General features: G+C 44.9%; 1 protein-coding gene and 1 pseudogene across 2 annotated transcripts; both read left to right on the forward strand.

The window, feature by feature from the left end:
• The first annotated feature begins 15,395 nt into the window (after positions 1-15,395).
• STPG4 (sperm-tail PG-rich repeat containing 4) lies at positions 15,396-365,284 on the forward strand. Of its 2 annotated transcripts, none has more exons than XM_078647099.1 (8): positions 15,396-15,499; positions 21,289-21,426; positions 185,410-185,475; positions 224,270-224,521; positions 257,012-257,076; positions 296,327-296,381; positions 335,670-335,777; positions 364,282-365,284. In XM_078647099.1, the coding sequence occupies exons 1-8, from the start codon at positions 15,467-15,469 to the stop codon at positions 364,396-364,398; spliced, it is 834 nt and encodes a 277-aa protein (XP_078503225.1). In that variant the 5' UTR covers positions 15,396-15,466; the 3' UTR covers positions 364,399-365,284. The 2 variants fall into 2 exon arrangements, with proteins under 2 accessions (XP_078503225.1, XP_078503224.1); XM_078647098.1 differs by lacking the exon at positions 15,396-15,499 and adding an exon at positions 15,606-15,741.
• LOC144761888 (protein phosphatase 1 regulatory subunit 3C-like) lies at positions 278,359-279,130 on the forward strand (annotated as a pseudogene).
• Positions 365,285-576,716: the final 211,432 nt, after the last annotated feature.

A 576,716-nucleotide genomic window follows, 5' to 3' on the forward strand; every position in this document is an offset into this window, starting at 1 on the left:
GTATGTTTTTTCCTTTCTGAATCTTCGAGGTTTCAGCAGAAGATTTTGTGCCTCGTGTTTCTAATACCCCCAGAGATTGTCAGTTTCTGAGCGAGGTAGCCGGGTGAGTTTAGGTGTACCGCCTTGTGTGTCATGCAGGCGATTTTCAGATGTATTCTGGCTTCAAAAGGCAGCCAGTTCAGGGATTTCAAGTCGGGGGTAATATGGGAGTGCTTTTTTGACCCAGTGATGAGTCTCGCTGCAGCATTCAGAGAAGCTCTTAGTGGTGCGGTAGTAGTTAGGGGGAGTCCGCAGAGGGCGGTGCTGCCGTATTCAATACGTGGGGTGACTAGCGCTTGTACTGCTGTTTGGAAGTCTTTGGCTGGGAGGTAGGGTTTAAGTTTCCTCAGAGTATTGATCTGGAAGTTCGCTCCCTTTGTTGCCTTGCTGATATGTTGCTGCATGTTGAGGTTGGTGTCAAGTGTTATGCCTAAGGATTTTGCTGAATCCACTATGGTCGGTTGGACATTGAGTGCTGTTAGGTGCTTAAGCCATGTTTGTGTGGTAGATATTTTCGTGGGAGGTGAGATCCGAAGGAACTCCGTCTTCATAGCGTTGAGTTTGAGGTGGTTATCAGCCAGCCAAGATTGGGTGCTTCTGATCGTTGAGTTCAGACGCAAGATGTCTTTGGGGGATTGTAGCTTGAGATATAGTGGAGTGTCATCGGCGTACATGTGAAAGTTTACGTTGGATGCATGTAGCAAGGAGGTGAGAGGTTCCATGACTAGGTTGAACAAAGTTGGGGATAGAGAGGATCCTTGGGGGACGCCTAGCGTTACAGGTATTGGCGAGGACATCAGGTTGTTGCTCTTGAATTTCTGCGACCTGTTGTGAAGAAAGGAAGTGAACCACTTGAGAACAGTTCCAGATAAACCCATTCTTGTGTTTAGTAGTTCTAGTAGATTCTCATGTTTAACGGTGTCGAATGCTGAAGAGAGATCTAGAAGGATGAGGAGGCAGGTGTCGTTTTGGTCTAGCATTTGAAGTGCGTCGTCAATTATGTGAGTCATGGCAGTTTCTGTGCTGTGTCCTGCTCGGAAGCCTGACTGGTGGGTGTTGAGGAGATCAAATTGCTCAATGTGTTTAGTCAATTGTAGTTGTGCGCATTTTTCCAACAGTTTGGCGAGAGTAGGAATATTGGTGATGGGATGGTAATTGTTGAGATCAGAGGGGTCGGCTGTAGGTTTTTTTAGTAGAGGTGTGACCTGACCAACTTTGAGGGAGTCAGGTATGCTTCCTTGTTGGAGAGAGCTGTTGATAATTTTAGTCCAGAGAGGGAGAAGCAAAGGGGTAAAGTCTTTTACTGCGGAGGCAGGGAGGGGGTCCGTGAGGTGATTGGAAGGTTTCAGGGTGCTGAGCAGTTTGCCAATTTCTTCTTCCGAGTATGTGCCGAAGGTTGACCATGTAGCATTGTTTTTTGGTTCAGTGGGTGCTAGGCATTGGGGTTTGGAGTAGAGGCTTGCGTCCCTGAGATCATCGCTTTTTATTTTGTCAGTTTTTTGGATAAAGAAAGCAGCGAAGTCTTCACAGGAGGGTGCCTCATGCCCAGTGTTGAGCGGTTGGGGTTGTTCCTTGGATTGTGTTCTGATTAGCTCAAAGTTTTCTTGGGCGTTTTTTTGCTTGGTCGAGTTGGAGGCTGAAGAAGTCTGATTTTGAGCGTTTTATTTTCCTGAAGTAGGCGTTTCTCTTTTTCTTCAGCTCTTTTAGGTGCATTGCAGAGGGAGCTGATCTCCAGGTACGCTCTGCCATTCGCATGTCTCGTCTATCCTCATTGAGACTCCCGTCGTACCATGGTTTGGAGATTTTAGTAGAGACTCTTTTCAGCTCCATAGGAGCAGCCTCATTGATTATAGAGGTCATAGCGTTGAGGTAGTGGTCAGTCAGAGTTTGTACGTCTGTAGCGCCTGTCGGTGGCAGTAGGAGGTTGCAACTGTTGGGGGGCAAAGAGCCTGGGTTGAGCTTTTTCAAGTCTCTTTTCCAGACTTTGGGCTTGGAGAGTTGAGCCGGGTTAACTTTGACTTTTTCATTGATAAAAAATGTGACAATATGATGATCTGACCAGTCACAGGGTTGGATGGACTCGAGTTGGATAGAGTCCTCTTTGGAGATGATCAGGTCGAGGGTAGAACCTTTCTCGTGGGTCGGGCTGTTGCATATTTGGGTGAGGTTAAGGGCATCGCGGAAATTTTTTTACCACTGCGTCGTTGCGATCGTTCCAGTGGAGGTTGAAGTCACCAAGGTATATTTGGGTGAGTTGCTGTCCGGAATTAGTTGAGATCAACTCCATTATTTCTTGGGAAAAGGTTAAGTTGTCCCTGGGTGGGTGGTAAATGCTGTGAAGCGAGCATATCGGCTTGCCCTCACTAATAATATCAAGGTATATGTATTCCCAGGATGTTGGGGATGTTAGGGAGGTGGAATTGACTTTCTGAACAGAGAGGTTGTTCCTGTAGATGCATGCGATTCCACCACCTATTTTGCCTGTTCTGTCGAGCCTGATAATGTGGTAGTCGGGAGGAACCAAGATGTCCATTATAGGTGTCGAAGATTCAGTTAGCCACGTTTCAATCAAGATGATTAGGTCAAGGTCCCGCGATAAGAGGAGGTCAGCAATGGCGGCGGAATGTTTCTTGGCTGATCTGCGGTTGAGAAGAGTGCATTTGAGACGGGGTGTGTTGGGGGTGGTAGATGGTTCTAGAGAGAGGGATTTTTCTCAGGTTATTGGGGATGGAGAATCTGCTGTTTAGTTTGGGCGGTCTAAGGGGATTTGAGTGTATCGAGGGAATGTTGAGGTGTGGGGTGGTTGTGTTATTTTGGGGGGTTGGGTCATAGGAGCGGAGAAGGGTGAGTGTGTCGAGGTCAGAAGAAGAGTTGTGGGTGCGACAAGGGCGGTTGTTGCGATTACGACCTGGGATTGAGGTCAGATTGGGGGATAGCTGAGTGAGAGAGTTAGTCGGAAGGGTGGGGGATAAGTTGGGCGGGGAGGTGTAGTTGTGTGAGACGTTGCGGGGGTGATGCGGGGGCCGAGGGCAGTTGCTGCGCCTATGAGCCCGGTGTGGGGCGTGTTGAGTGCGGGAGTCAGCCGGCAGAGTAGGGGACAATTTGGGAGGGAATGTTGAGGTGGGTGAGAGGTGTATAGGGTGTGTAGAGTAGTTCTTTGATGATGTGTATGTCTTCTTTGATCTGAGTGAGGGTGGCCATGATGTATTCCATCGTGGGGGAGGTGGTGGGGGTGGATGTGGCAGTCAGGAGTGATTGGCTGACAAGGGAATTCGTGTGCAGGTGGGAGAGAGGGCTGGTGTTCGAGCAGGTCTGCGTTGTGTTGGTGTGCCGGCTGGAGTTGGGGGGGCGAGATGTTTTGGGCGGGAGGGGTGTGGATGAGGTAGGGAGGACGTTGGTGGTATGAGTGAGGGCATTGGTGGTAGGCGGGGGGGGTCAAGGTGTAGTCTGTGAGACTGATAGCCGTGGTGGGGGTGTAGGGAGGATAGTGGGGGCTGAGAGTCGGAGGGGAAGCGGCATTGGAGATGGTCCTGTTGAGGTTAGGGGGAGTTAAATTATGGGCGGAGGTATGTTCTGCGTAGTTGGTTAGAGGGTAATGGGGACTGAGAATGGGGGGGGGGGATAAAGGGGGGGATTTGTCGGGGTGCGTGTTCTGGTGCTGGACAAATTTTGGTGTGTTAAGGGTTGGAGCTGTGCTGTCAGCGGGGTGTTAATGCTCGCTGTAGGTGTGATAGGAGTGTTGAAGGTATGTGTGGAGGTCCGCGAGTTGGTAGAAGGGGCGGTGGTGTATGGGGGGGAGCGATCTGTGTCTGTGCTTGAGAGCTGAATTGGGATAGTGGGGTTGTGGGTGGGGGATGGGAGGTCCGGGGTGGTAGGTGTGCCCCTGATTGAGGAGTGTGTGGCTGTGAGGTCATGGTTGGTGGGACTGGAGGAGATATGAGTGTTGGTCCGTGGATTGGAGAGGTGTTCTTTGAAAGTGGGGAACAAGTTGTCTAGCAGTTCCAGGTTCCTGTCTGTAGCTTGTGCTAGGACAATCCCGTTATTGTAGATAGTGATGGTGGCTCTGCCTGGAAAGACTAGGGATGGTGTGATGGAGAGAGTTAGGCTATGAGGGGATTTTCTGGTGGAGGAGACGGTGAGTAGGATGAGGAACGCTTTTCTCCATTGAGCTCTGCGTGTGGTGTGGAAGATGATATCAGTGTTCAGGGATCCATTGACCGGTGAGAAGTAGGTGTCAACAAAGGGAGTTTCAGGGTGTGACCTAAGGAGGTTGTGTTTAAAGCGTTTGGCGGTTTTTTTGGTGAGTGATGGTGGGTAGTTGATTTTGTATGTGTGTTTGCCAATAGGATCCATGTTGCGGTGATGGATTAGGTGGGTGTGGGGGGAGTGCGCTAATGCCCTATAGTGGTACACATGTGCAGAGAAACAAATGCATACAGTAGGTTACACAGTAGTAAGTTATAAAATACGATAGTGGCACTAGTGATCAACCAGCCTCACTAGGATATAAGAGTGTGCAATAGAGCAAATACATACGGTAAATTACAAAGTACACGGTGTAAGTGTAGGTATAATACTGATAGTATATATGGGCACGATATAAATGCAAGCAGCAGTTTACACGAGTCAAAAATCACAAATCAATGTGTCATTAATTAGCAACCAAAGTACAAGGTGTGAGTGTAGGTATAATACTGATAGTATATAAGGGCAGGATACAAATGCAAACAGCAATATACATGAGTCAAAAATCACAAATCAGAGTGACATTAATTAGCAACCAATAAATATGAGGTAGCAATCTGTGCATATTGTATGTGAGGTAGCAGTCGGTGCGTAACAGGTGAGAAGAGTAGGAATGGGTGCATGTAGAGGAAATGTGCAGAATAGTGCAGAATACCGGAGAAAGTATAGTACTGATGAGAGCAAGATACAAATGCAAACCACAATTTCCATGAGTCAAAAATCACCATTAGTTAGCATCCAGAATATATGAGGTAGCAGTCCGCGCATTACACAAGTTCAAAATACAGGCAGAAGAGAGGGCAACCAGAGATATGAGGTCTAAGAGGTAGCAGTCGGATTAATAGAGTATATGAACAGAGTACAGATGTACAGGGTACAATAATGTATATGAATAAAAAATCAGTCAAGGAATCGAAAGTGACATTAGTTAGCAACCAACATATATGAGGTAGCAATCTGTGCATTACAAATGTACAGAATATAAGTAGAATTATAATACTGCACTAATAGGCAGAGGTTCTTTCAAATATGAGGTAGCAATCAGCACTACAAATGTACAAAATATAGATAGAATTATAATACTGCAATAATAGGCAGACCTTCTTTCATGTATGAGGTAGCCATCAGTGCATTACAGAAGTTTAAAATACAGGTAGAGGTATAGTATTGCCATAATCGACAAATATCCTTTCACAAGATGATGTGAATACATGACTGAGCCCAGTAATTGGTAGTTGAGATTAGTCTAAAATGCTAGGTTCTTAGTGACTGTTCAGATAAAGATGTCTAAAATGCTATAGTTCAAATAGAGACTAGACTAAAATGGCCGCCAATTAGTTCAGATCAAGACAGTAGTCCTTTGTTTGTTGCTGTGCAGGCTGGGAGAAAGAGAGATTAGTCCTCTGTTTGCTGCTATTACTTTGAGCATAGGGGAAGAGATTCCACTTTCAGTTTAAGCAAGCAGAGCTCAAGGCTAGCTGGGAGGAATTCTTATCTCTGTGTGGGGGAGTTAAGCTGGACCTCATTAGGAGTAACTGGTAGCCAGACAGACACTACAGGTAAAACTCCTTGCAAGTTTATCGAAACTATGAGAACCTTTTGATATGCACTCCTTATTGGTGTGGTGGCCTAAAACACCTACTAGGTAAGCTGTTCAATGAAATCCCACTTTTGTACAACTTTTTAGGTCTCCTACTATACTGCACATTCGCGGTCAGTTGCGAGATTGCTAGCTTACTTTGGGCTTGGAGTCCCCCCACCCCCCCCTTTGCTTACCATTGGTTGGCTTTGTGATATATTTGTGTGCTGCTTATTTGTTAGCTTGTGGGCTCTCCTTCCTTTTGTTTGTCCCCTCCTGAATCATGGACTCATGTTGCAATACGTTCTTCAGATACTAGTTTTTTCTTTTTGTGTACTCCACAACCAATACACTTGTAAAGCGTGCTACTCACCTGTTAGGATCTCAAGGCACTGGGAGGGGAGGGGGGTGCCGCTACAGCTCAGAGCCAGGTCTTGAGGTGTTTCCTAAATGTGAGGTGGTCCTGGGTCAGTCGTAGGTGAGCAGGGAGGGAGTTCCATGTCTTGGCCGCCAGGTAGGAGAATGATCTTCTGGCGGTGGTTCTGCGGATCCGTGGGGCGAGGCTGGCGGAGCGGAGTTTGCGTGTTGGAGTGTAGAATGTGAGGCGGTTGTTGAGGTATTCGGGACCTATGTCGTGGATCGCTTTGTGTGCATGGGTGAGGAGCCTGAACGTGATCCTTTTGTTGACGGGGAGCCAGTGCAGGTCTCTGCGGTGGGCTGATATGTGGCTGTGGTGGGGGTGTCAAGGATGAGTCGTGCGGCTGCGTTCTGTATGCGTTGGAGTCTTTTCTGAAGTTTGACTGTGGTTCCTGCGTATAGGGCTTTCCCATAGTCTAGTCATCTGGTGAAGAGGGCCTGGGTGACCGTCTTTATAGTTCCGGTAGGGATCCACCGGAAGATCTTCCAGAGCATGCGCAGGGTGTTGAAGCATGAAGATGAGATGGGCTTGACTTGCTTGGTCATCATGAGGAGTCCAGGATGTATCCCAGGTTGCGTGGGTCCCCAGTTCTGTAGGCCACCAGGAGTCCCAGGCGGATGGGGATGGTCCGAGGATTAGGACCTCAGTCTTGTCTGAGTTCAGTTTCAGACGGCTGAGTTTCATCCATTCAGCGACGTTTTTCTTTCCTTCCTGGAGGCTGAGTTTGGCGGGGGCTGGGTCTTTGGTGAGGGAGAGTATCAGCTGCGTGTCGTCGGCATAGGAGAGGAGGTTGTATTTGCATGCGATGGTGGCGAGGGGGCTCATGTAAATATTGAAGAGGATTGGGCTGAGCGATAAGCCTTTGGGTATGCTGCAGATTATCTCGGTCGGAAGGGAGGCGGACTCTCTGAGTTCTGTCGGAGAGGAACGAGGTGATCCAGTCCAGGGCTATACCTTGGATCCCGGCGTTGTGGAGGTGGGTTATTTGAGTGCAATGGCAGACTGTATCAAAGGTGGCTGAGGGGGTCTAGGAGGATGAGGGTGGTGGTTTCCCCGTTGGGTACGGTCATGTTGGTGGCTGCGATGAGTGCGATTTCGGTGCTGTGGTTAGCTCGAAATCCAGACTGGGATGGGTAGACGGATCCATTTGCCTCAAATGTATTCAGCTGTTTATTGACTATCTTTTCCATCACTTTTGCCGGGAAGGGAAGAAGAGAGATGGGGCGGAAGTTTTTGAGGTTTTTAGGGTCCGCTGTGGGTTTCTTCAGTAGGGCGTTGATCTCTGCATGCTTGCAGCTCTATGGGAAGGTGGCGGACGCAAGGGAGTTGTTTGAATATCCGTAGGTGGGGTGCGATGATGGTGTCTGCTTTGTTGAAGATGTGGTGAGGGCATGGGTCGGAAGGAGAGCTGGAGTGGATGGTGTTCATAGCGTGGGCGGTGTCTTTGGTGCTAATGGGAGTCCAATAGCTGAGGGTGGTTGTAGGGGTCGTTGGTTCGGTGGCTGGGGGTGGAGTCTGGGCACCGAAGCTGTTGTGGTTATCTGTGATCTTGCGGTGAAAGAACGTGGCGAGGGAGTTGCAGAGGTCTTGCGATGGTGTGATATTGTTGCTGCTGGCGTTGCGATTGGAGAGCTCTTTTACGATGCTGAAGAGTTCCTTGCTTGTGTGTTGTTGTTATCCAGCCGTTCTTTGAACGATTTCTTTTTGGTGGGGTGGATCATCTGGTGGTGTTTGCGGGTGGGGTTCTTGAGGGCTGTCCTGTTTTCTGTCTGTTCGCGGCGCCAGGTTTTCTCGGGGGGGGGGGGGGGGGGGGGGGGGGTTCGGCAGGATTTCTTCGATTCTTTGAGGTAGTCTGTGAACCATGTTTTCCTGTTGCCGTTACAAGAGTAAATGTTTCTGCGGTCTCCTTCCTGTACTACTTTCCCCCTGCTATGCTCTGCCTGTTTTCCCTGTTGCTGCCCGCATGCCTCCTGATTTTTTTTTTTTTTCTTTTCCCAACTCTCCATGCATGCGTTCTCAATGTTGCTTCTACTTCCACAGGCAACTCCATCGTGTTTTTTCTTGGTGTTACAGATCTAACTTGGATTGGTAAATAAATAATTTGTACTTTTATAGGCCTTTCTGGTGTGTGCCTAGAAAATTTCGCTTTTAAAAATGCGATATAGCATAAGGGTGCTGTTGGAAGGTGGTTTATTAGTAGCTAACTACAGCTAGTAACACCACTATCAAAAATGTCTAGTTTCAATTTAATCCTTGTTCAACCCTTAGTTTGGCTGATGAGCAGTCACAGCCCCTAGTGCAGTCAGCTTAGTTGCTACGCCCATCTTGTGAACTTCCAAAGATTGGAAAGGACTCTAATCCAGGTGTCCGTCCGTTGTTCATCTCCATGGTCTGTCTCGATAGCATCCGTGCATCTCCCGCCCCATCACCAAGGTCCCATCATGCTAGCTATAACTATGTCGCTAGTCACCGGGCGTGAAGGTGTATCCTGTAGGTTCTGAATCCCGGTTGCATAGTTTACGAATTACTGTAACTAAGGATTAGCTTGGATCGGCGCAGAGTTTCCCGGGAGGGGGGTTGTCTTCTCGCCTGTTCCATGGGGGATGTCTCTCAGTCCTTTTTGGTTCTTGTGTACGCCACCCATCCAGCCAATCCCAGGCCTCCGAGGGAGAGTGAAAGAATTAGTATTTCCCTGCAGTGAAGACTTCAATTTGGCACTATGTAGCATGTATTTCAGGGCTTACCCCTGAGAACTCTTTTGACTTCCTCAAAACTCATTCTCTTTTTCTGGACCTGTCGGGTGAAATCCGGAAAGAAGCGAATCGTAGAGTTTTCATATTTTTAGTCCTCCTTTGTACGAGCTTCATGAAGGATTGCATCTTGGTCCCAGTGGTTGAAGATATGAGCAATTCTAGTGTGGTGGTTGACCTGTGTGCCCTGTCGACCGAGAACTTTGAGAGATGTTTGGGGCGGTGATGGGTAGTAATCAGGTCTTCCACGAGTAAGTCAATGCTCTGGGTTTCCGCCCCTTCAGTCACCCCCGCAATGCGTATGTTATTGTGTCTTGATATCCCTTCCTGGTTCTCGACTTGTGCCTCCAGCACTTGATTGGATAGTTTGAGCATTTGCTCCTCCAGGGACGTGAAGGAGGTCTGGAGATCTGTTTCACTGCCTTTTTCCACCTCCTCCGAAAGCCTGAACTTGGGAGCACCACTTCAATAGTAACTAAGCCTATCTTGGGCTCCAGGGAGGATTTAAGGTCTTTTATCGCCATCATGATCACCCCCAGGGAGGGCTGGGAGGCAGTCGTTGGGTTTGCAGGTAGGCTCACCTCCTTGGTGGTGCCTGGGGATTGCGTATTTGTACATTTTGTTTGCAGTGGTAGCTGCCCCTTAGGTTTCACCATTTCCTCTATTCGCTGGGTGGGTTGCGTCTGTGCCGCTATCTCGCTACTCACACCACCCCTAGCTTCTCCACCTGTGTTCAGGATGCGGGTGTGAGCCGGTATTTCACTGGCTTGTTTTTCGGTCACTGGGACAGTTCCTCTTCCTTCCTTGAGCGCAGCTCAGATGCTTGCATCACTTCACAGTGTAATCCTGGGCCGTGTTGTAGTATTTTCCACCGGTCGGGCCTAGTTGTGGCAGTGCAGCGCTGCGGGGAAGTGGTTTGCCCTCCTACAGCCAAGGATCGAGGCACCGCGCGCATCTGGGCTGCCAAGGCAAAAAATCCAAAACTTTCTGACTTTATTCTGAAAGATTCCTTGAGGGTCATAACGGGTCTAGATCACCAGCCAAGGGTTCAGAAGCTCTGTTTGCCTCTTGGGTGTCTGGGACTCCCAACTCCCACAATGCATCTGGTCAATCAAAGTAAAATCCAGATAAAACTGGTCAGCTGGAGGTGTTCTTGAAGTGGATGTTGCAGGTGGCTTCTGGCACTTTTCTACCTGTTGCTGCTCAGGGAATCCCCTCCTTCAAGACCTGCTAAGGCCTTCTGTTGTGAAGCCTTTAGAGTGCAGTCTTCTCTTGTGCAGTCCAAAGTTCCCACAGGGAAACCATTCTATAGCTGTTTCCAGGCAGGGAACAGAGGAATTCTTGCAGCTCTCCCTTATGTATTCCCTGTTAGGGTCTGGCAGAGGGGGACACCCCAACCAATGGGGTTCAAGTTGCCACCTTTCTGCCATGACCAGTTCCTTGTAAGGGTGGCATATTTTCCTTCCAGAATTCACATCTCTGCAACAATCCAAATGGAGAAAATCTTGCCTTGAAGTTCAGGTCTTGCTAGCCCAACCCACAGGCATGGCTAACTTTTTTGCTACACTCCCCTTCCAGCCCCTCTCCTGATCTAGAGGGGCTTCCTTCTGGCTGTGGCCCAAGGAAGTGGGGGATGGCCTTGGTCCTGAGACATCTGGGCTTCTCCCTTTGCAGACTAGTTAATCTCCCTAGCCCTGCCTTATCCAGGAACCAAATCTCCACTAAATGGCTGTATTCTTTCAGTCCCAGGCTTCTTCACTCCTAATCAGGGAGCAGCTTGGCTAAGGCTGGCCAATCTGCTTTAGGTAGCTTCAGGAAAGTAAGTTCTAAAACTCCTTTCCTGAACTACTTCTAATAAATTTTGGTTCCTGTAAGCAGTAGCAGCGTTTCCTGGGAGGAGTGAGAGCCAGCGTAAGAGGATCAAGGTGAGACTGAGTAGTTTGAGTGGTCTGAGGTCTACCCCCCTGCTCGCCTCCTCTATCCAGCTTTACTGCCTATGCCCCCTGATGTGTCACGGTTGTGTGGTGGGGTGCAACAACTAACCTTAAATTGCAGGGCTTGGCTGCAATCTGCCCTCATTTCTGGTAGCTGCTAAAGTGGCTGCGTGTTGATTGCTCCTGCGACCCCCCCCCCTTCCCCCCCCGGCCTGCACCTCTGCTGCCACATTGCCCTCACTCCACCTAAAGCAGAGTACAGTGGGTGAGAGGTACTGTAAATGTCAGAGGTCCTGCATTGGAGAGCTGCAGTAGGGGCTAAAGGAAGCCAGCAGTGGGAGCAGGAGTTAAAGGCGTAGCCCCCAGGAAGTGGCCCTATCTGGATCGGCTGTGGTTTGCGGAGTGGGTGAGCTCCATCACTCCACACCACCAATTAAGTTTCCTACCTTTTGTATCTTTCTGGCTTACTTTGTCCAACTTCCCGCATTGTCTTTCAACCTTTCAGCCCCTCCGGCTTTGCCTATGAAGCAGCCTATTAAGCGGCCTACTAAACAGCCATAGCTGCCTCATCTAAATCAACAAGCTTCCATAGTCTGATACCAGTCACCTGCCTTCTACTGCCAAAACAGCCCTTCAGTACTATTGTGTGCTCGTGCCCCATCCCACAGCAGTCAGGTATTCGCCTCCTAGTAGGGGGTGAGGCAGCACAGCCTGGACAGTCAAGCCACATACCTCCCCAGAAGTGGTAAAGGTAGTCAGTTCCTCGTGGTTGGACTGCACAACACTAGTTTGTCAGCATGTCCACATACCCCTGCCAGTCATCAGCCAACAATTAACCTTCAGTCATTCTGGCTCCAGCAGCCTCCCTTAGGCGTGCATAGCCGCTCACCTCTGTGGACCGTCAGCTCTGTCTCCTCCGTTTGAGACGGGGCACAAGGGTAGGACAGAAGTGCAGAGTAGAGGGATACATCCAAGGGAACCACAGAAGGAATGAGGACCCAAAGCTCTGCACAATTAGAAACACACCAACTTCATAAAACAGCCAAAAGGGCAAGCTCCTATACCCCAGCAAAGTGGGGCCTGAAGCCTGAACTGCACCCAGCAACGAAAAGAACGACTGCTTGGACATCTTCAAGGGAGACCTGCTCCAAGATCACAAAGAGGACGGCTGCACCCCAGAAGGGTGCTGGAATTTTAGGGGGTACTTCAGCCAGATGCCAAGACCAATAAAATCATGTTAACTCATGCAAATCCTTGCCAAAAAAAATACATTACAGGCAAAATGGCAGGCCTGGAGCTAAGTATTAAATCTGGTTCCAAATGTAACCGTATCATTGACATCCCACAGCCTGAGTTGCTCATGGGTCAAAAAGTGTGCTTCCCGTAAGTGACATTTCCTGACATGACTAGCCTCGGGAGAGCGAAGAGCCTAAGGAGGAAACTCGCGGCCAACCAATCAGCTGAGTGATACCACTCAGTCAAAGATAATAGGCGGGAAAGGGCAGGCAACTACAGCTTCTTTAAAAATGAGCCCCTCGGAGAATGGCTCATGTCACCACAAACTGAGAAGCCAATGCACCAACGCAACATCTCAATTCAGGCCTATCCGCAACACCCCCTGATCACCAAGCAGGGAAAATATGCTGAGATGTAAGAGAAGGGTGTGAGATTAAAGGCTCGTTGCGGGGTTGAGAAAACCAAACTCAACTGCTGGCTCCAAGAGCCAGAGAAAGGGCCCAGTACTTGGCCTAAGTGAGGGGGCCTGCCTATAGATCCAGCGGCACTGGGAGTACTGTCTGGGGTCTCCGGACCATGCAGAGGCTCTCGAAAAGGTAACCTGTGCTGATCAATAAGGTGAAAGGTGCTCCTTGTCCAGCTAATGCTTCAGCTTTTCAAGCTCCTGCTTCATCCAACAAAAGCTAGTCCTGACCCCAGACTCCATAGAAAAGAGGCCTGCTACGCTGCCGCAAACCGGTGCTGGCAAACTTTAATAAAACATTAGAAACCATGGCCAATGCAGCACTGATGTAGGCGGATAAACTAGAAGTGAAAATCTCCATCCTACAGACGATTGCTACCGTACAAGAATCGACTGCAAGCTGGATCATCTGAATAACCGAATAGTCCGCACTCTACAAATGGAGCTAAAGGGAGACCCGTCTGCATGCGGTCCTCTAATAGAAGTTTACCATGCCAGAAATTATGACTTTCTGACTGAGGACCTGAAAAGGCAAGCCATGACCTCCTGTATCAGAAGTGCTCTGACTCAATGGCAAGGCCATCAAGTCCAAGGAAGAGTAGGCTCCCCAAAGAGTGGTCTGATTTCAGTCACTGGGCCAAGCCCGGCAGATGTGCCACTGGAAACAAGTGAGGGTGGCAAACACGCCAATGGATCCTGACTCCACTGATCAACCAGTCAGAGGGACCACCATAGGCAGAATCAGCAAAGCTAATGAGAGGACCCCAACAGAGCACCAATCACAAAATATATCCCCCAAGTAGCGACCCTAATGCACTTGTCAAGGAAAAACAAGAAAAGATTGAAAACATTGAACAAAGGTAATAAAAACATAAGATCGAACCGCCTGCACTGGCTACAGGTAGTAAAACGAGCCCAAGGGAAAAAACGACCTACCCAACGCAGAAGCAAACGGGAATCTCAAATCAAGCCAAAAGGAAACATAGTGATGACGTAGAAGCCACCATGAAAGATGTATCAACCCAGGAAACTGCAATAGAACCAGAGTTGTCCTCACAAATTGATCCATAGTTTCCCAAAGTACATGCAATTCAACTGAATGACAATAGACCTACAGTCTCGGACAAGTCCTCAATAGGGATGCAAACAATGCCAAAGCCCACAGGATCAGTAGGAGCAGTTGAAATACTTAGCCAACATATGGCTCAAGGAAGAACATCAGAAGAATAGGGTATTCTGATGTGAGACAGACAATTTCATGGACTAAACATGGACCCCCAAAAGCTGCAGACCAGAATCCCAAGAGGCAAAACAACCTGGAATGGAAATGCAGGGAGAGCAACATCAGAAGATCTCCAGCCCAGAGAATGGCACGGGCAAGCTGCAAAGCAATGGGCAGATTTCTAAAAGGGGAAAAATCATAAAATTGTTCTCTACCCAGAATGCTTTTTAAAGGAAAGCGGGATGTCCTCAAAAGATGTAATGTTGTGAAACTCTGAGCCGATATACCAGGTCTGGAAGAAACTAGCTCCGCTGACATTGATGGCGTCGCCTTCTTCCCACCAGAGATCGGTGCGATAAATGAGTGCACCAAAATCACCCCCACTAGCCCCACGTCAGCGAATATCCTGAGAAAGCACAAGACGTAGCTTGAAAAATGGGGAATAAAAGTGACAAATACCACGTTGTCTTAATACCCTGCTTTTCTCAGGGACAGCAGTAACCACCAACAAAGTAATAGCCAGGAGCTGGAAGTACTAAATAGGCAAAGGATTACTACTAACCCAGTACTATGAAGCATCGAAAAGGCAAGTCAATCCCGGAAAGTTTCAGAAGAAGAGCTAACAATAATGGCAAGCAGAATAGGGGACTGCTGCCCCTGCACAGTGCCCAAACACCCATGGAATGGGCATGGCTACCCAATTCACTAAGCTCCAGATCCAATATCATGGTGCCCCCACATCATGAATCAGACCATGAGGTCCACACTAAAAATCAGCTTGTGGAAAATGAGGCCTAATTAACTCTCCCAAATAAATGCTGCAATTAAAGAGCTGAGGAGACGTGACATTGCTCTTTAAGAAACATGAGATCTCCACTCATTTCTCTGGCATGACTTCACAGCATATGGAGCTCCAGCAACGACCTCACAGGCAGGGGGGCATGCCTCTGGTGGGGTGTCGATATACGTGAAAAATAAGCTTAATGCAATGACAGTGGTGCTTAATTCAGGGAATGGGGGATTATATTATCCTGAAGGTATCCTCACGGTGCGTCCATTGGGGGCGTTCGGGCGTTGCCTCACTAGCCTGGACGAGACGACCGCCGACTGCACTGAATAAAAAGTATTTGCAGTATCACTGTCAGTATTATTTAAAATTAATTTAAAACGGAGTGCAATAAGGCCCGGGAAAAGCCCGACAGGGTCGGGACTGCATAGGGAAGTGGGCCGGCGGCGTGGGGGGCGGGGCTGCATCAGAGTGACAGCCAGGCAGAGCACAGGCAAAGGGGTGCGCATGTAAAAGGCCGGAGTAGTCGAGATTTCGACTGGCCTGCGCATGCGCACAGTTGAGACCTCCACCCCCCCACCCCCCCTACCAGTAGTGTCCGACATAGGCATGGACCCGGGGCCCGGGTCTTAAAATGGGCAGATATCAGTTTGCTCTTTAGCCAATCCTGGCGCAGTGGCGCTGCTAACGCCGCGCCAGGATTGACTACTCCAGCAGGATGGTGCAGAGCGTGGGTGTTGAATGCTCTAAGGCATTGTCGTTGGTGATTGGCCACACTGCGCGTGCTGGAATCATGCCACGAGGCCCACGAGTCCGACAACAACAAGTAAGTCAAAACGAAACTGAAACTTTAGTGATGAGTCATACTAGAGTCAGTGGGTGCGTGACTGTTGTTGTTGTCGGACTCGTCGACTCAACTCGACTCGTGACCACCAGACGTGTGTGTTGTGTATGTCACTGACTGACTGGTGTCTACCACTGGACCGCCTGCCTGCCCTGGAGGGACCTCACCTACCTAGTGCCGTGCGACTGTCTGACATCGAGACCGACCGCGTCCCCCCCACCCACGTAAGTTATGCCACCACCACCACAATAATGTACTACTACCTTGAGGTTTATGATGAGTCATGAGTCATGCTGAGTGATGATTTTATGTGTGTGTGTGTGTGTGTCTATACTGTACTATTGATTTAATTTATAATTGCATGACGGGACTGGGACGAATAACTAATATCCCCCACCCTCTGCATCCCCCAAATAGGGGTGGACCTATGGGTCACGTCACCTGTTTTAAATCAGCATGAGTTTGACTCTGGCCCATCCAGTTGCTGAGAGTTGGTGTAAATACACATCTGTGTAGTGCCAGAATAGCCTCACTGAAGAGTTTTAGAATCTCTCTGGTTGTGAGGGTCAGCCTGAAAGCCCCTTTGAGTGTGTCAGAGTCCACACCAAATGCAATGCCGGCGCGCCTGCGGGGTCTCTGTAAGATGCCACGTACGGTATGGTCATTGGGTCACACTGGGCCCTTCAGCAGCTTTCTGCAAGCTCCCTCGCCATTTCCTGCAATGAATGCTTTAATGGATTCTGTATGGGCTGTGCACCGGTTATTTTGCTAACAATTGTTGCTGCTTCTGCAATAGGGGTTTGACGTACTGTCCTGAGCGGTGTGCGATAAAGGCAGTCTCATTTTCTTGACGGCTGTTATCTTTTGCTTCCACATTTTTTGTTTTTTCTTCTTGTAATCAGCAATTTTGATTTTCTGAAATGAGCCCAAACATATCCTGTCACTCTTCGTTGTCCCTCTCATACCCATTTGTGCAGTTTCACCTTCCGAGATGGGGGTGGGGCTGGAGGGGGGGTCCGTGATAACTACTGTGTGATGAATGGCTTTCCTTGCCTTTCAGTGCATATGTGATGAGACAAAAAACACATCATGGCTGTGTACACAGCGGCGCGCATTGATAATTACCAGCTTCTGTATCTCTAGCTCTGTGGCTTCGGGCGAAACCTGTGGGATGTGCAATGTTTACTAATTCGGTACCATTGGCATATAAGGCAGCACAGGGAGCTACACAACCTATGCCTGGGACAGCACTGCCAAGGGGAAAGCGTTCTCTGAAAGCAACACGTCTTTGTGTTTTCTTCAACACACAAAGGGGTTAACAGTCTTTTCCATTTGGCGATTACCGGGTAGAATGTTACCATGCATGTCTTCTTTACCACACATGCCTTTCCCACACTGCCCTTTTTCTGGTATTTTGCCATGTGATACTTTAGAACCTGTTTTTTTAAAGATATAATTACTATGTCATTTATAAAGTTTAAGGACATTTGGGTATTAGGGGATGGGTAAGGGTTCAGGATAGGAATGGGTTTAAAGGGTTTTTTATGGTTCAGAGTTGAGTACTGCTTAGGTTATTAAGGGGTTTAAAAGGATTTTTAGGGCTCAGGGGCAGGTAGTAGTAAAAATGTATGGCACTTTTAGGGTTCAGGGGCGGGTAGAGGTAATAGGCGGTAATGGGTTTATAGGGTTCCAGGGTGGGTAGTGTCGAAGAGCAGTAAGGCATGTTTAGGGTTTAGAGGCAGATAGTGGTAAAGGGAGGTAAGGGATTTTTAGGGTTCAGCAGCAGATAGTAGTAAATACAAAGCATTGTAAAAGTCAACTCATTGTAAAACGTTTGGTAATGACTGATATTCACACATAGGGTGTGAGCAATTTCTGAAATTTGCTTTCGTGTAATTGCATGAATTTTTTTGTACTTATGTAAAAAGGCAAAATGCAAATCTGTCATGTAGCACATATTTAACTTAAAAATGCATCCTTTTATCAATTTGTGATGCAAGGATGCATTTCATGTTAAAAAGCACAAAAAACAAGTGCCATAAACAACAGGAGTTGGTCTAACGGCTAGGGCGCTCGACCTCGGACTTGGGGATCTGGGTTCGAGTCTCGGTAACTTCCTGTGATTCTGGGCAAATCACTTAATCTCCCCGTGCCTAAAATTAATGTATGTCCGTCCCGTAACTGGTGCTATGTAAAGCGCTCTAATACCCGATTCTGTTCGGGTCTAGCTAGCGCTATATAAAACTCTGCAAAAGAAAAACAAGCATTGGCATAGCCAATAGGTCTCGCTTGTGGGACCTTATAAGTATTTACTTTTGCAGCACAATATCCGATTATGCAACTCGGATATTGTGCTGCAAAACTAAATACTTATAAGGTCCCACAAGCGAGACCTATTGGCTATGCCAATGCTTGTTATATAGTGCGGACAACAGTAGTGATACATGAAGCAAAAATTACAAGTGAGCATGTTACAAAAGCAAACGTTACGTTACATGAGACAATAGTGACAGTTGTGCAAGTATCAAGAGCAACAAAATACAAGAGGTAGCAAACGATATGTTCTTAGAGGAAACAAGCTTCTCGGCATTGCTGGTTGGGGGAGTGGGGGGGGGGTGGGCGGGGGAGCAGCAGGCAGATGCGAGTGGAGTGCGCGCTGGAGAGGGAGGGGGTGGGAGGACTAGGCAGCGGGAGAGAGGGAGAAAGGAGCGCGAGGGAGGCGTTTTTAGATACATGAAGCCAAAATTACAAGTGAGCATGTTACAAAAGCAAACGTTACGTTACATGAGACAATAGTGACAGTTGTGCAAGTATCAAGAGCAACAAAATACAAGACGTAGCAAACGATATGTTCTTAGAGGAAACAAGCTTCTCGGCATTGCTGGTTGGGGGAGTGGGGGGGGTGGGCGGGGGAGCAGCAGGCAGATGCGAGTGGAGCGCGCGCTGGAGAGGGAGGGGGTGGGAGGACTAGGCAGCGGGAGAGAGGGAGAAAGGAGCGCGAGGGAGGCGTTTTTAGATACATGAAGCCAAAATTACAAGTGAGCATGTTACAAAAGCAAACGTTACGTTACATGAGACAATAGTGACAGTTGTGCAAGTATCAAGAGCAACAAAATACAAGAGGTAGCAAACGATATGCAATAGCATATCTGAGGGAACACGGCCTGGGGGAAGCTGGCTGGGGAGGGGGAGGAGAAATGAAAGGAAGGCTGTGTTTGCGGGGAGAGAGAGGGGAGGTGCTGGTGTGGGAGGGGGGAGGTGCTGGTGTGGGAGGAGTGCTGCTACGGCAAGGCTGTGTTTGCGGGGAGAGAGAGGGGAGGTGCTGGTGTGGGAGGGGGGAGTTGCTGGTGTGGGAGGAGTGCTGCTAGGGGAGGAGAAGCCCTGGCCGTGAATGCTCGTGCATGTTCACGTGAACTGCAAGAAAACGCCGGGCTGAAACCCCTTAGTTTGAAGAGGATTTTGCCGACATGAATTCGATCCTATCCATTCCTGCGGAATGGGACAGGCTCGACCTAAAAAAGTAGTGAGGGCGAGGCCCGTGATTAGAACTGGCTACATACGTCGTAATGTTTTCATACGTATTAATTTGCAAAAAAACTTGACTATTACTATTAGCACCCAGTGCTGCTGACTGCAGCGCCTGCGAATCCGGACACAGTGTGTGATGCTGGGCGCTGTATTACCGACCCCTGGTGAGAATTTCACTCACATTTTCAAAATGTCACACATAGCAATCTGAAACCTTGGTGGCAGCTATGGCCTAGGGGTAGTGGCACTGGCACCGTCACCGGTCGAGGAGCATTGGCACGCCCACGGGCATTAGCACATCCATTGGTATACATTTCCACCTATTCCTGGTCCCTGTTTCTGAAAAACATTGCGCAGTGTAGGTTACTTCCTGGCTAAACGTGCGTGTGGCACATTGTTCTCATAGAATTTGTAAACTGAACTTGTCCGTCACCTGCGGTTACCAGCTGAAGCGGATTACAGGTCGAATTACTTCCCATCTCCTAACGAGGCCCAAAAGAATAAAGTTACTCGAAATGTCCCGTGATAGGCGCAAGAAGTCTAACTCGTCACCTTTATTTACCATTTTGTAATCCGTGCTAGAAGTGAAAGTGAAGGTACTCACTCCCTCCGAGTCCTTTACCCCCACCACCCCACTGTTTGCTGCTGATTCGTTCTGTGCACTGACTCCCACATTAAAAGTATTGCGCCCCGGCAGAGAAGTGAAAGCAGTGCCTCTTTACACATTTTTTTTTAAAAGCACAGGTACTCAGCAACTGTATTATTAGGCTACAGAAATACAAGGGATTTCACTGTCCCGGACCCTAGCTTCTCCTGCCATGAGTAAGGCTGCACCAGTGAGATCAGACACAGAGGACACAACTTACAAGTGGCAGCCGTAAGAGTTTACTGGAGGGCCATAAAATACGGATTGAAATTTACAAGTGCAAGTGTTATCCTCCTGTCATGAATAGGCACAGCACAGTTTATGAGCTGGCTGAACCGCCAGGGAGGCTGCTGCCCAGGGCTGAAGTTGAAGACTGCGCTTTTGCCGTGATATTATTGGAGTGCATTGAAGGAATGAGAAAACTTAAAGGTACTTCAGATCAGTATTTCGCAAGGCTTAGTGTCGCCATCTTAGGGGGTCTGTCAAGCTATGCATCTCTCAAATCGCTGCATTGCGTTACTGTGCCCTGGGAAGGCGTCCAAGGGGTGTTGAGTGGCTCTTCCTCTGGTGACTTGCTGCTCTGTGCTACGTTGCATTACTTTTTGCTAAATATGCCCCTTAGTTCCATTGCAATTCTGTACCTTCATTTCTAGGCTTAGTGTGGACGTGTCAAGAGTAATGATTGCTTTTGAGAGCTCAATAACTTTATTATGATTTTTACAGAATAATATCATGTATCAGTGGCCATTGCAAAACACTTGATGGTACTAGTGTCTCTACTACTTTTGTATACTTTAATGTCTGTGGAGCTGCAGGTCATATTACACCCTGTTGTCCGGGGTGAGGTACATCCTCCCAATGCAAACTCTCCTCTACAAACCCCCTGCAGTGGTGGTTAGGTGGCAAAACCATGAGTGCCCAGCCTCAGGGACTCCAGTCACAGGTACACACACACTCATACAACACTCACACAATCACCAAATAAACACACAGGCAGACAGTTACAGTGGGACCCCAGTGGGACGCTCACAGCCCTATTAAAGAAAGGGCAGCGCCATTAAAAATTATCCAGCTTTAACACCTTAATCGTGGCATTGTGAGATTGAGAACAGATTACTATAGGAATAAGTTCCAATGTCGTGAGTCTTCCTTTTGCACTGGAATGCAAGTCTAATGAACAGAACAAGCATTGGCATAGCCAGCCTACATGTCGCGCCTTTGGGGCCTTATAAATGTTTAGCCATGCAACACTTGCAGTTGCACCAAGGATATTGTTAATGTTTTTCCGAGAGAGAGATCAGAGTTTTGTCTAATGGAAGTTTTGACTCATGGAAAGGTAGCACAGAAGGTTAATGGGCCTGCTTCAAAGAACATGTACCTGATGCAGATCACAAAATTCTGTAAATAGGTCAGTGGGTCACTGCATTTGTCAGAGAAATCATTTTGTCACTTGCCGTTCATAAGTACACAAATGCTAACATACAACTGTGAGCTATTGAAAACTGCAAGGTAAAAATTGTACCGTTAGGTTTCCCCCCCAGTCTTTGTTTGATTACCCCAATGTCTGAAAAATAAATTGTTATATTTTTATTTCCAGCACCTGGTAAAGCCTGACAAGTCACAACCTCAACCTTTACCTACATTTTTGGGCAATTTTTGGACAAAGAACAAGAGGCCCCAACCTCCTTGCTGCTCTTTCATCCCGGCTACGACCCAGCAAACAACCGTGTTCAAGGTAAGGAAACTGATATTTTTTGTAGCTTAGAGTTAGGGCTATGTTTGTGGTCACTCACTCTACATGGTGGTTGGGGTGGGTGCACATTCTGAACATTGTACCGTGACTGGATGGAATTTACTAATACTGACCCTGCCCTTAGCCCTGTGCTTTGGCAATAACGGTTATTAAAGGCACTATCTATCCTTGCCTTGTTAAAGGCCCTCAAACAGTGTCTGTTTCAGTGCCACTATGGCACACAGAGTAAGCAGCCAGTCAGGCTGTATTTTTTACCTATCGTGTTGTCCAAAGGGGAGCGTTATGTAGGAGAGTAGGGTCTGCTTTCCTATGGTCACCCCATTTTTTTGATTTTTGCTTTACTGGTTTACAACTTAGAAAGGCTGTGGTCTTGCTAATCAGACCCACAGCCCAACTGTTCTCTCTCTAAATTCACACAATGTACTTTAGGTGCATTGCCAATTGGGTATTGGGTCACTCTTGTGAGTCCCTGTATAGTGTACCATAGGTAGGGCAGAGGTGCACCCAAGGCCTACCAGGGGCTGCAGCATGTATTATGTGCCACCCGTGGCTGGCCATTCAAATGAGCAGTTGCAGCTACATTGCTGTCATGCACAAGATATATGTATTTGTACTGAAATTTGATATTATTGCACCAAATCTTATACGTTGTACTTTGACTATTGACAGGCTTCTTTCATATTGGTAAGGACAGCGTCGACAACATGAATACGGTACAAGAATTAATTACACGGTCATTCCATGCACGCCCACTGGAAGATAAACTACAGATAAAGAGGTTAGGACCTGATCGACCTGACCTACAACTCCAACAAGTTACCCAGGACAGAGGAAAATCTTACAACCGCACATTCTCAAACACCTGGTACACAAAAGCTGATTGGCTTACAGGGTGCCCTTCAAAAAACAAACTGTTCTGCTTCCCCTGCTTGCTGTTTAATGGTGACTTTCCTTGGACAAGAGAAGGAGTGACAGACTTGAAGCATCTGTCTGAGAAAATAAAAAAGCATGCACACACAAGAAAGCATATGGAAAACGTGACAAGACTGGGAATGTTGGGAGACGCACCGATTGAGCAGCACATAAGCGATGCATATCGCCAAACAATACAGAAACACAATGAAACAGTTGATAGGAATAGACACATACTATCAAAAATAATAGATTGCATTAGTTTCTGTGGTGCTTTCGAACTGGCATTGCGAGGCCATGATGAATCGGAAGGTTCCACAAATCCTGGAATATTCATGGGTCTTGTAGATTTAGTAGCAAGCATAGACAAGGAAATGGAAGCACATTTAGCAAGTGCTAAAGTCTTTAAGGGCACCTCTAAAACGATACAAAATGAACTCCTGGAGTGTATGCTAGAAATTATAAGAAGCCATATTGTGCAAGAGTTGCAAAACACAGACTTTGTGGCTATTGAGGCTGATGACACCACTGATGTGGCCACACAAACGCAGTCCGTATTAGTCTTTCGGTACCTGGACAATGGCTATAATGTTGTGGAGAGGTTCTATGGATTTACTCATTTAAAAAACTCCACTGCAGAAACCATTACTGCAGCTATACTGCGTCAACTCAACTTCATTTTTCCAGAGCTGCAGCAAAGAAAAAAACTTATTGCACAAAGCTATGATGGTGCGTCCGTAATGAGTGGCAGCCATGGTGGCGTTCAGAAAAGAATTAGAGATGTCTACCCGAATGCTCATTATGTGCACTGTCACGCCCACCAACTTAATCTTATTATGCAACAGGCAGTATCAAAGATCTCCGAGACACGAATTTTCTTTCAGGATGTAGGAGGCATGGCAGCATTCTTCTCACGTTCCCCAAAAAGAATTGAAGCACTTCAGGAGATTGTGGACAAAAGGGTTCCGAGGGGAGCCTCAACTCGTTGGAACTATAATATACGTACAGTCCAACTAATATTTCAATATAGGGAGGACCTTGTGCAATGTTTTGAAGCCATAGAAGCCAATAAAACCTTTGATTTCAAAAGTCACAGTGAAGCTCGTGGCTTTGCTAGAACACTAAAAGATAGAGAGTTTCAGTTCTTTCTGTTTTTATTTGAAAAGATAATGACAAAGGTCGAGAATTTATACAATCAGTTGCAAGGACGAGACGTAGATACTGTGTCTGTGAAAAGATTTACCACAGAGTTTGTCGCAAGCATAAACATAGTGAGAGATGAGGTTGACAATTTAGACAGCCAATTGCCAGCGGCTTCAACTTTTTCAAACCACAGGAAAAACATCACCACTCTGGTCCGAAGTGCAAAAGAGATCTGTGACATTGTAATTGTGCAGGCACAAGAGCGTTTTGCTTTCACAAAACATTTGGGGAGTGCCGCATTATTGGAAAGTAAATACTTTGAAAAATATAATGAATCATTCCCTGAGCATGCTCTGCATGAGGCTGTGGAAGCTTATCCGATGCTCAACCAAGAGGACCTGAAAAGTGAGTTCACAGTAATGTACTCAATGCCTGTGTACCAGAAGGCCAAAGATGGCAGGTCTTTGCTGTCTTTAATTCATGAACTTAATATGGAAAAGACATTTATTTACAGAGACTGTAGCTTTACTAAAAATCGTCATTACAACTCCTATGACAACCTCAGAGGCACACGATCTTTTTCCGCCTTAAAGAGGATTAAGACATTCCTGAGGAACACCATGCTTCAGGAAAGACTCAATGCGTTGGCAATGCTCTCTATAGGGAGCAAGCTTGTTCAAAATATTGCTGACTTTAATGTTCAAGTAATTGAAAAATTTGCTGCGCTTAGAGACAGACGTGCTGAATTTAGATACAAAAAGTAAATATGTTGAATGGTGATAGTTTGTGACCAGTTTAGTTGGTTCTTTTGTTGTTTGCAGTTTAAATAAAAAAAGTGGTTTGTTTTGTTGTTTGCAGTTTAAATAAAAACAATCTGTGAGGTTCTCATCATTGTATCTTGAAGTCTGTTATGAAGCTCTGTTGTTATACTGAATAAGCAGCTACCTAGTATGTTATATGACAGCTCTTTAATAATGTAATACCTGCACTTTGACAATTGCTTTATTAACCTTCCCGCTTTCTCAAATTTGCTTGGAAATGCACCATTTTTCCACTATTTTTTCAAAATTTTCCCAGGGGGTTCGGGCACGCTCGCTCGCTACGGTGCAGTATGATTAGCACTTTACGCCACACCACTTTCAAATGTCACCAGCCGCCACTGATCCTCAACCAATTGTGGACGAGTGCAGCCACGGTTCTCTCATATCCTAGGGTGCACTTATCTTCACCCTGCCAAGTCAAGAAGAGAATCTTGACATCATGGCTCCCAATATTGAGGAACTTAACAGCATCGCACCTAGACGATATGTGGTTTATGGGAGATTTCAATGCTAACTTCATGTGTGCAGAACCAAACACCTTGACATAAAATCTGGGACCTACCACCGATAAAAATGTAAAACCCAAGGTATGACAATCAAGGCAAAGCATTAACTGCTTCCTTAAACCAGCTAGGCCTACGCACTCTAATCTGCAGATTTGCATCAGACATCCAAGCTGCCTACATGCACGCAACCATGAACTACATGTGGGTGTCTCTGGCCCACTTCCAACATATAATCAACTTTGAAGTTACCTTGACATTGGTTAGTGACCATGCCATCCTCAAATGCAAAATACTGGTTCTATGGCCTGGTCGTCCCAAATTAAGCCTAACTGGAAGGAAAAAAGATTTTGAGCCCATCAATAGAACAAAGTGGATCATGGAAGACCAAGACAGACAAGGAACACATGTTGGCCAGTTTTTAGATGTGACATCTTTGAAAGTAAACAACGAAAACCTTAACTCAAACCTCTGGGGGTTGCCTGGATGCCCATTTAAAGCAGTAGAATGGAATCATAACAAAGCGAGCAAGCAGCAAAAGACCAGGGCAGGTTAAGACCCTAACAAACAGTAAGAATCGAACGGCTGCCTTAAATTCATTAAAGCTCTGAAAAACATCAGCTATGATGAGGGGTGAAACCCCAGGTAGTTATGATAAGGCAAAAATAAAGGAAACCTCTCTACGCTAAAAAAAAAGGGAGGAGGAAGCCGGAAGGTGGGCTTAATCACAGGATATAATGAAATCTAAGGATCAGAGGACATTCTGGCTATGGATTATCAAAAGCTCAACCCTAAAACTTCAGTTGACTGCAGTCAATATCCCCCGCAGATAGGAACCCTACATTAAAGGCCTATATGTAAATCACACGGTAGACTGCAGTGAGATCGAGATACATCGACAGGGCACCAATATGTCAACTACCTCATTAAGCCCGGTCCATGCAAATATGACATCAATAAGCCCGGACCAAATGGTGACAGCCATCAAAGCAATGCACCCAAGTGGCATCCCGGCTGCGGTATATAGCTGGGCTTCAGTAATGGCCCCCTTATTCCAGTAATACTTATTGGGCTTAACCATCCAAGAGTCATGGAGGGGCTCACTTTTGGTTCCCTTACCCAAGAAAGGCTCTCGATCATGCCCAGGGAATTAGTCTGATTGCGCTCTTTGACACAGAGAGGAAGTGCTTTGCCAGCATTCTAAATAGGGAGCTACACACCTGGGCAGAGGAAAACAAGCTGATCCCACTTAGCAAACAGGCTTTCAAAAGGGCTGCCACATTGTGCACAACCTCACTTGTATTTCTTGGAATAAAAGTGGCCACAAAGGGCAAGGTCTTCTGAGGTGTGTTCATAAACTTCCAAACTGCGTTAAAGTGTCAAGACCAAGATTCTGGTTGTGAGGAAGTGGCTATTTTTACATGGTTAGCTCCCACTTTTTGTCTGATTTTGAAGTGGTTTCAATTGTAGTGCACAGGGTCCTTGCCAACCAGGCCAGTGCTTCTTCCCCAAAACATGTCCACAACTGGTACGTCTGTACCTAAGTCCCTAGTAAATGGTTCCCTGGGTGCATAGGGCCTGAGAGCTGAAGAGGGTTCTCCAGGCCCCCGTTCGCTGGGGCCATGACACTGCCCTTGCATGCCCCTGTGTGGGAGAAAACTACAAAGTCGACACAGCACCCTGCCTGGGTGCCATGCCAGCAATCACTGCCTGAAGGTATAGGTAAGACACCCCTCTATCAGGCCTCACAGCCCTAAAGCAGTGTGCACTATACCACAGATGAGGGTATATCTGTATGAGAAGATATGCCAGTGCAATATTAGGGTCCATGCCTTAATGTTGTAAGTGCCTGTGAAGCCTTAGAGAGTATATGGGCCAGGATCTGACGACTATTTCCACAGCACCATTATGGCTTCACTGAACACAGAAGTGTTTGGATATCAAACTACTCCTCTCAATAAATACTGATGCCAGTGTGAGATGTATTGTACTGTGTACTCAGAGGGCACCTCAGGTGTGTCCCCTGAAAACCTACCAACCCTAGTGTGGTCTCTGACTGGTTGTAGGCAGCCAGTCACTACCAGACATGTTTCTTGACCCCTGGTAGAGAGCACCTGCTCTCTGGGACCAGAAACAATAGGCAGATGTGTCACCTCTTCCCACATGGGCCAGTGCTCAAAGGGGGAAGCTTCAAAGGACTATAATGTGAACCCCCAGTGTCTGCTGCTGGCAGCCCCTGTAAACACCCTCACTTTGGGCGGGAAAACATAGGAGAATAGGAGGTGGTTACACCTCTACCAACTCAACACCTAAGGTGGGGAGGCAAGGTAAAGCACATCATTCAGTCCCTGTCATTTTGAAGATGGGGAGACCCCTCCAAACAGGGCTAGGTCTATGACTCCTCCCACAGGAGAGTGGCATAATAGACTGTGCAGTCATGCCAGGTAACGTGCCCATTTGCCCTACCTGCTACTCCCCTAAAACACCCCATAATCTAGTATTTAGCTGGCTTCCCAAGAGCTAGAAACTAGATCTGCGATGACCTAAGAAGAAAGAAGATATCCCTAAAGCGAAAACTGATGACTGCCTTGGCCCCAGCCCTAACGGCCTGTCTCCAGCTTTTGTGAACCTGGGACCGGTCTTGTAGCCAACAACCTCTGAAAACCCTGGGAGGACTGATGCCTTCGAAAAAGACTCCAATCTCCTGAGGATAACGGCCTTGTCCAGAAGAAACATACTACATGGACCCCAGATCCAGGCGGATCCACGTCTCCTGCACACTCTGCACCCCACGGCTGAGTCTGAGTGGCCCTCCTGCCCAGTGAAGTCACGCAGCAATCTGGACCGCCACAACGGCACCTGCAGTGTGAACCCGTAGGGTCCCCTGCCATTGCAACCAGCCTGGTAAGAACAAATCTGACATCTAAAGGGACCCCTGCAACCACAGCCCCCGATCTTTTAGGGGCTTGACCAGTGGTGCCCATTTGACCCCCAGCATCCCAGCGTGCCTGTGCTGTCACTGCTGTTCTGCCTGCACCCTCCAGTTCGATGCCAGCAGCCTGTTTTCCAAAAGAAGATTCTAAATTTTACAGTTTTGGGCGCCCAATGCTGAAATAGCACCCTGCACCCAGACGTCCCTGGGCAGCTGGTGTATGTTCATTGCTGCTTTGTAGCCCCCCTATACCAGTCTTAACCTCAAAAGCTTGACCCCTTCAACCAATCTACTTACCTGCAAGCAGTGTGGCTCCAGGCACACGCAGTCTCCATTGAAAATCATTGGGCTGAACTCTGACTTTGACATCCTCACCCAGCCATCCCTGTGCTGCAGGTGGTGCAGTTATGGTACTCACCTTACCCATGCTCCTTGCTGACCTTTGGACCTGAAGATTGGATTTGTAAGTGTGGTACTTACTTGTTAATCGGCATTATTGTTTTCCCTATAGGATAACATTCAACTGTTGGGAAAAGTTTCAAATTGTCGACTTTTCAAAGTGAAAAGTATTTTTATTTAAAAACGTACTTACCCTTTTGCAAAGATCTTGGTCTTAAAATACAAATAAAGTAAATTTTTCTAAAAGTGGGGTGGATCTCCTTTTTGAGTCGTGTGTTCATTATTGATCAGTGTTGTGCAATAAATGTCTTACACTCCTCTGTGTTAGGCCTAAGGCTGCTCGCCCACACTACCACTAATAGAGCACTTTGGGTGTTACATAGAGCCCTGTACACTTTTGGGGAACCCCTAGACTCTGTGCACAGAATAACCAGGCAGGCGATTATTGGCTCGAGAATTGACTATTCCAACGTCCTCTATCTCGGCCTGCCAGAATACCTGCTCCAACGGCTACAGGTTGTCCAGAATTCGGCAGCACGTGCCATCTTTGGACTTTCTCGCCGTGCTAGAGCCTCGGGCCTCCTGGAGGCTCTGCACTGGCTCCCTGTCCGGAAGCGGATAATTTTTAAGACTCTCACCCTGGCACACAAAGCCTTGCACGCCTCCGGAGCAAAATACCTTCAGAAAAGGTTGACGTTTTACCTTCCTGCCAGGTCGCTCAGGTCTGAAACCCTGTCTCTTGCGGCGGTTCCTCGTGTGAAGAGAGCTCGCCTCGGTGGCCGCTCTTTTAAACTACTAGCGCCACAGTTGTGGAATAAACTGCCTGTGTCCCTGCGCAGCATTCCTAATTTGTTGGCCTTTAGGAAAGGGCTCAAAACCTGGCTTTTTACTTCTTAGTTCTGGCCCCTATTAGGTTTTCTCTTTTTCTGGTTTTTCTTTTATTTACTTTCCCTGTTGTGTTATGAGATTAGTGTGCAATTCAAAGCGTCGGGACACTCCTTCGAGTAGCCGCACGCTATATAAAACCCTTGTATAACATAACATAACCACCTAGTGGGTATACCATATACAGAGCCAGCTTCCTACACTGATCAAAGTTGAACGCCTGGGGCATCCCATCCAATCTCCTGAAAGCCATCATAGCTCTATACTCTAACACCTGGGTTAAAATAAAAGTTGGCGCTGGATGGGCCAGCACAGCAAAAAGTATGACAAATAAAGGCCTAAAGCAAGGCTACATATTGGCACCACTATTATTCAACCAGCATATGACTGACCTGACATCATCTTGAGATGGAGACGGCATTTCCACCAAAAACTGCCAGCATAAGAGTCCAATCACTCCAGTACTCTGATGAGATAGAGTGCTTTTCGATTTAACACCAATTGGCCTACAGAGACTCTTCAGTTCACTCACCGCCTATTGTGGAGTTAACCATTTGAAGATAAATGTGGCAAAAAACAAAGTTATGATAATCTCAAACAAATTGAAAAAAGAGGCGGGGCATGGTTGATTGAAGGGAGTGGTGTCAAAGTTTTTAATACATACAAATACTTGGTTGGACCATAGGGGCCACATGGCAGCGTACATCCATGCCCAGCAGGCGGCAGTAAACTCCCTGGAATATGTTTTCCGCAAGTAGCTTAAATCACTGGGAAACCCTGACCTACGTGCCCTTTTGAAGGTGATAGGCTGCAAATTACTTTCTAAGATAATTATATTCAAAGACAAAATGGCTAATTTGCTAGACAGGGTACAGCCCACCTGCTATAGAAGAGATTTTTCTCTTCCTAATTGTACATTGCATGCCAATTCCTAGGAGTTCTGTCTGTCCTCCCAGCACTGGATATTGAAGTCAAAGTTTTTACCTTACAGCCTTAAGGCTAAGCAGGTGAAGATAAACACGTTGAAAAATACCTGGAATGGAATAACCAAACCCCGACAAGCTGCCACAAGTACCTAAACCTCGCACTGGAGACACGAGAGATCTGCTCAAGCGGCCTCCAAACGGCTGACTAAGCAAGCAAAACTAATATCGAGGCAAAAAAGATGATCAAGCCTTGAAGAAATTACCACATGGCAGCCTGGCCTCATCACTGTATGACCCTGGGGCTCCTTTTCATTGCCTTTTAACACACAGCTGAAGGGCCTGCGATTTGGACTAATCCCGCTAAGAACCTATTGATATGGCTGGATGAATCTTGACAACTCTGACAGACAATGCTGTTTTTGTACAAAAGAAGAGGAATCACGGACGTGTACTCTGCGTCTGTGAAAAGTCGCTTCCGCTAAGAAAATCCTGGCTGTGACCAACATAGCGTACCTTAAATTTCAGAGCTTGCCGAGGTGTCGTGGAAGCTTGCCTGAGAAGCGACTCGTTACAGCTGGCTGCTTGATTTCTGACATTCATGAAAATTGTGCTAATACTCCCTGTCAATCCTCAAAATGCTGCTAAACACTTAGGGCCCGATGTAGGTAGGCAAATACCGCTCGGTAACGGCCGAAAATCGGTAATTTCGGCCTTTACCGATCAGTATTTGTAAAATGAGATGTAGGTGTTAAAAATTTACCGATTCGGCAAATATGAATCTGTAAAAATCCGAATCGGTATTTACCGAATCCTTATTTACAGAATCGGTATTTACCGAGTTCTTATTTTCCGAATCGGTAAATAAGAAATTGAAAATAATGCCCATCGAGATGTAGGAAAGGCCAAAAATACCAAATTCCATGAAATTCGGTATTTAAGAGTCGGTATTTACCATGAACTGAAAGCGGGTGGTAACCAGGTGCAGGCTATAAAAAAGGGCCCAAAATGCAACAGTGTTGCAAGAATGGCGGCATTCTATGTGATTGCGAGGCGGCAAAGGATACAGGCAGCAGGAGAGAGGGTATGGAGAAGGGAGGAGCAGGTGTACAGGCAGAGGATGACCCTGTTCCAACTGACTGAGCCTGAGATACTGCAGAGGTACAGGCTACACCCCAGAACCATATCACGACAACAATACTGGGGGGTCTAAGGGATGTTTTACAGACCTGCAGGGTGAATATCCCCTATTCACATATATACTCTATACAGAACACCCTGGGTCTACACAGGAAGAGTGAGAGATAAGTGAGTCAGCCAAACGAAGCAAAAACTAGGGTACCAGTTTGTTGGAGTGGGAGCGAGATATCCTTATACCAAGACCCATCAATCACCCAAAGTGATGTCTCATCATCTGGGTTTAGGTACCATCCTATCAAGGAAAACCGATCTAGATGTTTGATCGGAAAAACCTTGACTAGTAGGAAGGCTACAGGATGACTGGTTAACCCACAAAGTGCTTGCTCACATCTATAGACTCACTTGAGAAGGTGAGAGGATCAAAAGAGTGTGAGTAAAGTGCAGCGCAAAATTAAAGTGGAAAAAAAGTAGTGTTCTAAAAATGACTAAGGAGTACTTATCGCAACTTTATTCATCAAGTCCCCTTGCCATTGTTAAAAAGCAGAATGCTGACGCTCAAGATATTCAAGACGTCAAACAAGGTGAAAGGTCGACATGTTTCTGCCCTCGCGAAGATCTAACTGTATCGGGGCATTCTTCAGGACCAGGCTATAAACAAATACAGCTGCTGCTACAAAAGTGTAAAGTATAATAGTGCAAAATTGTATTATAAAGTACATATACTCCACCGGTAATGTCCAACTTGAGTGATTTTACAGGTACATTAACCGGAACCTGTAATAGACAAGCATCATGTGTATGTCAAAAAAATTGCTCCTCAACTGGACTCACTCTCAAACACACTGTACTAGCGCGAAGGAACGCTTATGCATTTCTTGTTGTGTGGTGATACTCATAACTGGTTTATCACTTACCCATAACAATTGGGTGTCGCCCTCACCTCTACCTGGCTCATTACTCAGGGAAGGGGGCCCCGCTCTACAATAAGGACAAAAAAACACAGTCAGTGATATGCCTGAATCACGACTACGAATGTCTTAATTTTACTAAAATCTCTCATGACTGGGGCCAATGATCAGTACAACACCACCGGTCTAATCCTCAAGGGGTACCTATCATTAAAAAGAATTAAATCTCTACTTATCAAAAGGATGGTATCCTCTCCATAGTGAAAACCATGTTCTACACATTGAACATCTTAGTGTCCCATACCCCCTCATTGAGGTATCCTGATGTTAAGTAAAAGTAGGTTAGCGGTATCTCAAAGAAGACTTCAAGGAAGACATTAAATGCAATCACTATTAAGCATTCTGTTCCCTGATAGTACTTTCAGCGCTCACCTCCTTTACCAATGAGTTTCTCGCCTTTGGGACTCACCTATCCGTCGGTACCCCGGGCCGTCAGGAGTAATGTCCGGAGGTACCGACGCTCATTACTAGAGTGGTTTTATATCGACTGGCGGGCCCGCCAGCGTTGCGGGGTCCTGTTACTGCAGGGCGTCCGCGGCTCAGCCTGCAATCGTACAAAAATCAACGCGCATGCGCGTGATTACAAAGACTACTCCAAAACTACTCAGCCTTCACCGCGCATGCGCGGTGCAGAGCACACTACGACGGACACGCTCAATAGGAGGAAAACGATATTTCTCTCACTGGGCATGTTCCACTCTGAGCCAGTGCTCTCCTTTTTTCATGTTTTTAAGAATCATATGTCTTTATCGGCCTCATCTCTTTATAAAGGTGTGAGTAGGCTCAAAAAGGGAAAGAGTATCTCTTGGTCACTACAAACACGCCCAAAACCGAGCTATTTATCATACAGATACTCACTACTCTATAGCTAGAGTGGTTCCGACAGTGTGGATTCATTAATCAAATGCCCATGTTTTGTCACTTGCCAATATATCAAATCACAGGTGCTGGAAAAATAATAATAAGTGTCTAACCCTTACTAGACTAGCAGTCTATTGATCATGTAGTAGGCACTTATATACCCAAAAAGTTACTTTATGTGAATGCTATCACAATTCATATAGTTCAAGTATCGTATTTATATATCCAGGTACTTTGTTAGTTCTTTTCGTGTGGAATGATGTTATGTTAGTCTAATGCCAGCCACGGAATCTCATCGTTAAGCCCGTCCACATCAGTATGCAAGCGGAACACCCAACGTTGTTCACGCTGTAAGAGGAATTTTTTGATATCCGTGATGTGAGTAGGAATAAATGGCTTCTCTAAAATCACCCAGTGTAATTCTGTATCAGAGTGTCCTGTCTCTACGTAATGATTGGTAAGTTTAGTGGCACTTCTTTTACACCGAATGGTACTGCGGTGTTCGGAAATTCTCACCTTGATCTTCCTAGATGTCATCCCTACATACCTCTTTTTGCAGGGACATGTGATGAGGTATATGACCCTCTCAGTATTGCAGTTTGTGTGTTTGTTCAGGGTCCAGGGCCTAGTAGTGCCTATGTCTACCTCAGTTGTGTGACAAGTTAATGGACATACCAAACAGTTGCCACATGGGAAGTGACCTGTCACAGGCCGTAGGCCCCATATCCCTGGTTCTATGGGGTCAGATTTAGATTCGCGTGGTCTGGTATGTACCAATCGATCTTTGACATTCATGCTTCTCTTGAATGCAAAAAGCGGAGGGGGTAATGTCTTCCCTCCGATTTCCAGAATTTTCCAATGTTTCAGGATACTCTTCTTTAGGGCATTTGAATGTCCTGAAAAGGTAGTTACACACGTCATCCTTTGTGTATCTGTTCCATCATCTGAAGTTGTTGCTCTGGGCTCCAGTAGCGCATCCCTGTTATTATTGGACGCTCTTTTTAATGAAGTCTTGATTGTCTTTTTCGGGTACTGCCGTTCCCGCAGTTGCCCAGAAAGTGCAGCTGCGTGTTCCTTGTATTTTGCATTATCCGAACAGTTCCGCCTGACTCTCAAAAACTGTCCAAAGGGCAGATTTTCCCGAAGTGCCTGGGGATGATAACTCTGAAAGTGTAATAGGGAGTTCCTCGCCATCGGCTTCCTATACAGTTCAGTGTTTAGATGCCCATTCTGAGGATAGATGTTGACATCCAAAAATGGAAGATTATTCTTGGAGAATTCACAGGTGAAATTTAGAAATCTGTTCTGATGGTTCAGCCATTTGTGAAACTCATTTATGGTCTCAGCTGTTCCTCTCCAAATGACTAGAACGTCATCTATGTAACGTTTCCAGGTGACAATGTGGCCCAAAAATGGATTGGTGTTGCAAAGTACATGGGTCTGCTCAAATTGATGGACATACAGGTTCGCCAACGATGGGGCAAAAACACTGCCCATAGATGTACCGGACACTTGGAGAAACAGGTCTTTACCAAATTGGAAAAAGTTCTCTTTCATGGCTATAGAGGCACATGCCATGATAAAACTGACTGGAGTCATGCTGTCCAAGTCGGTCTGTAGCAGAAGTGTTTCAATCACAGAGAGAGTTTCATCCTGTGGTATACACGTATACAAGGACTCCACGTCAAAAGATACAAGGAAGTCTCGGTCTTCGTCATACGGCATAGTTGTTAGTGCACGTAACAGATCTTTGGTATCCTGTAAATACGTTGGCATCTGTTTCACGAGGGGTTTAAGGAAAAAGTCTACAAATGTGGACAGAGGTTCCAATAAGGAGCCAATCCCCGAGATTATCGGCCTGCCAGGAGGAGGTGTAACTCCTTTGTGTATCTTGGGTAAGATGTAGAAATACGGAACCACCGGGTATGTGGTAACCAGATAAGCTGCTTCCTGGTCCGTAATCCAATCCTCCTCTTTTGCTTCTTGTACCATTCTCTTGATAGTGGCACTGAGCCTATGGGTAGGGTCCATTTTCAAAGGGCGATAGAATTTCTCATTCTCCAACTGTCTCCTGCACTCGTTGTTGTATGTGTCTGTGTCAAGAATCACGTTGGCTCCCCCTTTGTCGGCGGGTTTAATGACAATTGACTTGTCATTGGCCAAAGTTGTTAGTGCTAGGTGTTCACGTTTTGATAGATTATTATATTGTTGATGGTTTGTATGAAACAGCCGTTCCGTGTCATTAAGTACTGCTTTTTCGAAGGTTAGGACCTCAGGTGGAGTGAGACCCTGCGGCGGATTAAATGTAGACTTATTACGAAGACCAGTATTCTTGTCCTTAATCAGGGAACAGAATGCTTAATAGTGATTGCATTTAATGTCTTCCTTGAAGTCTTCTTTGAGATACCGCTAACCTACTTTTACTTAACATCAGGATACCTCAATGAGGGGGTATGGGACACTAAGATGTTCAATGTGTAGAAATGGTTTTCACTATGGAGAGGATACCATCCTTTTGATAAGTAGAGATTTAATTCTTTTTAATGATAGGTACCCCTTGAGGATTAGACCGGTGGTGTTGTACTGATCATTGGCCCCAGTCATGAGAGATTTTAGTAAAATTAAGACATTCGTAGTCGTGATTCAGGCATATCACTGACTGTGTTTTTTTGTCCTTATTGTAGAGCGGGGCCCCCTTCCCTGAGTAATGAGCCAGGTAGAGGTGAGGGCGACACCCAATTGTTATGGGTAAGTGATAAACCAGTTATGAGTATCACCACACAACAAGAAATGCATAAGCGTTCCTTCGCGCTAGTACAGTGTGTTTGAGAGTGAGTCCAGTTGAGGAGCAATTTTTTTGACATACACTTGATGCTTGTCTATTACAGGTTCCGGTTAATGTACCTGTAAAATCACTCAAGTTGGACATTACCGGTGGAGTATATGTACTTTATAATACAATTTTGCACTATTATACTTTACACTTTTGTAGCAGCAGCTGTATTTGTTTATAGCCTGGTCCTGAAGAATGCCCCGATACAGTTAGATCTTCGCGAGGGCAGAAACATGTCGACCTTTCACCTTGTTTGACGTCTTGAATATCTTGAGCGTCAGCATTCTGCTTTTTAACAATGGCAAGGGGACTTGATGAATAAAGTTGCGATAAGTACTCCTTAGTCATTTTTAGAACACTACTTTTTTTCCACTTTAATTTTGCGCTGCACTTTACTCACACTCTTTTGATCCTCTCACCTTCTCAAGTGAGTCTATAGATGTGAGCAAGCACTTTGTGGGTTAACCAGTCATCCTGTAGCCTTCCTACTAGTCAAGGTTTTTCCGATCAAACATCTAGATCGGTTTTCCTTGATAGGATGGTACCTAAACCCAGATGATGAGACATCACTTTGGGTGATTGATGGGTCTTGGTATAAGGATATCTCGCTCCCACTCCAACAAACTGGTACCCTAGTTTTTGCTTCGTTTGGCTGACTCACTTATCTCTCACTCTTCCTGTGTAGACCCAGGGTGTTCTGTATAGAGTATATATGTGAATAGGGGATATTCACCCTGCAGGTCTGTAAAACATCCCTTAGACCCCCCAGTATTGTTGTCGTGATAAGATTATGTGTGGCCATGGCCACGGGTCTCATTTTAAATAGTCCCGATCTTTCTTAAAAGTATTGGGCCGCTCCTTCTCTCTCTCTGGCTGGGACTATTTGATACGGCGCGGCATCCGCTGTATTTTCCTATAAGTTCAGGTACATTCCAAGATCTGAGAACCTTTTCTTGCTCACAGTAGAAACACACCTTGGGTAGACACTATCCCGCCTACATTAGATCATGGCAGAGAGGCAAGGTTTAGCCTTTGATGATGCAGTAGCTTCGGACATACTAACTACACCCAGTATTATTGACAGCACTACTAACCAGAGTACAACGAACACCGATGACTGGAATAAAGTTCTTATTCTAAAACGCTCACACTCACGTACCCAGATACACGGTGCGATTATGACAGAGTATCTAAGGGCTGATTGTGCACCAACAGGCCTGATTGTTACAAATGCCCCAAGGTTATTCCTTGAAGATAAAGCTTTCTTGAAAGACTGGTCCCTAGTGGCATGGCGATGCACTAGGGACTGGCTGATTCTGATAATCACCACGGCAAAAAGGATAGCTGATAACATCCTTATAGAAATTCAAACTTTAGAGGCACAGATTAAATCAGTGATAGTAACTACAACTGTTTACAATAAACAAGCTAAGGAGAACGACAAAACCAGCAAAGAATTCAGGGACAACATCTTGGCCACAAAGATTACCAAGTTCAAGAAGGACCTGGCGAAATTCACAATGGAAAAAGTTTATCCATATACCAGTGCGAATTATGTTCCACCGGTGTACAACCAGCAAGGTAGGAAACCTGGGTCAAATTATTCTACCTCTGGGAGCGATGGGAACTCTACAGACTCTGACTCCTCTGCTAACAACCAAGGGAGGGGCTGGAATCGTAGACCTCGAGGTTCAAGAAGAGGAAATCAATTTCAACAACCGCCTCCACCACAATGGTGGCCACCTGGTCCGTATGATTTGGCTTATCCATCCTTTCCGGGACAAATCTATCCCTATCAACCACTTACCAACTACCCACAACAGCAGCATTTTTTAGGCCAGGGCCAACGCCGGTCCAGAGGCAGGAGACGACCAACACAGGCCAATGTACATTGGAGTCCTCCACCGTCCTCACGAACCAGGAGCAACCAACAGGAATCGGCTCCACCGGGACCGAGCACGGCACGAGTCTAATCGTAAATCTGAGCCACCGCATCTTGACAACAGATGAGATCCAGGTCCTAGAGAAGGGGCTGGGTTTTGTGCCTACGCATAAAGGCGATGCATTTGAGACCAGACTAGAGCTGGCTGCCTTTTTTCGAAAAATAAGATTACGTGCCTTTTTCAAAAATGAGACGGCTAAGGATGATGATCAGATTAAGGACAAGAATACTGGTCTTCGTAATAAGTCTACATTTAATCCGCCGCAGGGTCTCACTCCACCTGAGGTCCTAACCTTCGAAAAAGCAGTACCTAATGACACGGAACGGCTGTTTCATACAAACCATCAACAATATAATAATCTATCAAAACGTGAACACCTAGCACTAACAACTTTGGCCAATGACAAGTCAATTGTCATTAAACCCGCCGACAAAGGGGGAGCCACCGTGATTCTTGACACAGACACATACAACAACGAGTGCAGGAGACAGTTGGAGAATGAGAAATTCTATCGCCCTTTGAAAATGGACCCTACCCATAGGCTCAGTGCCACTATCAAGAGAATGGTACAAGAAGCAAAAGAGGAGGATTGGATTACGGACCAGGAAGCAGCTTATCTGGTTACCACATACCCGGTGGTTCCGTATTTCTACATCTTACCCAAGATACACAAAGGAGTTACACCTCCTCCTGGCAGGCCGATAATCTCGGGGATTGGCTCCTTATTGGAACCTCTGTCCACATTTGTAGACTTTTTCCTTAAACCCCTCGTGAAACAGATGCCAACGTATTTACAGGATACCAAAGATCTGTTACGTGCACTAACAACTATGCCGTATGACGAAGACCGAGACTTCCTTGTATCTTTTGACGTGGAGTCCTTGTATACGTGTATACCACAGGATGAAACTCTCTCTGTGATTGAAACACTTCTGCTACAGACCAACTTGGACAGCATGACTCCAGTCAGTTTTATCATGGCATGTGCCTCTATAGCCATGAAAGAGAACTTTTTCCAATTTGGTAAAGACCTGTTTCTCCAAGTGTCCGGTACATCTATGGGCAGTGTTTTTGCCCCATCGTTGGCGAACCTGTATGTCCATCAATTTGAGCAGACCCATGTACTTTGCAACACCAATCCATTTTTGGGCCAGATTGTCACCTGGAAACGTTACATAGATGACGTTCTAGTCATTTGGAGAGGAACAGCTGAGACCATAAATGAGTTTCACAAATGGCTGAACCATCAGAACAGATTTCTAAATTTCACCTGTGAATTCTCCAAGAATAATCTTCCATTTTTGGATGTCAACATCTATCCTCAGAATGGGCATCTAAACACTGAACTGTATAGGAAGCCGATGGCGAGGAACTCCCTATTACACTTTCAGAGTTATCATCCCCAGGCACATCGGGAAAATCTGCCCTTTGGACAGTTTTTGAGAGTCAGGCGGAACTGTTCGGATAATGCAAAATACAAGGAACACGCAGCTGCACTTTCTGGGCAACTGCGGGAACGGCAGTACCCGAAAAAGACAATCAAGACTTCATTAAAAAGAGCGTCCAATAATAACAGGGATGCGCTACTGGAGCCCAGAGCAACAACTTCAGATGATGGAACAGATACACAAAGGATGACGTGTGTAACTACCTTTTCAGGACATTCAAATGCCCTAAAGAAGAGTATCCTGAAACATTGGAAAATTCTGGAAATCGGAGGGAAGACATTACCCCCTCCGCTTTTTGCATTCAAGAGAAGCATGAATGTCAAAGATCGATTGGTACATACCAGACCACGCGAATCTAAATCTGACCCCATAGAACCAGGGATATGGGGCCTACGGCCTGTGACAGCTCACTTCCCATGTGGCAACTGTTCGGTATGTCCATTAACTTGTCACACAACTGAGGTAGACATAGGCACTACTAGGCCCTGGACCCTGAACAAACACACAAACTGCAATACTGAGAGGGTCATATACCTCATCACATGTCCCTGCAAAAAGAGGTATGTAGGGATGACATCTAGGAAGATCAAGGTGAGAATTTCCGAACACCGCAGTACCATTCGGTGTAAAAGAAGTGCCACTAAACTTACCAATCATTACGTAGAGGCAGGACACTCTGATACAGAATTACACTGGGTGATTTTAGAGAAGCCATTTATTCCTACTCACATCACGGATATCAAAAAATTCCTCTTACAGCGTGAACAACGTTGGGTGTTCCGCTTGCATACTGATGTGGACGGGCTTAACGATGAGATTCCGTGGCTGGCATTAGACTAACATAACATCATTCCACACGAGAAGAACTAACAAAGTACCTGGATATATAAATACGATACTTGAACTATATGAATTGTGATAGCATTCACATAAAGTAACTTTTTGGGTATATAAGTGCCTACTACATGATCAATAGACTGCTAGTCTAGTAAGGGTTAGACACTTATTATTATTTTTCCAGCACCTGTGATTTGATATATTGGCAAGTGACAAAACATGGGCATTTGATTAATGAATCCACACTGTCGGAACCACTCTAGCTATAGAGTAGTGAGTATCTCTATGATAAATAGCTCGGTTTTGGGCGTGTTTGTAGTGACCAAGAGATACTCTTTCCCTTTTTGAGCCTACTCACACCTTTATAAAGAGATGAGGCCGATAAAGACATATGATTCTTAAAAACATGAAAAAAGGAGAGCACTGGCTCAGAGTGGAACATGCCCAGTGAGAGAAATATCGTTTTCCTCCTATTGAGCGTGTCCGTCGTAGTGTGCTCTGCACCGCGCATGCGCGGTGAAGGCTGAGTAGTTTTGGAGTAGTCTTTGTAATCACGCGCATGCGCGTTGATATTTGTACGATTGCAGGCTGAGCCGCGGACGCCCTGCAGTAACAGGACCCCGCAACGCTGGCGGGCCCGCCAGTCGACATAAAACCACTCTAGTAATGAGCGTCGGTACCTCCGGACATTACTCCTGACGGCCCGGGGTACCGACGGATAGGTGAGTCCCAAAGGCGAGAAACTCATTGGTAAAGGAGGTGAGCGCTGAAAGTACTATCAGGGAACAGAATGCTTAATAGTGATTGCATTTAATGTCTTCCTTGAAGTCTTCTTTGAGATACCGCTAACCTACTTTTACTTAACATCAGGATACCTCAATGAGGGGGTATGGGACACTAAGATGTTCAATGTGTAGAAATGGTTTTCACTATGGAGAGGATACCATCCTTTTGATAAGTAGAGATTTAATTCTTTTTAATGATAGGTACCCCTTGAGGATTAGACCGGTGGTGTTGTACTGATCATTGGCCCCAGTCATGAGAGATTTTAGTAAAATTAAGACATTCGTAGTCGTGATTCAGGCATATCACTGACTGTGTTTTTTTGTCCTTATTGTAGAGCGGGGCCCCCTTCCCTGAGTAATGAGCCAGGTAGAGGTGAGGGCGACACCCAATTGTTATGGGTAAGTGATAAACCAGTTATGAGTATCACCACACAACAAGAAATGCATAAGCGTTCCTTCGCGCTAGTACAGTGTGTTTGAGAGTGAGTCCAGTTGAGGAGCAATTTTTTTGACATACACATGATGCTTGTCTATTACAGGTTCCGGTTAATGTACCTGTAAAATCACTCAAGTTGGACATTACCGGTGGAGTATATGTACTTTATAATAACATTTTGCACTATTATACTTTACACTTTTGTAGCAGCAGCTGTATTTGTTTATAGCCTGGTCCTGAAGAATGCCCCGATACAGTTAGATCTTCGCGAGGGCAGAAACATGTCGACCTTTCACCTTGTTTGACGTCTTGAATATCTTGAGCGTCAGCATTCTGCTTTTTAACAATGGCAAGGGGACTTGATGAATAAAGTTGCGATAAGTACTCCTTAGTCATTTTTAGAACACTACTTTTTTTCCACTTTAATTTTGCGCTGCACTTTACTCACACTCTTTTGATCCTCTCACCTTCTCAAGTGAGTCTATAGATGTGAGCAAGCACTTTGTGGGTTAACCAGTCATCCTGTAGCCTTCCTACTAGTCAAGGTTTTTCCGATCAAACATCTAGATCGGTTTTCCTTGATAGGATGGTACCTAAACCCAGATGATGAGACATCACTTTGGGTGATTGATGGGTCTTGGTATAAGGATATCTCGCTCCCACTCCAACAAACTGGTACCCTAGTTTTTGCTTCGTTTGGCTGGCTCACTTATCTCTCACTCTTCCTGTGTAGACCCAGGGTGTTCTGTATAGAGTATACACCCCAGAACCATCCTGGACTTAATTAGGGACCTCCACCCATACCTGGATCACCCAACATCCAGGGCCCACGCCATCCCACCCCATGTGCAGGTGCTGTGTAGCCTACACCTGCTTGCCTCTGGGAGCTACCAGAGTGTGATAGCTGCAGTAGGTGGTGTGTCCCAGAGCTGCCTGTCCCGTTTTTTCAGGAAGTTCCTGGATGCCATGATGCTGAGAATGCAACATTACATCCGGTTCCCTGACACACCTGCGGAACTTGCAAAAACAAAAACTGACTTCTATGAACTGGCACACTTCCCGCATGTGATAGGCTGCATAGATGGCACCCACATTCCACTATGCCCACCTGCAGCCACTGAACACATCTACAGAAACCGTAAGTCAACGCACTCCATCAATGTGCAGGTGATATGCAATGCTGGCAGCATCATCACAGACATAGTGGCTAAATTTCCTGGGAGCACGCACGACTCCTACATTTTCCAGAACAGCGGTATATACACACGGCTTGTTGCAGGAGATTTTGGTGATGGATATCTGCTAGGTAAATAAGTGTAACACACCCTGATATGAATGGCAGATGTATGTGTCATGTGTATGTAACTCATGGACCTCTCATTCCCTCCTAGGCGATAGTGCATATGCCCTGCGTTCCTTTGTGCTCACACCGTACCTCAATCCAACTAACAGAGGCGAAAGGAGTTATAATGTGGCACACAGGTCAACTCGCAACGTAGTAGAGTGCACATTTGGACTCCTCTAGAGCAGGTTCCGCTGCCTCCACAAGAGTGGAGGTGCAAGACAGTACACCCCCATCCTGTGTTGCATGATTATAGTGACCTGTGCCATGTTGCAAAATCTTGCCACCAAACAAGTCACAGAGGTGGAGGTGACACATCAAGAGGACATTGATGATGACCAAGAACATGCAGACCCCCAAGCAACAGGAGCAGCAGCAACAGATGGAAGATTGAGACGGACAGAGATTACACGCCGATATTTCTAGGTAATGTATGACACACAGACAGGTATAGTGTTTGACGGGTATAGTTTAATATTCAATACATCATGATTACAATGGAAAAGCCATTGTCCATCAATGTCCATGTCCATGACTGCTTGTCCTCAGTTGCCGTGACTGTGTGCAGTCCTGTGGATTTTAGGCAATGTTCAATGCTTACGCCCAAGCACTACATTGCGGGATTTATGTACATGGGTTTCCATATCTCGGCTGGGGCCTGACTCAGCATTGCTGCGCCTGATGCTCCTGAGCACCTCTGGTACAGGTGTGCTGGAGCCACTCCTGCTGGTGGACCCCTCTGTCTCCTCCACACCGTGTCACCAGCATTGCCTGTTTGAGTGGTGAGCATCTGCTCCATCGCAGAGGTCACTCTTCCCATGCCCCGTGTCAAGTCTGTGCAGCAGTGCACAATTGCATCCTGCATGGATATTGAGCGGCGGCACAGTAGTGATGTAGCTGTAGCAAATCTGTTCAGTGCCTTGGACTGCTGCCACATATACCGCCGCTCTAGTTGATCCCTGTCCAACTTATCAGACAGTACACCCATGTATGTAGAGATGTCTGACATCCCCTTGGAAATTGCCTCCAAACTAGAAGCAATGTGGCCTATTCCCTTGTCTATGTTTGACATTTTATTGTTCATGCTGCGCACCTGCCTATGCACGGCGAACAGTGCCTTGGCCTGCATGCGCTGTACTTTGACCATTGTGGCCTCCAGGCCACAGAATACGCGCCCTCCTGCCAAGGACACTGGTGCGCGCAGCGCCTTCTGAAATCTGTGGTCTGGCCTCATCAGCCACAGGTGCAATTGTTTGATTTTCTACATCCTCATCCTCCTCATCTGAGGTTTGCAGGATCCTCTGAGGGGGCACATCAGGCCTACTTGCCCTTCCCTGCATGGACGACCTGGACGCTGGTTTTGGTGTAAGCGGTGTGCTTTCCAATTCAGGAGATCCAAACAATAGAGGTGATAGCGGGACAGGTGTTGAGGCTCGCTCTGGTGTTGAGGCTTCCTGGGTTGTGTTGTTGCCTCCTGCTACAGCGCTATGACCTGTGCTTTGTTTCTCTTTTTCTCTTCTTTTAGTTGCTGGTGCCCTCTCCTCCCTTGCTGGCGCTGTACTGCGTGAGGAATCTCCTGTGGAATCAAATTGACATAGGGTCAATGTTGTTGTTCACCTTTGTGTAGTTTTTAAATACATTGTTTACACACCTTTGCACAGTGTACATTGTGTGTTTGGAGATGTGTGTGGCATGCCTTGCTGAGTATTGTGGTGTATGTATTGCATGTATATACTCATGACTACGTCTACCATGATGCATTGCTGGCCCCAAGTATGAGCTGTTCTGCAGTGTAATGATTATACACAGTGGGGTACGGGTTCAGGGTAATGGTCGTGGATTAGGGTACATGCATCTTACCTTGTTTCTTTGTTGCTCTTGCTGTACTGTCCAGGTCTCCAATCCCATGGATGCATTCTGGCTCCAGGGTTGTTTCAACAAGCTCCTCCATCTCAGTCAGTTTTGGTGCTTTGCTCCTGCCACCTCCTGTCACACCAGCCTCCTTTTTTTGGGCAGCAATCTTCTTTTTTGTTACGATGCGCAGGTCATACCATCGTTTTTTAATGTCATCGATCTCCCTTAGCGTCACACCAATGGCATTGACTTTGCCCTGTATGCCAAGCCATATGTTCCTCTTCACAGACTCTGCAACATGCAGATACTGTTTTCCAAAAATGTGGTTGTAGTGACTCACAATTTCTTCTAGAACCACCTGAAGTTCTGCTGGGCTGAACTTGATCTTTCTTTTGCGCTCTCCACCATCCTTTTGCCCTTCCTGAGACTCCATCCTGTTGCACAGCTTGGCTCTGGATGCTCAGCTCCTCTCACCTCAGCTCCTTTGTTTGTTCAGTTGCTGTGCACCTGCATGGGTGTGGCCACTCCCAGGTACTGGGGAGGGGTGCTTCATTCTGATTGGTTGGATTCTCTGAGCCTTGGTTGTGGGGTGTGTAAGGTGTCCCTGATTGGTTGGCAGGCTCACATGTCGATTTTAAAACTTCCGAATCGGTATTTACAGATTCGGAAAATCCCATTCATTCCTATGGGCCAGAAGGTCCATAGGAATGTATGTGATTTACCGATTCGGGATTTTCCAAATCGGTAAATACCGATTCGGTAAATACCGATTGGATATTCCGAACGATACCGAATCGGTAAAATTTACCGATTTTTTTGCTACATCACGTTTTCCGATTCTTGATTACCGATTCGGTATGAGTCGGTATTTAAGAGTCAGAAAAAGAGATTTACCTACATCTGGCCCTAAAAGCCTTAATGCACAGTTCTGTATATATACCTCCAGAGCTGCTCGGGAGAGCAGGAAACCACATTTTCACACGAAAAGTACCCAGTAAGACAATGAGATCTGCGTGTCCATTTACAATGAACTGATTTCCTCGAAGTGTAGCGCAGACTCTGGTGGCCTTTACTGAGACTACCCCTCTGAATATAGTGCAAAGTATAGGCACACTTAAAACATCTCGATTGGAGATCTTAGTAATATGCTGAATCTGCACCCCCAGATAAGTTTGTACTGTCTCTTTTGTTTTTGCTTTATTTCCAGGAAACTGAAGCAAGCCAAAATAGAGTGTTTAAATTAACACTACTGAGTACTTCACAAGTTGTGTAAGTAACTGACCTGTTGTTTGTTTTTTCTGTTTGTCCTGACGAATGCTCCGTAGACCCGGATGGGCGGAATGGAGCAGAAACATGTCGACTCTGTCAACTAAGTGTTATAAAGAGATCTAGTAACACGATCTCCAGTTATACCCATCATTTTTAATAACAAAACCTCACCATTTTTATTAAAGTTTACCTGTGGTGAAGTTTTGCTTTTTAGTCACGATTTTCTAACTCACTTTCACCTTCTCTCATGGGGGTGCCTTTTTATCTCTGGACACTACTACCTAGACCAGAGGTTGCCTCGGGTTGAGGCAGGCATATAGCACTTTGGACACCCAATGATAATGCCGTAACGTTTATGAGGGTGATTCAAGTCAACCTACGGTCGTGTAGTTACAAGTGTCCATTCTCTCACTTGATTACTGAATTACCGAATCGGTAAATACCGATTCGGTAATTGAATCGGTAAAAAAACCTACATCCCGATTGCCAGTTCTTAAATACCGAATCAATATGATTCGGTATTTAAGAATCGGTAATCTAGGATTACCTACATCTGGCCGTAAGTCTTCCTGTGGGCTTAGCTGTGAAACATATGTTTGTTATAAAAGTATGAATTTTAGGTCTTTGAAAGCACCTTAATTTAATGCACTCTAACTTGGTTCGGTACTGAAATGCAGAATAGGGGCAAATGGATCATCCCTGAAACAGTTCGACTTGTGGGGCCAGCTTTGGAACGCATATTTGTGACACAATTTGCGAATTATGCATTTGAAAACACCTTAATTTAATAATGCACTTTAACTTGGCTTGGCACCGAAATGTAGATTAGGGGTTAAGTGAGCATTTTGACCGTGGTTGGAAAGAGTTATCCTTCTCCCCAATTTTTTCAAATTGTTGCCTTTTATTTGTTATTTTTATGTTTGCCCTATTAGCCCTCACTTGTTTTCAGCTAATGCTCCTTCTTTTTCAATTGTTGTTTTTAACTGCCATTTTTAATGCATGACCTTTCTACATTTTATTTGCCAGCAGTCAATCAATCAATCAAACATAGCTTTATTCGGTTTCAAATTAAGAATCCATAAAAGCACAAGAAGATAAAATACAGTTTACACAAATCATTACATTTCACATATAAACACAGACCACGGCACTTTAAAAAACAGATTTAGTACCAAAGTAAAGTTATTTGAAATGTTAAAAATTGTTAAGAAACCACTCAATTCATTGTCAGTCTAAATCTCATCATACCTTTTAAAAACATTGATACAGTATACAATGTTATCTCATCCTCTAACATTTGCAGTCTTAATAAGGTCGGTCTACATTGTCTCATTCCCCAGCTTTTACGTAAGGCAATTAAATACTTTTTTCTGATAGAGGTATAAAATTTCCAAAACAAGATACAATGAATCATTGATTGGTGTGATACGTCATCGCAGGGGCACAAGATCAAAGACTTGGACCAAGTGTTAACTTCAGGGAAGGTCAACAGTCTGAAAAGACTCCCTGCTCTGAAGCGGGTTAATAGCATCCTAGTGTAACTGCTTTGTGTACACACTAAGTATTGCTGTAAACCCTGGCCATGTAACATTAATTGATTTTGCATTACCGAGCTCTTCTTCCCCTCTAACTGCCACCTTTTGTTTTCTAAGAATGATAGGCAGATTTCCTTCAACTTTTTCCTTGAAATTGCTGTTAAGGTAGGTGGTTTTTCAAAGAATTCGGCATGGCCAATATCTTTGAGGAAGCTTTTTACATACAGCAATCACTCAATTTTTAGGCTCCCATGAAGTATCAAACAATCCTGAATGATATCCTTGTTCAAATCTGTCTCCTGAGAGACCCAGACCTTATGCCACAACAATATTGGGCTCACTTTTATAGGTTCAGATACATAAACTAGGCCCAACTCTTTGTGGCAAACATAAGTAGAAATTGACTTCGGTGCGGCTAGCAAATAGCGGACAAAAGCATTTTCACATCGCTGGATCTCGCTTAGGTCCGCAATCCCCCAAATACCTGAGCCATATATCACGTTAGACACACACTTTGACCTATAGATGTCAAGCAAAATATTTACTGGTCGTCCCCCAAGCTTTATCGCAAAATTACGCACAGCGCCAATGGCGCGGGAGAAGGCTAATTTCCTCATATTAGCAGCTCCAGTCCAAGTTCCACTCCTGTCGAAATTTATACCTAGATAGGAAAATGTTTTTGTAGTTTCAATCTTTGTGTCTGACAGGTGAATTTTACATTGACCCTTATTCTTTTTGGAACAACACAAGCTAAAGGTTTTACTAATGTTGATTTTTAAGCCTCTTGTATTCATGTAATCTGAGAAGGCCATTAGGGATCTCTGGAGACCCACTTGGGTCCTTGCCATAATGACAGCGTCGTCTGCATACAACAACATTGGAGCTAAGTTTCCTCCAATTTGTGGATAATCTTGTTTGTCTTGCAACAAGTGGGATGCTATGCTATTAATATATAAGTTAAATAAAAAAGGCGCCAACATACATCTCTGGCAGACTCCTTTTTTATGGGAAATTTAGTAGTACACTCTCCTTTGCTGCCATACCGGACCTTTGCACCCGCCCCCCTATACAGTTCTTTGATAAAAATTAAGTAGGCTCTTGTCAATTCCCAGATGTAAAAGTGTGTCCCATAAAATTTCGTGACTTAAGCAGTCAAAAGCTGAACTTAAGTCTACGAATGTTAAAAACAGCTTATCCTCCTTTGCGACCACATATTTACCAATGATTATAGCTAAATTAAGTCCTTGTTCTACTGTGCCCAATCGTGCCTTAAAACCATATTGAAATTTCGATAAAACCCCTGTGTCTTCCGCCCATTGTTGTAATCTGTTTAAAATGACCCTGCCCGCCACTTTCATGAAAGAATCTAAAAGAGAAATTGGCCTGTAACATTTAGGGTCATTTAGGGTCATAGCGGTCACCCTTCTTGAAGATGGGGACCACAATAGCTTCCTGCCATGTGGAAGGGAACCCAATTTTATTGGTGCAGTTTAGCACGTTAGTCAGGAGGGGGGCCCATAGGTTGATATTGGATTTATAAATATCAACAGGGACCCCATCGGGTCCTTACCCCCAGAGCTCTCAGATATGGCTAATTCCACCTCGGATAATTCGAAGTTAATATCCAGTGGCCATGTATTTCAATATCCAAAATCCCGGGTAAATTATCTTTCTCATATAATCCGGTAAAATAGGTAACCCAGGTAGCTTCCTCTATTGCTAGTTCTATCTTGTCCGATTTTCCGTCAACAAAAAAAGGGGCATTCACTGCCTTCCAGAATCCTATGTTATCCTTCTGAGGCAAGCTTGGTGAAGAGTATCCCATGCCTCCTGCTTTATATCCTTCTTTCTTTTTTTGTATTGCGGTGTAATAAATAGTTCTCGCGTTTTTAATCTCCTTGATGCATTTGGGGTCTCTTTTAAGCACCAATTTTAAAGCTACATGTGCTTTGCTACATTCTGGGTTAAATCATCCCTCCGCCTTATCCCTTTGCTCTTTCCTGGGTGGCCCCTCCAAGGATTTATTAATTTCCTGTGTGATATTATAGAACGCCGAGGTAACTAAAACCCAGTTACTCGTTTCCGAGAGGCAGGCCATGAAATCGGAAAACTTGTTTTTTTATTAATTTCTGAAGGAAAGAGGCATGCTCTATTTTATTCCATTTTATTGTGTAGCCATTTCTCCTCGCTAAATTTATCCTGTGACAGTACAAATTATTGATTATTCCATGTTTACTGTTATTTTGTGTTTTAATAATTAAGGAGAAGCTAATGGGATAATGATCACTGATTACAGTTAAATTAAATGAAATACTATTTGAGGCCATAATGAAATCAATCAGGGAGTTACATCCCCTTCCATTAAATGTGGGTCTGAAAACAACCTGTGGTGTACATAGTTCATTAGCAAATCCTAGGTCCATTTCAAACAACAAATTATTTAAATCGTTCCCAATAGATGTGTGAGCGGAATGGGTACAGGGTTCACCTTTAATATTAACTAAACCACATATGTCTGTATGGCCATTTGGGCATAAAGAACAATTAAAATCGCCCACCCACACAACCTGGTTCCCCGAAAAGGATTCTACTTCAGATTTCTGCATTGTGTATAAGAGGCTTTTAAATACATTAACTATTTCACACTTTGGTATATTGTTATAGAAATTTATCAAATTAATGATCTCGGTTCCATCTGCTCTAATCTCTAACATCTGGTAATAACTTGAGCCAGAGATGAATTTTTCAACCGTAACTTTGGAAGTATTTGAAATATAGACACCGAGGCCCCCTTTGTTCCTGCCCCTTATCGATGACTCAGCAGCAGTATGGAATGTTCGGTACCCATTGATATGAATTTCCTCCCTCTCCCAAGTCTCCTGGAGGCAAATAATAGAGAATTTCTTTACAATCGATAAGAATGCTGGATCATTTAATTTGTAAGATAGTCCAGCCACATTCCAAGATAAAAAAGTTATAAGCTCTCTCAATCCAACTGCCTCATGACCTGGGCAAACATCCTCCAGCAGTCTATGCTGCGTGTTAGATAAGGTTAATGAATTATACTCCACAGTGTCGATATCGCCCGTTCCCGTATTTGCACCTGGCGTATTGCTACCTGTTTGAGTGTCTATGCCTGTGGTTCCCTGGGTGTACTTGGTAGGTTGACGTACCGGGTCGCTATTCTTTCCTTTCTCACACCTCACCTCCTCACTGCCTTGTGTATTATCTGTACTTAGTCAGTCCACCATTTCTAGGGCACTAAATCTATTTTGTAAGGACAGATAATTCTGCGTGTTTAATGGTCTATATTGATGTTTTCCGGCCCTACCCTTGCGGTGGTTAGTTACAATTGTCCAGGACCTCTCCCTTGTCTGACTGATTCGGTGGAGGCTAGAAGAACGACAATGGTCGTGACTCTATCGATGACCCAAAATTGTAATTTTGATCATTCCAGGAACATATGTAATCCACCGTACGGGGGTCCCTGAAGTTGACCAGTACACAATCCCCATTAGCAGTTTTTGGCACAGTTCCCAGCCAGGGTATCCTACGCACCATTAGAATTTCACTCCTTACGTGGGAGGGTAGCGGTCTATTTATGTTAAGCCAGTGTGCCACTTTATTTGCTGTCGGGAGGAAAGAGAGGCAGTGAAAGCCGCCCCGCGCTAAGAGAAGCTAGTTTGAACAGAAGACTATACACGGAAAGTCCCTAGAAACGCTGGGACTCCGGATACTTTTAAAGGGCTACCACCCACGTGAACAACTTCTGGGAAGCTCAGGGAAGCCTGAATAGTACGGACTATTGCATTAACCCAAGTCCTGATGAGGCCCATAGTAAGAGGGCTGAAACGCGTCGACACCTTTGTTTGAGAGAAGACCCCAGCCAAAATATTGAAAACTATAAATGAAATAATTGGTTTCACAAGGAGTAAAAAGGACACTGAACAGATCCAAAAATTAAAAAAAGATCGGGTCTACTCTTTCTAAATAGGTCTGGAGGAGCTTACTGTCTAAGGAATGCTGAGGCTGTACTGGGAGCAAGCATCCTGTGTAAAAAATTGGGCTATCAGAATATATCGCAATACCAGTTTATCATTGTTTGTATATATTGTATATGTATATGTGTAAAAAGTGATGTGTATATATATATTTGTTTGTCTAAGTGTGACTCAAAAGAATAAGAATTCTAATTCTAGGTTGTGTTTCAATTAAATTGAAAATCAAACACATAAGAAAAGCGTTTGCTGTTCTCTATATAGGGTTGGGTTACCTGAGGAAATGAAATGTAAGAATTTGATTTACCTAAATACAATATATTGGGTATAGGATGAGATAATTAAGTGGTCCCATTCTAGAAGTAATATTGTGCTAGCTGAGTCCAAGGCATCATTTTGCTTTATAAAAGACTTTATTTTTTAAGCACAAAAATGACTCTTGGCTAGTGTGTTTTAATGCTGGCACTCCCGTTAGTACTACCACATATTGACTTGATTGTGGTGGTAGGTTAATACTACGGGCCCTCCTCGATGCCTCCCCGGTTACCTGCCCCTCGCTATCTTTCTGTTTTTGTGCGGGTGGTATGGGTCCTTGTCCTAAGGTATTGAGTAATTCTGATAATCTTGATTCTGCCTGAGCATTCGTAGGTTTTAAACAAGTTCGCTCGGTAGTGAGTAGAGGTTGATGAATTACCTGTACCCCTGATACCCGGTTTGGGAGGATTGTGCCCAAGCAACCATGTTTTGGGGACCCATTAACTCTGGAGCTTCTCAAAGCAATTTCCATCTTAGAAAGCTGTTTTTCAATGCTAAGGAGCCTTTTTTCGAAGGGAGCTAAACTGGATTTAAAAAGTGCTCCCAGCTTATTGCATAAGGAGTCTTCATCTGCCTCTAATCTGTGGAAAGTGTTTAGGGTGTTAACGCTATTACCATCAGCTGATGCCGAGCCTTGGTTCGGAACATCCGGGGGTGGTAAGGCATGAACACCTGGTGACTTCCGTTTTGTTTAGATGATGAGCCATGAATACTCTGGCCCTTTGGAAGTTTTGATTTTATGGAAGAGGTGTGGCGCCGCGGCCAGGGCGACTGACGCTGGAATCTGGGGACCACGGTTCGATCCCCGGCTCCGGCGGCAGGTCAGCCCAGCACCATGTGACTCTGGGCAATAGCTCGCTTAATCTTCCCGACGGCCCCCAGCGCCTAGAGACCCTTATGGGTGATTGTGCGCTTTACAAATGTGGACTTTACAAATGTGGACTTTACCCCCTATAGCAGCAATCAGTGGCTGCTTCCTCTTGGGTATGGCACCTTCCTGCAGTTCACGTTGCAGTCTAGTATGCAGTCTTTTTGGAGAGATTTCCACTACTGGTCCCTGTGGTGATTCTATGCCTACTAGCGTTTGTGCAATGGGTACTGGCAGAGAGCAGAAAGAAGCCTGAGAGCTTAGCGGGCTATGTATTAATGCCTCAGCTTCTGTGGAGTTTACTTGTGTAATGCATTCGGGTGTGCGAGCATTCGCAAGATGGCCCATGGACAATCGTTTAGCCATGGCCAAATCCTGCGAGACTCGCCGTTCCATTAGAGTGATCCCCTCATCTATAACAGAGTTAGTCCTTATAATGAAACTATCCAATGTTCCGAGTAATAACGACCCAGCAGCAGCCCTACTTCTGCTTTCCCTCGCAGACATTTACAAACTTGCAATACACTGCAAAAGTGCAATGACACGATAATCAGAAACCTTAATATAAAATAACAACAGTACACACTGGGTACCAGAGTTTGGAGGGGGGCCCGGTCCGGTCTTAGTCGGTCTTTAACGGGCTACAACGGGCCGGCCCTTGGCCCGGGCTTCGCCTGGTCTTCGCCCGCGCGCGTCCCGCGTATCGCGGGTATGGGCGTGGCTAAAAAAGGAGTGATGCAGGTGGGAAGAGGCCCCAGCTGCGGCAGATGTAATCCTGCGGGGCCTGCTGGTCCTCGAGTTGACAGGTCGATAAATTATTTCCCCTTTGACCTTCTGCACATTTGGTTTTTTCAGTCCTCGCAGTCCCGCACCTTCGTCGATCCTTCCAATAATTTGCCCAAATCGGCCAAAGTCTGACAGAGTCACTTGTGAGGTGGTCCCAGAGGTAAAAGAACAGGGTCACAGCGATAAAAGAACAGGGAACACAGCACCTGAAGCAACCCGCCTGCGAGCGGCTCCCAGGAAGCGTGGGCCGCGAGCCGTTAAGTGCTGGTGAGTGATGTGGGCGGGAAGAGGCCCCAGCTGCGGCCGATGTAATCCTGCAGGGCCTGCTGGTCCTCGCAGTCCCGCACCTTCGTCGATCCTTCCAATAATTTGCCCAAATCGGCCAAAGTCTGCCAGAGTCACTTGTGAGGTGGTCCCAGATGTAAAAGAACAGGGTCACAGCGATAAAAGAACAGGGAACACAGCACCTGAAGCAACCCGGCTGCGAGCGGCCCCCGCAAAGCGGGGGTCACGAGCCGTTAAGTGCTGGTGAGTGATGTGGGCGGGAATAGGCCCCAGCTGCGGCCGATGTAATCCTGTGGGGCCTGCTGGTCCTCGCAGTCCCACACCTTCGTCGATCCTTCCAGTAATTTGCCCAAATCGGCCAAAGTCTGACAGAGTCACTTGTGAGGTGGTCCCAGAGGTAAAAGAACAGGGTCACAACGATAAAAGAACAGGGAACACAGCACCTGAAGCAACCCGGCTGTCAATTTCATACTTTGCTTGCCAGGCATCTGGGAGCCCCATTATTGTTATTATTTTAAATAATCGCAAAATAAAGAATGTATTTATCTTTATCTATAATAAATCTGACCATGGCAAGTAATTGTATTTATTGTAACTATTGTTTTGATACTTTGAATTGTATTGCTAGATAACATCTGTCAACAGGTAGACTTTATTAAAATGTAGTAAAGCCTTCCCATGTTAGCCCATGGAACTAGCTGCACTACAGTGGCTAAAACACCTTTGGCTGTTTTTCCCTCACCATGGCATATAAAACGTCTTTTAGAATGTCCCTGTTTTTTTTTTAATAACAAGGTACCCTACACTTAGGATACCTAGAGCAGATCTTAGGGTTGACCTATATGTAATAGAAAGGTAGTTTTACATGTTGGAAGTACTTTTAATAACAGTCAAATTTGGACACAGTTTTATTTTAAAACCAGGGCTGGCTTTAAAATGGCTCCAGGCACTCTAGCTTTTCCAGGCACTCTAGCTTTGCTCTCTGGGGAGTAGTTGCCTGCTAATGAAGGCTACTGGCTGATCCTGGCCCTCTTCATTCACTTGTGCCAACACTGCCTCGATCCCTTGTTCAGAAGCAATTGTTTGTACCACAAACTCCTTTGTGTAGGAAAGTAAGACTGGTGCTGAACAGATCGCCTCCTTCAGGGCGTCAAAGGCCATCTGACTCTCTGGGGTCCAAATGACCTTTTTGGGCTGCTTTTTAGAGGTGAGTTCTGTCATGGGAGCCACAATGGCCCCATAGTTCTGAACAAACCTCCTATAGTACCAAGTTGAGCCAAGAAAAGCACTGACCTGTGTCTGTGTTTTAGGAGACCCCCCAATCCAGGATGGTCTGGGTCTTGGGCCGGAGAGGTTGTATATGGCCTCCACCAACAAGGTTGCACAAGTACACCACTGAACTCTGCTCTATCTGGCATTTGGTTGCCTTGATATAGCCCACCTGCTGCGGGGCCTGAAGCACTTCCTTCAGGTGAACCCTGTGCTCCGCCCCGGTTGAATTGAATACAGCTATATCATCAAAATAAACTACACTGAACAGACAGGACTTAGTTCATCAACCTTTGGAAGGTGGCAGGGACATTCTTCAAGCCAAAGGGCATCATTTGGATTTGAAAGTGGCCCTCTGAAGTGGAAAATGCTGACCTCTCCTTTGCTCCTGGGCTTTCGGCAATCTGCCAGTAATCTACGGTCACATGTACTCTGGTACCTTGCAGTCCCCCACCTGTCAATGAGCTCATCAGCTTTAGGTATGGGGTGAGCATCTGTTTTGGTGACTGCTTTCAAACCTCTGTAGTCCATACAAAACCATAATTCTTTCTTCTCTCCTTAGGAATTAGGTGTATGCACCAGTACCACTGGACTGGCACATGGACTGTCAGCGGACTCAATAACCCCCAACTCCAGCATCTTGGCTACCTCAGTCTTAGTGTTGGCTCTCACCTGGCTGGCTAATCTGTACAGCTTCTTTTTGACAGGTAGGATGTCACCAGTGTCTACATCATGGACACACTTCGTGGTGATCCCAGGGGACAAGGAGAATGGCCCAGCAAGCTACCCCAGCACTTGTTTGCAGTTTTGTGCTGCTGGTCTGTCAAACTGGGAGAGAGTACAACTCCCTACTCTGATCCATCTTGGACATTAGTGGAGAGGAGGTTTGACAGATGATTACTCTCCTCCCCTACTTCATCTGTGACCATCAGCATGGTCATGTCTGCCCTGCCTTGGCGAGGTTTCATTCTGTTGACATGGGGTTCCCTGTGGGGATTCCTGGGGGTCCCGTGGTCCACCAAGTAGGTGATTTCACCCTTTTTCTCCAAAATACGATAGGGCCCAGTCCATCTGTCCTGGAGGCCCCTGTGAGCCACAGGCTCCAACACCAAATTTCCTGGAAAATACTCATGTATACTAGCCTTCTGGTCATACCGGAGCTTCATGAGCTCTTGGCTGGCCTCCAGATTGATGCTTGCTCTACTCATGTACTCTGCCATGTGGGACTGCAGGTCTCGCACATAGTCAGCCTATTCTGTATGGGTTCCTTGAGACAGCCTCTCAAGGAACCTCCCAAGCTGCTATCACCAAACACAAGGCCCTCTTTCAGGGTGCTCAAAAAGTAACTCAAAAGGTCTAAAACCAACCCTTTCTTGTGGCACCTCTGTGTAAGCAAAAAGCAGGCATGGAAGGAGAATATCCCATCTCCCCTTGATCTTTTCAGATAAACCTATAATCATCCCATTCAGGGTCTTATTAAATCTCTCCACCAGACCATTGGTCTGGGGATGATATTGCGTGGTGAACTTGTGGATATCACCTCATTTATCCCATATCACCTTCAGACAGGCGGACATAAAGTAAGTCCCCCTGTCTGAGACTACCTCCTTTAGAAAATGCACTCTGGTGAAGATACAAAGTAGGACTCTGGCCGCTGTGGGAGCAGTGACCGCTCTGAGGGGTATTGCTCCCATATATCCGATGGCATTGTCCACTACCACCAAGGTTTATCTGTTCCCCCAGGCGGTGTATCTAGGGCACCAACAATGTCAATCCCCAACTGCTCAAAGGGAGACCAACCACTAGTAGTGGTGTCATGGTGCCTTTGGTTTACCCCCTGTCTTTCCACTGGCTTGACAAGTAGCATAGGGGTTACAGAACCCCTTTGCTTTTCCAGAGATGTTGGTCAAATAGAAATGGTTGACCAGCCTGTTCTAGAAATTTGTCTGACCCAAATATTCTGCCAAGGGGATGTCATGGCCCAAAGTGAGGAGACATTATCTATACTTCTGTGGAGCCGCCACTCTCTTGGTTGCCCCTGATTTGGGGTACCTTCCCTGAGTATAGAGCACTCCATCCTCCCAGTAGACCCTGTGGAATACACTGACACCACCCTGCTCTTGCCTGGAGGCAGTCTGCCTCAGGCCCTAAAGAGTGGGACAATCTCTTTGTCCCTGTTACAGTCCTCTCAGGTGGGTCCACCGGCCCCATGCAATTCTGCCAAGTCTGACAGATCTTGCAGGGGTGGAGTCCCTATCTCAGAGGCCATATCCTCCCCCTTAAGGTTGTATTCCTTCTGCTCCGTTTGAGCTGGCTCACCAGACCCTGGGCCCGCTCTCTGGTTTCTGGAGGCTTGGCCCCTTGTTCCAGCCTCCAAGTGTCCAGCACTCCCCTGATGTGCAGTCTGTGACCTAGTCACAGCATATACCCATAAAGAGAGGTCCAACATCTATGCATGGACCTTCCTTTCTACCCCTGACAATTCAGATGCTTCATGATAATTTCCCAGTAGACACACTACTGGGAGTGCAGGAGACACAACTACCTTTTTAGGGCCAGGCACACCTCCCCATTGCAAGTTCACCATTGCCATGGGATGGTGCTTGGCTGTGCTGTCTGCATAGGAAACATGGTGGAATGCACCAGGTAGGATCTACTCTGGAGAAACCAGTTTGTCCAACACCATGGTAACACTCTGTCCTGTGTGTAGACCTCTCCCTGTACTTCTCCATGCTAGGAGGTAAGGCTGCCAGGGCTGCAACTCCCACCCCACCCACAGAGACGAAGGTCACCTCTGTATGCCCCTTCCCCATCTCTCAGCCAATTTCCACCCCCACCCCTATGCTATCAGTCCCCTGGGAATACCCACTAGTGGAGGTCTTCTTTAAGCAGACAGCATCTGCCCTCTTGTGTTCTGGCTGCATGCAGTCAAAACACTACCCTTGATACCCCTTCCCCTTGAAAGTAGAATAGCTTAGGGACCCCCCTCCTTGTGCAAGTGTTTGGGGACCTTTAGATAACTATTTTTGGTTTTTATCTGAGTTACCCAGGGCTTGTCCCCTGGGAAGGGACATGTCCGCCATTCCTCAGATCACCTCCCTGGTTCTTCTTGGTCACCCTGGTGCAAACCCAATCATTTGTTGTCTCACCCAATTCCCTGGGACAAGACCGTTTGGAGTCAACTAGATACTGGTGTAACTTCTCTGAGGGATAATTAGTCAGTATGCGCTTTTTCATGAAAAAAGTGTAGATACCTTGTTACACTGTATCCAGTCCTCTATTGCCTTCACAGACATGTCTACAAAGTCAACCCAGGATTGGGAACTAACTTTCTAGGTGTCCCTAAATGTAATTCTAAACTGCACCCCGGTCAGAGCAAATCTCCTAACTGGGCATTGTTTAATGTGGGAGTAGGACTCCTCCTCCTCCCCATAGGATCAAGAGCATATCTTTCCCAGTTACTGGAATCAACTCCCATAGTAGTGAATTCAGAATTGTGAACTCTCCCTCCTCATCCTAAGGGCCCTCTCAAGAGCTGTCAGCAACTTATCAATGTCACCACCCTCCTGATACTCAGGGACAATCCCATTGGGTAGACTTGGATCAAACTTACCACCCCTGGACACCTTTGTCTCTTCTTCGCTGCCATCATCTCTTTTCTTCTCTTGCCCACTTCTTGTCCAGGGCTATCTTCTCTTTGTCTAGAGCTATATAGGCTACCTGTCCCTCAAGGTCTCCCTCCCTGAGGGACAATTCTACTTCTCCTGTGGCGGACCTCTCCCACCACTGACTCTAGTCAGGGCTCTGGTTACTTTATTAGTGGACATGCGTTCTGCGTCTCAACACTGAGTTTGGAGGGCTAATTCCCCCCCATCCCCACATACACCTTTGAAGCCTCCTCTGTCTCAGTGGCTAGAACTACTGGCTGGGCCTCTGCCTTTATCAGCTCTGACTTCTTAGTATTAAAACGTGCTGGTAGTTCCCTAGCCCTACACATCCCCCTAAGCTCTACAACTGTGAGAGTGGGTAGGCTAGTCAGATCAAGCCCCATGATTTCCCTAGGTTTTGGGTCGCACGCAAAAAAATCTGTGGCAAAAATTGAAGTTAGAACAGTTTAGAACAAATTTAAACAAGCATTTACAATGCAACGGTTTCGCCTTTGACAAAGTTAGAGCTATTGGCATTGCAAATGACAAATTGTTTATTTATGTGTTGGTTTTGAAAACAGATAAATAAATGGCATTGTCATTTACAATGTCAATAGCTTAATCTTTCGCAAATTCAGAGAATGTCAAAGCATAACACACTGCAGCATAGGCCCTTCAGAGACTGTCAAAGCATAACACACTGCAGCGTAGGTCCTTCAGAGACTGTCAAAGCATAACACACGGCAGCATAGGGCCTTTAGAGACTCTCAAAGCATAACACACGGCAGCATAGGCCCTTTAGAGACTGTCAAAGCATAACACACGGCAGATAGGGCCTTTAGAGACTGTCAAAACATAACACACTGCAGCATAGGTCCTTCAGATACTGTCAAAGCATAACACACTGCAGCATAGGCCCTTTAGAGACTGTCAAAGCATAACACACTGCAGCATAGGCCCTTTAGAGACTGTCAAAGCATAACACACTACAGCAGTGTTTCCCAAACTGTGGTCCGCGGACCCCCAGTGGTCCGTGACACATTCCCAGGGGGTCCGCAAGCCGCAGTTTAAAAAGCACTTAAAAGTTCCTTGAATAATCTGTTGTTTTTGGGCAACAATTAAAGTGTCAAGATAACTCGAGTGATTAATGTACCTGCTGGGGAGAGATGTGTGTTTTGTTCAGTAGCAGGTTTAACTCATCTAAGATAGCTCAGAGGGTTAACATGCCTGCTGCAAAGAATGTGTACCATGCATATAAGAAAAACTGTTGTTTATGTGCATAGCTCAGTGGGTAACTGCTTTGTCACAGAGATTCTTTTGTTACTGTGCAGTCTCAGTTACAATCATAATCCAGCACCTTCAGCTATGACCTGCCATCAAACAGCAGAATGCAAACTGCATGGTACAGGTTAGTATGCTATCTTTTTTCCCCAGCATTTCACAATTCTCACATTGCCAAAAAGGTTTGGGTAGAAATAAATTGTTATAATTAAAGTAAAAACTAACCACTATGTTACATTCTGAATCAAGATTTTGTGCTTTTCCAGACCAAGCACTCTGGAAAAAATGCTCACCTGTATGGATGACATGTGAATGTTCCCTTTATGTAACAAAACATTTTCTATACACTGATTTACACACGTACGATTTATTGTCACTGTATGTGTGTGATGTAAAGTGCTCTGACACCTACACTTGTATGAGAGATGCTATAAAACAAATGAAATACATGTGACAGCGGGGCTATTGAGAGAAGAGAGGCACTTTTGTTGGAGTGATAGTGAGGATTCATAGAAGAGCGCCTAAAAGATTGTTCTATTGGTGCATAGTGAGGTTATCATTTACTATGCCTTAAAAGCAAATACAATTCAATATATAATGACAAATGTATTGCAAAATGCACCATTTTCCCCCATATTTTCTTGGTGGGGGCGCCCCTCAAAGTTTGCTTTGCAGTGGCCAGGCTCACTCACTGCACTCAGGGGCCGATTAGGATGGCGGGCGGATCGCCACCGCCTATTTCCCCCCTGCCATATTACAATAGCGGACGGGACAGCGGCAGACGGAAACACCGTCCGCCGCTTTTACGCCCCGGTCGCCTTGCGGCCGGGGCGGAAAAGGGTTCATATGGCTGGCGGTGTCTTCCAGACACCGCCAGCCATATTAGGATGGCCTCATGCAGATGCCCACGGCATGTGGTCTTTACTTTGGGGGCCCCCTGTGGGCCCCCATGGTGAAGGCGAGAGGGGTGGACATGGGGGGTACCTGTGGTACCACCCTGCATTTGCATACACAAAGCGGCAGGCACTGCGTGGTGCCTGCCGCTTTGTGTATGCAAATGCATGCCTGCATTTTTAACATTGAAAGCACCGCCCGCCGCAATGTTAAAAATTTATGATGCGCCTGCCAGTGTGGCGGACGCATCATAATTGGCATGGAGGGACTGCCGCTCACGTGGCGGACGGTCCCGTTTTCCACAGGGATGGCGGGCAGGCAAAGTCCGTCCGCCATCCTAATCGGCCCCTTAGTACTGGGACTGGCCTGACATTTGCCAGGGCTGCATTGGATTTCCAGTCTAGTCCTGGCAGGAGCCTCATTCTGCGAATTAGAACCAAATATTAAAAAGATAGTCGCCGAGATGCAGCACTACCCATTCCATTAAAAGTTTTCGATTTTGCTAATTCTTCCTATGTACAATATTAAGATCTTTAGAGATTCGAGTATTTGTTTGGTGTACACAAGTGTGTTTTCTTTTTTCAAACTACTGTTTTAATGTTTGAAATTTAAATCGTACAAATTGTTTGGGGGTCCTCGGCTTCCAGTAGTGACTCAATAGGGGTCCTCAGGAGTCAAAAGTTTGGGAACCACTGCACTACAGCATAGGCCCTTTAGAGTCTGTCAAAGCATAACACACTGCAGCATATGCCCTTTAGAGACTGTCAAAGCATAACACACTGCAGCATAGGCCCTTTAGAGACTGTCAAAGCATAACACACTACAACATAGGCCCTTTAGAGTCTGTCAAAGCATAACACACTGCAGCATATGCCCTTTAGAGACTGTCAAAGCATAACCCACTGCAGCATAGGCCCTTCAGAGACTGTCAAAGCATAACACACTGCAGCATAGGCCATTTAGAGACTGTCAGAGCATAGCGCTTCATAGCGTACGGAGGCCACTGGAATGATTTTGCAAGCCACATTTGCCACATAATCTGTATTTCTTAACAAAAAAGATTGTTTCTAGCTCCAACGGTTCAAAAGTTACTAAATACACAGCAACGTGTTACTGCGCAGCGGAAGACCCATTGCTAAGGCTGGCTGGTCCCAGTGCTGTTGCTATTGCTATATTTGAGTGTTAGACCAGTACTAATGAGGTGCAATAAAACAAGTGTAAAAATGTCAAAAATAGTCCTTGTGTGTACTATATGCTGCTTCACCAATCAGCTTAGGGTTGGGGGAGTTCACGTGGGCATTGTTTGTCAACTACAGATACTTGGCTATTTAAATGTGATAACAGTAGAATGATAGGTGAAAGAAATTCTGTCTTGGGCCAGTTCTTTCAGTACGCCTTTGATGCGCATTTCTTTTATTGAGGAAGAGTTGAAGCTTTAAAAAATTGGCAGATAAGGTGACAGGGGAACAGTAAAAGTATGATTAGCTCAAAGTAGGAGAACTAAGATTGCAGGCAGTAATGATTGCTCCAAATACTGCAACTTTCTTAGTATTGCACATTTCAGCAACTAGATTGTGAGACTGAACACTGCCTCCCCAAAGGAAATATCCAAATTTGTGTTACAGTCCGACTTTTTAAACACACAATTACTAGCAATGTTTTGGCCTGATTACAAGTAGTAACAAACTTGACAAAAAATGGGAGCAGATGAAAAAGACACAAGAGTACAAAGCTTGACTGCTTGGAAGGGCCGGAATTAAATCCCAGGTCTTCGGATTCTAGTTTCCCATTAAACCGCAAATAGGGTGAGGTGGTAATGGCAACGCCGTGATATATTACCCCTTTTAGGGAAATATCACTCTGTAGAAGGGGGGGGGGAGTGGGGTCTAAACATACTCTTAATAAAATGTTTATTACAAGGAAGTTGTGTAAAAGAAGTACTGGCAAGCTTAGAAGTTATATTTCCGAGCTTATAGCGAACATACCCATTATACCAAACACATTAACGGTGGCAATACATTGTCCACGTTGTTTTAGAACTGTCAATATTCACTACGCACTTACAACCTGAAACGCGCTGTTTCTAAGCACTCCAAATGCCTGCAGATAAAGGATAACAACACAAATGTATATGACATTTTCTCCAGTCCTGGGCTGAAGGTGGATACTCTGCAGTGGCTATGGTGGATATTATTTACTTGGCCCCAAGATACAATGTCATTCCAACGGAATAACAGTTATTCATTGTGTACACTTGTCTCTTGGGTGGAGATTGCCCAATTCTTTTTTCTTTAAATTCATACTTATTTATAATCGACAGCAATGGCTAGTCGCGAGCAGTCAAATGTTAAAGGGACTTTACTCAAATACTTAATCAGACCTGATAAACTCAATATCAGAGCAGTACTTCTTAAAAAGAACACAAGACAGATTTAAATAAGTGCATAGAGTAATTAAAGTCTAAAAATTGCGTTCCTGGCAATTCGCTTCTAAAAGCAAGTGCTTTAGATGTCTCAGTGCTTTTGATGTCTCTGTATGAACAACGTGTTTCCCAGGTGATCAGCGCCCCGCAAAATGGCAACCGAAAGCTGGCCACCCTTGCCACTGTGCATAAGTGTCCTACTACTGCTTATCGCTATCCATGCTCCGGCTCCTTATGCCGATGCCAAGACTACTTGTCCACATGTGGTAGCTATGATTAGCATCAGAATAGACCTGGTACTTGTGCTTTTCCCCCGCCTCCTAATTCTCATACCACCCATGCTTTTTTTGGTCTTTTTTTACCTTAACGAGCCACATCCCTGTATTCTGCTTGGCTCCAGTAAGGTCCACTTCCCAGCCTTTCTCAGCCATGCTCCTAGTGTTATGGGGTGGGTGTTTTGTTGTTCCGTGAAAGCACGCGTTCAGACAGATTTCTATTCTCCCGGCTGGAGTTACGATGTTGTCTAACAAAGTGAGCTGTTCAAGCGTCGGCACATGAGAACAGGTTCTCTGGACATAGACATTGAAGAAGGACGAGTTTGACGCTACTCAAACGTATTTTAAGTGTCGTATTAGAATTGGAATTAAACCAATCGACTTTCTATTACGCTCCTCAAAATTAATCACGAAGAAAGCTCGTGCATAAATATATTTCAATATGAATTGGAAATAATGCAATGACTTAAATTATGACGTTTGTGAATTTTTCGTATCGTGAGTATTCCTATTGCTATGCCTAAACCGGGGAATATTGCAAACATTTTTAAAAAATTGCACAAATTCAATTATTGCAAAACATTGAAATATGTATGTGTGTTTTGGTTTTACTCGAACATTTGTTAAACCAATCTAATCAGATATCATCCCAAGATGGCCGCCCCGTTTACATGCTGTGAACCACATTACGACTAGCATTTTAAGCTTTAAAGCTGTTGCACGGTTGTACGGTGGTCCTAAGAACACCAGTCTTCTTTACCTAAAGGATTGCCATACGTTCTGAAAGCATACACTTTGTGATTGTATGTTATTGTTATTTGTATGGCGAGTTCTTACCTCTAGCGAGGTCCAAAGTGCTGCTAAGTTTTTATAGTGCATAATTCATGTGCAACAATACGAGTAACGGTTTAGCCGAAAAATTCATATTGATGTGCTGTTGCTTTTTAAATTGGAACGGGAGGACTTTATGAAATGGTTACTTCTGTGTTGCTAACTTTCGGATTCACTTGCATGACCTCTATAAAACAAGTCAGGTCCCGGGCCGTGCTGTGATTGGCTGACGTCACGGGGGTGTCCCGGGCCGGCAGCCAATCACAGCGCGGCCCGGGAAATGACGTCACAAGGGTGTCCCGGGCCTGCAGCCAATCACAGCGCGGCCCGGGACACACGGCAAAAGGGGCGGGGCTTAAAAAAAGCCAGAGAAACGCCCCCGAATCGCGTTTTCTCTGGAAAACGTGATTGACGGCCAATCTCTTCCAATGGCTAGCCTCCATTTATGGAGCTAGCCAATGGAAGAAGGGGCGGATTCAAGTCCCCATAATGTAAACAATAGCTTTCGCCTGGGCGTAGCCCTGCTTCGCAGTGCTACGGCCAGGTCGAAACCTAAAAATGAATTAATATTAGTACGAATTTAAAATCTAAAACAATTTTGCACTAGGTCAATTTACAGGATTTTTAATTTCCTCACTTAAATGTTGAATGATGTTATTAAACACATTTGGGATCCCTGAGATATTAATTTTTACAGTTTAAATAAATAATCTGCTTTCTAACACCTAAAAGTGTAAAGCACCAACTGCGGCCCTCTGGTCGCCCTTGACTGGGACAAAGTCAAAGTTTCAGGCTGACGGTGATAGAGTGTGGGTGTGATACAATGAGTGGTTGGGCCCGGTTAAGTTGTTACCTTCTGACTTAGTCTCTTTTTTGGAGCTTTTTCTCTCGACATCAATCGATTGGGTCCTCGGATCCAGATTTCTATTTGACGATGCTGGCCTGATGCAGCGCGATGCCTCGTTGAGTCCGGAAGGTGTTTGTCTTAGTCATCAACAGCAGGTAATGCCAGAACTTTCAGCGGAGCAAACCTGTGCAGTCAGGCTGAGCCGTGGTTCTGTAGTAGGGGATCTCTGTGTATAGTCATAATCTAGTGAATAGTCCCGCCCATGTGCGTGGACCCCGGAGCAATCAAAAATAATCTCTTAAGCTGTCTTCATTGCAGTACTGCATAGACACTGAAAATTAAAGACAATAATGCAGCCTGTACCTACAAGGCTACACTGTCCAGTACTTCAGCTAGAAATGCCAAGGATATAACCACATTAAATACAATTTGTCAAGTTTCACTCATAGAGAAACTTTCCTCCCCTCACCAAATCCTTGGAATGATAGAGAGGAAGGAATGGACAGACAAGCCTCCATAGGCTGCCATTATGTGTCTGGAAAAGGGATACTGTGCCTTTAAGGAACTCTCTAGAGACCCTCGGTATCCTAGCATGCACAGCCCCTTCCTTTTACTTTCAATTCTTTTTTCCGGCTCCTGCTAGCAGGACCCTGGAGCATTGAGCTCTCCCTTTTTGGGTGTTTTGTTAACTTTTTGGCACTTTTAAAGTGTTAGAGTGTGTTCACTCAATGTAGTTTTGCTTCTTCTTCACTTTTCTGGTGATTTTGGCCACTTTTTTGTCAAATATGCCTGCCTTATTTGAGGAATGTCCAGAGTGTGCCAGGAAGAAGGCAATATCTGATCCACATAGGGTGTGTATCCTGTATCTACCTGCTTCTCATGTTCCTGGGACTTGTGAAATCTGCCTGCAGTTTTCCAGTAGGACCCCGAAGGACCGAGAGAAGATCAGGCTTCAAGGACTGGAGCAAAGAAGACAGCAAGGTCAAGGTGGGTCTGGGCAGGAAGGGGCTTCTTCCTCTGCCCGGGCTGCGGCCACTGGGGGGCTCCCCAGTAAAGAGAAGGCCAGAAAATGCCACCGGTCTCCGTCGATGTCGATAGCCTCGACGTCGGCGTCTAGAGGAATGACCATGGTCTGCTTCCCGTCTCCCCTAGGCTCTGGGTCGAAGCGACGTCGACGTTCGACGTCGAGGGGATTGAAGTCGAGACCTCCGATGAGGTCGAAGTCGAGGACTGCTTCGTCGTCAAGACATCATCGACGTCGAGAGGGTTCAAGGAGGCGTAGGCGTCGACGTTGAGGCGTCACCGTTGTTCACCATCGACGTCGACTGGACGTTCGGCGTTGAGGAAGCGATCATCGACGTCGAGAAGGAGATCGTCGACGTCGAGAAGGAGATCATCGACGTCAAGAAGGAGATCATCGTCGACATCGAGAAGGTGTTCATCGACGTTGAGACGGCGATCGGCGACGTCGAAAAGGCGCTAAGCATCGAGGAGGAAAGCATCGTCCTCCAGGAGGCGTTCCAAGGCCAGGACTGTGTCCTCGGTGTCCACAAGCCCACGGTCACGGCGGCGCCGTCACTCGGCTACCAGGGGTATGGCCTCTAGGTCCCCCCCTTCAGGTCAGGCGAAGAAAAGAAAGAGAGGGGAAGAGGCTCCGGGCTCTGAGCACTCACAAGTTTATTCACCCTCCAAGCCGAGGCCACCTACACCTCCTCCGTTACCCAAGGACCCTCCTCCACGTAACCCGACGCCTCCTGGGCCACCCGTTCCTCCTCATCGTCCTCCGCCTCCTATGCCACCACCTCCTCCGAGGTCTGTCTCGTTACCACATCTCCCGACGCCACCTACGGGGCCACCGCAACCTAGGCTCCCGTTTAGGTCTCCACAGCGCCCTCCGCTACGGCTCGTGGACCGTCCGAGGCCGCGGAGGTCGAGATCTCGCTCCAGACGGGGGGGATAGATCCAGGAGTCTCCATCGCTCTTCTAGATTCAGCCGGCGCCACAGGAGGGACCGTTCGAGGTCCCGCTACACGGATTCCTCCAGTGCCAGGGACTATTCACCTACCCTGTGGGACTCCCCTCGGATGAGGGTGTCTCCAGTGGACGACATAGTCTCCTTCCAGGACATGTTGCTGCGAGGGGCGACTAAGCTGGGCATCACGCTCACTGTGCCCGCCCCATTGACTTCCGTCACTTTCGAAACGCTGCACAAGAAGCAGTTGTCTCGCCCTTTGCTGCCCTTGTTGTCTGGGCTGGTGGAACCTGCCATGCAGTTGTTCCTCACTCCTGCGGCTACGAGGTCGGCACCTTCAAGGCTGCATAAGAAATATAAGGCTCCTGACTCGGACCCTGTATTTCTTTGAGTGGATCCCACGCCTGACTCAGTAATTGTAACGGCAGCAAGAAAACAGCACGCCACCACCCCATCATCGACAGTGCATTCTGACAAGGAGAGCCGCTGGATGGATTCGGCAGGCAGGAAGGTTTGCGGGACGGCCTCCACATCGATGAAGGCCGCGAGTGCCTCAGCCCTGTTGGGACGTTACGATCGGGCTCTGTGGGAGTCCCTCCATCAGTTTTCGGAACACCTTCCCCGGGAAAAAAGGGAAGATTTCCAAGAGATCCTGGCTAAAGGTCTGCTGGTTTCCAACCAGGTGATAAGTTCGGCTGCGGATTCTTCCCTCTTGGCAGCCCACGGGTACTGCCATGTGGTAAACCTGAGGCGCCACGCCTGGCTGCGTCTTCTATCCTTAAAGCCCGAGGCGCAGCAGAGAGTTGCTAACCTACCCTTTTCGGGCGAGACCCTCTTCGGGAAACATGCGGACCACGAGATTGCCCGCATGAAGGCAGAGGCGGTAACCCTGACGGCTGTCGGGTTGGAAAAGCCTAAGGAACAGAAAAAGACCTTCCGCCCATTCCAGAGGTGGTATTGGGCACAAGGCAGAGGGTAAGGTCGACAGGCTGGACAGCAACAACAGCAGCAGAAGTTCCAGCGGAAACCGTTCCAAAAGCGCCAGAGGGGCCGAGGTGGTCAACAGTCTTCATCCGCGACCAAAGGCCCGGCTGGGTCTAGGCCCTGAGGTGCTTCTTCCCCCTCATCCGTTCCCCGCTCCGGTGGGTGGAAGCATTCAACATTACTTGGCAGAGTGGAGAAACATTACTCAGGACAAGTGGGTGCTGAATATTGTTTGCAATGGATACAGTCTTCGTTTCACCAGCCCGCCTCCAGCAATTCCACCGGTCGGCTCGCAGTTCCAACTGTGCGAGCACCAGGCGGAGGCCGATACCCTGTTAAGAAAAAGGGCGATAGAAGACGTCCCTCTGTCTCAAAGGCGAAAGGGTCTGTACTCACACTTCTTCCTAGTACGGAAGAAGGACAAGAACGAGTTCAGGCCCATTCTGGATTTGCGACAAGCAAACAAGTGGATTCGCAGGGAAAAGTTTTGCATGTTGTCTTTGCACCAGATTTATCCTCAGCTGCAGAGAGGAGACTGGCTGTGCGCGATAGATCTGCAAGATGCGTACTTCCATGTGCCCATTGCATGGAAACATCGGAAGTTCCTGCGCTTCCTCGTCAGCACCAACCACTATCAGTACACCGTACTACCGTTTGGACTGAAGTCTGCACCCAGGACTTTTTCGTAATGCATGTCTGTGGTAGCAGCACACCTGAGAAAGAACAAGGTGTTTGTCTACCCATACCTGGATGATTGGTTGATCAAAGACTCCACCTTCCAGGAAGCGCAATTGCACTTCAACAGAACGGCCGTCCTGTTGACCCGTCTGGGGTTGCCCATAAATCTGTCCAAGTCTGTCCCCATTCCTGTGCAGTGCACTCAATATGCTGTCGGCAAGCGTGTCTCCTTCGGAGGAGAGACGCATATCCATCCTTCAGAAGGCTCAGGCTCTCATAGCTGCTCCATCTACAACAGTGAGGACGGTGTCTTCTCTACTGGGATCGATGGCCTCTTGTATCTTCCTCACTCTGCACGCGCGCCTACACATGAGGCCGCTACAGGAATGTTTGGAGGACCAGTGGGACCAGAGGAAAGGGTGTTGGGACGACTGGATTCAGTTGTCTCTTCACGCCCAACAGTCCCTGAGATGGTGGTGCTCAGCAGAGAATCTCCTCACAGGGGTTCCTTTCCACAAGGACATCCCGACTCAGACTATTGTTACGGATGCGTCTCTCCTGGGCTGGGGAGCGCACTCAGACCATCTACAGATCCAGGGAATGTGGTCTCCGACAGAGTCCACGTATCACATCAATTTCCTGGAACTCAGAGCTGTACACTTGGCACTGAAGGCCTTTCATCCGTCCTTCCAGACCAACTCCTTGCTTGTGCAAACAGACAATACGACCATGATGTATTACCTCAACAAGCAGGGGGGCTCGAGATCGCGCACACTGTCACAGGAAGCGCAGGCGATCTGGCACTGGCTGCTAGCCAGAGGACTGACGATAACGGGACTCATCTGCCAGGTGGGCAGAATATTCAGGCGGAAGCACTCAGCAGGTTGCTTCCCGAAAACCACAAGTGGGTCATAAACGACAAGGTGCTCGATGAAATCTTCGCAATGTGGGGCACTCCAGAAGTGGATCTGTTCGCCACCGCCGAAAACAGCAAATGCCGCGACTTCGCCTCGAGGTATTACCAGCCGGGGACTCTGGGGAACGCGTTATGGATCAGCTGGTCGAACAGCTTTCTGTACGCTTTTCCACCCATTCCCCTGATTCCGGCAGTGCTCATCAAGCTGGCCCGATCCCGGGCGCGGATGATCCTCATTGCGCCGGAATGGCCCAGACAGTGGGGGTTCACGGACCTGCTTCACCGGTCGATCCTACCTCATCGGCGGTTGCCGTGTCGGCCGGACCTTCTCACGAAGTTCAGGGGTCAGATGGTGCTCCCCAACTACTCATCGTTGAGTTTGGCAGCATGGCTACTGAGATAGTGCAATATGGCCACTTGAATCTTCCTGAGGATTGCATGGACATATTGAAGGAGGCTAAGAGACCATCTACTAGGACCTCTTATGCTTACAAGTGGAAGAGATTCTGCATCTGGTGCATGTCTAAGAACTATTATCCGACGACCTGCAAGGAGGATGTTATCCTTCCATATCTTCTGCATCTAGCTCAGTCTGGCCTTAATTTCCATTCCATTAAGGTTCATCTGGCTGCATTGACTGCTTACAGAAAATGCCCTTCGCAGACATCCTTCTTTCAGATTCCTGTGATTATGGATTTTTTTAGAAGGGTTGAAGAAGGTGTTCCCTCCTGTTCGGCTTCCTTCGCCTTCATGGGAACTGAATGTGGTGCTGTCCAGGCTGATGAAGGAACCTTTCAAGCCTATTCATAAGGCTTCACTGCAGCACCTGTCTTGGAAGGCGACGTTCCTCGTGGCCATTACATCGGCCCGCAGGGTCAGTGAGATTCAGGCATTGTGTTGCCAGGAACCGTATACTGTATTTCATGCTGCTAAGGTTGTAATGCGTACTCACCCTAAGTTCCTTACCAAGGTGATTTCTGATTTTCATGTTAATCAGACTATAACTTTACCAAAATTTTTCCAGAATCGTTCCACCCCAGCGGAACGATCTCTTCATTCCCTGGATGTCAGAAGGGTGTTGAAATTCTATCTGGATAAGACCAAGGATATTCGTAGATCCGACCAAGTGTTTGTCAACTATGGGTCGATTAGGACTGGTCTGGCTACTTCGAAGCAGTCCATCTCTAGGTGGATTGTGTCATGTATCCAGCTCTGTTATCAGAAAGCGAATAAGACCTTAGGGGGTAAGCCTAAGGCTCATTCTATCAGGGACAAAGCAGCTACAACAGCTTTGCTTCAAAATGTTCTCATTGCAGAGATCTGCAGGGCGGCCACTTGGAAGTCGGTCCACACCTTTGCTAAGCATTACTGTCTGGACTCTGATGCCAGGGCAGATGCTCAGGTTGGACAGGCTTCGCTGCGGAATTTGTTCGCACAATAGTGGTGTTGTCTATTTTTTCTCCACCGGTGGGTTGTTTTTGGATGGGCTTGCCATTCTATTCACTAGATTATGACTATACACAGAGATGCCCTACTACAGAAGGAGTAGTTTCTTACCTGTAACTCCAGTTCTGTAGTAGGGGTATCTCTGTTATAGTCATAAGCGCCCGCCCTCCTGCCCGGTGGTGAAAATGGTACTGTGATGTATGCTACAGGCCTTGCTTTATGCACCTTCAAAAAGAACTGAAAGTAAAAGGAAGGGGCTGTGCATGCTGGGATACCGAGGGTCTCTAGAGAGTTCCTTAAAGGCACGGTATCCCTTTTCCAGACACATAATGGCAGCCTATGGAGGCTTGTCTGTCCATTCCTTCCTCTCTATCATTCCAAGGATTTGGTGAGGGGAGGAAAGTTTCTCTATGAGTGAAACTTGACAAATTGTATTTAATGTGTTGTTGGTGTTATATCCTTGGCATTTCTAGCTGAAGTACTGGACAGTGTAGCCTTGTAGGTACAGGCTGCATTATTGTCTTTAATTTTCCCTTAGGTGTCTATGCAGGACTGCAATGCAGACAGCTTAAGAGATTATTTTTGATTGCTCCAGGGTCCACGCACATGGGCGGGACTATTCACTAGATTATGACTATAACAGAGATACCCCTACTACAGAACTGGAGTTACAGGTAAGAAACTACTCCTTCAACATCGCCGGCTTGACTCTCGCCGTCGATGCCAGTCTTCTCATGGAGCTTTTTGACAAAAGTTGTCAAAAAGTTCCCAAATTTTCAGATCTTCTTCTGAAAGGTTTCAAGAGGGTCATAGAGGGTCCACAGAACCAGTCAAGGGCTTAGAAGCTCTGGTTTGCCTTTTGTAAATGTAAATGTAAATGTATGTATGCTTGTAAAGCGCACTATCACCTTTCAGGCATCCTGGCGCTGTATACCGCTGTGGGACCCTTCCTGGCTTTCCCTGTGAGATGCCCCCTACTGGGCACCCCCAAGGTGAAGCCAGGCATCCTAGCGCTTGCGGGGCCGTTGTGGGGATTAAGCAAGCTATTGCCCAGAGTTGCAGAGTGGGACCCATGATTAGAGTAGGCACCGAGGCGAGAATTATCGAGTCCGTGGACATTGAGCCCAAGATCCTGCCGCGTCGGGAATTGAACCCCGGTCCCGGGCCGGACCTCTGCCTCAGGGTCTGCCGCTCTAATCGGTGAGCCACACTTCTCCTTTTGGGGTCTGGTACTCCAACTCCCACAATGCAACTGATCAATCAAAGTAAAATTCAGGTGAATCGGATCAGCTGGAGTTCTCCTTGAAGTGGATGTTGCAGGTGGCTTCTTCCAGCACTCTTCTACCTGATTCTGCTCATGGAGCTCACTTGGTATTCTTCTATAAGGGCAAAGTCCTTCCGTTGTAGAGCCTTTAGAGTGAAGCAGGTGCAGTTCTTCTGAATGCAGACATATCTTGTGCAGTTCAAGGGTCCAGCAGTGCGGTGCTTCTCCACATGTTTTCAGGCAGGGATCTGAGGTGCTCTTGCAGCGCTCCCATATTAATTCCTGTTCTGGGCTAGCAAGAGGGAGACACCCCATCGAATGGGGTTCAAGTTGCCACCCTCTGCCATGACAACTTCCTGGGAACTGTGGCATATTTGAGTCCCAGAATGCACATATCAAAAAATCTAAATGGACAAAATCTCTCCTTGAAGTTCAGGTTAGGCTAACCCAACCCACAGGTATGGCTGACTTTTCTTTACACTTCCCTTCCAGCCCCTCTCGTGATCTCATTAAGAGGGCTCCCATCTGGCTGGGGATCAAGGAACTATAGGCTGGCCTGGGTCCTGAGACATCAGGACTTCTCCCTTTGAAGACCAGTTTATCTCCCTATCCCCTTCCTGTCCCTGGCTGGGAGGAGATCTGGCTTCCAAGTGGCTGTATTATTTGAGCCCCAGGCGTCTTCACACCTAATCATGGAGCAGCTTGGCTCAGGCTGTCAAAGGTTGGGCAATAAGAAGAGGCTGCTGCAGGGCTTCTGTAGGTAACCCCAGGAAAGTATGTTCTAAAACTCCTTTCTTGCAATATTTCTAATAAACCAAGCAATTGGATCTATTGTAACTATTATTTTGATGGGGAAAAACGACTTTGGCTGTTTTTCCCTCACCAGGCCATATTAAACATATTTTATAATGTCCCTGCTTTTTATAACAAGTCACCCTACCCTTGGGGAAATATATGTAATTAAAGGGTAGTTTTAAACTTAGGAAGTACTTTTAATTCCAAAGTCGAACTTGGACACAGCTTTATTTTAAAAGCAACTTGTAGGGCTGGCTTTAAAATGACACAAGACACCACAGCAGTGCATTGTTGAGTGCATTAAGTCCACTGGGGTGGTCTCTAAACCTACATTCCCTACCATATACTACGGACTTACAGGTAGGTTGTCTGAACCAATTGTAACTACACCAATTACCATATACCTTTCAAACAGAGCACTGGCCCTGGGCCTAGTTGGCAGAGCCCAGGGCCCATTCAGAGTCAGAAACCCCCCAGCATCAGTCAAAACACGGGGGTGATCAGGACGAAAGGATGGCTTTCCTATAGGTGCTAAACGCGACACCTATAACATGCCCATATTTGTTTCTTTTGCCACTAAGCTCCTTTTCACCATATCAGTTTAGTTTAACCTGGCTTCTCTTCAAGCAGCAGAAATAACTTGACATTAGACAATTGCCATTTGACTGCCTTTCCTTTGTCCCAACTTGTCAAAAGCCCTTCCTGCACAGTTTGCTCTGTACAGGTCCTAGGATTTGACGGTGTGACGCATGGTTCTGCTAACCGCGAGTGTGGGGGGTGAAGGTGATCATAGTTAACCTGCACAATGCACTTTGGAAGTCTTTACTTTTAAAATACTGCTTTTAAATTGTTCACTTACTTTGCACATTGTCCTGTTTTTAAATATAGCAGCATATCGTGATAGCGCTTTAGACCCTGCGGTGTTTGCCTGTTAGAGCGAGCCCGCTGTGCCTTGGGTCAGTGCTCTAGTCTTTCTTCTTTCCGGGGCATTTAAACACACTCTGGCGTGACCGCGCAGCGTGTGACGTGTGGTTCTGCTAACCGCGAGTGGGGGTGGAAGGTGATCATAGTTAATCTGCTCATTGCACTGTGGAAGTCTTTACCTTTAAAATACTGCTTTTAAATTGATCACTTACTTTGCACATTGTCCTGTTTTTAGGTATCCCTGAGCTAGCGCATGCGTTGCTCTGGCGAGACATTTAGTGAGTGGGTTTTCAAAAGTCTGACTGGGTGGCATAGAGCGTGCGGTAACACGCACAATGACGAGCAGAGGTGCCATCTGGCTTTCCTCTCTCATCATGGTTTGCGCACACCACTCGCCACAGCTGCTTTCACTTTTGCCTCACTTTTGCTGTAGCGCGCGAGCGTGCACCACTCACGTGTTTTAAAATTTCTGTTTAGCGCGCGCGTGCACACACAACTCCGTTTAATAGGCATTGCAAGCGGCTCTACTGAGCTTGCGCGTGAGCACAATATTAGATCACATGGACAGCTTTACCTCATTAAATACCTGCATAGGGCGCTGCCTCCATGACACGTGAAGCATTCCTTGAGCCATTCCTCACAAATGGCCAGGCCTCTATGAGCAACAGCAGCGCTATCCCCGGCTTCTGGGCACAGTACTGTTGTGCTGCACATGTGCCCTGATTAACTCATTCTGCATTTTCTCGACCGGTCGCGTTACTAATTCTGCTGCTGTATAGAGTCGGTGTGTCTGAAGCTGAGCCGTTCTTAATGTTTACTCCCTGAAGAAGAGAATTGCTTAAGTATCAATGAGAGCTTCGTTTCCCCAGTAGGAGGATGCCACTCCCTGGTGGATGGTGTTAGTTACGTGCTGTTCTGGCTCAAGCTGGGCTTTAAACCCCCACCTGTTCCACACTCATCCAACATGTTTCTTTCTGAAATTACAGTTCATATTAAACTATGCCGCTATGCAGAAGGTTTTCATTTACAATTTCGCTGCATGCTTTTCGTGTTTATCTCTTACAGTAGCTGGACTTTCCAAAACTGTCTGACTCAGGGGGTCGGACTTGCATCAGGCACATTAATCTAAAAGTCCGAAACCCCATACAGGTTTCACTTTCTCTTCACGGGGGAAAGTTCGGCTCTTCATGTAGGTCTGGGATAAAAGCACAAAGATGTTTAATAGACTGGCTCCTTGAAAATCCTCACTTAAAGTGTGTAATCCAGTGGTCGATGTGCATTAAAAAAAGTATGGGAACTGTGATCCCGAGGCCAGATGCGCGGCTAAAAAGAGCAAAATATTCTTTGACTATTTTGTTGTTTTTTCACTTTTAATTAACACATATAAAATAACACACACCTTAAATGAAAAATAAATGCAAGTTAAATGAATCAATTAAAGATGTACTTTTTATTATTGTGAAACCTCTATTGATTAATGCGATCGCTGGGGTGGGGGTCTGTCTGCCATCAGAGTGCTACAGAATTGAATTTTGGTCAGTGCAGTGAGTGACTTAGAATTTTTAGTATTTCTTTTGACAGAAAGCACTGGGAATATGCTAGACATTAAACAATATAAGATAGACTGACACAAAATGCACAGGAAGATTTAGGTTTAAGATTTTAAAAGAAAGTGCTTCCAAAATATAGATCTGAGTAATATGTATGTAGACTGCACCTAGTGCAAACATTGTTTCTAACTGTCCCTCAAAAGCACTCCACAGCTCATCAGGTCACCTCACAATACTTCTAACAAGCATTGGCATAGTCAATAGGTGTCGCCTTTGGGACCGTATAAGTGTTTAGACATGCAACAGTTGATGTTGTAGCACCAGGGATATTGTGCTACATAACTAAATACTTATAAGGTCCCAAAGGTGAGACCTATTGGCTATGCCAATGCTTGTTAAATATTGCAGCATATCCCGATAGCGCTTTAGACCCTGCGGTGCTCGCCTGTTAGAGCGAGCCCGCTGTGCTTTTGGTCAGCGCTCTAGTCTTTCTTCCTCCCGGGGCATTTGAGCACATGCTGGCGCAACTGCGCAGCATGTGACGTGTGGTTCTGCTCACCGCGAGTGTGGGGGACGGAAGGTGATCATAGTTAATCTGCACATTGCACTTTGGAAGTCTTTACTTTTAAAATACTGCTTTTAAATTGTTCACTTACTTTGCACATTGTCCTGTTTTTAAATATTGCAGCATATCCTGATAGCGCTTTAGACCCTGTGGTGTTCGCATGTTAGAGCCAGCCCGCTGTGCCTTGGGTCAGCACTGTAGTCTTTCTTCCTCCTGGGGTACTTAAAAACACACGCTGGCGCGACAGCGCAGCGTGTGACACGTGGTTCTGTTAACCGCGAGTGTGGGGGACGGAAGGTGATTATAGTTAATCTGCACATTGCACTTTGGAAGTCTTTTCTTTTAAAATACTGCTTTTAAATTGTTCACTTACTTTGCACATTGTCCAGTTTTAGGTCTCGTCCTTTACCATTCCAAAGGAATTGGAAATGGCGAGAATTCAAGTGCTCGAACTGATTGTCAAACCACCGCATTTTTTCGTGGTGTTTTCTTCAAGTGCACGTGGCCACAGGCACGCGCTTTTGGCCCATACACTTTCATGGCCATCTGTTCCTCAATGTCCCTCCCACCCTTCGTTTGATCTTGCCGCGAGTTCAGGCTAATGGCCCTCCCCCAGCACAGAGCGCGCATCGCGGCCGCACAGCACATCAAAGGGCTTCTCCCAGCGTGTGCTGTGCGGCTTCTCCTCCCCTAATTATGTGGCCGGCCGTACTTGTGTTTCCCGGCCGCCTACCGGCCGCTCTTGTATTTAATTAGCAGCAGCAGCATTTCTCCTGCGCCAGGCCACATCAAAGGCTCTGTGCCACTTTCACCCACACAGCAACACTTACAGACACGCAACGCCACTCACACCCACGCAAGCCCACTATCATCCACGCAACACCACACTCACCCACGCAACGCCACTCACCCAAGCAACGCCACTCACACACGCAACGCCACTCACACACGCAACGCCACTCACACACGCAACGCCACTCACACACGCAACGCCACTCACACACGCAATGCCACTCACACATGCAACGCCACTCACACACGCAACGCCACTCACACACGCAACGCCACTCACACACGCAACGCCACTCACACACGCAACGCCACTCACTCACGCAATGCCACTCACACACGCAACGCCACTCACACACGCAACGCCACTCACACACGCAACGCCACTCACACATGCAACGCCACTCACACACGCAACGCCACTCACACACAACGCCACTCACACACGCAAGCCCACTATCATCCACGCAACACCACACTCACCCACGCAACGCCACTCACCCAAGCAACGCCACTCACACACGCAACGCCACTCACACACGCAACGCCACTCACACACGCAACGCCACTCACACACGCAACGCCACTCACACACGCAATGCCACTCACACATGCAACACCACTCACACACGCAACGCCACTCACACACGCAACGCCACTCACACACGCAACGCCACTCACACACGCAACGCCACTCACTCACGCAACGCCACTCACACACGCAACGCCACTCACACACGCAACGCCACTCACACACGCAACGCCACTCACACATGCAACGCCACTGACACACGCAACGCCACTCACACACAACGCCACTCACACACGCAACGCCACTCACACACGCAACGCCACTCACACACGCAACGCCACTCACACACGCAACGCCACACACACACGCAACGCCACTCACACACGCAACGCCAGGCTACACATCATAAATAACAATCATTTGCAATGCTATAGGTCTCCCATTTACTTAAATTGAACATAATGGCATTGTAAATGACAATAACTTTCAAAAAATTTTACTTTTACAATAAATTGAAAAGGCATTGTCATTTACTATGCCAACAGCTTAAAGTTGCCTAAATGCAAGACTTATTGCATTGCAAATAGCCAATAGGGCTCGCTTTTGGGACCATCTAAGTGTTTATGCATGCGACATTTTATGTTGTTGCAACAAGGAAATTATGCTGCATAACTACTTATAAGGGCCCAAAAGCGAGACCTATTGGCAATGCCAATGCTTGTTTAAATATTTCAGCATATCCTGATAGCGCTTTACACCCTTGGGTCAGCGCTCTAGTCTTTCTTCCCCCCAAGGCATTTAAACACATGCTGGCGTGACTGCGCAGCGGGCGCATCGAAGGCGTGCCAAAGGCAAGTCCATCTGCGCCTGTCCACGCACCGAACACGCATAGCGCCAGCCATGCTGCCCTTTTTGACAACTTACACAGAGGACAAAGGGGCTATCATTACTCGAGTGGGGAGCTGCAAGATATTGGTGAGTTAGGGAGAGGGATGGAGAAATTCACTTCTCCCAGGAGGCAAGTAAAGCTGAAAGAAGAGGATAAGCTTGTGTGTGGCCTACTTAATGTTAGATCCCTACATAAACATGAGGTGGAGGTCCAACTACTTTTAGATACCCATAATATGGATGTCCTTTTTAGGTCTCGCGACCTATCGATGCGCGCATGCGCATCGAGCGGAGCGAGAATTCAAGTGGCGAAAACATCATAAAACCACCAGCTTTTTGCTGGCGTTTTCATGGCGTTTTCTTGCCGTTCATGTGAACCACGTGAGCAACATGCACGCGCATTCACGGCCAGGGCTTCTCCTCCCCTAATTATTCATGGCCGGCCGCAGGCCGGCCGTACTTTCACTTTCCCGCTTCTCCTCCCCTAATCATTCATTCCCGGCCGCTCACAGCACATCAAAGGGCTTCGCCCAGCGTGCGCTCTGCATTCTCTCCCCAGCCAGCTTCCCCCATCCCTCGCACCCCCTCCTCCTTCAGGCCCCCACCATTTGCTTCCATAGATTGCAAAGACCTCAGAATAGTTATCGCTTGACATCATTAACCTCCCGCTGAAGCGGCAGCTATTTCTGGTTTCCCTTTGCTTGTGTCCATGGCAACTCACGCAGCCATTACTAAAACCCGACGGCAAAGCACCGAGCCCCCGAGTCAAGCCTTGCAACCCGCTCCAAGGATCTTGGCAAACGAGGCCATGCATGTTTACTTAAAAGTCACGATGAAGTGCTAGACGGATGCGCAAACCACTGAGTGGCACAGGAGTCGGATTGTGCACAAAGAATGATTCCATTAAAGATACTCATTCACACTTTGACAAAATCCAGCCGCTTTCTAAAAAGATGAAATGGAAGCTAGTTAAGAAACTTGAGAGGCTGTTTGCTCAACAATCAGAGCAGCGCGGAGCCGCCAGTGTGTCTAGACTAGCACATGGTGAGGGGACAGCCAATGGCTCCAGCGCAGAAGTAGGAGGCGTGTGTGCGTCTCCGTGTGTGTGTGTGCGCGCTCCACAAGAACAAACAAGCATTGGCATTGCCAATAGGTCTCGCTTGTGGGACCTTATAAGTATTTTGTTTTGCAGCACAATATCCTTGTAACTAAATACTTATAAGGTCCTACAAGCGAGACATATTGGCTATGCCAATGCTTGTTATGGCTGAGACATGGACACACCCTAGATCAGACCTGGAGTTGGGGCTAAGTTGCCCACCGGGCTACAAGGCAATATACAAACCTAGACAGACGGGGAGAGGAGGAGGGGTTGGAATTATCTTTAAAGACAAATGGGACTTTATCTCAGTAGACATTGATGAGGTGAGTGGCTCCGAACCACTGGGATTTGCACTACAGGACCCCAAGGGGCATGTAATGACTGGAATAGTCTGCTATAGACCACCTGGAGTAGCCAGTTTTTAACAGCAGGGTGCGCTGGCAGATGTCCTCAATAATATGGCGTTAACTCACTCAAGATTACTCATTTTAGGAGATTTGATGTTATGGCCTAACGAGAGGCTAGACTCAGGATATAAAAACCTTCTTCAGACATGTGAAAACATGAATCTGATTTAGTGGGTCATAGAGCCCACGCATAGAGGGGGGCATGTACTGTACCTAATTTTTTGCAAATAAAGAACTAATTGAGATGGGGACTATCTTGCCAGTAGACGGGTCCGACCACCATCTAGTACAATTCGGGATTGTTAGCCCGAGATTGAAAACAGCTACCCCAAAGGAAAATGAGAATCTTAGCGGTAGGGACTGGAGAGGACTGGTAGTAAAGACAACGCCATTGCTGGAATTTTTTATGACTACGACCTTTGATGCAGGCAAACTGGTGGCGTTCTGTAATCAAATAATTACGAGGCTTGACCAGTTAGCACCCCTAAAAGATATTTAAAAAAGGGGCAGACCTTCTGCTCCCTGGTATAATGATAATCTGAGACTCCTGAAAAAAAAAGTAAATAAGCAGAGCGGAAATGGAGAAGAGCATATAGAAACGAGGATAAAAATGCCTGGAGGGAAACAATAACTAGCTAGAAAAAAGAAATAACTACGGCTAAAGATGAATACTTTGCTGACACTATTCTGAAATCTCCTAATAGCGCTCAGAGTATTTTGAAAATAGTGAACAATATCACTAACCCTGCTTGCACAAAAAAGGAGACTTCCCCAACACAAGATCTCTGTGATGGTTTAGCCGTGTTTTGTGAGGAAAAAATAAGGAAACTCATTAAGGGGCTACAAGTGGGCATTGTTAGACCTGGCACCATTGGCGTGGGTCTCCCTTTCATTTTTTGCTGTTGTCTCCTCTGTTTTTGCTGGTATTAGATGCTCTGGGTGCTGTGCCACTGCCATTCAGTGCCACAGCGCAAATGCTCCCTGTGTAAATATGTTAGTGAATTGGTATATCCCGGATTGGCTTATTTGGTTTACCTGTTAGTCCCTAGTAGTGTGGCCTGTGTGTGCCCAGGGCTGGTGACCCAAATGCTGCTAGTGGGCCTGCAGCGCTTGTTTGCGCCACCCACAGAAGTAGCTGGTAAAGTGTACCACAGACCTGCCACTGCAGTGTCTGCGCGCAGTCCAGAATTGCCATCTTGGCTGTGAAGTGCCCACCCTTCCCTTAGCCTCAAGTCAGTCACCCCTATGGTATGTGCATTGTGTGCGTAAGGTAGGACATGGCTTGATATGTGTAGCATGTCCTGGTAGTGAATCCCCCTCCATTTTGTTTTCACTGCTGCAAGGCTACCTGTTCTCCATAGGCTAGAATGGGCAGATTCGCTATTACATCTTATAGTCCTATCTGACTCAGGGGAACATGGTAGAAATTCGAATTTAGTATGCCTGAGATCAGAATAATAAAATGCATCTTTTAGTGGAGTTGGCTTTAATATTCTGTGTTTGAAAATACCACTTTTAGAAAGTAGTTATTTTCTTGCCTAAGCCTCCAGTGTGCTCTGCTGTTTTGTGTATTGTCTGTCTGGGTTTAGAGAGGCAAGGCAGGCTGGGTCAGACCTAGGTTGAATAGAGAAATCTGCATTGAGTACTGGGGAGGGGTAGCTCCTTGTCCTGAATAGGGCTGTGCCTGGCAAGGTGAATGCTGGCTCCACCTCCTACTGTGCGTCTGATGGCAGACCCCCTCTTTCTGAAAGGAAGGATGCAGCCTGGTAAACAAAGTGCTCCAGGCCTGAGCAGAACTGGTTCTGTCTGGGTTCAGTGACTAGAGATTTTTGAGAAGAAAGACTTTTGGGGTATAAATATCTGTGCCCAAACCTCTGATTTATGTATTGCTCCTGGATGTCAAGAGGAACCTCTGTCCGTGTTACTGAAGGAATCTGCAGGAGAGGACTATCCTTGTGCTTGTGTGCTGTTTCTTGGATTGGCCTGCAGTAATTCCCCTTGGACTTGGAAGAAGAGGGAAAAGGACTTTTATTTTTGCTAAGCAATCATCCAAAGGCTAGAAGAGAGCTAGCCTCCTGCTGGAGTCACAGGCCCATCTGACTCCCCCACCATCCTCCTGATTGCTCCCAGCGAGGATTTCTATCTGCAGGTGAGGCCCCTGTGAGTTCTAGGGCCTCTAGTTCTACTACAGAGAAAAGAGAGATGAAAATCAGCGCTAACGCCTTTTGCGAGCCGCCGAGGCTGAAGAGCGTAAGAAAAATCCACACGCTGCTGCCGCCGAATGCTCGCAAACCAAAGATCATCGCATCGCACGCTTGCGGGCACCAAAGTGCTCGCTAACCCCAGAGATCATCTCACATTTGCGGGCTTTTTGAAGTACGCTGACCCCGGATCATCGCATCGAGATCATCGCAGCGCGAACGCCGTGCGTCCGCCATTTTCCTTGCATCACACCCGGATCGTCGCTCCCTCGCGGAGCGACATTTTCTTTCATCGCAACAAGATTGCACACGCCACAGGATCAGCGCATCATCCTCCCTTGCGGCAAGGATTCAACGCATCGCCGGCCTAGCGTGGGGAAAATCATCGCTACAGATCCTTTGCAACATTTTGTTGGTTTTGCTACGAAATCCAGGTACTTTGTAGGTAAAAGGGTCGCAGAGACCACTGCTTTGAACTGAACCCCTATTTGAACACTTTGACCTCTTTTTCCAGCTTTTCAAGAGTACCCCTTTTCCAGTATTGTAGCTTTTTACCGTTATTGGTCTAGTGTTAAGTCTATATATAAAGATACTTATTTTTTATACTTGTGTGGTGTCCCTTTGTAGTGTCCTTCACTGTGTTACTGTGTATGATCATAAATGCTTTACACACTGCCTCTGGGATAAGCCTAACTGCTCGTGCTACGTTACCACAGAGTTGAGCAGGGGTTATCAAAGGGTGTAGCCCCCTTACTCTGACTTAGGAAGAAGGGTCCCTACTTGGACTGTGGCCAGCCACTGCCAACTAGTGACCCCCATTTCTAACATTGGTGGTCAGCGGTGGGGCTCTGCACTTGCATTTGTGATCGCATACAGTAATTACAGTGTACACTACTAGTGAGTGCAGACCATAACGCAACCGCGTACATTTTTGAGATTTTTGATATCGCTAGTTATTTCTACAATGGGCAAGCCCAGATCCAATGCCTCGGAGGATCTCTCCTGGGAAGTAGAGAGAATAGATACCTACAACGCCAAGCAGCTCAAGTTCTTTTGCAAAAAGTTCACAGTCCCTATCACAGGCCTCGCTAGGAGAGAGGAGTTTTACAAAACCCTGAAGGCCTGGCTAGAAGCCAGGGATGCTCCTAAGAGGATGTTCCTAAGAATGTGGAAGGACCTGGGGAGGAGGGAGAGAATGTAGGAGAGCAGCAGGTGGAAGTGGTAGATTTGGTTGGTGAAAAAGCGCTGTCTAGCCCGGGCACAAGTGTGTCCTCAAGGGATCTGTCTCTAGAGGAGATGGAGGACAGGGGGAGAGATAGGAGGCATATTATGGAGATGGCTAGGCTCAAGATGGAAGGTCAGAGGAACCTAGAGAACAAGAAGTTAGAATTTGAAATGATGAAGATGAAGTGTGAACATGAGAGAGCATTGAGGGAATTGGAGATCAAGGCCAAGAGTGTAGAGATCTCCCCCTCTGGTGGCAGCATACCGGTAGTACATAATGAGAGTAGAGTGTACATCCCCAAAGAAGTTATTAAGGATTTCCACAAGAGTGAAGATATTGGACAATGGTTTGCAGCATATGAGTTAGCTATGGTGTCCCACAGGGTCTCTGAGAAGGATTGGGGAGGTGGGTTGTGGGGGCGCTTTGTTAGTGAGGGGAGGCTTACCTTGTTGGACCTACCCCAAGAAAGCAGAATGGTTTATGCCCACATGAAGGAGGCTTTGATGACCCGCTATGGTTTAACCCCTGAAATGTATAGGCAGAGATTTAGGACCTGCAAGAAGTTAGAGGGTACAACGTGCGTTGAATATGTGTCTTTTTTTGGCAGAGCAATGGAGCGCTGGGTAAAAGGTAGCAAGGTAGAAACTTTTGAGCAACTGTATGATTTAATTGCATGGGAGCATTTATCTAGTAACTGTTTTCCTGAGCTACGCCATCACCTGATTTATTGCAAGCTAACTAACCCTAGGAAGCTTGCTGAGGAGGCGGACCGCTGGGTGAGCACCAGAGTTCGCAAGGGTCTGGTGGGAGACTTCGCCAAAGGTGGGCAGGGCCCCCAGCAGAGAAGTGAGGGGGACAGGGGTAAACCAAGGGAGTTTCCAAGAGGGCCCGAAAGTAATTCCCAAGGGAACCAAGCAGTGGTATCCCAGCCTCCCCAAGAGCAGAGGTCAGAGCCCCCGACAGGTAATTATACCTACTAAGGCAAATACAGTGTGGTCAGAAAGTTCATAAAGCAAATGGTACCACAATGAAAAGGCATCACTTAGCTTTACAATGCTACAAAACAAATTGAAGCTTTGATGGGTTCATGAATGCACTCTAGACATTAGTCAGTACTTCACCTGTCAACATATCCATATAGGTCCCAGGCATAGTTGAATACAAATAATAGCATGTACTCATAAGAAATGATCATGTCACATAGTGTCAACTGTCGCTAGGTATCTGCTCAACACTCATGAACACACACAAATATCTTATGGGTGTCCTATCATCCTTTGTTACCCTCTCCTCACACGTTCAAGCACAGATGGGCCCAAAAACATAGTGGGACACAAGCAACTTTTGACACGCCATGCATTACACAAATCTACATATTTACTCATGTAAAAGGACACGTCTAATGTGTCAAAACTACTTAAGGACACATTGTATACCACCAACCAAACTTCACTTTGAAAAATATATATATATCTTTTTATTAAGCAGTTGTTCAGTTTACAGCAATACAGAACAAATGCAATGAGCACATAGCAGGTCTCTCATAGAAGGCAGACACATTTCTTTGCTGGATAGTAGTTGGCTTCAGTCAGGTTACACACACAACAAGCATCATATGACATACCCTCTCCATTGAACCCTGTGAGACTCGGCCTATGACCCTCCCCCAATACCTCCCGACACGAATGAGTCCCTGTATTGTATCTAGTTACCTCAAATCTTGTCGAATTTACAGGGGCATCCTCTACCTTTGTAGATAGTGTGTTCTGCTAGTTTACACCAGTCAGGGTCATTTTCCCATTCATGAGCAGTCACAGTCTGCTCCCCCCCCTACTGCCTGGCTAGGTTTTGCTTTGCAACCCACGCCACCACTTTGTGTCACTGAGCTGGGTACCTAGCACGGAGGTACCCAGAATCAACTGTCTGGACTCCAGTGGGACCTCCAACTGCGTGACCGAGGCCATCACCACCCTACCCCCCTTCCAGTAGGGTTGGACCACTGGGCATTCCCAGAGCATATGATAGAAGGTACCAGTCTCTGCACATCCTCGGGCACACTGGGCTGAGGCATAGTGGTTTGTTCTGCGTAGCCTGGAGCGGGAGTAATAAGATCTATATAGTATGCAGATGGTAGCAGGTCCTTATGGCTATTTCTCTTGGACACCGTAGGGCCTACACTCATTCCTCTTCTTCTATGAGACCTACATCTCCCTCCCAAGCCTCTCATAGTGGGCAAAGAAGGTCTGGCAAGTTATTCATCAGAACATCACTTTTAGTAATGTTCTGGTGGTGAACTCTCCTTCTCCTGATGTTCAAAGTGGTGTCAAGCCTCGTAACGTGGTTGACTGTTGCATTGACATTTAGACACATGTACATGCTACACTTAGCGTGAAAGAGGGGTGCAAAGGGTGTTGCAGTGGGTCTTTTACTGCAACATACTTAGTCTCATGATGCGGCACCAGATTTACTAATCTACGGTTGTGCCACAATATTTAATGGCTTTGAAATGAGGCTTACGAAGGGTGATATGAATTTAAATCATTGCATTTTCCTCTCAGTTTGCTCCACAAATGTGGGATGTATGCTGCTGTACACATTGGAACAGCAAATTCCACTTCTGAATTGTTTGGGGTAATCCATGACGAAAGGTCTGAGGCTGGGGTTGTGCAAAAATTGGTAACACAACGCTTTGTCATGTCTCAACTCACAGGGATGAGGCATATGTACCATATCTATGGCACATCCCTATGTGGGCCAACAAATGTAGACAGTGCCAGTGCTGGCACACTTGTGTCCTGTAGCAAGGGTGATTGTGCTACGTGGTTGTCTTTTATATACACTAAGGGACACCTTCAAGTACAAAATCAATCTGGAAAGGGGAATTGCCTCATGTATGTCTGTTGCTGAATGCAGCACACATGAAATGAGCTGAAACGCACAAGGCACATACATGTTTCCTAGTCTTGCCTGTCTAATGTCACATTTTCTGAGCTATCAAAGTTGACAGCCCCAGATATGTGAATCTAGAGCTGCATAAAAAGCGGAGGTTGCTCCAGTCCCTGGAATTCTCTATTTTGGCCCCCCTCCCTTGGTTCTCCTCCTATCCCAGTTCCCTCTGTTAAGACTCTTGGGATCAAGCTAAATGACAAACTTACTATGCACTCCCAGATTGGTTCGGTGGTTTCTTCCTGCTTTCTTACTCTCCGGATTATCCGCTCTATTTCCCGTTTCTTTAATTTCTCTGCACTTAAACTAATCATGTCCGCACTGGTCCTGTCCCGCCTGGACTACGGGAACATCCTGTTCAATGGTATCCCTCTATACAGCCTGCGCAAACTGCAACTGGTGCAGAACCAGGCGGCTCGCCTTGCCTTCGGTCTCCCTGGCTTTTTCAAAATTGGGACGATGGAGGCGGATTTTAGTGATGAGTGACAACCCCTTGGGCGAGTGAGTCATTAAGGAAGCCAAGAGAAGGCAGAGTACAGACGGAGTAGACCTGCCGTAAGATGTGTGCCGGGCATATGTCTGAAGGGGAACCAGATTTAATTTTGGGAAGGAGAGACAGGAAAAGTTCTTCAGAAAGAGGAGGAAAGGAATTGAAAAAAGCTGGGGCGGGGGGAGGCAGGGGATCAACAAAACAAGGGGAGGGGGGGGGATGTTGGATTTGATTGTCAAGATTTTTCCTACGAAGTAGGAATTGAGCGAATCGCAGAGTTTCTGAGAGGGAGGGGGTTTAAGTGAGGTCCTGTCGGAAAAAGCCAGGTCGTGAGTAATGGCAAAGATCTCCTTCGGTTGATTCTCGGCCGCCAGGATTTTGGCCGAGAAATAGGCTTTCTTGGCCTCGGTAATGTTTTTTTTGTAAGTCCCTAAGAGAAGGACATAACGGGTCTTGGAGATGGGGGAATAATCCAGTCTCCAGCTGCGTTCTGCCCGTCGAACCGTAAGCTTCAGTTCTTTCAAATCATTACTGAACCACCGATTGGCGTCTTTAGGGCGCCTAATCGAGGTACGCCGGAGAGGAGCCAAGCAGTCGCTTCCATTCGTAAGCCATGAATCGATGGCTTTGGCTTGAGCTGCGGAGTCCAGTCCCGATAGAGAGGGAGAGGAGGCCAGAAGTGAAGTCGTAAGGTCGGACAAGTTGACCTTACCCCAATTGCGAGCCCATGAGTTTTTAATGTGAGTGGGGGTCTTGATCAAACAGAGACTAAGGGAAAACGAAATTAAAAAGTGATCTGACCAAGTGCAAGGGGTAACAGACAGTGCAGACAGGGAACAATTGAGAGACCATACTTGGTCTAGAGTGTGGCCATGAATGTGGGTAGGGGTGTGGACGAGGGAGGTGAAATTAAGAGAGAGAAGGGTTTCCGAAAATTCCTTTGATGAGGCGCATTCCTTAGGGTCCGTCGGCCAATAATTAAAGTCCCCGAGGACTAGGACCGAAGCATAGTTGACGGCCAGGGTGCCGAGTAAGTCTTGAAAGGCCGGAAGGAAGGATGGGGTTGGTTGAGGAGGGCGGTAGGCGAGCACAATGGCTAAGTGGGGGGAAAGAGAGGTGGAACGGGCCACCAAGTAGTCAATTCCTCCCAAAGGGGGTGAAGGGAGAATCTGGAACTGGAGGTCGGTACGGGCAATGAGGGCGACGCCACCACCCGTTTTCCCGCCGGGGCGGTCAACACGGATAGCATAGTAGGTCGAGGGGAGGGCAGCCAATAGAGACGGAAGAGAAGCTTCCGAAAACCATGTCTCCGTTAGCAACAGGAGATCGGGTTTGTCCGTGTCTAAAAGAATGAACAGTTCCTGGTGGTGTTTAGTGGCTGACCTGGTGTTTAATAAAATAATAGATAATGGGGGAGAGTGGAGGTCAGAGATGGTTAAGGAGCAGGGAGACGACGGGGAAGCCAGAGGAAGAGGGCAACCTAGTGGACAAGCGTGACAGGGGGAGTTACAGCCCATAAGGATAGTCCGTTGAATAGTACGGGGATCGAGGGGCCAATGACCTTGTAATAGGGTCAAGTCAGCGGGAGAGTATCGGATAAGAGGACCAGGGGTAGCGGCCCCTGGCCCCGGCCGGCCGCGGACGGGCGCAGACGGGCTTAACTCTGGCGCGACTCCGGCGCGCCTACGACGCGCCCGCTGCGCTCGTCCGCTGCGCTGACACCAAGTGGACGTTTTAGTAGCCATGTGGCCAGGGGGTGTGGTCAAGGAGAGGCCGACCAACAACCCGACCCAAGATGGCGCCCGCAGTCGAAGGCGACCGGCTTCAGGCAGACCAGGAGGTAAGTGTGGCAGGCTAGTAGTCAGCGAGCCACAAGGGTGCGATTGTTAAAAGTTAACCAACAAGTACAAGAAGTCCTTACTTATAGTCAGCAGGACGGGTAGGGAAATAATAAAAAAATAAAATATAATGGTGCTCGTAATCAGCAAGGCGAGTGAAAATAAAATGGAGTTTTAAAATTGTTAAGGATTTCAGCAGCAAATGCGCGCGAGCCCTCTGCCACCGGGCTGCGTGCTATCACTGAGGAAAGGGGAGAGAGGGCCTTAGTAGCCGTGTGGCCAGGGCGTGTGGTCAAGGAGAGGCCGACCAACAACCCGACCCAAGATGGCGCCCGCAGTCGAAGGCGACCGGCTTCAGGCAGACCAGGAGGTAAGTGTGGCAGGCTAGTAGTCAGCGAGCCACAAGGGTGCGATTGTTAAAAGTTAACCAACAAGTACAAGAAGTCCTTACTTATAGTCAGCAGGACGGGTAGGGAAATAATAAAAAAAAATATATATAATGGTGCTCGTAATCAGCAAGGCGAGTGAAAATAAAATGGAGTTTTAAAATTGTTAAGGATTTCAGCAGCAAATGCGCGCGAGCCCTCTGCCACCGGGCTGCGTGCTATCACTGAGGAAAGGGGAGAGAGGGCCTTAGTAGCCGTGTGGCCAGGGGGTGTGGTCAAGGAGAGGCCGACCAACAACCCGACCCAAGATGGCGCCCGCAGTCGAAGGCGACCGGCTTCAGGCAGACCAGGAGGTAAGTGTGGCAGGCTAGTAGTCAGCGAGCCACAAGGGTGCGATTGTTAAAAGTTAACCAACAAGTACAAGAAGTCCTTACTTATAGTCAGCAGGACGGGTAGGGAAATAATAAAAAAAAAAATATATAATGGTGCTCGTAATCAGCAAGGCGAGTGAAAATAAAATGGAGTTTTAAAATTTTTAAGGATTTCAGCAGCAAATGCGCGCGAGCCCTCTGCCACCGGGCATGGTGTAAATCCATGTTAACTGGCTTTGTGCCACCCTGTAAATATGGGGATGTTCTTAACACCACCAGACCATAAACAAAAGTTATGGTCAGTTGGCGCATCTACCTTGTATGCATGCAAACAAATCTTTGGCACAAGTAGTAAATGCTTGGTTGACACGCGTGTGTGTGTCTCAACCCCATGACAGTGGTACAAACCTGACTCGAATGGGGTACGTATGTGACACATATGGAGATAAACATACAACATATGGAAATCTGTATGAATTTTACAAATGCATGCACTGCCAATCAAACATTGTGGCGTATGGTGCAGCATGACTCTGTGAAGGTTTGCATGTTGACAGCCTATACATTTTTTAAACCAAAGACATCTGACCAAGGAAAGCCACATACACAACATATGTCACATGCCATAGCTATAGACTCTTTCAAGGCATGCAACAGGGTAAAAAATTGTACAAGTACAGATCAAATAACACTTAGAGAGAACTATTTTCCCGTATTTTACATTAGCATGAAGTTGTTCCTAGCCGCTATACAAAAAACTCCCCCACACCTTTAGCTGCAGAAAAAAGTTCACGCTACCCCCCAATACGTGCCGCAGATGCACAGGAAGTGATGCCAGCATGCATCCTGTTTCCAGGAATTTTGATGTACACATTCCTTTTCACTTTTGCTCACACTGTTAGTGTCCTTTGAGCTCTGTGGTTGTCTTTGGAGGAGTGTGCTTGATCTATGAGGCTAAAATTTATTTGTGGTGTCTAGTCTGCTGTCCCTACTGTCCCTGTCAAAGTCCTGTGTCGCATATATGTCATGTTCTTTGTGTTTTCACTCTTGTTTTGTCGGGTGTCTGTCTGTATAAGTTTTGTTATTGTTACTTTGGGTTGGGTTTTCATTTTATAGTGGGTTTCGTACAGTGGGGGAAGATGTTGGGGGAAGTTAGGGAGGGGAGGAAGTCGGAGTAAGCATTTGGGGCTTTCCTATGGCTGGTTAAATTCTACCTCCCCAAGAGGGTGGAGAGTGGGGGATGTGACCTCAAGGGCTATGGTGTTAAAGTCCAGAAATTAAGGTGGGACCGCACATACTGCCACATGCTGAGAAACATTGGAATGGACTGGGCTGTCTGACAGCTGAAACATCGACAGCAGGATTGCATTGGCCTCTTGGGCATCCTGGGGATCATCATTGTTGGCGGCAAGGTGGTAAGTGAATGAATAGTATTGCCTGCCCTCGCACTGTGTGTTCCATGTAAATAACTTTATTCAATGTTGACATGTCAGGTTGGAAATAGGCTGATGCCTCCATGGGGCATATGTACAAGGAATCTGTCTGTGAGCGATGTCAATCCTCAATTGCTAACACCACACTCAACAGTTTACCAATGCAGGGATGCCCACAAGTTAGGATCATGCAGCACATCCCTACAGTTCCCCTTGCATTGGCGCAACATTTGGCTGCCTAGCACTAACGCAGGCACTCTTGCACCATTGTGCAATGGTGCCTGTGTTGCAGGGATAGATAGTTCATTAGTAGGTAGGTGTCTCTTCCGGCACATAAACAATTGCTGATGGTGCTTTGTGACTTCTATGTGTGCTGCTACATGACACACACAGATTTGCTGCTCATCATTTTGTTATGTTTTTGATTTGCATGAACGGACACCTTAAATGAATGCTTCTACATGTGCTGCACAATGAAGTATGCATAGGTAGAGCACATTACACATAGGAATGTAAACATCAGCCCTTGTAGGTCTACCCTTAAAGCTCCTACTTGGAGTTGTTAGAACTGAGTTAGCCAGAGACTTGCTAATCTGGGCCAGCCTCAAAAGGTATGGATCTTGTGTTTGTATGCCCATTCCAAAACCTATTGCCTGCCACTTTGCTGTAGTAGACTTCAGTGGTAAGGGCCATATTTACAAGGTGGCCCAAGCCACGCTATGTGGAACTGCACCACTTTTTAATTAATTGACATGAGGCATTGTCAGCAGAGCACACAACAAATAGTCCACCACAGGCAATATGGTGGTTGTTTACATGCATCCAATTATGTGAGGTCAATGGTAAACTGTTGTCTCAGAGTCTGCTGTGCTGGAGAGATGAAAAACAACAACACGTTGCAGTCTCTGACATACATATGATGTAGGTTTGGTGTCTTCTGACACACTGTTGTCAATAGGTGGTTAAGCAAGGTTTGATGTGGCTGCCACTTTCTCACACAAGAAGCATCTACTGTTTCTGGATTGTCTTGTACTACACAATCCTTCATTAAGCATGTGTTGTGTGTGAGTCAGTCATTTCACACCCCTTCCTCTATGCAACATGAACCTACACATGGTTGAAATTACTAGATGTATGTAGATGAGTTGAAAACCACACATGGTACATGAGCCACCTGATGACGGATCATTATTCCTATTTCCTGTGTTACAGCTGGATGGCCATTATTCACGCAAGGGGATGCTGATGCCTTCAAGCACCCCAGGTCACTTGTTCAGGTATGTTTGAGTGTTTGTGATGACTGGTCCTGTAGGTTACTGATCCCACCCTGGGTGTGCATGACATGGATTTAACGTCTCCCACAATAAGGCATATTCATGAGAGGATGTTGTAGCATTGAGCAGCAGCAAAATATGCTGCACTGCACCCCAGTCTTTTCAGAACTAATGGATCTTCCGTTTGTACAATTCTACGGGCCACCCCTGCATTTTCCCAATCACCTGTCCCATATTTAGCTGCCTAGCGCCAATGCAAAACCAATGGGGATGATGGACGGAGTGTTGCACATTGCAAGCACTCACCCCCAGTCAACTGATCTGGGTTTAATCCATCATCATTCTTTAGCTCACTCCTCCACCCCAGTTCAGACATGGCCATATGCAAATCAGTCTGACCCTGTGCCTCATGGGAACAGTCCAGCCCGAACTGCCAAGCCATGTCTTCCCTGGACCGAAAACAAGCATCCTGAGACCAGTTTCTGGCTAATCAGCCGCCATTAGCCAGGATAGCTTGAATCCAGTGGCAAAGTGAGCAAGGGACCCACGTCTGGGCATACCCTGCCAACTTAGGGCGAACAAAGCAAAACCAAAGGGGATGATGGACGGAGTTTTAAACATTGCAAGCACTCACCCACAGTCAACTGATCTGGGTTTAATCCATCATCATTCTTTAGCTCACTCCACCACCCGAGTTCATACATGGCCATATGCAAATCAGTCTGACCCTGTGCCTCATGGGGACAGTCCAGCCCGAACTGCCAAGCCATGTCTTCCCTGGACCGCAAACAAGCATCCTGGGACCGGTTTCTGGCTAATCAGCCGTCATCAGCCAAGCTAGCTTGAATCCAGTGGCAAAGTGAGCAAGGAACCCACGTCTGGGCATACCCTGCCAACTTAGCGCGAACAAAGCAAAACCAAAGGGGATGATGGACGGAGTGTTGCACATTGCAAGCACTCACCCCCAGTCAACTGATCTGGGTTTAATCCATCATCATTCTTTAGCTCACTCCTCCACCCCAGTTCAGACATGGCCATATGCAAATCAGTCTGACCCTGTGCCTCATGGGAACAGTCCAGCCCGAACTGCCAAGCCATGTCTTCCCTGGACCGAAAACAAGCATCCTGAAACCGGTTTCTGGCTAATCAGCCGCCATTAGCCAGGATAGCTTGAATCTAGTGGCAAAGGGAGCAAGGGACCTACGTCTGGGCATACCCTGCCAACTTAGGGCGAACAAAGCAAAACCAAAGGGGATGATGGACGGAGTGTTAAACATTGCAAGCACTCACCCACAGTCAACTGATCTGGGTTTAATCCATCATCATTCTTTAGCTCACTCCACCACCCCGTTTCAGACATGGCCATATGCAAATCAGTCTGACCCTGTGCCTCATGGGAACAGTCCAGCCCGAACTGCCAAGCCATGTCTTCCTTGGACCGGAAACAAGCATTCTGGGACCGGTTTCTGGCTAATCAGCCGTCATCAGCCAGGCTAGCTTGAATCCAGTGGCAAAGTGAGCAAGGGACCCACGTCTGGGCATACCCTGCCAACTTAGGGTGAACAAAGCAAAACCAAAGGGGATGATGGACGGAGTATTGAACATTGCAAGCACTCACCCCCAGTCAACTGATCTGGGTTTAATCCATCATCATTCTTTAGCTCACTCCGACACCCCAGTTCAGACATGGCCATATGCAAATCAGTCTGACCCTGTGCCTCATGGGAATAGTCCAGCCCGAACTGCCAAGCCATGTCTTCCTTGGACCAGAAACAAGCATCCTGGGACCGGTTTCTGGCTAATCAGCCGTCATCAGCCAGGCTAGCTTGAATCCAGTAGCAAAGTGAGTAAGGGACCCACGTCTTGGCATACCCTGCCAACTTAGGGCGCACAAAGCAAAACCAAAGGGGATATTTGACGGAGTGTTGAACATTGCAAGCACTTACCCCCAGTCAACTGATCTGGGTTTAATCCATCATCATTCTTTAGCTCACTCCACCACCCCAGTTCAGACATGGCCATATGCAAATCAGTCTGACCCTGTGCCTCATGGGAACAGTCCAGCCTGAACCGCCAAGCCATGTCTTCCCTTGACCGGAGTCAAGCTATCCAGGCTGATGATGGCTGATAGCCAGAAACCGGTCCTAGGATGCTTGATTCCGGTTCAGGGACGACATGGCGTGGCAGTTCGGGCTGGACTGTTCCCATGAGGCACAGGGTCAAGGCTGATTTGCATATGGCAATGTCTGAACTGGGGTGGTGTGGTGAGCAAAAAACAATGGATTCAGGCCCAGATCTCTGTACTGGGGTGAATATATGACATTGTTCTGCATTCTGTCCATCAACTGTTGTTTTTGCATTTGTCCCCCCGAGAGGGACGGGTATGCTCAGACATGAGTCACGTGCTCTCCACACCACTTGACTCAAGCTATCCTGGCTGATGACGGCTGATAGTCAGAAACCGGTCCTAGGATGCTTGATCCCGGTCCAGGGAAGACATGGCTTGGCAGTTCGGGCTGGACTGTTCCCACGAGGCACACGGTCAAGGCTGATTTGCATATGGCCATGTCTGAACTGGGGTGGTGTGGTGAGCAAAAAAACTATGGATTTAGGCCCAGATATCTGTACAGGGGTGAATGTATGACATTGTTCTGCATTCTGCCCATCAACTGTTGTTTTTGCATCTGTCACCTCGAGTGGGACAGGTATGCTCAGACGTGAGTCCTGTGCTCTCCACACCACTGGAGTCAAGCTATCCTGGCTGATGACGGATGATAGCCAGAAACCGGTCCTAGGATGCTTGATTCCGGTCCAGGGAAGACATGGCTTGGCAGTTTGGGCTGGACAGTTCCCATGAGGCACAGAGTCAAGGATGATTTGCATATGGCCATGTCTGAACTGAGGTGGTGTGGTGAGCAAAAAACAATGGATTCAGCCCAGATCTCTGTACTGGGGTGAATATATGACATTGTTCTGCTTTCTGTCCATCAACTGTTGTTTTAGCGCCAATGCAGGCACTGTTGCACCATAGTGCATGAGTGCCTGCATTGAGGGATTGATTGTTTATGTGCAGGAAAGTGCCCCTCCCTGCACATAAACAGTCCAGAATGGCGATTTATAACTTGTATGTGTGCTGCAAATCGTAATTTTTTAAATTACTCGAAAAAGTGGGCAGTGGACCAAAAAAGATACATACAGCACCCAACAGGTGACTCACCTGTCATTTATTGAATATTCCTGTGTGCCAATCTCCACATGCATCCCCTGCCCAGTGGTACCTACCTTCAGCAGGGAGTATGGGACAACAATACACGATTGGAGCAGCACCACAAGTTGACCATAAAAAGTGTTTTTTAACTGATATAAATTCAACACAATATGATCTCATGCAACACTTCCTTAAAAATAACAGTGTCTGTGAAATCCGTAGGTTATTCTTTTCTTCCTTTATTATTTATTTGTTACATTTATTTATTTGTTACATTTATATGGCGCAACAGCTACCCGGAGGTTTCCCGGCATCTACGGACCTATGCTGGAAGAAAAAAGAAAGGACAGACTCTAGAGGTTAAATAACCACGTTTTGAGGCCTTTACGGAACTTGTGGTAATTATGTTCGTGGCGGAGTGGGAGAGAATTCCTTAGAGACGGGGCCAAGTAAGCTAAGGTCTGTCCGCCCATACGTGCGCGTTTGATCCTGGGAACTTGAAACGTAGCCTGATTGGATGATCGAAGAAGATGCGTAGTGAGGTATGGGTGTACTAAGGTCCTAAGATAAAGTGGTGCTGTACCGACATTAATCCTGTGCAGGTAGCAAAGGGCTTTAAATTTGGAACAATTTTCAATCCTGAGCCAGTGGAGGTCACGGAGAGGACCTGTAACGGAGGCCATTCGAGGTAACTGGCATAGCAGTCTAGCTGCAAAGTTTTGGACTACTTGCAGCTTCCAAAGCACATCCTTATTTGCGCCTAGATACAGGACATTGACTTAGTCCAGTCTAGACACGATCAAGGCCATTTCAGAATTGTAAAGCAGATTGAGGCAACCTTAACCGCTTGCTGTCACATAGATAGTCACATAGATAGTTGATCATCTAAAATTATGGAGAGGTTACGGACAGATTGTGACGGTTGGGGGAGGACACCCATTTAAAGAGGCCAATGCTGGGGGCCCCAGAGAGTATTGTTTCAACCGAGGATTAGGAGTTCAGTTTTTCCTCCATTAAGTTTTAACTTGTTAGTGTGCATCCAATCAGCTATCTCTTGTAGACCTGTTTGGAGAGAGGACACATTGGAAGTCTCTTTGGTCGATAAGGAAAAGATAAGCTGGGTGTCATCCGCGTATGAATATATAGTAAGCCCAGCCTCTTCGGGTATAGTCGCCAGAGGACTGACATATATGTTGCATAGTAAAGGGCTAAGTATTGAGACCTGTGGTACTCCATGAGGGGAATCATGGGACTTAGAGCTTACCGTCGGGGAAAAAACCTGAAAGCTTCGGCTAGACAAAAAGCTCGCCAGCCATTTAAGTGCTGATCCAACAATGCCCCCAGAATGTAAGACTTGCAGAAGAGTCATGTGGGACACAGTGTCGAAAGCGTCACTCAAGTCAAGTAATATGAGTGCCACAGTATCTCCCATATCAAGCAGTTGGCGAATAGTTTCGGTGATTCCCAGGAGCGTGGATTCGGTGGAGAAGCCCGCTCTAAAGCCAGATTGAGGCGAGTGTAGGATACTTTGGGAGTCTACAAATTGTGTCAGCTGGAGTTTGATATGTTTTTCCAAAATTTTGGAGATAGCCGGGAGCAATGAGATCGGACGAAAATTAGATAGAACTTCCGGATCAGCATTTGCTTGCATTAGCAAGGGGAGGATCATGGCATGTTTCCCCGCTGCCGGTACTACTGCTTCGCGTAGTGAGGCATTGAGGAGTTCCATAATTCCAATTTTTGGTGGGTGGGGATGGGAAGGGGGTCTTGAGGGGAGCCTGATTTGATACTAGCTAAAATGCGGCAGAAGGTAGGAGTATCAAGAGGCAGCCAGTTATCAAGCGTATTACTTGGGCTACCATTTTTGTCCAGTGTCACTGGGGAGGAATAAAGTCTAGTGGTGAATAGATGGGCTTAGATGACGATTCTCCATTAATATTGAATTCAGAATAGATTTTGTAAATTTTATCTGTAAAGAACTCTGCCAGATCTTCGCATTGCACTTCAGTTAGCCCCAGAAGCTCAGGTTGGCAAGTTGTGCCTGACAGTTCTTTCACCACATTAAACAAGATTTTGGGGCTGTTATTAGAAGGCAAAATTATGTTATTTGCATGCTAAGCACGAGCAGCATTACACAGGGCATGGTAGCCTTTTATTGCCAGTTTACAAGTATGTCTTCATGCCGGGGCATAGTTTTTATCCAACGTCTCTCCAGCGCTTTGCATTTAGTTTTCTCTGTTTTAAAATTGTCAGAAAACCAGGGGGCAGGAGGGCGGTCATTGTTCATTTTTTTCTTAGTCAGAGGAAGACATATCAATAGACGACGTCAGCCAGTTTTGAATAGAGTCAGCATCTGTAGTAGTGACTGTAGTGAAAGCCGGCATGGTATGCTGAAGGTGGAGATTAAAGCGATCAACATCGAGCTTTTTCCAATTTCTGAAACCCGCTTTGATGGAGGGGATAGAGGAAATCTCACGTCCCCTTTCCTGTTTCACCTTAAAGCCAACCACAAAATGATCTGACCATAGTGTATGGAGGGCTATCTCACATGAGATGTTAGCTAACTTAGAGAAAATAGGGTCCAGTAGATAACCTGCCTTGTGGGTGGGGCAGAATTACATAGAAGGACAATCATGGCAGCTAAATCAGTAGTGAGAGTGGAACTTATAGTACAAGTGGGTCCCTTAAAATGTAAGTTAAGAGCTCCTAAAATCGTGAAATTGGTAGCTTCTAACAATAGGGGGGTGATAAGATCTGGGAGCGCAGCCGCCCAAACTCCTGCTGGACCCGGAGGGCGATAGATCAGGATCCCAAAAAAGGTCAATTGTAAAGTAAGTGATAGTTTAAAAAGGCTGGCTTCTCAGCCCTTAAAAGATAGGTCCTCCAATTTGCAGGTGTAAATCTTTTTAAAAATGATTCCTATGCCCCCTCCAACTTTGTCCACGTGATCCTTTCTGAGGATCGTATAGTTAGGAGGTTGAGCTTCTGACCGCGTTCGTCGGGTCTCGCGGATGGCTGAAATCCTTTGGCTTCTTAATCCCTTGTTCCGTTTTGTACCTCGGTGCGGCTGGAAACAATTCAATTTTCGCTCCTCCCTTGCACCAGCCTGCCGCACACTCGATTTGGTGCCTGCCCCAGCCGGGGTGCACACGCTATTCCAATGTTATGTTATGTTATGTTATGTTATTTTATTTTATATAGCGCACAGCTGCCACAGCCAAGTGGCGTCCCGGCGCTTTGGAGATTGTGTAACACAACATAGTAGAAATGACCCATCGAAGTAGAAACCAACAAATAGGGCTAAACTGTAGAGAATAGGAAGGTTTTAAGTGCCTTTCTAAACGGGAACAGGTCGGGGATGGAACGGAGAGGGGCAGGCAAAGAGTTCCAGAGAGCTGCCGCCAACACTGAAAAAGACCTTCCGCCCATTCTAGCTTTTTTGAAGCGTGGCACAATGGCAAGATTTAATCCAGCGGATCGTAAAGCTCTAGAGGGGACATAATGAAGAATAGTCTGCGACAGAATAGGAGGGGAAGCTAATTTAAGAATTTTAAAAGTTAAGCATAGAGCTTTAAACTTAATTCTTTGCCCCACAGGTAGCCAATGGAGATCTTGGATAGTTCGACGGGCAGAGACGAACTTCGGAAGGCCAACCAGCATCCTGGCCGCTGCGTTTTGGACCCTCTGGAGGCGAGTTAGCTCTGCCTGATTCAGGCCCAAAAATAGAGAACTAGCATAGTCCAGTCTGGTAAGAACCAGAGCTTGGACTATGATCTGTCGAGTGTCCGCATCAAAAAACTTGAAGATGGGTCGAAGGCACTGCATGGTACCAAAACACGTGCCTGCCACACGTTTTGTGTGGGAGGTGAAAGAAAGTTTGTCATCAAACCACACCCCGAGGTTTCTAACTTCATCCGCGGGAGTGGGAACAGGACCTAGTTCAGAAGGCCACCATTGATCCCCCCATAACCCTCTATCCTTCGCTCCACAAGGCTATCGGATAATCGTACCCTTCCACACAGATGACAGCATTCGCGGGGGGAGTTCCAATAAAGTTTTTATTTTCAACAACTCAGGCCGCACAACAGACGCGTTTCAGCGATTGCCTTCTTCGATGTTTCTAGCACGAAACGCCAGCGTCACCGTTGTTTTTTAAGTATTTTTCGCGCCATCACTAGGGCAATTAAAACAATAGACGGACAAAAACGGCACATCCCCATTTTACACGAGCCGTGATTCCGCCATATTTGAATGTCAATACATATGTGTTACTTCACCATAGTATATATACTGATATCTCATAAATATGAGAACTGATATGACTGTTCTAATTTACAACGTGTACAAATCAAACACATTATTCCATTCAGCCATCCGCAAGACCCGACGAATGCGGTCAGAAGCGCGGTGACAACGGGATGGGACATTGCTGGGAAAGATCCTGGTAAGGTGCCGAAGGCACAGCGGATTTCTTTACCCATGAACATTACTTTGATATGTCAAGAATCTGGGGGTTAAAGGACGAGTAATCATCATAACTGTGTATACAGTTATATCAAAATCACAGTATGTTTTGTGAGTCAGAACGCCAGGAGGCAGCACAAAATATGTTTCATAAACGAAACGGAGCAAGGAGAATTGCAAACAATGAAGGGACACCACCATCAAATCTAACCACGAAATTTACTTCTCTTGAGAGATTATACGAGAGAGAGATTAGGAAATGGTGGGAAGCCACCTCATTGCAAAATTACATTGAGGTAAATCGGGTACCGCGGGGCATACGTATTTATACGGTCCCCGCATACAAGAATCCCGATCCCCGTTTACTAGATGAATGGGCAGAAAACACTGCCCAGTCGAGTAAGGGGATGTTGATCATACTTGTCAGATTTGCCTGGAGCGATCGAGACAAGGCATTGGCGGCCATTAAAAAACTGGAGGATGATCTAATAAAAGAAGCGGATCAAACAAAAGTGGAAGAGAAAAGAGAACTAATGAAAAAACATCTGAAAATTTATGAGCAAAAAATTAAACAACGTAAGAAAGAGAAGTTTGAACGAGACGAACGCGATTATAACATGAGGCGCATACTGACCTTTGCGCGAAAGTACGATAACCCCAGAAAGGAGATACATAAAAAACAGCCGCAAGCAGTGGAGGAACAGCAAGAAACCTTTGAGTCTGAGGTGACTGGGGATGAACTACCAAGTGAAGAAACAAACAGAGGTCGTGAAGGGGAGGCTACCCCTTTTCACGAGGAGTTCAAACTAATCTGCAAACAGCAACTGAAGGGGGGCAGGGGCAAACCCCCGGAAGCATCAGGAAAAGGAAGAGGAAAACGAGGCGGGGGGCGGGAGTCGGGTGAAGTGAACTCTCACCACCCGTAACCCGCAGCAAAAAGAACTTCAACAAACGATGGTAAAAGACTCAGACCAACTAACCATCATTAACCTGACACCAAAGATTCTAACTGAAAAATCTGTTCTGGAGTTGGGACTTTCATTTTGCCCCCAGAAAAAGTTGGAATTTGTACAAACCAGAATAGATTTATTCAAATTCACTTGAAGGCTGAAATTACATGAATATTTTAAATTGAGCCCTACGACTAACAAAAAAAAAATCGACAACATCTAATGTAACAGGAATTGACTGGCTCTGATTTAAACCTATTACAAACAATGGATAGTATGCTAAAAGTGAATGTGGAGGCCGGAGAAATGACGATCGGCCAAACGCTACTATTACCAGATTTGGAAATCACACAAGTGGGGGGACATAGCCCATTTAAACCTAAGTCGATTTTCCTCCCACAAATGCCAGTGGATGCAGTGGATATTTTCTCGGACTCAGTCAAGAAAGATCTGATATGATATCGGGGAGAGGAGAAATACCACAAGGGCACACAGAACTTCTCCAAAAGACAACAATTGGCACTTGAAAATCTGTGCAATGATAATATGCTCATTTGTAAACCTTCTGATAAAGGAGGAAATATCGTTCTCCTTACACAAGAACAGTATCAACAGGAGGTTTTTCGACAACTAACAGACACTAAATACTATGAGAAGACCGATACAAAACTATACAACCAAGGGATCACAGACTTCCATGAGATGCTATCTTTTTGGTACAAGAAGAAAATGTTGGAAACTGAGGAACATTTATTTCTAAGATGTCTAAATCTAATGATTCCGACCTTTTATTATTTACCGAAGGTCCATAAGGATTTACAGAACCCTCCAGGAAGGCCTATTGTGGCATCAATAGGCAGCCTAACCGAACTTTTATCAGTGTACATAGACCACTTTCTCTTTCAGCAGGTTGTAAAATTGAAGTCTTACCTAAGAGACACTAAAGACTTTTTGACACATATAGAGAAAGTGAAATGGGAGGATGGGTTCTGCTTGATGGTATTAGACATCGCCAGCCTTTATACTTGTATAGACCATAGTGACGGGCTGAGAGCAGCTAGCTTCTTTCTAGCCAACAGACCTGCGTGCTTTAAGGACCATAATGCCATGCTAGTGGAGTTTATTGAATTATGCTTAACACACAATATGTTCATTTATCAGAAACAGCTATATAGACAGCTACACAAACTTGTTCATGGGCTGGTGGGAGGAGCAGGTGGCCGCGGCCGAGCCCGACTAAAAATGGACAGAAAGAATTGTGACTTGACATTGATACATCGATGATCTTTTTCTAATTTTTAAGGGGTCCCCTGATCAGGCATCAGTATACATAGAAGTGTTAAATCTGAATAATGTCAATTTAAAATTCTCTGGAGAAGTAAGTACAGAACAGGTAAATTACTTAGATCTCAGTGTGTTTGTAATAGAAGGTAAATTGCACACTAAATTGTACCGTAAATCAACTGCAGGTAACGCGGTCTTACATTCTTCAAATAGTCACCCCAAGAAATTAATTGAAAGTATTCCATATGTGGAACTACTACGTATAAGAAGAAACAACACAAGAGACATTGACTTTGAAGTGTCTGCACAAGAAAGCTTACATCGCTTTCAACAGAGGGGCTATAGTGAAGAGGTCCTTATGAAAGCACTAAGTAAGGTCAAAAGCAAAGACAGGAAGGATCTTCTGGATAACCAAAAGAAAGATAGAAAAGGGGAAAACGAGAATCAATTTAGGATGATAACCACATTTTCGAAAGATGTGGGTCATCTGAAAAATAATTGGCTAACCCTTCTATCTGATACAGTGATAGGAGAGGATCTACCTCCTAATCCTCTGGTTACTTACACGAAAGCGAGGTCCCTATGTGATAATATGGTTCACAGCTTTGAAAAACCAGTTGACAAGAAATCTCCATTTGGAACATTGAATGGTTTTTATCCTTGCGGTAAGTGCAAGGCATGTAAGAAGAGCAAACGAGTATTGACATACCATATCCCGGGCCTACGAACTGAAAAGAAAAGAAAAACATTTCTCACTTGTACTACCCCATATTCAGTGTATTGTTTAACTTGTCCATGCGGGCTCCGCTATATAGGGAGCACTATCCATCCCGCTAAAATTCGAATTCTCGAACATATGAGAGCAATCTCTAATGCAGGTGAATCTTATCCAGTCGCAAAGCACTTCAGTCAACATCACAAACGCGACAGGGACCTGTTGACATATTACTGCATCGATCAAGTTCCTATCCATCCCAGAGGGGGTATAGGATTCAAAGACTTAGACATCTTGAATCAAGATATATCATCAATCTGCAAAGTAAATCGCCTATGGTTTAAACAGTAGTGAGGAATTAGCTGTACACCTGGGTGACTAGAATATTCACTGTTTGATAGTTCTGTATAAGTCTGTATTCATGAAAAGTTCTTGATTATGTTTATTCCACCTAATCGAATCCCTTTTTATGACATATAAAATAAGTATGATTTACTGTAAATATGCGATTCTCCCGGAAATGACATAGCAAGTGGCTGTCTTCGGTCACTACATGAATTCCAAATGTATATATTATGCGCTATTTAAATACTAGACCCACGCATCGTGCAGGGCACTTATTGGATCCCATTTTCTCCAATATCCTGGATATGATTACATTCCCTGCCCTTCCTATCCCATGGTCTGATCACTTCCTAGTAAAATTTTCCATTCAAACTAATTTAGGAAAAAACGAAAATATATCAACTATCGCTCAATATATTAGGAAGTGGAAAAAACTGGACATTAATACTTTAAATACCTTTCTTGAAACTAATGGCCCATGTACAAAATCAGACATTAAAAGCCTTTCTTTTTCAGTACAGAATTGGCTCATGACAGCCATTGATTCTTGCCTACCTAAAACAAAATTAAGAGGCCATACCCGTCATCCTCCTGCCCCTTGGTTTAATGACACTCTAAAGGAAGAAAAAACTAAATGCAAAAGTGCGGAACGCAATTGGCGGAAAACCTATTCCCTGGAAGCAAAACAAACTTATAAATCTAAATTGACGCACTATCAGATGTTATGTAGAAGAGCAAAAACAGATTATGTCTGTATGACAATTACGGAGGCGTTAAACAAATCAAAAACATTGTTTAATGTTGTAAAAGAGCTTGCAGGATCTAACACTGTTCAAAAAACACCCGATTTAAACAAAAAACAGTGTGACCAGTTAGCTTCCTTCTTTGTCAACAAAGTGGACAAAATTCATAAGGGCATAGAGCTCGCACAAAAAGATCAACACCAGCTTAATACGATCATTTCTGGCGATCCAATTATGGAAGTTGGCGATGCTTCCAAAGAGTTGGACTCTTGCGCCATTGACAAAAGACATGCAACCTTAGAATGTTGGCCACCGCTAAATGCCGACATGGTTATCAATTTACTAAATACGATCAAATCCGGCTCACCAAAGGACCCCTTACCCTGCTCTGTCCTAAAACAATTGAATAGAAATGTATTGACGTTCATTACAGATCTACTTAATGCCTCTCTTCGGGAAGCATACGTTCCAGCAGAATGGAAGCATGCTATGGTCCACCCATTGTTGAAGAAGGCTGGAGCAGATCCAAATATGCCCTCCAACTTTAGACCAATATCTCTTCTGCCTATCTTTTCAAAAATCTTGGAAAAGCACGTGCATCAGGTGCTGTCGGAATTCATAAAAACACACGATCTCCTTCCTTTACAACAATCTGGATTCCGTGTAGGTTTTTCGACGGAAACAACGTTGCTTGGAGTGACAGAAAACATCCGCGCCATGATAGACAGAGGAGAAACTGTGGCACTCATATTATTAGACCTGAGTGCCGCGTTCGATACTGTTTCACATGTGGTGCTGTTACGAACACTCTCCTCCATAGGTATTCATGGCGCAGCCATAAATTGGATTGAGTCACTGTTAAGCAATCGTACGTTTCAAGTTTTTTCTCAGTCTGCCTGCTCTGAGACTTTACTTCTTAAACATGGAGTACCACAGGGCTCAATTTTAAGTCCACTGCTTTTTAATTTGTATATGAGTCCTCTTGCGAGATTAGTTGAGGAGACAGGTTTGAATATGTTTTCATATGCTGACGACTCACAGCTCCTTTTCTCTCTTTCTTCAGCCGAAAGTAACCATCCTTCCATGCTAAAATTAGGGTTAGGTAAGATCGCTGGATGGATGCAGGATAATTTTCTTAAGCTTAACGGCGAGAAAACGGAGCTAATTATTCTTGGAAAAAATAGAGAGGCCTGGGGACCACAACATTGGCCATCTGAAATGGGCCCTCCTCCTATACCTGTTTCACAGGCACGTAACTTGGGAGTCATCATTGACGAATCTTTAGATATGCACCAGCAAGCCGTTAAGACTTCTGCTACATGTTTTGCAGTCTTAAAATGGCTAAAGAAGATCTGCTGGATGCTCCCTGATGGCACCAAAAAAACTGTCATCAATGCCTTGATTACTTCAAGGCTAGACTATAGTAATGTGCTGTACCTAGGGGCAAAGAAAGCTACAATCAGAAGGCTGCAATTAGTACAAAACGCAGCGGCGAGACTTCTTTTCAAAATCCCTATGTCCTGCCCCACTACTAAATACATCCGTGACCTTCATTGGTTGAAAATTGAAAATAGGATTAGGTTCAAATCCCTATGCTTTATGCACAAAATTTCAACTGGAACTGCTCCTAAATATCTGCGGAACCTTGTGCATCCTTACTTACCTTCGAGAGTTCTTAGATCAGCAACCGCTAATAATTTCATTATTCCCAAAATCAAATTATCACGGATGGGGGGAAGATCCTTTGCCTTCTTAGGCCCATCCCTCTGGAACAAGATGCCTCATTCCTTACGTTCGGAAGTCAGCCATGTGAAGTTTAGGAAAGCATTAAAAACGTGGCTTTTTAACATCTGATATTGACTGGCAAAATACGCATTTCTGAATTACTAGCGCCGGGAAACCCCTTGGTGGGTAGCTGTAGCGCTATACAAATTAAATAAATAAAAAATAAAATAAAATTTGTATTAATTTTGTGGCAAACTATGAAATTGCCCATACAGGGCTTGATGTAATAATGTGTTTGATTTGTACACATTGTAAATTAGAACAGTCATATCGGTTTTCAGATTTATGAGAAATCAGTATATATACTATGGTGAAGTAACACATAGGTATTGACATTCAAATATGGCGGAATCACGGCTCGTGTAAAATGGGGATGTGCCGCTTTTGTCCGTCTATTGTTTCAATTGCCTTAGTGATGGCGTGAAAAATACTTAAAAAACAATGGTGACGCTGGCGTTTCGTGCTAGAAACATCGAAGAAGGCAATCGCCGAAACGTGTCTGTTGTGCGTCCTGAGTTCTTGAAAATAAAAACTTTATTGGAACTTCCCCCACGAGTGCTGTCATCTGTGTGGAAGGGTACGATTACCCGATAGCAGTGTGGAGCGAACATATATATATATATATATATTGCGCTCTTCACCATCCCAGGGTCCCGGGAAAGAAATGACAGCACTCGGGGGTATCTTGCTCACACGGTAGTTTATTAACTACAAGTACGCCACAGACGCGTTTCAGCACTAGGCCTTCGTCAGTGTGTTTACACATGAAAAAACCGGTACACTTAATATAGGTAATTTCGTACAAAGGTTACGCCTCTCAGTCGACATCAACAGAGGACTACAATCCTCCCAGTGCACGCCATCTTGTAATGGTAAATATATACATATATACATATTTATATACATATTCGCAACACCATGTATTACATGTTCTTGACATATTGCTACCTGTAGATAGGTAAATGTGCGTGTTAAGGGAGAGAGTTTGTGTATTATAAAATAAATCGTCAGTATGATGCTTGATATAGCCGTGGATCGGCAATGGTCCTCTTAAACTAGTGAGAGGTGGCCTGCTATACACAACCTATGTACATAATATTTACACTATAATTGCTCAGATGTACCCATGTTTAAGCAACTAGCAGAAAGCGCGAGGTGCAAAAAGGCTGCATGGATATGCCACTAAAGACTATCCAGTTAATGTCAATCTAGCATATCTCAGTTGAATCAAAGAGCCCCTTGATCCATTAAATCGCCACTTGTTATAACAAGAAGGGTATGTATGTAAAATGTGTTCCATCCCACCCACCGGGTGGGGACAGTGAGTCTACTAGTGGGATTGAAGTTTTCTCAATTCATCTTAATTATCTCCTCTTATAGATATATAACCACATAGACTTTATATACACCCCCATATAACCAAGTGACAATATATACAGTGCTATACATACAGAATTAGATCTCATAATACAGAACAGATCCATCAGAACAGAGTACATATTGACTTGATGGTAATATGATTACGGTTTGCCTAGATGGAAGACCATTTCTTCCCCGCTATTCATCCCTTTCGGCCACTTAGTGGAGAGGTCTATAATGTAGCGTGACTCCAGCCTACGGAGACGTCGCAATTGGTCATATATATATATATATATAGATAGATAGATAGATAGATAGATAGAATGCAGAACAATGTCGTACATTCACCAGTAGAGAGATCTGGCCCTAAATCCATTCTTTTTTTGCTCAGCATGCCATTCCAGTTTGAACCCAGCCATGTGCAAATCAGTCTTGACCCTGTGCCTCATGGGAACAGTCCAGCCCGAACTGCCAGGCCAGGTCCTCCCTGGACTGGAAACAAGCATGCTAGGACCGGTTTTGTTGTTCACCCTTCATCAGCCAGGCTAGCTTGAATCCAGTGGTGTAGTGAGCATGAGACCCACGTCTGGGCATACTCATCCCACTCAAGGTGACAAATGCAAACTGGGGTGGTGTGGTGAGAAAAAGAATGATGGATTAAACCCAGATCCTTGTGACTGGGGGTGAATGTTTACATTGTCCAGCATTCCGTCCATCAATTGTTTTTTTGCATATGTCGTCCTTAGTGGGAAGGGTATGCCCAGACGTGGGTCCTGTGCTCACTACACCACTGGATTCAAGCTAGCCTGGCTGATGAAGGGTGATGCCCTGAAACCAATCTCAGGATATTTGTTTCTGGTCCAGGGAGGACCTGGCTTGGCAGTTCGGGCTGGACTGTTCCCATAAGGAACAGGGTCAAGACTGTTTGCATATGGCTGGGTTCAAACTGGGGTGGTGTGGTGAACAAAAGAATGATGGATTAAACCCGGATTCATCTGACATGTGGTGAATGTTTGCATTGCCCAGCATTCCGTCCATCAATTGTTTCTTTTGCATAAGTCGTCCTAAGTGGGAAGGGTATGCCCAGACGTGGGACCCGTGCTCACTACACCACTGGATTCAAGATAGCCTGGCCGATGAAGGGTGATTCCCTAAAACCGGTCCCAGGATGCTTGTTTCCCAAGGAGGACCTGGCTTGGCAGTTCGGGCTGGACTGTTCACATAAGGAACAGCGTCAAGATTGATTTGCATATGGCTGGGTCCAAACTGGGGTGGTGTGGCAAGCAAAAGAATGATGGATTAAACCCAGATCCTTGTGACTGGGGGTGAATGTTTGCATTATTCAGCATTCCGTCCATCAATTTTTTCTTTTGCATACCTCCAGTAGAAACCCCACTGTGTGCTAGGACTCCAGGCAGGGGAAAAAATTCACCCCTCTCTCTCATACCTACCACACAGACTACTGCTGCTCACTGTGGACAGGTTCTGCTGTATGTTTCACGGTACCAGAACAAAAACCTTTGGGCCTTATTATGAGTTGTCGGGTAAAGGGATTAAGGGTAAGATATTTAACACCAGGTAAATACCATTAAACTGGTGTAAGGTATTTACTGGAAGGGATAAATAGCTAATTTGTTAAGTTTTCCCCTTGGGCTCTTATTACATGTTCAGGGCTGCTTACGAGTTGTGTGATAATTTTCACGCACTCAGTTTTCCCTTGACAAATTCTGGCAGGTCAAACCTGCTGAACTATTTAGAGGGAAAGCCCCAGATAATGACAAAATATGTGAAATCCTCTACGTAAAAAATTGATTCCCTATGTTATGCCTCATATTCATGTTAAAACTCAGCATAGGAGGTATTTACCATAGAAAGTACATACCTCATTCCAGGGTATTTGTATTTACAGTGTGTTAAATACCCAACCCTATTTCACATTGCATGTAATGAAGGCCTTAGAAACAAGGCATGTAGTGCTTATCAGCACACTGTGCATGTGCTGGGATATTGGTATTTAACCCAGAAAATCCTGCAGGTTTTGTATTTCTTCTGGACCTTCCCCCTGATATTTTTTTTAAGGTTTGACCTGCCAGAATCTGTCAGCATAAAACAGCAGAGCAGTATTAATATATAGACCTGGGCGGTGAACTCCGCTCTGTTTGTGGAGTTTGCAGAGTTTTTTGCACTCCACGTGTAAGTCTCACCTGGTGTTTCCGCAGGAGCAAGATGCATGGCTTGATGCAGGCTCCCAGCTTCCCACACCCACCAGAGTCAGCCCAAGAAAGTCAAAGCCAACAAGTTGAAGGTGGGGGAAAAGGGGGAACAAAACAAGGAAATTGAAAAGGAGATGTGTCACAGTGGTAAGTCTTGCACTGCTTTTGCATACACCTCCTAGGTAAAAAATACAATTCAAGAGTTATCCTATATCTATATGTATTGAGGTCTAGACCTATATCTGCCATACAATACCCTCTATGTGTAACTACCTGGTTGACGTCCCTCTTCCATTTGGAATCATGTATAGAATATCAGTAAACAGATATATAGTGATATATCTAGGAACAGTTAACTATGTATTAGAAAATATGCCTAATGTAACTGTACTCTTGAATATGTAAAAATAATTAGTGTAACTAACCTTAACATACATCACATAACAATCCAATCAGGTCCATAAAAGTACATCCAATATATACTAAGAAACAAACAAAAAACATATTCTCCTAGTCTGGATAGGAAAGAAAAACTATATACACAAAAAGGTGCAGGGCCAGGTATTTCTATATATGTAGCTTCTTGCAAATTCAGAAAACTAATATGTGTGTATTTATATTTTCAGCCTAGAAGTGTTGCAAACACAAAAAGAATACGCGGATCTCCACTCACCGTGGAAAGGAGGTTTCAGATAAGTATAATTATAGTAGCTCAATACACGCTGTAGTTTCATACCATTGTGTCAGGAATACAAAGTTTCTTTTAAATATCTGCCTATTTCTCTTGTTAACCTTTCAGGCAGAACGAGAGGCTGTAGTGACAGGCACGAGGAGACCCAGCAGGAGACTCGGACCTCCGATCCAACGAAGAAAACACAGAGCCTATCGTTAACCCGGAAGTGGAGCTCAATCAAGAGTCGCTGATGTCTAAGATGAAGAACTCGTCGACCCCTCAAGCGAGAAACGGAGACTAAATCAGGTAAGTATCTTAAGGACAGGGGAGCGCAGCATGGTTGGGCACATTCAAACCAAACGCGAAGTGCATTTATGTTACAGACTGCCCCTCTTATTCTCGCGTGGCTCTGCCCCATGCATGCGATTAGGAGCGGAGAGAGCCTGACACCATGCTCCAGGTAGCAGAGAATTTTCCTTGCTTGCGCTCGCCAACGTTAAGTTAGCAAGCAACGAAAATCCTACACAAGACCACTTACCAGAGAGATTTCTCAATGTGGGAGGTCGTGGATGGTCACAACTGCTTGCGTTGAGAAACCATCCCTTCGCATCGAGGAAGCAGGCGCTCAAGTAGAAAATCTACTTGAGCGGCAGAAAGCACCCTATGCACTGCGCATGATGTAGTTCGCACTGCTTTTCCAGCGTGGAGACAAATACCCGGCGCTCAATATCATTGTGAACGAGCTGACCTAATGCACTCCGCTACTTGCAGATATCTGCGTAGCGTGGCAAAGTTTTTTGTTCACTTCGCAGAGTTCCGCTTAGCGGAACTTCACTAACTATACCCAGGCCTCTTAATATCACACTGCTTGATATACAAATGCTTGCTCAAATTTCAATTTTCTCAGGTATCGATATTTACTCGAAGTGTGTAATTAGGGCCTAAAATCAAAGACAATTTACTAAAGACAGTCAGTTACCTATTTTCGGCACAAGTAAAGCCATATGTGAGTTTAGGGGCTGCTACTCTGTTATGTTCCATTTCTCCTGAAACGTGTGCTAAATTACCTCCAACATTAAAAAAAAAGGGAACACTGCAGGTGTGAAATATGCTAGAGGAATGTCAATTATTAGTACTTTTCTACCGCTTATTAGTTTAACACATATTTACCCATTTCAGTTTTTAGACATGGTATACAATATGTAGTGTTACACATACGGTATAATACATATTTTCTATAACTTTATATTAATGACATGTGATTCATAAAACACAGCTAATACTTTAAGGGCCACATGTATAAACCTATTTTGCGTTCGCAAACAGGCGGATTTACAGAATCGGCTTGTTCGCGAACGCAAAAAAGTATTTTCCTATGTGTCTAACCTTATTTTATGATTCAGTAACCTATTACCGAATCAAAAAATTGGTTTGCGATTTGGTATTTGAAAGGGGCGTGTTTAGGGCGCGATTTGGTATTTGGAAGGGGCGTGTTTAGGGCATCCCTTCCAAATACCGAATCGCAGCGGTATATGTGAAAGTTTTGTGACCATAAATGCATTTGCAAAACATTTGCATTTTACCACCAACTTCAAGTTGGTGGTAACCCATTCGCAAATGGGAAGGGGTCCCCAAGGGACTCCTTCCCCTTTGGGAATGGTGGCGTAAATGTTTTTTGAGTTGCCTGCTCTTAAAAAAAAAAGAAAACTTTTCATTTTTTTCTTTTGAACGCAATCCGTTTTCCTTCAAGGAAATGGGGCTGCATTTTTAAAAAAATATGGTATTATTGAAAAACAATAACGGATATAATGGTCTGCTGACCCTAGCAGGCCACCATCCTAGTGATTTTAGCGATGCCTAGGAGATCACAAATTGCGACGTACCTCATTAATATTAACGAGGTTGGTTGATTTGTGACCCCCTAGAAATCACTAAATGAAACTCTTGGCTAGAAATCACTAATTTAAACTCTTGGCGTTCCACACATTAGGATGAGCAATTAGGTAATCGTATTCCTGGTGTTGATACATGTGGCCCAAAATATTGTATTTCCATTATCAATATTTTGTTGTAACGTTAGGTGAATGGTAAATGTTTGATTATACTCGTCAATAAGTTGACAATACCAACTTCAGCGCCTTTGTTGCGTGCACGGTGACAGCTGAAAGGTTTCTTTCTCATCCCTCCCCTGTCAGCCGCCAACGAGCAGTTACCGTAGAAAATGCGTCACCGAGAGACATAAGCATCAATTACACGCTCATTGCAATGTGATCGTGCTGGTCTAGCGACTTCCATCTCTAAGGCGACCACTGGAATGGCCTGGGGCGTTGCTGCACCGTGTCCTCTCCTGTCCTCTGTGCACTGAAAGGTCCCTCTCCCCAGCAGCCGGGTGCCGCTTTCTCACATCTGAAGCCTCTCACTTCGGCCCCATGAGTCTCGGGGAGCAGGACGCGGTAGTCGCCGAGAGCAAATCTCCTGTCAGCAGGCAGGACAGCCGACCCCGTTCAGGAGCCCTGAGTCCGCTCCAGGTAAGCTGCCTTACTCCGGCCACAAGAGGAGGTTTCCGTGTCATACAGACGCTCGGCGGGAGCGAGCGGATTCTTACCTCACAGTGCCGCCTGTCGGTGACGCCCCCTCTGATAATGGCAGACAGGCTACCGAAACAACAATCACGCGCACACCTGATTTGCGGAGGCCTGTGGATTTATTTATCCTCTTGAACATCACGGTCATTCAGACGGGATTCCCATCTGAATTGCACACGTTAACACGCTACTTAATGAGTTAGAACGGCCACTACGCAAAAAATGATTTCTCCAGAAAGTGCATTAATCATTAGAGTTATTGTATCGTTCTTATAACCCGCTGAAGTTTGCTGAGCCCAGAAAGATCTCCGCAGCAGGTGTCTTAACCCAACAAAATATTTTAAAATGCTGCCTCTGTGTAGCCAATTAAGCCAGAACAGATTCATCGCCAGGTTTTCCTCCTCCCTAATTTCTTTGAAGCAGTTTTCTTTTTTTAAAATATTTTTTTACATAAATGTATAAACTGACTGTCAGACTTTGAATTTTATGATGTAGCCACTCGTGACCCCACCCCATTTCCGTAGCCAAGTTGACCTCTAATATATGGATTCTAGAGTAATTCTATAGCCGATCCCGGCACTGCACTGGGTATATATACAGAACTTCAAATGTATGATTTTAACACAAGATGAAATTTACCAGTGAGAGAGTGGCACTTTCACTGAGAAGGAAGGTGTTACCCTCCCCACGAAAATATCACTGTGGAAACCCTGGAAAGTAGTATTTCCACAGCGTTTGGGATATCAATTGAGAAAGTTATCACCAATGGATGTGTTGTAAAGTTGAAAGAACAATCTCATACAAAAATATGGTAAACAGCACATAAAGTGTTTGGAAATGAGAGTGACCCGGTGAAAATGTGCCTGGCCTCTGAAAGTCTGAGGGTAGACTCAGAATTCAAAGACTTTGGGCTACATATGCGACCCTTTCCGTTTGTGACTCGCAATTTCCGAGTCGCAGAAAAACATGTACTAATGTGTCCCAGACACCTTTTGCTATTCCCAATGGGGTCATAAAGGACCTGCCTCAACAATATTCATGAGGCAGGTTGCAATTTGCGACCCATTAGGAATGGGCAATAATACAGGGATGGAGGCCTGCTGGTGACAGCAGACCCCCGTGTTTGTGTTTGCTTTTTAAATAAGTCAACTTTTTTCTTTTAAAGGCAGCCCGTATTCCTTAAAAGAAACCGGGATGCGTTAAAAAACAAAAATGAAATGTTTCAGTTTAATTTTTTACGAGTAGGCTTTGGTCCCACTGCCTGCTGTTTAAAATCGTTTTCACTGCCAATCACAAAGGGGAAGGGGTCCACTAGGGACCCCATCTCGTTTGCGAGTGTCTTACCACCTACCCACTTGAAGTAGGCAGTACATTGCGTTAGTTTTGCATTACGGTCGCAAAACAATCGCACATGCCCTTGCGTCTCGCTATTAGGAAGAGACACCCTTGGCACTTCCCTTCCTAATAGTGACTCACAAACTCTTTTTTGCGAGTCGGTAATAGGTTACTGACCTGCAAAATGCAGTTGATACATGCTACAATCTGCTAAAAATGATCGTACATCTGGCCCCTAGTATTAATTTTGTGTAAGCCATTTTCTTCTTGAATTCATTTCTTCGTACATGCGGCCTTTAGATAGATAACTTGATAATTCCCAGGAGTTGAGTGAGTGAGTGAGTGGGTGTGTGAGTGTCTGAGTGGTCTGTGAGTGTTTGTGTGATTCTCAGTTGGTCTTTGAGTGGGTGAGTGAGTGTCTGAGTGGGTCAGTCACTGGGTGCATGAATCTCTGAGTGGGTCTGTGAGTGGGTATATGAGTCTTTGAATGGATCTATGAATGGAAGCATGAGTATCTGAGTGGGTCTGTGAGTGGGTGCACGAGTCTCTGAGTGGATCTGTAAATGGGAGCATGAGTATCTGAGTGGGTTTGTGAGTGTATGCAAGAGTGTCTGAGTGGGTCTGGGAAACCATGCATGACTCTCTGAGTCAGTTTGTGAGTGGCGCATGAGTGTCTGAGTAGATCTGTGAGTAGGTGTGTGAGTCTCTGAATGGGTCTATGAGTGGTTGTGTGAGTCTCTGAGTCAGTCTGTGAGTGGGTTCATGAGTGGGCCTGTGAGTGGGTGTGTGAGTCTTTCAGTGGGTCTGTGAGTTGGTGCATGAGTGCCTGAATGGCTCTGTGGGTGGGTGCATTAGTGTGTCTGTAAGTGTGTCAGTGAGTGTATAAGTGGGTCTGTCATTGGGTTTGTTCTAAAAAAAGGAGGGGGCATACTGGGCCCCCCTCTTAGAGCTCCTAAAAAAACATTAAAAAGGGACATACGGGTGCAGGGTAGGAATACCCAGACCACCTAGGTCTGGTGATGGGGTTAAACACATATTTTTTTAATTTTGCCACAAAATAGCAGGTGGATCTGCAAATTTGTGTCAAAATTGAAAAACAAAAACAAATGCGGTCTCCCGTGCTTGTTTTCACTATAGCCCCCAGATGGGTCATATGGACATAAAAAAAGAAAGAAGGGGCGCAAGGGGCCCCTTTTCTAGGGTAATTTTAGCACTGTGACCACCCCCTCCCTGGGGCTTTATTTTATCAATGGAGGTGGGCCATGCGGATCCCCTTACTGGGGTTTTACAATGCCCTGGGGACTACCACCTCCTTGGAGCTAAATTGAAAAATAAGCACGGGGGCCAAGTGGACAACCACCACCTCTCTGGGGCCTATTTAAAAAATAATACTGGGTGGGGGGCATGCAGCCCTTCTCCCCAGGGTGATTCTGGGCCCAGGGACCCCATCCCCAGTGGCCCGGCCAAATTTCAATGGAGAGGGGAGTCGTGTGCCCCTCTCCTTGGGAAGACTTCGACCCTGGGGACACATCCCTGGGGCCCGGTCATGTTTACCTCGGTGTGCCATTGGTGGGAGGTCCTAATGACCACCATCCAATATATTATATAAAACCTTTTTTCTTTGTTATTGTCCACATGTCGATAAAGAACAAAGAAGGAGTGCCACCCAGTGGAATTTGGAGTTCCTAGTGGGGTGCAGGCTGAAACAAAAGGGGGAACTCTCCTTTTGTTAGAAACCCCTCACTCACCACCTAGTGGTGACATGCTTCATCATCGGGGTCCACCCTAATGACCTAGCGTCATCAGGGTGTGCTGCAACACCTGATTACAGTGGAGCTGGTTGTGAGTGAGGATGCGTGAAAAGGAAAAATAGGTATGTGTGTTAAAAATTGTCCTGGTTTAACTTAAGAAATTAAATTTTTATTTATAAGCAACTGGACAATGTTAAAAGCAAAAGTGCGAGATAGAATGAGGGTAATTATGAGCCCATGTATCTCTATGTGTTGTCAGGTCTACATGTTTCAACCATAAAGGTGTAGGTTCACCAGGTTTTCTTCAGGACCGTTGCCCTGAGAGTGGATGGTGTGCGTCCCCTAAAAGGCGCGCCCCGTTCTACTCTCTGGGACCACAATGAGTGACAAAAAAGTAAATGTCTGTGGTAAACGCCGAAACCCGATTAGGATTTGCGTGAAAAATCAAAATACCTGCAAAGGAAATTGAGGAGTATGTCAGATAATCGGTCTATTTACAAGCCTGTAACGTCGTGCAGTGTCTCACATTCGTGTCTGCATGCTGATGATCCCAGTAGGTCAGGTATCAATAGCTCGTGTGAAGGGTACTGTTTCTCAGTGCCTTGATGTGGAGGTACCTGGGTCGTAATATAAGTGGTATATTGCTTGACTTATCTTATACACAACGCTAATTTTACGTGCGTCAATATCTATTAGATGCTTACGCCTGACATCCAATTTATGTGGCGTGAACAAATCTTGCATGCCTATAGTGCGAGCAAAACTATTTTAATGTGCATAGACTGCCATGCTCTGAATGCATCACTCGTGCCGGACTCACAAACACAAAACATGTAAAGACACACAACGGTTGAGCTTACTCGTATTAGGGTATTAAGAAACCTCATAGGGCGGGGAGAGGATTACCTCGTCGGGAAAACGTATTCTGAAACAAAGATCGACGGTATGTTTCAAGAATAGCGTCTGACTGGGAACAGTGGTAAAAGAAAGATAGGGACCGGGTGCCGAGATCTGTGCAGCCCGTGGGTCCCAGAGCAATAATTACTTACAGTTCTGTGAGGAGGTCACTGGCCGAATACCTACTGCGGTCCTCCGCCCTGTTACAGTGAGAACGGGCGCCGAGGCCGGGATAAAAGCTCTCTACTTCCGCAAAGGGCGGAGTTGGCTGCCGGTCACGTGGGGCGGCGCTAGCGTCGTCACTATGACAAAGTAATAGACGGTGGCTGCAGAGGCTCAATCTCGCCCTGCAATGTAGGGTTCGATTCCCGAGATGGGAATCGATCTATGTGAAAATGAGGAATTGAATTTAAATAAAATGCTTAGGGGGGCCCAAAGTTGTAAGTATTCGCAATTGCGCTGCTAGGGGGGTCGGATAATGTAAGGCCCTGGGGAGCAAGATATTAAAATATATAGCGAGGATTAGGAATAGAGTGACATAGCTGGGGGTACATGGCTCAACAGTTGTTATAGCCTGTACTAGATGTCGAACCTTGCTAAGTAAGTCACAAAGAAATAATGGTGTTATCGTCAGGGTCAAGGATGTAGAGCCCTGCTGATTGGGTGATGGTCAGCCGGCTCACTACTAGGTGTTCCAACCTAAGGGAAAACATTAGTGTCAGACATTGTTGACAGTGGGCGGCTGGTTCACGATGAGGAACCATGCCTGGACCAGGAGGTAATGAGGAGAGTTCTTGTCAGGTTATTGTAATACTGAGTGCCATGGGATGTTATCGTTGAGCCCTGTTCTGTGGGTCGACAGTCTATAGACCCAACGTTGTTCTTTTTCATAGAGGAGCTGCTGTGTGTTGGGTCCCAACGGAACTTGCTCAATGACGGTCCATCTCATGTCATTGGGTGTGTGGTGAACCTCGAGGAAATGGTCGGTAAGTTTTGTCGCATTTTTCTTGCACCGTATGGTGCTGCGGTGCTCGCAGATCCGTTACTTGACTTTGCGAGTCGTCATGCCCACGTAGGATTTCCCGCAGGCACACTTAATCAGGTATACCACATTGGCACTATTGCAGTTAGTGTGTGCACGTTGTTCCCACACTTTCCCTTCCTCTAGGTTCAGGACTTTACGTGCATGATTTCGAAGAGAAATTCATCCGAGCGGAGACCAACCCCTTCAGTGACCACATTAAATTTTGGCGACGTTACATTGACGACGTCCTAGCCATTTGGCAAGGTCCAGAGGAAGCACTTATGGAGTTCATCAGATGGTTAAACTCCTGCGACTCGCACTTGAAATTCACCCACTGTTATGACAAACAACACATCGTGTTCCTGGACCTAGAAATCTCAAAAGAAGGAAACAGCCTAACATCTAAAACCCACTTCAAACCAACTGCCAAAAACAATCTCCTCAGATATGAGAGTTTCCACCCTCGCCCTCTCAGAGAAAATCTACCCTACGGACAATATTTAAGACTCCGGAGAAACTGCAGTAACCTATCTGACTGCAAGGCTCAAGCCCAAGACCTAACCAGTAAACTTCAACAACGTGGGTACCCTACCAGGATTATCGAAAAATGCCAAAAGAGGGCTAGGAATCAACCAAGAGAGGGGCTCCTTGAAGAAAAAACTGTGGAAAAAGACCAGGTACCACTCACCTGCGTCACAACATATAACACCATATCCAACCAAGTGAGTAAATGTATCAATAAACACTGGTCAACAGTGAACACAGGTGCATTCAATTGGGACAAGCCACTGTTTTCTTACAAAAAAGCACCTAGTCTGAAAAACAACTTAGTTTCCACCAGACCAAAACTTAATCCTGTCAACCCTAATCCGAGTATCACCGCAGCATGGAACCTTCCTCCAGTTACAGGACACTACAAGTGCGGAGACTGCAGTGTCTGTCACCTGACAGAGAACACAAAGACACTGAACCTAGAGGAAGGGAAAGTGTGGGATAAACGTGCACACACTAACTGCAATAGTGCCAATGTGGTATACCTGATTAAGTGTGCCTGCGGGAAATCCTACGTGGGCATGACGACTCGCAAAGTCAAGCAACGGATCTGCGAGCACCGCAGCACCATACGGTGCAAGAAAAATGCGACAAAACTTACCGACCATTTCCTCGAGGTTCACCACACACCCAATGACATGAGATGGACCGTCATTGAGCAAGTTCCGTTGGGACCCAACACACAGCAGCTCCTCTATGAAAAAGAACAACGTTGGGTCTATAGACTGTCGACCCACAGAACAGGGCTCAACGATAACATCCCATGGCACTCAGTATTACAATAACCTGACAAGAACTCTCCTCATTACCTCCTGGTCCAGGCATGGTTCCTCATCGTGAACCAGCCGCCCACTGCCAACAATGTCTGACACTAATGTTTTCCCTTAGGTTGGAACACCTAGTAGTGAGCCGGCTGACCATCACCCAATCAGCAGGGCTCTACATCCTTGACCCTGACGATAACACCATTATTTCTTTGTGACTTACTTAGCAAGGTTCGACATCTAGTACAGGCTATAACAACTGTTGAGCCATGTACCCCCAGCTATGTCACTCTATTCCTAATCCTCGCTATATATTTTAATATCTTGCTCCCCAGGGCCTTACATTATCCGACCCCCCTAGCAGCGCAATTGCGAATACTTACAACTTTGGGCCCCCCTAAGCATTTTATTTAAATTCAATTCCTCATTTTCACATAGATCGATTCCCATCTCGGGAATCGAACCCTACATTGCAGGGCGAGATTGAGCCTCTGCAGCCACCGTCTATTACTTTGTCATAGTGACGACGCTAGCGCCGCCCCACGTGACCGGCAGCCAACTCCGCCCTTTGCGGAATTAGAGAGCGTTTATCCCGGCCTCGGCGCCCGTTCTCACTGTAACAGGGCAGAGGACCGCAGTAGGTATTCGGCCAGTGACCTCCTCACAGAACTGTAAGTAATTATTGCTCTGGGACCCGCGGGCTGCACAGATCTCGGCGCCCGGTCCCTATCTTTCTTTTACCACTGTTCCCAGTCAGACGCTATTCTTGAAACATACCGTCGATCTTTGTTTCAGAATACGTTTTCCCGACGAGGTAATCCTCTCCCCGCCCTATGAGGTTTCTTAATACCCTAATACGAGTAAGCTCAACCCTTGTGTGTCTTTACATGTTTTGTGTTTGTGAGTCCGGCACAAGTGATGCATTCAGAGCATGGCAGTCTATGCACATTAAAATAGTTTTGCTCGCACTATAGGCATGCAAGATTCGTTCACGCCACATAAATTGGATGTCAGGCGTAAGCATCTAATAGATATTGACGCACATAAAATTAGCGTTGTGTATAAGATAAGTCAAGCAATATACCACTTATATTACGACCCAGGTACCTCCACATCAAGGCACTGAGAAACAGTACCCTTCACACGAGCTATTGATACCTGGCCTACTGGGATCATCAGCATGCAGACACGAATGTGAGACACTGCACGACGTTACAGGCTTGTAAATAGACCGATTATCTGACATACTCCTCAATTTCCTTTGCAGGTATTTTGATTTTTCACGCAAATCCTAATCGGGTTTCGGCGTTTACCACAGACATTTACTTTTTTGTCACTCATTGTGGTCCCAGAGAGTAGGACTGGGCGCGCCTTTTAGGGGACGCACACCATCCACTCTCAGGGCAACGGTCCTGAAGAAAACCTGGTGAACCTACACCTTTATGGTTGAAACATGTAGACCTGACAACACATAGAGATACATGGGCTCATAATTACCCTCATTCTATCTCGCACCTTTGCTTTTAACATTGTCCAGTTGCTTATAAATAAAAATTTAATTTCTTAAGTTAAACCAGGAACATTTTTAACACACATACCTTTTTTTCCTTTTCACGCATCCTTACTCACAACCAGCTCCACTGTAATCAGGTGTTGCAGCACACCCTGATGACGCTAGGTCATTAGGGTGGACCCCGATGATGAAGCATGTCACCACTAGGTGGCGAGTGAGGGGTTTCTAACAAAAGGAGAGTTCCCCCTTTTGTTTCAGCCTGCACCCCACTAGGAACTCCAAATTCCACTGGGTGGTACTCCTTCTTTGTTCTTTATCGATATACCCAGGGGTACAGGAGTATTCCCCCGTTCACTTGGTGAACCAAATACCTTGCTCTCCCCTCTGTTATTCATTGTCCACATGTCCCCACAACCTCGCACACCCAAAGGCTATAGTGTAAACAAGTGCAAGAGACCACACTTTTTAGTGTGGTTATTTTATGGCACAGATTTGTGACTCCATCGTGATTTTGCAACAATTGTTTTTAAAAAAAAACAATCTTTTGTCCAGGTGGGGCTCCCAGAATCAGAGCTAGGGGGTCAGGGTACTCCAACCCTCACCCTTTTTAAAAAAAAGCACATTTTATTTGGGACTTGGTTGAAGTTGAGTCCCAAAATGGCTGCCAGCACTCCCTGGGTAAAGTGTTGGCAGCCAATCAGATATCAGCAAGGGGATTGTCCGATCCTTGGAGGATCCGCGTCCGTCTATATACGCACAGCCACATTATCAGTCACCTGAGAGACCTTCACTGGCTTTGTATCAACAAAAGAATTACCATCAAACTCCTTACACATGCCTATAAAGCCCTTAAGAACCTGGACCTGCATAACACAACCACCACCTCTCCTTCTACACTCCCACCAGACATCTCTGCTCCACCCTACTGGCCTGGCCATTATCCCTCAGATCCACAAGACCACATCTGGAGGAAGATCCTTCTCCTACGTTGATGCAAAGACCTGGAACTCCTTGCCTCTGCACCTCAGGCAATCACCATCGCTGCAGCAATTTAGGAAGGACCTCAAGACCTGGCTTTTCGACTGAACTGCAGACCCATCCCCCACTCAGAAACATGAGACCCTAATGGGTGAGTAATCGCGCCTTGCAAGAAATTGGATATATATATATTGATCGACTGCACCTGAAACTAAAAAATAAATGCTGCATTGGCATTACCAGCATACGAAGTTGTCCGTTTCTCTTGCCGTGCGTGAATGCAAATAGGAGTGGTAATTATATATATATATATATATATATATATATATATATATATATATATATCACTCCAACTCGCCTTCATTTCTTACTGTACTCGAACAGACAAGCGTGGACCCAATCTTTTCAGTGCATTATTTTATTTCGCCAATGCCGCCATAACGCGGTTCGGGAGATCCCTCCCTTGATCACATGACAACCCTTTGGCTTTTTGCATCGCTTTTTAAAGTGCAAATGCAGTGCAACAATCAATGAACATAGAGGAAATACTACCAGTTAATACATATATCACACAAAACTCCTCCTCACGAAAGAGCAGAGGCCACAATGGGGGACATTCAAGGAAGCTCTTTATTTTCACAGAATTGGCGAATGCATTTCGGCAAAGTGTTGCCTTCTTCAGCGCCCAGATATTTCAGGAGGCTTCCATCATAACCAGATATGAGTCCTGCAGCCTTCTTATCATTCCAAAAGACTTTGCCCTCGAAGATTTAATCCCACCTGTTGCAATTCAGGAAGTAGCCGTGGACTGCAACACCCAGAATGCAGCAGTCAGATTCCAGGTAGGTGTTGCATGGAATGTATGTTGGACCGAGTGGTCGGGCAGCATGGAGGGTTCTGATGTTGTTGAAAGCCAAATTTTCCTGCTTGTAGTGAAAACGAAGGCCTCCCTAGGCCCCCCCACCACTTCAGCTCCGAAATTCAGGATAATACTAGGCGGGGGCAGCAATGGCAATACATGCCGCCCAACATGAGGCTGAATAGCCTCACAACCGCCCTGCTTCTCCCCGAACATCGTGGTGGGCCCAGCCCATTCCAATCCCTTGGAGTACGAAAAAAACTGCCGGAGCAGAGCCAGTGGGGTTTGAGCCAACTTGCAAAGCGGGGGCCTCTGAACTGCGTCTCTGGTCGGCGCAGAAAATATCACACAACAACTCCTCCTCACGAAAGAGCAGAGGCCACAATGGGGGACATTCAAGGAAGCTCTTTATTTTCACAGAATTGGCGAATGCATTTCTAAAACTAAAAAATAAATGCTGCATTGGCATGACCAGATTACGAAGTTGTACGTTTCTCTTGCCGTGCGTGAATGCACATAGGAGTGGTAATTGGATATATATATATATCAGTCGGTTCAGGAAGCACACAAAGCGAGCAAATCCACAAGAAGGCTCAAATAAAGGTACACTCTCTATTTTGTAATCTTGCCGGCAGTCACCCCACAAGAACCGGCATTCCTTTCTGTAGCCAGACGCGTTTCAGGACCAGATGTCCTTTCATCAGTGGCAGCAAAAGAAAAAGAGTTTGCGCTGCGCTTTTTGTGTACTTCCTGAACCGACTGAATATATATATATACATATATATATATATATATATATATATATAAATTTAGCTTTTCTTTATTATCTCGAAAGCTACTGGCCGGCTTTACATCCGTGAGCAAGGAGCAGAAGGAGCGCCGAAACGCGTTGGGGCTTCAACAGACACAGATTTGGAGGCCCGACTAAGTGTTTGATTTTATTTTGCCAGAGGCAAAGCCCACATGGGTCGTATGGTGGTTGGAGGACTACAAATCCCAGATGTCGTCAGCAATAGCAGCTATGAAACAGGACAAATCAGGGACTTATTTTCTTCCTACGTCTGCCGCTGCATGCCCACCCCGTGAGCAAGGAGCAGAAGGAGCACCGAAACGCGTTGGGGCTTAATGAAATAATCAGCACTGTGTCTCGTTGTGCCTGAATAAAGGACTTAACCGTGGTGGCTGAGTTAGCCTGTCATTGCGTGCACCTCAAACTGTGGCAGCGTAATTGGAAATATTTACTGGCCGAGCCTGGTCGGGGAGGTGGCAACATCACTAAAGTATTTGTGGACTGCAGGGTTCGAAAAATTGAGAAACCGAATTGCAGAATGACAGGTTGTGTGCATTTAATATTCAACGGACACAGATTTGGAGGCCCGACTAAGTGTTTGATTTTATTTTGCCGGAGGCAAAGCCCACATGGGTCGTATGGTGGTTGGAGGACTACAAATCCCAGATGTCGTCAGCAATAGCAGATATGAAACAGGACAAATCAGGGACTTGTTTTCTTCCTACGTCTGCCACTGCATGCCCACCCCATGAGCAAGGAGCAGAGGGAGCTCCGAAACGTGTTGGGGCTTAATGAAATATCCAGCTCTGTGTCTCGTTGTGCCTGAATAAAGGACTTAACCGTGGTGGCTGAGTTCCCCTGCCATTGCGTGCACCTCAAACGGTGGCAGCGTAATTGGATATATATATATAAAAATTTAGCTTTTCTATATTATCTCGAAAACTACTGAACGGCTTTACATCAAATAACAAAAAAGGCACCTGCTGGATCAAGAGCTACATTTCAGCCAAATTTGGTGAAACTAGGTAATAACTATAACTATGGCTGAGTTCCCCTGCCATTGCGTGCACCTCAAACGGTGGCAGCGTAATTGGATATATATATATAAAAATTTAGCTTTTCTATATTATCTCGAAAACTACTGAACGGCTTTACATCAAATAACAAAAAAGGCACCTGCTGGATCAAGAGCTACATTTCAGCCAAATTTGGTGAAACTAGGTAATAACTATAACTACCTACTGGCGACCCTGCTTAAACTTCCCATGTAAAGCTAGAATCACCAGCACAGTTTTTTGGGAAGTTTTTGAAAAAGATTTGTGTACCGGCGCAAACGATATAGGCAAGTCAAAATGCGCTTGTCCTATGGAAACTAGGCCATTGAGCGCTTTTCATGTTCTTGGAAGCTGTGACTGGAGGGTTAAATACATATGTCAGGAGTAGGCACATTGATCGTTTGAGGTACATTCCTGTGTCGAGAACCATTAACGTGAGTGTTACACACACATACAAACATCTCAGTAGTAGGCACTCCAACCCATTGTGCTATTTTCCAGTGATTGGAACTTGTGACCCGAGGTTACACATAACACCCCCTACCCTGACCCACGTTGTGTCTAATATTTGGTTAAGTAAAATCCAATTTTCAGGGAAACTCTATGCCCTCAGTTTTAGAGCCTCAATATGACCAAAAATGTACCGGAGCACGCAAGGGAACTCTAGGACATAATTCACATGTTGGGAACTGTAGGTCAGAAATTGTTTATACTGTGCATACCCCCATTCGCGATGGTGTCATCTATCTTGACTCAACTGTTTCTACATGCCTTGCATCGACCACATGGAAAGAAACCCTGTAAGTTTGTTTTCTAATACTCCTGGTAAATGGGTATGTGATTGATTCTTTGCATGACTAACTAGGTCTGTGAGTAACTTTGGATGAGTGGCGGAGTGTGACTGTACGTATAGGTGTATGAGTGCATATTATAGTACTGTATTGATGAGTAACTGCATGGATAAGTGACTGCATGTGTGTCTAGACCTACGAAATAGTGGATGGTATATAGTATCTGGCATTGTGTGTATGGTTTCAAAAATAGTAGTCTGTATTTTAGAGTGCGTGCATCAAAGTTTACATTAGGGCATCAGATTATCGCCTGGATGATGTAATCAGTGATGTCATTTGAGATGTCATCAGTGATGTCACTGACCATGTCATGAGTGATGTGATATGTGATGTCATCACCAGTCCATTGCAGGCGCGCGAGTTATAGTTAGCTCAACTAACTATAACTGGCGGTTTTATATGAGTCAAATGTCCAACTAACTATAACGACCCAGAAACCTATGGTTTTTTAATGAATTTCAAAGGTTTTTTAAATGCTAATTCCTAACTATAACGTCTGTAAAACCTGTTATTTTCAGTCAATTTCAATGGTTTTTTAAATGTTAATTTTATATTTTAATATTTATAAAACTTATATTTTTTCTATGTTTTTTGGTTATGTTTTGGAACTCTATTATCCTGTTTTTAACTTTAACAATAATGTAATGTTTTATATCTTCAAAAATCTCGTGGTGTGGGGAAAATTTATCCCAAACACAGTGTGTACGGTACAGAGCTGGCGCAAGGGCTTTAGCCCACTCCTCTGCAAAATTCAGCACATGCTCCTTCGAGACAGTGTACGCGAAACTAGGGAGTATTACCTCCTCCCCTCTCGGAGCTGCGAGCACAAAAGGTGGGGGCCAGTCAGCCTCCGCTAACAAAATGTCATAGGTAGTCGTAAGATTTTCCCAAAATACCCCTTTTAAGGTACGTTGTATGTCACCTTCAACTAAAAGGACTATTTCATAAAGTCTATCAGGGGGAGCTACTCTAGTGTCAGCTGTCTCCACAACAACATACTGGTCAGTCAATGTCACCTTCAGTAGCGGACGCACGGCCTCTCGCACTATGGTAATCTCCGCCGCGCTGTCCAGAAAGGTCAGAGCCCATGTCTGATTCCGAAGCTGCGTTCTCACTATCTGTGGTATATCTTGCTGTTAAAGCGGCAACTGGGGTCTTTTCGGTGTAGAATCGTCCTTCTTGCCTTTACTGTATTTGGGGGGGGGGGGGTTGGTCGCGTCCCTGCTGGCCGCCCCGCCCTCTGCCGCGTCCTCCACCACCGGTCGATGAGGCCAATGATTCCTGAAAAGAACGAGGAGAGCGTTGTTCAGAAACCTGAAAACGATCAGGTGATTTTATCGTCGCGCGATCGCGCAAGTCATAAATACGTTCTGTAGGTGCATGCTCTGGAGATGCAGGACGAGACTCCTGTTTCTATTGTTGTTGTTTACCCTGTTTTTGTTGCTTTTTCGGCCAATTTTGCTTCTTAGCCTTGGGCTGTTCGTCAGTTTCTGACTTCTGCCCTTGGGGTTGTTTTTTCTCTTTTGTTGAGAAAGGCTTGAGTCCCAAACTGTTACTGCCTACGGTTTTATAAGCCGCCACAATAATTCTTGCTAACTGTCGGGGTTTGTCGACATCGGGTACAGCCTGCAAAGCATTAGACACCTGAAAGTTCACTGCATCTCCCTTGACATTCGCAAGTACGAGATCGGAAACTAGGTCAAAGGTGCCGCATAGGCGCATACCCAATTCAACCGCCACCTCGGGTCCGTGCTCATCTTGAACACGCTTAAGGACCGTAGGAAGGAGAGTCATTGACGGAGTACCAAAGCACCTCGTATACACTGCCGCAAAGGTCCTACCCCATGTCTCACAGTCACCAAGTTCCGGGACCAAGTCTTTTGGCATGCTAATTGTCAGAATCCTGTGTTTTTCACCAGGAGTCGTGTTAGGAAATACTGCTTCTAGCTGGTCAAACATCTCGGCAAGCCAGAACGGAAAATCATCCTTTTCTGGGGGCGCTTGCCCATTACTGCCTTCACCATCACAGGACTGAGCTTCATTCCGCCCTGTCTGGCAGGAAGCGCCGCAGCACCCGGGGCAGCCGCCTGCGAGATTGCGTTTAATGTACTGCACTAACGACCGAATTACATTAATTGAGACTGTATGTAACAGCCGTAAATCTGCAACGGGAACCGTTCCATGTCTAGGATACGGTGTAAATCCAGCCAAAACAGGCCAAGTTGCACCTGGAATGGACAAAGGACCTAACCTCGGAGTTAACAAAGAGTGGGGTAGGGAGCCATTAAACCAAACTCGGTGCTGCCAAGCATTAATAGGAACCTCCTGTGTCCTATAGGGAACATATTCCTGTGGCATGGCAGTCGGAGTGTACATGTCGAACACATTGGTATTTGCATTCACAGCCGGGAAGGTCACACACGAGTAAAAAACTTCGTAAGGGTAAGCCACTTCCGCACTCACTACTAAAATAACTGCCATACCTTCCACAGGGACATCATAAGCCTGCAAATGATTGCGAACCGCAATCCGACTATGTTGCGCAATATCAATGGCAGCGGCCATAGTGACACAGGAAGGAAGAGGTACAAGAAATACTACGTAGCACAACTTGGTAGTAATTCAAAAGGAAACCGTTTGAAAAGATTCAAGCTTGAAAAGACCTATGTAACTATAGGTAGGTTTGTCCGACACCACCGTCTTCCGGAAGCAATAGTAAAGGGGGTTAAGGACTGATAGAAGCACTACTCAAGTGTCATGTAATAAGACCCCCAACGGTTGGGCGCCATGTCACAGGGATCCTGCTCTCACACAGAACTGTGCATAGAGACTTGGAACCTCAGTGAATTAGGGTGTGCCAAAACTCACCTTAGTACCCAAAATCCCCTACCAGTCTAGCAATCAGTGTCTCATTGATTCTTATAAACTCCCAATGTTTAGACAACCCAGAACATGGACTTAGAACACCTCAGGTAATGTGGAACACATGAACACTCTTTTGTTAAACCAACATATCAATCCAGAACGTGGAGTAAATGAAGACACGTGCACGTTTGAAATGTTTATTTCTAATGCAGTGTTCTCAAGCGCAGTATCTTAGCTAATACAAGCAAACATATTATAAGAAACAAAGTAATCAGCATAGTTACTAGTCCATAGAATACAAAAAGAGAAAGCATGTTAAAATGCTAAAGGGAAGAAGGCTAAATGGCACCTAAATCTTACCCTCCCTTGCTAGTATATTATTTTATATCTAAGAAGGTCTCTTTGGGTTTTAGCTGGGCGGCCCCATACCTCTGATCCTAGTGGAAAGGGATCACATCATGCTCTGTGCAGTGCAATATTAAACGCGCCTAAAGCCAGAGTTGGCCGCAGCTGCATGTATGTTATGTCTAGAACGTGCGAAGATCAGACCTCACAACGACCACTGTGTTGAAATAACCTTGGAGGCCTTGGCACTCACTGTACAGACATAGCTCACCAAGCAAAGCTGATACTATAGCAAAACATAATATTCTCGTGTGAAGCAAAATATTCTACTAGGCTCAAAGCTCTAATAACAATATGTGCCGTGTGCAGAAGCAGCAGAAAGGTAAAAATGGCGTTTAAACTCCTAATAAACCCATGCTAACTTAACACAGTGTGAAGGCAAAGCATATCTATATGACAAAAGTACAACCAACTGTTCCAGACTTATCTTAACATTCAGTAAGCAAAGAGAAAATATCAGACAAATAGTCAAAAAGAATTGCCATATGATTCAAAGTGACCCCGTAATAGGGGAAAAAATGCAATCATCACCTATAGTTACTTTCAGACGAGCGTGTAGTACATGTGACTATTTAGTAAATAGCAGTCCCGAATTGTCTAAAAATACAAATTGGCTTAACAAACGGTGTGCCGATGACGCCGCACTGGCTACATCCCGGGTCCACATGGCAGTGGACCCCTCTCGCGACCGGGCACGGCCGCTATTAATCAATTCAAAAAGAACGCCCATGTGAGAGAGGCCTTAGGAACGTATTACACATGAGCAACGAGCGAGGCCGCAGCTTGCAAAATGGTCAGCAGAGGAAAGCTGGTGATTCTTCAACCCACTTGGGGACTATAATAATAATTTTTAAAGACTGCATTTCACCGGAATGCGCTCACATGAGTAGTTATCCACTTGCACTACTAGGTCCAAAATGCCGATGGTTTGGCTCCGCCCACTGGGGCAGTCCTAGGAATATAACGGGTGTCAGTGAAGCAAGATGGTGATTGCGGGACTGTGTTGCCATTGAGAAAGGGAAATGGGTTTCCCGAAACGCGTCTGGCCCAGTTAAGAATTGAGATTGAACTTACCTGCACTTCTGTATGCCCTAGCTGCTGCCAATAAAATCGCTGTAATAAGTTCCTGAGGCCTCTCTCACATGGGCGTTCTTTTTGAATTGATTAATAGCGGCCGTGCGAGCGGCCCACCGCCATGCGGACCCGGGATGTAGCCAGTGCGGCGTCATCGACACACCGGGAGCAACGAGCGAGGCCGCAGCTTGCAAAATGGTCAGCTGAGGAAAGCTGGTGATTCTTCAACCCACTTGGGGACTATAATAATAATTTTTAAAGACTGCATTTCACCGGAATGCGCTCACATGAGTAGTTATCCACTTGCACTACTGGGACCAAAATGCCGATGGTTTGGGTCCGCCCACTGGGGCAGTCCTAGGAATATAACGGGTGTCAGTGAAGCAAGATGGTGGTTGCGGGACTGTGTTGTCATTAAGCATGGGCGGATTTTACGAATTGGCAATCCGCGAACTTGCGTATTTACGGATTCGCAATCCGCAAAATCCGCGAACTCTCGCGAATTTGCAGATTTTTTTTTTTTTTGTGTTCGCAAGGATTTCTGCCAGTTCGCGAGGGTTCTGTACCAGTTCGCAATTGCGAACTTACTTGTCGGCTCGCAACGGCCGTGACTATGTTGTTTCTACATCTGGTTCATCATCACAGGTTCACAGCACCCTCTGTTTCACCACTGCCACCCTCTGGTACACCCATGCCACCCTCTGGTACACCACTGCCACCCTCTGGTTGGTTTATCACTGTAGATTATGGGGGTGAAAAAAAGCAAGCACACCTGCCCTGCTTCAACTGACATGAATTAATTTGGGGTTGATTAATGTGTCACTGAATTTAAACTTCCAGTCTGGCTGGCACCTGCTTCCTTATCTGTAATTTGCTGAACTCTGAAGGGACCCCTCAGGAAGCACTACAGGGAATGGTTACTAATGATAAGATTGAACTTTTGCACCTGCTGAGTGCTTTCAGTTTTGTCTGTAATTGCTTTCTGTTGCAGTGTAATTTTTTTAACAGGACCTTTGTTGTATACTTGTAGCTATTCTCTGAGCCTGCAGTGAGGGTCAGAGCAGGGTCATAGAATAGTTGCAAGTAGGCAAATGAACTCTGAAGGGGCCCCTCAGGAAGCACTACAGGGAATGGTTACTAATGATAAGATTGAACTTTTGCACCTGCTGAGTGCTTTCAGTTTTGCAAAAATCCAAATATCCAGCAGCATCCACAAAAGTAATCCTTCCAGGTCAAGATCCAAATCAAAGTGACCAGCACATGAAGAAAGCACTGGGAGGAGCCTGGTGGACAGGAACAGGAAGTTGGAGACTGTGGGGCACTTCCTTCCTCCCACCCCCACCCCCCAAAATGGACTCCTTGCAAAGAAAAAGTGCAGGCAAATGTCAACCTGAGGAGTTATTCTGATAAAAATCATAATTTTCAAGGTTTATGCTGCCTGCTGGTGGATTTCTTGTGCGAAATTGCAAATTTTGCAATCTCGCAATTGCGAGATTGTCGCTGCCCGCCGCATCTACGTGTTCGCAAGTATTTACTCCCGCGAAATTGTATAGTATTCTAGTTGGCAAGTGCGACCAAGCAAAAAATCCGCTTCGCACGGATTTTACGAATTTTCGGCAAGTTCGCGAGAGTTCGCGGATTGCAAATTTACCGAAAATCTGCAAAATCCGCGAGCGGAACGGATTTTACGCCCATGCTTAGTTGTCATTGAGAAAGGGAAGTGGGTTTCCCGAAACGCGTCTGGCCCAGTTAAGAATTGAGATTGAACTTACCTGCACTTCTGTATGCCCTAGCTGCTGCCAATAAAATCGCTGTAATAAGTTCCTGAGGCCTCTCTCACATGGGCGTTGTTTTTGAATTGATATATATATATATATATATATATATATATATATATATATATATATATATATATATATTCTCTCTCCACGAATACCGGTAGAGTCGGACTTGCTGTCAGCGGGCGGTCCGAGTAAGGGCACCGGAAGTCCCAAATACGCTTTTCACAATCAGCTTCAATTCAAGACTGCTCGGACACCTTTCTTGTGCAGTTACAAATAACGATTTATTGGCAATAAATCGTTATTTGTAACTGCACAAGAAAGGTGTCCGAGCAGTCTGTCTTGAATTGAAGCTGATTGTGAAAAGCATACATATTTATATATATATATATTGGTTAGGAACACCTCAGCGATTGAATTTGCATCATCCTTGCCAACTCAAGCTGGGGGAAGACCGTTACCAGCCCAGGAAGGAGTTTAATCATAACTCAAGTTCCGTCCCCTCCACAGCAATACGTCTATTCTGTGGTGAACTCCCACCTGGCCCTCAAGGCTCCCAGCTTTAATACCATTACTAAATGTAAGATGAAGCTTCTAGAAAACCTTGCCCCCTTCTCATGAGGAAGAATCACGCTGGCAGTACCAGTCTGCGTCAACGCCAGGACGGAGGCTGGCCAAGCTCCCGTATTTTGACTTCAAGACACAGTTGCACATTCTACAGATAATATCCAGTTCACTCTGGTTAGTGAAGAACGAAAAACAAGTGAGGAGCAGAAACATTTCCTCCGCACTTTGCAGCTACGTGCGAGCAGCAAGGCAAAGTCAGAAAACAAGATGACATGAGGCCATGTCAAAGCCAATAGTAAAAACTCATAATTAACCCAAACAACTTGCAAGCACTGCTGTGCACGCAGAAGTAAGGCAAAGTCAAAAAACAAGATAACATGAGGCAATGTCAAAGCCAATAGTACTGTTCTACTACGTGATAGCTCCCACTAAAAGACAGCAAGATTACAAGACAGAAGAGAATCAGGCGTATGCAGGACCGTCCTACATTAAGGCTAGGGTAAAATAAAACACTAAAGTCAATTAAAATGGTGGTAGTCGAAGGTCATCAGAGGGTGCCAAACCACAAGAGTGGCTCTTTCACTACAGTGAGTCAAGTTACACAACACGGTATGAGGTGCAGGGCAGTTGGGAAGAAGTAAAGCAAGCAAAATAATAGGGTAGGCAAGTTAAGCAACACAATACGAGAGGGCGTGGAGGGCAGTTGATATCTTAGAGCCCGTGCAATCATTAAGCGCTCAAAATAATTGCTATGTAAATTGTACAACACACATCACATTAAATATGAAAAGTTTCTGCACACTTCAAAAAGTGTGTTTGTTTTTACCATATGAAACGTATGATTTATGTGTCTAGATATGTGCAGCATTTACAGGAATTTTTTAAAAAAGTAGCAGACATGAAAAAATGCAGGGAGGTAATTTAGATACTCTGATAAAAGAGGGTCACGTGAAGTTTAAATGCTGTGCACATTAATACTACCATTGCTAAAAGTCATTATATGTATATGGAGTTCAGGAACGAAAAAAGAGGAAGTTATTTGCTAAGTGTGCCACTGAATTACTATAAACACTAAGAGCAAACAGCTCATCAACACACAGGAATGGTGACCACTTTTAAGCAAGGCCTATTGGCTTTGTGAATGCTTATTAGCAGTATGATATCTATACTACTATAATAAAGGAAGAACTTTCAGCCTTTGAGGCGGGTAAACTCGGGAACCACAGCGCCATTCCAGACACCCGATACACTGTTGGAATCGTCAGGGTGTGTAGATGGTTATAGGCTATATAAATAAAAAAAAAACGTTATTTAAAAAATGTAAAGTTAAAAAAAAAGTAGTCCCTCCGAAGTAGCGCCGGTTGCGACATGCGTGCTCACGTCAGGAGCACGGGGAGGAGTGGCGTCCAGGAGCGCGACGAGGAGCGGCGGACATAGCGCGGGGAGGAGCGGTGACATGAAGAGCAGCTGACAGGCCAGCGGCGGTGCAAGCAGCGGACAGGCGGGAGGAGCGGCGGCTCAGGTAAGGGGACCCATGTCGGGGCAGGCGGGGTGTCGGGGCAGGCGGGGGTCGAGGCAGGCGGGGGTCGAGGCAGGCGGGGGTCGGGGCAGGCGGGGGTTGGGGCAGTCGGGCGGGGGCCCGGGCTGCTGCACAATGTCGGGGCGGGCGAGGGTCAGGGAAGCCTGTTGCACCTGGACAAGGTCGGGACGGGCTGCTAGTAAACAATAAAAATCAATGATTTTGTTGTGAATACTGCAAAGTCTTAACTTATTTAAAAATGCAGTGATTGTACAATAACCCACAATTTTTTCTACTACAAATTAAAACTTGAAACACCGTCTATTGCTCTAATTTCATGTTTAAAACATATCAGTTCTAATAAAAGCCACTGACTGAAGCAACATATTTTGATATACTGAGGCTAACTGTTTCCACATTTTAGAAATACACTTTTTAGGTCTTGTTCTAGAGACCTAATGTATCTTATCTGAGTGGCTTGTAACATGCCCCTCGCTTGCCATTGGTTCTTGTGGGTGCTTTTAAAAATTCCTTGCCTTTCTGTGGCTATTTGCTGACATTTGTCCCTCCTTCCCGGGGGTGATTCTTGCCACTGGTCACTGACCCTGTTACTTTTATGATTGCTCGTTTGTTTATTTCCTTGCACTCCTTTTTCTGTCTGCTTTGGTTCGTTGTTTTGAACAGCTGTTTGCGCACGTCGAGCGCTTCCCTTTATAACAGCACTATCACGGGACTGTTATCACAAACAGCAGAATAAAGAAGCAGAATTTAAATACAAACCAATAGCCTCACTTCACATTTTAAGACAAAACAATATTTAAAAGGTTTGTCTGGATGCCCCCTCCCGGCGTCCTCTTGCAGTGTCTTGTTTTAGACTCTTTCTCTGTATCCCGCAGGAGGAGAGTAGGATCTGCTTCTTATAGTTAACCCCATTTTTTGCCGATGTTTCACAGTTTTTGATTTAGACTGGCTGGGATCCTGCTATCCAGGACCCCAGCCTAGCTGCTTTCTCCTCTAAATTGATTGCATGTACTTTATGTAAACTCCAGATTGGATACTGGGGTATCCTTATCAGTCCCTAGTGTATGGTACACTATCTACCCAGGGCATAGGTACCCCAGAGGCCTCCCAGGAGCTGCAGCATGTATTATGCCACCCCTGAGAGACCATTCAAAGTGACACCACAGGTCTGCTACTGCAGCCTGTGTAAGGTGGTGCATGCACCCCTTACTTAGATATAGGTTCAATATATCTATTCTAAATCACTGCACATATAAACCTATCAGTCACATCTATGGCAGGCCTTATCAGTCCTAAAGGCAGGATGCTGTGTTTTATGTGAGAGGGTGCTCCAGTATGAGCCGGTTCCCTCTGCAGCCTTCGGAACCTATTTTCCGGGGTTGTTTGTGATACAGCCAACCATATACATTTAAGTGCATTATAACCTCTCTGTAAATGCTAACTTTAAAACGGCTGCTTAGAAACATATTGTGTTTGGTGTCAAACACCTTGGAATCATAACTCCACACCTAAACTGGTGTGGGAGGTATGGTTCCTCCCTTGTAGATCCACTGCTGTGGGTCACCGGGCAACCCGGTACCAGCTTTCTCGACCTGGGCATCACAAAATGAATGCTGCCAGCCACAGACACACATCTGCCCTCCTGCTGCTGAGCTGAGCTCGAGTAGGGGAGTCTGGGCAATAGGTTTCCTGTCACAGGGAGGTGTGACCACCTCCCAGACAGGATTTATTGTATTGGGGCTGGGAGGGTACACTCTGAGAGTGCCAGACAGCCTGCACTGGGGGCACATTTGGTGTCCCTGTGCATAGTCCAGTTCAAACCGGTTGCAGGAGCCATTTGCTCCTGCTCTGGCATGAAACTGGACAAAGGACATATGTGTAACCACCCCTCTGTCCTGACCTTCCCATAGGTGGGTCCCCAGAGTTTGTCCCACCCCTTCCTTGGGTATAAAGTAGGAACCCTGATTACAGGACTTTAGATTTCACCTGGACTAAACTCTGCAAACAGAAACAAAATACTTCAAAGATCTACACTACGCTGGATGACTGAAGAATCTCCCTTGGAGTAAAGGAGTTACTCCTTTGAAGCAGGCACCTTTAATGCATCTGACCAGTTTGCATCTCCCGAGCACCTGAGGACATCGAAGATTTCTGCAATACAGGAGGTGAGTTTCTGAGCTTTCCTGAGGTTGATCTGCCCTCTCAGCAATTCTGAGACCAGTATCCCTCGTGGGGACCGTGCAACCTAAACCCCTGTGCACCGCATACATTTGCAGCACCATATGCTTTTTGGCAATCCCTGAGGCTGTGCTTTGGGCTACGTGTAGTCCTGACCCCGAGCCATAATTGCAAAGAAGATTTCCGGCCTACACTCCATGAGTGTTCCTTGGGCTGGAATTTTGTGATTCAGCTTGAGGTCCCTTCGCGATCCCTGGTCCGTTGACCTGTGGGTCCCTGTGAAGCTAACTTTGATTTCTATTGGGCTTCCCTGATTGCTCCAGACATTCCCTGAGTCCCCATAGCTTGGAGAGTCTCCTGGACCCTGCTGGTCCACACCGGGCCTGTTTTCCTTTTCCTGCATGGGTTGCATATGCCAAGGCTTGTTGGTGTTCAATCCTGTCACTGACTCCCTCAGCAGTCGACATCCTTTGTGGGACATCTCACCTCCAGACTTTGGTCATCGTTGACATCTTCTGGTCCCCGTGGCTGCAGAGTCAAGCACCCCGTCATCTCACCTTAAGCACCCGACATCGGTGGGCATTCGTCTACCGAGCCCCTGGTCACCCTGAAGTGGCCCAGAATCTGTCCCCTCTACATTCAGGTGCTTCGCACCTCAGATCCAGGCTTGGATTTCACCGGACACTTTTCATCTTCCCGGCAGCAGCACTTCTTTGAGTTACCTATGCACCTGGCTCCCCTGGGATAGGGCACTTCAGTACTCACAAGGGGGCTGGCCTTAGAACCTTCTATGTTCCAAAGGGTTTGCTTGAAGTCCTCTCTGAAGTGTCATTAATCTTAAATTTTCCAACTGCGACTTTCCCATAGAGTTGTACGGAGCTCGCGTCTGTGTTCTCACACTGCATCCATCCTCCGTGGGTCCCCTGTGTCACTACTTTGGGTGGTTACTTGGGGTCCCAGCAATTCTATGTGCTCTAGGCTCTGTGTCTAGTTAAGTCGTGGTTGTTATACCACTTTCTGTATATGGTTTGGTCTCCCCCTTGAGCCCACTGTGAATTGTGCTATTTACTGTCGTTCTAGTGATTTAATATTGTGTGCTTTGTGCTCTAATCTCATAAAGAGGTTAGTAGAGAGTGTTTAGTAATAAATACATATATGTTATATCTCTCTTGTGTGGTTCTCCTTTCATTTGGTTATTCAGGAGGTTCTAATCTTGTAAAACAAGCTGCTTTACATTCCTTCGAGACTTAGCCTGAAGGCTGCTCTCCACAGCACACTAGGATAGCTTTCTTTAAAAGTTTTCTTTGACCGAATCATCAATAAGGGTCGTTTGGACTGGTGCAAGGTGCCCACTTTAATTAGTGGACAGCACATATCAGGCCAACTTCTCACACCCACTGTTCCTAATGTGACTGCCTTCCCCCATCTGCACCAATTCAGTCATAGATTTTAATATTAAGGGGTGATACATGCCAGGGATTGAAGCTCTGAAACCACCACAGGTTTAGGTCAGATGTCTGTCCCATCCTCCACACACAGCTGCTGCCAGCGGGCTAAGTTTCTTGCTGTTTATTACCTCCCTTATAAATCAGCTTTCTGGAAGATAAACAGAATGTGAGAGCTGAGACAGACTATCCTTTCTAGCCAGCTCTGTGTTCTGCATGCACTCCATGACAGGCATATCAATGTAATCAGATCTCAACAGTCCAAATGTGTATTTGTTTTGATAGGCTGTTGTTCAATAGTCTTACAGTTGCACCACACAGAATGTTATAGTGCTGTTGACTTTAAAGGAGGAACTTCTTTTTTTCTCTTAGTGTTAAAATGCCTTTTTTGTTGCAGCTCTTTCTCTTTGTTCCTCACCCCCGTAATTATTTTAAAGCTGTAAAATTGTATTTACTATAAATTAATGATGGTCTTGTTGTGTTTAAGCTGATTTGTATGTATGTTTATTTAATTGTTTTGACTGCCAACGTGTTGCACTTTATCCTCTTCAGAGGGTGTAAGGCACTGTAAGCAGATGGAATTTCAGAAAATAAATGTCATAGACCAGCACAGCACCACCACCTAAGCTTGACTCAGTACCACTTCAGCATCACTCAGCACCAACACAGCACCATTTTAGCATCACAGCATCACTTCAGCATCAGAGCAATACTATTGAGGCACCTCGCCAGTATCTGCACAGCACCACTTCAGCACTAGTCAGCGTCATTCATCACCACTACGGAAGCATCACCGCAGCACCACCTGAGCATCAGTGCAGGGCTACCTGAGAACCATATCAGCACAGCACCACTTCAGCACCACTTCAGCACCAGTCAGCATCACTCAGCGTCACTCAGCACCACTTCAGCAGCACCACTGCAGCACCACCTGAGCATCACTCAGCAGCACCTGAGCACTACCACAATCATCCGCACACCGCCTCAACATTATTCAGACTCAGCGCAGCACCAGCTCAGCACTACCTCAGCACTAGCACAACACCAGTGTATCACCACCTGACTACTAACACAGCACAACCTGACCATTAATGCAGCACCACCACCTCAGCACCAGCACAGCATTACTCAGCACCAGCATCTTCTCAGCATAGCTCAACAGCATCACAGCAGCACCTCAGCATCACTCGGCACCACCTGAGCACCATCACAGCATTACCAAAGCACCTCCAAAGTGTCACTCAGCACCACCTCAGCATCATTGATCAACACCTCATTATCACTCAGCACCATCTCCGCAAAAGCACACCACCACCTTAGCACTACTTCAGTTTAACTCAGCATGATCTTAGCACCAGTTCACTACCAGTGCAGCACTACCTCGGCATCCGTGCAGCACGGCCACCTCTGCATCAGCATACCACCAGCACTGCATCCCTCAGCCCTGCTACAGCATCACACAGCACCAGTGCACAATCTCCTCAGCATCACTCAACACCAGCACAGCACCACCTCTGTATCAGCACAGCACCACCTCTGCATCAGTGCACCACCACCAACAAAGCACCAACTCAGCACCCACACAACCCCATCACAGCATCAGAGCAGCACCAGCACACCACCAACTCAGCATCACTCAGCACCACCTCCGTATTACTGAGCACCACCTCCACAAAACGACGCACCTGCGTGCCGGTTCGGGCATCGAGGCCATTGACGGTTGTTTGGCGGCCTTCTCTTCCACCCCTAAAAATGTTCTCTACTGATGAGGGAAGTTATCCCGAAACCCGAGCCATGTCTCGGGCGATATCCAAAAACCCGGGACATGTATCGGGTCTAGAGATCATCAGTTCAACAAGTACCAACTTGCACCCACATGGGTGAACCACTCAAGAACTCCATGTACCAGAGTCCCTAGGGGCGACCCGGAGGAGGGGCTGGCGGTGTGCGGTCCATTGCGATGGTTTCTACAAATTGGCTCCCTTCAGCTTTGAGCCGACGGGCTCCTGGACGACGCACCTGCGTGCGGGTTCGGGCATCGAGGCCATTGACGGTTGTTTGGCGGCCTTCTCTTCCACCCCTAAAAATTTTCTCTACTGATGAGGGAAGTTATCCCGAAACCCGAGCCATGTCTCGGGCGATATCCAAAAACCCGGGACATGTATCGGGTCTAGAGATCATCAGTTCAACAAGTACCAACTTGCACCCACATGGGTGAACCACTCAAGAACTCCATGTACCAGAGTCCCTAGGGGCGACCCGGAGGAGGGGCTAGCGGTGTGCGGTCCATTGTGATGGTTTCTACCTTCACAAAAGCACACCACCACCTCAGCACCATGTCAGTATATCTCAGCATCACCTAAGCTTCAGCACATCATTAACTCAGCACCAGGATACAATTGTACATGTTAATCTTTTTTTAATAGGGTCGTTTATTTGTACATAATGTTTACTTGGTTAAATATAAGGCAACAAAAATCTGTTTAACACTTTATTATAACTTTTCATCATGCTGCACAGCAGCCACACTGCTCTACAACATATCTTAAACACATTGGCAAAGCCAATAGCTCTGGCAAAACACTTATAAGGACCCAAAGGTGAGACCTATTGACTGTGCCAATGCTTGTTGTTACATGATGCTTATTGAACGATTTACAGGCCAAAAATGTTTATGGCTTTGCTTGTGAAGCCAGACTGTTGACTTCGCTCTCCCCTTTAATTTGTTAGCTCGTCCGCCTCTGTTTTCCTCCCAGGGAATTGCTGAGCTATGGCCCGTCAGATGCCTTCTGATGGCAAAAAGCACAACACCCTTTTCTCATTTTAGCCTTGGGCCTGTCACCTGGGCAGTGAGTTTGAGAAGGCAGTGACTTTTTCTTCAAAATAAATTGCCAACTTCAAAAAGAGAGAAACAGTGGGGGCGGTCTTTGTTCCTCTCTGACCCCGATAGTCCAACCCTGCCTACCTTAAAACATTTGCACGCTGTCTCACTGGATTCAAGCTGGCTGATGAGGGGTGATACCCTGAAACCAGTCCTAGGATGCTTTCTTCCGGTCCAAAGAGGACATGGCCTGGAAGTTTGGGCTGGACTCTTCACATGATGGAACAGGGTCAAGACTGATTTGAATATGGCTGGGTCCAAACTGGAGGGGTATGGTGAGCAAAAGAACGATGGATTCATCCAAGATCTCTTCACTAGGGATGTGTTTGAAACGTTTTAGCACTCCATACATCATCATTGTGTTTGCTATCTTAAAACATAGCCTTTATTAAAAAAAGTACCCTTTCTAACCAACCTCTTTCATATTCAACAGTTTTTTAAAAGATATATCACGTTAAATACTGACCTCTTCCTTCAGATTTTGTTTAGGACACCCATTGGTGTTAAGAGGACAGAGGCCTATAGAGAGGAATAACATGGTTTGCCCAGAGGCGCACTGTTTGGGCAAGTGGGGAAGCCTTGCCTGCAGGCTGCTGTGCAAACTTCCTGATATTACAGGGGGTAATTTGGTCAATGGATCACCTCCACTCTAAAATCCAGTGGTAGGACACATGGAGTTATAGCACAGAGGCTTTCATTTTATAATTACACCCCTCTTTATGGATTTTTCTTTTTGCAGTTTTATATTGCGTGAACCGGATGGTGTTTTAGGTCTTTACTTAAGCACATTCCTTTTTATAGGGAAAGAGAGATTAAGCGATTTGCCCAGAATCACAAGCTGTTGAGCCGATGCCAGACTCAAATTTGATACCCTAGTTCCAAGGTCGGGAGGGAGTGTTAGCCATAAGACCACATTGTTTGCAGGATGAGGGGGTTGCATTTCTACAACCATAACAATATTTCCACCCGAAAACCATATTACAGAATTCGGCAATGAGGACATGCTAGGTTTCCAGTTTGGAGTCAAAGTGATGTGGACAAGCAGTGCAGGAAGCACTGCAGAGATGGGTTCATGAGTAGGCAGAAGTGTTGATAGGTGGATTGATTGAAGTGTAGATGGATGGAGGATAGATGGGTGGATGGTCTGAAAAGTGGACAAATGGGTTGATGAGATGGTAATTAAGTTTGTAGCCGGATGGGTGGGAGCGTGGATAAACCGCTAAGTGAATGAACATGAATAGCTACAAGAACACCATGACAGAATACCACAAATGCATCAGATCCACCAAAAGGACATTCCTCCAGAACAAAATCCTCGCCAACTCCAGCAACTGGAAGGAACTCTTTAGCATCATTCAGGAATTCACCAAACCCCCCAGCAAAGCCTTGGATGTCACACCCTCCCAGGACCTCTGCAACAATCTCAGCTCCTACTTCCACCTGAAAATCAAGCCCCTCTATGACAACTTCAATAAACTGACACCACACACTGAAACCACTCTTTCGTCCAGCAATGCCAGCCAGCCTATCATCTCCGCCTGGACCCCGGTCACCTCTGAAGACACTGCCACGACCATGAAGAGCATTCACTCAGGAGCCCCCATTGACCGCTGCAAGCCTCACATCTTCCACAGAGCCACAGCCTCCATAGCACCCGAGCTAAGACGCACCATCAACGCCACCTTTGAATTTGGCACATTCCCTGATGTCTGGAAATGCGCAGATGTCAAGCCCCTCCTCAAGAAGCCCTCTGCAGACCCAAGGGACCTCAGAAACTACTGACCCATGTGTCTCCTCCCTTTCACAGCCAAAGTCACAGAGAAGACCATTAACACCCAGCTAACAAAATTCATTGAAGACAACTCCCAATTTGCAATCCGGATTCCGCAGCAACCACAGCACCGAGACCGCCCTACTTGTTGCCACAGATGACATCTGCACTCTCCTCGACCAGGGCCACAACATGGCCCTCATCCTACTAGACCTTCCTGCAGCCGTCAACACTGTCTCCCACCACACTCTTACCCCAGACTCATGACGCTGGCATACAGGGAACTACCCTCAACTAAATCCACTCCTTCCTCACCGGCCGAACCCACAGAGACCAACTGCGGAGTACTCCAAGGATTGTTGCTCAGCCCCACACTCTTCAACATCTACATAGCCCCCTCTCCGCTATCATCAGACAACATGGACTCAGCATATTATCCTATGCTGATTACACCCAGCTCATCCTCTCACTCACTAAGGAGCCCCACACCACCAGACTCAGCTTCCAAGAAGGAATGAAAGACGTTGCATCCTGGATGAGCAGCAGCTGTCTGAAGCTCAATTCGGAGAAGACAGAGGTCCTCATTCTGGGACCCACCCCCTCTGCATGAGACAACACCTGCTGAGGGACTTTATTTATTTTATTTTTCTGGAAACTGCCTACATTTACCTTTCTTGATAGAAAACGGCCAGCAGAGGTCAGTAAAATACCAGAATCACCTTAACATTCTCTAGATTCCCGTCCAAAGAAATTGTCTTCCACAAGCACCCTTAGGCAATAATAATTTGGTCAAATCTTGTATTTTCAGAGATACGACCACCGAAGGCCCTGATTTTATATTAAAACAGAGCTTTGAACTATTCCATTTCTTGCTGAAAGGCAATATTTTGCTCCATGTGTTCCCATACCTGGTGTGTCACGCAGTTTGGTGCTTACTTTCCCCCATGTTAAAGAACAATAGATGTTTCAGCACCCAGGCTAATGTGCTGCTTAGCTAAATACATATAAGGTCCCAAAGGCGAGACCGATTGCGTTGCAAATTCTTGTTTGTAATGGTGTCCTCATGCCAAGCTGTGCTTGTGCTCCTGCATCATCACTGCAGTGGATTGGGACACATGCATTGATACCAGTCCAAGTCCATCCGGTTCACAGATTTGTTTCCAAACCTTTGCATGGTGAGCTCATGACCCTGTCAAGTATTACTGGAGGACACAGTTTAGAGACAGCCGTGATGCGTCCTGTGGAACAAATCAGACTCCTCCATCCATATGTTTTTTATGTTACCAGCTTTACATCCTTTGCTCACACAAGAGGTGGCGATAGTGAACTCCAAAATACTGTAGCCCTTTGATACATTAGTAACCATTGGAATACAGTAAAACAGCAATCTAGAGGCTGTTATGGATTTGTCGTAAAATCAGTGGCTAGAGTTCACATAAACAAACGTTAAATGTAAACTTTGTTTAAATAATGAAATACAGTTATCATCCATCATACAGTTCATTCGCACATCATTTTTTACGGATTTCCATTGTTCTTTTTATGTTTGTTTGGCAGATAATTAATGTGATTTCGCTTTAGCAAAGATTAAAGGCTTCTCAGGCAGAGTGCATATGTAATGCCCAACTTTTAAATCAAGTTTTAAACTTTGAGCCGAAGGGCAATTTAGTTCTTTAAGTGTATACATATCAAGTGTAACAGTTACTGGCTCTAAACCACAAGCACGGTAGCATTTATAAGGGAATTGGAAACCCGTCCAACCTGTTTTAAACTCTACTATTTATGTAAACCTGTGAAATCATGTTAAACCTTAATAGATATGGGTTCAGTCAGATTTCTTTTTTTTTGCACAAAAGTTTTTAGATGATAATTGGATTCATGGTTTTAAATGGCCCTCATTATTTCCTTCTAACAATGTGGACCCTAAAATTGAGGGTTTTATTGTCAGGTTTTATTAGGATGAGCCCCTACACTGTACATTTATAACAATTTCTATTTTGCTCAAAGCTGTCTCTTATTTTAACTAGTGTTTCAGCATATCTCACCATGGTATGTTATGCATACTAGTAATGAATTTATAGTTGTATTATCTTACGCCACAATCATGTTTTATATATTTGTTTGTATTCTATGTCTAGCTACGTCTGTATGAACAGCTAAGACAGGACCTGACTTGTGGGTGTTTTATGTGCTTTTATGGCCTATATGGTCTTAAAAAAGAATTTGTGATTGATTGATTGAATAAGTACTGTTTCCTATTTGTCTAAAACCATTTATGCCTCCTCTCTGTACCACTATTTTTTTCCAATGGAATTCCAAAATTAACTCTTTTTTAGGTCTCGGGACCTATAAGCTGTGCAAAGCACAGCTTCCGGTCCGGAGAATTAATGTCATCTAGTGGGGCTTCAGAACCCGCCCCCCTTGCCCTGTCTCTCCACCATTGGCTGGCTTCCTAAATGGAGGCCAGCCATTGGAGGAGAGAGCCGTCCCTCCAAAGAAGCTCCGTCTTTTTCGGATTCGGGGGCGTGATTGTTTGCATTCTTTAGCCCTGTGACGTCGTCTGTCACTCAGGGCGCAAAAAACACGCCCCCGAATCTGAAAATGGCGGCGCTTTTCTTTAGGCCATTTCACAACAACAGCCGCCCCAAGAAGTCGCAGCCTCCTCCACCTGGCAGTCTCTGTGTGTACACATCGGGCCGTCTCGTTTTCTGTGGGCAGACAGGCATTGGGGTCCCCACAGGGAGCCGCGGAGCGCACTCTGCAAAGCCGCCCTGCCGCTCTTATCTTTCGCAGGTCCGGGTCCCCACTGCGCATTGCACAAGCCGTGTGATCTGGTGAAGCACCGTGCGGGTAGTAATGACAGTAACGTTCACCTGACATCTAGCCGAGCGGTTTGCATACATGCTGAATAAAGAGTGCGCTCTCACAAAGCCATGTATATTTCTCCCCCCCCTCCCTCCGCCCGCCCGCAGCTTTCCTTAGTCCCGCTCCCCCCCCTCCCTCCCTCCCTCCGCCCGCAGCTCTCCGGTAGTCTGCTCTTGCTTTGGGTATGACACCCGTATCATGGTGTCAAGGATCGGGCAGGAGTTCCGCACTTGCCACACGGGCAGTCAGGTAAGTTTTCTTTTTTTTTAAATGTATTTTTTAACCCCCGCCAGTCCCGTCCCCCGCGAGTCCCGTCCCCCCCCCCGCGTGTCCCGTCCCCCTGCGCAAGTCTTGTCCCCCCTGCGAGTTGTAAGAAAAGTTTGCCCATTTAAGGCTTGTTCCCCTCGTCGCTCTGGTCTGTGCCCACCATCCCTAATATGTGTCCGGCATCTCTGTTCTGTGCCCGCCCCCCCCCCCCCGCGGCGCTGGACATCTCAGCAGCGGAGGGGTCGTGCAGCTCCACCGGCCTGCCGTGGCCCCCACTGCACGGGGCCCCAGGGCGTCACACCTGCCCAGGGCTGAGAGCGCGTGGACGGAGCCCAGAGCATCGCATCACATCACTGCAGGGCTGGGACGAGTGCACTATTCTCAGGTGGTCACCACTGCACACGCGACCAAGGGGCTGCATTATTCCGACGTGATTGCTTGAACAAGGGAGCCGGGCAGTGGTGTCTGTCGCAGGTGGACACTCGTGCACCAGAGCCGCGGTGCTGCGCAGCTCTGGAGTAGGCAGCGCAGCACGGATTCACTGGTGAACTGCCCTTATGGTGTACGAGAGTCGGGGTGCTGCGCCGATCTACAGTGGACACTCGTGCACCGGTGCCAGGGTACTAAAATGCTCGGTGGTGGGCATTAGCGGGCGGAGCCACGTGCACTACTACTTTTGGTTGGACGCTAAAGCCACGAGTGAGGGGGCTGCACTGCTCTGGAGTTGACATTTGTGCACCGGGGTGCCGGACTGTTCTAGGGTGGATACTTGTGCACAGGAGCTAGAGTGATGGTTCGTGTGTGGTAGGAATTAGTGCACTGCATTACCTAACTTCAGTGCTCCGGACCAGGGTGCCGGACTGGTCGGGGGTAGATACGTGTGCACAGGGACCAGGGGGCTGACTGCTGTGCGGTGGGCATTATTGCACGGGGTCCAGGGTGCCGAACTGCTGTGGACACTAGTGCAAGTGAGGCAGTGTCCTGTACCACTTCGGGACGAGCACCGGTGAGAGGGGCCAGGGGGTTGCTCCGCTCTGTGGGAGCACTAGTGCACGGGAACCTAGGAGCTGCACCATCCTGGTGGAACACTCGTGAACAGAAGACGGAGGTGTCAGTCTTCCATCGGCTCTGCAAGGATGAAGGTCCAGGGAGTGTGTCTAACCCTCCTCGCCCTTCCTCTCATCGTTAAGGCGTCTGGAGGAGGTGAGTCCATAGGGGACATGTTGGGGTGTCTCAGTCTTTGCAGGGTGCATTCTCCCCCCTCCATCCCTTCAGGAACTCTTGCGCATTGCAGGGGTTCGGTAGAGAGGGCAGGAAGGAATCTATCTGCATACACCCACACATTGTAAATCACAAAGCTAGTTCTGAAGTAGAATTTGGCCTTATGGCCAGAGCTGCTGACTTTGGACTTGGACAACGAGGTTCCATTCCTGGCTTTAGCTCAACAACCTGTGATTCTGGGCAAATTACTTAATCTCCCTGCGCTTTATAACAGAGAGTAATCTAATCTGGGGCTCATGCAAAGCGCTGTAAGGACCCTGGGCTAAATTTGCGCTATAAAAAAATCAGTCGATCCGATGTTTGGGCTTTGGTACCCCTGACATTGCTCGTCTACCCGTAGTCTAAAGCCAGTAGAAGTAACAGGAAGTATACTGGGCTGTTGCAACACTGTTTCCAAACTGTTCCTGGCTTAATGCCCCTATGTAAAGGCCGTCAGGATAGATAAGTTTAATATTTACTGATGAAACATGCAGTGATCTCCAAGTCATTGAATTCGAATCTTGGCAAGGCTGGCTCTGACTTTCACCCTTCTGAGGTCGGTAAATTAGGTATCAATAAAGTGGGCGATAGTCACATCTATTGTTTACAGTATTTAAAAACGGAAGGAGTGTGGTATGAAGCGTTATATTAAGATTAATGTATTCTGCCATGCAATTCAATTCAATATTTTTATTAATAATGATAATGGCCAAAAAATTATATATTTGAAGATTCAGTTTTTCAGCTGATGTGTACACAGCATCCTGCTCAGACGGTGCTGTTGTGTGCTACATGGTATTGGCACTCTTCACACGGTCACATCGGGTGATGAGACATTTTTGCACGATGAACAGCCATGTGATTTGGAACACCTTACATGTAGCTTTCCAGGTCATGGGTGGTAGCTCTGCACTGTTGTAACTCAGTGCGGTGTTTTCAGCTTTGATGGGAGGCAGCATCGGGTACTTTTGGTGGTTCTGTTGGGGTTGTTAACTGTAGTTCCTGAGCTGCTTTGACAAAGTCAACTCTCAAAAGCCACGGCCAACCTTAATGGCTCATGGCCAAACCCTAAAGGATCACACTTTCAAAATATTACAAGTTTGCCAGGCCTTTGTAGGCCAGTGCACCTTCCCGTCTCTCTCCCACTCTGTCTCACACACTCTCTCTCACTCTCACACTCTCTCTCTCACACTCTCTCTCTCACACTCTCTCTCTCACACTCTCTCTCTCACACTCTCTCTCACACACACACACACTCTCACACACACTCTCACACAAACACACACTTTCTCTCTCACAAACACACTCTCTCACAAACACACTCTCTCACAAACACACACTCTTTCTCACAAACACACTCTCTCACAAACACACACTCTCTCTCACAAACACACACTCTCTCTCACAAACACACACTCTCTCTCACAAACACACACTCTCTCTCACAAACACACTCTCTCACAAACACACACTCTCTCTCACAAACACACACTCTCTCTCACAAACACACACTCTCTCTCACAAACACACTCTCACACACACACACTCTCTCTCACACACACACACACACTCTCTCACACACACACACTCTCTCTCACACACACACACTCTCTCTCACACACACACTCTCTCTCACTCACACACTCTCTCACACACACACACACTCTCTCTCACTCACACACTCTCTCACACACACACACTCTCTCTCACTCACTCTCTCACACACACACACACACACACACACACTCTACTACTCAACATTACTCACTCATAATTAGTCACTCTATACTACTCACTCTTTACTACTGAAACTAAAAATACACTTTGTATATGTAAGGGTGTGGCTGTACATGTAAATATGTGTGGCTCTAGGACTATTTACTACTCACTCTCTCACTATTTAATACTCACTCTTTCACTTTGTACTACTCGCTCTCTAATACTCGCTTTCCTAATAACTCTCTCCTACTCACTATCAACTACTCACTCTACTACTTACTCTGTGTGTGGGTACTAATGCAATAGGTCTCGCATATGCAAGCTATTGGCAATATAAATGATAATGCCATTTATTTATGATTTTAAAAAAAAAGAAATGTCATGAGCAATGCCAATAGCTCTACCTTTAATAATGCCGAGACCATTGTATTGTAAATGCTTGTCTTTGATGGCTATAGAGTATGTCACATAAACGGTATTGTTTCTGATCAAGGTGTCTCTTTCTGTCACTTTTCTGTTGAAGGGAGAGTGGTTTCACTTGGGAGATGGCCACCATATATTCTCTCTAACTCCTGTTTACCGAAAGCCCAGTGCATGTGTTGAGGTAGAAGGGGCTGTAGAGGGGGCGACATGGTGACAGCTGGCGTGGGGCTGAGATTCCTTACTTCCACTGTACGGCAACAACAATCCAGCAGTCAAGGACAACAGCTCTCTACACCTCTTAGCTGAAGAAAAGTCAGGCATCACGTTTGCACTTTGAGGAAAAGTTCCAGTTTCACACACCTGGCTCCCCAGGCAATAACACCTGGATTACACTCCTTGATGTGGTGCCTAGTTATAAGCTCGCGTCATGGTGGCGGTGGCACACCTCACTTGCCCAAAATCCGAGGAGAAAAATGTCAGTTGACTCTGAGTCTAGATATACCCACTGTGAATATCTTTGCCAAAATAACACCCTGCAATCAGAACTGGAGGAAACATACCTGCATCTGTTCTAAGACAAATGTGATGTTTCTATTTGTGAGCTGTTGTACCTTAGTGCTGCCAAATGTTATAAAGTAAGTAAATGTGTAAATGTAAATTGACTATGTTGCATTTTACTGCACCTGTCAAAGAAAAGAGAAGACTCAATGATTGTTCCGTAGAAATATGGAAGCTGTACCTTAGTACAAACACAGCCTTTCAAGAATAATTGTATCTGGCTGCCTGTCATTGAAACAGTTCCAACGCTGATTTTGTGCCAAGGTAGAATTAAGCATTGACTGCCGGCTATTGGCATAAAACTCAGACTTTAATTTGTCGGGAGGAGCCACGGTATGCTGGTGGTTGTATACAATGCTGCAGTTAACCACAGTGATTTGTCATACATTTCTTCTGTCTGCTTTATTGTGTGCATTAAAATGATTGACTAACCTGCATCATCTTAATTATGTTGATGATTGACAGTTCTTCCAAAGTACGGCGCTCAGATGCACTTTATAGAGTTCATGCTTTGCTCCAGTGTGGCAAGATTATCTCCAATTAAAAGTGAGGCGTAATCAAGATATTTTTGATAGAAAATACAGGTGGGTGTGAAGGACAACCAAACGACCTTCCTTCCTCCCTCCCTCCTTCCTTCTGTGACATCACGCCTGTTGTCCTGCAGGTTTAGTGACGAAAGTCTTAGCACTTTGGGTGATGATGCAGAGAGAGTGATTTGGTTCCTTCTTGTGGATTGTTTTAGAGATGCATTCTTGGGACTCTGGGCACATTTTTTTAAATTATATTTTTATTAGAGCAGGAATAAAAGCAGAAGAAACATGACATCACAGGATGAATAATAAATATGGAAATTACGGATATCAAATAGCTAACAACAAACATACATTACATGACATTGCATAGAAAAATCAGGGTTAACATCAGCTATAGAAATACTTGATAAACAACTAGTACGAAAGGAATAAAAATAGGAAAGTGAATATGAAATATATTCCACAGTAACCCACACTAAACCATGATCTCCTGATCTACCAGGCTTTTGCTACCTCCTGGTAATTCCCCAGGAACACGAACATATATATTTATTAGTGACTATTACTACTTAGTTAACAAACTAAAATCTATACAATGGCTACATCAGAATAACGTACGAATATCAAAAACTATTTAAAGTGCATGTGCACTAGCAGCAGATATTTTAGTAAAGTGCGGAGATTAACTCCTGTCAGCACAGAGCTCTTGAAATATACTTTACTCAGCTATACAATGAGTAGATAAATCTGACCAGACAGCTCTAAATCTTACAGTAGTTCCTACACGTTTTGCATAGGCCTCCTCAAATCTATAAGTCCTGCACATTTTATTAACCCAATGTTCAATCCTAGGTTGTTTATTAGTTTTCTAATTTTACAGGACAAGTGACCTAGCGACTGCTGTAGAAATTACTTGAAATATTGCTGATATTTCGTTAAACATTTTACCTCCCCTGATGAACTAAATAACAGCAACATACATGATGGGGCAATTGTTAGAAGCATAGATTGAGAAATCATGATAAAAATGTCCTTCCAGAATTGCTGTAGATTGCTACACTCATAAAATATGTGTACCCAACCCCCATCATCCTGTTTGTTACATCTGAAACATTAGTTCAGATTAGTTGGAAACATTTTATGCAATCTCAGAGGGGTGTAATATGCCAACCATCTGGATAAAAAATGAATTCTCTTAAAATTAGCCCCTCGCAGTGCTTTATTCAATATCTCACTGAGCTGCTGCCACTCTTTCGTATTAAACTTGCAGCCCGTCTCAGAGTGAATTTTCTGGAGCTCTTTCATAATAATCTCTTCACTGTGAGCCTTCTGATGCAATAGCCGATACCAAAATCCCCCACCTACAATTTTATTTGACATCTGTCTGGTGATTTGACACGTGGACTCACTCAGCATGGTATAATTGTTTTTAAGAACGTTCACAAGCTAAGCAAACTCATAGAGAAAGCGGTGTTTAGATTGCAAGATTGCAATCAAACCGTTTCCCAAGTAATTAATGTCTCATGATTATAAAAATCCCCAAGTTGACCAAAACCTAATTTTTGCCATACTTGGTAAAGCCCCCTGGAAAACGTTAGACCTGCTACTGCACTATCTTGGATACGGGTATAAGCATTATGTGCAGGAATATCTAGTGATTTATAAAAAAGCCGAGTTCTTGCTGCTAATGCCAGTATTACCTTGTATCTGGTCTTTTTAGGAAGTTTGGCTAATTGTAAAAAAGTGGGGAGTTTTATGGCACTTTCTTTCAACATATGTATTAGAAAAAAGTCATCAAAAACCACATTTTCCTCTCCTAATTGTGATAGCAGGTTGATCAAGGATGCCTGGTAGTAGGTTGCAAAATGTGGGAGTGCTAAACTCCCCTGTGCTACATTCAGTTGCAGTATGGTTAGCTTAACCCAGGGGTGCTTATTATTCCACACAAACTTCAGTTTCATTTCGTCCAATTCTTTAAAATAGTAACTAGGGATTTTTAGGGGAAGATTACTAAAAAGAAACAAAAACAATGGGAGCCTTGACATTTTAACCATGGAAATCCGTCCTCTCAATGATAGATGGAGCAAAGACCACTTATCTAGTAATTTTTTCACTTTCGCAAGCTCACTACTATAATTCAATGGGAATATTTGGCCATAATCGTTTGTGACAAAGATACCTAGGTATCTGACTGGATATGGTGATCGTAGTTGTAGGGAAACCGGGATATCAGAAGGCACCTAATTAAATGTGAGGATTTCTGTTTTAGCTTGGTTCACTTTATATCCCCCTACCTACGTGAATTTCTGAATTTCGTCCAATGCATTCTGTATATTAGACACCCTGCTTTAAGATATAAGATTATGTGGTCTGCATATAGCTTAAGTTTTTGCCATCGCCTCCATGGGGGGCAAAATCAGTAAATTGTTACAAATCTTGACAGCTAGGGGTTCAATAAACAGAGAAAACCAAAGAGGGGATAATGGACAACCCTGTCATGTGCCGTATTTAATATTTACCCTCCTGGCTTCAGTTCAATGGATGATAATTTGGGATTCCGCCTGACTGTATAATTCTTTTAACATATGTATCAACTGTAGGGGGAACTTATCCAAAATAAAAAATAAGGCACCCCAGTCTACCAACTCAAAAGCCTTTTCGGCATCCATTATCAGAATGGCCACTTTGATCTTGTTAGCTGAAAAATAATCAATAGCTTGCATTATGCATTAAAAAATATGTGTTAGTAGCCATTAGCCAACCTGAAAGGAAGCCATTTTGATCTGTATGAACCACCTATTGGGCGCATGGAGCAAATCTTCTTGCCCAAATCTTCATAAACAGTTTGTAATCTGTATTTAACAAACTGATAGGGCGATAGATGGGAATTCGTACAACGAGGATCTTTATCCTTTTTAAGGAAGACTACCGGGATTGACTCCTTGAAACCTTTGGGGGAGTCTATCCCGTCCTTTATTTGATTAAACAATTTTGTTAGAAAAGGAAGTAGTTCTTCTGGGAATATCTCCTCGCCCCCCCTTGAGTATTACTCTATCACAGCGCTGGGATGCCTTCTGGTAACCATGCGCTCTACAAAAACACCATACAATACAATATAATACAATACAATACAATCTTATATACTTCTGCCGGGATCCCATCCGACCCACTAGCCTTGGAGTTAGACATAATTTTTAATATTGTCAGATTTTTTGCTTGGGCCATTGAGCGTCTCAATAAGCTGCCAAGATATCTGCGGTAGCTCCAGTGATTCGAAATAGGACATCAATTTAACCTCTTCTACCACTTGTATTTCTATATAAATATGTTATAAATGAGAGAGCTCATAGGACACCCCCGCGCCGCACGGCCACCAGCTGTCGCATGTGCCCCCGCCTGCCGCTGCTCTCAGCCTCGCTGAGCCTCCCGCCTTTGGGCCACGCCCCCCGCCGCCGCTCATCGTTCCCGCATCTCTGCATTGCGCTGCTTCGTTGTTAAATTGTGCTGTACTTTTGTATTTTAATTCCTTGTCTCCCTGTGATTGTTTTTGCTGTCCCCCCCCTGTGCTGTTGTCCCCTGCGCGCCTGCTCCCCGCCTCCCGCTTCCCGCCGCCGGGAGTGTGGACACGCCCCCTTCCTCCCCGCTCCCGCCTCCCAGCTGCTCCGCCCTCCCTGCACTTCGCCATAAATGGCGACCGTGCGAACGCGCAGCGTTGACGCGCAGCGGGCGCGCCGATTGTGCGCCGAAGGCGCGCCAAAGGTAAGCCCGTCTGCGCCCGTCCGCGCCTGGACCGCGCCCAGTGCCAGGACCCCTGGCCTCCGCAGACACCAGCCCACCCGCCGAATCTACAGCTCTACCGAACTCAACGCACTCAACGCCGGCCGATTCCCGGGTTGCTAGCGAGCCACTCCGAGACGCACCCACGGACCCTTCTGCTGCAACTCCTGCAAGTTCACCTGCATCCGATCCTGCACCACTCCAGCAGTGCCCAAGACCTCGACGAGCAACAGCAGCAGCCACCTGAAGTGCATCCTGCTCAACAACCGCTCCGTCCACAGACACGCCGTCGAGCTCTGGAACCTGCTCGACAACACAGCCCCAGACGTCGCCTTCATCATGGAAACCTGGATGAACGCCTCCTCAGCGCCCGACATCGCCATCCCGGACGGCTACAAGATCATCCGGAGGGACCGCGTCAACCAGACAGGAGGAGGCATCGCCATCATCCACAGGAACTCCATCCGCATCACGACCAACACCGACGACACCCTCGCACCTGCCGAGCACCTGCACTTCCAGATCCATATCAACCCCAAGACCACCCTAAGAGGCACCCTCATCTACAGACCCCCGGGACCACGCACACAATTCAGCGAGGACATCGCCGACTTCGTCAGCCCGCATGCCCTCCCCTCCGCTGACTACATCCTCCTCGGGGACCTCAACTTCCACCTGGAAAACAACAACGACCGCAACACCACCACCCTGCTGGACAACCTCTCCAACCTCGGACTCAAGCAACTGGTGACCACCCCCACCCACTACGCCGGACACACTCTCGACCCCGTCTTCTCATCCAGCAAGGACATCGCCTTCAGCCCTGCTGGACAACGGAGAAACAGCGGCCCTCATCCTCCTAGACCTCTCCGCAGCCTTCGACACTGTCTGCCACCGTACCCTAGTACAGCGCCTCAGCAACGCCGGGATCCAGGAGAAGGCACTGGAGTGGATCACCTCCTTCCTCGCCGGAAGGACACAGAGAGTCTGCCTTCCCCCGTTCAGATCAGAAGCCACCGAAGTCATCTGCGGCGTTCCTCAAGGCTCCTCGCTCAGCCCAACCCTCTTCAACATCTACATGAGTCCCCTCGCAGCCATCGCATGCCAGCACAACCTCAACATCATCTCCTATGCCGACGACACCCAGCTGATCCTCTCCCTCACCAACGACCCCGCCACCGCCATAGCCAACCTACACGAAGGGATGAAAGAGGTAGCCAAATGGATGAAGAACAGCCGCCTAAAACTGAACTCGGCCAAGACGGAAGTCCTCATCCTGGGATCCTCACCCTCCACCTGGGACGACTCCTGGTGGCCCCCGCCCTAGGCAGCGCACCCAAACCAACACCCCACGCACGCAACCTGGGCTTCATCCTGGACTCCTCCCTCTCCATTACCAGACAAGTCAACGCCATCTCCTCGTCGTGCCTCAACATCCTACGCATGCTACGCAAGATCTTCCGGTGGATCCCCACCGAGACCAGGAAGACGGTCACCCATGCCCTCGTCACCAGCCGACTGGACTACGGCAACTCCCTCTACGCCGGAACCACCGCCAAACTCCAGAAGAGGCTCCAGCGGATCCAGAATGCCTCAGCACGACTCATCCTGGACATCCCCCGCCGCAACCACATCTCCGGACACCTGAGAGACCTGCACTGGCTCCCGGTCAACAAGAGAATCACCTTCCGTCTCCTCACCCACGCACACAAAGCCCTGCACAACCAAGGCCCAGGATACCTCAACAGCCGCCTCAACTTCTACGCTCCCAAACGCCAGCTTCGATCGACCGGCCATGCCCTCGCCGCCGTCCCCCGCATCTGAAGAGCCACCACAGGGGGAAGGTCCTTCTCCTACCTCGCCGCCAAGACTTGGAACTCCCTCCCGACCCACCTCCGCCTGACCCAGGACCACCTCGCCTTCAGGAAGCAGCTCAAGACCTGGCTGTTCGAGCAGTAGCGGACCCCCCTCCCTAAGCGCCTTGAGACCCTCCGGGTGAGTAGTGCGCTATACAAATGCTTGATTGATTGATTGATTGATTGAGAGAGAAAAACATCAGAAATCGGCTGTTTATCTTCTTCTTGCAGGCCATTAGAAGGATTTTTAACGTGACTAATTATTTGCGCTGCTTTCTGACTTTTCATAGTCCAGGCCAAAAATCTGCTGATATGCTGGTTTTCCTCATAGCGCTTTTGTTGGTAAGCCTTGCTTCCGGAGATCTCCTCTAACAAAAAAAATCCTTTAATTGTTCCTTAGCTTTTGATAATTCTTGCTGTTGTGCTTTAATAATATGCTCTGCTGTCGCTGTTAAGTTTACGTCTTGTCTGGCTCTCTCCACAGCGGTTTGTAACTCCAGAATCTTTTGCTTAGGTTGTTTAACCTAGACTTATAGGATATCGTCTGTGATCTAAAAGTAGCTTTAAATGCCTCCCAGTCCTTTAAGATTGGGGCAGTATTTGCATTAAACTGAAAGAATTACCCGATAAAAATTCTAGTTTCTGTCACCCAAGTAGTATCTTCTAGTAAAGATTTATCTCACTGCCACCTTGATTTGTTTTTTGGGGTGATCCCTAACGTTAGCGTAAAAGAAACTACAGAGTGATCAGAAAATGAGTTGGCCAATATCTCTGTTTCACCATTGGCTAACAGCTTATCCACCACAAAAAATTAATCGGGAAAGCCGTTTTGTATTTTGGGGAGTACACGGTAATTTGAGAGAAGCTGGGGTGCCTAGACTCCAAGGATCTTTTAAGGCAAAATCTATTGACAAACTTTTTTATTAACTTTGGAGTTTTAGCCTTTAATTGTCGTTTTGCTTTATTTGAGGTGTTGAGTACCTTCCATATTTGCTGCTAATTGATAAATTTGCTCAAGTGCTGTGGTTCATCACGTATGGGGCCTTAGTAATTAACTAAATTTAGCACTGTTCCCTCGAGTTTCACCTTCACCCATAACCATCTACTTTTTCCATCTCACCGGACCTCCTTAACCTGCTAATCAAACATGTTAGATAGTAAAATCCCAGCCCCTCGCACCGCTTAATTAGCAGATGAGAAATACGCCAGGGCATATTTCTTAAGTAGTGATATCTTGGGGGTGTCAGCCCAGAAGTGTGCTTCTTGTAGAAATAAGATTCAGGAGAGAGGGATGTTAAACAACTTAAAAAACATAACTTTTACGCAGGCTCAACAATCCATTGATATTACATGTAATCCCTTTTATATTTTGTGTCATTTGATCCATCTTAGAAAGCCTAGCTCAGCTTTACCTACTCTGAAATTTTTATCCGCATTTTTAATCCTTCTTTGACTGTCATCTCCCACCAAAACCAGCCTCTGCAGTATCTTGCTATCTTGAGAGTACATCCTCTGTCATCCCCTGTTTTCCTGATCATTTTTTCCCTTGCTTACCCCTTCCCTAACCCTCACCACCTCCCCGAATCCCTACCGACCCCCAGCAGTTGGGGTTTAGCCCACCATACCCCCAGTCTCCCCCCGACTAACCCCTAAGCTGGGTGCCATGTAATTGCACCCTGAAGTGACCTATCATCCCCCCCTGACCCCCTTAGTCTCAGCAAACAGAGAAGCAGCAGAAAAAGAAGAAAAACCCAAGCATTTTTAGGAAAGAAAAAACATGTAAAAGAAAAGAAGGGGGAAAGAAGAACATAACAACCAGCCTTAAGTCTCTATTTTTCCATAGTAAGTATCTGAAGGAGCTGCTGTGCTTCGTCGAGATTTGAGAACATATGGAATTTCCCTTGCACCAAGACACTGAACTTAGATTGCTGGGCTATGGACGCCTGAGCCCCTTGTGTCTTGAACAGGTAGAGAAGCTTGATAAATTCTTTCCGGTGGCAAGCCACTGGTGCTGACATATCACAAAAAATGTGGCATCTGGGAACTTCACGGGTTGAAAATTGCTTCTTTTGAATAGCTCTGGTCAATATCTGTTTTTTGACCCAAAAGTCTGCAAAGTTAACTAGGATTGTTCGAGGTAACTTTGAGTTCGGAAATGGCTGGGCTGCAACCCTATGTGCTCTTGTGATGGTAACATCTCCGGAGAACTCAGGCAGTACATTTTCCTTGATAAATTATTCAAACCACTGGAGCATTTGTGACCCCTTGCAGCCTTCTGGAACCCTGATCAACCCCAGATGAGAGCATCGAGAATGATTTTCAAGTTCTTCCAGCTTGCTCTCCAATAGTTTTTTTGTTTTTTTATCCAAAGTAGGCTGGTGTTGCATCGAGGTCTTCTGATCCTCGAGGTAAGATATCATGGATTCAGCTTCTTGTAATCTTGCTGAATAACTACTGACTGCTTCTTCGATTTTTGACAAACGAAGGTGTAATGCTGCAATCTCATTTGCTTGTGTTGCTTTCAGCTCACGTATCTCATCCAAAATGAGATTCAGCATGGTTTTGATGTCGTACTGGAAGCTGACCCCGATCTCTGAAAGCTGTTTCCTACAGGCTCTCCCGGAGCTAGCTGAACCAGGGCTTGCTGTTCTGCCGCTGTGATTGTATCCACCAGAGAGGCTGGAGGCTGACCATCTCTTTGATCCCCCTTCCGTTGGTCCAGGGGCCTAAGAGGTGAGGTAGATGCTTGGACATCTCATAGCCCACCCATTTGTATTTTCCCCACAGGTTCTTGTTCTGCACCTGGAGGTTGGGCAGGCAGTAGGGGTATTTTAGGTCTCACAATTAATGGATATTCCTTGGTTTTGGATTGAGGTATGCTGGAGGAGTCTTCCTTTGTGCCCTCTTGGTTCGGGCTCTCCTCTAAATTTCCTGCTGCCCAGCTATCTTCCCAAGCAGTGACCCCTTTAACGATTTAGCCAGATTGGGCCGAGACTAGCCCCTCAGCACCTAGTTCCACATTCTGCTATTCAAGAGTTTCAGATATTTTCAGGGTCTGATCACCTTTAGTACTCTTCCCGAGCTCCAGCAGATCATCTTCCGAGGTCAGAGGGCTTGATATTGTAGCTGAGCCTTGATGGGCTTTCTGCGAGCGTTTAGCTCTAGGAATTGTTGAGGCTGTCTTCATCTGGGTCGTACGAGTTTTTGACTTAAGACCCACACTTGAATCAACATGGGCTAATAGGTTGGCGATCTGTAAGTGCTTCTCCATCATAGCAAGGGCCAGAAAATGGAGCCACCATGTTTGTTTCCACCTATTAGAGGGGAGAGAACTGTCCACCTGGATACAGTGTGCTGAGCTGAACGGTAGCTGTCATTGTTACTGCTTCCTACAGTCCCGAAACAGTTTGTAAAGCCTGGGGGTCCGCACTGGAACTGACCGGGGAGGAGAGGTTCTATGAATATCCCAGCAGTGGCAGAGAGACCTCCCCAGTAAGCAAAAAATGACTCTCAGTCGGTGGGAGCTTATTTGGCTAAATTGTCAGTCCCTGAGTGGGACACGCCTTCAACCCTTACAAAAAGGCCTGTTTTTCCATGCATGGGTGCCAGACCAGCAAGCAGTAATAATGATAGTGGCGGATCACACCTGTAAACTTTATCAGAACCAGACCATCAGGGATCCCACGGCTCGAGCTGGGTCCCTTCAGAAGCGGCCAGACCCCTTCCCAACAGAATAGAAACCATAGCAGGAGGGAGGGGCAAAGTGGTCACCTGTGGCTACGCCAGGCGGGACTTGCCGTAGCCATTCAGCGCAAGTAAACGTCTTTCAGATTTCTTTGTGGATTTAAATTACAAAAAGTGGAACCCAAATAGCTGCTCGTTACTCAAGCATAACTACCTCCATGCCTATAGAAAATAATTTTAAACTACCTTCCTTGCTTCGACATGTATTCAAAAATAGGGTTGTCTTTGCACATGTAAAAGTTGGATTTCAGGGGTGCTGAAACATGTGCAGTAAACAGGGGACACATGCCAGCCGCCTTCCGCTTTTATTCGTACCCATATCCTGCATTGGAGTATCAAGTAGTATCATGTTGCATCTGGGTACGTCCAAGCTGAATGGGATCAATTAGCTATTTACTGAGCGCCTTCCAAAGTGTCCATTGTCTGCTCAATCAGTCCTCCCCTACCTGGCTGCAGGAGGGAGCTCCCTGGTAGAGTGAGGTGACCATGGTGACAAGCAGCCAGACAACAGGCAGGTAGCTTGAGTGCACAAGCACACTTGTTAGATGAGAGGGAGGGTTGAGAAGGGCAGGGTCAGGCTTGTCCTTGCTACCCTGAGAGAGCAAAGTCTGTCATGGGGATTCACGTGTACACTAGGCTGTGTCCCAGTGCATGCTTCTAAATCCTAGAGACAGGTGAATGCAGATATATTTGCAAAGCATCTGTACAAGAAGTAACTCAGTTTTGCATCTTGGACGTGAAGTTGTCCAGAGCCTTTTGAAAATCGGCCCATGTTGAATTGGTGGATAAATGCATGTTTGTCTTCCCCTCCTACCTATTTAGAGTGTAACAAACGACCAGGGACAGCTTTGGGGTCTCAGTCGTCCTTTCGACCGCAGCTTTGGCTACTAGGCCGTATTCTGAAACATCCTGTAACTCCTTCATTCAAAGGTCATCTGTCTTCCACATGGACACAAACCGCTGCCGTTGTTTAGAGGAAATCTTTCCACCGTCTCTACAATCACAGAGCCTGGTTTCTGAGGAGCTAAACTAACTTCGTCAAGGCTTCTACAGTGATCATTTTGAGTATACTGGGAATGCCACAAAATTCAACATCAGATCAAAAGAGCAGACATTATGGTTTTGCTATCGGTTCTTATCTGGGAGCATTTATTTGCCCACCTACTTTGTGAATGATCTCATATTTTTTACCATATACTTGGTGGAATCGGGTGTTTGAATCAAAACCTTGCAAGACCTATCTAACATACTCTGGGCTTGGTATATTGTCATTCATTGCAAACAAGTTTCTCTGACATCTCTATCGGGAGTTTTCTATCTGTCCCTTGCCATTAGGGACCCTCTTTGAAACAGGATCCCATCATTGTATTCTTTTTTCATGCTCCAGCCATACAAACTATTGGATTTTTGACATATACCTCATTCTTTATGATACAGCTTTCTTACTGACTGTACCATCTGCAAAATGTGGCGTTTACACCTTTCACGAATATTTTGCGCTGTCAGAGTGTTATAAGAACAGCAATGTGAGCCACCTTCCAAGCATTCTGCAAGGACTATTCCCTTGATGGTTGTTTCTGGGGTGATGCAAACTTTTTCCCGGCGGTCTTACCCATTTTATATAATTCTCTGGCTACCTTAAGCTCCTTTTCTTTTCTCTTTATTCTAGCTCTTGCTGTGGAATTAATTCACAGAGTGTAAATTGAAATGGAAACATAATTGGAAAAATTACCTTCATTATGTCTCCCTTTCTCCTAGGCAATAATTCTATTGCCACCACCATCACGCCTAAGCTCCTGCCAATTCAAAACTGTCCTCACATTGAAAAAACTTTTGGCACTATCAAGCCTGCTCATCTTAGTGGTACATCGAAACATGGCTGCACGTACATCTTGTCACATCAGCAGTAAATTGAGACGCTGACAGACCCCCATGTCTAGGTATAACTGAACCATTGTTTTTTTTCTGAATTTGGCTATTCTTATACCACCTCTTGGTGGCTTATTCTAAGCTTATTATTGCTGTTCATCACCATCAAATCAGGAAATCCTTGCGCCCAGAAATATTGAAGGTTGATCCCAAAGAACAACAATGATGAAGTTGACTTTAGAGAACTATGAATCACGTTTGGTCTTGGCCCGCGCCTGGTTGCATTGATGGAGCAGATTTCATCTGCAGTCATGCATTGTTTTATTTTTTGTGCTTCAGACAGGCTGCATTTAAATTGCCACGCACATTTTGGTGCAGGTTAAAAACATGGCACATGAAAAACATGAAAAGTGAGGCCTATTCACTTCAGACTGAAAATGCTTTTGCTGAATTAAATTAACATGTGTTTTTTTGCAATGTAGAGAAGAAGTGGCCTTTTTACCTTTGAAGATTTTTAATAGAATGTGTTTCTCTCTCCCCAGCACATCCATGTAAACTAAATGTATTATTCCTGTCTTAATAGACTTTGACTTGTTGCATATTTTGATAAACATTTTCAGTTAATAACACCTCTTTTTATAATGTGTGTGAATTAATAATGCACTTGGGACACATAATGGACTGATTTACATGAAATTAATATTATCTTTGTGTTTGTTTTATTTTTGGGGCCTACACAAAACATGGCTGCCTGTGAATCCATCAAGGCTTTGACTTTCAATTTAATGAGAAGGGAGCATGCGCAGACTGTGGCAGCTTTCCTCATGACAAGAACAGCGTGAACTGCACATTCTTGTCATTCTGCCAATGCACCAGTTAGTTAAAAGTATCCATCTACTGCGCTGAGAAGGAAGAAGGATGAATTAGATTGAAACATTTTTCCTAGTAAATGTTGCAAATGTTTATAAATGTATTTATTCATGTATGCTTCTTTTGTTAGGACTAGTGAAGTCAGGTTTTTAGAATGAGTCAGGGAAGTGTGACCTCATGCCTTTATGACTGACCAATCACGTAAGGTTCTCCTGAAAAATGTTACATCTTTGTGTACTCTGCCAATAATTATGGTATAAATACTGTCCTCTCTGGATGGGAGCCACCACTTCTTTTTTTTTCTCAGCTCAGCTGGCTTCTATGGGTTAGGTACGAGAAACGTCTCGGGAGATTGCTGAAAGGCAGGTTTGCGTCCGAGGAGATTCAGGGGGAGGTTTCTTGCTTCCACGTCATATCTTGGCCCTTCATGCCGCATTCCTTTGAGGTCTGGTGAAGGAGGGGCTGCTTTCCTCTTTAGACACAGACAGACAGAGAGTGCAGTGGATCAGGATAGATGCTAAACTTTAAGTTCATGTTTTGAGTAATTAATTAGGTCTAAAGATTTATTTGTCTTATGCATTTATTTCTCTTAATGGGAGATTTTTTGCCAACTATTTAATTATTGATTAGCTTTGCAAGACTATTTTTCTTAGAAACTCTTTAAGAATTGTGACTGAAATTTTGCGCCACATTTTCATAACTACATGTAATGCTTATATGCAGACTGTAATGTGTTCTGTATTATTGATATTTTTCCTGTTTTCCAAAATTCTGTAACCAAATTGATATTTTACTAATGAATAAAGGGTCAGAGATAAATTAACTTTTTGACTAGAAAATAAAACCCTTTAAAATAATCAACAACTCTCTTTATTGGCTTACAATAATAATAGCATTTTGACTGTTCATCTTTATTTAAATTTCTCCTGATGGTAATACATGGTGTGAAGGGCCCAACACCTTTTGAGCGGTAAAATAGAGGTAGCATGAGGGTTTTGCATTGAGAAACTACCAGAAGAAATTACCGCTCTCCATCAGTTTTTGGTAAGCAGAGGATGGTCATTATTGATTAGTTTGGTGATTAGTAATTTTTGATTTCACCATCAACTACTCAACTAATGGATCATTGACCTTAAGAGGGAAATAAAATAATTGCCCAAGTTAGATAAATGTCCAAGTCCTGATTCCTGACTCCAATGCTCAGAACCTGAAGACTGGCAAAGCAGTACTGGCAGGTGATGCAAGAAGTGGTGTGAGTATCAATAGGGTTGTGAAATGTTGGTAATATGCTAGCATGTATTTTTTGAAGTGTTGAAAATAGTAAGGATTTTTTACTGTTGGTGATATTTTGCTCATTTTGAATTGATGGTGTTATTGATTATATTGGTAATTTCATAGGACATATTTTTTGGTTATTGATTACATGTTTTAACTCTTTATGTTAAGTTAGTGTCTTGTTCAATGTTGTCTGGAACACGCAGGTATGCACACCTGTGGAATCCCGGGAAGGAATAGCGGGTGGTAAATGGAAGCCACACTGCACTGAGGTTACTCGTCTGTTGGAATAACACTGAGAAGCTAGGTAGGGCTGGCAGTGTTAAATTAGGGACTATTTTCTGTGTGAGTGATTAATAGCAAAGAGTTCGCTGGTGAAACTTTGGTCTGATATCACCTAGAAAGGGTCACACCAAAGGAGTAGCAGGTTCTTCTGAGCTTGATTGATAGCAAAAGGGTTCGCTGGTGAAACTTTGGCCTAAGATATATCCTGAAGGATAAGTCCAAAGGAGTAGCAGGTTCTTCTGAGCTTGATTGACAGCAAAAGGGTTCGCTGGTGAAACTTTGGACTAAGATATATCCTGAAGGATAAGTCCAAAGGAGTAGCAGGTTCTTCTGAGCTTGAGTGAAAGGTAAGCGGAAGGGATTTACCTGTAGTGTTTGAAGAGTAAACGGAAGGTCTTACTTTGTGAAGGGTAAGCGGAATGTGTTACTCGCAGTGAATATAAATCTATCCTTTATTTAGCACAACAGACAGAGTAGCGAATGTATTTATGTTGTTACTAACAGAGTAATTGATTAAGAAAATATTGCAGTAAGATTTTGTGGAGGGTCAGTGGTAGGAGTAAAACTGACTAAAATTGAGACTGACAGCTTTGGAGAAAATAAATTGCATTGAACTATTGCAAAAATGAAACTGTTTGAAGGTTTAAAGAAGCTGTTAGGAGGTAAAGTGAAAAATTCGTTTTTTATTGGTGATGCTCCTGAAGGAACACCTGTGCATTTTATGTCTACCAGTTTGGGACAAAACACATGTATGTGGGTTCAACAATGGTGCAAGATTACTGAAAAAGAGGGTACTTTGAGGTTTCCAAAAGATGGTACTTTTGAATTGCAAATTATTGACAAATTAAGGGAAGTGTTATGTGAAATAAAGACACCATCTAAAGCTGCACAATTTGAGGCCTTAAGCCTGTGGGAAAAAGCAGCAAGAGAGAAAGCAAGTGAGGATGAAAAGGTAAAGCACCATATACAGGAGAAGGGAATTAATGCTGAAAAAGAGCTTCAAATAAATAATAATTCAGGGGATGAAATAATGGATGCATTGTTAACTGAGTGTCCACCACTTTATGTGGTTCCCATGAAAAATACTGAAAATAGTGCACCAGTAAATACTACAGGGGCTACTGCTTCTGTTGCACAGAGAGAAATACAGACTGAGAGAAATGTGCAGACATTTTATATTGAACCATTACCTGTTGATTCAGTACTGACAGTGATCCCCCCAGGTGTTACTGCTTTAAATGTGCCTGATTTAGTCCAAGAATTGCAAACTGCAGATGCACAGATAATGCCTAGAAAAATTATGACTGTCCCAATTAATATGGTCCCTACTGAAAAGGTTCAAAGAGCTGCAGAATCAGTGATTTTGCCAGGGTTTATTTCAGAAACTAAGAACACACAGATTATTGAACAGAAAGTACACCAAGCACTGAAAGGTGAGAGAAAAATGGTATTTACAACATCTGCAGCCCAGGATAAAATAAATATATTTGAAAATGGGATTTTTCAAACCTGCTCTGAGGAAGCAGCAGTAATTAAAAAGATAGAGAACATGGGAGAACATATTGACACAGGCCCTGAAAAAGAGAGACAGCTTAGTGTTTTAAATGGAGCATTTGAACATGAAGAAATTAACTGTCCCTGCTGTTTAAATAATGAAAATGTGACCCAGTGTCAAGAAAAAGAATTAATTTCCCTGAGTAAGGAAACAGCTACATGTTCATTAATTACACATAATGGACTGACAGATTTGGCTCAAAAATATGAAACTGATGTTTCAGGAAGTTTTCCATTTCAGAAAAGTTTCAGGGTACACATGGATGATGAAGCAAATGAGAAAATGTATTCTTCAGAAATGCAATTGCACCTTGCAGAAATAAAATATATTTTCAAATGCAATGGGTTTGAGAAATTAGGAGACAAATGGGCACGAAAACATGAGAAGAAAAAGAAACGACCAGACCTAGCAAGGAAACTGGATAAGGAAAAGAAGCCACCAGATTTAGTTGAGAAAAATAATAAACAGAATGAGGGAGAGGCTTTTGCTTACTCATTGAGAGAAAAGGTGGGAGAAATGTATGTGCATATGCCACAGAATAAAAGTGAACTTGCAGCATTTCTGAACACAATCCCACAATTGAGAGACAAATTTATGCTGTGGTACCCACAAGTTGATGGATTTGATGAATTTTTAAAAGAGTTGTGCATTCATTTGGAAATGTTCTTTTACATTGCCATGCAAACGGAATTGTGGTTTGAATCTAAAGTTGTGGAAAGGCCAAGTGAAGAGACAATGAAAAGGGTTTGCATGAATGCACCATCATTTTCTGTTGTTATGGAGGAAAATATAGCAGTGATTTATTTCCTAAAGGGCAGAGTGCTAGCAAAGGATGTTGATTGGGTACAGATTAAAAGAACACAGGATGGAAGTAAAGGTGTTTTGGTTTGTGCAAATTCAGGTATGGATGTTGTACTGCTGGAAAATGTGTCCTTTTGCCATCTTTATAACAGATTTGAGCATTGGAAGAAGAAAACTAAATTTAAACATGATGCACAAAAACATGGAGAAATGCAGGTGCAAAATATGCCAGTTAAGCAAATGCAAATGTCAGTTCAGAAACAGGTACCAATGGCAGAACTTTTTCAAGCACAGATGGTCCCACAAAATATGGAAAATGCTAAAATTAATTTAAATGAGTTGCCCAGAGTAAATGTGAATTGTTTCCAGAGACAAAAACAGAACCCAGTCCAACAGGTTGCTCTTTTTGCAAATGAGAGTTTTAACACTCACAATTCTGAATTTACCAATTCCATTGTAAGGGCAGTGGAAAGTCCAGATTTAGTTGCAGGAGTTTTAAAGAAAGAAATTACAAACCAAGTATTAGAAAATTGTGCACCAAAATTAGGCCCATTTGAGGAAGATTGCAAAACTGTTGTCTGTGACTCAGGCCTAGCAGGAAAACAATTATTTTGCAAATTAAGCAGCACAGATTACTGTACACCAGATAATGCTATTTTTCAGATTCCTGATGAGGATGTACATTTTAAAATTGCCCATCAAGAGACAGTTGTAGCATTGTTTTCAGAAAAGACAGTTGAAAAATTACCTTCTGCTTTGGAAAAAATATTAAACACAGAAATAAGAGAGTTCACAGAGAAGGATGCCAGGCTAATAAAATGTGCTGAACATGTCTTATTAAAATTTGAACCAGATGACATGTATTCAGGAACACAATCAGTTGCAGGAATTTTACCAATAAAAGGATTTTTGATGGAACTGATTGGAAGTTTGTGTAACTTTCTGATCATAGGTTCACAGAAAATAAATGAAAAGAACAGAATAGTGCAGGAGATTAAAAGCATATTTTTTCCATGTTGTCCTGTGGTACCGAATCCAGCCAATATATTTTTTCACATTCCATGTGGTGAAGAATGGCTTACTTTTATTGATTTTTGCCAAGTTCATGTCACAGTGCCATTGCATGAGAATAGTCAGGAGTACTGTCAAAAAGAAGATGAATATCTGGGACACAAAATTGGAAAGGGAGGTAGAAAGGTGTCACCAGAGAAGGTGGAAATAATTTCCAAGATGAATCCACCTCAAATTCAGAAAGAAGTCAGGACATTTTTGGGAATGGTTAGCTGCTGTAGAGAGTGGTTAATAAACAGTTCCCTAGTGGCTAAGCCTTTACTGAGGCTGACACACTCAGGTGTGTCTGATCCGCTTCCATTGGACAACAATTGCACAAAAGCATTCCTAGAGTTGAAAGAGAAAAAATGGCGCGCCCCAGCACTAGGAATGAAAGTTTATTTGAAAGAAAATACACTAATTTGCAGTGAGAGGGAGGGCTGCGCTCTCTCATTGCTTATTCAAAAAGATGAATGTTTTCAAAGGTCTGTGATGTATTGCCCAATGACCTTTGACCCTAACTTCACAGAAATGTCAGCAAATGAATTGGATTATGATGAAAATGAATATGAGTGTCTAAATATCATGAAAATATGCATAAAGCCAAATTCAGACTTGAAGGATGAACATCTGAGTCAGCCCAACAATGTCCATTTTGTAGATGGCCCATGTTTGAAAGGTGACACATTAAAAGCAGCACATGCTGTGCTCCTTATACATGATGTTGTCAAAGCTTCATGGCTTTTAGTAATTACCCCAGCCCAAAATTCGAAATTGATTGCCCTTACCATAACATGCAGTATATCTGCTCAATTGGGAGTCACTGTTGTCATGGGAGAGAGAAATGCTAATTCAGTTGCACAAAATTGTGTTCTGTTAGCATATACATTCTATGGAATCTTCACAGTTAAGTTTAAAGAGGCTCAAGAAAATGTTTTTGAAGCAGCACAACAGGGTTGTATCAGAACTGTTTTTGAGAAAAATGACAACTGCAAAGTGACAAATGTGTTATTGCAAAGACTGATGCCCAGGTATAAATTGCCAGTTTCTCTGAAATCAGATCATAATGTGGTCTCAAAGATAATGAGTGCAGAACAACAGATTGGACAAGAAATGGATTGTAGCTATCTGCCTGAAGTGTCACGCATAATAAAGCAACACAATGGCAGCACTGAGTTACCTTTTGCAAAAGACTGTGTTTCAGCAACACTAAAGTGGCTTGAAAATGCATATGCAAATGCACTTGTGGAAAACACTGATGAGAACACTAGCCATGGCTGTGTAGGTCTGGTTGATGTACAGTGTGCAGTTTCTCACCAGATTGCAGCTGCTACACAAGATCTGCATAATGGATGGTGCAACGGTTTTGATCTGAGAGATGTTGTGGTGAAACATCTGAATCTGATCAAAGTGAAAATAAGAGTGAAAGGCCTTGGTTGAAAAAGTGCAAAGGATTGATGGTGCTCTGTCAGAGTTTCTCAGCACCTAAGCAGTCCAATTTGCATGGAAAGTATGAGCCATACTGATGACAAGCTGATGACAATGAGTAAAGAAATGCTGAAACTGTCCTGTTGAATTCCTTTTTTATTATTTTAGTTACTTATTTTAAAGAAGACTAACTGTTCCAAGAAGCTACTTACAGATCTCTGCACTAAAACATTTGAGCTTGGCTATATATGATCTGATTACAGACCAAACTTATGTTTTGCCTTAGAAATAGAAGTAACATTCTTTATGCTCAGCTTTGCAATAAAAAAAAAAAATATATATATATACTGTCACTTGTGAAATGAAATATGTGTGATTAATTATAAATCATTTTATTATGATTTGAATTATCAAGAGGGTGGATTGATGGAGCAGATTTCATCTGCAGTCATGCATTGTTTTATTTTTTGTGCTTCAGACAGGCTGCATTTAAATTGCCACGCACATTTTGGTGCAGGTTAAAAACATGGCACATGAAAAACATGAAAAGTGAGGCCTATTCACTTCAGACTGAAAATGCTTTTGCTGAATTAAATTAACATGTGTTTTTTTGCAATGTAGAGAAGAAGTGGCCTTTTTACCTTTGAAGATTTTTAATAGAATGTGTTTCTCTCTCCCCAGCACATCCATGTAAACTAAATGTATTATTCCTGTCTTAATAGACTTTGACTTGTTGCATATTTTGATAAACATTTTCAGTTAATAACACCTCTTTTTATAATGTGTGTGAATTAATAATGCACTTGGGACACATAATGGACTGATTTACATGAAATTAATATTATCTTTGTGTTTGTTTTATTTTTGGGGCCTACACAAAACATGGCTGCCTGTGAATCCATCAAGGCTTTGACTTTCAATTTAATGAGAAGGGAGCATGCGCAGACTGTGGCAGCTTTCCTCATGACAAGAACAGCGTGAACTGCACATTCTTGTCATTCTGCCAATGCACCAGTTAGTTAAAAGTATCCATCTACTGCGCTGAGAAGGAAGAAGGATGAATTAGATTGAAACATTTTTCCTAGTAAATGTTGCAAATGTTTATAAATGTATTTATTCATGTATGCTTCTTTTGTTAGGACTAGTGAAGTCAGGTTTTTAGAATGAGTCAGGGAAGTGTGACCTCATGCCTTTATGACTGACCAATCACGTAAGGTTCTCCTGAAAAATGTTACATCTTTGTGTACTCTGCCAATAATTATGGTATAAATACTGTCCTCTCTGGATGGGAGCCACCACTTCTTTTTTTTTCTCAGCTCAGCTGGCTTCTATGGGTTAGGTACGAGAAACGTCTCGGGAGATTGCTGAAAGGCAGGTTTGCGTCCGAGGAGATTCAGGGGGAGGTTTCTTGCTTCCACGTCATATCTTGGCCCTTCATGCCGCATTCCTTTGAGGTCTGGTGAAGGAGGGGCTACTTTCCTCTTTAGACACAGACAGACAGAGAGTGCAGTGGATCAGGATAGATGCTAAACTTTAAGTTCATGTTTTGAGTAATTAATTAGGTCTAAAGATTTATTTGTCTTATGCATTTATTTCTCTTAATGGGAGATTTTTTGCCAACTATTTAATTATTGATTAGCTTTGCAAGACTATTTTTCTTAGAAACTCTTTAAGAATTGTGACTGAAATTTTGCGCCACATTTTCATAACTACATGTAATGCTTATATGCAGACTGTAATGTGTTCTGTATTATTGATATTTTTCCTGTTTTCCAAAATTCTGTAACCAAATTGATATTTTACTAATGAATAAAGGGTCAGAGATAAATTAACTTTTTGACTAGAAAATAAAACCCTTTAAAATAATCAACAACTCTCTTTATTGGCTTACAATAATAATAGCATTTTGACTGTTCATCTTTATTTAAATTTCTCCTGATGGTAATACATGGTGTGAAGGGCCCAACACCTTTTGAGCGGTAAAATAGAGGTAGCATGAGGGTTTTGCATTGAGAAACTACCAGAAGAAATTACCGCTCTCTATCAGCATGACCTTCGTGCAGGGGCATGGAATTGGAATTTGTCTTGTGGAATTCTGGGACCGCGATAGTGTGCATGGCTTAGGAGCTTGAATCTGGCTCTTTGACGCATAGGCAACCAATGGAGCTGCCTCATGCATTCTGAAGCCAAGCTATACCTACTTTTGTTGCACACCAGTTTGTCGGCCGCATTCTGAATTACCTGCAGGCGAGAGAAAAGATAATCAGCCATGCCCACGAACGACACATTCCCATAATCCAGTTTGCTAATAAGTAGGGCCTGTATGATGTTTTTCCTGCATTCCAGAGGAATCCATGGGAAAAGCCTTTTTAGGTGTTTTAAAGTGGCAAAGCTTCTTCGCACAGTGCACAGACATGGTCCTGCATGGTTAGTGTATTGTTAATAAGAATGCAATAACATGAAAAAGGGGAACCCCTCTAGAGATACTTAAGGCCAGGGAAAAGAGGGGAAAAGAATAAACACAGCACTAGGGAGAATATAAAGTGAGGGCATGGGTCAAGTGGAGACCCTAATTTAACTTCACAAATTGCTTGCAGCCTGTTTCTCTGTAAAAGGGATAAAACTGCTAAAAAGGGATTGAGCCTCAGAGTGAGGTTCCAAGGATTCCCATTCGGTCCTGGCTGTGGAGGGGTGATTTCTGAATGAAGAATATATCTCGCTGATTTTGTCAGAGAAGAATTTGCTTATCTTCTCGCAGCATTCTTCTGAAGGGGGCAAGGTTTGGGACATACTTGCTGGTTTACATAATTCTTTTACTATTTTATAAAGCTCTTTGGGTGAGTTGCTGTTATCGTTTATTTGCTTCGCTAAATAGGTCTTCTTAGCATTCTTAATGGCTTTATTGTAGGTTTTCATATCTACCTTGTATAACAATCTATCTGAATCTTGTTTTGACAATCTCCATTTGTGTTCTGACGTTTCGCACTTTCTTTTTAATGTCCTGAGTTCAGGCAGGCACCATTTCTCCGATGGGGTTCTCCTGGTGATCAACATGCTGTTGCGTGTGATTTCCATGCCACACATGCACCTGCATCCCTACAGCACAATCCATATGCATCATTTCAGTCCATCAACAAGCTAGTCGATCCGTCCACCGCAGGCCCTAGATGGAAGACATGGGTAGGCCGGCTGAACAATTACTTCAAAGTGACCTGAAAAACCGACAGCACCATCAAGTGGTCCCTCCTGCTTCATTATTTGGGGGAAGAGATTTACAAACTGTTTGAAAAGCTCCCTGGCTTGGTCGCAAATGATGCCTATGATGCTGCTGTGACATGGCACTGACCCACAGGCAGAGCAGCACCATGCTACCCATCGTCAAGACAGAAGTTGTGGATGTAGTGTCCACAGCAACAAAGAGTACCCACCCCAAATAGATGTCACCTGCGCCCAACTCTCGGTGCAGGTACTGTGGGAGAGGCAAACACCCCCTGTAGCACAGCTGGCCTAGGGAAAAACATGCTCCATCAGTGGCAAGCTCAACGACTTTGCCAAGGTGTGCTTTGGAGGCCTGAGGAGCAGAGGAACCAAAGGGCAGATGCCTGTAACAAAAGCCATCTGACAACTCCCACTGATTGACCCAGGAGACCAAAGTTTCACCCATCAGCGCACATGGCCAAGTGGTCCCCAAATTGAGATGCCCTCAGAAGACGAGGATGTCTTCCTCATCTCCTTCATTGAGCTCCTCAAGAAACACAGAAGGCCCCAACCCATGTGTGAAGTCAATAAAGTGAGCATGACCATCAGAGCCCTCATTGACACTGGTGCTTCTGTCAACGTAATGTGCTACCACCAACACTGACACCTCTGCCCGAGGATGATGCTCTCACCATCTACAACCTAGAACTTTACCTAGAGAGGACACACACTCCTGCCGTTAAAAGTGATAATGACCATGCTGGTGCAGTCCAATGGCAAGGAGACCTTTGCGAAGTTTCACATAATTGAAGGGGAGACCGAAACCCTCATTGGGTGCCACACAGCGGAAGACTTTGGACTTCGACCAGAATGCTCAGACCTTTGAAGTGGGTGAAACAACCTTTAGAACGCAGTCATTACATCGCACTACACTTACAACGCAGTCATTACATCGCAACATCCATTACAACGCATATCACTACAGCGCAGGCATTACAACACATACCATTACAACGCATGACACTACAACACAGGCATTACAACGCATACCATTATAACGTATACCATTACAACGCATAGTACCCCTATACCATCCAATACCTACCCTACTGTTGCACCCCCTGGAGTTAGAATAGTAATTTTTAACCCCTACACTATCCAACACATACCCTCCTGTTGCACACCCTGGAGTTAGAATAGTTATTTTGACCCCTACACTATCTAACACTTACCCTACTGTTGCCCCCCCTGGAGTTAGAATAGTAATTTTTACCCCTATATTATCCAATACTTACCTTAAATGCAATGTAATGGTATGCGTTGTAAAGGTAGTATGCGGTTTAATTGAATGCGTTATTAAGGTAGTTGCAATGTAGTGTCATGCGATGTAATAGAATGCGTTGTAGAGGATGTTGCGATGTAAAAACTGCAGTGTAAGTGCATGCGTTGTAAATGTATGCATTGTAACGTTATATATTCGCAGGTGGATGAACTCACAAACCAGTTCCCCATCCTGTTCCTGGGGCTTGGGTGTTCAAACTCCCCCCCCAGCAAAACCACACATCGACACAACAGTCAAACCAGTGGAACTAAGACACTGGGGCGTCCCATTCCACCTGTTGCCACTAGTTGAGCAGGAGTTGGACAAGTTGGAGAAGCTGGATATCATCAAGAAAATGTCTAGCCCTACCCCGTGGGTGTCACCAATGGTCATCACAGAAAAAAGCCAGGCAGCCGACAAGATTTACCTGTGTATAGATATGCGCCTTTCCAACAAAGCCATTAGATGGGAGAGACACATCACACCTACGATGATGATATCATCGAAAACATTAACGGGCCCAGTGGTTTTCAAGGTGCAACTCAATGCTGGATACTACCAACTACAGCTCGATGAAAGCAGCAGTTGCATCATGACCTTTGCCACACACCTCGGTTTGCAGAGGTACAATAGTCCATAGCTGAGGTGTTCAGAACACCATTCAGGAGGTTTGCTTGGGCCTCCAAGGAGTAATGAATGTCAGTGATGACATCCTGATATATTCAACGACAGCAGAAGAACACCACCACCTACTCAAAGGGACTGGGCCTTCACGGCCTCACTATCCTATGCACAAAATGCTCCTTCTTTGAGACAAACATTGAATTATTTGGCTATTTCTTCATCTAGGACGGCATCCAGGTTGACCCGTGGAATCCACAGGCAATCATGCAAGCCTCCGTTCCCCCGCAATGCAACAGAAGTCTAGAGCTTCCTGGGAATGGCCACGTATTGTGGTTGTTTCATCCCTAACTTAGCACCCATTGCGGAACCTCTCAGGCCCCTAACAAAAGCAAACACCTGTTGGCATGGGGCCCTAAAAAGACGACTCGTTCCAGTATATCAAGGTCACACTCCTCAGTAACTCAGTAAGCCAATGATGGCCTACTTTGACCCCATTGTACAGAACAGGGGACCCTAGTAATAAAGGATCACATAGATAATAGACATATACTGAATAGTATATATGACCTTTGTCCAGCCGGACAGGTTTTTTATTTTTCAATTTTAAGTAATGAGTTTGAATATATAACACACATTAATACAAAAGTGGGCACAACCTGTGACCCACAAGGGACAAGACAGAACAAGTGACACAACAATTATGTAGAAAACGCACAAAAGCGGTCTGTACTTATTATTTAGTTTTACAGACTAGAATCGATCATCGCAACCCATTGTTGTTCACAATTCAAGAGATCAAACCAACATATGGTGCAATTAAGTCGACGACGTTTCGATGCAGTTCAAAGATACATGCATCATCATCAGGACAGAAAGTAGTATGTCATGTTTGTCTAGAGAGTCTATTTTAGTTAAAATGCCTCTATTGCGATTTACATAATGTTACACACACGTTTAAAAGAGAAAAAGAATGGGAGAAAAAAACATGGACAAAAGATTATTCAATAGAGATGACTAGGCATGAGTGCATTTTGTATTTTCAACTTACATCATTCATCAGCAGGCTTGTAAATGCTGTATCAGAATTTCAAGTGACATAGTGAAAAATAACGACTGTCTGGGAGTTCGATTTAGTGCATTTGGGCACATGCTAGTGACCATAAAACCGGGAGAGGGTGTTGGTTATATGGTTTACTTAAAAAAAACGACGCAGTGAAAGGAGTAAGTGCTTCCAGCCTTATACGATAGTTTGGGGATAGGCTTTGAGGAAACAAGCACATGCTTGTGGTTTTAATGAAGCAAGAATTGCAATGTACATTTGAATTTTTGAAAAAACTGACGCAGTGAGGAGAGAATGTGATATTAACGGCGCAGTGTGTGGAGCAAGTGAGGGTCCAGGCAGGTACACATAAATAGTGCGTGAAGTGTAGGGATTAAAAGAAGGCGCATTACTCATGGCAGTTAACTCATACGAACTAAGTTGAGACCCTTTGGCATATTTAGAAATTCAACTTAAATCATTCATCAGCAGGCTTATAAATGCTGTATCAGAATTTAAAGTGACATAGTGAAAATTAACGACTGTCTGGAAGTTCGAATTGGTGCATTTGGGCACATGCTAGTGACCATAAAACCGGGAGAAGGTGTCGGTTATATGGTTTACTTAAAAAAACGACGCAGTGAAAGGAGTGAATGCTTCTAGCCTTATACGATAGTTTGGAGATAGGCTTTGTGGAAACAAGCCCATGGCAGAGACCTACTTTGACCCCAAGCAGAGAACAGAGTTTATCGTTCATGCCAGCTTGGCAGCACTGGGGGAAATGCTGATGCAGGAAGTAGAACCTGGGTGCTGGGCACTGCTTGCCTTTGCAAGCAGAAACCCTCGCTTCAACAGATTAAAGATATGCCTAAATAGCAAGGGAAACACTTGCCTTCATGTGTTTCCACTAATGCCTCTGCAGGTACCCTTTCCAAATGGTCATCGACCACGAACCACTGGTCCCACTCACGGCATTGCACCCCATCCTCTGCCCAGAATAGAACGTTGGGCAATACAGGTTCAGCAACATCAATTTGAGGTTGTATATTGACAAGGTTTCTGGAGTCAAGCTGACTTCCTCTCCCGGCACCAGAGAAGAGCAGGGCAGAGCACGATGCAGGACGAACTGAGGTGTACCTATGATTAGTAAGCAGATGAGCATGTCCAAGGGCGCTGAGCATTCAAGAAATCAGCCAAGCAACCACAGAAGATGCAGTACTTGTGAAGGTCATAATGATGCTACAGAATGGGGACTAGAGCATATTCCTGAAGAATGCCAACCAATGGAGAGGCCCAGACAAAGAATGGCTGATGCCTTTCTGGAGGGTCAGTAGTCCAGATGCCCGGCACTGGTAATCACGGAGAAAAAAAGCAATGCCCCATCCTGAACTTTGGCAGCTTCCCATATGGATGCACCATCACGGTGCTAGTTGCCAGCAACTCAAAATAACCCATAGTGGAGTTAGGTGAGTCAATAAAATTTGTCATAGTATGCCCTGCACTAGAGAAGGTCCTGGCACTGTTTGGCCTCCTAGAGGAGATTAGGACAGACAATGGCCCGCTGTTTCAAGACCTTGAATTTCAAAACTTCCTGCAGTGTCTGGCCATACGAATCAGACCTCAATGGCCGCAAGCCAATGGTTATGTTTTGTGCTTCATGCGCACTTTGAAGAAGGGGCTGAGGATCATTGTCCTTGAAGGATCCAACCCTGAAAACAGCTACACTGATTCCTGCGGGAGTATCTTTGGAACCCCACACTGCACAAACAGGTGCCCTCTATGGGCGCTTATGCTGAAAGGACACCGATGGGACACTATCCCGGCCCGCTCCAATTGGTTCCCACCGGAAGACGATCCAGATGGGACCCAAGTGTAGAGGGAACAGAAGAACAAAGATGCAAGCCATCAGTTGTAGATTTTTCCACAATGTAAAACATCCCGACTCCCCCAACCGAATCTGCAACAGGAATTACTCCACCCTTTCAGGTTCAGGTTTTAATGTCTTTATTTCGATAATAAAATCATAAAAGACAAATTTAAAAACATTACAAAACATATCAACCACTATACAATAAATTGAAAGAAAAACCATAAACCGTATTATTATATTACACTGAGATCGCAGCTAAAACTAATTATTAAACTTTGAGAATTTACAAAGACATAATTAAACCTGGGACTAAAAAACACAATTTATAAAATTAATGAGATCATACATAGTACAGTTAAGATGAGTTCCTTCTAGCCCTTATTGCCCATGCCCAACCTAAGAATTTTGCCAAGCATATCACAAAAATTTCCGAGGTATTAGTTTTTAACACCCAAATCGCCTCGGAAGACCTTCTACAAGAGAGGCGCTTGAACAGGGGTTTTAACCATGTGGAACGGGGTTCAAAGTACTGTGGACAGGCAAACAATAAATGACCCTCTGTTTCTTTTTGATCTGGGCACCAACTACAGGAACTTGAGGAAGTTTTGCCCTAGGAAGAAGTAAATGAATTCAACGGTAGGGCACCCACTCGAAACTGGTGATAAAGTTTCTTGTCCAGCGGTCTGGTAATGGTATCCCAGTAAGTCTCACGTGAAGGGTCCAGCTTAAAGCTTAAGAATCTTCCTGTGAGGCTGCCAGACCCGGAAGCAATCACCAAAGAGTTACGTGTTGAAGCCCAGAATAATTCTTTGAATTCTTTTTTAGATGGAAAAGTGTTGGTGCCTGGGGATACCCACAGATGTTTTAAACCCATATCATGCAAACTCTTTTTCACCGAACGAAGCCAGGGGATTCTTTCAGAACCCCCCATCGACCTCACTTCTGCTAACTCCTTAGCAAAAAGTATGAGATCCTGGGAGGTCCACAAACGCCTCCAGAGAGCCACTACTCTAAATCTTGCCATGTCGTTAATTGGTGGGCAGCCCATATCATGGCAGAGGGGTGTCGATGGAGAGGATTGAGGTAACCCTACCAAGTTCCGAAGGAATTTGCACTGGGTTCTGTAAAGACTAGAGAGGTCCATAAATCCCCATAAGTCGGCCCCATAGAGTATGGCAGCGTTTATTTTAGTGTCATAAATTTTCATGGCAGGGACGACCCGTTTGGTAATAGATCTCTTCTGCTCACGCAGGAGACAGCCGGTCAATTGGGCAAATTTTAGCTGTTGGGCCGCGGTTTGCTCCTTCCACAACAAACGGCGGTCCAGGGTGACCCCCAGATAAGTCATGGTTTCAACTTGTTCCAAGTTGACCCCGCTCATTTGTACGTTACTACGTACGAAGTTATTCCTGGTTAAAACCATGAACTTGGTTTTACCCACGTTTACCTGGAGATCATTTTTCACACAAAACTCCTCAAAACGGTTCAAGGCCCGCTGAAAGCCTGTCCGTGTCTTGGATAGGAGTAAGGTGTCGTCAGCGAAGATAAGCATGGGGAATTTGGTCCCTGCCAGAGATGGGGCATCAGTGTGGGTAGCCAAGAAGAATTTTACTACTTGGTCTATGAAGAGCAGGAAGAGGGTAGGCGCAAGGACACACCCCTGGCGAACTCCACGGGTTACCGGGAAAGAGTCTGTGTATTGTCCTTGTCCTCCCCACCTTACCCTTGCGTAGTTCTCTTCATGCATTCTAATGATCAACTCTAGTAATTCTCCAGGTAATCCCAGGTCCCTCAATACCTGCCACAATTTACCCCTAGGTACTAGATCGAAGGCTGACTTCAGGTCTATAAATGCGGCAAAAATGGTACCACCGCCTAGCGTAACCACCTTCCAGAAGATCATACAGAATCGGAACACCTGATCAATGGTGCTTGTCCCGGATCTGAAGCCTGCCTGCAGGGGAGACAGTATATTTTCAGAGTCCATCCACCCTTGTACTCTAGCCAGGATCATTCGGGCAATAACCTTTTGGAGGCAGTCAATTAAACTGATCGGGCGATAATTGCCCGGATTAGACCTGTCTCCTTTTTTGTATATAGGAAGAATCTCAGCCCCCTTCCATGTTTTAGGGATGCATGCACCCTTTGCTATAGCGTTAGCTATATTAGTTATATATGGCACCCAAAGATCAGTATTTGTTTTAAACAGATCGGCTGGTATTTGGTCCATCCCCGGAGCTTTCCCCCGCTGAGTCAAACCAAGGGCTAACTCTGCCTCAGTATTAGTAAAGGTCAGCGTTTCTTCACGGGTGGGCGTTACATACAGCTTGTCCAAAGTGGGAGGAGGGTCAATGCCTGCCGAACTAAATTGGGATGAATAGTGGGTTATCCAAATTTCTGGGGACACATGATTGGTTGGAGTACGAGAATCACCATCCTTCCCCCATTTTACTATGTCCCAAAACTTAGACTGGTTATTAGTCTTAGTGGCATCCAGAAGATCAGCCCAAAAACCATCCTCCCACGCCCTTTTAGCTTCCCACTGTACTCTTTTGTACCGTTTCCTGGCCTCCTTTACAGCACACATATTCCTAGATTTAACTTGTTCAACTAGATTACTGTGAGCCTCCCTGCAGTCTTCGTTGTACCACTTTGCCCGGATAACATGTGGTCGCCCAACACCCTTCTGACAAGGTTTAGAGAGGAGTAACTTAAGCTCGGCAAAACATTGTTCGTGCAAGTCCATGATTTTGTTTGGTTCTATGGTAACCCTCCCAATGTCCTCTGGCAGCATTTTGTTTGATGCAAACATCACCACTTTCTCTATATTGGACTGTAGGGATCCATCTCCTGATATGTTAGACCATTTCAATCTCCTGCGATCATTGGATAGGGTTACAACCCCTTGCCCCATGGGAACTGGATCTTCCAGTCTTACCAAACCGTACATCCTTAATTTCAATGAAAAAGGGTTATGATCGCTTTCTGGGCGAGGGACAACTTCCATATCGACCATCTGTGACCAAAATTCCATTTTTAAGAGGATATAGTCTATGCGGCTTTTTCTCAATCCATTATCAAAAGTAAAATTGGCACCAAGGTCAGAAGGAGTACGTCCATTTACTGCCCTTAACCCCCAGGTGAGACAAAGTGCAGTCCAGTTCAAGGCAGCCTCCGTTGCTTTAACAGGTTTACTGGTCAATAGGTCCGGTATGTTCCATGTTACATCCTCTGCGGACCCCCAGCTGTCCCCTGCAACGTAGAGCGGCTCAAAGGTACAATTTAAATCGCCAGCTAGAAGGATTAAGGTTCCTTTGTTCCACCCCGCTAAAAGGCTATCCAGGGCATCCACCATTGACGGACATCGACCACCAGGGAGGCCACGAGAGTAGATGTTAATGATGAGCATATCCTGACCGCCTTCCTTGCTCAACCTAATCGCCAATAGGTCGGGATTATCCTCATAAAGTTCTGTAATTTTATATCCCCATGCCTGTTTAACCCACGTTGTCAATCCCCCTGATGTACGCCCTTTATTGCTCTTAATAGCAGGTTTGGAAAAATGTATAAACCCAGCTTTATGTATAGGTACAGTTGCCCAAGTCTCTTGTAGTAGCACAACGTCATATTTATCAATAAACTCCAGCCAATCCTCAGAATCCATACGAGCCTTGACTCCCGCAACATTCCAGGACACAATATTAAATGTTGCTGTTGTGGGTTCTGCAGAGTTATTACCTAGATTGGGAGGGGAGGGGGAATTTGTTAAGGTGGTACAAATTGGCATGTTTCTAACCCCTGTTGCTTCTATATTACTTATTAGCAGGCTTTCCCCCTCTACCGTGGCCACTATTTCTTCCTTTTTGTCTGACATAAACTGGTTACCTGGTGCAGGTGTCGTTAGAGTTTTGTGTGGGATTTGTGCTTCTTCCCCACTAACATCGGTGGGGTTATTCATCGTACTGGGTAAACACAGTCAATCTACCAGCTCCAGGTCGAACAAGGGTCCAAAGTGATTGAAGAGTAGGGGGTACTGTTGTAAGTGAGATGTTCTTGGCCCTTTATACCTCCCGTCTCTCACTCTCCACTGACTTGGGCCCATGGGATAGTTACTATGTGTATGAGGGTAGAAGTAAGTAAGATCCAAAGATTGAACATCGCCCTGGCGAGCAAATCTGGCTTTCCGGCGAATAAAATCGACCACCCAGGGGTCTTTGAATGAGATCAGAATACAGTCCCCTTCCAGATCTTTAGTGCCATTACCCACCCAGTCCTTACATAGAGAATGTCTGTTGGGGATGATGGTGGTCGGGTCGGTTTCTGTTTAACCAATATATTGCTTTATTACGCAATTCCCCTTGTGACTCCTTGATACCGTCCCTTAAGGGAGCTACACCAGTTAAAACTATGGTATATTTGGTCGCTTCTGGGGGAAGATTTACTCGGGGTGGGGGGCACATCTTTTGTTTACCCACAAGCTGTGTCCTAGAGGATTGTAGATTGTTTTTCCCCTACTAGGTGATTGGGCTGGGGTACTATTAGATTGTTTTATCATGCCTTTTGACATAGACTGGTTCGCTTTACCTAAGTTAGGTTTGGGTGGGTATTTTTTCCTTGGTAAGTTAATTGGGGAACCTCCACTAGCGGTGGTAGATGTGACAACGGACCTTGCCCCTGCTATCAGTTTGTTAATAGCTACCCCTGATGGTACGGGCTTAGTTACCTGGATCACTGAGGGATTACTAACTATTTCTTTTATGCCCAGTGTCGAATTACGAGCCCCCACCACAGGACTAGGCGTAGATAGTTTTTGCAGTATGCCCAAATTGGTATTTACTACAGTTTCCAGTGCATCGATTTTGGCGGTCATTAGCCTTGTTCTCTCCAAAACCGGAAGCAAAATGGTTTTTAGCATAGCCTCAATTTTGACCAACAGAATGTCGTCACTATTGAGGCATGTTGGACAAGGATTAGATGACCCCAGGGGAGCGAATGATGGGCAATACACATGTGGGAAACCATGGGATGGTTGTAAAGCTGGTATAATCACACTATGAGTGTCATTCAATTTGGGCTGTTTTTGATCTTTCTCCCCCTGTGGACTCGTGGCATGTTTTCTCTTTCGGGATATCGGTTTCGGGCTCGTTAGAATCGACTCGGTCAAATTAAGTGGTGTAGGATCAGTAGATTGGGGTGAATCAACCAAGCTATGTTCATCAACCCCGATGTTCTGACTATCGTCCCCATCACTTGTCTGGTTAGCGTTAAGTTTCTGGGCCCTGGTATCTGGGGGTGGGGGTAGAGTCACCCCCTCTCCATCCACATGGACTATTGCCTCTGTCTCGATGGAAGAAATGCAGTTAAATGCTGCATGGGGGGCAGGGCTTTTGGCTAAAGCTAATCCACCCATTGAGGAGCGCTTTCCAGTGACTAGGTCTAGGGACAGCCTTTTTTCCACCATTTCTATTTCTTTTTCCAAGATCCCAGTGGCTCTGGTGATGAAGGCATCTAGGGGACCAGAGACTACACCCTTTGGTGTTTGTAGCTGCACTAAATGTTCTTTCCCTGATCTCAATGGCATGATGGATTTCAGTGTAATTAATTAAGTTGTTCCTCAGTGCTTTTAATGCTATGTGTCACCCTCCCTTGTAGTGACTAACAGTGTCGATATACCTTTAGGACCCGCACAGGTAGAGTAAAGTTGGATCTGGTGGAGATTTTGGCAGGGGTCCGAGCCCAACCCAACCTCGTCCGACCACAGACGGCCACAGACGGTCCCGCCCTTGTACCGGGCTTCTCCCGGCGCTCTCCCGCGCGCTCCCGCGCAGCGGGATCTCGTATACCTTTAAATAACAATAGTTGTGATAGGCGGGTGGGCGGGGCCGGCAGGGAGAGCAGCCCAGCTGGTCGAAATAGGGCGCGCACGGACTCCTGGTCCTCGGAGTCCCTGCTGGTGCTCGCAGCCCTGCCGGTCAGAAGAAACTGACCCCTTGAAGATGGTGCTTCCGCGGTTTGAACCGCGCTGCGGGACCCGCAAAGCGGGTCCGGCGAGGCGTTGCTGCAAGCAGATGCAGGCTCGAAAAGGAGAAAATGGGCAGTGTCAGCGTTCAGCGTCCAGATGAGAAACCCACTCGCTTTCTGGAAAAGCAGCCCTTTAACACTGTGGGCGGGTGGGCGGGGCCGGCAGGGAGAGCAGCCCAGCTGGTCGAAATAGGGCGCGCAGGGACTCCTGGTCCTCGGAGTCCCTGCTGGTGCTCGCAGCCCTGCCGGTCAGAAGAAACTGCCCCCTTGAAGATGGTGCTTCCACGGTTTGAACCGCGCTGCGGGACCCGCAAAGCGGGTCCGGCGAGGCGTTGCTGCAAGCAGATGCAGGCTCGAAAAGGAGAAAATGGGCAGTGTCAGCGTTCAGCGTCCAGATGAGAAACCCACTCGCTTTCTGGAAAAGCAGCCCTTTAACACTGTGGGCGGGCGGGCGGGGCCGGCAGGGAGAGCAGCCCAGCTGGTCGAAATAGGGCGCGCAGGGACTCCTGGTCCTCGGAGTCCCTGCTGGTGCTCGCAGCCCTGCCGGTCAGAAGAAACTGCCCCCTTGAAGATGGTGCTTCCGCGGTTTGAACCGCGCTGCGGGACCCGCAAAGCGGGTCCGGCGAGGCGTTGCTGCAAGCAGATGCAGGCTCGAAAAGGAGAAAATGGGCAGTGTCAGCGTTCAGCGTCCAGATGAGAAACCCACTCGCTTTCTGGAAAAGCAGCCCTTTAACACTGTTGGCGGGCGGGCGGGGCCGGCAGGGAGAGCAGCCCAGCTGGTCCAAATAGGGCGCGCAGGGACTCCTGGTCCTCGGAGTCCCTGCTGGTGCTCGCAGCCCTGCCGGTCAGAAGAAACTGCCCCGCGAAGCGGGTCTGGCGAGGCGTTGCTGCAAGCAGATGCAGGCTCGAAAAGGAGAAAATGGGCAGTGTCAGCGTTCCACCCTTTCACTGTAGTACATTTTCAATGCTTCCCAGGGAGGGAAATTGTCAGATCAGAGACAAGAAATGCCCACACACCAGTATATTAGTGTGCATTCCCAAAGTATAAGGCTAACCACTCCTTTGAAGAACCACTTTAAACCCCTTGTGTGGGATTTACTATTTGGAGCAGCTCCAAAACCATAGTGGAGAAATGTATAGTAATAAAACCATTCAGGTATGCCAGGAATCCTTCGATACATTTCTGGCAGGTGCAAATGGAGATATTTTGTGCAATACCGATATGTTTGTGACAGAAAATACCTTTTGTAAATTGAGCTCACTGTATGTCTGTGAGCCTAATCTAAGGAGCTGAGCACAAAAAAAAACAAAATGAAAAATAATTCTCTTGGTGAAGTTTAAATGCATAGTTTGAAAGGTTGTTATTTAAATCATTTGTTTTCCCTACTCACATCCTGCGGGAGGTCTGGGGGATTTTAAAGGGGGCACTTCGATTTTTCTGGGGGCAGGCATTTTTTGCTGTAACCAGTATGTTCTGAATTTCAGAAACAAGGGGCCTCCTGCTTAAATAGGGTTACTGGGGCAGGGAAAACTATCAGTAGAAACAACAACCCCTACCAACCTTTCAATTCAAATTCTGTTGATACATCGCAAAGAAAATATATGCGGATGTATGACATTACATGCCTTTACAACGCAGTTTTTACCACGCATGCCTTTACAATGCAGTTTTTACAACGCATGCCTTTACAACGCATAGCGCTTTGGGGTGCTGGATAGTGAATAGTTTAATTTACTATTCCAACTCCAGTCCCCGTGGATAGTAGGGAAGGTGTTGGATAGTAAATTAAATCTATTCCCTATCCTAGAGCGCCCCCCAGCGCAATTCGTTGTAATGGTTTGCATTGTAAATACTGCGTTGTAAAGGCACTACGTTGTAAAAGTTGCATTGTAAAGGTTGTTCACAAATATATGCATATGTACCTCGCAGAGAAACCTTCATTCATATTCTTTATTTTTCTATGACAAGAATATGCTTATATGATGAATATCTTTTGTATACAGAACATTAATGCTTCATAGTCAGGCTGTGCATCCTGAGTGTTTAAAAAAACACAGGTCTCAAAGAAAACAGAAATGTTGTTTTATATAAAAAGACCTATTACCTCATCTTCAAACATACATAACACATACACATTCATCGTTCCAAACATTCAACTACATACAATTTTCTTTCCTTATGTCCATAACAAAACATGTTTTTTACTTATACAATAACCCAATAACTTTATGTATTCATATAATACAAATGTTGCACATTGACTTCATTTCTAAGCACATTACAGTTCTATTTCTCTAATTCTTTGTTACTGTGGCTTATTACAAATGCTTTCAGGTATTTGCACTTTCTCAAAATCACTATAGTTTTATGGATTTGTGTAATGTACATTGCCCACATTAGTTCTCAGAGTCCCATGTTTTCATTTCTAAACATAGTACAGTTATATTTCTTCAATTAGTTTAAACGTGCTTTAATACAAATGCTTTCTACACGTGATTCGGCATGAAAGGCATTCACGAGGAACGTCACATTTCCAAGACCCCAGTCTGATTCCAGGAGACCTGCTAAAACATAACATAAAACCCTACTGAACCGCACAATGCATTAATCTTCTGTATACAAAAGATATTAAATATGTGAGCGATTGAACGAAAATCCCACAGTAATCTCTCCTTACAAAAGTACCATTACCCTTGTTTTCCGCTCAAGTCGACGGATCTTTTCCACCGAGCTATGACCAAGAGGACATCTACATAAACATGAGCATATCAAATGCAAATAAATATTTTAGTTAATAATGAGAGTTGTGAGTAGTTTTAAAGGGATTTATTTTCCAAGCAGAAATTAAGTTTCTCTGACTCTTCATTTATTTATAAGATATCAATCCGGTTACAGAATTGTGTGCTGTATTTCAGCTATTCTAAGCTTTAAAATGTGTGTTAATTCAGTACAAATACATGCTACTTTACAAGTTCAAAACACATTTTACAAATTAAATCTACATTCTATAGTGAGGTCAAATCTAAATCTCATTAAATGGTAAGTATCTGACCAGGCCCTCTTTTCCAGCACCAAATGTCTGCGTGCCACTTTTTAAGTACAGTTTTATGTCTGAAACTCAAGGCAGCTTTTATCATTAGTAATGCTTGAATGTATAGGTGGTATTTATGCTCTCTCACAAGTGAGGGGCGCTGGGTCCGACTACAAATCTGCGAATGCATTTATTAGGGGAATGTGACCAGTCCCCTGTGGTTGCTGCAAGAATCCAGTTGCTGAACTGCTGACGAGTAGTAGTTTTCAGTTAAATGCAGTTGCATCTTAGAACTAGTTAATTGTAAGGATTCATTCTAAGTAATAATTTCATTACCTAGTAGGAATTAAATTGCCTGGATTCCTATGATCATGTACACCTCAATGTCCAAAACCCATTTACTGCGCCTGAATACTGTAGAAAACATGTCTGCTAAGGATTATCCCCTTACTGTCCATATGTATTTAAACACTATATTTTCTCTGTGTGGCAGCCCCTTGAGCACATACTGTTCCACTTTGCACACAGCTGTTGTCTAAAAATGAATGCACTTACATACCTTGGGCCCGAGTCATTAAGTAATCTGAGACAAAATCCTAACTTTACGAATTTCAGTATTCACAAAAGGCATTTAGTAGTAGTAAAGTTAGGATTCCTAACTTTATTACTACTATACTGAGAAAAATCCTAACTTTATGACTTTCGGTAATCACAAAAGGCATTTAAAGTGAGGACTCCTAACTGTACTACTATTAAACTGAGAAAATTCCTAACTTTATGACTTTCAGTATTCACAAAAGGCATTTAGTAGTAGTAAAGTTAGGAATCCTAACTTTTGTGAATACCGAAAGTCGTAAAGTTAGGATTTTGTCTCAGATTACTTTTGTGAATCGAGCCCCTTGTGTTTTTCAGCATGCAAAACAGTTAACAAAAATATATTGGTTTGCACTTTTAATGATGGGTGTGATGTTTACCTAAAGAATGTCAAATAATATTATGTCTATTGCATCTGATGTTTACCAGACTAACAAGCCCTAAATGTGTGCACATTTTTCCCGATAGAGTTCTTCTAAAGAAAAAGAGAATCGTTTCTCAGAAAGAGATGGGTGGTGGCTGTATGCTCTCCGAGTATGTATATATATATTTTCATTAAAGTGATTTGATTCTATAGATTGCAATTCAATCAATTTTGATGTTCAAGTACCCTGTTTCCTGCTGACCTTTTAAGTGTCATTGGCCTGTGGGCAGTGTGTGAACAAGTATTTTCCACCATGGTGTTCCAAGTACATCATTTGTTTTTTAAAACCATATTTTTATTGACATTTGATGTAATAGCAGTCAGATAAATACAATTGCAGCATTGCACATGTCGCCATTTGAGTACAACACAATACACCAATAAGAGACATGTTCAAGTTAACTTGTATACAACCATTCTTTCTAACACCTATTGCCGAGGATCTACAACAAACACAGTGCATAGAGTAAAAGCAGAGCTCATTGTCTGTAGTGTAACCGTTGGAGATTGTGTCAATGCAATGCATTATCTAATCTTGATGTATTTATGATTTTCAAAAGGATCTAACCCAGTTTGGGAAGGAGCTTCTGAGGGAATGCCTCCTGTATGATACATAACAAAGTCAACTGTCAACTAACTTGTGCAGGGTGGACCAAGGATTCAATAATCTAGGCATGATCTGGGTAAACTCGGTGTATGGGGCGGACGAGGGTCTGGGGTCCCTCCCTATCAAGCCGCTGGCCCGGCAGCTGTCCCATCCTGAACATGTTTGAGTGTGGGGGCCATAGTGGAGTGAATGCTACTCACACCCCATATAGATGCAGAGGCCACTAAGTTACTGTTCCAGTTTCTCCCCCTTTCTCAGGTTCCTCAGCAGGGGTCTTCCCTCACACTAGTCACCCCAGCTGCAGGTGAGTGCTCCCCATCTCTCTAGATCCCACCTCGACTCTGCTCAGTGCCACTACGATCCCAGGCATTCAGGACCTCCATCCATTATTCCGCAATGGGGCACTGTCTCAGCCCCTTCACTTCCTCACTAGTTAGAACCCATCCCTTCACCCCAGCCCAGTGAGTCATATCCCTCATCAGGTTCCCACCACAGGCCCATCAGAAGACTTCCAGGCCATTGCTATCCTCCGCGTGGCCAGGACCAAGGTGAGATCAATAAACCTGTTTCCAACCTTCTGTTTGGGCAGTCGGCGAAAAAGCCTCAGCAGACAGAGCTCGATGTAGGAGTGTTCAAAGTACATCATTGAGGACAATAGTGGGAAGCATTTCTTGATAGTTTTCTACCCTTTTAAAATGTTGTGTGTATGTCGTCCTTAAAGACCCCCTTAGGACCAGATCCCTCAGTAACAGCAATTCATGGACCAAATGTCTAGAGGGTCGTGGACCGCAGAGAACAATCATGGTATGGCTCTCGGTAATGAATGTAATATCCTGGAAGTTATGGTAATGCCCATTCCCCCACCCAACCTTTCTGAAACAATGCCTTCCGAACTAGCAGCGTCCCTCAGCGCCTTCTAGGCTTTCATGGTTCCGATACTCGAAATCTATTGAGTAACTACCTGGTGTAAAGTCACTCTTCTTCACCTCCCATCTCTCCCCGGTCAGCCTGCTGATCCAGGGTCTGTCTGATCGAGCCGAGAGCAGGTGCTGTGAGCAACCTGCCCTGTCCCACAGAACCGCTGCTATTTATGGCGCAGAACCACTCTGTCCCTTCACAAAAAAATAACACGTGTATTTGTAAAGCACACTAATCGCCCATGGGTCTCAAGGTGCTGAATAACAGATGTTTATTGTTACACAACTCAATGGTACTAACTTTTCAACCTCAAATGGATGAAAAGCTGAGTCGACTCTCCAGGATTTGAACCTGTGACCATGAGGTAGAACACAGGCTTCTGCAGTGGATGCATTAATCCACTAAGCCACCAGACCCTTGCCTCTTGCAACCACTCGCCACTGCTGCCCTCAATCCAGTGGGGGGATGTCACAGTACATCATGCTGCCTACTACTTCCTTGAGCTCTGTAGAGGCCAGAAAGAGGGTACAACGGGTAGGTGGTGAGGGCAGGAGAGAACATCTGGCAGTCCTTCAATTCCCTCTGGTCAGTGGAGAATCTGCCCTTGTAACATGTGAATTGCACTGCTTCCTACCGTTGTGGGTCCCAGCAGCTGTGAAAAAAAATGTTATTCTTCACTTTTCTAATGTCAGAGCAGTCAATAAGAGGGGACTAAGTGGTAGCAGTTCATGCTAGTGCCTTCTAATGGAAGTCTTAACTAGCCCTGGTAAGAGCAACTGTCCCCGATTTTCACAATGACAGACACACCGGTCTGGCCCCGTCTGCCTCACGCCACTTCTTCAACGAACTTAGAAGGCCTGCAAACAACAACAGTGAATGCCCGCGTTCTGACTGGAGGAGCCAATCTCAGCAATCCGTGCAAAATAAACCACTTTCTACTCTCCCATAGTGCATCCCTTACAGAACCTTTGCCTAAATGACTTGTTTTTGCATTATCTAATCATTAAAAAAATGAGAGAAAATGGCCTCAGATTGCAATCCACTCCATACAATTGCTGATCGAGACACTGACAACAGAAATACATCAACATGAAAGCTCAGCCCCTAATATGTTGCTAACTACACATCCCGATGAAAGCTGTTCATGTCTAAACATATCACTCCCAGTGGAAATACCACCACCAGTGAAAGGAAATGAGCTGATCCTGGAAGTGCTCTGCAAACCAAATTAAGTCCAATTAACCCCCAGCTAAATGTCATTTTCTTTGCTGCAGCGATTCGAGAAAGGGAGAAAAAAGAACGGTAAAAGAGAAAAGATCCGATTGAGCAGTGTAGCTAGACAATGAGATGCCCAATCAATGCTTAAATCTATCAGAATATTAGCCAAGTATCATAAATTACATCATCACTGACATGGTAATCACTGGCATGTTTATCTTAGGTTTAAAGATTTTTGACAAACATATTTCAAATCTTTTATAATTGTTCAGTTTGTTCAGTTTTCCTGGAGGTGAGAAGCAGAACCTGTATTCTTTCTCAAAAGTAATTATGTGCATAGCTGTCAAGCTGGCCCAGTGTCAGGAGGGCGACCTTTTGTAAATTCTGTTTTGGTACTTTTAGGCCGACAGTTGAAATGGGGAAGGAACAATTTGGCTTGGTTAAAGGTAGCCCCGCATGACATGGGGCTAGTTGGCATCCATGCATATTTTTATAGGAAGAGTTTTGTCTACAAATACCAGACACTGTTTTTTTTTTGCAGAGTTTTATATAGCGCGAATTTGACACAAATCTGGTATCGGAGCGCTTTACATAGCACCAGTTGTATTACACAACGGCGGCGCCAGGACGCTCCTTCGCTGGAGCAGCTGTGCGCCTAATAAAAAATGCATAACATAACATAACATAACAAGGACACATTCATTTTTGTTAGGCACGGGGGCCTCATTTATGAGGCCGTGCATCACTTTTACGCCGCCGGTGCGTCACTTTTTGTGACGCACCAGCAGCGTAAAAAATGTGCCTTGTTGCACCATATTTACAAAGTGACGCATCTAGGTAGATGCATCACTTTGTAAACCCCTGGGCTACATTATACCTACGCCAGGTATAATGTATGTAGGGGGGCGTTCTGATGCAAGACAGGATCATAGAAGTGACGCAGTGAAATCTGTAAGATTTCACTGTTCCACTACTAAGACACAAATGCGTCTATTTCATACGCCTGCCGCACAGCAGGCGTAAGACTGACGCAGGTCCTTTCACATGGGGCTCGCCCCATGTGAAGGGATACATTGCTGGAGTTGCGTCACTTTTGTGACACACTCCAGCAATGCGTCACTTTTGCGCCATACAGATACGTCAGAAATACTGACGTATCTGTAACTCCTTGCGCCATGATGCGTCATACTGTAAATATGACGCATCATTGGTCTCGCAAGGAGGGTGCAGTGAAAAGTGACGCATCGCTGTTTTCACGCAGCGATGCGTCACTTTTCATAAATGAGGCCCGGGGTGATTAAGTGACTTGCCCAGAATCACAGGAAGTTCAGCGTCATTGCCCAGTTCCCCAGATTCGATGTCGACCGCCCTATCCCTCAGGCCAACTCCTCTCCCCACTTTTCTCACCCTGCCAAATGCTGAAACATGCTTCAGTGGTATGGGTGGTTGGATATCATTCCGTGACATGAATATTTAAAATGATTGTTTTCGCACAGCATAAATATCCGCAGAATGGTAGCCGTACTACCCTGGTAATAGCATATTACACAGTAAAGTCGTAAACCTCAGTGTTGCAGGGCAGTACGGGTATGAATTAGGATGCATGTCGGCATACTGTCCAGAATGTTTACCAATTGTCTTCATTGCACTAAACAGGCCTTCCTCGTCACAGTCCTAACACGTGAGATGAAGTTTCACCCTGAAGACAGGCATTTCACGTGCCCCTATTAAAGGAAAAATATGTGTTAGGATTGGAACCCCGTCTCATCCTCTCACCTATAATGTCCTGCCCACTGCACACCCTGTATCTACCAAGCAAAAATACATTGAGGCAAAGTTGAGGGAAGGAGGGTGAGAGCGAAGCCCTGTGAGGTCTTGCAGAAATGAGGACGTTAGCACCTCATCTCCCTTCCGCATCGCACTCCTAAAATGTGAGGATGTATAAAACAGGAAAACTCTACGCACCCACAGCACAATCCACGTATGAGATGGAGAAACTGCAAAAAGATTAAAGAAAACAAAGGCACTACAGTGCTCCACATTAAGAACTTCAGCCCTAAATTCAGCAGACCGGGGGACCCCAACAAACAAGTTCAAATGGAGCAAAAACATGGCGGGATCAGTCCATGAAGCAGCACAACATATGTCACACAAACCCGGGCTCCACTATCCTGCCTATGAAGCAGTCATGCAATGCGTGGATGGACTCTGTAAAGGACTGAGGAGGGGGGTCCCAGAAGAGGGGTATACTCAAGAAAGGCAGTAGAACCTAGGGAATGAAGGCACCCAGTGAAGTTGTGCCCCATTTTCCATAGGATTCAAACATGACAAAAAGAACAGCAGACTAGAGGAAAGAAGTTGAAAGGCTAAAATATACTGAGAGAGCCCTATGCATTACCAGAGAGGGGAACAAGGACACAGAGTAGTGTGAGGGTAGAAGGCGAGACCCAGGTGAAAACTGACCATATTAGGGCAAAAAAAGAAAAGGTTTGCGACACTGAAGAGCACAAAACATGCCCACCTGCTAAGGGAATGGCCACAAGAAAGCACCTTTAAAATGCACAACTAGCCACAGGTCAGAAGGCATTGCAAAAGGTATGAGCAAAAAGGGACTCGTGAATACAAAGCAAGCCAAGCCCCCTGAAATCCTAAGCTGCTGTCCATTGCTCCTGGAGGGCAGAGATTAGTAGACCTAGACGGAAGTCGTCCCCTAAGAAAGCAATAACTTTTTATGCACAAAATAATCCCAGTGACGAACAGAAAAATCTGTGTTATAGATGTGACAGTCCAGCATGATGAACTAACCTGGGGCAGTGCACTCTCCCAAAACTTAAGTGAGGGGAGGCCACCGAGGAGACCTGGACGACACAAGGTTGAATAACCCAAAATGTCCCACCCACAGGCAGTGAGCAGCTACACAGTAAAGGGGAACTGTTGCATCCCCAGAAAAGGCAAACAAGTGCCACCTCGAACAAACATGAGGAAGCAGCAACAGACAGAGGTAGAATTGGACCAAGGAAGGATTCAGACAGCACACTGGAACTCCAACCCCACAAGTAACATGACAATGATAGGGAGGAGTGGCGTCTTAGCTTAAAGGAAAGCTTGCAAGCCACCAGAATCAAGAACACTGTCCCAATTGAAGACAGATGGGAGGCATACGACTGGTTGACAAAGAACCCCACTCAACAATACCAAGGAAAGATGTATGCTGAGTCCTTACCAGAGAACAAGTGTAGTGAAGAAACACCACACCAACTCAGAACACATCATCACTCACTGGCTTTAGGCAAAGCAAAAGAAGACAGGCAAAATAGGGAAGCATATCTTCTGTGAAGCACCCAAAGTCAGGTAAATTAGAAATCACCAAGAAGAACCAATGGTGGACCAACAGCCACAGTTTGACCTTGGAAGCAGGGACAACAAAGGAACACAGCAAGCTTCCAGAATACTGAATTCATCCATGAAAGGGAAAAGAAAGCAATCAACTATCAAACCTCAAGACCCGACAAGAAGTCAGGCAATGGAACTATCACAAAAAGAACATTTGGGGCCCACCTACTGAGCACTGGAACACAAACTGCACAGATCCTTGTGGTCTGGTGGGGGCCAGACCACAAGGATCCATGGCCGCACTGAGGAGGGTATGGGCTCAGACATGGGAAACGCAACACCCATGAAGGAACAGACCATGCCAAGGTGAGAGCAGCAAAAGAACAGAACCCATAGGACATGCACAACCCTTTAAAGGAAATGGAACCAGCTAGCTTTGATGCAGTCAAATCACCTATCAGCAGGAACTAAGGGGGTGATTAGGATGGCGGAAGGACTGCCACCGCCATCTCGGCGGTGGCAGTCCTTCCACTATTACTAGGCTCATTACACACCACCCAATTAGGAAGGCAGTGAGTACCGCGGCGGACATGAAGCAGGTCTGCCGCTTCACGGCCGAAGGCAATCGTACCGATTGCCTGGCGGACGGTGCAGGGCTCCTAAAATGGTCGAGGTGCCTAGCTGGCACAATGCATCTAATTTGGATGGGGTTTGAAAAAGGCCTTTCCATACAGCGAAGCCACCATGGAAAGGCTGGTGGGGATTGGGTGTAGGGGCCCGTTGCGGGCCCCCCTTGTTAGGGGGGTTGTTGCTGCAATGGGGGGTACCCTTGGTACCCCCCAGCATTTCCCTGCATTGCGTGGCAGGCACCACGTCTGGCGGGCGGCCCAGCACTGGCACTATGGCGGGCAGACTGATGTCCGACCGCCATTGTAATGAGCCCCTAAGTTATCCCCACAGAAGGCGATCCTAAAGAACTAGGAAAATCCCCTCCAGTAGTAGAATGGAATGCTTATAAATGAAGCATGTGAGAATGTTGTCGCATCCCAGATTGAATCCCAGAAGCTCAAGAGCAGAAAATAGCACGTGTATCCAAAAGGAAGAAGATTAGCCCTGACCAGCCTCAAGTTAGGAACATTATCACACAGCCAAGAAAGCCAGGACTAACAAAGCACAGTCATATGTATCGAACTATAGGCAATAGAATATACACACAATATTGCTGTAACAATATTCTATCAAAATCATTGTCAAGTCAAAAATATTGTGAGATAAAATATAGAAGGCAAGAATATTGTTTTTTATGTATTTATCCTTTTGAAATATTGTATATAATATTGTTTTTTATTATAGCTGTGTTAAATATTGCTTTTTCGTTAATTGAATATATAAATTAGTTTTATTATTTTAGATATTAGTATTATAATAATAACTGTATTATATTTTAAGTCTTTTTTATAAGTTTTAATGAGTAATTTATAATTTAGCAGTGGATAGTGTTTTTTTAGGGGAATAAGGTGGGAAGTTGTTATAAATTATTGCTTTTTATTTTATTTTTTATTGTTAAGTAATATTTAGTAATCATTAGTAAATTAATATGTAAATTATTTAAATAATTAATTGGTATTTTAGTTATTTAAGTGCATGTTTGAATTTTTTATGTGTAATTTAATTTTTTCTGTAGTTTAATTACTAATTTAAAATTTAGTAGTGGGTTATTGGGTTTATAGCGGATTAGCGTGAGAAGTATTTCAATTATAATTATTTTTCTAAATTAATATTTTATATTATTTAAATGCTTACTTGGTAATTACATATGTTAATAAGTTAGCTGATTAATGTGTTGTAATTAATGTTTTATTATAATGATAAGTATATTAAATAAAATGCTTTTTTAAGGTTCACTTTTTTAGTTTTAATTGTATTTGTTTTCTTTTATTACTATATTAATGTTTTTAATATTTTTTTTATAATTTATTTTAGAAACTATGGGGCTGATTATGATTGCGGTGAATCCGCATCCTCCGGGCCGGCGGAAGCCACTGCCGGCCCGGAGGATGCGGATTCACCGCTGCGGTGTTTGTAAAGACACCCCGCCAGATTAGGATGGCTGGGGGGTCATCGGCGGACGGGAAGACCGTCCGCCGCTTTTCCGCCGCGGTCGCCTTCAGACCACGGTGGAAAAGCTCTAATATGGTGGCGGTGTCTATCAGACACCGCCAGCCATATTAGGATTAGCCTTGGGACATGCCTTTCCACGGCGGCAATGCCGTCACGAAAAGGCATACGGTCTTTTCTTTGGGGGCCCGTTGCGGGCCCCCAGGGTGAAGGGGGGTGGGGGGTGCACATGGGGGGTACCATACCTTTGCATGCACAAAGCGGCAGGCACCGCGCGGTGCCTGCCGATTTGTGCATGCAAAGGGAATACTTGCATATTTAACCTTGCGGCGGGTGCTGCTTCAAGCAGCACCCGCCGCAATGTTAAGTATACGGGATGTGACCGCCAGGGTGGCGGTCACATCCTAAATCCGAGGGAGGGAACGCCACAGCCCCTGCGGACGGTCCCTCCAACTCGGGGGTGGCGGACGTCCGCCATCCTAATAGGCCCCTATGTTTTGCCTTTTTTGGGCAGTAGGGATGGATGTGTATTTAATCTTAATGTATTTATGTTGCCTTATATTTGTTGAATTGTTTTTGTATCATAAACCTTTTATATTACATTTTTTTTGTTTATTTGTAACACATATATTTTGTAAGTAAAATATCTTTTAATATTTGTATTTTGCATACATTGGAATGGGAATAGTAAATCAAACCCCACAAAGTCCAACACATTCCCTACTTTTGCCTTAATTGTACTTAGAATAGTAAATAAGATTCATTTTATTTTGCATTGTTTATTATTTATGTCTTTAATGTTTATATTATTTTCAAAAAGAATTGTAATTTTTCATTTAAATTTTTTTGTGTTTTATTTCATGAATGTTATTTTTATTGAGTTTGATATCTGGTTTTTGATAATCGTTAGTTAATTTACATTTTTACATTACTAATATTTATAATGTAATTTTGTTTAAAATTGTTTAAATATTGCTTTTATTGTTTAAGGTGTTAATATATATATATATTCAATTACAATTTTATTATAACTTTGTACTTCAATAATTTAAATAAAATATAAATATTTGTATATTTGTATTGTTTGGTATACTTACCTTTTCGTTGTAAGATAATATGTTCCACAGTATTTCTGACTCCATTTTTTGATAGTTTACATACAAGGTATGTAACCGCAATATTGTTGTGGATATTTTTAACACAATATTCTGGTGGCACGATATTGTTCTCAACCCTAATAATAATCTGGTATTTGTAAAGTGCGAAGTAATCACCCTTAAGAGCCGTCAGGGAGATTAAGCTAGCTATAGCGCAGAGTCACATGGTGCTGAGTAGAGCTGCTGCCAGCGATCGAACTGTGAGCCCCGTGCTCTGCAGTCAGTTGCTCTGGCCGCTGCACCACACCTCTCCTTCTTTCATTCAATCTTCCAAACAGCTCAGGTGCTGCAGGCACTGCTATTGCCAATTCAGCTGTGGCCATCCCGTAACATTTAAAGTTTCCCACCACGCTGGTGTTTTTATTTTTGCCAGAAGACCTCCCCCATTTTGGATGAGCCTCTTTAATGAAAACAGAGTGATGGCTTGCCAGGCCGGGGTGGCACAGCAGACCTTGGGGCACTTTTTATTTTTTTTCATGGAAAGACCCTTAATGCAGTGTCTCTGGCAAACTATGAGTTTGTTTCCTATATGTGGAGGATACCAGTCAACTTTTCATGTCCAGGTCTACCAATCAATCAATCAATCATCAGAATTTGTATAGCGCGCTACTCACCCGTAGGGTCTCAAGGCGCTGAGGGGTGGGGGTCGCTACTGCTCGAACAGCCATGTCTTGAGTTGTTTCCTGAAGGAGAGATGGTCCCGGGTCAGCCGTAGGTGAGTGGGGAGGGAATTCCAAGTCTTGGCTGCCAGGTAGGAGAAGGATCTTCCTCCGACGGTGGATCTTCTGATTCGTGGGACGGAGGCGAGGGCGAGGCTGGCGGATCGGAGCTGGCGGGTGGGTGTGTAGAATGTGAGGCGGCTGTTGAGGTACTTCGGACCCATGTCGTGGAGAGTCTTGTGTGCGTGGGTGAGGAGTCTGAACGTGATCCTCTTGTTGACGGGGAGCCAGTGCAGGTCTTTCAGGTGGGCAGAGATGTGGCTGTGGCGAGGGATGTCCAGGACGAGTTGTGCTGAGGCGTTCTGAATGCGCTGGAGTCTTTTCTGGAGTTTGGCTGTGGTTCCAGCGTAGAGGGTGTTCCCGTTGTCCAGATGGCTGGTTTCGGTGGGGATCCATCGGAAGATCTTGCGGAGCATGCGTAGGGTGTTGAAGCAGGATGACGAGACGGTGTTGACTTGCTTGGTCATCGTGAGGGAGGAGTCCAGGATGAAGCCCAGGTTGCATGCGTAGTCCGTTGGCTTGGGTGCGGTGCCCAGGGCAGGGGGCCACCAGGAGTCATCCCAGGCGGAGGGGGATGGTCCGAGGATGAGGACTTCCGTCTTGTCTGAGTTCAGTTTCAGATGGCTGATCTTCATCCATTCTGCGACATCTTTCATTCCTTCCTGGAGGTTGGGTTTGGCGGTGGCGGGGTCGTTGGTGAGGGAGAGGATCAGCTGGGTGTCGTCGGCGTAGGAGATGATGTTGAGGTTGTGTTGGCATGCGATGGCTGCGCGAGGGCTCATGTAGACGTTGAAGAGGGTGGGGCTGAGTGAGGATCCTTGCGGAACGCCGCAGATGACTTTGATGGCCGCGGATCGGAACGGGGGGCGGCGGACTCTCTGGGTTCCTCCGTCGAGGAACGAGATGATCCACTCCAGGGCCGCTCCTTGGATTCTGGTGTTGCTGAGGCACTGTATCAGGGTGCGGTGGCATATGGTGTCGAAGGCTGCTGAGAGGTCCAGGAGGATGAGGGCAGCAGTTTCTCCGTTGTCGAGCAGGGACCTAATGTCGTCGGTGGCTACGATGAGGGCGGTCTCGGTGATGTGGTTTGCTCGGAAACTGGACTGAGAGGGGTCGAGGGATCCGTTGGTCTCGAGGAAGGTGGAGAGTTGTCTGTTGACGGTCTTCTCGGTGACTTTGGCTGGAAAGGGGAGGAGCGAGATGGGGTGGAAGTTCTTCAGGTCCGTGGGGTCCGCGGTGGGTTTCTTCAGGAGGGCTCTCAGCTCGGCATGTTTCCAGCTCTCCGGGAAGGTGGCGGATGCGAAGGAGCTGTTGATGATGTTCCGGAGTTGCGGTGCGATGATGGAGTCAGCTTTGTTGAAGATGTGGTGTGGGCAGGGGTCGGTAGAGGAGCCGGAGTGGATGGTGTTCATCAGGCGGGTGGTGTCTTCGGTGCTGACAGGGGTCCAGGTGCAGAGGGTGCTGGTGGGGTGCGCTGGTTCGGTGGTTGGGTGCGTGGTCAGCGCGCCGAAACTGTTGTGTATGTCAGCGATCTTGCGGTGGAAGAACGAGGCGAGTGAGTCGCAGAGGTCTTACGAGGGTGTGATGTCGTTGTTGCAGGCGCTGTGGTTGGAGAGTCCGTTGTGTTGGTGGGAGGGTTCTGGCTGAGGACGGTGGTGAGCTGGTCGGCGGTGATCTTGCTCCAGCTTCTGCGGGGAGCCTGTTGTGGGTGGCGGTGGGTCGTGGTTCTCCTGAAGTTGAAGCGGACGCAGCTGTGGTCTGTCCAGTGTAGTCCGGTTGAGTGGCTGAAGGAGATGTGCTTGCTGGAGGAGAAGATGGGGTCGAGCGTGTGGCCGGCGTAGTGGGTGGGGGTGTTCACCAGTTGCTTGAGTCCGAGGTTGGCGAGGTTGTCCAGCAGGGCGGCGGTGTTGCAGTCCTTGTTGTTCTCCAGGTGGAAGTTGAGGTCCCCTAGAAGGATGTAGTCTGTGGAGGTGAGGGCGTGCGGACTGACGAAGTCTGCGATGGCTTTGCTGAATTGTGTGCGTGGTCCCGGGGGTCTGTAGATGAGGGTGCCTCTGAGGGTGGTCTTGGGGTTGGTGTGAATCTGGAAGTGAAGGTGCTCGGCGGCGGTGAGGGTGTCGTCGGAGTTGGTCGTGATGCGGATGGTGTTTCTGTGGACGATGGCGATGCCTCCTCCGGTCTGGTTGACGCGGTCCCTCCGGGTGATCTTGTAGCCCTCCGGGATGGCTATGGCGATGTCGGGGGCTGAGGAGGCGTTCATCCATGTTTCTGTGAGAAAGGCGACGTCTGGTGATGTTGTGTCGCGGAGGTTCCAGAGTTTGACGGCGTGCCTGTGGACGAAGCGGGTGTTGAGCAGGATGCACTTGAGGTGGTTGTTGTTGGAGCTCGGCTTGGCGGGTGCGGTGCAGTTTCGGAGGAAGGTGAATTTGCAGGCTTGGCAGGTGAAGGGTCCGTGGGTGCGTTTCTGGGTGGCTCGGTAGCAGGCGGGGTTCCGGCTGGCGTTGAGTGTGTGGAGGGTGGCGGCGTCGTAGGTTCGTCGGGTGCGTTGGCATAGTTGAGGGCCATGGGTCCTGGCGCTGGGCGCGGTCCAGGTGCGGACGGGCGCAGACGGGCTTGCCTTTGGCGTGCCTTCGGCGCACAATCGGCGCGCCCGCTGCACGGTCACTTCGTGGACTCCATAAGTAAGAAGTAAGAAGCCGGGAGGGAGGAGCAGCTGGGTGGCGGGAGCAGGGTGGCAAATGGGCTGGAGGGGGGCAGGGCCGCAGGGAGGCAGCGGCAGGAAAATCAGGCAGTGGGTGGCTCAGCGGCGGCTGGGTCGTCCAAGGCGGCAGCGGCGGCGGGATCAGCTAGCGAGGAGGCAGGCTGGGAGACAGCAGCGCGTGGGGGCGACCTAGCCTAGAGGCAGGGCCAACAGTCGCTCCCTATACCTGCACGCAGCCCTCTTAAGTAAGGAGCCGGGAGGGAGGAGCAGCTGGTTGGCGGGAGCGGGGCGGCGAATGGGCTGGAGGGGGGTGGGGCCGCAGGGAGGCAGCGGCGGGAAAATCAGGCGGTGGGCAGCTCAGCGGCGGCTGGGTCGTCCAAGGCGGCAGCGGCGGCGGGATCAGCTGGGCGAGGAGGCAGGCCGGGAGACAGCAGCGCGTGGGGGCGACCTAGCCTAGAGGCAGGGTCAACGGTCATGGGGTACAGGAGCCAATAAAGCCAGCAGACATAAACATGACATTTTTCTGTCACCTGGAACACCGGCAGTTGGTCAATGGTCAAGGTTTTTCTTCCCATTGTGGCAGAGAAAGCGGTGGCTTTGTTGTCAGGAAAACCACCATCCCTTGACCATTAAATGAGGTGGAGGATAGAAGAGGTGGGTGAATGCGAAAGCTACCAGTTTTTGGCATCTGGACCCTTCTCGACCACCTATAATGAGGCCCTTTGTCTTGTATGTTTTTGCTCCTGCTCAGTTAGTCAACTGCCGATTGGTTCCTATGGTGAATGGAACAGATGTTGTGCATTGTGTTGTTCATTGCAGGTGTGTATATTTATCTGTTGGTAGGAAAAATTGGAATTGTACCAGTTGTTGATAGTTTTGTTATGGGCTGCATATGGTGTGTGTGTGTCTGTTAAGAATGCAAAATGCACAGACCCCATAGGCCTTCATTAAGAGCAGCCTCTACATTCTAAAGGGTCCAGTAACACCTGTTACCTGCCATATTGGAATTACGCGTTTCTAATTTTCACCCTTAGCCTGGGTTACTGTCTGGTCAAAATGATGAATTTCTGGGGAAATCAGACCCGGAATTACCGATTCCTTATTTCTCAGTGGACCCATAGCATCCCTTTAATAATATGTTTGGTAAAGCTGGGGGTGGGCGCTATCTGGCTGATTCCCAGGACTCTTTTACTTGGGGTTCTAAGTATTCTGTATGTTATTGATGTGGTAGCAGAGGATGAGTAGGGAGGGCATCCTGGTCTTGGTGGGCACGAGCCACTTGTAACTTGTATGTATAGCTACAATAAATAATTTTACTTTCATCGCCGCTGCATCCTCTCTTCTGTCCCGCCCTGAGCCGCTGCTGCTTCACTGGAATACACAAGATGCCCCAGACACGGTCATCTGTAATCACACAGAGCAGCACTGAATACTAATTTTAGAACATTGTACACGTTGGCACTCTGATGATGATAATGATAAAGACTGAGTCATATAAATGTTGTCCTAATTTACCCGTTGCAGGTGCTTGATAAATATCCTTGCTGTACAGAATCCTTTGTCAGTCCTCTTGTGTCTTTTACATGAAGGTAATGGTTGCAACTAAATGATAGTTTTGAGAACTCATACAATGCTTGCAGACAAAACGAGCACTGAGTGGGTGATACTTCTAAAAATATGATGCATAAAGGTAGAGAACACATTTCTTTTTCAATGGACAAACACACACATCTTTTTACTCCAAATGTTTCCTTTACTTAGAACTGAAAGACTTCAGTCGACAGGATCAAGTCCAAATCTCAGCACACTGTAGTAGAAATTCAGAGGTAGGAAACTGAAAAAGGATGGAAAAAAGAAAATGAATTCAGATGGGAAATGGAGGAAGATAAACCTATGACACAGAGCCAAGGTTCATGATCACCAATGTTGTCCAGACTTTTCCCAGACCTGGGAAGTCGTAGGGGTCAATCACAGTATGGAAGATTGGACTGCCCATGTTTCTCACTGACTAGGATACACCATAAGCAACAGCAGCAACACATGGAACAACTCCTGGTGGCCATCACACCTAGGACCTGCTCCCATTTCCCTCCTACCGTGCCAGAAACCTCAGGATCATCATTGAGAACAAGCTCACCATGAAATCACAGATCAACGCTGCTTCCTTAGCCCCCATCCTCACTCTATGCATGCTACGTAAGATCTTCAAGTGGCTACCCCTAAACACGAGACGCACCATGACACATGCCCTCATCACCAGCCTACAGAAGTATGGCAATGCCCTCTATGTAGGAATCCCATACACCTCCTACAGAGACTTCAGAGCATACAGAATGCCACAGCTGGACTTATCCTTGGCCTTCACCAACAAACCCACATCAAACCCTCAGGCAATTCCACTGGCTCTCCACTGGCTCTCCGTACGAAAGAGATGCCTATTCAAGCTGCTGACACACGCACACAAGGCTCTACATAACCAAGAATGAGGATACATTAACCACTGCCTGAACTTCCATCAACCTCAGAGAAGACTACACCCTGCCTCCCTTTCACTTGCACATACTCCCCGCATCTACCGAAGCTGAAGTTGTGGATGCCCCTTCTCCCACATCGTAGCAAAGACCTGGAACAGCCTTCCCACACACCTCCAGACTATCCTCTCACTTCCCAAATTCCGAGAGGCCCTCATGACCTGGCTGTTTGAATAAGCCTCCAGGACCTGCAAGAGCCTGGATACCCTATCAGGTGATAAGCCATGCTTTATAAATCCTGATTGACTGATAAATACAGGTAGATTGCGAGTGCACTGGAGAAGTCTGATCCTGCACATACCCCTTTTTGGTGCTTTTCCAGCAGAAAGCACCAAAAGCAGTTTATTATGGCTCTTTCCAGGAGAAACCCCCAAGGTGTCAGATTTTACTGAGTGTAAGCAATATTGCAAGTACCTGCATGGCAATCGTACTCAGGTCCTTAGTCTGTAAAGGAAAAATAAATCAAACAAGGCTCGTTGACTCTCCGGTGGGTGGGGATCAGTTGAGTGGTCAGAACAATCCTTTAATAATGTCTAAAAAATAGTATATATATATATATATATATATATATATATATATATATATATATATATATATATATTCCAACAAAGTTTACTCGCGCAGTGAGGACACCCACACCACGATTCTTTTTACCCTTTATTGTTCAAAACGGCAGCAGCATGCTAGAATGGGCCATTGTAAGCAATTCATTGCGCCTCTCGCCATACGCGTTTCGGAAATGTACCTTGTTCACTGGCTAGGCATACTGGTGAGAATAGAAGCAGTCCATTAAGTTCATTCAAGTGTTCATTTAAAGCTGTAGTGGACAGAAAATTACTTTGCATCCTGGTTCTTGTAGTACAGGTAAGTATTATTCCCTTTAGTAGGGGCCGCTTTCACTTCTCCTCCATTCGTATTTCCCTTCAGGTTGCTGCAAAGGACACAATCTGCCTGTTGCTTCTCTTACGCTGATTTGAACGGGTTCATGGTTCCCAATGTCGCGCCCTTTTACCAGGCACTGGGATCAGCGGGGGTAGCCGAGGGGTAGTCCTCGTGACCAGAGCCAGCCACGTAATATTCCAACAAAGTTTGCTCGCGCAGTGAGGACACCCACACCACGATTCTTTTTACCCTTTATTGTTCAAAACGGCAGCAGCATGCTAGAATTGGCCATTGTAAGCAATTCATTGCGCCTCTCGCCATACGCGTTTCGGAAATGTTCCTTAACACTCTATGCGATCAATTTATTACTCCTCCCACTTTTAACTCACGTTTTTCAGTTGACAGGTGTTCTCATTTCCACTGTTTTAGTACATCATGTAAAAGTGCTTCTTTCCATACTTTTTAACTTTCGTATGATTTCTAAAATGCTTTATTTTCTTATTAAAGCATTTCTATAGGTTACTTTTTTTAATACGAGTATAAACATTCATTCCCCTTTTTTTCTGAATTATTATTCTAATAACTTCCCTTTTTTTAAACTTTTTTTTATTATTCTTCATTACCCTAAACCCTGTTTTCCCTGCATCTCGTGCCAGAGATTCTCTCTATTAAACTTCGAGTATTCTAATTTATATCCGAGTGTTCATTTATTTAATTCCATTACTCCGAGTTTTAGTACACTTATTTATCTAATATTTTTAATCTTTCTTTATACACTGCAAGGGATACTGTTATTTGTCTAGAATCACACTGTGAATCAGTGTCCATTTGGGAAAATTGAGAGACAATGATTTGGTTGGTTGATGTGTTTGCAGACACATAAGTACATGTACTGTTGCAGTGAGTTAGGCTTTAGGGTATGTAGTGTTTGAAATTCCTATGCACTATGCATGTAGTAGTCTAACGACCTTCACACTTGTGTTTCAGGCCTACAATTCCCCAGTTAGTATCCTTGCACTCCAGCAAACACTCTGTGACTGCTTTTACAATCAAATAGTGACTCTTTCAGTAGCATGTAGTAATCCTTTCAGTGAAGTACAAGGGATACTGTTATTTGTCTAGAATCACAATGTGAGTCAGTGTTCATTTGGGAGAATTAAGAGAGAATGATTTGGTTGTTTGATGTGGTTGCAGTTACATAAGTACATGTACTCTTGCAGTAAGCCAGGCTTTGGGGCATGCAGTGCTTCAAACTCCTATGCATTATGCATGTAGTGGTGTAACCACTTTCACATTTGTGCTTCAGGCCTACAATTCCACAATCACTATCCATATACTACAGCAAACACAGTGTGACTGCTGTGGCAATCCCATAGTGACTCTTTCAGTACCATGTAGTAATTCATTCACTAAAGTAAAAGTCAACCAATTAAGAATTCACCCAGTGTCTTTCCTTATATTACTGTAATCATTCAGTCAATAAGCATGTACTCATGCAGTGAGCCAGGCTTTAGGGAATGGAGTGCTTCAAAGTGCTATGCATTATGCATGTAGTGGTGTAATGACCTTCACATTTGTGCTTCAGGACTACATTTCCCCACTCACTATCCATACAGGGGTCTCCAACCAGTAGCTATTTTTGTCTCCGAAATAGAAATTCAGGTTTACAATGAAGAAAAAGTGACGTTCTTTTCAGGACAGGTCTTCTCCTAAGGGAGGTCTAAGAAGAGTAATTAAAATGTGTAGGGTTCTTCAATAGTTAGAACAGTAAGTGTTATAAACCAATCAAATCTCTTTTTTTTGGTCACATGGGATCTGCGTTGGGTGCGTACATGCACCACGCACCTAGTGCGAGTTTGCGAGATTGCATTTAAAAGTAATATAAGTTTATTAAAACTAAAATAATATTTTTTTTTGCCTTAATATTTTTATTAAGTACATATATATATATATCTTTTTGTTTATTGAAAAAAGGTTTGCAGAAGTCGCGCGCCCATCGCGTTGAACACGAAGATGACGTCATGCGGAAATGTGTGCGCGTGGTGTGATACGCATATGTTGCGTATGCGCTTGAAGTTGCGTACGGGTCGCATAGCGATTGCGCATGAAAATACACACCCATTTCACACCCTACACGGATCCTGCAGAGCAATTGTAAAATGGCGGCTACGTTCCGCGCAGTAGTTGAGAAAGGTGCGTTTTGCATGCATGACTCCTCAAAAATTTGAAAAAAAGGAAAAAAAATATTTAAAAATATTTAAAAAAATATATAAATATATATATATATATATATTACATTTCTTTTAAAAAATATATATTAAAATGTGTAATGTAATCTAAAAAATAAGAGATCTAAAAATAAATAGATTAAAAAAATGTAGTAAATCAGTATCAAAGAAATAAATATAACAATTAATACATTTATAAATTATCATTGAAAAAATCTTTCAAAATTACTGAAAAAAACATAAGTTTCAGGCAGGTTATACTAAGGAATTATCTTTTAAAAAACCTTCGCAATTCAATGACAAAACCAAAGGTTTCAGGCAGGTTATAGTTAGGAATTATCATTTAAAAAACCTTAGAAATTCACTGAAAAAAACATAGGTTTCAGGGGTGTTATAGTTAGCTGGACATTTCACTCATACAAAACCATTGAAATTCCACCGTTATAGTTACTATAACTCGCGTGCCCGCAATGCACTGCTGATGACGTCACATATTACATCACTCATGACATGGTCAGTGACATCACTCATGACATCACTGATGACATCTCAAATGACATCACTGATGACATCATCCTTGTGATAGAGTGGCAGACCTCCTCTTACCCTAATATAACCTTTGATACACACACTCAAAAATAGAAACTAAGATTTTCAAAACAATGAACATACCAATACCACTTACAACACACCTATTTAGTAATTCCAAGATCCACACACACATCCACTCATTCACCAGCAGTCCTATACAGACACTCATACATGTACTCACTCATTATATGTACTCATACACCTATACATCCTGTTACACAATGCCACTCATCCATAGAGTTCATCACGCACATAGTCACACATGTAAACAAAGTATCAATCATCCATTAAATTGCATATACAGTTATACACACATCACCGCACTTACTGGTACAGAAGCTTACACTTACTTACTCTATTAAGCAATCATTTATAGAAACACAGATTCATTTATACAAGAACTCTACTAATCTCTCACTCTCACATATACTCACTTATATACACCAAAACTCATATATACTAGTTTAAAGCATATGTAGTTACTCATAAAGACATTACTGAGACAGTCATTCACTCACTAACACACCCATACACACACTCATCCACCTATATAGTCCTGCACACATACTGTCTCAACACATACAAACAGTGATGCACTCATTCATGCATCTATGCACTAAGTAATACCCCCCTCTGAACCATACAGTCACTCAGACACTCATACTGATACTCGAAAAAGCAACTAATAACCTATATAGACACTCATGTAGCTATTCACCAACCCATGCAGCCACTTATACACAAAGTGAGAGACTGATACAGATATTGACATATTTAAACATTACTCACTAACCCATGTATTCACCAAGATACACTTAATCAGTCCATTATACAATCAATTTTACAAAAGAAATCATTCATTTAGACACTTATATACCCACTTATTCTTCCATCGACCTTGAGATATATTTCATTTTCAGAAAAACACACATTCACTGGATGATGACATCAGTGATGTCATCAGTGATGCTATTTGAGATGTCATCAGTGATGTCATGAGTGACTTCACTGACCATGTCATGAGTGATGTAATATGTGACGTCATCAGCAGTGCATTGCGGGCATGCGAGTTATAGTTAGCTGAACTAACTATAACGGTGGAATTTCTATGTTTTTTTCAGTCAATATGTTGTTGTTTGGAACAACGTGGCCATTCTCGAGGTGAATATTGGCTGGGACCGGGTCATCTTTATTGCCAGCTAACCTACTGTAGGTTTTAAAGACTTTGTTAAGGAATGGAGGCATAACACTTTAGTTTGTTAAACCACGATTACCAGGATGCAACATGACCACGCCCACTGTGGGGAAGCTGACTACAAAAGCGCAACTACCATGGCGCGAACATTTTGCACCCTTCCTTCAGCAGAATCCAGTGAGAAAGCGTTAGGGGAGCCCGAAACCGGTATGGACATTGAAATATTGTTGCAATTAGATGCAGTTTCCCTGCCGCCCAAGAGCAATAAAAGGCTTCAAAACGCTGATGTGAGGCGCCTCAATGTTTGGGTAGTGTCAGATGGAATATATATATATACATATATAATCCAGAGATACTGTGACAGATGACGCGAGTTTCCAACCCGAGAAAAACACAACTCCACGAACTCAGGATGCAATATCAGCAAAAATTTTATTTTTAGCAAAACAACGGCAGTTCCACTCAACGCGTTTTCGAGACCTACGTCTCTTGGTCACGAGTGCTGTTGGTGGTTAAGGCATTGGCGTTTAAACAATCGTGACGTGCTCAAAGTAAACAACACTATAACCAGACCTCCCTTCACTGTTGTGGTACACATGTGCAAATAAAAAAATACCAAGAAATAAATGATCTTAACTGCTAGTGCATTAACTTTCGTTCCATATTCTTAAATGTTGTGCAATTTAGAAAAAAATGATTATAAAGTGTCATACGTACAAAACGGGCCAAAGAGTACAGGTATATGTTTTCTGGTGCATGTAGTTCATAAAGAAGCATAACGTGCTCTTAAGTGGGAATGCTTGTGCATTACAGGGATTGCGCCCAAATGGGCTGATCACTTTTCCCAACAACGGCACAAATGCCTCTGCATTTAAAAAAAAATGATGTATATTGCTTTGAGTGCACCACAGCGTGTGCCGCCCGTATTTTGTTCAGTATTTGATTATTCTAAGCCTTATTTTATACATTTTTAAATATTTTTCACATTTTTAAACATTTTTAAACAGGTTCAGCTCTAGTGGGCTGACATTCATTTTCTTGAAATCCTGTGCTACTAGTCAGAAAATAAACAATTCAAAAATCAATACTTTTGCTCTTGCACATTTCTTCAACTCCCTGTTTACCGGAACATCTGAAAAAATATAAACAATACTTATGTTAGACAACATAACCACTAACAAAAGACTAACAAGACTAAAACTCATACAATAATAACAATGGTACGCGCATCTAATGGCCTACCTAATTTGGATTTAAGATGGGAACACTCCCTGGAGAGCACTAAAAACTTCTATGACTTATACTGATTTCTTTAAAATGTGTTTCACTAGCTTCAATGACAATACTTCCGGAAAATACAATGTTCTAGATTTTGAACTATCCTAGCCCAAATGTACTGCAAGCTCCTCATCACAGTTATGCCCTATCGGTGCTAGTGTCTTGTACTGGATGATTAATCTAGATTCAAGCCGCCGTAGGCACTGTACTCTATTTCCTCCCTTTTCATTAAATTTGACAGAGTCTAATACACAAAAACTCAAGAGATTCGTGTCTTGTTTGTGGTGATCCTGATCTTAGCTTTGTGGATTGTGCTGCCAATGTATGCTTTTTTACACGGGCAGAACAATGCATAAACTGCAAATTCAGTGTTGCAGGAAGTGTGATCTTTAATGCGGTAAACTTCACCACCGGGTGATAATCTGACTTCTTTAAGATTCTTACTATTCTTACACGCTTTACACTTTCTACATGTGTAGAAGCCATGTATCCCCAAAATCCTCCTTTTTGGTGGTTCGACTGCTCTACAAAGTAGGTCTTTGAGTGATCTAGCTCTCCTAAATTTAACTTGTGGAGACACTTCAACACATTTTGCTAAATCTGGATCCGTGTGAAGTATTGGCCAGAATTTTTCAAGCCCTTTCCGAACCTTGAATGCCTGATTGCTATATGTCGTAATAAATCTGTTTTTTCCGGACGTTTCTTTTGATGAATCAATTTTCTCTTTTTCGACTAGTAGTGATTCCCTTGACCTTTCGGCTACAACACGTTTGGCATTGTTGACAACTTTAGGTAAGTAACCTCTCGAAAGAAATCTCTTAGTCATTATGGATTCTTCAGTTTTGTAACTTTGTTCTGTGCTACAGTTGCGTTTCGCACGTAACTATTCACCCACAGGAATACTATTAATCAGTGAGCTCGGATGGCAGCTGCGTGCATGCTGGATACTATTACCTGAAGTAGACTTCCTAAACAGAGAACTTTCCAATTTCGTGTTTTCCACTCTCAACTTTAAGTCTAGGAACTCTAAGGTCTCTCTGGACCACTGACTTGTCAGGTGGAGATTAAACGTGTTAACATTCAGTAACTCAACAAACTTAAAAGCTTCAGTTTCTTTTTTTTTTTTTAATATTTTTTATTTGGTAATTCACAGTTGCAGATACAGACAAAGATAAAACAATAACAAAAAAGAATTCAGTAAATATAACAAAGAGTCATAATAAGCAGATAAATTAACTTAAATAGAGCAGGAATGCTGAGGACATGGCAGAATGAAAAAAAAACCCTGATTGCACTCATTTATACAGAATCTCTAATGTCATTTTTCCAATTATCAATTGGTTTCCAGATCTCAATACCACGCGCTCTTGACTTTGATCCTTTAGAGGCAAAAATCGCCTTCTCTTGGTTATACATACCTAACAGCCGGGAGAGCCAAATCTGAAAATTAGGGGGATCGGCATCCTTCCAGCGGGATGTTAATATTATTCTATATACTGCTGTGCCCAGGAAGAGAGTTATTTCTTCCGCTTTGGTATGCCTCAGAGTATTATCGTAACCGAGAATATAAAGGGTGGGAGATTCGGCTACTGGATGCCCAAACACTTCCTGCCAAAACCCTGCAATCATTGTTCTCAGTACTAATAGTTTGTCACATTCATAGAGCATATGTAATAAATTTGCCATACGTTTACCACACCTTGGACACTCTGAAGTAGACCTTTTCCCCCAAGAGTAAAGTTTTGCTGGAGTGAAATATAAATCATAGATAGTTTTGTAGAGTTGGGCTTTCAAATTAGAAGACATAAACAACTGTATCGATAGGATCAAAGACATGTCAATATCCACATTAGGGTTATTTAGTTTCATCGACCAACCTACTTCAGTAGGTTCTAAATCATCTTGTTGGTTTTCAATTAAAATGTCGTAAATAGTACCAATCCTAGTTGTGGGTCTAGACATACAATCAATTAGAGGGATAATATCCAGAGAGATATCAGCAACCTTTAGATTTAGAATTGTATTAATTTGTATAAATTTAAATACACTATTATTTGGGATGGCAAATTTGGATTGAAGTTGTTGGAATCTATGGCCATAGTTGGGAAGTAAAAAATCTCCTATTGTTAATACTCCTAATGTTTCCCAACATCTAGAGATAACGTCATATATATGTGGTGGCAATATTGACGAGTGCCATAGGGAAGTATATCTATTGTATTTAGGAATTTTCATATACCTCGTAATTTTCCTCCACGTTATCCAGGCACTTGTTATAACCTTAAATTTTACTTTCTTAAAGTATGAGGGTTCAACCTGCTTCAATAACAAACCATTAGCCCTATCTCCAATGGACAATTCAAATATTGAGGGTATATAATTAGCCCCTACCTCGTTTTCCAATGGTTTGACATGAAATAATGACATCATCTGTTGGAGAAGAGCAGCCCATAAGTAAAATCCCAAGTCAGGAATTGCCAGGCCGCCTCTAGTAATGGGTAGAGAGAGCTTCCGGCTAGATCTCCTTATCTTTCCGTATCCCCACACAAATTTACTCATATGGGATTCTAAGCTCTTTAAGATTTTATCGTCCACTAGTAAAGGAATCGCACGAAACAGGTAAAGTACCCGGGGTAGAATATTCATTTTAAGGAAGTTAGCTCTTCCGATGATTGAGAGATGTAATCCGTCAATCTTTTTAAGATCTTTCTTTACTTTTTGAAGCAACGGTTCATAATTAATTTTAACAATCTCGTCTATTTTGTCAGATATTCGAACTCCCAGATATATAGCGGATTCTACCCTTCTAGGATCAATAAAGTATACATTATTGGTACAGATGACCATCGTTTTATCCCTATTTAAGGAGTATCCCGATAGCTGCCCGAAGGCTTGAGTAATCTGTTCTATTTCTGTTATAGCCTCAGTGGGATGTGATATTATTACTGCCACATCATCGGCATATGCTAATATTTTTGTATGGAATGGGCCCAATGTAGCTGGTCTAATTGCCTCAGCCTTTAGCAATTTTAAAATAAGAGGATTTATATAAAGGGCAAAAAGGATCGGAGAGCATGGGCATCCCTGCCTAGTCCCCTGGAGTATATTAAAGAACCCAGATTCCTGGCCCATTACCAATACCCTAGCCTTCGGTGAGTAATACATTGCCTTAATGGATTTCATAAAACACGGTCCAACGTTAATTTGTTCTAGTATTGCCCACAAGAATGTCCATGAAACCCTGTCGAAGGTCTTCTCGGCATCCAGGAGGACCATCGACATCTGGCCCCCCCATAGCATTTGCGGCATCAAACAGTGCAATAGCGCGTTGGGTGTGATCCGTAGTACCCTTGCCCGGAATGAAGCCATGTTGCCACGGGGAGACCAGATTCTCGACGATCCCCCTGAGCCGATTAGCCAAGATCTTGGAATAAAGTTTTGAATCTGAATTTATAAGGGAGATAGGTCGATACGAGGAGGGCAGCTGGGGGGGCTTATCTTTCTTTGGGAAAATTACAATATTGGTTTCCAGCCAAGACCTAGGAGGAACACCACTAACTTGAATCCCAATAAATAAATCAAGTAGTAGAGGCGATACGATATTGCCCAAAATTTTATACAACTCAAGTGGTATTTTATCGGGCCCTGCAGCTTTTCCCGAAGCTAGCTCTGCAAGCGCAATTTCCACTTCTATTAGAGTTATGTCTCTTTCTAGATCCAGCCTAGTAACATTATCCATTCCTGATCTGTCTTCGAGCTCAATTGCCCATTCGGATAATGTTTCTTTAATTACGTTGGGATTCACAGAGTCCTCATTCTTATATAATTTCCCATAATAATTTTGAAAAACTTCTAGAATAGTTTCAGGTGTTGTATATTCTTGGCCTTCTGACTCGATACACGTAATTGAATTAAGAGATTGACTTTGGCGAGTTCTAAGTGCCAACTGCTTACCCACCCTATCTCCCATTTCATAGATCTTATTTCGGTGGGACTAGTATAGCTCAGCAGTCTTTTGGGTAAGTTTACTATTTATCTCCGCTTTTAGTATCGCCATATCTCTTAAAACTGAACCACCATAAATTTTTTGTGCAATTAGCCTAGTGTGTCTCTCTTCTAATTCAGCTACTTTTTGTAACTGTAATTCATTAAGCCTTGCCTCCTCTTTCCTCTGTCTGGCCACATAGCTGATTGTCTCCCCACGAATTGCGGCCTTAAAGCAGTCCCAGACCATATTTCTAGATGTGCTGTAGCGATTATAATCGATAAACCCCTGCGCCCAATTTTTCATGTATTCTACATATCCATTATTTACAAGTAGTTTTTTGTCAAAGGACCAACTTGAGCGGGGTCTGGGCATATTATTTATGTAAAGAGTAAGCGATAAGGGATTATGGTCCGAAATAATTTTTGGTAATTTACTGATTTGTGCGAAACTAACCCGATTTCTTGACATCAAAATATAGTCGATGCGAACATATTTATTGTGTGGGTACAAAAAATATGTATACCCTGGGTCTTGTCCCTGCTTTAAGTCCCATAGATCAACCAGACCTAAACTTTCTTTTAATTGGGAGACAGCACTATATACTTTAGGCTTGCGGCCAACATATTTAAAACGCGCATGTTTCTGTACTGCACAAGCTCTAGGTAGAGAAATATTAAAGTCCCCACAAAAAATCAGCACCTGAGGCCAGGATGCAAGTTCTATCTCCAGATCATTAAAGATTGAGGGATCATCTTGATTAGGGGCGTAGATGGAGCATATACTGATTCCACTCTTGAGCTCCACGATCACCCACCTGCCTAGAGGATCAGCCAGTTTACGCGTAGCCTCCCCCAAAAAAGATCTCGCAAATATGGCGACCCCCCTTGTCCTTGTTGTTTGACTAGTACATACCAGTAGATTAAACCCCGGGACCTTCAGTGCTTCCCGTTCTGTCCATGGGATGTGGGTCTCCTGAAGACATATTATATCAAATGCATTTATCCTTATTAGCCCCCACATTTGATCCCTTTTTCTCCTATCATTGAGCCCTGCCACATTCCAGGAACACAGTTTTATCCTCGCCATATTATGATGTAAATATATTTTGAACCATATCTGCTAAAGAAAAAGAAAACAAACAAAACCTTAGCAACCTTGTTATTAATATCCCAATTTATATTCCTAAAACCGCATCTGCAACTGCAATCACCATATTTCTCATCTTTCTCATCTTTCTCCACCCTCCCCCCCTCTCGCCAGCCCACCCCCTTACCCCCCCCTCCTGCCACCCTTTGAGGCAACCTGGGTTTTGACTCACCCAGTTGTTGATGGCTGTGTGGTCCGAACGCCTATGCTTGCCCCTGGCCTGATATTATTTCATTCTAGAGATTTGTCAACCATATAACAGATAGTAATAATTTGTCAGCACTATCATTTTGTTTATACTATAATATTCACTGCCAAATATTCAACTCATATTCGATCAATATAGTATTCATATCATTTTGTTAGGAAGTTTACAGGTATTACCAAGTAGTCGTCTCATATCCAGTCAATATTAGTTTTCCTCTTCCATTTGTTTACCATTACTTTGTTTCGCTCTCTCTGCAACCTCCTTCAGGTAGTCCTCCGCCTGGATTTCACTTATGAAGCTCCTCGTTGAGCCTTTATAGATTACTTTTAAACGTGCCGGATTTTGCAAGAAAACCGTCGCTCCCAGCTTTTCAAAGGGGGCGAAAAGTTGTCGCAATCGCCATGGTCGTTCTACTGTTGTATGCGCAAAATCTGGTCTTGCAAAAAACTTGAATCCCTTGTATTCTCTTTTAGCCGTGGGTCTAGCCAAGTCATATATAGTATCACGAACTAGAAAGTTTCCAAAATTGACCAAAAATACTCTCGGATATTGCGGTGATTTATCTGAACGTTTGGGTAATGACAGAGGGAAGCGGTGTGCTCGGCAGACTTCTCTGTCCATTTCCCAGGAGTTGAGTTCCGGGAAGGATAATTTTAGAAGATTGGACATGAAGCCGCTTGGGTAAAAGCTTCAGTTTCTGTACCCTTACATACCACAAAAATATAATCAATGTACCTGACCCATTTGGCCACCTTTTCTGAAAACATTGATGATACATAAACTACTCTCTCTTCTCAGAACCCCATAAAGAGACCTGCAAAAGATGGAGCAAAGCAGGTCCCCATAGATGTTCCGAGAGTAATTCTATTTGAGACAAATATCCATCATTTCCAAAAGCATTTCCGTGTGGTGAAGTGTGTAATTGATCTTTCGGACAAAAAATATCTACATGCACTCAAACCCAAATCATGGGCAATGCACGTATACAAACTAGTAACATCAAGAGAAAGCAAAGAGTAATCATCATTCCATGCAATGTTGTCTAAACACCTCAAAAAATCCCCTGAATCTCTGACATATGATGGTAATATCTGAACCAGACCCTGTAAGAAATGATCGAGATATCTCGATGTATTCTCCAAACAACTACCTTTGGACGAGACTATGGGTCTCCCTGGTGGATTATCTTTGTTTTTATGAATTTTAGGCAGTAAATAGAGTGCTGGTAATCTGGGAAATTTGCACTCAAGAAATGTAAACTCTTCCTTCTCAAGTAAACCTTTGGTTTTCCAGGAAGATCATTTTTCATTAAATAATCTAACAGAATGCTCACATTCCATTCTGTTGCTCCTACAGTATTTAGAAGCGTCTGCCAGTTGTTTTAAACCTTCTTCTATGTATTTGGCTCTAGATAACACCACAACGTTACCACCTTTGTCAGATTTTTTAATCCCTATTGAATTATCATCTTTCAGGTCATCTATTGCTTTTCTTTGTTTTGGCGTCACATTGCTCCAATCTTTGTAACTTTTATCATTTGAAATTCTGAAAAACTCCTTGCTTACACTCTTTTCAAAAACGTCAATGACATCATTCTTGATTTGGGGCAAGAAAACCGATTTAGGTCTCAAATTACTTCTTGCACTCATATCAAGTGAAACATTCTCATTAATTAAATCACAAAAGGGATCACTCTTTTCTTCTACATTACCTGCTAAAACATTAAGCGAATGCAACAATTCCACATCGGCAATACAAATATCACTTTGTTTTTCTTCAACTGCCTTTTTGTGTTCTGTTACTTCAGTTGCATACCATTTTCTTATGCGTAGTTTTCTAGTAAAGAAGAATAAATCTACACGACTCTGGGTGTAATTAAACATGCTAGAAGGACAAAAAGTAAGGCCCATTGATAAAAGTTCTACCTCGTAGTCTGTGAGTTCTCTCTCCGAGAGATTAATCACTGTCATTTTCTCCATCATTTTGCCTTCAGTTGGCCCCTTGTCCGTCTTCCCACGGGGCTTCCTGATTCTCCTACTGTAGAACTGGTGTTTTTTGATCCTCCTCTGCCTCCTCTTCTTTGACTTTGAAATCCTCCTCATCTGCCGTTTGTTTGTCTCCCCTTCATTACTAGGTCGAATTCCGTTAAAACACTGGTTTTTTACTCCAGAAAATTCTGATCTATCAGAAAAGTCACTACCACTTGTTAGACTTCCCTCTGTTAGATTTTCATTCCTTTGCTGTTCTTCTGTTGTCTCAGTGTTAGATCCAGTTTTTGGTATGTTTGGTATATACATATATATACATATATTTATAGATATATATGTATATATATGTAGTTATATATACATGAGATATAAATATATAATAAACAAACAAATGATTAAGTATATAAATAAATAAGCCAAATAAATTAGCATAATAATAAATAATAACAATGAGTACAACATATCAACACTGGGTAGCCAAGCTGCAATCAAAATATACTGTTGAAGCAATTGCATTGACCTCAAGCACTGTGCTTAGTGGGCCCTAGATGTTTCAACATTTAAGCATAACAGCCCACTCTCAAAGGAAACAGATGCTATTATATGACTGCAGCTCTCCACAAACCATGGTCTCCCTCTTTGCTTCTTCTATGAGTGTAAAGCCCTATTCACAATAGGTGGATCGCAATCCACTTTGGTAGAAAAGAATGGGGTAATGCTATCTCATGAGTGGGTTCCAATACCCGATCCATCTACCAAAAGCGATGACAGTATTTTTTGCCACGTTTGGTGCAAGAATATTTAGTACTCTGGCTACAAATAATTTAGCTGCTATTGTGCAGACATGGCCATATGCAAATCAGTCTTGACCCTGTGCCTCATGGGAACAGTCCAGCCCGAACTGCCAAGCTGTGTCTTCCCTGGACCAGAATCAAGCATCCTAGGACCGGTTTCTGGCTATCAACCGTCATCAGCCAGGATAGCTTGAGTCCAGTGGCGTAGCGAGCACGGGACCCACGTCTGGGCATACCCTTCCAACCAAGGGACAGCCCTGAGTCAAGAAACACATGCATGGGCATCAACTGTAAGGAGGTTGTGGGCTTCAGAGTAACTCAAAGAATCTTCTTGACAGACTGGCATGTTGTAGATGGCATCTCAGACTTCACTACCAACAGATGTCTTCCTATACAGCAGCTAAACCAATGATAAAGTCCACTACCGTTTCTCAAGGAGGCTTTGATGCCCATTTAATGGACATTACATTTAGAGGCCATGTATCAGATAACACTCAAAGTAAGATGCTCCTGTGGGTCTTAGATGGGGTGCACAGCATGATTGACTTGCATTCTTTAATATGTCCATAAATAAAACACCCAAACTAATGTTAAAGATATAAAAGTTAATTGTCAAAGATATACAAGTGAAAGGGCCGGGCCCATAAACTCTGGACCTATTTTAGAAATGCAATTTGATGGTTCTTTTTCGCAGTTTAAAAGCGTGGAGGGGAGAAATGTCCTTAGGGAGCCAATCAATTAATCTATAATCCACTTAGACACATAGTAACTACAGACAACTACTTAAAGTTAGTTTAATTTAATACAAAGCCAAAAACAACTGAACATAAAGACACCTCAATACAAGGGTATAGAAATACATCAGAATAAGCATGAAGCCAAATCTGCGTATCCATTGCAGACGATGCAGCATGAATAAAACATTTAGTTTAAGAAGTAGATAGATTGCAGAAAATCAGATAGCATGGGTCCAAGTTCCCTTGCTTTGGGGGTTGGTGAGTGAAAAACATTAAATCTATCCCTACACTAACTCTAAAGTGACTTTCCTACTTAAACAGTGCCAGGAAGAAGGATAAATTGTGTCAGCATGTGGAGTCTTCCTAAGAAGTCTCACCACCATCAATGGGTCATGTAGCATAAAGCTACTGAGACAGAGCTAGCTCCAAGTTGCTCTCTCTCCGAAAGCAAAGGAAGCAGTTGTGCCTCTCCCTAATCCCAACAGCACATTATTCATAGGTGACATTCCCAAGATTCATTGCGATGCACGCCATCCGTTTCAGGTACAATCCTGAAGGCATTTTTCCACAAGACAATGGTGTTCTTTCCTTGCTTCATTTTGTCCTTCGTTTCCAGGCCTTCTCCTGTATGAAGCACTGCGACTTTCCTTTATCGACTCAAGCCACACAATTGTAACTTCTCCTCTCCTTGCCTGACTACTAAAACAAAGACATTATTCTAGCTAACAAGAGTGCCTCTTTCACCTGCAACACAAAACGTGAGAAAGAATAAATTCCACAGCACACATTAACTTATTAATTATTAAATATTCAACTTATTAATTCTAATATGAGAGTTTCCAGGGAACTGCATTTCACGTATACAAAATTCTGCTAACATTAGAAAACATAATATGAGCTTTACAAAATTGCATGGAAATTAAGACACTTATGGTGAATACATCTACCTACATGTAAAACGTAACAATTAATAAACACATTTAGTACATGAACAATTGTCCGCTTCACAACACGAGTTCTTTGTGTTAATGCTTTCTGCTAGTTAGACTCACTTTCTACTATGAATCTCCATGTTACCCTTCAATGGCCCAGATTACATCATGTTTCAGGTTAATACATTTCAAATTCTACCATGTCACGTTACTAGAGCAAAGGATTATATGCAGATGTGCTCTACACATGTGATAATAATGCACACCTACAAATAAAATGTGATTTCTGCTACATCACTAGTTACGAGTATTTTCATTTGAGAAGTACAATTCTTCTATTTTTAACATCCAGATAAACATTGAATTCTTGATGAAATTCAGCTCTATAGTACCAAACTGTTAAAAAAGAGCACCTTTTTCTCTTTTTTTTTATCCTCATATCACCAAAAAGTATGTGCAATACTTTGTATTGCTACCTTTTTGACCTGTGCACCCTGCAGCCTCTGCATTTGCTTCAGTCTGTAAATCTTGCCAGACCCGCACCTTTGTTGGTGTCCTGGTATAATCATTGGACCAAGAGAGGTTATTCGAGCCCCAAAGCTCTACTCCATGTCTGAAAGACTAGCCATATATTAAGGTCGTTCTCCTTCCCCACTGCCTGATCTAAACCGGCAATTTGAATGGCTGCCTTTACCCAATCTTCCACCTTTGGGGGCAAGGGATCTCTCCATTTTATGCAGATTTCTCTTCGAGCTATCATGATCAGATTAAGCAACAGCCCTCTATGTGGATTCTTCAGCCTCTTACTGATTGTACCATCATCTCCAAATAAAACAAGCGCCATGTTCAGTGTAATTTCTCTGCCAAAAATTCCCATAAAAGCATTCTCGATTCCACCCCAATAGTCTCTCAACTTCGGACATTCAAGGAAGATATGTAGGTCATTGGCTCTTATAGAGTTACACCTTGGACACTTGGGGGGAGCCGTAGGGGCAAACTTTACTATCTTAGCCAGTGTCCAATAAAGGCGATTTATGGTAAAGAAGTGATTCTTTTTCAAGTTAGCTGGTTTTACAAATTTGTATAGGAGCCTTAGGGAGTATTCCAACACTGCCTCTATGTCACACTCCAGGGGAGCCCCATTCCACACTGAAAGTTGTGGTAAGCACTCCTTCTCGTCTGCCTCCAAGAGCTTCTCATACCACTTAGAGATTTCCTTATTCTTTAGATTAATATTTTGAAGAGAAAGCTCCAATTCCCAGTCACCACAGGTTTCTTTCTTTTCGGACATGAACCGTGAGGTTAGTTGAATATATTTAAACCTGGAAAAATCCTTCCCAATCTTTATTCTTAGGGCCTCCCAAGGGTGAACACCCCCCGATGATATCAAGTCTTATCATTTTGCCCTCCTGATTGGTATGCGCAAGCTATCTTTCAAGCATAACGGAGTCCCCGGAGATTCCCAGATTGGGGCAAAGTCTGAATAAGAACTGAGACCCCACCTACTCCGAACCTTACACCATAAATAGAGGGCAGGCGTCAATATTTTTAGGCGTACTTTTTTGAAGTACCTTGGGGCACTGAATTTGTACAAATAATCATCCCCACCTTCCTGCCTCACCATTTCGCCCAAAAGCCTCCCTCAGGTAGAATCATCAGTCTTCGCAAGCAGCTTCCGGATGTTTTTAAATTGGAAGGCTGCACAATACCAATTAATATCTGGGAGAGCCAGGCCTCCTTTAATAAGCCTCTACCTAAGTTTCTTGCATGCCAGCCTTACACCCTTATAAGCCCATCTAAAACTTACAATATTCCCCTGGATTTTACTGATACCTAACTTGGGAAAACCGAGGGGGATGGCATTGAAAAAATAGGATAATTTGGGGAGTATAACCATTTTGATTTGGTTGACCCTTACGTAGATGGTTAGAGGGAGGTTTATCCATCTTGCTAACAATCAATCTATTTCTTTTGCAACCCTCTTTAGACTCATCTGTGGGATCTTATCTATTTCTTCAACAATTATGATGCCCAGATATTTAAAATCCTGACTAACTCCCCCCTCCCAGTCCTGTATGTTCCAGCACATCACCTCGATTTTGGATGTATTAACTAGATGCCCCGATAGAGATCCAAACTCCTCTAACAGATGGTCAACCCTTGGTATTGCCACTCCTGGGTCAGCAGTATATAACAGCAAGTCGTCCGCATATAAGGCGACGTTGCTGCTACAATGGTGTGATTTAAAAGGAGTTATTGAGGTATCTGATCTTATCGCCTGGGCTAATGGCTCTATATATAGGTCAAATAATAAGGGAGAAAGGGGGCAGCCCTGTCTTGTTCCTCTCAATATATTAAAACTAGATGTTAAGGTCCTATTTAGCAATATCCCGGCTGAGGCATCCTTGTAGTATTTTTCTAAAGCGTGTAAGGAGATAGACCCAAAACCCATTATTCTCAACACTTCCCAACACACACTATCGAACGCCTTGGCCATGTCAAGAGCCACCACGACCAAGGGCTCGACTCGAACAGATGCAAGATCTATTGTGCCTATGAGTTGTCTGTTCTTGAATATATCTCTGATCTAAATGGATCAGTTGTGGCACGATCTGGGCTTGTCTCCCTGTCAAAATGCTCATGAAGATCTTATAATCTGCATTCAGCAGGGAGATCAGTCTGTAAGAATCTGCTCTCAAGGGATCTCTTAGTGGGTTTCAGGATAAGCACAAACGTTGCCTCTTTACAGGACCTAGGAACTTGACCCCCAGTTGACAGACCAAATTAAACAGAGTTTCATTATCGGGACTAACTCCTCAATTAGGAGTTTATACACCTCATTTAGAAGCAAATCTGTGCCTGCTGCTTTATTACTCTTGCTTTTTCCGAGACTCAGACAAATCTCGTCTCCAGTTATTGGGGCGTCCAGCAGTTCACGGCTATGTGATCTTATGGTAGAAAATAATTTTTCCCTTAGCCAGATTTTAAGGGCCTCAGGATCCAGGAATATCTCTTCCTTATATAACTTAGAGAATAGAGTAAGTAAACAGGTTTGCATATCCTTCGCTTTATTAGATGCATCTCCATTTTCGTTTATAGTTAGTTAATTTATATGATTCCTAGCCCGTCCTACTCTAGCCTTCCACGCCAGGACCGCGCCTGAGTTTTCTCCATTCTCGAAGTTCTGCATTGATTTTGCAAACCATTGAGTTTTGCACTTCTGATCTAACTTGATCCTGTAGTCCTGACGAGCCTCATCCAGCTACCTCTGCGCCTGTATCTTTGCCTCGACCATCTCAGGATTCAACCAGGAGAGATCTGCCTCTAATTGGCCCAATTTTTTTTAAGTCTTGGGATTCCTCTCTATTCTTGATGCCTGTGAGACTGTGCAAGGTGCCCCTCAGATCTAATATCTATTCATCTCTACTGAGGTTGTATCGAGTGCCTCCAATATCTTCGGAATTTCCTGCTCCAAAGTATCAGTTCTTAAAGACACTTCCTCCAGTTTCTGGGCTAGTACTGCGCAGGAGGCCTGAAGCGCCACTTGATTGTTTTCGGAGACTGTAAACCTGTTCCCATCTCCTCCTTGAGGGCTAGAAGAATATCCGCCAGGGACTCAGGGCTTATTTTAGGAGTATGATGTGAGCTCACTGCGCACTGTGTTGGTGCTGGCTGGCCGTCCTGGTTAGCCCCTACTTGTGGCTCCAATATAATAAATCTATTTGAAGTAGGAATTGCGGGGTGCAACTTCATCTTGGAGCTACTGGGATCCTCTATAGTTACCTCATTCAGATGTGGAGGAGCTTGGGAGTTAGGGAGGGATGGGGGGGGATTACTCCCGATGTGTCTCGAAGCTGACTTGCCTCCATCCTATTTATAAAAAAACTATAGGCGCCTTCCTTAATGAGAGCTGAGGCGGAGGCTGGTGTAGCGAGAACTTTGAAATAGGATTTTAAAGAAGGTGTAAGCTTCAATCTTGGTACAGAGCCCTTTTTCCCTCTACCTCTGCCTGTACACCTGGGGCTCTTGGCTCCTACAGAGAACTCTACTCTTTCCTGCCTCTCCCCCTCCTTTCCTCTTTTTTTGACCCTCGGGTGACCTAGGTCTATTACAAATGCTCATGCTATTTGAAGGGGGTGGGGGGTAATGAATAGTTGCTTCAGGAAAAGAAAGAAATTGTGTAGCCCTTGTATGGAGTGTACACCTGCACACTTGCCCTGCCAATGTGTCAAATCTTGTCTGCTGGCCTTTACTCCTCTCCATACGGTGCTGGCCTCTCCCCCCTCCTGACTCCCCCACTCATGAAGCGCTTCCTAGAGACTCCGCACTGACCACGGGAGGTGCATACTGCCATGTGTAACCAGGTGGGGCCGGGGGCGGGGGGGGGCAAACACCAGACCTACAGCTTCAACTCCCTCCTGGGCCATAGTCCCACCTTTTACCGATCCGCTTCTGGCCTCAGTACTTGCTGCCCCATTTCCTACCTTGGAGGCATTTCCCCCCAGACTTGCGATCCCAGGTTTGCCCCTGCAAATCCACTCTGCAGTGTCTGGTGCTGACTCTGCCTCCGAGAGCCCGAGAGCCCAGATCTGGAAGTAAACAGTGTGGCAACGATGCCACTCCCGAGCTGCCCCCTCCCACCGTGGGGCTTGGAGCGCGCCGGATACCTCCCATGGATCTGGAGCCATTGGCAGGCAGGCCGGTCGGCCGTCTTGCGAGAAGAGAAAAAGGTATCACAGGGGGAAGTGAAGAGGGAGCGAGGAGCGGGGAGTGAAGTAGGGCCCCTCGGAAGCCTAAGATTTACATTGCCCGGTCAGAGGGACTGTCAACCTGCAGCCACTTAGCTGACGGCCGCCATGTTCCCACCTTTTTTTCTCAGTTGCATTCTTTCATGGTGTGTGATAAAAGTCAGGTTAGAGTAAGACCTGAAGATAGTACTGAGTCTGTTATCATCTCAGAACTTGATTACCTAACAAAGGGAAGTCCTTGGCATCCGTGGCCAACAGGATCACTGATACTGCCTGACCCACTGTCAGCTTTTAATATTGTTAATAATGTTAGACTGCTCAGCCTTCTGCACTAGATCAGGGTTAAAAGCAGTACCAAACCTTGGTATGCTTTATCCATACCTGCACATAATCTGCTACTTCAATTCTTCCAATCCTCTTTTAAATCAACTGCTTTTAGTGCTTCCTGAGAATAATTACTATTGTCTAATCTTTTTGAAATTTTCCTAATAGTATGAATTCAACCTATCAGATTCTTTGGCTTTGTCTTTTTCAGCAAAATTGAAGACACAGCTTTTTTCCAGCTTCTTAAGAAAATGAATGTTATTACTAAGTAATTCAGTGACTTCTTAAGAGATAGTAGAGTGATGGACAACAATATTACATTTAATAATTCTAACATGGGTATGCTGGTCTTTTGCTGTAATGTAGATAGTTAGACACCAGCTTTATGACTTAGATGTTGGACTCTACTACATGCCTCCTTTCAAGAACAAGAATGCGGGAGCCATTGTTGACTCACCTCTTCCACTTGTAGGTCAGATTGTAGCTGGTGATAAAACAGACTTTTTCACCTCATGATACACCGTCAAACTTTATAGCATCTTCTTCATTTACAAATGATGGCAGCAGTTATTTCCTTTGTTATGTCATGACTTGGCTAGGGAAATGGGTTGTACCTCGGTGTTGAGCATCTCAGACTATGTCTTCTGACCAAGCTCAAGCATTAGCACGACCTTTCTCTACCTTTGCGGTCTTTGCTATGCTTGCAAATTCAATCACACCTCCTACAAACATGGTCTTCAACCCACCACAGAGGGCAGCTTAAAATCCTATTGCTACTGTTGAAAGGTCTGTATGCCCCCCCAGTGAGAAAAAGGTTCAAGGGTTTAGGAAGAACCTGAGTTAACATCAGCAGTGTGATGGATCCCATGCAACCAGGGGAACCTTTAGTGTGGGCAACTGAGCACTTGTCGTATCACTGAATGTGCAGCGGGCAGTAGCTTAATGCCCACTCTGGTCAGATTCCTCATTGTGTGAGTAGCATTCTGACACTTCCCTGCTTCTGCTGCTGTGAACCAAGTATCCCAGTAAACTTGTAAATATCTCAGATGCTATGTTCTGAGCGGAGATTGGGAGGATCCCTGAAGATAAGGTTGTGGTCATGTTCGACGCTGGGTTGTTGAAACTCAAATGTGCAGCATTCAAGACAGGAACCTCTCATCTGTGACCCTCTGAGTGTTCACACGCACACGTGTGTGTGTGTGCGTGAGGCATCACTATTAGCTGACATAAGGAGTTTGTTCCAATTTGCCTCTCACACCCTTTGGTTTACATTTTATTTGCTTCATCATCCCCCGACCACTGTGCTTATGTTGGAAAAGACCCAGTTCCCTTCTTCAGTGGCCTTCTCTGACACAGTTTGAGAGTAAGCAGCAGGCAGGGAGAGACAAATTAACTGTTTGCGAGCACAGACTTATTTAGTTAACCACTGAGCTGATCTGGCCAGAGCTACTTTAGCCGCTATACATCAAACTGTCTTGTTTGACCCCTGCTATTTCAGGAAATAGCATACAACACACTCACAATAGGTGGTTGCTACCATTGGTGTGTGAACATGTCCAGGCCACCCACCAGCACTACGTGACAACAGATCACCACATTGTAGGGGGAAAGCAAAAGGTACAGTAAGTGGCAATCACAGCCAGACTTGGAGTATCAATGTCCCTGACAAGCTGCAGTATCAACAGGAGCTGAGGATGAAGTGCTGCCACCATAGGCCTTGCTAGGGTAGGCAAAAAGTGGTGTTTTTTATTGGCCATGGGAATGATTGTGGGAGACTGTAAACTTGCTGCAAAATATATTTATGTCAGTACATTACCCACACCCTGAGCCCCAATTTCACGTCTTCCTCTCATTATCCAAAAAACTTTAGCCTGCCCAAACAATGACTTAGTGTTTGTTGACCAGAACGCATGCTTCTCCTTCCCTATTTTTTCCACAGAGTATAGATTCCTTCCACCTCTTTCCCAGTGAATAACAAACAGCGCCACCTTTCTATTCGCCCTGAGCAAAGCAACACAGAACAGCTTTTCACTGTGCATAAGTCAACATTATTGACTGTGTTAATGCTTGTTTTCATTTGCATAACGCTTCCTACTGGTACTGTTAATTTAGGTCAACTTTAAAATGTTACAGTAGCACTCTTTCATCCCTGTTTACTTTCAGAATGTAGCTTTTTGTAAAGCATCGTTTGTCTGGAAGCAAATTACCTTTGTTCAGTGGGAGGTCTGTTACTCTAACACTTCTGTGATTACAAAAATACTGCGGGACAGGAATTCATTGTTTGCGAAGTAATTATAGTCCACTGAAGGCAATGAAAGTACCTAAATATTGTACTATGCGTTTAGGATTTCATTATTTAATTGTTAATTTCCAGGGAAGGCAAGCGAGATAAGATATCAGGCAAGAAATCACTAATTATTGTACTGCATTATTAGAATAACACTATGAGACAGTGAGTAACCGATTTCTATGCAGGCCAAATGTTATCATGGTAAAAAAAAACTTAAATATATTGTACTATTTTAGAATACCTTCTGAAATTAACTGATGTTTGTTTTGGTAGGAAACTCCATTTCCTGGCACGTATAATGTGCGAGATTTTATCCAGGAAGCTGAATTAAATCCAGTGCGGAGGACCTACAATTTTAAAGGGGAAGGCAGAAGGAAATGCCCTAACATGGGAAGGAGTGGAGAATATTTGATGCCCGGTTGTTACAATGTGATTGAATCCATCCAAATCATAGACAAGAGGCAAAGCACCTACTCATTCAAAAGCACACCAAGAAGCAGCAACTTGTTAGGAGTGAGAGATAAGGTATGTTTTAAACAAAATGTATATCGTATCAGCCTGAAAAGGTACTTTTATGTAGCGCACAAAGTCAGCTGAAGTGTCTCTAGGCATGTTACATTTTAAGGATCCTGAAAGGTTAATGGCTTGAAGGTGCACCTGTCATCCCCATCCCATCTCAGGACAGAGGAGAGGCAAGGAAGCCAATCTATGTCACCTGCGTGACAGGGGTGTGTGGGCGAAAAATTGAGAGGGTGGCTTGTAAGCGGGAAAGGGAGTTGGGAGGGGAATGAGGGTGGCCTGAAGGAAGGACGTGAGGGTAGGGGAGGGTAAAGTGAGTTTGGAGGCAAGCGGGCAAGGGAGATGGTGGCCTGCGAGAGAGACAGACAGGAAATCAACCTGTAAGATGAGTGGGTGAAGGGGAATAGGGGGCATATTAGCAATAGAAGCCCAGGATAGATGTCCTGCAAATTTAACCTGGGCTTCTATTGGAATTCTATAATGCATATTAGCAAGCCCATTATCGCCTTTTTAGCGGCAGTTTCATGCCGCTAAAACTGCGATAATTTTAACGAGGTTCTTGCTAATATGCCCCTTAGTTCTTTTGGGAAGTGTGACGTCTGGTGGTGATTTGCTTGCTGGATAGCTAGCATGTGGCTGTCATGTTTCCCATACATCTATGCCAGCCACATGTTCCCTTTTTCTTATAGTTCGGCACAAAAGTGGGACCCTTCTGTTATTTTGGTGTATATGTGTTATTTGCATAGTGCAAGCCTTGCCAAAAGGCAGTAGTGCGCTGTTTAGGATCAGAGGCAATGATACAGTCCGTGATTGGAGCGGAAGCTGGGTTCAGAGAGTGAAGGTGGACTGCTACTTTATCATGATGTAGTATTCTTTAAAGAGCTGTGTCTTCAGCTATTTCCAAAGTTGGAGCAAGATTAAGGAACCTCTGATGAATACTGGGATTTTGTTCCAGATCCTGAGTGCATAAATGGAAAAGGCTTATTGCCTCATTTGTTTCTGTTTTGCACTTCTTCATTTTCAGTCTGTTGAAGTCTAGGACCGGACTGGAAACCAAAATCAGCCCCAGCAAAAATGTTCAAATCAGTCCCACAAGAGGCTGCAACTAGAATGGGTCTGTAGGGACATTGTTGGGTCGTAGCAGCCCATGCTACTCTGGAAGTGACCCCCCAAACCCATGGCTGCTGGGGAAACGCCAGCGTGGCAGAATGTCCTGGCTGTCAGTATGCAGAGAGCTTGTCAGGCAGATATTCAAAGGTGCAAGACTTGATGGCTTTGTAGATGATATAGCAAGTTTATAAGATGGTATAGACTGGCAATGGGAGATGAACTGCACCATTGTACGAAGGACACCTAACACCATTTGATATTGCAAGTGTTGGCAAGGGGCAGGGAGCATAAGTACAGTGTATCTGCTGACAAGAGCCCTGGTGCTTATGCTCTTTACAAATTAAGCACTGTGTGTAATGAATGAGTGAGTAAACATAGGAAGAATAAGCATACAAGGCGGAATGTGTAGAAAAGTGGGAGTGACTGCACAAAGTGAATGTATAGAAGCGATTTACTGCAGCAGTGAGTGAGTAGAGGAATATATGACTGATTAAGGGGAGTGTACATGAGTGAGTGAGTGCAACAGTGTTAGCAAAAGTGAATGAATGACAACATTAGTAGGTGCACTAGAATAAAACGAGTTTGTGAATTTGATCTTTCGGACAGGCTGTTGACAGAACTATAAAATAAAGCAGATGCAGCCTAAAATCCTTGTGCTGAACAAATCCACGAATGAAAAGGGCGATCCGAGGGGAACATGTTCACAGGGCTTCCTATGCTGAGATGACCACTTTAGAAATTGTTCTTGTAGGAAATTGGGTGGCTGGTTGAGGGGTGGAACCCTACTCAAGCAGCAACCACAATTCTTATCAGTGTAAAACACTAGCAGTCCCCAAATTAACCTGTGCTCAGCCCTCTGGTAGCTTGCCACAAAGCAGCCAGGCTTAACTTAGAGGTAATGTATAAAGTATTTATTCAGCACTTCAAACAGTAATAAAGCAAAATACACATCTCAAGAAAAATCCCACACCAATTTAGGAAAATAGAGTAAAGTGACATACATTATTTGAAACCAAAACAACAAAAATCCAATCAGTAGAACCAGAGATATGGAATTTTTAAAGATTTAAGTGAAAATAGTGCCTAGAAAGCACAAAGTGCCAACTGTGGTCATCTGTATGCGCCGGACCGGGAAAAAGTCATAGGTTTAGGCCGACCACGATGGAGTGCATACTGGCTACAGGGACCCAGTTAGGCCCTCTGTACCAAGTACTTTCAATCTTGGTTTTGGAGATTTGCAAGATCCTGCATTGAGGATGCATCATGCATCTGTGGATTCTATGAGCTGTGGTTTGCGATGTGAGGCTCTGCATCAAAGATACATTGCACACTGGCGGTCTTATAGAGCTGTCGAAGAGGCTTCATCATGGATGCTTTTTGACTGAAGCTTGCGATGCAAGTTCCTGTGTCAGGCATGCATTGCGCAGCAGCTGTTGCAGTTAGCTGCAGGCTGCAATGCAAGGTCATTCATCGAGGGATGCATTGCGTAACAGTGGTTCTGATGCAAGGCTGCAAGGGCATTCATTTTGCTGCATCAGGTCTGCCCAAGAGACCACAGGTAGACTGGTAGAGCACCTTCAGGGCCACTTCCAATGGTTCAGGACTGGAGTGGCACCACTTGGTGGCAGGACTCACTGCAGGCAGAGTCCAGGTGCTGTGTGCATGGTGGTTGGAGCCTTTTCTGTCCCTGAGGTTCTGATCAGTAGGCTAGCCAACTAGCCCTTGGAGTGACTCTGGTGATCCTGGGTTCAAGATTTAAGTCTAGTCCTTTTCACTCGGGCAGCAGGGTAGCAGGTCAGCAGATTAGCAGTCCTTTTTGCAGCAGAGCTGCACAGCAGTGACTCTGAGTCTTCCACAGGTCCAGAGGTGTACTGAAGAGTTGGGCCTGAGGGTCCAATATTTATACTTGGTGCCAGCTTTGAAGTAGGAAGAGGTTCTGGAGGTTTCCACTCCCAGAGCTGCCTGGAATGTCCTGCCTTCCTGCCTTGGCTCCAGCTTGTCTGGGGGAACCCAAGACTAGTGTTGAACAGTTTGTGAGTGAGCTGGGGCAGAGCCTTTGTGATGTGCAGGTGTGGTAGGTGAAAGTTCCTCTCCCTCATCAAGTCAGAGTTGGCACATCCTGTTAACAACTAGTCCCCCTTTGTCTCGCTGTCTGGGAGCAATGTACAAAGACCAACTACCAGCTGCACCTAGTCATGTGACATTGGCAGTGGCATTTTCCGAATAGTGACCTAAAACCAACTTTACCATTAAAGATGGCTCTAAATTACAGTTCTTTAGACAGCAATCTCGACATTCCTCTCTGCTCTCAAATGAACGTTTGCATGTATTAAATGTAATAAGTGTACTCAATGTTTTACTATGGAAGAGGAATGCCTTCAGTAGTAAATAAAAATTGAAGTTTTTCTCTATCAGGCTATGTAAAAGTTTTAAAGTACATGTCCACATTTTTAAATACACTGCACTCTGCCCTAGAGTAACATATGTATTAGAAAAAAAAGGTTTAGGCCTGGCAAAAGGTGTATTTTGACAAGTCGAAATGGCAGTTGAAAACTACACCCACAGGCTGCAATTCCAGAACTGAGACAGGTTTGACAGGCTTTTGAAGTGAGTTGCACAAGTAGTGCTGCAGGTCCATGCGTAGCTTTGAATTTACAGGCCCTTGGTACATGGAGAAGCACTTAACGAGGGACCTATAATTAAATTACATGTGTCAATTTAATGTAAGTCAATGTAACCATGTTTAGGGAGTGAGCAGATGTACTTTAGCACTAGTTAGTAGTGGTCAAGTGCACAGAGTACTAAGGCCAACAAAACAAGATCAGCAAAAATGGAGGAATCAGGCAAAACATTTGTGAGAAGACCACCCTAAGGCTGACAGGTGTAACAGTTCTGCAACCAGCATTCCATATGACCCAAAAACCGTAGGACAACAAAGAAGTAACACTAAGATCATCCAACCATGCTTAGGGTGGAAAGAGCTGCCCGTGCACTGTGCAAAGGGGATCTAGCAGCCCCAAGAAAAATGTGAAAGTGCAGTCCCAGTATTTGCAGCTATCTCATGCAAAGATCGCACATGAATAAACTCTTTGCTTACATACATTGAAGCACAGATGTTCACTCTCATATACACACACACATTTGCAACTCCTAGCCACCTTACTACACTCTGTCTTAGTGACTGTGATGTCCTATATAACAAAATATATTAAGAATATAAATAAATTACACTGGTATGCAAGGGTCCTAGGTTGACTCAGTGTGGGGTTACTTGAAAATGGTAAATTAAATAACAAAACTACACGGAGAGCAGTAATAGCCCCAAAGAGAACTCACAAGTGATAGTAGTTGATCAATCAACAAGAGTGGCACTTCACCTCAGAGGGCCCTACTGCTCATGAACCCTGCCTATTTATATAACAATTCTAACCAACAAAGGGAGCGCTGCAAAATATCACATGGACAGTTAGTTGTTCACTATAACTTTTCAACATTGTGGCTCTGTTGTGTTAATGGACTGAATGAAGAATCGGCTATCCTGACCGACTGACTTAAGTTACAATGAACTACTAACTGCCCATGTGATATTCTGCATCCCTTCCTTTGTTAGTTAGAATTGTTAGGTAACTAAAATAACAGAAGAATGCCCAGGATCACCTGTACCTTACTTTGATTTACCAAAATCACAAATTAGGCGCAAGAATACATCTTCTCTCTCCTAGTGTTCTCCCTATTTGGTTGGCAGAGTTTCAATAAAGGATAACGAATGCTGCAATAAACACAGCAAAGCGTTTGCTTTTGAAGTGTCTGGCAAGGAGCACTATGGAAGTTGTACAGTTTAGCACTTAACTCTCAAAAGCGTGATTTGCCAAGTGTGTTCACAGCTGTGGAAGAAACAGAAAACTGCAGTTATTGGTGTATAGTGAGGACTCCTACTGCTTCATGACCTTCATCTGGACTTGAAAGGCAACTGTTAGGGCCAGGAAGGTTGACCTTTTGTCTGACTAAAAAGCATAAAAATGGATCCAGGATGTGGGTAAGGAAAGTCTGCCAGAAGGAAGTTTCTTCGTAAGAGGGAAAGTGTTATTTTATGCTGATCTGTAGAGAGCATTATCAACCGGTAGGGTATCCTGGTGTTGAGCAGGTATGAGTCTAGGCACACCTAGGGCCTGGTAACCTACTTGAAAAACCACATCTTCAGCTTCTTGTGGAATTCAAGAAGGGAGGTAGAGGCTTGTCTGTGTGCAGTTGTTGAGATATGCTGGACCAGTGTTAGGTAGTGCTGTAAAAGTGTGGGGGAGGAGTTTGAATTGTGCTCTTTTATGACTGGGGGAGCCAGGGGAGCTCCTTCGGGTGTGGTGTGATGTAAATGCAGCGTGACAGGTTAAGAGTGATTTTGGCCACAGAGTTCTCAATGGTCTGCAGCCTTCTGATGAGCTTTTTGTTGATCTCAACATAGAGAGTTTTCCCCTAGTCCAGCTTGCATGTGACCAGGACATGCATGATGGTTTTCCAGGTGCTGGTTGGGAGCCAATTGAAAATCTTCCTCAGCATCTTCAGGGTATGGATGCTTGAGGTAGTGATAGCATTGACTTAGGAGCTCATGTTTAGTTTGCTTTCAATGTTGATCCTGAGGTTCTTTGAATTGGTGGTGGCTGTTAATCCTTGCTCTGTTAGCAACCAGGTCGAGTACCATGGTAAATTGCTCTTCCCAAAGATCACGATGTTGTTCTTGATGGTGCTTAGACAGTTGGTTTTCATACAGTGGTCAATTTCACCCATGCAGACATTCAACTTGAACCAGGTACTGGGAGTCTTGTCCGTGAGGGAGAGAATGAATTGCGTGTCATCGGAGTGGACGTTGGTATCATGAGAGTGGATAATGCTGGCTAGAGAGATCACGTATGTGTTGAAGATGGCCTGGAGCAGGGAGGATCTGTGGGTCCTTCCAGTGAGCAATGAGCAGATCCATTACAGTGCATGTCCTTGGACTCTAATGGTGTGTAGGCGTTGGATGAGGATGGAGTGGGAGACCGTATCCAATGCTGCGGAGAAGAACAAAAGGATGAGATGACTGTGGCTCCTCTATCCAGAGTCATGCGAATCTGTGGCATCAATGAGGGCATTTTCCATGCTGTGGTTGGTCTGAAAACAGACTGAGTGGTGTTGAGTAGTTGGTGGTTGTTGAGGTATTCAGTGAGGTGTCTGGTGATGAATTTCTTTAAGACCTTGGCTGGGAATGGTAACAGGGAGATTGGTCTGTAGTTGGCTAGCATTGAAGGGTACTCAGATGGTTTCTTCAGCAATGGGAGGACAGATGCATGTTTTCAAGCATATGGGAAGGTGGCGTAATAGTTGGAGGCATTCGGAATAGGTGTGAGCATGACACTGATGGGTTGCAGTCCTCTGCACTAGGTGCGGTGAAGGCAGGAGCCCCTGAGTAAATGGACTTCATGGTGGCAGCTTGTCTTCTGGAGTGATGACAGGCCATTCGGTTAGCATTGGTTCCTTGGATAAGTTCCGGAGGTGTCTGGCAAGGTCTACCGGGCTTGGTTGTAGCCTAAAGTTACTGTAAAGGGTGAGGTATTGAGAGAGGCTGTTGCAGAGGTACTGCGAGGTAGTGGTCGAGTTAGAGGCAACCAATGGTGAGTTGAAAGCTTTAACAATGGCGAAGGTTTTTTGCTTCTGTTGGCACTGGCATTGATGCAGTCCATCAAAGAGGCACGTCAGATGGTCTGAATCATTTGGTGGTAGGGTCTCTGGGCGGATTTAAACATGGGCTTGTCTGCATTATCCTGGCTCATTCTCCATTTGCACTCCAGTCTTTTGCAATGGTGTTTTATCAGCCTGAATTCCTCCATGTGTGAACTGGCCTGGGGTCAGGATCTTCTTGTATTGTTCTGTTAGATGGGGTCCAGGGAGTTGGTGCAGGAGGTGATCTAATTGTTTAAACTCTTGGCATCGGGAGCCTGTTGCTCTGCTTGGGTCACAGAGCTATGAGAGCAGTGTACCAGTCCTTGTTAGTGATGCTGTTCCAGTTTTGGTGGGCTAGCCTGGCAGTGGTACACGTGTACACATGGTCTGTCCAATGAACTGCTGTGGGTTCGTTGATTCGGATGTTGCCGAAGTTGGTGAAAATAGGGTCCAGGAGGTGTCTGGCGACATGTAGGTGTCTTTACTCATTAGGTAAGGCCCAGGCTTCCAGGTCCTTCAATTAGTGATCTTGGGTTGGGTTTGCCATGGTCTTCCAGGTGGAAGTTCAGGTCTCCGAGTAGGATGTAATTGCTAGCATCGAGGGCAAGTGTTTTGACGATGTCTGTGATGGTGTTGGTGAAGTTGGTGCACAGTCCCTGTGGTCTGTAGATAATATTGACACCTAGGGGGAAGTTGGCTATGATGTGGAGCTTGAATGACTGGTGTTCTATGTTGGAAGATGGTGTGCCAGTGGATGTGATGCAGCTGGTGGTATTCTTGTGGATGATAGTGATTCTGCCTCTGGGCTTCTAAAGCCTGTCTTTCATGGTAATTTTGTAGTTGGGGATGTGGCTGTGGTGAAGTCAGGAGCTGATGTAGAGTTCACCATGTTTCATGAGAAAAAGTAGATCAGGGGCATTGTTGTGTAGCAGGTCACAGATCTCTGTGGCGTGTTTAGTGAATGAGTGGGTGTTGAGGAGCATGCATGTGAGTGTGGAGTACTGTGTGAGTTGCTGTATGACTGTGTGAGGGTCAGAGAGTGGAACGTTGGTTGCTGTCGGTGTGGTGAGTGTTGGGAGTGGTTACATGCGCAGGAGAATGCTTCCTCTGTGTTGTGTGGTATGGAGAGGCAGCAGTGTGTGGAGCAGCTGCCAAGGTTGAAGATGCAGTGGGTCGAGCATGGTAGCTGTGGGAGTGGGATGAGCAGGGTTCCTGGCATTGGGCGTGATCTAGGCATCGACAAGCACAAATGGGCTTGCCTTTGATGTGCCTTTGGCATGCCCTCTGCACTTCCACACTTTGGCAGACATTAAGTAGTTGCTGGGAGGGGAGAGGAGGAGGATCTAAGGTACATAGATAGCTGCATCTAATCAGCCTTTCTGATGTGGCCCTGTTCGGAAGTGATGAAATGCATTATTCTCCATTTGAACCCCATGTCTGGTGAGCAGGAAACCCTGTCCTGAAACTCTTAGGTCTGTCATGAATATCTGAACATTTACCTTTTACATAATGACTTATACTACTGGGAGTGAAACAGTGTTGGAATAGGAAATATTTTCTCAAAAATATTATTTTTCTGAACAATTTCCTGGGGACACTGCTTTGTTTGTGGCACATAGAAATTTGCCATGTTGCTCCATAATGACCATTTTAAGAGTCACAACCAGCAAATATTTACCTTTTTAGTTCCAGAGACAATGTTTGATTTAAAAAAGCATCCCAGTTTGTTTTCTGAACACATTCTGATTACCAAAGTATATTTACTTTTTTATTGCATCGTTTTAACCAATATTTTGGACAGTATTTCCTAACTAGGTTGCTGTTCATGTACCACATTCAATATTGTATGTTCCCAGGGAGAGGTTGTTAAATTTTGAGTTTCTTGTTGGCAAAGGTATGCACAATGTCCAAGCAGAAACCACAGACCTAGTCAGGTACACACTAAAAGATAACCTGTGCTCACCCTCTGGTAGTTTAGCACAGAAAAGTCAGGCTTACCTAAAGAGTCAATATGTATTGTATTTGTGCAACACAATCACACACATACATGGTAACACAATGAAATCACCACAAAAGACCTCACACTGGTTTAGAAAAATAGACAATAGTTTTATTAATAAATCAAAACCAAATCGACAAACAACCAATGAGTAGAAGTCTGGATATGTATTTTTAAAGAATAAAAAGAGTTCAATCAAGTCATTTGTAGAGCGCGCTACTCACCCGTAGGGTCCCAAGGCGCTAGGTGGTGGGGGGGGTGCCGTTACTGCTCGAACAGCCAGGTCTTGAGCTTCTTCCTGAAGGAGAGGTGGTCTTGGGTCAGGCGCAGGTCGGTCGGGAGTGAGTTCCAGGTCTTGGCGGCCAGGTAGGAGAAGGACCTTCCTCCTGTTGTCGCTCTTCGGATGCGGGGGACGGCGGTGAGGGCGTGGCTGGTTGATCTGAGGTGGCGCTTGGGAGTGTAGAAGTTGATTCGGTTGTTGAGGTAGCTCGGGCCTTGGTCGTGTAGGGCTTTGTGCGCGTGGGTGAGGAGACGGAAGGTGATTCTTTTGTTGACGGGGAGCCAGTGCAGGTCTCTCAGATGTCCGGAGATGTGGCTGTTTCGTGGGATGTCGAGGATGAGTCTGGCTGAGGCGTTCTGGATCCGCTGGAGTCTTTTCTGGAGCTTGGCGGTGGTTCCGGCGTAGAGGGCGTTGCCGTAGTCCAGTCGGCTAGTGACGAGGGCCTGGGTGACAGTCTTCCTGGTCTCGGTGGGGATCCACCAGAAGATCTTCCGTAGCATGCGTAGGATGTTGAAGCATGACGAGGAGACGGCGTTGACTTGTCTGGTCATGGAGAGGGAGGAGTCCAGGATGAAGCCCAGGTTGCGTGCGTGGTCCGTCGGTTTGGGTGCGGTGCCCAGGGCGGGGGGCCACCAGGAGTCGTCCCAGGCGGAGGGCGAGGAGCCCAGGATGAGGACCTCCGTCTTGTCTGAGTTCAGTTTCAGGCGGCTGGTCGTCATCCATTCGGCTACATCTCTCATCCCTTCGTGCAGGTTGGCTCTGGCGGCGGCGGGGTCGTTGGTCAGGGAGAGGATCAGCTGGGTGTCGTCGGCGTAGGAGATTATGTTGAGGTTGTGTTGGCGTGCGATGGCCGCGAGGGGGCTCATGTAGACGTTGAAGAGGGTGGGGCTCAGCGAGGATCCTTGGGGGACGCCGCAGATGACTTCGGTGGCCTCTGACTTGTACGGTGGTAGGCGGACTCTCTGTGTTCTTCCGTTGAGGAAGGAAGTAATCCATTCCAGTGCCTTCTCCTGGATTCCGATGTTGCCGAGGCGCTGTACTAGGGTGCGGTGGCAGACAGTGTCGAAGGCCGCGGAGAGGTCCAAGAGGATGAGGGCCGCTGTTTCTCCGTTGTCCATCAGGGTTCGGATGTCATCGGTGTTCTAGCACTTAGAAGCAATAAGCACGAATAGGGGTTATTTGGTAATGCGGGAGTGGGGCAAAGTCAGCAGTTCAGGCCTACCGTGATGGAACGCCGGCCAGGGACAGAAGCTGTGCAGGCCCGGTGAACAGAGCACCTTGATCCTGATCACAATAGCAAGATGCGGGTTGCAGACGAGTGATGCCTCAATGTTGAGCCCACAGTTGAGGTGATGTGTCAGTTTTCTCCAAGCAGTGGAGGCAATGCATTGGTTCCAAAGATGAAGCGCTGAGCTGAGATGCATCGCTTCCAAAGTGTGATTCAGTGGGGTTCTCCACGCACTTAAGGGGATGCTTTGATCTCTCCATACTCCTGTGGTGGCTATGTACAGTTCCGATGCGTCTGGCTCTGGAGGCAATACGTTGGTTCTGAGAGCAATGTGCCAATTCTTCTCCCGCATCAGGGTCAATGCTCCGGTACTGCTACACACAGACTGGAGATGTGTTGAATCCTCTGGTGCAAGTATCTGGGTCTACTTCCAGTGAACCAGGCACAGGAGCAGGGGTAGAGACTTTGGTAGCCCTAAGTCTCAAACAACAGAAAGCAAGCCAACAAGCCCTTGGAGATCAATTTAGTTAGAAAACATAGTCTAGCTGTCCCTCAGCAGGATCAGGGAGCAGTAGGCTGCAGAGCAGCACAGCAAAGAAGCAGGTCTTCCAGATCAGCAGTCCAGCAGAGTGTCAGCACAACAGTTCTTCTGACAAAGTTCAGTTACAGGTCCAGAAGTGTCTAATTTTGTGGGGCCTGAGGCCCCGGTACTTATACCCAGTTGTGACTTTGAAGTAGGGGCTATTGAAAAAAATGTTCTTTAATCCTTTGAATGCGTGCAAAATTATTCCGCGATGCAGCAACATTTTACGCCTGCACAGATCGGACGGTTCCCGGCACGCACCCACTGTGACGTCGGATGGCCGGGTGCCGTCCGACTCATCCAAAGGGTTAAAGTGCACAGAAGCATTTTCTTCCCAGTCCCTGCCCCAGACTAACTGTAGGGAGTCATCAACCCTTTGTGTGGGGACAGGACCCTGCCTATTCAAGTGTCAGCTCCTCCTTCTCTTCCTGCCAATGAAGAGCCAACAGAATGAAAATTATCACTCAGACACACCTAACCTTCCTGTGTCTGTGACGTTCTAGAGGGAATGCACAAAGTGAAGCTATCACTCTCCTCATACATGTATTCAAGACAGGCTGCAGGTACACAATGCTGTAAGAGAGGAGAAATGTCCACTTTCTAAAAATGACATTTCTAAAAGACTAATGTTAAATACAACTTTACCAGTAAAGAAGATTTATCGTTACCATTCAGATATAATACATGACATAGCTACTCCTTTCTAACTAGGAATTACAGCCTAAAAGTGTATTAAGACAATTCCAATGTTAGCCTTTGAGAGGAGTAAGCCTCACAGTAGTGAAAAATGAATTTGGGTGTTTTTCACTACAAGGACATGCAAAATTTAAAAGTACACGTCCTACTTTTTACCTACACCGCCAACCTTAAGGGTGGCCAATAAAACTGCACAAACGGAGTCGCAGCGGCAGGCCTGAGACATGTTTAAAGGGCTACTTGTGTGGAAGGCATGTTCAGTGCTGCAGGCCCACTAGTAGCATTTAATTTGCAGGGCCTGGGTATATGGTGTACCCCTTTACAAGAGACTTACAAGTAAATTCAATATGCCAAACTGGTGTAAACCAATTATACCATGTTTAGCTAGCAGTGGTAAAGTGCTCAGAGCCCTAAAGCCAACAAAGAGAATCCAGCAAAAAAAGGAGCAGAAAAGCAAAATGTTTGGGGTGACCCTTTAGAGAGGGCCTTTTTCCTACAGGGCCCTGTCTGGTTCTGCCAAGTTTCTAAAGGCATGTTCAGGATTTCTCAAAGACATTTGTTTGCTTCTAGGAGCTTCATTGTTTTGTCTTTGTGTGAGCTCATTTTCAGTTCATAGGAAGACTGAGGCCTTTCTCCTCACAGATTATAACCCTGGATTCTTATTCAAAGTATGTGTTTATTTTTGGAGAATTTTAATGACACATTAAGGTGGTATTCTTAGGGTAGTGTTTTTACAAAAGACTAATGCAAATCTTAATATAGTTCTTCAATGAAAAGAAATATGCTGCGCAAAATATTTTCAGCACATTTGTTTGAGTCCAAATAATTAATGTAAAAGAGCCAGATTTTTATTCTGATTAATATTGTTTCTCTCCCTTGTGAGAACTGCTTATTTTTTGTTTGTAAAAAGACAATATGAATATACCTATATATCTGTGTACTATGCTCTACTACTTACCAGTAATCTCCAATACTCCTGGTCCTGTTGTCTTCGTCCCATTCCTAACAAAGTGGAGATGACCATCTCCACAACAGAAAAAAAGAACAGGAGAATGCTGGGACACTTAACCCCACCTCCTCCCACTGGGAGTACATAAACTGTACCAACCCAGCATTCTACCTGAACTACCAAGCCCCCAACTGGAAGGCCGGCTATCTGGGAAGCAGGGGCGTAAGGAACCCTCAGGGAGGAAGGGGCGTAAGGAACCCTAAGGGAGGAATGCAGCGCCTGACAACCAGCAACCGGGAGGACGGGGACCCCAAAGGACAGGGCCAGAGATCCGGAACAGGAGACAAACTGATATGCGCGAGTACCCCCGGGGCAGACAGACAGCAGAACACACCACCTGCCCCCACCAGCCAGTCCAGAAACTGACAACCAGCGTAATTCTGGGCAGAAGGCCATCTGGAAACACCCCTTGAAAGAGAGAGAGACAACAGAGAACCAAATACTGACCAAGCAACAGGGTGTCGGGGACACAAAAAGGCCAACAGCCTGCAACACCAAGGAACACCCAGGCAGACAGCCCTTCAGGAACCAATCAGGTCCACCCCAACTCAACATCAGAGCAGACTAGACCAGGTGAAAATAGGAAGGCAAGGGCGCAGGAAGGCCAACCAACAACAACAGGCACTTCCAGGCGGCCACCAAGGGAAGGCAACAACCAGGCCCCACCAGAGCAGACCAGAACACAGGAAAAAAAGGGTGATATGGCTGCAGTGCAGGCTACTAAGCCTACAGCACCTGGTATTCCCAGGAAGTCTGTATGTGAACAAAGTTGCCCAGGCATGCACATTAGTTACTAGCGTGTTCAGATACAAACTTCGTATCTACAAAAAACATTGTACAACTGCTTTCAAGTACAAACATGGTTTTAATATCTTGAAGTTTTTCATAAAAAATCATTCGATAAAATTGTCAATATTAATAATCTTCATTGTAATGTTACATTAGTATACATGATTTAACACTTTAAAATTTCATATACAAATGGATGGTTTCCGGTCGACGCGTTTCGACACGTGTGCTGTGTCTTCTTCAGGACCGTACCATCAATATGCTGTAAAATAACATTTATAAACATATTTTTACTATTTATTATTTTTACATTGAAGCAGTGTATTTAGTTAGCTGTTCATTGCATATTTGATAACGCTAGTAAGTTTTTCATTCATTATGATATACCGCTTGTCACCCATTGTCTATGCTCAAAACTAGACAGTAGTCATATATGCATTTGGACCACATATTTTCGAATCATGTCACGAATATCACATGGATGTTGCAGAAACATTCTGTTGTTTTATACAGTATTGATCATTATTTCTTACTTTTCTTAGCTATCTTTTCCTATATAACATTTCACGTGAGTAGGTGGTATTCATTTTAGTCGGACAATGAAGACTTGGAGATAAAAATCATTAATTTTCAGACGGCCTTAGCATATCCTGTGCTGTGTGGTTGTCTGATTGCATTCTGGGAAAACAGGGGATTCGGTTCCTTAGGGCATAGCTGCATCAAGGTCCTATGTTGGTTTATTAAGCTATATGTGGGTTTGTTTGTTTTAGGAGATTACTGCAAAGGGAATGGTTGCATATCAAGGGTATAACTATGTTTTAATATTGTATGCATTTCATTTCTATAGCTATATTCATACCACGAGATGATCAGACATGAAGGGCCACCTAGTTTTATACTTTATGCTAGATGGCAAGTATCCATTTTGTGTTAAACAAACGTACTACAATACTATCATTTTCCTCATTTTATTTTCCTATGTCTCACCTGGTAAACTGTAGTTGCGACGATGATGTTGTTTATTAGTGAGGGAACGCACAGTACGCAGGATGGAGAGATAGCCTTAGCCTAAAGAGTTAAAACAGCGTGTGTCATGATACAAGTATAGATTGACTGTTGCTAGTCTTAATAGCGAGAGCACAGTTTATAAACACGGTGTATGTTACCTTAATTTTGATGTTGGAAGGCAGGCGCGATATGGCGCTTTCTGTGTAGTGTTGGTTATTGGGCTTTTAGCTCCTCTAATAAACTGTGGTTGCAGCGGTAGTATTCTGTTCTAGCAGAAAGACGCACGTTGCGCAGAATGAAAGGATAGCCGCTACCTAAAGATTAAAACAGCGTGTGCCATATTATAAATATAAGTGGATTATTACTAATATAGATGATAAGAGCACAGTCTCTAACCACGGTGATATATGTTACCTTAGTTTCGATGTTAGACAGCTGTCATGCTTTCTTAGTAGTATTGCTTGCTAGACACACGGCCGGAGGAAAAATTACAGGCGAAGGGTTTTTTGTGAGACGTAGTTTCACTGGTTCTTTACGGTAAACTGCGTACAGAGGCTGCCTGTAGTTAAAGGAATGGTTGTTAGGAGTGTATATTTTTCTATTCTCAGGTGTAGATTCAGGATTTCGATTGGTCTTACCTAAAGAATGTGACAGCCTGGTTCGCTGTATGAGTTCAATACCGCGTGTGGATATTCAGAGTGACACCCAAACGTGACCATATACCTGTATTAAAGGAATCCGGGGAAAAAAGGGAGAATTACATACCCGATATTCTAAGTTTGTTTTCTCATTCTAATGGGGCTGGTGTAATCTATTTCTGCGCTCTTACCGGCAAAACGAGGCTTCCTCTCACATAGGCTGCATGCGGCGTCTTCGTTTGTTTAGTAAAGGTTTAGGCAGGTCAATTGCCGGGCCTTTTATATAAGAGGTCTACCTATTGGTTACGCTTGATGTGAGTTTCTTAAAGGGATACAGTGTTAATACTATATATGTTGATAATTAGTGGTTGACATGTTATACCCTGAGCCTGCATGTACTGGGTTTGGCAATTTGATGTGCTAATATAAACCTTCTGTACTAAATGTCACTCAGGACGACAAAAGTTACATATATGGAATGGCCTACTTTTCTAGTTTTGTTTGGGTGAAATTACAAAGAGGGCTAATGAAGTTAAACTATTTTATAAACTGAATTATTTATATCAATTTATATCCGGTCTTTATTTATATTACAGGATGGCATTGGACCATGGCAAGTCGTTATTTAAACCGTGGGTGAACGTTTTAAGAGAAAAAATCCAGTAAACTTCTTTCTTTTTTCTTATTTTTTCACCACCGTTACTGTTGGGTGTATGGATTTTTTCCAGGATGCGCCACCTAATATCAGTTGGAGCATGACGATGTTCCAGGAAATGAGTCACTAGTGGAGATGTTAACTTTTGAGTCTTAATAGCTGATTTGTGTTCCGTTAGGCGGGTTTTTATCATGCGCGCAGTTTCACCGACGTAGCCTTTATTGCAGGGACATAGGATCAAATAAACGACATTACTAGAATTGCATGTCCAAAGTTCCCTTGCTGTTATCTTAAAGTTATTGTGTGTTAGGGTATCTCCTGGAATTATGCCATCACATGATTGGCATGTGCCACATCGGGAAGTGCCTTTATACGCATCCGAGCCTGTTATTGATTTCTGTATGAATGGATTTCTTGCCATGGTGCTGATAAACCGTGATCTGACAACTAGGTCTTTTAAATTTTTATTTCGTCGGTGCGCATACATAGGTTTGGCAAGTTTAGGTTTTGATGCATCTGTGAGTCTGTTTCCCATTGGTACCGATTTATAGATGACATCTTTTTCATCTGGACCAATGGGGAACAGACTCTACGGGAATTTTTGGAGTGGATCAACATGGCAGATAGGAACCTCCGTTTCACTGCTCATGTTCATGCATCACAGGTAGAATTCTTGGATGTATACATTAGGAGTCAATCGAACAAACTAGAGGTGGACTTATTTACTAAGCCCACCGCGAGGAACACTCTCCTCCATTTTTCAAGTTATCACCCCAGAAGTCAAAAAGATGGAATCCCCTTTTCACAGTTCCTGCGCGTCAGGAGGAACTGCACGAACATCAGAGACTATGACCATCAATCGGTAACAATGAAACAAAAATTCCTTGATAGGGGCTACCCACGCCGCCTTGTGCGAGAAGCATACAAGAGGGCTCGGTTTTACGACCGAGACAGTCTCCTCCAATCAAATAAACCTACTCAGGAACCCAAATTGGTGTGCATTACTAAACACTCAACACTAAATGCCACGATCAGACAAACGATTAATGCGAATTGGCACCTACTAAATACAGATGCATCAAAACCTAAACTTGCCAAACCAATGTATGCGCACCGACGAAAAAAAAATTTAAAAGACCTAGTTGTCAGATCACGGTTTATCAGCACCATGGCAAGAAATCCATTCATACAGAAATCAATAACAGGCTCGGATGCGTATAAAGGCACTTCCCGATGTGGCACATGCCAATCATGTGATGGCGTAATTCCAGGAGATACCCTAACACACAATAACTTTAAGATAACAGCAAGGGAACTTTGGACATGCAATTCTAGTAATGTCGTTTATTTGATCCTATGTCCCTGCAATAAAGGCTACGTCGGTGAAACTGCGCGCATGATAAAAACCCGCCTAACGGAACACAAATCAGCTATTAAGACTCAAAAGTTAACATCTCCACTAGTGACTCATTTCCTGGAACATCGTCATGCTCCAACTGATATTAGGTGGCGCATCCTGGAAAAAATCCATACACCCAACAGTAACGGTGGTGAAAAAATAAGAAAAAAGAAAGAAGTTTACTGGATTTTTTCTCTTAAAACGTTCACCCACGGTTTAAATAACGACTTGCCATGGTCCAATGCCATCCTGTAATATAAATAAAGACCGGATATAAATTGATATAAATAATTCAGTTTATAAAATAGTTTAACTTCATTAGCCCTATTTGTAATTTCACCCAAACAAAACTAGAAAAGTAGGCCATTCCATATATGTAACTTTTATCGTCCTGAGTGACATTTAGTACAGAAGGTTTATATTAGCACATCAAATTGCCAAACCCAGTACATGCAGGCTCAGGGTATAACATGTCAACCACTAATTATCAACATATATAGTATTAACACTGTATCCCTTTAAGAAACTCACATCAAGCGTAACCAATAGGTAGACCTCTTATATAAAAGGCCCGGCAATTGACCTGCCTAAACCTTTACTAAACAAACGAAGACGCCGCATGCAGCCTATGTGAGAGGAAGCCTCGTTTTGCCGGTAAGAGCGCAGAAATAGATTACACCAGCCCCGTTAGAATGAGAAAACAAACTTAGAATATCGGGTATGTAATTCTCCCTTTTTTCCCCGGATTCCTTTAATACAGGTATATGGTCACGTTTGGGTGTCACTCTGAATATCCACACGCAGTATTGAACTCATACAGCGAACCAGGCTGTCACATTCTTTAGGTAAGACCAATCGAAATCCTGAATCTACACCTGAGAATAGAAAAATATACACTCCTAACAACCATTCCTTTAACTACAGGCAGCCTCTGTACGCAGTTTACCGTAAAGAACCAGTGAAACTACGTCTCCCAAAAAACCCTTCGCCTGTAATTTTTCCTCCGGCCGTGTGTCTAACAAGCAATACTACTAAGAAAGCATGACAGCTGTCTAACATCGAAACTAAGGTAACATATATCACCGTGGTTAGAGACTGTGCTCTTATCATCTATATTAGTAATAATCCACTTATATTTATAATATGGCACACGGTGTTTTAATCTTTAGGTAGCGGCTATCCTTTCATTCTGCGCAACGTGCGTCTTTCTGCTAGAACAGAATACTACCGCTGCAACCACAGTTTATTAGAGGAGCTAAAAGCCCAATAACCAACACTACACAGAAAGCGCCATATCGCGCCTGCCTTCCAACATCTGAATTAAGGTAACATACACCGTGTTTATAAACTGTGCTCTCGCTATTAAGACTAGCAACAGTCAATCTATACTTGTATCATGACACACGCTGTTTAACTCTTTAGGCTAAGGCTATCTCTCCATCCTGCGTACTGTGCGTTCCCTCACTAATAAACAACATCATCGTCGCAACTACAGTTTACCAGGTGAGACATAGGAAAATAAAATAAGGAAAATGATAGTACTGTAGTACGTTTGTTTAACACAAAATGGATACTTGCCATCTAGCATAAAGTATAAAACTAGGTGGCCCTTCATGTCTGATCATCTCGTGGTATGAATATAGCTATAGAAATGAAATGCATACAATATTAAAACATAGTTATACCCTTGATATGCAACCATTCCCTTTGCAGTAATCTCCTAAAACAAACAAACCCACATATAGCTTATTAAACCAACATAGGACCTTGATGCAGCTATGCCCTAAGGAACCGAATCCCCTGTTTTCCCAGAATGCAATCAGACAACCACACAGCACAGGATATGCTAAGGCCGTCTGAAAATTATTGATTTTTATCTCCAAGTCTTCATTGTCAGACTAAAATGAATACCACCTACTCACATGAAATGTTATATAGGAAAAGATAGCTAAGAAAAGTAAGAAATAATGATCAATACTGTATAAAACAACAGAATGTTTCTGCAACAATCCATGTGATATTCGTGACATGATTCAAAAATATGTGGTCCAAATGCATATATGACTACTGTCTAGTTTTGAGCATAGACAATGGGTGACAAGCGGTATATCATAATGAATGAAAAACTTACTAGCGTTATCAAATATGCAATGAACAGCTAACTAAATACACTGCTTCAATGTAAAAATAATAAATAGTAAAAATATGTTTATAAATGTTATTTTACAGCATATTGATGGTACGGTCCTGAAGAAGACACAGCACACGTGTCGAAACGCGTCGACAGGAAACCATCCATTTGTATATGAAATTTTAAAGTGTTAAAAATTGTATACTAATGTAACATTACAATGAAGATTATTAATATTGACAATTTTATCGAATGATTTTTTATGAAAAACTTCAAGATATTAAAACCATGTTTGCACTTGAAAGCAGTTGTACAATGTTTTTTGTAGATATGAAGTTTGTATCTGAACACGCTAGTAACTAATGTGCATGCCTGGGCAACTTTGTTCACATACATATTTCACCCTGACCCAGGATCGCTATTAGCACCAGGGGGTCCTTGTTCTTTCACACAGTGATTCCCAGGAAGTCTACCATCCAGGTACGAACCAGGCCCAACACTGCTTAACTTCTGGGATCGGACGAGACCAGGTGCTTTCAGGGAGGTACGGCCATAGGCAGAATCAGGACCGGAAAAAGAAAACGCTATGCGATACTCACCTCCAGGGCAGGGAGACAGCACCACACACCTACTGCCCCCACCAGCCAGCCCATGCACCCTCCAGTAATGTAAATGTAAAATACATTTTAGCTATGAGACACTGAGGAATCAAAGCTCTCACGTTAAAAAGACCAAGATGGCTATTGACACTGACACCGGGGTCAAAGCAGTATTAATTAATGCACGTTCACTAGTGAAGCACGGTGTAGAGCTAGCTGAGTTGATAGAGAATCAACAGATAGATATCGCCTTTATAAATGAGACTTGGGCAGATGCAGCATCAGACCCAGATCTGCTATTAACGTTTCCTACTCACTACAGCATGATTAGAGCTGATAGAAAGAACAAGCGGGGAGGGGGGCTTGCAATCATCGCCAGAGAAGGTTTGAGAATAACGGGAGGTGTGAGCAATGGTTCACATGATTGTGAAACTCTGCCTTTCCAGATAAAAATCAACAATAATTACACTTTTAAAGGGCTTCTCTTATATCGCCCTCCAAAAGCTCGAGCTCCGTTGATGGAAAATATTAGTCCTTTTCTGGAAGATAGTATAAACAGTTCAGATTACACAGTTTTAGGAGATTTTAACTATCACCTGGAAAGGGAAGATGACAACAACATTACAGCATTTATTGATGGAATGGCCAGTTTTTCCCTGAGGCCGATTGTTAAACAAGGGACACATAATGCAGGTCATACACTGGATGGAATCTTCACTTCCAATAATAGGATAGAAGTGTCGGAAGTTATCCCGGTGAGTTGGTCAGATCATCAAGCCATTACATTTATAATACGGATACCCGGCAACCAATGACAGCAACAACAACTTCGGGCACAGTTGTATATCAGGACTGGAGTAAAATCAATTCTTCAAACTTTCAGACTCAACTAATAATAACAAAAACAAATCTGGAATTAGGTGCCAATAATATGGTCAATAAATTAAACTCCTGGATCAAAACAGCAGTAGACACAGCAGTCCCTAAAAAGAGGCTACGATCAAAAAGGAAAAGGCCATCTGAACCCTGGTTCACTAACAAACTCAGAGAACAGAAAAAAGTATGTAGGAGATTTGAAAGGGTATGGAGAGCTGACTACTGGAGGCAAGGAAAAGAGAATATGCAAGCACCCTATCAGACTACAAAAAAATGATTGTCGAGGAGAAAAGTAAATATTTTACGCAAAAAATCCTGGAAGCTAAAAACTCCAGCAAGGAGCTGTTTAACACTGTGAAAAATCTAGCTAAGCTCCCAGGGAATCTACAGAAGATAGAGAACCCGGAATTCTGCAATATTCTAGGAGAATTTTTCACCAACAAAGTGGAGGCAGTATATAAAACTTTTAGAGACAGCAAAAATAGATGCGCGGAGATAAAAACGCCAGGGATATATTTGTCAACCGCTGACACAACTTTCTCTTTTCTCCCACCTACTGAGGATCAGATCATCCAAGTAGTAAAGACAACAAAGGCAGGAGCTCCGTCAGACCCTTGCCTGCCTAAAATCTTTCATTTGTGTCCAGAGATGACCAGTGAGCAACTTATAATAGTCTTCCTAGAAATAATACAGACAGGCATTTTTCCAGAGTCATGGAAAATAGCTTTCGTTCGGGCTTTGTTAAAGAAAGCTAATATGGACCCGACAGAACCTAACAGCTATAGGCCAATATTGAGGATTCCCTTTTACGCCAAAGTGTTGGAAAAGCTGATTAATAGGCAGATCACATCCTTTATCGCCGAAGGAGAACTTTTAGATCATTCCCAGTTTGGTTTTAGAGAGGGGCATGGAACTGAGACTGACTTGGTGATGGCAGTAGAAGAATTAAGAAAAACACTGGATGAAGGAAAGAAGGTCACCTTGAGTTTGTTAGATCTATCGGCGGCCTTCGACACGGTCAACCATGAAATCCTGATTGGTAGACTAGAGGAACTGGGATTCCAAGACAGTGCCACCAAATTTCTGACATCATTTTTAACAAACAGAACATTTTTGGTAGAAATGGATGGGATGGCTTCTAAACCATTCGAGCTGCCATGTGGGGTGCCTCAGGGTCCATCCCGGAGTCCCACTCTCTTTAACATGTATGTTTGGTTTTTTTGCAGAGTTTTATATAGCGCGAACTTTACCCGAACCGAATCGGGTATCAGAGCACTTTACATAGCGCCAGTTACGTTACATGAGGACACACATTCATTTTTTGTTAGGCACGGGGAGATTAAGTGATTTGCCCAGAATCACAGGATGTTTGGCGACATTACCGAGACTCAAACCCAGATCCCCAGGTCCGAGGTTGAGCGCCCTAGCCATTAGGCCCCGCTGGCAGCAATCATTAGACAATGTGGCTTTTCAGTCATATCATATGCCGATGATACACAGGTGGTGATCTCAGTATCAAACAACATTGATGAGACGGCTGACCGCTTTAATATCTGCATGCTACAGATTAACACGTGGATGCAGAATAATTGCCTCAAACTGAACAGCGACAAGACAGAGGTCTTGCTACTAAGCTCTAACACCTCCTTCTGGTCCCCAAGGTGGTGGCCTGCTGATCTGGGCGACTGCCCAGCACCAGTCTCAAAGGTTAGAAACGTGGGGGTAATATTTGACCAAAGATTGACATTTGAAGGTCAAATTAACAAGCTTACCTCCACCTTCTGGGGCATCTTAAAAATTATTAGGAAGATCCGTCCGTTTATCCCTGTGGATACTTTTAAAACGGTGTTCACTGCATTGGTCATATCTTGATTGGACTACGGAAACGCTCTAAACGTGGGACTTCAGGCACAGCTCCTACTTAGACTCCAACGGATGCAGAATGCAGAGGCAAGATTAATCCTGGATATCCCTAAACATGAACCAGTAACAAGTCGATTGAGGGATCTTCACTGGTTGCCAGTGGGGAAGAGAATTGTATTTAAGGCTCAGTGTCTTGCATTTAAGGCACTACAGGGGAAAGGGCCTCTTTATCTGAGAACACATCTCAGGAAATACTCTCCTTCTAGAAACCTAAGATCAGCACAGGCACATTTATTGGTAGTCCCAAGGTATAAGCAGTTACGCTCAGGAGGGGAGGAGTTTTATTGTTGGAACTGCTAAGGTATGGAACTCCCTTCCCTTGGAGATTAAAAATAGTAACTCCCTGATGTTGTTCAGAAGTCTGCTGAAAACCTGGCTGTTTAAAAACTAATAAGTTCAGATAAAATCAAATCAGTTTGGAGTAGCTTCTAGGTAGTTCCAGCGCCAAGACGCCCTTGGGCATACGCTGCGCTTTACAAGAAGTAAAATCAAATCAAACCAAATCAAATCAAACGCCAGGCAGAAGAGAAAAGACTGCAGCACCCGGCACTGCCAGGCCAGCAGAGCCAGGCCCGCCCCCACTCCACAAGGAGAGCTGCATGGACTCCAGGGAGGAAAAGGATTCCAGCAGGACTTCATCAGCAATCCAGGAAGCCAAAGGCCACCACCAAGACTGGCCCGGGACACTCCAGAGCAGCTGCAGCAGCACGTCTCACAGACCGGCCAAGCCACAGACAGACGCGCCCTTCAACCCGAAACAGACCGGGAGGAATGGTGCCTCTGCTGCAAAGGGTCAGCTGCCAACCAACGCGGCTCCCAGCAATCCCGGCAGGCCAGGAGACTGTGCAGTAGGAGGTCAAGGACAGCCCAGCAGCTCGTCAAAGACATCCAAAGAAGACTGCAAACAGGTAAGAACTAGCTAAATCCATGTCCCATTCTGTCGGAAGACAGAAAAAAAGAACAGGCGGAATGCGGGGTTGGTACAGCTTATGTACTCCCAGTGGGAGGGGGTGGGGTTAGGTGTCCAAGCATTCTCCTGTTTTTTTTTCTGTCGTGGAGATGGTCATCTTCACTTTGTTAGGAACAGGGCAAAAACTGGAGGGACTGTGAGGTAATGGAGCTTTCTTTTAAGACTTGTTTAGCTTTAGAAGTGTCTCTTGTACAGTACTTTTGAAGATAATTGAGTGGTATGAGCTAGGGGTGGCTGGAGGAAGAGAGTTTCATTGACAGTGATGGTTTAGTCCTATGGAGGTATGGGTAAAGCCCTACAGCCAAAACAGGCATCCCCATATCAGAATGAAAAATGTGTTACTCTGAGGAGCTGGAGTGCACAACAGCGCTCTCTGCAAACTGGGGAGTGCATAGCCTCAGTGCCTTCAGTGCCCTGAGCATTGTTATGGTTGACAGGAAGAGGACAACAAAGAACCGCCTCAATGAAATCAAGGGGTGAATCAGGTGTTCTTTGCCATAATGGACCGTTCCTGTTAAGGGCATATACAGGAATAATGAGAGCAGGCACTTCTTTGTAACCCTTATTTTAAGTAGAATGATACCTTAACTTTACAAATCCTCATGATGCTACCACCCATACTCTTTGTATTCTAATGTCACAGTGTCACAGGAGGAGGACAATAGCCCATTAATACCTCAACGTGGAGAGACAGACGTTTACTCAAACTCAACCCAATTAATTGGAATGTTTCATTGCTTATTGGAATATTTGCTTGCATTCATTTGTATAAATACCAGAGAGCTGCCTAGAGGTGAGGAAGCCCCAGAAATAATGGTAAGTGCCAAGCCAGAGCAGAGCCAGGGATCTGGATTGACTCTAATAGCCAAAACACAACCCAAACTAAGAAAAAGTACCTTTTGATAACCTTCTCATTGTCTCTCATTATTCTTCCATGCCATTACCTGTTTTGTCTTTCTGTTTTTCCATCTTTTGTTGTCTCTTGTTGTCCCCTACTCCCTCTCTGTGGTTTTCCCTATTTCTCGTTCTCTTTTTTCCCTCTCTCTTCTGGTTCTGCCTCCACTTTTTCTCACCCCAACTTCTTACTTCATCCTCTTCCATGTCTCCCCATATCTGTCTATTCTACTCTGTCTCACTTTCTCGACCTCTCTTTATCTTTCTTAGACCTACGCTCCACTACTTCTCTTATTTTCTGCCATTCTACTCTCATTCTGTTTCTCACAATCTCTTACCTGCTCTCACTCTCTCCTTCCCTACCAGTCCAATATCGCCAAGTCTTTCCTCTCCGCCCTCCCCTTTCTCTCTGCTCACTGTCATATTGTTCTCCAGTCCCACTGGCTGCAGGAGAGGAGGGGCGTGCCAGCCTCACAGGCTTTTTGGATGTTACTTGTGGAAGTGCAAACAGCCAGCGGCGCTGAACAGCCCCTCTTCTATTGGTCCCAGGGGGCTTTGAATGATGGTGTGATGAAGCTCATCTTTCATGTTGGGCTAATTTATTTAGTTTATTTTGTTTTTTACGAAGATCTTCTATATTCACATGCCCACAACAGTGTGCCAACTTCACCATCCACTCACAGCGTAGTGCTGTCACCCAATTACCACTGCCATGGGTGACCCTCATATATATATAGAATTATAGATGGGTAACAGTAAATTACAGGGATATTTTTTCACAGAGGGAGTCTGAGTGACATCAGAGAGACAGCGAGAGAGAAGTTTGAGTTGTCAGAAGCCTGAGGTTAAAAACAACCCCATAATTCACCTATCTATTTTATGTTATATATGGCCCACAAAATCATCTTCCCCTGCCCTCAACTGCTACGCTGTGGCAGAGGAGTAATGGGGGAGTCATATATAACATGGCCTCCTTTATGTATCCTATGCCAAAGGTTAAAAAAAAAAACTTACCTGCCATCCTTAACCAACCCCACCATATTTCCTGCCTCTCTTCCTGCAGCTTTGCTTTCTGCTCGTCAAAGCAGTCAAACAGCACTGACCTGTCAGCATGGACAGGAAGGCATGTGTGGTGTCATAACAGTGGGTAACCAGTTTAGTTATGGACTGCTGCTATGTTATAAAAATGGATGCTGCTATTGGCCTGTAAACTTGATATCGGTATTTTAAAAATCGATTGCTTACCTGCACACACGCAAATGATAAACAATTGGTTCTTTCGGGTGCAATGAATTTCTTCACTTATATCTCGTTATCCACAATGTATTCATTGTTTGTAAACATGAGTTAATCAAAAAACACGATTACAAGTTATGTGATTGAAAAAGAAATCCAAAACATCTGACGAGTTTGGAAGGTACTTTAAAAAATTGTTTTCATTTATAAGTCCTATCATTTAAATATAAAGATAAAGGCTGTCTGTTTCATACAATAGTGCATGTAGTGATAATTCGTGACAGTTGGTGCTTAGTGTGATATTGTGCCCTACAATATATACAGTGTCAAAGTCATGTGGCAGGAGGGGATTAGGGAAGAGGGGAAGCGTGACCAATATTATACAATTCTTCAGATCATTCTGAACACATTAATAGTCAGTTCAAATCACAAAGTCTTTAGTAGGTATGGTCCACTGATATGTAATGTCGACGTTTCAACCCGAGTGTCGCGCTCTTGAAGCGTCTACGCGGGTCTTCATCAGGACTGGGCAGTGGGGTAAGGGAGTGGAGTGTGGCAGCCTATTGATGAAAAGGTAATGGTCAGGTTTGGATTAGTGGTATTATTTACTACAAACAGTCTTGTTTGGTACATTGAGCAATTGGACTTACCTCCAAGAGGACCCAGCCGGGCTATCCTTTGGAGGTTGTTGAAAGTAAGTTATTCGGTGAAACTCTGTGGGGAGAGTGCCACCTAATTAGTTATGCCAGAGTGAATCAAGATTGACAGCGTCGAGAAAGCCCCCACATTTAATGCGCTTACCTCGTTGTGAGTTTTTCATGCAATTTCAAATGGTTGCTGAGCAACGAGCGTGATGGCAAATAGACCCAGTTTGTTATGGTCCCGTCAAATTAAAGGGGAATTCTTGCGTCTTAAAGTTAAAGTTAAGTGGCAAATGGTCATGCCAGGTTTAAAAAATGTGTGATCAGGGATTCAATGTTCTGTCCATCTAGTCCGTGACTACATGACAGCGCGTCTCATGTTCGTGCATGTTTCTAACACGCATTTTGACAATCTGATTAAAGTAAACGTATAACAGCACATCTCATTTGCGTACATGTTTCAAAAATGCGTTCAGTGAACATTTTGACAATCGTGTTAAAGGTTAACACATATACACACTGTGGGTCTCATTTGTGAGCATATTGTGCGAATCTGTTGCTTGACTGTAATTCAATGCCGTCGTCCACCTCTGCATGCATGTTACTAACGATGGTTAAGAGTGTATTTCTGACAAACTTAGTTAAATGTGACATTAATGCATGAATTCATAACCACACTGTCGATCTCATTTGAGCAAGGAATAACATTAATACAGTGCGCATTTTGACAATATGGGTTGAATGTTTAAAGCACCATGTCCACGTAGCAAACTGGTAGGTCTTATTAAACAATAGAAATATTTCCATGAAACAACATTCTAGTGCCATTTATATCTATCAGCAATGTCACAATGAAACAAAATAAAACATGTGCACAGTTTTAACCAGAAAGTTCACATCATATATTGCAGTTATAACTGGGTGGCCCTGGTCACTGATAGACTATGGGGACTAAGGTGAAACCAAAGGTGCTAGAGGAGGAATGGCCTCTTTGTTAATGCCATGCTACCCATACAGTTGGACTTAGATCTATCCCATCTGTCTCGCAGTCTCCTCTACCTCATTAAGCCCATTTTGTAGAGAGTTGAGAGTACGTACCCAAAGGCATTCCTTGTAGTTCAAGGAACGCACGATGGAACCGCCCCTTTGGTTAGCATGTATTTTGTCCAATACCCACCCCTTCATGTCATCTGGTGTGTGGTTATGAGTGGTCTAATGTTCTACGAGAGGTGCCCCAAGTGTTTTACACCTCACACGGCTCATATGCTGTGAGATTCTGGTTTTCACCTTTTGTGTTGTCTGGCCTACATAGATTTTGGTGCAAGGGCAACAGATGGCATATATGAGGTTGGAACTGTTACAGTTGGTAAAGTCAGACAGTTTGTACGTCCTGTTGTTATGCGTGAACTCTTTTCCTTCCTGGCAGAGGTCGCAGGCTCGGCAAGTCCCACATTTATGCTGTCCTGTAATAGGTGGGAGACCCACGTAGCTCCTTAAGTCAGGCTGTTTAGATGGTTCTAGGAATGCTTTCACCACGCTCTCCTTTATATTCTTTCTTCTTTTGAATGCAAAGGCCGGCTTGTCAGTTGTTTGGAGTTCCCCAGCAACAAGATTCCACTACTTGAGCACGATTTTTTTGACATCATTGCTCCTTGTGTTGACCGTGGTTGTGCACACAATATTGTTGGTTTCATCAGTTTTATCTCTCAGTTCCAGCAATTCTTCCCGTGGGCAATACCATGCCCGTTTCTTCGCACATTTAAGAAGGTTTTTAGGATAACCCCTATCCCTCAGGCGGTTGGTCAGTACTTCCGATTCTCTGAAGAAATCCTTCCTGTGCGAACAGTTCCTCCTTATCCGAAGATATTGCCCATAAGGCAAGTTTTCCCTCAAGTTTCATGGATGATGAGACCCATACATCAATAAGGTATTTCTCTCCATCGGCTTACGGTAAAGGTCGCAGTATAACTTGCCCTCTTCTGTTCTGAACTTCAGGTCCAGGAAGTCTATCAACTCCTTACTTCTGGCCAAGGTAAACTGTATGTCACTACTCCTTTGGCTCAACCAAGTGTGGATCTCTTCCAACTCTTTTTGTTCACCTTCCCACACCATAATCACATCTTCGATGTATCGCTTCCATACTTCGATCTTGTTGAGGTATGGATTGTTGTTACTGTACAAATGCTCTTCCTCATAGCTGTCCATGAATATATTCGCTAGACTAGAGGCATATGTGGCCCCCATGGCTACTCCTTTGCACTGATAGTAAAATGCACACACGCAGCACGCAACCCCCGGAATCCCAGAGAGACAGCCTAGGCCGCCATCTTGTTCAGGACGCGCTCTAGTTGTCGGGGGGCATTTCGGTATAAATCATGCATGCTGCGCGGAAGCGCAGCGGACGCACCGAAGGCGCACCTAAGGCTAGTTCATCTGTGCCCGTCAGTGTCCCAGCCATGCTGCCCGTCTTCCATCTGATTTGCCTACTGTACGCAGGTCCTGGAGCCACGCGGAAATGGGGCGATTGGTGCATCCTTGAGTAAGTGCGGCCATGTATGGGCGGTGCTGGACAATATTTCTAGCATTTGTCCGGCTTGTAATTACCATTTTAATCACACTTTGGGCTCTATTTCCTTATCCAGTTATGACCCTTCTGCCCTATTGAAGCTGTATTCAAGCTGCTTTGATTAACGCACAGTCCATGGTTAAACATGCTCCTGACATATTTGAGTTGCTTGTAGATAGCCAGTTAGATCTGCTATTTATATCAGAGACATGGCTTAACGAGTTTTCAGCTCCTGTCATTGCCTTGGCCATCCCTCCTGGGTATAAAATTGCCAGGGTTGACCGCAAAACAGGTAGAAGAGGAGGGGTTGCGGTAGCCTTTAGGGAAAATTGGATTCTCACGCAGGTAGAGTCACATGATATCATGGAGGGTGAAGCTTTGGACTTCTCCCTCACCATCTCTCTGCATTTTTTATTGGGGGCCACGCTGCTATATCACCCTCCTGGTCCCTCGAGCTCCTTTCTTAAAGCATTTGATGAAGTTATTGTCCCCAGAGCCCTGCACTACTCCAATTATCTACTCCTCGGAGACTTCACCATCCATTTGGACTGCGGAGTGGCTACTGACACAAGAGATCTGAATAATTCCTTGGATCTTGCCCATCTGACCCAAAGGATTAATTCTCCATCCCATAGTGGGGGGCATACCATAGATGTGGTCTGCTCCAACTTTCCATTAGTTGTACAGGATCCTCTCCCTGTTCCCTGGTCCAATCATTTCCTAATTCAATTTTCATGGACCATCAAGCCATCCTATTCACCTACAAGTTTTTTGGAGGCTAAACCTCTCCCTCGCATTGAGCCTGCGGCCCTGGGCAGAGTCCTGACAGATACCTGACCAGGTATTTCTGGGGTTCTGTTGGAAGCTGTAGGTGGATTCAATAACTGGCCGTTTAGAGCAGTGTAACATTTTTCCACACCTCTGGTCCATAAAAGAACGACTCTGGTGTTATTAGACCTCTCTGCCGCGTTTGACACCGTGCCGCGCCGTCAACTTTTGGCCCGGCTATCTTACATCGGCATCTCGGGTTCGGTGTGGGAGTGGATTGAATCCTTTCTGGCGAATAGAACACAGCAAGTATGGCTGCCTCCATTCTCCTCTACACCGAGAAGTTTGACTACGGGGGTTCCTCAAGGCTCAACATTAAGCCCTCTTCTTTTTAATGTCTACATGACGCCTCTTACATATCTGGCGGAGGAGCTGGGTGCTAGGATCATAGCCTGTGCTGATGATACCCAGCTCCTCTTCACGTGGAAGAAAAATTATCTGTCCCCAAATGCTGCCAAAAATTGTCTTGCGGAAGTTTTTAAATGGTTAGCGCAGGCCCAACTCAAATGCAACGAGGAGAAACCTGTTGTGCTCCTTTACGGATCCTTTAGCCCGCATTTTAGAGAGGATATTTGGCCCGTGGGTTACCCCATGCCTAAATCAATGGGGAGCCCGGCAAAAAAACAGGGGTCTGGTTCAGTGAGGACCTCAGATTTCTGCTGCAGGTCAATAAATTAGCCAGTGTGTGCTTCAGTACACTGAAACTCCTAAAGAGATTTCTGCCCCTACTGCCCAAAGGGGCTAAAGAAATGGTGACCCGTGCTCTCATTCTCTTACGTTTTAGACTACGCCAATGCTCTTTACGCCAGTCTTCCTGCATATCAGCTAAAAAAGCTGCAGATCGTGCAGAACGTGACTGCTAGATCATTACTGGGTATTCCTGTCAGGTCTAGCACTAGGCAGACTCTAAGGGATTTTCACTGGCTCCCGGTAGTCCAACTTATTTTGTTTAAGGCTCTTACGCTTGCCCACAGTGCTCTCTACAAGGCGGGGCCTCTGTATCTCAGGAGACGCTTTGAGTTCTATATGCCACCCAGACATTTACTCTCCAGGGGACAATACCTCGCTCTTATACCCTGGTACAGCCTTGTTAGAATGAGAGGTAGCTTCCTCTCTTTCAGAGCAGCCAAGGCTTGAAATGCCCTGCCCTTTGAGTTTCGGAACATTGGCGACCTCAGGCTGTTCAAAAAGCAGCTAAAAACCTTCCTATTCAAGTAACCATCTAGCATGGTCTGCACCCCTCTATCTCCTCCATTTGGCTTCCGCGCCGGGACACTTCCGAGTATCCGAAGGGGGTTGGGAGCACACTGCCTCACCTATCAGCACAGTTCGCCCCTTAGCATTGTTGTAAATGCAGTTCACAGTGATTTCTTACTTGAATTTTAGCTGTAGTAGTTCACCAAGGTTGGTGCAGGTTAGTGCTGTAAATCTCTAGACACGTGTTTCTGGATATTACCCGTCATCAGTAGAGATAAAAAACGAAAATTCCTTCTGGGGTTGCTGAAAAGGCTGCCACAGTCTCTCAGGTCTCAGTGCCTCTCTCTGGCGCACAGGTGCATCTCCAAAAGCTCGTCAGCTCACTGGCTCAAGGGAGCCTTTTCAAATAGAAGGGGGATGGGAGCACACTGAGTATCCGTGTGCGTTATAAATGGAGCTTAACATAACATAACATGTTAGAGCAGTGGATTATGAGATTCAGAAATTGAAATAAATGATAGAGCCATCCACAATGTATAGAATTAAAAATGTGTAACAGTGAATTACAGGGATGTTTTTCAGTGATGTCAAATAGAAAACAAAAGCTTAGCTCGAGCTGCCTATGAAGTCTCTCAGAAGCCTGCGGTGAAAAACATCCCCATAATTCACTTTTTACCCATCTATAGTTTTATTGCCCCCAAAATCATCTGCCCCTCCTTTCAACTACTACGCATGGTCAGAGGAGTAATGCAGAGCCATACATAACATGTTCTTTCCTCCCTTTCCCAAATGTACAAAATAAATACCTTACCTGCCTTCCTTAAGCAGCTCCCACCATCTTCCCTGTCTTCCTCCCCACTCCTGCAGCGGTGTTTCTGATTTAAGTGAAAGCAGACAAGCCGCACTGCACAAACAGGCTCTCAGGGACACTGCCATCACGATGTGGAAGGCCTTTATGATGCAGTGACAATGGGTAATGAGTTTTGTTATCAACTGTTGCTACATCATAGAAGTGAGTTATGATATTTAGAAACAGAAATTAACGCTCTTGGCTCTCTAACTGAGCTATATCTAACTCAATTCACTTTTTACAGAGTCCCTTCCCGTATTCAACTTGTGTCCAGTGCCTCTCCCCACTTGTGCAACAGTGCCTCTCGCTAACTCCCTGCTCCCAAATGCTTTGTCCTTACTAACCCCCTACCCCAGTCACTCTGCCAAAGCCCTCTCCCTCTCTCACTGCCTGGTTAGTGGTTTAAGATAAAAGCCAGGCAGGGCGTCTTATAGTCAATTTTGGGTTAGGCCTCGGTATCTGAAGGGTTAGTAAGTCTGGAGCAAAGATAGTACAGGTCAGGCCAATGCTCTGACAGACTCTGGCGCAAGATTGTGCCTCTGCAGTGTCAGCATTAATGACTTTGTTTTAGTGGATGCATTCCTTCCTCCACCACACAAATGCACTTGTATGTTTTTTTATCTGTGGCAAAACATGCAGCTGTACTTGGGAATTTATGTGTGACTGTTCTCAACTCTTTTTGTGTTTTTTATTTCAGGATATAGATATTGCTCCTTGGCAATATGAGCTTACCAGACCTCCAGTCCCAACACTTCCGTCAAGGTAAGCACAATAATAATGTTTTTCACAAAACATTTAATTGTAAATGGCACGTGACATAAGCTGTCCTAGTCATATATTGTGGTAGACACAGATTAGTATGATTCCAGTAGTGCCTTGAGTTCAGGCCTCTGTTTACAAGTTTGCAGTGTTGAATACCAGCCATTATGAATCATCATACCGGGGTATTCTTTCAATGCAGGCAGTGGTGTAACACAAAATGATACACCCCCCCCCCCTTCTGCAGAATGTAATGAGGGACACCTGAGTCTCACATATCTCACAGATGTTCCTTGGCATGCCAAATGAATAGTGTGAGCAACATTTTTTGCAAAAATAAATCTAAACAAATTTTAAATTTGCAGCATGTTTCCCTCCCTATGAAGATAACTCGCAGTGAAGGATTTTAGTTTCAGCCCCACTTGTACAGACCTTAAGTAATCATCTGGCAGCGAGAGGTGAGAGCCTCACCAAGAAACCCAAAAACAGTCGCCCTACCCCGTCCAGCTGCCTGCCACTTTCTGAGCCAGAGAAGTGCTGAAGACGGGTGGTCGTGGGATCGACCAAGGCTGGGAGATGGAGGGGGAAATGTTCTGCTAAAATGCTGCATTCCTTTGATTAAAGGCACAAGCTCTTTCTTTTCTATTTGCTATGTTGTTAACATTCAAAGAGAGGCATGCTGTGCTGCTGAATATGGATCAAAGCACTCTTATTATCTTCCTCCACATATAGGTTTGGTTCAGTCTAGTTACAGCCACACATTCCAGGGCAGCTCCAAATGGCGATTGGCTGTGTGTGAGCATGTTCTTGTAGAGGAATAAAACGCTCAAATTTCCTGCTGGTGATATGTCGAATTGTGATTTTAAGCTGCTTCACATATCCCTGATGAGTAATGAAAGGCCTGTTTTCCATCGTGCTCAAAACTGAAAGGCAGGAAGAGCATCTGTGCGACCAGAGAGCCTGTCTATGTTTGTATACAGAAAGGCAGAGCTCAGAGCACTGGCAAGATCATAAAATGCAAGCAGCTAAGGCGCTGAGGACAGACCCAAGAAGAAAATAGTCCCCCAAAGAGCATCTATACAATCAAAGTGTAATGACTCAGTACTTAGTCCCTGCTTCCTGCGGGGAATAAAAGAGAATAAGGAGGGACAAAGAGGCAGGACTAACAACTAGCAAACAAGGATTTTTAAAGGACACTAAACCAAACAAATAGAAAGCAGGGGGATGGCTTTAAGCCAACAAGAGAAGTTACAACAGGTCACAAAAGCTCAACCTAAAAAAAGGAGAAGAAAAAATCCCTTAACATAATCAATCTTTTCTGAAACATAGCCTGTCTGTATATCCATTCAAACAATTCGATTCTGTTACACTCTTAAGAGGTAATTGCTTGAGTCAATTTTGCCTCCCTATGGACCTTGTATTCAATTCAGGCTGTAGAAACAGGGAATTGCCGAGTTTGACACCCGAAGAAGGGACAGAAGGCCGGTTAGGCCCTTCAATATGTGTCTTCATTAGGACAAGGTAAACCATGTAAAGGGTGCAACCTAGAGTCATACAACCTCCAGTATGGAGGCTGATGAATGAATTCTAACGAAGGCCAACCGGCTCCTCGTCTGAAGGGAAAACTCTCCTTTCTCTTACATACTGAGTCTCCAAAGTACTGGAAAGCGACCTTAAGTAAATAAATCTTGATCCACACAAACAAGCAGAAATATTCTATTTATTTGAAGGTGGAAGAGCCCCTCATGCATGCATTAATTTATCGTCTCTCTCATGATACAAAGTATCAAAGGCTCCCTCTCAGCTGCAGTGTTGGCCGCACACCCGGCGTGCACCATTTTAAGATCTCCTCGGGATTAATGGAAGTGACAAGAGACAGTTCTTACAGTGGGCCAGCAGCAGACTAGCACCAGGGTCTCTCCAATGGACGGCCACCATTAATCAAGAGGGATCTGTCCAGGGCCTTCTTGGTGGAAGTTTCTGGGGGCAGAGGAGGTGCAAGTGTGTGTGCAGCAGTGTGTGTCTGTATATGGAACGCTTGAGTGATGTGTGCCTGTGTGTGTGTGTGTGTGCAGTATGCAGCTGTGCGTAAAGGGAAAGGAATATGCAGGCTGTGTGAGCATATATGCAGGGTGTGTGCAGGAGTTTTTTTTAGAGCAGTGATTGTGATCTGTGAATGAGATGCAGTTGTGTTCATAGTTAGCGTGCCTGTGTGTGCTACTTTGTGTGTGGCCATGTACAATGTGCAGTTAAAGTGCTGTGTGTTAGGAACTGGTGTCTAATATGCATGTATTGTCTAGTGTGTGTGTGTGTTTATTTGTTTACGTATAGAGTATGTGTGTGTGTGCGCAGCAAGCATTGCAAAACAGGGAGGGCCGGGGTGTTGGGAACCAGTACAGCTGTGATGCAGCACTGCCATACAGAAATGTGCGACTATGCAGTGCAGAATTCACAGGGCTGCAGGGTAAAATTTGCTTCGATGTAGTGTAGACCATGCAGATCCATAGCAGCATCAGAAGATGCTGCAGATTTCTAAGTGTGCAGTTGCATTGAAGTAAATATGTACCTGTAGTGCAGGACATGTCATGCTGAAGTACAGTGGCATGCAGAGCTGCAGCGTATTAATGTCCAGAGCTGGGGTTGCAGAAATGTTTCAAATGGACATGTGGCACATCCAGAACTCCAGCGCAGAATGTTAGTGAGTGCGGCTAGAGCTGCCGTGAACTGGGGACCAGGTTCAAGTCTCGGCATTGGCTGAATATACTGTGATTTTGTGCAAATAAGAATGTCCCTGTGCCTTAAGGAATGTAAATAGTGTACATGCAAAGTGCTCAGATACATTCGGCTCAAGTCCGCACTACATAAAACTGCAAAAGAACAAATACATTTTTTTTTAAAGTGCAGACCAGCAGTGCAGCGTGTACAGCACTGCAGTGAAGGTTCGTGCAAATCTGCAGTGTGTGAGTATGCACTGATGTTAATGGTGCAGGTGTCTACCTGTAGCTGAAAACACCCAGAGCAGAAACATGCAAAACTGTAGTGTAAAAACCTGGAGCTCACAGCTATGTACTAAAAGCATGCAATATTGCGTAATATATTTCTTATGTATAGACATCAAAAAATATTTGTACAAAAATAGTTAACTTTATGACCTATCCCTGAAATGGGATTTCCACGAGTAGCGAGAGGTGGAGAGATCCAATCAGCTGACAAGGGGCTTAGACAGCAGCCCCCAGGGGTCCAGGCCCAGACTGTGTAGTGAACCCACTCGTGTGCAAGCTCTGTGAACACAGTGTAGTTTGTTCAACATGCTGGCACATTAGCTTCCTGGCTTTGGGTGACGTCGCTCGGCAGCTCGCGCTGAAAAGTGGCTGACTGCTGTAGAGACGCTAGCTGCACAAATAGTGCATATTGGATGGAACATGCGCACCTTTCATTAAGATACTCAGAAGATTATAGTGCCTTGGGTCCAGCGAATTCAGTCTTTCGCGCACACGTTGTAGGACCATTTGGGCCTAGCTGTCCTTCAGAGAACATGTTGTGCCTCAGGAGGAATAGAGCTTTTCAGACAGAGGTGGGTGATAGGCAGTATTCATGTCTGATGTTGCCGGAAGCAACCGAGGCCGGGATGACTGCAGGTCGCGTCCTCCTAGGAGAAATCCATGTATTTAATGGTGAAAGGCACAAATTGAGGAGGAAAAAAGATGAACATGCACAGCGGAAGGTTGCGTTTGTGGGTTTGCGTTTGGCTCACAGGATCCCAGTCAGTGTTTTGAAATTAGCTCATATTGGTTTTTTTTGGGGGGGTGGGGGGTGAGGAGGGGGGGGCTGGTAGTATGGGCTGTCAGTCTCCAAAGCAAACACGTTCATACCAACCCCCACATCATTCTCTCTCTCTCTCTCTCTCTCTCTCTGTCACGTTCTGCATGCCTCTATGAGAGTGAGCACCTCTTCAGGGGGGCATGATAAAAGTGCTCTATTTTTCACATCTGATACATTGCAGTCTTGAGCTGTTTACATTTGTAAACAGATCGTACTGGGTGCAGTTTGTGTACATTAAGCATTCAAAGCTACAGTTTATAACCTTGGTCAAAAACGAGCAGAAAGAGGCAAATTAACCAACATAAAGAGCAGAGAAGAGGAAGAAAAACAAGCAGAAAGAGGCAAGATAAGGGTCAGAAACAAGCAGAAAGAGGCAAAATGAAGGTTAGAAACGAGCAGAAAGAAACAAAATAATGAGCAGAAAGAGAAGAGAAGAGGCAGGAAAACTAGCAAGAAAAGGTAAGATAAGGGTCAGAAACGAGAAGAAAGCAGCAACATGAAGGTCAGAAATGAGCAGAAAGAGACAAAATAAAGGTCAACAAACATTTGCAATGCAATAGGTCTTCCATTTGCAAGATTTTAAGCTATTGGCATTGTAGATGACAATGCCCTTTACTTATATGTTTCGATAATTAACACATAAATAAAAGGCATCAACATATATAATGTTAATAGTTCAAACTCTTGTAAGTGCGAGACCTATTCAAAGAAGCGTCTGCCATTGTCCCAGGCTGCTTAGAAAAGAAAAGTGCGCGTGGCGCGCTGAATGTTGCAGGAAAGCATTTTGTGCCTGCAGTAGGAGAAACACAATAAAGAAAATCCTGCTTACAGACTGAAGTAGTTCACGTCATCACCACTAATGTAATGTACAATTAAAGAACTGCCTTGATTTTATGTGCAGGCTTTCTGTTGCTCTTGTACCTTTCCCTTCAGCTGATCACCGTGCTGTCTGTTATAAATGTATCTGTATCTGCAATTGATTTTACTATACACTTACTGCTGCCTTATTGTGTGCGTATAAAGTCATTTCAATTGCAAAGTTTGCTAACTCCTTGGGACCATATAAAACAAACTATGCTACGCAATACGAAGAAATTTTGGTTTTCTATCAGCCTTATGTCAGGAAAAACTACTTGAGCAAAAACTAGGTTGAAGTTTTATGTCCTAGATTATCAAATTAGTATGAATTACAAAAATGAAATCTGCAGTGGGACTGATTAACATAAATTGGTATAAGTACTAATGTGTTACAATTTCAAAGTTTTCATAATGCGTCTTGTCACCACTTAGGATACAATATGCGAAGTGCTCATACAAACGGAAAGCAAGTGGTGAATTGAATTCTTCCACAATGCCACTTAAATACAAAAGCACTGAAACGATAAGAGAACCAGACAGTTCAAAGTATACCTTGACATTCACAGTGTTTAATAGATTGGCAGTGTAAAATTTCAAACTACAATTAAAGGACACAGTTCAATACCCCTGACGGAGCTAGGAGACACATTAATTGAACTTGCGTGGAGAAGTGGCATTAAAATTTGGACTGCAGCATCAGGTCAAGATCGGCATTGGCGAGCAGGACACTCACTGCAAAACTCTTGAAACACGGTGTACAGAGACTGCGAGAGCTAGCATTCTTAACCTTTTACACATTTACTTAAAAGTCCCAGGTTGGTACGGTGCCTATGTTTTATACCCCTAAGGATTGTGGGCATGGGATATCATATAACATTATAAAAACCTGAGCTCAATGCAGTGTTAAAGGGCAACATGCATTTCTGTGATAAAAGCCGATCAACAATCCTGGATGTACGATGCGTGTAATCAAGGCCTAAAGTCGACCAGGTCCCTGGCACAGTAGTAATTGAAAGCCAACATTGAAACTGTCAGTATAGCGCCCTATACCATTGCGCGTTCGTGACATGTGTACCTCTAATAACATTGAAGTACCGCGGCCGCACATGTATGCAAATTTAATTTAAAATAATTTTCAAAAATAGAACGGAGAGTGAAAAAAAGGAAAAAGATAAAAGGAATGGCAGTATGCCTCTGTTAAATCCAGGTGTACCTTGATGTTTTTGGTTCCTGTGTTTGTGTTGAAAGGTGAGCAGGAGCTGTATTAGTGTGGGAAGGCGGAACAGGGGCGGCTCTCGGCTCACGGAGGCCCTGAGCAGGGAGTGTAGGTAGGGGGCCCGAGGCCGCCAAATCCCTGCCAGGGGCCGCCACGCAAATATGTATCTAAGGATATATATTGGCGTGGCGGCCCCTGGGGTTTGGCGGCCCTGTGCAGGTGCACAGCTTGCACATGCCTTAGGCCGGCCCTGGGCGGAAGCAGCTACGGGCTCCAACATTTTAAAATAAAGTTACCACACTCTGCTTCGTAGTCCAGCCACCCGCTGCTCGCCTTTCACCGGTTCCTGCAGAGCTAGACATTGGCGAGACATATAGTGATTATCATAATTCGAATGTCAACATTAACTTTTCGTACACAACAAAAACATAACCATTTTTTGCCAGAAATCCTACGGCTGCATGAAAGCTAAAAGGCAAAACACCAACAGAGAAGAGAACTACTCCTCCTCGTATGAAAAATGTTCCCGATACACAGTCCAACTGTCCCCGAAGGCTCAAGCACGCTCCAGTATTTCACACCTTCTGATAACACACTTGTTCTACGAAGTGGCTCGAGTTTACGAATCGGCAATATATATATACATATTCATATATTTTTTTTTTAAGTGTATGTGTACAGAAAGTTTTCTAGTGTGTAATGAATCTGCATCAATGCAATGTATCAGTTTTTATTTTTACTTTACCTGGTACAGTGTAGGTGTATTTGAGTGAAACTCTATAGATTTCAAAAATACAAGGTACGATGACACAATTGGCATCTAACGTGGACGTGGAAAACACCAACAATGTATCATACGATGTCTTCCAAGTATTAAAATAAACAATAAAAAGAGCTATGCATTCATCAAAGAAACAACCGATTGTGCTGGAAAACCATGCCTGATGACTGGCAGGCACGCAAACTTGGGTGTTCCTGCACTTAGCCTGTTCGAGCATGTAACAAAAAGAAATGACACCTGCTGGTCGCCTTTCACCGGTTCGTGCAGAGCTCAGACAAGTGGATCATTTTGGGGTATATTATCAAGACAGGCGATAAAATTATCGCCGTTTTAGAAAACTGCTGCTAAAACGGCAATAATGGGCTTGATAATATGCTTTATGGAATTCCAATTGAAGCCCATGTTAGATGTCCTTCAAATTTAACATGGGCTTCGATTGGAATTCCATGAAGCATATTATCAAGCCCATTATCGCCACTTCTGCCGCTAAAACTGCGATAATTTTATTGCCTCTCTTGCTAATATGCCCCTTTGTTTTCTAGAAAGCATGGAATGCAGGCAGTCTATGTTGTGATGGGGGAACATCGCACGTGAAACGCAGCCGCACCGCAAATATACGTTTGATGTAACGGAGCATTTGTGGGTGTAAGTATTGACGGGCACAAAGTAACCATTTAAAACAAGCATTGTAAAAACGAGCTGCACGGACTCCCAAACCCATTACCCAAACCCATTACCAGTGCAAAAAACAACAAGAGTAAGGCAGCGCTTTATTGATCCTGACCCCGAGAGTTTAGACGTGATGAGATAGCCTTGCACATGCGCCACTGCCATGTGTACGTTAGGCAGCGATGTACGAAACAAACAAAAAGTGCGATCTGGCGGACGAAAACTGTAGTCAGGAAAACTGTATTTAGTGGCCGCTGCTTCCGGACTACACGGAAGTCAGTTTAACATCAACAGCCCCCAAAAATCCAGCTAACAGGAGCTATGCCAACATTCAGCAAATGGCAAGCAGCAGGATAAACTATTGGCCGTTTGCCAACACATAGAGATTACTTAATGCCTCGTAGAGGCAGCGCATGCGCTGCCTAATGCGAAACCTAAAAACAAGCACAAAGAGGCAAAATAACAGGCAGAATGAGCAGAAAGAGGCAGAGTAGAAGGCAGGGGAGTGCAGCAAAGAGGCAGAAAACAAGCAAAGGAGGCACCCGATAGCCCCCTCCTTTTGTGTAACATGCAAACACTCACATACCCACTCATAAGGTCACTCACCTACTCCCTGATCTACTCATACATGCATTCACCTACTCACATACCCACCGACACACTCGAGCACCTACTCACAGACTCACTCAGAGATTCATGCACCCACTGACAGACCCACTCAGACACTCATCCGCCCACTCACTGATCCATTTAGGCACTCATACACCCACTCACAGACCCACACACACACACACACACTCACAGACCCACTCAGATCCACAAACACCCACTCACAGATCCACTCAGACATTTACACACCAATTCACAGACCCACTCAGACACTCACACACCCACTCACTGATACACACAAGCATTCACACACCCACTCATACAGCCATGTACAAACTCATACCCTCACTCACAAACCCACTTACAGACCCATACAACCACTCACACACCCACAAAACACTCACACATCCAGTAAGAGACCCATAAAGCTATTCACACACCCACTCACGTACCTATGCAGCCACTGACACATCCACTCTCAAAGGTTACAGGTTACAATATAAAAAACGTAGAAATGCACTGAAAAAACAAAGGTAACAGTGGCGTTATAGTGACAAAAATAGATTTTGAAAAACCATAGAAATTTACTGAAAAAACAAAGGTTACAGGGGCTTTATAGATAAGAAATAGAATTAAAAAAACCTTAGAAATCCACTGAAAAAGCCAAAGGTTACAGGGATGTTATAGTTAGACTCGGAACAAGTGAAATTCCGCAGTTAAAGTCGCCTGAGCTAACTATAACTTATGCACCAGTACTGCACTGCTTATGACCTCACATATTACATCACTCATGACATAGGGGCCTGTTACGATTGCGGTTTTTCCGCATCCTCCGGGCCGGCGGAAGCCACTGCCGGCCCGGAGGATGCGGAAAAACCGCTGCGGACCCACCAAAGATCCACCGCCACATTAGGATGGCTGGTGGGTCCTGGTTTCCATCCGCAGCTTTTCCGCCGCGGTTGGCTTACAACCGCGGCGGAAAAGCTCTAATATGGTGTCGGTGTCTCTCAGACACAGCCAGCCATATTAGGATGGGCTTTAAAAAATGCTTTTCCGCGGCGGGTTTTCCGCCGTGGAAAAGCATGTGGAACTTGACTGCGGGGGCCCGTTGTGGGCTCCCTGGGTGAAGGGGGTTTGGGGGGTGCACATGGGGGGTACCTATGGTACTCCCCTGCATTTGTATGCAGAAATCGGCAGGCACCGCACGGTGCCTGCCGCTTTTTGCATACAAATGCAATGTATGCATTTTTACCATTACGGAGGGTGCAGCTTGAAGCCGCACCTGCCGCAATGGTAAAAATAGAGGATGTGACCGCCAGGGTGGCGGTCACATCCTAATTGGACAGGAGGGAACTCCGCAGGCCATGTGGAGGTTCCCTCCTCCTCTATGGACTAAAGTTCGTCCGCGATCATAATGGGCCCCCTAGTCAGTGACATCACCGATGACATCATTGATGACATCTCAAATGACATCACTGATCATATAATCTATACTACCACTCACACCTCACATAACCTCTCACACACCCACTGATACACCCATGCAACCACTCACATCCCACTTACTGACATACACTGCCACTTACTTACCCATACACCTACTCACATAGCCACCCATACAGGCACTCACTCACCAATAAAGCTACTCACACATCCAGTCACTCACCCACACAACCTCTCAGTAGTCACTCACACACCCATACAACCACTTACTTATACGTTCACACATCCATAAAAGCACTCACACATTTACTCACTCTCCCATACATCCACTCATTCATTCACTCTCCAATACAGCCACTCCCACTCAGTTAATCAAACACCCACTCAAACAGCTACTCACTTGCCCATACAACCACTAATATTCCCATTCACTCACCAATAGAGCCACTCACACAGCCACACACTCACCCATACAGCCACACACTCACGCATACAGCCACTCATACAGCCACTCACTCACCAATGCTGCTACTTAAACAGTCACTCGCCATACAGCTACTCACACGCCCACTTTTTCACCCATATAGCTACTCACACACCCACTTATCTACCCACACAGCCACTCAGACACTCATACAGCCACTTAGACACCCACTCCCACATGGTAAAAATACTTCTTTCTCCCGCTGCCTCAGAAACAGCTCCTACTCCCACAATAGATCTTTGTCAAGATCTCTCCAATTTTGTGTAATGAGAATGTCCAAAACCCTTTAAATCAATTTTCTGTCTCAACTTCTTCTGTCATGACCATTACGGTCTCTCTTCCCCCAGGCCCTTTGCTTATGAGGATTGACCCAATTTCCTTGGCTGATTCAGCGATGGAACTAGATGGGCGTAAATCAGAATCATCATTTAGACCCCTGCCCTCTTGCCTTCTTAAAGCTAGTGACTGAGGGGGTGAAACCTATTCAGTTTCAATCTTTATTTCGATCGGTTTTAGATCAAAAAAGATGTACAAACCTATTATAAACATGCTGATGAATAAATCTCTGGAACTAGGTAGGTTCCACTTTACTGGAAACATGCTCTGCCATCAGAAGAGCCTAAGGTTCTTAGCAACTTTCCACCCATTCCTCTCCTTCTCATAGTAGCTAAACATTTAGAAAAAGTGTCAATAAACAGTTGTTTTATTTCCTCGCATCAAATTCTTTTCTGCATGATTCACAATTGGTTTTAGCACTGAGTCCACTCTGTTAGAGGTATCTGAATTTATCAAGGAACAATTTGATCAAGGCTCACCTGTTTTGCTCATGCTGTTGGATTTGACTTCTGCCTTTGACACTGTTTCCCATGCTACCTTTCATGATAGAATTTAAAGAATTGGTGTCAGAGTCCAAGCTTTGACTTGGCTGAAGTCCTTTCTATCGGATCGCTCCCGAGCTGTTTTTCTTCCCCCTTTTATCTCTTCTCCCAAACCACTGGTATGTGGCATCTCCCGGGGCTCAGCATTTAGCCCGACTCTTTTTAATATCTATCTGGAGCCTCTTGACAACCTGGTGGAAACTTAGTGGGTGCTCTGTTATGCTGATGACACCCAGCTGTTTCTTGCTTTTTAGGAACATATGCCTTCATCTCTTAGTTTATTTAAGCTGTCTGAAAGATGTGGTAGCCTGGATGGAAGAAGGTTATCTGAAAATTAACTCAGATAAAACCGAGGTTCTTTTCTTTGGAGCTAAGCTTGCCCTGGATGCTAGCTTGTGGTGGCCTCTTGAGATGGGAGCTCCCACGTCCCCTACTCTGTTAGCCAGAATCCTACGGGTAAAATTTGATTTGCAGCTTATTTTTGAACACCAAGTCAGATCACTCTCTGCTTCTTGTTTTGCCATCCTGAAATCTCTTAGAAGAATGCTCCACCTCATTCCGAAGGATTCACAAAAACGGTTGTCCACGCCTTGGTCGCAGCTAAATTGGACTACGTCAACTGTCTCTATTTGGGCCTTCCAACCTTCTTTCTGCAACGGCTTCAATTCATCCAGAATGCTGCTGCTTGCCTCCTTCTGAAGATTCCCTCTCTTTTTTCCATCTCTTCTCATTTACGATATCTTCACTGACTTCATTTGATCAAGAGAATCCAGCATAAAGCTCTTTCTCTAGTCTTCAGAGCCTACAATCAGAAGGGCCTTCTATATCTTAAGAGGAGAAAGGCCTTATTTCCAGTCCAGAGCCTTGAGATCCAACAGTTTGAAACTTCTACATATTTCCTTCATCTGTAAAGCTAAGTGAGATGGTCATTCCTTTACTTACTTCCCTTCTAAATTGTGAAACTCTGTGCCACTCAATCACCACTGCACCCCCTCTGAATCAGTTTTTTCAAGCAATCTCAAAACTTTATTGTTTGATACGGATCTGTTGGGCAAGTCATTTGTTCACTTCTCCTCTTTCCATTTTGGACTGGTCGCTAGTGCCGAGACACCTCTACAGATGTAGCTGTGCGCTTTACAAATGCCAATAAGGATACACACAGTCACACAACCACTCACATAATGTATGTTCAAAAATGGAATGACCCATTAGTAGAACACAGAGTATACTAATTTAACTTTTATAATACCTTAGTATATATGTTTAACACTCTTAGAAACCCCCACCTGTGCACAGCCAAACACTATGTGCAAGGAAGGATGGATGCCTGTGGGGGTGGACGCAGGGCCTGACTGGAGGTTGGACACCTGTAGTGTGTTGGGCACCTGCTGCTAGGCAGGTTAGGCGTATGCTCAATTTTGAACATAATTAAAAAAACAGAAATTCACTGGAAAAAAAACACAGGTTAAAGTGACATTATGGTGTAGGTTTTGAATGAGATAAGAACTTGCATTTAAAAAATGAAAACTACTGAAATTCACCAGTTATGTTAGTGAACTAACTACATCTTGCAAACACATCATGCATTGCTTATTACCTCACATATTGCATCACTCATGCCATGCTAAATGACATCAATAATGACATCACTGATGACATCGTAAATTACATTACTCATGATCAGCCGCGGCCCGTGGAGGGAGTTGCGGTGGGGCGAAAGGCGGGGCGGGGGAGGGGCAGGGTGGGGGATGCTAAAAACCGGAATATGGATAATTGGAGGTAAGTAAACAATTTAATTAATAAAACGAATTTCGTAGCGTGCCCTGCATCGCAAAATGCGATGCAGGGCGCGCTGCTCATGATTCTGCTATTCACATTACTCCATAAACTCTTGCATCATTCAAAAGAAGAAAGTTGTTTGTAAAGGGCATGTAGTGATTTACTTCATAGAGTTACATGTGTGGGCATATATTTATTGGAAATAACGTAAGCCCTGGGGGCAAGTGGCAAGAGGCAAGTGTGGTTCTGCATGTAGAAAGTTATATGATGCACCATTTACAACCAAATAAACTTTCGGACGCAAGTAGTATTCCATTTTAAACAAGGTAAAAGCTAAGTAGTCTTGATATGGGTTGCAGAGGTATGTTTCAACGTAGACTGTACTTAAAGCCCAAGCCTGCTGTAAACAATCGGTGAGAAAACCCATAGCTTTTGTTCATAATAGATTATCCACCAGTGGATGTCTGGTCACGTACCCATGTCAAATAGATGTAATACAGGGGTATAGAGAAATTCTATGCAACAAAGATGTGTATATGATGTGGATATTTTTCTCCCGAACTTTACTGAATATTTTGTGGTATTATAGTTGGTTGAATAATGCAGACTGTAGCGTGACCCACTTAGAGGTGGTTTAATTCACACTGGGATTGTAAACATTGCTCTAAGGCTGAATTCCATGGTGCTCATCTCAAGAATGTGTGTAGGGTATTTTACTGAACTGTGGATGGCCATCAGTGGCAAATGCATACCCATCATACCTCTTGACCTAAAACTGGGGGTAATGTGAAGGTTTTTTTTGCAGTTTTATTTAGCGCAAATTCGACCCAAAGGAATTGGAGTGCTTTACATGAGCTCCAGTTACGTTACACAAGAACACATTCATTTTCAGTAGGCACGGAGAGTTTAAGTGATGTGCCCAGAATCACAGGATGTTGAGCCTACTCTGAGACTCGAACATAGTTCCACAGTTCCTAAGTCGACAGCTCTGGCCATTACGTCACATCATTTCCCCTAGTCTCTTTAAGAGGGTAATCCTGTTAAGGTGGCTAGAGTACAAACTTTTTTTGTGTGTGTGTTCAATATTTAACCCCTTCCATGCTCACGACGAGCTCAGCTCGTCATGGCATATACCTCTCAGGAGCTCATGACGAGCTGAGCTCGTCATTACCACACCCGTTTTCATTGCTGTCCAGCACAGCAGGGGAAACTATCAAGCAGCGATGTGGTTAAAAGGGGATGAACACATTAAAGTTAAAATTTATGGAGACATGTTGTTTACTTGGTGGGTGAAAACCAGTAAAAAGAGGGTAACATCCACTGTCTGTGTGTAACTTGACAAATATGCTATGCATTTAGCATGTAGTCAAAGGTTGCTTCCATTATCACTTGCTTTGTGATAGAAAATTGACTGGGCACAGGTGAAGCTTGTTGAATTATTTCAAGTCCCCAAACCATATAAGACGTTGTCACAATACCTTCATAATGTCATCGGTGATGTCATCAGTTATGTCATTTAACATGTCATAAATGATGCAATATGGGAGGTAATAAGCAGTGCATAATAGGGCACAAGTTATAGTTAGTCCATAAAACTACAACTGACAAATTTCTTTTCTTTTTTTTTTAGTTTGTCTACATATATATTTTTATATACTCAAGATACATAGATGTGGAGTATATCCTCAAGATTCAAATTAGAACTAGGATTAGAAAATGAAATGACAAATCCATCAGTTCCACTTACTCCCACCTTTAACGGTAGAGGAAAGTTTAGCATAATTGATTTTATTTTCATTTCATGCAGGGCAGGATCGCGAGTTATGCAATTGAAGCCTCATGATAATGCTACTAGTGATCACTTTCCCATCAGTATGACTCTATCATTCTTGCAAAAACCAAGTAAGCGTAATACCCTGAGGACTCTTGGGCAAAACACCCTGATTCTGGATAAACATAATGGGTACTCCGCTCAAGTGGGATAGAGTGAATCCATCGACGATTACCACAAGTGTAGTTAAAAACTCCCTAACAGCCATAAATAAATGTCTTGACCACGCTACACCCAATAAAGAAGTTATGATCAATTTTGCGATCATCACTAAAACAATAAAAGAAGTCCTCTCCACAAAATTAAAACCCAATAAACCGAAGAGTAAAGGTGGATGTTTTAATAGCAGATGCACAAAAGCTTATTCCAAACTAAAAAAGACCCTCCGGGGATGTACAGGAAATTGCCACTCTTAGAAGGGAGTACAACCTGGTAATAAAATCTAGGAAAATCGAATTAAAAAGAGAACTATGGGACAAACTCCACAAAAGCTGTATTTTAAATGATAGTGCTGCTTTTTGGGCAGTTGTTAAATCACCCTTCCTCACAGAAACCAAAGACATCCCGAAAATTGAAATCGCAATAGACGAGCAAATATGGGTTGACCACTTTGCCCGGATATTTAGCATTTTATCGAAAGGACAGGAAGTACAGACCGACCTGGTAAAAAACAATTGTGAATTGGAAAAAATTATATTCCCCATACCCCTAGACATAACGCTTTGCGAAGTCCGGCAGGCCTTGTTGGCGAGTAGAAATGGAAAGGCACCAGGACCTGATGGGGTCCCAGTTGACCTTTTTAAACACAATATGGAGTTGTGGACCCCAATTTTGACAAGAGTTCTCCAATCTACATGTGCTGTAGGACTTGTAGATTCATGGTCGGAATCTATTCTCGTTCCCATTTTAAAAAAAGAGGATTGTCAGTCTCCTTCTTGTTATCGCCCCATTTCCCTGCTGGATTCCCTGGGGAAAGTGGCGGGTCGAGTTATCCTCGAGCGATTCCAGCATTGGGCGGACGATAACAAGATTATATCAGACATCCAATTTGGGTTTCGGGAAGGACTCGGTACCATAGAACAATCCCTTAACTTGTCCCTTTTGATGGGAAAAAATGTCAACGCTAAGGGGGGAGCATTGCACATGGCGTATGTCGACTTATCTGCAGCCTTTGACTGCGTAAGTCAATCTAAACTCTGGTCTATCCTACTAGACACGGGGGTTGAGCAGGTTCTAGTTAACTTCTTGCGCAAACTTTACTCTGACGCTACAGCAAGAGTCAGGTATGGAGTCGGGGGGGAACTCAAGTCGCCATTCAGGGTACAGAGGGGGGTCAGGCAGGGTTGTGTCCTGGCCCCCTTTCTTTTCACCCTTTATACTAATGGTTTAGAGCAGGAAATGATCAAAGGGTCCCAGGACTTGCCAACCAGTAATAAACATCCGATACTGGCCCTACTATATGCCGACGAAGCTGTAGTTCTTGCACATACTCCTCTTGAATTACAACGCGCCTTATCAAGTTATAACAAGTTTATGGCTGATCTGGACTTGCACGTTAACATAAAGAAGACTTTTGTCATGTCAGCAGGCCCTAGAATAAAGAAAACTAAGGCTGTTTTTATAGACAACATAAAACTAGAGACCACAAACACTTATTCGTACCTAGGAGTCTTAATGGATAACAAATCCTCTTGGAAGCAGGCCATTGAATCCAGAAAACTGCTCTTTACGAGGGCAACTGCTGCATTAGCTAACTTCTCCCGAAGACTAGGACAAAAAGCCTCACACAGAGCTTTTACATATATATAAGACAAAATGCATACCCATTGCACTTTACGGGGATGGAGAGTGGGGATACGGAAAACTGGCTGGCCTACAAAAGGTTGAAAATAGCTTCCTAAGGTTTCTTCTAGCTGTACCACAAGGTACTTCGACTTACGCATGCCTTTTGGAATTGGATCTCTCATACCTGATAGACATACCCAAAATTCAACCACTTCTTTTATGGCATCGTATTTGGACGTCTGACAAGACCATCTTCTGTCAAGGGTTTATACAGGATTGTCTTTCGTTAGATAATGCTTGCAAGATTGGGTGGATAGCCTATATTAAAAGCTTCTTTTACAATCTAGGAATGGCTGATTATTATCACTCTCCCACATCAATCTTGGAATACTCTAGGAAATCTTTAAAAAAATTATGCTTGACGCATTTAGAACCATTGCGCCTGACAAATAAGGTTAGTAAAACATCAGTCCAACACATGCTAACCATTCAAACGACTATGAGTATTCAACCCTACCTATTGTTTAATCTGTCGAGGTATGAAAGATTTTTATTAATACGCTTTAGGTTGGGTACGTTTTATCGCTTAGTCACCTTTCCTAAAACAACTGATTGGGCAGCGATTTTACCAACTTGCCCTTGTGATAATGATTCTTTTCAATCTCCAATCCATACAATCCTATTCTGTAAATTCTATAACGAACCAAGAAGACGTTGGCTGACCCCAATTTTAAAGGTTGTGGGTTTCCGTAGATGCCATCACACTTTTCTTTCTCTCCAATTTTTGGAAGAGGAGTGCATTGCAAAAGATATAACCAAATTTCTGAAATTTGTTGTCAGACATAGGCCAAATTTAGAATAGGTTTGTCAAAAATGGTATTTTTATATTATTAAGGAGTAAACCCTTGTAGTAGAACCCAACCTCGGTATGGGGAGGGCAGCGAGGTGCGTTAATCACAACCCGTGGTGGGACAGCCTTTGTCCTTAGAAGACCCCTCACTCACCAACCTGGTTGGTGACATGCTTCATCATCTGGGTCCCACCTGAACAGCTGAGTGCCGTCCAGGTGTGCTGCGACACCTGACTACAGTGGAGCTGGTTGTTTCTTTTTATATGTACAAGAGAGGTACTCGTGTAAATGTATCCAATACTGCCCGCTCGTAAAATTTATTCTGGAGCGTCTTGGACACTGGTAAAATTGTGGGACACCTATTGCCCGATTAGGTGGGCTGTTGGTGTTTAAATAAGTTGTGTTATGTTAATTAAAAAGAGGTCTACATGTTTCAACCTATGTGTAAAGTATCAGGTTTTCGTCAGGACCAATGTTGTGCTGATGGGATGGTCTGCGCTCGCTAAGGCGCACCCTATCCACGTCAGCAATAGTGATAGAATCACAAACTGTGATTCTCATTCAAAATTATGTTCTTCTCCCGAATTCTTGGAAAAAAACTGGGAGCGCTGTGATTAACGGCTCCATGGGCGTCCCCGAACCTGCAATCAAGACCCTCACAACGATTTGAGGAATGTAGAGCAGCAGTTGCGCCTATGCTGGTTCAAACGGGAGCCCGTTTGAACCAGCTTAGGCGCAACTGCCGCTCTACATTCCTCCACAAATCGTTGTGAGGGTCTTGATTGCAGGTTCGGGGACGCCCATGGAGCCGTTAATCACAGCGCTCCCAGTTTTTTTCCAAGAATTCAGGAGAAGAACATAATTTTGAATGAGAATCACAGTTTGTGATTCTATCACTATTGCTGACGTGGATAGGGTGCGCCTTAGCAAGCGCAGACCATCCCGTCAGCACAACATTGGTCCTGACGAAAACCTGATACTTTACACATAGGTTGAAACATGTAGACCTCTTTTTAATTAACATAACACAACTTATTTAAACACCAACAGCCCACCTAATCGGGCAATAGGTGTCCCACAATTTTACCAGTGTCCAAGACGCTCCAGAATAAACTCTACGAGCGGGCATAGATACTTTTTAAACACACGATTACCTCTCTTGTACATATAAAAAGAAACAACCAGCTCCACTGTAGTCAGGTGTCGCAGCACACCTGGATGGCACTCGGCTGTTCAGGTGGGACCCCGATGATGAAGCATGTCACCAACCAGGTTGGTGAGTGAGGGGTCTTCTAAGGACAAAGGCTGTCCCACCACGGGTTGTGATTAACGCACCTCGCTGCCCTCCCCATACAGAGGTTGGGTTCTACTACAAGGGTTTACTCCTTATTTTGTTGATTAACTTTAAAACAAGGGGATCAGGAGTCCTGACCCCACCTTCACTGGTGAAATACCCTTTCTCTCCCATATTGTTTTGCAATTTTTATATTATTATCATGTTTTAGACTGATTTTAAAGTGACCATCTTTTTGTATATCATATAAAGTCAAAACTCTCAATAAATTATCATCTGTATTTTATTAGAAATATAATTTGTAAATATGTATTTTAAATGTCAATCTTCAAATGTACTTTTATGGTTTTTTCACATATTAAAAAAAACGAATAAAGAGTTTTTTTTGACTTTTGACATAGATAAGGAGTGTAGTAAATCCCTACATACAACCAGGAAGAACGCAGTTTTTTTAGATGTGAAAATAACTACATAATTACACCTTCACCCATGGTTACTTGATGAAATAAAAGTGGCTAATTTAATCTTTCCTTTTCCCTTTTATCTTTCATGAAAGCAGCCAGTCAAACCTATCAGTCATATCAAGTTGTCAAAAAACACATTTTGAGCGGTTGGCTATCAACATTTCATTATATTTTTTTCTGAAATTAAGATCTGGTGTATAAAGAAGATTGCAGCAACTGCTGTTGGCATTTTTTGTGTGGGTTTCGTGTAGGGTAGGAGATATTACATTTTTTCTCAGATGCTTTGAGTTATTGGCAAAATTTTAATTTGACTTTGTCAAGCGTGCAGAGTTTAAGACTTCATAAAACTTTTTCCACGTATTATAATTCGAACAAAACAACATTTTTGCAGGATAATAGTCTCATAAAAACCTTTTGGCAAGTGAATTCTCCTGCTAAACATGTGTTTTTATACGATATATAATTACAAGTATTAACACATCTACGCCACCCCCCACATTTATTTTCCTCAACTTTCACACTCTACTACCTGATGAGTGAGAAACCTTTAAAAGAAGGCTTGCTCCAATACGTTCCCAGTGTCAATGGGTCAAGGGCAATATGGGTTAGCGCAAAAAAAGGTGTTTTCCAAAATGATTTATGATTGGATCTAGGATCAGAAACCATTGCAAGGTTAAATGTTTAGATCCTTTGTGGGCCCAAAAGAAAGAGAACGTTCTTCTTCGTTGTTAAAGCGTACGCACTCAGAGTGGTTGGTGTTCCTGGAAAAGAACATATAAGTACCACTATTGGGGTACCTTGAATCCAAGCAACCTTCATCTATCTTACTCTGCTCCCTTACGATTACCCCTTGGGATTATGAGCCCAATAAGGGTGAAGAGTTTCTCCAAACCGCTGCCCGTGCGAACTGACTGATAGCCTAGAATCTCTCCTGGAATCTTCTAGGTGAATGTCCAGTCTTTTTCATTTGGACCACTATAGGAACTGCAATTCCTAAGTATGCATTTGAACACCAATGCAAAGCCCGGAGGAAGCCCCAGGCTTATAGGCCAATAGGGAGCGAAAAACGTGTTGGCTATGTCACAACCAATTCGTTCCTGTCTCATTTTGTTTTCAAGAACTCCGAAAGCTAATGAGTCTCCTTTCAAATAAATACTGGATTCAATACAAGGATTTTTCCTCATGATTCTGCATATTCTTACTTGTGCTGGTACACCTCTCAACTACTATATTAATAGGGAAGGAGTTTTCCATTGCCAAGGACAAGTGATCTCATAACTATCCTCATTAGTACACAGAAGAGCATAATATCTGGATCCATTACCCCTTCAAGCTTTACAAAACACAGTTTAACAGGCTTGAAGTTGTTGTACTGCACAATTTACACATTACAGCAACTGACATATTAATGCAGTAAGATATGGGGCTGTTTTGAATATGTTTAATTTTTCTAAACTATACGTTACCACTGCTTTCAAACCTTGCTTTCTTACTAAATTCATTTCCTCTAAAAATGCATCATTTGCCAATCTTTTTTCAATTTGTTTCTCAGGAGGAGGACCCCCAGAACCACCTTTGCCCATTAAGCTTGCTTGCTTCACTCTCTACATAAAGGTCATACCCACTTTGAAATGTAACCAGACACCACTGGTAACACCATCGGCTAAAAAGACCTCATATGTAGCCAAATGTTATAGACAAAAGAGTGAAGCCCCCTAGCCCTCAATAAAAAATGAAATAATGAAAGCAAACTACATTTGGCAGAATAGCTTGTTCATTAGAGATCAAGCAATAATAAAAAGAAGCTAAATGAGGCAATTGGAGATGGAACAAATACATTTGATCACAAATTATTGTATTAGATTAAATTGTATTGCAGCATTTGTCTTACACTTTCTACCCCTGGAGCGACACTGGGAGGCACAAGGGATACGTAAAACCTAAGTAGGATTTGTTGAGCCATGCAAGGCCACTTTGTGTTGCCCTGCATGGCTTGATATATCTTGACTAACGCAAGGCAGCGCAAATCGCTGTCTTGCGTTTCTCTACATCAGGGAGGCATTCCAAGGGTGGAGCGTGGGTGTTCCCACACATCAACCCTTGGAGTTTGGAGCATTCCCAGATTTACCATTAATGGTAGACCCAGGAATGAGTCAAAATGCTATGCCCAGGCGTAACGAGGAAAAATATCTTTATTTCTCCTCATTTCTTCCTGTTTCTATGTGTTCTGCATTCTGCAAAGTGCTTATGTTTGGTTTCTTGATATGTTTTGGCTGATGTTCAGAAGCATTGCAGTATGTTTCACAAAAACAAAAAAAACATAATATGTAGCCAATATGTATGTATTTCTTTTCAAAGCCAACGCCTATTGTAATGTAATGTATTCAAAGTTCCCAAAACGGTTTTTCAGAGTTTGGTTCACAGATGTGTTTTGAAACATATATGCCTCAGAGTACGGCAGAGTGGGGCGAGAGAGGTGGCAGGCACAGGATGTTCAGTGTGATCCCGCCCTGGTTCCAGTCATGCCAGTAGACTTCGCCATGTGGAAATTCCTTGGGGACTCTTTCACCAGCTGCTGGATACATATGAGTACTTAGAGGGTGAAGCCCTCGCATCCCTGTCTGCACCCCAGTTCAATCACAGAGGGCTGGGGGCATAGCCACCAGAAGAAGCGGGTGGTCTTCACCGATATGAAGGGTCCACTCTCTGACCACTGAAAGCATATTCTCAAAGATGGAAGAGGATCTGTGTGACCTGCAGCTTGCACTGACTCACTCCTGACACCTACTACCAAACCATATTCACTGGACTTCCAGCAGCCCGCTTCAGACTACCTAGCTTTTCTCAACCAACTGCAGCCTGATCAGGTCTGTTTGGAGCAGTGCCCGATCTGTAAATGCTCCCTGAGTGGTACTGTCTAGGATTGTAATGTTGGGTTTGGGAAAAAGGTGCAGCTGAGGGTAACGTTCAACTCGTGGCACAACTTCCACGATGTAGCCTGCCTCTACATGCACAACACCTATGCTGCGGTTACTTATACAGACTCCTTCCATGTGGAGCTTCCATGTGCAGCAGCACCACAGGGTGATGTGGAGTTCTGTATGTCTTTCCAGTGTGGTCACACAGTCTACTGGGACAACAATAATTCAGAATTACTGCATCCAATATTGGTGAGGTCTTTGCTTGGGTGCCAGTGAAACTGAAATGCACGTCAACAACAATGGGCTGGCCCTTAGTATGGTCTCTCATTGCCCATTGTGGACAGGTGCTCGCTGCATTGGTCCATATTGGTAGGTTCTACCATGGCAGTTCCTGTTACCAGACTGAGGGGAGGAAACTGGCTGACATTTGACCTTGAGGAGGGATATTGCTGAAGTCAAATAGAGTGATATTGATATGAGTAGATGACTTGGGTCTAAGTTAAAGTGGGTTCTGCAGTATGTGCGTGACACTTCAAAGGTTGAGAGAGGAAATCTTGATGTCTGTGGATGAAGTGTATTGGAGACAATGTTGGCCCTTGGTACTGATTACAAAGAGGTGTGTGGTCTTGGTTGGGACCTAGGTGGGCCACTAGGCATTGTTTACAGGGTGGGTTATTAGAGCGTCTTTCACTGTGATACATGAACAGTGCCTTGTTTGTGTAGTCAGTATGTACGAGGTAGGAGTTGAAGGGGTCAAGTAAGCAGGGGAAAACATTTTTCTGCCCTCATGAGCGCTCTTGAATCCAGTATTTATTCAGGGACTGTGTGAAGGGTATTCCTGGCTGTACTTTCATTGGGAGTAGTCGGGATGGTGTTGGCAGCCATGTTTTCTTCAGGGAGAGGTTCAGGTAGGCTATATTTTCCTTGCTGGCTTGCTTGTCATTGCTTTCATTTGGAGACTAATTCAAAGAGGACCTCTCCCCCCAAATAGTGTGACCATGCACTATTCAGGCAGGACCCTGACGGCAGTGCTTCACCACAAGTTAGTGATAAAGGTCTACTATCTTTTCCTCAGGGGCGAGTTTGCAGACTTTCCTGGATTCCCCGACTACATACTTTACTGCAGACTGGATTCATCCATTGCTACCTTCTATGCTGCTTGTACTCATTCAGAGATTTTTACACCAATTTCTTTGTTACTGCAGAGTGCACTTCCTCCGGGCCCCCTCGTGTGGCAGGCTTGTAATCTTCTTATGGGGTGTTTCAAAGGCAGCCTCTGTGGGCAAATGTCTAAGGGTCTCTGGGTGAGGAGACTGCTCTAGATTGGAAGGAGAACTCCCTGTTTTACTTGGGCATATGATCATCTACAGCTACATGCCTGTCTTCATGCCTGGTCAGTATTAACACCAAATCCCTGACTGTGATATGGAGGGGAAACATATCTATTACTGTTGCTGCTGACAGGTTTGTGAAAGAATGTGTTTTTGTGACTTCAATGACTTAAAAAAAACAATAGACATATTTGTGGACACTGGGGTACATTTCATTCTTAAAGTAATCATAACTTGTGGGCTGTAAGTCTATTTTGTATGAATAATAGATGGGTCCGCCAGGGATCAAGTGTTTTGATGTGTTTTCTTTGATGTTTGCAAATGTGGGAGTCTGTTTGATTTTAGAACCCAACATAACTTTTGGTCTTATTGTGTGAATTTTGGATCCACATGGGCAAGTCTTCTCTTTGGGTGATACAGAAGGCTTTAAACTGAATCCATTGCTCTACAGCCAGCCTGGACAAGGCTTGCCTGGATGCTGACACATGGTCAGATTTCTGAAGATTATACGCAACTCTTACTGCACAGTTTGGGAGCTTTTGAAGCAACTTTATAAGTTAATTAGGGGGGGGCACTAGAGGGCGCGCATGCAGATGGCCGCACGTGAGTGAGGCTCCTGCAAGCCTGGACCATAAATCCTTTAATTATCCTGTAAAACCAACGCCAAACCCGGAATAAACAAGCAGGAGTGAAGAAGACATTGCGTCCCACACTCGACGAAATTTTGGAGGCTCTCCGACCAGCCGGGACGACGTGAGAGGCCGACAAAGAGTTGACCGCAGATGACCTGGGGCCCGTAACAACAGCGGACTGGGAGCCGGAGACTACGCTAGCCCGAGGCTTCCCACGAGGTGCACAGGCCTCGGGCAGGGACTGCCTCGCGCAACTCTGCGCTGCCACCCGGTCGTGGCGCTGGGACTCATGTGCCGCTGAGGCGAGTTGGGAGGGAACCGCCTGCTGTAGCGGACATCCCCGAAGAGACTAAGCTGCCTGCGGTGGAATACCGATTCAGAAAAGGGGGTGGTGATGGACAGAGCATCTGAGTTAAACAGAACACTCATACACAGTCAAAAGATCAGGGCTTGATCCATCACCGTTTTTTAGCTCACTGCACCATCCCAGTTCAGAACCTGGCTACATGCAAATTAGTCTGTCCCTGGCCCAGTGCATCATGGGAACAGGGCAGACCAAACTACCAAGCCAATTCTTTACTGGAAAGGAAACAAGCTTCCGGGGACCAGTTTCTGGCATTGCAGCCGTCTTCGGCCCGGCTTGCTTGAATCCTGATGGTGCAGTGAGCAAGGGACTCATGTCTGAGCATACCCTGCCACTCCTATAGTGGCCAAAACGATTCAGAAAAGGGGGTGGTGATGGACAGAACATCTGAGTTAAACAGAACACTCATACCCAGTCTAAAGATCAGGGCTTGATCCATCACCGTTTTTTAGCTGACTGCACCATCCCAGTTCAGGACCTGACCAGGTTCTGAACTGGGATGGTGCAGTGAGCTAAAAAACGGTGATGGATCAAGCCCTGATCTTTTGACTGGGTATGAGTGTTCTGTTTAACTCAGATGCTCTGTCCATCACCACCCCCTTTCTGAATCGTTTTGGCCACTATAGGAGTGGCAGGGTATGCTCAGATGTGAGTCCCTTGCTCACTGCACCATCAGGATTCAAGCAAGCCGGGCCGAAGACGGCTGTAATGCCAGAAACCGGTCCCCGGAAGCTTGTTTCCTTTCCAGTAAAGAATTGGCTTGGTAGTTTGGTCTGCCCTGTTCCCATGATGCACCGGGCCAGGGTCAGACTAATTTGCATATAGCCAGGTTCTGAACTGGGATGGTGCAGTGAGCTAAAAAACGGTGATGGATCAAGCCCTGATCTTTTGACTGGGTATGAGTGTTCTGTTTAACTCAGATGCTCTGTCCATCACCACCCCCTTTCTGAATCGTTTTGGCCACTATAGGAGTGGCAGGGTATGCTCAGATGTGAGTCCCTTGCTCACTGCACCATCAGGATTCAAGCAAGCCGGGCCGAAGACGGCTGTAATGCCAGAAACCGGTCCCCGGAAGCTTGTTTCCTTTCCAGTAAAGAATTGGCTTGGTAGTTTGGTCTGCCCTGTTCCCATGATGCACTGGGCCAGGGTCAGACTAATTTGCATATAGCCAGGTTCTGAACTGGGATGGTGCAGTGAGCTAAAAAACGGTGATGGATCAAGCCCTGATCTTTTGACTGGGTATGAGTGTTCTGTTTAACTCAGATTCCTATGTCCATCACCACCCCCTTTCTGAATCGTTTTGGCCACTATAGGAGTGGCAGGGTATGCTCAGATGTGAGTCCCTTGCTCACTGCACCATCAGGATTCAAGCAAGCCGGGCCGAAGACGGCTGTAATGCCAGAAACCGGTCCCCGGAAGCTTGCTTCCTTTCCAGTAAAGAATTGGCTTGGTAGTTTGGTCTGCCCTGTTCCCATGATGCACTGGGCCAGGGTCAGACTAATTTGCATATAGCCAGGTTCTGAACTGGGATGGTGCAGTGAGCTAAAAAACGGTGATGGATCAAGCCCTGATCTTTTGGCTGGGTATGAGTGTTCTGTTTAACTCAGATGCTCTGTCCATCACCACCCCCTTTCTGAATCGTTTTGGCCACTATAGGAGTGGCAGGGTATGCTCAGATGTGAGTCCCTTGCTCACTGCACCATCAGGATTCAAGCAAGCCGGGCGGAAGACGGCTGTCATGCCAGAAACCGGTCCCCGGAAGCTTGTTTCCTTTCCAGTAAAGAATTGGCTTGGTAGTTTGGTCTGCCCTGTTCCCATGATGCACTGGGCCAGGGTCAGACTAATTTGCATATAGCCAGGTTCTTAACTGGGATGGTGCAGTGAGCTAAAAAACGGTGATGGATCAAGCCCTGATCTTTTGACTGGGTATGAGTGTTCTGTTTAACTCAGATGCTCTGTCCATCACCACCCCCTTTCTGATGCGGTGGAATACCAGCGCTCCAGGTTCCAGGCTGGGAATAACGAGAGCCGGCACCAACCGCTACGGGGACACTGCCTGGCCCGACCGATGAAGCGATCACAGAGGAGTGCAGGACACTGATCGCAGCTGGGAGCATTGGTCGCAGTGCGGGTACGAGGTGAGGTATCCTACGCCACCCCCCCCCGCAACTGGCTGGTGAACAAGGCGGCCCACGGGAACTCAACTGCTGGCTACACGGCGTGATGGTAGGCCGGTCGCCGGCTGTGATGATGCCGCCTGGATGTGGGTGATATTGGGACCCGAACGGCCTTGAAAGAGACTCCTGGGGCAAATCCACTACCCTCCACTACCCTGGTTAAAAGTACACTGTTGGTGCTACCGGACCCTGCAGCGGAGTGCCCTGCGGGGATTGCGGTATGAAAGGCCGCAGCACAGCACGCAAGCAACAGACCGGAGGCGGTCCCGCCTCGCGTAGCGACGACACACGTATACAGGCCTAAGCCGGCGTCGGCTGACCGACTGGCCTACACGTCCGGGACATCCCTAAGGGCCTGCATCGAACCCTGCTGATACCCCCCCCCTGGAGAGAACGACAACAACCACACAGGGGGAGTTATGAAATGAGCGGACAGCACTGTGACGGACCCTGGACATTGTATTCGCAGCTGGGACGAGCGAAACAAGAATACAGAGTGCTACTCCTTTGCTGGACCAGACAGCAACACTTCGTAACACTATGAGGCCAGGCCGTGCCTACCATTGCCATTGACTGAGAGGCTGCGCAGGGAAGAGGCATCGGATAACGACAGGAGTCCACAGCTCTTTCGGACACGAATATGCAGGAGAGCCCACTGCCTGGCACGCTACATCAGACATGAAGTACGACGATGTACACAGCTAGCGATACCTACACCACCACTGGGGTACTGATAGCACTGAAGACAACGGTCCGCAAAACTTGGGAAGGTAGCTCTACCTCAAGTGCAGGTCTGCAGCACAACGCGAAGCCATATAGAAAGCAGCGCTGGTGCAAGGGCCCCGAACGCTCTGGCCCATTGTTCAACAAGACTGCAGTTTACCCCAGCATACTGCGGATCTCTCGAGTCTGGCTGACTACGCCATCACTTACGTTTCTGAGTCACAAATGCCTGGCGGACGGACGACACAGGGCCTATGACACAAGGCTCCAGCCCTACCCTGAGAAAGTATACCAGCCGTACAAAGCTGAACGCTGCGGGCTCTAGTACTAACCCAACCATGGGCAAACCGGACAATCGTCAGTCAAAGCTCACCTTTGAAGCCCCGTCTACAAAAAAAGGGCTGAAGCCGGCACCGGAAGCTGGAGGATCCGGTAGTCCGAAAGTAACAGGGACAGGGCCCAGCTCTTCCAGTATGGACTTACAGCAGATGGTGCAGGAGATGAGACAGGGCTTCGCTACTGTTGTGGACAAGGTGGATCGTATGTCCTCCAGAAATTTATGCGATTGCGCATAAATTGGATCTTCATGACGAGAGAATCAAGGCGACCGAGCGAAGGATCTCTGACAATGATGACACCACTGCTTCTCATACCACACAACTTGCACGTATCGACAATATTCTTCGCGCGAAGAACAAGGATTTGGAGGCCCGCAGCAGGCATAATCATATACGCGTCACGGGCGTACCAGAATCCACAAACACGGGGCACATGGAAGATTATGTCGAAAAGCTACTCCTTTCTGCGATTGAGTCTGAAGTATTTTCCAAGCAATTTATAGTGGAAAGGGCACATCGCTCTCTTGGACCCCGGCCTAAACCTGGGGCCCCGCTGAGGCCCATCATTGCGAGACTTCTCAACTACCAGGACCGAGATATGGCACTAAGAGCAGCACGCACCAACCAAAATCTGTCTTATGAAGGTGTGCCCTTCTCAATTTACCCAGATTTTACACCAATGGTGCAAGAACAGTGACGTAAATTTCTGGAAGTAAAGAAAAAGCTACGGGCGGTGCAGATCGACTACGCTTTATTGTATCCCGCGAAGCTGCGCGTGACACATCAGGGGAAGCAACAATTCTTTACCAACCAGCAACAAGTAAATGACTTTTTGAAAAATTTGCTTCGAGCGCGCCGTGGGAATGGAGATCGTGATGGGGCACAGTCAGAGGACGAACCGGAAAGGGATGACGAACACTGAAATACTGGTCGATGCCACTTTGCATCGATTTCCAGACTAAGACACTGCACATACAGAACTGGAGGTGCCCGTATCGTTGAGGACTGATGCTGTATGACCGAGATACCATGGACGGGTATTGGACTGTTGGTGGTAACGTATTCCAGGCACCACGTCCCTCCCTTGATTAAGCCCACCCCAGGGTCGATCAGGGTGTAGGGCAAAGGTGAAGGGAGTGGGATAAGTGCACCTCTAGATGTCCCCCAGCGGGAATTCCCCAATGTTTACGTTTGAAGTACTGATGTTACTGGGGGGCTTAACGAATGTTGTGGGAGGGGGTCAGGAAGGGTATTCTGGCAAGTTTGGGAAGCTTTAGTGGGAGGGGGGTGGGGAAAGGGGCAATTCGAGAACCAATGTAATGCATGCTGTTACGGGAAATTTTACAGCAGCTCTACAAGATGGTTATGATCAGACTTGGACTGCTCATGGTTGGGGAGTAATTTGGGAACGACTGAGGAGAGGAGGGAGGGGAGGGATTGTTAAAACGGTGCATTTGAGACACACACACTGGACAGTCGGATACCACTGCAATTGCTGCGATTCATGGATGCCGAGACACAATCAGTCCGGCAATATACAACCAATAGACATTACATATCACAACACTGTCGGATGGTTTGCCTACCTGAGTAAGACACGGGGGCAACGATACCAATGTAAATCAAACTACACATGGCACTAACTGACTTAAACCTTATCACGTGGAATGTACGGGGGCTCAGTGACCCGCGGAAAAGACGACAAGTATTGTCATATCTAGACCGTCATGCTATACATATCGCTTTCTTACAAGAAACCCATTTCAAACATCGCACTGGACACACCTTTGCCTGCAGGTGGTAGACTAATGCGGTCTTTTCCTCTTACTCTACATATGCTAGAGGAACGGCGATTCTTATTAAAAAGGGCACGCCGTTTACCTTGGTAGGTGATAAGCAAGACACTCAGGGACGATACTGTGTGGTATGGAGAAGGTTGGGGCATGTGGCGGTCACTATGGTGTGTTGCTATGGTCCCAATATCGATGACACTCAATTCTTTACTGAGCTATGGGCCACTGTTATAGGCACGGGCCCTGATCACATAATATGGGGCGGAGATTTTAATGTAGCACACGTACCAACCATCAATAGGTCACACCCAGCCCCTCATCACTACACTAGAGCGAGGACTGCACTGCATGCGGTGATTACAGAATATAACCTGATTTATACATGGTGACACCTCCACACCACTACGCGGGAGGGCACCCACTTCACTACACAGGCACAATCTTGGGCAAGGCTTGATTACGTGTTCATAACTCCGCAACTCTGCCATGCGCTCATAGGGGCACAACACTTAGCTAGGACTTACTCTGACCATTCACCTGTGAAGATCACATTGAGGGCGGAGGACCTTGGTCCGCCGAGGTCTGCCTGGCGTCTGCAACCTACAATGCTTCTAGATGCTGTCTTTCAGGATGAGTTGAGGGAAGAGACTTTAGAATTCTTTGCACGCAATAAGGATTCCGTAAACGATGTTGAAACTATTTGGGACGCCTTTAAGGTAACACTAAAAGGGATATGCATTGCAAAAGGGTCAGGAGTCCTTAAAAGCATACTGACAAGATTGAATAGCCTAGAAGCGGAACTTAAGGCACTAGAGGGCTCCCTGGAAAATTGTCCAGATAGACTAACATTATCGCACATATAGGAAAAACTCACAGAATACACTGAGGAGGCTAATAGAGAGGCCAAGTTTAGAGGGCGGCATTGGACTGCTCGCCGATACGGCGAAGGTGAAAGGCCTGGGAAAGCACTTGCTGCGACGGTCAGATTGATGCGGCAACCAAACACTATACTGGAAATTGAAGGTTCGGATGAGCTGGTATATAGAGACACGGCACAAATTCTTAATGCTATTGTTACACATTATACCGCTTTATACACTACCACGAGAGCTGATGAGCTAAATTTGCAAGACTATTTGGAGGATGTATCCTTAGGTTGGCTAAGTGATGCACAGAGGTCTTTTTTAAATGCTCCGTTTGAATTGGACGAAGTGCGCGATGCTATAATGCATATGCAATCAGGTAAGGCCACTGGATTAGATGGAATCCCAGTGGAATTTTATAAAACTTACATTGACTTCATGGCCCCGATATTGCGGGAAGTATATGAAGACGCACTGGAGGTAGGACATCTTCCCCCTTCCATGCGCATTGCGCTTATCACATCCTTGCTAAAACCAGGGAAACCGGCATGTAGTTGGGACTCATACAGGCCCCTGTCGCTGTTAAACTGTGACGTGAAGATACTAGCCAAACTTATTGCTACACGTATCAACCTGCTTCTCCCTAATCTGATTTTACCAGACCAATCGGGTTTTGTCCCCGGCAGGGCAACATCTCATAATACACATACTTTTTTTACGATTATGAATAATGTCCACGAAGACTTACCTATGGCTGCTATATTCTTAGATGCCACCAAGGCCTTCGATTCCCTAGAATGGGACTATGTGTTCAAGGTAATGGAACGCATGGGCTTCCCGACCCTATTCTTGTCCTGGATTAAACTGCTCTATACGTCACCAGTAGCTAAAGTAACTGTTAATGGGAGACTATCCCCAGAATTTCCCATCACAAGAGGCACGAGACAGGGCTGCCCCTTGTCGCCCCTACTCTTTGCAATTGCCACTGAGCCCTTGGCTGCGAAGCTGCGACAACATCATAAAGATAAAGCGTTACAATGTAACCAGCGACAGATTTTGATATCACTGTATGCGGATGATATCACCTTATATATTCGCGATCCCAGCCACAACTGGAACCCCATCCTCAGAGAGTTTGTTCGATTTGGCAAACTCTCTGGCATCCAGATTAACTGGAGTAAGTCGTGTCTATTTCCCCTGACAACATCCACGTTGAAATTTGCTTTGGATTACCCCATTGCCTGGTGTGAGGAGGATTTTAAATACTTGGGTATTCGCATGGCAAAGGACAGAGATTAATTACTTCGGATAAACTATGGCACGACCATGTCCCGTATAACTGATAATATCCCAAGGTGGATCACACTACCGCTGTCGATGGCTGGCAGAGCATCTTTAATAAAAATGGTGATTTTACCACAATTGCTTTACCTTTTCCTGAATGTACCGTTCTATCCTGGATGGTACTTCTTCCAACAACTTCGGTCAGAACTCACTCGGTTGGTGTGGAGAGGAAAGACTGCGCGCTTAAAGTGGGATACCCTCATTCGGCCGTACAATCAAGGCGGATTTGGTATTCCAGATTTTGAAATTTATTATTACTCTGCTCGAGCACACTATGCCTATTTCTGGATATACCAGCCTCGGTATATGCCACAGGTAGCAGCAGAACACTGGCTTGCTCATCCAATCCCAATACAAGGAGCATTATACACCCCTTCCCAAGGGAGAGATCGGACGCCGTCGACGGTGATGAGCACTGTCAATGCGTGGGCTCGCTTAGGAGCCATGCTAGACGCAGCTATGATATATTCACCTTTATTACCGCTCACCTATCACCCAGACATGCCCCTGCTACAGGAGATAATCTTCCACAAACTCGCTAAACGCTTCCATATCGCAACATGGGGGGACTTATATCATGCAGGGACATTCCGTGCATTAGACCATTTTTGCTCTGGCTCACGCCCGTCTCCTCTCGACACCTTCCTTTACATTCGACTGCGTCAAGGACTGAAATCAATTACACCCGATTTTCCTAATGAACCTGAAGTCTTTGCGCCACTACACTGTATACTTCAGAATGAAATTCCTAAAAAACTAGTGTTGACAATTTACCGGACAGTACACATGTTGAAAGACAGGCAGCCACTTGCAGCTAAGGCAAAATGGGAACACGAATTGGGTGCTGAGCTCACAGATAAGCAATGGGAATTCTGCTTACAACAAACTGAACGCGTCTCGCCGAGCAGCAAATTTAGAATAATACACTACAAATTTATACACAGGCTATATTACACTCCTGTCCGCATGCACAGGTTTCACCTGCGTGACAATAACACCTGTGACAGATTTCACGCTCCTGGGGCCGACTTCTTGCATTTGGCGTGGGAGTGTGAGGGTGTGCAGACTTATTGGCGCCAGGTGTTTGGAGCGATATCCAAGATGGTAAATACAGTAGTGGAACCCTCCCCAGTCCTTGCCCTGTTGGGATACATAGAACCAATACAGGCAACACACCGTAAATTCATTGCACTAGCGTTCCTTGTGGCTAAAAGGAGAGTGGCGTGTAGGTGGGGAAGAGGTAGAGCCCCCAAATTTAAGACTTGGCTACAAGATCTTACATATTGTCAGGAACAGATTGCTACCTATGCTGAACTATTGCCAGTTTCTTCAAGGCCGGCTGATATCTGGGCTCCACTGCAGTGCTATCTACTAGAGAGAGATGACCCTAGTAACGCAGAGACACCACACGAATCACGATCATAATGCCTCCATGTAATAGTTCACAACACGTCCTCGTAAGAGATATGGTACAGCGAAGTTAGGATCTGAGTACAAGATTGAGAAGTGGCTGCTCGATGATATAATACAGGCTAGATGAGTTGACCTGAAGGGCTCGAACTGATTGGATTACTCGCTTTTTACCTAAGGCCTCTTTAAGCATGTGTGAATTCTTAATTCTATAATGGACTAAACTGAACATTTGTGTTGCTGGTTAGATTTGTTGCCTTGTGGCATTCACATATCTGAACGGCCCGAAACCTAAGGGGGAAGGTCTTTTGTGCTGATTGGGAGATTACATTGATATGTTTTTCTTACCATGTTGATGTGCCCGGCTACATGTACGAATTGATGCCTATGAGCTGTGTTGTGTATACATAAATGCACCTACCTGTTTTTCTCATTGAAAAAACCTGAAAATAACGTTATTAAAAAAAAATAAAAAAATAAAAAGTTTATAAGTTAATCAGGCATGTTCAAATAGTGGCTGTGACATCAGTGAAGTCTAGTTAGAATACATGTTCCGATCATTACACTATGCATCTCACTTAGGAGAAAAGACAGGATTTTTCTCAAGAACCACAACGAGTGCAAACATGTGGACACCACAGACATATGTAGGAGTTTTAGAGAGGCTCCTTTGTCAATATTCACCACAGGTAAGCAGGGAGGATCAATGAATATCGACCAGAGATTATTGTCTCAGCATATCTAGTGATTTTTTAGGATCAGGAGCACTGTCTTATGTGCATTACATTCTAGAAAGTTATGCCCCATCCACTAGTTAACTCATTCCAGGCACTGCCTAGTGTTTACAGCTAATATGGCTAATATGGCAGCTAACATGGCAGCTAGCATGGCCAGCCTAACAGTAAGCTATGCATCCTCAATATATGACAAAACCCACAGGCAAAAGACCTAAGCAAAGATGAAAGTGGCCAAACAGAGATATTAAATAATATCAGAGATAACAGTGAAGATGAACCCTAGGACACCTCACTAAGCACCTTCCATTTTCCTCTCCTCAAAGAGGGAAGACTTAAAGACTGAGATCTTCCTGACAGGAATGACGTAAATCGCTTTAAGACAAGCCCTCTCGTGTCTATGGCCCACATTATAAGCAGCCTAACAAATGGTGTGATATTTATCACACCTGATACAATCCGACTCCACTGAGATGGAATTTATGAGATGCACTCAATACCAGCTAATTACAACTTGTGGGCAATAACATAGGTATCTTGGTGCCTCTGCACCAATACCTGCATGTTCCAGTAAATATAGGCTGTTTTCCCCTAATAAATATCTGCATGTTTGGCCTGCTGATATCTGTCCCAAAGTCCATAATTGCATGTGTGGTGGTATTTCACAATTACCCGGGCAACTTTTAATGAGGACCTTAGTATTATCATCATTGCAGCAGCAGTAATTTTAACAAATGTGGTTTAGAGATCCAACAGGATTACTCTTACCACATATCCCTCCTCCATAGCCTTCTAGGTCAACTAAAGTGATAACAAAGTTGTGCCCTGGATAGAAACTTAACTGCCAGTGTCCGAGACCATTACCCACCTCAAGATAATTGATAAACTGCCTAGACCACAAATTCCCCAAATATTTCTCCAAAGCAGGAAGAAGAGTAGTATGGTGATAGTAGTTCAGACCATGGGGTTGATACTAGGTTTCTTAATCAGTGGCCAAACTACTCCATATTTCCAAACATCAGCAATCCCCTTGGTGGCCACACTTGTATAAAATACACTGGCCACTCTTCCCGATAAACATGGGCAAGAATATCTAATACTTTCCCTGGTCATCAGTCGTTCAATGAACCTGATTTGACCATTTGAATCAAGGTCTCAATTTCTTCTGCAGAGGTAGGAGAAAAAGTTTCCAAAAGAGAGCCAATCCATTCTTCATCTAGTGCATGTATAAGTGGATCTTCAGAAACGTCATTACCTGTAGTGCTGTTGTATATGTTTTCACTCTTTGTGGTGAAAAGGGTGGTTAGCTCATCACAAACCTCTTAAAATCTTGGAAGAGTGCTTGCTAAGCTTGATTATTAATGAAAGCCTTTAAGGCAGCAAATAGTTGCTATTGCTTATTGTACCTAAACAAATTCTCTGGTATAAAACCGCTGATATAAGCTTGCCTTTACCTATTCAGAAAAGCAGCAAAGCTTTGAAATGCTCTCAAGTCATAGTCAAGAAACATCAAAGACTACCTGAATTCAGTAAGGCCTGAATATGTGGCTCCTCCTAAACTGATGATGAAGAATCACAACCTGCAGAAACAAATGCTTACCATCAGTAGAAGAGGAGAATGGACACGATAAACCTGAAACTGGAACAAATTATGTGAGGATGGTAGACAGAACAACGCCCACTGCTATTTATCAATCTTCTTTATATTCCTCTACATTTCAGTGCAGAAACACAGCATGCACATCCTCTGCCATACAGGCATGAGACTAAACCATATACTACGTGGGTCACACTGCTAAAAGTACAGTTGATTCTCTTGTGGTGCTATTTGCAGTGGATTAGGACAAATATGGCTGAGAGCACTAAGAGATAGCACCATCTTGTCTGTGCTCTGTCCATGCCTCCAACAATTTTTTAATGACACTTCTGTGTAACATTTCTATTCATTATTATCCTCCTGGGGAATAATGAGATTAACTTTTATGACTTCAATTGAAATACAGTGACAGAACACAGAAAAAGGATAGGAGAAGGGCACCAGTGACCACCAGTTAGGTTGTGGCATTAGCTCCTTTTGAAATGATCAGTAACACCACTCTCCTAATGCCTGAACTATCTATCCTGTCCACTGCACATACAAGCTTGCCTCCAGTCATTACATGCAATTATAAAGTAACTTTGTAACACCACGATGGTGGGATACACATTGATCACACAAATGAACACTAGTTTGTTGCATCCTTCTAAAACTAAAGATAGCATTCCAGTATGGCAGAGAAGCTGCACCCAGCTGCTGAGGGGGACAAGAATGTACTGGAAATTGCTTGCATACTATCTCTTGGAGACTATCGACCTTGCAGTCTCGTGCCAAGTACCCGGCTCAAGTTCAATGCCTGCATGACTGAAATTACCCAATGTATAAAGCTGTACACTACCAAGACGAAAATCGTGACCTTTGAGAAGAGCACATCACCATTGATGCCCCACCTCTCCACCTGGTGGTCAGCAGAACTAGGACCGACACCCACACCAAGAAGTCAACATGGCCACCGACTCAGTACATTCACTGCCGTATGCTTCCATACCATGAAGATGCTGAGGAAGATTTTCAAATGGCTCCCAGTCTGCACCAGGGAAACCGTCATGCACGTCCTGGTCACAAGCAAACCGGACAACTGGAACACCCTATATCGGGGAACAGCCTTTACAATGCGGTTGTTACACCGCGTGCCGTTACAACGCGTTTTTTTTCAACGCAAGTCATTACCATGACTTGCGCTGGAGGGCGCTGCAGGACAAGGAATTTTTTAATTTACTATCCAACACCTTCCCTACTGTACGCAGGCAGGTGTTAGAATAGTAATTTAAAAAATTCCTAAGTCCGCACCCCTCCAACGCAAGTCGTGGTAACGACTTGCGATGAAAAAACTGCATTGTAACGGCACGCGGTGTAAAAGCACGCGTTGTAAAGCCGTACAACCCCCTATATGATGGGATCAACAAAAAACTCACTGCTTATCAGAGCAACTCAATTACAATAACTTTACGGTTATGTATGAAATACAAATCTTGTCAACTTAAGGGTAGTCCCCAAACCACTGTGCAGAGAGTTTACATTGTCCAGGTAGGAGGGCCAAGGTTATCTTTATATTGTCCAGCAAAAATGCACATTATGTGGCACTTTGTCTGGCAGCATTATTTTCATCTGTTTGACCTAGAAGCAACAATGTTGATGAATTCTGCATATTTTAGACATTTGTGTCAAATTCAGTAAATCCATAACTATGCTGTAATGGCTGCAGCCACAAATTCACATAAATCCACCGATCTCACCATTGTCTATTATTTTTATCAAGAATTTATTTGTGACAGATAAACAAAACCTCAACATTTGTATTCCAGGCAATGCCCATTGTTAGATGCACTTTGAATAAAACACTTTGTAATATAAAAAATACACAATGGGAACCTTATCATTGCCAGGCTGCTGGTGACATTTACAAACTACGGGGCAAAATATATCACCAGAAACCCTCAGTGATAATGTTGGACCAGATTACACAGTTAACCATTATGCATGCTCTGTATGTACTCATCTTTAAACCAGTGTGTATATGAAAATAAATAAACCTCAACTTTCAACAAGAGGCAACTCAATTAGGTGCTATACGTGTATAACAAATAAATACCAAAATAATGTGCTTTCGGTCTACTCATTAGACAGCATGAGGAATGCAGTCCAATGGCTATGTTGAAACATCAACAGAACATGAGTGTTACCAAAGAGTGGTGAAATCAAACGTTTGAAGCTTTTTTGAAAGTTGTATTACATCAACTAAGGAAGGAAGTGTGGGAAATCACTTAATCAAAATGTGCCTAAAACTTAAATGTGTGAGATGCTCGTGTGTGTGTAGCAAAACGATTTAAGCCACCACTTGATTAATACAATCTTGTATCATTTTCCATCACCTCCCAAAATGTGCAATGCACTGTTCCTCTCGGGCTAGATCCATGCTATACAATACCAACACATGCATGCTTGTACATTGTGACCAGGTACCCAGCTTATTATTCTATGTGAATACCCCTTCCTTTTGAGATGTTGGGGAGCCCCCCTCATTTTGTCACCGCCAGATAGAAGTCCTCGAAGGTTTTCTTTATCCCGGTTTATTCTTCACACCCAAGTCTACTTCTCAATGTCTGTGTGCGCACTTTCTTGGGCACATTGGGAGATTCGCTCCACACACAACTTCTTGTTCCCTGGAAGCATTTTATCATTAAGTAGTTCATGCTACTGTTAATCAAAAAATACACTTTTCCAGTAAGCCTTCAGTGCTTTCTTTTCTGTGCATCAGACATGCATAGGACTCGCTTGGTACCAAACAATGTGAAGACTTCCAAAGCTTGCAGGTCTGGTGAACATTCTCTGTGCTCCAGCAGTGCTCTGTGTTTAAGGGGAATGTAGAGGAGAAGACAAAAGATGTGGCTTTAATGTGCTAAAGCAGGAAAGAACTGGCAGGCACATATGCATTTTCCATGCATTAGCACATTAAACCAGAACTATTGGCCTTCCAAATGAATATTTTACTTCTGTCTCTGTCCCCAGTGTGCCTAATGGTAGCCCCACCACCACAGTTTAGTAGTAGCCTCCCTTCCAAAGTTCGGGTCTAGTTGTGCTCCTGATTCTTAGTGACAAATTACACTTTGCCCATTTGTAAAATCGATGTGCTGACATATTGATCTGTGCAATGTTATCCATCTTTTGACAGATGGGTTTTTTGCCTTCAGTGTTAATAGGAGTTTCTTCACATCAGCGAATCAACGTCGAAATGGATCGTCATGGACTCGCAGATTCTGTTTTTTCATGCATCTGCAAGGGTATATTTACCTTTAGGGGCATATGTTGGTAGCCGTTTGCGATTCACAAACGCCGAAATTCGGCGAATTTCGGCGTTTGCACATCGCAAACGGCGTTTTGCTATGTAGGTGCATATTAGCAAAATAAGGAATCGCAAAAATTGCGATTCCTTATTTTGCTCAAGCATTTAAGGAATCTCAATTTTGCGATTCCTTAAATGCTTTGTAGGAGTCAATTAAAAAATGTGATTCAGGCTTAAGGAATCACAAAATACCACCTGCTCCAAGTAGATGGTATTTTGCGATTTCCTTTAAAAATGCATTTTAAAAAAAAATTCAAAGTGCTAAGGGCATGTCTGTGCGCCACATGTACTTACAGGCACATTCCAGGGGTGCAACAGGTGTCTTTTGGACACCCTGGCACCCTTGGAATTGCGATTCCCAAATTGCGATTTTCTCATAGAAAATCGCAATTTGAGAATGTATCCCCCTTCATTCCTATGGGCCTGTTGGCCCATAGGAATGAATGGGATACTCATTCCTTAATTGCGATTCGCAATTTGCTAATCGCAATTAAGGAATATTAGGTAATCGCAAAACAATTGTGAATTATTACCTACATTCCATTTTGCGATTCTCAAATACCGATTCCTTAAAAATCGCTATTTCAGAATCGCAAAATGGAGATTACCTACATATGCCCCTAAGTCTTTCTAGGTCAGGTACTATAGATTGCGCTTCTTACCTACAGGCTATGCTGAGGCATTCAGAAGAATTTTACTGACACAGTGTAAATTCTTTTCAGGTACTTTAACTGTAAGAGGAGACAGAAATGAAACCGCTACTCTCAAAGAACTAAATTTACTAGTCACCCACTTAATTTCACATACTTTTGCTATGACTAAAACAGTTTGGAATAATTTCAAAAAACACTTTGAAACTATGAAAAATGCAAGATCAAATAATCTCTCTTTATATTTTATTGTTCCTCCCCCTTTTCTAGGCACTTTATGTTTCGCTCTGCAGTCCAGAGGTTTCCAACCACATACTTTGTTCCTGTGAGTACTTTTGACTTTTAATAATACAATAATAATACAGAGTTTTGTAGAGCGCGAACAGCTACCTCACAAGGAGGTGTCCCGGTGCTATAGTAACAGTGTTGTGCCCGTTTAGGCAGAGAGCTGGGATCTATCATGGTGTCTAGTGTGGTTGGGCGAACAACCAGGTTTTCAGTAAACGCTTGAAACATGCTTCGGATGGGGCCTGTTGGAGAGCAGGGGGTAGCGAGTTCCATAATGACGCCACATTGGCCGAGAAGGTGCGTCCACCTAGCCTGGCTCTTTTAGCTCTAGGGGCTGCAATGCGTACACTGTTGTTGGATCTAAGGGTCCGGGTTTGGGTGTATCTTGGTAGTCTGGCTTTCAGGTAATTTGGGCAGTTGCCGAACAGAGATCTATAAGCCAAGGCGAGTGCTTTAAATTTTATTCTGCTTGCCACTGGCAACCAGTGAAGGGAAAGGAGATGCGGAGAGATAGAGTGCTTGTAAGGAATCCTCATTAAAAGTCTCGCAGCCGCATTTTGGACCATTTGGAGTTGTCGTATAAGATACTTTGGTAAGCCCAGATACAAGCCATTGGCGTAATCCAGCCTTGATGTAACTGTGGCATGGATTACAGTTTTTCGGCAACTAGCTGGTAAAAGTCGGAGAATCTTTCGAAGATTTCTCAGTTTGCTCATACAGCAGCCTGCCACTTGCTGGATATGTGAAGTAAAGGACAGCTTGTCGTCCCACCGGACTCCAAGATTTCTTGCTGAATGACTGGGCGAGGGGGCATGTCCCATCTCTGCCGGCCACCATAGCTCAGATGGTGGAGGGGGGCTTTTGCCAAAAAAGATCACCTCTGTCTTGCTGGCATTGAGTTTTAGTTTATTGGTGTTCATCCAGCAAGCCACGTCTTGTAGGCACCCTTTCAAACTCAGAAAGGATGCCTCTGACACTTCTGAATATGGGAACACCAACTGGGTGTCATCGGCGTATGAAATTGCCTTGACCCCCCAGTTGGCAATTAGCGTGAAGAGTGGAGCAAGGTAAACATTAAATAGGAGTGGGCTCAAGGCCGAGCCCTGGGGGACACCACAACTGAGGGTTTTAGGAGAGGAAGAGACATTCTTTAGTGCCACCTTCTGAGTTCTTTGAGTCAAGTATGATTGTATCCACTCCAGAGCCTGGCTCTGGATGCCCAGCTTCGCCAGTCGTAGCAGCAGAATATTGTGGTCGACCGTATCAAAGGCGGCCGACAGATCCAGGAGCACCAATATAGCTGAGTCTCCCGAATCCATCGACCACCTCACTGACTCGGCCACCTCAATTAGTGCTGTTTCAGTGCTAAAGCCGGGTCTAAAGCCTGATTGTGTCTCGTGTAATATTTTATTTTGCTCAATAAATTGATTCAATTGGCGCTGATTAACTTTCTCAAGCATTTTGCCTGGTGCTGCCAGGAGGGAGATCGGGCGAAGATTGTTGAGGTCCTTGGGGTCCCCGTTTGTTTTTTTCTTTAAGGGTAGTAGAGTAGCATGTTTCCAGATATTCGGGAATGTCCCAGAAGAGATGGACAAATTCCATATATGCTGAATAGTGGGGGCCACGAAGTCGGCTATGCGACTCCAAAGTTGGGGAGGGCATGGGTCGTCCGGCGAGCCCGATTTGCATCGGCTGAGTTCTAGCTTAACTGTACTCAAGTCTATCGGAGCAAATTGTGTCAAGATAGCGCGGTCCGGTGTAATGCCAGCAAGATTGTTTTTTTCCGTGATCTTCTCTGGGCCAAAGGACTCATAGACTTTCTTTATTTTTGAGTCAAAGAAGTCAGAGATGCTATTATAGAATGAGACCGATGGAAGGACATCCCTCTCAACACTCATAGGTTTAAAGAAAGACTGTACTATTTTGAAGGTTTCCCTACTTGGGTGTTCAGCTTGCTCAATAGAGTTCGCATAGAACTGTTTTTTTGCTTTTCTAATAGCTCTGCGCAATTTTTTGGATGCTTCCTTATAATAGGTCTTCTGTAGAGGTTCATAGTTTTTCCTCCATAAGCGCTCCAGTTTTTTGCAATCCGATTTTTGTAGTCTGAGCTCCTGAGAGAACCAAGGAGCAGATGGAGAGTCTCGTTTAGATGTAGCGGCCGTCGCCGGGGCAATGGATGATACCATATTGCCAATCCAGTCATTAAGTAGCCGGGCATCCGTCTCCACATTGGAGGTGAGGGTCGGAGGGTTCTGAGCAAGAGCTGGACCCATGATATCGGGGACTAGTTTGCTCCATTGTCTTTTCATGAAGGAGCACTTGCTTGACACAGGTTTATCAACTGTTACTTTGATTAGGAATGGTATCAGAAAATGGTCTGACCATATTAAAGGTAGCGGTGTATCTGCCGACACGTTTGGAATATTGGTAATTATTAGGTCCAGCGTGTGGCCCGCTCTGTGTGTGGGGTCCTTATTAACGAGTCTGAGGTTAGCTGCGATCAATGTAGACCTCAGTAAATCTGCTGAGGGACAGTCTGCCCTGTCCATGTGAACATTAAAGTCTCAGACGACAAGAAACTGAGGGTGAAGGAGGGAGCTTTGGATGATGATATCCATCAGAGTAGTGAGGTTGGGTTCTTTCCCCCCCGGAGGCCGGTAGATAACTAGTCCTGCTAGGCATAGCTGAGATCCCACCTGAAAGCAGAAGTGTAGTCCCTCTAGGCCCTGGGAGCATATGGGGGCAGAGGAGGTGAGTGTGAGCTGTTCTTTAAATATAACTGCCACTCCCCCCCCTCTTTTATCACCTAGTCGATTAGAGAAACACATTTTATAGCCAGAGGGGATAGCCAGTGCAATAGCAGTCATGTTATCGTCGTTAAGCCAGGTTTCTGTTAGAAACAATATGTCCCACTGGTGACCTTCCAACAACAGCCATATATCATCTGTATGCTTTGCAAGGGATCTACAGTTCACAAGTCCCGCGCTAAGGTCTTTGCTGATTGGTGGCTTGGATTTATTAGATCCTACAGCTTTTGTACTGACCGGTATGCCTAGTTGTAGCCCACATGCCTTACAGGTATAAGGGAGAGTGGAGGACCCAAGATCGATACTGTGAGCACACGTTTCTGCCAAGGTGTTGAGAGACCATAGATTATCCCTCGACCAGACAATTCTATCTTTATGTGCGATCTCACCGGCAGCGTGTCCGGCCCCGGTCGCGGTCTGGTCGCGGACGGGCGCGGACGGGCTTGCATTAGGCGCGCCTTCGGCGCGCAAACGGCATGCCCGCTGCGCGACCGGGATATGCACATATTTTATACCGTTGCAGGTGGGGGAGGAGTCGGGTTGGGGGAGTGGCCTAAGCAGGGGGCGTGGCCTCCGCTCGTGGCGAGGGCGCGAGGGAGCGATGGAGTTTGTTATGCAGCGTTAGCGCTGTTACGCTGTGACTGCTTGCTAGCTACAAGTGAGTGAGATTTTAAAACTACACAAGTATTCTGTGACAGTTTACATTTTAAAAACACAATTCAATCTGTGACACTCAAAGTTTAAAAAGGTGACCTCGCTCCCGGCTTCCGCCTCAGGAGCACAACTCTGGAATCTGCCTGGCGCCCAAAATCGGCGTCTTTGTAGTGTTCGGTTTGGGGGCGTGGCCTAAGCAGGGGGCGTGGCCTCCGCTCGTGGCAAGGGCGCGAGGGAGCGATGGAGTTTGTTATGCAGCGTTAGCGCTGTTACGCTGTGACTGCTTGCTAGCTACAAGTGAGTGAGATTTTAAAACTACACAAGTATTCTGTGACAGTTTAAATTTTAAAAACACAATTCAATCTGTGACACTCAAAGTTTAAAAAGGTGACCTCGCTCCCGGCTTCCTCCTTTTCTTTCTTCAGCTATGATTTTAAGTAGAACCTGGTTTCGAATGTTCTCTGTTAATGCTTCTGATCACAATTTCAATAGGCCTGGGTATAATTCTAATTCCGCTCTCGGAATTGGCAGAATTTGGGTAACTCCGTATTATGGTTGTAATGCGGAGTTCTCGCCAAATTTCGGAAATTGGTGCATGGCAGAATTATGTGGCTGCTCGCGCCTTGAAGGAACAATGCTAGGCTGCACAACGTACGCTCACAAACACAAATGAGATTTTCCAGCCCAGGCATGATTTCCAGTCACCACGGAGCCTTCGGCCACCATTTTATAATGTCGGACGACTCAAACTGTCGTGGTCAGATGGAGCTGCTGTTTGAGTAGATTTGCTATCACTCAAGTAGATTTTCCAATTGAGCAGCAAACAATTGACTCGAATGGCCGTGCACTCTTGCACAATGCATGGCGCAGTTCACACTGATTTTCAACGATGTTCACGCTACCAGTGTTAAATTGTAGCGCAAGCGGGATATTTTACGCCCGTTGGCGGATTTCAAGGTATCTTGCAGAGCTTTCCTGTAAATCTGCGCAATTCCACAGAGTGAAACTCTGCGTGTTCCACCCACCCCTAAATTGAATGGGTAGCTTTGAAAACCTTATCCACCTTTTGTAGGAGGACATTAGGGCCCATATTTATGAAGCCCTTGCAGGGCCTGATTTGCATGGCCTTGCATGACTACGTAATTAAATATAACACAAGGCAGCTGCTTGCCCTTTGTTATGTGACATTTCAACTTGGGAGGAGTTCCAAGGCGGGAGTATGGGCGTTCTGATGCATAGACCAATGGATTTTGGCGCATTCCCATATTTACAAAGACTTGTAAACCGGGGAATGCTTCAAAAGGCTAAGCCTTTCCAAGTAAGACATAAAGAGGAGAAATATATTTATTTCTCCTATTTAGTTCCTTTTTCCACTTGTGCTGCATTCTGCAGCACATGTAGAATGTATAAAATGCCTAAAAGGATTGCTTTTGTGCAGTAAGGTGTCCCTTCCTGCCGAAAAACAATCCTGCCAGTTTCGCATGCCCCGTTGCACTATCGTGCAAGGGGGCCTGGATTGGAGTTAGCCAGCACACAATGCGCCTATGCAAGGAGAGAGCAGAAATGGTCCATATCGTTGTAAATATGGAGTATTTCTCCTCTCTTTCTATCATGCAACTGTGGAAAAGTAAATTTTGCCATGTTGTATGTGCCTACGTGTTCCCCATGTTATGTCATATGTGCATGATCGATATGCATGTATCCCCTTCTGATCGATTAAAGACGCAATTACAGTTGTGTCCATCTCTAGTATGCCAGTTTCCAGTCCTCGTGAAAACAACGAATATCAGGCCTATGTAAAGCTACGTTGCCACGTTTTACAGTGTGCACGTTAATTCATTGAATTATCCCCGTTTCTAGGCCTCAAAAGGGCCCGGACTCAGATTCAGCTCCTGTTTCCTGAACCCTCTCCGAGGAGCGATACAGCCCCCACCTGTATCCCTGACCCTTAGCTTACTTCTTGTCATGCAGTGCCCGGCCTGGCCCGGCCTGGCTCTGCCTCCCAGTCTGCCAAGAATATGTTATGTTTCTAGTTATCAGTTCAGCCTTCCTTCTCTGCATTCCTAAGCTACTGAATTGCATCAATAGTTTCCGTCATGGTCTAGCCTTTATGTCTCCATGAAAGAGAAATACTGTATTAATGTTCATAGAATATTACTTGCACACGCACTACATATAGAATTATGCATGCACCAGTCTTAGAGTCTATTAGCCTTTGCCCTGATAACTTTTGGATTCTATCAACATGTACTCTAAACACCAGATACTAGATATGCCTGGGTACATGTCGCTCTGACACTCCAGACTTTAGTCTCCTCTTCTAGCGCAGAAGTCATAGCCCCCAGTTCTCCCTGGTAACACGTCATTGCCAGTTTGCGCGCACCACTAGGTTAGAGGTCCCAGCTGCTCAGGTAGCCCCCTCCATGTTTCCGCCCCATTTATGACATATTCTGTTACGTTTGCATCACATGTCTATGTATACGCCCTGTACACGCCTTCTTGTTACATCATCTTACCCTTATCTTTCGCGACTGCTATGAACCACGCCTACTGCTACGCCTACTGTATTGAATGTAATGTATTTGTTTAACTATAAATATTGTGCACTGTTATTAAAAGTTACCCTTATGCTCCCAGATCCTGCCCCCGGCAGCTGCCATCCTATTCCCGTGCAGGCTGTCCTGTTCCTGTCCTTTATGCCTATTAAAGCCTGTAAACTCCAGCTACCTCGAATCTTGACTCTTATTTATTGAGCTACCTGTTTATTGATTATTTCTGAAAAATAGATCCGGTAATAAATTATTTATTTACCACATAATGGCGCCCGAATAGGGACTTGCCCTTTCCCCACGCGCCGGAGAAGCCACGCAGGCCCCCTGATCCTCTGCAGCCGTGACGGAACCATACCGTGCACGTGCAGATATTTCTGCTTCAAGTATCCCTCAGGCCCACGGAGGAGACGGAGGTTGCGGTCCAGCGTCCAGACGAGGCGGTGGAGGAACGCGGCGAGTCCCGACCAGAGCCCAAGCCGAGAGTCCAAGGTCCGAGGTATCCGGAGGCCCACCTGTAACTGAAGTCCGAAGTTCATAGTCCGTCGTCGTAGCAGTCCAGTCCAGTCCGAGGCCTTCCGTTCTTGCTGCCCGGTGAGTACCGTTGCTGGGGTAGTATCTAGACAGGGTCAATTAATTTGTCTCTGGTCCGTGGGTTTGGGTACACAGATCCAACACGAAGTGTCCACCTAGGTGGATGCGGGTCCTGACGTGTCTCTTTATGGGACCGGTAAGTTTCGTACTGTTTTAGCAGTGCATCTAGTCATTCTAGTAAGTTTCTGTTCCAGTAAGTTCTGTTCTCGAGAAATTCATGTGTTCTGTTTTCAGTATTCCAGGTAGTATTCTGTTCGAACTGTTATTATAAATGTTATTTCATGTGTTTTCAATGTCGTGGTATGAGTGATTTGTTTTCTTAGTTATTATTGTGTTTATCGTGTATTGTATTGTGTCCAGACTCCAGTCTAAATTATGCCTCTGTTCTCTAAATTACGTCAGTTAAAAACTAGAAAAGGTCTGCTTGAGGAAGCAGTTCCTGTCCCGCCTAGGGACAGTCCAGGTCATTTTATGTATCATAAGCATGGCATAAGTGCCATATTATATCTAGACTTACGGGTGGATTACACCAAGGAATTAGACGAGAAATATAGATGGCCCGTATCAGGTACGTGGGATGCCGAGTGCATCATGCGAGTAGAAGAAGCATTATGGAAAAAGAAAGCCAGACAGTCCCAGAAAGATGCCATCGAGTTATGGCGCAAAGAATCTCATAGAAGAACAGAAAAAGAAATCAGAAAGACAGAATTAAGTAGGGAATCAGAAAGAGCCCAAGAAAGGGAATTAATCGAAGTAGGTGAACGAGTTAAAGCCGAACAGTCAGACAGACAGAGAAATGCCCTTATTAAGGGTATGTATCCTCTTCTTGCCGAGGGCTTGCCAAGAGCAACCCCGGAAGCACCATGTAATTTTCCGCCGCCATTAGTTCCGATCAAGCTACGTCACAAACCGACCGCAGCTGATATTTTCCTCTCGTCCTATTTGGACGACACAGTCCCAGAATATGCAAATCCTGTTCCGCCAGCTCCAGCAAATAATGTAATTCCTGTTCCTCCAGTCACCGGGGCACCCGTTACAGCACCTGTTACGGTACCCCCGGTCCAGCCTACAGTACATGTACCCGCTACATCAGTCACTCTCCCAGCCCGTACAATACCCGTCGACGATTCTAGTCTAGGGGCCACGGGGGGAAGTCCTTGTGGAACCCCGCCTCAACATAAACGTGTGACATTAATCGAGCTACATGCCCGAGCGTTACAGCGTTCGCCCAAGCATCAGTCAGTTGCCGATATCAAGCGAGCCCTTACCGAATGCCGTTATGATCCAGTCCCAGGTGATGATAATATGGTCATATATTCATTGCATGTAAGACGGGTGACCGAATATTTGGACACCCTACCGAATATGAAAGGTTATCTAGACAGAATATATCGTTTCATCCGTACAGGAGGAGACCCAGAAAGTATTGGCGAAGCCATGACTCAAAGAAAAGTCGAGATTCAGCTCATGCTATTAAAATTTCTAATTAATTGTTTACTAAGAGAACAAGATTATCCGGATAAAGATCCGGAAGAAATGAAAGTCCTGACCAGGTGGAGTGACCATATAGCCGAGGGAAGACACAAGACACAGAACTGTATAGACAGTATGTACAAGAAAATCCGTAGGGAAATAATAAAGTTACACGAGAAACGAAAAGCAGTACAAGTAAGCGAGAAAGAAGACAACTCTTCTACTGAAGAGGTAGACGACGAGAATCCCTCCAGAATAGCGTATGTAGGTAGAACTAGACTTCCCGACCAACATTCACGCCTAGAACACAAGAAAGTTTTTCCTCTTCCAGCACCAGAACAAGGTTCTCTTGAACAAGTATTTCAAGCCACCGATCACATTCTGAAATCACGAATCGGTTACAGTGAACTTAGTACCATGCATGAACAAGAACTAGCCCGATCAGCAGTCCGATGGACTACCGATTCTACCACTTTTCCAGACGAAATAGTGGCACAAATGTTTCTGGAATTGCCCCCAGCCGAGCAGCGACTGGTGGGTATGTATATGATCCAGCACCTCATTACACTGTATGAGGGTCAGCATTCTGAACCAGGTCCGTTACATGATGTTCTGAACGAGTTACTCCAGTATAGATGGAGAGGTCTAGGTACCGATTTAATCAGTGTCATTCTAGAACAGCGCCACAAATATAGAACGTTCCTGAATCCGCATTTTGTTCATGTCTCACCTCCAGAAAGTAAACCGTTTTACATAGATAGACAGCATCCGTTACGAGAAGTACACCCAGTTAGGACAGCGGGTGGTGAAATGCAACGAGTATTTGTTTACACCCCCATTACAAAGATGGAACTCTTAGAGATGAAAAAGTTAATTCCCTGTCACGACAAAGATCCAGCAGGGTTCCATCGCGAATTAAAAGACATGCTCCGTATGGGAGAATACACGTATCCTGATATCATCAAAATGTTAAAGGTCCTGTTGCCCGCAGGGGTATATGAGAAACTCAAGGAAAAAGAATGGGAGGTGGGAGAGAAAAAGATAGATTGGACAGCTCTAGAAGCTGAAGATAATTCACGAGTACCAGGTACCGGTCTAGGGGGTAAAGTTAAAGAATTGCCCGAGTTACTGATTCAGGTTTTGCCTAGGTTACTAGCCACGAAAAAGGAAGATTGGGATGCAATATCAGCTTGTAAACAGAAACAGGATGAAGACACTAGTGATTTTTATTCTAGATTTGAAAAATATTTTATTATTAACAGTGGTCTGAAGACAAGTAGCGAGTCATACCCTCATCTTTTTGTTACCAATTTAGTCGAGAATTCAAGTCCACAAGTTAAAAATCGAGTATTGAAAGTCGAAAGTAGTTGGCAAGCTAATACCCCGTCACAAATGCTCCAAATGCTCCAGTATCACCAGAACAGAATCAGGGAAGAGCAAGAACACGAAAGGAGACGTATGAAAGACACGAAAATGAAAGTATTAGTTGCGCAATCTGTCCCACAAGACAGTCAGAAGAGGGGTCCGAATCAAGCCAGTCATTCTGCAGCTCCCGTTAAAGGGACTTGCAATTATTGTAAACAGCCAGGTCATTTTATAAACGAGTGTGCAGTTCTGAAACACAACATAGCTACTGGTAAGACTAAAGAAAGACCACGTCCGCCTAGACAAGAACAAGTTTCACAGACTTCTCAGCCACCACAGAATGCACAACAGACAGTTCCAGTACCGCAGCCTATCGCTGCAACACAGCATGTTACACAGCAGATGTACCAGTATGCACAGTCAGAGTATCCAGAGTATCAACAGTATTCATGAGACAGCCTAGAGAGGGAGGTAGGCTTGCCTCTCATCGAGATACCTGTAGATCAAGAGGGTCCCTATGTACACAGTCAAGTATTAGGGAAAGACAGAAAGTTTCTGATTGATACAGGGGCAAGTAGGACTACTATCAGTCACGACGAGGTTCCAGGGGCTCCGCTCTCAGGCTCAAAAAATGTTTCCCTTGGATTTTCAGGAAAGCCAATTGTTAACGAGATTTCAAAACCAGTTTCCCTAGAAGTTGGTCCATTGTCCCAAACTACTGATTTGTTACTTACGAAGTCATGTCCAGAAAATTTGTTAGGCATTAAAACATTGAAAGAATTAGGTGCAGTTATTTGCTGTTCTCCAGAAGGAGTCCGATTGTTTTTGCGTGACTTCAAAGGTCACTATGTATTACGTGATTTTGATCCAAGGTTACTAAATGTCCCGCAGCATCTATGGGCGCAAGGTCCAACTGATGTAGGTTTTATGCACATCACACCCCATCGTGTGACTCTCAAGCAAGGTATAGTCCTGCCACGAATCAGACAGTACAGATTGCCACCTGAGGCTGTAGCAGCCTTATCCAAAATTATTGACGAGCTTATTGCTCAAGGGGTGGTTGTAGAAACTGACTCCAATGTATGTAATTCTCCTATCATTCCAGTCTTGAAACGTACTGATCCAAATGCACCTCCAGTATATCGATTAGTGATTTACCTTCGAGAGCTTAATAAATGTATTATACCTCAGTATCCAGTAGTCCCAGATATTTCTTCCCTATTAACAGCCATTGATTCTGAAGCTACGTTTTTCACTGTTATCGATCTCAAGAACGCATTTTTCAGTGTCCCCATTCATCCAGACAGCCAGTACCTTTTTGGTTTTTGTTTAAATGGAAGGAGCTATAAATTCACACGAGCTCCTCAAGGTTTCACAGAAAGTCCTAGTATTTACAGTCAAGCACTTAAGAGACAACTAGACAATATTCACATGCCAACTGACACTGCCCTGCTCCAGTATGTCGATGATCTACTGATCACAGCCCGTTCTGAACGTGACTGCGAGCGTGCGTCACTTACGGTTCTGTATTTCCTGGCCGAGCAGGGGCACAAGGTGTCCCCTTCGAAGCTCCAGTTCTGTGTCCAGCAAGTGATCTACTTAGGCCACTTGCTGTCCAAGTGGGGTAGGCAGTTGACACCAGATCGTATCCAGTTAATAGCGAGTCTTCCACAGCCCAAGACACAGAAGGAGGTACGTGCTTTTATTGGCCTCACTTCTTATTGCAGACAATGGATTCCTCAGTATGCATTTCTAGCAAAGCCACTGATACAGTTAACGACACAGGAGGCAGCCGTATCGACTGTCCTCCCTTGGACATCTGAACATACACTTAGTTTTAATGAATTAAAGAAAGCCTTATGCCAAGCACCTGTTCTAGCTACACCGAACTACAGTAAGCCTTTTACACTTTTTGTCACAGAACGTGATGGTACTGCATTATCTGTTCTCACACAAGACCAAGCAGGACAGTACAAGCCTTGTGCTTATTTTTCGAGCACATTAGATCCAGTAGCCCAGGCTCTGCCTGCGTGCCTCAAGTCAGTTGCAGCCACAGCTCTAGCAATCAGACAAAGTGATTCCATAGTGTTAGGACATTCCCTGACAGTACAAGTCCCACACTCCGTGGAAGTTCTTTTAAACCGAACACAGACTCAGCACTTGACAATTGCACGTTTAACAGGTTATGAACTGACACTGTTCCAGCCACACATAGAAATCAGACGCTGCAACATTCTAAATCCTGCTACACTGTTACCGTCAGTTACTTCAAATCCTGCCACACATGACTGTGTGGAAGTTGTTAACACTATGACCAAGCCAAGACAAGACCTGACAGACATTGCATTACCTAATCCCGACCTGACACTTTATGTGGATGGTTCATGTATGAGAACAAGTACAGGAGAACTAGTAGCCGCGTATGCAGTGACTACTGAAACTGAAGTTATAGAAACACATCGTATTGACACCCTGTCTGCTCAAGCAGCAGAGCTAGTCGCTCTGACCCAAGCCTGCATACGTGCCAAGAACCCGAAAGTAAACATATATACAGATTCACGTTACGCATTCGGAGTCGTACATGACTTTGGAGTGCTCTGGCAGGAGAGAGGTTTCATGACTTCTCATGGAACCAAGATTCAGCATGGTCTCCTCATTCAAGCTCTATTAGATGCAATACATTTACCGACAGCTATCGCTATCATGAAGTGCAAAGCACATACGAAAGTTACTGACATCATTTCCCAAGGTAACGATCTAGCAGATCGAACAGCCAAGCTTACAGCTCAGACTCCAGACATTCCAGTTAACACGACACTGACACTCACCTCAGATCCGACTACTTGTATGACTGTCAAGGACCCTACACAAGATGTCATAGACATACAGTTACATGCTACTCCCGAAGAAATCAAGAAATGGTCCGAACAAGGAGGGGTGCAGACAGATCAAGGATGGTTGACGAAGGGAAAAGCCACATGGTTTCTCCCCGACTCTATGGTTCAAGTCATTATTAATACCGCACATAGTCCAGCACATCTAGGAGAAAAAGCTATGTTAGACAGTATCCAGAACCTTTGGTTCAACAAGCATTTACGAGCTGCAGCCAAGCAGAAAGTCCGTACCTGTATGATATGTTGCCAGTTCAATCCAGGTAAAAGTGTCCCGGTGGAACAAGGTGGATTCCAACCTCCTGACCACCCTTTTGAAGTCCTCCAGATGGATTATATTCAGATGGAGCGATGTCGAGGTTTCAAGTATGTCCTCGTAGTTGTATGCGCTTTGTCCAGGTGGACAGAAGCATATCCAGTTCCAGATTACACAGCCGCGACCACTGCCAGGCAGTTGGTTCGTGAATTCTTTCCCCGCTATGGACTCCCTAGGGTCGTGTATTCTGATAACGGCCAGCCATTCTCATCCGAGTTAATGAAACATGTTTCCCTCTTGTTAGGGTACCAGTGGAAGTTCCATTGTGTACGCCATCCTGAAGCAGCCGGTCTCGTAGAGAGACATAATCAGACCCTGAAAATCCGTATTGCTAAAATATGTAAAGAGAAAGGTGTAGACTGGCTAGTTGCCCTGCCAGTTGCTTTATTTTTCATGAGGATGGTTGCACATTCCAGATCAGGTCTGTCCCCGTATGAGGTCGTATTCGGCCGCCCCCCAAACATGTGGGGTACGCCTAGACCCCGCAGTATTACAGATGTTTCCAGTAATATGCTGACAGATTACCTAGCTTCCTTGATGTCTGCCCTACACTCTTGTCGTTCACAGGTTGCCGCCGCATTTCCAGACAACACCGAGGTGAAACCGCATGAAGTCATTCCAGGAAACCTCGTGTTGGTGCGGAATTTTGATCGTTCAAGTCCGCTGGAGCCCCGTTGGAAGGAGCCCCGTCTTGTCTTATTAACAACAAGGACAGCAGTCAAGCTCGAGGGCAGGAAAGGATGGGTCCACCTGTCCCATATAAAGAAGTTCCATGGACTACCAGTAAAGACTTTTTCTAAGGACTGCCTCATTCATACAGACTGCCTAAAAATAGACTCTGAACTCAAGCCTCCCCTGTTAGAGGAAACTCCGCAACAGGAGTATAAAAAGAAACTCCGGTCTAGTAAAATAAGTCAGCCAGTTTAATTGTCTAAGTCCCTCTCGGGTGAAACGGTTAGACAGGTATCTGACATGTATGAGATAGACCCCCATAGTGAGAGAGTTAGTCAAAACTCTATAAGATGTATTGTTTTCCTCAGTTTTATATTGTTTCTAAGTTTGATGGTTACCTGCACAAGTTATGCATTACATTTATGTTTTCCAATTTCTCATGTAAATAAGTTTTCTAATGCTACAGTAGAGCACACATTTAGTGATCTGCCTCCTCACGAGTTATCCTATCGTCTTGCTATGCGTAATAATACATTTATAAGAATGTTACACTATTCACACCAGACCAACAATGCTACTAATTGTTGGGTGTGTGGTCGACTCCCCCCTTTCCAGACGCCGAAGGGCGTTCTACCACTCTTTCCTTATCCGTTTTCACATAATGGTTCGTGTGGAGCATGGTCCACTTTAACGTCATCCTTAAATGATATGTCCCTTCTGAATAGAACATGTTTTCCAGACAAGCAAGGTCTCTCCCATAGAACAGGGTTATATCTAGAAAATGAAGTATATGATTTAGGTAATTATTCTTCGAATTTTATGGTCCTGAATGTTCAGTCTGATACTTCTCCAGATTTGCCTGCTATTTCAGTACTACCAGTCAAAGGCGAATTATGTGTCAGAAAGAATGGTTCCGCACATGTAGGACATAGTGATTGTACTACTATTGTCGAGTATAGTGACAGTGGGAAATCTATTTTCAAAGCTTCACGTCATTCCTATTTTGTTTGTGGTCAGACCGCATATGTTCGTCTGCCCCTCGATTGGGATGGAACATGTTACATTGCCTTCCTACTGCCACCAGTTTTTCTAGCCCCATCTGATTATCACAGAAACACACATCTAGTACACGTCAGACATAGAAGGGAGATTGAGTCCCCAATTGTCGATCAAACTGAAACTACTCTAGAACAGTATCAAGATTTCAATAAAGGTTTCTTCTTTTTTATAGGACCTGTCCAGAATAGTAAGTTAATACGTAGGTTAACCAGAACCCTTGAAGCAGTAGTGAATGAGACTACTTCTGCTCTAGGTAACTTAACCGAAGAGCAATCTGCTATGAGATTTGTCGTGCTCCAAAATCGTCTCGTTCTTGACGGCATACTGGCCGATAGGGGTGGAGCATGTAGAGTCATCGGATCTAGTTGCTGCATTTTCATTCCTAATAACGCGCCGTCTGTTTATTCAGCTATAACCAGACTTCATAAAATTGCCCATCAGTTACACCAGAATCCAGGCACCTGGACATGGTCCGGTTGGCTCTGGAGTATCATATCTGCCTGGGGATGGAAAGTATTATCATTCCTAGGTATTGCAGTAATGATCATATTCAGTTGCTGCCTCTGTATACAATGTGGCCCTGCGATTTGCGGCATGTGCGCTACCTCTTGTATTCCTAGTCCTAAATCCCGCTCCAAGACAATTCGAGACGAGCAAATGATGCTATATGAAATGATAGATGGTATCATGAATATAGATGTTTCCTGATGGAAAAGTAGGGCACAAGGAGGGAATGTGGAAAAGTAAATTTTGCCATGTTGTATGTGCCTACGTGTTCCCCATGTTATGTCATATGTGCATGATCGATATGCATGTATCCCCTTCTGATCGATTAAAGACGCAATTACAGTTGTGTCCATCTCTAGTATGCCAGTTTCCAGTCCTCGTGAAAACAACGAATATCAGGCCTATGTAAAGCTACGTTGCAACGTTTTACAGTGTGCACGTTAATTCATTGAATTATCCCCGTTTCTAGGCCTCAAAAGGGCCCGGACTCAGATTCAGCTCCTGTTTCCTGAACCCTCTCCGAGGAGCGATACAGCCCCCACCTGTATCCCTGACCCTTAGCTTACTTCTTGTCATGCAGTGCCCGGCCCGGCCTGGCTCTGCCTCCCAGTCTGCCAAGAATATGTTATGTTTCTAGTTATCAGTTCAGCCTTCCTTCTCTGCATTCCTAAGCTACTGAATCGCATCAATAGTTTCCGTCATGGTCTAGCCTTTATGTCTCCATGAAAGAGAAATACTGTATTAATGTTCATAGAATATTACTTGCACACGCACTACATATAGAATTATGCATGCACCAGTCTTAGAGTCTATTAGCCTTTGCCCTGATAACTTTTGGATTCTATCAACATGTACTCTAAACACCAGATACTAGATATGCCTGGGTACATGTCGCTCTGACACTCCAGACTTTAGTCTCCTCTTCTAGCGCAGAAGTCATAGCCCCCAGTTCTCCCTGGTAACACGTCATTGCCAGTTTGCGCGCACCACTAGGTTAGAGGTCCCAGCTGCTCAGGTAGCCCCCTCCATGTTTCCGCCCCATTTATGACATATTCTGTTACGTTTGCATCACATGTCTATGTATACGCCCTGTACACGCCTTCTTGTTACATCATCTTACCCTTATCTTTCGCGACTGCTATGAACCACGCCTACTGCTACGCCTACTGTATTGAATGTAATGTATTTGTTTAACTATAAATATTGTGCACTGTTATTAAAAGTTACCCTTATGCTCCCAGATCCTGCCCCCGGCAGCTGCCATCCTATTCCCGTGCAGGCTGTCCTGTTCCTGTCCTTTATGCCTATTAAAGCCTGTAAACTCCAGCTACCTCGAATCTTGACTCTTATTTATTGAGCTACCTGTTTATTGATTATTTCTGAAAAATAGATCCGGTAATAAATTATTTATTTACCACACAACACAACGCAGTGACTTTACTTGCGGCCCTGCATTGCGTGAAAGTTTAGTAAATGTACCCCTAGGTTTCACCATAGTGGGTTGCAAGACCTTTGAGCAAGGTTCCTTAGGTTATTTTGTGACAGGTATGGAGGTTTAAGGGGCAAAAATTAAACAACAATACCATTGGGCCCTCATTATGAGACGAGTGGTAAATCAACCTACACCCCACATTTTTGATCTGACAAGTTTTGACAAGTGAGTCCAGTTTAAATTTACCTGGGGAAGATGAGGAGTAAACTCCAATATATATAAAATTGCTCAGAATATGAGGCACTAACTACGTCAAGTAGTCAACTTAAGTGATGCTGAAAGTTCCCATTTTCAATGAAAAGGAATTAAACAAAAGCCAGCAGATTGAGTCCAACTGATGCAGCTGCAGCGCTGATACATCCTATGCAGCCTGGTGGAAGGGGTGTTGCCTTTCCATGATATGCATCTCTGCCTCCATTTTGTTTCAAAGAATCTCCAGGGTTAGCACATTGTATACAATGACATAGAAGGAGAAGCTTTAAAGATTATTGTCAAAGTTCAGCATCAAGGAAAGTGTGGCGACCATCCTGACATTTTTGTTTCACTGTCTCATGGTTAAGGAACATTGGGGCATATTATCAAGGACAGGCGATACATTATCGCCGCTTTTATCGGCAGGAAACTGCCGATAAAGCGGCGATAATGGCCTTGATAATATGCTCTATGAATTCCAATCGAAGCCCATGTTAGATGTGAACATCTAACATGTCCCAAGCTGTCAGTGAGTTGAACACAGATTTATTCTCTGACTTTCATGGTTCAGTCCGAAAATTATTGTGATTAATTTATGAGGTGTGTTCTGACTTCCCTCAAATAATACTCTAATTTTTTACAATGGTGAATTGTGCAGTGTTGTCTGGTAGGCACTTAGCTTTGCCATCTCTGTTCAGCTGTCTATGATTTGGTAATGGAGTAAGACTGCAGTGTCACAGAAAATGGATACATGGCAAATTTCAAACTATACACATACAATTAATCTAACTAGAACTTATTTAAATAGTCAGTGGTTACACTTAAAGTCTAGCGTGGATCCTGCTTTCATTCACTTACTTTGGACACCTAAGCTCATGAGTTGCACCAAGGAAAAAATTGATAAACCTCATATTCTATTACGTCAAGTTCCAGTCAAACAATGGGGCATATTATCAAGGACAGGCGATACATTATCGCCGCTTTTATTGGCAGGAAACTGCCGATAAAGCAGCGATAATGGCCTTGATAATATGCTCTATGAATTCCAATCGAAGCCCATGTTAGATGTTCACACATCTAACATCTAAATCTAAATGTTAAGGCCGACCATGATGGAGCGCAGGTCACATGCAGGCATCAGGTTCCTCCTGATGGAAAGTTTACTTTCTTACTTGGAAACGTTTATGGAGGAAAGGGGGCCATCAACTAGTCCTAAGCGAGGCAAGTTGCAAGCAGGATCCAAAGCATAGCTCGACAATGGTGGGTTTCCGAAGATCAGATGCAGTCGTCGAAAAAGGTGGAAAAGCTCAGAGTGGGTGAAGTCTGAAGTCCGTGCCATGCATTGACAGGTTGCTTCTCGGTGTCGGTCCCGATAAAGCTCTATACGTTTAAACAAGGACATTTTTCTTGAAGTCAGATCTACTTCTGAGATTGTTCTCCAAGAAGAAAGTTGGCAAATGTTTTTATGTAAACACAAGGAGAAGATGGACAGAGTGCTGAACAACGCAAACACTCACCCCCAGTCACAGATCAGGGTTGAATCCATCATCGTTCTTTAGCTCACTTTGCCACCCCAGTTCAGACACAGCCATATGCAAATCAGTATTGACCCTGTGCCTCATGGGAACAGTCCAGCTCGAACTGCCAAGCCATGTCTTCACTGGACTGGAAACAAGCATCCTGGGACCGGTTTCTGGCTAATAGCCATCATCAGCCAGGCTAGCTTGAATCCAGTGGCAAAGTGAGCAAGGGACCCACGTCTGGGCATACCCAGCCAACTTAGGGCGAACAAAGCAAACACAAGGAGATGATGGACAGAGTGCTGAACAATGCAAACACTCACCCCCAGTCACAGATCTGGGTTGAATCTATCCTTGTTCTTTAGCTCACTTTGCCACCCCAGTTCAGACACAGCCATATGCATTTCAGTCTTGACCCTGTGCCTCATGGGAACAGTCCAGCCCAAACTGCCAAGCCATGTCTTCACTGGATGGGAAACAAGCATCCTGGGACCGGTTTCTGGCTAACAGCCAGGTTAGCTTGAATCCAGTGGCATAGTGAGCAAGGGACCCACGTCAGGGCATACCCTGCCAACTTTAGGCAAACAAAGCAAACACAAGGAGATGATTGACGGAGTGCTGAACAATGCAAACACTCACCCCCAGTCACAGATCTGGGTTGAATCCTTCATCGTTCTTTAGCTCACTTTGCCACCCCAGTTCAGACACAGCCCTATGCAAATCAGTCTTGACCCTGTACCTCATGGGAACAGTCCGGACCGAACTGCCAAGCCATGTCTTCACTGGACCATAAACAAGCATCCTGGGACCGGTTTCTGGCTAACAGCCGTCATCAGCCAGGCTAGCTTGAATCAAGTGGCAAAGTGAGCAAGGGACCCACGCCAGGGCACGTCTGTAACGCAACTAGTGCTTGTGTAAAGCGCTCTGATGCCTCATACCTTAGTGTCAAGTTTGCGCTATATGAATCTCCGAAAAAGAAATGAGTCCTTGAATAATTTTTTATCTGCTCCCACCTAGAATTAAGCATTATAAAATATTATAATGTAACCCTATGTTTTCCTATGGGCAGAGCTACTGGAATTATGTGGCAGAGGAGACCAACTTATGTGGCAAGGCTCACTAGATTATGCAGCAAGAAAAGGCAAAAATATGCAACATAATGCACCACATTTTTTGATACTATAACTTAATTATTTTGTAATATTTACACATGGGATCAAATATGTCACCTCATTAGTGCCAGTTTAACAATCAAATACAAACAGAAGCAACTGACAGATGACCAGTTAACCTTTGCAAAGGGCATTCCACTGCACTGCAACCCACATCACCATGTTTTCAGTAACATTTGAGCTATTTGAGCTACAGAGTATGCAGCAGATGATGGATTATGTGACAAATGCCACACCTGACTTTCGCGTGTACAGTTACCCGCAGTAATGGTACTCGTGAGCATTTTAGTGTGAACCGCTTACTGATATTGACACATCGAAATTACAGAATTAAGTCCCCTGAAGAAGGGCTTCCGCCCGAAATGCATTGGGCTGAAAATATATAAAAATAAAGGATATGTTATGAAGATAATAACATAAAGATTTACATAAGAAAGATAAAGAAAATACGTACAAGACCTATAAGAGAGTCAGTGAAATTTATTGAAACTCTAGGAAATCATCCCAAAGGTGTGCCTACTTGGAGATGGTATTCCTATGGAAATATACGCACATTGTACAAATGCCACACAGCCATCTTTCTAAACCCCTTCAGTCAGCAGAAACTGCAATTGTTTAGAGACACCCTCCCTCGAGGGGCCCCATATCTGTTGGAGACGTCTGCTCTGCGCTACTCCACAGGTGGTACTCAGGCTTCACACAATGTGACACAGTCTCTCCACCTCAGCCTCACGCCATCATGGGCTGCCTCTCACTGTCTATGATGTACAAGCTGCCTCGCATCGCGCTCTTGGGGGCCGCGCCGCACTGAGAGAGCCCGGCCCGTACGCCTCGTAAGAGCTGCCTCGTACCGTGCTGTCCGCATTTACTCCGAACCGAAGGTACGGCTCGAACGCCGTGAACACCGAAGAAGACCAACATCGCCCGTCCCGCTCCTCGAGGCCCCCCTGCTCTATGCCTCTCACTGAGATGCCTACCACAGCCGAGGCCCGCCTCGCAGAGGAGCCGCCAGCATCTTTGTGTTGACCACACGTCCCGGAACGCCTCATTCGAGCCGGACTCATCATCCCAAAAGGTACTGTCCCTCACCTCGTACCCCTGTGTGTACGCCACGGATCAAGGAGTCCGCAACGCTTGCATAGTACCTTTTGACAGTTTTGTTACCCTGTGAGAGTCAGACAAGAGTGCGCAACACGCACAGGAACCAATAACTACGCATTTTTAATTGAACTCTTATTTTTGCTAAATAGTATTGTGGCCTCATTTTACAAACGTTATTTGGGTCTTGTGCTAAGCCTTATATAAAGAAAACCTATTTTTGATATAAAACTAGACTGGTGTCCTTTGGTGGTGTTGTCACTGAGTTACTGTGTGTATTTACAAATGCTTAACCCATAACGCTCTGAGATTAGCCTTGTCTGCTCGCGCCACGAAACCTAGAGGGTGAGCAGGGATTATTTTAAAGAGTAAGTCCCTTGCCCTGACTAGAGGAGAGGGTCCCTGCTTGTCACAAGTTCTTACCTGTGCCAACCAGAGACCCCCAATTCTAACATATTGCATTACCCTGCGCAAGAGAGGAGTTCCATGGGCGTTGCGGTGGGTGTTCAAATGCACCTCCCATGGTTTTTGACGCATTCCCAGATTCACTAAACCTGGTAAACCTGGGAATGCATGAAAAAGATACGCCTCCCCAGGGGAGGCATACCAGGAGGAAGAAATATGTTTATTCCTCCTTGTTTTTTATTCTTTCCATGTGTGCTGCATTCTGAAGCACACATAGAAAGAGGAAAAAATCCTCTCAGGATTGTTTCTGTGCAGGAAGACAATCTTTCCAATAACACAGGCACCCTTGCACTTTGGTGCAAGGGTGCCTGCATAGACGATAGCTACCAAAATGGCGCCAGTGCAATGGGAAAAGAGAGGAATGCACTATATTGTATAAATGCTGCACATTCCTCCCCTTTCTCTGTGACACAGGGCAGCGCAGCAAGGTGACTTGCTGCAATGCCCTACAACAGTAATGTTAAAAATATGCCTCCTAGTGATTAATTTGAGCTGGTAGTTGCAGGGGGGTGGAGCACCATTACTCTTTTTTGGAGCATGAGACTTATTTTTCATCATCAGAATGAACATGTGCCTATCTATCGTGAGAGAAAGCTTTGATTCTATTAAGGACACGGAGGTGAAGATTATGCTTATTTATTTATAATATTTTATTTATTTATAATTACATTTGTACAGCGCGACAGCTACCCGAAGGTTTCCCGGCGCTAAGAACGCAGAGGGTGAGAAGACAGATGTATCAATCTAGAAGATGGGTCAATTGATTAAAAAGCAAAGTTTTTAGATTTTTGCGAAATTTATGGTAATGTAGTTCAGTGCGTAGATGAATAGGTATAGAGTTCCAGAGTGATGGGGCCAAATGAGAAAAGGAGCGTCCACCCATTCTGGCTCTTTTGATCCTAGGGATCTGGAATTTATGCTGATTAGAGGATCGGAGAAGGCGAGAAGGGCAGTATTAATGTACTAAGGCCTTTGAATAATGGGGTGCTACCCCAGAATAGATCCTATGCATGTAACACAGGGCTTTAAACTTAACACGGTTTTCAATCTTAAGCCAGTGAAGATCACGTAATGAGGCTGAGATGGACGTTCTGTTTGGAAGATTGCATAGCAGTCTTGCGGCAGAGTTTTGTACCATCACCATCATGCTTACTCTCTTCACTTTATTTTACAGCAGCCATTTCAGAGTACCAACTCAAAACTACCTTTACCACCAACCTTAGGGAAAGAGAAACAATGTAATAATGTCCAATCAACATAAGATAGACCCCATTATAGTCCTTTCACTGTGTTTACCCCCCCCCCACTTTCTTCTTGCAAGCAATGACAAATCTTCCTCCGAAGTCATTACTGCTTCCCTGAATAATTTCCTGGAGATAAATTAAAATAATATTAATATCAATAACAACAAAGATAGAGCAAGGAAAACAAGGAGAACATCCTTCTCACTGGATTTAATTAGTAAACAACAAAGTGGACGGACCCCATAGGGGATCCCAAATGTTAGGATGACACAATGTCATACACTGGAATGGGAAAAACCTTAGGGTTTTCTTTAAGAACCCTCACCCACCAACCTAGTTGGTGGCATGCTTCATCATTGGGTTCCCAGCCGGGCTGCTGAGTGCAACCCAGCTATGCTACAAGGCCTGAATTACAACGGAGCGGGTTTTCTTGGTTTTATTTGAATGAGGAGGGAGTGCTCAGGGTGTGGTTTTAAAAGTACCTCTGAGATACTCAATGGATACCTTTATTCTTGAGTTCTAGGGCATGGTTAAAAACGGAGAGGGGATAATTGTGAAGATATGATTGATCTTCTTTATCCCCTTTACCTGATCGACATATTTCAGCCTCAACAAGAGGTGCTGAGGCTTTCTTCAGGACCAAAGAAGGTGAATAAGTGAGTGTATTGCAGCACACACGCTAAGGTGTGCTGTGGTGTAGTGATGTTACCGTACTTACAGTTTCCACCGCCAAAAATAGTATCTGAAAAGACAAAGCACAGTTGAAGGGACAAACAATACATATAATCTAAAAAGGGTGGAGAAGTGAATGCATAATCACTTCCTCAGGATAATCAAAAATGGTGCTACGCAAATTGCAGTGTAGTCAACCACTCGAAATTATCGATCCCCTAAAAAACTTCACACCAGGGCATGCAGAATACACTTTGTGACTACTAATTCACACAACGTGAGAAGTACGCTCAAACATACACCTTAGTGAAGTTAAACACACGTGATGGCGTCTGACCCCTGTGTGGGTGAGGCCGGAATTACATATCACAAGCTAGAAATACATGTAAGTTAAAATAGTGGAGCCTGCTAAACCTTAAACTCCTGGTTGAGGGAAATATATCAGGAAAATAAATATTTTGAGGTAGGCATATATTAGCTGAAAAAATGGCAAGAGAAAAGACCGCTTGCATGGGCTAAAGATAGTATGCAGCCGTTACCGATCCCGGACAGTGCAGACTCCTGTAATCACACACTGCATGAGGAAAAGAAGAGGAATAAGCCCACGGGCCATGGTACCGATCGAAGAACCGGAGTACGTTGAGCCCATAGGTGCTGGCGGGTGCCACTTACATCATCAAAGATGTCCATCCGCCTTCGATACCTTCTCCGGATCCCGGCGGTATCCAAGGCTGGCGGCGTCTCGGTATAAGAGCTTTTTGGTTCCGACACTGGGGGCCTGGTTGTGCCCTGCATTGGGCCAGCTGACGTCGCTGTGTGTGGAAATGCTCTGGAGTGGAAAACTAGAGCTCGTCAGGTAATGTAGGGAGGAAGTGAGGCAGTGGTGCTGGGTAGTAGAGACGTGAATATTAGGAACAAAAATGCTCACTGAGCATCGGGTCAGTCAGATACGAAGATATCTTAACAACTATGATGAGAAATCAAGGGTAAAGAGTGCAAGACATTAGCACTTGGTGTTTAAAATAGGTTTTTGTCAAAAACTATTGGCATAAGGCTTTATAAGGAATGGAGTCAGTATTCTTATGGCGGTAATGGTCACCTAAACTTATTTTCCATTAGGGATGGTCTTGCGAATACCTGTGAAATGAGGCAGGTAGAGCTTCAAAGAAAAAACATCTGGGTCTTAGTATAGAATCCTAAGGTTTTTCCCATTCCAGTGTATGACAATGTGTCATCGTAACATTTGGGATCCCCTACAGTGTCCGTCCACTTTGTGGTTTACTAGATAAACTAGATAAATCAAAATACCCAGAAATGAAACTGATCTCTGATAAATCACTTAGATATATATACAGAAGATTTATCAGTAATATACCATGACAACACTACTGTTCATGTTAGCATATCAGTAACAACTGACTACCAATAACAGAAATTGCTACTTACTACCATACAATGTTTGTGAAAGTGTTTACATACCTCCCCATATCGGGGGGGCGTGGAGTAACTCCTGGATGAGATAATCCTTGCCTCTGTGTCCTTTATAGAATTACATTTCTACGTTATGATACCTAGGAAAATGTTAATTCTATGTCAGGAACAGAGGCAAGGATTATGCTAGTTCAGAGCTTCCTGATTACGAGGGGGGGCATATCTACCACTGGTTTAAAGTTAAATGTTTGAAAGTAGAATCTGAGGACAAATTTGCTGAATTCAAAATGTCCTCCAGTTTAGCCCCCAGGGAGAAGGCTTTCAACGGCGTGGCCCCTCGAGTGGAATGAGCAGCAATTTTTGAAATATCAATACCAGCCTCTTACATCACCCATCTAGTGATGGTAGGGGAGGAAACTGCATGGAATGCCTTTTGTAAGGTAATGAGAAGTTGTCGCTCACCAGGAGGCCTGAACTCCTCTGTCATGGCCTCATATGCCTTGATACACCTCACAACACACCTCTTTGGGTGGTCATTAAACGTCTGGTAAGAGATTAAATGTGAGTTACACTTTGGCATCGAGACAAATGAAAACGAACCCCCTTCTGAGGTAAACACTGTACCTAAACTTTCCTGTGCTTTCACATCAGAGACACTCCCACATGAGATAAGGCACAACAGCATAGCCAGTTTTTCTGAAAGTTCCTTACTGGTAAGATAATTAGAACTCCTCCAAGAGAGGAAAAGGTTGAGAACAACATTCACTTCCCAGAGAGATGAATACCTCAGTTCTGGTGGAAGGGAAAGGCAGATGCCACTCATAAGTTTACAGACCAAGGGATGTTCCCCAACCTGACAGCTATCAATAGGGGGATGTCCAGTCTATATAGCTGAATGAAAAGTGTTCACAGATCTGTAAGCCATACTTTTGAATGCCAGGGATGCCAAAAAGTTTGGAACTGAAATGACTCATGATCCAATAAGATTCAATTACCTCTGGAAACACCAACCCAACCATTTCGACCATGCTGAGTGATATCTTCTGGTGGTGCTTTCTGCCCATACCTTTGATAAGAGGCCCTGAACTTCTTGCGATAGTCCTGGGACTTTCCATCATTCTCTGTAATCAGCCACGCTTTAAGAGATAAGTGGCCTTTGAGTACCAGAGGATGAGGGTTCCCCTGGGGTTCCAAGAGAAGATGTGGGACTGAGGGGAGAAGGATTGGAGAAACCCAAGAAAGTTTCAGAAGAACTGGATACCAGACTTGTGATCTCCAGGTTGGGGTTATCACCACAAGATCTGCCACTTGGTGTCTCGTCTGTGCCGACAGGTGTGTGATCATCGAGAACAAGGAAACGTGCAGCCCCTCTTCTGGCTCCCATCTTGGAGAAATGCATCCCTCGCCCTTACCATGGGCTCGGGGCTCCAACTGAAGAATCTCTCCAGCTGGTGATCCAGCCGCGAGGCAAATAGGTCCATTGAAAAGGGACCCAATCTCCCATTGATGGTTTTGAAAATCTGAGGATGAAGCATCCATAGGCTGCCACAACATTTACCTTGCCGGGGAGATATTCCGTGAGTAATGAGATGTTCCAGTCTAGGCAAAAATGCCAAAAACACTTGGCCAGATCTGGCAGGGGTCTCAAACAGGTGCATCCCAGATGATTGATATAACGGACAGTGGACATATTGTCCATCTTCAACATAATGCAGCATTGTGTCTTCTCTCTGGTCCAACAGCGTACTGCGAATGAACCCGCGAGAAGTTCGAGACCATTGATGTGTCACTGTTGTTCTTCAGAAAAACACTTATGTCCCATGGCTAACTCACCACAGCGAGCACTCCAGCCACCTTTTCTGGTGTCTGACTCGATAATAATATTTGGGCGCGAACCAAAGCTTGCCCTCTTGTTCCACGCTTCCATGTGCATGAGCCACCATCTCCTTTCCTCCTTGACCTCTTCCATCAATGAAACCATCACCAAATAGGTCACACCCCATCTGAGTTGACCTTGGCCACATCGAGGATCTTAGTAATGGGGCCTGCCATGTCCAGTAACTGGTCCTGATTTGAGCGCCAGGAGCAATCTACTCCCTTTTTAGGGTCTCCGATATACTTTCCTAAAACATTAGCCATCCTCGCATCTATCTCGAGCGTTAGTGCTACCTTGCCCTCCAGCGAGGGCTGGGGGCATTCCACACGCAGACAGGTGCGAATTTATTTCTCAAGGGGCTTTCTCAGCCTTCCTGAGACATAGGTCACCAATTTGAAAGCTGGAGCTGGAAAAAGGATGCGTCAGTGGTTCACTGATAGAATATCGATGTAGCAAACATCGATGTTCTAAATATCGAAGTAAAAATATAGAATACAAAAATATCGACTCCCTATGTTTAAACATGTAAGTACAAGAATATCAAATAAAAAAAATATTGAAGTAAAAAATATAGATGTACAAAATATCGACTTAAAAATATATATTACATAAAATAAATATAATACATTTTATTAATATTTTTAACAAAATAAATTACATTTAATATACATTTTAACTGAATATAACAAATAAAATTAATAAAACAATATAAACGCACAAACATAAAAATATATACATATACATATACTTACTTAAATATAATTTATTAACTTAATTTAATTGTTAAACTTTTAAATATATAAAAATCAAATATATACATATATCAATAATTTAAAATTACTATACCCATTCCAGTGAGTGCAACAGGAGGAAAAGTGCAGGATAGCGGATAAATAAAAATTACTATTCCCACTCCAGTGAGTGCAACAGTAAGGAAAGTGCAGGATAGCGGATGAATAAAAATTAGAATTCCCACTCCAGTGAGTTCAACAGTAGGGAAAGTGCTGGATGGCAAAGGGGTAAAATGACTATTCCCACTCCAGTGAGTGCAACAGTAGTGAAAGTGCTGGATAGCAAAGGGGTAAAATGACTATTCCCACTCCAGTGAGTGCAACATTAGGGAAAGAGCTGGATAGCAGATGAGTGAAAATTACTATTCCCACACCAGTGAGTGCAACAGTAGGGAAAGTGCTGGATAGCAAAGGGGTAAAAATTACTATTCCCACTCCATTGAGTGCAACAGTAGGGAAAGAGCTGGATAGCAGATGAGTGAAAATTACTATTACCACTCCAATGAGTACAACAGTAGAGAAAGTGCTGGATGGGGGAGGGTTAAAAATTACTATTCCCACTCCAGTGAGTGCAACAGTAGGAAAAGTGCTGGATAGCGGAGGGGTAAAAATGACTATTCCCACTCCAGAGAGTGGAACAGTAGGGAAAGAGCTAGATGGCGAGTGAGTAAAAATTACTATTCCCACTCCAGTGAGTGAAATAGTAGGGAAACTGCTGGATGGCGGAGGAGTAAAAATTACTATTCCCACTACAGTGAGTGCAACAGTAGGGAAACTTCTGGATAGCGGAGGGGTAAAAATTACTATTTCCACTCCTGTGAGTTCAACAGTAGGGAAAGAGCTAGATGGCGAGTGAGTAAAAATTACTATTCCCACTCCAGTGAGTGAAATAGTAGGGAAACTGCTGGATGGCAGAGGAGTAAAAATTACTATTCCCACTACAGTGAGTGCAACAGTAGGGAAACTTCTGGATAGCGGAGGGGTAAAAATTACTATTTCCACTCTTGTGAGTTCAACAGTAGGGAAAGTGCAGGATAGCGGAGGGGTAAAAATTACTATTCCCACTCCAGTGAGTGCAACAGTAGGGAAAGTGCTGGATGGTGGAGTTTTAAAAATTACTATTCCCACTCCAGTGAGTGCAACAGTAGGAAAAGTGCTGGATAGCGGATGGGTAAAAATGACTATTCCCACTCCAGAGAGTGCAACAGTAGGGAAAGTGCTGGATAGCAAGTGAGTAAAAATTACTATTCCCACTCCAGTGAGTGAAATAGTAGGGAAACTGCTGGATGGCAGAGGAGTAAAAATTACTATTCCCACTACAGTGAGTGCAACAGTAGGGAAACTTCTGGATAGCGAAGGGGTAAAAATTACTATTTCCACTCCTGTGAGTTCAACAGTAGGGAAAGTGCAGGATAGCGGAGGGGTAAAAATTACTATTCCCACTCCAGTGAGTGCAACAGTAGGGAAAGTGCTGGATGGTGGAGTTTTAAAAATTACTATTCCCACTCCAGTAAGTGCAACAGTAGGGAAAGTGCTGGATAGCAGAAGGGTATCAATTACTATTCCTACTCCAGTAAGTGCAACAGTAGGGAAAGTGCTGGATAGTGGTGGGAGAAAAATTACTATTCCCACTGCAGTGAGTGCAAAAGCAAGGAAAGTGTTCGATAGCAGAGAAACAAAAATTATTAATAACATTTAAATATTTTACAAAAATGTAAACAATATAAAACATAAATAAACAACATTTTAAAAATAGCAGATTAAATATATTACAGATTAAATATATTATTTACATATATCAAAAAGGTAGAACTATTATCTAAAATAAATACATTTATAAACAATATTTATTTGAAATAAGCAAATATTAATCAACAATTTATTTTTAGAAACAATAATATATGTATTTAATTTCCTAGCCTATAACAGAACAGCAATAAAAAAACTTCAACATTTTTATAATTTATTTTACATCATTAATAATCATTTGACAATGTACTAGTAATACAAATAATTAATAAAAAAAGATTTAATATGCATTCCTTAGCACTATAATATTCACAACACACACCTAAAATGAAGTACACAAATACCATAATTAATTACTGATTAATTATTTTTAATTAATGAACTAATATTTATGAATAAATTACTTTCCACCCTTCCCAGCATTTTAACCTATAAACATCACAACACATCTAGAATTTTTACACAATTAACATAATTAATTGCCAATTAGTTAATTAACAACTAATTATTAAATAATCAATTAAAAACTAAGTTACATTCCACCATTCCCACCATTTTCACCTAAAAACAGCACAACACACACATAAACATAATTGCACAAGTAACATAATGAATTGCCAATTAATTAATTAAAATTAATGAACAACTAATTATTAAATCATCAATTAAAACCAAAATTACTTCCCACCATTTCCACCATTTTAACCTATCACAGCACAACACACATAAAAAATAATTACACAATTAATATAATTAATTGCCAATTAATTAATTACAATTAATTAACAACTTAGAGTCCGATTCCGATGTCGGACGGCGATCAGGAGCAGTAACCCACGGCCCTGCTAATACCTGCGACCGAACAGGGTTCGGTCGCATTCGTGTACTTCACAATGCAGGCATGCATTCCGAGCGGTATGCATGCCTGCATTGAGAAAAGCAGGGGTGCAGTTCATCCGTGCACCCTTTTTTTTTTTTTTGCAGAGTTTTATATAGCGCGAACTAGACCCAAACCGAATCAGGTATGAGAGCGCTTGACATAGCACCAGTTACGTTACATGAGGACACACTTTCATTTTAGGCACGGGGAGATTAAATGATTTGCCCAGAATCACAGGAGGTTTTTGGCGTCGTTACCGAGACTCGAACCCAGATCCCCAGGTCCGAGGTCGAGAGCCTTAACCGTTAGGCCAACTCCTCTCCCCTTTGCCCGGCACCCCAAGGTACCTGCCGCCGGGTGCAGAGATCCACAGAGGGGCACCATAGGTGCCCCCAGGCTGCCATTCAGCAGCCTTGCACACATGGGGGCCCTGCTGGGGGCCCCCAAAGACAGTTTCTGACTGCCTTTTCGTGCCGGACAGACCGGCATGAAAAGGCAGTGAAAAACTGCCATCGTACTCCCTCGGTCGTAAAAAGGCGACCGGGGGAGTACTGGAGGATTTCCAGATGGCAGACGGGCTCTTCCAGATGGCAGACGGGCTCTCCGAGCCCGTCGTAGGCCATCCGGAAATCCGAGTCGGATTCCATTCCGACCGAGCCCATCGGAATGGCTTGGTCAGAATGGAATCTGGCCGGCACTGACCGATTCGGTCGGAAGGGCTCCGAACATGGTTCCGAGCCTTTCCGACCCGAATCGGAATCGGCCCCTAATTATTAAATCATCCATTAAAAACTAAATTACTTCCCACCATTTCCACCATTTTCACCTATAAACAGCACAAAACACATAAAAATTATTATACAATTAACATAATTAAATGCCAATTATTTAAAATTAATTAACTACTAATTATTACATAATTGATAAAAAATTAATTTACACATTTAACACTATACCATTTCAATTCATCAATTATTAATAAACGGAAATTATTATATAAATGTATATAATTAAATTATTTCCCACTCTATTCCCATATAAAGCCACAACCTGCTATGTTACTAAAAACACAAAATTAAAAAAAAAAAAAAAATCATAACTACTCAAACATTCAATACATTTTATATAATTAAATTGCTTCCCACCCTATTCCCCTATAAACCCACAACCCGCTACGGAACTAAAAACGCAAAATTCCAACATTTTTTTTAATAACTACTAATATGTTTACACATATAATAAAAATACAAAGAAATCTTATACGAAAAATACATGCATCACACACATATAAAAGATATACTAACATACATAACATTAATACAAAATTGATATTTTTAACATCTATATTTTTACAAACGATATTAAACCCTCAATATTTTTTACATCAATATTACTTACCCAAAGTCGTTATTCTGCACCACAATATTTTCTGTCGATATTCTTGAGCCACGATATTTTTGCAACGATTTTCATGTAAGTCAATATTTTTAATTCGATATATAGTCTCAGCACTGCGTCAGTTTATTAGGGTCCAGCACATCAGACATATCAGTGGAATGAGATTTAGGGATGGATGCATCTAGTGATGGACACCAAGGTCGAGAAGGACCTGGTTCACCGTCCGAATTCCCATGAGAATCCTCTGCTTGGGATTCATCCCCATTAAGGGGAGGTGAGAATGCCGGGCAAACCCTAGAATGCCCCCACGAGGAGTCGTGTCTTGGTGCTCTGAGATGTCAGAGAGCTAGAATTGTGCAAGGAATGGCCTTTTAAAGCAAATAAACACATCCAGGTACACTCGCTGGACATTCTTGTGCTTTACCCTAACCAAGGGGTCGATTACGATGGCGGTGATTCCGCATCCTCTGGGCCGGTGGAAGCCACCGCCGGCCCAGAGGATGCGGATTCACCGCCGCGGCATAGAAAACACCCACCGCCAGATTATGATGGCGGTGGGATCAGCGGCCGACAGCAGGTCCGTCCGCCACTGATCCGCGGGGTGTGGACCGCAATATGGTGGCGGTGTCTGCAAGACACTGCCAGCCACATTAGGATGGGTGAGGAAACATGCTTTTCCGCGGCGGCTTTTCCGCCGTGGAAAAGCATCTGGACCTTTGCTTCTGGGAGCCCCTTGCGGGCCCCCAGGGTGTTGGGGGGTTGGGGGTGCACATGGGAGGTACCTATGGTACCCGCCTGGTTTGGCATGCACAAGGTGGCAGTCACCACGCGGTGCCCGCCACGTTGTGCATGTCAAAGGAAACCATGTATTTTTCACTTTGTGGCGGGTGCTGCTTAAAGCAGCACCTGCCATGATGTTATATATACCACCCTGGCGGTCACATCCTAATTCCAATGGAGGAACCGCCGCTGCCCCTGCGGACGGTCCCTCCACCTCGGGGTGGCGGACGACGCAGGTCCATCCGCCATAATAATCGACCCCCTAGTGCGAGATCGAAGTGGACATCTTTATAATCCCCAGAGTGGTGCATTATTAGTGCAGGGGTTCACAAATTTATAAGGAAGCCACTGGCTGAGCAGTATTCTGGGCACTGTAAACAGTGACGACTGGAGGCACTTGCTCTCTAAATGGTAATTGCGATTCTCCTAATACCATGACTACAGAATCTGGATTTCATTAAAGACACGGAGGCTGACATTATGCATTATACTTTTAATGCAGTCCCAAGCAGCAGCATACATCATAATATTAAAAGGTTCCAGAACAGAACATTAGAAACACATAAAAGGCCTGAGCCCTCAACAATCTGCCTCTTTTAAATGTGGAGAAGAGAATAAGTCCATGAATCTTAAAACTTCTAAACTTCTACACGAGCCTCAGGTGAGCAATACGAAGGAGAAAGAGAAAACGAAGAAAAATCCAAAGGCCAGACGTCTCGTCCTCAAGAGGGGTTACCTGAAAAGAGAGAGAAGTAAATACCTCCTGAATGTAACAAATAGTATAAAACTTAACAAGCTAAAAGAAGAGACAAGAGATATTATTAGTACTGTTAAAAACATGAACATTTATTCACTGTAAGCCCAGCCAACAAAGGGGTGGGATAATGTCAGCCTCTGTGTCTTTAATGAAATCCAGATTCACTAGTCATGGTAATAGGAGAATCGCATTTTCATTACAAGAACGGAGGCTACATTATGCATGTTGGTAGCTTTCTAAAACTACATCAGACATATGTTTGATAGGCTTGCAATAGTGTTGTGCAGAAGTGCTAGCATTTGACCAATCATCCACTTTGAGAATGTCATCCAACTTACCTGACCAGAGAGATTTACTGTCCAAAGCACCTCTAAGGGAGTGAGCTTGAAATTTCTTTAAGTCAATACCTGCTAAACTCATGACGGTTTTAACCCATCTAGCAACAGAGACCAAGGTTATACCTGTATGCGGTTTAACAAAGGAAATAAGTAATTGGTTCACGGCCAGGGGACAAAGAGCAAACATTCTGCGATCATACTCTCTCATGCAATTCAGTACACAAATTTTTGGGCATAAATCAAAACGTGTATAAAACATTGAATCAGACATAGTCTTTGTTCGTCTATAAATCTCAAATTTAACACCGAACACGTTATAGGATCTATTTGCAACCTCCAGGGCTTTGACACCAGAGACCCTTCTGCAGGAAATTAGGCATAGCAGAGTAGCAAGCTTAATGGAAAGGTTTTTCCTATTCAGAAGAGTATTATACGGCCAGTTATTGAAAAGATCTAGGATTAGCTTAACGTCCCAGAGACTTTTGTATTTAGGTTTAGGAGGCCTTCTTAAATGAATACTTTTCATCACTCGGCAAACAATGACATTTGTAGCTACAGTTTTACCGTTGACAAGGACATGGCCAGCAGAGATAGCCGATCTATAGCAATTGATAGTTCTATAGCTGAGACCCTTTTCAAACTGTTCAACAAGGAAGTTTACAATGTCAACAATAGGTGGCTTCAAGGAATCCAGGTTCCTTTCCATGCACCAAAGAACCCAGTTTCTACAAATGTTGTTATATCTGTAGTGAGTGCCTGGGGCCCAAGACTCTCCGAGGAGAGTTGCAGCTGTCGACGAAAGCCCAGAGATTTCTTTGGTTCTCCTGACACTCTCCAAGCAAGAAGGTTCAAACTCCCTGTCTGGGTTAGGGGGTGACTTCCTCCATCTATGTCTGTTAGAAGATTCTCTAGGATAGGAATTAAGAAGGGGGGGTTGCAAGCTAGTTCCAGAGTGGTGGGGAACCAGACCTGAGATGGCCAGGAGGGAGTTATTAGGACAAGGGAACACTGGTCCAGTCTCACTTTCTGTAAAAACTCTTTAGATCATAGCAAAGGGAGGGAAGGCATATGCTTTGACTTCTTTCCAGGACTGGAGAAAGGCATTCACTGCCAGAGCACCCGTGTCGGGTATACAGCAGAAATATTTTTCCAATTGAAACGTTAGTCTGCTCGCAAATAGGTCTATCTCTAGAAGACCCCAAATCTTGTTCAGGGTGCTCAACACAGAAACATTGAGCTTCCAATCGCTGTGATCTAACAGGAATCTGGAGTTCCAGTCCGCAGAGATGTTCGTTTTTCCCGGGAGGTATTCTGCCCTGAGAGCGATCTTGTGCTCCAGACAGAACATCCAGAGTTTCTTGGCTAAATTCAAGAGGTCTGCAGATTTGGTGCCTCCCAGACGATTTATGTAGGCTACTGCGGAGATGTTGTCCATCTTTAAGATGACTGACCTGCCCTGGAGAGAGTGTTTAAAGCTCATCAAGGTGTAAAGACCAGCTGTTAGCTCCAAGTAGTTTATGTGGTGAGAGGATTCCTCCTCTGACCAGATACCATCCATGTTCTGATCGAGAAGGCAAGCTCCCCAGCCATGAAGCCTTGCATCTGACTCTAACACAAACTCTGGTTTTGATCCAAAGATCGCTTTGTCATTCCACGCTTCTAGATTCTCGAGCTACCAGGCTAGTTCCGATTGGGCCTCCTGATCCAAAGTAATCTGATCTCCGTACCAGAGGCCGGATCTTAGGGTTCTCGCTTTTACCCTTTAGAGGGCCTGATAGTTTAGGGGGGCAGGAAAATGGCTTGGCTGGGGGAGGAGAGGAGACCCAGTAATCTGGCTAATTCCGTCAGAGATAAATCTTCTTGTTTCAGGACATGTCTTATTTCCTTCTTGATTTTAGCAATTTTCTTGGAAGGGAGTAAAAGGAGACATCTCGAAGTATCTACGGTAAAACCTAAGAACTCGAGAGTTCTGGAAGGAGTCAAGAAGGATTTTTCTTTGTTTATGATGAATCCTAAGCTTTCTAGGAGATTCATTACAGTCTTCAGATATTGAACTAGTTGTGGGAGGTCTTGTGACATAATGAGAATGTCATCTAGGTATTTGATCAGACCCCTTTCTCTCAGAGATGAGGCGATAGTTCTCATGACCACGTGAATTGAGGAAAGGGTTGGTGAATTTCGGCCATAGGAATGGTGAAGTAACTATCTTTTAGGTCCAATTTGACTAGCCAGTCTCCTTCTAATAGTAGGTCCCTCATTAGGTAGATGCCCTCCATCTTGAAGTGTCTGCAAACTAAATATTTGTTTAGTTCTCTTAGGTTTATCACAGGTCTCCAACCCTTGTTCTTTTTTCCACAAGAAAGAGTGTGCTTATGAATCTTAATGCTTCCAGGGGGAACTCTATTATTGCTCCTTTCTGAAGCATGGAGGAGAGCACCTCCTCTGCTATTTTTTGATGATCTAGAGGGAGACGCATCTCTCTCGGGAAAGAGGTTTGTGTAGGTGTTTGTGTAAAAATCTATCATAAATAACCTGACGGTGTTTAAAACCCTAGGATCTTGGGTGATCAATCTCCAATTCTGATAAAAGTATTTGAGTCTGCCTCCTACTTTTTGGGGGAAAGAAGGGGAAGGAGGGGGGAGAAGAGTATAGGGTTGATGGAGTTGGATGTTCCACGGGATCTAAACCCGCTGTCACGGGGTCCTCTGCCTCTCTGGGGGTAGAATTGATGAGTGTTGAACTGGTAGTACCCTCTTCCTTAGCCACGGGGTCTCGAAGAGGGCCTTTGATTAAAGCGGCCAGAAGAGAGGCCCCTTCTTCTGGCCCGGCCAAAAAGGTTAGGATTAAACACTCTGAGCATATTTTGTTGGGCCTAATCGAAGGCGGTGAATGTAGACACGTACTTCCGCAAGGATTTGATAAGGTGTTTGCCAAAGAGTAATCCTTTTGGGTTTTCTGATGGCTCTCTGTCAGCCATATCACTGAGTTTGGGATTTATTTTAGTCAGAACGACCCTTTGTCTCTCTGCGTTGAGGCTTGCATTTGCATTACCCAGAAGTATCAGTGCCCTCTGGCTCCAGCTCCTGATCAGCTCGGTGTTAAGAGGTGTGCCATTGATGTGGCTTTCCTCAGGGGAATCTATGATTCTGGCTAACAGACGCAGGACGTCGAGAAGACGGTCCTGGCATCCTTTCAGGGATCTTTCCATTCCTTTCCTTGTATCTCGTCCGAGCTTGAAGAGGAATTTAATCAGCTTGGAATCCAAATTGGGGGTATAGCAGGTCTTGTCCTCAATAGATGGGTTAGAGCATTCAGCTCCAGAATGTTCCGAGTGTCCCTCTCTAATAGGTTTCTTAGCCATTTTTTGATTAGTTTTGCAACGTGATCTTGTGGCCACCACTCTGAACTTCTGGGTTGTTTGAGGTTTAAGAGGGAAAACATTTCTTCCCCTAAGGGGTCAAGGATATTGTTCTTTGAGGATGATGGGATTCCTCGTCCAGACTGTAAAATTCTTGATCAAGGTCTAGGACATACTCATCAGGTATGTCTGAGGATTTATCATCATTAAACTAGATGTCTGCCATATTGTAGTGAGCACTGTGATATTTTGTGCCGCTAGGGACACCCAGATGTTTTGTGCCGCCAAGGCCACCCGAGTAAGTTGTGCCGCTGGGGACACCCAGGGAGTTTGAGGTGTGGTGGCCTCCGTTAGTAGTTGAGGTGCTAGGACCTCCCGGATTTGATGAGGTGCTAGGACCTCCCATAGTGCTTTTAGGTGTCATTTGATCAACATTTTTACTTTCCTTTAATCTTTTGCCCCTTAATTCAGTGATATCGTCAGAGTAGTGTGGGTTTAAAATTTCTGTGATCTCGTCCTCCTCGATGGGGAGTGACCTTTTTGAGGACATGACCTGGGTCAAGGTCTCAATCATGCGGGACCTTATTCCCTTATGTAGGATTTTTTTAAGGGCTTCATTATCAATATTAGGAGTAGGTGCAAAAGTGCCATCTGAGTCAGGGTAAGACATGGTGCAGATAGGGGAGAATATGTTGTAATTTAGCAACGTGCCCCTTTAAGAATCAAATTGTAAATTGAAGTTATGCCAAACTGAGCCAAATATCCTTTAAAGGTAGTGATAATGCCGTTTAAAGGAGGCTGTACAATAAGGTAATATTAGCTATTTGGTCATGAGCCTTGAAATTGGTAATGAGCTTTGAAATAGTATTAGTAAAGGCCCTTTAAATTAGATAACATTAAACCTCCTTTTTTTATGCAGTATCGTTAAAACTATTACTTGCGCTTTGTGGGTAGCAGCTGCTCGCAAATAGGTGTCGAGCAACTGACAAACGAGTGCTCGAGCGATAAGCTGCTGCCCGTTGTCATGGCGATGAGTGCGATCGTCAAGGCAGGCGGTATGTAAGGCCAGGCGGGAATGCAGAGAAGAAAGGTTCCTGGCAACGGGAGGACATAGCGCTCCCATTGCCAAGGATTCGTCCTCTAATGCCTAAAGCGATGAAGGGTCGCGCTGAAGCTTGCATCCTGCATCGGGGACAGATGTAAATTAAGATCCTCCCATTATTTTGTTGTAAGCGGGCCTAAAGTGTTATTTGACACTAGCGATCAAGTTGGTTACATCGCTGCAAAATTTAAAGAAAACTTAAAATGGCAAAAAATACTAGTGCAATAAAACAGGTAAAACTTAACAGCAACGCTATGAATAAACGGACAATACAGTACTTACCAGCTATACCTGAGGGAGCATTGTAGTAGGGGTTAGGAAAGGCATAACACCGGGTGTTAGTGAGAAGGTGTTGGAATTATTAAAAAAGGGGGGGAGGGATCTCCATAAACTGGAGATCAGAATAGAGGCAGGGATGGGGTTAAGCCACGAGAAAGATACCTAAAGGCAAAGAGAAGGATAATAATAGGTAATGGTAAAGGTAAAATCAACTTATCTGCTTGGAGGGGAAACATCGTTAACAACGCGGTCACTACACCGCAATGCTGTTAGAACGCGGTCGTTACAACGACCGCGATGTAACCATGCTATGCCATTACAACGCAAGTCTTTACATCGACTTGCGCTAGATGGCGTGCTAACATTGCAAATAGTGTAGTTTACTATCCCAACACCTTCCCGACTGTTAAGTGGACTGGAGTTGGAATAGTAAATTACACTTTTCTAATGTTAGCACGACATCTAGCGCAAGTCGATGTAAAGACTTGCGTTGTAATGGCATAGCGTGGTAACATCGCGGTCGTTGTAATGACAGCGATGTAACGGCACGCGTTGTAATAACTAGCGTTGTTCCGTCATACATCCGCTTGGAGCCATTTTTAAAAGAGGCAGATAGTTGAGGGCTCATGCCTTTTATGTGTTTCTAAAGTTCTGTTCTGGAACCTTTTAATATTGCGATGTAATGCAAAATGTAGCCTCCGTTCTTGTAATGAAATCCCTTGGACGATATGCCCTTTGTTTTAATGTACTAAAGTGCCTGGGGTGTCCCTGCGGTGTGTCGGTACGGATGGAACTGCAATTAAAAATAGAGACTTACAGTAGCTGTGTGACTTTGGAGCCCTATGTAACATACAGACCCCACTCGGGGCATCCACACCATCAGAAAAAACAGACTTTTCAATACAGATCCCAGTTGGGGTGTAACCCTTCCAGGTGCCTCAGTCTGAGACAGGGAGCAGAGGGGCTTAAAGGATCACAAGGTAACCAACAGCCACACAACAGAATTTTGAGCTGCAAATGGGTGTTTTTTCTTGGACTCTATGGTCCAAAATGGAGCAACAGCACCCTCTAGCATGTGGAGGCTCTCCTAGCACTCACAAATGCCCGCAAAATGAGCAAACATCGGCGCCACATGAGGAATGCCCTTTGTACTTATTGCAAGAGGGAAAAACCAAATTACATCCATAATGCCCAAAATGATCATGTTTAACCATGAACATGCAGGAAACACTGAGGAGGCACTTAACTCTGACTGCAGAGAAAAAGGGGGACATGAAGACAGTGGAAGGACTATAATGGGACCTACCTTATGATTGGTCATTATTACGTTGTTTCTCCTTCCCTAAGGTTCATGGGAAAAGTAGTTTTGAGTTGATACTGTGAAATGGCTGCTGTGAAATAAAGCAAATAGAGTAAGCATAATCCCCTCCTCCGATCCTGACATAGAATTTGACTGAGAACAAGAGAGAGAGAGAAAAGGCAGCAAATATGGAAAGAATAAGGAAAAGAGAGATTGAAAAAAGTCAAACAGAGCAACCAGGTATTAAAATGAACATGCAAGAGTGAGATATAGCGACTGGTAGAGTATATTGTTAAAATAAAGAGGCATGAGGTGAAATCAAAACTAGAGCTTTTTTGGATTCGGCAACCCTGGCATTCAAAACCAGCGCCTGCTGAGGGTATCTAAGAAAAAAGTTAGGACTTAGTACATACTTTTACAAATTAAGCACTGTCAAAGCACTACCATTTTATCTGAATATGTATTGCCTTATTTTGCCACTAAATTGATTCTTTTTAAGAGCCCTCCACCTACAAAACTGATTAGCAAAGTGTTGTCGTTTCAGAAAGACGGACCAGGACCAGGTCATTATGAGGTAAAAACGGTTGATCCTCGGTGTGCTATTTCATCCTGTTTCAAGTCAAGAGTTCCTAGATTCAACGACAGGCATTCAGTAAGTTGTTAAAAAACAGAAAAATGCGGAGCTAAGGTATCATGATAATGAAAGTGCATTAAACTGAATTACTGCTTACTTTCAATTGCCAAAGAGTTAAAGGTCCCAGAACTTAGAGTTTCATTTTACAGAGGCCACTATGTTTTTCTGAACCCAAATGGGGTAATTCAGTAAAAAAATCTGATGATCCAGGCCATTTGAAGGTACAGTGTTGCTCTTTGATTTCCCACTATCCACCTTCCTGTCCCACATTTCCTGTTTAAAATTGTTTCTTTTCATAGCATGGTGGAGGCGGATACGCCCATATTTCTTTTACATTTCTTAAAACAGACTTCGGGCCTGATTTTTATCTTGGCGGATTGGATACTCCATCACAAACTTGACAAATATCCCATCTGCCATATATCCTATGGCACTTGTAATAAGGCAGACAGAATATTTGGTCGTATTACAAAGCGCAGTATATCCAATGGCCCTTGTAATACAGCAGACAGGATATCCATCACATTTGTGACAGACTATCCAATCTGCCCAGATATAAATCAGGTCCTTAGTAATTCTTTCTTTGGAGCATCTGAGGAGATGCCCAAAGTCAAACGTCAACTCTATGGCCTCCTGAAATAACACCAGAACCAAAGCAAATGTGGAGATGGGCTGGGGGGTTGTAGGGATGCTCCTTTGCAAGTGAAGTTGATTAGGGTGTACTCAAGTTCATCCTTAGATGTTATCTTCAGCTTCATTGCTGTAATCTTGGAATGTCGTTTATCATTTCTATGATGGTGTCATAGATGTTCTTTATACAGAGGTGTCATGGGGGCTTCAAAAGGTCTACAGATATTCGGATTAGCATTTCGGCAAATTATGTAAGAGTAATTATTCTGAGCATTGAATGGATCACTTCCTTTTTTATAAATTCCTGCTTCCTTTGAAGCACTTCAACAGTCATTAGCATCGCTGGCAGATGGTGAGTAAATAATGTGTTCAATGGGGAGCACCCACCTTCCAATGACGGAGCTGGTTAGCGCCAAATAGGGTGAGCCCAGTATGTTATTGTATGGCATCTTTCAGCGATTACTGATTTTAACTTAAAAGGTCAGATTTACAGCAGTACTAGAGTAAAGCTCTTTCTGGCCTTTTGCCTGGATCCACTGAGGCTTTGCCATGGGTTTGCTATCATTGAATATGTGCACAGCCACATCTTATGATATTTAATGTGAAATGTCTCCATGGGGCAAACGAGGTGTGCAGAATTTCATAAATGTATATTTCATTGCACATTAACAGTAGGTCCAATAATGCCATATATTTTCAAGTAAATCCGGAGGGGGTTTGTATATGTGGGCCCAACATGATAAGAGAGACAGTTAGAGGAAAGGAAACCTAAAATATATTGGTGAGTCGATCATGAACATCAATTCTATAAGTAGAAAGGTGTTTCCTTTTTAGGAACATATGATCCAACGTACGAGTAGCTTCGTTATAGGACCAACAAAGTTCAGTGTAGATTAGGTTCAGTTTAAACATTCTAGACGGTGTTCAGTATAGGAAATGTGCAGTGCAAAAACATGTCTGAGGTAGAGAGGGAATCAATTTGTTACCGAGAAGGTTGTTCGAGATAAGTAGCCACTAGGAGTCTGGAATGGGAGGGGGATATTTAGAATTTGAATATATTTAGACCACCACTTTTGAATGGGTGAAGAAAATGGAACTAATGCGCTATGTAGAGCTTTGTATATTTTGTACGCTATGTGAATGCATCTACTCGTTTGTTGAATAAAAGAGAGGAGACTTGATGGGGGCAGTGTATCTAATTTAGATAGTTTCAATTAGATTTTTTAGAAATCTGCAGAAGTCCATGTTGGACAAGGAGTACTTCTCCTGGATTGAGGCAAAGGATAGGGGGACACCGTCCTCCAACAGGTCAGATGCCTCGTTGATGCCTCTAGTGGTCCAAACAGAGCCCACTTCAGCTGTGGTTATTGTTTAAGGATTATTCGATAAACAAAGGGCAGAGGATTTAGATAGGAGAGTGTGAATCGTATAAAGAAAGATACGGGTGGAGTGAGATACCGTCAGAGTGTTCATTGTTAGTGCTGCAATCAGGGAGTATGGAGATATAAGGTGGCTTTCTATCAAGAGTCAGGGAACTGCCATGGTGGACTGAGTATCAAGCCAGCATGCACAAAGTGCTAGAAGGAAGGCCGTTTGGTAATCAAACTCATTTGAAGACTACATCCTCCCATCAGATGTGGCAGTCTGAGCATCGTAAGGCTCATTCTGTTTTTTTTAGTGTTCCACAGAAAGCTTGAAGCAAATTTATCAACAGTGGAAAAGATATTTGGAGATAAACATACAGGAAACATCATGGCCAAAAAATTCACTAGTGAAGTAATCATCATTTTCAAAGTTTCCAATCTCCTCCACCATGATATAAATTTTGGGGACAAAGGGATAGAAGATCCTTAATTTGATCTAAGGTCTTTTGCTCATTAATATCTAATGACTGAAAGATTACTAGAAATCCAGATACCAAGCTACTTTATCATTTTTGGTTGCCAGTGAAAACCAGACTGTCTAATACAAGAAGAATGATAATGGACATTGAGGGGCATGACCTCCATCTTGTCTCTATTTAAAGTGTAGTCCGAGAATTCTGAAAAATATTGGATATGGGAAATTAGTTTGAGATTGTAATGTCAGGGTTCTCTGAGAAAATTAGTATGTCATCTGCGTAGGCAGCTGTTTTAAATGTATGTGGTTCAAAGACACATCTTTGATATCAGGGGACTCATTAATCAGGACCAGTCTATGGCCAGAAGGAACAAAAGGAAAGAAAGAGGACAACCCTGACAAGCACCTTGATTTCGATGGAAGGGGAAAGAGAGTGCCTCAATAATTCTTATTCTGGCAATGGGAGCAGCATATAAGGACACAGCCATTGAGAAGAAGGATTCACCCAAATTATAACAGTCCAGTGACATCTCTAGAAAGGGCCAGTACACTTTGTCAAAAGACTTTTTGGCTTCTAGTGACTTTGCTATGGTGGCTGGAGATAGAGAAATGGAGGCTTTCTTGATTATGTGGTAAAAAAGACAAGTATCATCACACGCTATGCAGCCCATAACAAACCTGGACTGCGATTGATGAATTAGTTTAGGGATCAGAGAGCCTAGATGTCTTGCTAGGATTTTTGTTAGGATTTGTGCCTCCATATTCCGGAGGGAGATTGGTCTGTAGTTCTTAGCATCAAGGAGGTCCTTCCCCTCCTTGGGGAGAACATCTATGTTAGTCTCAGCTGCTGAGACAGATACTTTCCCCGATAGGGTAAAAGGAACATTTAGAACTCGATCTGAAGTCTAACCCGGACCAGTAGCCTTACCCCCGGGGATGAGTTTAATTGCTTGTACAATTTCACTGGACTCGATCGGCTTGATAAGGGGTATGCTTCTGTATCCAAGAGAGATTTCATGAGTATATGTTTGAGAAAAGAAGTACCGGCATCTTGTGTGGCTACAATCTTCGGGGTATAAAGAGAGGCATAATTTTTTTTTTAAGATCTCTAAAATATCTTGGGTTTTTAGTCTTAGTAATACCTTGGAGATCTTTAATTGCTTCTATGATAGAGCTGTTTTTGAAACATTTTATTTAGGTTTCTAGGGATTTGCCGGCTTCATTTAAGTAGAAATGTTTCTTACTCTTTTGGGCCTGTACTGCCAATTGTGCACTATTACTGATAATGGAGTTACATTCATATTTGAGTCACTTAATCTCTGCCATTAGAGATACATCGTTGAACCGTCTATATAACTATGTCTTATCTTTTAATTGCATTATCAAGGTTGAGCAAAGAAGTTTTGATGTCCTTATTCCTGTTATTCCTTGCTGATGTAGAAGCCCCTAATGTGCATTTCAGGGTGTCCTATAAGACCACTGGAGAAGAAACTGATCCAGTGTTTCCCTTTAAGAATTGTGAGATTTCTTTATCCAGCCATAGTCTGTCCTCTTCAGAGTCGAGGAGCACTTTGTTCATACTCCAAGTGCCCCTTTTGTGGTGTGTGGGTTAGAATTTAAAGGAGACTGTAGTGGCCGCATTGTCAGAGACTAAAGTGGTGTCTATTGAGGAGTTGAGGGTGTCTACAGAAAGGCCAGCGCTAAACAGAATAAAATCAATCCTAGAAAAGGAATTATGAGGGGGAGAGGAAAAAATGTGAAGTCACTGCCTATGGGTTTCTGTAGGCGCCAGATATCAAATAGTTTATGGGTCATGCATAAATCGAGCATGGCTCTATGTGCTTTAGGAAGTCTATATTGAAACACTAATTGTCTGTCAAGAATTATATCCATAGCTAAGTTGAAGTCTACCCCAAGAGTTGTAAGGAGATAAGTTTTAAATTAATAGTATGCCAAAATTGAGGATCATCACAATTGGGAGCATATACATTAATGGCATAAAGTTCACCATCACTATGTGAGGGTCTGTCTATAGACCCCCTGCCCTCGTTGTCCTGCTCCACTGCAATTAGGGAGAGACCAGATCATTTAAAAAATAGTGTAATCACACCTTTCCTTTATGAGATTGCAGGGAAACAGGCCAAGTCAGAGAACATGCCAGAGCGAACGGAAAGAGCGTCTTTGTGACCAATTTTAGTTTCTTGAAGGAAGATTATATCTCCTTTGAGACCAGTGCAATAGTCTAGTATTTTCCTATTTGTTTTACTGGGTGGTTTAATCCTTTACCATTGAGAGAGATTACTTTCAGATCAGGCATCTTGGAGCAGAGTGGTGGATTATAACATAAACCGGAATATAAATGCCGGAAGGCCACAAGGTAAAATAATCTGGGCTTAGTGGGGTGTGCCCCATGGCTCACGGGAAGGGGTAAGAAGGAGAAAACAGAAGAAAAAGAGGGGCGAAAAAAAGAACTGAAAATAAAGCAAAGCCAAGAATCCTCTCGGCAAAAAGAGATGAAACGTCACAAGGGACGAAGTGTAAATTTAAGAGGTTTTGGGAACATCCATGTGCGGACAGAGCATGGGGAAGCCCCCACGCCAGCAACATATCAGAACAATCCCTTGAAATATGATAACGCTGTCAACCACACAGTCAGGAGAAGCTAGCAAGAAGATACTCCTGATCAAGTGATACAAATACTAAGCATAAGAATTACAATGTAAAATCACGAAAGAACACAGATTGGGAACAAATATGTATGAGGCCATATACAACCTAACAATAGCATGAATATGACTAAATGTTACCAAACATCTGGTCCAAAAGGAAAGGGTGACAATCTAGAGAGCATATATGAAAATACAAACTGTAATGAGGCAAAGACATAGAAAACGCAACACCATTGCATCAATACCAAGAAAGTAAACCTTAAGTAAATCCAGCATCCCCATCCTAAACCTGTGCTCTATAAGATTTATTTTTAAAAATAAATAAAAATAGGGTGATTGCAAAATGATTATGTCTTGAGACTTCGGTAAAACAACATAAAAATAAGGTTAAATATAAGACATTTGTTAGGGACATTGCACAAACAATACTAAATGACCAAGATATGAGCCAAGCATCAATCAGTCACACAACACAGTTTGCCTAAGAAGATACGCAATTATCGGCACTCTGGGTGATAATTAGAGCTCTGCCATGAATTAGAGGTAGTGAAGTCACACTACCAGTAGATATACATGACTCATAACGCCTGAATGCAGAACAGTCACATCAACTACAGCCCGAAAGATGCAACTGGTGAAGAAATTAGAGAAACCTGTAGCACCATCTTCATCTATTTGAGTTTCAGATGTATTGTCCGAGAAGGTTGCGAGATCCTCAACTCCATCAAAGATTTGTGCTCTACCTCTGAACACGATTTTGAATCTTGAGGGACCGGTGAATGAGTTCAAGAGGGCTCTTTCAGTGAGTCTCTTTCTTAGGGCTAAAAAGTCCTTCCTCCTAGTCCCAGTATTTTCCGCATAGTCTTCAGAAATGGAGATCTTATTCCCTTGCCAGGTGACCCCCTCTAGATTTCCTCACATGAGTCAGAATGCTTTCTGCATGCAGTTGACATAGAGGCTTAAAAAGTACTGGACATGGAGCTGTAGAGTTTTTAGATTGCAAGAGAGGAATCTCGTGGGCACGCTTGATTTCAAAGTCTCTTTAAAAGGGGATTTGTAGAGTGGCCGGGATCAGGGACTCTAAGAACTCTACCATGGAAGGGGCTTTCTCCTCTGCATCCTCGGAAAGCCCAGATATCATGAGGAAGCCATGCCTGTTGTGGTCTTCCATATTGGTGATGTCCAGTTTGAGGGAGGAAATGCCCTGATCAATTCTCTTTAGCTACTTATCATGGGCAGCAGAACAATCCTCTACGTTGCCTATTCTAGTTTCAGCAGTTGAGTTGAATGTTTAAATCCTTTCAGGTCCCTCCTGACAGCAGCCACCTCCACTTGAAAAAGATTGGGTGTTTGTCTTGGTACTTTGTGCAATGTCATGTACAGCTTTATGTTTTTTCAAGATGGCTTCCATTGATTTAGAATCCTCAGATATATCCTTAATACGGGATTCTGGGAGTGGGGGTTCCTGTTAAGTATGTTTCAATTTCCCTTTAGGGTCTTTATCTAGGGATTTTTGGGATCGGACATGATGCCTTAAACAAATGTAGCTTAAGTGACTAAGTGCAGGTGGTTCTGAAAGCAGGACCTCAGATGTGAAGACCAAAGTGCAGCATGCAATGGGGGAACACAGATGGAAGGGCAAACACTGTTGAAATCCCTGTCGAAACCAGACCTACAAGCCCAAATACTCTCTCTGAATCAAGCCAGCGACCGGTAACCATTTGAGCCCCACCATGTAATGAAGATCCTGTTGGACACAAATCAGATCATGCCCGCATTTGGTAATAGATAGGAATCACTGACAGAATATCGACTCACAGAATATCGACCTACAGAAACATCGATGCTGGAATTTCGAAGGCAAGTATATCGACATCCTATCTACAACAAGGTAAGTACAAAAATATCGAAACCAAAATATTGATGCTAAAAATATCGTAATTAAAAATATCGTTTTTTTCTGTTAAAAATAAATGTGTAAAATAAACTAAATAATACTAATAAATTGAATGAACATAGTTAAAATATTTAATAATGTTTACAATTAATAAATAATACAAGTAAGATAATAAACAATAATTAAACATATACATAAACTATATAATATATACTTACTTAATAATTAACTTTTAATAATTATTTTAATTAATTATAAATGATTTATTAATACTATAAATTACAAATACATCTACACACATAAAATAATAACATAAATAAAAAGTACATAATTATTTTAAAAAATTAAACAAATTAAATATACTTTCAAAATATTTAAAATTAAATACTACCCTATCTAAAATAATACAACAAATATTAAATAGATAAATAAATAAAACTACTATTTAAAGTCCCAAAAAAACTACAGTAATGAAAACATTGAATAGCATAGAACGTAAGATTACTATTCCCACTCCAGAAAATGCAACAGTAGGGAAAGCGTTGGATAGCGGGTGGGTAAAAATTTCTATTCCGACTCCAGTGAGTGCAAAAGTAGGGAAAACGTTGGATAGCGTAGGGGTAAAAATTACTATTCCCACTCCAAAGTGTGAAACAGTAGGGAAAGCGTTGGATAGCGGGAAGGTACAAATTATTATTCCCACTCCAGAGAGTGCAACAGTAGGGAAAGGGTTGGATAGCATAGGGGTAAAAATTACTATTCCAACTCCAGAGAGTGAAACAGTAGGGAAAGCATTGGATAGCGTAGGGGTATGAATTACTATTCCCACTCCAGAGAGTGCAACAGCAGGGAAAGCGTTTGATAGCGTAAGGGTAAAAATTACTATTCCCGCTCCAGAGAGTGCAACAGTAGAGAAAGTGTTGGATAGCGGAAGGGTAAAAATTACTATTCCCACTCCAGTGAGTGCAACTGTAGGGAAAGCGTTGGATAGCGTAGGGCTATCTGCCCATCTACAATGTTGAGTTTGGTAACTGAGTGACTCTGCAGGAACGAGAACTCTGTTGAGTCATGAATGCCCTCCAAAGGTATGCCACTCAAGGAGGGCACGCACACTTCCCATGTTGATGGGGAGACCTTGCTAAGTCCCTCGCATGTGGAATGACCCAAAGCAGCTGACCGCGTTGTGTAGCCGCCAAAACTCTGCCCGCTGCACAGGGACTGCAAACTGGAGAAATGCCCGCATGCTCCCACTGCCATGAAGCTGTTCCCCCACCTCTCCAATGAGGAAACACCTGGCTACCGGGAAGAGAGTTGTGCAGGTACACAGTCTCTAAGTGCTGTGGGGCGATACCAGAGTGGTTGGAGTGCACACGCCGATCAACTGCTTCTCTAGCACGACGACTTCCTTGTGCAAAAGGAGGGGGCAACAGGGGATTTCAGACAGCCGACCCGGTCTCTCTTGTGGGATGGGTATTGCTGCGCTACTGCGGGTTGCCCGTCACAGTCCCCTCGGCTGGAGCGGGTCAGTATTGCACACAAAGATGGCCTTGCCGGTCATAAGCGATCACTTTGCTCTGAAAGAGACAACAAAGCGCTAACCCTGCGTGGGTTCCAGACCCTGGAACCATCAATCCCAGCTCTAAATAGCGTACACAGGTACCGGCATCACAGCAGAGGTACTCAGGTGCAAAATTTGACCGTTCTGAATTCGCAAAGAACAGAAGGCAAGCCAACTTGCCTTGAGATATCACTGGGGGCACCCAAGCAGGAGTGTAGGCAGCAGGCCAGCACACAGGGTCTATGCAAAGAGGCAGTCCATCTTGCTGCCAATCAGGCCACAGGTCAGCACAACAACAAGGGAGTCCAATGGCGGTTCTTCCTGACCATTGCTGCAATAGTAATGAAAAATCTACCTACACCTATAAGCAGGATGTAACAGCACTATTCCAAACATGGCAACACTACTCCTTTCATATCAGAAATTACCACTTACGAACATAAAAGGGAATTTCCAATGCTAACCTTTGAGAGGGGCAGCACTCACTGTAGTGAAAAACGAAATAGGGTGTTTGTCACTACCAGGACATGCTACACAATAAAGGAACATGTCTTACCTTTACCAACACAGCACCCGGCCCATATGGCTACCAAGGGCCTACCTTACAGGTGACCTATATGCAGTAAAAGTAACTTTAAATGCCAACTCAATGCAGCAGCAAACTGCACACACAGGCACTGCAGAGTCATAGGACTGAGACAGGTTTGAAAGGCGTATTCTGTGAGTTGTTCAAGCAGACCTGCAGGCCCACTAGATAGCATTTAATTTACAGGCCCTGGATATATGGGATACCACTGTACAATAGATTTACAAGTAAATTAAATATGTCAAACAGTTGTAGAGAAATCATACCATGTTTAAAGGAGAGAGCATTGTGCACTTTAGCACTGATTAGCAGTGGCAAAGTGCCCAGAGTCCTAAAGCTCACAAACACAAGTCAGAACAAATGCAGCAGTAAGGCAAAAGGTTTGGGTATAACCCTGCAAAAAGGGCCAGGTTCAACACACATGCACTCTAATGTAGTGTGTATCGCAAAAGAAAAATGTAGGGCTTGAAAAGCAAGCAGTGGAAGGACATTTTGTAATACATCCATGTTCTAGGGAAGGGAAAAACACAAGAAGAGGTAGGAAAAGCCTACACAAGCTAACAAATAAAAATCAAGTTACTGAGAGTGGCAGTAAAATGATTAGTGTTAAGCAGTGGGCAGGCTCTATGCCCACTGTAAGCTGACATAGGTCTTTTTGCCAACAGACAGCTTATGCTGTCTGGTAGGCGGCACGTAAAATAGCAGCCATGTGCCACTTATTTTAGGACATATGATAGCCAAGAGGAGTTGCTCTTTAATGTATAGCTTTGTAAACTTCACAATCAGCAGCTCTTGCCATGAACCCTAGTCCTTGGAGTTGAGTGAATTGTGTGATCCTGCACACATAATTAAATAAACCTGTACTTTGATTACCAAAACTTGCAAAAACATCAGATTTCTTAACAGTGACTCGGCTGACAGAGTGTTCTAGACCACATAGAGGTTAAAGCAATTTTGGTACCTGGCTCATTTGCTTTTTCATGCCATCGCTACACTAAATGAAACAAAGAAATGTTCAGACTGAAGTCCGAGAGGGAATATTATTTTAGCAATTATTAATTAATTTATTCATACATTTAATTACATGTTTATTTATTATATTTCATCTTTGGGCACCAAGCTTGCTCTTAAGACTTAAGTGTACTTTAGTATCACAATGTATTCTTCTGCTTTTTTTGCGAATAGATATTTATAACAGAATATTTGATACCTCTCTCCCACTTAAAAGATTACCTTAAAACATGCACCAATCATGCAGACCTTTTAGAAAATTTTAAAAGAACAGTAGTTTGGCCTAACACTGGATTTACGTGTCACAGGGCACATTGCCGTCACCACAATCCACACCACCACACATTTGTGTTAAAGAAACGGCCCATTTCCCAGCAGAAGTGCTCTGTATTCTTGCTGCAAACCAATAACGTGTGCCAAGTCGGTTCTGCATGGGGAGAGGTGACTGTGTCCCACCATGTCAGGAGATCTGAATACTATGAATAACACCAATGACTTGATAGATTCAGATGCTGCGAAAAAGCAAACGAGTGCAAGTGCATTTGGGGCACACCAGTAGGTGAGGGGGGGAAAGCACTGACACAGACAACCAGAATGTGTGTGAAAAAGGCCGCTTTATTGGAATCAGGTGCACCTATAACACAATCCCACCTGGCCTGTGCCGAACAAAACTACTGCTCACTAAATAACAACTGCCTGACAGTCCCCCCACCCCCACCCCTAAAGTTAACCCCAACATCGCAACTGAAATACAACACATGAAATACAACACATCCGCTCAGCAACCTACCCCTCTACTGAATGCCACAGTGACCTCCATGACCTCACCCCGCCTACCATACATTCCCGGGCCTCCCGCAAAACCACCCTATCTCCTTAGGAAAGCGCCCCCAATAACTGCACCTGTTCCAGCGACACCACAACTGAAACCCTAGCCAGTGCACCATCAACCAACAAAACCCCTCAAGACCCAGACCAAACCCCACCCCCCAGAAACAGGGCCAAAACATTTATTTTAAGGGAGGGAGGGCGGGACCAAGAAAATGCCTAGAGCCCTGGCTGCTGTGTCACTGCACCACGAACAGTGTGCAGTGACACAAAATGGCCGGCTAAATACTCAGCCAGCCCAAACGAGCCCAAAAATAGCCCAACCAGCCCAATTTCGCCCGCTACGGCGAGACCAGAGTGTCAAACTTCCTCCCTCCCCCCCCCTCCCCAGGTGCCCCAAACTTCCCCGGGGGGGAGAGCCTCCCGCTGGTCGGCCTCCCCCCCAAATCCCCATTGGGGCACACCAGTAGGTGAGGGGGGGGAAAGCACTGACACAGACAACCAGAATGTGTGTGAAAAAGGCCGCTTTATTGGAATCAGGTGCACCTATAACACAATCCCACCTGGCCTGTGCCGAACAAAACTACTGCTCACTAAATAACAACTGCCTGACAGTCCCCCCACCCCCACCCCTAAAGTTAACCCCAACATCGCAACTGAAATACAACACATGACATACAACACATCCGCTCAGCAACCTACCCCTCTACTGAATGCCACAGTGACCTCCACGACCTCACCCCGCCTACCATACATTCCCAGGCCTCCCGCAAAACCACCCTATCTCCTTAGGAAAGCGCCACTCAAAAGTCGCTTACGCCTTTCGACCCCCCCTTAGGACTCCTGCCTCCTGGGATACCTGAGCACCCCCAAAGCCCCATCCAAAGCCTCCCTAAGCTGGACTAAGTACAACTCCATGCCATACCTGGACAGGTGAACCCCGTCCTCCCGGAAAAAATATATCGCGCCATAGCGCAACTCCGGGTGCTCCATCCTCCCAACCCCCTCCCTGGCACAGAATTCCCGCATCTCCCGGTTAATTTTCCTCCGAGCTCTGTCTATGGCTCCCGGGCGCTCCGCCCCCCTCCACACATGCCTGGGAATAAACTCAGACCAGATAATATGGCAGCCCGCCCATTGCTTCTTAATTTCCCTCAGGTCCCTCTACATCTGCTTGAGCAGCGCCAGTCCCTTGCACTGCACCAAATCATTCTCGCCCAGATGAATCACCACCACATCAGGGCACACCCCCCCTCTCACTACTGTGTTCAACAAGGGCAACAACTCATGCCAACGCCTACCCCCTTCCCCCTCCAATGACAACGATACAGTCCCACATCCAATCCCAAATTGAGTGTCCGATGCCTGTCCCACTCCGCCTGTTCTGCCCTTTTGACGAATGAATGTCCCACAATATATACATTCAGAACAGCCGCTTCCGGCCCCGCCACAGCACCTGCAAAGACATACATATCAAGATCGGGAATCACCGTTACAACAACCCCTCCACCTCCCTCAACTGCACATACGTCCTGTAACAATCAGACTTCCACCGACCCAGCCTCTGTATCTCCTCCTTACCCCAACCCCTCCGTGCCGCCTCCGTCGCCGCCCCGATCCAAAAGGAATGCGTCCCGAAAGCCAGGGGGTCCTCACCCATGTACCGCAGGGCGCGCTGCAGAACCCCCAAAGCCTGAGACGCCGTCACTCCGTCACCCCCACCCTGTCCAAAAACCTCCCCCTCATTCTCGCCACTGCCCGCGATCAACCTCCTACCCCACGTCGCCGGGCATACCCCCTCCCGGCCGCCCGGTCCCAGTACCACCCAAGTCCCGACCCCACGCTGGTCCGTCTTAGAGCGCCGCAAATGCACCGCCACCTCCTGCGCTCGCACCTCCACCTCCCCCCACAACACCCCCCACCTCCCCTTCGCACCCAGCAACTCCGCCACTCGAAAAGCTCCAAAGAAAAGCCAAGACATCAAGGTAGAAAACCGCACCGCCTCGCCCTCGTCCCTGCACACCGCCGGGAGCGCCGTAATTACTCCTTCCAGCAAATCCACCGTGATGGGACGGCGCAGCCGCACCTCCGCCCCCTTCTCTCTCGCCCACCCCTCCAGCAGCCGGGTCCCCAACTCACCCGCCGACGGGGGGTAACCCCACCACAACTTTCCCATGAAAGCCACCACCGACAACTTGCCCGCAATCGACACCCGCGTCAGCCCCCTATCCATGAGCGCCAGCATGAACCTTACCACCTGTTCCTCCCGCCGCCACCGGTCCCCCTGCCGCACCGCACCTGACTGCAGGAACTCCTCCCACGCTAGTTCGTACGCCTTCCACGTAGACACTGCCACCGACGTCTTCACCAACTGAAAGACCCGGCCTCGCCCACTGACCACAGTTCCTCCGGCACTGGCGTCCTGACTTCCTTCGCCTCCGTGGCTAGCCCATGGAACCTCTCCCACTGTGAACGAGACAAGGCATCAGCAATGTCATTGTCCACTCCTGGAACGTGGTGCGCCTGAAACAGTATATCATTCTCCAAGCAGCGCAAGACAAACACCCTCATCAACTTCAGAACCTGCGGGTCCCGCGCCGACTGCCTGTTCACCACCTGAACTACGGCCATGTTGTCCACTCGGAACAGCACGCGCCTGTGAGCCAAAGCCCCCGCCCACACCGTGACCGCCACCACCAAAGGGAACAACTCCAAGAACGCAACGCTCCTCCCGCCCGCCTGCCACTGTTCCGGCCACTGCTCCGCACACCATTTTCCCTCCCAGTACAGACCGAAGCCACCTACGCCCGCTGCATCCGAGTACATGGTGACGTCCCTCTCCCAGTCCTCCGCCGGCGCCATGGGTACACCATTGAACCGTTCCAAGAACGCCCGCCACATGCGCAGGTCCTCCTTCATTCCTGCCGAAAGGCGCACATGATGATGCGGCAAAGTCAAACCGGACAACGCCAAACCCAAACGCCGGCAAAACGTTCGGCCCGCGCGCACCACACGGCAAGCAAAATTTAAATGCCCCAACAACACCTGCACCTCTCGCACCGTCACCTTCCTTTTTGACAACAGTCCATCCACCAGAACCATCATTGCTGACTCTTGTCTTCCGGTAGGCGCGCTTCCATGGCGACCGAGTCGAGCTCGATACCGAGAAAGGACAACACCGTACTGGGACCGCACGTCTTCTCTGGCGCCAAGGGAACCCCAAATCCCCCCATCAACCCGGCCAAACCATCCAGCTGCCGCTGACAGTCCTCCGCACCGGGCCGCCCCACCAGGAAGAAGTCATCCAGATAGTGCGTCACTGACTCCGAGCCTGTGCGTCTGGAAAAAACCCACTGTAGGAATGAGCTGAAGCGCTCAAATAGCGCGTAGGAAATGGAGCACCCCATCGGCAGCGCCTTGTCCACAAAGATGAGACCTTGGAACTGGATCCCCAGCAACTGGTAATCCGCCGGGTGCACCGGAAGCAGTCGGAACGCCGACTTGACATCGCATTTCACCATCAACGCCCCCGTTCCCGCCGCCGCAAAGAGCCTCCGCGCGACGTCTACTGACGAGTAAGTCACCGACGCCAACTCCGCCGAAATGTAGGCATTGACCGACTCCCCCTCCGACCAAGACAAGTGCTGTATCGGTCGGGACTGCCCCTCCTCCTTCTTGGGCACCACCCCGATGGGGGAAATGATCAAGCCCGGCAACGGCGGTGCCTTGAAGGGGCCCGCCATCCGGCCTTCTCTGACCTCTTTGAAAAGTTTCTCCCGCACAATGCCCTTATGTGCGTTCACCGACTTCAGATTGTCCGCCCAGCGAGCAATCCGAGGGCCCTCGTACCCCAGCCTGAATCCCTCACGAAAACCCCGACACAGCACAGCAGCATCCTCCGCCCGCGGATACGCCGCCAACCAAGGCTCCATCCGCTCAATCCTAACCGGCGTACAAGCCTTTTCCCAGAGCCTCCGCTCCTCCCCCTCTGCCTCCTCCCCTCCCCCCACTCTGTCCCCCTCTGGCTGGGGCACCTCCCTGCACAGGTTGCTGCCCCGGCGGGCCCCCGAGCCCCCAACACCGCAGCACCGGGTGCCTTCGACCGCATGACGAGCACTCGTGCCGGAAACGGCATGCCGCCCGCCCGCAGGCTCCTCTATTAAAGTCCCAGCAGGCCCCGACTGCGGCCTGGCTGCCAGAGTCTCCCTGCCCCACCCCCCCACGGGTGGGGCGGGCCGCAAAGGGGGGCGGCACCAGCGGCAGACCGCTCGCCATGTAAATGGTGTGGCCAAACTTGGCCCCTCCCATCGTTTGCTGGTACAGATCCGAATCCAGCTCCCCCCATTGCGCTTCCGGGTCAGCCGCCATGCGCGCCCGGAATTCCTTGTTATAGTTTGACCACGCATAACCGGCGTAAGTCACCTGGGCCCTCCGCACCACATCCATGTATTTAAACAGAGCGACGCACCGGTCCGGGAACGTCTCACAATACACGCTCGCGTATATGAGGAACGCCGCAGACCAGTTGTCTAACGTCAGAGGCACCTTTGGGCGCCTCGCTAACTCCTGCTCTTCTTCTTTCGACCCCTCCTTGGACGTCAACTCCCGGTGGAGAAGCTTCAAGATGTCAATATACTCCCCTTTCCAGATCTTTTCCCTCGTTGCAGCAGAAAGGTGGGCCCCCAGCGGCTTGGTCAGCCCCATGTACGGTAACTTACGCACCGGCACCACGCAACTCTCCATCCCTCCCCCCGCCGTCTCTGTCTCACCAGCCGCCGCTGCCCCGCCGCCCGCGCTCGACCCGTCACCGCCCTGCGCCGCGCCGTCCGTGCCAACTCCCGCATCCTGTACATACCGTCCCCGCACTAACCGCCACCTATCTTCCCCTTCGCCCCCAGTCCCCACCGAAACCTCCACACAACGCCGCTTGCCACTGCCCGCACCGTCAACTGTCTTACCTGGCGTCAAGGTCGGCGTCCTTGCTGGAACCCGCCGCCTAACCAGTGGAACTGAGGGGGCCGTCACTCTGGGCACATCCTGCCGTGCTGGCACCTGTAATACACTGCTAGCAATGTTACAAGCCCCCCGTCCTCCCGAATTTCACCCTCTTCCTCCGACTCTCCATTAGCCGGCTCCACACCACTCCGGCCCCCCACTTGGGGTTCCAGCCGGCTCAAACCCGCTCTCTCACGACACACCCGCATCAACTCCCTCAAGTCCACACTCGCCCCCCCATCCTCCACACTCGCAGTCAAATCAGAATTATTCGCATCCATCCTCACTCCCCCACCCCCGGCGGCCGTAACGACCCTTCGGGGAGGGGCTGTCGGAGACGCATCCCACCTCCAGTCGCCGCGGTCACGATTTAGGTCCCTCGTTGGAGCACGGCCGCCCGCACCAGACAGAGCCGTCCCATCTCCTCGGTGGGTGGGAGCCGCATGCTGCTCCCCCGAGCGCCTCGCAAACAGCTCCTGCCAAGGAAAAAAGGTGGAGTCCAGCATGCCAGGGTAGAAACACCCCCCCTCTCCCCCCCCGTGCCGCTCCCCCCCAACTCCCCATCCCATAGCTGCTCCCCTCTCCCATCCCGCCGAATGACCTCCGCGGCATGACGGAATTCCCCCGCCCCCCAGGTCCCACCCCCCCTCCCCAGCCCACCCCACCCCCCTGGCCCCCAGCACGGCCCGCCCCCCCCACGCCCAACACCCCAGGCCCCCACATGCCGCTCCCCTCCCCCTCGCCGTAACCCCCCAACGCCCGCCACCTCAACCCGCCCCCACCCTCCCCCCTGCCTCCCCCCCACCTACCCACCCCCCCGTCCCAGACCCACCCCTCCCGCTTGCCACCCTGTCGCCTCCGCGCGCCCCTCCCAGGGCCTCAGGTCTGCCTCGCCCCTCCGCCTGGTCCCTCCCCCCACCCCACCCCCGCAGCCCCGTCGACGCCAGCCCCCCACACCCTCCCTCCTCCTCCGATGACGAACTCCAGTCTAGCTCCGTGTCCTTCCCCCCGTCCCCCCCACCTCCTCTTCCACCTCAGTCTCCTCAATTAAGAGTGGGCAAACCGCCCCCTCCACCCTGCTCCCCTTGCTCTGCGCCCCTCGGCCCCCCTCCTCCTGCTGCACCACTTCCCTCAACCACCCCCGTCCCCACACCACCCCCGGCCCCCCGCCCTCCCTCCCCACTGCCCCCCTCCCCCTCGTGCAGTGAGCTAAAAAACGGTGATGGATCAAGCCCTGATTTTTTGACTGGGTAGGAGTGTTCTGCTTAATTCAGATACTCTGTCCATCACCACCCCCTTTATGAATCCCCCCCTCCCCCGGCAGCACTACCTGGGGCCCTACGTCATCCCCCACCCCCCCTGCCCTCCAAACACAACCACTGCCTCGCGGGCCGCCCCTGCTCCCCCCCCTCCCCCACCTCCTCGACGAACTACAATGCCCGCTTCTTCCCTTTTTGCCCAGCCTTCTTGGCGCCCCCCTGTGCTTTCCCCCGCGGCCCTGCCTCCTTGCGCCGGCCTCCCTGGGGGCTTGAGATAAGAAGAAGCAATAAGGGGGTAAGCAACAGGAAGGGTGAGCAGCAGCGGAAGGAGAGAAGAATGAGAAAGATGGAAACGTGGGGAAAAAGCACACGGGCAGCGAGCATGGAAGATGGCAAGACATACATGAGGAGACCTCATAAATATACACACACTCTGGCACAGTGCTTAAACAAAATTAAACACGAATATAAAAAGGGCTATGGAGGGAGCAGTAGGCAGGTGCAGAGAGAGAGAGAGGGGAAGAAATAGTACCTGAATCACGTTAGGAGCAGCAGACTGACACTGACTAAAGTTGAAACAATCTGTGCTTGGTCTCTGCTCCACAGCAATGATCGGAAGTGGCGTTGGGCCAGCACTGCCCAATTAAGGAGGCTTTAAAGAAGAGTGACATGAAGCAAATAAATGGATGAACAGTAGACAACTAATCACTCTCTCGAGAAACGTGTCTAAAATGCACACATCATCTTCTACGGTAGTGCCCTAGAGGGTACTCAGATACACAAACCCAAGGCTTTTCCATGCTCAGCTCATGATGTGCCAAGATAACTCCACTTGTAAACCGAGGGCCTCATTTATGAAAAGTGACGCATCGCTGCGTGAAAACAGCGATGCGTCACTTTTCACTGCGCCGTCCTCGCAACACCAATGATGCGTCATATTTACAGTATGACGCATCATTGTGCAAGGAGTTACAGATACATCAGTATTTCTGACGTATCTGTATGGCGCAAAAGTGACACATTGCTGGAGTGTGTCACAAAAGTGACGCAACTCCAGCAATGTATCCTTTCACATGGGGCATGGCCCATGTGAAATGGCCTGCGTCAGGTTCACGCCTGCTGTGAGGCAGGCATAAGAAATTGAGGCATTTGTGTCCTAGAAGTGGCGCAGTGAAATCACATAGATTTCGCTGCGTCACTTCTACGACCCTTTCTTGCGTCAATACGCTCCCCTTGCATACATTATACCTGGCGCAGGTACAAAGTGAAGCATCTACCTAGATGCGTCACTTTGTAAATATGGCGCAACAAGGCGCATTTTTTACGCCACTGGTGCGTCACAAAAAGTGACGCACCAGTGGCGTAAAAGTGACGCATAGCCTCATAAATGAGGCCCCAAGAATGCAATCCACTGAGTTTTCTGTCAATTGATGCGTTGTCTCAAATGATTTGTTTTATCCTCTGGACTGGTTAGTACCACATATTCCCTGAAATGTTACACAACGCGCAGTCATGGATATTCGGCACATAAATCAGCACTCTTCTATTACATACACCGAGAGCTGGGATAGCAGTTGAGCGTTATAACCTTTAGTGAGTTACATTTGTCAAGTCACCGTTCAAGTGCCATTCAACAAATGCTTACCGTTATTCAATTTGCATCACGTCCAGATTTACATTAGAAAATGTGCACTCAAAAGAACAAAAGGATTAGATGTTTATTATAGGACGCAGTTTCTTTTCTAGTAAAGGAATGCTCACTTAGTCACATTTGAGCCCATAAAACGACATGAAGTGTGGCACCTTGAGGTGAATGACGGGAATTAAGACTTAATGGTCGCCATAAATAAAAAAAATTATAGAAAATCAACTATTCCAATCGCTATGCATGGTTTAACTTCGTTCAATATGTGGCCTTGTCTACCCGTCCTACATCAGGCGCATGGTGGCAGATGGCCAGCAGCTTGACTCTACATTATGTCGAATCTATAGACCCCCTGTACAATGACAATATAGCCACAATATTTAAGTCTGAAAAGTAAAGAAAATATTCAAGCAGAGTACAAAGTCCTGTCGGTGAAAGGCGGGAGCTTGCTTTCTGTCTGCTGCGCACCCACTACTACACTTTCTTCCGTTGTAAACAAACTTCACAAGACCACGATTAAAAGCCTTTTGAAAAAAGAAAAAAACCCAGACCTTACTGAACAGGAATCGTGCAAGAGCAGCCTTTGGCAGACAATTAAAAAAAAAAGACAATTGCTCACCAAAGACAGGGTTCCAGCTTCACATTGCTGTGCTTGGCTTGTTAAAGGGCAGAGCTTCAATACACAGGGCCTGGAGCCAACATCTGGCCCCTGGGAATAATCCCCTGCTCGGGAAGGAAAGATGTGCTACGCTACACTTCTAAAATGAAACGATGCTGGTATTGTGCAACTAAAAAAGGAAACGCACACAAATCCACTCAGATCATGCAGAAGGCATACAAACACAACAGACCGAGCAAAAGTCGTCGCTGCTCGCCTACTACCGAAAACATCATTAGTGAAGTGTTTACTCCAGTCTAATGAAAGCACCTTTTAAACACCCGTCCCCTCGTTCTGAGACGCTCATCTCATGGGCGGAAGTGGAGGCGGCGGCATTAGAATCCAATTGCAAACATGTGGATTAACACATTAGAACGAGAAAGAAAACAATGTTAAAACGCGGGCACGGGGGGCGTGGCTTAGCGGGCGACGATGGCGGTTGCAGCTTGCTAGAGCTCCCGCCGGCCCGACACATATCCGGCTGATTATCCTGGCCCCTGGACCCGAATCGCGGACCACTTGTGGGACAGGTGTAGCGGAAGGGGCAGAGAGTTCTCCGACATTGAAAACGGCGCATCTCGGCCGTTTGGCACAGCGGAACCGCCGGTAGTGCTCTACGGCCTGGTCCTGACCAGCGAAGCCGGGACCTCGATTTTGGCGCCTCCGGCCGGAGAGCTTGTGAGTGGGCCGGCCCTGGCCCCATACTACAGACCGCTGGTGAGACAAGTGTAGCGGAAGGTGCTGGGAGCTGTCCGGTACCGTAAGCGGCGCTCCTGGGCCGTTTGATGCGGCTGACCAGCCGGCGGCGATTTGAGGCCTAGTCCCGAACAGCGAGGCCGGGACCTGGATTTTGGCATCCCCTGACCGGGAGGGCTTGTGAGTGGGCTGATCGCGCTGAACATTGGTCTGGGCCCGGAGCCTCTTGGAGGTGGTGGAGCAGCGGACTGGCCCCCAGTTGTCTCGCCGGTGGCTGCGGTGGAGATTGGAGCACGGAAGATGCCCGAGGAGAGCCGTGGCCTACGTCGCCTCGGCCCAGCCGGGGCCTTGAGTTTTGGTGGAGGCGCCTGTGGCCGGCCTTGGCCCTGAACTGCAGACCGCTGGTGGGACAAGGGCAGCGGACGGGGCTGGGAGCTGTCCGGTACCATAAGCGACGCTCCTGGGCCACTTGATGCGGATACCTGGACGGCGGTGATTTGAGGCCTAGTCCTAACCAGAGAGGCCGGGACCTTGATTTTGGTGCCTCCTGGCCGGAGGGCTCGTGAGTGGGCCGGGGACCCTGGGACCCCTGGTGTGTGACTTGCTCCGGTGAACTGGGTGGAGCGCTGCTACATTTCCCCTCACAGATTGTGCGCAGCCTGGTGGTGGATTATACACCGTGAGTGACTCTTCTGGGGCCCAAATATCAGCATTTAAGGCAGCAAGGCATGGGAGGACAACTACTGGGGAGTGTGGGGTCGCTGTGCCCGACGGCCTAGGGCAGAGGCCCGAAAGCAAGTTGACCACGAGACTGCGGAGAACTGAGGCCGCCGCGAGGTGGGTGCTGACCGGGGACCTGATTGTGACTGGCCGGTGGTGCGAGCGCTGGTCCTGACCGACCCGGTCAACAGTGATAGTGGTGTGAGGGTCGTCCACGCCCGAGGGCAGAAGAGCTGCATTGGATTGAAGGTGTGAGGTATCCGTGCTAGTGCCTGCGCTCATAACATAGCGGCCCCAAGGTTGACTGCAATTATGACCAGGGGTGGCGGCGGTCCATCCAAGCAGGGGCCCATTGATAAATTCACAGGACCCAGTGGGGGGCCAGGGCCATCTGGAGGAGGGCATGGAGCAGGACCGGACAATGCGGCGCTTATGGCAGCGATCACACAGTCACGGGATATGCTAGATGCCAAAATTGGGGCAGTGGGTGCGGATGTGACCCTGCTGCGTCAGGACCTGCGGAATGCTGTGGCCCGAATCACAGAGACGGAATCCAGGATTTCGGTGGTGGAAGACGATGTCGGACCCTGAAGCAGAAAATGGCGGAGATGGAAAACATTCAACGGGGCCTTGCGCTCCGTGTGGAGGATGCCGAAGGGCGCGCGCGCAGGAACAACCTTCGCTTTGTTGGTTTTCCGGAGAGGTGTGAGAAAGGGAATATGGAGCGGTTTCTGTCCCAGTGGCTGGAGAGCTGGCTGCCCCCGGGGGTTCTATCCAACTGCTTTGTGATAGAACGAGCTCATGGGGCCCTAACACAAAGGCCACCGGAGGGTGAGCGGCCCAGACCAGTGATAGCTAGACTTTTGAATTATCATGATAGAGACGCTATCCTACGGGAGGCAAGGACCAGGGACTCCATTTCCTTTGAAAATCAGAAGATAATGATATTTCTGGATTATACCAGGCTAGTGCAGCAGCAACGACATTCCTTTATTGCCGCCAAGGCGAAATTGCGCGGTCTGAAAATCCAGTATTCCCTGCTGTATCCGGCCCGCCTGCAGGTGGTCTTCCAGTCGCGGACACACTTCTTTGATACCCCAGAGGATGTCTTTAAGTGGACGGACGAGGCGGTGCGGATCAGGCCGCATGCCCAACCGGGACTGAACCCAGGCCATTCGAGAGAGTCGTCGCGGGAACGGGGAGACCGACCTGTCCAGAGCGGAAGGAACCGGAGGTCCAGATCGCGAAGCGATCCAAATCCGTCAGTGGGACGCAAGATAGTGGGACTGTGGACTCCGATCAATCCGGACAAGATCACTGAGGCCTGGGGAGAACAGTGTTTGTCTGTTGATGCCACGGGCTCCGGCTGAGTAGAGTCGAATGGCCGAGTCCTATAGCTTGGAGGTGCGAACACTGTCTGTATTGCTGATTCTAAAGAATGTCTTAAGCATGTGTGGGATTGCGGAAAGGGTTCGGGTGGCTACTCTATAGGGGCTACCAGCCTTCTTCTAGGGCGGGAGTTGACTGGGGGGGTTGTTTCTACTGTTCTCAGGGGTGTTGGGATCCATTGGTATGGTTGGCCTTGGATCCTCTGTTGTGGGTCCGAGGTTGCCCATGCCGCGACAGGTACTTCAGAGTTCTATGAGGTATAGGGGTGGGGGGCTTGGGGGACAGGGGGGGGACGGAGGGGTGGAGTGGGGGTTGACTTGGGTTGAGGGGGGCAGGGGGGCAGTTGTTGTTGTAGGGGGGACCAGGGATGGGTGGGGGGGTTGCACGTGAGTATTTCTGATTTTCTGATGTTGGTGCTGAGTGCGTGGGTGTGGCGCAGAGGGCCTGCTTGGATAGTTCTCCTCGATGCTGGCTGATGTACCTCCAGGGCTCCCCGGTGAGTCCATGCGTGTGGTAACCTGGAATGTAAGGGGGATGCTCGACAAGATCAAACGGGGGGCAATTCTGCGGTGGGGGAAGAGGGAGGCTGCAGATGTGCTATTGCTACAAGAAACGCACATGATGGGTACGAAGGTGCTTAGCCTGCAGAGGTTTGGCTATCAACAGGTGTTTCATGCTGGGTTCTCTAGGGGGTCCAGAGGAGTTGCTATCTTGGTGCATCGCAGATTGGCCTACATCCACGAGAGACAGTGGGTAGATCCACAGGGTCGCTACATTTTTATTAAAGGGATGGTGGGCACTGAGCCAGTGGTGTTTGGGAGTGTTTATGCCCCTCCTCCTTTGCAGTGGTCTTTATCTGAGAGGCTGTTTGCGGTATGGGAAGACATCCCAGAGTCCTTGGCTGTGGTGGGGGGTGACTGGAATGAGGTGATGGATGCCTGTATGGACCGCCAGAGATTACGGGGGATGTTGACAGCTGCCCCTCCTTCCAGATTGAGTGCGCTGGTGGAGGGAATGGGCTGGGTGGATGTGTGGCGCCATATGCATCCCAAGGTCCGCGAGTACACGTATGTATCTGCGGTGCATGGCTCCTTCTCGCAACTGGATCATGTGTTTGTGCCCATTGTGTATCTGGACAGAGTGCAGGAGGCAGGGATATTGCCGAGAGGGCTGTCTGACCACTCCCCTGTGGCGGTCAGGGTTGAACTGTCTAAGAAACGACAGCCGTTCCGGTGGAGGATGTCCTCGTGGCACCTGCAGCAGCCTGATTATATCCAACATTTACGGAGTGCGATTGCCCATTACTGGCAGGAAAACCTAGTGGGTGACATAGACGCAGTTGTAGCCTGGGAGGCCATGAAGCCCACCATACGGGGAGTGGACATTGCGTGGTGCGCGGCGGCCCGTCGACGACGCAGTGAGGCGGTTACTGAAGCAGCCACGCTGGTGGAAACCCTAGAACTGCGATGCCGGGGAGGGGGAGATGAGATCGGGGTGCGGTTGCTCCTGCAGGCACAACAGTCTTATGCGTCTGTGTTACTGGATGAGGCTAAGCAAGCGTGGCTGGCTACGCGGAGCAGAGTCTATCAGTGGGGGGATAAGTCCTGCACAATGCTCCACAGGCTATGTCAACGTACGTTCCAACCGATCACGTTGCCGGGCCTCACAGCTGAGGACGGAGTGGCGATTACTGACCCGACGGAACTGGCGATGAGTTTTGCTAGCTACTTCACGGCGCAATATGCTCCGCGGGATTGTCTATCGGCAGATGAGGTTGCTAAATTTATTGATGACTTACCTCCGAGGGCGGTCTCGGATGAGACCAGGACGTTATTAGACCTTCCCCTCACGGCGGAAGAATTAGGAGACGCATTGGGACAGCTCAACACGGGTAAGGCGCCAGGGCCGAGTGGTTTTCCGAGTGAATTCTATAGGAAATTTCAGCTCCAATTGGGTGCCCATTACCGCAGTGCACTAGAAGTGGCAAGAACACAGGGCAGACTACCATCTGACTGGCGCCATGCCGAGGTTGTGGTATTTCAGAAGCCGGGCAGACCCCCTGACAGACATGACTCCTATCGCCCAATCTCCCTGCTCAACATCGAAGCTAAAATACTGGCGAAGGCGTTGGCAAACCGCCTGCTCCCGTATGTGACGGACCTGGTCCATCCGGACCAGGCAGGATTCATGCCGCGCAGGGCGACGCGGCACAACATTCGATGGGCACAGGCAGCAGTTGCTGCCATGGGGGCCAAGGGGGAGCGTGCGGCTCTGCTATTGGCGGATATTGATAGAGCTTTTGACTCGGTTAGTTGGGCGTACCTATTTGCACTCCTGCCTCGTCTCAATTTGGGCCCGGTGTTTCTTTCCTACGTTAAGTTACTCTACACCGATATCTCTGCGTCGGTGCGTGTCTCAGGGGCGGTCTCGGGAAGGTTTCTGATTGGTAGGGGGACCCGACAGGGGTGTCCCCTCTCCCCGTACCTATTTGCCCTGGCTATGGAGCCTCTGGCCGCTTGGGTGCGCATAGACGCGCAGATGCGGGGCTTTGAGTGGAGTGAGGGCCCCACAGATAGAATTGCATTATATGCAGACGACGTTCTCTTCTTTCTTACCGATCTCCGCAGGTCAGGGGCCCGAGTTTTGGAAATTATGCGCATTTTCGGGGAGGTATCGGGCCTATGTTTGAACCCGCGTAAGTCCACTTTGTGGGTGCTGGGTGGCGGGATGGTGGCGGACCCCTGGGCATCAGCGCTGCAGGTGGCGACTGGGGGTTTGAAATACCTAGGAGTGTTTCTCTCAGAATCCGTGGATATTGCCTGGGAGCGCAACATAGTGCCTGTGTGGGAGAGGGTCCAAGCGGACGTGAAAACATGGTCCCGGATGCCCCTGACTATTTTCGGGAGGTCAGCGATTTTTAAAATGGTAGCACTCCCGCGCCTGTTGTATCAGTTGCAGAGTTACCCGCACCTAATTGCCCCCCAGTGGTTTCGGCAGGTCAACTCCGTTTTGGGTCGCTTCCTGTGGGCCGGGGGTGCCGCCAGAGTGGCGCTGCGGACATGCTTCCTGTCCACGTACTGTGGTGGTCTGGCCACGTCGGACCTGTTATCCTATTATCAGGCCTCCCAGCTATTGGTACTTAATGAATGGTGGTATGGTGACAGGGGAGACCCGGCATATGCTCTGGAGCGCTCACTGATGGGCCACAACACTCTCCACACGATCCTGTACTCGGCTAGGCTGCGACGGACATTGCCATGTGTCACGCGCGTTGTGTTTGTTGTATGGCGACAGGCGCTGCGCCGAATGGGCTGGTGGGGTAAACTGATGGTGGAGACTCCGTTGTGGAGGAATGGGCGGCTTCCCGCACTGGCCACGCTGGAGGGGTTTGACGGCTGGGACGCCATTGGGATCTCGTCCTTGGGACAGGTGCTGACTGGGGTCACCCTCAAATCATTCCAGGAACTCAGCACGGAATTCCGCATGCCCAAGACCCAGTTCTTTCGGTACCTACAGTTCCGCCATGCACTAGCCCCCAGCATCGCAGGCATGGAGTTACTCCCCGAATTTAGCCCCATTGAAGCGAAAGTCTTCATGGGAGACCTTGGAGATAAGAAGGTGTCCCGAATCTATCAAACACTGGTCACACACTGCTCCGCCACTCTGCTTCCCCTCAAGGCAGCCTGGGAAAAGGATGTGGGTCCCCTGGATGAGGATGATTGGAGGGAGGCCCTGGAGTCCCCACGAGGGGCTGCCATTGCAATACGACTTAGACTGATCCAATTTAAGTACTTACACAGGGCCTATTACACCAGGGAGCGGTTGTGGAAGGCGGGACTGATTGGGTCTCCGGAGTGTCTGCGCTGTGGGGCTGCAACGGGTACGCTGCTGCATACGGTGTGGTCGTGTACTGGGCTGGTCAGATTCTGGAGGGGCGTGTGGAGTTGTTTATCTGAAGTATTGGGATGGGATCTACCCCGTACCCCTCGATTAGGCTTTCTCCATGTTTTGGAGGGTATAGGTGGCAACATGTACAAACGTCACTTGTTGTTGCTGGGGCTTGTTGTTGCCAAGAGGGACCTGGCCCGCGCATGGAAGGGAGAGCGAGCCCCCCCCTGTGTGCATGGAAGGCTGGGCTGGACTACTGCATGGGACTGGAGCGACCTGTATTTGAGGCCAGAGGTTGCCCCCGTAAACATTTTAAGATATGGAAGCGATGGGCGGAGTATAGAGGGTTGATATTGGACCCCCCGCTGAACTAGAGGAGGAACTACGGGTAGAGGACGCTTAATGGGCCTAAGAAGTGCGTCATACCTAGCACACTACGACCAAGCACTGACTGTTTTCTATACTCACGTGCATGGGGTTAGGGAGGGATAAGGGGTGGGTAGAAGGGCGGTTGGGAGGCTGGGGTTGGTGGGTGGAGGAGGGAAGAAGGGGGGGTTTTCAGGTGTTCCTCTGCTTTATCGATTTGACTTTGTACTCGTGGTAAAATGTGACATGATGCTTGGTGGTGATCTGACTGTGGAGAGCAATGTCTTTACTATTGCTGTACCTCTCAATAAAACTTGTTGTGAAAAAAAAAACGCGGGCAAGCACTTTTCACGCAGGAATCCGAAGTAGCACACCACGCGCGCACTTCCCACGCAGGTATGCGCACAGACTGTCCAGACAGCATGTGCTGGTTTCTGCAGGAGCCTGCCCCTTAATGGCTGCCGGTGTTGCTGCTTGCCAGTCCGATAGGTTTTCACAGGCATCTCTGCGCTGCGTTGGAGAGACAGGAGTCCTGTGTCTCAGAGGCACGGATACTGTCACCGCTGCAGCTTAGCGGGCCCGGGCTAATTATAGATGTTTCCGAACACCGGGCTGTGGAGGCACGCACCACCAGCACACCACTGTGCAAAAAAAGAAAATATTGCTACGGCAGTCAAGACACCCACACAACTTTCACTCCGACACCATAATTTTACAAGAACAAGCACGCGCCTCCGCAGCAGGGGAGGGGACCTGTGCGATTCCCTTGTGGGAGCACGCAACAATATGGCACCGCGCGCTCCCGTAAGGAAATCGTCAGACGTGCACGCGTTGCCATTGCAAGCAATGCAAGGCATGCACGTCTTTGCCCCCTAAGTTGTGCCGATGGCATTAGGTCTCTCCTATGCAGCTCATGTGCGCTGCGTAGGCGAGACCTAAAAACCTCCCTTTTGCCTGCCGGCTGCCTCCAGTGTCTTTTAAACTTTCGCCGCCTCTCCTCTTCCTGCCTGGTCCCAGGAGCCCCTGGGACAGACTCCCTGTCCAATCCCTGCACTGAAAAGCATCACAGGGATTGGTTTGAGCAGCCAGGAAAGATCCTCTGCCCAGAACAGGGTGTCTGTGGGGTTTCACCAGCCCCACTGCTCAATGCAGCTGGGCTGGAGAAAACCTAAGTGCGCGTGTGTGTTTTGCTCGGCCTGAGACGGCCAGCCATACACACATGAGCACTTAGGGAGTGGAGTGCACTAGCACTCCTCCTCCCCCCTCCCATGCCTCGGCCCTGCCCCTCCCAACACCGCTGGCTAAGAGCCAGCAAATGTAAAATAAAACAATGCAAGAACATTGTTTTATTTTAGTTTTGCCGGCTCTGAGCCAGGAAGTGTGGCGACACTCCTCCGCCATTGCGGAGGAGTCCCCACTGTCGTAAAATCCATCGAGGAAGAGCAACATAGTGGCGCCGGATGTGCTGGCGCAGTGGCAGCTTCAAGGAGCTCACAAGGGAGCCGACATCCAGCACAGCACTCAAGCCGCGCTATTTGGGGTTGTTTATTAAGTTATTCTGGTGGGGCAAGTTCATTGTGGCTGATAGGGGGCCTTACTAGCCAGAAAATGTTTTTGTTTTTTAAAAATAATTTTTCACTGAGCACGTTTTATTTTTCAAAAATCATTTATGTGTGAGTTCTTTTGGGTGGCTAAGCTGTCATATTGAGAGATTTTTAAAATAGAAAGAGATTTCTAGCAATTACCTTCTCTGCGTGTTTTTTCATGATGTTCTGCTTGAATTAAACACGCAGTTTTAATTATGCGCACACAAATCGATTGCTGCCTTCATTTTTCAAGATCATCACATATTTAACTTCTATGTATGGTATTATTTTTGTGTTTTCAGAAAACGCCTGGTCCAGGAACATACGAACCAACACGATTTCTACCAAAGCAACCACCTACGATTGCTAAAATGGGACGTGTGCACAGCCTTTTTTTCCGAACTTCCGTCGAGCAATAAATAGTCAAGGTTTAGAGATTTAGACAAATCAGTCAATAATCAAATATTTTCCAATGTTTTACCTTAACAGGATTAACAGACCATTCAAAATACACTTGGATTGCTACATGAAATATGAGATATGTGCTGACATTGTTTATTATAAGAAACGTTGAGGAAAAGTGTAAACGTAAATAGCAAGCAAGCAGGCATTGCTTAGTGGGGAAAAACAATTTGTATAATAAATGCAAAAGCTTTGATATTAGAAGAATCATTTCCTGTTTTTTTCTAGACAACGGGAAGTTTGAATGGGACCAGAATAGGGTTCTGGTGTATGGACGTCAGGTTGCAGCTATAGACGGCATGTTTCAATATTGACCTATTCAACCCCATGTAAACAAATCACATTGAGGGTCCCAATCACAATTTTCTTTTCTGTGAGTATGTAGGTTTTAGTCATATCTTAGGTGTGACTTACTGCTGAAATTCCGGGGCTGAATCAAAAGCATTTTCGGTGTGTAACTGTGTCTTACTTCAGATGTAAGTGGGCAACTCATACATTTCCTGGAGTACGATTAACCTAAAAGTCATCACCAAATGCAACCTCGCTGGACAACTAGGGACCAACTGAAGGATGCCATGGGCTGCAAACATATCGAATGATACCTGTGATGCAGCAACCAAGTTCAGTCCCCTCATTCCCCAGTCAACCTGTCTGCACTGCCTCAATAGCATCTTGGACTCTCCAAGGGTGGCAGGGCTCCGCAGGCATGTGACGTAAACACAAATTCCATGAGCGAGCCATTCATCTATGAATGTTTTTGTTTATTAAGAGTGAGACGCATGCCATAAGTATAAGGGTGGAAAGATGTCAAACGTCTCCCTTCAGGTTGATACATTTTGCTAATCACAGAATTTGAAGTTTTCCCGACTTTTCCTCCAAGAAATGTTTGTCACTTGTATGGGGGGGCGGGGGAGAGGGGGGCAGAGGTTGGAGGGTCCCAGGAACATAAACCCTTAATGGGTCTCAATTGAAAAAAGCGGAATCTTTTGCTTCTGGTGTTATGATGTCTTCTATACTGCAGACCCAAAAGTGGGAACCAAGCTATTGACTTTCAGGAGCAGCAAAGCAGTGCAGTCAAAGACCTACTCGGGGTAGTGCTGTTGTATGGTGTTTTAGATTCCGAATGAATTTTCCCGATTCATGCCTTTATATAGGTACAATTCATGTTGCCATTATATAGGCATAGAATGCAAGCCCTTATTTAGGCATAGCCCATGCTACCCAACTACAGGCATGGCTACTTCCATTCGTTCACCAAACGTCACAACGATTTCTTGGAAAACCAGACTTTTAAGCAGAAGGGACTTCCCCTAGCCTGGATATTGATTTCTCCAATAACTCATTTATTATACATGAACCTTAGGGGTTCATCCATGACGTTCATATGCCTGACTTTACATCAAAGGTGGCATTCCTAAACACCTTCAAGGTATAAATATACCTTCACTTGTTATGGCAAAGCACGGTGTGGTTCGGTGCAGGTTGACTACCTACTTGCCAGACGCAGCTCGCTACAGCAAGTGCCGAAGGAAGCCTGACTCTCCAGCTGACGCACTGATCAGAAGCTGTCCTCCTCTGCCGAGATTCCAGCTCCAGTGTTTCTGACTCCCCTTGCAGGGTGTTGGGAAATCGAGTCCGAGACAGAGATACCAACCTCCTTCATTCTAAGGTATGGAGCTGATTAGAACCTAGAGAAACCTATGGCAATTCTTGGCAAAAACTAAACCTATGCTTCTTCCTTCGTACTAGACCTAGGTTAGGTACATTGGGGTAGGCGTATTTTAGAAGCACCAGTTGAGTATTTTAGCCTGTGTTATTTATGTATGTATTATTATATGTCATAGCACTAGACAATGCTATTACAGTATTATTTTATATTACTGTTTACGCTGTACGCATTATACTTTGCATTCTGTCTAACGATTGGCGCAGTTCACCTCTCTTGCATGGGAAATAAGACTGTTCAATATACCCTTTTATTGAAACACCCGTCTCTCTATTTTCTTTGAAACTCTGTAGAAACGAAGCATGCAAGATTGACTGAGTAAAATAGTTATCTATTGTTTCCACAACTCTGAAGATATTTGTTCCGGTCCTAGGGAAACAAAGTTGTCATGTTTATGCGGTTGTCAGAAAGTAATTCCTTCTTGTGTATTCGAGAAAGTTTCTAGTGACCTCTGAGCTAGCTGGCACTCACAATTAAGTTTAGTATACTCGATAGAGACATACTGACCTCAGTCCTATGTCAAATCTATAGTGTATATTATTCCAATGCGCAGAGCCTATTGGGAATATAGGAACTACACGACATGGCGCCCAATTTTTGGTAAGGCACTAATTTAACGCTAGATACTAAAGTAACTCAGTTGTGCTTTTCTCAGAGACCCCTTTTTCCATAATACTCCAATAGACGTCTGGAGTGGGTAAAAGGATAATATCAGCCATAGCTGAGTAGGATGAAAAATCCTATATATTAGCTTTTTGGTTTGTTCAACGTTGAAGGATACAGTGTTCCAATATATTGTGCACCTTATCTTTGTTTCCTTGAAACTTGCTTTGCAAACTTACAGTCAACAAAATGCCGGATAGTGACAACAGCACCGAGAAGGGTGGAGTCGCAGCTGTTCCAGCATCATTTAACCTAACAGGTTTCCAAGAAACCGACGAGGATGCTATATGCATTCCTATACCTTTAAGGAAAGCCATCACTATAAAACTTATATATGGCCTAACATCGAGAGGTGGTAGGATAGTTTTTGTGATAGAGGCACATGAATATCACCAGACAGAGGTATTCTATTCATGGATTGTCTTCCCTGAAGCAAATCCAATAACACATGTGTTTCACTTCTACAAAGAAGATGAACCACCAGAGGAATACATTCCCTTCAAGGATATTGAAATTCCACTCACATACCAAGAGCATGCAGTCTGGTTTAAAGGCGCCCTAAAACATTTAAATCACATTACCAGGCTCGGTCCACTAGGTAGACCAGGAGCAATAGGGCTGGCTTTAGCCAGCTACACACCTGACCCTGACATCGAATCAATGTCGAACGTAGATTTACTTAGTAACATACAACATTTTATAGAATTATACAGTTAAACCCCAACTGTCTGAAAGTCCTGAAAAGGTCTTTACCAAAAACACTCCCACTCCTTTTAAAAAGAAGTGGGAAAATAGCAAACAAACTTCTAAAGAGAAGTGTTCTCATTCCAGGGGTAGGTCTCCTCAAAAGGTGCTCTCTGAAAGGAGGTATAACCTCAGGAACAGGGATAATTTGAGAAAACCTGATAGCTATCAAGATACTGATACACGTTCCTCTCGTACCTTTCAGACTTCGTCACAGAAATCCGAAAGACGAGGACGGTCAGAAAACAAGGAAGAACGCGTGAAGTCCAAAGACGATCAACACGTTCAGAAAAACAGGAAACCTCAATTCACCAAAAAGAAGGTAACAGGTCTAAAAATCAGACATGCCGAGGATCTTGAGGACACAACTCAAGAACGGGGAATGGGCTCAGACAATGTTGGACAGCGCAGCAAAAGTCACCATAGCTCACAAGAACTTGAAGGATCATCTGGAGACAGTGGACTTGAATGAATTCATCCACGTTGAAACTGCAGATACCAGGGTTAGTTCTCCACATAAGTTATATGAAGTAACACTCCAAATGGAGGAAGACATGTCAAGAAAAGTGAGAGCACTGTTTTGGGAGAGGCTTTCTAAGGGTTATGACATTCTTCTAGCTGAACAAGACTGGCCACCACAATTTGTCAGGGAGTGCCCACATGGCGAAGACTTCATTATGTCAGCCTTCTCCAACCACATTCCAATTCATTTAAAATATATGTATGCCAGGATATGGGCAGCTGCCCAACCTCCTCCATTATACAAAAATCATGTAGGATGGGATGAGGATTCTCCTCACCATAAAATCCAGTTAAAAAATCAACCAACTGCACAAAGGCAGTACCCAGTTAAGCAAGAAGCTAAAAAACAGGTCAGTGTGATCTTAGATCAACTTGAATACCAAGGGGTGATTGAAACATGCACCTCATCAATGAACAATCCTTTGTTTCCTGTCTCCAAACCAGACAATGCATATCGTCTAGTATTGGATTACAGACATTTAGGGCCACATGCATCAAGCTTTTTTGCATTCTCAAACGGTGCGAATCGCAAAATTCGGCTGTTTGCGAATGCAAAAACCTTTTTTGGGATGCATCTTTTTTTTTCATTTTTCGCAATTTCAGAAATCACAATTTTTTGTGATTTCTTGAATTGCGATAGCATTTAAGAAATCGCAAATTTTGCGATTTCTTAAATGCTATGCATGATTTTTTTTGAAATTGCGAATTCGCAATTAGAAAGGGAAACATTACCATGAAGCAAACCTTCATGGTAGTTTGCGAAAAGTTTCAAAAATGCACAAAAGTGCATTTTTGCAACTTATATTTTATACACACACATGCCCTTGGGACATGTATGTGAGTAAAATGTACTTACGTGACACTTCAGGGGTGCAGGGGGGGGGGGGTCCTTTGGACCCCCTGCACCCTTGAAATTGCATTCTCATTTTGCGATTCCTTAATTGTGAATTCGCAAAATGAGAATGCCTTCCCATTGATTCCTATAGGCCTCTAGGCCCATAGGAATCAATGTAAAGCGATTCCTTAATTGCGATTCGCAATTAAGGAATCACAAATAAGGAAAATTAAGAAATCACAAAAACTTTTGCGATTTCTTGATGCTTAGGAATTTGCGATTCCTAAATTGCGATTCCTTAATTTTCGCAATTTAGGAATCGCAAATTCATACAATGATGCATGTACCTGTTAAACTCTTGTTGCAAAACTTTTGCAGTACAAAATGCACACAGTGCAGCATTAATGAATAACATTGTGCGTAAAAAATATAAAACCACATTAGATATTTCTAACGGTTTCTTCTGTCAAAACATTGCACCAGAAAGTAGGTATTTTACCGTTTTCTCAATCATGGGGACATAACGTCACTTCTGTCGTCTCCCTCAAGGATTCAAGAATAGTCCTGGGTTATTTTCAGTGAGGGTAACCGCGTTACTACAAACGTATGATGATGAAGCATTGTCATACGTAGATGACATCTATCTGACAGACGATGACTTGAACAGGCACTTGAACAGGGTGAACACCATTATATTGGGCTTCGCCTCTGAGGGGTATAAATTCAATTTCAGGAAATTGAGAATTGCCCATCTCAACGTCCTTTTTCTAGGATATGAGTTATCAAGTGAGAGCAAAAGCCTAGCAGCCAACTTTTTAGAAAAGTGTGTGCTGCTCCAACCTCCAAAAACGCTGAAAAACGTACAGTCAATTCTAGGTTTCCTGAATTGCGGAAGACTTACATTCTAAACTACGCAAAAAGAGTTAAACCTCTCTACGAATTAATCAAACCTGATTTTAAAACAGTAAATTGGACACAAAAACACACAGAAATGTTGCGTTCACTGCAAACAGACATGTTAGCAACAACACATTTGCAAACACGCGTAAACATACGCAACTTAGTGATCCAAGTCATTCCAGGACAATGCGGATTCACATACTTAACTTTAAATGAAGGTGAAAAAGTAGCAATAGCTTACAAATCACATACTCAAGCCACACAAATCATCTCATCATGAAAAAAGAGACTTGTCATCAGTGAACATCCCAGCCTGTAGTGTAGTTCCTATATTCCCAATAGGCTCTGCGTATTGGAATAATATATCCTATAGATTTGACGTAGGACTGAGGTTAACTAGGTCTCTATCGAATATATTAGACTTAATTGTGAGTGCCAGATAGCTCAGAGGTCACTAGAAACTTTCTCGAATAAACAAAACGGGATTAGTTTCTGACAACCGCATAAAAATGACAACTTTGTTTCCCCAAGAATAAACTGATCTTCAGAGTCGTGGAAACAATAGATAGATATTTCACTTAGTCAATTGTGCATGCTTCATTTCACCGGAGGTGCAGAGAAATAGATAGGCGGGCGTTTTCATTAAAAGGTTTTATTGAAGAGTCTTCTTTCTCAAGCATGAGAAATTAACTGCTACAATTGTAAGACTGGTTGCAAAATATAATGCATACACTAAAAAGAGTAGAATAAAATAATACTGTAAGAGCATTGTATGGTTCCTAAACCATAGCTAAATACATACATAAATAACAGAGGCTAAAAGTACTCAACTGGTGCTTCTAAAATACACCTAACCCGATGTACCTAACCTAAGCTTAGTACGAGGGAAGAAGTAAGTGAGGTGTAGCATAAATGTAGTATTCTTTTGCCAAGAATCTGTCCAAGATTTCTCTTAGGGTCTAATCAGCTCCGTACCTTGGTTTGAATGAAGAAGGTCAGGCTCAGGACTCGATTTCCCAGCAACCCGCAAGGGTAGCTTGGAAACACTGGAGCTGGATTTCTCGGCAGGAGAAAAGACAGCGTCTCTCTCAGTGCATCTGCTGGAGGGTCGGCTTCCTTCGGCACTTGCTGTAGCAGGATGTGTCGGGCAAGTTGATAGTCGAACTGCTCCAAACCACAGTGTGTTTGCTAAGGCAAGTGTGGGCATATTTATACCTTGAAGTTGCCGAGTTTAACGTAAAGGTGGACATAATAACGTCATAAAAGTGTCTCAGTTCTTTGAAAACACCATGAGTTCTTGGACAAGTCAGTTCTCGAGCAAGGGAAAGTCCCTGGCTGCTGAAGCCGAGTTTTCCAAGAAATGGTTGTAGATTTTCGGAACTAGTGGAAATATCCCTGCCGTATTTGGACTGCATGAGCTAAGGCCAAGGATATAAGGATATGGTATTTTCTACCTATATAAGGGCATGCATCGGGAACATTACAATAGGGTCCTAAAATGGTACACAACAAGCCGTTCCTAAACCAGGGGGTATAGCTTGGGACAGAACTGATTATGACATTTTTGGCCAGTTGGAGCTGTTGAAGATTCCACACTTGTTCAAGATTTCATTAAGTGACTTTGTTTCATCAAGTACCTTTTCTGATGATTGGGACTTTGAGACTGTTACTAATATGATGTCAGACTTAGAAATGTCTGCAGTATTTACAAATCATGAATATTTTGAAGGTTCATCAGACTATGAACAAATGTATTATTATAATCATTATGGTCACCTTTCTTGCATAAATCTCCAACTCCTAGAAATATATCAATGTATAACCAATAGGAACATTGTCCTACGCCACCAAAGGGTAGCTCAAAAACATTTACAAGAAAATGTCTGTACTTTTCAGGGTTCAATATATCCAATCCGGAATCATTTTACTTTAGAAATGTAAACAAAACAGAAATGAAAAGTATGTTGGCAAATACCAAACAGATTTATTCTGCAGCCTTTTATTCCCAACTGTCTAAACTAGGTTTCGACTTTTGGAAAGACAACATTGAGACAAAAACTGTCTGGGGTACAAAAGATTGGCAGGTACAGGGTATAGAAGCTATGTTTAGAGCCTGTATCATCCCTGGGCAAATTATGTTTTTGAATGACACTGTCCAACAGATGTCTTGTCTTGGGTTAGCCAAGATAAAAGGCCTCAACAATCCGTCTACACCTACACCTAAACCTGATAGCAGTACACTTCAGAGGGGGAGGTCGACGTACATACTATTTTGCATCACAACAGAACAGATCCAAATTGGAATAAATGGTTAATCTGGCCCACAGACACAAACAACTGTCAAGATAGATTCCTGAACAAAACACAGGGTTTCACATTCACTAGGCCAGACCCGAGAAATGATCAGAGACAGCATCCAGGAATGATTACAACATACAGTGTAGGGAAGCTGTGCCTTGATTGGCTACAAAGATCTACACTTAAGGATGTAAAGCAACACTTATCTTTACTTAAAGATGGCGCTGATCTTAGGGAATTCTTCCTAGGACCAAGAACATCGCGTCATAAACGTTTTATATATGCCGGTATCTATGCTGCTTATAATGTAGCATGGAAGATTACGCAAGCAGAGACTGCAGAAAGAATACGAGAAATTGATCGTATTAATTTAGAGAAAACTCTCTCTGTGGTTGACAATGGGTTAACGACTATGCCGTCCAGGATATATTCTTTGGACAGCATAGTGTCTTCTGCCATAGACATCATGGAACAGGATTTGGTCATGTTGCAACATTATCAGTCGCAACTACGTTCTATCATGCTATTAGGGTGGACATTGCAAAACCTTCCTTCAGGCTATGTGCCTTGGCGTTTAATCAATACTACGTCACTGTTTTCAGAATTCAATCTCACTGATAAACAGATCAAATTGGCACAAAGGGGAGCAGACTATACGGTGCTGAGCATTGAAAAACTGGAAAGGTTGCCATTTACAGTAGCAGAAAAAACAGCTATTGAATGGATTATACATGGAACAATCACTCTGCCTGTTACAATTTTCCATTTTCAGTATTGCCTAAAACATATACCAGCAGGCACATATGAAAGGTTGGGTAAAGAATACATCAAGACATCCTGGTAATTACCGTACACACATAAATGTTGGAGTGGGGGACGTGAAGTGTTTATTAGCGGGAAAAACTGTGAAAACGCACTAAGCGGTTCTCTCCTTTGTCAGGGTATACATTTACACAGGGCCTGTGAAGGTTCCTCTAACAATTTATCCTGCCACCTGCAAGGTTCACCAGCCACGGTGAATGATCCAATTTTTGGACAACTCTTGAATGGGATTTACCTTATGTTGAATGATCACAGCTGCTGTGGCATGATGCCAGGAGAACCATATATAGTAACTGTGACAGCCAGGGTCACTTGCTGTATGTAAGCATTGTTTCCTAAAACCAAGATAGACAGGGAGTCGCCTTTGTGGCCTTCTTCTATACAAATTGATACTTTAAGCAGAATGAAAGCCATTCTTTTGCAAAAACTGTGCCACTGACCTCGTCCAAAGAAACCTATGATCTGCAAGTCGCAAGGACTTCTAACGAGATACATGCCCTCTTACCTACAAACTGCCCTATACATTTCTCAGAAATGTTAAGTCGTATCTTAAACATGTGTGATATGAGTGGTATTGTACATGTATTTAAGACCGTATTTTATGGACTGTTAGCACCTTTTGACGCGGTCCTAGGAATATTTCCAAACTTCGTGCACTCTGTGTTTGGCGGACTGCCTCTCATTTTGGGTCTCGCTGCAGGGATACTCTTTTTACTCCTACTGCTGCGATATGGCAAGCCAATTCACAAGCGACACCCAGTTCTCCATGGAGACAACTCTACTGGCGATGAAGTGTCGTGAGCTCATCGGCCAAATTTTGGGACTACCTCATCTCAGATAATTAAATACCACATGGTTTCTGTCATTAAGACCAACTTGGCAAGATTGCATCTTACCTGTTCTGCGCTGCCTGCTATGCGGAGAAGAATGCATGTTAGACACATGTCTCACACTCCCATCAGTCGTGCCAATTGATGTTGATACTTTGCTTGAATCAGTAACGGCCCATGCACTGTGTTGTCCCCGGCGGCTACCAATCCTGATGACGGCATTCGTTGAGATCTCACAGACGCAAAATGCTACTGTTGAGGTACGAGAGGAAACAACAGGCGATTAATGCTGACGGCGATGCTTCACATCTATGTGCGGTTAATCTTCTAAACGAGGTAATCCAACTTTCACCTACTATGGTAGAGAAATCTTTTACAGACTTAGAAGATTTGATGTTTTCACCTACGACAAACACTGACTTTTGATTTTGGCACACTGTGTTCTGAGAGACTGTGAATAAGACATTCAATTTTTTAAAACAAAGTTCTAACTTTGGAACTCTTTTTCCTATGATTAATTTTTTTTCCTCCAAATTCGTTTTTGGCACACAGTAATCTGCTTAAAGTAGAACTAAAACTTCCAGGGACAATATTTGACCTTGTCCACATACAAAAAGTTTTATGTAATTCTGACATGAAATGGTTTCGGCTCATTTTTTCTTCTGTATTTATGAGCCATTTCATAAATGTATATTTTCCTGATTCTTTCAGATAGCATTTTCAAATGTCAACAATATGCTTAGAATGAAACATTGCTTATAAATGCGTACAGCACCAATGCTCGTTTCTGTACAACCATTACCAATGCATTTCTTATGTATTTTGGGTGGGTTTCAAACAAATTTGAATTTGATAAAGATCTTAAAGGATTCTTTAGAAAAATTAGATTTAAAGATTTCTTTGAAGGAAGAGAGAGCCGAGAAAGTACTAACATCTCAGGACTTCATACCAAATCCTCCTTTACCCCCACGAAAGGACAAGTGAGTAATAACATTGCTATATAAAAAACTGTTGAAATAAAAATGAAGAGCCGATTTGAACGTTCCCATAGAATAAATTATAACCTTTCCCTGGAACACAAAAAAGCTCTAAAGAGCCTTAAGGATGATGATGGGATTATAATTAAGCCCGCCGATAAAGGCGGAGTAGTAGTTATTTTTGACGGAAGTGACTACAACAGGAAAATGATGAACCTATTGAATGTTAGAGAACATTATCAACAGGTGCCTCATGTAAAAAATACTCAACTAAAGAAAGAAGTCTTTGAAATATTAGATAGGGCAAAAGCAGAGGAATGGATCAGCAATGAGGAATACAAATTCCTTTATAATCAGGAATCTATCACACCGTCAATCTATGGACTGCCGAAGATCCATAAGAGTCTAGAGCAACCATCCATGCGCCCAATAGTCAGCAGCATAGGGTCGATTTTAGAACCACTAAGCAAATATGCTGACGTTTTTCTGAAACCTGTAGTAGCCAAACAAAAGTCCTATCTGAGAAACTCTGCCCATGCCATTACAACTTTTGAGGGGAAGAGCTTCAATGGGGTGACCCAGCTTTCGGTCACCCTTGACATTGAAGCTCTTTATACAAATATCCCCCAAGATGACACTATTAGAACGGTCGGCACCATGCTACAGAGGGAGGATCTTGGAGGAGCCAACCTTGGCTTCATTATGAACTGTGTGAGCCTAGTATTGAAAAATAATGTATTCCTCTACAAAAAAGACTTCTACCATCAGGTGAAGGGGACTAGTATGGGCGCAACTTGCGCCCCAAGTCTAGCCTGCTTATATGTTAGCAATTTCGAACAGGTACATTTTTTAAATGAGCTAGCCCCTTTTCTGAGAACATCAGTCACTGGCACCGGATATCATCTTCATATGGAGCGGTGCCAGTGACCTTTTGGAGGATTTCATCACTTGGCTCAACTTGGGGGATCCTAATCTGAGGTTCACATCCAACTGGAACAATCTCCATGTAAATTTTTTGGATATCTGTATCAAAAATGTAGATAACACCTTAGCGGTCAAATTGTACAGCAAGCCGACAGATAAGAACACTCTTCTTCGACTTCGGAGAAATTGTACCTCTCTTGAGGACTTTGATACGCACCCAGATAATTTCAAGAAGAAACTAACCGATCAAGGATATTCCAAGAAATTGATTAAACATTCATTCAAAAGAGCCAGATTCTATAACAGGGAAGCGATGCTAGACATGAACAAGACCAAAAAAGATAAAGAGAATCAAAACCAAATAGTTTTTGTGAGTAAATACTCTAATGTTAGTTATCAAGTAAAAAACATTATTAATAGAAACTGGAAGATCATAAACGATGACAGAGAGAACCCCATTGAAAGACCTTTATTCGCCTTTAGGCGTAATACCAATATTAGAAACTCATTAGTACACACATACTCTGACAGGAATGAATGTTACCAAAGTACGATTCTACAGACACGAGCCATAGGATATAACAAATGCGGCAATTGCTCAATTTGTGAACAATGCATAGTGAGTAAATTCATTGTATATAACGAGAAAACCTACAATGCGAAAGAACTGACAAACTGCGGGACCAAGAACGTGGTTTACCTCCTGGTTTGCCCATGCGGCCTACGCTATGTAGGCGAAACATGACGGGAACTCCGCCTCAGATTAACTGAACACAAATCGGCAATCCGTATTCAAAAAGAAATTGCACCTCTAACAGCGCACTTTGTCTTGAAAACTCACAAATGTGATGACTTTAAATGGTTCATAGTAGAAAAAATTAAGATCAGTAGACGAGGAGGTAATACAGAAAAGACCAGAAAAATGAGAAGAAGACTGGATGTCATTTAGTGTTTGACATCAACACCCTTCTATAAATAGTGTTCCCCCTTCTGCTGTCCTTGTAGGATGTCGAATATAAATAAAATAAAAAACAATAAGAATTCTACGATGTGGGGCCAAATGCATCTGTTGATAACTAGGTGTCCGTCATACCACACCTTAGAGAAGCTTCTAAATTGTCACTAAACTTCATTTTCTAATTAAAAGAATATTTGTATATATACTGGGATTCATGTTATGGTTTGTAAACTACTATAACATTAAAGAGATATCGACTAAGTGAGAACAATCTAAGTAGTCGACTTACAATGATAATTTTAGCAAAATACAAAAATTAGGAATAATTGATGGGACATGATTAAATAAAATAGAATGAGACTTGGACATGTGAAGTGCAATATATTTTATTCCGACGCGCTTACATCTTAGACAAAACAGGATAAAATAAAGAAAATAGACAGAGACTTAGAAATGTGAAGTACGCTAAAAAATTTTGGTTCCGATGCGTTTACATTCTAGAATCACTTCGAATCCAAATAAGTCAACATAGTTGAATGGAAGCTGGTAATACTGATCGCGATAAAATGCGGTCCGGATGTGCTTACACTTTAATATCTGACTCTCAATACGATAGAACAGCAAATGTAATGAGAGGTCAAGATTATAAATGTGTTGTAAACAAGTACATCGACTGAACAACATTAAAGTAAAATGCTCCACTCTAAGATGGCGCCTAAAGAATTTTCTCAAAGCCGATGTAGAAATCAGGGCACAATAAAGTTTTTTTAATTTTGGAAAAGGAAAAGAAAAAACTAATGCCCCGGAAGTGAATTATAGCAGGTCCGAAAATGGAGGGTTTCCGCGCAAAAAGGAAAGGCATTAGTTTCAGGTGAGGTGGACCATAAGTGTATAAGAAGCCATTTCAAACCCAAGGGTCCAGTAGCAGACAGGACCAGAGCAGACGCACGGCGCTCCACATTGAATAGCACTAACGGTAAGACTCAGCTCCGTTTTTTTTTAAGCGTGTCTACTTAAGCGTCGAGGCCGTAGTAAGGCACTTTATTAAAGCGGGAGAAGATGTAATTATATGACCCTCCAGTCCCTAATACTTGTTAAACAGGGGATTCAGAAACCACAATGGGAACCATTTATTCTGGGGGCAATGCGAGGGAGCTACAATGAAAATAATTTTCTTTAACATGCCCCATGTCCAACAACCCAAGTAGAGATAAAATGTGGGTATACACATGCTTGGGTTACACAAATTAGAATGCCGCAACAAGATCTGTCTATATCAGAGGTCTTCAAACTTTTGTAGGTTGAGCCCCCCCAGCTGAATTTTTTTAGATGCTGGGCCCCCCCACAACCTGACAAAAATTTCTGGAATCTGGGACACTACATAATCGACTGCCACGCGCATATCACGAGCCATAACCGTCAAATAATGTTTTACACAACAAGAATGTTTAGTAAACTACAGGTTTGTGAGTGGGTGTGGTGAAATGACAGAGGCTTATTATACAGTTCAAAACACAATTTTCCAAGATAAAATGTGTGCAAATTGTTTTTACTAGGAATCAAGCAATGAAGATGAGAGAAACATATAAATATCAGAAATTACATCCATTTGAGGAACAATAAACTCTAAGAAGATCTTACAACTACTGGAAAGCACCAGAAATGGAACAATGCTAATCTGAAACACACTGCGTGACTGCAGTTCTCAGTAACCAAGGACAGGCAGGCACTTACTGCTCAGAAGATGATCTAATCATTCATGACCACGCACTAGCCTAAAAAGCACATTTTATAGCATTGGTCAGCTTGTTATTGAAACTACGCTCACAACCCTATCCCTCCTGCATCTCTCCCACCCCAGAAAACAATTACTATAGCCAGATATACAACACAATAACCAACATACCCTAAAACACGCCAGTCCTGTTGGTGTAACTTATGCTCGTTACTAGTACGAGATGAATGAGTAATTAATACATACTTTGTTGTGAATTAGAGTTCAAAATGATGTAATTCTAAAACTGTTAGACTATGATTTAAACATTACTAAGGTGTGTGGAAGGGAAGCAGTCTTCAGAGTGCTTCAATCTATCACGTTTTTTTTCCTTCATACTGTCTTCTGCATTTTCTCATTTTGTACACTTTCATTCTTTCTCTCTCAACATGTCTCTGAATGTATCCATAAGCACGTCATGTCTAACTGTTGTAAAACGCTACAGAAACATAACAGTTGGTAAAACGAAATAGAATAGTCTTCAGGAATGCAATATAGAGTAAACCATCTGAAATGTAAGCTGGCGCAGCGTGGGTGTTGTGGATTGCCTTCATTTAGGGTGCTAGGTTTTCTTAAGCAATCGTTTAGCACTCTTAGTGAACTTCCACTGCCAGTTACAGTAGCTACTCTGCTGGTTTTGCTGCAGAGTGGACTGGCCTCTGTGGACAATGATCTGCTCTCTGAGTCACACCGGCAGCCTGGGACCGAAATTGTGTTTGAGGGCTGGAGGGAGCGTTCCATCAACTGCCAGGAGGCCCTTTGGTCATTGCAACAGTAAGGGGAAAAACATCCTGATAACACCACTCAAGTTTAAAAGCATGGACAGCCTTAGTAAGGCAGCCCGGTAAAAAAACAAAAATGGCCCGTTTTCGGCTAGAATGTCTACACTACTAGTGCATAATAGTGACTGGGGTGCCTTGCCAGCTTTTACACGGAAGGCTAGACACCACCAGATCAGCGTGGGGGCTGCAACCAGGGCCCCGTTCGGATAATAATCTGAAAGCCTGTGAGGCGGCGCAGACATGAGGCTTGATTGATAACAAATTTTGAACCGGGCAGGGCTTGAACTGAAATGCTTCAGCTGTAGTGGGAGGCAAGGAGTCTCCTCTGAAACCGAAGGCGAAGGAACAGGACTGTCTCTTCCTTTGCTTTCGGTTTTAGCAGAGGAGACTTCCTGCCTCCCACTGCAGCTGAAGCTTCAGCTCGAACAATTAACCCCCTACTGGGACGGTGATTAACAGACAGAAGCATGGGCTGGTCGGCCCGAGGATTTCCCCTCCCTACCCTCTACCAGAGTTCTCTAGTGAAAGACAACAAAGGTAAGATTTTTTGGTGGAGAGCGCGCCCCCCCTGAGATGGTGTCGCGCCCCCCTGGGGGGGGCACGCCCCACAGTTTGAAGAACTCTGGTCTATATGCTTATGGGCACTCGACATCCCGATAACAACAAGGGAACAAAAGTATATACCGCGTCAATAAATATAGAGTGATGTCGCGAAACACATCAACTAGGAGCAACCTAATTTTACTTTAATACAGGTGTTTGGGGTCTATTTTTAAAAAAGATAAATCAGCAAACGGACCTAAGAAGCCAATTTTATGCTTGAACTAGGGAGACGAATAAGACGATCCTCCATATACATGTGAAAATATCATCCTCCACATCCAAGGTAACTATATTAAACAGGCTCCATTAGTTTTGAGAGACAGTTGCATACACGATAACATTTACGTACAATTTGTTTCTACTTGCGTTACCACAGGGGAGACTTTAATGAAAATACTGTTATCTAGAAGGTCGGACTGAGCCAATAAGGCACATGCGCCAACTAAGAAATTTACGGTGAGATATTTTCTTGACTCATGGGCCTGTTTCAGCTGCCAGTAACATTATAAAGTACTTATTTGCCCTCTCGTATTATGCCCTTAGCCTGCAATTTGTTCAGGTTTGAACACGAGCTTACGTGCAACATTTGGTTCATACCTATTAGAGATAGAAGAATCATACAAACACCAGGCAGTCAACCTTGATATTAAAGGTAAGGTGGGCTAAAGGTAATCTAAGAAAAATTGACAATTTGAGTTTTCTTCAAAGTTAGAGTGTGTAGTATGAAAGAGAACCTTCTGGGTGGTATGTTAATTAGACGATATATTTTTTTAGTAGCATCGAAGATTGGGCCATATATAAAAGGAAATATGTTACAGTATGTGGTGATTCTTAATTAAATGTGATCTATACCAGGAAAGGGAGTAAAAGTCTTGTTGGGTAGAAATATAGACATCAATGGAATAGTGATTGAACCAATAGGGGTCCTTTTCCACCCTGAATAATAGAACGGCATGTTTTTGTCTTATATCTCTTCTTATAGATGTTGGCCCTATATCAAATTGTGGACCATTGTATTATATTCTTTTCATTGTCATTGTTTGTTTTACATAGTTCTAATAGAGATTATGTTTCTATAGGTGAACATTTGAAAGAATTGCATATTAAAAAGAGAGGTATTAATCGGTCTTGATAAAGATGGAATAAATTATGGAACCATCGAAACGCGTCGACGCCTAAACAAAATACACAATCCATCTATTCTACATTGCTTGAATAACAGGAAATGTGAATGTTATCTCTCAATGCCAGTAATATCTCTTGATAATGGATGTGTAGCTTATCAAGACTAAGTTAATTGGTCTGATTGTGTAACTCTCTAGTATTTTAATGTTTTTTGACAATTTTGTATGTAACTGCTATGCTCAGTTTTTGTTTTTAATTCTTATAACTTTAGCTGATTGTTCAGCTATTTTAACTTGATGACTTTGATAAGTTTGTAACAAATACATTTTATGTAAATTCAATTTCATACAGTAGTCCTCCAGTTATATATGGCACAACCTATTGCTGAATGTTGAGTAAAAGTGGCTAGTGTGAAGTTGAATGGCTACAAATTAGCGGCTGAGATCCATTAGGTATATAGAAATCTACCCCATGGGATTTTCCTATTTCACTGTTTAAGTGCCCCGGTCCCACTGGGTATATAAGGGGCTACTCTTATTTCTAAACAAATATACATGTTTAGAACTTAGTATTTAGAAGAAGTCGTACATAAGAAAGTGGAGTGGGTGTTGTTTGGCGTTTCAGATTCCGAATGAATTTTCTCGATTCATGCCCTTATATAGGTACAATTCGTGTTGCCCTTATATAGGCATAGAAATAAAGCTCTTATTTAGGCATAGCCCATGCTACCCAAATACAGGCATGGCTACTTTCATCCATTCACCAAACGTCACAATGATTTCTTGGAAAACCAGACTCTTAAGCAGAAGGGACTTCCCCTAGCCTGGATATTGATTTCTCCAAGAACTCATTTATTATGCATGAACAACTATTTCTTAGGGGTTCATCCATGACGTTCATATGCCCGACATTACATCAAAGGTGACATTCCTAAACACCTTCAAGGTATAAATATCCCTTCACTTGCTATGGCAAAGCACGGTGCGGTTCGGTGCAGTTCGACTACTTATTTCCCCGACGCAGCTCGCTACAGCCAGTGCAGAAGGAAGCCGACTCTCCAGCTGATGCACTTATCGGAAGCTGTCCTCCTCTGCCGAGGTTCCAGCTCCAGGGTTTCAGACTCCCCTTGCGGGGTGTTGGGAAATCGAGTCCGAGACAGAGATACCAACCTCCTTTATTCTAAGGTATGGAGCTGATTATAACCTAGAGAATCCTTTGGCAATTCTTGGCAAAAACTAAACCTATGCTAAAGACCATACTTACTTCTTCCCTCGTACTAGACCTAGGTTAGGTACATTGGGGTAGGCGTATTTTAGAAGCACCAGTTGAGTATTTTAGCCTGTGTTATTTATGTATGTATTTTTATATGTCATAGTACTAGACAATGCTATTACAGTATTATTTTATATTACTATTTACGCTGTACGCATTATACTTTGCATTCTGTCTAACGATTGTAGCAGTTCACCTCTCTTGCATGGGAATGAAGACTGTTCAATAGGCCCTTTTATTGAAATGCCCGTCTCTCTATTTTTTCTGCAACTCTGTAGAAACAAAGCATGCACGATTGACTGAGTAAATTAATTATCTATTGTTTCCACACTCTGAAGATATTTGTTCCAGTCCTAGGGAAACAAAGTTGTCGTGTTTATGTGGTTGTCAGAAACTAATTCCTTCTTGTGTATTCGAGAAAGTTTCTAGTGACCTCTGAGCTAGCTGGCACTCACAATTAAGTTTAGTATACCCGAAAGAGACATACTGACCTCAGTCCTATGTCACATCTATAGTGTATATTATTCCAATGCACAGAGTCTATTGGGAATATATGAACTACACTACATTGCTGTGGGCTATGCACTCAGAACACAGAAAAACAACAAATACTACTGAATAAATCAATGTCAAATGAGTGTTGTTTCAATAAGAAGAACCACACAGTAAAACAGGCAAACAAAAAAATGCACATAACATTAATTACAAATATGAACAAAGTAAAACATGGAACACCTTCTAAAGAGCCTCACAAACTACAAAGGGGGAACACTATGGAAAAGTGTCTATAGTTAATAACCCCCAAAATGTAGACTAGACCACATTGGTCTGGGGCCCTTTTACATGTTTGAATACCAGTAGACCCTAATTCTTGAAACTACAACGCCCTCATGTATGCCCAAAACAAACATGAAGTATGCAATTATTAAACGTCAAGCCTACTGGCTTTGTCAAAAGTTAAAACCTTACTATCAAGAGTATATACAGAAGTAATTTAACGCGAGCCATTACATAAGAATAAACAGTAAACCAATATAAAACATTTTAGAACGTTGCTACAAATACAGACGTATTTGAGCTTCACAATAAACAAGCCATACCACTGGGCTTTGACAATCAGTGACAAACAGTAATTATCTCAGTGAAAATCTTGCTTTAACCATTTACCATGAATGTCTAGCCATCACTATGAATCTAGAAACACAATGAGTCAGCATACTTCCAGAGCACACCAAAAAAATCAACCATGCACTACTAGAAATATAAGGAAACCACTCCCAGGGTCATGAATGCTGGGCAGTGGGAGACTTTGGTGCCATACTTCCTAAAACAATGCAGGGTCTCTGGTGAGGGCCCTGGACTACTCCTGCAGCCCCCCTCCCACATTATAACAATACATTTGGCTCTGCCCCTGCTTCTCCTGGGTCATAATGCGGTTTATCAAAATTTTGAAACCCCACATAGGGCTTTGTGAGGAGCGACTTCAGGGCCCACAGTGTTCCCTTTGTGGCAGCAGTATTTTTCCTTGTATTTTCTTTTTTGCAAATAGTCCTTTTCAGCGTTCACATGAGTAGAGGTGGGTGCCCCTGCCCTCACTGGTAAGCATGGGCGTAAAATCCGCTCCGCTCGCGGATTTTTCGGATTTTCGGCAAATCCGCAATCCGCGAACGCTCGCGAATTTGTCGAAAATCCGTGAATCCGCTCGCGGCGGATTTTTTGCTTGGTTGCGGCGCGCGGCGTGGTGCACGGCGTTCACTTTCCGTCATTTTAGCGTTTGCCGAGTTGTTTTTCTTTGCGAGTGACGCGCCATTTTAGATCTTGCTGCGTGTTCCCGCGGGAGTTTGTCGCCCGCGAATACGTACTCGCGGCTTGCCACCTTGCACAGCACACCTCGCGAGAGTTCGCAATTGCGAACACGTAGTTGCGGCGGAAAGGAACAATCTCGCACTTGCGAAATAGAGATTTTGCAATTTCGCACAAGAAAATCACCAGCAAACAGGATAAACCTTCAGAAAATTATGATTTTTATCAGAATCACTCCTCAGGTTGACATTTGCATGGCCTTTTTTTTTTGCAAGGAGTCCATTTTGGGGGGGGGGAGGAAGGAAGTGCCCCACAGTCTCCAACTTCCTGTTCCTGTCCAGCAGGCTCCTCCCAGTGCTTTGTCCATCTCCTGGTCACTTTCATTTGGATCTGGAGCTGGAAGGATTACTTTTTGTGGGTGCTGCTGGATATTTGGATTTGAGGCCTTTTTGACTGTCTTTGGATCACTTTTGGATTAGAAATCAACTTTCACAAGTAAGTTTGTTTGGGGCATTACAGTTGCTGCAAGTAAAATTTTGGAACTTTTTCAGAACATTAAATAAATTATATTGTGGGTAGCCACAGTATCCAGTAGGACCAGGGTTGGTTAGGGGTGCATGATACAACTGTTTTGTTGAATTTAAACACCATTTAGGCCATGGATGGGCTGGGATTGTGCTGATTTTTGTCTTTTTTTTGGGACTGCTGGTGGGGCCCTTTGCCCAGGGGTGGTGAGTGTTGCATGGGCCTAGTCTTTCTGTGGGGTGTCTTCTTAAATTTAAACATAATTGAGGCCATGGATGGGCTGGGATTGTGCTTATTTTATTGTTTTTTGTCGTTTTTGGGGGGCTGCTGGTGTGGCCTTTTGCCCAGGGGTGGTGGGTGGTGCATGGACTGAGTGTGCCTGTGGTGTGGTCTCACTCTCTTTAATGTAAACATCATGGATTGCATTGGATTGTGGTGATTTCTGGCTGTTTTTCTGTTTTTTGGGGGTGTACTGTTGATGTGGACTGGCCATGTGGGTGGTGGTGGTGGCCATCTTGAGTGCTGGCTGCTACAGGCAACATGTGCTTGGGGTGTAAGGGGCCATTTTGAGGAGAGGCAGTGTCTGAGGCCTGCACTTATTTTGCCTACTTTTCATCCATTATGCCCAGGGGTAGTGAGTGTTGCATGGGCCTAGTGTGTTTTTGAGGGGTGTCTTCTTGAATTTAAACACCATTGAGGCCATGGATGGGCTGGGATTGTGCTGATTTTATTGTTTTTTGTCGTTTTTTTGGGCCTGCTGGTGGGGCCCTTTGCCCAGGGGTGGTGAGTGTTGCATGGGCCTAGTCTTTCTGTGGGGTGTCTTCTTGAATTTAAACATAATAGAGGCCATGGATGGGCTGGGATTGTGCTTATTTTATTGTTTTTTGTCGTTTTTGGGGGGCTGCTGGTGTGGCCTTTTGCCCAGGGGTGGTGGTGCATGGACTGAGTGTGCCTGTGGTGTGGTCTCACTCTCTTTAATGTAAACATCATGGATGGCATTGGATTGTGGTGATTTCTGGCTGTTTTTCTGTTTTTTGGGGGTGTACTGTTGATGTGGACTGGCCATGTGGGTGGTGGTGGTGGCCATCTTGAGTGCTGGCTGGTACAGGCAACATGTGCCTGGGGTGTAAGGGGCCATTTTGAGGAGAGGCAGTGTCTGAGGCCTGCACTTATTTTGCCTACTTTTCATCCATTATGCCCAGGGGTAGTGAGTGTTGCATGGGCCTAGTGTTTCTGAGGGGTGTCTTCTTGAATTTAAACACCATTGAGGCCATGGATGGGCTGGGATTGTGCTGATTTTATTGTTTTTTGTCGTTTTTTTGGGCCTGCTGGTGGGGCCCTTTGCCCAGGGGTGGTGAGTGTTGCATGGGCCTAGTCTTTCTGTGGGGTGTCTTCTTGAATTTAAACATAATTGAGGCCATGGATGGGCTGGGATTGGGCTTATTTTATTGTTTTTTGTCGTTTTTGGGGGGCTGCTGGTGTGGCCTTTTGCCCAGGGGTGGTGGGTGGTGCATGGACTGAGTGTGCCTGTGGTGTGGTCTCACTCTCTTTAATGTAAACATCATGGATGGCGTTGGATTGTGGTGATTTCTGGCTGTTTTTCTGTTTTTTGGGGGTGTACTGTTGATGTGGACTGGCCATGTGGGTGGTGGTGGTGGCCATCTTGAGTGCTGGCTGGTACAGGCAACATGTGCCTGGGGTGTAAGGGGCCATTTTGAGGAGAGGCAGTGTCTGAGGCCTGCACTTATTTTGCCTACTTTTCATCCATTATGCCCAGGGGTAGTGAGTGTTGCATGGGCCTAGTGTTTCTGAGGGGTGTCTTCTTGAATTTAAACACCATTGAGGCCATGGATGGGCTGGGATTGTGCTGATTTTATTGTTTTTTGTCGTTTTTTTGGGCCTGCTGGTGGGGCCCTTTGCCCAGGGGTGGTGAGTGTTGCATGGGCCTAGTCTTTCTGTGGGGTGTCTTCTTGAATTTAAACATAATTGAGGCCATGGATGGGCTGGGATTGTGCTGATTTTATTGTTTTTTGTCGTTTTTTTGGGCCTGCTGGTGGGGCCCTTTGCCCAGGGGTGGTGAGTGTTGCATGGGCCTAGTCTTTCTGTGGGGTGTCTTCTTGAATTTAAACATAATTGAGGCCATGGATGGGCTGGGATTGTGCTTATTTTATTGTTTTTGGTCGTTTTTGGGGGGCTGCTGGTGGGGCCCTTTGCCCAGGGGTGGTGAGTGGTGCATGGACTGAGTGTGCCTGTGGTGTGGTCTCACTCTCTTTAATGTAAACATCATGGATGGCGTTGGATTGTGGTGATTTCTGGCTGTTTTTCTGTTTTTTGGGGGTGTACTGTTGATGTGGACTGGCCATGTGGGTGGTGGTGGTGGCCATCTTGAGTGCTGGCTGGTACAGGCAACATGTGCCTGGGGTGTAAGGGGCCATTTTGAGGAGAGGCAGTGTCTGAGGCCTGCACTTATTTTGCCTACTTTTCATCCATTATGCCCAGGGGTAGTGAGTGTTGCATACTTGCATGTCCGTAGTCTTTCTGTGGGGTGTCTTCAATGTAAACATCAAGGATGGCATGGGATTGTGCTCATTTTTCTGTGTTTTGTCGAATTTTTGGGGTGTATAACTGAACTGATGTTCCTCTGTCTTCCATTGCTTTTAGGTGCACAAGAAGACTCAAGAGAACCACCAGTGCCAGGAAGAAGTCCTGCAGCGGTGTGTGCAGCATAACGTCACGCGACGTCACGTCTGGACACAGAACCCTCTGCAACTCGTGCAACTGCTGCCTGCTGACCTGCTCTGAAGAGGATGGCCCCAAAAAAAGTAACCCGTAGCTCCTCTAGCAAGAAAGGTGCCAGTAAGGAGCAGAAGAAGCAAGTTACCAAGGAGACTGGTGTGCCGCCCGCCCCTTTTTTTGGGAGTAAAAAAAAAAGTATGCCTGCAGCAGCAGCAGCGGGATCTGCTGGGGACCAAGCTGGCAGCACCCCCCCCCGCTCCATTGGGCTCAGTGCCATCACCACCACCACGCCAACTTAAGTCCAAGCCCTTGAGTGCTGCAGAGGCAGCCAGTATAGTTCTTCAATCACCATCGACCAGTGATGTTGGCTCATCGCAAGAAAGCAGCAGCAATGTCCCTCAATCAACACAGGTTGTTGTAGCTCATCTGACGAGTGTTGAACAACCACAGCCGCAACAACAATCACATGTGCAAGTACAAGCCCAAGTACATGTGGAAGGAGAGGCAGCGCAAGGAGATGCGCAAGCAGAGGTGCATGGAGGGTCACAAGTGCCCACAATAGTTGTTCCTCCCGAAGTAGGGGCACATCAGGAAATCGACAATCAAGGCGAGGTATCATTTGAGGAAGCCACTCCTCCTGCTGATCCTTCATTGTCTTCCACAACCCTAGCAAGGAAGAGATCAAGGGTGGTGTCTACATCCTCTTCAAGCACACCTCCTTCTGATGATACGGATCAAACTTGGGAACCAGCACCACAGCCGTCTGAGAGTGAGGCACACCATGATCCAACAAAGGTACTTAAGCGTAAAAGGAAGCTCGTCCAAAGTCTCAGACTTATGGAGTGTGATGAGGCTCAACAAGAAGTGGCGGATACTGCTGCTGATGAAGACTCTGCCAACGACGACCCAGTCATCATAAAGGTCACTGCAGCCCCAGCGGGCATGCAGCAAACAGACATTTTGACCCTAGCCCGAAGAGCTGCTGCGCGTGATGATGATGATGATGATGTTGTCGATGAGGAGGCAGTGGAAACACCACAATCATTGGAGTTAAGTAGTACACCAACTCGTCCCGCTTCCATATTTCTTTCTGGCAAGAAGAGACCTGCGTCAACCTCGACCTTAATTAGTGGCGGTGAAAGTGGAAAACGTACAAAAGTTGGGCAATCCAGATCCTCCACTTCATCTGGCATTAGCTTCATGACCACCACCACCAGTATCGCCGCCTCCTCCAGGTCCCACAGACACTTCAAGTCCCCAGTTTGGGACTTCTTTACTGTTTGTCCCAAAAATCCAAAGTTTGCCATTTGTACCCTTTGTAAGCTTGCAGTTAGTCGTGGTAAGTCAGGTACCAACTATGGTACCGGCGGCCAGAGTGGTCATCTTGAGAGAAAGCACGCTGTCCAATGGTTTGCGCACCTAGCTGCGATCAAGAAAGGCCAAAATCAAGGAAACGTTGATGTTTCATCTGATGTTGACGAGCAGGAAGAAGACGTGTCAAACACTTCCCTTACACCCAGTACCCCTGTCAGCAGCACACCCAATGTGAGGCACACTAAGAGTGTTGGAGCGAGTGAGACACCAACGCACAAAAGTTCACCAGCGAGCAAAATTGGGTCAACGAAGTCATTATCAGCCCGTAAATGCTTGGTCCAGGCCAACATTAGAACAATGCTTACTTCAGACGTGCCATATGAACGCAACCACCCACTGACGCGTCTGTATAACACTAAGCTGGCTAAAATGCTAGCTGTGGACCTTCTACCTTTTTCTTTTGTAGAAGCGGTAGGTTTTCTTGAATTAGTTGCAACGCTCTGCCCTAAATGGAAGGTTCCGAGCCGGTTCTATTTTGCCAGAGTTGCGGTTCCAGCACTACATGAAGATGTGCTGCAGGCGATTGGGGCAGCTTTGCAGAAGAGTGCTGTTCACACAATACATCTGACAACAGACATGTGGACCAGTGGCCCAGGCGATGATTACATGTGCATCACTGCACACTGGGTCTCTTTTTCAGGTGTTATAGCAAAGCTAAACGCAGGTGTTGACCCGGACCAAGTTTTCAAAGCTGCTCGGAAACATGCAACACTAGCCATGTTTGGCTTGGAGAAAAGTCACACAGCAGAAAACCTTTTGGAAGAGTTTGACAAAAAGGTCTTGACAATGCTATCCCCCCTAAAACGCAAGATTGGTTATGTTTCCACGGATAATGGCGCCAATGTAGTTAAGGCCATGTTCCTTGGTGACCATGTTAGAGTGCCGTGTTTGGCGCACTGTATCAACCTGGTAGTTCAAAAATTCTTGAGTGATAAAGAGAGTCCAGCGTTCGAGGTAATGGCCACCTGCCGCAAAATGTGCAACCATTTCAGCCATTCTTTTAAGGCCCGGAAGCATCTGCGGAGACTGCTACTTCAACGTGGAATGCCAGTGAAAGCACTCATCCAGGAGGTGGCAACACGTTGGAACTCAACCTTCTACATGCTTGAGCGTCTGCATGAGCAGTATACGGTACTCGATCACTATTTCTTGACAGAGGCTACATCTCAGAAGGAGGACCTGCGGATGAGTAAGGCGCAATGGGACATAGTTAAAAGCCTGACAGACATGCTTCGTCCTTTTGAGTTCTTCACGCGTGCAGTCAGCCAGGAGGACTGTAATTTGGGAAAAGCTATCCCATTGTTGTGCATACTGGAGCACCAACTGATGGCGGTTTCTTCTGAGTTTGCAAAAGATGAAAAAAAAAAAAACATTTCATTTTGTCTGAGAAATTATTACATCGCCTACGTGGTGATGAACGTCTTCAAAACATCAACTCAGATCAGCATTACATTTGTGCTACTATTCTGGATCCACGCTACAAAAAGGCGCTGGCAGACAACGCATTCTTTCCTTTCGCTGATGCAGATGTTCAAAAGTACAAACATTGGTTAGCCTGGTCAGCCAAGAGGTTTGAAAAAGAACGGCAGGTTATTGAAGGAGAAGCCAGTACATCAGCATCAGCATCAGCAGGCCATCCGCAGTCACAAGAAGCCACTTCTGCACCTGTGGCTGGGGCACAAGTGACCTCTCAGCCGTTAAAGACACCGGCAACTGGATCATCTGCACCACACACAATGACAACACTAACAGTGGCTGGGGAGGAGGATTGGCTAAGTTTGATGGGGTATGGTTCTCGAAAAAATGTCACAGGCACAGCAAAAAGTAAGCAAAGTGGAGGAACAGTTGATGACCTTGAGTCGATGGTGCAGGACTATCTGAATGACTCAACAGAGGTCTTCCTTAATGATGAGCCATTGCAGTATTGGCATGGCAAAAAACAATTGTGGCCACAGCTCTTCAACCTGGCTATAAACTATTTGTCTTGCCCACTCGCAAGTGTGTCTTCTGAACGTGTTTTCAGTGCTGCTGGTGGCATTGTAACTCCCAAACGGAGCCGCCTCTCGCCCAAAAATGTGGAGCGGCTGACAATGATCAAGATGAATCAGCACCTCATACCACCAGATTACAAAGTACGAGAAAGCACGCCGCATGAAGACGAGGAGGACAGCAACGTAGATGAGGGGATTTTTTCTCTGTTCGGTGCCACTGACCTCATCCAGCCTGAATTCGCAGAGTATGATGACGAAATCTTGTTCTTATTCCCTGACACCGAGCCCTGAAAATGAGACAATCAATCAAGAACTTTCTTTTTCGTCCTTATTCACTTTTATTCCTGTGTGCTTTGTGTCTCTCTTTCTTTGTTTTGCACAGTTAATTTAATTCAAACTTTAATCACCTAATCCCAAAAACAAGACCATCATCAGAACTGTCTTCACTTGTTTGCTTATTGATTTGAAGGTGCCGCAGTCTACATTCCTCAGGTTCACAAGTTCTGAAGAACATGCTCCTCTATCCTCCTCCTCCAGACTGCGATTTCCCTCCAAGCAGAGTGCTGGATTACGCACAATGAAGAAAGACTCAGCACTTGTGGGGGTGTTGTACTTCTTTGCGGGTGAGTTGACGGTTTTGGGCCCATTGCTGTGAAGCTCTAATAATGGACAAAAGTGTTTTGGACCAAATATGAGGTGGAAATTTCTTGCCGTTTTTGCTGACTTGCTTGCCTTTGAGGTGCTCTTTGGCGGGGTTCCGGGGGTTTGTGTGTAATTTTTGGTGTCTGTCGAAGCACTGCTGCGACAGTCTAATCTTGATTGCATTTGCTTTTCAGGAAATCCGTGGTGGAAAACAGGAGTTATGATGATTGATGATGATGACCTAGCTGAACAGCGCCGCATTTGGAACGAAGGCCGAGAGATATTGTAAGTATGAGATTTAGCTTTTTCGCTGTTTGGGGGTGTTGTCGGGTGTTTTTTTGCGGGTGGGTTGGCGCCGGCGGGTCTTGCCTGGGGCATTCCTGGGAAGGTCTAATACCGGATAGAAGTGTTTTGGACAAAATCCATAAGGAACAGCCTTTTTTTTGCCATTTCTTCAGACATCTTGCTCAATGTAGCGTTTTGGGGGGCTTCCTGCTGTTCGTGGGTGGGTTGCGGCCGGGGTCTCTGTCGAAGCACTGCTGCGACAGTCTAATCTTGATTGCATTTGCTTTTCAGGAAATCCGTGGTGGAAAACAGGAGTTATGATGATTGATGATGATGACGACCTAGCTGCACAGCGCCGCGTTTGGACCGAAGGCCGAGAGACATTGTAAGTATGAGATTTAGCTTTTTCGCTGTTTGGGGGTGTTGTGTCGGGTGTTTTTTTGCGGGTGGGTTGGCGGGTCTTGCCTGGGGCATTCCTGGGAAGGTCTAATGCCGGATACAAGTGTTTTGGACAAAATCCATAAGGAACAGCCTTTTTTTTGCCATTTCTTCAGACATCTTGCTCAATGTAGCGTTTTGGGGGGCTTCCTGCTGTTCGTGGGTGGGTTGCGGCCGGGGTCTCTGTCGAAGCACTGCTGCGACAGTCTAATCTTGATTGCATTTGCTTTTCAGGAAATCCGTGGTGGAAAACAGGAGTTATGATGATTGATGATGACCTAGCTGCACAGCGCGTTACTTTGGACCGAAGGCCGAGAGATATTGTAAGTATGAGATTTAGCTTTTTCGCTGTTTGGGGGTGTTGTCGCGTGTTTTTTTGCGGGTGGGTTGGCGGGTCTTGGCTGGGGCATTCCTGGGAAGGTCTAATGCCGGATAGAAGTGTTTTGGACAAAATCCTTAAGGAAAAGCCTTTTTTTTGCCATTTCTTCAGACATCTTGCTCAATGTAGCGTTTTGGGGGGCTTCCTGCTGTTCGTGGGTGGGTTGCGGCCGGGGTCTCTGTCGAAGCACTGCTGCGACAGTCTAATCTTGATTGCATTTGCTTTTCAGGAAATCCGTGGTGGAAAACAGGAGTTATGATGATTGATGATGATGATGACCTAGCTGCACAGCGCCGCGTTTGGACCGAAGGCCGAGAGACATTGTAAGTATGAGATTTAGCTTTTTCGCTGTTTGGTGGTGTTGTGTCGGGTGTTTTTTTGCGGGTGGGTTGGCGGGTCTTGCCTGGGGCATTCCTGGGAAGGTCTAATACCGGCTAGAAGTTTGTTGGACAAAATCCATAAGGAAACACCAGTTTTGGCACTTTTTGTAAGTTAGGGTTCGTTAGGGTTAGCCCTAGCAGCAGGATTGCATGTGTTTAGGGGGGTTCTATTGCAACGCGGTTCTGTTGTTGTAGAGCACTGTTGGAGCGATGCTGGCTATGGATACTTTTGCTTGCAGGCATGTGGTTTGAATACAATCCACGGTCTGTATTTGGGCCTACTGTTACTTTCAAAGTACGTTTTGTAACCATTTTTCTGCTAGGCATCGTTTTTGGAGATATGATTGGGTTCTTCTACATTTTTGCGACTGGCTTTAGTAAGGGTCTTGGTGGGAGCATTGCTGGGAAGGTCAAATTTTGTTCTAAAACACAGTAGTACACCCACCTTGAGGGGAAAGATCCGCTATAATATTTTGGCCATACTTATTGATCCTTAAAAAGGTGACTCAGACAGAGCACGCAATTTCAAAAATATTGTACTGTCTATTAGGGAAATCAAAGTGTCACTTTTTGAACCACACAGCGTACATACCTTTTATTTATTTATCAGTGGTATTGTAATAGCACTTCCTGTTTTCCGTTCAATAATTACAGGCCGGGTTTCAGTCAACATCCGCCAGGCAGGCAGTGGACAGGGTGTCTCTTCTGTCAGTGGTCACCACCACATTGATGGACGAAGCGTCAGCTGGAATGGAGGAGTGCCGCCAATAAGAGGAATTGTTTGCTGCATGCAACTTACTTACCAATTTCAACAGGACAACTCCAACAACATACGCAATACAGATACAGTATCCATTGTTGTCTTTTATTCTATGAGTGTGACTGCATGTGCTTACCTTTAGTTTGTAACCAAAGATTGTCTGTAAACTCTGTATCTTCAATTATTGTTTGTCCATGCTCTGCTTTTTTTTTCTTCTCTCAACAAAACCTACCCAAAAAGAAACCCCCATTCCCATCCATTTTACAAACCCTAACCCTCTTCCCCCGGGCTGTGTTGTTTTGCTTGATGTCTGACTAAAATGACATCAATAATTCCACACACTTGCTGGGGAGGATAAGGTGATAGCAGCAACAGGCTGGTGAAGGAATACGAGGATATCTTCTAGACTTACTCAGCTTCAGTACTATATCTTCTAGTAGTAGTAGCCAATGTCAAATAAATTCAACGCAAGTACTAGTTATACTTGCAAGCAAATACTTTACCATTTGTTAGGCTACATTATGGCACTGTTCTAGTGTACTGTCACCTGCTATTTTCTCGATCGTACCGTAACCGTTGTAATGCTACAGTAAGGAGGACAAACAAGGTTTCGTTTTCTTTTTTTCCATAGGCATGCAACTGCCACTGTGTCACACCACTAGTACCACCGCAATGAGGAAATGTCACCCGCCCAGGATTGACAACGTTAATCCCCATTTCACCTGGAGCCAGCCCTGGGCCTAGCCCTAATTTCTAACACAAATTACAGGTAAGATAAGCGTTTGGTGGGAGGTAGTATAATGGAGTATTATTTCGGAGTAGACAAGAGATTGACGGTTGTACTACTAAAGTCCTACGACTGTTCAGGAAAACAAAGTTACTGTTACACCCCCGCCCCCCACCCACCAGACTGAAAAGCAGTAAAAAACAGGTATGGTCAGATAAAGTTGAAAAATATATTTATTTAGCCCTAACAAAATAATCTCCCTCACCCACCCTAACCCCAACGATTGTCTCTGAAACGTCCCAAAACGATCCCAACTCCCAAATCCCACCCCCCAAAAGTCTATAAAAAAAGGGCAAGGGACACTCCACTACTGGAGGGTGCTGGTGCTGGTGCATGATGCGGCATGGGCATCATACTCCTTGCGGAGGGTGGCAAGCTCGGAGCGGAGGCCCTTAACCAAGTTCTTATACCTCAGGACCTCCTGCTCCAGGTTGGACATGCGGACTCGTAGGCGGCGTTGGCGTTCCTTGCAGCTCCTGTGGGGGGCAGCTGGTATTTCGGTTGCTTGGCGGTGGCGGTCGGCTTTCTTAGCCCGGCTCGGTCCCGCTGGCTTAGTCACGGAGGAGGATGCAGTGGTCACAGTCGAAGATGTTGCCCCGCTCGACTGCGTGTCCTCCTCCTCCTCCAGGGCCACCAGCCGCCGATACTCGGCGACTGTGGCCTCCAGCCTCCGTTGCCGGGCCAATCTAGCCTGCTCCCTCCTTGTTGTTGATTTGGAAGGAGCAACTATATGAAGAAAGAAAGACATAGTCTGTAACCAATGCTCCTTATTAATAACACAAAGTGATTGAGCCGAAAGTTGGGTCACAGAGTACAAGTAGCAAATTGAAAGCACAGTACATAACTATTGAGGACAGTATCTATGTAACCTCCCACTTCTGCATCCTTGCTCTAACAGTAGTGGTAGTTTAATGAACTAATTCTACGACCACTATGGACTTCCATTACAGTCGACTATGACAGTACACCAGTCTTATTCTTCTTCTTCTCTCTTGTTTAGGGAAATGGGTACGTTATCTTATGCAAGCCGACAGAATGACATGAACACAGCACAGTGAAGTTGCACCCGAGAAAAAAAGTTGCACACCATGATGATGGAGACAGACTTGCGTTACTGTACCGGTCCAGTACATGCAGGTGGTGAAGCTATTACTTTTCTATTACGGGTGGCACTGAGAATACTCTGTTACAAGGGCTACTGCTTAATTAATTTACCTTTCACCCTACAGTGCAAATGAGTACTAGAAAAGGAAACTGAAGAAGCTAACTAATTTGATTATCTATCACTTCACATGGGACGTATTTAATGACAGATGAGATGACTTTAGGTGCTTTGCTTAATATTGAGTGAACAGTGATACACCCACACATGAATGACGTACTACAAGTAAACTAAAGTTATTAAGAGAGGTACGGAGTGTCCACCGTAATAACCAGATATATGCTGTGAATGCAAACGCAATACAAAGTACTGCTACTATTCATGGTAGTATTGGACACATTTACAATTTCTTTTCCTTGCCTTCCCTGCACTGGGACGGACGTGCGGGTGCGGTGGTACATGCTCTTCAAGGTAACACTTACTTCACCTGGCGACCATCTACTCTCTCTAGATACACATGTGCTATGTAAGAGTCAGAGAATACCATGCTCCAGGCATCCATTCAGTCAAAGTATACGCACACATACAGTTTCTGTTTCACCCACCCAGGCTGCTGTCCTTCCACCCATCCTTGCTTCATCATTGACCCAGCCATGCACCATACCATATTCTTTCCTTCCCAGCCACCTCTGGGTCCAAGCAAACACATATCGTTCTTCTTTGCCAGCCATCATACAAGTTCGCGTCCCACTTACTTACACCCTTCTTTCGCTTTTCGTTCATCCCATCCATCACGTTCGTCTAAGAACTTATTGGGATTCTTCTCACCAAAAACTTCACAGCTAAGTCGAAGTACATTTCGAGGAGGCTACTACCTGGTTGATTTGTAATTGTAATACACCCGTGCAGAAAGCACACTATGCAGTCTTCAATCTCAATAAGTAAGGAATATATAGCTTACCTGTTTCCGCCACCACCGTTTGATCCCCCACAGGAACGGCCACCAGCTCTTCTAACGCCGCCTCCTCCCCAGAGGCCTCCGAGTCCAAGTCCAACACAGCCACCTCCGCGCTGGCCCCGTCACCAGATGTTACACCTACAAAGTACATTTAAGAATGTTAGAATACACCACTCACTACTATATAATATTTGGTCTAGGAGAAATGTTAAAAAAACAGAATACAATGTAATAATTTGTGACTGTCTACTCCATAGTAAAAATGTCCCATTTTCCAGGGAAGGCTGTTGTCTTGCTGCACTTTTATGCACAACTGATGAATGCTTGCTTTTGATTTTTAACACGCACCACTTTTTCTCCTAACAGACAGAAGCTTGACTCCTGAGTCCTAAGAACACGACCAGGATCAAGTTCAAACTAGGTGAGAGTTCGGCTCGACCACAAGAAATGTGTCCAATTAATCGTCAGCACTAACCACTTTTCCGTTTACAGTTAAATAGTTTTATGACAAAGTAGATTTTAATAAATGTGTTTACTTTTAATAAAGCTTTTACACTTAAATAGACTCTGTGGTTTTTGTTCCTCTACACTAGAGTGGATGAGCTAAAGGTTTTGGAATTTTTGCAAGCATGAGTGCCTCTTACACTTCTTGACTGTGCTGTGACTCCGTACTACTCTCTTGTCCTGCGTACGATAATCTAGAGATCATTGGGGATCTATAATCGGTGACTTCGGGAGCTGAATGACTCTGCCACACTATCTAGTCAGTAAGGAGACAGTGCATAGAGGTATTGCTGAATATAATGGGAGTCCAATGGAATTGCCAAATGTTCAATCTTAGTTAGCTACACAGACAGACTAATAAGAATAGTCTAGTAATACCACAGGGAGTCATATTCCAGGCAGGATAAGAATTTATATCCAGTCTACAAGAAGATCAAAGACGATTTAGAAAAAATCGAATGAGGAACGCTAGGAAAAAATAGGTACTGTTTATTAAAATGTAAACTTACTGGGGCCAGCAAAGGAGCCCTCGCCTGCCCGATCCTGGCCTGCATCCTCAGCACCCTCCTCCTGTGTCCTCTTGCCCTTGGGGGGAGCTGATGTACAACATGAAAGAAAGAAAAACCAGAAAACATGGATGAGATTTTTCAACCAAATCAAACATTTGAAAAGAACAATAACAACATATTTTGGAAAAATAGCAAATAGATAGACAACTATTCCACGGGATCTATCTCATGTGGTATACTACGTTATTCGTATTGCCTGATTTGCGGAACGTTGACTTAGAAAGTTCCTATGTAACTCAAAAAACAGACTACTAAAGAGGTTTGCCTAGGCCTGGCACTGCAGGCAGCAGTGCGCAACACGTGACAGACAAAGTCCATCCTGCTTGCAGATCAGTGAATACTCAAACTATCAATCCACCCGCCACCACCGCCACTATTTCTTCTGATAGCCATGTGACTGTCTAAAGGAAGGACTGGACTTCAGTCTGTTGGGGCTGATTTATAAGTCCCTTGCGGAAGTTGCGGCTGATTTTCCTCCATTGTTGCGTGCCTTTTCTGACGCAGCGGCAGAACAAAAGACTCGCCATGGTGTTGGTGCGGCGTATATATTAAAAAAAAAAACACATATGGGCATATGGGCGATGCATCACGTTGTAAAGCCCTGCGCCATCAGGGGGCGTTCCGGCGCAAGGGAGGGCGTACCTGCGCAGGAACGAATCCTAAAAGTGGCTGAGGGAAATCTACAAGATGTCAATCAGTCACTTTTAGGACAATGATGCATGACTCAAACCCTGCGCGCTTGAAGCCGACGTACGGCTTGATGCATCATTGGGGAGATAGGGTACCCCAGAGCATTGCTGGAGCTGCGCCATCGTTGGCACGCAACTCCAGCAATGCGCTGCCTTTACGGCACAGATGCGTAAGGCTTCTGTGACGTTTTGGGCCAATGGGTGGTGGTGGCATGGCACACAATTACTGCCGCATCCCTGCTACTTTGCAGGGATGCGCCGGTAATTGAAAATATGACCCTTACTGTCTAGCATTACGCAGTTCTTTTCTTTACAGTACACTCATACATAATTTCTCAGGCCAATGAAATGCTTCTGAACACAACATACAAAACAAAGAAGCATAGTAGCAAGCAAGGCTACTGAGAAGGAGAGCAGTGCACCTGAAAATGAAATGCATAGAAGATTTTGAAATATAATTTACCTCAATGTAATCGGCAGCATTATTGCTCTTGGTAAAGAACAAAGATTTGCAAATAACAGAGCAGGATAAAACAGAGTAGTAAATGTACTACTACTACTACTCACCAAGCCCGGGGACCTCTACGCCGAGCGCGTCCAGCAAGTCCCGCTCCCGGTCCATGACATCGGTCCAGCGGTGGGTGGCCTGGTTATATGTGCGCCGGACCCCAGAGATCTTGTACATGGCCCGGCACACCTTCTCCCACCGCTGGCGGCGCTCCCGGATGCCATAGCCGGTCGCGATCTTGCCGCCTCCCAGGATCGTCTTGGGGAGGCGGCGCTGGACGTGGAAGATCAGTGCCGCCACTTCCTCCGCGCTGAAGATCTCCCTCGGGACCACTTGCTCCCCCCTTAAACGCCCGCACGGGAGCCGGGCACGGGGTGCGGGACCCTTCCCCTTCTCAGGGTGCTTCCCGGCTCCCTTTACCATGGTCTGGGCAGAAATAAACTTAAATGATAAAGAAGAAATAGAATAGTGAAGAAGAAAAGAAAAGAGTTTAAAAAAGTAGTTTAAAAGTAACTAAAAGCTGCAGAAAACACAAAAATATAGAGCTAGAAAAATAGAGGGTTAGATAATAAGTAAAATTAGATCAAAAAAACTTCAAACAAGCAAAGGATGGCAGAGATTGAGAGAGGATAGAGAAAGCATGCCCAGAACCATAGCAATGAATGAGAAACAAGATGGCCGCGCCCGTTCACGACCACGTGGGTAAGTTCGCGCGAGATTTTCCTTGCGAGTACGCGCGAAATTGTACTAGCGAGCAGCACACTTTGCGAGATTACACATAGCGGGCGGAAACGGAATTACGTCACGCCAACAAGATGGCCGCGCCCGTGTACGACCGATAGGGTAACTTGGCAAACGTATAGCTAGAAGCGCCTCGCGAACACGCGCAAGATCACGCGAACATACACGTCGCAACAAAAACAATTTTGTATTCGCACGTATTCGCGGCTTCCGAAATCGATCTCGCACGGATTCGCGCCCCAAAAAACGTGCGAAATTGCAGAAAAAACGATTTTAGCTAAACTGAAAGCAATGAGCAGGTGCAAAAGTTCAAACTTAACATTAGTAACATTCAAGGTAGTGCTTCCTGATGGGCCCCTCCAGAGTTTGCAACTATTCTATGACCCTGCTATGACCCAAACAGCAGGCTCATAGAATAGCACCATAAAGGTCCTGTGAAAAAAAAATTTCACTGCAACAAAAAGCAAATTACAGATAAGGAAGGAAGCAGGTGCCAGCCAGACTGGAACTTTCAAAATTACTGACACATTAATGAAACACAAATTAATTGATGGCAGTTGAAGAAGGGCAGGTGTGCTTGCTTTTTTCAACCACCATAATCTACAGTGATAAATAAACCTAATAGGTGCCAGTGAGGATGTACTAGAGGGTGGCATGGGTGTCCCAGAGGGTGGCAGTGGTGAAACAGAGGGTGCTGTGAACCTGTGATGATAAACCAGACGTAGAAACAACATAGTAGCGGCCGTTGCAAGCCGAAAAGTAAGTTCGCAATTGCGAACTTGTCCCAAAATCGGCGCGAACACGCGCCAACACAAAAAACGGAAAAATCCGCAAATCCGCTAGAGTTCGCGGATCTTCGCGGATTGCGAATCCGTAAATACGCAAATTCGCGGATTGCCAATCCGCAAAATCCGCCCATGCTTACTCACTGGGCATCTTCGCACTGGAGTAGTGAATTGTGTTGGAGCCCCCAAAGTTCATGCAATCAGGCTGGCTCCTTCACTGTCCAGCACACTCCTATCAGTTGCTGGCAGTGAACCGACTTCTTTCTTTCTCTCTCATCCTCCTGTTCTCTCCCTTTGCTGGCTGTTTTCTGGTGCTTGTATAAATGTAGAAGAGAGCACTATGGTGCATCTTGTGCAAGCATAGTGGCTCTCTGTGCAAAATATATATTTGTGACGCCTACCTCTAAAGAAGGGGGCAATTCATTGTTTGCGTTTTAGAGCTCTTGGTGCCCAAGGTGGACCCACTGGCTCTCAAATGGAAATGTAAAAATCCTGCTTGGGATACAGTAATGCACAGTATGGCCCTGTACCCTCAGGACCCTGTTGCAGCTGATAAAAATCACTGTATAAAAGCAGCTTGTAGAAATGCTGATATGTCTGGCCCTAACAGAACAATTTCTATTGGGTTTATTGTTATTTTGCTCCTGCCGGCCTGATGATTCTTTCTGGGAGCTTTGTTGATGCACGTTTATGTTTTTCACAGCACCTGTGTACTACTGTTTCTTCCCAGCATCAGTAGGCTTGGGCTGATAAGAGTACTGGACCCCCCTCCCCCGCTCTAGTAGTTGGTAGTCTCCTAACTAAGGTCTTCCTGCAAGAGAACCCCATGGTCCTCAAGGCAGATCACACATCCTCCCTGCACTCCCCCAGCACCTAGGCCTTCCACCACTTTGAGGATAACTGTCCTGCAGAAGCCTGAGGTGCTTTTCCTAGGGCACCTACTGCCAGACCCAGTCTACAGAAATTCAAACAGACCTTTTTCCTTCATGGATCCTCATAAATTCCTCCTTCTACTGTCCCCATAAGGCAGGTGGGGAGCAATGGCCACTAGCTCTGGAAAATGAGTTCAAAATTACCAGAAGTACAATTCCAGAATGCCCCGTCACTTCTGCCAGAGCTTTATCCATGCAGTCAGTCCTCCTTCTTCTACCGTTTTTCCTCTGCATCTCATCTGCTCTTCCCTTGGGCAGGGTTTCAAAAATGAAGGTGAAGAGTTCTAGAAGATGGGATCCCTACTCAATGCAAATATGTTACATCACACGAGCATCCCTAACTGACACATCCAAGAAGTAGCTCCCTTGGCTGTGCAACTTCTCCACACCTTACACAGAAATGAAATTAAATGAAAATTAAACTTATATAGCGTGTAACTACCCTGAGGCCTCGCAGTGCTTAGGGAATTTTTAAGATGGCAGTTTGAAGCAATATCTGAAAAAACTTTCACCTGAACCTGACTCCTTCCAGCCAGATCTAGTTTTTTCCTTCCACGACTTCAAAAAAGCACTTGGGTGGCTGGTGACAGACTTCTGTCTGCCATTGTCTACTGTGGGAGCATCCTGCCGAGGCTCGTCAGAGAGTGCCAGCTATTTACCTTATTGTTATTTCCCAACAGAACCAATCCTCTCCCTGGAGAAGGCGTTTTCTTCATGATTGATCTGTTATTCAAGGCGAGGCTTTGAACTTCCAGATGACCCGTGGAGTAAATAGTTGAGCCCGGAGGGTAGCTCAAAACCTGAACTCCAATAAGAATGTCACAGAGATATATATTTAATTTTAAAGTACAATATGGAATGCATAAAGGGAAAAACTAACACTGGATGTGCATTTGCATCCCAGAAATTATTAAGGAAAGTAACAATAATGTCTTTCCTATTTCATGCCAATAAAAAGTTGCATTTTATGCACATTTTATCAAAGGACAAAAACAGTCAAATTATTACAGCTGATACCCTTCAGCTGAAAAGAAATAGGACCTTTCTTTTATGGTTTTTAAATTTAATCAGAAGACTTAAGCAGGCAATAGCTATGTATTCAGTTCTCCATCCGCCACAGTGACACAATGCTTTTTATGCACAATGTCAAACTACGTCAAACAATAGTCTTCCTCACACAACCTGCACCTGTGTGTGCACCCTTGTTCACACTTAACTAGCACAGTGCCTCTTTACCCCAGCTGCACAGCAGCAGACCTTATTTGTAAAAAAATGACACTGGTGGTTGCAGATCAAGATCATTTTACACAGAAGCTTACAGAAAGTGAGACTAATATCAGAAATCAAAAATCAGGAAATCTAAAAGCCAACAAATTGGTGGGTTTACTGGCTAGAACACACTTCTTCAAACGTAATTTTCCTCCCCCGAACTTACGTTTACTGGATGATTTCTTAATTATTTCCATTTTTAAACATTCATAAAGTTCACTAAGATGCAAAGTTTAAATAAAACTTCAGTGAGTTACCGAGGGTAGACATTTGCAACCTTGCACATGCCCAACTCCCAGAGCCTTTTTTGCATTTTGGTAAAGCAAAGATGCTCAGAAAGTGTTTTCTGTGCCCACGAATAGCATATAAAAAATATATATATATATTCACTGAAAAAACTATAGGTTTCACACCAGTTATAGTTAGGAATTAGCATTTAAACAACCTATTAAATTCACTGAAAAAACCATAGGTTTCACACCTGTTATAGTTAGCTGGAAGTTTTACTTGCATAAAACCATTGAAATTCCCACGTTATAGTTAGTTGGACTCACTATAACTTGCGCGTGCAATGCACTGCTGATGACATCACATATTACATCACTCATGACATGGTCAGTGACATCACTCATGACATCACTGATGACACCATCCAGTGAATGTGTGTCTTTAAAAAAAAAAATGTGTTATATATGTATATGTAAAAGTTGATGGAAGAATAAATGTTTAAATAAGTGTTTACATGGATGTTTTTAAAAATAAAATGATTGGTTAACTGGTTTATTAAGTGTATCTTAGTGAATACATATATTAGAGAGTAATGTTTAAATATTTAAATATATGTATTAGTGTTTCACTTTGTGTATAGGTGGCTGCATGGGTTGGTGAGTAGCTACATGTGTATGTATATGGGTTATTAGCTGTTTTTCTTAGTATCAGTATGAGTGTTTGTATGGTTTTGTGGGGTTATTACTTAGCACATAGATGCATGAATGACTGACTCTCTCTTTGTATGTGTTTTGAAGACAGCATATGTGCAGGACTGTATGGGTGGATGAGTGTATATATGTGTCTGTTAGTGACTGAATGACTGTCTCAATGGTATCTTTATCAGTAACTACATATGTTTTAATCTAATATATGTGAATATTGATGTATATAAGTGAGTATATGTGAGAGTAAGAGATTGTAAGAGTTCCTGTTTAAATAAGTATGTGTTTCTATAAGTGATTGTTTAAGAGAGTAAGTATGTGTAAGGTTCCTTAGAAGTAAGGTGGTAGTGTGTGTATAGCTGTATATGCAAATAAATGGATGTTCAATAGTTTATTTGCATGTGTGAGTATGTGTGAGAGTATCTTTTGGATGACTGTCGGTGTGTAACAGGATGTATAGGTGTATCACTACATATGATGAGTGAGTATACGTATGAGTGATTATATAGAACTGTTGGTGAATGAGTGGATGTGTATATAGATGGTGGAATTATTGAATTGGTTGTTGTAACTGGTATGGGTATCTCCATTTTTTTGAAAATTTTAGTTTCTATTTTTGAATATGTGTTTTAAGGGTTACATTACAGTGAAAGGAGGTCTGTCACTCTGTCACAAGGATGGTGTCATCAGTGATGTCATGAGTGATGTCACTGACCATGTCATGAGTGATGTAATATGTGATGTCATCAGCAGTGCATTGCACGCGCAAGTTATAGTGAGTCCAACTAACTATAACGTGGGAATTTCAATGGTTTTATGCGAGTAAAACTTCCAGCTAACTATACCAGGTGTGAAACCTATGGTTTTTTCAGTGAATTTAATAGGTTTTTTAAATGCTAATTCCTAACTATAACTGGTGTAAAACCTATGGTTTTTTCAGCGAATTTCAAATTTTTTTTTAATAGCAAATCTCTATAGGTATAAAAAGTAAAACATTTTATAACGAATTTTATATTGTATAGTTATGTAATAGTTTTTTTTGTCCCGGAGCGCTCCCGGGGCGCGTACTGATGCGCTCACGGGTAAGCGCAGTGCTAGGGCGCGCCCCGGGGCGCGTACCGGTGAGCGTCCCATTAGCGCTATTCCCGCGAACGAAAACAACATTGTGACGTATCGCGTAGCCGGGTAGCCGCGTGATGCGTCATATGACGCACTGCGTAAGCGCACCCGGAAACACGCGAGCGCATACGATCGCGCAACGTCCTGACGCGCTTACGCTATGCGCCCCCGGGCGCGCCCGGGGCATGTAGCGTAAGCGCGTCGGGTCATGTGATCTGAAAATAACACTTTTCATTGGTGCAGATCAGTTTTGGTTTCCAAATGATGAAAACTCGGATCATGTGACTTGAAATTAACACTTTTCATTGGTCCAGAACAGTTTTGTTTTCCAAATGATGAAAGCCCCCACCTTTTTTCCTTATTCTGACTTTGTCCTTTGACTGAGGAAGACCTGTTTGGAGATCTGTCTCTAATCTTTTCTACTTTAAAATGGCTACAGTAGCAGCAGCAGCTGGAGCATCTGCACCACCACCACCACCACCACCACCAAGAGGACCACCACAACATCACATTGGTGGTAAAGAAGAAGAAGAGGAGGAGGAGGACGAGGAGGGGACAAGGACATTCCTCCTAGAAGACAATACCCCATATAGGCCAAAGGAACATATTGTATGGGAGTTTTTTTCCATCCCAGAGGGCAAGAAAAAAGTGAATGCGCCAAAGGTGACTTGCCGAATCTGTGGCATGGAACTTTCAAGGGGGAACCCTAATAGGAAATATTCATTTGGTAATTACACCATGATTAGGCATATGCAGCGCAAGCATCCCAACAACTATGCTGCTGCAGAGATGAGAGAAATGGCCAGTAACCTTCCCCAATCTTCACCCAGCACCTCCAAAAGAAAGCTACCCACTCCATCGGGACCAGACACAAGGGAGACGATGCAAATCATACAACCACGGTTTGGTGAATTCAGGGTCACTTGTATTTTTTGTGGTAAGACCATCAGCTATGGTGAGCAGAGCGTAAAGTTCATCATTCTTGCTGGTGACAACCACAATTGCCCCCCAAAAACCTAATTTTTTCCTGATTTTTTTTTTTGCTCCAGTTGAGCCGTTTACAATTCCCTATTTTTTGTTTCTCCCCATAAAAAAGACAAAAAAAATATAAAACTGTTCAGAAAAGCCAAAAAAAGTAAAAAATGTTCAAAAAAACAATAAAAAAATATAAAACAACAAAAAGAATTTAAAAAACAGTTCTTTTTAGAACTACCTTTAATTTATAAGAATAAACCTATATTTTTAAAGAATCTCTGTCAATCTTTTTTCCTTAGGGTACGCGCACCGGGGCGCGCACCCGAAAAAAAGAAAAAAAAAATGAATGAAGGAGTGAGCATGAGGGAAGAACACAGAGAGACTAATGTTAAGAGAAAGAGAGCTAGAGAGTGCAACACAGAGGGATTGTTTATTACATAGTAAAAAACAGAGAAGGTATAATAGGATGTTATTGAGAAAAGGAAAATGAATAAGGGAGCGAAATTAGGGAAGAGAGACGAAGAAGAGTAAAGTAGAGGTATTGGGAGAATGTGAGTGGGTGTTGAAAGAAAAAGGAAGGACAGTAAAGAATGAGGAAAGAAGGGTAGTGACGGAACCGGGATAAATGAACAACGGTGAGGGAGGGTGAGAAAAAAGCAGTGAGTGTAAGTAAAGAGGGGTGAAAGAGGGTGAAAAAACTGAATTAGGGTAAGACATGGGGAGTGACAGACAGAAAAGAGAGAGAGAGTAAAGGAAACAGTGACTGAAAGGGTCTGAGTGAAACAGGAAAGAAAGGTAAGTAAGGCAGTGTGGGTGACTTATAGGGAGTCAGTGGGTGTAGGTGGGGGTGTGGGTGTGTAACGTGTGTGTGTCTGGGTGTGAGTGTGTGGGGTGTTTGGGTATGGGTGGAGGTGTGGGTGTGTAAGATATGTGTGGGGGGGTGTGAGTGTGGGGGGTATGTGTGTGGAGTGCGTGTGTGTGTGGGATGTGTGGGTGTGTGTGTGAAGAGTGTGTGTGTGGCTGTGTGTGTGTGTGTGAGGTGTGTGTGGTGTGTGTTTGGGGTGTATGTCAGAGGTGTGTGTGTGTGTTGGGGGGGGGTGTGTGTGTAGGAGTGAAGTAAATGATTAAGGTAAAGAGAATGAGTGAGGGAGCAAAGGAAGGGAACAGAGGGTAAGGGAAGTAAAGAATGAAGACTGAAAGACGTTGAATGTGGGAGGGGAAATAGGGAAAGGGTATTGAACATGGAGAATATGAATAAGTGAGAGAAGCAGAGTAAAGAAACAGGAGTGAGGTAGGTTGAGAAAATAGTATTGAGGTTAAAGCAAAGGGTCATGACAAACTACATTTTTTTGTCACACTTACCATATAATAAATGTAACTTTAATTACATTTTTTTACTACATTTTGTATCTGTAAAGAGAGACGAAAAAATAAGTTATAATTAGTAAAATATGTATTTAAAATTAAAGATACATATGAAGAGGTTAAAAATCATAACAGTGTATTTAGAAATAAAGTAAGGTAGAAGGACAAAAAGATGGAAAAAGAAATAGAAGGACAGCAAATTACTAAGAGTAAGGCATATAGATTCACTGACAGAAAGGAAGAGAAGAAGAGAAAAATGAACTGAAGGTAAGAAAGATACTAAAAGAATATGAGTTAGCAAAACTAAATCAGGAAACAGGAGTAAGTAAAAAGATAATGACTGAGAGGGAAAGGAGTCTAATTAAGGATGCATTTAGAAGAATGAGGAATGGAAGATAACTGAGAGTAAGTGAAGGAGAGTCATAGAGTGAAGTGATGAAGGAAGAGATGATAATATAGAAGGATTGAGGGAAAAGGAGTGAGGAAGTTAGTAGACAGAGAGACTAAGGGAAGGACTGAGTGAAGTGGAGTACAATGAGTGAGGAAAGAAACATGAGTAAGGGAGCAAAAGAAGGAAAGAGAGGAGAAAAGGACTAAAGCAGTGGTACTGAGAGAAAGTGATTCGGTGATGAAAGTAAAGAGAAGGACACTGAAAGATAGGAAATGAGGGGTAGTAATGGAACCAGACTAAAAGAAATAGGTTGAAAAACGATGAGAGAGGAGCAGTGAAGTTGTTGTAAGAGAAATGATAGAAGGTAGATAAACACAAGTGAACATAACACAAGGAGAGTGAGGGACTGAGGACATAGAGGTAGTGAACGGAAAATAGCGAAAAGAGGTCAAAAGAAAGGAGGAAACAAAGATAAGCGAGGGAGAGTGGGTGATTTATAGTGATAGAGTGCGACAATACTGGTGAGTAAATAAAGAGGAATTACTAAAAGAGCAAAGGAGGAAAACACGGAAAAGGAAAGTAAAACAGACAGACTGAAAGCTGAATAGTTATGCAAGGGAGAGAGGGGATGCAGACAGTTGAAATGAGAATGAGGGGTTGTGAAAGAAGTGGAGTAAAAGAACGGGGTTGAAAGAGAGTGAAAGAAAGACATTATAAGTGAGTAAAAAGAGATGAAAGAGGGTGGAAAAAGGAAAGTGAGTGTGAGACAATGGGAATACAATTTAAATTACAGAATACAAACTATAGATTAACTTGTACAACATGTTACATAGTTTATTTTTGCTTTTCTCTGAATATATTGAATTTCACTTAAAAAAAGTGAGTTCAAACTACTCATCATATGACAGCGGGGAAAAAAACACAATCAAAAAGATTGTGTTTTAAAAAAAACATCTAAACTTAAAAATAACAAATGTACACTAATCGTTGATTCACTTACTTTTCCTTTAGGCCAAATAGTATATCATGAAGGTCCTTTTCGTTGGAAAGTACCCTGCTGTTCTCTAAAAATTCCATTTCATCGACTTTCTAGAAGAAAACCTCGAAGAACATCTGAAATATTTCCATTATTTTCATATACTCCTTCTGTTCAGTCATAACTCTTTGCTCATTCCTTCACCATTCCTTAAGGCCAAATAGTGTCAGATGTATCAGTATATTTTCAAATTAATTAAAACAAACTCTAAAATTACATTTTTTCCGACGTTCTGAAAGAAAGGCTCAAACAACATTTTCCAGAATATTTAAATTTTCGTAATTCCATCTCTGACTCACTCATGTTCATCATTTCCTATAATACTGATATCACTTACTATGCGATCCACTTACAGTACCTATATGACAACTCAATATTTTATATTATCCTGATCACTTTTACTCAGAATATAATTTTAAACAGCAAACTAACCTTTATTAACTGCTCCCGTCTTCATAGGCCAATTACCTTTACTTAAATTTTGGTTCTAAAACACTAGGTATGAATTTTTTAAGTCAAAAGGCAAACGTTGTTTGAAAGTCAAATGAGTGTCATTACAGTGGGTCCAACCTTTACGACTTTTTAAATAGCATGTGTAATGCCCTGATGTTGTTGAAGGACCGTCATGATAAATAATAGCTACAGTTGCAAAGGTTCTTCCTGAAATTGATAACTGAGAAGCCACAACATTTTTAATAGAAGTTGACAATTTACTTCCATCAGGTCTACATCGTTGGAACATTAAAATCACATATTTACCATAAGTTTGTAAAAAATAATGTAGACAGCATTGCAGACTTACATTGGGTACACACCATATTATGATCAGCTGCTTTAACTAGATTATTAAAAGACACTGATTTGCAGTCTGGTAAAGTCAAATATATAAATATTTCAGCGTCTATTGTAGTACTACTTGATAAACTACAGTTGTCGCAGTCATGCTGCCATTGATAAGAAAGGCTAAAAAGATTTTGTATATATACACCTTCATCTTCCAAAACATCAAACATATACATTAAAAATTCCTGACAATCCTGCTGAATATTCTGTGAAAATTGATTTTGACCAGAACATATGTCTAGAAGATTTCGAATTTCTGAAACACTTTCTATTTTTGCTCTATCACTGCTACATTTCTCAAACACAGAATTCAATAAACAGCAGAATGTTTGATCCCGATTTTCAACAATCTGTTCTTGTAAATTTTGAAGAAAAAAAACAACATTAACCACTACATTAGCATAGCAGTTGACACCAGAACTGTTTTCAAACTCAAATCCAACAACATATTCAACAGAATCCTTTTTCTTTCTACTTACAATTACAGTTTCATCTACTTTTTGTCTTTTTGCTACTACGTCACTGCAATTATTCTCATTTCTTCTTTTTCGGCCTACCACACGTTTTTCAAACAGAGGATATTGAGGCAAATGTGGAGCATACTCTCTTCTTAACCTATTGTATTCTTTAACACAATCTAGATCAGCACAAATCTTTGTTTCATCACACTCAATCAAGTACAATCCTGATAAAGTTCTGACTCGTGATAATGCCACATATGCCATACCCTCTTTAAACACAGAACTTCCAATGTTCACCAAAGCACTATCTACACTTAAACCTTGAGATTTATGAATTGTCAACGCATATGCTAAACAAACAGGAAACTGTTTTCGGCGAACATATAAGTCTTTCACAAGCAAAAATTTAGCTGAACAACGACAAATTTGTTCTATTTCGTCAATGCCATCAAATTAAATTTTTAAAATTTCAATTCCATCTCTATTTTTGTAATTCACAAAACCAACAACATGACCCATTGCTCCATGTACCAGACCTCTTTCAACATTTAAATTCCTTCTCAAAATGATACGGCAATTTAAACACACATTCAGAGTCTTTTCAAAACCAGCAGTTTTAGATATAGTCTTCTCTAATGAATCCAATTTTGATTTCAAATTTTCTGACGAAATAATTGTTGCTCCCATATGCTCTATTTTATCTATAGCTTCCAGTTTCACTATCTCTTCATTTTCTAACTTTAACATTTTGTTGTTGAACATGGAACATTCTTTCAGAGTTGGCATCAAACATATGCCAGATTTCTTCTCGTTAATTTTCTTAAAAATATTCTCTGGAAGAATGTTTTCATTTGGGAACAAATTTTAAATTAATCGTCCATGTAAAGCTTCTTTCCCATGCTGACTTACTTTTCCGATTCTTACATCTTGTAGAATATTTTTATAATCTTCATCCTTTGCCTGCCGCATATTTTGGAGTAGTTCTGCATATTTGAAATTTAACCATATATTAACGTTTCCAATGCTTCCTAGGCACTTCCTGGTATCTTCATGCGTGACCATTTTAAACACTGGTTGTCCTTTCACTGGAGTCAACTGCAGTAGATCTCCAAAAACAATAATGTGTTTTCCTCCGAATAACACATCATACTCTGTTCTAAGAATTTCTTGCATTCTCAAGTGCACAAAAGCAAGCATTAGATTTGAGACCATGCTTACTTCATCAATGATAAGAAGTTTCATTTTCTTCAGGACTCTGGAAACTTCGGAACACGCATCTCCAGATAGCTTGTGGTATTCCAATTTGTTATCATGCTCCACTGGCAGCATCAGTAAATGATGTAAAGTAATCCCTTTAATATTATGTGCTGCCAGCCCAGTTGGAGCGGTAACAACACAAGACAGCGGTGATTCAGTCCTTTTCTGCAGATAAGTTGCAATTGCTTTAATCAGAAAACTTTTTCCAGTTCCCGCTTCTCCACTCACGTACAGTTGGACAGGCTTAAATGATGTACATGAGCACTCTTTTTTCTCATGACTGAATCCATGTTCAACCTGTTCTGTGACTTCGTCATATATCTGTTTCTGCTCAAGGTTTAGTTGTTTCACCAAATCTTCTAAGTTAACTACATCATCTTGAGCTTGTTCCATAGCTCTTTCCACCTCATCCATGGCAGTGGCAGCTTCATTTTGGATAATTGGTCCTCCTAGTGGATCCTGACTCAATGAAGCAGAACTCTGACTGTCTTGAGAACTGTCTCTAGCAATCTCTACAGCAATTGCGGCTTCTTGCTCTATTTCTTCGTTCAACATTTGCAGATAATTTGGAAAAACAGGACATTCTATGGTATCCTTGGTTGCATTAAAAGAATCTTCGTAACAGAGAAAATCTCCAAGTAGTTCCTCTTCTGTACGCCATGGCTTAAAGAGTTGCAAAAGAGCTAAATAGTAAAATTCCCTTTTCTTTGGATTTACGCAACTCAATTTTCGATGATTAATCAAATGGCCTTTTCTCTGCTTCACTAGACATCCTTCACACCCAATGACAGCATATATTCCATTATTGATATCTTCTCTGATGTTACTCTTATAAATATATCTTTGCAGAACTTCATAGAGACAAGCGTTCTCTAGGTAAGGACTTCTATTTGGATAGTATGTATCCAACATGTTTTCTTCAAAACATCTGTACTTTCTGGTTCTTTCTCCGCCAAATACTCTATTTCTTGTACAGATTTCAAAACTCGGTTTCGTGTTGCAGCAAGACCTAGACTCACCCAAATGATGGTTCTAGATTTGGCATATAGACTTGCTGATGACAATCGATCAGAACATTCATATGCTCCAATTTCTCGATGTGACAACATCTTCAGACTGTAACCGTATAATTTCTTGCTTAGACTCTTTTCATGTGAAATGTCCTCCCACATTTCCTTCAGTTCTGTCTTTTCTTTTTTTGTGATGTAAGACGTCACATATCGAGCCACAGCAATAGAGTTGTCAGCAACGAACTGAATATCCATGTTAGCATTCCACATGGACAAAATCACTGGGTTGTAGTCGTTGATGTACTTGGACTCTTCGTTTCTTTTTAAATTGTATGTATTTTTTGGTGATTTCCTCGTCACAGTATGTCGCAAAGAAGACATCAAATTATTTACTGTTCCTTTAGAAATCACCGGTCGTGGAAACGTGAAACGACATTTTGTATAGAACTTGTCTTTGTTTCTGAATTTTCGACGACAGTACTTTCCACAACGATGGGATTGAAAGCGTAAACTTGTTGCCTTAAACTGTTTTCTTCGGTACTTTTCGGAACAGCACATGTTGAATACTCTTCAATGAACCTCATCACTGTCTCATCCGAATCTGTTCCAAATTTGGGTGCATCTTTAATCCACAACAACATATGTATGTGAGGAACACCTCTCGCTTGATACTCCTTTCTCCAAAAGAAATCCAAAACCTCTCCAAGGGGAGGATTTTTTTTGTTGGTAATAAAAGACATCATAGCTTCAAATCTATGATTGAAATATCTGCATACATTCACTGGATCCAAAGAACACAGTTCTCCAGCAGTTTTGAATTCTATATTTTGTATATTTGCATTTGCCTCTCGTAGAAATTGAAGTAAGTCGGTCCATGCATACTCGGCACAGCTAAGAGTGAGGAACCATGTAGGAGTTCCTCAGTTTCTTAGCATACATTTCAATTCCCCATGACGACGGTACCAATACTCATTTGTACCACGCTGACATGCCATGAGATTGATTAGATGAGATTCCAAAATATTGTCTTGCAGATTGACTTTCTCCATAAAGTCCCTCGCCGAAACATTTTGCAGATGTGCTCCACTTTTCAGTATATGGTTCACTGCATAAGAAAGCCCAGACAAGTCACTTTCATACAGTAGATGAAACAAATAAGGAATGCATTGACAAAACCTTGGATCTTCAGCATATAATCTTACAGTTCGATATTCAGATGCAGGAATTTTAAGTGGTCGATCGTCATATCGTCCACCTCGACCTGTTGGAAATAAATGTGGAAAACAACAAGCTTCCAAACTTTCTTCCCAAACACCAATGGGACTTCCTTTTGCTGCTTTCATTTGAAACAAGCCAATTGCATTCCCCATCACTTCTTTGGAATGCAAAGGATGAACAGTATAATGTTCATATATTTCTTCACTTCTAGACATATCAACTTTTTCGATTTGGCCAGCTGAACAATCACTGTCTTCATCTGCAGCTGTTTCCTCTGCTTCAACACATACATGTTTGTAGTACTCATTGTTTTTGACCAAATACAACGTTGCCTTTTTGACTTTCCTAACATCCACTAAATGTTGCCAGATTTTCTTACTCTTTGTCGGAAAACCATTAAATAGAATAACCAGAGGTTCCTCTTCCACTTTCTCTACACCAATGGTATCAATATTTTTCTTGAAATCTAGAGGCAAATAAACAACTCTTCCCTTTAATCCTCTATGTAAATCTGAAGCAGGCAATTTCCCTATCTTAGGCTCCATGCGAACAATAGCCTTAAAAGGATGGACACATTGAATCAAAATAGACTCATATGTATTTAAATCCATCAATTCAGGAGGAATGTCTACCAACTCCAGATTATTATGAACAGCTCTAGCAGGCATTCTGTTTTGATTTAACTTATCATAACAATATTTACAAATACGCTGATCAGAACTCAAATCAAAACAATTCTCCACCCACAAATAAGTTGCAAAATCCTTCCACTCATAATTATTTATCTTTTTACGTATAAATCAACTAATCTAGTTTGATGCTTATAATGAGTTCGTCGACAACACACACAAGTAAAATTCGGCCTTTCACTTGATTTCACCTTAAACTTGGTAATTTCCTGGTCAAACTTTTCTGTACTTGAAATGTGTACATTGTCTTCCACATTACCTTTTATTTCTGTGTCAATTTCTACACTGTCCTCTTTATCACCAAAATAACAAATCTCAATTTCTTCACAAATCTTCTTCACATCTAATTCAGTTCCAAGCAAAAGAGCACTGTTTAACTGTTTAAGCTTAAGTGCTGGACTTTTTGCATAATACAACATTCTCACTAATTTCCTCATTTTGTTATGATGCACTGCTAACATCCTAAAATGATGATAAACACTCTGACAGACTTTTCTAGAAAGACAAGCCAGTGAGTGCCCTTGCAAACCTGTGTTTTCTCTCACTCTACAAGGATCTAAGTCTTGCAACATCTTCATTTTCTGTTTTAGACTTTTCTTACTATATGTACGTAAGAAATTACAAAACAAATCAATTGATTCCTGTCGCACACTACAAATACTACTACACTTCCAAGTGTACACTGGACCCTTAGTACGTCTCCCTAAAACTTCATCAGTTAACACCTCTTCTGGTTCACAAGTTTCTCTTTTTCAATCGGACAACCGTCTTTCACCTCATATGCTCGACCACTGGTGTCAACTGCATGCACTAAATCATTCTCCTGAAAGTAACTCTCCTCATTTTAAAATGGCTCACAACTTGAACTGTGCATCCATTCTCCTGAAAAAACTTTACAAAAATTAGTCCGATTAATTACTCTTTTCCGTCTACTGTTTGATTTGAAAACATCAATTGTCTTGTTAAGTGTCCTAATTCTATTGATTATTAAAATAAATAATTTTTTCTTAACTTCAAAAGCCTGATCAACAATCTTCTCTACATTTTTCTTTTTCTTATAAAAAGCAGCTCTCTGTTTACCTTTCCTAATGTTTTTTAACAAATTTAAAACCACCTTATTGCGAAACATTCGTTTACGAATGTCTCTAAACTGATTCTGCCTTCTATTCCTATACATATTATTCTCTCCTGCTCCAGTAATAACATTTTTTTAGGGCGTCTCCTTCCTTTTCAAATTTGCTCTCTTCTTCTCTTTTTCTACATTCTGTCCAACATTTTTTTTTTATCTACATGTGTTCCGTAAGAAAGACTTAGTTCTCTTACCAGGAGCTTTTTTCCTGTTTTTTGGAGTATTTGTTGTAGAGGAGTGCTGTAATTCCTTTGCTGTTTTTGATTTTTTCCGCTTATCATCAGAGGAGTGCTGTAATTCCTCAGCTGTTTTTGATTTTTCCGCTTATCATCTTTCCTTCTCCTCTGCCTTGAGGGCATATTTCCTTACTCTTGAAATCTTGATTTCAATCTGTGGTCAAGAAAAAAATAACACATTATAGACCACTATTACCAAACAACAAAGCAATGACAAAAAGCAAACAGTCTATTCAGGGTTGCAGATGAAGTGACGATTGTCCAGGGGTGCAGAGGAGGTGAAGCCTGTATTGAACAGTGTAGTGGAAGAGAGGTCTGTCCACAGGTACAAAGAAGGTGAGACCTGTGTCTAAGAGTGCAGTGGGGGATAGCCTTCATGAAGTCTAGTCCACTGCACTCTTACACACTAACTTCAAAACCTATGCTTCCCAGGAAAGGCCTCTCTCCCACTACAGTCTTGAACACCGGCCTCACCTCCTCTGTACCTCTGGACATGCCTCACCTCATCTGCACAATCTACTTCCTAATCTGACATAACACAGGTGACATTATTGTGAAAAGTTGAAATATATTTATTTAATCATGCAGACACTATTTATTCCTTCCCAAAAATCTAAAAGTCATTGATTTGCCCCAAAATCGTTTTTTAAATAACATTTTAGACACACAGTGCAGGTTTATATGTACAAGCATTCAGTGTTCATGAGTACAGTGGAGAGGACTGACCTCCTCTGACCCTTGGACAAGCCTTACCTCATCTGTGTCCTCTGGCCAGGCCTCAATGTATTGAGTATAATTGATGGTAACTGGGTGTAGATGAGGTGACGCATGTCCAAGGGTGTAAATAAGCTGAGGCCTGTCTAAGGATGCAGATTAGTTGAAGTCTATTCAGGGTTGCAGATGAGGTGAGGACTGTCCAGGGGTGCAGAGGAGGTGAGGCCTGTATTGAAGAGTGTAGTGGAAGAGAGGTCTGTCCAGGGGTACAAAGAAGGTGAGGCCTGTGTCTAAGACTGCAGTGGGGGATAGGCTTCATGAAGTCTAGTCCACTCCACTCTTAGACACAGGTCTCACCACCTATGCTCCCCAGGAAAGGCCTCTCTCCCACTACCTTCTTGAACACAGACCTCACCTCCTCTGTCCCTCTGGACATGCCTCACCCCTTCTGCACAATCTACTTCCTAATCTGAGGTAACACAGGTGACATCATTGTGAAAAGTTGAAATATATTTATTTAATCATGCAGACATTATTTATTCCTTCTCAAAAATCTAAAAGTCATTGATTTGCCCCAAAATCGTTTTTTATATAACATTTTAGACACACAGTGCAGGTCCTATGTACAAGCATTCAGTGTCCATGAGTACAGTGGAGAGAACTGACCTCCTCTGACCCTTGGACAAGCCTTACCTCATCTGTGTCCTCTGGACAGACCTCAATGTATTGAGTATAATTGATGGTAACTGGGTGCAGATGAGGTGACGCATGTCCAAGGGTGTAAATAAGCTGAGCCCTGTCTAAGGATGCAGATTAGTTGAAGTCTATTCAGGGTTGCAGATGAGGTGAGGATTGTCCAGGGGTGCAGAGGAGGTGAGGCCTGTATTGAAGAGTGTAGTGGAAGAGAGGTCTGTTCAGGGGTACAAAGAAGGCAAGGCCTGTGTCTAAGACTGCAGTGGGGGATAGGCTTCATGAAGTCTAGTCTACTGCACTCTTAGACACAGGCCTCACCACCTATGCTCCCCAGGAAAGGCCTCTCTCCCACTACCGTCTTGAACACAGACCTCACCTCCTCTGTCCCTCTGGACATGCCTCACCCCTTCTGCACAATCTACTTCCTAATCGGATGTAACACAGGTGACATCATTGTGAAAAGTTTAAATATATTTATTTAATCATGCAGACACTATTTATTCCTTCTCAAAAATGTAAAAGCCATTCATTTTCCCCAAAATCGTTTTTCACATCACATTTAAGAAACACAGCTCAGGTCCTATGTACAAGCATTCCATGTCACTACTGAAACTTCACAATTGCACAAAATACAAATCCCCTATCTTGCAAATATTCATACCAACAATTATCAAAAAACATGACACAAACCAACAGCAAAGAAGCTCAATGTGCTTCCTAGTATGAGGTAACACAGGTGACATCATTGTAAAAGGTTCAAATGTATTTCTTTAATCATGCAGACACTATTTATTCCTTCTCAAAAATGTAAAAGCCATTCATTTTCCCCAAAATCGTTTTTCACATTACATTTAAGAAACACAGCACAGGTCCTATGTACAAGCATTCAATTCAACTACTGAAACTTCACAATTTTACAAAATACAATTCCTCTATGCAAAGAAGCTCAATGTGCTTCCTACACTGAGTTAACACAGTTAACATCATTATGAAAGAGTCAAATGTATTTCTTTAAGCATGCACACATTATTTATTCCTTTTAAAAAATGTAAAAGCCATTCATTTTCCCCAAAATCGTTTTTGACATCACATTTAAGAAACACAGCACAGGTCCTATGTACAAGCATTCCATGTCACTACTGAAACTTCACAATTTTACAAAATACAATTCCTCAATACAGTAAAAGCTTTTTACCAAGCATTATCAAAAAGCATGACACAAAGCAACATTAAAAAACCACAATATGCTTTCAAATATTCTCCATAGAGTATACAACTCTCTATCTATATTAAATGAATCATTACTCACCTTTACAAATGCTTTGGGAGATTGAGAACAGTGTCAGACACACACACCAATATTTCTTTAGCAGAGCTATAGGTATGTTCTCCAGGCACTGCAACCATGAATGGCACAGAAAACCTCTAATTCTGCACACATATTCCTCATGGTAACCAATCAAAACTCTTCCCTCTCTATTTTCAAATCAACACCCTTCCCCCTCTCAGCCCTTTCTACCTGTTACCATAGCAACTCCCTCCTCACTGAGCTCTCAGGTTTAAAAGTTTATTCTACAATGTTGCAATTCAACTTAGCAAGGATGTTTGACCTCTTAATACCCCAGCTTATCCAGTGCAATGTTTCTTTAAATGACTTTTTCTTAACCATTCAAATTGCTTCTTTCACAAAACAGAACCATGCACCCTAACTTTCAGTTTTCAACTATCTGAATCCACCAATCATTGCTTGTGATTCAAGAGCACTGAAACTCCACAGTTTTTTTTGTTGCAAACTCCTATTGTTCAAACTGCCATTTCATTCCCACACTTCATCTGCTTGCACCAGAACCTCCTCTTACCATGTATTCTGTCTGGATTATTGGACATAGCTACATCCACTGGGCTCAAAGGTATGCAGCTACCAGAAATTTTCACAACCTTGATTTACCAAATGTGAACATTAAATGGATTGGCCAGAGAGGATTGAGATGTCATCAATTGATACCATTGGTAAAAACCTTTTTGCATCTGCCACACCCTCACCTCATAATTCTGCACTGTGGTGGAAATGACTTAGGCACTTTGACTGGGGTAGATCTGGAAATGCTTTTAAAGGACACCTTTGAACAATTGATGACTACGGGAACACCCTCTACACTGGAACCACAGCCAAACTTCAAAAAAGACTCCAGGGCATCCAGAACACCTCCGCACGACTCATCCTGAACATCCCCCGATACAGCCACATCACCAGACACCTGAGAGACCTGCACTGGTTCCCCGTCAGCAAGAGAATCACGTTCAGACTCCTGACCCACGCACACAAGGCTCTCCACGACCTGGGCCCCAAGTACCTCAACGACCGCATGACCTTCTACACGCCCGCCCGCCAGCTTCGATCAACCAGCCACGCCCTCGCCACCGTCCTGCGCATCCGCAGAGCCACCGCCGGAGGAAGATCCTTCTCCTACCTGGCGGCCAAGACCTGGAACTCCCTCCCCGCCCACCTTCGGCGAACCCAGGACCATCTCTCCTTCAGGAAGCAGCTCAAGACCTGGCTGTTCGAGCAGTAACTTACCCCCCCGCCCCAGCGCCTTGAGACCCTCCCGGGTGAGTAGCGCGCTCTACAAATGCATTGATTGATTGATTGATTGATGGCACTTTTTCCTCAAACTGCCTTGGTATTTTCCAATATATGCCAAAGACAGAAATGGAAGTGGTCCAACCAATTTTGTCCATAATTTGAGAAAGCACGGAAACATGTGAATAAATCTGTTTCTGCTTACATGAGAGACTATGGAATGGGTTCAATATACAACAACAACTTGCGTTACAACATGCAAGATATCTACAGAGGAGATGGTGTGCACTTCTCAGATGAGGGGAATAGAATATTCCTCCTGAATTTAAGATTGTGCATTGGAACCTACTTGTAGGTACCTAAATCAGCCCCAGAACCCAAAAGCTCTTTTCAGGGCTACCCTACATCTGATCACTCAAAATTATTATTTTACTCTAACTTTTTTCACTAATTTTCACCAAAGTACGCTCCCCGGTACGCTTCCCGGTGCGCGTACCGGGCGCTCACCCCGCGAAAATTGTAAAAAAAAATTGGGGGGCCTATATGGGCCTCCTAAGCCCCCCTCAGAAAACCTAGGGGGTCAGGAAGTGTCTACCGTGCCCCCTTTTACCCATTCCCAACGTTGTTTGTCCTCCATCTTGTGTCTCAAATCTACCGAAACACAAGATGGAGGACTCCCGTTGCGCTGCCGGTACGCGTACCGGGGCGCGCACCGGTACGCGTACCGGGGCGCGCACCGGTGAGCGCTCCCAAATTTTTTAAAAGTTAATTTACATAAAAACCTCTTTAGAGATGTTCACCAAATATAGAATAGGCCATACTACATACCAGTCCCTACCATTTTCCCAAATTTGGTGGAATTCCATTCAGCCATTTGCCCTGTAGCCCTGTCTAAATATCCTGAGGTAAATTACATGACAAAAACACATATGAACAGTTAGGATTTACAACCAATTAAAATGTTACTTTCATTTTCTACTATTTTTTCCTGACATTTGATTGGTTATGTACATGAATATAAATGTAAAATGAGAGGGAAACACGGCCATTTTGACTACACCTACCTGAGGTACATCTTGAAACAATTTTCTCCATTTGTCTTCATCACCTTTCAATAAGGTAAGTTGTTAATTTGTAAGGGGCACTTTAAGGTAATTTGTAAAAACGTTTTCTGATAGTTATTTACTGTCCCTCTGTTATAGTTATAGATTGAGATAGGCTTCTCTGTTATAGTTATAGTTTGAGTTAGGCTTCTCTGGTATAATTATGAAATTACTTAGGCTTCTTCACATACACTTTTTTATATTTCTACTTCCTGCCTGATACCATACACTGCCCAAAGATAACTTCACTGTTAAAAACTCAGAAGTACCTGTCTCAACTTAAAGCCAACACTGCCCTAACTCTACTGATATATTTATTTTTAATGCAATTTACAGCAAGAAAATGGAAGGAGAAGCAAATATTTCTTTCGAAATAGTTCTTCAAAACAATCCTGAGGAAGACTTGGACTTTATGGATCAGTCTCTAGACGAAGAATTAGTTAATTGTGTGGAAGAAATCGAATCATGGACTGAAAATGAGGACATTCCTGACGATATAATGTTGGAAGTGTTATTAAATTTTGAAAAATCAGAGCAATACATTTTTATTTATTAATTAAAAATTGCTCTAGACATTATTCTTTTTTATATGTAATTCAAGAAATAGTACCAAAATGAATATAACATAAAGTGAGACTTATAGTATACTGTGCAACTTTTTTGTCCTACATAGTAATTTTGCTCATAGTTACTTCCTTTCTCCCACTATATTATCTCCAATGTGTATTTGACATCTCTTTTTCATCTCCTGCCTCCATGTTGTTTCTGCTTTCCTGAGAGACTATGGTATAGATTCCATATACCACAATAACTTCTGTAACAACATGCAAGATATCTACAGAGGAGACGGTGTACATTGAATTTAAGACTCTGTATTGGTACCTACATGCTGGTACTTAAATCACCCACACAACACAACAACTCTATTCAGAGCTACCCTACCTCTAAGCACTTTAAATTATTATTTTACTGTTTCACTGGGTTTTCCCCATGTGTGAGGGGGGGGGAGGTGTGTGTGGGGGATGTGTGGGGTGTGTCTGTGAGGTGTGTGTCTATGGGGGGAGGTGTGTGTGTGGGTGTAGGTGTGTGGGGTGTGTGAGTATGGGTGGGGTGTGGGTGTGTAAGGTGTGTGTATTCAGAGCTACCCTACCTCTAAGCACTTTAAATTATTATTTTACTGTTTCACTGGGTTTTACCCATGTGTGAGGGGGGGAGGAGGTGTGTGTGGGGGATGTGTGGGGAGTGTCTGTGAGGTGTGTGTGTGTGGAGGGGGGAGGTGTGGGTGTGGGTGTGAGTGTGTGGGGTGTGTGAGTGTGGGTGGGGGTGTGTGTGTGAGAGGTGTGTGTTGGTTGGTTATGGGTGTGTGGGGTTTTGGGTGTGGGTGGAGGTGTGGGTGTGTGAGGTGTGTGTAGGTGTGTGTGTGAAGTGTGTGCATGTGGATGTGTGTGGGATGTACTTATAATTACCTAAATCAGCCACACAACCCAAAAGCTCTTTTCTCAGCTACCCTACCTCTGAACACTCAAAATAATTATTTTACATGAACTTTTTTCACTATTTTTCACCAAAGTACACTCCCCGGTACGCTCCCCGGTGCACGCACCAGGCGCTCCCCCCGCGAAAATCGAAATTGTTTTTTTTGCCCCGCGGGGCCGTTTTATGGCCCCCACATCAAACCTAGGGGGTCAAGAGGGGTCTACCCTGCCCCCTTATGGTCATTTCCCCCTTTGTTTTTGCCACCTCTTGTGTCTCGATCCTACCGAGACACAAGATGGCGGCCGCTCCGGACTGTTTCGAATGTTGACAGACACCCGAGAGCCAATCAGCTTTCCGCGTGCGAACTCGCGGTGCGCGCCAGGAGCGCTCCCCGGTGCGCGTACCAGGGTGCGCTTATAGATATATATATTTTTTTTAACCTAAATTACTCAAAATCCACTGGAGCACATATCTTGAGACATAGCAAAGGCACATCGGGCTACCAGTCCCTACAATTTTGCCAAGTTTCGTGGGAATCCATTCAGCTGTTCGGGCTAAAAGTGAGTCCAACCGCCCTATGGAAATTAACATGGGAAAAACACGTTTTGCGACCCCCCTTTTCTCTCGGCCCCCGCTTGACGAATCCCCCCAAACTTTCAGGGAAGGAGCGGACCACCGCGAGGCAAATTTGAGGAAAATTACAGGCAGATCCCTCAATCTGCGCCAAAGTTATTCCCAATAGAATGTTGCGGATTCCCTATGGAAAACAATCCTAACTATAACTACCTACTGGCGACCGCCAGTAGGTAATATATATATATATATATATTACCTACTGGCGGTCGCCAGTAGGTAGTTATAGTTAGGATTGATTTCCATAGGGAAATCGCAACATTCTATTGGGAATAACTTTGGCGCCGGTTGAGGAATCTGCCAGAATTTTTCCTCACCTTTGCCTCCCGGCTCTCCGCTCCTTCCCTGAAAGTTTGGGGGGGATCCGACAATCGGGGGCCGAGATAAAAGGGGGGTCCCAAAACGTGTTTTCCCCATGTTAATTTCCATAGGGCGGTCAAACTCATTTTTAGCTCGAACGGCTGAATGGATTTCCACCAAACTTGGCAAAATTGTAGGGACTGCTAGCCCGATGTGCCTTTGCTATGTCTCAAGATATGTGCTCAAGTGGATTTTGAGTAATTTAGGTTAAAAAAAATATATATATCTATAAGCGCGCCCCGGTACGCGTACCGGGGCGTGTACCAGCGCGCCACGCGATTTCGCGCGCGGAAAGCTGATTGGCTCTCGGGTGTCTGTAAACATTACAAACAGTCCGGAGCGGCCGCCATCTTGTGTCTCGGTAGGATCGAGGCACAAGAGGTGGCAAAAAACAAAGGGGCAAATGACCAAAAGAGGGCAGGGTAGACCCCCCTAGGTTTGATGTGGGGGCCATAAAGGACTCCGCGGGGCAAAAAAATAATAATATTTTTTTTACTAATTTTCGCGGGGGGAGCGCCCGGTACGCGTACCGGGAAGCGTACCAGGGAGCGTACTTTGGTGAAAAATAGTGAAAATAATAGTGTAAAATAATAATTTTGAGTGATTACAGGTAGGGTAGCTCTGAAAAGAGATTTTGGTTCTGTGGCTGTTTTAGGTACCTACAAGTACGTCCCACACACACCCACACACACACAACCCCACACCCCCACACACACACTCCCCACACACACCTCACACACGCACACCTCCACCCACACCCAAACACCCCACACCCCCACACCGATACCTTACACATCCACACCCACACCCACACATCCCAAACACACACACACACATTCACACACACACCTCACCCCCCAACACACACACATGCACACACAGATACCTCACAGACACACCCCACACATCCCACACATCCCACACATCCCACACATCCCACACCCCCCCCCCCACACACACACACACACACCTCACAGACACACCCACATATCCCACACATACACACACATCCTACACACATACCCCCCACACCCACACACACCCCACACACACCTCACACACCCACACCCCCACCTACACCCAAACACCCCACACACCCACACCCGCACACACACCTTACACACCCACATCCCCACCCACACCCACATACCCCACACACCTACACACACCTATACACCTCATCCCCCCTCAGACACACACACACACACACACACACCTCACAGACACACCCCACACATCCCCCACACACACCCCCCCACACATGGGGAAAACTCAGTGAAACACTAAAATAATAATTTAAAGTGCTTAGAGGTAGGGTAGCTCTGAATAGAGTTGTTGTGTTGTTTGGGTGTTTTAAGTACCAACATGTAGGTACCAATGCAGAGTTTTAAATTCAATGTAGACTGTGTCCTCTGTAGATATCTTGCATGTTGTTACAGACGTTATTGTGGTATATGGAATCCATATCATAGTCTGTTTGGCTTTTTTTGGTTTTTTGGCCTTAAGGAATGAGCAAAGAGTTATGACTGAAAAGAAGGAGTATATGAAAATAATGAAAATATTTCAGATGTTCTTCAAGGTTGTCTTCTAGAAAGTCGATGAAATGGAATTTTTATAGAACAGCAGAGTATTTTCCAACGAAAAGGAACTTCATGATATACTATTTGGCCTAAAGGAAAAGTAAGTAAATCAAAGATTAGTGTACGTTTGTTATTTATAACTTTAGATGTTTTTTTTTAAAACACAATCTTTTTGATTGTGTTTTTTTTCCCCCGCTGTAATATGATGAGTAGTTTGAACTCACTTTTTTAAGTGAAATTCAATATATTCTGAGAACAGCAAAAATAAACTATGTAACATGTTGTACAAGTTAATCTATAGTTTGTATTCTGTAATTTAAATTATATTCCCATTGTCTCACACTCACTTTTCTTTTTCCACCCTCTTTCAGCTCTTTTTACTCACTTATAATGTCTTTCTTTCACTCTCTTTCAACCCTGTTGTTTTTCTCCACTTCTTTCACAACCCCTCATTCTCATTTCAACTGTCTTCATCCCCTCTCTCCCTTGCATAACTATTCAGCTTTCAGTCTGTCTGCTTTACTTTCCTTTTCCGTGTTTTCCTCCTTTGCTCTTTTAGTAATTCCTCTTTACTCACTCACCAGTATTGTCGCACTCTATCACTATAAATCATCCACTCTCCCTCGTTTATCTTTGTTTCCTCCTTTCTTTTGACCTCTTCTCTCTATTTTCCGTTCACTACCTCTATGTACTCAGTCCCTCACTCTCCTTGTGTTATGTTCACTTGTGTTTATCTACCTTCTATCATTTCTCTTGCAACAACTTCACTGCTCCTCTCTCATCGTTCTTCAACCTATTTCTTTTAGTCCGGTTCCATTACTACCACTCATTTCCTTTCTTTCAATGTCCTTCTCTTTACTTTCATCACCAAATTTGTTTCTCTCATTACCACTGTTTTAGTCGTTTTCTCCTGTTTTCTTTTTTTGCTCCCTTACTCATTTCCTTTGCTCACTCATTGTACTCTACCTCACTCAGTATTTCTCTTAGTGTGCCTCTTTACTAACTTCCTCACTCCATTTCCCTCAATCATTGTATATTATTATCTCTCTCTTCATCCCTTCACTCTATGACTGTTCTTCACTTACTCTCAGTTATCTTCTGTTCCTCATTCTTCTAAATGCATTCTTAATTAGACTCTTTTCCATCTCTGTCATTATCTTTTTACTTACTACTGTTTCTTGACTTAGTTTTACTAACTCACATTGTTTTAGTATCTTTCTTACCTTCAGTTCATTTCTCTGTTCTTCTCTTCCTCTCTGTCAGTGAATCTATATGCCTTACTCTTAGTAATTTGCTCTGCTTCTATTTCTTTTTCTCTCTTTTTTTATTCTACTTTACTTTATTTCCCTTTCTATGTCCTTCACTCTTACTTTATTTCTAAATACACTGTTATGATTTTTAACCTCTTCATTTGTATCTTTTAATTTAAAATACATATTTTACTAAATATAACTTATTTTTTCTTCTCTCTTTCACAGATACAAAGTGTAGTAAAAAATGTAATTACAGTTACATTTATTATATGGTAAGTGTCACTACAAAAATGGAGTTTGTCATCACCCTTTGCTTTAAGCTCACTAATATTTTCTCAACCAACCTCACTCCTGTTTCTTTACTCTGCTTCCCTCACTTATTCTTATTCTCCATGTTTACTCCCCTTTCCCTATTTCCCCTCTCATATTCAACTTCTTTCAGTCCCTATTCTTTATTTCACTTACACTCTGTTCCCTTCCTTTGCTTCTTCACTCATTCTGTTTTTCTTAATTATTTACTTCACTCCTACATACACACCTCATCCCCCTCCCAACACATACACACACCTCTGACATATACCCCACATACACACCCCACACACACCTCATACATACACACACCTCCCCCACATACACTACTCTCACACACACATTCCATACACACACATACATCCCACACACATACCCCCCACACCCATACACCTCACACATATCTCACACACCCTCACCTCCACTCACACTGAAATACCCCACACACCCATACCCATAGACACACCTTACACACCCACACCCCGACCTACACCCACTGACTCCCTATAAGTCACACATACTGCATTACTTACCTTTCTTTGCTGTGTCACTCAGACCAATTCTGACAGTCTTTCCTTTACTGTCTCTGTCCTTTCTTTTTATCACTCCCCATGTGTTATCCTAATTCAATTTTTCACCCTCTTTCACCCCTCTTTACTTATACTCACTGCTCTTTCCTTACCCTCTCTCACCGTTGTTCATTTATCCTGGCTCCGTCACTACTCTTCATTCCCCATTGTTTACTGTTCTTTCTTTGTCTTTCAACACCCATTCACATTCTCTCACTATGTCTACTTTAGTCTTCTTCCTCTCTCTTCCCTTCTTTCGCTTCCTCATTCATTTTCCTTTTATCACTTTCACCCTATTACACCTTTTCTGTTTTTTACTATGTGATAAACAATCCCTCTGTGTTTCTCCCTCTAGCTCTCTTTCTCTTAACATTACTCTCTTTGTGTTCTTCCCTCATGCTAACTTCTTCATTAATTTCTTTTTTTTTTTTTTTTTTTGGTGCGCTCCCCGGTGCGCGCCCCGGTGCACGTACCGGTACGCGTACCCTGCAGAAAAAAGATTGACACAGATTCATTAAAAATATTGGTTTATTTTTATAAAGTAAAGGTAGTTCTAAAAAGAACTGTTTTTTTTCTTCTTTTTGTTGTTTTATATTTTTTATGTTTTTTTGAACATTTTGTACTTTTTGTGGCTTTTCTGAACACTTTTATATTTTTTTTGTATTTTTTATGGGGAGAAACAAAAAACAGGGAATTGTAAATGGCTCAACTGGAGCATAAAAAAAATCCGGAAAAATTAGTTTTTTTTGGACACTTATGGTTATCACCAGCAACCATGATAGGTTCGATGCTTTGCTCACCATAGCAAAGTGTCTTGTTACAAAATTTGCATAACATTTTGTAATTGGCAAACTTAGGTTGGATAGTAGCCAATGTGTCTCTTGCCCCCGAACCCGATGGAGTGGGTTGTTTTGATGTTGAGGGTCTAGACGTTGATGGGGGTAGCTTACTGCAGAGGTCCCTTAACTCTGCATTAGAATAATTGTTTGGATGCCAACGCATCATGTGGCGAATCATGGTATGATTCCCGAAGGAATACTTTTTGTTAGGGTTCCTCCTAGACAGTTCAGCACCACAAATTAAACAAGTCACCTTTGCAGCGTTGACTTTCTTAAAACCCCTTGGGATTTTATAGAACTCCCACATAAAGTGTTCTTTCGGTTTGTAGGGCTGTTTATCTTCAGGCAGGAACTCCCTTGTCTGTGCCTCCTCTTCATCATCCTCCTCCTCTTCCTCTTGACCACCAATGTAATCTTCTGGTAGTCTTTTAGATGGTGGTGGTGGTGGTGGTGGGGCCGATGCTCCAGCTGTTGCTGCTACTGTAGCCATGTTATACAAGTAAAGAGTACAGATAGAACTCCAAACAGGTCTTCCTCAGTCAAAGGACAAAGTCAGAATAAGGAAAAAAGGTGGGGCTTTCATTATTTGGAAAACAAAACTGTTCTGAACCAATGAAAAGTGTTATTTTCAAGTCACATGATCCAGGCTTTAATCATTTGGAAACCAAAACTAATTTGCACCAATGAAAAGTGTTATTTTCAGATCACATGACCCGACGCGCTTACGCTACGCGCCCCGGGGCGCGTGGCGTAAGCGCGTCGAGACATTGCGCGATCGTATGCGATCGCGTGCTTCCAGGTGCGCTTACGCAGTGCGTCATATGACGCATCACGCGACTGCGCGAAACGTCACGATGTTGTTTTCGTTCGCGGGAATAGCGCTAACGGGACGCTCCCCGGTACGCGCCCCGGGGCGCGCCGTAACATTGCGCTTACCCATGCGTTCACCGGTACGCGCCCTGGGAGCGCTCCGGGCAAAAAATATTTTTTTAAAAATTACAAAATTATTTTTTTTACATATTTATACAATATAAAATTCGTTATAAAAAATATTACTTTTTATACCTATAGAGATTTGCTATTAAAAAACCATTGAAATTCACTGAAAAAAACATAGGTTTCACATCAATTATAGTTAGGAATTAGCATTAAAAAAAACTATTAAATTCACTGAAAAAACCATAGGTTTCACACCAGTTATAGTTAGCTGGAAATTTTACTGGCATAAAACCATTGAAATTCCCACGTTATAGTTAGTTGGACTCACTATAACTTGCGCGTGCAATGCACTGCTGATGACGTCACATATTACATCACTCATGACATGGTCAGTGACATCACTCATGACATCACTGATGACACCATCCTTGTGACAGACTGACGGACCTCCTTTCACTGTAATTTAACCCTTGAAACACATATTCAATAATAGAAACTAACATTTTCAAAAAAATAGAGATACCCATACCAGTTACAACAACCAATTCAATAATTCCACCATCTATGTACACATCCACTCATTCACCAACAGTTATATATAGTCACTCATACATATACTAACTCATCATATGTAGTGATACACCTATACATTCTGTTACACACCGACAGTCATCCAAAAGATACTCTCACACATACTCACACATGCAAATAAACTATTGAACTTCCATTTATTTGCATATACAGCTATACACACACTACCACCTTACTTCTAAGGAAACTTACACATACTTACTCTCTTAAACAATAAATTAGAGAAACACATACTTATTTAAACAGGAACTCTTACAATCTCTTACTCTCACATATACTCACTTATATACATCAATATTCACATATACTACATTAAAACATTTGTAGTTACTGATAAAGACACTAGTGAGACAGTCATTCACTCACTAACACACACATATACACACTCATCCACCCATACAGTCCTGCACACATGATGTCTTCAAAACACATACAAAGAGAGAGTCAGTCATTCATGCATCTATGTGCTAAGTAACACCCCCACCAAACATATAGACACTCATATTGATATTAAAAAAAATCTTATAACCCATATACCTACACATGTAGCTACTCACCAACCCATGCAGCCACTTATACACAAAGTGAAACATTAATACATATATTTAAATATTTAAACATTACTCACTAATATTTATTTTTCAGAAAGACACACATTCACTGGATGGTGTCATCAGTGATGTCATGAGTGATGTCACTGACCATGTCATGAGTGATGTAATATGTGACGTCATCAGCAGTGCATTGCACGCGCAAGGTATAGTGAGTCCAACTAACTATAACGTGGGAATTTCAATGGTTTTATGCCAGTAAAATTTCCAGCTAACTATAACTGGTGTGAAACCTATGGTTTTTTCAGTGAATATATATATATATATATATATATATATATATATATATATATATCAGGAAACAAATCTCCCATGTACAAGGAAACGTACGACGACACTCCAGGAGTTGCTGTGCTTCAAAGATTTATTTTGGCAGCAAAACAAACAACGCATTTCACCAACAGGCTTGATCACGTTTGTTATGGATTCGAAATCCTAGTCCTTTTACAACAAACAAAATATTGACATAGGCAAAGGACTACCTCACACTCACCCCCCAGTGCAAATGAATGGCAGACATATTGGAATGGTGATATATTACGATCGAAATCAACATGATGCAGATTACTGCCCCAATGACAAAAATAGAAACAAATAATTCATGTATTGTTATAAATTAATCTAAATTATTCAGCCACCTTGCAGCGGTGAGAACCAACAAGAATTTTCCCAAGTGGGCATACATTTCTCACCACAAAAGTATCCAGTCACAGAGTAGAAAAAATAGTCTCATTCTCAGCGAATACCGCCCGAGTGGGCATGGATTGGTACTATCTCAATTTCAACGTGTGGCATATAGCCAAATCATGGATTAAGGTATCTTCCCTTTAGAAAAGTGGCTAAGTGTAGATGGCACTTGTATATAAATTACTGATTCAGCGTCCTCTCGATCAACGTATTGTTGCATACATCACATAGACAGATCATCCTTTGTTATCCAATGTTGAATCCTATCCAGGATTGCACCATATCCAATAGTCCCCAAGTGCAAAGCATCTGTGAATTTGTTAAAAGAAATTTTTGTTTTAAAATCAAGGCGTACATTTACTGCGACAGTTACGGACATGGTAATATTAGACATACATCACTTTTCAACTACCCTTGTTGCTTTTCAATATCAGGTTCCTATAATTACTTCTCTAAGTGAACAGACAGTTCTTCATGATTATTCAAACCCTGTGGGTATGTACATTCAAAATCAATAATCAGTCTTGATTCCAACTTGCGTAGACATGTGGTTCTGTCTCCTCCACGTGTACCTAGGTCTACTTTGTCCAATACCACCATTTTAAGAAGACTCTCGTTTTGGTAATGCTGTTCGAAAAAGTGCCTGGCAACTGGGTATTGCGTGTTATGATTTCTTATGGCCCTCATGTGTTGAAGCACTCTTTCCTTTGCTTTTAAAGTAGTGCTCCCCACATACCATTTATTGCAGGGACATATTAGCAGATAAACACAATACATGGTATTACAGGTCAGGATTTTCTGTATCTTGAAAGTTTTACCTGTACTGGGTACAGTGACTTCTTTGCGATTTTCACTGTTACGGCATGCCTTACAGGATCTACAGCACCTAAACCCCGGTATGTCTTTAGATTTCGTGACTCCTACCACTGCATTAGGACTTAATTCATCCCTAAGTGATCTACTTTTTCTAAATGTTACTTGGGGATAGTTCTTAAGGTGTGGTTTCAGATGCTGGTCTGTAAGCAACACGTGCCAGTGTCTGTTCAGAATCTTTCTCAGTTCACTGGATTGACCTGAAAAGGTAGTTATGAATCTAATCTTAGATTCTGTTTCTGTGTCCACATTAGTGTCTAGGAGATCCCTCCTCATTCTGGTATCAGCTTTAGCAACCGCCCCTTGTATGGTTTTGTTGCTATAACCTCTCTCTCTGAAACGTGCAATCATTCTGGTTTTTTCTGTCTCAAACAGCTCACTTGTACTGCAATTGCGTTTCGCACGCAAAAGTTCCCCATAGGGGGTTCTGTCTACCAGTCGTCTAGGATGCGCACTTCTTGCATTCAGGAGACTATTGCCTGCAGTACTTTTTCTGTACAGGCTAGTGGTCATTCTAGTCCCTTGTATCTCTATCAAGACATCCAAGAACTCTATTCTGGAGGTGTGTATTCCTGCTGTGAACTGTAAGTTCATAGAGTTTTGGTTGAGTTGGCACACAAATTGTCTAGCAGATTCTTCTGAACCATTCCAAATCATAAAAATATCGTCGATATACCTCAGCCACAGGACAACCTGGTTGTTAAAGGCGCACACTTGGTTGGACACCTGCTCCTCCCACCACCCCATAAAGATGTTAGCGTAGCTGGGGGCGAAGCAGGTGCCCATCGCCGTGCCCTGTGACTGACGGTAAATCAACTCATCAAAAATAAAGTGATTGTGTGTAAGACAAAATTCAATCAGATCTAATAACATATTGGAATGTTCTAGAAATGCAATGGATCTTGCTTTCAGAAAATGTCCCACAGCCTGCAGTCCTAGATTGTGTTTAATACATGTATAAAGACTGCTTACGTCCAAAGTAACAAGCATGTAAGTGTCCTCCCAAACAATACCTTCTATGCTCTTAAGGAAGTGTGTTGTGTCTTTCAAATACGTGGGTAGAGCAGCCACAAATGGTCTTAGAAAATGGTCTATGTACTGAGAAGTACTCTCTAACAGTGAGCCCATAGAGGATACTATGGGCCTCCCTGGTGGATCAGTGGCATTGTTGTGCACTTTCGGGAGAAGATATAGAATGGGGATCTTGGGGTGATCCGGCGAGCAGGTACTGGCCGGATACCGGAAATATATATATATATATATATATATATATATATATATATATATATATATATATATATATATATATATATTACCTACTGGCGGTCGCCAGTAGGTATATATAGTTAGGATTTTTTCTCTATGGGATTTTTGAAAATTCTATGTCTAATAACTTTGGCGTTTGTGGACGGAATTGGCTGAAATTTTCAGGAAAATGGCACATTTTGTTTCTGAGCAGCCCTTGAAAATTTGGGGGGGGTTCGTCAAGGGGGGGCCGAGAAAAAAGGGGGGTCCCAAAACGTGTTTTTAACATTGAGTTTTCCATAGGGCGGTTGGCCTCACTTTTAGCCCGAACGGCTGAATGGATTTGCACGAAACTTGGCAAAATTGTAGGGACTGGTAGCCCGATGTGCCTTTTGTAGGTCTCAATATATGTGCTCCAGTGGATTTTGAGAAATTAACGTTTAAAAAAAGATATATATCTGTAACAGCGGACCTGGCAGCGTCCCAGGACGCGTACTTTTCGCGCAACGGAGCTTTGTGAAGCGAAGCTCATTGGTTCTCTGGCGTCTGTCAACATTCCAAAAAGTCCGTAGCGGCCGCCATCTTGTCTCTCGGTAGGATCGAGAGACAAGAGGAGGCCAAAACAAAGGGGGAAATAACTATAAGGGGGCATAGTAGATCCTCGCTGACCCCCTAGGTTTGATGTGGAGGTTTTAAAAGGGCCCCGCGGGGCAAAAAAAAATAATAATAATAATAATCGAACGGCTGAATGGATTTGCACGAAACTTGGCAAAATATTAGGGACTGGTAGCCCGATGTGCCTTTGCTAGGTCTCAATATATGTGCTCCAGTGGATTTTGAGAAATTAACGTTCAAAAAAAGATATATATCTGTAACAGCGCTCCGCTTCGCGTAACGGAGGTTTGCGAAGCTGATTGGTCATTCTGTCACTGGGCTATAGTTGGGCTACATCTGGCTGATATTTGGGCTACATTTGTTTTTTTTGTCTCTGGCGGCCATCTTTGGGCTACATTGGGCTACATTGGGCTTCATTGGGCTACATTGGGCTACATTTGGGCTCCAACATATATATAGGCCAATGTAGCCCAATATATATTTTTCAAAGTTAATTTTCGTAAAAACCACTGGAGCATATATCTTGAGACATAGCAAAGGCACATCGGGCTACCAGTCCCTACAATTTTGCCAAGTTTCGTGGAAATCCATTCAGCCGTTCGAGCTAAAAGTGAGTCCAACCGCCCTATGGAAATGAAGGAAATGAATGGGTAATTTGTAATTAGCAAATAGCTAATCGCAAACTAGGAATGGTAAAGAATCGCTATTTATTCCTTAAAGTTCGCTATTTAGGAAATGCAAAAAACTTTGATGATACATATGGCGGTTCATCTCTAACAAGATAAGAAGCATAGGGATAGATTTATGATGACTGGCGCATCACCAGGGATGTGTTAGTCATTCTGTGCCGCTGTTCCGTCACCTATGGTGTGCTGCATTTACAATGCGGCGCATCATGGGGCAAAAACAGCACAGATGCGTGATGTATCTGTGCCGTAAAGGTGGCGCATTGCTGGAGTTGTATCGCAAGTGTGATGAAGCTCCAGCAAGGGTCGGGGGTGCCCCTGTCGCAGGGTTTCTGTTCTCACACAGAACTGTGGACAGAGGATTGGAACCTCGGCGAATTAGGGTGTCCCAAAACTCACGTTAGTAATCAAAAACCCCTTAGCAAGCTAGGTACAGTGTCACATTGGATATAACAAACTCTCAATGTTTAGACAATCCAGAATATGAACTTATAGTACCTCAGGATACGTGGAACTCATGAACAGTCGGTCGTTATATATTTCTTAGAAACCAGAACATGGAGTTAAGAAGAACACATGTGTATTTGAAATGTTTATTTACTAATGCCGTCTTCTCAGGCGTAGTATCTTAGATAATACAAGTACACATATTATCAGTAGCAAAATTACCAGCATAGTTTCTAGTACATAAAAAGCGAATGGTGATAGTATGTTAACATGCTGTAAATGAATAAGAGTTAGCAACACTTATAAGCAGCCGCGGGCCGTGGAGGGAGTTACGGTGAGGCAGGGAGGCGGGGAGGGGGAGAAGCAGGGTGGAGAATACAAGTACACATATTATCAGTAGCAAAATTACCAGCATAGTTACTAGTACATAAAAAGCGAATGGTGATAGTATGTTAACATGCTGTAAATGAATAAGAGTTAGCAACACTTATAAGCAGCCGCGGGCCGTGGAGGGAGTTACGGTGGGGCAGGGAGGCGGGGAGGGGGAGGGGCAGGGTGGAGAGGGCTCCACCCTGCTTCTCCCCCTCCCCGCCTCCCTGCCTCACCGTAACTCCCTCCACGGCCCGCGGCTGCTTATATCTCACCCTCCCTAATACACATATTATATTATTTGCTAAGAAGGTCTCTTTGTGTTGGTTTAGGGCGTGCCCATACTTTAGTGTCTTAGATTTGAAGGAATCACATCAGCATACACCAGCTCTCTCTTCATGTGAACCGCATCAAGTGTTGTGTATGTGTGTTCGGCAAAGTAATATAAAACCCGCCTCATGCCCAGAATTGGCAGAAGTTGCACTTATGTTATGAGTATGAAGTCGTGGAGATCAGACCTCATAACAATTCTGTATCGTGTTGTTCTTGAAACTTTAGCACTCGCTGTACAGATATAGTTTAACAAGCAAAGCAGATAGTAGAGCAATAACATATTATTCTCATGTAAACCATGATGAACTACTAGGTTGAAAGCTAAAGCAACAACTAAGTGTCGTGTGCAGAAGTTGCAAAAAAGGAAAAATGGCATTTAAACCGGTAATGAGCCCATGCTAACTTAACACGGTGTAAAGATATCCAGGACCTAGATGACACCTCCCCATGATCCGGAAATGAACTGAATAAGATAATAGAAGTGCCATCTCATGAGAGCAGATTGCAAGTTTATATGTGGACGGTCCGCAAGGTAAAGCATTAAAAACTAGGAAAATTTAATGCTAAAGAAAAATAAAACAGCCAAGTACTTTATCGAGTCTTAAGCCAATAGGCAAGGTAAATAATAAAAACTTGACAAATAAGTCAATGAATTGTCAATGAAATGCTAGTACTCAGCATATCAAACATGAAAAAGGTCTATGACATAACTGTGTATGCAAAATAAGCTGCAACAGCCTCCAATAGGAAGTCACCGTCTTCATCCGAAAACAGTTCAGCCATCCAATTTAAAAGCGGAAAAGAACATACGTGCTCTCCCAGCACCGGATCCTCTATCACCATCAGAGGACAGCTCGGTGGGTTTTCAACAAAGCTCTGTTCCAAGAAAGACTGTGCTGCCGCCAGTAAATTCCAGGGACCAATTAGTCCATGCATCAATGCCACAGCCATAATCCTTTCGCCAGGACAAACCAACTCGTGAGTAATGATAGGAGTCATCAGCTGATTAAAGTCGACGTCAGGAGAAACCGGTCCGCAGAGACACAAATCAATGGCCCAATCGAAATCACAGGTCAGGCAGTGAAATACAGGCTGGACACAGGTGAAGTAGGAGAATCGAAAAGATAATCCATATGCCGTGCTTAATATCGCCAACGGCATTGTGCCATAATATTCTAGCATGCGATTGCGGAACAGTGTCAGCAGCTGCAGGGCGGGAGGTTGCATAGGAGGGACATCCATATTTAAAAATGTAAAAAAGCACAAGAGCGTCCGCTGGTAATGCAAGTAAAAATGGCAATCCACGAAGCAGAGTGGAGAAAATAGAATGAAAGAAAGCAGGGATGACTCCAAAGATTTTCTCAAATGAAGTCACGAGACCACTGGTAACAACTTTAAAAAAGTGCGCCAGGGCCTTTGTGGAGGATGCGTTAAAGATAGTCCGAACCATCTTGCTGAAATTGAAAGGCAAATCTGAATTGAAAAGGGTCTGCACCTCTGTACGGGTGTTCGCTATGTGAAGCACGAAAGTTTCACGGGCCGAACTCAAGGCCACCTCTCTCTGAGACAAAAGAGCTCTTATTCTTGCCATGCCGTTGAAATCTGCTCCCAAGGTTGGTATTTGTGGCCAGATTGAAAACTCCCTATGTTCATGTGTGGGAGGAAATAGAACATTTCTGCAGCAAATAACCCGTTCACTTACTGTTACGATAAAAGGAATACTTTTAATTAACCCAGAACAATCTTCATTATTGAGCATCAAATAACTACCATTTTCCAACAATTTGAACGTGGGGATGATAGCAGGAACTGGCGTGCCTTGCAACACGCAAGCCATATTTGGTCGGTGTTTGTTGCATGAACCGTGTAACTGTATGTGCCTACACATTAGTGAATGATCTGGCGTCTCAGTGCATTCCTCTCCATTCAGATAAACTTCTTGATCATCTTTGAAACATCTGTATGTGTATGGAAGCGACCAGACCTCATGAAGAAAAGCACTACCTAAAGGTTCATAACGACCTATTGGTATATATTTCATACAATTTGAAAACTTATATAAAGCAAAAGGCAGCGTTATTAAACCGTGGATAAGGCACGTTGCCAAAAAACCCGCAATCCTCTGCTGATGATGTCACTGAGCATGTCATGAATGATGTAATATGTGACATCATCAGCAGTGGATTACGGGTAATAGTATCTCTAGTTTACTCCCCTATAGCTGTCTTTCTTTTAACATAAGTGTCTGTTTCCTTCCCTTATACTTACTGTTTTTGGTTCGCTTCCAGTTCGCGTACCGGCGAGCGAACTGGGAAGCGAACTAAGAGAAATAGAGGTTGGCACAGTTCCAAATATTGTACCAATTTTTTAATAACGGGGAGGTAGTTCTGAAAAGAACTTTTTTTTATTGTTTTTGTTGTTTTATATTTTTTTTATTATTTTTCTGAACATTTTTTTACTTTTTTTGAATTTTTCTGAACAGTTTTATATTTTTTTGGGTTTTTCTTGGAGGGGGCAATGAAAACGATTCATTGTAAAGGGCTCAACAGGAGCAACAAAACAAAAAAAAAGTATTTATTATTTTGGGCGTTTCGTACAAACTTGCATATGATAGTCAATAGCTCTGTTGATCAGAGTGATGCTTCTTTCTCCGTAGCAAATGAATCCATCCCAAAATACGCAGATGTGTTTTACTTCACCAAATCTCATTTGTATATTTGGCACCATCTCCCTGCCCTCTGGTCCCGTTACTTCCGGTACAACAGATCTTCTGGCCATAATAGGGAGATTATCTAGGTCGTTCCGAAACTGTGCAGCACTGTAGTTGCTAGGATGCCACCTAGTCATATGGCGATGCATTGTGTAGTTTCCGAAACTGTATTTTTTCTCGGTTCCTCTGGACAGTCTATCTTGACATATAAGGCAAGTTACGTATCTTGCATTTACTTTTTTCTGACCTTTGGGAATTTTAAAAAATTGCCAAATGAAGTTTTCTTTCCGGTGAGACGTCCTGGGCTCCTCAGGCAAAAAGTGCCTCTCTTCCTGCTCTTCCTCGTCTTCCTCTTCTTCCTCTTCTTGCTGAATTATAACTTGAGCAGGTGGTCCACTCTTCCTTGGATATGGTGGAGGTGGTGGGGAAGCACCAGCTGAAGCTACTAAAGAAGCCATTGCTCAGTGATCACAAAGGGTCTTTCTCTCACAATGATGAAAGTCAGAGTGAGGAAAGAAGGAGGGATTTTCATCATTTGGGAAAAACAAGAGTTCTCAACCAATGAAAAGTGTTCATTTTAGATTATATGACCTAGTCTTACATCATTAGGAAACCAAAAGTGAAATGAACCAATGAAAAGTGTTATTACCAAGTCACATGACCTGCTGTGTTTACGTTAAGCGCTTTGCAGGGCCTCCCGGTTTGCTTCCAGAAACCTGCGCTTTGCGACTCGCTTCGCGTACCAGTTCGCTAACGTAGCACGTCATATGACGTATCACGCGACAACGTGAAACGTCATGCGGACGGGAGGCGTCACGATGTTGTTTTCTAACGCGGCACTTGCGGTAAAGAAACATTTACCGGCTCGCGGTCTATTTCGCGGCATCAAGGTCAGCTAACGGGAAGCTTCCCGATTCGCGAAGCGGGAACGAAGAAAAAAAAAATTTTAAAAAAAAATTATTCATAAACATATAAAATATATTTTTGGATTTAAAGAAGAATACATTTTACAGCTACAGATATTAGCTGTTAAAAAACCAATGAAATTCACTGAAAAAACCATAGGTTATAGACCATATATAGTTAGGAATTAGCATTTACAAAACCTTGAAAAATCACTGAAAAAACCATAGGTTATAGACCATATATAGTTAGGAATTAGCATTTACAAAACCTTATTTTACTCACACAAAACCATTGAAATTCCATATATAGTTAGTTGCACTAACTATATATCGCGCATCCGCAATCCACTGCTGATGATGTCACATATTACATCATTCATGACATGGTCAGTGACATCACTGATGACATCACTGATGACATCTCAAATGACATCACTGATGACATCTCATTTGACATCAATGACCACATCACTGATGATATCATTCATGTGACAATACAATGCATCTCCTCACATTTTAATATAACCTCTGTTACAACCAGTGTTAAATACAGAGTATAATTTTTGAAACCATTGACACACCAATACTAGTTACTACATACGCACTCACTGATTCCTACGTCTACACACACATTCACTCATTCATCCATACAATCATTCATACATACAATCACTCATCTTTACAACACTATCATATGCACTCATACACCTATACAGACATTTACACTCTGTTGCTCATCCATGGAGTTACTCACACACCTAGTCAGTCATGCAAAGAATCAATCACACCTCCATTTTCTAATCTATACAGTTAAACATAGAGCACCTTACATTTTCAAACATATACTAACACATACTTACTCTCTTATACAATCACTGATACAAGTACACATTGATCTGCACAGAGTCACACACCTCCCAACCAGCCACACAAACACTCAGTCTCCCATACAAATACTTGGCCAACCAATCAATAACCCATATAGCCACTCATATAGCTACTGATCAACACATGCAGCAGCTTGCACAACAACAGACATACTGATGCAAAGTTTCACACAGTTTAGTCACTAACCTATGCATTCAGTAGGACGCATTTAATCACTCACTCATACAGTCAACCACGCACCTACTAAAACCTTCATTCAGACACTTATACATCTACTCATTCTTCAATATGTAAAACATATTTTAACTTTACAGAAACATACAGTCACTGGATGTTGTCATCAGTGATGTCATTTGAGATGTCATCAGTGATGTCATCAGTGATGTCACTGACCATGTCATGAATGATGTAATATGTGACATCATCAGCAGTGGATTGCGGATGCGCGATATATAGTTAGTGCAACTAACTATATATGGAATTTCAATGGTTTTGTGTGAGTAAAATAAGGTTTTGTAAATGCTAATTCCTAACTATATATGGTCTATAACCTATGGTTTTTTCAGTGAATATATATATATATATATATATATATATATTCACTGAAAAAACCATAGATTTCAGGCCTTATATAGTTAGGAATTAGCATTTAAAAAACCTTGCAAATTCACTGAAAAAACCATAGGTTTCAGGCCTTATATAGTTAGGAATTAGCATTTAAAAAACCTTTGAAATTCACCCAAAAAACTATAAGTTTTAGGGGTGTTATAGTTAGCTGGACATTTCACTCATACAAAACCATTGAAATTGCTCCTATATAGTTAGTTGTACTAACTATATTTCGCGCACCCGCAATCCACTGCTGATGATGTCACATATTACATCATTCATGACATGGTCAGTGACATCACTGATGACATCTCAAATGACATCACTGATGACATCACTGAATGAAATTGTACTGTCAATGTCACCGCTTTTATTTGCTGTGCACCTTTTATGATTGCTTTTGCCTTTTTTACTCTTAGACAGATTTCACTTTCCAATTCGTGTTCTCAGCATTCTTAGTTTATTTACATTTGTGCTCCAACTGCAGTTTTTACTTTTAATGATTCACTATTTGTGCTTTCGTGATCGGCAGTGTTGCGTTGATGTTTTTTGTCACAATTTACAAAAAGATGTCTTGAGGGCAGGACAATTTATGCGCCTGGCAAAAAAAAGAAAACTAATCTACACATTAGGCTTGAATAAAGTCTTCTCGGTTGCATTGATCTAAGCACACAGCAGCAGTTTCCCACAATTGAATGAATACCTGAGCTTACTCGGTAGAAAGGCAAGCAGCCTGGTGGCTGGATGAATTGAGCGGTTTAATTAAGTTCTTTAATTGCTTTCCTTCTCATAGCCTTAAGTGCCCTCGTTCTGTACCCATTTCTGCTTCGGAATCAGTTAATTAATTGTTCCTCCTCATTACAGACGATGTTTAGTTGAACATTCAAGTCTAAACATGTTTGAGAAAGATTTATGAATTTTGAGTGAATTTAGTGTTACTTTGAAAATAGATTGGGGACTAGACACCATCCCCACCAGGTCATTTGCGCAGAATTCGTTCTTTAATAGGCTGGGGAAGAAAACATTTTGTAAAATCTGGGAAGATTTACGCAGGAGACCGCGAATAGCATAATCCATATGTTCACTTTAACTTTTGGGTAACATATTTGTCCTCAAATTCGCCCTTAAATTATCTTCGTGGTAATGAGTTCTATATTTACCAAAAGAAAAATTAGTGGGTTAGCGAAGAGTTTGTGAATCTCATTAGCATGTAGGGTGAGAAATTCAGATAGACATGTGCAGGCTTACTAATTAGCCGACCTGGGAGATGTACACACTGTGCTGCAGGGCAGATTTTACCACACACTAGTCTACAGTGCGAGAAGTTAGCTGCAGGTTATGTGCATTGTATAATTTTATGTTTACTCATCTTTTACAGGTTTTACAAGCTAAAGATGCATATCAGCCAACCATGAAGCAGACATTTACAGAATGCTTAGAAGCAACGAAATACATGTCTGGAGACACCTTATGTAAAAACCTTGTGTGAATCTTCTGTTCTAGCCGGCACTAGTGGAAGAAGAAAATCTCCATTTAGGTGGTGCATGCTTCCCTTTAAATGAAACAATCTGCTTTTATCACGTGCTTGTCAAATTACAGAAGAATGCTCACACAGCCAAATAGCAAATAAGGATGTGATGAAGGGCCGCTGCCCATGAGAATGCAGACATCAGGGACGGACAGGCCTTTTATTCCACCAGGCATTTCCTCGGTGGGCTGGATGGAGCCCTTGCAGGCAGGTTATGAAAGCACAGGGCCGCTCCTGGTCACTTTCTGCATCTGCCTGAGGTTAATGGCAGCAAGCATCTGGAGGCTTCAAGAGAGAGAGGAAGAGGGGTAGGGGCGGGAAAGTTAAAGAAAAAGATATCAGAGAGCAGTGGTGGCTGATATTTGAAAGCAGTGGGGGGCGGGGGCTGGGGGGAGGGAAAAGAATGGAATTTAAAAATACACACTTACCTATCTTCTGACGCTGTCTCCCGCCGTTGCCGCCTCCTCCAGTCGTCCTCTTCCCCGCTTACAGGGCAGGAAGCAGGATGCACCTGGCTCCCAGCCTCCTGATAGCCAATCACAACACTGCAATGCAGTGTTGTGATTATGAGCACTGTGTATCGGCGCTCAACCAGAGTGAATGTTTGGCCGGCCCCAGAGGGCCGGAAAAACAATTATGTGCACTTTAGGGAGAGCAAACCACTCCTCCCCTCCCCTGCTCTGTCAACAGTGCAGCCATGCCCTGTCCTGCTCACAAAGCTGCTGCAACAAAAGGAAAAAATAAAATGATAATAACTTTGAGTTATAATTTGAGTTTTTCTTTAGTGACACTGCTTAAAAGCAGTGAGGCATCGCTCCTCCGCCGTAGCAGAGGAGCCGCCACTGTCAGAGAGGGAACAGAGGGAGAAGAGCGAGAGGAGGGAAGAAGAGAGAGAGGATGGATAGAAAGTTTTTGCATGAGCAAACACAGGGAGTGGGACAGGTTTGAGCATTTTTGGCAGAGTAGCGTTTGGTTCCCCAGTCCGGCGTTGGAAGACATGTAATCTCTCTGCCTTTCACATTGAATCCCCTTAATAAGGAAAATGGTGGTTCTCAGGGACCCTTTAGCCCTCCATCCACATATAATTATGGAATGCTACCCGCTGTCTAGGACAAGGACAATGGGAAGCCTACTCACAACGGAACCAGAGTGCTAGGTTTATAAAAGAAACAACGGTTCCTGTGGCTAATATGAATAATTATAGTAATAGAAAACGCTCAATAGCGATATACAAGGTACAGTAATGTCAGAGGACAAGGAACCACTCACAGAGAAGGTTGATTATAATAAGATTTATAGTCTTATATACATTTTTAACACTTAAGGATAAAGTTACTATGGTGCATTGTGTCCCCATGTGAAATGGAACCTAAATGTGAATCATAACGTGGTCTATTATATACAATTTTCCAAGAGTTCAAAGAACGACTATTTATACATGCATATTTGACAGCATTAGTATACAATGATACACGCTGAGTAGTGGCTCGTTCTCTTGTGCTTGTTGATGGCATTTCGATCCCTATGTGGGTTGGGGGTCTCTTCAGGACTATGGTTACAGGGACATCTGACTTTGTAATTGTGCAGCCTTGGTGAAAGTGTGCCACAGTGGAAAGTGAAATAAAAGTGACTCACATGAGCACCCGGCAGGGTTCTCAATGTGAGGCAAGGCGTGCACTAAAGATAATGTTGGGCTAGTTGCTCCTGATGGTCATCGTACCAAAGTGCCGACTGAAGCAGCACGCTGAAGCTGACCGAGGCGGCTTTCCCAGAGATACCCAGAGATCGCATCGGACAATTGACGATCCTGGCAGCACAGTCCACTGTGACTGAATCAATCAAGGGAGCATCAGCACCGCTACGGCTGTAGCGTGTTTTAACAGGAGCAACTAGCCCAACATTATCTTTAGTGCACGCCAGGACCTGCCCAGGACAAATTCTACCTGGATATCATAAATTAGGTTCAGAATGACCTGCATGAGTTGGGTGGCTAAGATACTTGCTAGAATTTTCGTGTCAGTTTTTAGGAGGGAGATTGAGCAGTGACTGCTGCATAATAGGGGGTCTTTTCCAAGATTCAGCAGGACCATAATCATTGCCTCATTGGACATACCCTAAAGGGAGGCAGTGTACTCTAGATGACAGTGTGCAGTTGTGTCACCTCCTCTCTAGTGATTTCCCCCGCTGGTAGGGCTCTTCCATCATCATTGAGACTGGAGAGTGACAGAGGAGAGGAATGTAGTTGTCTGGTCTTTATCATCATGGAATTTAGAGTTGTATAGCGCAGAGAGAATGAATTGGCTATATCATGCAGATCACAAACTAGGCTGCCCGAGTTGTCCCTAGTGTCAAGGATAGTGTTACACCTCAAGCTTCTTGTTCAATTGCGTGGTGTAACTCGCTTTTCACTACGTCTCCCAAGGTGCACCACTACTAGGAATTACAAAAGCTGAAATGGATTAGGCCTTCTTTGTGTGTCACCACAGAAACTCACACCCCTATCTTCAAGCGTGATTGGCCTGAGAGATAAAAGAAGGCCTCACGCACTCCTCAATGCTTGGCTTACTTACCTGGTGAAGTTGGACCACGCCCCATCACCTGATGTCTTGTTTCCTGATCCTGATTCTTGTTTTGGACTTTCAGATGCTAGTGACTCTTTCACTTGTGAACTGCCTTGTCTCTGGATGCAGTTCATCTTATGACCTAACCAGAGGAATGTCCCCATTCGTTCTTCTTGTCCTGTACGTGGAATCCAGTTTTTGGTTCTTCACGTTTATTGCGCTGGAGCGCGAGTCTGCCTGGCTCCTCCTTTCCTGCCTTGATGGACGTTCAGAGCGGAGTCCGCAGCCGGAAGTTTCCTGTGTTCTTCCCGTTCCTTTTTTAGGGCTCGCCCCTGCGTTGCAGTGTGCAGCACTGCTCACGTAGCGAGAGTCCTTTTGTATGGGGTTTTGAAAGCTGCTCACACGCTCGTGCATGTGGTTTTGCTTTCCGCGGCTCTATTGACTTTCGTGTGCTTTTTAAAAAAAAAAGCCAGCACGCAATTGGGCAAAGGCAGGCGCATGTTCTGCCTTAGTTCTCCTCATTCCCGTCAGTGGCTAGCACGCGCAGCAGCGCGTGTTCGCCTTGCTGCCGCGCTCCCTAGCCCCCGCAAAGGCAGAGGAGATATGTTATTATCATGCAATTGTTCTTGTAACGGGAATTTCTTACATAGGGAATGGCGCAGGGGTATTGTGGCATTATTTGCACAAAAAAGGCTGCACGTTGTGGCTGTAAATGTTCATGTCAGTAAAAGATCTTATCACTTCCACTTGCCACCGAATCTAGCGCATTTCTGGTTTTCCCTTTAATGTAGGGAAAGAAAAGATGAGGGAGGGAGAACCGAGAAAGGATGCTGACAGCTGTTTTTTTGCAAAGGTAATGCTAGTGTGTTGGTGCAGTGCTGTCTGCCTTTAAGGGAAGCTCGCGCAGCTCCTGCTTGTGATGCTCCTGTTTGGTGTATGAGGGGAGGCAGATGCGGAACGTCCAATGAACTGGAAAAGCTCCAGACGCCCACCCCCTTCCACCCGCAAACACTGTCTACCTCCCTCCCAAGCACCCAAGAGGGAATCAAAAAAGTAATTTCTTCTAAAAAACACTCGAGGGGGGATGTTGATAAATCGGCTGCAACGGTCTGCTGAACCCGCTGGCTCGCAACTTCAAATCCCAGAGGGGGTGGCTGTGGTTCTCTATTTCATCTCTCCGAGATGAAATTAATTTCATTTAATGTTGTAAGAATACCTCCTGCTGTTATTAAGTGCCTTGAGGCAGAACCATACAAAATGCTGACAATTTCTTCTTTTTTTCTTATAAAGCACTGTGTATAGTGGGTAGAAAGACACACTCCAAACGTATCCAACCACGGAGGTCTCAATGCGCGCCATGAAATGAGCGGATTCGCAGTCCGCGAATTTGCGCGAAATGGCAAAAAAATCTGCGAATTCGCAGATTTTCCCGCGAACTCGCGGATTTTTTTGCCATTTGTGACACGTGTGTCTGTAACTTTGCCACCGCGCCGAAAGGCGCCGAGGTCCCTCGAGTGAGCTGTCCATCATAGTGAGGAAAGCGCGGGAAGACGTTGCATACCCTAATGTGTGTGTGGTGGGGCCAAACAGGCGGGGCTTCTATGCGAGTTCACATGCCTCTTGTTTATAAAGGGTCAGAGACCGATTAGAGCAACAGATGAGGAGAAAGCAGCCTCCTGGTCACAGGAAGTACACGGGGATTGCACTCGAGAAACTCGTGGATGCAAAGACCTCCATCAAGGATTACATCTAATTGTAGGCGGTAGATATATGGGGAGGAAGCACACCTGCCTATCCTAGACCATGTTCACTAGTTGTTTGGGCGCCGAGGTCCCTTGAGTGAGCTGTCCATCATAGTGAGGAAAGGGCCGGAAAACGTTGCATAGCCTAGTGTGTGTGTGGCGGGGCCAAACGGGTGGGGCTTCAATGCGAGTTCACATGCCTCTTGTTTATAAAGGGTCAGAGACCGATCAGAGCAGCAGATGAGAAGAAAGCAGCCTCCTGGTCACAGGAAGTACACAGGGATTACGCTTGAGAAACTCGTGGATGCAAAGACCTCCATCAAGGATTATATGCAATTGTAGGCGGTAGATATGGGGAGGATGCACACCTGCCTAGCCTAGACCGTGCTCACTAGTTATTTGGGCTGATTATTTGAGCTTCAACTCGGGCATGTGCAAAAAAATCTGCCCGCGAGCGAATTTGCAAATTTTTCGGCACTTTCGCGAGATTTGCGGATCGCAAAATTGCCAACAATTCGCACATTTCGCGAGCAGAACGGATTTTGCGCCCATACTTACTGGCAATACCTCAGTGGGTTGAGCTCATGTTGTAGAAAGCGTGGTAACATTCAAGTTCCAGCCCCCTTAAGGTAGCTTCAGGGGTTAAGAATTTGTCACAAAGACCTACAGGTAACCGGGTCCATTAACCCAGGTTCATACGCGAGAAGGATAGCTTAGTGGGTTACTGAACCTGCAGCTGAGACTTTTATTTTACCGACAGGTCGCTGCACCTACTGCGGAAATGTGTGTCTGTAGCCTGCAGGTCACAAAGTTCTTCCACGGTAAGACAGCTTTTGTTGTGACTGTGCCTACTTCAAGGTCTATTTTACCTTACAGGTGACAGTGTTGAAAGTTACAATGCTTGCAGTCAAGCTGATGGTGGAGGGGAAAGCAACTGGCTGTTAACATAAAAGCCCCGGACTACAGCACTGGGGCACGGTGTCCTCTGGTAACCTTATGCAGAAATTGTGAATGGCCTGCAAGTGACAGGCTCAATTTCTTCCAGGAGAAGGAGTTCAAGATATAGCCCCTGTGTTATAAATCTGCCCCAACAAAGTCCTGGTAGAAGCTAAGCATGGTTTTTTAAAACCTATGTGTTTTAGATATAATCTGTTTACTGTCAATTACCTGATCAACTTAATTAGATCGCCCTCAAATGAATTAGTTTATTACAATTTGTATAAATTTTTAACATCTTTTTTTATCACCATTTAAAAAGAAATGATGTATTTGTTTTGTTATATTTATAATAATGTATCGATGTTGTATCCATTTTAAATTGCTGATCTCTGAATAGGTCTAAATTAATACATTGAATTGAATTGCAGAACCAACCGGGCTATGAGCCTTGCAAGGCAGATACAGAGCGTCTTTAAATGGGATAAAAGCAACACCTATTTGTTCAATGAGCAGAACTGTTGCTGGAGGTTATTTTACTTGCTTTGCTCTTCCCCTCCTCCCAGTGCTTTAAACGGGCAGGTACCATCAGGTACTCAGTACCTGCACTTTCGTTTGTAAGGGATGGTACCGGAACTTCTCAGCACTACTAAAATGCTTTTAACAGGAGTGTGCGTACACTTTTCAGCAGAAAGCCCTTTTGTATGGGATTTTGAAAGCTGCTCACATGCTCATGGGTGTGGTTTTGCTTTCCGCGGCTCTATTCACTTTCGCGTGCTTTTAAAAAAAAAAAAGCCAGCACGCAACTCCGCCCATTCTTGTCGGTGGCTAGCACGCGCAGCAGCGCACGTTTACCTCGCTGCCATGCTCCTTAGCCCCCGCTCCTCTGTGGTGCATGCACAACACTGGTTTTGATTCCCGCTCCTCTGTAGTGCACGCGCACCACTGATTTTTTAAAATCCCATAAGCCAACCAAAACGAGAACTTGCCTGACCTCCTGCCGAATGTAAAAGCAGAACAATGTTTCAAAATAGTGCTTTTCATAACCTACCGTTCACAGCTGGGTAACCCGAGCCACGCAGACGACAGGAGGTCGCGTTATACGAAAGTGGAGATAGAAAATATTTACCCGTGGCAGATTGCTGTGTCCCTGGACCGTGGCCAAAAAAACATTCCCTAATTAGGCTAAATAGGACCTTTATGGTTTTCAATGCAGACATAATAATCATTTTGCCTTAGAGATTTGGCACAGTGTGACGCATCAGCTAAAACTGTCGAGCTGCAGTAATCTGCGCCTTTGCCATCCTTTGCGCGCAGCTGCTTCCGCACGTCTACTGGGGCTGGAACAACTGAGCTCTGCTCGTCTGAACTAGAGACTTATCTGATGATTGCCTATCTTTCAACCCGGTTACTCTTTAACAACTGGAAGCTTTCTGTGGTACCATTAAAATACCTTCCTCGTATTTTTAATGCATAAAAGGACGAAAAATTAGGAGACTCATCTCGTGCCTTTGCAGATAAAATTTATGACATTGCACAATCATTCGATAAGTAATCTCCGTAGAGAACATGGGCAGTACACTTGGATTTCGTGTGGAGATAAGGAGACAGGAATCTACTGAGGAGAACAGGACAGGACTTTACTAAGGAGGTACCCTGTGCACTGAGATTCTCTGTCTCGGCAGCTGAGTATATTTCTAGTCTTCCTGATTTACCTCCTCCAAATCTTTACCGCTCCTGACTGAGAACCTTTTTGGCGTGAGCATTCTAAAATGACTGTTAGGTCATCCAGAACTTGGCAATGAGAGGTTAAGATTTGTGCTTGGTAAGGTCGTTTGTTGCAACGCTTTTTGGTTTTGGAATTGTATGGAAATTGGCCAATATTATGGAATATGGAAATATATGAATTGCAATTGGTGTAGGGAGGTAATGAGGAGACTTTTCTCAATTTTTATAAAATTTGAACGGCACATTACTTAAGTGCTACTTTGCGTATAATATTGTATATTCTACACTATTTTTGGCATGCCTGTTTAAAGCGCACATCAAAGAATGTGATGCTTTTTGGAGGTACCATTTGGAATTTAAATGGAATCAGCCGGCTCCCCTAGAGGGGATACCTAAAAAGGTTTAGGTATAAAAACATATTTCTTCCTTGGTGACTATGTACCCCATGGAATTAAAATATGTACATAAAAAAGGATACTATTCTGCTCACTTTTATAAGTGGAGATATGCAGAGCGTTTTTCTTTGGTGTTCTGCCAGCCAAAACTAGTGAATTTGGTGTATTTTAGTTTCTTGAAAATGGAACAGTATTTTGGGCTGTTTTTGTGCAATCTTTTGGGCTACTATTGAGAAGCTCTTCTTGTAAATATGACTTACAACTAGCATTTACAAATGGTTTGGTTTCAGTACAGTCGGTGGGCTGCCTTTTGTTTTTGTCCTAATGTTGATTTATGGGTTAAATGTGTGTTTAAATGTCTATGTGGTTTGACATCGGTGGTACTTGTGTGAGTAAATAGCGATTGCGCTTTTTGTGTAAGAATGGCTAGCCTTAAGCGCGCTGCATTGGGGGTTCTGAGTGTATGACCCCCTTCTGTAAATGTTTGGAATGAGCTCAATGTGTTTGTTTGTTTTTTTCTGTCATCATTCTGTTATGCAAAATGTCATTTAGTTACTTACATATTAAATAAAAAATCCAGAAATTAATCATATAACATATGCTAAATAGCTGCATGTTACTATTAAATTGACAGAGTAAGACAATATACATGTGTGCAAATTACCACAATGCTAAAGATACATTTAGAATTCACATTCAATAGGAATAAAATAGGTCTCAAAAACGAAAGTGTGTACTAACTGTGACTGAAATACAAAATGTTACAGCATTTTCCTTAAGATACATTGTATTATATATTAAAAGGCATTCACATCATCTGAGTGAATTTGGTTGTTGCTGAACTAAATACACATTATAGAACGATAGATTTGAATGCATTGAAATGCCTCAGTTTTTTAATAAACTGTCACTGTGCTTACATTTTAACACTAGAAAAAAAGAAGCTTTCCAACAGCTGTGTTTTAACTGTCTCACTGAGAAGCAGCTGTCTGACACAACCAATGGAGATTACACTTTTGTCAGGGCATTGCAACTACAGAAAAAGATTTTAATCTCCTGAGAAAGGCGTGAGAATTCGACATATGTTGGTCAAACAACAGCTGCATAAATAGCACATGGCTGTTTTTAACCGCAGGCCACAGAGAGAAAGGATTGCTGAGTCAACAAGGATTTTAAGTCAGTGTCAACCTTGTAAAGAGGCTTGCATGCTTTTAAAAAGTCACAAAAAATCAGTTTCATTATTTTGGATAACAGGGAAAAATTGAAAGTAGGGATTTCCTTTCTTAATGCCTTTTTACATAAGCACATCCGTGGTTTTGATGTTAAATAATAACTGTCCTTTAAAAAAATGGCGCAGATTTTTCAAGTTCCAAGTTAGGCTTCTGTGCTTAGGGTTATAAATGAATACATGTTGAAGGCAAAAAGGAATGAAGCTTGCGTTTTCATATATGGAAAGGGTTGGAGTTATTATTTAAAAAAATTGATTATATGAAAAACATTTTTTTAAATAAAAAATAAGTGCATTAAATGTGTTGTTTAATGTTTATGAAGCCTAATAATCATACTGTGAACTCCTAGCATCAAAGTTGAATTTAAGCAGTGCTGTCCCGCAATAGGAGGAAACTAAAGAACGGTGATGGTTTAAACCCAGATCTGTTGACTGGGCGTGAGTGTTTGATTGGTTCAGATGCTCCGTCCATCACCACTCCCTCTTCTACCACTTTGTTCGCCATAAGTTGGCAGGGTATGCTCAGACGTGAGTCCCTTGCTCACTTTGCCACTGGATTCAAGCAAGCCGGGCTGAAGAGGGCTGAAATGCCAGAAACCGGTCCTCGGAAGCTTTGTTCCGGTCCAGGGAAGGCATGGCTTGGCAGTTCGGGCTGGACTGTTCCCATGAGGCACAGGGTCAGACTGATTTGCATATGGCCATGTCTGAACTGGGGTGGCAGAGTGGGCTAAAGAACGGTGATGGATTAAACCCAGATCTGTCGACTGGGTGTGAGTGTTTGATTGGTTCAGATGCTCCGTCCATCACCACCCCCTTTTGTACCACAAGCCATCTTAGTTAGCCATGTGCTTGCCCTGCGCTATTTCCTCTTCCAGAGCCTTGCACATGCTCAGAGGAGCCTAGCTAGTAGAATGTACCTGCTCTTTTGTTGTAACTGTCAGGCTATTCTTGCTGATGTAAGGAGAAATAACTCTCCTCCCACTTTGTTGAGCAAGCATGCCCATATTAGTCATTTTGCATGATGGTACATGCCAGGACCTCCCCTTGGTTTTATGCTGAGTATGTAAACCTAAGCATATATAAGGCACCTCTTTTCTGTACTCCTTAGAATGCCTCCTACAGTTTCCTGAGGGTACAGTGTGACGTAGTCTCCCTCATCTGAGGTCAATAAACATATTTTCTTTATATTACAGCTTCAGTGCCAATCTCTTCTTTGTTGATTTAAAAGGACCAGGTGTATTAGTGAGACCCCTGAGAAGGTTTCTATTTTCTTCACAGTGATTTACACACGTATAAATTATTGTCTCTGTGTATTGGACCAGGCATAGGTGATCTTTGGGGGCACCAACAAAAATTGTTGCACAGGGCGCCACTAGCACTAAAGCCGGCCCTGCCATCGAGGCCAGTCTGCCTCAGCCATTGGTATCTCCATTGGCCTTGTTTCAGCAGTAGTAGCTGCAACTCAGCAAGGATCGGCAATGCAGGATTTGCACACACACCAAACTAAGTTTGCAAACTTCACACTCTGCCTCATGCACACGCACTTTTAATATGTGCTACCTGCTCTGGAGCCACAGGAATTATGCATCAATGGGGGACAAAATGATGCCGTAGTGCTGATTAAATTATGCAACAAAAAAAGGCTGCAGCGTAATACAATATATTTTCTTATACTTTATTATTTAGACATTTTTACACATGTTAAGTCTCTGCAAATAATCTGCCTCATTAGTATCAGTATAACATACCAATGCAGCAGTGAAAAAGGTGATCAGTCAACCTTTGCAAAGGGTTGTACACTTTGTAGCAACTCAGTCACGTTTTTTTACTAACTTTTTATCCGTTTGAGCTACAAAAATTATTAGTTAAAACTGCAAGATTATGCAGTAGATGATGTATTATGTGACAAATATGGCAAAACCATAATTATATAGATGACATTTGCAAACTAGGATATTTTGCCATTCATGTTTGAACTGCTCTGTGGAAGAAGGGAGGAGAAGTGCTAATGAGAGAAACTGCATGGCTTGGAGACAAATGGCTTGTGATTCCATTTTAAGCATATTTGGGACATTGTGTGATTGGAAATATATTCCACTTTGTGAATGTATTTAAATGCCAATAACTCCTATTAAACCCTAAATAATCAAGTGTATCCATTGGTTGAATTAAATAACACAATAAGCTGTAACCGGTCGGTGAAATGCCAAACAAATACTAAAAATTGGGATGTTTGGCACATTCTGGCCACACCTCTGACTCCGCCCACTGATCCAATCCTTGGGTTATCCCTGCCCTTGGACTCTCCGCCCACAGTTCCCCTACTTTTTTCCCCCACTTCGACCACTGGGTACAATCATGGACTTGAAACAGTGCAGCAAGGAGATGTATATCAACTCTGTGTGGTGAGGAATTGTAAACTCCGGAAGTTTAACTCATCATCACCCTGGGATTACGCTCTCTTGCGCGCATTCCGTCTCTCTCGTTTTCCTCTCTCTCTCTCCCCCTTCCTTCACTGCCTCGCTCCCTCACTCTAGTCCTCTCCTCTATCTCATGTTCTCATCCATTCTTTATGTCGCATTTGCTCTCTCCTCTCTCCCCTGTCTCTTTTTTGCCGGCTGAGGCATTGTCTGTCTAAAGCACCCACAATGATCTTCCTCCGTTTATCTGTTTGTTCCGCCCACCCCACAACTCTTGCCTTTTCTTCCCAATAAAGTACTGTTTGATCAACGCAAGAAAAATATGATATCTTTATTTAAGGTGTTAAGAATATCATAACATTTACACCCAGAATGTCAGATTAGAAATATTTTTTCCTTTAAGGGTAATAAAAAGTTTTATTTAAATCTATATCCCTAGAAAACATTATAATTTCTAATAGGCTTTTGTTTTGCACGCACTGAGGTATTTTACTGCCATTCCCTGATTGTGCCACTTTGGAGGAGGGGCCAAAAGTCTTCACGGCGTAGGAGCGGCATAAAACGGTCATAGGCTTCCCGCAGCGTGGGAAACTTTTGTTTTGCATGCACTGAGGTACTTTACTGCCATTCCCTGATTGTGCTGGTTCGGAGGAGGGGCCACGAGACTTCATGGCACAGGAGCGCAATAAAACGGTCCTAGGCTTCCCGCAGAGTGGGAGGCTTTTGTTTTGCACGTACTGAGGTACTTTACTGCCATTCCCTGTTTGTGCCAATTCGGAGGAGGGCCACAAGTCTTCACGGCGCAGGACCACCATAAAACGGTCGCAGGCTTCCCCCAGCACGGGACACGCTTGGGGCGTGCCTGGCCCGGGTGATGACCGGGCCAAGACGAGCCCGTCCTAGACCGGATGAGGCTGGTAGTGCTATACTATTGTTATTTTTTGGGAGAGGCTATTCATTCCTGAGGATGAGAATATTTAAATATACCTTTGCACTGTTCGGGACTTTTTCAGAGTTGGTAGCTCTCTCCATTTGTACAGGACTGTGTGGGAGGTTCAAGTAGCTACAGGACATCGGGCAATACCATCCTAAACAAGGAGCACAGACTATTTATCAGCTTTGTTTTGTATTGAATACTGAACAACTGTATGTTTTGACTATTGTGCTCACTGTGCAAACTAAGCAATCGTAATATCTGTTTTTTATTGGAGTGTGGCTGTCAATATATATCAGGGTATTTTGAGTGCTAGACTAAATCCGGGGGTCGTTCTCCTTTATATTTTATCCCGGAAGACCCTAATCTTAGAATCCTGTAAGTAAGCCAAAGGGGACGCGTTTGTGCTAGCGGGGCACATACGTCCAACACTGCTGCCCTGATCACCCTGGCGGGAGCCTAAGCCCAAGGTGTTGCAACTTTTACCTTCTGCCACTGACAATAAGGCCACCAGTCTTCTCCGCCATTCACCCTGGTGGGACTCTAAGTCCCAGGGTGCAAAGCGACGTCCTCCCATCTTTCTGCCGCGTCACCGCTGCCACAGGTGAGGGAAGGGCAGTACCAGCGCGCTACAAATCGCAGCCTCACCTCCCACGGCGCGGGATGCATGCGGGTAAAGCCCAGGCCAAGGGTGGGCCCGTACTGTGCCCGTCATCAACCGGAAGAGGCAGGGCAGGGCCAGAACGCCTGTCCATGGTGACCCGTGATTCAGCTGCATTAGCGGATAAGCCCTTTAGTGCCCCTCTGCATAAAGCAGTTTCTATCAAGGATTTATTATCTCCATCACTGGCTCAAACTGTGTTCTGTGGAGCTTCAAGGTCCAGCAGACTGATCCAACACCACATTCATCGAGCAATTGGGTTGGGCACAACAGTAGGGGGAAGTTGTTGGGGTAGTCTGCATTTTTGTTCATCCTGGTCACTGGCCTTTGGCTTTCTCTGGTTTTTGCTCCCAAGTGGGGAGCTAAACACAGGTCGCATACAATAGTCACTTTTTGTTTAGACCTAGGGCAGAGAGCCCTGGGGTACTGGACCAGTAGGAGGCCACAAATTGAGGAGGAGGGCAGGCCCATCTAAAGCCAAAACTACTAATCTACCTTCAATGCCGCCATCTCCAACAACTCTAGATAGAATGTTGCAGCGGGCAATAGGGGCGGTAGATACTGAAATCGAGCTAACAGAAAGGTGGCTTTCATTTACACCAGACTTATTCATTCCACCGCCTGATGTGGATATGCCATTAGACATCTCCCAAACCCAGTCAGACGTTCAACCCCTGTCACCTACACCACTGGCTTTCCCCTGCAAGTAGTGCAAAAGAGTAAAACTACCATGAATATTCTTAAGAATGGAAAGTGCAAGCCATCACTGGAGGTTGGTCCAAAAAAGAAAAAAGGAATTTGGTGAGGGCAATCCAGTCCACTTGGAGGGGGAAGAGCAAAAACTGACCCTAGGTAGAACACCGACAGACACCATAGACCCAATCTATCCGGCGTGGACTTTGAATCTGATGACAGATTTGCAAAACAACTTGAGGGCCATTATAAGAGAAGAAGTGAGCCCCCTTATTAAGCGTTTAGTCTCTAGACAGCACTGGTAACAAGGGAAGCTAGAACATCTGACTCCCATAACCAATCCTCTAGTAAGACAGGGAAAGGGATTGACAAGGGCTGCCAGGCAAATAGCGTGGGCCCAATATCCCCGCCTGGGGCAGAGATATATGACCATGATGGTCCCCCTACCAGACCAGATTTGGGGGAGCAGATTGACCACATGCACCAGAGAGGCAGGGGTGTAAGCCACGAGCTCAGAGGAAAAAATAGGTCATCCCCCCCCAGGCATGACACATCCAGCACCCAAGAACAAGTTATTAACAGACAAGTTAGAGGGCAACAGGTACAAGAACCCAGTGAGGGGAGACAGGCCTATCTAAGTACATACCTGTCCAATTTAAATCTTCCCCCTCCTTGCTCTCCATATGTAGCCGTTTTGACAGGGGTCCCGCCAACTGGATTGAACTCTAAGGAAACCTAATTTCAGCTGCGAAACAAATGTCTCTTCTGGCTGGCTAGACACAAGCACTTTGACTATGCGAGAGCCGTGGAGATACTAATGGTTAGAAGGGTTGGGTGGGTATGCAACCGCAGAAAGAGCGAATCGGGTGACTGTGTGGTCATTAATTTTAATAACCCCAAAACTGTTACCAACTTACTTAAAACCACCCCAACTGCTACAATCCACCAACAGCCATGAGCCTCCATCCTTTGGACTTCTTTTATCCACAACCTCAATCATACCCTAGAAACTGTGTACCATCTCTACTTCCATTAAAAGGTCCAGGGGCTTTTCAAGATCCCGCTGAACAGTAGATATGGCTGCCTCGAGGAGGTAGACTGACTAATGGAGGGACCTCTCAAGGGTGTGGATATAGATCCGTTAGGTTATGACACAATGGGCAAAGAGGGTGGTGGTTCAAAATGTACATACTGGGGTAACAGCTCTAGCCTCCCTTATCGGAAGGATCCGGCAGGCGGTAGGATAGGATCAAATGGAACCCGCAATGTGACTTCCCCCATACTGCCAGGCATCATAAGAAGAGAAGGTCAACCGAGGGGGGCATTAGTTATGTAGTCTGGGGGTGGCACTGGTGACCCTCTATCTCACCGTGCTGGTGCCCCTAAGGTTGCAAGGGAGGGAAGTGGGCAGGCAAGCGGGATGAGGTTACTTTTGTGGAACCTGGCACGTATCAAAAACAAATTGCCCTGCCCTGACTGGGGTGAATTTGTTGATGAACACAATATATGCCTTTTCCAGGAGACAAGGGCAAGGGAAAACACCCACAGGATGGGGTTTGCCTCATTTAACATTCTGGCATCCTTGGGGAGGAGGGGCAGACCCTCGGGTGGCCTCTCTATCTAGGTAGGTACCCACCTTGGCTGTAGGGCAGAGCAGATGGTAAGACCCACAAACGACATTCAATGTGTCCTGCTCTCCTTTCCCTCAAAGACAAAAATCGCCCTAATCAACGTGTACTTCCGCCCTGTCAACAATAGTCAAGAATCTGCCACAAACGACCACCTGGGTCACTTTATTCTTACTCTGGACCCAGAGATATGGTTGATTGTGGCAGGTGACTTTAATTGCCATTTTGAACCGCTCATTGGCCCTAATCATTCCGCTCCCACCGAAGAAGATCTTTACTGGTCTATTCCCGATCCCCTGACCACACCTACCAAAGTATGGTCACCACTGGTAATGCAGCTCAACTCACTTACCCTATTCCTATCAATCAGGGCATGCAATGAACGGACTAAATCCGACCAGCCTAGCCAGTACACATTTAACAGAGTAGGTCAATCCTCCCTAATTGATTGTTACATCACGCAGAGGCAGGACAGCGCCCACAATGCCCAGAACCTGATCTTAAAACCATGGGACCTTGGCATTTCCAATCCAACTCCTATCACCACAAATGGGACAGGCCTGCTAATTATAACATACAACAGAAGAATGGTTAGCTGGGGCAATATACAACTGCCTCCCTGTAAGCCCGCCAAAGTGTACCAGCTAGCAATCCTAATGATCGATAAAATGTGGGAGACAACACAGGCGGATGGGCCCACCCTGGACTTAAAAGAGATAGGGATCATACACACCAAGCTAACTACGAAATCAGCTGATGTGTTTTTCCCTCCTGTGAGTAGGTGGAAAACCAACCAAAACAAATGTTCCTGGTTCAACGATAATTGCCGCAAAGCTAAGAAGAATCTTCTGGATGCAGCAAAGGCGCAGGACAGGACACTAACCACACTTTCTAGGGTCACGTACAAATGGATCACCTACCAGGAGGAAAAAAACGGGGAATTAGAGAGGTGGGAATCCCTCAGGATCGCCCTTAACAATAAAAATCTGGAAACCTTCTGGGCCATAGTAAGCGCGGGCGACAGGGAAGGGAGATCGGCCATTGAGCCCAACATAGCGCCTGAAGCTTGGGAAATCCACTTTGGGTCATTATACGCCATTGGGGATGGTGGCTCTGTCAATTCTACTCCCCTAGTATGATAGCAGAGGTCAACTTGGAGGGGTTGTTGGAGATCACCATGACCGAAGTAGGAAATGCCTTTAAAAAGCTACTCCGCAACAAAGCGCCAGGTCTAGACAAACTACCGGGGGACCTCTTCCGGGAAGAGCCAAAAATATTGTCCCCATACCTGTGTGCCCTCTTTAATGCCGGTATAAAGGGTAAGGATCCCCCTGATACCTGGCGTGGGGCGGAGATAGTGCGCATACTTAAAAAAGGCTGCCCCCTTTTACCCTCTAACTACAGGCTGATTATTTTAATTGATATCACCCATCTCCAGGGCTGCATGAAGGAAGAACAAATACTAAGTCCCTACCAGGTCGGCTTCAGATCAAACATGTCAACCGTCGACCAGATATTGAGATTACAACTACTCTTCTGGAAAACAGTGACTAGAGGGTGGCAGCCTCTACCTTATATTTGTTGATCTGAAGTCGGCCTTCGATCTCGTCCATCGGGAGAAGCTCTGGAAGGTGCACTTGGGATTACACCCTATCTACTCAAGGTCATAGAGAGGCTCCACCAGGGAAACTTTGCCCAAGTACGCTGTGGAAAATATGGGGAACATACTTCTCGCTTCCCAGTCCAAAAGGGAGTTCAACAGGGATGCGTTCTAGACACCAATTTATTTTGTCTTTTCATTAACGGTCTGGTCGATTATCTCACAAACATCAAGGACAATGACGCTCCCAAGCTAGCATCAGGGAGGGTGCCTGCGCTGATGTTTGCCGACGATACCTTGCTACTCTCAAAAACATCAATGGGCATCCAGCGCACACTCAATGGAGTTGCTAATTTCTGTAAGCTACGAGGGCTGGAGATCAATCTAACTAAAACTAAATACATGGTCTTGAACCACCCTGGCATGACTAGGCCAATGGTGCTCTTCTAGAAAGAGTAACGATATTTGATTATCTGGGAGTTACCTTGGCAGAGTATTTTGAATGGGGGCTCCAGCTGGCCAAAGCAAGACTCCAGCTAACCCAGACAGTGGGTGGTATAATGAAGATGTCCAGAAGTTCAGTTTTTAATCCAGTAACCCCTGTGGTGGAAATGTATAAAGCTCAAGCTGTGGGGGCTCTGTTCCACCTCTAACTTAACAAAGGTTGAGAACAACTTCATTCGGCAGCTCGTAGGCCTACCCAGTAGTACTCCTCTCATTCCCCTCCGGATGGACATGGGCATCAGGCCCCTTGACCAAGAGATTGTCCTGAGACCACTAACATTTTGGAGGAGGCTATGGGTGACCCCAGAGTGGTCCGTTTACAGGGCTGAGCTAAAGGAGCTCCTGACCTCATGTACTAACAAAGAGATCCTGTGGTTCCACCACATAAGGGACCTAGCCACTAAGCTAGGAAAACCAGGCCTCTGGAGAACTCCCATGTGCCATGATATCTAGGCCAGAACTAGTCAAATGTTTCAGACAAATCAACTTAATGTCCCTAGAAGAAAGTGCCTCATATGGTTGCTTATCAGCGGAATTTTTGTTAGTTAAAAATACATACAGCAGGGAACAGTTTCTGGATTTTATTCAACCCCCACTGGCCACGAAACTTTACATGCAATTTAGACTAGGGACCCTCCCGTTACTAACAATTACCAGCAAATGGGTCAAAAAACAAAAGGGGGATTGCCTTGCATGTAACTATAAGGTGGAGTCTGAAATACACGTCCTGTTTCTCTGTCCAGCCTATCGGTTGCCGCGCAAGTGTTGGTTAATACAACTCTGTAAGAACCTGGGCTTTGTGCGCTGCACAGAGGCCTACAGAGTTTTAAAGTATGCTGTATCCTGTTTTTTAAATAGCATGTGGCACATCCAACGAGCTATCCTAAAGTAGAACCACGGGGCTGTAGAAATGTTCTGATTTTAGATAGGTTTATTAATTATACGTATGCTTTGGGTTTAGTGCCGCAGCCCAGCATTTTTAGTTGTGTATTAATCTTCGAGTGCAGCTCTCTTTTAGTTGGCTGTTTTTATCTTTTTACAACTGGCTAATGACTGTATCATGAAGCTTTTTCACTTGCCTGTGAGATTTTTAATTCGTGTATGTCTATTGGATGATTATTGTTTAATAGATGAATGTGAGAAATCCATAATTTTTATACAAATGTATTATACTTGTTTTTGAACTCCACTTTGATGGCCCTAGCGGCCGAAATAAAAAAATTTGGATCGGATTGGGAAGTCTTTTCTCCTAATGGAAATTAAATGTTAATGTTTCTGATCAAGAGATAAACAAGAATAATTAGCTACTACGACAATGTACGTGTAGTGTCTGCAAAGGGAAAACCAATTGTTTTTTTATGAAGGCCCTCACCCACCAACCTAGTTGGTGGCATGCTTCATCATCGGGCCCCACCCGAGGTACCGAGGGTAGCTCAGGTGTGCCACGACGCCTGACTACAGCGGAGCGGGTTTTGTTACGTGAGTGTGAGTGCTGGTGCGTTGAGTGAGGTTTTAAAATTCTGTCCAAGGTGTCCCAAACATTTACTTTATTGGTGGGCCCCTGGCAGGGTTAAAACCAAGGCTTTAGGACGTGTAGGGATAGACTTATGGTCTCCCACGTCCTGTGTGGTCTAAAAGTTTCAGCCAGGCCTTTTTTCTAAACTGGCTTTCTTTAGGACCTTTACATGTGTGGGGGTGGTACAGGGGTCTAATGTGCTGTCAGTACCCTGTATGAGTAGCACACGCTTAGGTGCTGTAATTGTGAGAGGTGTTTCCTCTCCATTTGTACCTGTAGGGAAAGAAAAATGGGACAGGACAAACACAGACACATATGGTTGAGAACACGTGGGTTTTGAGGCACGTAATATGTGAGGCGGCGTCAGGTGCCTAGTGTGTAAAACGATAATGCCGTCAGTGCTCAGGCGGTAGAGGCGATTTGTGGCATTAACCGGAATGAGGTATTTATGCAGTAAAGGTGCTAATACCTGGAGGCGCGGGCTAGTTTCTGTGGTAACTGAGAAAGAGAAAAGGAATTTGTATATATACATTATTAATGCTTACTCCTAACCACAGGGACATGAGAGGGAGAAAAACGCATTATAAACAGGTTCTTACTACAAGCGGTAATGAGGTGCACATGCAGTAGTGACCAGAGGCAGCACTACTGGTGGCAGTACCGCGAGCGTGACCCGATTCTGTGCACTTACTTGCCAATGTCTTCGGTACCCCTGCAAACTTATGGTCCGGTCAGGAGCTCCGTGTGTACTGTTGTGTGGAGCCGAAGTGGTTTTATGCCGGTTCATGGTTGCAGCTGGTGCTCATTAGGGTGGGCGTGGCTTTGCGTGATTAGCGTAGTCGAGTAGCGTTCTTAGAAAATGGTAGAAAGAGAAAACATTATCGTATGGCTTAGCTGCTTCAACGTGAAACGCTAGTTTCAGAGGTTGTGGGCATCAATTTCGGGGCGCTAACCTCGCTAGAATGGTGGGCGTGAATGGGGTGTGGCTGCCCCGGGAGCTGGGTCGGGTCTTCCCACATCTTATGGTTAAGTGTGTACACACCAGGCAACACATGGTTGAGTAGAAAGAGTACTTCGGCGGGCTGGCCAGTTTGTGACAAGTGAAGGATTTGGGTAAACAACACTAATACTGATGGCTCGAGTGTGCCACTTTTAGGTCTAAAGATGTATTAGTATGAAGGTGGTGATGGCAGTTACCGACGTACTCACGGGGTATGGCACATGGGTACATGTGACCATTTTGATGGTTGGCTCTAAGCTGGGCTATACTGAGGGATAGGGCTGCATCAGTACGACGGGGGAGATGACAGTAGCGCCGCACTCACGGCGTGTGACATGGAAGTACGTTGGCCAGTGTGAGCTGTACTGTGGGGCTGGGCAGCAAGGTGTGTCAGCTTCCCTACAGATGTTCTGTATTATAAATCATTTGGCAACCGGATGGGGCAATCATCTCCGGAGACTGTTCCACCATATATTGTCATTAGGACCCTGGGTGTGGGTGGACTATCTGTATATCCAGCGTTGTTCTTTGGTCAACAGTGTTTTATCATTGTCCATCGGGTGTATTGGTATTTGTTCAATGACAGTCCACCTCATATCATTTGGTGTATGACCAGACTGGAGGTAGTGTTCCGTTAGTTTGTTGATTGTTTTTTTACACCAGATCGTGCTCCTGTGTTCTGTAATCCTAGTCTGTATTTTCCTTGTGGTCATTCCCACATATCTCAGTTTGCAGGGACACTCTATGAGGTAGATGAGATTCATGGAATTACAGTTTGTGTGTTTCGCTTGGTGCCATGTTTTGCCGGGTTCTAGATCAAGGGTTTTGCTGTTTTCAGTAAGATGGCAGATGCTGCAGTCACCGCAGGGGTAGTATCCGGTGACTCTTGGGAGGCCCCATGCTGTATGTAGCGTTTTGTTGGCAGGAGTGGTTGTGGCCCTACGTCGGGTGGATACCAGTTGATCTTTTAAACTGCTGGATTTTTTTTATAGGTGAATAGGGGTTGCGTCCAGTTTCTATTGTCAGTGTTTAAGATTCTCCAGTTTTTTCTGATGATTTTGGCCACATGGTTAGAGATACCATTATAGGTTGTAACACAGGTTAAAGGTGTGGTGCTGTCTATGCGCGCTGGTGCCTCCAGCAGGGCTTCTTGGTTCTGGTTCCTAGCGCGTTTCCTGGTCTGTTCAATTATCCTCTTTGGGTACCCGCATTCTTGTAGTTTTTGGGTCAAATTAGCAGCTTGTTTGGTGTAATCTTTGCTCGAGCTGCAATTGCGTTGGATGCGCAAAAATTGCCAGAAAGGGAGATTATCTCTTAAGGGTCGTGGATGGAAGCTATCAAACTGTAGTGGAGAATTTCTTGAGATGGGTTTGTAATATGTGGTCTGGTTCCTACCACGTTTCCTGGTCTGTTCGATTATCCTCTTCGGGTACCCGCGTTCTTGTAGTTTTTGGGTCAGGTCAGCAGCTTGTTTGGTGTAATCTTTGCTGGGGCTGCAATTGCGTCAGATGCGCAAAAATTGCCCGAAAGGGAGATTTTCTCTTAAGGGTCGTGGATGGAAGCTATCGAACTGTAGTAGAGAATTTCTTGAGGTGGGTTTGTAATATGTGGTGGTGGTGAGAAACCATCTCTTTGTGGCTCCGGCACAAAAAAGATGCACATCAACTAAGTCTAAACCTTTAGCTTTTTAACACTCCTTGAAAGAACACACCTCTCAATAAGATGGTAAGCCCATATGGGCTAGAAAGAGGAAAAAGGGGTCAGGAGTCTGACAAAGAACAGCAAATGCGTGCATGGTCCTATACTACAGTTCACTAACCCAAAACTCCCAACATCCTAATAAAGGTGTAGATTATGATTGTCATACAGAACTGTTTACTACCTAATTGCCGCTCTCAGGATTGACTTTCTGCCATTACGGGAGTGTACCACCACCTCAAGTCTGTACATTTTGTGTATTTCCCTGTGTTGGTCACAATGCAAGTTCCATCATATTTTCCACTGGTTGAACTACTGAAAAAGTTGGCTTTGCTCTTATTATGCATAAAGTACTTTAAATGACCCTCAAATCCAAGGGGTTCCTTTTCTTTAGATAGGTTGGAGAGCTGTCTCATGTAAGGGGTCAATAGGCACAGGAAAACACTGTTAAGGGCCTATTTACAAGAATTTAACGCAACCAGAAAGTCACTTTTTCCAACGTTCTGGTGGCTTTAACTCCTTCACCTTATTTACAAGGAGACGTTAAGTCACTTAGGGGAATATGTACAAGTGGCGGAGTGAGGCGTTAGCCTTCATGGCTTAACGCCTCCCTCCGCAACTTCTGAAACGCAAGGCTGCACCATAATCATGAAATGCTATTTTGTCACTTCTATGTGTGCTGCTTACTGCAGCACACATGGAAGTTACAAAATTGCATTTTTTAAAAAAAAAGATTGTTGATGTATAGGATGGGGTACCTTCCTGTACATAAACAAAATGTATGCCATTTTGCTTTTTCCATGTGTGCTGCACAAGGCAGAAATGAGGAGAAATAATGCATTTCTCCTCATTTGGCCAACGTAAGAACAGGTTTTACCTAGTTTTAATTTCGCTGCTGCCTCCTATGTACACTGCCCTTGTACATAGGGATAATATGGTAAAGGACCCTTCATATAAAGAATATTTTCTGTATACACCCGTTTTTTTCTGCTCCTTTTTTGATTATTTAAAGTGACAATCAGCACTTGCCAAATTGAATGAATAACAGAACTTTACATGTTTGAATATAGACCATTATTCATTGGGGTCGCAAATTGAATTTTCTTTAATAAGCATTAAATATTTTTAACAAAATCCCTTGAAGGTACCTCTACGATGTTATTTCATTTGGCCCAAACCCTCAAGGGTATATTGGGTTGCTCATTGTACTTTGTTACTTGTACATAGGGGGCAGCGTCAAAATCAGTGGGTGTGACGGTGGAAGGCCCACTGCAACACCCACTGCCAACCCTTTCACGCTAACCATTGGGTAAAAGAGGGCCTTATTTACAAGGCAGCGTTAAGCCACATTAAGTGGCTTAACGCTGCCTTGTAAATATGGCGCAGCCCTTATCGCCACCACAACCTCGATAAAAGTGACTTTGTGGTGGCGATAGGAGCTTGTACGTATGCTCCTTAATGTGGCTTAACCCCACCTTGTAAATAATGCCCCTATTCATGCATCACTTAGAGTGAAAGGGGCATGCAATAGGTGTTGCAGTGGGCGTTCTGCCGTAACGCCCATTGCTTTTGCAGGCTTCCCCATATTTACAAGGTTTGGGGCAGCACCAAATATATCGCATGGGAATACCTGGTCTTAAGCAGGCGATATTAGGAGAAATGATTCATTTCTCCTCGTATTTTGCTCTTTCCCTGTGCGCTGAATTCTGTAGCACTCATAAAAACAGCAAACAGCCTGTAAAGGTTGTTTATGTGCAGGAAGGTATCTCTTCCTGCACATAAAGAATCACCCCTCCCACGCAGACCCCCTTGCTCATTCTTGTAAATACGGCGCATTCCTGCGTTTTGAAACTGATGGAGTGCGGCGTTACCAATTTTGGCGTAGCACAGTGCTCCACCAGTTTCTAGTAAATATGCCCCTTAATCTCTCCAATATTCATCTTGATGGCCAAACTGATGTGCTGGGAGTGAAGGCAAAGTAGGTGGGATAGGTAATTCTGAATGGTGGAGGCAGTCATGTGACCCTCAGAGTGCAGGGCTGTCAGTAATTACATCACATGGATCTCAGGGGCACCAGTACAGCTCACAGATCTACGACTGGTTTACAAACCCGCTTTTGCTGCTGGAGCTCCAGACTAAAATGGCTCGGTGCTATGAGAATGAGCAGATGATTTTGAAGGGTGAAGGTGATCATGCTACTTTGGATGGTGCATGGGGATTCCCTGGGTTGGCACTGGAAGCAGGGGAGAAACTACTGATGACTGGCACAGGTCAGTGAAGAAAACAATACCCAGGATCGGGTGTCTTCAGTCTGACATGAGGGCTGCACTGAGGCAGTGCAGCATGGGGCCCAGACAATTTGCGACAAATCAGATGCTTATACAACACACACTCAGTACACATAAAGTAGATGAAGTGAAGGCTCAGCATGCAATGGTAAAGAAACAAATTAAATAGCTGTGGGCCAAAGAGTGCAGAGCTATTAGGCCTGGATGGAGTTTGGTAGTCACGCTACACAGAACTCCGCAAAGTGTCATAAAAACTCTGCAGTGATACACAGAGTTCCATGAGCGGGTGAAGTTACTCGCTGCACCTACTCACGTGATGTTTTACATTATACACAACGAGAAGTGCATTTTCGCGTCAGAAATCAAGCGCAGACACCACCACGCGATTTGCATGTGTGCAGCCATCTTGCTTTTGCTCTGTTGATGGTGCTGGGGCCTACTTTTTGAATCCCTTCTTAATTTATTTAATCCGACCCCTCTGAAACTTATCTACGGCTTTATTTTAATTTATTATCTTTGTGCATTTTGTATTTTTTAACTCCTTCAGTGTTTTTGTGTCCTTTTTCTTCTTGTTCCCTCACCCAGCCCCATGGCAGAGCAGGGGAGTGCAGCACCAGTCAAGTCAAGTCAAGTCAGATGCATTTGTATCGCGCACATATCACTCCAAAGAGTTTCACGGTGCTTGCAGACGGCTCTGATATGAGAAGACAACTTAGTTTGCAAAGAGCCAGGTCTTTAACTTCTTACAGAAGCAGTGATGTTCTGGAGTGGTGCGCAGATTCAGGGGCATCTTGTTCCAAAGGGAGGGGCAAGAAAGGAAAAAGCTCGACCCCCATTTCTGCAAGTTTGTATTCTCAGAGGAGTGAGAAGTGACGCAGAGCTAGATCTAAGTTTATTTAGGGGTGTGTACCACGTCAGCTTCTGGGACCAATATTTTACGCCGCTGCCGTACATGTGCTTGTGGACCAAGCATATGGTCTTGAACATGATTCGCTTCTTGACCGGAATCCAATGAAGGCTTCTGAGACATGGGGCAGACGGAGATCTCCGGGGAAGATTCAAAACCAGCAGGGCCGCGGTGTTCTGGAGAACCTGCAGTCTTCTCAAGTGGTGTTCGTTTATTGCCAGGAGGAGCGAGTTCCCGTAGTCCAGCCTCTTTATAATTAGACCCTGTACTAGGGGTTTTCGTGCCTTCGCTGGAAACCACTTAAAGACTTTGCGCAGACTGCGCAGGAGTCCGAAACAGGTTCCCACAATATGGTTTGTTTGGGTTTTCATGGACAACTTATTGTCCATGTAAAAACCCAAATTCCGTACGAATTCTTTAGGGATGGGGTAGTCACCCAGCTGTTCCGGCCACCAGTCATGGGTCCAGTATTCAGCAGCTTTCCCAAAAAGCATGATCTCGGCTTTGTCTCCATTGAGCTCCAGATGATTAGTGCCCATCCAATTCTTAACCTCGATCATGCAGTTTTTGAAGCGCAGTTTAGTTTCGTTAAGGTCCGGGCCTAAGGTGACTAGAATTTGGGTGTCATCGGTGTACGATAAAACCTCAAAAACCGAACGCTCTAATTACTCTCGCCAAGGGTGTCATGTAGACGTTAAAAAGCGTACGGCTCAAAATAGATCCCTGCGGTACACCCATCTTAACCGGCCGTGTGTTTGCGATATTGTTGCCAATTTGGACAGCAGTTGTGCGACCGGATAGGTAGCTGGTGAACCATTTTAGGACTTTCCCTCTGACACCAATCTCCCACAGCCGTTGGATAAGAATGCGATGGGAGATGGTGTCAAAAGCCGCGGATAAATCAAGTAGGATAAGGATCGTAGATTGATGCTTCTCCGGAGCCAGCCTGATATTGTCCGCGACCTCTACTAGTGCCGTCTCCGTGCTATGGGCGGCACGAAAGCCCTACTAGGAGGGATCTAGGAGCCCATGATTCTCTAGATGGCTCACCAGCTGTCCGTTGACATGGGATTCCAGTATCTTTCCAAAGTATGGCAACAGAGAAATTGGCCGGTAATTTGGGAGAACATTAGGGTCGGCTGAGTTTTTTTAAATATTGGCCTGATTCTGGCTGCCTTCCATATTACAGGAAAGTCTGCCTCCAGAAGGGATCTATTGAGGAGACTAGTAAGACATTCTACTAGGGCCGGAGCAAGTATAGTGAACAGTTTTGGAGAAGCCTGATCAGTGGGAGAGCCTGACTTAATTTTTAGTCCAATAGATAAGGTCTTATCATTATCAATCATTTCAAGTTTGTCCCAGATGTATGATGGGTCCCTTGAAATAGGTATCGGTCCTGTGGGCTGCAATGGAATTTGACAGGGAGGAAAGGAAGCATGTATCGCATTGTTTTATCCTCAAAGAACCCCGAAAGTGCTTCCGCCCATTCACTAGAATTAGGAGTTGACGATGGGTTGTTAGGAATGGTAAATTCTCTCAGGATTTGGTATAGTTCCTTTGAAGAATTGTCTGCTGTGTTTATACGGTCCATTAAGTATGATTGTTTGGCCACCCTTATCTCTCGCATATATCTGGTGTGCAGAGTTTTATATGCATTCCGATTTGTTTGATCTTTATTATGACGCCATTTTTTCTCAGCGGTTCTTGTTAGAGATTTTGTGATTTTTAACTGTTCAGTGAACCATGGAGCGGTCCTGGTCTTATACTTGATTTTACGTCGGGGGCAATTTTTATCAAGTACTCTTTCAATGGTTCCGTCTAAGTGCTGTGCGGCTGCACTAATACTTCTGACGGAGCTAATGGACTCGGATTGGAAGGGCTCAGAAAAACAGGGTAAAGTAATTTTTTTCAGGGATCTGCGAGATATAAATTCCACTTTAGAGGCTGACTCTATTATAGGCGTGGGAACAGTGAGCTTCACTAAATAATGATCGGTCCAGAGCAATGGAATGGGGGGATCAGCCCTGATATCTGAAGAGTTGGAAAAAAGAAGATCAAGAGTGTGGCCGGCCAGGTGGGTCGGACCGGCGATCTTCTGAGTGAGGTTCAGGGTACACATGTTGGAGATTAATTTCTCAGTATCTACGTCGGATAGCTCTTCGGTATGATGATTAAAGTCACCAATCAGCAAAAATGTATCCGAGGTCAGAACATGAGGGGCGATAATTTCTAATAGTGAGTTGGCAAACTCACCCTTAGCGCCAGGGGGATGATAGAGTACGGCCCCATTCCAGACCTCATTTGAAGTGCCGTTCATTTTAAATACAATAATTTGAGTATGGTCAAACACCAGACTTTCCACGCAGCTTATATTGATGTTATGAATGGCTGCGATTAGTAGGCCTCCCCCTCTAGAGTCCTTCCTATCCTGACGTATTAAACTATATTGTGGAGGAAAGGCTATATGGCGGTCAGGGGTAGCACTATCGTGCAGCCAGGTTTCAGACACGAAACAAATGTCAGGGGCCTCTGCGTCAAGGAGACTCCATATTTCCAATGTATGCTTTGAGATTGAGCGAGCATTGAAATAGATAACAGTGAGGTCATGAGGGGCAACACCACGGGGAGTTAGAATTGGGGGGGGCAGTAATTCCAGTCACGTCAGGAGGAGAGACTAGACAGGAGATCTGCGGACATTTATTGATATCAGCTGCTTGGGCGTCTGGAAGAATAATACGGGGGAGATTAAGTCCCCTCAATTCAATGCTGGAATACCTAAGGATGGACATACTGTTTTGGTATTGAAGGGTACTAAAACTAAAAACAAATATACCTGGAAGGAGACAGAAGAGTGTCCTGGCAACTGGTGGTGGTCAGGCGCAGACGGGCTTGCCTTTGGCGCGCCGCCAGAGTACCGCTGCGCGCGTCCGCGCCTTCCTCCCGATTATATAGAGAGAGGCAGGCTAGAGCGCTGCTACTACTTCCGGTAGTGCAACCGGAAGTGATGTAAATGCCTGGGCCGACCCTCCGTGCAAGCGGCACAAGCCGTTACGGAACGGGGTCTCAGGCAGAACAACAGTGCTAAAAAAAGTGGTAAGCTCTTTTTGTTAAAAATACAAATGTATATTATACACAAATCAGGCACATAACATAAAGGATTTAAAAGCGATCTTTAGGAGCTTAACCCCGACCTCGCATTAGATTCCTTGCAGGCTGAGAAATATAAAAACAGCGTGTCCCTCTAATCAGGGTGACGCTGCCCAGCGGCACCCTGCACCAGCACCAGCACCAGCCCCCACCGAACCACCTATAGCACCAGCTGCCTACCTTGTGGTTGGCAGTGCTGTGAAGAGGATACAGCTTCCGGGAGCGGCAGCAGTGCTGGGAGCTGGTGTGTCCGGCTGTGCGTGGCACCTCTGAGGTCTATAGCACCAACAGCACCTTACGCACCAGTGGGCCAGCATCCTAGATAGGGAACAGGATCTGCTCGACCTGCTGGGTGTGGAGGTTGAAGGACTTGGTCAGTAATAATTATTTGTTGTATTCTATGCTAATCGTTTTTTCCCGCATAGCATGCTGAGTGCTTACACTCAGGTAAGTGAAGTGTATGTTACATATATCATGTGATCATCATCTAGACAGGTGCTCGGCAACACTACCTAATTCTACGCATTGGTGCTCGCTTGGGCTGATTATTTAGGAAGTCATGCAGAGACTCCTCTGTCCTGTCACTAGGATAGTGGTATTTATTAGTGATAATGATTTAGCATTCTCTCACTTCTCTCTGCTTTTCTTTTTTATAGCTTGTACAGTCCCAACCCCAGTCAATTTCCCAATGATGTTTTCATGCATATATGCACTGAAAAAAATGCAGATTGAGTGCCCCGTCTAAGGGAGTTGAGACTGAGAGATTGAGAATGAGATGAGAAGCAAAGATCATTCATTGCAATTTGTTAGTAGGTCCAAAATGTAGTTTGGAAATTTGTAATAAGGTTAGGTTTAGTAAATTTACAATAGGAACACAATAGTAGTAGGAGGTCTGATTTAGAAACGTTCAATGTTACTGCGTTTGCGTTTCCCTGTCAAAATATTTTTGCGGAGATTATTAACTACCTGGCTCTTCGATCAGCAGCAGCCCCTCCCCCCCAGCGCCTTGAGACCCTCACGGGTATGTAGCGCGCTCTACAAATGCTTTGATTGATTGATTGATTGATTAAACTACCACTAATATTTTTTTTATTTTATTTTGTTTATTTTTTCCATCAGCATCCAGGGGCAAAAGAGAAACCACAGAGGTGAGGGAGCTGGAGGTGCCTCCACGAGTGCAGCTGCAGATGGCTCTGCTGACCTCCTCTTGTTAATATAATACTTTTCCTAACTTTTGCAGCTTCATACTTAGAATTGCTTTCCTTTATACTGTTCCTGTCTCATAATTGTATTCCAACTCCTCTTTTTTCTTTCTGCTTCCTAAATTCTTCTTATCCATGCATTATCCTATCTACTAATTTGATATATTTAAAGTTTCTGTTCTTGACTTCAAACTGTCTGTACTAGTCTGTCTGTAGCTTCTATTCTTCTGCTTTGTCAGTAAGCTTTCCTTATATATCTTGTGGACAGGATGTACTCAGGGAACCCATTTCAGGTCAGGTACTCTACTGTGAAGATTGTATGCCCAAGTAAGGTATTCTACGCATGTTTATTGAGAGGGCTTTCATTTTCTTGCTCAAACAATAAAACTAGAGACTGGCCATGGGCATGGAGGACCCCCCAATGTTGTGTATGTATTATTATCATAGTATACCAACAGTTGCCAGTGCAGAATAGCTGGCAGTAATGAGGAGGACGGCCCAATTGCATTTGCCAACCAAGACCATATGTCCTTTATTGACCAACTATTCCGCCCCTTCTTGGTGCTTCCATAACTCAAATTCATCATAGCTCTGCCCCTCCATTAAATAAAGTTATTGGTTGACTTGACTACCTGGCTTTTCAAATATTACCAACCAACAAAATGCCAACGTGATGTTTTGATAGAAGTACTGTAACCGAACTATAATGAAGTTTTGTTTGTATTTTACTTTTTTTTTTTAAATAATAGCGGGTGGTGTGTCTGGCATCTAAAATGTGAATATTTTTTCTAGCCGCACAGACCACCAGTGCCATGGCAGGCAATGAGAGCACCAGTAGAGGGGACATGGCAGCAGTCAACAAAGGAGGAGTCCCAGCGACAGCAGGGATGGGCAGTGGTAAGTCCCATTGCCTGCCTATTGACAAATAGTGATATGCTCACTGCAAGGGTGTTGACTCGTGAACACCCAGCTTAAGCAGATACACAGGTAGTTGAGTAGTTATGGCCTCTTCTATCTGCAACTTAGAAGGCAAAGGTTCATAAATGAACTTTAACAATGAGGGGTAATGGAAAAGGGGAAACAGGATGGCAAGAGAAAGGATAGGTGAAATGTATGTATTTTGAGTGAAAGGATTCTTGGGTGAAAGGAAGCATATAGGTGGGTGATAGGGTGCATGGGTGGATGAAGGATGGATGAAACAGTATATGGCTGAAAGGATGCCTGCCTAGGTGGGTGAAAGGATGACTGCCTGGTTGGGTGACAGGATTGCTTGGGTGGGTTAAAGGCAAAGCAGGATGGGTGAATGGGTGAAAGGATGCATGGGAGTGTAAATGGATGTTGATGAAATGTTCGTTGGGAGCCATGTTTGGATGAATGGATTGGATATATATGGAGGGATGTTTTTCTATGGTGAAAGACTGGATGAGAGAATGTAAAGCTTAAATCGTGCATATCAAAGCCAAGGGTGAAGATTAAGAATAATATAAGAACAATGTACTGATGAATGGATTTGCTTGACTTTTGTACTGCAGTACATTGCTGCTCCCACCGTCCACTTATGGCAGACAGGATGTCTGCATGATTGATTTATTTTATACTTGGCATGTATCATTCATATTACACATCTGCCAGGGTAAAATTAAAAGGCATTTTGGAGAAGAGGAGGGCCATTGGAATATAATAGTTGTCTATTAACACTGCCCCAGCTAAAGACTGCAAAAACAAGCTAATTACGACTAACGAGTACAACTAGGGAGCCAGCTAAGCTAGCATACCTCCATTAATTAAATTAGCACAGCAAGAGGGAGAATATTTGTACTTAATTAGGTCATGGTAGAAATACCTGAAAAAAGTATAAACATTCCAAAATATCATAGGCGAATACCTCAAAAAGCCCAAAACAACAATTAGTCAAGGTGCTTCTCACTTCAGCCGAAGTGAGAAGATTTTATTCTGTAGTCACAATAATTACCACAGATGTACTTCCTGACACAAACAAATGGAAAGTATACATTATCTGCACATTAATAGAGTCATTTGTGAGCCCCAGTGAAGTGACCATAACCTAACGTGACGAGTACTAAGTAAAAGGTGAGCAGGTTATTGGTAAAAGTTAAAAGAACGAGTTATATATATTGGATAATGTATTATTTCAGAATCTCTCTTTTAGTAGTGTTAACGGCGTTTCAAACCTCTCCTGATACGGGGTCTCTTCAGTACAGCGTTTCTGGGGACTAATGAGGGGAAATTGTCAGTATGGCAAGGGAATACATCAGGGAAGTGAGATGGGCTAAGACTAACTGGCGCGCCGTCGCTTACCGTTGTCAACTCAAGGCATCTTTTTCTAGAGAAATTCTGGACAGTAGGGAGGAGTACCTATTGGGGATACACATAATTCAATTAGTACGGGGTGACTAGAGTGTCTACACTGTCATCTTCATTATGTGGTAAGAAGAATCGCTTACCGGATAGTATTATGCCTTTAGAGGGAGCAGGAACAATGAATATGAGTCCTGCATAGGGTTAAAGCATGAGTGAGTGTATTGTATATATTTACAGTCGCCATGCACCGTGAGGGTAAGAGGATGTGGGCAAACTCATCAAAATATTGATAATTCAAACTCATTAGCAAGAAGGCATCGAGGGTTATGGGTTGAAACCCATTCATATACCGATGCCGGTCATCCGTAAAGATACTCGGACAAACTGAAAAAACAAGTGATGGACTCGTAGTCATTGTTCCTGCTCCTTCTACAGACATAGAGGCTGTGAATGATTTAAATTTGTTCCAAACACTGTCTTAACTGTGGCTTGATTCTGTGTCCAGGCTTTATTTTTAAACAAAAGGAGTTCCCCTGTATTTACCTGTTATGGGGAAGAGAAAGGAATATAATAATTGCTATTAACACTGCCCCAGCTACAGACTGCAAAAACTAGCTAATTATGACTAACGAGTACAACTAGGGCGCCAGCTGAGCTAGCATACCTCCATTAATTAAATTAGCACAGCGAGAGGGAGAATACTTTTACTTCATAGTGTATAATGCCTAATTCTTTTCGGCACAAACTGTCTGTTTCATTACTTTTTACTAGGAAAACCTTCAAAAGAAAAAAATAATACTTTTTTTAAACTGGTGTGCTTTTGTGTTCATTCTACCTTAACACCCTTCAGACAGTACATTTGCCATTTGCGTTTAGTTTTATGTGAGGCATGTGCGGGTAACTGCTGTGACTCTAATCACATCAAATCAAAAGACCCTAGGATCCATCACTATACTGCTACTGTGCTACCCACGACATAATTCTAAACAAGTTCTTTGCACAGAGCATTGTTTAAAATGTGTCTTATTTTTCTTTCTATCTTGTCCTGGTCATCATCCATCTCATCAAGGTATAGCAGCCTGGCTTCAGCAGCAGAAGCTGAAGGTGATACAGGCGAGGACCAGCAGAGATGGAGGAGATGGGCTCTGCCCAGTGCCCCAGCGTCAGTGCCTCTGCGTCAGTGCCTCCAGCCTCGCAACAATAGCATCACAGACCCTCTAGCATCTGCCCACCACCAATACTTCACTGCTGCCCCCATCTAGCTCAACTTCCCAATGCTGCATCCTGTTGAGGCTTGCACCAATGGAAGCCCGGCAGATCCAGATGGATAGGTACTTAAAAGAGCTCCTGGTCCTTGCCCGCCATGTGTAGTTCCCTTCTGCCCCTTTTTAAACTTTTGTTTTGGAGGTTAGGACTTGTTGTGGGTTAAGGGTGGGAATGTGGGAATGTGGGAATATGGGAGTTGGGACCGGGACAGTTTGAGCTTTCTTTTTTGGACAATGATGGACATTTTGATGTGGGTGGGTTTTTATTGTTTGGATAATAAATATTTATGTTAGGTTATTTATGCCTCAAATCTTTTTGGGAGTGTTTTACTTTTCACTGCTGCCTTTTAGTATTAACATAGAAATGATTGCCTATGCCCCCAAGTTAATTAAAGTACAAACTGACTTCCGGTACGAGTAAACCACAAATTGTTAGTTTACACAAAACATTTTATGTTTGTCAATTGAATACTCAGTTTACAAAAAGAGAGAGAATCACAATAAGCAGAACTCAGATCACTATCAACCTCATGGTTGAGTCATATATACATTCACAAACAAATCAAATTAAAAACTGCAATACCCAACAAAATGGTGAACAATTACAAAAACATTAACTTATTCACAAATGCCAACATCACATTGAATACATGGACCATAAAAAACTTTTTACGTTTGTGAAACTAGGGCTCTTTGTAAATGTCTAGAAACCCAGAGAGAAAGTGAGAGACATCATTTGAAACAGTTGTTATGCTCACAGAGCCTGAATAGGAGCTATTCAAATGGATTTCAGGAACCAAAAGCAGTTTCCGCAATAAATGGCAATTTTGAAAAAAACGACTGCCGACGCGTTTCGAATCCTGATTCGCAGCTTGCAGGATTCTCATCAGGGCAGATTCTATCTAGTCCATGGGCACTATTTAAAATAAAAAACAAAAGCAAAATTTTACTATCTAGCGCGACTTCTAACCATCAGTCTCCGGGCAGTTAGGTAACAAAAAAAGTTTGTACCTTGTCTGATTCCTGCCCACAGTTAATCATGGATTGGAAGGAATGTCGTCTGTGCTTGGTGGCCTGCACTGCAACAAAGTAATAGAGTCAATGAGCGTTGGCCGAATGCGCAGGAAGGGGAGGTTGGAAAAACATCTGTTACTCAGTTACCTGCGTTTATGTGGAAGCCGGGCCACATCTATGCCGCTAATGGTGAAGTTCTTTTAGTTTTCTGGAAAGAAGGCGGTGGAGTGCGTCTTAGTACACTGTTTATTCACCAATTAAATAATCGCATGAGCCCCTTGATATTCAGAAAGGCACTTACTTGGACGTTGGTCCGCAAAAACCTCAAGGTGGGTTCTGTTATGTGGCCCCTGTTCCACCATGCAGAGAGATAGTTGTACCTCTGTTGGGAAAAGCGGAGGGCACCATGTTACCGCTTTGCTATTTGATTCAATTTCAAGCGCTAGTCGCGTTTAGATTAAGAAATTGAGCTACTTACTTGGACAAAAATTCGCGGTACCCACAATGGGGGTTCTGTTACGAGTTCTTCACCAAGCGCTCGAATCAATATCTGCAGGGGAATGGGAGGGGGATGCATTACCGCATTGACATGTCAATATTAAATGAACAGTTTTCGGGAACGGCTGCTTCCATGCTTACCACAGTGTCAATTCCGATCAAGCGTACTTGCTCCACAGCGGTGTCTCAGAGATGTGAATGTCTCTGGGCGTCGCCGGTCAGGTGGCCAAACCATCGAACTTGTGGCGGGCCAATCAGGCGGAAGACCTGGTAATGGGGCATGCTGGGACCTGTAGTGTGAAACATGAATTCAGGTTTTGGCTGACCATTAAGGTGCATTATGGGACATGTAGTGTCCAACAGCATGCACAAAATGATTATGCTCTATTGATTTCACTGAGGCTATTGAGACCCTTATTTACACTGTCAAACTTTAGGATTAGGTACGCCTCTTTGCGCAACAACATTGTATCAACGTCACGGAAGTGTTTAGGGTCAATCCATGCCAGTACGGTCCATTTAAAATCAGACTCAGAGTGACCATTACTGGTAAAGTGTTCCACCATGGGGGCTGTGATGACTTTTTTCTTAAGCCGGGAGCGGTGCTGGGTAATTCGGGCATTAATCGGCTGGTTTGTTTTGCCAACATAAACTCTGTCACATGGGCAGACCACCGCATAGACGACATTTCTGGTCTTGCAATTTGTGAAGCTGTCATGCTTCCATCTGATGCCATTATTTACAAAAACGTCACCTTCAATGGTGCTTGAACAAGAAACACAATTGCCACACTTATGATGTCCGCATATGGGTTTCAGATTCCACTGCGTGACAAGGTCGCTTTTGGGTGCTGTGATATGACTGTCTGCTCTGATTAAATGTTGTCCTATGCTTCTGTTCTTACGCATAGCGAAGATGGGTTTTTGGAGAGGATACTCTAAAGACTCAAGAAGATGCCAGTTATTCCTAATTATGTTTTTGAATTGGTTCGTGTGTTGGCCGAATGTTGTCACACAAACCAATTTTTGCAGATCTTTCTTATCTTTCTTTTCAAGCAATGTCTCCCTGGGGGTAAATTTGGCCCTGTTCTTAGAGTGTTTTAACAGCTTTTTGGGGTATCCCCGTTCTGCCATCTCGTTGCAGAATCGTGTTGCATGAGAGTCAAAATCACAAAGGTTAGTGCAATTTCGCCTGATCCTCAACAGTTGCCCGTAAGGCAAATTATTTTTTAACGATTGAGGATGCGAACTGGTATAATGCAAAATAGTGTTGCGGTCTGTTTCCTTTTTGTGCAAGGAGGTAATTAGCTTAGCCTCATGGGTGCTTACCGTGACGTCCAGGAAAGTCATTTCTTTAGGACTTTGGTTGAGTGTGAATTGGATGTCTGGGTGCCTAGCGTTCAGCCACAAATGAAACTGCTCGACGTCCGCCTGGCTCCCCTGCCACAGGAGCCAGACGTCGTCGATGTATCTTAGCCACTGAATGATCTGTCCTGAAAAAGGGTTGGCACTAAGGACAAAACGCTCCTCATATTGTGCCATGTATAGCACAGCCAGCTCCGGTGCATAGGGACAACCCATGGCTGTCCCTTTGATTTGAACATAAAAGCTATTTTCAAACTTGAAGTAGTTACTACGGAGAGTTATCTCTGCTAATGCCACAATGAAGTTGGTGGGTACCCGGTGGGGTCTCTCCCTTTGGTCTAGATATAGCTCGATGACCTCAAGAGCCTCATCCTGCGGTATCTGGGTGTAGAGCGAGGCGACGTCAAGTGTCACCATCAACTCAGTCCGGTCATCGAATGGGTGTCCCTCAATCTGTTTAATGAAGGCTGTTGTGTCGCTAAGGTGCGATCGGACTTTGGCAATACATGGCTTTAAGAAGAAATCAATGTATATAGACACTGGTTCGAGCGCCGAGTCGCAACCCGAGACAATGGGTCTGCCCGGGGGTACCTTGTCGTCTTTATGAATCTTCGGTAAGAAGTAGAGAACCGGAGTTCGAGGCATTTTCTTATTGAGGAATTCATACTCTTTAGGTCCTAGAAAACCAAGGTCCAAACCCTCCTTGGTAAGTCGTGATATTTTGTCCTGAATTGCGTGGACTGGGTCTTCTTTTGACGGTCTGTACCATTCCCTGTTATTTACATGTTTTAAACCTTCGGCAAGGTACATGGGGCGTGGCCAAAGGACCACGGCCCCGCCCTTATCGGCTTGTTTGATAACTATTGAAGTGTCAGATTTCAGATCACTAATAGCTTTTTGTACGCCCTTGCTGATGTTATTCTTGGAAAAACTTTGTTTTCTCTCAAGTTTGGTAAGGGAAGACAGTACAGCCTGTTCAAAGGCTATGACTTGTTTTGGAATGTTTAAAGTTGGGGTGAAACGTGATTTCACTCTAAGTCCAGTCGTTTCCTGTGTGGACGTCATTTCGGCACCCGCGAAGAAAGCTTTTAACCTTACCTTGCGGCAGAAGTCAAGTGCTTCTACTTTTAATTTGGTAAAATCCGTCCTTTTGTTGGGAACGAATTTAAGGCCAAGGTTAAGAAGCATTTTTTCATCCCTAGAAAGATCCCTATTGGAAAGGTTCACTACAGTAGACGAATCTAGTTGTTGTTGTAGTTCTTGTTGCGTGTTTGCATTTGCCAAGGTTGCTTGAACCGAGGTCGCGACTGGCCGCCCCTGGACAAAAAAGGAGCCGACCCTCGAGTGGCGCCTCGTCTGTTGAAGTTGGACTGTCTTGAGTCAGAGGAGGAGTCAGAAGAAGAAGTGGTATCTGAAAAGGTTAAAAACCTGTTTCTGGATCTACCCTGTAAAGAGTTTAGGGCCCCTCGTGACTCACCAGAAGTGTAAAAATCCTCTTTAAGAAAAGGATATACCCTCTCCAATTGAAAAGATTTCGAATCCTTTTCAAACTGAGCTGCTTTAGTATTCAAAGAGTAATCCTTGAAAGTGGCAATTTCCTTTTCAATTTTATCAAGGAGTGCCTTAGCTTCAGTCGTGGTCTGGTTGTCATTAATTGTTTTAATCAGGTCTTCTATCTCCTTCTCCTCCTGGCTGCAAATGCGTTGGGCTGTTTCAATGGTATGAACCATTAGGTCCCTGCTACACTTGGTGTTGATTTGACTAAACCCCTTCTTATAATCAGTATCCTCTGTGAAAATCACGGGGATGTTCTTAACTTGAAGGCCCCAAGGGATGGTACCAGCTTTTAGGTGCCTTAATAGAAAGTGGCCGTGCAGTTCTGTTCGGATATGCTTCTTTTGAAGCCTTAACAGTTTGTCTGCCTCGTTTTGTTGTTTTGCTGAGGCACTCAAAGTAATTGTGGAGAATGGTGAAGACGCTATTAGTTGATCAATATGGCTCTCCGTGAAGGACAGCGTATCTTTGTCTGCCATAGTAAGCAAGAGTGAACACTCTTGCGCCGCAATAAATGCTGACAAAATCCAAGGACACTTGGAAAGTGTCGTTCCCAAGCCACTCGGGCGATTGCCCGCACTCAAACTAGAACACACAAGTGTGGCTGGGCCCAATGGGAAGGAGGGTAGGCAGGGCCTCACAATATGAACATAGAAATGATTGCCTATGCCCCCAAGTTAATTAAAGTACAAACTGACTTCCGGTACGAGTAAACCACAAATTGTTAGTTTACACAAAACATTTTATGTTTGTCAATTGAATACTCAGTTTACAAAAAGAGAGAGAATCACAATAAGCAGAACTCAGATCACTATCAACCTCATGGTTGAGTCATATATACATTCACAAACAAATCAAATTCAAAAGTGCAATACCCAACAAAATGGTGAACAATTACAAAAACATTAACTTATTCACAAATGCCAACATCACATTGAATACATGGACCATAAAAAACTTTTTACGTTTGTGAAACTAGGGCTCTTTGTAAATGTCTAGAAACCCAGAGAGAAAGTGAGAAACATCATTTGAAACAGTTGTTATGCTCACAGAGCCTGAATAGGAGCTATTCAAATGGATTTCAGGAACCAAAAGCAGTTTCCGCAATAAATGGCAATTTTGAAAAAAACGACTGCCGACGCGTTTCGAATCCTGATTCGCAGCTTGCAGGATTCTCATCAGGGCAGATTCTATCTAGTCCATGGGCACTATTTAAAATAAAAAACAAAAGCAAAATTTTACTATCTAGCGCGACTTCTAACCATCAGTCTCCGGGCAGTTAGGTAACAAAAAAAGTTTGTACCTTGTCTGATTCCTGCCCACAGTTAATCATGGATTGGAAGGAATGTCGTCTGTGCTTGGTGGCCTGCACTGCAACAAAGTAATAGAGTCAATGAGCGTTGGCCGAATGCGCAGGAAGGGGAGGTTGGAAAAACATCTGTTACTCAGTTACCTGCGTTTATGTGGAAGCCGGGCCACATCTATGCCGCTAATGGTGAAGTTCTTTTAGTTTTCTGGAAAGAAGGCGGTGGAGTGCGTCTTAGTACACTGTTTATTCACCAATTAAATAATCGCATGAGCCCCTTGATATTCAGAAAGGCACTTACTTGGACGTTGGTCCGCAAAAACCTCAAGGTGGGTTCTGTTATGTGGCCCCTGTTCCACCATGCAGAGAGACAGTTGTACCTCTGTTGGGAAAAGCGGAGGGCACCATGTTACCGCTTTGCTATTTGATTCAATTTCAAGCGCTAGTCGCGTTTAGATTAAGAAATTGAGCTACTTACTTGGACAAAAATTCGCGGTACCCACAATGGGGGTTCTGTTACGAGTTCTTCACCAAGCGCTCGAATCAATATCTGCAGGGGAATGGGAGGGGGATGCATTACCGCATTGACATGTCAATATTAAATGAACAGTTTTCGGGAACGGCTGCTTCCATGCTTACCACAGTGTCAATTCCGATCAAGCGTACTTGCTCCACAGCGGTGTCTCAGAGATGTGAATGTCTCTGGGCGTCGCCGGTCAGGTGGCCAAACCATCGAACTTGTGGCGGGCCAATCAGGCGGAAGACCTAGTAATGGGGCATGCTGGGACCTGTAGTGTGAAACATGAATTCAGGTTTTGGCTGACCATTAAGGTGCATTATGGGACATGTAGTGTCCAACAGCATGCACAAAATGATTATGCTCTATTGATTTCACTGAGGCTATTGAGACCCTTATTTACACTGTCAAACTTTAGGATTAGGTACGCCTCTTTGCGCAACAACATTGTATCAACGTCACGGAAGTGTTTAGGGTCAATCCATGCCAGTACGGTCCATTTAAAATCAGACTCAGAGTGACCATTACTGGTAAAGTGTTCCACCATGGGGGCTGTGATGACTTTTTTCTTAAGCCGGGAGCGGTGCTGGGTAATTCGGGCATTAATCGGCTGGTTTGTTTTGCCAACATAAACTCTGTCACATGGGCAGACCACCGCATAGACGACATTTCTGGTCTTGCAATTTGTGAAGCTGTCATGCTTCCATCTGATGCCATTATTTACAAAAACGTCACCTTCAATGGTGCTTGAACAAGAAACACAATTGCCACACTTATGATGTCCGCATATGGGTTTCAGATTCCACTGCGCAACACTATTTTGCATTATACCAGTTCGCATCCTCAATCGTTAAAAAATAATTTGCCTTACGGGCAACTGTTGAGGATCAGGCGAAATTGCACTAACCTTTGTGATTTTGACTCTCATGCAACACGATTCTGCAACGAGATGGCAGAACGGGGATACCCCAAAAAGCTGTTAAAACACTCTAAGAACAGGGCCAAATTTACCCCCAGGGAGACATTGCTTGAAAAGAAAGATAAGAAAGATCTGCAAAAATTGGTTTGTGTGACAACATTCGGCCAACACACGAACCAATTCAAAAACATAATTAGGAATAACTGGCATCTTCTTGAGTCTTTAGAGTATCCTCTCCAAAAACCCATCTTCGCTATGCGTAAGAACAGAAGCATAGGACAACATTTAATCAGAGCAGACAGTCATATCACAGCACCCAAAAGCGACCTTGTCACGCAGTGGAATCTGAAACCCATATGCGGACATCATAAGTGTGGCAATTGTGTTTCTTGTTCAAGCACCATTGAAGGTGATGTTTTTGTAAATAATGGCATCAGATGGAAGCATGACAGCTTCACAAATTGCAAGACCAGAAATGTCGTCTATGCGGTGGTCTGCCCATGTGACAGAGTTTATGTTGGCAAAACAAACCAGCCGATTAATGCCCGAATTACCCAGCACCGCTCCCGGCTTAAGAAAAAAGTCATCACAGCCCCCATGGTGGAACACTTTACCAGTAATGGTCACTCTGAGTCTGATTTTAAATGGACCGTACTGGCATGGATTGACCCTAAACACTTCCGTGACGTTGATACAATGTTGTTGCGCAAAGAGGCGTACCTAATCCTAAAGTTTGACAGTGTAAATAAGGGTCTCAATAGCCTCAGTGAAATCAATAGAGCATAATCATTTTGTGCATGCTGTTGGACACTACATGTCCCATAATGCACCTTAATGGTCAGCCAAAACCTGAATTCATGTTTCACACTACAGGTCCCAGCATGCCCCATTACTAGGTCTTCCGCCTGATTGGCCCGCCACAAGTTCGATGGTTTGGCCACCTGACCGGCGACGCCCAGAGACATTCACATCTCTGAGACACCGCTGTGGAGCAAGTACGCTTGATCGGAATTGACACTGTGGTAAGCATGGAAGCAGCCGTTCCCGAAAACTGTTCATTTAATATTGACATGTCAATGCGGTAATGCATCCCCCTCCCATTCCCCTGCAGATATTGATTCGAGCGCTTGGTGAAGAACTCGTAACAGAACCCCCATTGTGGGTACCGCGAATTTTTGTCCAAGTAAGTAGCTCAATTTCTTAATCTAAACGCGACTAGCGCTTGAAATTGAATCAAATAGCAAAGCGGTAACATGGTGCCCTCCGCTTTTCCCAACAGAGGTACAACTGTCTCTCTGCATGGTGGAACAGGGGCCACATAACAGAACCCACCTTGAGGTTTTTGCGGACCAACGTCCAAGTAAGTGCCTTTCTGAATATCAAGGGGCTCATGCGATTATTTAATTGGTGAATAAACAGTGTACTAAGACGCACTCCACCGCCTTCTTTCCAGAAAACTAAAAGAACTTCACCATTAGCGGCATAGATGTGGCCCGGCTTCCACATAAACGCAGGTAACTGAGTAACAGATGTTTTTCCAACCTCCCCTTCCTGCGCATTCGGCCAACGCTCATTGACTCTATTACTTTGTTGCAGTGCAGGCCACCAAGCACAGACGACATTCCTTCCAATCCATGATTAACTGTGGGCAGGAATCAGACAAGGTACAAACTTCTTTTGTTACCTAACTGCCCGGAGACTGATGGTTAGAAGTCGCGCTAGATAGTAAAATTTTGCTTTTGTTTTTTATTTTAAATAGTGCCCATGGACTAGATAGAATCTGCCCTGATGAGAATCCTGCAAGCTGCGAATCAGGATTCGAAACGCGTCGGCAGTCGTTTTTTTCAAAATTGCCATTTATTGCGGAAACTGCTTTTGGTTCCTGAAATCCATTTGAATAGCTCCTATTCAGGCTCTGTGAGCATAACAACTGTTTCAAATGATGTTTCTCACTTTCTCTCTGGGTTTCTAGACATTTACAAAGAGCCCTAGTTTCACAAACGTAAAAAGTTTTTTATGGTCCATGTATTCAATGTGATGTTGGCATTTGTGAATAAGTTAATGTTTTTGTAATTGTTCACCATTTTGTTGGGTATTGCACTTTTGAATTTGATTTGTTTGTGAATGTATATATGACTCAACCATGAGGTTGATAGTGATCTGAGTTCTGCTTATTGTGATTCTCTCTCTTTTTGTAAACTGAGTATTCAATTGACAAACATAAAATGTTTTGTGTAAACTAACAATTTGTGGTTTACTCGTACCGGAAGTCAGTTTGTACTTTAATTAACTTGGGGGCATAGGCAATCATTTCTATGTTCATATTGTGAGGCCCTGCCTACCCTCCTTCCCATTGGGCCCAGCCACACTTGTGTGTTCGCCTTTTAGTATTAGCACAACCTGTTTTTAAATCTGCTGATAGTGTATAACAATCAGGTATGTGGTACCCTTGTTCTACTACTCTCCTTGTCTCTGCAGTCTGCAACAATAATGACCACTAAGAGGGGTTGCCATTGCCTATATTGCCTACAACTTACTAGAGCAACACTCCATAGTTCTTTTACCGTATCAATGAAGCGAGAACTGCAGGTTTTTCCAAGGTGCCATGGTGGTGGTAGTAGTAGCAGGCTAGCGCACTTACAGTGAAGGAATCAGAAGCGAGGTCCCGCTCCCACCTAAGTGAACTGTAGGATTTTAATCAGCAGTATTATTCATCACATACCACATACCTAATTGTTCTACACTATCAGCAAATTATGCCGTATGTATGGAGGGCATGGTAACGACATTTTTCGGCCATTTCTGGTCCGTGCATCTACTTCCGGGTGGGGTGGGGCGTAGTCTAGTCTTCACCGCATTCCATTTATTTAACCCAATGCAGAAGTGGATGCACGCAATGGGTGCGCCTAAGGCAAGCCCGTCTGTGCACGGCGGTGTCCGGCCAGAGCCAGGGGTCAGAAACCCTGGTCCGCCGCAATCAGCTTCTAGAATCTATTCCTTTCTTATGCTGGTAACGCGAACGCCACCTGCTGAGAGGGGAGAGAGGGGGCTCCATCCCCCAACGACCATCGCGGCTGAGCATGCCGCCGACGCCAACCACCCGTCAGGATTTCAAAGAACAAGAGCTACCCATACGTCCTTGTGAGCTGGGTTTTGCATCGAGCAAAAAATACAATGTTCACAAGGAACTCATTTCTAAAGAATATATACAGAATATGCAAGCTGAAATAACTTCCTCACATTAATTAAAGGCATATAATTCCAATTCCAACCTTCTTAATTAGGTCATGGTAGAAATACCTGAAAAAAGTATAGACATTACAAAATATCATAGGAGAATTCCTCAAAAAGCCCAAAACAACAATTAGTCAAAGTGGTTCTCACTTCAGCCGAAGTGAGAAGATTTTATTTTGTAGTCACAATAATTACTACAGATGTACTTCCTTACACAAAAAAATGGAAAGTATACATTATCTGCACATTAGAGTAATTTGTGAGCCCCAGTAAAGTGACCATAACCTAACGTGCTGAGTACCAAGTAAAAGGTGAGAAGGATATTGATAAAAGTTAAAAGAACGAGTTATACATATTGGATAATGTATTAATCAGACTCTCTCTTTTAGTAGTGTTGACGGCGTTTCGACCCTCTCCCGATACGGGGTCCCTTCAGTACAGCGTTTCTGGGGACTAATGAGGGGAAATTGTCAGTATGGCAAGGGAATACATCAGGAAAGTGAGACGGGCTAAGACTAACTGGCGCGCTGGCGCTTACCGTTGTCAACTCAAGGCGTCTGTTTCTAGAGAAATTCTGGACAGTAGGGAGGAGTACCTATTGGGGATACACATAATTCGATCAGTATGGGGTGACTAGAGTGTCTACACTGTCACCTTCATTAGGTGGTAAGAGGAATTGCTTACCGGATAGTTTTATACCTTTAGAGGGAGCAGGAACAATGAATACGAGTCCTGCATAGGGTTGAAGCATGAGTGAGTGTATTGTATATATTTACAGTCGCCATGCACCGTGAAGGTAAGAGGATGTGGGCAGCCTCATAAAAATATTGATAATGCAAACTAATGAGCAAGAAGGCATTGAGGGTTAAGGGTTGAAACCCATTCATATACCGATGCCAGTCGTCCGTAAAGATACTCGGACGAACTGAAAAAAACAAGTGATGGACTCGTATTCATTGTTCCTTCTCCCTCTACAGACATAAAGGCTGTGAATGATTTAAATTTGTTATGATCACTGTCTTAACTGTGGCTTGATTCTGTGTCCAGGCTTTATTTTTAAACGAAAGAAGTCTTAATGTATTTACCTGTTATGGGGAAGAGAAAGGCAGCACTCACTACTCACCTAAATATTAATAAAAGGGCTACTATTTACTTATTTTCGGTCCCCCAGCACCAGTACCTTTGCCTGGTGAATCAGCAGACATGATAGCTGTAAATCCCCATGTCACTATCTCCAATAACTCACAGGTTCCTGTTACATGTGTCTTATTGCCAGGGGGAGGTGAGCAATGCCTTAGTGTCCCTCTCCTGACACACCGGGGAATGGGCGAGGGTTAGCCCAGATAATAATGAGGGTGTGGAGCCAGAGGCATCACCAGCACCGAAGAGATTGCGTAAAGCAAGGAAGAGAAATGAGCCCACACGGAGAGTGGAGGATCCAACAATATCAATTAGTTTGACAGATATGGGGGAATTCTTGAGCCCTCTAAGGATAATATTCACCGGTTTTCTGACAGACATGCTATGGCAGCTCTTTGACAAACTTGAAAAAGTGTTATCAAACTCCAGAGAAACATTTGTTAAAGTGGAGAGAATGTTGAACGCTATTACCAAAGTACCCTCCTCAGTAAATGCCCAGTTACAGGCAGTACGTTCTTGTCTGCCCCTGCAAAATAATCCAAATTGTAGGGCGGCACATAATAACCTACCGATAGTGAAAGGGTCACTGAGACATGTAACAACCCGAATAAGGCTCCTTGTAGTAGGCCTAACTCCCAAACAGGTGGTTGGTCAGGGGTGTTGGGGAGCACCATTTTACTGCATGTGAGATTGAGAAAGTTGGGGATAGTCTAAACAATTCAAACAGAGTAGGTCTACCAGTAATTGATCTGCCTCTGGCTTGCTGTCTCTATACTGTGATTCTGGTTGAGGTCGAAGTTCTGGATGCACACAGTGAGGAACCCACAGATAATTTTTATAATAAAGTGGCACACTTGCTAGGGAAATATAGTAGATTTTATGTGACAGTTCACACTCATATTTTGATGGCAAGAAGGTTTTTTTGTAATGGATTATCCAAGAAAACATTTGAGGGTGATGCTGTGATTGTCACTTTTAGATTCCCATCCCTGGCATATAACATTCTGATGAGTTCCCTTTTTACGCTTCCGAGATTAAACCACTTCCACCAGGTTTCTTTTATAGACCTATTTCTAACATCTCAGCAAATAACCATGCTCATGGTTTTGGGGGGGGGGGGGGTGACCATATTTGAGAAGGAGTAGAGGGCTCACCTAATATCTATGCCCCCCTGTCGGATCTTAATGGTCTGGATTGACATGCTGATGGCATAGTGCAGATCAAATTGCCTGACATACAAACACTGGACAATATGCCCAGTGAGCCCAGGCTGTGTGAGAACGCAGACCATCCTCTGAATTGTTTAAACTCTAACTGCCTAATCGGCTCCCCGGGGAAAGCTACAGTCTCTTCTACACCACTTACTTTGCAATGTGGGGGAGACATTAGTCTGATTTCCTGGAAAGTGGCAGGCTCGGCTTCCAAATTTGAAAATGAAAGATGGATTCAGTTCATAACATCATATAAGATCATTTGTCCCCAGGAGACCTGGGAGGTGGAACATTTTTTTTTTCGTGAACGGATACAAGACATTTTTCCTCCCAGCAGAAGGGTCGACTTCTGGCCAAGCAAAAGGTGGATTCATTATTTTTATAGCTCTTGAGCTTTGTGCGTCTGTGAAATAATTGACCTCGAACTCTAAAGTGGCACAAGGTCTCAAGCTAGTGGTAGGGAGAATATGGTAGTTTAGATGAATACATTTTTATAATACAAAAAATAAGAAACATGGTCTATCCGGTTTGATGGAGTGCTTCTGGAACTGTTACAGAGGGATGATCTCCCGCAGGAAAACCTTATTTGGTAGGTGACTTCAATCATCATTTGTGCTCTGACATCGGACAGAGCTTGGAAGACACCCCCACATGCCCGGTACCAGAAGAATAAATATTAATGACAGGGGGAACCCGGCAAACTAAGAGGCATCTGGGTGAAATACAATTAACTAAAGACATGTGATGCCAATGGTATTTTACTTACAAAGAACTTTTTGACATTGTATACAACTAATTGGGCTTCATATATAACCCATGGATTTAGGGTTAACAAAAAGAAAATTTGATTGTGTTGATTTCTTTCTCACAAGATGAAATATTGTGTGAATAGTTGATTCGTACATATGATGAAAAATGTAAAAGTTTTTTTCAAAGAAAATTACTAATCATAGTTTTTTGCTTGTGTCATTTATTTTAGTTGGTGTTAATAGCCACTAGATGAACGTATCAATATTGTCATAGATTGGTTCTGTATAAATCATAGTGTTCTGAGAGAGATAATTTCTAGTATCTGTCTCTGTCAAAAAGTTCTTTGTAAGTAAAATACCATTGGCATCACATGTCTTTAGTTAACGGTACCAGAAGAATGGCATATGGAGCATTCCCCAGATGGCTGTGATTTAAATGCCCTTTTAAACACTCATGATCTAATATTTACATTACAGAATGCAGTTAGGTCCTCTAATAGTTTTTATCCCCCATCTTATAAAGGAAGAGGCTGTGCTACAACCATTGATTTTATTTTTGTATCATCATCTATGGGTCGTATTATATTGTTTTTTAGGATTTTACCTAGTACCAATAGTGATCATAATCCTTTGACTCTGGGGTTGCGGACACAGGGTTCCAAGTCAGTACAAGGCAGTAGGATGGTGGGGACAATATTGCCAACTGACATGGGGAGGCACCTGCGGTGCTCGAAGGTGGACATTACTGCTTTTAACCAGTCCCTTTTTAAATTAAGGCAACAGGAAATCAATAAGTATCTAGAAACATCTCTCTCAGGTGATGAAATGATTAGTTCTTGTATTGCTATTGCTCAGTCAGTGGCTGGCTTGTTAACTGTTCCTGCAGTCTCCCCCTGCTCGGATAGCCCAAGATGGTTCGACAGTGGCTGAAGACCTTAAAAACGGCCTTGAAAGAAACTCTCCGGAGGAGATCATTGGTAGCCATTTGTCGTAATAATTATAAAAGTACTCTTAAGAAACGGAGATCCTTGATACAAAAACAGGCCTGGGATAAGTTGATACAAGCTAGTGAACTAAAAGACAGTACCCTTTTTTGGAAGGCTATTACTGGACCTTGTTTTTCTGAAAAGATTAAACAAAATTTAGGTCATCATATCCCCCCGGACCAATGGTAGGATCATTTCCAGGTGGGTTACAATCACGGTTAAAGAGAACAACGTATAAATGATTTGGTATCCCTCCCATGTGAGGCGCATATTAACTTTCTCCTTGATGAGGTCAAAACTGGCATTGAGGGATTGGCCCAGAATAAGGCCCTAGGTCCAGATGGGAGTCCTCCTGACCTTTTCTGGAATAACATTGATGTGTGGACCCGATCCTGACTAGGGTACTAAATGCAGCAGTGTTATTATCTATGCCCCAGCCCTGGTTCACTGCCATTATTGTCCCATATTTACAAGAAGGGTGACAGGGATAAAACTCATTGTTATGGTTTCATATCCCTGATAGACTCTACTGTTAAGGTTATGGGTCAGGTTCTACTAAAGAGGCTATCTGAGTGGCCAGATAAAAATCAAATTATTTTGGAAGTTCAATATGGCTTCCAAATAGGTAAATCAACAGTAGGCCAATGCCTGAACCTTTATCTGTTGATTTCTAAATATGTAATCGCTAAAGCCGGTTCTATCTATCTAGGTTTTATGGATCTCATTGCAGCATTCAACAGAGTGAACCGCAGTAAATTGCGGTTGCTAGTAGAGGAGCTAGGTGTCGAGCGTGCAATAATAAATGTTTTAATGGCTCTATATGCCCATACTTCAGCTACAGTCCAATTTACACTAGAGGGGGGACTTACTGATAATTGTAAATGCTCAAGAGGTTTGCGTCAAGGATGCATTATTGCCACTTTTTTTTACATTGTATATTAATAGGTTAGAATCTGTGTTGATATTACTGCAGGCCGATACTCAGAGAATAGGCACTAGACCAGTACCAGTTCTGTTTTATGCAGACAACGCTGTGCTTATAGCAGGTACTCCCAGAGCAATGCAGGTCCTAATTGACGTGTTTGTTTTCTTCATGAATGGGCTGGCTCCCAATTTTACCAAGTCATTTGTGATGGAGCTAGGTTGCCAAGGGACTATTTCAAAAACCTACAAGGCAGGAACTTTTAGCAAAGTCAAAGTCACAGCTTTTACATATCTTGGTGTTCTATTTGACGCCAAATCAAACTGCCTTAACCTCAAGGCAGAGAAGTTAAGGGACAGGAAAAAAACTTTGGGCGCTATTGCAAATTATGCACACGGATTAGGCATATGGTCCCCGGGGGTGATTTTAAAATTATATCAGTCCTTTCGTATTTCCAAGGCCTTGTACAGGAGTGAGATTTGGAGGTACAAGGCAGCTGATGAACTACAGACAACGCTAAATAAATTTTTACGACGGATTTTAAAAGTCCCACAGGGAACCCCTGCCTACTCTGTACACGAGGAACTTGGGGTTATGTATATCACTGATGTAGTTGCAGTTAAGCCCCTGCTTTGCTGGGTATATGTTTGGTCTAACAAGGATACCTGCAAACACAACAATGATGGACAGAATGTGGATCAATGTCACACATTCACCCCAGTCCAAAGATCTGGGCCCAAATCCATCGTTTTTCCACGCCACACCACCCTGGGTTAGACAATGGCGATATGCAAATCAGCGCTGACCCTGTGCCCCATGGGAACAGTCCAGTCCGAACTACAAAAGCCATGTCCTTCCCAGAACGGAAACAAGCATCCGAGGACCGGCCCGGTTTCGAGGTAACACCTCTCATCAGCCCGGCTAGCTTGATTCCAGTGGTGTGGAGTGCCTGGGACTCACGTCTGAGCATCCCCAGTACACTTAGAGCGGTACCTGCAAACACAACAATGATGGACAGAATGTGGATCAATGTCACACATTCACCCCAGTCCAAAGATCTGGGCCCAAATCCATAGTTTTTCCACTCCACACCACTCTGGGTTAGACAATGGCGATTTGCAAATCAGCGGTGACCCTGTGCCCCATGGGAACAGTCCAGTCCGAACTACAAAAGCCATGTCCTTCCCAGAACGGAAACAAGCATCCGAGGACCGGCCCGGTTTCGAGGTAACACCTCTCATCAGCCCGGCTAGCTTGATTCCAGTGGTGTGGAGTGCCTGGGACTCACGTCTGAGCATCCCCAGTACACTTAGAGCGGTACCTGCAAACACAACAATGATGGACAGAATGTGGATCAATGTCACACATTCACCCCAGTCAAAGATCTGGGCCCAAATCCATCGTTTTTCCACTCCACACCACCCTGGGTTAGACAATGGCGATATGCAAATCAGCGCTGACCCTGTGCCCCATGGGAACAGTCCAGTCCAAACTACAAAAGCCATGTCCTTCCCAGAACGGAAACAAGCGTCCCAGACACTCCACACCACTGGAATCAAGCTAGCCGGGCTGATGAGAGGTGTTACCTCGAAACCGGGCCGGTCCTCGGATGCTTGTTTCCGTTCTGGGAAGGACATGGCTTTTGTAGTTCGGACTGGACTGTTCCCATGGGGCAACAGGGTCAGCGCTGATTTGCATATCGCCATTGTCTAACCCAGGGTGGTGTGGAGTGGAAAAACGATGGATTTGGGCCCAGATCTTTTGACTGGGGTGAATGTGTGACATTGATCCACATTCTGTCCATCATTGTTGTGTTTGCAGTTACCGCTCTAAGTGTACTGGGGATGCTCAGACGTGAGTCCCAGACACTCCACACCACTGGAATCAAGCTAGCCGGGCTGATGGGAGGTGTTACCTCGAAACAGGGCCGGTCCTCGGATGCTTGTTTCCGTTCTGGGAAGGACATGGCTTTTGTAGTTCGGACTGGACTGTTCCCATGGGGCAACAGGGTCAGCGCTGATTTGCATATCGCCATTGTCTAACCCAGGGTGGTGTGGAGTGGAAAAACAATGGATTTGGGCCCAGATCTTTTGACTGGGGTGAATGTGTGACATTGATCCACATTCTGTCCATCATTGTTGTGTTTGCAGTTACCGCTCTAAGTGTACTGGGGATGCTCAGACGTGAGTCCCAGACACTCCACACCACTGGAATCAAGCTAGCCGGGCTGATGAGAGGTGTTACCTCGAAACCGGGCCGGTCCTCGGATGCTTGTTTCCGTTCTGGGAAGGACATGGCTTTTGTAGTTCGGACTGGACTGTTCCCATGGGGCAACAGGGTCAGTGCTGATTTGCATATCGCCATTGTCTAACCCAGGGTGGTGTGGAGTGAAAAAACAATGGATTTGGGCCCTGATCTTTTGACTGGGGTGAATGTGTGACATTGATCCACATTCTGTCCATCATTGTTGTGTTTGCAGTTACCGCTCTAAGTGTACTGGGGATGCTCAGACGTGAGTCCCAGACACTCCACACCACTGGAATCAAGCTAGCCGGGCTGATGAGAGGTGTTACCTCGAAACCGGGCCGGTCCTCGGATGCTTGTTTCCGTTCTGGGAAGGACATGGCTTTTGTAGTTCGGACTGGACTGTTCCCATGGGGCAACAGGGTCAGCGCTGATTTGCATATCGCCATTGTCTAACCCAGGGTGGTGTGGAGTGGAAAAACGATGGATTTGGGCTCAGATCTTTTGACTGGGGTGAATGTGTGACATTGATCCACATTCTGTCCATCATTGTTGTGTTTGCAGTTACCGCTCTAAGTGTACTGGGGATGCTCAGACGTGAGTCCCAGACACTCCACACCACTGGAATCAAGCTAGCCGGGCTGATGAGAGGTGTTACCTCGAAACCGGGCCGGTCCTCGGATGCTTGTTTCCGTTCTGGGAAGGACATGGCTTTTGTAGTTCGGACTGGACTGTTCCCATGGGGCAACAGGGTCAGCGCTGATTTGCATATCGCCATTGTCTAACCCAGGGTGGTGTGGAGTGGAAAAACGATGGATTTGGGCCCAGATCTTTTGACTGGGGTGAATGTGTGACATTGATCCACATTCTGTCCATCATTGTTGTGTTTGCAGTTACCGCTCTAAGTGTACTGGGGATGCTCAGACGTGAGTCCCAGACACTCCACACCACTGGAATCAAGCTAGCCGGGCTGATGAGAGGTGTTACCTCGAAACCGGGCCGGTCCTCGGATGCTTGTTTCCGTTCTGGGAAGGACATGGCTTTTGTAGTTCGGACTGGACTGTTCCCATGGGGCAACAGGGTCAGCGCTGATTTGCATATCGCCATTGTCTAACCCAGGGTGGTGTGGAGTGGAAAAACGATGGATTTGGGCCCAGATCTTTTGACTGGGGTGAATGTGTGACATTGATCCACATTCTGTCCATCATTGTTGTGTTTGCAGTTACCGCTCTAAGTGTACTGGGGATGCTCAGACGTGAGTCCCAGACACTCCACACCACTGGAATCAAGCTAGCCGGGCTGATGAGAGGTGTTACCTCGAAACCGGGCCGGTCCTCGGATGCTTGTTTCCGTTCTGGGAAGGACATGGCTTTTGTAGTTCGGACTGGACTGTTCCCATGGGGCAACAGGGTCAGCGCTGATTTGCATATCGCCATTGTCTAACCCAGGGTGGTGTGGAGTGGAAAAACGATGGATTTGGGCCCAGATCTTTTGACTGGGGTGAATGTGTGACATTGATCCACATTCTGTCCATCATTGTTGTGTTTGCACTCTAACAAGGAGGCATCTTTTAACCAAGCAGTTATTTTGGACTGCCTCTCATTGGATCATGTTTTTAAAATTCCTTGGTTAAGATACATTAAGGAAACATTCTGTGCCCTCGGAAGATCAGACAATTTTTCAAAATATAACACAGTAAAGTGAGAGGATACAAAATAAATTAGAGATTTGTTCTTTAAAACAGCTAGTGCTGAGCCTGAGGGCAAGGAGCTCAGTAAGCCTATGGTAAGAGCACACACTTTAGTCAAATCAGTGCAGGGAGGGGAGTCTTATATTGCCACTTTAACCAGTGCCCATGATCGTTTTTTAATTACTCGTTTTAGATTAAATGTTTCATCACTTAATGGCCTGTCCTCCAGGCTTTGTTGCACGAACCGAGGATAGAGGGCCTTGTGGCTGCGACAATAGGTCTTCACAGGATATTTTAAATTTTGTCTTTGCATGCAAATATTACGCACCCCAGGCGACTGCATCTTAAAGCTTACTTAAAAGAAATGGTATTCAGGCAGGCTCGTATTGCACTGTTGCAATTGCAACTTTTGCAGAATGACCGCACATTGTTTGTTGTTACGCATCTTAAAGAACAATCATAAGATCAAGGAAATCTAGCTATGTTTGAGATAGAGTGATATCTGTGATCTATCTAGGATTATATAAGGCTTAGAGGAATTGGTCATGTTTTTGGCAGTGTTTAGGCCAAAGGATATTTTATATGACTGTATACTGTTTGATGTTATGAACTTTTGAGACCAATACTAAGTTTAAGAAATTCTAAACAGGTTTGAAAAAGATAAGGACATTTGTGAATTTTATTATGATGAAATACATTTGAATGGATTTGGACTGTTTTTAATTTAATGTATCTTTTATGGCTGCGTTTACTTCTGAATAAAGATTGTTTATTATTATTATTATTATTATTATTATGCTGCTTAAACTTAGACCTACTCCTAATGCGCTTTGCCAGGTCTTTAATCCTTATTTCCTCCCATTTCACTATTCCTGTTGTCAGTTTGAGTGTACGTCTAATTCCCAGCCGGGTCCCGTTTATGACCCCCAGACTGGGATGGATGTACCTTCTTCTTTTTCCAACGCATTGACTGATTCTTCCTCACACTGTGAATTTCGATGCTTTAGCTTAAACTGTCGTTCCCTTCCTAAACATCAGCTCTACCTCTTTAACTTCCTTGTAGATGTAGACCCTGATGCAGTCTTTTCAACTGAAACCTGGCTCACGACGGGTCCCTACCAGATGTTATATCGGCACTTCCTGACAATTTTTCCTTTTTGGGAAATAATAGACCCCTTAAAGTAGGTGGCGGTATTGACATTATTTAAATAAAATCTATAACTGTAAAATTTAGGACCTCCAGATTCCCAACTGTGAAGCCTTGTTTTTCTCTATTCCTTTTTCCCCTGAGTTTAAATTTTCAGGTGCTCTTATTTATTGCACTCCCGGGCCTTCTTACAACTGGTGCTTAGCCCTGTCTGATTTTTTGGCCCCCCATATTCTTCGGGTAGCCAATTTTTCTGTGCATGTTGACCTCAACCGCCACCTTGAGAACTACAATGATAAACCAGCATCTGCACTTTTAGAGGATTTGAACACTCTTAATCTTTTGCTCCTAAACTCATTACCCACTCACATTGCAGGGCACCTTCTGGACCCAATTTTTTCTAACGTTTTAACCTTATCTGTTCCGCCACTCTTCTAACTTAGCTGGACCAATCATTTTACTGTTCGTTTTACCATTACGTTTCTCACTGTTTCTTCTACCTGGCTGAATTCACTGCCTAAAACTAGGAATTGGTCCAAACTCAATATGCCGGTGCTTAACAAACTGCTACTTGATAAAACCCTTTCCCTTGTATCCCTACCTGATCAAGACCAACTTTCCGTGCATCAATGGCTTAAAGAGGCCATTGATTCTGTCCTACCTCTTTAAGTTAAGCCACAGCTCAGAATGCATCCTCCAGCCCCCTGGTTTCCATACTCTCTAAAACAGGAGAAAAAACATTGTAAAGCCTTAGAGAGACAATGGAAAAAACACTATTTACCTTATGCGAAGTCGGAATATTTGGCAGCATTAAAGAAATAATACACACAAAGAGGAGTAGAGAGTAATGATCTCAGTGGTGACACGTGCTAAGTGTGAAAATACTGCCCTCACTCACAAGTTTGTGACATGCTTCACCATTGTACTTGCTTCAGTAGACCCCGCTCAGACCAACGCGTGGGGTGGAGCAAAAGGGAGGGGAAGACAATACAGATATGTAAAACATACAAATATTTCTTGCCTAATTATGATGGGATTACCGAAGGAAAAATGCAGTGAAGTTTAAAACTAGCTCGGAGGTGTCACTACTCAAATATGTATTCTTGGATCCTCCGGTTAGAGCTAAAAACGTGAAAGATGGTGGTGACAGGAAAGAATTAAGAATTCTTACACCCCTCTATACTGCCACATCAACGACAGGTTTCTGCTGTGTTCGTGATGCCCGCAGTGTTGGGTCACACTGGCATTCTTCAGGACCTATCTGATCCCAATAGTGTTTTCACCCTCGATACCAAGATATGGTTTCCTAAGGAGCCAGTTGTTCCCACCAGGAGGGTATCCCTACGTAACGTGCTCTCGTACGAGTTTCTCCAGTAATATGCTAAAACTGGCGAGAATAAGGGAGAGCCCCCTTGTAGTCACACATTACTCAAGGTCGGTGCATTGCCCCAAGGATTCCCTCGTAGCCAACCATCATCATTATGTTGTGGGAGGAAAAGGAAACAAAGGAATGACTATGACACAGTTAGCCTAAATGCAATGCAAATAGGCTGTCAGCTCCAGAGAGATCCAAGTTATATTATATTATTATTTTCTAAATGTTCTGTCACCTAGGTTTGAAAAATTGTAAATACAAATTATGTAGGAATTAAACAAACAACACACGCAGTTCAAAAAAATTATTATTAAAAGAAAACTGCTACGATATTGCCAAATTGGGAGATGCATCTGCATTCTTCTAGGGTTTTCTGTCATTCTTGGGGGCCTGACTGAAGCTGTCCGATAAGGTAAATGTGGATGTTATGGTGCTTTTGCCTTTTGTTCAGGAGAAGAGAAGGCCTGCGGATTGCAAAATAGAAAAGTATTGTAGAATCAAGGAGAAGGACAGAAGGTAAACTTCATGAGGAGTGCACCAAGAAGACTCAGAAGCAGAGCAAGAGAATAGTTATTTGTAATCATTCATTTTATGACTAATGTGTGATCAATTAGGTTAGAGCAATTACAACAGCCAACAATCAAAGACAAGTCGCTGCATGTATCAGGCTGATCAAACTCGCAACTGTGATGATCTTCATCATAATATGTAGCCTAATGCGTGCATAATGTGATGATCACCACATGTCTGTCTCCAGCTACCTAAAACAAGCCCCCAACCACCACCAAGTTTCAAATTTGAGCCAGCCATCACACGCACTCAGCAGCATTTAATTTCCCAAATCGAGTAATCAATGCTCCTCCTACCAATCTACAGAGTTGAGTAGGTCTCTTAGAGTCATCACCATGTTGATTTCTGTGATTTTGATATTTCTTCCTTCTTCTGGTAGTTGTTGAAGTAGTCATGCCCTGAGCCCTTCCATCATCCTCTTGACTCTGAGTAATGAATATGTCCAACTCCTTACTGACTCCAGTCCCGGCTCAAATGAGACAGATTGATCTGTAGTGCATTGAAGTTGATGAAAAACAAGAGAAACATTGAGTCATTTTTGTGTGCAGACTATATTTGTGTTTGTTACCTAAAGGGACTGGTCAGGCCTCTGAGGAGTGTGAACCAGAAAACAAAGCAGTGTGGACCCAGTAAACAAATCTTGCTCAGTGTCAAAGGGCAAGGAAACACTCACCTTCAGGAAAAAATGAGCAGTTCAACTATTAGGCCACCAACATTTTAAATCATCACAAACACAATCAAGTTTAATAAAAACTGTTAAACATCCAATCTCACTCTGCCACCACATGAATCATCTCAACACTCACAAACAACAAGTACTCATATATCACTCATTAGTGCATTTCTTACCGGTTCCAATACAAGCACAGTGGTACATTGCCAATCCTCTTTGATTCACAAAACACACATTGGCCAGTCCTGTAAATCAAATATTCAGGGGAAGTCCTGTTAGGGGATTAAAGAAAGGATAGGCACGGGATGGAGACAGGCATTGTGTCTCCAATGTCCTTGAAGGTAATAGGGGGTAGGATTCTACAAGTCCAATCTGCCATACTTGTGCCTAAAACATTGGCGCTGCATTAGGCAGTGTGACACAAACAAACAAAATAATATAATGTTTCTCTAGCAATATCTCCAATCACCCTCATCCTCCTCCTGTCGTACTTCAGGTATGGTGTGATTTGGTGGTATAAAGTGCTGATTCACTTTGATCATGGTTAATCTCTCCATATTTTGGGGGCAAGAGACTAGTCCTTCTCACTGTGACAACTGCACCGGCTGCACTGAACACATGCTCAGCAGTCACACTGGCTACCAGGCAAGTCAGATACTTTATTGCCACCCTGCTGAACACCGACATTGGCGCCTCTTCCCATACCAATACACCAATGGGTTTTGATTAAGATAGACCTCTGTTGGGTCATCCAGATAGGCTTGGACCATCCTCTCAAACTTGAGCCATGCCGGTCCCCACAGCACTCACTGTGAGGAGGGGTCCCAAGGGAGGTGGGGGTGAATGACACCATGCAGGTGCACGCATGCCCCCGAACACCCAGGCCCATTCAGTTACCAGGGGCTCTCACCCCTGGGCACACACACACCAGCAGCAGCCCTTCCTTCCCCCGTGCGAGGCTCACCTCGGCTCAGATATTTATTTATTTATTTATTTTATTTAAGCGGTGTTATAGAGCGCTGGCTAGACCCAAGGGTATCAGAGCGCTTTCCAGGCGATGCAAGTCAAAACACAATGCAGTATTACATTCGTACAAAAAGGAAAAGCAAAATATATGGGCAAAATGTAAAGAGCAATATATACCTAGACAAGGAAATAAGATGTAACATTAAGTCCCTAGATGTACACACACGAAGGGGATGGATAGAGTAGAGGGCAGTTTTTCCAAACAGAGCGATTTGCCTCGTTGGGATTTTTTATGTTTAAGTTTTTGTGTTTTGCTTGTGTGGTCTACTCTATCCACCCCCTTCGTGTGTGTACATCTGTGATTCATGGGGGTCAGGGGTGGTAGAGTCTAAACTTACAGGACCCTCACCCCTATTCTGTGTTGAATATTTTGAGAGCGGCAGCTTAGCCGCAGGGGATTAAGTTTTGAGCCCTGTATTAGTACTAGTTAGGGTAAACACCTTAGGTTTCCTACGCATTGACACATACCCATTAACACACTGTCACCTACCCACACACCTTCTTTGTACTCGCGAATTGTGAACTAGTATTGGCAGATTGAGGGGGCAATAGCTCCAGGATCTTCCCTTGGGGTCACTTTACTTTGACATCAACCAACTAGCGATATGGCACTAATCCCAGGGTTGTCCTTTGGGGACGACATAGTCTCAGATATATTGGCAGGACCATCCCTCTTGGGTGATAGTACAGTCACTGAAGTGCTAGCACAGGGGGAAGGATGGGATACCCTATTGGAACTCAAGAAGAACCAGGTTAGAACTATACTACATGGGGCGATCCTCACAGAATATTTGCGGGTGAATGCCACCCCTAGGGGTCTACTTGTGACCAATGAACCACTTATTTTTCTGGAGGATGAGGAATTCAGACGTGATTGGGCTCTGGTATCTTGGAAGTGTACCAGAGACTGGTTAGTCTTAATCCTACGGACTGCAAAACGACTAGCAGATGCCTTGCTGATTACGATACAAACGACGGAAGCAGGACTGAAGACTGATATTGTCATGAGAACATTTGACCACAAACTGGACCAAATTAATACGGAACTGGCAGAGTACAGGTACCACTTGATTCATTCAAAGATCTCGAAATTACAAAAAGACCTGAAGAATTTCACGAGGGAGAAGGCATATCCATACACCTCAACTGAATATGCAAAACAAAAAATGGCAGAGGGCAATAAGAGCAACCAGCAAGGCCGTCCTCGCCAATACACCACCAGCAGCTCGAGTGAGGGCAGTGACAATGAGCTCCCACCGAGAAGGAGAGGACGAGGGCGTGGCAATTGGCGGGGCCCGAGAAAACAATTTGCCTACCAACCATTTCAACATTACCCTAACCAAGGGTATAATTGGCCTATGATGGGTTTTCCTCCCATACCACCTTACCAGAATCAAACTTTTGGGAATCAAAGATTTCAGAATCCTGAATACCAGAATGCCCAATTCCAAAATTATCAGGGTCCTTTTTTAGCGGCAGGCCGGGGAAGGGGACGCGGCAAGCAGAAAACACCAACGAGAGTCAACTGGTCAGATCAAGATCAGGACATTACCCAGCGGATAACCAGGAGCATGGCGCAGGGAACTACGCTGAGCACGAGCCGAGACAATCTATAGTAGTCAATTTGTCTTCCTACCCCCTATCTGATCTGCAGGAACAAGTTCTTAACAAGGGCCTGGGATTCGTTCCAACTAATCACCCAGACCTGTTCAAATTACGGCAGGATCTAGCTGTCTTTTTCCGCAATCTGAGACTGAGGGTGTTTTTTGAAAACCGGGACACCCAGGAAGGAATTATAGGCAACACGCCATTTCGCCCGAGTTCGACGTTTACACCTCAGTTGGCTGTCCTTCCCCCCCAGATTGCGGCATTCGAGGAGGCCGTGATCCATGATTTGGAGACGTCGAATTCAATCAAATCAGGACACTTTTCCAATCTCTCCAATCGGGAGAAAGAAGCCCTGAAGGAACTGGGGTCTAATCCAGCAATCGTCCTGAATCCCGCGGACAAGGGCGGGGCGACAGTTATTATGGACGTAGAGACCTATCGCGGGGAATGTCTCCGCCTATTAGCCGACTCCAGAACCTACCTTAGATTAAGGGAAGACCCGACGGAGCAGATCACCAGAGAAATTACTACTATGGTGGAAGAGGCACGGACCAACGATTGGATCACGCAACAGGAAGCGGAGTTCCTTGTCAACAAACAACCAAGGACTCCGTATTTCTATGCCCTACCAAAGATCCACAAAGCAGTGCGACCCCCCTCCCGGCAGACCCATTGTCTCTGGGATGGGGTCCCTGCTGGAACCCCTCTCGGAGTTCTGCGACTTCTATCTGAAGCCTATGGTCCAGAAATTACCTACCTACCCTGGATGTTTTGAATTTGATAAAGGACATGCCCTTCAACCCGGAAGAAGAGTTTCTGATAGGGCTCAACATAGAGGCCCTATATACGAACATTCCGCAGCTAGAAACTCTTGGGGTCTTGGAAAACTTACTGTTTGAAGGTGATTGGCCCTACGTAACACCTCAGGCCTTCATTTTACACCTCGCAGAGATAGCCCTAACTAAAAACTTTTTTGAGTTCAAAGGCGGACTATACCTCAAAACCCATGGAACATCAATGGGGAGAGTCTTCGCCCCCAGCCTAGCTGGATTGTATGTGGGGGCATTTGAGCAAGTGACAGTCCTGGACACCAACGGTCCCTGGGCTGGGAATCTAAGACTTTGGCGTCGGTATATCGATGACGTCTTGGTGATTTGGAGGGGCGAGCGAACATCTATTGATCGATTCCTTGAGTGGCTTAATGCCCAGAATCCGTTCCTTCACTTCACCTCGACTGTCACCAGGACTAATCTACCATTTCTGGACTTGGTAATAGAATCTTGGAATGGCATCCTGAAGAACAAGGTATTCCATAAACCGACGGACAAGAATGGCCTACTGGCATTTGATAGCTTCCATCCGCGCTCCTTACGGTAGAATTTACCAGTCGGGCAATTCTTCCGAATCCGCCGGAATTGTTCTGTTACTAATGACTTTGTGACAGAATCAGAAGCCTTGACGCATAAACTACGGCAGCGAGGATACCCACCGAAGGTGATCAAGAGGGCCAAGAAAAGAGCACTCAATGCGAATCGCGATGCGCTACTGTCCGAAACCACCAGACCTCAGATGGAAAAACCAGTATTCGTTTCAACTTTCAACACCGCCTCCCAACAAATAAAACGTCTTGTTCTACATAACTGGAAGATACTCAACACTGGGGGCATGAACATTGAAACACCTCTCTTTTCCTACTGACGCAGCCAAAATCTTAAGGATCTTCTCGTTCACACTCGACCCAGGGCCCTGGGTGGAGGTAGGGAACCTGCTGTTTTGCCTGGCCTACCCAGACTAACAGGCTACACTCAATGTGGCGGCTCGTGCAGTGTGTGCCACCTCACTAGCAATTCCAAATCCATAGAGCTGGGCCTCCGCACTCCCTGGGAGCAGAGATCCCACACTAACTGTAACTCCCAGGGAGTGATTTACCTGTTAACCTGCCCCTGCGAAAAAATGTACGTGGGGATGACGAGCAGAAAGGTGCGTGTTAGAATAACGGAACATCGGAGTACGATAAGGTGTGGCAAAATCAACACAAAACTCACAGCGCACTTTCAGGAGGCTGGCCATGGTATAGATGACCTAAGATGGACCGTGATAGAAAGGGTCCAGTTGGGGAGACATCAGATAGAGGATCGGAGGCTCCTGCTCCGACGGGAGCAAAGATGGGTGTATCTCCTTAGGAGCCATGTGGTGGGACTCAACGATGGTATCTCATGGAGTCATTAAGCCGGTAAGAGAGACTTACAATTACATTTTTGGACATCAACACGGTCCTACCTGTACATAGCAGCAGTATCAGGGATTCCGTTGCTTAGAACAAGATGATACCAATTACATCTAGAGTTCCTATCCCTTCTAGTACTGTCAATTCACTCATTAATTAATAATTGATGCACTCTCCAGTTACTTTTTCCATAGGGGGCTACAGCCTTTATTGTTAACCCACATGGCAGCAGAATGGCCATATTCTAACATCCAGTAGGAGGGGAGTATGTCCAGACTTGGGAACCGGGCAGGGGTCCCCGCAATGAGAGGGATAGATACACGGGCTTCGGGGAGATTGCCGATGTGACCTAGTGAATCGAGACCCTAGCAGAATATTCTGAACATCCCTCACAGCACATGCCATTGATAACCTTTGAGACTTTTTCTTCTTTTTCTTTTCTCTTTTTTTCTTTTCCTTTAACATACTGGGACTCCCGGTAATATTGTCAATCCGAGTCCGTTTGGTTAGGAAGGACACATAGGCGGCTAGAACCGACATAGTTAGTCGATCCGCCCCTTTAAACTACATCTCCCGTGTTCCCGAGCACCCGACATGGAAAGAGCGTGCCGCGTCATCACGCTGACGGCGTGATCACGTGGGTTGCGAACTTGAGGAAATGGCTTTAAGAATCTTTCCCCGACATCGCGCTCACTAGCTGCACGGTGTTACAGAATACAGGCTGTCAGGAAACGGTGCGCCTACGGAACAGTAAGGGGCACATAGGGGCTGGTGATATGAGGAGGTACCCGAGGATGGCACTGAAGCGCTTGTCACGTGGAGGGCGTACTAGACCTTCGGTGCACCTCGGAAGACGGGTGAACTAAAGGTAACCCTCCCACCCCCATTATCTATTACACAGGTTGTGTTCTCTGGCCATCTCCCTGCCGAACACCAGTTCGGGTTTATGGACCACATAAACTCGGTGAGTAAACATTACGGGAGTCAAACATATACGTGAACTCTGCCAGGCTCTTATATTCTTTTTGCGAGTTACTGGGGTGTGTGTGGTGTGTGTGTGGGTGGGGGACCCTCGTGACCCTAGAGAGAGGGGGGCCCTGTTGATGCATGGGTGCACAAGGTGTATAGAGGTTTAAAAACCTAGAAGCAACGGACAACTAGTGCGTTATGCTGTAAATAAACAGGAGGGCATGTCCCAGGAATAGGCAGCTAACTATGAGCAGATACTTGAGTAGTTTGCCTAACCAGTACTCATTTGACATAGGCTTAATTTGAGGGGGCTTGACAATTGTAGATGGGGAAGAAGAGAGTAGAGGCTTAAGTGAGGGTCTCTATTATCACCCTTTGTGTTTCTACAGTGAATGAAGTCTCGCACCACAGGGACCAGTCTCCACACATAACGTAGGAAGGGTACGGATCCAGTGGACCTGCCCATCCTGTGGGATCCATCGTCCGAATTACGGGAGGACCCAGAGTGGCACTGATTGCGACAGTCCTGAAGAAGACCGAATTGACCCTTAGAGGCACACAGTTAACGGTCGAAACATGTTGACTTTAGCAGTGGTAGGAGGGAAGCCTTGAGATTCCTAAATTTCTCCTTAAGGCATTTCCCATCCCTTTCTTACTTTTTAATCCTGATAGGGGTACCAAGGAAAGTTGAATAAATATACTTGTTTGGTTGGCACCCCTAATCAGTTTTAAGCACGTCCTTTGTACTGCACTTTTGGTCGCACTTACAGTTTTAGTCACTGGGTGTTTGCACGACTTTCACCGCAATTTATGTTATGTGTAGTCCTATATTGAATGTTTCTGGCTGTACGTCTTGTTAAGTGGAATTTATTATTTTTCCCCCTCCCTTATGCTCCGTCCTGTGTGGGTACACCAGGGCGTATTGTAAGCAGGCCCAATGATGAAGCATGTCACATATTCGGTATGTGAGTGAGGGCAGTTTTTCCAAACAGAACGATTTGCCTCGTTGGGATTTTTTATGTTTACGTTTTTGTGTTTTGCTTGTGTGGTCTACTCTATCCACCCCCTTCGTGTGTGTACATCTGTGATTCATGGGCATCAGGGGTGGTAGAGTCTAAACTTACAGGACCCTCACCCCTTTTCTGTGTTGAACATTAAGTCCATAAGCAGGATTTGGATTGCTTTGCAAGAGGTGTTGGCCAGGAGAACTGGGGGGGGGGGTATGGGGGTAGTGTGGAGCCAGGGCGGGAGAAGGGAGAGGAGATAGCATGTAGGAGTATGCAGTGAATATATGAGAACTGGTAGAAGGAGAATGGAGGTATATGTGAGGGAGAGGGGCATGGTTAGTAGGTCAGGTATAATGCATTGAGAAACATAGCAGCATAATGGGCAGGTTGTGAAACACCTGTAAGGTGAGATTAAGGACCCCAGTATTTGAGGAGGTGTCGCCTGAGATCTTTTTTGAAGCTGAAGTATGAGGGGTTGCAACGTAGATCTTTGTGGAGTGCATTCCAGATGGTAGGCGCATTACCGGAGAAAGAGGGTGACTGGGTAGGTTTCTTGTTTACCAAGGGCGGTACCAGTATGAGAGGATTGGTGCTCCTTTTTCTCTAGAGCAGCCCACTTTGTGAAGTTTTTGTGAGAGATACAGTGGGGTTTGAAGATGCAAGGCTTTATGCGAAATTCACGCGTTCTTGTAGATGGATCTGACTTCAAAGGGAAGCCGTTAGAGATCTTTGAGGATGGGAGAGATGTGATCGAACCTCTTGCAATCAGAAATAACCCTGGCCACGGGGTTAAGGACAGACTTGATTGGGGCTAGGTGGACTTTAGGTGTTCCGAAGAGCAAGGCGTTACCGTAGTCTAATCTAGAGAGTACTAATGATTGAACAACAGATTTAAAGTCATCAACAGGAATGAAGGGTTTGATTTTCTTGAGGCGAAATAGGGAAAAGAAAGCGCCTTTAGCTGCGTTTTTTATGTGGGGAGAAAGGCTGTTGTTTGGGTCAATGCTTATTCCAAGGGATTTGACTGAGATAGAGGTGGCCAAGGAGCAGTTGAGAGCGTTGAGGTCGGAGAGCCAGTGTTGAATGGGGAGTTGGATATTTTTAGGGGCGAAGATAATGACTTCAGTTTTTTGGGGTTGAGTTTCAGGTGATTGTGATGGAACCATTGTTGAATCTTAGTCAGGGTATCATTGAGGTGCAGAATGTCAGCATGGGATTTGATTTCATAGTAAAGTTGGGTATCGTCCGCATAGAGGTGGTAGTTGATACCTGCTTTCTTTAGAATGAGGGTGAGGGGCTCCATAAAGAGGTTAAATAAAGAAGGAGAGATAATAGACCCGCGGGGAACACCCAGGGAGACAGGCATAGGTTTAGAGAGGCAATTGCTGATTTTAATTTGTTGGGTTCTGTATTGAAAGAAGGAGGTGAACCATTCAAGAACAGGACCATTGAAGTCAAACCGATCTTTGAGGGTGTTGAGTAAGGCAGAGTGGCTGACAGTATCGAAAGCAGCAGAGAGGTCAAGAGGATGAGAAGGGAAGCCTCCCTCTTGTCTAGGGAATGATGGTTATCGTCCACAATGTTGAGCATCGCAGTTTCTTTACCTTTCGGAAGCCTGACTGTAATGTGTCCAAAAGGTTAAATGAGTCAATGTGTTTGTCCAGTTGGAGCAAAACGCATTTTTCGAGGGCCTTGGAAAGAAGAGGCAGGTAGAATTTCGTAGCGCGCACTGCATCGCATTTTGCGATGCAAGGCGCGCTACCAAATTTGTTTTATTAATTAAATTGTTTACTTACCTGCAATTATCCATATGCCGGTTTTTAGCACCCTCCACCCTGCACCTCCCCCTCCCCACCTCCCTGCCCCACCGTAACTCCCTCCAAGGGCCGTGGCTGGGATAGAGTAACCCGGAGGGGGGGAGAGGATGTCAAGAATAGATGAGGAATGAGCCTTGAGCCAGGTTTCCGTAAGAAAGGCGATGTAAATGGCTTTACTGAGGATTGTCTCCGCAACTTCTGTAGCATGTCGTGCAGCCGAACGACAGTTGACCAGCATGCAGTTGACGAGTTTGTGATTGGTCTCAGGGGACTATCCAGAGTGGATAGTGGCCAGTTGCGCGGGAGGCCCGGGCGAGCCGAGGGAGGCAGGAGTGCAGCTTATCCCCAGGATCATGGGGATAGTGGAGTGAAGAGTGGGAGGATCCGTAGTCACCGTGAGTTGCTGAGGAGGCCTGGGCGAGCCGGTGGCATTAGGGCAGAGAGTTCTCCCCAGGGTCACCGGAATAGTGGCGTGAGGCATACGAGAGTCAACAGTCATGGAGCTGGGGGAGTAGGAATTATTTAGCTCTCCAGGGTCCGGGGAGGAGTGATGGGTCGGTGCTTGGGATGGTTTAAGGAGGGAATTATCAGGGAGTCTCTCGGATGGGATGCCACAAAGGGTGGTATGTCTTTGTGGAGGGAAGGAAGTGTTGGTATGAGCTTTGCCGATTGTAACGTGATGATTGGCAGGTTTAATTTGAGAGAGGGCGTTAAAGTCTTTCTTGAGAGATGAAAGTTCCAACGTCAAGATGGAGAGGTGGAGTTCAATGCTAAGAAGCGCTTGGGTTAGAAACATGGATGGTAAGGAGGCAGGGGGGGTCCGTGGAGAGGAGGGCATGTTCCACATTAGTCAGGGCGAGAAGAATGGGAGGTGGACATGGAGGGAACCCAGGAGGCGGGAAGTGAGGGGTGTTCCAGATGCTGGGCTGAGGAAGGATTGTAGTGTGAGCGCCCAAATGCCCAGAAGCCTGAACGTTGCTATGGGAAGAAGAGGGGGAGAGGGGCAAGTGAAGAGAGGTGCACTCATCTCTTAGAGGTCGTGGATCAGACAGCGGGGGTGGGAGGACTGAGAGGTAAGAAGGTAGGGTGGGAGAGTGTCAATAGGAGTGGAGAGGGTTTGGGTGGACGAGGGGGATGATGGAAAATCAGGAGAGGATGGAAAGGCCAGTGAGGAAAGGGGAGAGAGGATTTGGGTGGCTAAATAAAAAGAGGAAGAGTCAACGAGGGAGAGGATGCAACAGGGGCGGTGGGATCAGAGGTCTGGGATTGGGAGACTTCGAAGTTAGCAGAGGAGCCAGGTTGAGGAGGAGTTGGTGTCAGAGGAAGTGAAGTCTGGCGGACTTCCTGTGATTGTGAGGCTGTAGAAATATGAGCAGGGGAGATTAGTAGATTATATAGGGTGCTGGAGTGGTGCTCAAAGATGGTGAGGTGATTTTCAGAGACTTGTATGAGGATATTTCCGGATTTAAAAATAGAGATGTCAATTTCACCTGAGCAAGTGGGAGAAGGAGTGGTGGACAGCTTCCAGCCATACGGGATTTTGCAAGATTTCTTTATGGGGAGGTGGTGGAGGAAGATACTTTTCCATTTGGAGGGGCGTCTGGAGTAAAAGATGAAGTTAGTTTTGAAAATGGATGTGAGGCGTAGGTAATTGTCATCAAATAAGGTTTCTTGGTGATGAATTAATAGTTTATGTTTCAGGTTCCTCTTGGCATTTTTAGAGAGGTTGGGAGAGTAAAGGATGGTCCAAACCTAGTGATTAGTGTGTCCGGTGTAGTGAGGGTGTGATTGGGGGAGCATGGTAATACCACTAGGATGATCGAATGTGCGGGTAGGAGATTTGTGGGATGCGAAATGGAGGGGGAGAGTGGGAGAGGGGGGGTAGGGAAAAGTCTGTGAATGTGAAAAATAGGTCCCAAAGCTGGGGCAAGGCCCTTGTATTGCAGTGGCTTGAGACAGAGAGGTGTTGTAGTACGGAGGGAGAGCCAGAGGTAGTGACCTTAGTTTGAGTCAGTACGATAGAGGAGGCGAGGGTGACATAGTGATAGACCGGGTGGGGGACCACACGATAGAGATAAATGAGAAGAAGATGTGAAGAGTAAGAGGGAGAACAGGATATTGTAAAGGGGCTTAGTGCGGTGTGCAATTATGTAGTAGTATGAGGGGCTGTAGGGGCCCCTCACCCCCGGGCCCACTCACACACCAGCAACAGCCCATCCCTCCCCCTTGCCGAGGCTCACCTCGGCTCACCCTTTAGCCAGCGCTAGCCCCGCACGAGCCTCTCTTATTTTTAATTAAACACTCCTTATGGACACAATAAGCTTTCCAGCTCTCTATTTTTGCAAAAAGAATACGAAATTAATGCACTGAAAGTGCTTGTGAAAGTTGATCGCTTCTTCATGGGTGACACTGCCAAAGCATGCGAGCCCCACAGAGGAGCCCCCTCCCCAGCACGTGAGCCCACATGGCTCTGTCAGTGTACCTCATTCCGGGACGTTACTCCCCCCTCTGCTTACTACACCTTTGAGGCGCACACACTGCTCCGGCAACGCACCTCGGACACGGCATACACACACAACTACTACTCATTGATACACACACAAACACATCCACACACACACTGACACACACAGACACACACACATACACACACTGCTCCGGCAATACACCTCCGGCACGGCCTGCAGCTTTCCCCTGCAAAAATCTTCTAATGTACCTCTATCCTGAGTGGGGGTACACCTGCTGTTCCACCACAGACATAGACACACACACACAGAGAAACACACATAGACACATACAGTGGCACACACATAGACACACACGGACACACACTGCTCCGGCAAGGCACGGCGTGTAGCATTCCCCTGCTAAATCTTTTAATGTACCTCTACCCTGAGCGGTGGTACACCTGTTGTTTTACCAGAGACATAGACACACACATAGACATATACACACATAGACACACATACACAGACACACACATACAGAGGCTCAGACATACACACACACAGACACACACACACATGCATGCACATAAACACACACCCACAATGCTCTGGCAATACACCTCGGGCACGGCCGGCAGCAACCCTCTGCTAAAATCTTCGAATGCACCACTACCTCTACCACCGCTACTGCAGCACTGAGAGTCGGATGCTCCTGGGAATGCACCCTAACCCTGGCCTCTGGCACCAGGGCCGGTCCTAGAACTCCTGGGGCCCCGGGCGAAAGAGAAGATGTGAGGCCCCTCTAATTTGCATGTATCTTCCAGTCGCAACCGGCATGACTCGCGGGTGGAGGATCTCGCGGGAGTTCGGAAGGGGGGGGAGAACAGGAAGCAGGCAGCCTCCCTCCCCTCCCCTAAGCCAATCATAATGCTGCAATGGCAGCGTTGTAATTGATCAGGACGCCGACCAGCCAGGCGCTTCTGGAGAGGCCATTTTCCCCATGTAGGCTGCATTGCAGCCTGCATAGAGAATGGCCAGAGTGCGCAAGACTGGTTTGGCCGAACAGTCAGCGCCCTTAGCAGTTGGCAAGGCAATCCAACCCCTCCCCTAAAACAGACCCGCCCACCCCCAACTAAACACTTCTGCTTTCTCGCAGTGTTAGAAGCAGAAACATAAAATGGTCGTTTTAGCATTTTGTGTTTCTGCTTTTGCGAGAAAGTAGTGGGGCGTTGCTCCTCCGCCCTAGTGAAGGAGCCGCCCTTGGTAATATCACAAGAAGTGACATCATAGAAAGTGACATCGCAGGACTATTGATCTTATTTGGCATCCCTTTAGAGACCTAACGTGGATATCAGTAACATGGACAAAAAGATAAATATACAAATGAAATAAGTCCATATATTTTAAAACTGTTAAATGGATTACATTTGTCTCATTAGATGGAAAAGCTAGGTGCAGGTCTCCCTAAGATGTATATTATTTACTCCTCGTTAACAGATTGTTTCCAGATGAGTGCATGATACAATTTCCAGTTCTGCCTCATAAAGGGGGGAGATACTGTTGAGGTAATGAGGGGCGGGATCATTCAAAATATAAAATTACACAAGAGAAAACCTCTAAGACCATGGATATAATTGCACATTTCAAAACGTTCCCTTATCTTTCTGTGCCATTATTGTGCTACCTTAGGATGCCATTACGTAATTTGTTTTAAAGTAAGTCCTCTCAGCAGAATCCCACACTCCCATGCTAAGAGACGTAGGACAATCTTTTTTGTGTGTGTGCTCTTTACTCACCAGAATTATGTTAAGTGCAAAAACACAACACATATAGTACAAAATTACAAGACACCATTGCAAACAAATAAAGATTTTACATAAGCAAAAACAGTCTTAGAACAACCGAGACCACTGCTAAATCATACATTGACTTGAAGGTATGCTACAGATTCAAGGGGTTGTCAAATCAACGCTTTTGATTTGGTGTTAGAACTGTAGGAAGTAGATGTGGCCAGATTTAGCACTGGTGGAGCTCTGTGCGACAATGTTGGTGCCCCCAATGACTTGCTCTGCCACCGATTCCCTCACTACCACCCTTTAACAGTGCCCCTCAAGTCTCCATAACTACACTCTCTCTCAGGTGCATTTAATTTGATAAACAGCACCACTGATACCAATTTAGAGTGTCAGAGAACTTTATATCACACATTACACAGAGATAATCAATAATACGTGTGGAAATCCCAATAGGTAATTTTACATAAGACAAAGGACTAGGAGTCACATGACAATCGTACTAGTAGGCAGTATAGTTTAATAATGATTGATCTGGAGAAACACAAACTCTGAATTTAGGACGTAATACCATGGTTGGAAGTTCTCTTTAATAACCAGAATTGATTTCTGTTCAAGTGAACCCTTTTCGCAACATTATGTTAATCAAAGACTGGGGAAAAAACCATAACGATGTAAATTATATCTTGCAGTTGGCATGCATCTCTTAGATCACAGTTAATAGCTCATTGTTCTATGTTAGGATTTTGACTTATAAACTGCAAGTACCAATAGGATCTCTCTGACAAAAGCAGTAATCCACTGGCCTATTTACATTATGTGGACTTGGTGATCTGCATGGGGCATGTTCTTTGCAGCGAGCACATTAACCCTCTGCGCTACCTTTCCATGAGTCAAAACTTCCACTTGACAAACCTCCATCTCTCTCTAGGAAGAACGTTGATCACCGGAGTTTCATGACATTTTTATTGTTGCCGAAAATTCCTGGAGGCCAGGAAGGAGGCAGCAAGTGCTTTTAGAAACATAATATACTCACAAACATGACCCAAAGTCAGCGCTCAATGCGATCTCACCGTTTGCACCGCCCTAGAGTCTCCCTCCTCAAGGGTCATGTGACCTCAATGACAGAGTCACTGTTGCTCTAGGGTGTGCTGCTTCGTAGGCCTGCCCAAAAGACTTGCGGTGGGCTTCAAGAGGGATTGTGGTAGGCAGGCCTTCAAGGTTAACCCACACTTGCCACTGCTAGGGTTCACCTTCCGATGCTAAGACACCAGGGCTTCTAAGGTCTTGCGGGTCCTTCCAAGGTCTAGCATGGAAATATGCTCCTTCAGGGAGAATGGTCTGGTGGACTGGTCATGAAGGCTGAACCTGGCTCCCCAGTTCCAAATTCGGCAGCTCTGACCATAGTGCCACATCCTCTCCACACTGAACACCATACTCCCCCACTGAGAGAAACTCGCACTGCCTTCAACTACAACCCAGTTGCGCCCCGCTAAACTCCTGGGGGGGACTCAATTCAAATTAGGCACTAGACAAGAGCAATATGCTGCCTTAAAAAAAGTGACAACATGCTGGAAATAGCACACACTCATAAGGAATGTAAGATTAATTAAAGCATGTGAAATGTAAGCAGGAACAACATGGTTACCTTAATGCTTTTGCACTTATTCAGAAATGAATGAGTGCTTTTGCATGAAAAGTTAAGGCCATGACTACAGGGCCGGAACGGACCTGCTTCAATGCCCATTGAATATATCCTTACAAAACAAAAGCAATATGGTTTAAAAAGACCACATTTGTGAATACAGAGCAGTGGTATGCACTTTATTTTCCAGTCCGCCCATCAAGCAGGTATTGCAGTACATCCAGAAATGGTGCACTTCCCCACCCGGGGAAAACAAAGCTGTTTAGAGAAAGACAAGAAAACAAAAGTAGCGCTTCACTGGTAAACTCTGTGTAGAGGCACTAATGTGTTTTGGCTGTGAATAAAATCAACCTGGCCCCTTTTCGACCCACTCTGTCTTGCTTTAGTTATTTTTTTACATTTTGAATTTTCTATTTCTCTCTTTCCCAAGGCTGCACTTTGGAAGTGAAAAATGTCACAAAAAAGATGACCTTTCCAGCAAAAAAGTTTTTCTTTTTTGTATTCATTTCACAGGGGAACAAACAAAGGAAAGGAAAAGAAAGAGGGAGTAGTGGCTACTGGGAAGGGGGCCCCCACACCTTGACCTTGCAGATTTCTACAGTGCTTAGAGGCCCAGGGAAAGGGGGCCCCACACCTGGACCTTGCTGCTTGCTCTAGTGCTTCGAGGCCCAGGGAAAGGGTCCCCCTCACCTGGGCCTTCGAAGCAGTAACAAGGCATTTCTTAAAACACTGCCCCAGCACCAGTTGATCTGGCTGCTCCCTCCTCCCCTCACCCACTGCTCCTTACCTGTGTCCGGCTGGTCCTGGAAACAAAGGGGCCTTCTGTCACCTAGCAACAAAATGCAGACAGGGAATGGCGGTACTTAAGAGAGGTGTTGCCTCGCCCCTGACACTCTGAGCCCTAATTGCTGGCCCTGCCGCTTTGACTTCCCCACTCTGTTTGTCCCTCCCCCCCCCACCCCTGCACCCCCAGGAATGCCACCACGTGGTTGACACCAGACATCTCTGATGTATATTCTAATTGTGTGGGGAGGGGGCCCTGGTGGAGCAGGGGGGCAATCTGTTAAAGTAATTTATTTCACAGTGAAGGGGGAGGCCCCCTGCGGGGGCCCCCTGCCTCTCACCTGAGCGCGAGGCCCTGGGCGGCTGCCCATACTGCCCATGCCTAGCGCCGGCCCTGTCTAGCACCCCGTTGTAATCCAACACTTTTTACCAAGGCACAGCTCTGCCAGTCTACCTCAGCCTAGACCTGCAGCACCCTCTGCCAGTCCAGCTCGGGCCAGACACAGCTGGGCCGAACCCCATTTTGAGCTGTACTGTTTTCTATGAATGCACCCCCTGTGGCTGGAACAGCTCTGTCAATGCCCCCATCTGGACCTGTTGCACTCCTCTGCTGATGCAGCGTCAGGCCAGGCTCCACCGACTCACCGCTGAGTTGAGGCACTCGACGAGCATCTGAACCTGTGGCCCCAATCATTCTGTCAGGGCTCCTCAAACGTAGCCAGCTTTAAACCGCACCTTTTATAAGAACCCCACGAATAAAAGAGTCTTCCCTGGCCCACAGAAGGTGGGCGTCGAAGGCGAGGGTCTGATGTCCACTTCCGGGCACGGGGTGTTTGTGAGGCTGAGTTCAGTACAGGCCATGCGGGCCACCATTGCAAGAGAGACCACAGAGAAATATGGGCTCCCCTTAGCACCAACCCTCTGGCAAATGCATGCCCCGGGTCTAGAGCCCCCAAAGCCACTGCAGGCAGTGGGGCCACAGGACTGGCAAATGTGTCCTAGTCACTCGGGCGAGGATCGGCCGTTATTAATCTACGTCTGTACTATCAGTTCCCAGAAGTTAACCAAAAACTTGTGATTTTCGTCCTTTTTCATATGTCTGCGCAGCATGCTCTTTCGTTAAGGGTGGAACATCGAGCAATGTGTCAGAGTGCAGGAATGCCTCCGGGCTCACCTGCAAGCAGCATTTTTGTCATGTCAGTGGAGTTAATGAAAGGGAACTTTTCAAATAAGTAATGGCGAAGAGAAGGTGAGAATTATGGTTCTGGGCCAAACGCTCACTCCGTAATTTCTGGTCTGTTTGCACAAGCAATGGTCATGTCACTCAACTCTCCCTTCCCCAACTTTCTTAGTTCAAAGTCTGGTTCTTTTTCTATTGGGGTCCACACTATAGTCCCTTAGAAGACATAAGTCCTCGTCTAAGTCACTTTCCACTTGGATTATTCATGTGAGAACATTTTACATTACTCCTGACTTTAGGAGCAGCGCTCTCATTTTTATTGCTCCAGGCAAAAATCGAATTTTGAGAGCGGGATCGCTATTCAGAGTGTAAGACTAATGTTCACAGTGACGTTGCCAAAATGTTAATTGCAATGTTAGCAAGAAAAATGAAGCAGTCTTTGAGTTGGGTTGTAAAAGCCCCCAACCCACTGCAGGCAGTGGAGCCACAGGACTGGCAAATGTGGCCTGGTCACAAGGGAACGGAATGGGCGTTATTAATCTACGTCTGTACTGCAATCGCGGCTGGCATGAATTACACATTTTAAAAAACGTACCTTTCCCCGGTTCACGCGCCGCCGCATCAGCTCCTGCTGCCCCTGGTCGGGTCTGCTTTGTTTTCCACAGGCAGCCTTCCTCCTCTAAGCCAATCACAATGCTGCAATGGCAGCACTGTGATAGGTGCGGCCGGCGCTCAGCCGGGTGCCTGTAGGGAGGCCATTTTCTCTATATATGCTGCATGCAGCCTACATAGAGGAAAAGGGAGCGTGCGCAGGACGGGTTTCGTCAACCTCAGAGGGCCGACCAACCAGTCAGGGTCGACAACATTAGGCAAGCCACTCCCCCCTGCCCTCAAGCAAGAACGCCCACCCACCCGCCCCCAACCAGGCATTTCTGCTTTCTCGCAGTGCGAGAAGCAGAAACATAAAATGGTAGTTTTACCATTTTATGTTTCCTGCTTTATGTTTCCTACTTCTCGCACTGCGAGAAAGCAGTGGGGCCGGCCAAGTAATCATGCGCACTTTGCATGTTCTACACGCAGGCTGCATTACAGCCTGTGTGGATATTTTGCCTATGCTCCCATTCCCTGGCTCTGCGCTAAAGCATGGTGCTCAGACCAATCACAATGCTGCATTGCAGTATTGTGATTAGTCAGGGGAGCCTGGGTGCTTCCTGGTTCCTGTTCCGGCCGAGTCCTGGTATGGAGGAGATACTGGAGGGATGCGGCCGCGATAAGGTACTTTTTTTTCCATTCGTTCTTACCCTGCCCCCAGCCACCCCTGATCCATGCCGGCTGCCACTGAAGCCTGACTGCTATGTGGCAGGCTACCAGAGGATTGAGCACAGGTAATTTGAGGTTTGCTTGTGACTTTCACTGACAAGGATTGTGGTTGCTGCTTGAGTAGGGTTTCACCCCCCCCTCAATCGGTAATCCAATTACTCACAGTCACACTCGGTGGCATAACGCAAAGTGATGGGCCCCTCTTCAGAATATGAGGAGGGGCCCCAGATCCTAAATTATCCTATTGGCCCCGGGCTAAATGGGGGCCCCCTGGTGAGTTGGGGGTCCCTGAAAGGTTGGACCCCCTGCGTGGCCAGGGCTGTAGGGACTTGCATAACGCCCTGGTCACCCTACCATTGACTTCCACACTGTTCCGGGTTTTCCTACCCAGTCTATGTGGCACGTCTGAACTGTGTTGTATGAGGGTAAGATATCATGGCCAAATATGTTTGTTATAAGGCTCAATTAGGGTTTACAGGTTTAAATAAGTAATTTTCAGGCTATAGCAAAAGTGTGCTTATACAGAAATACTTCCGACGTTATGGTAATTAAGCACTTAACTAGAAAGTGCGTTTCAAAATTATTGGCTTATTTCCGACACAAAATGGACAGCGAAGCACTATTCCAGAATCAACTAATATACATTAGGCATACTGTTTTCTGTAGGGTGCAATGCATCATCACGCCCGAATGCCCCTTGCTGTTTACATCAACATTATTTATCATGGTTTTATTGAAGGCGAAAGCGATTTACCATATCTCGCAAGAAGTCATTTATTGCTATCACATTTTTTCATTAACTTAAAAGCTAGGCTAGGAGTCTGCTGCAACATTATGACTTGAAGCATCAGCACTTTTTTTTGTCTTCACAGAGCCCTGATGACCGCTTGTGCCAATAAATAAATGAGACAATTTCATATCGACCCAACTGTAAAGTATTGGCAGGTTTAGTAGAGCATTTAAATTTCATTTAAATTACTTCTTTAAAGGAAAAAAGTGAAGACTAATAGGCATTTGCAAATAAAATGAGGGTTAATTTGGTGAGCAATTGGTCTTCTGCTTACTTTTAACTATGCCACTAAAAATGTGCAACTGACATTAAGTTATGGAAATGAGTAAGAAAATGCATTCTCCAGCACCTTTTCAGCTTATAATGTCAAAATGAAAGTTTCCATCAATTCATTAATTGAGGCTATGTGTTATCGGTTTGCAATACGTGGCCAATAGAAATGATGTCCCAGATGATACCGTGTTGTCTGATTTCATGCATATGCCTTGGTTTGAGTCATATGACCTGTGATTGTTCGGCAGCTACACGGGTGTCGCGGGTGATGGGACGCTTCTAATCAGTTTAGGATTTTTTAACAAATATCCATTAACATTTGGGACTTGCGGTTTTTCTTTTTCATATTATAAACATCAGTATACTACTTCGGACTTGCAGAGTGCTTTGGCTACACAAATAAAGGAAAAAATATATAAACACAAATATATTTGCTACTGCATAAAATCACCCTTCTGGAAATTAACACCACCCAAGCACCTTTTGTAATACGACCCCTCCAGGACTGGCTGGCGCTGACCTACATATTATGGGTTGTGTTGACATCTGTGTCGGTCAATTCATACATGCTGAATAAAGCAAATGACTAATATGAAATAATAAACGTGCCTAGCCATAGATATAAACCTCAAAAATGGCAGAAAAAGACCAACGAAAATGTGCAGAGCAACTTCTACTTAGGTTTTTCTCAAGATTCAATCATTAGTTAAAAAATCCATAATAATTGTATGTTTCTCGCTAAACATTACAGTGAATTTTTAGTATTGATTTTTTAAATGGTAGTATGAAAGAATAGTGTCTAAGTAGGTTCATGGGAAATGTTTAGGATATCCACATTAGACACACTTCCATACAATGAATGTGAATGGAGCTCATTTACATCGTGGTCATCCTTGAAATCTGACCTTGCTCCATCGTTTGCGACCTACAACGGACACTAGTGATTATTTGTTGATAATAGTCATGTCTTAACTTCAAAGAATGTCAGCTTCATCCAAGATAATTTATAAACCATACAAAATGAACATCTGTGACGACTGAACATGTTTTAGAAATAAACAGGCTCCATCAAAGCCCAAAGGCCTTATTTAGATTTTTGGGGAGCAGGACGCTTTGTCACAAACATGGTAGATGACTCGTCCACTATATTAAAAGTGCATTATAGCTTATGTTAGCTGGATGGTATATTTTCCATGTTTTGATGCAGTATCTCGTCTGCCAAATTCCACATAAGGTCCCATTCCTGCCTCACCTGTCTTGAGGGAAGTTACTGTGCTGTGTACCTAGTCAGAAACATAGCTATAAATAGTGCAGGGGGTACCATGGTCATGTTTTGGTGCCTAATCCTGGGTGGAGCATTTTTCTTGCTTGCAGTAATGCCCATGGTACACTTGCAGCAGCACTGCACATAGTCCCCTGCCACAGCACAAAAGGCACGGGGCTGACACTGGAGAGGCTGAGGGGTGCAGGGGGAGGGTGGGGGATTGAGAAAACATTTTCTAAACTCTCTCTCTTTTATGTATCGGTGACAGAAGCTGTTGGAGAGATTTTGTTTTCAATTCATCGCATACACTTAGCGTGGGCTTTGGGTCAGTCCTTGCCCATGATTGGATGGCTTTAATGTCTACCTCAGGTCTCTGCGCTTGATTCATTGGCTTTCCTCCCTGTTGTTGTGGCTCTACCATCTTGTCCCCTTCCTTGCTCCCCCACTATCCTTTTTTGTGTGCAAAATACCAGCACCTCCCTGCCCACTGATACTGGGCCATTCCCTTTCCTTTCCTTTCCTGTCCTGCTCTGCCATCCTGCTCCCTCTTCCCGCTCCCTCTTATTATTTGAAGAACCAGGAAGCTGAAGGAGGAGACTACCCCTGTGCTGTGTGTTTGGGGGTTGGCCTGCAGTGGTTGCTTTATTGCCAAAGAGAGGAGAAAAGGACTGAGTGTGCTCTCTATCAACTTTAAGAAGAATCTCCAAGGGCTTAAACTAGAGCTTGCCTCCTGCCTGAAGTCTCAGGGATCCAAGACTTCACCAACCAGCCCCCTCCCCCTGAATTCCCTTGCTGGGAATTGAAGTGCCTGCTGTTGTGCTGGGCCATCTGAGAGACTGCGTGTCGCTGGGAGCTAGAAGCGCGACGCAACAACGAGAAGTGTGTCGACGCCGGAGCCGCTGTCATCGCATCGCCGAAGAAGCGAGTCGCCGCTGTCATCAATGCATCGCCGAAGCGCGGCACATTGCCAGAGAAACGGAATGCTGACACAGAGGTCATCGTCGCATTACCGGAGAAGCGCGTCGCAGGGCCTGTCGCTGTTCCAAAGATCATCGCATCGCTGCACGGCCATCGAGCGTGCCCGCATCAGACCAACGTTGTCGCATTGTAACCAAAACGCCATTTTGTCACATCCCACCGGAGAAGAGTATCGCATCGAGGTGCCATCTTGTTGCATGGTACCAGAGAGCAGCAAGAAACTGACACATCAACTCCCCACACAGTAAGGAAGCAAGGATAAACTCCCCTGCGCAGCAGTAAGAAACCAACGCATCCACTCCCCTGCGTGTAAAGAACCGACGCATCACCTTCCCTGCGACCCTTTTGTTTTCTTTGAGTTACGCATTCAAGGTACATTGAGAGTAAAGTGTCGCATTTACAACTTGGGAGAACTGAACTATTTCATAACCTTTTAGAGACTATTTTTGAGTACAGTATTGTGGATTTTTGTCGTTGGGTCTTGTGTTAAGTCTATATAAAAATACTCATTTTTAAAATACAACCTGTGTGGTGTCCATCTGTAGTGTTGTCACTGTATTACTGTATGTGTTCACAAATGCTTTACACACTGCCTCTGAGATAAGCCTGCCTGCTTGTGCCAAGCTACCAAGGGGGTGAGCAGGGGTTATTTTAGGAGTGTAGTCCCTTACCCTGACTAGACGCAAGGGTCCCTATTTGTCACAGGTACCTACCTATGCCAACTAGAGACCCCCAAATCTAAGAGGTCCTCTTTGTCCCAGTCCTAACATAGTCAGGAACTCACAAGCAGAGAGACCCAAGAAGAAAAAACGCAGTACACCAAGAATCCTTGCAAAAGTACAAAACTTAATCAAACAAAGGATTAAGGAACATTAACGTGCAAAATGACAACAGCAAAACGGGACACAGAGGCAAGGAAAACAGCAAAGCAACAATGCCGAACAAATTTGTGAAGGGACAGCCAAGTGGCTGCACCACAAAACTCCTGGACAGAGACCCGCGCCTCTGCAGCCCAGGAAGCGGACATAGAACGTGCCGAACGACCCAGCACCAGAGACGGAGGAGGCAGACCCACTGGATAGGCAGACTGCCAAATGCACATAGCGAGTGAAGGTGGAAGGAGAAACCAAACCTCCCTGAGCCACACCCCCACATGAGAAAAACAGGGCAGGCGAAAGACGAAACCCCAAGGAACAGAGAGAGAAAAATCAATGGGTGCAAACAACCAAGGATGAAGGAACAAAGGAATCCCCGGCTCCAGGTAAAATAGGCAGGAATCCCCTCCAGCAGTAAATGAAACCCGGAGAAAGGCCTGGGGTAAAAAACAGGCCCAGACGCAAAACAACCCCATCCAGCAGAAACAGCAAATAAGGGAAGGAGAGAAACAAAACACCCAACTCACCCAACCGCTGCGCGGAGACGGACAACAAAAGAGCCACAGTTGCAGACAACCACAACAAACAGCCTCGAAAAAAGGCACAAAAGGGTGCAATTGCAGACCCTGCAAAAAAAGTAGGCAAGCCCAAGGAGGCACAATCACCGGAGAGATCGGATGTGGAAGCTGAAAACAACACAGAATCCGACACACTTAAGGAGCAACAACATCCAAAGAGGGCCGAGACCCCGACAATACCTGAACCACAGTCCAATGAGCAGATAAGGCGGAAGGGGAAAGGTCCATCAAAAACCCATCTCAGAGAAAGACAAGAAGAGAATCCGGACCACCCACCATGGATCCAAACCAAGAGAAGAGCACCAAGAGACAAAAGAGCCTCAACGCGCACAACAGTCCTTAAGTGAAGAAGGCCGACGTGACAACGGAATGCCACAGGCCACTACAGAAGAAAAGCCCAAAAACACCAATGACAACTGCTCAAGAGCTAGGCTGACAGACTCTGCACGTAAACAGCCCTCAATGCCAACAGATGAGCTGTCACCCAGACTCAAATCACAGAAGGCAGCAGGCAGGCACCTAGATCCCCCAAAAAGGTGCAAGTAACAGCAAGTCACCAGAATGACGGGACAAACCAAGAGACTCGTCAGCCACCATGGACCCCAACGCGGCCCCCCAACCCCAAGGACAGGCGTCTGAGGTCAACAAGAGGAGAGAAGGAAGCAGAAGAGGCACCCCAACCAGGGCAGTAGATCAAAGCCACCATACCAAATTAGGAACCAGAACAGGGGAGAGAGGAACCAGAGCCATGCAACCGACATGGGAAGGGACCCAATGAGCCAACAGAAGAATCACCAAGGATCTGAGGTGCAGGTGAGCTCAAGGACCCACAGCCATGGAAGCAGCCACCAACCTCCGGACAAGAAACCAACCCAGAGCAGGAGCAGATGGGCGCCCAGCAGGACCCGCAGAAAAGTCGAAAAGGCAGAGTACCGAGCCGGAGGGAGAAAACAGCACCCTGCAAAGTGTCAAACAGGTCTCAGAGAAACTGAAGCCCCAGAACAGGAATCAGATGAGAAAAGGCCAGATCCAACATGAACTCCAGATCCTGGAACAAGGCCAGCAATGCCACCACCGCCAGAAGAGCCACAAGGAGGGAGGAAGCAGAAACCAGACAAAAGCAATATTGGGAAACACAGACTCACCAAAACTCCCACAGCAGGAGCCATCACCACGGAAAAACCCGGGGAGCAGTAGAAAGGGCGACAGGCAACACCTGAAACTGGTAATGGAATTCGTCCACCGTAAACCGCAGGAACTGCAGACCCGCCGGATAGATGGGAATGTAAAAATAGGCGACTTCCAAACCCAGGGAAGCCAAAAAATGCCCACCCGGACGAGGGCAACGACGGACAGCAAGGAAATCATCCAAAAATGACCCAGCCGCACCAAACAGTACAAAGCCTGGGAATACAGAAAACGAGGAGAAGGAGCCATCGGGTGCCGGGACCAGGAACAGAGAGAAACAGAACCCCAAGCCCCGCTCCGACACCAGAACCAGCACAACAGTGCCCCAGGACAAAAACAGGCCGATGCTAGAGAAGATGGCAGAGCGCACCACGGGGCCAACAGACAACGGGGTAACCCCAAAAACAGTCCAAAAGTGGGATGGCCACGGAACGGAATCCGGTAACTAAGATCGATGACTGAGAAGACCCATCACGTGGAAATCAGACCAGACCAACGATCCAGGAACAACCAAGCCAAGTCCCCAAAATTGCAACATTGGCAACAATGTAGACAGGGAACTCATAACCAGTGAAACACCAGGAGCAAAACACAACCCTTTGAGGAAGAGACCGCAACCGGAACCACCAAGCCATGGTGACTCTTGCTGAGCATCACAATATCTGACCAAAACCCAGAGGCAGCAGCAGGCGCTGCAGAGGCCAGGAACCAAATGGAACGCAGCCCCTTGACCATGGGCCCAACCACTAAAGGGCAGAGAAGAAGACAGAGAATCAGGAAACTCCAGAAGAAGGAAAAAAGACAAACCCCTCCACACAGACTGCCTTTGGAGGAAGCCAAAAAGGCTGAGAAGCACATCCATTGGCAAGAATACTCAGAACACCCGGAAGTGATTCGCGCACGAGCAAGAGCACTGGTGGAAAGTATTATCACGGAACATACAGCAGCCCCGAATTTAAAGCACGAAGGGCAAGAACCATTTTTACCCTACGGTTGTGGCATCCACATTACCATCGATCGAGCAGAACCAATAAGAGCAGCAATTTCAAGATAAAATACTCACCGTTTCCTAAACGATTCAATTATGGGATCCGTTTTTGAACTCACGGAGAGTGATGTTTTGTCCTGATGAGAACCCCTCAATCAAGGGCGTTTGAAACGCGTAGACGAATGGAGTAACCAAACAGTTGCTTGGTGTAAATTGCATGTTTACGTAATCGGATTCATCCAAATTAATGTGGTGTATCAAATGAAAAATCTTGTAAAAATTGTATAGTCATATTTTCTTAAGCAAAAGAAGATTTTGTAAAGCAATATTGTTTGGTTTGTAGTATGCGAGTGTATTATTCATGAGTAAGAAATGTATGAATGTGGCACGAATGGGATGGTGAGATTGGTGAGAATTGTTGAATATAAATAGATTTTTCAGTGTTGTGTTATTTTTGTACAGTATTTTTGGGTACAGTATTAATGTATTGTTTATATTTTTAAAAAAATCAGAAAAAACCAAGTGTGATGAAAAAATTAAAACAAAAGCTACAAATGAGCTTAAAGATGAAGTGATGGTTGGTTCGCACATCTTTTTCAAATTTGATTTAGAATAAGTACCAGCATTTGCAATTCTTTGTGGTTGTTGAGAACCACAAAAGTCAGGCAATGGACCAAGGTGTCTGCGCAGTGTCACGGCACCAAAGCGCGGTCCAGAAAGACCTACAAGCCACCGCCGTCCCAGCAGCCGAGGAGCGGACGCTCAGGGCAACAAAACACAGCAACCAGAAACTGAGCCAAGACCACCATCTGTGCCAAGATTGGAGTGAGATACCCCCGATCCGGAAGACAGACAAACAGGTACTCATAGAAGGGATCCGTGAAGCAGAGAGGTGCAAGCATGAACACCAAAATGAGAAGCAGCAAAAGAACGTACGAGAGCAGACTCCTCCAAATACAAAGATGAGGAAAAAGACATGGAGGTCAAAAAAACAGACCCCAGGAACCAGAGAAAATGAGTATCAAACATCGTCAGGTGCTACCGCTTCCTCAGAAAATGAGCCATGCGACAGCCAGAACTTCCCAGACGACATAATCGAAAGACAGGTCATGCACCACCGAGAAACAATAAAGGGAGTCACCCCTCCGCAGACAATGAAGCAGGCATAAAGCTGTCACTGGACATACCTCCCAGCAGGGAAAATGACCATATACTCCCACCCTCTGGAGAGGAAGAAGCAGAAGGGTCAGGCAGCGCAGCCCGCATGGGAAGGCATCACAGCAGAATGAACCAAATCTCACAGGCTAGATCCAGAAATCTGCAACAGGTCAACCACCTGTAGCTCCAGAAACATGATGATGCATACTCAAAGATCCTGCAGGCATTGAAGTGGAAACCTCAACACCCTTGGCCACATGCAGCAGTGTCAGAAAGCCCCAGCACACACCAGGTAATGCCCAGCAACTCCCCTAAAAAACTGTCACCAAACAACCAAGTCATAGCAACAAAAAACCTGGGAAAGAAAAAAGGACAGACCTGCAGTCTCCCCCACAGCCACAGAACAAACATTATGACTGTGGGAGCCGGATGCCGCTAGAAGACCCCAGCACCGGAACAACCCGAGGCCAGAAGGCAAGAGAAAGCTCCCCAGCCCTAGCACATTCACGGGGAGCGCGTTCTGGCCAAGGAGCAGGAACGCGGCCGACTGGAACACCTGTGCGGCCACGTGCAGCAAAAGAAGTAAAACAAACACTTCAACAGTAAAGATAAGAAAAAACTCACAGCACCGCAAACCTAGTCCAACAAACCGGGACCCGGCAAGCAGGAAACACGGAGCACATCAGCGTTCCGACTGACGTCGGACAGCAAAAAAAACAGGCATGGCAGTGGGTAGGAGGGGCTTATATATCTTTTGTAAATATTATAAGCGTTCTGATTGGCTGTCAGGAGGCATGATTGCCTCACTATGTTAGGACTGGGACGAGGAAACCCATGAGGGGATAATGTGTCCCAAAAAACAACAACAGATTTTTCCAATTGCTGTTCTGTTCCACCAACACACTTTACTATGTGCTCTGACCCCAGGTCAGAGGGTCCGTTTTACTTACAGGGCTGATTCTAGAGTTTCCGCCTTCATTTACTCTGTTCACTGACTGGCTGGAGCTGTGGACACATGGACCTAGGTTTATTCACTTTGGAATGCATGAACAAGCATGCACTCTGTTATTATTGATGCTTGATATTCGTGGAGAGACCTGCTGGCCCTTTTGGTGCTCTGCAGCTCTATTTATTTTTTATTATCATTTGCAGGCCAGAGGATGCATGTGTAATTTGTAGTGTGTGTAGATGCAGTCTGGCCTTCGTGGGAAGGAAAAGTTTGATGCCTTATGTGTGGTTCTGAGTGGTATTCTGAATCATGTCCAGTGAAGAGCATGTTGATGTGTGCATGTTTAATAAGAATGTGAGGGAAAGCAGCACATTTATGCAGACAGACCTTTCTTAAGTGTAATGTTACAAACCTCACAGTAGTTTTGAAGCTGGGATTCGTCAACTAGAAGAGTCTTTGAATAGGATCGCTGAAGTGTAATGGCAATAAAAGTGACCCTGTGACGTTTAGCAGATATGTAATTCCAGGCTCTGATGGTAATAATCAATATGAGCAAATTCACAGGTAAAGGGAGTCTCATGTTCAAGGAAAGAACTATAGACATATGTCTGTGTGTGTGTGTATATTACCAGTGCTTTGGTGGTCTATGCAGAGCATAAAGCTGTTGCATGTAAATACTGGAATGGTGCACTCTTCCGCCCTCCTGGATGCCCTATTTGGAATTTCACACAATTTGCCAACAATGTCCTCACCTATTTTTACTTGCCATAAGCTGCAAGCATACACGAGCACACAAATAATAATAATAATAACTGAATTTATAAAGAGCCTGGTTACACTAGGCTAGTATGTCCCCGCGCTGCATTACGGCTAAAACCAGAGCACCACAACACTAGTAAAACAACCCTCCCCCCGCTACCTAGCCCAGGCCTACTCTTTGGGAAAGAGGTACGTTTTTAAATCTTTGCGGATCGACACACAATATTCATGCACCGTGCAGTCACTTAAAGATTGACTGTCACATTATAGGTATAAGACAGGACACAACAGTTCAAACTTCCCTCAAACGCAAATCAGGTACTGCAAGATGAGCTTCCCTCAAGAATACGTACTCTGATTCAGCACAGGTATCTGCGGTACAAACACAGAGAACAGCTTTAGCACGGGCAGTGTCGTGCCCTGGACAAGGGGCACTAGGACCCCGAGGCATGAGTATGGGAGGGGGCCGAAACCGGACACCACTTCCGGTCAAGGAGGCAAGCTGGGGCAGAGCTAGGAGAACAGGGCAAGGGGCAGGATGCTGGACCAGGGATGACCTGAAGAATAAATAAAGAAGTCCCTTTAAGAATCGTTGGTCTCCTGTCATGATTGGGGGCTCGACGATACAACAACTGGCGACGAGGGAAGAAAGAACACGAAGACCAAAAGCGAAGCCAGGAGCCCACCCTGATTCGCACCACGAGGCGGAGAAGTCACGGTGTGGGAGCCCACCCCGGCCGCAACAGGAGCAGCGAAGCGTGACACCTGGTAGCAGCGCCAGTAAGAAAATAGATGAACTATTGAAGTAAGCGCGAAGAACTGAAATATCGCGCGAGCTCTCGCGAGAGCGGCCATCTTTGAATCAGGCGGATTGGCCTATCAGCGCTGCAAGAGATCGGGCGGCCATCTTAAGATCAGGCAACGCCTGGATTGGCCCCGAAATCACGCGAGATTTAGGCGGCCATCTTTAAGTCAGGAAAATAGGCCAATGAGAGAGCTGGACATACCGGTGGCCATCTTACAGCCAGGAAAGCTCGAAAAGTAAAGAAAAGTGCCAATAAGAGTACAGAAAATAAAGAAAACAAGCACAAGCACCTGCAAAGAAAGGCAGGAAATAGCAAAAGAACAGAAAAGAAAGAAGAATTAGGAACAAAAACAATAAAGAACAAAATAGAAGCAAACAAAAGAAGGAAAGGAAAATAGAAAAGCACAAGTGCCAATAAGAGCACAGGAACAAAGAAAGCAAGCACAAGCAACTGCAAAGGAGGCAGGAGAAAGCAAATGGCTGAACCAAGGAGCGAGAAGCAGAGCGCCCAATACCGCAGACCTCTCCTATTCAACCTATCAGAACCGCAAGTAGGGATCAGATGGGAGATATGGATTAGAAAGTTCGAGCGGTACATGGGCGCCACGGACGTGATAAAGGCCAAACAAATGAATCTGTTTCTAAATCTGGTCGGTGATGAAGTGGATGACCTACCTACCGGAAGGAGAGACGTCGACATACAAAGGGCTAATAAAATGCCTCTCAAACAAATTCGATCCACAGAGAAATGTTGACTTTGAGAGATATACTTTCATCGCTGGATGATTTCGCAACCCGATTGCGCAAGCTAGTGACACACTGTGAATTCGACAAGTTCGACTACGAACAAGCGATTCGCCTGCGCATCATTGAAGAATGTCGTGACACGGACTTCCGGGTGAGAATTCTGAAAGAACCAACATCGCTGGAGAACATCCTGTCATTGGCAAGAGCTGAGGCAAGGGCAGCGGTGCAAGCACAGCAAATGGAGCAGGACAAGGAACGGCGAATAGAGCAGACACACCGCATGGCGGAGAACAACCGCACAAACAATTGGAAGAAAGGGCAAAATGAACAGGCGACAAAGAAGCAGCCTGAATCGACCTACTACAGATGCGGACTTGAATTCCCACACAAAGGCGCATGCCCGGCAAGGGGCCAGACCTGCAGGAAATGCAACAGGAGCAACCACTTTGCCAGCGCATGCCTGGGACTGCAGTTCAGAAGGGAAAGAGGAATACTGGGAAGACTGAGGATGATGACAACCAAGCATGTCAGACACGTGGAAACAACAAATAGAAGCTCATCAGCTGACTCAGGAGAAGACGAGAAAGAACAAAAGGTAGAACGCCTGTACCTCATGTCCGACGCTGTTGCCATGCCCACCAAAGAAGACACGAGTCGAGAAAGCGTCCATCTAGTGAACAAAAATTATGTAAAGAAAACAGAGATGGTGACCATAGACGTGGGACCACACAAAACACTGTTCGTGCTAGACAGCGGAGCAACATGGAACATCATGTGCGTGTCGGAATATGAGAAGATGGAAGTAAAACCAGCGTTGAGACCATCAAAAGTGGACGTATTCACGTGGGGGTTGAGAAAACCAGTGATGAACATGGGAAAATTCACAGCAAAATTGACATACAAAGGTCAAACACTAACAGAAGAGGTATGTGTACTGAAGGGTGACATTCCGGCACCGTGCCTATTGAGCAATGTCACAGCGCAAGTAATGGGCCTCCTCGAAATGATATACCACATGTCGGAGAAGAAAAGCATCCTGCGAGAATATCACAGACTGCTCCAGGGACTAGGGAAGCTAAAAGGACGACAAATAACACTGCACATCAATGAAGCAGTAAAACCAGTAGCCCAACATCACCGGCGAGTACCAATACACCTACAACCCCAAGTAGAGGAAGAAATTGAAGCATTGCTAAGGCAGAACATCATAGAGCCAGGCGAGGGAACGACGCCATGGGTGTCGCCAATAGTGGCCGTGCCCAAGAAAAACACATCCAAAATTCGCATCTGTGTTGATATGAGAATACCGAACACAGCAATTGAACGTGAAAGACACCCTGGACCTCACTTAGATGACATGATCAGCTGCCTAACAGGCACCCGACGTTTCTCCAAACTAGACCTGTGCAAAGGATATCATCAGCTAGAACTTGACCCTCAGTCCAGATACATCACAACATTTTCCACGCATCTGGGTCTTTTCTGATACAAGCGTCTAAGTTTTGGAATATCATCGGCTGCTGAAATATTCCAAGAGACAATACGGCAAATAATAAGGCCGATAAAAATAGTCTGAACTACAGTGACGACATTCTGGTGTTCGACAAGTCAGATGATGAACACGACAAAGCGCTGCAGGACGTATGCTCCCAGCTAGACCAAGCAGGGCTGACGCTAAATGAGGACAAGTGCGTACTGGGGCGAGACAAATTGGTGTTCTTTGGACACATTTTCTCTAAAAAAGGGATGCGACCAGATCACAGCAAAGTGGACACGCTAGAAAAAGCAAAACATCCAAGCGACGTTGCAGAAGTAAGGTCATTCCTCTGCCTTGCTAGCTATTGTGCAAGATATATAAAAGACTTTGCCACAGTGAGCACGCCACTGAGGGAACTAACTAAACAAGACCAAACCTTCATGTGGACAGAAGATTCAGCAAAGCATTTGAAGCGATCAGACAGGCAGTAACAGCAGTAGACCACCTTGCATACTTTGATCCGTTGCTGTGCACAGAACTAACGGTGGATGCCAGCCCAGTGGGGTTGGGGGCGATACTAGCACAACACAGACCAGGCAAAGAGTCACCAAGGTGTGTAGTAGCCTACAGAAGCAAGACCCTGTCCGACATCGAGTGAGCATACTCTCAGCCGGAGAAAGAGAGTCTGGCAGTAGTATGGGCATGTGAGCACTACCACATGTTCATATATGGGAAACCATTCACAATAATAACAGATCACCAGGCACTGGTAACGATCTATGGAAACCCCATTGCAAAAATACCGCCCCGAATAGAGAGGTGGGGAATAAGACTGATGGACTACAACTTCAAGATCATACACAAACCAGGAAAAGAGCACAACCCGGCGAACTACATGTCAAGACACCCTCTGTCGCACGCACTCGAGACAACATCAATGGCGGAAGTGTACCTGAACTTTGTACTAAAACACAACACTCCGGCATCGATGAGGATGGAAGAACTGGAACAAGAAACTAAAAGGGATCCAACAATGCAAGCAATCAAGACGGTGACAAGACAACAGAGGTGGAGGCATGTCTGCAGACTTCTGGCCTTTAAATTAGGATGAACCGCTAAAACCAGTAACAACGGTGCGTAATCTAGGGGTTAGCTTTAATGAAAAGTTAAACTTGGAAACTAACGTCAACAAATTAGCGAGTAGCTGCTTTGCCCTAATGCGGGGCCTCTGCAAACTGCTACCCCTCCTTCCAGCGCAGGCAAGAACTACTGTAGTCAGGAGCACCATACTGAGCCGCCTGGACTATTGTAACGCTCTGCTGCTGGAATCACCTAAGTATCTGGTATCCAGACTTCAGAGCATCCAGGCGGCATCGGCTAAGCTGATATTATCACGCGCCCGACGATCCTCACCAACTCTAGCACTGGCCGACCTGCACTGGCTTCCAGTACCTCAGAGAATTCTTTTTAAGTCCCTATGTACGGTCTTTAAGGCAGTGCACGGCCTAGGTCCCAAACCACTCCAAGATAAATTTCAATGGTATGAGCCTGTGAGGACCCTTCGCTTCTCGTCCGCTAACCTTGTCATAATACCGAGGATTAGGAAAGCAACTCAGGGTGGCAGAGCCTTTTGTGTAGCAGCAGCCCATCTCTGGAATAGCCTCCCAGTTGAGATCAGGAAAATCAGTGAACTGCTGCCTTTTCGCAAAAAAATCAAGACCTGGCTATTTCCAAAGGTATAACCCCCCAGGAGCAGTAGCAACAGATCCCTTCGCTCACTTCCATTGATGATCGCCTTCAGTGGCACCCTCTCTCAAAGCGCCAGGATGCCCGTAGGGTTGCAGCGCACTCTATAAATGATATAAATAAATAAATAAATAAATAAATAAATAAATAAATAAATGGCAACAACAACAGCATCATGGAAAAGGAGTGGTCAAAGAAGAAATGCTGGCATTCAAAAAGATCCATGAAGAACTATCAGAGACTAAAAATGCAATAATGATGAGAGGAACAAGAATAGTAAGGCCCGAGCGCTGAGGAGACAGACGGTGGACCTGGTGCATGAATCACACAGAGGCATGGTAGCAACTAAGAAAATGCTATGGGAGAAGGTGTGGTTCCCGGGACTAGACAACATGGTAGAAACAGCAGTCGCACACTGCCATATCTGTCAAGTGACAGGACAGCCGACCAAGCCAGAACCTCTACAGATGTCAGAGCTCCCGAAGGCAGTGTGGACCAAATTGGCAGCCGACTTCTATGGGCCCCTGGTGACAGGGAACTACCTGCTAGTGATAATAGACGAATTTTCCAGATTTCCCATCGTACGGCAAGTGGCATCAACATCAGCCAACGCGACGCTGCCAGTTATGGATGATGTGTTCGCAGCATGGGGCTCCCCACAAACTCTAAAGATGGACAATGGTCCGCCCTTCTCGGGGGAGGACTTCAGAAAATTCATGGACTACTTAGGGATACGACACCGGAAAATAACACCGCTGTGGCCACAGGCAAATGGCATGGCAGAAAGGTTCATGGGAACGATAAAGAAAGCTGTACAATGAGCCAAGATGACACAGATATCGATAGGGCAGGCCCTGTGCCAGATACTAAGGGACTACAGAAACACTCCTCACAGCTCCACAGGACGGTGCCCCGCTGAGTTAGTGCTAGGCCGTGTGAGCAGGACAAGGATACTGCAGATGGAGGAGACAGCAAAGAAAGAGCAAGACAGCATTGCCGCCAAAGACAAAAAAGCAAAGACAAAAATGAAAACGTACGCTGATGCAAGGCATGCCAGTCCGGCACGGCTGAAAGAAGGGGACACCATGGTAGTGCGGCAAAGACAGCTGAGGAAGTCAGGCAGCCCGTTCTCAAAGGATCCGCTGACGGTGACTGAAGTGAAAGGGCCTATGATAACTGCATCAGCAGGGCACTACCACATCACACGAAACAGCTCGCACTTCAAGGAATTGAAGATCAAAGAAGAAGACAAGCAGGCACCAGTGCTGGAAGAAACCAGACAGGACGAAGGTGCACAAATGGACAAAGGAGAGACACGGCAGAGAAGGGAATGCAAGAGGCCAAAGAGACTCATCGAAGAGATGTGATGTGAAGAATTTCACCCAGAGAACTTCTCTCTCTCTCTCTCCCTCTCTCTCTCCCTCTCTCTCTCTCTCTCGTTTATTACTCTGTCAATGACAATGGGTGGTGTCACCAAAGTGTTTGTTTTGCAACAAAGGGGGAGATGTTGTGCCCTAGACAAGAGGCACTAGGACCCCGAGGCATGAGTATGGGAGGGGGCCGAAACCGGACACCACTTCCGGTCAAGGGGGGCAAGCTCGGGCAGAGCTAGGGGAACAGGGCAAGGACCAGGACGCTGGACCAGGGATGACCTGAAGAATAAATAAAGAAGTACCTTTAAGAATCGTTGGTCTCCTGTCGTAATTGGGGGCTCGATGATACGACAGGCAGATACACTACAACTCTCAGATACACATTCAGACACATGTAAAAGTGTACACATTGGCAGCAATAGTGCAAGCTGCACACAAAGGCCAGATGCAGCAAAGGTTGGAGCAGTGCAAACCTAACGCAAAAAACAGGAACAATACGTAAAGTTTGCAAACCACCCCTCTTACTTCTAAACACAAAATCTGACCTGGTGGAAAAGCAGCAGTAGATGCTGTTGATGATGCTAAAATATTTCAAAACACATTACACAACACATTTTCCGATTTTAGACACAGAATCCTGAACGTGTAAATTTCAAGTGTTAAATGAAATGATACAGCAGTTGAGACAAGTGAAGTAACAGCACCGTAAAATACATGCATGAAAGTGTTAGAAAAATGGAAATTTGTTGCTAATTAGTTATAAACACTTATTAATAGGTTTTCATAACAAGATCACTCATGAAATTAATGTTTTATTATTTACTTACTGATTAAACTAATGATTCTAATGGTGTGGCTTAGCATTTCTATTGCCTTACATTGAAATGCATTATGAATAGATTATCGTGCAAATATGTGAAATAATTAGTTAGGAAACTGAAACTTACAAATGTGATAGTAGAGACCATGATGATCATAGAAACAAGAAATAATTTTAGTTAAATGATTTTTGAGAATAATTTACATGTATGGATGTTGAAAATGATGGCAGTAGGCCATAGATAACATTAATCAATGTAGTGTAATAATACATTTGTGAAGAATTTCCATTTTTCCCTTGTTATGAAATGATGATTTAATACACTGTATTTGATTCTAATTGAGTTTAATTCTTTTAAAGCTGACACATGCACTTTAAGGCTTTTTAAACATGTTCTTTCCTAAACTGCATTCTTCCCTTAGCCAAGTACAGAGGTTCATTGGCAATTCTGCAAATGTTGCCTTATTTGTTCTGTACATGTATCATCTAATGCTTAAAGGACATGCTTTCAGAGTTCAATGTAAAATAGTCTGGTGGGAAAACTAACTATAACCCGTTAGCAAAGACTGTTTCATTGTCTACTTCTGACCGTTGATAAACCTGTGAGGTCCAGAAAGCCCGCTCTTTTATATGATCAGTACAGGAAAGCATGCAGGAATAACTAAAATGTATTTTGTGGTTTCATATGCAAACTAATCATGGGAGGGACTGACTAGTGGAGTGATACTACATCGCCTAAAGTGTCATAAAGACTATAAAAGAAGAAACCCCAAAGGAGGGGCAACACTTGCCATGTTGTTTCTTTTCTTTGGGGGAGAGCAAAACTCTTTTCCTATGATTTCAAAAGCTATCCTTTGATCTTTTATTTTGGACTTCTTTTTGGTGATACTGCGGCCTTAAGTGGTTGACGGTTGGAATCCTTCTTTTCCGAACTATTTGATTTGTCTTTTTTCCCCTTCATGCCCATGCTTATGGACTCCCCCTTAGTGGACTTTAAGATGATTCCTTTTAGTCCTTTTGCTTTAGAATCGTTGGATGCTGTTAGAGAAATTAACCATCCTTCTGCCTTTATTGGTGATAGGAATCTTTAACCTTATATCTGATGTCTGTTCTAAACCATTCTCTTTGGATTTGATCAAAGGATGGAGGGAGCAGGCAAACTACAGTGGTCTTACCACTGGAGTGACATCAGAATGCGATCTGGGTAACTGAGGGGGAGTTCAACCTCTAGAGTGGGAGTATGAATACAAATGTGAAGTCTACAATAGGGCATTCCAGATGGTGAAGCAGATGAGAGAACTCCAGGAGGGATGAGAGTGATGAGGGTCACAAGCACAACACAGGTGCAGCATCGGTAGCAGTATTGCAAAGCTGCACCATGGCGAAGTACTGCCTTCGTGGGGGAGATTCACAAAATATATGAGGTAAGTTGAAAGTTTGTAGGAAAGTGCCCCTTTTTGCATGGTTACCCCCCACTTTTTGCCTGACATCTGATGCAACCTGACTTGATGTGCCCTGGGTCCCTGCCAACCAGGTTCCCAGGTCCTGTGTTCTTTCCCAAAACTGTACCTTTGTACCCACAATTGGCACATCCCTGGCCACAGGTAAGCCCCTTGTAAAAGGTATCATGGGTACCAACGGCACTGTGACCAGGGAAGGCCTCTAAGGGCTGCAGCACCTATTGTGCCACCCTTAGAGGCCCTGTACCTTAACTCCCACACACTGCCAATGCAGGCTAAGTGCTTTGGTGCAGGGAAAAGTGAAGAGTCAACATGGTACACATCCATGTGTGTCATGCCTGCAACCCACTTCCTGGGGTCTACGTAAGTCCCTCCTCTAGCAGGGTGCGCTAGCCCTCAGGTGAGGGTACAGTGACATGAGCCCTGTACCCCTACAGTGTCTACGTCCATCCATAGACATTGTAAGTGTAGTAAATCTAAAAAGATTATATGGTCTGGGAGTTGGTCATTACAAACTCCACAGCTCCATAATGGCTTTATTAAAAACTGGGAAGTGTGGTAGCAAACTTCTCCACACATTAAGCCCATACTGATGCCAGTGTGGGATTTAATGTTAAATGTACTCAGAGGGCATCTTAGAGATGCCCCCTCAAAAACAACCAGCCCTGGCGTGGTTCCTGAATGGCTGCCCACCATCTGCCACCACCAGACAGGTTTCTGGACCCCTGGGTAAAGAGCATCTGCTCTCTGAGTCCAGAAACAAAGCCCATCCTGGACTGAGCTGTCAGGCATCTTCCCCCAGGATGGGCTGGGTCCACAAAGGGGTAGCTTCAAAGGCCTGCCACCTTTGGGAGCTGTCCTTGTCTTTTGTTTCCTCCATCAACTGGCTCCCACCAGTTCTGTCCCCACTTTGGGCAGGAGATTAGGTAGGAAAACCAAGCTAGAAAGAGAAGGGGCCAACCTTTTCCAACCCCACCCCTCAGGTGGGGAGGGGGAGAAGCACACATGGAGGGTGTCATAATAGGGAGTGTAACAACCCCAAGGAGGGGTCCGATTGGTCCCAACCTGCACACCCTTTCAAATGCCCCCAAATCTAGCATTTAGGGGCGACCATGAACCTTGCCTCCCCATATTCGAGGAACAAAGAAGAAGGAACAAAGGGCCGTGCTGATCTAGGAGGAAGAAGACACCTACTGCTTGGGCCCCAGCCCTACCTGCCTGTCCCGACTCCGACCTCCCTATAGAGAAGAAACTGGTGTATCCATCAGTCAGCAACTGCCCAGAGCCTGGAGGACCTTCCCTGCATTCACCTTACAGAGTCTGTCCACCGTGAGCACCGGATTTGCTCAACAAAGACTCCAAGGCCAGAATCTGGATTCCGGCGACACAATGCGATTCTGCACCACTCTGCACCCGACACCTAAGTCCCAACATCATGAGGAGGTCTCCCCAGCGATCCTGACCTGGGATCTGGTGATCCCCGACCTCCCTCAAGCTTCAAGATGGCACCTGCAACCTCAAACTGAAGGGTCCCCCGACCGCGACAGGAGCTGGGACAGAAACCTGACGCCAAAGGATACCCCTGCATCCGACGCTCCATGGGTGGCCCAACCGACGGTGTCCAGGCCCAAGAATCCAACTTACCTCTCCAGCCGGTGGTCGCCTTCAGGAAGTCTTCCTCCCCGAGCCTGCAGCCACTTTGTCTCCATTGGAATCACAGGGTCCTGACGTATTCTTGATGTCTGGTCACCCCTGTGCCACTGGTGGTGCAGCTCCTGTGCTGATTGTTGGCCCCTGCAGTGCTGACCTTAACCCTAGTAGTTTGGCTCTCACACCCCAGTTGCCTGCTCTGAAGCAGTCCCTAACCAAAGGCCCCTTTAGCCCCATTAGCTAAACACTGGGGGGCTTATTTATAAGCGCCTTGTGCCACTTTTGCGTCATTTTTAACATGGGAAAAGTGACATACGGGTGGCGCAAGGGGCTTGTAATTAGGCCCCTGGGTCCTTGCACTCGTCACCCAGCCGCCTCCTTGCCGCTGGTGGTGCAACTTGAGTGCCTACCTAGACCTTGGGGAACCTTGGCCATAAACCCTAAAACTCCCACTTGTGAGACATTTACATACCTGTTAAACTTAATAACCATTTTTCTCCCATAGGAACTAATGTTATGAGTTTTTGGGTCTAAAATGTTTTTAGTGTTGAACTGTGTTTTGTATAGAGGAAACAGTTATTATGACTTAACCCAAGAAAAGACCTACTTACCTTGTATTGTGAGATCCCTCAGTGTAATATTTAGGCATACCACCCCCAGTAGTCAAACTAATCAAAAGTAGTCTAAAAAAAATTATTGTGTAATTCAAACTGCTTTTTGAATCAATACCAACCTGTAACTTTAGCAAATTCATCCCCAACTGCATTTCCTTGTGAAGTCTTGCATATGAGAGTATATTTTACTTGCCTGTGCAAAGTCCTGCTTGGTTCTTAAAATAAAACATACGTTTTATACCTACCTAATTGGCTTGGATTCAGTCTCTGAGTGTGTGCCATCAGTCTTGATTGAGTGAATACAATAAATGCTTAACACACCCTCTGGATAAGCCTAACTGCTCGCCCACACTACCACAAAGAAAGCTATTTGTACTTACCTAATTTAGCCTCTGCTGTACCTCTGGGGACTCACTGGAACTCTGTGCACACTATAACTCACTTTGGTATAGTATATACAGAGCCAGCTTCTTACAAATATGGAATGCGAAATACAAAGTATTTTCTTGGGGTCAGTTGATGGTAACTGACCAGTATCCTTTAGGCAAACGTGTGATTACCTCTGGTGTGCCAGCAAACCATAAAGCACTCAAATGAGATACCCAAATTTGCTCCTTTTGGTCTGTTTACTCTCAGGAGGAAGTAGCCAAAGCTGATAGTCAGCTGTAGATGGGTTTAGAAACTCATGTGTAGTATGATGCAGTAAATAACACTCCAGTACATCCATGCCCAGCCATTGCAGCACCTTTTTCTTTTTTGGGAAGAAAGTGACTTATTAACTGATAGGTAAATAGATCAGTTAAACATAGATCCACATAAAAACATAACTGAAGTTGCTACGACCTTCTGTGGCCTGCAAATGTTATTTAAGTGCTAAATTGCTCATAACATTGGCATTAAAGGAGTGTTATCCTATGAAGCTTGGGATTTTTGGCAGTGCTTGGGTCTCTAGCACATGTTTTCTACTGCAAAGCAGATTAGATTATGGGCAAAAGATCCAGATGCGGTTACTCGTTACCCATCTCTGGTCCTTGGTCAGATTTGTGTACCATATATGAAAACTCAGTCCACTGAAGACTGATCAGCTGAGATTCAGATACCTAAGGGAAATAAAGTGTCACCCGGAAAGTAAATACACAAGTAACCCATCTAAAAAGAAGAAAACTCTCACCTGAGGTCAATTGTGCTCCCTTCACTGTCTAGTGATAGATACAGTCAAGCGACAAGGGGTCAGATCACCATTGTCCAGTTATGGACATAGTCTGCTGAAGTCAAGTAACCACTTAAGAACATATCTGATTCCTGTACTTTTCAGTAGGCTAGGTGAAATAGTGGCCCAGTACCCACTGTTAAGTCACAAAGTTGTCTTTAAGTGTATGGGTCTATAGCTCACATTCCACAATCTGGTACTCACCAATATCTGTCATACCTGATTGCCAGTAATGGAGGACATTACTGTCTTTCAACTACGCCTAGAGTTAATTAAAAATCTCCTTCTAAAGGATCTTTCTGAGGAAGAGCATTCCTGACACAGGGAGTAGTTGGTAGGTTGTGTTGGATTACTATTTTTATGTATAGGAGTTTTTGTAGCATGCTTTAGGGAGTCTGAGACTCTTTCCCTAGATAGGATATCATGAGTCATTGCTGATATTTCTTAACCATTTTCCTTGCCTCAAAGTAAATCCTGACTTTAAAAATCAATGCAGCGCTCAAAGGATCTTTTTTTGTCGCAAAACACTTAAAGATAAAAAAAATTCTCGCCCTTGCCCCTAAATGCATCCAAGAAGTGAAAAGAATAATATCCACCCACCTCGAATAATTGAATGGACTTAATACGTAAACTCCATAAAGTTTAAAAACTGTGGCTATAATTATGATCAGTGGGGAAAAATACGAAACCCTATACAATCCGAGGTTTGCATAGGGATTGAAATTCCAAGTTTTGCTGAAATTGCCTTGATGGATATTTACCGAAGGGTGTTTTATTTCCAAATGAGGAAAGTTCTGCACAACCTGCCAGTTTCCGCAGACAGATTTTGCAGCAAAAAACCTGGAAAACATTATTAGGGGAAAATACACAGAAAATGCATCTGCCTAACAGCTCCTGAACCTACACATTAGGACTGATGATGTCACATCTGCCCTCCGATACATCCTCTTCAAACCAGTGTGCATAGCACATGGAGCATCAATAGGACTCGGCCACCATTGCACTAACAAACACTAAGGCATTTATCCCAGTTTGATCTAGATTGGCATCCCCTTTTGATGACTCCTCCCTTCAAAAAAGTTACCCACTAGCAGCCAAGCTATGTAATTCAATTCCTGCAACAAGAAGAATTGGCAATCACTTGGTGTCCCAGAGAGCACTAGCACAATAGGTAAGCCCCCCCAACACACGTAATCTCATAATGCAGATGTCCAACTATATAAAAAGCTGGTACACACAAATAGGTCTGTTATAGCATACTCCACAACACCCATGCTTGTGCACAACAATGTACACCTCACCATGTTTAAAGAATGTCTTTGAACCTCACACCCTTCACACAACACCTCCCATGTGTGGCAAACTACATTGAGCAACTCCAAATGGGTGCCCAGGAAAAGATGGAATTAGGAAAGCTTTCTTGCCTTGTCAGCAGTAAGAAGCACGGTATAACTTCTGCAGTACAGTACAACATTAACATGGTCATTGCTTGAGATACAGATATTGTCCTCTGCTGGAATAAAGATGATTTCACCCACTTGGGAGATTTGCATTTTATTTCTATAGCTGTGACCTAACCATAAGGGCACCAAGGTTAATAACAAGCACCAAGATATCCTAGAACCATGAAAAAGGAGCTTGTAACTATTTTAACTTAGATCTTGAAGGAGTGAGTTGTGATGAAGGATAGCCAATGCTACCAAAAGGTATAAAAGCACCATTAGACAGACCTTTTCATCATCCCTGATTATCAGGTTATTATCAAGTTTGATATCTTCTGGCGAAAGAAAGTATTAAGATAACACAATAGTATTAATTTTAGAGTATCTGTGCATATAAAATGTGTATGTTTGCTATGTATGTATGCTCGTTAGTTTCCACATGTGGAGTTTTGAAGTGTACATTTCTTAAACATATTTAGGCAGTTTGAAAACGGCAATGTGTAAGTAGAAAACATATACTCATTTATCAGTAGACAGTGTCAAATTTTGTTATTTTATCAGCATTTGTGTTGATTATTTGTACCAGTTGCATGACCTCATCGAACGTAAGCATTCTGAGCTCCATTTTGCAAGGTATCAAGAAATTGAGAGTTACTTTTTATATATAATCAATTTTTTGTTTTTTTTATAAAGTTAACTATAACACCACCTTTACACCCGCTGACTACGAGCGTGGTTGCTAGACAATTTCACTCCTGAGGCGAAAAGCCGGGAGACGCTTTCTGCACACACCTGATTTTAAACTTTGAGTGTCACCTTTATTCTGTGTTGTGTTCTTACCTCTTACTCTGTGTGAAGCATTGGAAACGCGCTCAGCGGATTGTAGCGCTGACGCGCTGCCTCACAGAACCGCCATTCCCGGCCACGAGACAGGCCACGCCCCTTTTTAGGCCACGCCCACCCGCCGCGCTTAAAAGCACCCGCTGACTACGAGCGTGGTTGCTAGACAATTTCACTCCTGAGGCGAAAAGCCGGGAGACGCTTTCTGCACACACCTGATTTTAAACTTTGAGTGTCACCTTTATTCTGTGTTGTGTTCTTACCTCTTACTCTGTGTGAAGCATTGGAAACGCGCTCAGCGGATTGTAGCGCTGACGCGCTGCCTCACAGAACCGCCATTCCCGGCCACGAGACAGGCCACGCCCCTTTTTAGGCCACGCCCACCCGCCGCGCTTAAAAGCACCCGCTGACTACGAGCGTGGTTGCTAGACAATTTCACTCCTGAGGCGAAAAGCCGGGAGACGCTTTCTGCACACACCTGATTTTAAACTTTGAGTGTCACCTTTATTCTGTGTTGTGTTCTTACCTCTTACTCTGTGTGAAGCATTGGAAACGCGCTCAGCGGATTGTAGCGCTGACGCGCTGCCTCACAGAACCGCCATTCCCGGCCACGAGACAGGCCACGCCCCTTTTTAGGCCACGCCCACCCGCCGCGCTTAAAAGCACCCGCTGACTACGAGCGTGGTTGCTAGACAATTTCACTCCTGAGGCGAAAAGCCGGGAGACGCTTTCTGCACACACCTGATTTTAAACTTTGAGTGTCACCTTTATTCTGTGTTGTGTTCTTACCTCTTACTCTGTGTGAAGCATTGGAAACGCGCTCAGCGGATTGTAGCGCTGACGCGCTGCCTCACAGAACCGCCATTCCCGGCCACGAGACAGGCCACGCCCCTTTTTAGGCCACGCCCACCCGCCGCGCTTAAAAGCACCCGCTGACTACGAGCGTGGTTGCTAGACAATTTCACTCCTGAGGCGAAAAGCCGGGAGACGCTTTCTGCACACACCTGATTTTAAACTTTGAGTGTCACCTTTATTCTGTGTTGTGTTCTTACCTCTTACTCTGTGTGAAGCATTGGAAACGCGCTCAGCGGATTGTAGCGCTGACGCGCTGCCTCACAGAACCGCCATTCCCGGCCACGAGACAGGCCACGCCCCTTTTTAGGCCACGCCCACCCGCCGCGCTTAAAAGCACCCGCTGACTACGAGCGTGGTTGCTAGACAATTTCACTCCTGAGGCGAAAAGCCGGGAGACGCTTTCTGCACACACCTGATTTTAAACTTTGAGTGTCACCTTTATTCTGTGTTGTGTTCTTACCTCTTACTCTGTGTGAAGCATTGGAAACGCGCTCAGCGGATTGTAGCGCTGACGCGCTGCCTCACAGAACCGCCATTCCCGGCCACGAGACAGGCCACGCCCCTTTTTAGGCCACGCCCATAGAACTCTTTCATCCAATATAAAAATGTGCACACACCGGAAGCGCAGCGGACGAGCGCAGCGGGAGCGCCGTTTGCGCGCCGAAGGCGCGCTTAAGGCAAGCCCGTCTGCGCCCGTCCGCGCCAGACCGGGCCATGGGACATGGCACTCTGTTCCTTCCATTACCTACTCAGCCCATGCCCTCAGGGATCTTCAATATCCCGCATTCTCTGTTTCTCCCACCGCCATTCGCCGCACCACCGCCCTCGGCATCTCGCGCCATAAACAGTCTTGCTCAGACAGATCTCTACCTTCAAGCACGCCTAGCAAACGTTCCACTTCGATCAGGGTACTTTATTTAAACACTCGCTCGTTAGTAAAACACTCTGAGGACATTTTTGTCCTCCTTTCTAACTCCAACCCCGATTTGCTCCTGCTTACGGAGACCTGGCTGACATCCGAGTCTCTCCCTGATATTCTGGCCGCCCTCCCCCCTGACTATTACATTCTCCATACCAACCGCCCGACGACCGGCCCGGGGGTGGGGTGGCAGCCATTGTATCAAAACGCCTGACCTCTGTTTCCTCTAACCCCCTTCCTTTATCGGGGGTCGAGAATTTACTCTTCAGTGTACAAACTAACACCGGCCCCCTCACCTTTCTCCTACTATATCGGCCTCCTCACTCCATGCCTCACTTCTCTTCCATCCTGAGTGAACAGCTTTCCGCGCTATTAACTACACACTCTGACTTCGCCATTTTCGGCGACCTAAATTATTGGTTTAACGACCCCAATGCTGGCCCTCACGCCATCGAGCTATTCGAGACTCTTGAGAATCTGAACCTCACCCAGCATGTCTCTCACCCCACCCACATTAAGGGCCATATTTTAGACCAGATCTGGTCCTGTAATCTGGCCCTGTCTCCACCAGTCACTCTTCCTTGTACCTGGTCTGACCACTACTTGGTGGATACTACCATTACAGTTAGTGGCCAAACTTTTACCCCTTTAATGGCCGGGGGACAATCACGGAAATGGAACACCTACGATGCCCAGGGCTTTCTCTCTGCCCTCGCCGCATCCTGCCCCGACCCTCTTCCGTCCAGTAATATCGATCACCTGGAACAAGAAATCGGCTCCTGGCTGGAGTCGGCCAGCGACCAGTTTGCCCCCTTGGTTACCTTCCCTCGTACTAGGCACCGGTACGCTCACAGGTGGTTTTCCGACGATCTCAAGACCTTGAAATTAAAAACACGTCAATCAGAACGTATTTGGAGGCACGACTACTCTGAGCCTGCCAGACAGGTCTACCTGATCACTCGTAATAATTACAAATCCGCTATTAGGTCAGCAAAAATGGAACACTTCTCCAGCAGGATTGTGTCAGCCACTAATAAATCCAAGGAAGTGTTTAGAGTTCTAAACGAGCTAACCACGGATGACAGATCACTCCCAGCTCAGACCCCTACCCAGGACACTTGTGATACTCTGAACTCCTTTTTCCTGGAAAAAGTCATCAAAATTAAAAACTCTATCCCTCCCCCCACCCAGCTTCCCCCTCTTGATCCCTCCCTTGATAATTCGTCGACTTTCACTACCTTTCCTGTTATAGACACGACTTCCTTAGTGGAACTTGCCACCCGTGTGAAATCAGGCTCTCCCAATGACTGCTGCCCTCCCTTTGTGCTGCGCAGTGTCTGCCTCAATCTACCAGACAACATTTTACACTTGCTCAATAGTTCACTTACTAGTGGCAGTGTCCCCACCTCTTTTAAGGAGGCCATCTTGGTGCCCCTTCTTAAGAAGCCTGATGCAGACCCCATTGAGCCATCAAACTACCGTCCTATTTCCCTCCTTCCCTACCTCTCTAAAATCCTGGAGGCTCATGTCACCCGCAGCTTATCAAACTTTGTCGAATCCTCCCAGTACCTTGAGCCCAATCAGGCGGGCTTCCGACCCGCCCACTCGACTGAGGCGGTTATCTTAGCAGTTCTCGATATACTCAGGCACAACGCTGATATCGGGAACCCCCAAGCCCTTGTCCTCTTGGATCTGTCTGCTGCGTTCGACACGGTGGATCATAACATCCTTCTCCACCGTGTCGAACAGGCCGGCATCCGAGGCGTGGCACTTGATTGGGTCAGGTCCTTTCTCACTGGTAGAACACAGGCAGTCCGCTTGGGTCCTTTTACGGCAAAAAAATCTCCCACGGCCTGCGGAGTCCCCCAGGGCTCCTCTCTTTCCCCGCTCCTATTTAATTTGTATCTCCGGCCACTGATTCAATCCCTCCTCAAATGGGACATCACAACCTTTAATTATGCTGATGATTTGCAGCTTGTTTTTTCACTCAATTCCCCTCTGGCCATCAACACGTTCCATGCTGTAATGACTCACATACAACTCTGGATGGACCAGAACCAATTAAAACTCAACCCAGGAAAAACTGAGCTTCTCCTTCCCGGCCTCAGCCATATCCACTGGGGCCCTCAGTTCTGGCCGTCGGAGCTTGGTCCCCCCCCCACCCCAGCTAAAACAATAAAAAGTCTGGGCGTAATTATTGACACCGAACTTACCCTCAAAGCCCAAGTCGGAGCGGTAATTTCATCATGCATGTTCCAGCTTCGAAGGATCCGCAAAGTTCGTCACTTCCTCCCCCCTGCGGCACTCACCCAATCTGTTACTTCACTGGTACTTTCACGTCTTGATTTTTCAAACTCTATTTATCACGGCCTTCCACTTTATCTGCTAAATCGCCTCCAGGTCGTCCAAAACCAGGCAGCTCGCCTGATCCATGGACTACCTCGTTGGCAATCCGCTAAACCTCTGCTTCATAGCCTTCACTGGCTCCCTGTGAATCAAAGGGTCGCCTTTAAGGTGGCTTGCCTCACTTTCAAATGTCTTCACTGCCCTAGTCCTGGGTTTCTCAAGTCCCTCATCCGCCCCTACCGCCCTACACTTAATCTACGTTCTGCCCGTAATGACCTACTAATCACCCCAAAAAATAAAACCAAGAAATTCGGTGGCCGCCGTTTCTCTTATTTAGCCCCCACTTTCTGGAATTCCCTCCCCCTGTCCATCAAATCCTCCCTCTCTCTTCTCTCCTTCAGGAAACTCTTAAAGACCCATCTGTTCCCATCCTTGTGTTAGGTTCTGTGTATTTCTGTCTCCTTCACCTGTCTAGCAGCGCCAGGAAGCTTCGGCGTCAGTGCGCTTTACAAATAGCACTTAACATAACATAACTCTCTCGCTTTGATAGCAATTCAGATGGTTCTTTTCACTAACATAGATAATTAAGTAAAACCAAGTCCACAATATTCCCACTACTTCCCCCAGATCTTAGCAGGTTTTGGGGGGCCATCCCTGGCGATGAAAATGGGTTCCTACGTTTTTCCGCACGAATCCAATCCCACCTGCTCTTCAGATAGTGTGGGGGGGTCAGGGGATCTCTATTTATGGGTGATAGCCCATTTTGCAATCTCAGTCGCCATGCCCACCAGGTACCATTCTCCACGAGTGTCACAAAGGTCATCTAAGAATCCTTAGAGGGCCTACTTAGGTGATAATTCTATTGGTTTTCCTAAAACCAATGTCACAGCCTCCTCTGGCTCCTCAATTTAATGCCAGTAAAGAAGTCTGCATCTGAACATGTGCAAAAGAAGCAGGTAGGGTGTATGATTTTGCCAGCATGCCAAACCCAACGAGGGGTAAGGTAAGTTATTGCAGATAATTCAATTGCTTCAGCCTTAGGCATTAGGATATGGTGATGCCTTATGGAGTCAAGGGGCCCCTTTCACAGAACTAACTTAAGACAAAATCCTAAACTTACTACTTTTGGTATTTACAGAAGGCATTTAGTAGTAGTAAAGTTAGGATTTTGCCTTAAGTTTGACTTAAGACAGACTTTAGTTAGGATTTTGTCTTAAGTCTGTCTTAAGTTTGTCTTAAGTCAAACTTAAGACAAAATCCTAACTTTACTACTACTAAATGCCTTCTGTGAATACCAAAGGTAGTAAGTTTAGGATTTGGTCTTAAGTTAGTTCTGTGACTCGACCCCATATTGGCTACTTGCCAGTCGAGACCATCCAAAGGACACACCCCTTCTTCCCATTTCTGCTTTAGGGATGCAAATTCATCAGGGAGGATACTAACCAGGCTGCGGGTTAATTGGGATATGCCTCAAACTGCCGTCCAAACTTACATGCACACTTATAAATGCCACAAAAGATGGTCTGCACCCTTCAATAATCTAATGCATTTATCATATCTTACAAATAAAGATCTTATTTAAACAAAAGTAGTATCAGTATTGTCAGTTTTCCCAAGAAATAGTAACGTAGACGTCCTTAATTCTTGTTCAATTCTTTATTCAATTTTCTTGATTAAAAGCAGATAGCCAACGTGTTTCGTCCGTAACCGGACTTCTTCAGGGCTATAAAAAGTATAAAAAATGTATAAACATACATATAACACTTATTTACACATATGTACAAACACAATTTACATATTAAATATTTACAAAAGAGAAAAAAAAAAGATTTTGCAATTTCACATATCAGAAGTTTTTGAACAGTTTTACTTCTACTCAAAAATGTTTGGGAAAACAAAAGCAAAAACATAGCACAGTTCTTAATAATGTCTCTCTCTAGTGTTGGCTATCTGCTTTTAATCAAGAAAATATCAAGATATGATATATGCATTAGATTATTGAAGGGTGCAGACCATCTTTTGTGAAATTTGTTAAAGGAACTTGGGTTTCCTAGTTCTCCTTTTGGATCGTATAGGGATTGCGTTCCAGGGTTCTATCACCTTCTGGATAAATCTACTCTGTGTGACATTTAATGGTGGTGCAGGCTTTCTTTTGCCTTAATCCCTAAATTTTGTTGCTACACTTATAAATGCCCACCACCTGCCTGTCATGGCTCGGTCCTGCCCCGCCCTACACGCATGCCAGAGCCAGTCACAGAAAAATAAAATGATATTGTTTCATTATCATTTTATTTTTCTGTGACTGACTGACTGACGAGTGGGGCGACGCTCCTCTGGAATTAGGGAGAAGCCGCCCAAGGCATGTCGAAGCTGCAGAAAATTGTGGAACTGAGTCATTGAGAGGTTACATTTCCTATGCAGGTTTTGAAATGAGCGAATGGGATCCCCCTGGCAGACTTCTCCCAAATTCGTAATTCCTATTTTATCCGATTTGAGAAAGCATGTTAGCTGTCACCTTCATTGCCGCAGCAAGGGTTGCGAGTTACATTTAAGGTTGAAACAAATCATTGAACTCCTACTGGTGCAGCTCAGGCCGTCTGTCTGACTTCTCCATCCAAAGATAGCACAGAAGGCAGACGTAATGTTACATAACCAGTGTGGGCAGGAAGGAGTACTAAGACACAGGCGTGCCCGCCAAGAAAAGACGAGCATGCCTGGAGGAGGCCCGAAATAGACTTTCAAGAGTTGGCATCTAACTTGCACATCTGCAAACCCTTATCTGGGCAGGTTTAAAATTACGTGCATAGATCACTCTGCTCTGTAGCACACTTGCAGGGTTACAACTGCAATGCAGCAGGCGCGCGCTGCAGCGTGGAGGACGGTGGGCTCGTGCTCAGAGTCTGGAGAAGAAGGCACGGCTAGACGACGGGGAGCAGAGCAAAGTGTTATGAAGCAAATGCACATTAAAGTCTATTTCTGAGCTGTGTTCTGAAGAGCAACACAAATGCAGTGATCTTTCACACCGAAAATGTTTAGCTATACACAAACCACCGAAGATGGCAATGACAGTGAGGAGAAAAGAAGGAGGTTTTATTCTGTAATTCTGTCGCCAAATGTTTGCAAACTGTATTATTTTGTGACTCTTCCCACAGCAATGTTTGCTATGTTCACACTTTTCAGAATTCCCACCTCTGCCAGGAACGTCCAAAGTGTTTCAGTTGCAGCCCATTGCCATAGTGGTCCGGGTGAACCCGTGTTGTGCACTCAAGGGTGGATTAGGGCAGTACGGACAGAAAGCAGAAAGCCGTTATTACAAAGAACATTTAACTTGTAAATTTTCTGTCATGTTGCTTTCTCTATGCAGCCGGCGTTCCGCAGGTATACTCTAAATCAGGGAGTCTTAACATTTTGACTTCTATCTTCTGTTACTCGAAACCCTGCACCCCGACTAGGTCATTGTTAGAATCCGGGGATCCCCACTGAGTCATTACTGGAGGCTGGGGACTCCGGCTTAATCAATTTCTGTGGTTTAAACCTCAAAACAATACACAAAAGTACAGAGGCATTCATCAAACAAATCTGCAACTTATAAAATATTTTATTTAAATCACAAACAAAATATATATAAGCAAATATAAAAAAAATCTAAACAATAATTTTAATGGGAAGGTTGGGGCTTTTCTAAATTCAGCTGAGGCAACCCAGGGTCTATATTATTTTCTGTTTGATGCATTTGCACTGTGCCCATGAATCAAATTGAGGTCGGATATCAATTTAGGGTCAGACTTACTAACCTTTGACGCAATGCAACACAGCAAGACAACTTGCTGTGCTGGCCTGCGTCAAATGAAGAGAGCAGGAGAGTGCCACATTTACTAAGATATGCTCTCTCACTGCCCCGGCACACCGAGTGCTGCCTAGAGCCAATGCGGGCACCCTTGCACCATAGTGCAAGGGTGCCTGCATTACAGGCAGGATGGATTTTGTGCAGGAAGGCATGCCTTCCTGCACAAAACAATACTCGCAGTTCAGGCAGGATAGTATCTGTCTCTGGCAGTGTGCATCTCTGCATGTTTTAATGACCCCTGCTAAAAGCAAGGGGGAATAGGGGAAGAACGTGAGAGGGGGTGGTAGAGAGTGGGTGAGGACAGGTGGAAGGGATCAGAGTTAGGAAGAGTCTTGGGTGGGAGAGAAGGGTGTCACAGGAGGAAGAAAAGAGGGAGGTGAGTAGAGGAGTGTGGGGTGGATAAGGAAATTGGGGAGGCTAGAGAAAAGATTGGGGCAGAGTGGGATATGGGCAATAGCGAAGTAAATGGTGGCCGTAGGGGTAGTATGGGCCGACGAGTGGTTCTGAAAGTGTGTATCGAAAATGCATGGTGGATGGAGAGAAGAGATGTATTGGGGAGGGTGGAAAGGGCAGGAGTGGTGCAAAGAGAGCATAAGGACTGGGAATTAGGAGGAAAGGGGGCGATGATGACAGGGTAGGCATGGTGGCAGGGAGGGCATTTGGAAGTGTTGTAGGGAGGAAAGAGCTACAGGAGGACTGGAGGAAGTCAGGTGGAAAGGGTGAAGAGGAGGGTGGGAGGAGAGAGGGACATGAGAGGTGGCAGAGAGTACAGAAGGTGGTTGTAATAAGAAAGCAATAGGCAGGAGGGAATGAGATATGAAAGAGTTATGAGGACAAGAAGGAAATAGTAAGGAGATAGAGAAGGGGCAGGGGATGAAGCAGTGAAAGAGTAAAGAGATTGGGCCAGTAAAGAGCAATGCAACAGGCAACATACAGAGATGTTCTGTACAGAAATTTTTGGTAGAGTACTTTCGCTGGAAGTTAGTTCCAGGGAGCAGAAGCTACCCCAGAAAAGGTCCTAACTTGGTTTTCAGATGTTTGGATTCAAGTCTGCTGATGTCTATGCTCCTAAGATGATTGTTGCCTCTAGACAGAGGCTTTTTGTAACAGAAGATAAATAGCTTTGGTGAGGAGACTGAATTGTTTTAAAACTCATGCAGACGAATTTGAACCTTATTGGGGCCTCAATGAGAGCCAGTGCAGGTCTTTGAGAATAGGGGAAATAGTTTTGGGGCACAGTGATTGAGACTGTGGAGTAGAATGAAACACCCAAATCGCATGCTCACATCAGGGCCCTAATATGAGTTTGGTTATTAAATCTAATTGTTACATATTAACATGTTTCCCTTGAGAATGTATCTTTTAGGTTTAGAATGCTTTATTAAGATATTAAACAAAGTAAAACATCATTAGTAGGTCATATAGCAAAAAGAAGTAATCAGAATGTATCTTAAGATGTCACATCTAGGTATTTTCCACCAAATGTTACCCCATGGGCCTTGTAGTTGTCGCAATAATAACATAGTCCAAAAACTCCAGCGTCAAAGCGATGTTTGCTATTAAACACTGGCACCTTCTAATGGTATCACACATAACCTGGAGTTAGTTTGTACGCAAACAAATGACCAAACAAATCATGGTAGAACTGGCCCTGAGCACTGTTGCCTGTGTACTTGTTACTAAAAACGAAATGTATTGAGAAGCATGGCATGTGCCCCCCTTCTTGGAAAAAATTGTTCAATCTAAATAAGTCGGTGAATGTTGCCCTGTTCTGTCCTCTTGAATTCCCATGGTCCTTGAAGCACAGTATACCTGGCTAGACTATTGCCTCTGTGCTGATTTTTTGGTTCCCAACAACAAGAGGTCATTGGTTTGTTTGTCATTGGCTTATCCGCGATCCATTGTACTGTCATAGATCGCCCTGTGTTCACCCCACACAATCATCTTTATATAGAATTATTTGCCAGCATTTGATAAACTGGATATTTGTTCTGAAGGAGGACAACTTAGAATGTAGAGTTAACCCTATCTTGGATTTCAGTTTTTTGTCACATGCATGAAGAACTCAGGTGACTGACCCCCACAGATGTGAGAAAGTGATACCCCCCGCTGCTGAGTGCCACCCGGATTGTACTATACATTGTTTGTAATCCCGCACCCCGAGGGCCCGGGCGAGGCCCGAGGAGATATACTTAGTAGGGAGGGGTCGCTCGTGGCCATTCCGCGGCTGCACCTGCTGTACTTGTGTGCTCGTCCAGTCACTGCACGCGTCGCTGCTGGACTTGGGTAGGTCTGCCCGAGGAAGACGTTACATCCCCTACTACTATGTAACACAGCAGCATCACTGTTTAGTATCACATGTACAAGTGAGAGCCATAAATAACTTAGTGGGGCAATAAGCCATTACACACACATCCATAGAGGGAAGTTAGCTCATACATTTTTGCTCGGCTGAAGAAAAGATGGCCAGAACAGATTTGTAAATCACGGTAACTTCTTGCGGCTCACAATGGTTGTTTATCCCACTTCTACTAGTGGATGCTCTGCCTGTAGTCGTAGGTGCCATGGAAACAGGACAAAGAGTTAGGACAGCAGTAAGAAGAATCACTTTCACTGGGCTCAGAGATGCAGAGGAAGATGGCACAAACAAGGGATGGGGGACTAACAAGGCACAGACGGTGGAAAGAGGAGGGAAACCGGTGAAGGGGAGCACAGATGGTGACTAAGAAGGAGGAAAATGGGGCAAAACACATTGGTCGAGAGGAGCGAGAAGGTGAATCGAGATGGCTGGACAATGGCACATAGATGGTGACTAGGCTGAAGAGTGGCAGAGCATAAAGACAGTCAGATAACAGACATGAGTCAGGAGGAAGTTTATAGGTATGGAGACAGGGCGTGGAGGGGAGGAGATTTGGCTGAAAGAAAAAGTGACTGACTGTGAAGGGATCAGACAGGCAGCCCAAGGAGGGTAGATGAATAAATAGTGAAGAAGCAGGGACAATGGACGGGGGCTGGCACGTGGCAAGACAAAGGAGGCACTCACAATTACCACTTCTAAATGGACTCTTTAGGACAATGTAGGTGCAGCATGACAGATGAGCAGATAAATGTGGAACATAAATGGTAGAGTGGTAGTGGTTAAAAAATAAAACGTACAACTGTGTGGGCGTTCACCTATTTTGTAAGACATGCTTCTGACTAGTCTTCTAACAATTTCCTGGGAACTTCCACAACTCTATATTGTACTTAATGTTTATATGTGCATATTATATGCATTTGTAGGAGTTCCACATTTCTTGTCCTCATAATCCAAATCGCAGTCCATTTTTTTTGTGTTCAAATAATTGTGACCCAGAACTGAAGTCTAGGTTGTTCCATTGAACTTCTCCAGGGGTACTATAACATGCTAGATGGATTGGGTTAAAAAACTCAAGACTGAGATTGGAACGTTGTACCCTCGAAGACACAAAGTCATCTTGTGACCAAATGCATGCACAGCAGTCAGAATCAGTACCTATATGTAGGCTCTAAGCACACATGGACATTATGTCAATGTGATCCAAAGCACAGCGAATGCCTAGAATGATGGATTTAGGCCCAGATCTCTGTACTGGGGTGAATGTATGACATTGTTCTGCATGCTGTCCATCAACTGTTGTATTTGCAGTTGTCAAAACCGAGTGGGACAGGTATGCCAAGACGTGGGTCCTGTGCTCTCCATGCCACTGGAATCAAGCTATCCTGGCTAAAGAGGGGTGAAACCCTGAAACCGGTCCTGGGATGCTTGTTTCCGGTGTAGGGAGGACCTGGCTTGGCAGTTTGGGCTGAAGTGTCCCCATGATGCACAGGGTCAAGACTGATTTGCATATGGCTGGGTTCCAACTGGAATGGCATAGTGAGCATAAAAACGATGGATTTAGGCCCAGATCTCTGTACTGAGGTGAATGTATGACATTGTTCTGCATTCTGTCCATCAACTGTTGTTTTTAACCCCTTCCACGCTCATGACGAGCTCAGCTCGTCATGAGTTACGCCTGTCGTACGCTCATGACGAGCTGAGCTCGCCATGAACCGCGGCTTTTTGAAAAAGTCAGCGCACAGCGGGAAAACCCGCAGCGCGCATGGGGTTAATATAGCTAGAGTTTCCGGGGTCGGGCTGGCCTATAAGGCAGCAATCAGGCATTGCCTGATGGGCTGGCTGAAATGTCACTCTGTGGGCCAGTGTTATGGTTGTTTGTGAGCGTTATGTTCTGCTTGGCCGCGTTTTACTGTCGATTTCCATGCTATTAAAATAAACATTGCATGTAGCAAGCTCAAATCCATAACATCCGCCATACCTTGCAAAAACACTTATACAAAAGTGTCTTACACGTAAAAAAAAATCACAATTTACAATAGGCCACTTTTTTTTAGCTCTCTAATTCACCAATGGGGGCCACTTGGGTTGTAGAGCTCGGGTCCCACTCCGCCCCTGAGAGTCACCACTTAATTGTCAAACAAAACTGAATATTAAAACAAATAAAAAGACTTAGCATTTAAAATACCATGTATAATCAGCCAGTGGGGCTACATTAAGGCTAGTATTGTTTAAAAAAAATAAAAAAAAATCATAAGAGGCCTTCTGCTCCACAAGACCGATATTTCGAATACACAATAAAGTTAGGGATTCGAGGGTAGTTTTGACCATAATTCCTTAACTGCCTCTCTAGTGAGGATGTGCTCACCAGAAAGAAAGAAGTGATCTTTCTGCCCCGTAGCCCGAGTAGCCGAGCTCAGGCTATATTTGGACATGGCGGCAAGGAAAGGCGCGTGGACGCACTGTCACGTAGAGAGGTCTGACCCCGAGGCTGCCTGACCTACCGTGCCCGCCTCGGAGCAGGCTAAGGACAGGCAGGATTTAAATACTGAAACACAGGCCGTCCCTGACCAGAACAGCTGCAACAACACTCGAGCTGCTCGCTAAATTGTGAATGGATTGTAACAGGAAAGCGACCGGATCCGGTTCCCGTGGAGTGTGGGGTTGCGCTTTCTACAGACAGCCGAGTCTCGTTAGGCGCGCGCCCAGGCGGGGTAGTGTAACTGCGCACAAGGCTGTTAAGGGCATCCTCTCCGGCTCGTGCTTGGATTACCCGCAGCTCCTTGGTATGTTAATGACTTCATGGCGAGTTTGTATTTTAGTCTCTCTGGGAGAATGGGAATTCGGAGGGAGCCTGTAGAAAATGCAGTGTCTTATTCATAACTTAAGCTTATTTCTGAGAAAATAAACCTTTCAGGAAACGTTTCCCGAGTTCTGTCAGCTGCAGAGAAGTAATCTATAAACTGTGCTCGCCCAATCACAAGAAAGCAGGCCCTCCAGAAACAAGCTTTATTTTACAGTGTGGCCTACTATTTTTTCTCGTAGACAATTTGGAGTTATTGTGTCCAAAACAATTCAATTTGATGGCTGTTAGAAATTAGGTTTCTGGTTGGCAGAGGTGTGCACCCTAAGAAGGTACCACAAGCCTAGTCAGGGTAAGTACGATATACACCCTAAATTAACCCATGCTCACTGTCTGGTAGCTTGGCACAGAGCAGGCAGACGTAACTTAAGAGGCAATGTGCAAAGTATTTGTGCAACACTTAAATCAGTAAAACAGCGAAACCCCACACAAAAATAATCCATATCAGGTTAGAAAAATAGAACTTAATTTAATTAATAAAACAAGACCAAAACCAGAATCAGAGTTAGGAACTTTTAAAGAATATCTACAGATATAGTGCTTAAAAGCATAAAGCGCCAACCAGGGCCATCTGGTTGCGCTTGACTGGGTCAGATCTAAAAGTTCAGGCCGACAGTAATGGAGTGTGGGTTGGAAAAAGGGACCAACCTTGTCCAGCTGAAAAAGAACCTTGTTCAGCCATCGACGGAGCCAGGTGTGTAGAGCAGAGGAGGCGTTGCGTTGTCATCTATCCCTCTGGATGTAAGTGATGTATCGGTTCCGAGCTGCCCAAATTGATATGTGTTGTTGTTGGCTCCTTCAGATGTAGGCAATGCGTCATCATCGAGTCGCGCAGCCAGTGATCGAATGTATAATGCACAAAGCTCAGCTGTAAACCACCCAGACATGTATTCAGAGACAGGCAAAAGGCACAAAATAATTAAAGTAAGAAAATGCTACTTTTTTAAAAGTGGAATTCTCAGACCTGCAACTTAAAATCTAAGTTTATCATAAGACGCGATTTTAAATTATGAGTGCAGAGACACTAAACTTGAAATGTTTATCTTTTTCCAATTGGAAATTACAGTTATAAAGTGTAATAAGATAATCCCAATTTTAACCTATGGGGGAGATAGGCCTTGCAATAATGAAAAATGAATGTAAGAATCTTTCTCTACCAGGGCATGGAAAACTTAAATATACATGTTCAATTGTATAAATGCGCTGCACCCTGCCCTTGGGGCTGTCCAGGTCCTACCTAAAGGGTTGACATATATATTTAAAAGGAATGTATATAAAAGGCTCTGCAATGCAGCCCTGAGACATGTTTAAAAGGCTACAAAAGGTGGTAGCACAGTCAGTGCTGCAGCCAGCTAGTATCATTTCATATACAGGCCCTGTGTACCTGTAGGGCACTTAATCCTATTCAATTCTATTCATGGGGATTTTTGAGCGCATGGCTACCCAAGAGCACCTTTCAGTGCTAGCAGAGCTATAGGTCACCTGTCAAACCAGATCGCAAAAGCTAAAAAAGGGCTGTTTTTAGCAGTTTCTTGAATAATGGTTCTGACTCCAGTGCTTGGGAACCAAGAAATCGTAAGGACTGTGTCTTTCAAAATCCTAGGTACTACAAACAATTGCTGGCTGGAGGACCGCAGCATTCTGTTGTGGTTGTAAGAGGTAAGAAGTCTTTGGATCAGCCTTGGACCCTTTTTATGCATCGCTTGATGGGCCATGCATAGTGCCTTGAAATGGATTCTTTTACATACTGACAGCCAGTTCAGACTGGCTAGGGCCGCAGTTGCTGAGTGGCATTTAGGGATTTTCAGTAATATGTGGGTTGCGGCATTCTGAGTGACCTGGTTTTTTATGACGGATTTGGGACTTTCCAGGTAAAAGGAGTCCCCATAATCAAGTCAAGATATGGCCAGACCTTGTACTACTAACCTGCATAAAGGTTCAGGTTGCCATAGATGAAGTGTCAAAAACTTGTGCAGAGTTCTTAGCACGCAAAATATGTTACTGCTAATTCTTTGGCTTGAGTTGCCATTGAAAGCCTGCTGTCAGGCCAAGAGCCCAGATGTTTGACCTCTGTTTTGTGGGTAGGTTGACTGCAGAGAAAGTCAAGCCAGTTCATTTCCATCTACCAAATGAGGTTGTTTCCCACCCCTATCACCTCCGTTTTCTCCCCATTTAATTTCAGACTGCTTGCTACCATCCACTCTACAACATGCTTAAGGCAGTTGTTAAGGTGGATGAACATCCTGTCTGTTTGATGGGAGAGGGTGATGATTTGAGTATCAGCAGCATAGCATATTGAGGAGAAGCCACTGCCCTTTATGATTTCTGCCAATGAGCTGACATACAGATTAAACAAGGTGGGGCTCAGTGAGGAACCCTGTAGGACCACACAATTTAGAGAGTACGTTTCTGACAGGGTGGCTTCCTCACAGACTTGTAAAGTTCTGTTTTGGAGGAAGTAGGTAAGCCTTATGAGTGCTGTTCTGGCTAAATCTGCTTCATCTAGTCTCTGTGTTAGCAGTGGGTGGGAGACTGTGTTGAATGCTGCGCTAACAGCAGCCAGAGCGGCTGACTCCGGAGCGCGGGGCTCACAGTTCAGTGCAGGTGCAGCTCAGCTCAGCATCAAGTGACTCTGGGCAATCGCTCACTTAATCTCCCCGATCGCCCCCCAGTGCCTGGATATGCTTAGGGGTGATAAGTTCACGCTTTACATATGTGGAATAAAATGTGGAATACAATCTAGAAGGATCAGGGCCGTGGACCTACCTTGTCCAAAATGGCTTTAGCTCCTCTGTATCAGGAAGCAGGGTTATTTCAGTGCTGCTGCCTGGTCTAAAACCAGTTTGAGAAGGCTTTAAAATGCCATTTGTTTCCATATATGATGAAAGATTCTTAACAACAAATGTTTCCAATATTTTGTGTTGCTAATAACTTTGTGGTGATCAAGCGGGGCGAGACAAAGAGGGGGGGATTCCTTTTTTCCCTTAGGAACTTTAGTCACAGCTGCAGCTCAAACCATTGAACCGATTGACACAAATAGGGTAGAAAACTAGATTTTGGTCAAGTAAGAGTGCTTTTTGGTTTTGATGTACAACCGTTCAGTTGTTTTGGAGAAATGAAGGTTAGAATATGTGTATATATCATGCCATGCAGGGTCAGCGAACCTAACAGATCTCAATCTGAGATCTGATTGGCTGCCACCACATCAACCAAGAATTGACCACTGAGTTGAATCCTAAGAAAAAGAACATAGGGGGCATGGTAGAGATACCCTGACTACCTAGGCCTGTGTGGTGGGATCCCATACTGACCCTGTCTGGGGCCAAAACATTTTAAAAAATGTAGTTTCAAATTCGAATCTTGAGTAAAAAAAACCCTGCCAAGGCCAGGGGCAGGGGTGAGATATGCATTTATTTTCGGGAGGGGAGGGCATGTGTCTCACCTCCCTGACCCTGTGAGAGGCTCTGGGAACATGGATGGGGTGCTGCCTAATTGGTCCCAGGACCCCATTCCTCTGGGCCGAAATATATTAAAAAGATTCCACAGTAAGTTGGGCCCTGGGACATCAGGAGTTATAGGCCTCAACCACATAGGTTGGACCCAGTATCCCTGTGTGACCTGTGGCCTTCTGAAAGGGGTTCTGAGAGTATGAAAGTAAGACTTTACTTCAAAAGTGTGTTTTATTTTCAAAGCTATTCAGTAGTTCTTAAAATATAAGTGTTTAAAAAGTTGCTTGGTAAGCTTGAAAGGGTTAATACTTTAGTATATCTCTGGTGTTTAAAAATGCGATCCAGTGATTCCAATAACATTTGAATTTTTTGACAAATGTAATTGGCTGAAGAAGGGCTTTGTAGAATTTTTCTTCTGCCATCTGGAAAATCATTAATTGGACCCAATTTTCAGCTTTTGTACTCTAGGAAAAAAAATCCAAAGCAATGGGTTGGTGGAGGACTCAAAGGCGTGGAAATTTAAACTCCCACATCAGGGAAACAATTACATAAATAGTGTGTGAATCGTGAGTCAAAACTTGATTGTGATCGGATAAGCCACCATTTTAGGTAATTGATTTGCTTGCCATTTTGGGAGAAAACCACAAATTAAAAACATGTTGTACCTTCAATAATGGGGTAACAAATGAGACAGAGTGGGAGTGAAGTAGGGATATACAGAGAAAAAATGACAGAGAGGGAGAGAAACAAAGGCCGTGTGCAATGGGATTTGGACCTGCAGATTCTGTGCAGGGTCAGGCCACAGGCAAGATTGAGTAGCAAAGCCCTGCATTGAATTATTTATTTATGCGATTTTATATAGCGCAAACTTTACCCGAAGGTGTCAGAGCGCTTTACATAGGACCCAGTTTCAACCATAAGGACTGATGGTTACATTCGGAAAAACAGATTTGCAAATTTTTTTACTTACATAAGAACCAGTTGAAAACATACGGACTTAGGATTACATGCGTTACAAAAAAAGGTACAAACAGAAAAAATTGCAAATGTACAAGAGATAGAGTCACACAAGGAGGAGATACAAATGGATAAACTCTAGGCATATACTAGAGATATCTCTATCTACTTAGGGAGGGGATACACATGGATATACTCTAAGAGTCACAGAGGAATGGTAGAGAGCACAGCGGACTCCTGCATAAACTAGTGATTAGAGTTATCTCTATATACATAGGGAAGGGGTAAGACTGGATATACTCTAAAAGTCACATAGGAATGGAAGAGAGCAACGCGGACTACTGCATGTCCTAGTGATTAGAGTTATCTCTATATACATAGGGAAGGGATACACATGGAAATACTCTAAAAGTCACATAGGAGACTAGTCATTAGAGTTATCTCTATATACATAGGAAGGGATAAGACCGGATATACTCTAATGGACACATAGGAATGGTAGAGAGTACAAAGGTCTACTGCATACACTAGTGATTAGAGTTATCTCTATATACATAGGGAGGGGATAAGACTGGATATACTAAAGAGTCACATAGGCAAGGTATATGGTGCAAGGTCTAAAGCAAATACCATTGATTAGAGTTATTACAATAAGTCAAAGAGCAGAGTTCCATAAGTGTGGATGCAGTCACAGAACAAAGGGAGGGTGGGAGGGATGCAAGGGTATGGAGAGAAGGGGAAGCGGAAAAGGGAGGGAACATTTGAGGATCATCCACGGGGAAAAGGGTTGATGGACGAGGGAATGGGAGGAGGGCTAGAGTCCATCGAAACTGTCCGAAAACAGCAGCAAAGTGATGGTCAGGACAAAGCAAAAAGTCAAGAAGTCCAGGAGTGAAGGTGGGAGATGAAGCTGGAGGCCAGCCGCAGGCGCGACATCATCTTGGAGAGCTTGCAGTCAGCCGTCTCGGTGGGGGAGAGAGTGCGCCAGGTGGTGAAGGCCATGTTGACGCTGTTGGTACGGTCACGCGTTGGCGATGGGGCGCTGCACGGCTGCCGGTGGGTTGTGTGTGGATTCACCCGCAAGCAGTGTGGAGTCCATTCAGAACACTGGTGCCCTGTGGGGGGGAGGGGGAGGGGGAGTGATCTGGAGATCCGGCCCGTGTTGCAGGGCCCCAGGGCATTCCGGCACTGGCAGTGGCCCCAAACTGGCAGCAGGTCGGGAGGCAGGCCAAAAATCCAAGAGAGGGCCGGATTAGCAGGAGGCCGGGGAGAAGTTGGGGCGAGCCAGTGGAAGCGGCGATCGCCATCCAAAAGTCGCCTCCGGCCGCCATCTTAGAGTCAGGCAGGCGCTGGAAGGATTCCCTAGGTGGGGGTCTCCACCGAAGTGAAGGTAGAGGAAATTATGCCAGCTGCTGCGGCGAGAGTCTCGACCAGCCGGGGTAGCGCAGGATGCAATCCTACCTCCCAGCGGCGGCCGCAGTCAGCGGAGTCCACAGCGCAGTGCCGCCCGCCATCTTGAGCGCCTCCACCCTCACCTCCTTCACCTCGGGAGGTCGAGCCTGTCTGCCAACCTCGGAGCGATCGCTTCTGCTCCGCACCTGCCCCACTCGCTCTGCTTCGTGCTGGAAAAAAGAGCGGTCAAAATGAAGGGCTGCATCTGCCCAGGGCCGGGTCAGAGCATCTCATGGACCGGGAGCCGAGACGATCAGCGTCCGCTCGGCTCCTGGCTCCAAAGGCGGTATGCAGTAGAGGTTGGCCACGCACATGGACAAAGGCTGCAGGCAGCAGGAGTTGGTCACCCAGGAAGGTTTCCTTGTGTCAGTGGGCTGGACACATGATCTGGCTGCAGTCGAAGCCTATGCACAGTTTGGGTTAGCTGCCAGAAGCAGATTGAGGAAAGTCAGGAAAATGGTCAGGCAATTTAGTCGATGGTTCTTAAGTAATTTTGCACGGCGTTAAACGCCTCTAATACCATACGAAGTTTATCAAATAAAGAGGCAGGCGCTGGAGACAGGAAGACAGGAAACAAGTTTTATTCCGACGGAGCAGAACACATCAGATCGGACAACAAGGTATCGTCTCGAGGTGCTCTCTAACAGCCTCTCTGAGGCCTGGCCTTTTATAAACTGGTTTACGACATGTGACCGATCTTTATTACAATAAAGACATTGTGAAGTAAGGAAAAATGACATCCCCGGTACCCCCCCCCCCCCAGTTCCGGCTCATTCCAACACGTGGCTACAGTAGAGGTCCTCACCCCCCATACAATAGGAGGGGGCTATCACGCAGCTGAGTGTTCCGCTGATTCCTTTGGAATGTGTGCGCCTGATCGAATCTCAGGGGGTGGGGAGGTCATGATCAATAGTAGCTCCTTTGAAGAGGGGCGAGTGCATACAGTAGTGGGCAATAAACTGTATCCTCAGGCTAAGGGATGACCAGCGGTCCGTGCAGACAATCGGGCTCAGAGGAAGGGGTCATCAAAGGAGAGATATTCATGAAAGAAAGGATCGGTGTGGACAATCGAGCATAGAGGAAGGGTTTATCAAAAGAGGGGTATTCATGGAAGGAAAGGAGGTGTTTGGTCAGGCACGGGGTGTGATTCCCAGAGACAGAGTCATGCGGAAGAGGAGGGTTCATGACTTGTGCATGTGAGCGCGGGGGCAGCCAGGGTGCATGGGGGATGCTTGCAGGGTCAGGGAAGTGCGCTGATGATCGATCGTGAACAGGGAGACCATGGTACCTAAAATGGCTGTCGTGTATGTTCATATGTGAGTCTGAGGAATGGGCAAGATGGCGCAGATGATGTTCAGTTCACGAACTAAAATTCCACAGTCCTCCCTTTTAACATGTCTCGCCAGCTTGTCAATTCGGATCTATCCCCATAAGACCACGTATTTCTATCTCATAGAGGGGACTCATGTGCTCAGTTCTAAAGTCCAAAGTCTTAGGGCACATACAGTTAGAAATGAGTGAACACAAAGGTGGCAAACATTGAATACCTAAGCAACACCCACACAGTATCATGACTGGTATCAGTATAAATGTAAACAACCTCCATCCCCAGTCCTTCAAAGTGTCCCAAAACCAGCTTCCAAGCGACCATCCTTCTTGCTCCTGGTGAACCTCTGAGGATAGTCTGTGGAGGTGTTCGATTGCTTTGTAGACTGAAGGCGAGTTATCTGGCACGTAGGTGCAACAGCTGGAGCCGATGATGCGGCATGCTCCTCCACGGTCGGCCAGAACCACATCTAGAACAAGGCGGTTTTGAAGAGCCACCAGGTGGACTGCCTGAAGCTCAGCCGTGTTGTTTTTAACGAGGATGCCAGCCGTGATGTTAATGGTTGTTTCTACTGCCTGAGTCAGGTGTCGGATAGCACGGTTATTTGCCATTGGGACCCACAGAGGAACAAGTCCCTTCACCGCATCCAGGAACTGTGCTCCGGTGGAGTCGGCTTGTCCAATGTCTCCGGCGCGCTTTTGCCGGTGATGGTAGGCTGGGGCCACGTACGTGGGGGGAAGAATGAAGGCTATGTAGCACGTACCCCTCCAGCCTTTTGGCAGCCAAGTGTAAGCTTTGATGCCACAAACAAAGTACATATTCGGAGAAGCAACAAAGGAGGGGGGATCAACTGAGACCAATGTTCTGGTGATGCGGCAGGAACTGTGACCCACCAGCTGTGTTCCCTGGCCTTCGAGGCACACGAGACCTGTGACATTGATGACAGACAGGGCCACAGTCAGAGTGGCAGCCGTTCGCTTCCGCAGGTGGGAGAAGGTGGGTCTAGCTGGATTGTGGAGCACTTGCATTTCAACTCGTTCTTTGGCAGGGATGTTCATATGGAAGGCGGAACCTGAGGTCACAGGACAAAAGGGGGCAGACGTCCTTCCTGTTTTGTTCAGCCAGAACCCATAGTAGAAGTGTGACACTGTTTGACCAGAAGCGGCGTTGTCCTTGTGGCTTTCCTGCAAGAGGATCAACCAGGCGAGGCAGGAGCCATGAACTGAGAAAGGACATGGGATGAAGGGGATGGAGTGTCCAGTGGCATGCGGGAGCAACCCGCAGACCCAGTAGTTCGTGGCATTTGCAGCAAGGTTGTGCTGGTGCAATAGTTGCACGAAGGAATTGTTCCAGAACTCCTTACGCCTTTCTCGGAGCTGAGGCGAAAGGGAGATCAGGTGATGCTCTTTCATGGTGATTGGCTGTGCAGTGGTCAGCAATATCTGATGAGCGGGCGTGCTGTCCTCCAAGATCCAGAAGGAAGTCATGAGGAGGAGGCAAAGGAGGAAGAGAATGAAGAAGGCGATTGTCTTTGATTTGTGCAAATTGTCAGCCTTTGGGTTCCTGTAGTGGGTAATTCCGGTTGCGTCCATCATCTTCTTATCTGGCGCTTCCATCATCTTCTTATCTGGCGCTTCCATCATCTTCAAGGTGTTCTGTGGGCAGAACCACAGACTTTGTTTAGCTTCTCTCCGGGTAACCCTTGGTTGTTTTAGGCCACCGTTCTGAGATTTTAACTTAGTCCGTGGTCTACTTAGCCAAAGCTCCCTCCTTTCGACGCAGGAAATACCCTTCCCGGGATGGCACAGTGGGATCAGGGAATTTTGCAAGTTCAAGTGCCTCTGTATCAGGATAGCAGTTCAGTGATGGCCGGTCTTTGGTCAGGAGCTCTTCTTGGGTGTCGACGTTTTCTGTCGTGGCCAGGGTCGAGGAGACCTTCTTGCAGTGGTGGGCGTGCAGCCAGTGCCTTTTCCCCTCTACTCGAAGAGCCGTCCGAGTGGTGATCAGTACTTGCCAGGGGCCCGTCCACCGGGGTTCCAGACTCTTTGCTCGTTGAAAATTCCGGACTAGAACATAATCTCCCGGTTGGATATCGTGACCGGGACCCCTGGAAGCATCGGGGATGGCCTGCTGCACCTGTTGATGAATGACAGACAACTTTTTAGTTAATTTGCACAAATAATCTGACAGCAGGACGTCGGGGACGTCGTGAATGGAGGTCGGTTTGGGGGCAGTCCAGAGGTTCATTGGTCGCCCAAACACAACCTCGTAGGGGGTCAAGTGGTGCTTAGTGGGAGTGGAGCGCATCAATAGCAATGCCAGTGGGAGGGCATCTGGCCACTTAAGTCCTGTGGTGGCCACTATTTTTGACAGTTTTAGTTTCAGTGTAGCATTGTGTCGCTCAACTAGGCCAGCGGATTGGGGGTGGAAGACCGCATGGAACCTCTGCTTTACCCCCAGCCCCTTGAAGATTAGTTGGATAACTTCAGCTATGAAGTGGGGGCCATTGTCGCTCCATAAAATTCGACAAAGGCCATAGCGAGGGAAAAACTCTTTCAGTAGTACTTTGGCAGTAGTCATGGCAGTGTTATCACGGGTTGGATAGGCTTCCACCCATTTGCTGAAGGCGCATACAATGACTAATACGTACTTCAGGCCTTGGCATCTCTCCAGCTGGATGTAATCCATCTGGAGGACCTCAAAGGGGTGGTCGGGGATCCCAAACCCTCCCCGGGGTACCACAGTTCCTTTCCCGGGGTTGTGTTGTAGGCAGATAAGGCACTGCTGGACCAGGCGTTTGGCTGAGTCGGAGATTTTGTTGTTGTGCCAGACTTTGGAAATGAGTTCAATCATGGGGGCAGAACCTATGTGTGCAGGGGAGTGTGCCATAGTCAGTATGGGAATCAAGTATGAGTCAGGCAGCAACCATTTGTTTGTGTCTTTTGTCCGCCAGCAGCCTTCATCGTCCTTCAGACCCACCCGTGCCCACTCAGTCAGTTCGTGAGGTGTGCTGGCCGACTGGATGTCCCTAATCGTTCCCCTTGCGTCAGTCCATTTTTCTGCTTGTGACCTGGTCACATATATGCGTGTCGTCGTCCTATTCTGAGCTGTGGTTCGGGCGGTGATGTCGGCCAGTGCGTTTCCCTGCCCAACTAAGTCCGTCACCTTCTTGTGTGCCTGGCATTTGATCACTGCTAATCGTTTGGGGAGGAGAACTGCTTCAATCAGGGCGGAGACTAGATCTCCGTGAAGGATGGGCGTGCCGTGGGACGTCAGGAATCCCCTTTCCCTCCACAAGAGCCCAAAATGATGAACCACCCCGAAGGCATACTGGCTGTCCGTGTAAATGTTCGCCGTGGTTCCTGCTGCTATGATACATGCTCGTGTGAGGGCAATTAGCTCTGCCGCCTGTGCGGATCGTTGCGTGATGCGGGCTGTTTCAACTACTGTTTGGGCTGTCGTCACCGCATAGGCAGCTGAAGTGGTGCCGTCTGGGAGTTTGATACAAGAGCCGTCTACCCATAGCTCTCCATCAGGGTCTGTAAAAGCAATGTCTCGGAGGTCAATTCTACTCCTGGTCTGTTCGTCCGTGAGGGTCACACAGTCGTGTATAGGGGGCACATCGGGGTCATTTTCAGGCAAGGGCAACAGTGTAGCAGGATTCAAAGTAGTGCATCTCTTCAGAGTGATGTGGGGTGCAAGTAGGGTCAATTCGTACCCCGTCAGTCGTGCACTAGTCAGGTGTTGAGTCTTGGTCTGGTTCAAAAGGGTGTCAACTGCGTGGGGTACTAACACCGTGAGAGAGTTCGAAAGTACAATTCCCTCACTCTGACGGATAGAGACAGCAGCGGCGGCTACTGCTCGGAGGCAGGCAGGTAAAGCTCTGGCGACTGGGTCAAGAGTGGCAGAGAAGTAGGCACAAGGGCGTTGTTTGGAGCCGATGGGCTGAGTTAGAACCGACAATACGCATCCCTCCCTTTCGTGAGTGAAGAGGGAGAAGGGCTTGGAGTAATCTGGTGTCCCTAGGACGGGGGCTGAGCAAAGGGCATCCCGCAACTCCTTAAAGGACGCTTGGCATTCGGGGGTCCAAGGGAGTGGGAAGGAAACATCTTTGGCCAACAGGGAAAGTAGGGGCTTTATAATGAGACTGAAATTTGGTAACCATTGTCGGCAAAAAGAGGTAAGGCCCACCAATGAACGGACTTGCTTCTGTGTTTTTGGGATGGGGGTGTCTAGGATGGTTTGGATTCGGTCGGGCGTAAGTTTCCTTCCTTCTTTGGACAGGAGATGGCCTAGGTATGTCACTTGAGGTTGGCAGAACTGCAGTTTCTTTTTGGAGACTTTGTGGCCATTCTCCGCAAGAAAGTGCAAGAGTTGGATAGTGGCCGTGATTGCAAGTGGAGTGGTGTCGGCCGCAAAAGGATATCATCGACATATTGGATCAACACCACTCCATCTGGTAGCTGGACGGCGTCCAGCTGTCTTTTGAGGGCCTGGCTGTAAATGCTGGGACTTCCAGTGTAGCCCTGGGGAGCTCTACAAAATCGGTACGAACGGTTTTTTAAAGTGAAGCCGAAGAGATAACGGCTGTCTGGATGGATGGGGATAGAGAAAAATGCATTCTTGAGATCAATAACGGTGAAGGTGGTGGCAGTGGACGGGATGAGGGTCAGATTGGTGGTGATGTCTGAGACTACGGGGTACTGTGGCACCACCACTTTGTTGACTTCTCGCAGGTCGATGATGAAGCAGTACGCTTTCTCATCTCCCTCACCTTGCTTCTTAACAATGGGTAGGATAGGGCTGTTGCAGACATTACTAACCACTTCCTCTACCACTCCTGCATCTACCAGGGACTGAATAATCGCTACCAATGCCTTCTCGCCTTCGGGCGATATCCGGTACTGTGGGAGTTTCGGGAGTATTGCGTCTGGTCGAACAGTTATGTGTACAGGGTCGATCATCATTCGTCCTACATCCGAGTCGCTTCTGGCCCATAGGTACAGGGGTAGGGTGTCGAGCAAGGATAGGTCAGCATCAGTTATAGAGTACATATGTCGTGCGGGGCGGGATCTGGACATGCTCGGGTTGTCGTACAGGATGACTCGGACTCCATCTGGGGAACACCTAATAGTAGCTCGGAAATGTTTTAGTAAATCAATACCCATAATGGCGTCAGGGGAGTTGTGGAGGGCGTTCCATCGAAACCTATCGATGTAATGTGTGAGCCAGACAAGGGTGCCCTTGGAATCAGTCACTTTGATAATACACTACGTGTCGCTCCAGTGTCTACCAAGAATGGAGACTTTGTACCCAGGACCTTAGCGGTGACGTAAGGACCTTGCTGGTCAACACAGAGCTCGACTGGATCCCTCCCTTGCCCCTGGCAGTCCTATGCGAAGTCGGGAGTGTTCTCACTGTCAGATAGTTGGTATTGGTTCTGTCGGGGACGGTCAAATGTGTTCGATCTTCCTGGTCTGTGGCCGTTGGTGTCATTTGTGTACCCCCGCCCCTGCCCTCTAGTCCTGGGGCCATTCGTCATGTCCCTCGTTTCTTTATTTTTAATTAGTTCCAGAAGAGCCGGACATTGAGACTTCCAATGCCCGAATCCTTTGCAAAATGCACACTGATTATCTTCTATGTCCCTACGTCCAGAGTAGGGAGTGGGTGTGCGGTCCTTTGGGGGTGGATTTCTAGGGGCGATTGATTGGTAGCTCCCCCTGTGTAGTTCTTTCCCGACTGCCACCCCTTGTATCTGAGCTATCATCACCCTTTCTTTCAAATCTTTCTTCTTTCTCTCGGTTGCCCTATCATTCTCATTCTTTTGGTGTTCGTAGTACTGAGCCATTTGGAGAATAGCGGCGGGTTTCGAGGCCCCCCAACTACTCTTGCTCGTTTGTAACTTTTCGGAAACCTCTCGTGACAGACCCTTTACGTAGTTTTGCACAAATAGGTGTTGTCCGGTTGCGGTGGTCATGTCTTGGCCACTGTAGTCGGAGAACACCGTTTCAAATCGGGAGAAGTATTCTGATACATCTTCCTGGAGTTTCTGACGGCAAGCCGTGACTATTGACCAATCTACCTTTTTCTCTGGGATCAACGTTTTTAGCTTCTGAACTATTTTGTCCGGAAGTTCCAGTATGTCTTTTATCGGTTTCCTTCCAGGCTCTCGTCGTCTATCTAGCTCACTGAGTTGATTCCAGGTATGTCCGAACAGATCTGTGTGTTCGGCTTTCCGGATTTGCTTCCACACGTCAGCCGGCAGACATAACCCGAAAAACAAATCAATGTCTGCTAGAGTCATTATCGTTGAGCCCAAGGCTGTACCTAATTCGGTGTAAAATGCTGTCGGGTTTTTCCTTAAATCAGGCAGGGTTTGCCTAAAGGTTAAAATATCTTGTCGATCCCATGGTTGGTAAACCCAATTGTACACAACCCTTCCTTTTGCATCTGCGTGGTTGATATCGTCGTTTGTTCCCTGACCTCTTGGGGGAACCCAGTAGGGGCGGCTTCTCTGATAGGCATCATAGTGTTGGCTACTTCTAATGGGGACTCAGCTGTTTCAGGGACTGTGATCTTAACCTCTGGTTTCTGTTCCGTGAGGTGGCGGAAGACTTCAAGCGTTTGCATGAAGACGTCCGTCACATCGCGCTCAGTCCCATCTCCAACATCGGCCTTTCTATATAGAGCCGTTAGTTTAGCAGGACCCTTAGTTTGATACCTATCTTCATATGCGTTCAGGGTGTGGTAGCTGAACCGTAAAATGAAATGCCGTCTGTGGCTACCGGCATGTGAATTGTGCATATCCATCGTATATTCTTCGCTCTCTTTCCGTTCTACCAGTGTCTTTGCTATCTTGTCTATCCCATCCCGCTCGTCTTTGCTCAACCTATTTAGTCTGGCCGTTGGCTGTTTGCTAGTCTCGAGTTCATCTGATGTTGTTACCAATGTGGCCGGTGCGAAGGCCGTAAGAGCCGGGGCACTAGCGCTAGGGTCACCCTCGCCCGCACTCAGAACTGGTAGGTGCTGTGCTAGAGGCTGGCAGGGGGCATAAGGAGGGGGCATGTAGATAATCGGAAGACCTAGCACTAACTCGTCGTTTGCCCGTTGTTTGGAGGGCATCTCCGGGTAGAGCGTAGAGGGGGTCCTAACAGGGCATTGGCCTGTCGACCCTGATTCTTGCGTTTGTCTAACTTCCTCTCTCCTTCTTATTTCTTCATCTAGTTCCTTGGCGGCCAGGTGGGCTGCCTTTCGTAACTCTTTCCCTATTCTTGCTTCTTCTCTTTTTCTTCGTTGCTCTGCTTCTTTGCGCCACATGCCGATACTATCGAGCATGGTGGGCGTTGCCTTATTTATTCTAACAGCTGCTTCTAGCGCTTTTATTTTATGATCATCAAAGGAACCTATCAGTGGCCACTGACTTTCGGGGTCCTTTTTTGTATATTTATGCCATAACTTACTATAAGCTATAGCGACTAGTCCTTGTTTAGTGAACATGTCCTTATTAGGGGTGCCTTCCAATGGATCTGGATGGTTCATCTCTAATAAGCGGTCCGGGTTGTTCCAACTACCAATCAGTGGGGAGAAGACAGGCATGACAGATTACAGCGGGGGACAAAGGTCCGCACTACCTATCTTTCACTATTTGCAAAGACTAGACAGAATATTGCTATTCTACGTTATTTTCAAGCAGAGAACCTCAAAAGAACTATACTCCAAACAATCTATGTTCGGACAATCAATCAGTGGGGAGAAAAATAGGTACGACAGATTACAATGGGGGACAAAAGTCCGCGTTACCTACCCTTCACTATCCGCAAAGGGAGATAGAATATTCCTATTCCTCCATGTTTGCAGGCAGCGAATATCTCAAAGAGCGACAATGCAAATGCTAGTATTTCAATCAATCAAACAATCAATCAATTCGTAATTCGTCGTGTGTCACGACCTTACCCGGACCGCATGGACAGTTTCTCGTCTTCCGCTTCCAGTGCCCGATCGTCCTCTACTCTCTGCTGCTACCGCGGCACTCCTGATGGTTCCCAGTCAGGACCATAGATCACTCGGGAGAGGTCTGCTTGGAACCAGTGAAGTTCAGATGATCGGCTGTCAGACGAGGGTCTATCGGACAGGAGCTCTCCCGATCGTTGCAGTCGTTCACTCTGTCGTCGGGACCTCTCCCACTGGATCCACGTGTCGCTGATAGGCCCCACGTTGGGCGCCAATTGAGGAAAGTCAGCAAAATGGTCAGGCAATTTAGTCGATGGTTCTTAAGTAATTTTGCCCGGCGTTAAACGCCTCTAATACCATACGAAGTTTATCAAATAAAGAGGCAGGCGCTGGAGACAGGAAGACAGGAAACAAGTTTTATTCCGACGGAGCAGAACACATCAGATCGGACAACAAGGTATCGTCTCGAGGTGCTCTCTAACAGCCTCTCTGAGGCCTGGCCTTTTATACACTGGTTTACGACATGTGACCGATCTTTATTACAATAAAGACATTGTGAAGTAAGGAAAAATGACATCTCCGGTACCCCCCCCCCCCCCAGTTCCGGCTCATTCCAACACGTGGCTACAGTAGAGGTCCTCACCCCCCATACAATAGGAGGGGGCTATCACGCAGCTGAGTGTTCCGCCGATTCCTTTGGAATGTGTGCGCCTGATCGAATCTCAGGGGGTGGGGAGGTCATGATCAATAGTAGCTCCTTTGAAGAGGGGCGAGTGCATACAGTAGTGGGCAATAAACTGTATCCTCAGGCTAAGGGATGACCAGCGGTCCGTGCAGACAATCGGGCTCAGAGGAAGGGGTCATCAAAGGAGAGATATTCATGAAAGAAAGGATCGGTGTGGACAATCGAGCATAGAGGAAGGGTTTATCAAAAGAGGGGTATTCATGGAAGGAAAGGAGGTGTTTGGTCAGGCGCGTGGTGTGATTCCCAGAGACAGAGTCATGCGGAAGAGGAGGGTTCATGACTTGTGCATGTGAGCGCGGGGGCAGCCAGGGTGCATGGGGGATGCTTGCAGGGTCAGGGAAGTGCACTGATGATCGATCGTGAACAGGGAGACCATGGTACCTAAAATGGCTGTCGTGTATGTTCATATGTGAGTCTGAGGAATGGGCAAGATGGCGCAGATGATGTTCAGTTCACAAACTAAAATTCCACAAGGTTGGGTGCAAGGCCTTGCCACAGGCCAAGCCCCAGTACCAATCTCACTGCACATTGCTGAAGCTTCTGTGAAGATGGGATTGGCTGCAGGGCCTGACCACAGTTGAAGGCCGTGAAGAGCTGGCATTTACCACCTGCAGTGGGGTGGCTGCAGGGAATAAAGTCTATTATGAAAATAAAAAACACTGAAAAAAACACAGTTAAATACTGAGTTATGGATCTGGCTGAATGTGCAAAACCATTGAAATTAGCTAATGATGGTATGCAGTACACACAACACTCACCATAACTCATGCCACCCAAAACACAAACCACTTATTTGCAAATGACACTGGATAAAAGGTATCAAGCAGGATTTAAACAAGGCTGATGGCATGAGTCATGGTGTGCATTGTATGCGTTTCAAACCGTAACTGATACATTTCAGTGGTTTTGCCAGAACCATAACTTAGGACCCGATTTAAAATACCCACAAATGATGGAAGAAATGTGGAACAAATGAAACATTTCCCCCAGTTAGGAGATCTGGGTTAAATCTATAGTTCTTTTGCTCACCAAACCACTCCAGTTAAGACCTAGCCATATGCAAATCAGTCTTGACCCTGCTCCTCATGATAACAGTCAAGCCTGAACTGCCTATCCAGATCTTCCCTGGACCGGAAACAAGTATCCTAGGACCAGTTTTGGGGTACCACCCCTCATCAGCCAAGATAGCTTGAATCCAGTGGCACAGTGAGCACAGGACCCATGTCTGGACATGCCCTTCCCACTTAGGGCAACAAATGCAAAAATAATAATTGATGGATGGGATGTTAAACAATGTCAAACATTCACCTACAGTCCAGAGATCTGGGCCTATAGCCATAATTATTTTACTCCCCATGCCGTTCCAGCTACTTTCAAGCTTAATAAAGCCTTACACCCCTGCAAGATCATTGAGATCCTGGGGTTCTCAGCTAGCACTGGTACATAGGATCCATAAAATGAGAGTAAGGGATGATACTTTTAAATCCTGTGCCCCAAAAATCTGAAATAGCACACCAATAGGCAATGGGAAATCTCTTCATAAGCAGCATTCAGAAGACAACTAAAAACGTGGCTTTTCAATTAATTTTAAATCTTTGCATCTATCTGGCAGTATTAGGGCCGCCCTCAGTCAGATTTCAAGCACTGAGACGTGGCAGGGCCGGCCTAAGGCATGTGCAAGCTGTGCACCTGCACAGGGCCGCCAAACCCCAGGGGCCGCCACGCCAATATATATCCTTAGATACATATTTGCGTGGCGGCCCCTGGCAGGGATTTGGCGGCCTCGGGCCCCCTCCCTACACTCCCTGCTCAGGGCCTCCGTGAGCCTAGAGCCGGCCCTGGACGTGGCATAAGAAGCCATGCACGCTATAAATTATCATTATCATCATCATCATCATCATGTGAGACAACTGCAAATTGTTTTACTTGGTAAGATTGTACTGATTTAATAGACTGGAATTTGGTACATTTGTTGTAAATGTGAAAATCAGTGTTTTTTAGCACACTTGTTCCAAATGTTATGGGGAATATTTACAAGCCCCTAGCACCACACCTATGGCGATATGGGCTTCGGCTTCTATACAAGGCAGCATTAAGCCACTTAACATGACTTAACGCTGCCTTGTAAATAAGGCCCCTTTCACACTAATCTTAGCATGAAAGGGGCGGGCAAAGGGTGTTGTGGTAGGCATTCCATCACAACACCCATTGATTTGTATGCTGACCCATATTTACAAGGGCAGCGTAAATATGGGGCAGTGCCAAAATGAAGACCAGGGAAATCTTGCTCTTAAACAGGCGCAACTAGGAGAAATGTTTAATTTCTCCTTGTTTTTGCTATTTCTATGTGTGCTGCATTGTGAAGCACATATGGAAACTGCAAAAAAGGCAATTGATTGTTTATGTGCAGGAAGGTGTCCCTTCCTGCACATAAACAATCAATTAAAAAAATGATGTTTTGCAACTTCTATGTGTGCTGCATTAAGCAGCACACACAGAAGTTTCAAAATGCCATTTAAAGATTGTTTATGTGCAGGAAGAGACACCTTCCTGCACATAAAAAAATCATTCCTCTCAACCCAAGCACCCTTGAACTATGTTGCAAGGGTACCTGCGTTGACTGTAGGCAGCTAAATTAGCTCCAGCACCGGGGGAAACGGAGGCTGCACCGTATTCTTGTAAATACTGTACAGCCCTGCGTTTCAGTAGTGCCAGAGCGCGGCATTAAGCCAAGGAGGCTACTGCCGCTCTCCGCCACTTCCTTGTAAATATGCTCCATAATGGGTCCAGGTGATTCCAAGTGCTGGTTTACACAAGGTGCGCTGGCTGATGCTGTTGTTTCCATTGCTAAAAGCTGCAGAGGTTGGATTTTGCCCAATTTGTGCTCTACTAATAAGGGAGCACAACCTGCTAGCGATAATTAACATTGCCTTGTTTTGTTTTGCAGAAACACTTTTAAAAAATGGCTTTTCACCCACAACAAACTTTATTCCGAATTCCTCTACGCTTACAAATTGAACCGTAAAAAGTCATTAGATGCCACGTTGTACCCATCATTCATGCCATTGCGCACTTACCATAGAGCATGTCACTTGTGCAACATTGCACTGTGCATACACAGGAAAGAGGGCTTCTTAGCTTTTTGCAGCTGTATTTTTAATTTTTAGTTGCCTGCTTGACTCGTTGGAATCAACCTTGTTTCTCTTAGAACAGAAACATGGCAACACGTGACATTAAAATATGGTATTTGCTTATATTTCATGCACATTGAGAGAGCACTCCCTTTCACACCATGAAAGTTAACCTGGCGTGCTTTTCACAATATATGAACCATTATGAGTTATTGCAGCATCCCTAGAGTGTCTAAAGATCTGGAGAACAAATAGTTAAGTGATGCAGACAGGCCGCAGGGAGACCGGATGGATTTCTACCAGCCTAGTTCCTGTTAAAAGTCAATAGTCTGGCTCAAGCTCTGTTACATGACAGGTGTGACTCTGAGCAGACAGCAGGCCTGCTTGCAGGTCCAGCGCATGAGAGACACGCTTCTAAAATGCAAGGTGGCCTGGAGCTGCATCAGTCATATGGCAGGCACAATTTGGAAAGGCTAAAAGATCCATTGTCAGTTATGGACACATGCATCTGAAAGGGTAAAAAGGCTGCAGCAAGGTATATGTCACCACACACAATCTGATGGCATGGTATAGCTGGGGAAAAGTCAGTCGTATCAGATGCGTCTTTGAGGAAGAGTCACCTACATCTCTGGTATGCCTGTGTCGCAGGCGCAGAGCTAGTCACATGCCAGATGCATCTTTGATATGGTGTAGGGCTGGTCAAAGTCAGGCACGTATCAGATGCATCTCTAAAATCCAGCAAGGCTGTTGTAGAAATACATGACATGCCTTAGATCAGGAGAAATGGAGCAGAATGAGGCACATTCCTGGTTCACTGCAGACAAGCCATTAGGCCTGGGGCGAAGTCAGTGCAATGCCGGACACATTCGAGCACACTGAGAGGGGACAGGGTATCCATAAAATATCATGCACTACTGCTAAATGAAATCCTGTAGGGCTTTAACAGAGTCAGTCACATGTTGCGCGTGCTTAGCACCTCTAAAAGGCTATAAGGACTGTCAAAAATGATTTGTTATCCGCAGCACGTTTTCTTCTCTGCTCAATATTTAAGCATGAATTTACAGGGTAATAGTTAAGCCTGGGTGGAGTTCACATACCTGCGGAACTCTGCGAAGTGGTTAAAAAGCTCAGCTGCTCTACGCGGAGTTCCGCAAGTGGGCAGAGTTGCTTGTCTCGCCCCTTTGCGTGACATTTCTGCTGTACATAAATGCACATTGCGTGTGCAGGCAGAAATATCACTCGAACAGCACCACACGGTCGCGCATGGGCGTGGCCATCTTGTTTATTACTCTGCTTATGGTGCTGGGGCCTACTTTTTTTCTGATTTATTTTCTTACCCTCTGTCTTCCTAAGTGTGTATTTTGTTCTATTTTTTGTGTTTTTGGCATTAGTTTTGTACTTTAATTTTTTTTAACTTTACTCCTTCCTTATTACCCTTCTTCCTTCTTTTTCCCGTTTATTTTTTTCTCTCTTTTCCCCCAGCGCCGTGGCAGATATGGGCACATCAAGGCATGCAAGTAGCAGGCGCCTACCTTGTGGAAGACGGCACCAGGCAGAGGTGCAACCCTGTGCCTTGTTTTCCGAGGTAGAGGTGGCAGCGCTGGTTTTTTATATCCAGCTATACCTCCCCTCCACCCTAGCAGCAGGCGGCAAATCTGGGTCTGGGTACAGGATGCAGGAGCACCTGCAGTGCTGGGTGAGTGTGCGCTGGGCAGTGTACTGCTGCTCTGGGGTCTGGCATACTCATCATCAGTTGACACACAGGTGGTCCGACATCCCGGACCGAGAGCAGGACCTGCTGGACCTGCTAGGGGTTGAGATCGCTGGGCTAGGTGAGTAGCTAATTACAAAAATTATTCAATTATTATTACTTGTGTGCGCTATGCTATTGCTAATATTTTTCCCAAATAGCAGGCATGCTGCTCACTTACAGGTAAGTTAAGTATTCAAATATTATGAGATCGTTATTCTAGACAGGTACTCTGCGCTACTTAATCGTACTTGTTTGTGTTTGCTTAAGCTGATTATGTAAGAACTGTAATGCAGCGACTCCTTTGCCCTGTCACTATAGTGGTAGTTAGCATTAGTAATTTAGCAGCGCACGTCCTCTCACTCTTGTTCTTAGAGCTTTTTTTGTAGCTTACAAAGTAGCAAGCAACCAATTTGATGTATTTAACTATGCATGGGTTGATCTATGTTTTTAAAGAAAAAATGCAGACTTGGGGTCAGGACATCATTACAATGTCAGGCGTAAGGCCTCCGCCCAGTGGTCGGAGCCGCTCCGCCCGACATCCTGCAGTTTCCCTCCGACTGCCTTAACTATTTTGATGTCAGCAGTCGGAGGGAAACCCACAGAGAGATTCGGGTCCTCTTCCAACAGGCTCTGTGAGCCCATTGGAACAATAGCGTAATGTTAAGTATTCCTGTCACTTGGACGGTGCAGGGATGTTTGTGAACAACATCCATTTTTCAATGGAAGCTTGTGCTGCGGGCCTTATCCGCCTGCTGCACAAGCTTCCATTGACAAATGGAGGTTTACGACCGCCCTATGACCTGTGGGTGGTCGCATCGTAATAGTGCGGTCGAGACCGCCGACCTAAGGTCAGACGGTTCCAGAACCGCAACGGCATCTGCCCAAAATCATCGTACATATAAGGCCCTTAGTGAATTGGCAGTCAAAGGGGGTTGAGTGATTGCGAATGAGTTGAGAAGAAGCAAACATCATTTGTTGCAATTTATTATTAGTAATTCCAAAAGGTAGTTAACTAAATTTGGAATAGGGCTAGGTAGGTAAGTTTAGAAAATTTGCAATAGGGTAGGACGGTCTGCGATACTACTACTAGTCGATTTGATTTAGAAGAGTTTAATGTTATTGTGATTGCTTTTTCCTGTCAAAAAATATTTTGGGGTCCTGGGAAGTTTGATTCCGGTCCAGGGAAGGCATGGCTTGGCAGTTTGGGCTGGACTGTTCCCATGAGGCACAGGGTCAGACTGATTTGCATATGGCCATGTCTGAACTGGAGTGGCAGAGTGGGCTAAAGAATGGTGATGGATTGAACCCAGATCAGTTGACTGGGGGTGAGTGCTTGTATTGTCAACGCTCCAACTATCATTTCCTTTGGTTTTGCTTTGTTCGCCATAAGTTGGCAGGGTATGCTCAGACGTGAGTCCCTTGCTCACTTTGCCACTGGATTCAAGCAAGCCCGGCTGAAGACGGCTGCAATGCCAGAAACCGGTCCTGGGAAGCTTGTTTCCGGTCCAGGGAAGGCATGGCTTGGCAGTTCGGGCTGGACTGTTCCCATGAGGCACAGGGTCAGACTGATTTGCATATGGCCATGTCTGAACTGGGGTGGCAGAGTGGGCTAAAGAATGGTGATGGATTAAACCCAGATCAGTTGACTGGGGGTGAGTGCTTGTATTGTCAACGCTCCGTTCATCATTTCCTTTAGTTTTGCTCCGAGATTATTCATTTACCACCAATCTTTTTTTTGTCTTCATGTCTTACATCAGCATCCAGGGGCAAGAAGAGGGCTGAGGCGGGTGAGGGAGCTGGAGGTGCCTCCCCAAATTCCTCGGCTGATGGTGCTGCTGTACTCACTAAGTCCTCCTGGTGTTAACATGAATATATTTATTTCTCTAACTTTTACCGCTACTTATTTTGAAGTATGTCTACCTGTTTAATATTTGTTTTGCAAATCCTCTTCGATCTAATTTCTAAATTCTTGTTATCCCTGCATTATCCTATTTACTTATTTTCTATATATCAAGTTTCTGTTCGTTACTTCAAACTGTCTTTCCGGTAACTTGTCTGTAGCTTTCTTTCTTCTGCTCTGTCAGCCAGCTTTCCCTTTCCCCTTATATTATATGTTGTGGACTGCCTAGTGGTGGTACTCTAAGACTCAGAGAACCCATTGGTCACATACTGCTAATACTACTACCCATTCAGATTGCATGCCCATTGCCCAAGTAAAACCAAAGGGGATGATGGACGGAGTGTTGAACATTGCAAGCACTCACCCCCAGTCAACTCATCTGGGTTTAATCCATCATCATTCTTTAGCTCACTCCGCCACCCCAGTTCAGACATGGCCATATGCAAATCAGTCTGACCCTGTGCCTCATGGTAACAGTCCAGCCCGAACTGCCAAGCCATGTCTTCCCTGGACCAGAAACAAGCATACTGGGACCGGTTTCTGGCTAATCAGCCGTCATCAGCCAGGCTAGCTTAAATCCAGTGGCCATGTGAGCAAGGGACCCACTGGGGTGGTGGAGTGAGCAGAACTTGGTACAGGTAAATATGATTGTATTTTTCAAGACAAGTTGTGAAAATACAAGCTGGATGAATAATTACTTTTCTTATGGATTTGTAAAAATCTGCAAATACAGTTGTAATTACTTTTGAATTACTTGATATGCCTAGATATCACACTGGGACATTTCTGGAAACATGGTAAGTAAAACAGTTTTTATCAACACAGTTTGTTAGGTTTCCATACAAAACACCTTCAACACTTAGAGGTTTTTCAGTGGAAAACAGTAAAACAGTTTTTATCAACACGGTTTATTAGGTTTCCATACAAAACACCTTCAACACTTAGAGGTTTTTTAGTGGAAAACAGTCAATGCAATCCAATAGGGAAAAAATAGGGTTAACGTTTTGCAGGTAAGTAAATGGTCTTAATGGTTGAGTTTCTCGGGCTAGAGCAATGGTTCCCCCGGTTCAAGGATGCACTCAAAAAACACCCTCAGCGGCACTAGGATGGCCGGGTGCAGAGTGCTGAGGACCAATGTTAGCCTATTGGGCTAAGGGGCGGCCCGTTTGTGGCTTCTTATGAGCGGGCCACAAGTTTGAGGGAACAAACATTCAGGTGTTAAACTAAGGGGATTCAAGTTATCACACATGGTGCACCCATAGTGGCACAGGGCGGCCTGGTCAGGATACTGTTTTGGCCTCAGGTGCCCTGTTGATTTTAATCAGAGTTGCTGGTTTTGGGTTTTGGCTGCAGGCTCGGTCCAGGAAGTCTTCTGAGAGGAACTAACAGCTGGGCAGGTAAGTTGGAGGGCTCAGGAATGTAGGTGCACACAAGGTCCTCTTCTCTAGAGCGAAGAACGGCTGGAGGCACGGGTGCCTTTTGAGGTCAGATTTTACCTTAACCAGACACCTGTTGTTGGGGGGGGTCTACTTGCAGAGGCGGCAGGCGACGTTGGGGAGTTCTCATGGGGTGAACCCACAGTGGACTCGGACTCTGGAGTGCTAGGGGACCTTTCTGGGACTGGTGGGCCACTCAAACTTGGGCCGTAGGCGACGGGGGCAGTGGTGGTTCCAGGCATCAGGTTTCTTTGTCTTCAGCAGGCTCGGAGTCTTTCGTTGGAAATTCTTTCAAACAGAGTTGCTGTTCACAGGAAATCTGATCTTTGTTGACAGCAGTCAGTCCTCCCAGGGGTTCTGGAGGTCACTCGCTGCAAAAGAAGGTCACTTTTGGCGCAGGTCGCAAACTTCAGATGGGCCGGTAGTGCTGGGGCCAAGTCAGTTCTACTCTGCAGTCTTCTTCTTGCAAGAATCTGCCTTCTGGGTTCAGGGCTGCCCACTAAATACTACAGTTAGGGGCGTTTTAGGGGTCTTGAGGTCAGTAGCCCATTGGGTGACTACACAATTGGTGTGCTCCGCCCACATAGGGAAGTGGGCACAATCCCTAACACTGATTGGAGAGAACCTGACATCTGCAATATGTCAAGCACTGAAGAGTTGCCTTCACCTCACCTCCCCCACGTGAGGGGTGGGCACACCTTCTGGGCTGTTCTAATTTTTACCGTCTGAGTTCCAGCTGAAAAGGGGGTGAGACAGGAAGGGGCTTGCTCCTGATAGCAGGAGAGGCTGTAGTCATGTTACAAAGGCTGCAAGAAGCTCCCCAGCCACAGATGGCTTTTCCTGATCTGGGAGAGGTGTGACCACCTTTTCCCAGGAAAGGCTTTGTTTCTGGGCCCAAGGAGTGAAGGCTCCCAAACCAGGGGTCCAGAAACATATCTTGTGGTTGCAGGCTGGTGTTTTCCAGTCAGGGAACCCA

Source organism: Lissotriton helveticus, chromosome 6, assembly GCF_964261635.1.
Source record: "Lissotriton helveticus chromosome 6, aLisHel1.1, whole genome shotgun sequence".
Taxonomy (NCBI): domain Eukaryota; kingdom Metazoa; phylum Chordata; class Amphibia; order Caudata; family Salamandridae; genus Lissotriton; species Lissotriton helveticus.

Excerpts from the sequence above, each read along its gene's own strand:
- STPG4 (XM_078647098.1), top strand. The coding sequence starts at position 15,625 with ATGTCACTGACTGACTGGTGTCTACCACTGGACCGCCTGCCTGCCCTG. Across the intron at positions 15,742-21,288 it reads ACCGCGTCCCCCCCACCCAC|CACCTGGTAAAGCCTGACAA; the intron begins GTAAGTTATGCC and ends TTTTATTTCCAG. Across the intron at positions 185,476-224,269 it reads GGTGGCTGTATGCTCTCCGA|GAAACTCCATTTCCTGGCAC; the intron begins GTATGTATATAT and ends TTGTTTTGGTAG.